The sequence below is a fragment of the Scyliorhinus torazame genome, chromosome 15, assembly GCF_047496885.1.
Source record: "Scyliorhinus torazame isolate Kashiwa2021f chromosome 15, sScyTor2.1, whole genome shotgun sequence".
Classification (NCBI taxonomy): Eukaryota; Metazoa; Chordata; class Chondrichthyes; order Carcharhiniformes; family Scyliorhinidae; genus Scyliorhinus; species Scyliorhinus torazame.
In genome coordinates this window covers 167,471,681-168,048,396 of record NC_092721.1, presented here as the reverse complement: position 1 = coordinate 168,048,396, position 576,716 = coordinate 167,471,681, and the positions used below count along the sequence as shown (strand labels likewise).

Below are 576,716 nucleotides of genomic sequence, written 5' to 3'. Positions count from 1 at the left end.
CACATGGACATATGCAAATTTCCCCTGCAACAGCCAGTCAGCAGCTCCGCTGTACTGTTGGATGATTGTCTTCACTTGAACAGCTAGGGTCTCTTGCTGAGGTTCACCTTCAAGTTAGGGTGAGCACACAGACCTATGCAAATTTCTCCCGCAACAGCCAATCAGCAGCTCCGCTCTACTGTCCTCTGCTGAATGACTGCCTTGACTTGAACAGCTAGGGTCCCTTGCTGAGGTCCACCTTCAAGTTAGGGCGAGCACACGGACGTATGCAAATTTCCCCACAACAGCCAATCAGCAGCTCTGCTCTACTGTCTTCTGCTGGATGCTTGTCTTCACTTGAACAGCTAGGGTCTCTTGCTGAGGTCCACCTTCAGGTTAGGGTGAGCACAAGGACGTATGCAAATTTCCTCCGGAACAGCCAATCAGCATCTCCGCTCTACTGCCCTCTGCTGTCCGTCCGTAGAATTTTCTTAATCAGTCGGTCCGCCTCTGCCCTTTCTGTCCTGTCGCTGTACGCCCAGATAGAAATCAGCTCCCCTCTCACCACTGCCTTCAGTGCCTCCCAGAGCACCGCTGCCGAGATTTCCCCAGTATCGTTCACCTGCAGGTAATTCTGCATGCATTTCCTCAGCCTCTCACACACCGCCTCGTCCGCGAGTAGTCCAACTTCCAGCCTCCATGGTGGGCGCTGAAAGCTGTCCTTACAAAACTGCAGGTCAACCCAGTGCGGAGCATGGTCCGATATGGCAATTGCCGAATATTCTGCCCCCGCCATTCCGGCCAGCAGGTCCCTACTCACAACAAAGTAGTCAATGCGGGAGTACACTTTGTGGAAGTCGGAGTAGTACGAGAACTCCCTCGCCGTTGGCTGGCTAAATCTCCACGGATCTGCTCCCCCCATTTGCTCCATGAGCCCTCTCAGTTCCTTTGCCATCGCTGGCAACCTGCCCGTTCTTGAGCATAACCGGTCCAGGCTTGGGTCCAGGACTGTATTAAAGTCCCCACCCATGATCAACTTACGCGAGTCCAAGTCGGGGATTTTCCCTCGCATCCTCCTAAGAAAATCCACATCGTCCCAATTAGGGGCATACACACTGACCAGGACTACTCTCACCCCTTCAAGCCTACCCCTCACCATAACGAACCTACCACCCCCATCCACGACTGTGCCCTCCGCCTCAAATTGAACTCTTTTATTAATCAGGATCGCAATCCCCCTCATCTTAGAATCAAGCCCCGAATGGAAGACCTGACTGACCCAGCCTTTCCTTAACCTAACCTGGTCTGCCACTTTCAGGTGTGTCTCCTGCAGCAAGACTATGTCCGGCTACAGAACCCGCAGATGCGCAAGCACACACGCCCTCTTCACTGGCCCGTTTAACCCTCTAACATTCCAGTTGGTCAGCCTGGTTGGGCGGCACTTCGCCCCCCCCCCCCCTTTGCCGATCAGCCATCCCCTTTCCTTGGCCAGCCCCCCAGCCATGCATCGCGCTTCATCTGGCCTGTCTCCTGACCGGCTCCATCCATTATCTCCTCACTGTTACCATGCCCAGTTTCCATCCCCGTCAGCAGAACAACTCCCACCCTCCCCCCCCTAGCAACACCATCCTATCACCTTATCCCTGCTCTAATCTAACTATATGGACACCCCCCACCTCAACTCCCGTTGACTCGCTGCACTCAGCCAGCCTGGGGCTCCCAGCCTCGGCACCATCACGTCTCCCACCCATTGTTCCCAGTCACCCCTCCCCCGACCCCTCCACACCACTTCCCCAGATAAGCCCTAACGAAGCAAAAACTCTATACAAGTCATAAACAACCCCCACAATAGCACCATTCAAGTTAAACAAGAAAAAAAAGAGATAAGAAATAACAGGCCCTCTTCAGTCCTTCCCATACAGACACAGGAAAAAATTGCACAAAGTTCCCCTGAAGCATCCATTTTAACCCAACCCTTTTAACTGTTTTCTTTATTAATGTCTCCCCAGTCAAACTCCAACTAATCAAAGAGCCCAAACAGGAAACATTCAGGTAAACCACGCAAAAAGCACGAAAAAAAAGAAGATACATCCTTACCACCCTCCAACCCCCCAACAATGTCGAAAAAAGAAACAACGGAAACTGACCCAAACATGCAGCCACTTTTCAAAACGGGGGAGACACCACATATACTTAAAAGCTCTAACATGAGTCCAAACATCCTCCGCTCAGGGCCAGCCTTGCTTCTTAACGAAGTCCATCGCCTCTTCGGGTTCCTCGAAATAGTGGTGCTGACCCTTATACGGAACCCACAGTCGCGCCGGAAAAAGCAGCCCGAATTTCACCTTGTTTTTATACAGTATCGCCTTCACCTGCCTGTAGCCTCCCCTCCTCCTGGCCACCTCAGCGCTCAAATCCTGGTACACATGCAGAGTGGTATTGTCCCAAATACAGCTTTGTGTGCTCTTTGCCCATTGCAGCACCCGTCTCTTGTCCAGGTACCTGTGAAAGCGTACCACCATCGCTCGTGGGGGACCCCCTCATCGCGGCTGCCTCACCTGCACTCTGTGTGCCCCGTCCACCACTGGCGGGCACGGGAACACCTCGTTCCCCAGCAACCTCTGAAACATATCCTCTACATATGCGGCAGCGTCTAGCCCCTCTGCCCCCTCCGGGAGGCCCACGATTCTCACGTTCTGCCGGCGAGATCTGTTGTCCAGGTCCTCCAGCCTTTCCAGAAGCACTTTTTGCTGGTCCCTCAGCCTCTGAATTTCCACATCCGCCACCGTTTGAAAGTCAGCCTGCTCCTCCACTGACTTCTCCAACTGCTGGAGCTTCTCAGCCTGACCGTCCAGCCTTTTTCCCATCCGATCAATTGACTCCTGAAGCAACTCCAAGTTGTCACGCTTCAAAGCCAAAAAGCCCTCCTGCATAGTCTGCAGCAGCTGCTCCATTGTGGGCTGGGCTGTCGGCACCTTGCTCTGAACACCAGCCATGCTGGTCTCTCTCACAGCCTCCACTGGGCCCTTACTTGACCACTTCTTCTGCTGTTTACGGTCCCTCTGGCTTCTTAGGTCCATACACTTCTGTATGGGTCCTGTGCCTGAGTGCTATTGCTTTCCAGTTCCACGCTCAAAAGTGCAAAAAGGTCAGGGGAAAAGGTCCAAAAGTCCGACCGAAGCGGGAGCCACCAAATGTGTGACCTACTCCCTCATAGCTGCCACCGGAAGTCCTGAAAATCAACTTTAAGTAATTAATTATCCAGATTTATGTTTAGAATCAAATTTACCAGCTTCCATAATTTATCTCTCTGCTGTCTCCATTTAAACCATGGAAGTCCATGGGTTGGAATTTATGGCCCTCCGCCAAGGGAACGGGCAAAATGCTCATTAGGATGTTCACCCTCAGGCCTATTGAGGCTCTTTCCTAAAGGCAATTAAGAGCCCAATCGACTTCCACTGCCATAGATGAGCTTCTTTGAATAGGTGGGTAGGTGGGTGGGGCAGTGGGTGGGGGGAAGGGGGGGGGGGGGGGCTCATTGCCTCAAGATTCTCGTCGGATGAGGCTGTGTCCACCAGCTCAAACTGTCCCGTTTCCCACCCTCCCCCCATCACACCGTCCCCTCTACGACCATCCTGTTTCCCCCTCCAAGTGTCTATGCAACATCACTCCAGGGCGATGGGCCTGTGTCGGTACTGTCAACATGCAAGGCAGGCGAGTGATGATAATTTGCTGTGAGGAAAGCTCAGGTGCTCCTCAGCTTCTGCTAAAGTCTGTCTGTTGTCTTTCTGTTGACAGCATGCTTACACCCACCTTCTGAATGGGGTCTACATTGTGGACTTTTGATCTTGGATCACTGTACCCGGGGGTGGTGGGGGGAGCGGAGGGCATCAAGAAGGGGTGGGGTTGCGGACAGGCCTGCTGTGAAGGTTAACGTGACAGAGGATTCACATGCATGATGTGTGACATGTTTTAATAGTGAACATTTTACTGTGACAGATTTCCAATCCCCCAGCTACAGATAGTGACCCCACCAGTGTCCGCTCAGTGTTCCTCACTGTTCTTGATCTTCTGTCATCTAGTTGTGTCTGCAGGATGCACATCAAAGGTGAAGGCAGCCTGCTGCTTTCTGCACCCTGTGGCCTTTGATGCCTTTGGCAGACGTGCTCTGGAGGGCCTGTAGCCGAGGGACCCCAGCCGACTTACCGATGTCACTGATGTCACGGTGCCACCCTGTTCTGCCTGCTGCCTTTGAGATGCATCAGCATCTGGAGGGGGATTTTGGAAGAATTGGAGACTATCGTAGTCTCCTTGGTGGCAGGCCCAGGTTGGCCTCCAGCCCATCCTCTTTTCTGACAGTGCTTGGAGGTGTCGACGCCCTCAGCAATGGTCCTGAATGTCTGGGCCATGCTCTGTCCACCTGCATCTGGGACATGTGCCTCAATGACAGGAACATGATATTGAGGACCTCAGTCATGGTCCTCACAGACGGAGCCATGCCTTGGACACCACGTACATTACAGTGATGTCGTGCTCCAGGTTTTCCACCCTAGCAGTATTGACCATGGTGCCACGCATTAGCAGCACCATCTCCTGCACCTGAAGCCTTTGGGACTCAATTCAGCCTTGGAATTGCTGGAATGTCACTGACACCCCCTCCTGAATCTCATGTCTGTGTCCTATCATCTGCCTCAGCTATGGGAGAACCTTGTCCAGAGGCCCGGCTGGGCCCTGAGATCCAGCAGACCTCCGACTGCTGTCTCTCTCGGATATTCCTGCCTCCACCTGATGTACATCAGTAGCTGTGTGGTGCTCATCAGATTCTGCCCCAGAAGCCTGTCCACAAATGTCGCCCACTGAGGTGTGTCTCTGCATTGGTGGAAGGTTGGGGTGATAGCTGTGACGCCACTCCGGTGGTCTTCTCGGAGCTCTCCTCCGAAGTGTTCTTTTGGGTGACGGGGGTTGGAGTACAACTCCTGATGGCCCTGTCTCATCAGATGGTGATCCTGCGAGACAATGGACATGTGGTCAGTGAGAGGGAAGGATCATTTTGTCTGACATGAACAACTCACTTGAGACTGGTCATCTGGGTAAAGGGGCAGTGGTTCCTCACATCTCTCTCGCACAGGCCAACTTTGCTGTCAGTGATTTCACTCTTCTCGGGCAAGCCCGCGATTTCCAGGGCCCGTTCCTCCTAGGGTGTGAGAACTCAAATCTATGGAATTCCTTCCTCCGTCTTGGCCATTTCCTGTTTATTACATGCTATGTTCTCCTGCGGGGATAAAGAGAGGGCATTATGAGCTGCAATCTTGAGTTAAGGGGGGGGTCTATAGCAGGTGGCAGTTCAAATGCCACTTATAAATAAAGTTAGCAATCAGGGTTACTTGCTTCCCTGTGCAGACCTTTGGAGAGAGGCCCTTGCAGGATCAACTTGAAAATCCTTCAGTTTTGTCAGGCTAAAGTGCTATGGCAAATTGATGTTCAACTTAAAAACTACAGACAGAGCTGGCTTAGTCCATTAATTACATCGTGAGTATCCCAAGCAGAAGGCATTCTCCAGACTCCTCCCACTAAGATGCTCCATGACCTGCTGATCCAGCACTAAACACAATCTCTCATAAATTATCTACACCCCAGGGAACCTCCTAAGTAGAAACAATATTCCATTTGCCATCTATATGTAAGAAAATAAATGGTTAAAATAATGATCACCTCACCTTTATGACCCCTTAATATCAACTTTAGCAGACATACCGCCTGTATGAATTTGAACCCAGGGTTTTTAATAACATTACAACAACAAAATAAAAAAATATAATATATAGCAATTTCCTACATTCATCACATTTGATGGTCTGGTTCCAGCTTTGAGACATTTGGGTGTGCTGTCTGGCTCAATTTTTAGGCATATCTCAACTCCAGTCACAGAGCCTAAAAAATATTTGAACACTGTCTCATACTTCATCAGAAGTTGCTGCAAGCTGTTCATTGAATCTATTAGTTGATTTACTTCTTTCCAGTTAAGCCTAATCTTAGCCAATCGTTCTCTGCCAAATATAACAGGAAAATATCCATGGTCAACGTGAAGCGGCAACTTCACCCGCCATCTGTCCATTTGCTTCTACTTTCACCATATTGCATCCTTTTAAGGTTGAATCTGTTCAACAAACATCTTTAAGAGCATGGTTTTGAAGGTTGTAAAGGCAGGTACTTCAGCTTTTGATGATAAATTGTCTCATGTATTAACGATACTGCTGTACCCCTACCCACTTCCATTTTAATTTGATGACCTTCAAGTTTTGGATATACTCAAAAATGTTGTTGATCACCCTACATTGACAAAGCACCTAGCTTTAACTCCTGCAGTAGCTTGGTTATGTTGTCTTTGAGCTTTATCCCCTAATTGATAGGCATGACTAGATTGCTTAACTGTGTTTTTCTTCTTGCACAGTCATGGTGTAGGAGATGTTTTCTGAGCCCAATACACCTGGCAATATGCCATTCTTGCCACAGTTCTTGCTTGTGTTAATTTTACTCCAGCATTCCCCCACTGAGTGTCCAGCGTGTGTACAATGGTGACATGGTTGTACCCTTCCTTGTTCCTTGTGGTACCCATTTTGTGGATTTTTGCTCCAGCCCCTATCTGTGAAGCTTCTCTAATTGCATGCTCCAGAGGGGTGGCAACTTGCCCAGCAGCTTTTAGAGTTAAATCACTTACAGTAAGCAGCTTCCTTGCATTAGTTGCAGAGTCTACAATGCGGCCTATCGCAAAGAATATCATGAAGTGTTGGACCAAATTCGCAAAGTTTTGCTAATCTTCTTAAAGTTGCTCAGAACTGTAAAATGCTTTCACCTTATTCCTGACTAGGGCAGTGGAACCAAAACCTTTACAATCAATTGCGGTCTTGGAGAGAAATGCCCCCCCCATGATTTTCATTAATTCAATGTAGGACGTAACTCTTGGTTTTGCTGGGTGAACTAAATTAATAATAATAATCGTTATTAGTGTCACAAGTAGGCTTACATTAACACTGCAATGAAGTTACTGTGAAAAGTTTGTCACTGCATACAAGGTTTACATCCCGCTGACCTGAGAAATGTTGCAACCTTTAGGCCCTATGTTGTCTGATTTCCTATGAGAAATAACTGGAATCTTTCCTCATATGTGTTCCAAGTCTCACAGACTTCATCAAATCCATCCATGACATCCATTTTTTCCTGCCATTTCGCGTCCTGGCTCCTCGGGTCGACACTTCAACCAAATTCTTCCTTTCCGATTTTTATGGCAAGTATGGCACAAATAATTCCCCTTTACAACTACAATCACTTTCCATTTTGCCTGATTATAGTTTGATTTTTCCCTGAGTTGTGGCATGTGCAGAGTCAGCAGGCTTTGACATCCCTGTTCCCTGCAGCCTGTTCAGCTTCGCTACGTGCATGGTCCCTGTAGGTCAGACCCCACTCACTTCAACGCAAGTCTTCCCCGACTGTCGGTCTTCTTGCTCACAGTGCAGTCGAAAATCTTTTTAAACCTTCAGCATCGGCGGCAACGCTTTGTCTGACATGTGTGTGTGTGTATGTGTGTGTGTGTGAATCCGGTCCCCAGAATCTTCCATTACTCCCCATGCCACCTCCACCGTTCAGTCAATGAAACAATTTTGTTTATTTTGTTTAGCGGGTTTTCTGCCTCAAGCCTTGTCGCCAGTTTTCTCGTCTGTTATATTTCTTTGTTGTCACGAAGATAAAAGATATGGAGATGCCACTCACTGGATTCTTGTAGAACACCATGAGAGGTTTACTAAGAGATGTTGCTCATACAGTCAAATATGGTGAATCTGTGCAAGCATTCTGCTGACGTCAATACACATCACACCCCCTCATCCCCCACACACTTTGCATACCCTTTCCCAGCCAACTCATGGCATCCCATGCCCCTTTCACCCCCATGGTCCCTCATACTCACGATGCCAACCTATACCCCTCTATCCTTCCTCATTGTCATTTATAGCCCCTATTATAAGCTACTGCCAACTCATGCCAAACCATCCACCATCTTTTGCCCTTACACTCACTATGCAAACTCACCCAGTGTCCAGCATTGGCAGACCTCAGAGGCCATGGTGGAATGAAATCAAATAAAGTTCCAAAAGTAATATTGCTGACGTTCCTATTGTAGAAAACACTCTCAATGACAACATTTAAATCCCTTTTAGTACTTCATTCTGTATAACAATTTTACTTCTAGTACTTTATCACATGAAAGACTTTAAACCACTTGGAGCTGACAAAAAACCTACTGTGATAATGAAAGATAGTGGAATCAGTCATCCAGCACTAATCCCACAATGATAACTGTCAGGCTTGTGTCACCGGCAGCTTGTGAAACTTCACCTGAGGAAGGAGCATTGCTCCGAAAGCTAGTGTTTGAAACAAACCTGTTGGACTTTAACCTGGTGTTGTAAGACTTCTTACTGTGAAACTTCAAGCAGACTCTTTTTTTGCGAACACTAACAATGTTTGACGATTTAAATAACTTGACCCTTGACAATTCCATTGAGTTTATTGACTTATTATGCACATGCATGTCTAATTTTAGCAATCTCAAAGGGCAAATGATTTTCCCCAAATGGTACCTGACCTCTCCCATAGGGGCCTCTGACCTCCCTGACAGGACATTGTACCTCTGCAAATCACTCCAAAGTATTTGAATCTTTTCCACAAATGTCTAAAGCCATGTTTTGGGCATCCCAGTACAAAAAAATTAGATCTGTTTGAAGGCAGGGCACTTTTACATGTGCAGCTCCTTCCTTAAACCGTGGATGTGGAAACTACAACCAACCCTATTCCCTCCCCCCACAGTGAAAATGGTGGGTGCCGGGCTTAGGGGCATGGTTCTGGAATGGGGGTTCCAACACCATTTTCGTTAAGGCACAGAGCTCTCCCAGGTTTGCAATAATTTTGACCAGAATGTCTACTCCCAAAATGTAGTGAATTCCAGGAACTGGATCTGTATCTTGGCCAAAAACTGATCAGTTCTTCTGGGGGCTGGTTTAGCACACTGGGCTAAATCGCTGGCTTTTAAAGCAGACCAAGGCAGGCCAGCAGCACGGATCAATTCCCGTACCAGCCTCCCCGAACAGGCGCTGGAATGTGGTGACTAGGGGCTTTTCACAGTAACTTCATTTAAAGCCTACTTGTGACAATAAGCAATATTCATTTCATTTCTTGGGCCACACCCCATCTATGCGTCAAGTTTCATTTAAATCTGCTCTTTACTCCATCCAAACCATTCACTCTCTCCACCACTGACACACAGTGGCAGCAGGGTGGACCAGACACAAGAAGCACTGCAGGAACTCGCCAGCCTCCTTTGACAGCACCTTCCAAGCTTATTACCTCTAAAACTGAGAAGGACAAAGGCAGCAGATCCTTGGGAACACCACCACCTGCAAGTTTTACTGCTGAATGAATCAGGTATAATCACTATAGTTGACTGCATTACATGTTAGATATGCATACAAAAATATATTTATTGTACTTCTGGCCGTAATATTTATTTTAGCTTGGTTTGATCCAAACATTTCTTGCCACAACTGTCAGATCAAAAACAATAAATTGATTACTTATTCAATCTTAATGAATTCCAAAGTAAGTTATGAAAGTCACTCAATAATGAATATTTTACACATGCATGTAAATTTTCTTTTCTGCACACAATTGAAGATAATAAAAGTCATAATCCTGATGGATTACTATTCATTACCCTGCCCGCTATGCATTGGTGAGGTATGTTCTCACTCAATTTAATATACCTTGTAATAAATATATGCATTTACTTGATTGCTTCATTTTCAATACCACCAATATTACTTTGTGCACAAAATGGCCTATTGATATATAGGAAATGAACTTTTGTGCCTTGAATGTGTGGAGTATTTCAGTAGAGCGTTAATGTGGTAGCATAGTGGTTAGCATTGTTGCTTCACCAGCACCAGGGTCCCAAGTTTGATTCCCGGCTTGGGTCACTGTCTGTGCTGTGTCTGCATGGGTTTTCTCCGGGTGCTCCGGTTTCCTCCCACAAGTCTCGAAAGACGTGCTGTTAGGTAATTTGGACATTCTGAATGTGACGACTAGGGGCCTTTCACAGTAATTTTCTTGCAGTGTTAATAAAAGCCTACTAGTGACAATAAAGATTATTATTATTATTTATGATGATTGGCTCAGATTTCTAATCATCACCACAATAAAATTCCCATTCATAAAAAATGGACAAATGCATTGAGCAAAGAAAACTCACCGTATTTGCCACAGCTGACTCCCATTTCAACTACTTGTACTATTTCTCTACTCCACCACATAGGTCTCGGTCTTACACTTCGCTCCAATCTGACAGGTCCTGTTGTCTTGGGTCACACATCACATCATCATCTTAGGAGTCTTGCCCTGTGCAAACTGGTTGTTGGATTTGCCCGCAAAAAACAAGTGACTACTTTCAATGATAATTCACTGGCAATAACGTTCCTCGGGATGCGCAGTAAACAAATGCAAACCTTCCTTCCTTTGGTGCCATTTTGGCATCACATGCACATGCACTGGATGGACTCCTGTGCTTTGACGAATCACAACTTTCCAGGAACATAACAAAATCCACTCTGCACCGAAAGTAACATTTCGATGTCTTCCTTACATTCTGTTGCCCTTTTTCTAATTTCAGCTGTGTGCGTGTTAGTTGTGGCTCAATCAGTGATGCTCTTACCTCTAAGGCAGCGGGTTCCAGGTTGAAGTTGCAGAACCTGAGCACAAAAATCAAGGCTGAGACTACACATCAAAAATATAAAGGGCTTTGAGACAACCAGGCAGTCATGATATATATAATTTTAAATAGTCCAGAATAGAATAACTTTGTCATTCAGTATATTGTAAAAAAAACTACCCATTTTTAAATTTTAAGTACTACCAATCCCATTCGAAAGCAGTTGGAAAGTAGCCCCCCCCCCCCCCCCCCCCCCACCCGCCCCAAGCATCTGATCACCAGCCCCGTGCCCTGGATCCCCTAGGGTCCTCTGAATCAGCAATTGGCCAGGGGCAGGGCAGAGAAGCAGAACACACAGAGCGAGGAAGATGCCACCAACCTGTGCCCATCACCATCCGGAGAGCGGTCACTGGCTCCGCAGGAAGACGAGGGTCGAGGCTCATCAGGAATGGGTTAAGTGCCCACCGCCAGGAGTACAAATTGGCACAGGCAAGTTGGTTGTTTTATGGGTTAAAGCAAATTGATGTGTGAGTAAAGGGAAATTCAGTCTCACAAAATGAAGTCTTGGGGACGGTATTTTGTATCTTGATATTAGAGCAAACAGGAAAACGAAAACCAGTTCTTTCTGTTTCTTTACCTCATCATTGGGCATGTAGAAGGTTTAATTACATGGTGCTTTTGTTTGCTTCACATTTGCGTCTCTAATTGGGGCCAAAAATCCAGGGCTGGAAACACTCCTGATGTTACATATATTTATATAGGAAAACTTGGTTTGTTCTGAGTAGTTTCAATTTAAGTTTCCAAGAAAGTAGCTATGACTTAAAACAGTGCATTCCTTTAGATGCATGGTTTTCTTTCTTTCTCTGCTGTGTTTTGGTGTTTGTGCCTTACCCTCCACTTCTGGGTCCAGAGAATTCACAAACCCAGGTTTCCTCAATCAGCCGAGTCTTTCCAGGTAGCCGGTCTCCACCTGCACCCTGTGCTCACATTTGACACTTTGGTCGCCATCTTAAATAAAGAACAATCAGTCAGGCACAAAGGTACACAGAGAGGGAAATGCCAGAAAGAATGGTAGACAAACTGAAAGAGGTAGTGGAGAAACAGAGGTATAAATATAAATGAGAAGGCCCTTTGGATCAGGGGGGGGGAGTCCCTCTGGGTGAATCAATCAGGCAGTAGCTGTGGCCTTTCCTTCCCATGGCTCCTTCCTTGGGACATGGAGCATCTGGCTCTGATGATGCCGTCCACCCCCCTCCACCCCCTCCCCCGCAATAGGATGAGCTGTCCGCTTCAAGGAGGACCTAAACTGAAGCAATTTTGTGAGCTTGCTGTTATTTTAGTGCTGGTAGAATGACACCCACACTAGCTCAATGGCATTCCAATTGCAGCCCACCCTTGGGAAAGTTCCCCAGCAGTGGGAATATGCAGTTGGCTGTCCTGACCAACTCCCTACTATTTTCCTAGCCGCCGCCCCCTCCCCCCTCCATCCGAGCCTGCCACCATGGTGCCATAAAACTTCTACACAAACGTCAGACATTTTGACAGCAGTACCTTCCAGCTGGAATGACAAGGGCAGCAGGAACGTGGAATCACTACCACCTTCCATAAGTTCCTCTCCAAGTCACACACTATGCTGACCTGGAAATATATCGCCGTTCTTTCACTGTCACTGGGTCAAAATCGTGGAACTATCTCCCAAACCGCACTGTGGGTGCACCTACACTGCAGCGGTTCAAGATGGGCAGCACGGTAGCATTGTGGATAGCACAATTGCTTCACAGCTCCAGGGTCCCAGGTTCGATTCCCGGCTTGGGTCACTGTCTGTGCGGAGTCTGCACGTTCTCCCCGTGTGTGCGTGGGTTTCCTCCGGGTGCTCCGGTTTCCTCCCACAGTCCAAAGATGTGCGGGTTAGGTGGATTGGCCATGATCAATTGCCCATAGTGTCCAAAATTGCCCTGAGTGTTGGGTGGGGTTACTGGGTTATGGGGATAGGGTGGAGGTCTGGACCTTGGGTAGGGTGCTCTTTCTAAGAGCCGGTGCAGACTAGATGGGCCGACTGGCCTCCTTCTGCACTGTAAATTCTATGAAATTCTATGGCAGCTCACCACCACCTTCTCAAGGACAATTAAGGATAGGAAATAAATATTGACTTAGTGATGCCCGCAACCCTTGACTGAATAAAAAGGAATTCTGCCATTATACATTCATTTTATGGACAGGTTTTGTTATTATTTAGATCACAATTCTTGCTGAAGAACTCCATGTGCTTTTGTTCACATTAGAAAACTGATCAGAAGTATTTCAGCGCGATCAGAAGTATTTCAGCGCTATCTGGTGGATGAAATCTGAAACTACACATGGCTTGCACAAAGATATTGAACTGGAAAGACATACTGGGGTAAGTAAACTACGTTTATCACCTGATTTTTCAACAGAATCACTTTAATCCAAATAATGCACACTTTATTAATGAGCACCTTCTGATCCAGATTATCCTTTGAAATTTGACGTGCGGTCAACTACACGTTTAAAATCAATGTTCCCATTCATTTGCAGATGTCTGAAATATTAACTGATCTTTACATTCTGATTCAAGGATTATCCAGCATTAAGGCAAGTGTTTAGAACAGGTTTAACCAAACCTCGACATGTATAATACCAAACGAGAAGGTGAGGGAAAAAAGGGGGCGGGATTCTCTCAGCCCACACTGGGCCGGAGAATTGCCGGGGCGGTCGCGAATCGCGCGGCGCCGTTCCGCCGCCGGTCCGCCGATCCTCCAGAGACCCTGCTCCCATGCCCACATGTCTGTCCTTGGCCTGCTACAATGTTCCAGTGAAGCTCAGCGCAAACTGGAGGAACAACATCTCATCTTTCAGTTAGGTGCGCTACAGCCTTCCGGTCTCATCAAATTCAACAACTTCAGGTGATTAGCTTTACCCCACCTCAACCCATTTGTTTTCATGCCATTTCATTTTATCTGTTTTTCACCATTTCGTTCTCTCTTGTCTTTCTTTATATATATTCACCACCCCCCCCCCCCTCCACATCGTATCCACCTTTCCTTACCCTTTCTCCCCTTGGTTTCCCCTTCCCCTCCCCCCACAGCTACATCTGTCACAGTTTACCCGCTGACGTTAGTTTCTCTGCAGTTTGGCCTGTCACACCTGTTGGTCTCTCTGGGGACTGCCATTAGCACTCTTTCCCCTTGCTTTCTGTGGCTATCAGCACCCCATGGGCGCGATTCTCCACTCCCACGCCGGTTGGGAGAATCGCCTGGGCCGCCAAAATTTCAGGGGACGCCAATCCGACGCCCTTCCGCGATTCTCCCAAGCGGCGGGAACGGGCCTGTCGAGTTTCGCGGGACGCAGGCCGGAGAATCGCCGGAGACACCGAAAATGGCGATTCTCCGGCACCCCCGCTATTCTCAGGCCCGGATGGGCCGGGCGTCCAGGCCAAAACGGCGGGTTCCCCCCGGCGCCGTCCACACCTGGTCGCTGCAGTCATGAGAGGTGCGTGAACGCTGGGGGGGGGCGGCCCGTGGGGGGGCGAGGGGGGATCCTGCACCGGGCTTTACCTGAAATGTGGGGTGACCCGCGATCGGTGCCCACCGATCGTCGAGCTGTCCTCTCAGAAGGAGGACTTCCTTCCTTCCGCGGCCCCGCAAGATCCGTCCCCCATCTTCTTGCGGGGCGGACTTAGAGAGGACGGCAGCCACGCATGCGCGGGTTGGCGCCGGCCAACCAACGCATGCGCGGATGACACCCGTTATGCGGCGCCGCTTTTACGTGGGCGACAAGGCCTGGCGCGTGTAGATGACGTGGCCCCGATCCTGGCCCATTGTCAGGGCCTGAATCGGTCGGGACCGGGACCGTTCCGCGCCGTCGTGAACCTGGACGGCGTTCACGACGGCGCGGCCACTAAGGCGTGGGAGTGGAGAATTGCACCTCATTTCTCTGCGTTTCTGTGACTCTGACTCATCTTTCATTCTCACTCCACAGTACAAATATTTCCCACTTTCTCTGTCTTTAGCTTTGAAAAAGGGTCACCCGGACTCGAAACGTTAGCTCTTTTCTCTCCCGACAGATGCTGCCAGACCTGCTGAGATTTTCCAGCATTTTCTTTTTGGTTTCTTCTTCTATCAATCTTTTTCTCTGTACTCACTTCTTTGAGCAGGAGTCTTCCCCCATTCAACGGATCTTTTATGCTACCTCCTGTCTTCTCCCTCTGGCTTCTGATCTGCTCTTGACCTTTTCATTGAGATCTGTCGGCGTGACCTCAACTGCTTCAATTTCTCTGCTCCTCTCACCCATTCCAGCCTATCTCTTTCTGAACTTGCTGCACTCCGTTCTTCCAAGTCCAACCCTGGCTTTATTATCAAACATACCGGCAAGGGTGGTGGCGACGTTGTCTGACCTGCTGAACTCTACCTCACAGACGTTGAGCAGCAACAGGTACTACCAGACCTGCTGAGTTTATCCAGCATTTTCTGTAGAATTTGAACTTGTTGTCCAGGCATAAAACAGGCATTGTAGGTTGGTCACCATTGCAGAATCTGCCAGATTTCATCTAATAATAATAATCTTTATTAGTGTCACAAGTAGGCTTATAATAACACTGCAATGAAGTTACTGTGAAAATCCCCTAGTTGCCACTCCAGTGCCTGTTTGGGTACACTGAGGGAGAATTCAGAATGTCCAATTCACCTAACAAGCACGTCTTTCGGGACTTGTGGGAGGAAACCGGAGCACCCGGAGGAAACTCACGCAAACACGGGGGAGAACGTGCAGACTCCACAGACAGTGACCCAAGCCGGGAATCGAACCTGGGACCCTGGCGCTGTGAAACAACAGTGCTAACCACTGCGCTACCATGCCGCCATTGAAATCAGTGAAGATGAAAATTAGAATATCTCCACGTGGCCAGCATGTTGAATATCTACGGGGGGGGGGGAGGTTATTTGGCAGTTGCTAACTATTCCTGCTTTTTCTTTTTCAATTGGTGCATCGATAATGACAAAATTTTAGATTTATATGACACAGTCTGTTCTGTTCTATTTTAATTCAGGCTTGCTTTTTTCTAATAGGAAAGCCGCTGTCTTCTCCAATTAGACCTCTGTTAAAATTGTACCAGATTGTAAAAGCATCCCTATCCCCGTTACCCAGGGGGATGGGATGGAGGAGGTGTGGGCTTAAGTAGAGTGATCTTTCCAAGGGCAAGTGAAGACTCGATGGGCCGAATGGCCTCCTTCTGCACTGTAACTTCTCTGATTATATGATTGGCTTGGGTTTCCGGGGCTCCCCTCTGCTTTACGTGGAAAACACAAACACCTGTAAAACCCTGAGATTAAAATCTGAAATGGTTGGAATCTGTGCAGGTAGCAACATGCTTATTTTAACTGTGCACCTGCCTTGTTTTCACCACGCACATAGGGTTAAAAATTGGCCGAACTGATAGTTTGTATAATTTAGCAATACTTATTTGCTTTCATTTTTTGCCAACTCAGGGAAGAACTTTTATTTGAGGGAGTTTAGAGAGAGAGGATGTTCTGAACCATTACAGGCAGAAGGATGTGGAAATTGAGCAGAGATGACATGAACGTTGCCACCAAGGCAGGCTTTGGAAAAAGGTTCTGAACAAATGTTAACAGAAGAATTGCATTGTAAATGCGAGTATTGTCTTGGCCTGTCTGTGTAAGCAGCATGAGTGATATGTAAAGTGATGTTTAATGGGAACTAGTGTGTTAAAGTTAAGAAACTGCATATAATCTGTTAGTGTTAGAGCTGAAGTAAAAGTTTAAATATTGTTTTCTTTTCTTTCATTGTAATAAAGTTTGTTTATAAAATAACTAAGCCCCATTTCTTATATCATCACTCCTTGAACAAATCAATCTTTCCGCACCGTCTTAAAACCAAAAAAGGGTTATGGCATCTGGTCCATTTTCTTCATCATTGCTGAGAGCGGACTAGGTGCCTGTAACAGTTGGGCCTGCGACACAAATGTTGTTGAATTTCTGAATCACATTGAATGTTGGGCATTGTGTTTTGTGATTTGCAAGTATAGGTTGGTTAGATATGGTCTGCACTTTGTCCGTTGCAAACGGAATATGCTGTTTGCTACGATTCGCCAGTCTTTGGGACGCTTGCACAACTACCTAGCTTTACACTGGCACTGCAATTCATATACTACATACTCATTTGTGTGATAGGCAGAGTGTCTTTTTGGCTTGAGTGCAGCGACCTGTTAGTGGCGAATATCATTTGTGTTACTACTGCATAGTAGTAGCATTAAACAGCTAACTTCACTTGTTACTCAAATATCTGTGATACCTTGCCCTTCCAGGGTAATCTGAGGTAGACGGGGCACTTTCCAGGGTTGAAAATCACAGCCAGTTTATTAGTTTACGCAATGTACAGCATGAAATGATTTGATGAGGGTAGCCATCATCCCGCAGGATGTCTTTGATTTATCCTATTTCAGCATTAAGCCTGCATGGTGAATAAATGGGTAGGCTGCTATTTACGAGATTGCCGATACAGCCAATCTTATAGCGTGTGGCACTGTAAGAATCCCAATGCATGTATTGCCATCGACTGGTGGAGAACCCAGGAGCAGATTGCTCAACATCAAGGAAAAGAGTTCCTTTGACTGCTCCATTTCGAAGGTGAATTTGAGTGCAGGATGAAGCCCACTAAGTTATTCAACAAATTGATTACAAGCTGTGATGGATTTAAATATAGCAAACATATCATCTACATTTTGGAAATATGCAAGGGATAGGAGATTAGGCATTATTCCATCAAAGACACGTTTCTCATGGAATCCAACAAAGAGTTTCCAGGAACTGGGCCTCGAGGGGATCCCCTGGAAACACCATTTATTTGGTGTTGTTAAAGCTGAACTCCGTGCGAATTGCCGAGCGGTAATGAATACGCAATGGTGGCGGGTCTAGATCATCACGAGATAGTGCGCAGTACAAATATTTGTGGATAACGTAAGGGAAACATTGGAGAATAGGCTAATGATGTCAGTCACTGTCAACTGGTGCATTGTCCATGGCAATGCTTCTACCAATCAGTGTCCACATGCCAACCAATCAGCACTCTCTTCTCATACTTGCATTCTATATTCACCAGTATACATGTTTTTATTAAAAGAAACAAACCTGATTCCACCACCCTGTCAGTATTATGGGAGACCCCCAAGGTGGTTGTCTGGGGAAATGTAATTTCTAACTTTGCATGTATTATCAAAAAAAAATTAAAACAACAAGAATTGATTAATTCAATTTTAAAAATAGACCGTCAATATTCCATTATCCCACCCCTGAGTTATACGTATGATGTGGAGATGCCGGCGTTGGACTGGGGTGAGCACAGTAAGAAGTCTTACAACACCAGGTTAAAGTTCAACAGGTTTGTTTCAAACACTAGCTTTCGGAGCACTGCACCTTCCTCAGGTGAATGAAGAGGTATGTTCCAGAAACATATATATAAACAAATTCAAAGAAGCAAGACAATGCTTAGAATGCGAGCATTTGCAGTTAATTAAGTCTTTACAGATCCAGAGATAGGGATAACCCCAGGTTAAAGAGGTGTGAATTGTCTCAAGCCAGGACAGTTGGTAGGATTTCGCAGGCCAGATTGTGGGGGATGTATGTAATGCGACATGAATCCCAGGTCCCGGTTGAGGCCGCACTCATGTGTGTGGAACTTGGCTATAAGTTTCTGCTCGGCGATTCTGCGTTGTCGCGCGTCCTGAAGGCAGCCTTGGAGAACGCTTACCCGGAGATCAAAGGCTGAATGCCCTTGACTGCTGAAGTGTTCCCCGACTGGAAGGGAACATTCCTGCTTGATGATTGTCACGCGATGTCCGTTCATTTGTTGTTGCAGCGTCTGCATGGTCTCGCCAATGTACCACGCTTCGGGACATCCTTTCCTGCAGCGTATGAGGTAGGATACTAGGATCCGAAAGTTAGTGTTTGAAACAAACCTGTTGGACTTTAACCTGGTGCTGTAAGACTTCTGACTGAGTTATACGTAGACAGGCTAAAGGTCAAGACTCATTTGACTTAATTTCCACAAATAAAGCTGTGAACATGTTACAACGCTCAAGAGGTACTTTTAATGAATATGGGGACAAAGCTGGCTGCTTGCTAGCCCACCAGCTCAGGCACCAGCCTGCTTCTCTGTTTATCTCCCAGATCTATGACTCCTCCCATAATCTTACTACTGACTCATCTGATATTAATTTAACCGTTGCTTCCTTTTATCATAACCTCTATAAATAAGAACATAAGAACTAGAAGCAGGAGTAGGCCATCTGGCCCCTGGAGCCTGCTCCACCATTCCATGAGATCATGGCTGATCTTTTTTGGACTCGGCTCCACTTTCCGGCCCGAACACCATAACCCTTAATCCCTTTATTCTTCAAAAAACTATCTATCTTTATCTTGAAATCATTTAATGAAGGAGCCTCAACTGCTTCACTGGGCAAGGAATTCCATAGATTCACAACTCTTTGGGTGAAGAAGTTCCTCCTAAACTCAGTCCTAAATCTACTTCCCCTTAGTTTGAGGCTATGCCCCCTAGTTCTACTTTCACCCGCCAGTGGAAACAACCTGCCCACATCTATCCTATCTATTCCCTTCATAATTTAATACGTTTCTATAAGATCCCCTGCATCCTTCTAAATTCCAACGAGTACCGTCCCAGTCTACTCAACCTCTCCTCGTAATCCAACCCCTTCAGCTCTGGGATTAACCTAGTGAATCTCCTCTGCACACCCTCCAGTGCCAGTACGTCCTTTCTCAGGTAAGGAGACCAAAACTGAACACAATATTCCAGGTGTGGCCTCACTAACACCTTATACAATTGCAGCATAATCTCCTTAGTCTTAAACTCCATCCCTTTCGCAATGAAGGACAGAATTCCATTTGTCTTCTTAATCACCTGTTGCACCTGTAAACCAACTTTTTGCGACTCATGCACTAGCACACCCAGGTCTTTCTGCACAGCGGCATGTTTTAATATTTTATCATTTAAATAATAATCCCTTTTGCTATTATTCCTACCAAAATGGATAACCTTACATTTGTCAACATTGTATTCCATCTGCCAGACCCTAACCCATTCACTTAGTCTATCCAAATCCCTCTGCAGACTTCCGGTATCCTCTGCACATTTTGCTTTTCCACTCATCTTAGTGTCGTCTGCAAACTTGGACACATTGCACTTGGTCCCCAACTCCAAATTATCTATGTAAATTGTGAACAATTGTGGGCCCAACAATGAACCCTGAGGGCCACCACTAGCTACTGATTGCCAACCAGAGAAACACGCATTAATCCCCACTCTTTGCTTTTTATTAATTAACCAATCCTCTATCCATGCTACTGCTTTACCCTTAATGCCATGCATCTTTATCTTATGCAGCAATCTTTGTGTGGCACCTTGTCAAAGGCTTTCTGGAAATCCCTGTTATTTACCGCACTGGTAATGCCCTCAAAAAAATTCCACTAAATTAGTTAGTCAGGCACGGGCTGCCCTTTATGAACCCATGCTGCATCTGCCCAATGGGACAATTTCCATCCAGATGCCTCGCTATTTCTTCCTTAATGATGGAATCCAGCATCTTCCCTACTACTGAAGTTGAGCAAACTGGCCTATAATTGTCCACTTTCTGCCTACCTCCTTTTTTAAACAGTGGTGTCACGTTTGCTAATTTCCAACCCGCCGGGACCACCCCAGAGTCTAGTGAATTTTGATAAATTATCAGTAGTGCATTTGCAATTTCCCTAGCCATCTCTTTTAGCACTCTGGGATGCATTCCATCAGGGCCAGGAGACTTGTCTACCTTTATCCCTATTAGCTTTCAGATAGCACGGCAATGGCTGACTTCCTGAATAATTTGGACATCCCACCTGTAGATGTGGACAGGAGCAGAGACTTAGACAACCTTTTGCGTCTGGATAACAATCTGCAATGAGTTGCTGTAAAGTGGTAAGGCCCCAGACCGTGATGGTTTCCCTATTGACTTTTATAAAAGATTCTGCATTCTACTTGCGCCCTTATTTCTAGAGATGTTTAATGACTCATTATCTCATGGTTCTCTGCCCTCTCCATTTCACTTATACTCAAAAAAGACAGGGACCCTGAAGAATGTGGCTCATATTGGCCAATCTCGCTCTGAAACGCAGACATAAAGCTGCTAGCTAAGGTACTGGCATGTCGCTTGGAGCCATGTCTTCTTGATATATCTGATGACCAAACTGGCTTTGTAATGGGATGCCAAACATCCTCAAATGGATGTCATCTTCTTGACATTATACTTTCCCCAACTGCGTCAACTGTCCCTGAAGTTGTTTTCTCTCTGGATGTGGAGAAGGCTTTTGACCAGGTGGAGTGGGATTATCTGTTTTCAATTTTGGGTAAATTTGGATTTGGTCCAAAATTTACTTCATGGATTTGCCTTCTTCATACCTCGTCTACCGTGAGCGTGTACATAACTCTCTACACTCAGAGTACTTCCCCTTATCCAGGGAGCACATCAAGGGTGTCTTCTGTCCCTACTGCTCGTTTCCCTTTGGATAGAACTCCTGTCAATAGCCTTAAAGTCACCCACACTGCTAAAATGTATCCTTCGAGCTGGTGTGGAGCACCATGTGTCCTTATATGCTGCTAACCTCCTATTATACATCACTAACCCTGTTGTCTGTGTTGATGGTATAATGATTATTTTCAGCGCCTTTGGCTTGTTCTCTGGCTATAAGTTGAATATCAACAAAAGTGAGTGTTTTCCAATTAACTCTAGTGTCAAGCAAATCCCACCCCAAGAGCTTTGCCATTTTGTATATCTGATGCTTGTTTTCGCTACCTAGGTGTGAACATAATACACTTTCTTGCAACTCTTCATAGAACAAATCTTAAGCCTGATCGCCAAAATTAAAACGGATTTGCAGCCCTGGGATAGTTTGTCTCTTTCCTTAACTGGCAGAATTCAATCAATAAAAATTAACATCCTGCCCAGATTCTTGTTTCTTTTCCAAGTCTCCCTATTTTTCTACCAAAATCATTTTTAGTTACGGTTACCACGCTGATATCAACATTTATCTGGGCAGGCAGAGCTCCAAGAGTCTGTTGAGTGATACTTCAAAGAGGGAGATGGGTTAGTGGGCTAGCTTTTCCAAATCGACTGTACTATTATTGGGCGACTAATATTTAAAAGATTTTAACATTTAATTTTCCTGAATGTAGTCTTTATCACTATTTTCAAGTCCATCCTTTCCTTAACAACCGCCAAGTACATTGTTGGACGGGATTTTGTCATTTCCTCAATCCAGCAGTGGTTCTATTTCTAGGTTGTACAATTTCATATCTTCTGGATGCCCCCCCCCTCCAGAGACCACCTAACTACAGGAAACCCCCCGACCCCCCAAAAAACAGAACCCGGTCTAGAAGCTAGTGAGCTGTCCAGAGGGTGTGAAAAAAATTACTGTTGTATCGCTCACCTGGGCATACACCTGCTGGCTCAGAGGAAGCACCATATATCCATTCCTGGAAAGAGAAAAGCATGGACTTGTGTTTCAACCCCCTCAGATCCTTCACCTGCAAGCTATTCATTTATCTTTCTTTTAGTGGGCCGATTGACAGCTTCCACAAACACAGGTGTCAGCTTTGCTTCATTCATCTTCCTTCATGGATGAGTAACTCTATGTGCTGTAAGCACAAAGTTTACAAACATCAACCACTTCAAAGAGAATTTCCCACTCAGCACTTCAAATTCACAAAATCACTCAAGGCTGAAGTGGGGGGGGGGGAGGGGGGGTGGTATTGGAACACACTTAACTTTTTTAAATCTGGTCGATGCTTGTAAACATTGTGGTTACAGCGCTTTGGGTTCCTCATCCATTAAGGAAGATCAATGAAGCCGTGTTTGTGAAAGTTGTCAATCAGAGCCCATTACGTGAAATGATTGAATGGCTTGCAAACTAAAGGATCTGAGGGATTTAAACAGTCACTGCTTTTCTCTTTCCAGGAGTGGACATGTGGTGCTTCCTCTGTCTGAGCCAGCAGGTGTATGCCCAGGTGAGTCTTACAACAGGAGTTATTTACACTGTCCCTTCCTGGACTACTTTCTAGCTTCCAGGCAGGGGTCTGTTTTCTGGGGGGGGAAATCTGTCGAGGGGTTCCTTTAGTTAGGGAATCTCTGGCAGGGTCCCTTTAGCTAGGGGAACTCTATAAGGTTCCTTTTGTTGAGAGTCTCCATGGGGGGCAGTCAGAGTGTTAGGGGAGGGGAGAGGTGGACAGGTTGTGCATTTTTGGGGGGCGGGGGTTGTTGCAGGTGGCCCTTGGGTGGACTTTGGGGGGAAACTCCCTTAAGGGGTTACCCCCTTGGCTCTCAATGATGTCCACCATGTCAGGGCCACATTGGTAAATACCAGTAGTGATCCACGCCCACGTGATTCCCGGTCCGGAGGTTCGCGAGGCCCGGAGACTCTGATGCCGGGCCCGCTAAATGGATGCAAGTGAGTCATTAGGACATATTAACATTCTCCCGCTGGCATGCAGGTGCAAACCCAAATCCCAACATCTGCGGGGGCCGGAGCATAGTGGTTGCGTTTGCGGTCGGACGCCCACTGTTTCCAAAGTTCTAGATATTGACCTACAGCCTTGTCCTTTGATGGTATTTACTGACCGGGAATCAAAACCAGGCCGCGGCGGTGAGAGCGCCGAATCCTAACCACTAGACTACCTGGGAAAGGTAGCCTTGCCCTTTGATAGCCATATTTGGAGTCTCAGCCGCAATGGTCAGTTTCACTAAGATGGAGGCAGATGTCTTTACATTTTCCTCATTAATAGTCCGTAGGTGTATTTTATTAACCTGGATATCCCAAGTCACAAAATACTTCATCCTGGTTGGAAAACGTAATGGGGGCGATTCTCCCAAATAGAGCCCAAGTGTTCGCGCCGCAGTGAACGGCGTCGCGTTTCATGGCGGCGCGAACCGGGCCCGGATACGACCTATTCTGTCCCCCACAGGGGGCCAGCACGGCGCTGGAGCAGTTCACACCGCTCCAGCCTCCTTTCCCGGCACCAAATGGGCGGCGCAACAACACGTGCATGTAGAGTTGGGCCGCGCCTGCCTGCGCATGTGCGGGGGACTTCTTTAGCGCGCCGGCCCTGACTCAACATGGCATCGCCGTTCAGGGGCCGGCGGCACAGGGAAGTGGCCGGGGGGGGGGGGGAGAAAGATCGGTGGGCCCTGATCGCGGGCCACACTCCATCGGAGGCCCCCACCTCGGTGAAGGAGCTCCCCTCCCTCCCCCCACAGGCCGCCCCCGTATTTGCGCAGAGTTCCAGCCGGCAGCGACCAGGGGTGAACAGCGCCGGCGGGACTCTGTTGTATCCGCGCGGCCCCTCCGGGCCGGAGAATCGTCAGCCCCGCCGATTCCAGCGGTAGGTGCCGCGCCAAATACGCCGGCGCAAATGGCGCCGATTCTCTGCACCTCGGAGAATCGCGCGCCGGCGTCGGGGCGCGGTTGCGGCGATTCTCCGGCCCAGCGCGGGGCTCGGAGAATCACCCCCAATGTATTTTCTATATTTGGAGAAGATGAAGTATGCCATAAGAGGACCCACTGAGAATTTGTAGTTGTAGGTGGCAACCATTTTACTCTTTCTTTAAAGAGTTAATTAGTCTACCGTTAATTTTACTGTTTTTTTTGGTATAGAATTTGTTTGTCTATTTATGGAGGGGGGGTGAGAAGAGTGGCATTATGACACTGTATTGCACTTTGCTTACCTGTTCATTTCCTCTTCTGAAAATCTTTAAAAATAATTTGCCAAAATCTGCTGGCCACTGAAATGGTCCATGTTAATTATTGACCCGACAATGCTCATTGTACAAGGGGTTTATATAAAGTTGATGCCAAGTGTTGTTGCTGATCTGAGCGAGGACAGAAAGCCTAATGTCAGTACATTAGTGGAAAGTGTGGAAAAGGCCAAGGGTAATACCAAGGGGCAGAGAGAAATGAGGCTGAAAGCACAATAAATCAATTCAATTGATTAGCAAAAGTACTTGTCCATTTGAAATAATGCTCAGGATTCCAAATAGTCACCTGACATTTATTATTTTCTGGTCTGTTCATTACATTTCACTCACTTTAAGATAAATTTTAGCCACAGTAGGCAGTATTTGGAAAGGGAGAACAAATTCACAATATTTTGTTTTATTTTCTCCTTTGTTAATGTTCACGTTTCCTTGCTCTCATTTCATCAACTCCTTTTTGGAGGTATTGTTCCATGGGAAGTGATGTGTTCCAGTTCATCTCTCAATGGACATCATTCATGTGTCAGCCTTCCTAATGTGTGTTAGCTGATTATTTGATTGCAGGGGCTGTTCACAGCCAAATTCATTCGTGCCCTCAATCAAAATCTCAGCATTCACTTCCAGCAAGGGTCACTGGATAGCATTCAGGAGTCGGGACCCTGTATTATTTACCTCTACCCTAATCCAGGACCCTGAGGTAGGGTGATACAATTCCCCCCGCGCCCCGTCCCCCCAATCTCGCCCTTGCTGAGATTAACAAACTCACTACAAACCGGAATAAAACCTGGCATCATCCTGGTTCAATTCTCAGCCTAGGAATTTTAAGAATCTGACTTTACATTGGACAGGATTCATGCCACTGCCAATGTAAATGCCACACTGTTTGAGTCAGCCTGTTAGAGGGCACATTAAATTGCTTTACAGTAGTATGTTCAAGGTTCCGATCAGGACATGACATTACATCTGCATTATACTGCCACTCTTATGTTAATGCACATTTAAGCCACTTTACATCATTGCGATTGTGGCAGTATAACTCCAACAGATGGTACAAAATTATTTCCTGTTAATCGGTGTAAATTTCTGTGCTTGTTGTGCACCGATTTCTGCCACATAAATGGAACCAGTTTTACGATTAACATCCACTAGGTGGGGTTTCACATCATTAGCCAACTGAATTGTATCCACTATGTGACAAGTTCCAATGTTGCCTATTGGTGGGACGGGTAAAAATATAATTCTGTTGCTGTTCAGCTGGGCCACAACAAAGTACTTGTTGTCATATGTTAGCCTATTGAAAAAAAAAAATTATAATAGCTCATAAGGAAACTGTCATAATGAAGGAGAATTTATTTACATATTAAGTTATACTTTACATACTATCACACTTGTCATGTGAGAATAACTTTAAGAAATGGGTGTCTATAAATGGGTGTGTATATAAATATCTGCAGTGAAGTATCTTTAAGAACTGGATGTTTACTACAGCAGTGATGTCAGAGAGTGGGTGGAGCTGGGCTGTCAGCTTTTTACTTTCATTTTTGAGCAGGCTGCAGGGTATGCTTTAGTTTCGTTTTCAGTGTTGGAGCTGAAGCCAGACCAAGCAGGTGTACTGCTGTTCTCTCTGCCATCAAAAGACTATCTCTTGATCATTTGGTGAATTCCGAATTATAAATGTTTTCAGAAGTGACTTTAACCTGATGTGTTTCTGATAAAGGTTTTGTTTTTAAGTCTTATGGTTGTTAAAAGGAAATCTTGAAGGATTACTTAGTGTTGTATTCTTTGGGGGTTGTATTTGAATTAATGGTTGCTAAGATGTTCACTTATGTTTTAAAAAGGTCAACTTGAGTTCATAGAATAAACATTGTTTCACTTTAAAAAATACTTTTCAATTTCTGCTGTACCACACCTGTAGAGTGGGCCATGTGCTCCCCATACCACAATCTAGTAAACGTTGTGGATCATGTGAACTCCATGATACACTTTGGGGTTCTCTAAACCCTGGCCCATAACAAATTGGGGGCTCGAAGGGGATAAAAGTCTATCTTTTGGATTGGCTTAGTGAACTTAAAGACAGTGAGGGGTGAGCATATTGTGGTTGCTTTTCAGGTGTGGTATTTTAATTTAAGTGGGGAGTGTGTTGTGGACAATGACTCTTTCAGAGGCTCAGATGTTTTTGGGGGTGAAGACGGTCACATGCAGTACCTTACGGACAGAGAATAAAAGCAGACTTTTTAAATTTGGCAAAAACATTGCAGTTAACATTACCTGACAAAATGCGAAAAGGTGAGGTAATTATGGCTAAGCATTTAAAGTTGCCTGAGATACAATTTGACTCACTGGAAATGGCAAAAATTCAATTACAATTTAAACAAATGGAACATGAGAAAGAATTAAAGCAGCTTGAATACGAAAGAGAGGAAAAAGAAAGAGAGATAATGCGGAAAAGGAAAGAGAAAGAAATAGAGCGGAAAGAGAAAGAGAGAGAGAGGAAAAAGAAAAGGAGAGAGAGAAAGTAGAAAAGAAAGAATAGCACTAGCAGAACAAAAAGAAAGAGAAAGGGAGATACAGATCAGGGAAAAAGATAAAGAGAGAGAGTTTGAACTTCAGAAAATGGCCGTGAAACATGACAATCAGTTAAAATTGGCAGACGTAAAGGGAAACGTACAGTCGGATGAGAGTGAGAAAGAGAGTCAAAGTCGAAGGCTTGGTGGGAATCTATTTAAATATGTCCAAGCATTGCCAAGGTTTGACGAGAAGGAGGTGGAAGCCTTTTTCATTTAATTTGAGACGGTGACTAAACAAATGAAATGGCATCGCTTCTCGGCCTTTTGGCTAAGATCAAGTGTATGGCTAAGATCAAGTGTCTGTAGATTGAGCCTTTGGTTTAGATCTGGTATGTCTCTCTTGTGGGGGCCATGAATTGGATTCAATTTGAATTAGTTTTTTGGAGCAGACAAGGAGCTGGATTAGGGTTACTGATTCAAACAAAGCTGGTAGGTAAGGCTAGTGAAGTGTTTGCATCACTACCGGAGGAGGTATCTGAGACGTATGAGGAGGTGAAAAAATCCATCTTAGGCGCATATGAACTAGTGCCTGAAGCCTACAGACAAAGGTTTAGAAATTTAAGGAAAGAATTTGGTCAAACATACATGGAGTTTGAAAGGATCAAACAGAGTAATTTTGATAGCTGGATAAGGGCTTTGAAAATAGACCAAACGTATGAAGCTCTCAGAGAAATTATACTTTTGAAGAGTTTAAAAATTCAATTCCTGATGCAGTGGGAACTCATGTGGAAGAGCAGAGGGTTAAAACTGCGAGATTAGCAGCAGAAATGGCAGATGATTATGAATTAGTTCATAAATCAAAGCTTGGTTTCCGACATCAGTTTCAGCCTGTGAGGGATAGAAACTGAGGACATGAGAAATAATCAAGTGGTAAAGGTAAAGGTGATCTGATGGGAGATAATAAAGAGAGTGTACCTCAGATTAAAAAAGAAATCCAGGAGGGTGGAAAAGAAATGAAAAGTTTCAGGTGTTTTCACTGTAATAAACTAGGCCATGTAAAGTCACAGAGTTGGTGGTTGAAGAAAAGCACTGGGAAGACTGGTGTGGTAAAACAGGACAAGACAGCGGGGTTTGTTAAAGTGATATAGGAAAGCCCAAGTGAAGCGAAGGAGGTGCAAAAGATTGTACAGCCTGATCAAGAGGTGATTGGTAAGAAGGTGCCAGATCTCTATAAAGAATTTACTTGTGTGGGTAACGTTTACTCATGTGTATCAGGAAGAGCAGGCAAAGAAGTCACAATTTTAAGAGACACGGGAGCTAGTCAATCTTTAATGGTAAGAGATGAGGAATTATGCAGTTTGGGAAGAATGTTGCCAGAAAAGGTGGGAATATGTGGGTGAACGGAGTAGTGTTCAATTATATAAGGTAAGGTTGGAAAGTCCAGTGAAGAGTGGTGAAGTGGTAGTAGGAGTAATAGAGAAACTATCTTGTCCAGGAATACAGTTTATCTTGGGTAATGATATAGCTGGATCGCAGGTGGGAGTGATGCCTACTGTGGTTGATAAGCCAGTGGAAAATCAGACAACTGAAGTGTTGAAGGACGAATATCCTGGGATTTTCCGGATTGTGTAGTAACAAGGTCGCAAAGTCACAGCTTAAGACAAGAGAAATCAAAGAGTGAAGATGAAGTTGAAGTGCAATTATCAGAAACGATTTTTGATCAGATGGTTGAAAAAGGTGGAGGATGAGGCGGATATATTTTGTTCAGGAAAATTGGCAGAGTTACAACAGAAATATGTAGAAATAAAACGGATGTATCAGAAAGCATACACGGACGAGGAATCTGAGTGTATACCAGAGTGTTATTACCGTAAAAGTGATGTCTTGATGAGAAAATGGAGACCTGTACATATGCAGGCGGATGAAAAGTGGGCAGAAGTTCATCAAGTAGTATTGCTGGTAGGGTATAGAAAGGAGGTGTTGCGAGTTGCACATGAAGTACCAGTGGGAGGTCATTTGGGAATAAGGAAAACTCAAGCTAAAATCCAGAAACATTTTTATTGGCTTGGACTACATAAAGATGTAGTTAAATTTTGTCAATCATGTCACACATGTCAAGTGATAGGGAAACCTCAAGCAGTGATAAAACCAGCACTCTTAATACCCATTCCAGCATCTGAGGAACATTTTACAAGGGTCCTAATTGATTCCGTAGGACCGCTTCCTAAAACAAAAAGTGGGAATCTATATCTTTTGACTATAATGGATGTGTCTACTAGGTTTCCGGAGGCCATCCCAGTAAGTAACATTACAGCTAAAAAGATTGTGGAGGAGTTAGTTAAATTCTTTTATCGATTTGGACTACCCACAGAAATACAATCGGATCAAGGACCAAATTTTACCTCAAGGTTATTCAAAGAAGTTATAGATAGCTTAGGAATAAAACAATTTAAATCAACTGCGTACCATCCAGAATCGCAGGGAGCATTAGAAAGGTGGCATCAAACATTAAAGACAATGTTGAGGGCTTATTGCCAAGATTATCCAGAGGATTGGGATAAAGGAATTCCATTCGTACTGTTTGAAATTAAAATCGCTTATTGTCACAAGTAGGCTTCAAATAAAGTTACTGTGAAAAGCCCCTAGTCGCCATATTCCGGCACCTGTTCGGGGAGGCTGGTATGGGAATTGAACCGTGCTGCTGGCCTGCCTTGGTCTGCTTTTAAAGCCAGCGAATTAGCTCTGTGCTAACCCAGATATTTGTACCCAATTTTAGCAATGTGGTCGCTCCACTGACGGACTTGCTCAAGAAGCGTAACAAATTCCAGTGGACAGCGGAGTGTCAACAGGCATTTGATGTCCTGAAGGCTGTGTTAACCACTGCTCCTGTGTTAGCCATCCCAAATTATACGAAACCATTTAAAGTGGCGGTCGATGCGAGTGATGTGGGTGTAGGTGCGGTGCTTCTACAAGACGACGACGAAGGGCTAGAGCGGCCTATTGGTTATTTTTCAAAGAAATTTAATTCTCACCAGAAAATGTATTCCATGATTGAGGAGACTTTGAGTTTGGTGCTGGCTTTGCAACATTTTCACATTTATGTGACCAGCAATCCGCCTGACACCGTTATATATACTGATCATAATCCGTTGACGTTTTTGGAGCGATTCCGGAATAACAATGCACGGCTGTTTCGCTGGAGTTTATTGTTGCAGCCATTTCATTTAAAAATAGTACATGTGGCAGAACGAGAAATCGTGATAGCCGATGCTTTGTCACAAATGTGATGAACGGAAGCAGTTTCAGTTGGAGGAAGAAAAAAAAAATGGACTATATTATTGTACATGTTTCCTTGTGTTGTTTTTTTTGAAACAAAAAAGTATATTTACTGTGTGCATTTCTTCAAGGATAGCGATAAATGAAGTTGATGGTTTTTTTTTTCTTGGGGGAGGTGTCATGTGAGAGTATCTTTAAGAAATGGGTGTTTAAATGGGTGTGTATATAAATATCTGTAGGTGAGAGTACCTTTAAGAAATGGGTGTTTACTACTGCAGTGATGTCAGAGAGTGGATGGAGCTGGGCTGTCTGTCAGCTTTTTACTTTCGTTTTTGAGCAGGCTGCAGGGTGTGTTTAGTTTCGTCTTCAACGTTGGAGCTGAAGCCAGACCAAGCAGGTGTACTGCTGTTCTCTCTGCCATCAAAAGACTATCTCTTGATCATTTGGTGAATTCAGAATTATAAATGTTTTCAGTAGTGACTTTAACCTGATGTGCTTCTGATAAAGATTTTGTTTTTAAGTCTTATGGATGTTGAAAGGAAATCTTAAAGGATTACTTAGTGTTGTATTCTTTGGGGGTTGTATTTGAATTAATGGTTGCTAAGATGTACACTGTATGTTTTAAAAAGGTTAACTTGAGTTCATAGAATAAACATTGTTTCACTTTAAAAAATACTTTTCAATTTCTGCTGTACCATACCTGTAGAGTGGGCCGTGTGCTCCCCATACCACAATCTAGTAAAGGTTGTGGGTCAGGTGAACTCCATGATACACTTTGGGGTTCTCTAAATCCTGGCCCATAACACACTCCCAGTTTAGACACTGCTGGGAGGATAGGTCTGATCAGGCCCTTAGTTGGGCCTGCTTTTGTCCCTTCTTGGCGAGCCCCAGGTTTTTGGCCTCCGCCTCCTACCTAGGGGGAGATCAATTATTGTTTCCCCATGGGAATTCTAACTAAAGCACAATTTTTTGGTAAGATTGCATGCAATAAGGAAAATGAAAGCTACCCAATATTACAGAAGATGGTCTAAACACTTAGGAAAGTGACATTGGTCTAAGACTGGGTATGAGCCTCCACGTTCTACTGGCTGAAATCATAGCAGTTGTAGCAGGATTTCCACCTGCCAGTCCCCTACATCACTGAACCCTGTCAAAATTTACATGGTCAGTGGGAAGCCACCTCATTGCACAGGGCAGGTGGATCCAAAGTGTCACTTTGGGCACATCTTTGGCATCCATTCACATACCTGGAAATCTGGTAACCTGTTTCACCATTCTGGAGGGACATGGCGGGGGGTGGTGTGTGTGGCATTACCTAGATATTTTTCCAACGATCCAAGTGAGCCTGATCTAGGAATTATTCTGATGAACACATAATATTCACCTTCAGGGAACCAGTTGTTTATCAAGTGGGCATTCCTAATCGCGCTTCATATGCCAGCTTTCACTACTATGTTGGGTACCTATGGCCAGGATAGGGAACTCCAAATTTAAGAATCCCCATTTCCGAGCTTCTATATGCTTTGGAAGGGTTGAACTGAAGTTTCACCCATTACAAGTTAATACAGAAATGGCAGAGACCTGACAACTTGTCTGGACCATTTCTGTGTGGGGTCCTGAGTACTCCATCTGAGTAGCAACCCTGAGGAACTTTTAGGGTTCTGTTCAATGAAGAGAATAGAAACAGGTCTGTCATTGTTGGTACTGTGCAGGTGGAAGGAATGTGTTCACAGCTAAACTTTCAATGTTGTGATTTGTAAACCTCAGCCAAAGAAAGGCAGAGAGTACCAGTCTGATACTTCTCCATGGAAAAGGAAGGAAAAATAAAAATCACACATAGGCGAGCTGCGTTGAAACACTTGTGTGTGCATCAGAATCAACAAATGGTACCGATACAGACAGTACAGAATTGGCAAAACTATTTTTAAAAAGTAAATTACCATGGGGTCCTCGTTTTACCCCAAGTACTGAGATTCTCTAGTATGAACACGTCAGTAGATTTCTCAAACTCACCTAACAGAGTAAGGGGCATCATCTGTGAAGCAGCTGGTCCAGTACCCTAGCCATTCTCCTGAAGTTGAATCAAATGCTTGCAAACGCTTGTTGCCCCGGTCAGCTACCCAAATCTACAGTTAAAAGATAACTGAATTACAGATAGAATCATTTGTATGCTTTCATTTTGTATTTTTTCTCCCCTTTTGCTTCTACTTTTGTGCCCCCAGTGGAGCACATTTCTTATAATGCTGCCTATTTCAGCGAGGAAATACTGAAAATCCATAGGCTTCTCCTGAACCATTATTGATATCGCCTCATAGTTTACTGACAACAGACCGACCTGCACTGAGGTCCATCAACATTTTAAACGTCATATTTTAACCAGCTTTTATTGTTTTATGAATTATTTTACTTATTAATGTGATTGATTTAAGTGATGAAAATTAAATATATTACCGGTTTTTATATCTAGTGTCAGCACTAAAGATTTCCAGGTCATGGTAGAATATAACCTACATCAATAATCTGCATTGATCTTCACTGTATGTGAGATGTTTTTGTCAGTCAATCTTGTTATCCCATTGTGAGACTGCAAACAATGTCAAATCAGGAGCAGTTTTTCATGTAAAGTTTAGTCAGTAATAAGGTCAAGATTAACAAACTGATTTCATATAGAAAGAGGAAGAGACAGACTGCTATTATCTGATCACTTTGGGCTGGATTTCTTTTCTGAGCTGCAGGTAAAAATACACTTGTGGTTTGTTGCATTACTAATTTCTCTTAATTTTATTGAAGAAGTTTTACTTGCACATAAAATACATGTTTTGGATTTAATGAATTGTTCATTATAGGGTTAGATTTGACAAATTCATCAGATAGCACATATTATGAACTAAGGGGCAGATAAATCCATTGACCCCTGTGTCCCTATTCCCAATATGGATCTTCCTCTTCTTCATCTCTGCCTGAAGACAGGTCTGAGTAACTACCTTCACTGAGGGTAGGGTGGGTCACAGTGATAGATCCCCACACTGTTGGCACAAATGTGATTCATACCAGCCATCCAGCCAACTGAGCCAACCGGCCCCGAAGGAGTCAGAGTTGCTGTGGCAACATGCATTTTTACATGCAGATTGTAGCTATGAACCGCGGCAGTGGAGGCTCCAATTCTTTCTACCGCGTGGCTGACCAGAAATCTCTCTTGCTCTTACCACCTGCCCTTGGCTTATACTGGAAGAATTTGCAGATTGATACCCAACCTGTTTGGTTGACCACACCTTCCTTCGCCATCAAGTTCTGGAGTGGGACTTGAACCTGGAGCTTCCAGCTCAGAGCCAGGGAGCTTCCCAATGTGCCACAAGACCTCCTATCCAACATGCATAACCGAAGAATTTTCTGCACAAATTAACAAAATTATATTCACAGGCACTAAACTCTCAGTTGAATATTTGCAAACATTTTGCAAAAGGACAGTAAAATTCATGTCTTACGGAGTAGTTAATGGTATCTTTCGCACTGGCCCAAATGCACTCAACAATCATGATAAAATACCCAGATTTTTGATTTTAAAACTGCAGGTACAGACAATTAATTTATCAATGATCTAGGCTGTGACTTACCCTCCCTACAGTATCCTCAGTTACACTGTGTGGAATGTAAAAATGAGAAGGCCCAGCACCCTTTCCTCCTTTCATCCAAGCTATCCAAAAGCCTACAATAGATAAAGAGCACCAGTTGCAAGACCATTCATTTCCTTTAGTTATTTACTTCTACTAGAGTACAATCCAACTGTTTGGGAATAGAAACTATGAATGAATACAGCACCAAACAGGCAGCAGATTAAGTTGATGTATGTTTTGTACAGATCCTACATATTAGGCAGTTTCAAAGCCAATCAGTCCAAGATCAGGAGTACTTACATTAATATACATAAAGTAGACTTTTAAAAACTGTGAATACAGTATTTTCTTTCAAAGCACCTTGGTTTCAACAGAGTATGCACAATCTGTTTCTCATAGAGGGTGGTAGGTTACATGTTCCTTTGGTTGGAATTTTACAGCCCTGCCGTGATGGAATCTGCTGTGGGGAATACGGTGGGGACAACCAAAGATTTTTAGCAGGGCCGGATGATTCCAGCAGATGGGGTTCGAAAAACCCGGCTCAGAATTTCTTCTTACACACGAAAATTACAATTGATCCATTTACAATTGATTGCAAACTCTAAAACATCCCTTTCAAGCATTCGTAAAAATAATTGCAGATTCCACAGACATTTTAACGAACTGGCTAACCGATAGAAGTCAGAGAGTGGTGGTGGATGGCAAATATTCAGCCTTCATCCCAGTTACCAGTGGTGTACCGCAGGGATCAGTTCTGGGTCCTCTGCTGTTTGTGATTTTCATTAATGACTTGGATGAGGGAGTTGAAGGGTGGGTCAGTAAATTTGCAGACGATACGAAGATTGGTGGAGTTGTGGATAGTAAGGAGGGCTGTTGTCGGCTGCAAAGAGACATAGATAGGATGCAGAGCTGGGCTGAGAAGTGGCAGATGGAGTTTAACCCTGAAAAGTGTGAGGTTGTCCATTTTGGAAGGACAAATATGAATGCGGAATACAGGGTTAACGGTAGAGTTCTTGGCATTGTGGAGGAGCAGAGAGACCTTGGGGTCTATGTTCATACATCTTTGAAAGTTGCCACTCAAGTGGATAGAGCTGTGAAGAAGGCCTATGGTGTGCTCGCGTTCATTAACAGAGGGATTGAATTTAAGAGCCGTGAGGTGATGATGCAGCTGTACAAAACTTTGGTAAGGCCACATTTGGAGTACTGTGTACAGTTCTGGTCGCCTCATTTTAGGAAGGATGTGGAAGCTCTGGAAAAGGTGCAAAGAAGATTTACCAGGATGTTGCCTGGAATGGAGAGTAGGTCTTACAAGGAAAGGTTGAGGGTGCTAGGCCTTTTCTCATTAGAGCGGAGAAGGATGAGGGGCGACTTGATAGAGGTTTATAAGATGATCAGGGGAATAGATAGAGTAGACAGTCAGAGACTTTTTCCCCAGGTGGAACGCACCATTACAAGGGGACATAAATTTAAGGTGAAAGGTGGAAGATATAGGAGGGATATCAGAGGTAGGTTCTTTACCCAGAGAGTAGTGGGGGCATGGAATGCACTGCCTGTGGAAGTAGTTGAGTCGGAAACATTAGTGACCTTCAAGCAGCTGTTGGATAGGTACATGGATTACGGGAAAATGATATAGTGTAGATTTATTTGTTCTTAAGGGCAGCACGGTAGCATTGTGGATAGCACAATTGCTTCACAGATCCATGGTCCCAGGTTCGATTTCGGCTTGGGTCATTGTCTGTGCGGAGTCTGCACGTCCTCCCCGTGTCTGCGTGGGTTTCCTCCGGGTGCTCCGGTTTCCTCCCACAGTCCAAAGATGTGCGGGTTAGGTGAATTGGCCAATGATAAATTGCCCTTAATGTCCAAATTGCCCTTGGTGTTGGGTGGAGGTGTTGAGTTTGGGTAGAATGCTCTTTCCAAGAGCTGGTGCAGACTCAGGGGGCCGAATGGCCTCCTTCTGCACTGTAGATTCAATGATAATCTATGATTAATCTAGGACAAAGGTTCGGCACAACATCGTGGGCCGAAGGGCCTGTTCTGTGCTGTATTTTCTATGTTCTATGTTTAATTTTAAAGAAATTACAGATTTCCTTTGCTGTGCTGCTTTTTGGGTCATGACGGGTCATTAGCTGCAGAATTCTGGAGACCACGCTATGGGAAGGACCTTGGAGAGGTTACGGAAGGAGATTTACTCGAATGGTCCCAGTAATAAGGGACTTCACTGACTATGGAGAGACTGGGGAAGCTGGCCTTGTTCTTTTCAGAGTAGAGAGGTTAATAGGAGATTTAATAGAGGCATTCAAAATCAAAAAGGTTTAATAAATAAGGAAAAACTGCTCCGTGTGACTACAGGGTCAGTAAGCGTGGCGGCACGGCGGTTAGCACTGCTGCCTCACAGCACTGGGTTCAATTCCTGGCTTGGGTCACTGTCTGTGCGGAGTTGGCACGTTCTCCCCGTGTCTGCATAGGTTTCCTCCGGGTGCTCCGGTTTCTTCCCACAGTACAAAGATATGCAGGTTAGGTAGATTGACCGAGCTAAATTGCCCCTTAGTGTCCAACGGTTAGGTGGGGTTAAGGGGTTATGGGGATAGGGCAGGGAGTGGGCACTGAAATAAAAGTGATTTCTTTTAGACCTGTTAGATACGCAAAGCTGGGCAGATGGGAAGACCTGGGAACAATCGTCCCTTTATACATAGAACATACAGTGCAGAAGGAGGCCATTTGGCCCATCGAGTCTGCACCGATCCACTTAAGCCCCACTTCCACCCTAGCTCCATAACCCAATAACCCCTCCTAATCTTTTTGGACACGAAGGGCAGTTTAGCATGGCCACTCCACCTAACCTGCACGTCTTTGGACTGTGGGAGGAAACCGGAGCACCCGGAGGAACCCACGCAGACACGGGGAGAACGTGCAGACTCTGCACAGATAGGGGAGTTGCAGTCGTTTTGGGGATGTCACCTGGAAAAAACTGAAACATTCCTCATAGTGCACAGGGCTAGCATTCTGATCGCACTGCACCTATTTTCCAAGTACCACTGGGTTGCCTAAACATTTTATGGAAGGAAGCATGGCATATTTAATGCCATAAGAGACATTCTGCCGCATTGGTAAAGGCAGAAAGAGAGATGTCCAGGACCTGCACATGAAACAGACATAAGGGGCGCGATTCTCCGACCGCCCACCGGGTCGGAGAATCGACGGGCGTCGGCGTGAATCCCGCCTCCGCCGTGTCCCAAATTCTCCGCCACCGGAGATTCGGCGAGGGCGGGAATCGCGCCGTGCCGGTCGGCGGAAATCGCGCCGGTCAGCGGGCCCACCCCCGGCGACTCTCCGGTCTGCGATGGGCCGTACCCCCGCCTCTGTCAACCCACGCCAGCCGGCGTGGATTGAACCACCTTTCGAACGGCGGGACAAGGCGGCGCGGGCGGGCTCCGGGGTCCTGGGGGGGACGCGGGGCGATCTGGCCACGGGGGGTGTCCCCACGGTGGCCTGGCCCGCGATCGGGGCCCACCGATCCGCGGGCGGGCCTGTACCGTGGGGGCACTCTTTTCCTTCCGCCTTCGCCATGATCTTCACTATGGCGGAGGCGGAAGAGACCCCCTCCACTGCGCATGCGCGGGGATGCCGTGAGCGGCCACTGATGCTCTCGCGCATGCGTCGCGTGGCAAAGTCACTCCGGCTCGGGCCTAGCCCCTCAAGGTGAGGGCTCGGCCCCTCAAGATGCGGAGAATTCCGCACCTTTGGGGCGGCGCGATGCCGGACTGATTCGCGCCGTTTTTGGCGCCGGTCGGCGGACATCGCGCCGATTGCGGAGAATCCCGCCCCAGGACACCGTTTTCACATGTAAAGAGCCTAACATTTGTTAGGCAGTGGCCGAACTACATTCAGGTCTACATGTGGCCTAGCTAGCAGTCGTTACCGGGATAAAAGCAAATTATGGCAGTCTCTGATGAAAAGTCTTCCAGACTTGAAGCGTTAGATCTATTCTATCTCCGCAGATGCTGTCAGACCCATTGAGATTTTCCAGCATGTTCTGTTTTTGTATTTAAAGGGATCTCTGCAAGCCACCATCAAAACAGTAACTATGAAAAAAGTACTGCATTGAGTGTGGTGCTTAGGACAAGTTAACACATGTTAGATACTGATTAAACTCCATCATTCTAAACTGTCACATCCAGCTCTGCCAAGAAGGAACATGAGAAACTTAACGGAGTTCATTTGCTTGAGAGACAGTTTCTTAGCCTGGCTTACTGCTTTAAGATGAGGAGGGAAGACATCGGAACAAATTTATTTTGTTCCGTAAACATTATGGCAACCTCAAACCACGAGAATAATTGCTTTCAAAAGAAGTAACCAAACACTAACTGAATTTACCAATTTAAACAATTTCAATTACCTTGTGCCAATTTGATTAGCCTGTTATTTAAACCTCCATCGCCATCCACAATGTACATTTCCCCCTTGTTAGAAACATACACTTCTGCTGGTTGATCAAATTGCAATGGATTTAAGTCATTGCCAGGAATTCCAGGTGTCCCCAGAGTTTGAAGAAGTTTTCCATGTGGAGTGTACTGTTTGATTGTGTGTCCATATTTTCCTAGTGAAATGAGAAAACTGGAATTTATAAAGCTCTTTCATATCCTCAGGATTGCTCCCAAAGTATTTCATAGAGAAATAATTACTTTTGAAGTGCAGTCATTTTACTTTGTCGTTAAGTATAGCAGATTCTTCCCTCAATACCCTTTCCTCCCCATTGCAATATCATCTACGAATGTGCCCAATTTGGGCTGCATTTCTGAAACCAAGTCCTAATGTAGATTAAAAATGTACCCATTGTAGGAAAATTCCCTCTGCACAAGCATCGCCAGCTTGATTTCACTTCTCTAATTGCTGACAATTTATTATCTTCCTTTTCAGCTTTACCTCAGATACTTGGCTTCAGTAGGTGTCAAACATTGAATTGAATCAAAAGCTTTACAAATTTCCAGGTAGACAACGTCTTAGGGCTTTCAAAATCTACCATCTACTCCCTCAAAAACATCAAGGAGGTTGGGCAGAACGAAGTTAAAACCATGGTAAAGTGAGGCAAACATTTTAAAATATTTTATTAAGTAGTGAAAGACTCGATCAGAATTTCTAGTTCCACTGCATGTCAAAAAAACAACTGCCAAAACTGTTGCTAAAATAAAACTCTCCGTGTCAAGCAATAATAGTTTTTCACCATCCTCCATTTTGGTTTTAAGGCAAGATAGATATAGCAGCAGAATTTATTTTTTATTTATTCTTTCATGGGATGTGAGCATCACTGACAAGGCAACAAAATGCTGGCCTAATGCTAATTATCGTTGAACCGCCTTCTCAACCTTGCCCCTCGCCTGAGGTGCAGTGACCCTCAGGTTAAAGCACCAGCAGTCAGCTCTCCCCCTCAAAGGGGAAAGCAGCCAGTGGTCGTGTGGGACTATGGAGACTTTACCGTACCTTTACCCTTGAACTGAGTGGCTTGCTAGGTCATTTCAGACGGCAATTAAGAGTCAAATCACATTGCTGTCAGCTTGGAGTCACATGTAAGCTGGACGAGATAAGGATAGCAGATTTTCTTCCCAAAGAACGTTAATGAACCAGATGGGTTTTTACAACAATTGATGATAGTTTCATGGTCACCATCACCGACACTAGCTTACTATGCATACAGTGAACCTGCTCATCTCCCTTGAAAAATATAATTCATTTGTTCTGACATCAGGAGTCCATCCATTTTTATTTGGCACAGTAGAAAAAAAGATTTGAAAGCCTGGCGGTTATGGTGGAGAAGTGACAGCCACGTATCCTGATGTCAAATTCCACCATGGCAAGCTGAGAAACGACAAGGTTTACCACTAGAAAAAAAAACTGCACCATATAAATTATTCTATATAATGATATGTGTCTAACCCCCAGATTGAACAAGTAAAATAATTATAATAAAATAAAATGCAGAATAAAACATTGATAAAATCGATTTCGTAATTACAAAAGCAGAAGCTGTAAATTCCACTATACCAAACATACCATTACCAACATCTGTCACCCACACAGTTGGCGAAGGCGATGCATTAGTTGCAAAGATCCCATGTGGCATCTCAAGTGTTGTGGTATTCCACTCTTGGAGCAAGTATCCATCTTCTGAAAACAACAAAACCTTTGGTACCGATTCTCCTCTCTGGAAGGTTGAAGAAAATAATAACATTTATTTGTAATTGTGAGAGCCTTTAAACCTTTAATAAGACACTTTGAAGTTATGCCAAACATTTTGAGCTGCTACCTACAGGAGCAAAGAAAATTCTTCTAAATGTTCTCTTCTACTGTTTGGCAGTTGAGATAAGGTCCAATAATACCTGTACTAGTGAAGACTTGGTACGGATTATTCACCTGAGGAAGGAGCTGCGCTCTGAAAGTTAGTGATTCGAAACAAACCTGTTGGACTTTAACCTGATGTTGTAAGACTTCTCACAGATTATTGTGAGTGAAGAGTTTGCAAACGGATGGCTTCCATTTTCTGGTAACATGGCACCAACTTCATCAAAAGAACTCAGAGTGCAGGAAGAGAAAAGGCCACCCTGCCCATCTATGTTAATCTCTCCAGTAGACAGCTCTCACAAGGACATCTCATTGTATGGTTCATAAGCCCAATGTTTAACCCTCCATTACCATGCTTGGTCGTCTGTTCAAACATTTATATCTCGAGTAAATAGATTCTCAAAATTTGCTGTTCACTGATTTCCCTTAAGACACAGGCTTAAAAATACGACATGCATATATTTGCTAAGTTCATATGGTTTAGTGGTACAATACTTGTATTATTTCATTGAAGGGGCATAACAAAAGCTATATGCATCTCCACAGGGAGGGGGGTCAGTGATTGTGACTGTTCATGCTCATCTCTAGTAATTTAATCACAAGCGGCAGAGGTCTAGGCTCAAGCAACCGATCTGCCTTTCCAGTCAGAAAGCAGGAAAAAATAATAAAATGAGCGGATAGTATTAAATAATTATCTTATCACAGTATGTTCAAGTGAAAATGTATGTCTTACCTGTGCCACATAAACAATATCCGCCACTGGGTCGACTGCAACACCAAACACTTGACCTGTGAAAAACGTTGGAAGCCGAGGCCATCCTGGATCCAGTTTGTAGAGATTTTTCTTAGCTAGTTTAGGTGATTCCACATAATATCCAGCTGTTGCCTGATGGGTGCAGACATGAAAAATAATTTTAAACATTTCCCTCAAATAACCGGTTCATTATCCATCACGTTCCTCAAGTAGCTATGGTGTAATACCAAGTAAAGATTAGAATACAGGAAACTCACCTTTAGTTTTACATTTTATATTTGGTGATTAGAAAACATATTTTATTATTTCATTATTGACTAAAGGAGAGAAAAGGGCTGCAGTCAATGCACTACTGGTACATGTGTAAAATCTTGGATAGCTTTCAGCAAACTAACCTGTATGATATTATCTTTAAATCTTGCAGTTCAAAATGTAGTTTTATGAAAAACACTGAAGAGAAGGCAGATGACAGTCTCTTCTGTATGGTCATTAAGAATAGCTCTTAATGCAATTAGAACATTAAAGGGAAGTGATTAGGACAATACATGTTTTAAATTTGTGCGAACAATCTTGCAGTTTGAAATTTGGCTTCTTTGACAAAGGGCCTGACACAACCAGAAATCACTGAAATTCATCCCCTAACTCAATGAGTCAAATAAATAAAGGGAGAAGTCAGGCTTGATCACTGCCTCATAACTCTTGCTTGGAAGTGCAAATGTGTGGCTGTTAGGATTCCTATAACCAAAAGGCATGTACAATATGAAAATTGGTCATTTGGGGAATTGTATATTAAGAATGTGTGGAATATAATTTTTATTGAAAAGTAATTTTCCCTTTGTATATTTGATGTAAATACATGGGGGGGGGGGTATTTCTGTCCCCATTAAAGAAACTTTTTAAAAAGCCCCCCAATATTTCAACAGCCTAAATTGGTGATGGGGTGAGCTCTCTTGACAACCATGGTGTTATGGGACTTGCCCCTGAATTTATTGGCGAGTTTTCATAAATATATGGCGGGAAACGTCTACAGTGCAGGCTGCATCCACTGTTTCCGCCGGAGTTGAGACTCAGCCAAAAGAAATCCACAAATTCCACCCATTGTTACTGCCTAGAATAAGGGGCGGGATTCTCCACTCCCACACCGAAGTGGCCGCGCCGTCGAGGTTCACGACGGCGCGGAACGGCCCCGGTCGCGACCGATTCAGGCCCTGACAATGGGCCAGTATCGGGGCCGCGTCATCTACCCGCGCCAGGCCTTGTCGCCCGCGCATGCGTGGTTGCCGTCCTGTCCAAATCCGCCCCGCAAGAAGATGGGGGACGGATCTTGCGGGGCCGCGGAAGGAAGGAGGTCCTCCTTCAGAGAGGACGGCCCGACGATCGGTGGGCACCGATCGCGGGCCACCCCACATTCAAGGTGAAGCCCGGTGCAGAATCCCCCCTCGCCCCCCCCACAGGCCGCCCCCCAGCGTTCACGCACCGTCCACGACTGTAGCGACCAGGTGTGGACGCCGCCGGGGGGAACCCGCCGTTTTGGCCTGGCCGCTCGGCCCATCCGGGCCTCAGAATCGCGGGGGTGCTGGAGAATCGCCATTTTGGGTGTCTCCGGCGATTCTCCGGCCTGCGAAACTCGACTGGCCCGTTCCCGCCGCTCGGGAGAATCGCGGGAGGGCGTCGGACCGGCGTCCCCGGAAATTTCGACGGCCTAGGCGATTCTCCCAACCGGCGTGGGAGTGGAGAATCGCGCCCCTGGTCTGTATAAGGAAGATAGAGATAATGATAAGAGGAGATTTTTCAATATAAAATGAAAATGCATCGTAAAGATGCTTTTTCAATTTATTTTCTGCAGCAAGTGTTTTGAACCATGAATAATTATTTAGTTGAGTAAAAATATATCTGTAATTTTGATTTCAGTTAGGTTGTTTTGGAGCCTTGGTACCTGGAAGAGTGGATAGACTCCTGGTTAAAAGGTCTTTTGCATTTGAACAAAGAAAAGTACAGGCCCTTTGGCACTCCTATACGTTTGTGCGTATATTTTTAAAAAATATATTTTTATTCTCCATTTTCACATTTTCTTCAGAATTTACACCCCACCAACAAACAGTAAACGGTAACAAATACAATGTCAATCCCCGTATCAACAACAACGATCCCATCCTCCCACCACCCCAAACAACAGCCCACCTGACAATATAAGCATCAAATAAAACAAACCCTCCCAAGGTGGGAAAAAAAAGGAAAACTGAAATCAGGAATCGCCTATGGTCACCATTGACATATACAGTCCACCCCCCAACCCTCCCCCCCCCCCCCTAATATTCAATGCCATCCAATCCCCGAAAGAGTACCGTGAATGACACCCATGAATTGAAGACACTGCCCCCCCACCTCCCCTCCCAGGCTCCTCCCCTCCACTTCCTCTTGTAATCTCCTCCCCCCAACCTCGACTCCTTCCCCAACTTTTCACCCCAGCTCGACTCACCGGAACATGTTCTACCAGGCTCCGATGGCCACAGCCCCTCCCCCCACCTCACTCCCGTTCACTGGCCGGCTTAAACTGGCCAGCATGGAGGCCCCCGCCCGGGTCTCCTTCCCCCTTGCCCGGTCCCAGGAAAACCAAGAAATCCCCTTTAGCACACAACCCCGCATACACACCCAAGCCCCAAAGAACTATCATTGCAAATGAAAGTCCCATTTCTTCCCTTGTCCAAATATATACTCATCTAGTACATACACCAACACGCAGTGAAAAAATAAAGTTACATGAGGCTACATCGGTATGTGCATATATTTTTAATGAGGTTTTACAACCCCTGACGTTAAAGCAATGGGTTAGAAGTTATGCTTGTGGAAAAAGGTTTTTAAAAATCTTTATCATTGCCTAGCAACAGTCGTCCACAGTCACAGAGGAACAGACAGGAGGGTAGAGTTGGTGTATGCCAGAGATTGAAGAGGATTTTCAGTTCTCTGAGAAGAAAACCCTTCAAAGTTAATAGAAGGGTCTTAATTATAATAATCTTTATTAGTGTCACAAGTAGGCTTACATTAACACTGCAATGAAGTTACTGTGAAAATCCCCTAGTCGCCACACTCCGGCCCATGTTCGAGTACACTGAGGGATAATTTAGAATGTCCAATTCACCAAACAGCACATCTTTCAGGACTTGTGGGAGGAAACCGGAGTGCCCGGAGGAAACCCATGCAGACACGGGGAGAACTCCCCACAGTCAGTGACCCAAGCTGGGAATCGAACCTAGGTACCTGGTGCTGTGAAGCAACAGTGCTAATCACTTTGCTACCGTGCCACCCAGTTGACTGAATGATAAGTTATAAAACTTGGTAATTGGTTTAGCAGAGGTGCATGCGATTGGCAGACTTGAGTTTAGGGAACTTATTTGTTTACTCTGCCATTGAAGGAACGGTGGATTTAGAGTGTTTTGGGGGTTTCTTGGGGAGAGACACAAGTTGGGTGAAAAGCATCAAGTGAATGCTCAAAATATTCACCGAGAGAAAACCATTTGCAATTGTGCAGTTGCAAATGAGAAAGCCTTGTGTTACGCTTGTGATAACTCTTCACAGGTTTATGCTGCAGTAAAGAATCAGTAAAAATCTGAATTGTCTTCTTGTGTTTCTATTGAGATCTTTCCAATCTTTGTGTCCAGAGTAGTATAGTTAATTTTTCCTGCTTGAAAAATTATTTTATTATTTGTATTAAAATTATATTTTCAGACATCTGTGAATTTGTCCTGTAACTTACTAACAGTTTCTAAAAAAAGTTAGAACATAATGTCAGGTTTTACTCTGAGATCTGACTTAGCCAGTATTAACATTACCTGGGATCATAACAATATCGAACCATACTTAAAGATTATACTTGTGTCTTTTTATTGACCAAAGTAAAAAAACTGGATAATTTCAACTTTTCATAGGTTGAAATATTTGTTGTCACATATATATTTGAAAAGTTCTTTACTGTTATCTCAGATAGCATTCAGAAAAGTATAAACATTTACATTATCTCAACAACTGCTCTTGCTTCCATAAGATGGGTGCAGTGATGTGTTTTCAAAATATTGAGAATTCAAGGGACTAAGAATAGCTTTTCTGCATATTTAAGTAATATTCCCTTTTGATTGCATGCCGTTGCTACTTCTTTGAGGACAGCAGCTGAACTCACCAAGGCTTCTTAGCACATTCTAAATGCACAACTGCTACCATCTAGGACAAGGACAGCAGACACAAAGATCAGAACTTACGCCCCAGCTATTCACAATACATATCAATAATTTGGATGTAGATATTTCCAGATTCGCAGATTATACATAATTAGGCAGGTATGTGTTGTAAGGAAGATATGAAACAGCTACAGGAGGATTTGGACAGATTTAGTGAGTGGGCAAGAACATGGTAGATGGATTGCAATGTGGAAAAATGTGAGATAATCCACTTTTGTAGAAGGAACAGATAGATGTGCAGAGTGTGGTGGATTCAAGATTGAGTCTTTGGAGGTTCAAACAAAACATAGAGCTTTATTTAGAAGATGTTAACACTACAGGCTGCGATGAGACTGCCCGTTTGTCCATGCAAATAGCTGATGATGACATCATGCAATCGTTCTCTTAAAGTGTTGCTGTTCAGCTACAAGGCTAATTGTGAGGAAATACCAAAATCACTATGAATGAGCATTTCCTCCCCCTTTAAATTAAAGGTGCCTAACACAATAAACAGCATAACATTAACAATCGATTAGCAACATGAATAATCAAACAACAAGTCAATACGTCGTACGTTCCGGAGGTCATTGTTCTCTGTGTGGTTATCGGCAAACATCAATCGGTTGCTGCAACTTCTGCTGCCTTTGGCTTGGTGTGAATGTCATCAGTGGTTATCTGTGGAGTCGACACAGTGATCTGAAGTTGACTTGCGTTTGATTTGCAATTGAGGTGCTGTTTTCGCTAATTGGTTTGTTAGTGTCAGGTTCTTTGGAAGGTCCAGGTCGTCTCTTGGCACAGCTGAATTTGGACTTTCTGTCAGTTCCGCCTCTGGCAAATTGGTTCGAGTTACCAAAAGTTGATCCGCATGCATTCTCCATATTACATCGTCTCAGGGTTGTATGGCGTAGGAGACCTGTCCTGCCTGTGCTAAGATGGTGGCAGGATCCACTTATCATTTGTGTTATAATTTCTTGCCAGAACCTCTTGACCCCAGCGAAAAACACGTTTCACCTTGTTTTCCCACCTTGTGACCTGATCCTGCTGTTTTTTCTCAAAACGTTATTTTGTCTTGGGGTGGTTTTAGCAAATCAAATGCTGGTGTAGTTGATGTTAAACTATCAGCAATGCCAGAGAAACCTGGGTTGTTGTGTGCGCATTTAGATTGTGAACCTTGTTCTCTGGTTACCTTTACCAAATGTTTCATCATCTGTACAAAATGTTCTGCCAGCCCATTTGTGGCAGTAGTGGAGCAGATGTGTTCAATTCCATTCTCCTTCAAGTAGTTTATGAACTCTTGAGATATGAACTGTGGTCCATTGTTTCTCACTAGTTGTTCAGGGAAATAAATCTGCTGAAGGTTTCACACACTCAATTGTTTTCTCCAATGATGGCAACTTCGAGCATCGAATTGAATGAAAAACATGTGTCCTTCAAATGGTCTGGCATAATCAACATGTACCCACTGCCAGGCCTCTTCTGGCCATGCCCATGCGTGCAATGGCACTAATGGGAGGCAGGTTTCACACTCTTGCACAAGATAAACACATTCCCACCTTCTCCTCAATTTCAGCATCTAGCCCCGGCCACCAGAAATAGCTCCTGGGTTATCTCTTTCATCCTTACAGTACCACAGCGGCCTTTGTGTGATTGGTTTAATACATGTCTTCTTAATAATGGTAGAATGATCACTCTCATTCCCCAGAGGAGACTTCGGGCAAAACATAGCTTTAGCTTATGATTTTCTCCTGAAGTCTTATTGCCTTGAAGTGCAATATCCATAACCTTTGACAGTATTGGATCACTTCTGGTATGCTTCTTCATCTACCCTGTGGTTACAGGAGTGTTGTCTACTTGTTCAAAGTAGAAAATGTTTCCACACAAACTGCTTTATCAACAAACTATTTGGTAAGGGTAGTCGGGAGAGTCCATCTGCATTCCCCTGAAGGTTTGACTGATGTTCACTGACAAGAGCAGTACCCAGCTCTGCATTCTGCTCGCTGCCAGAAATGAAATCCCGGTACAAGGTCCAAATATTGTTGTTAGCGGACGATGGTCTGTCAATAAAGTGAATTTCCACCCATACAGGAATTGGTAGAACCGTTTTCTGCCAAAAATGATTCCTCGGGCTTCTATTGCTATCTGCGCATAATTGCTTTCGGCTTTATTCAAGGTCCTTGACGCGAAGGCTATCGGCTTTTCTTCACCCATGGTCATTATGTTGGAAAGCACTGCTCAGCCCCATAAAATGATGCCAGTTGCAGGGGTAAATCTGGATCAAAATGTATCAGGACTTCTGACTTGAATAGCCCCTCTTTGGCTTGCATGAATGCTTTCTCACATTGATCACCCCCCATTTCCACTTTTTATTTTTACACAGCATGTTTTGCAAGGGTCTCAGAATAGTCGGCAGATTAGGGACAAACGTTCTGTAGTAATTTAGTAAACCTAAAATGATGTAAATGGCACAGTGGTTAGCATTGTTGCCTTATAGCGCCAGGGACCCAGGTTCAATTACGGCCTTGGGTGACTGTGCGGAATTTTCACTTTCTCCCAGTGTTTGTGTGGGTTTCCTCCAGGTGCTCCAGTTTTCCCCCACAGTCCAAAGATGTGCAGGTTAGGTGAATTGGCCATGCTAAATTTCCCTTTGGTGTCCAAAAGGTTGGGTGAGTTTGTGGGAATAGGGTGGGGGCCTAGGTAGGGTGCTCTTTCAGAGATCGGCGCAGACGTGATGGGCCGAATGGCCTCCTTCTGTGTTTGCCTCGGTAATGGTTTTGACTTCCGAAGGCGAATTATGCAGTCCCTTGGCGTCGATGACCTGACCCAGATATTCAACTGAAGATTGGAAAAATTCCCATGTCTTTTCGGACTCTTAATCCATAATCTTCTAATCTCGGAAGTGTGGCATCTAGGTTGCAGAGATGTTCTTTCTCATTCGTCGCAGTAATAAAGATGTCATCCAAATAACACTGGACTCCATCTAATCCCTTTAAGATTTGGTCCATAGTTCATCGGAACACCTCTGGCGCTGAAGTGACCATCTGACCATCCAATAATGGAGCGACCCAACATCGGTTTGTTGCACCAGCAATAGTACATTTAATAATTCATCTACGGACTGTGAACTAATTTTCTTTTCACATCCTTTTTGTACCACATTGACACTTTTTCCTTGATTCAGTATGACATATGTTTTACTCGGCCCTTGCTTCCTGCAACATTTGCCTGAAGCTTGTTTCTTTTTCCAACAAATGCGTGCAATGTGGACCACAATTTATGTACATGATGTCTTTGCACCAACAACCTTCTGCTGAGTGCCTGGTTTCTGCACACCTGTGGAAGTGTGAGTCAGTGTTTGCGTTCAGGTTTCAGCTGACATCTTGTGAATTATTGTGCTTTAACTCAACTGTTGAGTTCTTTGGCTGCTAATTCCATGGATACAGCAACTTTTAAAGTTTTCTTTAAGGTCAGGTTGTTTTTGATTGAACAACCGCCTAGGAATAGCTTTGCTTCTTAAACCACAGACTAATCATCCTCTGATGGTATCGTTTGACACATCCCAAATTCGCATTGTTCTGCCAGTCTTTTCAGGGTAGCTACAAACTGTGTCATCAATCCATCTTCTTCTTGGTTGCACTCATGAAACTTAAACTTTTCTGCGATGAATAAAAGTTTTGGTAAATAGTGGCCCTGCAAAATTTCCACTATTTCTTCATACGTTTTGTGCATTGCTTTTCCGCTATACCAGACTCCGAAGGAGGTTTAATGTTTTTCCCGCCATTGTGCTCAGGAATGTTGGAACATTTATATCTGCTATCATCTTGGTAGCTTGAACAAAATAGTCGAATTGTTCTGCGTATGGGTTCCATCGCTCTGTGTTCTCATCAAACGGTCCCACAGTGCCAAAAACTCCTGCCATTTTTCTGTATGGAAGGGCCTGTGTGTGCGCGAAGTGCCACATATTTCTAGCACTACCTTGCTTTCTTTCTCCCCAAAACAAGGCACAATCTGAGTTCAGCCTATTTCCCTTTGTGCTTTAGAAACATAGAAAGTAGGAGCAGGATGCCATTCGGCCCTTTGAGCATGCACTGCCATTCATCCAACTCAATAGCTTAATCCCGCTTTCCCTCCATATTTTTCGATCCCTTTCGCTCTAAGTGCTATATCTTGAAAACATACAGTTCGGGATTTTCCGCCGGCAGGATTCTCCGCTGCCCTGGCAGCACATCCACGCCTGTGGGTTTCCCAGTGGTGTGGGATGGATGAGAAATCCCATTGGCAGGTGGCAGGAACGGAGAATCCTGAGAGCACGCCACCCAGGAAAACGCGGCTGGCAGACCGGAGAACCTCGCCCACAATGTTTTGGCCTCAACTACTTCCTGTGGTAATGAATTCCACAGGCCGACCACTCTCTTTGTGAAGAAATTTCTCATCATCTCTGTCCTAAGTGGTCTACCCCATATCCTCAGGCTGTGACCCCTGGTTCTGGACACACCCACCATCGTAAGTATCCTTCCTGCATCTACCCTGTCTAGTTCTATTAGAATTGTATAGGTTTCGGTGAGGTCCCTCTCATTCTTCTGAACTCCAATAATCCTAATCGATTCAATGTCTGTCCCTCCATCCCAAGAATCAGTCTGGTAAACCTTCGCTGCACTCCCCCTAGAGCAAGAACATCCTTCCTCAGATAAGGAGACCAAAACTGCACACAATATTCCGGGTGTGGCCTCACCAAGGCCCTGTATAATTGCAGCAAGTAATCCCTGCTTCTGTACTCAAATCCCTTCGCTATGAAGGTCAACATACCATTTGCCTTCTTTACCACCAGCTGTACCTATATGCTTACTTTCAGTGACTGGTGTCCGAGGACACCCAGGTTTTGTTGCATATTCCCCTCTCCTAATTTATGGCCATTCAGATAATAGTCTGCCGTCTCAAAGTGGATAACCTCTCATTTCTCCTAATTATACTGCATTTCACATTAATTTGCCGACTCACTCAACTTGTCCCAAATCACACTGATGGATCTCTGCATATTATATTTTGTTCCTTCATCTAAATCATTAATATATTTTGTGAATAGCTGGGGTCCTAGCACGATCCCTGTAGTACCCCACTAGTCATTGCCTGCCAATCTGAAAAAAGACGCATTAATTCCTACTCTTTGTTTCCGGTCTGCCAACTAGTTTTCTACCCATCTCTAATCCCATACGTTTTAATTTTACACAGTAATCTCTTATGCGGGACTTTGTCAAAAGCCTTCTGAAAGCCCAAATATACATCCACTGACACCCCCTCGTCAACTCTACTAGTTACATCTTCGAACCTTTCAGTAGATTTGTAAAGCATGATTACCCTTCAAAAATCCATGCTGACTCTGTCCGATCCTGCCACTATTTTCTAAGTGCTCTGTTATAAAATCTTTGATAATGGATTCTAGAATTTTCCCCACTACTGACATCAGGCTTACTGGTCTACAATTCCCTGTTTTCTCTCTATCTTCCTTGCTAAATAGTGGAGTTACATTAGCTATGCTCCAACCTGCAGGTACTGTTCCACAGTCGATGGAATCAGGGAAGTACTCTGGGATGTAGATTATGGGCATTTATCAGCCTTCAAACCCATCAATTTCCCCAACACCATTTCTCTACTAATATATATCTCCTTCAGTTCCTCCCTCTCACTAAACCCTGCTTTCCCCAACATTTCTGGTATCTCACTTCTGTCCTAATTTGTGAAGACAGAACCAAAGTATGTGTTTAGTTGCTCAGCCATTTCTTTGTCCCGTGGCACTTAGGCCCCTAACACCCCCAGCACTAAGTTTGTTGTTGCAGTGTACCTGCTACTCATAGCAACGGAATTTGTTTTCGATGAAGCACGTGGCAGGCTTCTCACCAAGCTCTAGCTTTGACAAAGAATCATCCAGACTTGAAACGTTAGCTCCCTTCTCTCTCCACAGGTGCTGTCAGACCTGCTGAGATTGGCCAGGATATTCTATTTTTGTTATCAGCATCTGCAGTAATTTGCTTTTCTCTCCAATGTTGTTTCCTTCGGATTCTTCACTTTTCTGTCTTCCAGTGGCTACAACTGTTGTTTGGCTCATTTATTATCACTTTGCGTGCCTATAAATAATGTTCAATCTTTTTATGGACGCCTACAAATGCTGTTCGCCTATCTCGTCATCAGTTTTCATGTGGTGCATTCAAGATGTGAGTCTGCAGGCTTTGGAGATTTCATCATGCAACCGTTCTCTTAAAGTGCCCCTGTTCAGCTACAAGGCTGCTTTTGAGGAAACACTAAAACCACTACGAATACACAACAGAGTATTTCCTAAACGGTAAGAAATTAAAAAGCTATGGGCAGCACGGTGGCACAGTGGTTAGTGCTGCTGCCTCACGACACTGAGGTCCCAGGTTCGATAGTGGCGCTGGGTCACTGTCCGTGTGGAGTTTGCACATTCTCCCAGTGTTTGCGTGGGTTTCACCCCCACAACCCAAAGATGTGCAGGGTAGGTGGATTGGCCGTGCCAAATTGCCCTTTAATTGGAAAAAATGAATTGGGTGCTCTAAATTTTTTTTTTTTAAAGAAATTAAAAAGTTAATGTACAAAGGGACCTTGATGTCCTTGTCCATAAATCACTGATGGCTAACATGCTGGTGCAGTAAGCTATTAGGTAGGCTAATACAATGTTAGCCTTTATTGCAAGAGGGTTTGTGTGCAGGAGTAGCGACATCTTACTTCAATTCTATAGAAGCTTGCTTAAACCATACCTGGAGTACGGAGCACAGCTTCAGTCCCCTTACCTCAGAAAGGATATTATTGCGATAGAGGGAGTGCATGGTTGCAGGGCTTTCTTATGAAGAGATTGGGAAAACTGGGCCTGTATTCTCTAGCGTTTCGAAGAGTGAGAGGTGATCAGAATAGGCAGGGTAGATGCAAGTAAGATGTTTCCCCAAGTTCGGGAGTTTAGAGCCAGGAGGCACAGTTTCAAAAAGAGGGGGACGCCACTTAGGACCGAGATGAGGAGAAATTTCTTTACAGAGGGTTGTGAATCATTGTAATTCTCTACCCTGGAGGGCCGTGGAAGCTCAGCCACGATTATGTTTAAAGGTAGAGATTGATAGATTTCTGATTAACAATAACGTAAAGGATTATGGGGATAGTGTAGGATCCACCATGACTGTATCAAATGGGGCAGCACAGTGGTTAGCATTGCTGCCTCACGGCGCTGAGGTCCCAGGTTCGATCCTGGCTCTGGGTCACTGTCCGTGTGGAGTTTGCACATTCTCCCCGTGTTTGCGTGGGTTTCACCACCACAACCCAAAGATGTGCAGGTTAGGTGGATTGGCCATGCTAAATTGGCCTTTAATTGGAAAAAATGAATCGGGTACTCTCAATTTTTTTTAAAAATAACTGTATGGAATGGCAGAGTGGGTTCGGCGTGCTGAATGACTTACACCCCCCCAATCATCGTTTGACTCAATCTTACTTCCTCAAAATACTCCCCAAACAGGTTACAAAATAGCCGACTTATAAAGCTTACCGGGTTGGCAAACCGTGCAGGTAACAATATCCAGAGAGATAAGAATGAAACTATCATGATTAATACTACCAGGGGTTTGGCTTGTTTGACAGACACAAATATCCAGCTCGTCCTCAACATGACTGTTTACCTTCGACGCTTGGGAGAACAAGGCGGCTACTTTAGCTGCCGGAGAAAAATCGTCTGCAAAAAAACAAACAAAACGATCGGCGACTTTCTTAAGCATTAAGCCTCGGTGGTAAATACACAGGGGGAAATAAAGTAAGTAAAATAAAGCGAGCGAGGAGGTGGAAATGGGGGGGGGGGAGGGGGTGAAGACGTCATTATTCGGCGTCGTCGTGGCGTGTAAGGACCCCAGGGAGAGTGCGACGGGAGGCGGCCCGGGCTCGAGCGGAAGGTTCGAGGTGGCGGCCGTTACGCAGTCAGTTAGTCAGTCAGTGAGGGTGACCCTTCATTCGTACTTCACTCCACGTCCTTCTTAACCGTCACAGAGCCTGCCGGGAAGGGAGCGAGCTCTGATATTGCGGAGGGTGGTTTCAAACCGCCGCGCCCCCCCCACCCCAAAATTACGGTTCATGTTATTGGTCATGGAGCAGGTGGGAAGGATCGGTTGGAGGAGGAAGGGGACAGGGTTCGCAGGCCAGTGTGCCTGGTAGCGGCACTCCCCCCAGTGGGGGGGGGCCCCGTCACTCAGATCCGCCCTTTTTTGTGACTGCAGGCATCCTCAGTCACAACCGGGAGGGAGCGGAAGCTGCTGCTTACTCAATAAAAGTCTCTCTTTACAATAAGGGGAGAAATTAACACCTCTTTCACCCCCCCCCCCCCCCCCCCCCCCATCACATTCTCCAAAATGGACAACAAATCGTTTGCAATCGTCCTGGATGAAATAAGGAAGGTAAAAAAACTCCAATGCCACCCGCGGATCGCTTGTGTTTACAATTAAGAATCTCAAAGCAATCTACGTCCAAACGTTTGAAATGATGTGCTAGCTTTTAAGTTATCGTTACTTTTTAGTGCAGAACTCCCCGCATGTGAATAGTGTGGAAGTAGCCACGGATGAAGACACCCAGGGTGCTGAATAGACTTGATGCTAAACTTGTCTAACCAGTGCAGAGCAGCAATCGACAAGCTAACAGGGAAGAATGTGCTGGAAGACACCTAACTGGGCAGCAGCATCTTTGGAGAGAGGAACAGAGTTGATGAACTTTCAATAGGTGCCAGTAGAGCAAAGGTCTGGAAGTCATGTTATCTTGTATGCTCGAGATCCATTTCTAGTTGCTGAGATACACGGGAGGCATTCTGGAACTGGAGGCAGCAGAGAGCTCTGAGGTTCATACCTCGTGTCATTGAGATGTGACTGGAGAAACTTGGGTCTTTTCAACCTGAAAAGGATGTGCTCGAAATTTGTGATCTCCCAGAGATATGTAATAGTTAAGGGAACGGAGAAGATTAATCTGAAGTCAATCTTTTATCATTGGAGTATGATTAGATGGTGTGGGCTGGGTTACAGGGATCAATACATAGATTGGAAGTGCAAATCTTGGAATAATTTAAGAAATAATTATATGCTGAAAGATGTGATTAAATTATTCTGAAATAGGCTGAATTGTTTTTGTATGTTATATTGTGATATTTGTTTTTTTTAAATAAATGTTTTATTAAAGCTTTTCCAACCAACGTTTTTACATAACAAAAATAGAAGTGCCAAGATGAAAGGTTGCCACCGCCGGGAGAACCCCATCAAGGACCCTCTCAAGGCGAACTTTATTTGCTCCAGGCTGAGGAACCCTGCCATAGTTGACTAGTGCCCCATGGCTGGTGCCTTTGCATGACGCCGTCCCCTCCATCATCCACTTCCTAATCATGGGCACATTGGCTGCCCAATAATAGCTGCAGAAGTTCGGCAGAGCCAGTCTCCCCCCCCCCCTTCCCGGGCTACGCTCCAACAATGCCCTTTTAACTCGTGGGGTTTTATTCGCCCACACAAACCCTGTAACAATCCTATTCACCCGCTTAAAAAAGGACTTGGTGATGAAAATGGGGAGGCACTGAAAGACGCAGAGGAACCTGGGGACAACTGTCATCTTCACAGTCTGCACCCGCCCTGCCAAGGAAAGCGGGAGCATCCCACCTTTTACACTCCCTCCATCTGCTCCGCGAGCCGGGATAAGTTGAGCCTGTGCAGGGCATCCCAGTTCTGGGCCACTTGTATCCCCAAGTACTGAAAGCTCCTCTCCACTATCTTGAGCGGGAGCTCCCTCAGTCTCTCCTCCTGGCCCCTAGCGTGGACCACGAACAGCTAACTCTTCCCCACGTTCAATTTATACCCCGAGAAGCTCCCAAAGTCCCTGAGGATCCGCATGACCTCCCCCATCCCCCCCTAGCGGGTCCGAAATGTACAACAACAGGTCATCCGCGTAGAGGGAGACCCGGTGTTATATTGTGATATTTGTAATTGATATGTCACGTTGTGGTTTTTGAAATATCTTCCTGTACCTTGTATCCTTCAACATTACGTTTTTTTAAAATTGCATTTGACATAGGAAATTTACTGTCTGTGTTACAGGTGAGGGTAAATGTTATATTGTAGCTTGTACCAAGAGACTGTACCGGTTCTCAAATTAATTTATCAAGAGAAAAAAATGAGATGAGGAAAATCACCTAACCTGTTTTACTTTGTTGATTAGAAGCAAGCACTAGTTCTTCCCTTCACCATATCCAAATATTTCTTCAAGGTTTTTGCCTGCACTAACCTCCCAGAAGTCCATAATCTTTTTGTGAAGGCCCAACTCTTGATATTGGTCATAAATATACCATTTGTAGTTTAAACCTGTGGCCCGTCTAATTTTAATGATATGCCTTGCAATAGTGCTCAATATTTGCAATTTAATATTTTGTATATCAGATCTTTTCTCTCTCATATTTCAAAACTGAAGATGTCAAATCAGTAAGGCAGCTACTTTTAAATTTCAGGAGTTTAAATTAATTTAAATTAAGCTAGAATTGTGTAGAGTAGGTTAACAAGGGCTGCCCCACCCACTCTCATAATTGGTTGTCAGTTAAGTGTCAGTCACTTAAATCTACCTTGATCTAAAAGCAGGTGGGGGAGGGGAGTCAATTCAGGACAGTTTAAAAAGAGCAACTTGTAAACTCACTCCCAGTGAGTTCTCCCAGTGAGCCAGAGAAGACACAGCCAAGAGTGAGACAGAACCAAGAGTGAGTTTGGGAATTTGAATCTAGGTGGGAATTGAATCAAATCAGGAAGGCAGCTCCTTTTAAATTTCAGGAGTTTAAATTAATTTAAATTAAGCTAGAATTGTGCAGTGTAGGTTAACAAGGGCTGCCCAACCCACTCACATAACTTGTTGGCAGTTAAGTGTCAGTCACTTAAATCTACCTTGATCTAAAAGCAGGTGGGGGAGGGGAGTCAATTCAGGACAATTTAAAAAGAGCAACTTATAAACTCACTCCCAGTGAGTTCTCCCAGTGAGCCAGAGAAGACAGAACCAAGAGTGAGTTTGGGAATTTGAATCTAGGTGGGAATTCGAAGGTGGGTGGGAGGAAGTGCTTTTTATCCCTGATAAGTGACTGGTAAGTAGTGTTTCTGTTTTTCTTTTCATTGGTATATATATATATTTTTTTCTTCGTTGTTTATTTATTTATTTAATTTTGGGGGGGAAATTGTAATTGTTGAAGTTAACCGAAGGTTTAAGACATGGCAGGAGATCTCAGACCCGTGTCATGCTCCTCATGTGCGATGTGGGAGCTCAGGGACACGTCCACTGCCCCTGGCTCCTTCACGTGCAAGAAGTGTGCCCAGTTGCAGCTCCTGTTAGACCGCTTGACGGCTCTGGAGCTGCGGATGGACTCACTTTGGAGCATCCGCGATGCTGAGTACGTCATGGATAGCACGTTTAGCGAGTTGGTCACACCGCAGGTGAAAGGTACTAAGGGAGATAGAAAATGGGTGACCAAAAGACAGAGCAAGAGTAGGAAGGCAGTGCAGGTATCCTCTGCGGTCATCTCCCTGCAAAACAGATATACCGCTTTGGATACTGTTGAGGGAGATGGCTCACCAGGGAAGGCAGCAGCAGCCAGGTTCATGGCACCGTGGCTGGCTCTGCTGTGCAGCTGGGCAGGAAGAAGAATGGCAGGGCTATAGTGATAGGGGACTCAATTGTAAGGGGATTAGACAGGCGGTTCTGCGTACGCAATCGAGACTCCAGGATGGTATGTTGCCTCCCTGGTGCAAGGGTCAAGGATGTCTCTGAGCGGCTGCAGGACATTCTGGGGGGGTGGGGGGGGGGGGTGGGGGGTGGGAGGGTGAACAGCCAGCTGTCGTGGTGCACATAGGCACCAACGAGATAGGTAAAAAACAGGACGAGGTCCTACAAGCTGAATTTAGGGAGTTAGGAGTTAAACTAAAAAGTAGGACCTCAAAGGTAGTAATCTCAGAATTGCTACCAGTGCCACAAGCTAGTCAGAGTAGGAATGTCAGGATAGATAGGATGAATGCGTGGCTCGAGAGATGGTACAAGAGGGAGGGATTCAAATTCCTGGGACATTGGAACCGGTTCTGGGGGAGGTGGGACCAGTACAAACCAGACGGCCTGCACCTGGGCAGGACTGGAACCGATGTCCTAGGGGGGGGTGTTTGCTAGAGTTGTTGGGGAGAGTTTAAACTAATGTGGCAGGGGGATGGGAACCGATGCAGGAAGTTGGAAGATAGTAAAAGAGGGGCAGAAACAAAAGGCAGTAAGGGGGAAAGTGTAAGGCAGAGAAGTCTTAGTCAAAAATCAAAAAGGGCGACAGTACAAGGTACAGTGACTGAGGGGCACTCAGTGAATAGGACCAGGAATACTAAAAGGAATAAAACGGGAAGTGAAAACATTAATGGTAAGCAACGCGGCAGGTTGTTACATGAAGATATGGGTTCAACGACAAGGAAAATTAGGAGAAAGGCTAAGCGGAAATATAACTTAGGAGAGGTTACTGATCGAGGTGTTAAGATTTAGAACAGAGGTAAAAAAGCCAACAGAAGTGTACTTTATCTGAATGCTCGTAGTATTCGGAATAAGGTAAATGAGTTGATGGCGCAAATCATCGTGAATGACTATGATTTAGTGGCCATTACTGAAATATGGTTAAAGGATGGTCACGACTGGGAGTTAAATATCCGAGGGTATCAAACTATTCGGAAGGACAGAATGGATGGTAAGGGAGGTTGTGTAGCTCTGTTATTTAAGGATGACATCCGGGCAACAGTAAGGGATGACATCAGTGCTATGGAGGATAAGGTTGAATCCATTTGGGTGGAAATCAGGAATAGTAAGGCGAAAAAGTCACTGATAGGAGTAGTCTATAGGCCACCAAATAGTAACATTATGGTGGGGCAGGCATTAAACAAAGAAATAACTGATGCATGTAGAAATGGTACAGCAGTTATCATGGGGGATTTTAATCTACATGTCGATTGGTTTAACCAGGTCGGTCAAGGCAGCCTTGAGGAGGAGTTTATAGAATGTATCCACGATAGTTTCCTAGAACAGTATGTAATGGAACCTACGAGGGAACAAGCGGTCCTAGATCTGGTCCTGTGTAATGAGACAGGATTGATTCAGGATCTCATAGTTAGGGATCCTCTCGGAAGGAGCGATCACAATATGGGGGAATTTAAAATACAGATGGAGGGTGAGAAGGTAAATTCAAGCACTAGTGTTTTGTGCTTAAACAAAGGAGATTACAATGGGATGAGAGAAGAACTACCTAAGGTAGACTGGGGGAAAAGACTTTATGGTGAAACAGTGGAGAACCTTCCAAGTGATTTTTCACAGTGCTCAGCAAAGGTTTATACCAACAAAAAGGAAGGACGGTAAAAAGAGGGAAAATCGACCGTGGATATCGAAGGAAATAAGGGAGAGTATCAAATTGAAGGAAAAAACATACAAAGTAGCAAAAATCAGTGGGAGACTAGAGGACTGGGAAATCTTTAGGGGGCAACAGAAAGCTACTAAAAAAGCTATAAAAAAGAGTAAGATAGATTATGAGAGTAAACTTGCTCAATATAAAAACAGAAAGTAAAGGTTTCTACAAATATATAAAACAAAAAAAGTGGCTAAGGTAAATATTGGTCCTTTAGAGGATGAGAAGGGAGATTTAATAATGGGAGATGAGGAAATGGCTGAGGAACTGAACAGGTTTTTTGGGTCGGTCTTCACAGTGGAAGACACAAATAACATGCCAGTGACTGATGGAAATGAGGCTATGACAGGTGAGGACCTTGAGAGGATTGTTATCACCAAGGAGGTAGTGATGGGCAAGCTAATGGGGCTAAAGGTCGACAAGTCTCCTGGCCCTGATGGCATGCATCCCAGAGTGCGAAAAGAGATGGCTAGGGAAATTGCAAATGCACTAGTGATAATTTACAAAAATTCACTAGACTCTGGGGTGGTCCCAGCGGATTGGAAATGAGCAAACATTACACCACTGTTTAAAAAAGGAAGTAGGCAGAAAGTGAGTAATTATAGGCCAGTTAGCTTAACTTCGGTAGTAGGGAAGATGCTGGAATCTATCATCAAGGAAGAAATAGCGAGGCATCTGGATGGAAATTGTCCCATTGGGCAGACGCAGCATGGGTTCATAAAGGGCCGGTCGTGCCTAACTATTTTAGTGGAATTTTTTGAGGACATTACCGGTGCGGTAGATAACGGGGAGCCAATGGATGTGGTATATCTGGATTTCCAGAAAGCTTTTGACAAGGTGCCACACAAAAGGAGGCTACATAAGATAAAGATGCATGGCATTAAGGGGAAAGTAGTAGCATGGATAGAGGATTGGTTAATTAATAGAAAACAAAGAGTGGGGATTAATGGGTGTTTCTCTGGTTGGCAATCAGTAGCTAGTGGTGTCTCTCCTGGATCAGTGTTGGGCCCACAATTGTTCACAATTTACATAGATGATTTGGAGTTGGGGACCAAGGGCAATGTGTCCAAGTTTGCAGACGACACTAAGATGAGTGGTAAAGCAAAAAGTGCAGAGGATACTGGAAGTCTGCAGAGTGATTTGGATAGGCTAAGTGAATGGGCTAGGGTCTGGCAGATGGAATACAATGTTGACAAATGTGAGGTTATCCATTTTGGTAGGAATAACAGCAAAAGGGATTATTATTTAAATGATAAAATATTAAAACCTGCTGCTGTGCAGAGAGACCTGGGTGTGCTAGTGCATGAGTCGCAAAAAGTTGGTTTACAGGTGCAATAGGTGATTAAGAAGGCAAATGGAATTTTGTCCTTCATTGCTAGAGGGATGGAGTTGCTAGAGGGATGGAGTTTAAGACTAGGGAGGTTATTCTGCAATTGTATAAGGTGTTAGTGAGGCCACACCTGGATTATTGTGTTCAGTTTTGGTCTCCTTACTTGAGAAAGGACATACTGGCACTGGAGGGTGTGCAGAGGAGATTCACTAGGTTAATCCCAGAGCTGAAGGGGTTGGATTATGAGGAGAGGTTGAGTAGACTGGGACTGTACTCGTTGGAATTTAGAAGGATGAGGGGGGATCTTATAGAAACATATAAGATTATGAAGGGAATAGATAGGATAGATGCGGGCAGGTTGTTTCCACTGGCGGGTGAAACCAGAACTAGGGACATAGCCTCAAAATAAGGGGAAGTAGATTTAGGACTGAGTTTAGGAGGTTTGTGAATCTATGGAATTCCTTGCCCAGTGAAGCAGTTGAGGCTCCTTCATTAAATGATTTCAAGATAAAGATTGATAGTTTTTTGAAGAATAAAGGGATTAAGGGTTATGGTGTTCGGGCTGGAAAGTGATGCTGAGTCCACAAAAGATCAGCCATGATCTCATTGAATGGTGGAGCAGGCTCGAGGGGCCAGATGGCCTACTCCTGCTCCTAGTTCTTATGTTCTCTAGTTTTAATCTTTTAATTAGGTTCTTTAATACTCAGCCAACTTACTGATTCTATATCAAAAACTCATATCTTTTGAGTTTCTAATGACTGCTTACTATAATAGTAACCAATATATTTATTCAACTCACAACCTAATTTCTAATGATATGACCTCAAAATATTTATGACGCCCCTTGTGTCACAAGTACAAACATTTGTTCATAAAGTCAAATACTTGGATGTGTAGGATTCATCCCGTGTGGTACTGTCATGTTTACCATTTTTATTCATTTATGATGATACAGGAGAGTGAAGTAATTGTTTTACACCAGTTGCATCTTTTCGTTAAAGGATATTAACAAAGTTCAAAATGGATGTTGTAAGATAAACTGCAATGTTTACACCAAGATATGTATTGTAAATATTTTCTGACATCATGTTACTTATTACTCAATCTTCACTTAAGTGAAATATTCACCTTTTTTTACAGGGGGTTCTGACTGATCATAAATTAAAGGCAATTGAATATGTTCATGGCTATTTTTCAAGCGAACAGGTATCATCAACTACCAATCCTTCTTTTATGTTCACGCTAATGTTGATTCATGGTTTTTTTGTGATTGCAATGAATGTTTCATTTTCTAATCCTTTTATGGTTGATAATTATCGGTATAAATATTTTAATATATTCTAAGACACTAATGGAAAATATTAATCAAAATGTGTTGCTGGGGTAAATTTGCTGCAGATGTATTTAATAAAAGCATTTAAATTCTTAGCGAAAGACAAGTCAACTAATTTTGTTCTTTAGTTATCTTTTTAAATTGTATTCGCATCCTTCTTGCAGGTGGTTGAATTACTGAAGTATTTTTCTTGGGCAGAACCTCAACTAAAAGCTCTTAAAGCTTTGCAGCATGTAAGTTCTATAAAACTCACAGAATTGCAGGCTATTCAATGTCTTGCTTATTTTGATTTTTCAGCTTTCTGTAATGTATGATGGTTTGTCTTCAATAGTTTTATATTGTAGAACTGAATTGTCAATGTTAGCAATGTGACAAAATAGGTTAAAGCCACTCTTATATTCATTGTTTTGTTTTTCAGAAAATGGTAGCCATCCATATATCTAAAGTAATAAATATCCTTCATTGCCTCACTTTCACTAAAGATAAACTTGTCGCCTTAGAGCTAATAGCTTTGTAAGTATGTTATTACATTTGGTATAGTATCATGTCTACCTTGTGTTACGTTTGCTGCAAAATTTCTTGTTTCAACTAAAATGCAGCGTTTTATGGTCTTACAATTTTTAAAACACTATGAATAATTAATTTGTAACAATTTGTGTTGTTATAGAAAACCAGTAACAATCTGAATGAGAAATTCAGGTTATTTCTGATTGTTTTAGGGGCCTCCAATACATCTGACATATATATGCATGGTATTTTTTGGAGTTTGTGAAGATAGTATCAGGAGTACATAATTTTTACTAAGCTATTAAAAGATTGAAATATGTTTGTTGTTGGGAGTTGGCTTTTTGGTAGGCATTGTAAATGTGATCAATAAATAGTTTTCTTTGCTAGGAATATCATTGATCCTCATAACTATCGACTTATTGAAGATATTTTTCGGGTACATCTGCCAGAAAAAAAAACGCTGCAAAAGAATTCTCGATCAGGTGATGCACCTTTTATGAGACCACTTTTTTGACTATTAGTTTTACAAGTCTATTGTCAGTGTTGTGTGATTGGGGTGATAATTGAATTTCAAATTTATAAGGGGAATGGTTTCAAAGATGCTAGACCAGGAAGTATGCAGGTAAGAAATAACATCTGAAAATTTGGTGAATTAATTTGTAGTATAGAAAGATTGTTGCAAGTATTTAAGAAGGCACTTGGGCAGAACTATTGTGAAAGAATCGCTGAAGATAGGCGCACAGTGCGATAGGGTGGTAAATGGGAGACCAATTGGACAGTTTTGCCACAAATAGCAGTCAAGGTGAAGAGTGCAAAACAAATTTTGTTTTGATGAACAGGGAAGGTGACAGAGTGGAGCATAAGTGGGTAGGCTGTTGTTTGAGAGAGGGAGATACCAGCCAAATATCATAGCTGAATAATGTGGTTTAATGGCGGATTGGCCAGGTATTTGTGGAAGTTGGCAGCAGAAGGGTGCCCTACAGCAAAAATATGCCAGGAGTTATGAAAATGGAATCTTGGGAGAAGAGAGGAAAAAAGAGAGGCCGAAAAGGAATAAAACCAGAGCCTGGGACAAAAGCAAAGACGGATTGAGAAGAGTACATTATAAAAATAAATTTCAAGTTACAGTTTGAAAGCAAGAAAAGCAATTGTTTTTGAAATAGATAAATTAAAGTAAGATACAATTAATGGCAGAAAAGGGAAATAGATTAAAAATAAAACTTGAGTGACGAGAAGAAAGTTTAAGATGTCGAAAGGGCAATCTTCTTTAATATATATTGTGATCTTTTGAAATTTGGTGTTTTTGCTTTTGTTCTGATGAGTGCAAGACAACACGTTGTGCCACCATGTCTCTTTTCAGCAATAATAAATGCCAATTTATTGATATTTCAATTAAAAAATAAATGTTATGTAACAGGTACAACACTGCAGAACAGATTAGCATACTTTGGAACATGACTTGAAAGATCAGACTTAAAATCAAAACGTCAATGTGTAACTGGACATCTGAGCATAGGAGTCCTCGTGGAAATACTTGGGCAGCGGTTTTTAATGGAACTTCGCAATTGCATCAGTAAATTGTCTTTGAAGTACCAGGGTGAGGGGCAGCAGGAAAGGAGGGGCAGTGGGAAGAACACCAGTCTGGTGATGAGTTGCACAGATCCCAGGATACAGAGTTGAGGCTTCAGTTCTTCAATTGTTGAATGGGGAGGGTGGGGAAGCAAGAGTTGAGTGTGGGTGTAGTTAATGAAGAAAACAGGGTTTCTCCAAAAAAACACCTACCTGTTTACAAGCTTTCTTTTCAATAGCAATTGGTTCTGAGAGAGCAGTCAATTAGATCATGCCCGCCACAAAAAAAAACATTTAGAGGCCTCGCAGCTGTCATAAATCAGTACGGGACCCAAGGCAGCCATTGCTCTTGGGATCACAGCTCAGAGTTTGGGAAGCCCTGGTTTAGAACCAAAGGCGGCAAGAAGTTTAGCCGAGGACTTGGCATTAAAAGCTTCGGAATGTCCCTAGGTAACTGAAGTGTGTGGGACGCTTTATTTTTTCTATGAGTTAACATCTCCGATTTTGAGGAGATGGTAGTTTTATAATGGAAAGGTTGAGCACAGAATCTAGTTAGAGTCTTGAGTATGGGGGTTAAACCTCAAGGGTGTGGGAGGAAAAAAAAGGAAATAATTCAAAGCATAAGCTATTAACATTTTAACATAAAACAGTAATTTAAAACTTGCCTAAGAAAAATAAATCCTTTATATATAAAGGCTGGTCAGATTGTGGAACTGCAAGCAGACTCAAAATATATTTTTCTCCCTTACAAACAATAACCCCCACCCCCACCATAACAAAAAAAAACGAGAAATCGCGCAAGATATATACATGGCAAAATGATATATTTACACAGCTTTGTACACTGGCCCTCACCCGTACGTGCCAGTTTCCCCAACCCTTCATGTTATCTCTTGCTCATCCACCCGCCCAGGCAGTCCCTCCTCTCTTGCCCCCCTCCCCCACCAGGACGTGTCCCCCCCCCCCCCCCCAAGGTTGCTGCTGCTGCTGACCGACCTTCCTCTAACGCTCCGCAAGATAGTCTAGGAACGGTTGCCACCGCCTGTAAAACCCCTCTCAAGGCGAACTTAATCCTCTCCAACTTTATGAACCCAGACATATCATTTATCCAGGCCTCCAGGCTGGGGGGCTTCGCCTCCTTCCACATTAGCAAGATCCTTCGCCGGGCTACTAGGGACGCAAAGGCCAGAATGCCGGCCTCTTTCGCCTCCTGCACTCCCGGTTCGTCCACTACTCCAAATATTGCTAGCCCCCAGCTTGGCTTGACCCGGACTTTCACCACCTGAGATATTGCTCCCGCCACTCCTCTCCAGAACCCCTCCAGTGCCGGGCATGACCAAAACATATGGACATGGTTCGCCGGGCTCCCTGAGCACCTTCCACATCTGTCCTCTACCCCAAAGAACCTACTCAACCTCGCCCCCGTCAAGTGCGCTCTGTGGACCACCTTAAATTGTATCAGGCTGAGCCTGGCACACGAGGAGGAGGAATTAACCCTACCTAGGGCATCAGCCCACAGACCTTCCTCGATCTCCTCCCCCAGCTCCTCCTCCCATTTACCCTTCAACTCTTCTACCAGTGCTTCCCCCTCTTCTTTCAACTCCTGGTGTATTTCCGACACCTTGCCCTCCCCGACCCATACACCCGAGATCACCCTATCTTGAACTTCTTGTGCCGGGAGCAACGGGAATTCCCTCACCTGTCGCCTCACAAAAGCCCTCACCTGCATTATTCTAAATGCATTTCCCGGGGGTAACTCGAACTTCTCCTCCAGTGCCCCTAGGCTCGCAAACGTCCGGTCGATGAACAGGTCCCTCATTCTTCCAATCCCCGCCCGATGCCAGCTCTGGAACCCCCCGTCCATCTTCCCCGGGACAAACCGGTGGTTACCCCTGATCGAGGACCACACCGATGCTCCCATTGCACCCCGGTGCCGCCTCCACTGGCCCCAGATCCTTAGCGTTGCGGCCACCACCGAGCTCGTGGTATACTTTGTCGGCGAGAGCGGCAGCGGTGCCGTCACCAACGCCCCCAGGCTCGTTCCTTTACAGGACGCCATCTCCATATCTCCATCCTCTTCCATGCTGCCCCCTCTCCCTCCATAACCCACTTGCGGATCATCGCCACATTTGCTGCCCAGTAGTAGCTCCCCAGGTTTGGCAGCGCCAACCCTCCTCGGTCCCTACTGCGTTCCAGGAACCCTCTCCTTACTCTCGGGGTCTTATTCGCCCACACAAACCCCATAATACTCCTGCCTACTCTCTTAAAAAAGGCCTTAGTGATCACGATGGGAAGGCACTGAAACACAAACCGAAACCTCGGAAGGACCACCATTTTGACCAACTGCACTCTACCCGCCAGCGAGAGCGGTAACATGTCCCATCTTTTGAAATCCTCCATTTGCTCCACCAACCTCGTCAGATTCAGTTTATGTCGGGTCCCCCAACTCCTGGCTATCTGGATCCCGAGATACCGAAAGCTCCCCTCCGCCCTCCTCAGCGATAGGTCCCCTATCCCTCTTTCTTGGTCCCCCGCCTGTAATACAAAGAGCTCACTCTTCCCTACATTGAGCTTATAGCCCGAAAACTCCCCAAACTCCCTTAGAGTCTGCATGACCTCCACCATCCCCTCCATTGGATCCGCCACGTACAGCAACAGGTCATCCGCATATAGCGACACCCGATGCTCTTCTCCCCCTCGGACCACCCCCTTCCATTTATTAGACTCCCTCAATGGTTCGATCGCCAATGCGAACAACAGGGGGGACAGGGGGCACCCCTGCCTCGTCACTCGGTACAGTCGAAAGTACTTCGACCTCCGCCGGTTCGTTACTACACTTGCCATCGGGGCTCTGTAAAGGAGCTTAACCCAATTGATAAACCCTACCCCGAACCCAAACCTGCGCAGCACCTCCCAGAGGTACTCCCACTCTACTCGGTCAAAGGCCTTTACGCGTCCATAGTTGCCACTATCTCCGCCTCTCCCTCCTCTGATGGCATCATTATCACGTTTAAGAGCCGCCGCACATTGGTGTTTAGTTGCCTGCCCTTTACAAATCCCGTCTGGTCCTCGTGGATTACCCCCGGGACACAGTCCTCGATCCTCGTGTCCAGCACTTTTGCCGGCAACTTTGCATCCACATTGAGGAGCGAGATCGGCCTGTACGATCCACATTGCAGTGGGTCCTTGTCCCGCTTTAGGATCAAAGAAATTGTCGCTTCCGACATTGTCGGGGGCCGGGTCCCCTCCTTTCTTGCCTCATTAAAGGTCCTCACCAGTAGCGGGGCCAACAGGTCTGCGTACTTCCTGTAGAACTCCACCGGGAATCCGTCCGGTCCCGGGGCCTTCCCCGCCTGCATGCTCCCCAAACCCTTGCTCAGCTCTTCCAACCCAATTGGTGCCCCAAACCAGCCACCTCTTGCTCCTCCACCCTCGGGAATCTCAGCTGATCTAGGAATCGTCTCATCCCCTCTTGCCCCGCTGGGGGCTGGGATCTGTACAGCTCTTCATAAAAGGCCTTAAATACCTCGTTTATTTTCGTCGCACTCCGAACCGTGGCTCCCCTTCCATCTTTGACTCCCCCGATTTCCCTCGCTCTTACGGAGCTGGTGTGCCAGCATCCGACTAGCCTTTTCCCCATACTCGTAGGTCGCCCGCTGCGCTTTCCTCCACTGTGCCTCCGCCTTCCCTGTGGTCAACAGGTCAAACTCCGTCTGGAGCCGTCGTCTTTCCCCAAGTAATCTTTCCTCCGGGGCCTCTGCGTATCTCCTGTCCACTCTCAAAATCTCCCCCACTAACCTCTCCCTTTCCATACCATCTGTCTTCTCCCTATGAGCCCTAATGGAAATTAGCTCTCCCCTGATCACCGCCTTCAACGCCTCCCATACCACTCCCACCCGCACCTCCCCGTTGTAGTTGGCCTCCAAGTACCTTTCGATACACCCCCTCACCTTCCCACACACCACCTCGTCCGCCAGCAGTCCCACATCCAGCCGCCACAATGGGCGTTGGTCCCTCTCCTCTCCCAGCTCCAGTTCCACCCAGTGTTGGGCATGGTCCGAAACGGCTATAGCCGAATACTCCGTCCCCTCCACCCTCGGGATGAGCGCCCTACCCAGAACAAAGAAATCTATCCGGGAGTAGGCTTTGTGTACATGGGAGAAGAAAGAAAAAAGTCCACTCCCCCCATCTGATCCATAAACCCCCTAAGTACCTTGGCCGCCGCTGGCCTCTTTCCAGTCCTTGATTTGGAGCGGTCTAGTGCTGGATCCAACACTATATTGAAGTCCCCTCCCATTATCAGGCCTCCTATCTCCAGGTCCGGAATGCGCCCCAACATGCGCTTCATGAATCCTGCATCATCGCAGTTCGGGGCATATACGTTTACCAACACCACCCACATCCCTTGCAGCCTACCGCTCACCATTACATATCGCCCTCCATTGTCCGCTACAATAGTCTTGGCCTCAAATGACACCCGCTTTCCCACCAATAGTGCCACCCCTCTATTCTTCGCGTCCAGTCCCGAGTGGAATACCTGTCCTACCCATCCCTTTCTTAGCCTGACCTGGTCCGCCACCTTCAGGTGTGTCTCTTGGAGCATGGCCACGTCCGCCTTCAGTCCCTTTAAGTGCGCGAACACCCGAGCCCTCTTCACCGGCCCATTCAGGCCCCTCACATTCCACGTTATCAGCCGGATTGGAGGGTCTCTCACCCACCCCCCACGCCCCGCCGACTAGCTATCTCCTTTTCTGGGCCAGTCCCGTGTCCACGCCTCCCTCACCCTCCAGTCCCCCAGAGGGGGGATCCCCGTCCCGACCACCTCTTCTGTGTCCCATTCCCTTTCGGCCAGTGCAGCAGCAAACCTTTCCCCCCCCCCCCTCCCCTCCCCCCCCCTCCCCCCCCGCTAGACCCCTGTCTAGCTTTTTTGCTCCCCCCCCCCCCCCATGTCACTCCCGTAAGTCAGCTGACGCCTGCTGACCCCGGCTTCCCCCGCTGTCCCATTGACCTCCCCGCGTGGGAGTCTCCCAATCCATATGCATTCCTTCGTTCCCCTTCCCGCCTTTCTTCCCGCGCGCGGGAAAACACCCCGCGCTTTCCAAAGCCCGCTCCGCCCCCTCTGGCGCAGCTCCTGTCGCGCCCTTGTGTCTCTCCCCCAGCCCATGTATCATTTCCTGCGTGTGATTGACCCCCTATATACAACAACCATCACACATCAAACCTCAAACATCCCCCCCTACCCTCACAAGCCCTCAGTTAGAGTCCAACTTTTCGGCTTGTACAAAGGTCCACACCTCTTCAGGCGTTTCAAAGTAATAGTGTTGGCCCTTGTATGTGACCCACAGTCGCGCTGGCTGCAGCATTCCGAATTTCACTTCTTTCCTGTACACCGCCGCTTTGGTCCGGTTGAAACCCGCTCTCCACTTTGCAACCGCCGTGCTCCAGTCCGGGTATATTCGGATCTCTGCATTGTCCCACTCACTGCTCCGCTCCTTCTTGGCCATCTCAGGACCCACTCTCTGTCCGTGAACCGGTGGAACCTCACCACCATCGCCCTTGGCGGCTCATTTGCCTGGGGCTTCTTCGCCAGCACCCGATGTGCCCCGTCCAACTCCAGCGGCCTCGAAGGGGCCTTCGTGCCCATCATCGCCTCGAGCATCGTGCTCGCGTATGCCCCGGCATCAGCCCCCTCCACTCTCTCAGGGAGACCCAGGATTCGCAGATTCTTTCTCCTCGACCTGTTCTCCAGGTCTTCGAGTCTTCCCACCCACCTCTTGTGTAGCGCCTCGTTCTGCTCCACTCTCACCGCCAGGCCCACGAGCTCGTCCTCGTTCTGACTGACTCTTTTCTGTACCTCCTGGATCTTAGCTTCGTGGACCTTCTGGGTGATCCCAAGTCCTTCAATTGCCGAAAGCATAGGCGCCAACATCTCCTTGCGCACCTCCTCGCGCTGCTCCTCGAAGCAGCGCTTGATGAACTCCTGCAGCTCCCCTTTGTCCCTGGCCGCCGCCATTTTGTTTTCTTTCCCTCGCTTCTCCCGTTGCTCCAGTGCCGCTCCTTTGGCCGTTACACTTCTGGTCCATTTAAAAAGTCTATGGAAACTCCTGAAAAAGGTCTGAGAGTCAGTTCCAGATGGGAGCTGCCGAATGCGTGACCTACTCCTCCATGGCCGCCACCGGAAGCCTCGTCCCTGCTTCTTCAATGGCCCTGGTAGATCCTTTCACAGTTGTTCCCTCTGCTGTTAGAATTCACCTTTGATAGAGTCAAGTCAGATTGCAGCTTAAAGCTTGCCCTTCCCCCGCCTGCATGCTGGAAGAGGCCCTTGTCTAAACCTGCAGCCAAAGCCAAATCCTTTACTGTTTCTGCCGGGTCTGGCAGCCAAAAGACATAATATTCCTGGGGGACACTGTCAGGGGAATGCTGCAGTCTTCTTGCCACACCGGGAAATGTCAAACAAATGCCGTGGGGGCTCTGTAAAAGAGCCCAAAAGTCCGTTCCAAGTGGAAGCTACCGAATATGCAACCTAGCTCTGCATAGCCGCACCCGGAAGTTCAGCAGACTCAAAATATTAAAGGTATTCCAGCATCAGGACCTGTCACATTAAGTGGAAAATAGTATTAAAAAAAAAAGAGTTGGTATGATAAATTTAGCAGGTGTGGACGTAATCAACACTCTAAAGTTTACAGTAAATGCTTGCAGATTGTTGAGCAAATTGATTTTTCTAAACTCGTGGATAGTTGTAAAGTCCATCGAGTAATATTTAGATAGATCCCACATCCTGTGCATTGAATACATTTTCTGTAAGTATTGGGCACTTTAGCTACTGTACCTTATTGTATTCTCTGACTCAGTGAGCAATGTGCAGCTGACACAATTCTTTCTATCATTTATTAAACGATTAAGCGACACAATGACAACTAATCAGCTCTAAAATGCATTTGGGTTTCTAAGCTACGGCTAACATAATATTAAGGATGGGGCAATTTGCAGATATTGCAATGGTGGTAATAATATACTTCTAAAATGGATTTAGAGTTTTGGTTCCTCTGTTGATCTGATTTTTGCTGTTTTTTATAAGGCTTCTAAGGCTGGCTGTAAGGCTCCTCTTGCCATGAGATCTTCATGTGGAATGATTCCAGGAAACCCCTATCCTAAAGGAAAACCCAGTGTATTGAATGGATTGTTAGCAGTAAGTATGGAAGCTTTGCGTTGGATACATTGATCAAGATTTCTCTTGGTTGTAAAAGGTTACATTACCACTTTCAGTTTAGAATGTTTCCCTCTTTTCAGGGCAGTTGGAAGCTACCGCTTGGGCACAGTGGAAAGGGAAGGCTGGTAAACTTGGGTGTGAGTGACAGATTCAGCAACTTATACATTTATCCATGAACACATAGGCTTTACATGTATTTCTGTCTCATTTAATGTTAAAACTGTCAAGACAATTGGAGACGGAATGTTTTGCAGCATAATGGTAGGACATGAATTTGTGTCCTACAATTCTTCACATTTAAGGTTTTCCAACCTCATTCATGCCAATATGTGAGGATTGGCTGTAGGCTAGTTCTTTCCCAGCAGAGGGGGCTGGAAAAAACACTAGGAGGTTTACTGAGTAGCTTACTGTTTTAAGTACCAAATTAAGAATGGCATTGGCAGAGGTCTGGGATGGGTTTGCACCTGTCAATATTTATTGATTTATTCATAAAAATAACATTTGACAAGAACATCCAACAGTTACAAAGCAAACTTGTTTATAATTACATCAAAACAGGTTACGCTAACCATTTATAACACATAGGGAAGGCCACATCCTGATTGCGGGAAGTTAGCTATGCAAGGACGTCAACATGTCTGAAGAGGCCAATTCTGAGACCCAACAGTAAAGCCTAGTAAAAGACAGTAATCATGTGCGGTTCAATCATCTTTTCATTCATGGAGGTGTACTCTCATTAGAGTAAAGAAAGTTGAGAAGCAAGATGATTTTGGACATTTGTGCTGTTTCTAGATACTGAAAGAGAGTGGATAATATATTTAAGATTACTTGTATTGTCATTGTAGGACCAAACACAAGCATCTTTTGATGAGCCTCAAGCTCTAAAAAGTATATAGAATAATACCTATATGAATAATAAAACATATAAAGCAGAATTCCATAGCCTAATACAAACTTGATATGCAAAGGATTGATTGTGGATTTTCTTTGACCAGGCTCTTGCTGTTAAGAAAGAAAATGACGATGGTTACAATGTTGGCCGAGGGATAGCGACCTGTATTTTAGGACCTTCTAAACCAGTAAGTATGAAGGCTAAGATACTGCCATAACATTGGTTTATAAGGTCAAAAATTCTACTTCTTAGATAGTGCTTATGCTTTGAGTATATTTGTCTGCCTGCCAAGGGATTTAAGGCTATGTATCTGTATTAGTAAGCTTCAAGCAAGTCTGCATGTCCGATCATGTCACGTTATCCATTTCCTGTCTAAATTTCAAGATTTTCTTTCCGAAGAAGCAAAAATAAAGGCAATAATTTCAAATGTGTGGAGAAACTGCAGGAACATAAACTACTAGGGTCAGAATGTCTGCAACACAGTAGCACAAGTGATTAGCACTGTGGCTTCACAGCGCCAGGGTCCCAGGTTCGATTCCCCGCTGGGTCACTGTCTGTGCGGAGTTTGCACGTTCTCCCCGTGTCCGCGTGGGTTTCCTCCGGGTGCTCCGGTTTCCTCCCACAGTCCAAAGACGTGCAGGTTAGGTGGATTGGCCATGCTAAATTACCCGTAGTGTCCATAAGGGTTGGGAGGGGTTATTGGGTGGAAGTGAGGGATTAATGTGGGTCGGTGCAGACTCGATGGGCCGAATGGCCTCCTTCTGCACTGTATGTTCTATGTAAAACACCTCAATTCCACTTTACATATTGAATAATTAAATAGAGCTCTTGCCTGTTTGTTTTAATGAATTGAATGTTGATGATCTTAGTCACATTACTGTATATCAGTATTACGAAAGTACTCCTGCAATAATTCAAAGAAGTCAGAACAGACAATATTGGACTGCAGATGTAAATCAACACAGTTTGTTTGTTTATTGTCACGTGTACCAAGGTACAGTGAAAAGTATTTTTCTGCGAGAAGCTCAACGGATCATTAAGTACATGAAAAGGAAATAAAAGAAAATACATAATAGGGCAACACAGGGTACACAGGTAACTAGATAACACCGGCATCAGATGAAGCACACGGGTGTAGTGTTAATGAGGTCAGTCTATAAGAGAGTCATTTAGGAGTCTGGTAACAGTGGGGAAGAAGCTGTTTTTGAGTCTGTTTGTGCGTGTTCTCAGACTTTTGTATCTCCTGCCCGATTGAAGAAGTTGGAAGAGTGAGTAAGCCTGGTGGGAGGGGTCTTTGATTATGCTGCTCACTTTACCCAGGCAGCGGGAGGTGTAGATGGAGTCATTGGATGGGAGGCTGGTTCGTGTGATGGACTGGCTGTGTTTACAACTCTCTGAAGTTTCTTGCAGTCTTGGGTCGAGCAGTTGCCATACCAGGCTGTGATGCAGCCAGATAGGATGCTTTCTATGGTGCATCTACAAAAGTTTGTGGGCATGTGTAATATGGACATGCCGAATTTCCTGAGGAAGTATAGGCGCTGTTGTGCTCTCTTGGTGGTAGCGTCGACTTGGGTAGACCAGGACAGATTTTTGGAGATGTGTACCCCTAGGAATTTGAAACTGCTAACCATCTCCACCTCGGCCCCGTTGATGCTGACAGGGGTATGTATAGTATTTTGCTTTCTGAAGTCAATGACCAGCTCTTTCGTTTTTTTGGCATTGAGGGATAGATTGTTGTTGCTGCACCACTCCACTAGGTTCTCAATCTCCGTCCTGTATTCTGACTCGTCAGTTAGAAGAACCCACGTGTGTTTTAAGCGAACAGAGCTGGAAAGGAATCCGGGAACTTTGTGGATTAGATTGGTAAACCTGTTGATTTAGTGTCAGCACGTGGTGTGGAAAACTACTACTTTTATATTATAAAAGTTTGGGGTGTGTAACTAACTCTAGTGTAAAGAGGCAATTGAGAGTGTCTCATAAATTGAAAACAGCAATGGCCCTGTGTATGCTTTGGCATAACTTCTTTGGATCAGTTTGGAAGCTGATTCTGGGGGAAAAAAAGAATCCCGACACTAGGTAAAGTGAGTTGCTACGCTAACATACTAGACCTGAATTGTTTCTATTCCTAACATCCAAGTTATTTGGTTTCCTGTTTTGTTTTCTTGTGCCACACATTTCTTATCCAAGAATCCACTCATTAGCTTTCCACAACTGAACCTTGCTTCTGCAGTTGGCTCGAGGGAGATTTATGAATAACTGATATGATTCATTCAAATGAAAAAGATTGAACCTTTATCACACCCATAGAACATCCAAAATTGTTTCATAGCAAGTGAATTATTCTTCTGAAGTGAAGTAATTGTTTTTTTAAATTTAGAGTGCCCAATTATGTTTTTCCAATTAAGGGCAATTTTAGCATGGCCAATTCACCTACCCTGCACATTCTTTTTGGGTTGTGGGGACGAGACTCACGAAGACATGGGGAGATGTGCAAACGCCACACGGGCAGTGACCCGGGGCCGGGATCGAACCCGGATCCTCGGTGCCGTGAGACAGGAGTGCTAACCACTGCGCCACCATGCTACCCCTATGTGCAGTAATTGTTAACATAGGCAAAGGCAGATGTGGCAGTCATTTTTCATTCAACTGAAACAGTAGACTAAACTTGCATTAATATCTCATCTGAAAGATGCTAACTCCAATAGATGTCAACAGAGATTGTGTTAATGGCCATATTAGGGCCTAAACCCTATAGTTCGATGACTCAAAAGGTAAGAATTCAAATTGACACCATTCATTAATTGTTGTTTTTCTTTTTTGCTTCCCTGTCTCGCTCCTCAAATCCTTCTTGCCCCTTGCATCTTAGGTTTAGACTGCAAAAAAGGGGTGAATTTCATGATCCTGTCGTAAAAGGCAGAAATGATAGAAAAGCAGCATGAACGTAATTGATGCTGTACTTTAGTGAAGTTATGGCAGAGCTCTAAATGTTTTATATTGTTGCAGAAAACTGCATCAGATCAGGAAGTTGTCAACTAGTCACTTCCACCCCCTATATTCAAAATGCATATGCTAACTTGCTGGGAGAGCCTTTTATTTTCATATTGTTGTGTATACTTCCTTTTGCAGAGTTGCCAACTAGCAAAATACGGAAAATACGTTTGAATACAGAAGTGCGCTTGCTCTCATTGCAATACGGAGAAGCCGCCTCCCGAAACACATTATTTGATTTCCTTGGCGACGGGCCCCGTGCAGAGGCCCTGCCCCCTCTCCGCTCTGGCCCGCACACTAACAGTGCATGTGTGTCAGTCACTGTCAGGTGATCCTGACCTTCGGGCGGTCTCTGAGGCATCGAGGTGGCCTGATTTTTTGGGGATAAAAAAAATCACGTCGAGGGAGGGTGGACTACAGCAGTCGCCTAGATCATCTACATCATCGAAGGCCTGTAGCATTGAGAATTGTATGGGGCTCTACAGATGTAATTTTTAAATGTTCCATCTTAATAATTTAAAAACACAGATAGATGGGTAATTGAACCTGGCTGCATTTGTTCTTTGCGCAGTATTATAGAATACGTTTTTAAGTGCCTTCCGTTACCATTTCTAGCTGTCTCTGTTTTGACTTAGTCAAGTGAGGAAGAATCTAGCCACAGCAGGGCTGTTTGTGTAGGAGTTACCAGTAGGCCTCAATTCAAGCCTATTAGTCTCTTGTACTCCGTGACGGCATAGTCAACTTGGGAGGAAAACCCAAATATTGAGTAAGTAGCAATCATGACTTCATCTGGTGCTAAATCTAGAAAACAGACTTTCAAGAAGGACTACATATCAAGATGATCCTTTATTGTACAATCGAGAAAGGAAGAATACAGTGTGCGATATAACGTCTGCTCATCGGACTTCAGCATTGCTCACGGGAGGAGCAAATGACATACAGGCCCAAGAAACATCATGCTATGACACAAGTTTCTGAAAGCACCCACAACATCAAACCTTTCATACAACAGAAAAACTACTCGGTCATAAGAGCAGAAAATTTGATGACACATTTCCTGATTGAGCACAATGTGGCATTTTCTGCTGCTGATCATTTGACTGATCTTGTGAAAGTGATGTTTCCGGTCAGCTCGATTGATTCTAAGTTTGCTTCTCGCTGGACCAAGACTCTAGGCCAAGAGACAAATCGTGAAATCCCGTTCTCTGTCCCAACCGATGGGAGTTCTGACCGTGGTGCAGAGACCGTCAGTTCTTTGACACAGATGTGAACAGGGTGATCAGTGTGCTACTTGAAATAGCAACAGCGAAAGACAGATCAAGCGGCAAAAACATTTTCCAACTTCTGGACAGCGTTCTTAAGGAAAACAACATTCCCTGGAAAATCGTGATATGCTTTTCTGCAGACATCGAAAACCCAGATATTTTCATTCTTGGATATCCGTGCCACCTTCTTCATCTGGCTGCAGAGAAAGGGGCAAGTCAGTTGTCATTCTCTCCAGTGGACTTGCTTGTACCAGTCTATTACTACCTTGAGAAGTCTAGCAAGCACCACAAAGAGGTCAAGGAAATACAAACATTGTGCACTTGAGAAAGTCACAAGAATGCCCAAACAAGATGTTTGTCCTTGGAAAGGGCACTAGACAGATTTCTGGAACAATGGTCTGCATTATAAGAGTACTTCTCCCAAGAAGCAGAATCTGAGAAAGGAAAAAGAAAGAATGAAGGGGGCATGAGAAATGCTAAGCGACTGAAGGTTGACACGTCTGGAAAGACCTCTATCTACCAAGCCTCCAGCAGCAGAGAATAACACCAAGGAGATTGCTCAACCTCCACACACACCAGGTAGTATTACACGTAGCACATCATCTACAACAAGAACATTGTTTGCATGAACAAAAACCAGCATTCATGTTGTGAAAGCAAAGAGTGGTTGCCTAGTTTCAGCTGCTGTCAATTAACAGGCCCCTGAGTGATACCCAAAAAGACCAGTGCAGGATTTATTCAGAAAACTGCTGTTCTTGTGCATGGTAACAAGACTTGACAATAGTATGAAAAATGGAAAAAGTAGCAGTTCAAGTGCTGGAAGCAAGAAGTCTCCCACAGCTAGCAACCCTATTGCTAGTACAACAGTATAACCATCTCAAGGCAAAGGTGCCAGGATTTATGCAAAGCTTTGTGACAGAAACAAACTGTATTATATATTTCTTCAATATACATTTCCTGTATTCAACAGGCTCAATCTAGAGCTGCAAAATGAAGCTCCCAAGATACAGATTCTACATCAGAAGTTGGATGACCTTCTTCAGGACTTGTTGCTTTGCTTTGTGAAACCTGCTGCAACTGCCAGTGTCCCATTGCCTGCTAGTTGCATTCATAGAATTTACAGTGCAGAAGGAGGCCATTCGGCCCATCGAGTCTGCACCAGCTCTTGGAAAGAGCACCCTACCCAAGGTCAACACCTCCACCCTATCCCCATAACCCAGTAACCCCACCCAACACTAAGGGCAATTTTGGACACTAAGGGCAATTTATCATGGCCAATCCACCTAACCTGCACATCCTTGGGCTGTGGGAGGAAACCGGAGCACCGGGAGGAAACCCACGTACACACGGGGAGGATGTGCAGACTCCGCACAGACAGTGACCCAAGCCGGAATCGAACCTGGGACCCTGGAGCTGTGAAGCAATTGTGCTATCCACAATGCTACCGTGCTGCCCTCATGTACAAGGACAAATGCAATCAGAAGTGCGATGAAGACCTGGTGATCAAGCCAGGCAGTTTCTCAAGACGGGACCCTTACCTTGCAAGATAGGAGTAACTTCTACTCATCAGTACGAAAGTACTATGTTGCAGTCTGTGACTATGTCACCACCAAATTTTCCCTTCAGGATGAATTGCTATTACATGCAAGAGTGGAAAATCCAAGGGGGAGCGTGGAGGGAAACTTTACATCAGTTCATTACTTTGCAAAGTGATTCCATGTCATGGAAGATGTTCTGAATGATTTTAGAAGTGGAATTTCCTCAATTCCAGGTTGACACATTGGACAGTATTGCATTAGACAGACAATCAGATAAAGTTTGGGTGGATATTTCCCAACTGAGGGGAAAATCAACTGGTGAGCTGAAGTATCGCTATATTTCAAAAATCATGGTGGCAGTCTTGTCAATCGCACATAGTAATGCCGAAGGTGAACAAATCTTCAGTCTGGCCAAAAAGAGAGAACACTGAGTTTCGGCCCAGTTTAGGAACTGAGACACTTTCTGATTTCTTAACCCAGAATGTCTATGCTCAAGCCTAAGGACAAGGTTGTCATTAAATGCAATTCAATGTAAAACTGCTTGATAAGTGTAAAAGAGCTGCATGTGCACCTATGTGAGCCCGAGGCAAACCCTGAAATTAAGATGAAAGCAGGTGAATGCACCACTTTCTTGACAAATACAAAAGAGCTACATCAGTAAGATTGAACTGAGCTCTGATACTGGTGTAAGGACAATTTTGAACTTCATGTAAAAAGGTGAATGATTTGTTCACATTTTTCATTCTTAGATTTACTGAATGTTTGAAACTTGGTATCTGGAATACTGATTTATGTGGGAAAGGTTGGCAGCTCTGCTTTTTAAAAAATATAAATTTAGTGTACCCAATTCATTTTTTCCAATTAAGGGGCAATTTAGGGTGGCCGATCCACCTACCCTGCACATCTTTGGGTTGTGGGGGCGAAACCCACGCAAACACGGGGAGAATGTGCAAACTCTACATGGACAGTGACCCAGAGCCGTGATTGAACCTGGGACCTCGGTGCCATGAGGCAGTAATGCTAACCACTGTGCTGTCCCTGCAGCTCTGCTTGAGTAATTCATTGAAATTATGTATTCATTTTATATTTTGAACTGTGTAATTTTTTATCCCAAATAAATTATACTTGTGAACAGATTAATTGAATGTTTCTTAACTTTTATTGTGCCTAAAGGGATTAAGGGGTATGGAGAGAAAGCGGGAGTGGGATACTGAATTTGCATGATCAGCCATGATCATATTGAATGGTGGCACAGGCTCGAAGGGTCGATTGGCCTACTCCTGCACCTATTTTCTATGTTCCTAAATTAATTGTGAATTCTACATACTAATAATACCTGAATATTCCTTTCATCTAGGCTCCAGCAACATACAATCCTCATAAGCCTGTTCCTTACCCTATACCTCCCTGCCAACCACATGCAACTATTGCACCAAGTAAGATTTTATTAATATTTTTCTTCAATTGTTTTCACTGGCAACAATATTTATGCTGTAAAGCAGTCATAACACAAAATGAAATATGTATTGATATTGCTGTCAAAGCTGTAAGTATCAATAATCTTTATTAATGTCACAAGTAGGCTTACATTAACACTGCAATGAAGTTACTGTGAAAATCCCCAAGTCACCACACTACAGCGCCTGTTCGGATACACTGAGGGAGAATTTGCAATGTCCAGTTCACCTAACAAGCACGTCTTTCGTGGGAGGAAACCGGAGCACCTGGAGGAAACCCACACAGACACGGGGAGAACGTGCAGTCTCCGCACAGACAGTGACCCAAACCGGGAATCTAACCTGGGTCCCTGGTGCTGTGAAGCAATAGTGCTAATCACTGTGCTCCCGTGCCGCCCATACTGTGATGCATGCATTGCCAGCAAAATTGTGACTTCTGTCCAGTGAATCAAGATATTTACATTAGAAATGTTCCAAGTTCATCAGTATATGACATGTTCTTTTTATTGGGGGAGGGTGTAGTATAGCAGAAATATGGTTGTCCATTTTGTTAATGAACAGCTTGTTTGAACTTTGTATATTGGAAGGTGAAGAATGTTGAGCTGCAAATTGAACATGTTTTACTGTCCATATCTGGCATTGAAAGCTCAGTTATATGGTGGAGAAGGCAAAGATCTTTTCTGCCTCCGTTATGATATTTCTATTCCCATTATAGCTAAGCTTGTGCCCTTTAGGCGGAAAACAGATTATTGCTGAGTTATAGTCAGTAAATATTTGTCTACTGAGAAATGAGTGAAAAATCACCTTAATCTGTTACATTCAGTGAAGTCCTAGGGGCAATAAAACATGCAACCCATTGCATAGTCTTAGAACATAGAAGAACGTAGAACAGTACAGCACAGTACAGGCCCTTCAGCCCACAATGTTGTGCCAATCATTTATCCTAATCTAAGATCAACCTAACCCGAACAGCCGGAATGTGGTGACTAGGGACTTTTCACAGTAAGTTCATTTGACGCCTACTTGTGACAATAAGCGATTTTCATTTCACCTACACCCCTTCAATTTACTGCTGTCCATGTGCCTGTCTAAGAGTTGCTTAAAAGCCCCTAATGACTCTGATTCCACCACCTCTCTGGCAGTGCATTCCACACTCCCACCACTCTCTGTGTAAAGAACCAACCTCTGACATCTCCCATATACCTTCCTTCAATCACCTTAAAATTATGTCCCCTCGTGACAGCCATTTCCACCATTGGGGAAAAGTCGCTGGCTATCCATTCTATCCATGCCTCTCATCACCTTGTAGACCTCTATCAAGTCACCTCTCTGCCTTCTTCGTCCAATGAGAAAAGCCCTAGCTCCCTCAACCTTTCTTCATAAGACATGCCCTCCAGTCCAGGCAGCATCCTGGTAAATCTCTTCTGTACCCTCTCCAAAGCATCCACATCCTTCCTATAATGAGGCGACCAGAACTGGACACAAATTCCAAGTGTGGTCTAACTAGGGTTTTATAAAGCTGCAGCAAAACCTCCCAGCTCTTAAACTCAATCCCCCTGTTAATGAAAGCCAACACACCATACGCCTTCTTAACTACCCTATCAACCTGGGTGGCAACTTTTGAGGGATCTATGTACGTGGACCCCAAGATCCCTCTGTTCCTCCACACTTCCAAGAATCCTGCCTTTAACCCTGTATTCAGCATTCAAATTCGACCTTCCAAAATGAATCACTTCACATTTATCAAGGTTGAACTCCATCTGCCACTTTTCAGCCCAGCTCTGCATCCTGTCAATGTCCTGTTGTAACCTGCAACAAACCTCAACAATATCTCCAAGTCCCCCAACCTTCGAGTCATTGTCAAACTTACTAAGTCTGTAATATCTCAAAAACTCTTTTTTGAGCAGTTGACTATGTAATTGCATGTGTAGTACACTTGCGAGTTTGCCCAATGTGTTACAATGGTTATTTGCTTAATGCCCCAATTACACTTGTCTCTTGGTATAAATGTATTTGAAATTGCGACCCATAGTTTGTTATCTCACAGCCGGATGAACTCGCTCTATCAAACTTGATTCAAAGCAAAAGATTGATGACTTCTGACAACTAAATCAAAGTGTGATACCGATATTGGAAATTCTAAGTTCATCATAATATTCTATGAATGTGCAGTCAATGGAAAGAAATTAGATGTTTAGCGAATACAATAACTTTGTGCTTATAGGACTTTGAAGATCAAGAGGTACTGTCAAACAAATACATTTATCAAAAATGTGAACAAGTTTTTGTTAAATTCACTTCTGTAATAGTGCAAATAAAGGAAAAAACATGGTTGCACACTGACATGATGCAGGAAATGAGATGCTTATGGTGGACCCCAATTTATATTTTTTTATTTCTTGTAGGTGCATATAACACAGCTGGCCTTGTCCCAATGGGTAGTTTCATAGCTCCTGTGGTAGCACCAGCTGCCTATGCTCCTCAACAAGGTCAGAACAGAATTCATTTATTTTAGATCTTCAAAGAGCAAACTCATTGCTTATAAGTTTGGTTATTTGGACTGTCGGGTGTAGCGGCACTTTAGATTACTATGTAGTGTTGACCACAATATTTCTCTTTGGGCCAGTGCTGCTGAATATTCCAATTTACTGTTTCGTATTTCACCATCCACTGTCAGTGAACCCATCCACTAAAGCCGAGCTGAAATTCTATCAACTTAATTTCCTAATGAGTACGTTGACCTATGCCATGAATGTGACTTGTAAAACAGTTATATAACACAATAAGTAAAACAAAGAAGATGGTAATTAGAAATGAGACAAATAGATAAAGCTTAAGGAAATGTACAAACCATATATTATCTGATGTCTTGTAAACTATACTGAATTCATTTAATTTCTAGAGGCGATTTTTGATATGGGTATGGTATTGAGTAGATATTTGGATGTCTTGTGATTTAGCTGTTTTATGCAATTAGCTGAGTTTTCCCCATTAGTTTCTGCCTTGGTTGGTTGTGCAGACTACCTCCATGGTAGTCCTATTCCATGGCATTGTCTGTTCCACCATAGACTGGCACCAGTGACAATTCAATATATTGCCCTTGGGTTTCTCAATGGTGGCAATCATGGATTGGTGTAAAAAGTCTGAATCATGGCAAGTACCAGGGTCGAGAGTATTGGTGTGCATGTATGGTCACAGACCAAAAGCTCCTTTTCTTCATTAAGGAATAAATTTGCAGTTCTATAGTGCCTTGATATTCTGAAGCACTTGACAATTGGAGGATTATATTTGAAGTCTGATTGCTGTTATTAAGTTTCTCGTGTCTAGACAGTCCAACTAGGGAAGGGGCGGTACTGGACCTGGTATTGGGGAATGAGCCCGGCCAGGTGGTAGATGTTTCAGTAGGGGAGCATTTCGGTAACAGTGACCACAATTCAGTAAGTTTTAAAGTACTGGTGGACAAGGATAAGAGTGGTCCGAGGATGAATGTGCTAAATTGGGGGAAGGCTAATTATGACAATATTAGGTGGGAACTGAAGAACATAGATTGGGGGCGGATGTTTGAGGGCAAATCAACATCTGACATGTGGGAGGCTTTCAAGTGTCAGTTGAAGGGAATACAGGACAGGCATGTTCCTGTGAGGAAGAAAGATAAATACGGCAATTTTCGGGAACCTTGGATGACGAGTGATATTGTAGGCCTCGTCAAAAAGAAAAAGGAGGCATTTGTCAGGGCTAAAAGGCTGGGAACAGACGAAGCCTGTGTGGCATATAAGGAAAGTAGGAAGGAACTTAAGCAAGGAGTCAGGAGGGCTAGAAGGGGTCATGAAAAGTCATTGGCAAATAGGGTTAAGGAAAATCCCAAGGCTTTTTACACGTACATAAAAAGCAAGAGGGTAGCCAGGGAAAGGGTTGGCCCACTGAAGGATAGGCAAGGGAATCTATGTGTGGAGCCAGAGGAAATGGGCGAGGTACTAAATGAATACTTTGCATCAGTATTCACCAAAGAGAAGGAATTGGTAGATGTTGAGTCTGGAGAAGGGGGTGTAGATAGCCTGGGTCACATTGTGATCCAAAAAGACGAGGTGTTGGGTGTCTTAAAAAATATTAAGGTAGATAAGTCCCCAGGGCCTGATGGGATCTACCCCAGAATACTGAAGGAGGCTGGAGAGGAAATTGCTGAGGCCTTGACAGAAATCTTTGGATCCTCGCTGTCTTCAGGGGATGTCCCGGAGGACTGGAGAATAGCCAATGTTGTTCCTCTGTTTAAGAAGGGTAGCAAGGATAATCCCGGGAACTACAGGCCGGTGAGCCTTACTTCAGTGGTAGGGAAATTACTGGAGAGAATTCTTCGAGACAGGATCTACTCCCATTTGGAAGCAAATGGACGTATTAGTGAGAGGCAGCACGGTTTTGTGAAGGGGAGGTCGTGTCTCACTAACTTGATAGAGTTTTTCGAGGAGGTCACTAAGATGATTGATGCAGGTAGGGCAGTGGATGTTGTCTACATGGACTTCAGTAAGGCCTTTGACAAGGTCCCTCATGGTAGACTAGTACAAAAGGTGAAGTCACACGGGATCAGGGGTGAGCTGGCAAGGTGGATTCAGAACTGGCTAGGCCATAGAAGGCAGAGGGTAGCAATGGAGGGATGCTTTTCTAATTGGAGGGCTGTGACCAGTGGTGTTCCACAGGGATCAGTGCTGGGACCTTTGCTGTTTGTAGTATATATAAATGATTTGGAGGAAAATGTAACTGGTCTGATTAGTAAGTTTGCAGACGACACAAAGGTTGGTGGAATTGCGGATAGCGATGAGGACTGTCTGAGGATACAGCAGGATTTAGATTGTCTGGAGACTTGGGCGGAGAGATGGCAGATGGAGTTTAATCCGGACAAATGTGAGGTAATGCATTTTGGAAGGGCTAATGCAGGTAGGGAATATACAGTAAATGGTAGAACCCTCAAGAGTATTGAAAGTCAAAGAGATCTAGGAGTACAGGTCCACAGGTCATTGAAAGGGGCAACACAGGTGGAGAAGGTAGTCAAGAAGGCATACGGCATGCTTGCCTTCATTGGACGGGGCATTGAGTATAAGAATTGGCAAGTCATGTTGCAGCTGTATAGAACCTTAGTTAGGCCACACTTGGAGTATAGTGTTCAATTCTGGTCGCCACACTACCAGAAGGATGTGGAGGCTTTAGAGAGGGTGCAGAAGAGATTTACCAGAATGTTGCCTGGTATGGAGGGCATAAGCTATGAGGAGCGATTGAATAAACTCGGTTTGTTCTCTCTGGAACGAAGGAGGTTGAGGGGCGACCTGATAGAGGTCTACAAAATTATGAGGGGCATAGACAGAGTGGATAGTCAGAGGCTTTTCCCCAGGGTAGAGGGGTCAATTACTAGGGGGCATAGGTTTAAGGTGAGAGGGGCAAGGTTTAGAGTAGATGTACGAGGCAAGTTTTTTACGCAGAGGGTAGTGGGTGCCTGGAACTCGCTACCGGAGGAGGTAGTGGAAGCAGGGACGATAGGGACATTTAAGGGGCATCTTGACAAATATATGAATAGGATGGGAATAGAAGGATACGGACCCAGGAAGTGTAGAAGATTGTAGTTTAGTCGGGCAGTATGGTCGGCGCGGGCTTGGAGGGCCGAAGGGCCTGTTCCTGTGCTGTACATTTCTTTGTTCTTTGTTCTTTGTAGTCATACTTCAGTCCCCCAAAACAATAAATTAAATATATGATAAGATAATTTATTTAAATGGTATTTGATTGACGAAACTGGAAAAATAATTTCAAATTTACCATGGTTTTTTAATGTCAATCTTAACAGGCAGTTAGGGCCTTGATTTAACTTCACATGGAATCCTGGGCGCGATTCTCCACTCCCACGCCGGTTGGGAGAATCGCCTGGGCCGTCAAAATTTCCGGGGACGCCGTTCCGACGCCCTCCCGCGATTCTCCCGAGCGGCGGGAACGGGCCAGTCGAGTTTCGCGGGCCGAAGAAACGCCGGAGATACCCAAAATGGCGATTCTCCAGCACCCCCGCGATTCTGAGGCCCGTTGGGCCGAGCGGCCAGGCCAAAACGGCGGGTTCCCCCCAGCGCCGTCCACACCTGGTCGCTGCAGTTGTGGGCGGTGCGTGAACGCTGGGGGGGGCGAGGGGGGATCCTGCACCGGGCTTCACCTTGAATGTGGGGTGGCCCTCGATCGGTGCCCACCGATCGTCGGGCCGTCCTCTCTGAAAGAGGACCTCCTTCCTTCCGCGGCCCCGCAAGATCCGTCCCCCATCTTCTTGCGGGGCGGATTTGGACAGGACAGCAACCACGCATGCGCGGGTTGGCGCCAGCCAACCCGCGCATGTGCGGATGACGTCCGTTATGCGGCGCCGGCCGCGTCATCTATTCGCCGCCGCTTTTACGCGGGCGACAAGGCCTGGCGCGGGTAGATGACGCGGCCCCGATACTGGCCCATTGTCAGGGCCTGAATTGGTCGGGACCGGGGCCGTTCCGCGCCGTCGTGAACCTCGACGGCGTTCACGACGGCGCGGCCACTTCGGCGTGGGGGTGGAGAATCCCGCCCCCTGTGTTCAGTTCTGGTCACCCTATTGTAGGAAGGATATTGTTAAACTAGAAAGAGTGCAGAAGAGATTTATGAGGATGCTACCAGGACTTGATGGTCTGAGCGAGAAAGAGAGGCTGGATAGGCTGGGACTTTTTCCCCAGGAGGGTAGAAGGCTTAGGGGCGATCTTTTAGAGGTCTATAAAATAATGAGGGGCATGGATAAGATAGATAGTCAACATCTTTTCCCAAAGATGGAGGAGTCTAGAACTGGAGGGCATAGGTTTAAGGTGAGAGGGGAGAGATTCAAAAGAGACCAGAGGTGAAAATCTTTCACAAGAGGGTGGTGAGCATCTGGGAGGTTTATACCTTGGTAAATGTAAATGTAAATCGCTTATTGTCACAAGTAGGCTTCAAATGAAGTTACTGTGAAAAGCCCCTAGTCGCCACATTCCGGCGCCTGTTCGGGAGGCTGTTACGGGAATTGAACCGTGCTGCTGGCCTGCCTTGGTCTGCTTTCAAAGCCAGCGATTTAGCCCTGTGCTAAACAGGTAAGCAAGGCAGCTGTAACAATAAACTGCAGGTTAAGAGGTAGGACATATCTTCCTCCTGTTGCTTTGAGATATGCAGAGATGAAAAAATCGAACGGTACAGCTTGATAGCCATTTGTCACTGAAACCATCTGCAGGTCAGACAGGTAAAAGTTTTTTTTTACTGTCAAGCATCCTTGGGAGTGTACCAGGATTCAAATTTGAAATGGTGGGCTGAGGAACATTAGATGAGAATATTTTTTTTTCTGTAATTATCTATTGTATGTAATGCAGTACATTTTTAACAGGAAAAATGATTTTATTTCAGCTTTTTCCAGACCAGCCAGCCAATTGAGTTACAACTCATCTGCTGCCAACTTGCATCCAGCTGCATTCTCACCACATGGTTCTTACCCATCAGCTCCTGCAACACCTGTTGCAGCACCTACACTTGTACAGTCGCCTGTAAATCAACTAGCTTTTGCTTCAGCACCAGTAACTCCAGTCTTTCCAAGGCTTGGCACGTCCACCCCGATACCCGCCATCTTTTCAGGCATTCCCCTGTCGGCTGTCTCTTCTGCCCCACCTCCATATCCTGAGTGTCAGAATACTACAACTGTGATATCAGCAGCACCACAGATGTCTCAGGCACATGGTGAAGTAATGTCAGGAAATGCTGGCACACCTACTCATAGTTCTTCCACCGTAGTGTTAACATCCAGCTATAGCAACACAAACTGCAGTCCTGGTATGATGCTGCAAACTGGGTGAGTGTATTGTTGTCACTGCAACTAATACATTGTGAAATATATAAAACAAAAGCATCGTTGTGTATATTTCAATTAAAATGCTAAACCTGACGATATGGGATTTATTTCTTACCCACAATGCAATTAATGAGGTTGCTGAAAATAGCATCACTTAGAATCATTGAATTTACAGTGCAGAAGGAGGCCATTCGGCCCATCGAGTCTGCACCGGCCCTTGGAAAGAGCACCTTCCGAGAGCCCACACCTCCACCCTATCCCAGTAACCCCACCTAACCTTTTTGGACACTTAAGGGCAATTTAGCATGGCTAATCCACCTAACCTGCACATCTCTGGACTGTGGGAGACTTCTATGGTCTTTGTGCATCTTAACTAAACATCTTTACGTTTTATCAAAATTCCCTATAATTTGCAGAAAAGACCTAACAACAATTTTACGTGACAAAATTAAATGTGACTTGGCTCAGAAAATGTGAATATCGGCTCACATGAGACTTAAAAGCCTAATCTAATGAGAACGCGCTGATTATCGGTGATGCTAGCCTATGGATCAGATATTAAATTAATGTTATGTCTGCCTATTCAGGGCCCCGATCGCGGGCCAGGCCACCGTGGGGCACCCCCCGGGGTCAGATCGCCCCGCGCGCCCCCCCCCCCCCCCCCCCCCCCCCCCCCCCCCCCCCCCCCCCCCCCCCCCCAGGACCCCGGAGCCCGCCCGCGCCGCCTTGTCCCGCCGGTAAGGTAGGTGGTTTAATTTACGCCGGCGGGACAGGCAATTTATCGGCGGGACTTCGGCCCGTCCGGGCCGGAGAATCGAGTTGGGGGGCCCGCCAACCGGCGTGGCGCGATTCCCGCCCCCGCCGAATATCGATGCCGGAGACTTCGGCAACCGGCGGGGGGGGGGATTCACGCCAGCCCCCGGCGATTCTCCGACCCGGCGGGGGTTCGGAGAATGTCGCCCCATTTCTTTAAATAGGAGGCATTTTAGATTGAGAATACTTGGAATTCATAGTCTTATTTTTCATTCAACTTGTCAGTATTTATTCCATTGTTTATAATGGATAGTTTTTCCAGAGTGTATTTTTTTTTCCTTTCCAAGTTGATTCCCTTTTGAAAGTTTATTAATGAACCTTTCTCTAACATTCTTTCAGAAAGTGTATTCCATATCATAACCACTCACTGCATATTTCTTCCTATCTTCTCCCTGGTCCTTTTGCCAATTAGCTTAAATTACACCCTCGGGTTACTGAGCCTCCTGCCAGTAAAAACACATTATTCCTGTCTGCTCTCATCAAAACTCTTCATAACATCTATTCAGGGACGAGGAGCAAGCACGGTTAAATTGCTACAAAATATGTTCTTTAACGCAAAATTAAATCTCAGATTTTTCAGCCTCAAAACGCTAGGTTTGATTGCTTGTTACGGGTATCAATTACCCAGGAAGTATATATTTTGAAATGTTCTGTTGGAAGGCACTATTTTTTTACATTCTTTAGTGTTTGTTAAATTGTCAAAATATTGTTAGTGAGATGGTATTTATTTCTATACTTAATGGCTTACAATAGATTGGTTGATGCTGTTGCGATTTTGGAGGGCAAAATTCCTCTGGTCGGTTTCCCGCTGGGTTCTCGTCCGTCTCTACAATTTACAATATTTAGGCTGGTGGGAGGAGTTAAGTGGGGCCGGGGGTTCAGGCCTCGGCAGGAGGTTGGGGTATCACCTCCATCAGAAGCACCTTTTTAATACTGGGCAGGTAACTACAGGACACACCCGCCCCCCCCAAAACCAAGCCTCTCCGACCCTCCCTGCCATGTGACCCCAAAACATAATTCTTCCAGGAATCCTGGGACTTGGGATTTGGGGACTGCTTGCAGCCCCATTCCTGTCCACTGCAGCTTCTGGCACTACAAGGACTAGAGAGCTGCTGGCCAATCAGGTTTGTCAGCAGCTCTCTAAAACAGAGCTTTCTCCCGAGAGAGGGGCGGAAGTTCTGCCCGTAGCCAATTAACGCTCGTTGAAGTGTGAACCGGCTGTAGGGCAGTGCGTCGTTTTCACCCCCCTCCCCCGCACCAACTCTTCAGATGATGGGACACAAATTCTGGCATGCTAAAAGTCCTGGCCTTGATGACTTTAAAAATGTATCACTGTTGCTTTTGTGATTCTAATTGTTCAAGCTTTTAAGTTTCACTTTGTTTTATCATTTTTCAGTTCGGCCTCAGGGATTCAGACAAGCGACAATGCCAACATATCTCCACCTTTGAACAACTCCTTCCCAGGACTGGTATCCTTCCCAGGAATGTCAATGTTTTTCCAGAATCAGACTTTATCTCCTGCAACTCTGTCTGCACTCCAAGCAGGAATGACTGTTGCAAATCTGCCTGGACTTCAGTCTATTGCAGCTGCAGCAACTTTGGCAGGAATGCATTCTTCTGGTGCTGCTCCATCTCTATCTGCACTCCAGAATGGTGTGGTGACAGCTACGATGCCTGGTCTTCAGTCTGCTGTCCCTATTGCTGGACTCCAATCTAGTGCTGATGTTGTCTCCCTTCATGGACTCCAGGCCACGGCCTCTCTAGGTGGACTTCAACCTAACGGAAATTCAACATCTCTTGCTGGATTGCAGTCTGCAATATCTCTCGCTGGGTTACGTTCTGCTGCAGCATCGCCAGCTGGAATGCGATCTACTGCAGCATCGCCAGCTGGAATGCGATCTACTGCAGCATCGCCAGCTGGAATGCGATCTACTGCAGCATCTCCAGCTGCACTGCAAGCTGCTGCCTCTCTTGCTGGTCTACATGCAGTTGCTGCCTCTCTTGCTGGACTACAGTCTGCTGCTGCCACTTCACACCCTGGACTCTACCCTGCTTCTACATCTGTTTCTGAACTCCAGTCTCTTCCTGCCTCCCCCTCTGGACTCCAACATTCTGTTTCCTCTCTCCCTGGGCTGCAGCCTGCTGCTGTTGCTCTCTCCAGAATGCAGTCATCTACATCTTTTTCTGGACTTGATTCTATTGTGGTGGCTGCCTCTTTACCTGGATTGCAACCTACTACAAGTTCAGTATCCCTTCCCAGCCTCCAGTCTGCTGTGACTGCCTCATCTCTGCCTGGTCTTGAGTCTGCAATGGCTGCTGCTTCTTCTCTGCCTGTTCTCCAGTCTGTTTTAGGTGCTGCTTCTTTGCCTGGACTTCAGTCTCTAAGTGCTGGCTCTCTACCAGGAATCCAATCTGTAGTGGGTACTTCTGCACTCTCTGGCATACAATCCACTATGGGAACTACCTCATTTTCTGATCTCCAGTCCACTGTGGGCACCACTTCAATCCCCAGTGTACAGTCTGGTGTGAGTATGGTGTCACCAACAGGTCTACAGTCTAATGTGGATGCTACATCTTTGCCAGGATTCCAAACTACTATGGGAGCTGCATCTCTTCCTGGATTACAATCTTCTGCACCCTCCGCTTTACTGCAGGTAAGATGTGTGAGCACTCGGGCTGAAACAGAACGATTTTCTCAGCTTTTATATCTGGGAAGAGTTGGTGCATACAGTGTCATAAATACATGGCATGGGCAATTAATATATTGATTGTAGAAGATGAGAGAGAGTTAGTTTCAGCTGTTCAACTTCTAAGTTGAATATTTTCTATCTTTATAGGACTTGGAAGCAAGAGTAGGCTATTTGACCCTTTGAGCCTGCTCTGCCATTCAACAAAATAATGGCTGAACTGATTGTGGTCTCAACTCTACCCTTCTGTTTGACCCCCATAGCTCTTGATTCTCTGGTCTATCAAAAATCCATGTAACTCAGTGTCGTGGAAATCGTAATAAAGACAAATTCCTTGAGGTTCAAATTAAGGAAATTTATTTACACATATATATTCGCGGAGAGAGTGTTCTCGCTGCAAAGCCAGTGCACTGCACTCTGAGATTCGATTGAAGAATGCATATCTTTGTAGTCTGAAATAACAGCTTGGATTAACCAGGCATGTTTATATTAAATAGACCTTGGAAAGTACGTACGATGAAATATGTAGTACGTATGTTCTTGCCCTTGGCTAAAAACAACTCGAGTACACATTTTGTTACCTTTCAGAGGACAATGTGTTAATTCATAATAAGGCCGAGACCAGAATATTAAGCAGTATTTCATTTATGTTACCTGACCTACTTATTTTTCGCCAAAAAGCTGTGTTGAACTATAGTCAAGCATTTCCCAGCATGCCTCCAAGTTGGCAACTCATTAATTTCCCTTCCACACTCAGCCTTGAATATAGTCAATGACCTAGCCTCCACTGCTCTCTAGAAACAAAAAATTCCAAAGAGTAAGTTATTCTGCTGTTTACTCTGTACAAATATGGCAATATCCCACTTTTTAATTTGTCTTTTTAAAATTCTGTTCAAGTAACAAATTCTGTTCAAGTTTACTTGTATTAAACTTGCTGGTTGACTATTGGTATGAAATATTGCCTGTTATTTTCTATGTGTTTTAACTGATGGCAGTTTTGGGTCTTGTGAAATACAGTAGAAAGGACTGGAAATCATATAAAAACAGATTGAGTGATCGAAAGTACTTTTTCATTACCTATAGTGAACGGCCATATAAGGTAGTTTATAGAATGGTCATTAGTATCTCACAGTAGATCAGAAAATGGGAAGAGTTCAATTAATTCTATTCTCTGGAATTTCCCATCCCCCCCCCCCCCCCCCCCCCCCCCCCCCCCCACAGAGGGTTGTGGATGCACCATTATTTCATATATTTAATACTGGGATAGATCAAACTATAAGATCTGTAACATGTGTGTAGATCAGTTATGCAGATTAAACTCAATACTAAATGTACAGCACATGGACGAGACCGTAGAATATTGAAAGGTACTACTGAGGAAATAATTGGTAAACATTTTTGTGGCTCAGTGTTATTTAACTTGGAGCTGAGTACTGTTAAGTAGAAAAGCTCCATCTTGTGGCAAAAGATGGTTAGAGATCCTGCAGTTGCCAATTCTAGGAGATCTGTTAACTGTTTATTAAAAATTCATTTATGGAATGTGAGCATTCCTGGCTAGACCACATTTATTGCCCACTCTGGGGTTTGCATATTTGGAGATCCAACTTTGCAGCTGGGTTTGAATTTAGGAATCAAGCTGGGAGACATTTTATATTTTACAGACTCCTGTTCTCAACAGGAAAGATGAAACTCTAGCAGTTTCTGTGATTTGTAGTGTTCTTTGCAGACTGCAAATGTATCTCTGGGCCTCTTAAGCCAGTTTCGGTCATAGAAACATTAAATTTAACACACCTAGAACGATACCAATATGTATCTAATGTTTACCAATATAAATCCCTTAAAACTACCTTTGTTTTCCTAACACTATATTTAAACCCATGAAAGCTAGCTGCTGTTATTCATTTGACTGCATACTCGAGGGGGATAAGAGGGGCACACACACACCTACCTTTCCAAAATCATGATTATGGACAGTAAGGGGAGGTAATTGGAGATTCAGGTCGTCACCCCTCCTCTGTCTAACAATTTGAATAAATCCTTGCAGGTGCCAGGACAGGTTGAGAGAACAGTTAAAGCAGATGCCATCCTATGCTTTATTAATGGAGCATAAGAGTACAAAAGCAAGGAAATTATGCTCTGCTTTGAAAGTTCCCTCATCACATTCAGATCTGTCCTCATATCAAGTTTACAACACTGGTTTGGCCTCAACTGGAGTATTGCATCCAGTTGAGACATGTAGTCTGGACTTGTGTTTTGGGTGAATTCCCAAACAATAGCAAGTGTAAATTCTTCAGAGATATGTTCATTCCATGGGGAGGATCCACCCAGGGTGATTTAAGTAGCAACTTTTTGGAAGCTGCCAATTGTGAAGTTGCAATGGTCACCGTTGGTACTTGGTGTGTGTCCATTTCTTTTTTAAAAAATTACAGTTCCAGAAACTTTCATACAAATGCACCCCATGTTTGAAGTTATGGGAATGGCACTTTACAACCAAATCCTTCTGTTCTTGACCCCTTTCAAAATTATGTCTTTTATATTGTCTATTCATGTTCCTACCACCAATATGAATCACTTTACACTTCCCTTTAATCTCTGAATTAAATTTCTTCTCTACCTTAAATTTAATCTGCCATTTGTCTGCCCATTCTGCCAGCCACATCCTTTTGAAGTTCTCCATTCACAATACTTCCCAGTTGGATCATCCACAGATTTTGAAATTGTGCTCTGTATACACTCTGGACTATTATATATAATATATATATATATATATTGTCTATGAAGAAGAGCAGGGGATCTTAACACCGACCTCTGGAGAACTCCACTATAATTCAAACAATTTAAATAAAAGCAATATATCACATCTGAATCATACAGCAGATCAATCAGCATATGACAAGAAGAGACAACTGATGTTTGTGAATTGAAAATTAAGAGATGGACAAACATACAAAAAGGGGAAAGGAGAATATAATCTACAAGCAGAGGAACATATCTGTAACATTCTTGCTGGATGGTGTAATATGTCATTTGTCAAGTGATGAAGCATTGAAGAATTAACATGCATTAAAGAAACAAAATAACTTGAATAGATAAGGCAGTGGGAAACAAAAACAAATGATAGGAAATATGAAAAATGTTAAATCCTGGAGATTAAGTTTGAAAGAAACTGGTTTGATATTTAAACAGAAGGTGCTGCCAAAATACAGCACGTCAAGAGTTCAGAAAAAGGGATAAAAAGGGTCAAGATCGATGCACCACCAGCTCCTCTTCCCTGATCAACACTTTTGACGAAGATTCACATCCCTTTTTCCAATGAACATCAACCCAAATTCTCACTCACCCTGGACATTGGCAGACACCGCTCCTTCACATCATTATCAACTTCTACAGTGAGGTATAATGGGCATCTGAAGTCAGTGTTCAGAAAAGAAGGCTGCAGATTGTCTTAAGAGAAAGGGGAGATGGTGTTCTTGAAGGTTGTGTAAGACTTGGAAGTGTAAGAGACTGAAGGCAGAAGTTTGGACTGACATTGTGATTGTGAATTTATGTGGTATACCATAGGGAGCTCTAAGCCATGCTTGTGGACAGAAGGGAGATGTTTGGCAAAGTGGTCACCAACTTTCTATTTGTTCTCCCCTGTAAATATCACTGAGTGGCGAGTACAATTTGTTCATCACCTCCTCCCACACCGTTCTCCTGAGAGATTCAGCAACATGTGTGTACTTTTTAATACTTTGTTTATGGTCAGCAAAGATGAAGACCTTGAATGTGTAGATGAACCTCTTGAGGAAAATTCAGAAGTGATGTGACTAATAGCAAAAATGAGTGATGTTTTAGTGGAGCTAGAAAGATTGGAGACTAGACATGAGAGAGGGGGTGCTATATGATAGATGAGGGTTTTCTTGCTATAATCTAAGTAAATGTGTAAAATAAAATGTTATTCTCAAGATGCAGTCTGAATAATAGTGATTGGTTGGTCTTGACAGAGTATTAAAATGGAAATTGAGCAGCTAATCAGAAAGAGTTGCCACATAAATTATATATATATATAAATGTGAACACCCTGTGTTGCAATCACAATTACTGTTACGTTGTTTTTTTTTCCAGACACATTCAGCTGCAACTCTGGAGAATTTTTCAACTCAGGGCAACAATGGTTTTGCATGCTACTCACCCGCACCAGGAACTCCATATTCCCTGCAACCAGGCTTACCTTCTCAACTAGGGTGGCAGTAAATAGTGGACTTGCTTTTGTGTACCTTTTAAGCTTCAGATATAAAACTGATGCTTGTTGAATTTATCCAGCTCTTTGATTAGACATACAGTATATTTAGTAGTGTATGTAGGTGAAACTTGATGGTAATTTTTCTAATAGAATATATCTAAAGATATAAATTTGGTAAGGGATGAAATAGAAACAACATTTAAGATTGAAATGCTCTTTATTAGTCACATTGTCAGTAAACTAGTGAGACACACTATCTTTCATTCAAGTGTTATCTATGGGACATAACGTTAGAGAAGTGTTAATACAAATCCAGAGGACTGGGCTAATGAACTGAAACCAGGGGTTGAAATCCTAACATAGAAGCTGGGGAATTTCAGATAATTAAATAAATCCTGGAATAAAAAGCTGGTATCAGTAATGGTGCCCGTGTCTACTGGATTATCATTTAAAACCCATCTGATTCACTATTGTCCTTTAGGGAAATACATCTGCTGTCCTTGTTTGGTCAGGACTACATGTGACTGTAGACCCACAAACATGGTTGATAACTGTCCTCTGAAATGGCTGGCAAACCATTCAGGTGTTAAGGAGGTGCTCACCACTTTCTCAAAGTAATTAATGAGCAATTAATAAATAAAAAACATATATTTATATAGTCATTCAAGTGTATTACAAAAGGCTAGCTCAATTCATTGCAGAAGATGAACTGCTAGTTATGAATTTTCTGAAAACTAATTACTGTATTGGTTCTGGCCCTGTTCCATTCATATTGATTTTATTAATGGAAAGGTTTAAAACTAAGGTTTGATTCATAAGTTTATAATATTCCTTTAGTGCCTGACCAAATACATATTAGAATTAGCTAATGGGGTAGATATTTTACTTCTCTGCTCAATTATTGGGCCAAGTTGTATTTGGAGAGAGGGTAACCAAGAGACATTCGGATCAATGGATCATATATTCATTTGCTTACTATCTAAGCAGATGTTGTTAGGCTCGTTGACACATTTCTGGAATAAACCCAGATTTCCTCTATCCTGTGAACAACCAAGTGGCATATTATAGTTTGTGGCATAATTTTGGTAAATGTATTCTATTCTTTTTGTCTTTCACTGAGAGAAGACAAGATGCATCAGCTTGTGGGAGTCTCTGCCACAATCGAAGACTTGACGCCCCCCCCCCCCCCCCCCCACACACACACACACACACACACACACACACACAACACCATTAGGGGCAGTGCTATTGATTCAGATCTTCCATTACTCGTTATTTGCTAAAGTTTACTGATTGAAAATGCCCACCATGAGAAGTTTGAAGCAGCAAGCTTGTAAAGATTGAAAGCTGTGCTTGCTGATTTATTAACTTGTTTAGATACAGGGTTAAGGATTTTGGTTGCTACAGAATTATAATTTACAAAAAATGCCCATGACTGTGTCCATGACTAACCTGTGCTATTTTTACTTCATTTAAAAAAGATGTTTGTGGTTTATTTTAAAAAACACACTATTTAAGAAAGAATGGTACTGGTAAGCGACTTGCATTGTGATAATATTTCCTGACTCCAAGATGCATTTATCAGCTAAATGTCTTCTACATGCATTGAATAAGAATTAAAATGCAATTTGGCTTGTATTATCTAATGGATGGTTGGAACTTTCCCAGGATGGTGGAGGGTGAGAAAATGACAACTTGCCTGGTTGAGTGCAGCTCGAACAACACTCCAGCTTGACACCATCCAGGACAAAGCAGCCTGCATGATTGGCACCCCATCTACAACATTCACTACAGTGCAGAAGGAGGCCATTCTACACTCTAGGGACTCTGATTCTAAGGCAGCTCACCACCACCTTTTCGAGGGCAATTGGGGATGGGTAATAAATGTTAGCCTAATCAGCAACGTCCACAATTCCTTGAATGAATTATTTTTTAAAACCAGGCCAAGGGGAGGCAGTGGTGCAGTGGTATTGTTGCTGGACCAGTAATCCAGAGACCCAGAATCATGCTCTGAGGACCTGGGTTCAAATCACACCATGGCAGATGGTGAAATTTTAATTCAATTAAAAATCTGGTGACCATGATACCATTGTCGTAAAAAAACACATCTGGTTCGCTAATGTCCTTTAGGTAAAGAAATCTGTCATCCTTACCTGGTCTTGCCTACATGTGACACCAGATCTACAGTAATGTAGTTGACTCCCTTGGACTGGGCAATAAATGCTGGCCCAGCCAGCGAAGCCCACATCCCATGAATGAATAAAAGAAAAGATCCCCAGATAAGAGGCTGATGTTCAAAACACTCTTCCTGCTTGGCAGGTGATTGCTAGTTGCTTGGACAGCACTTCACTGGTCCACTGCTTCACCTACCTTTACCTGCACCTCCCTGTACATCAATGCCTGCTTGCTCAGAGAGGGTGGCTGAGAGACCTCATCTCATTGTCACCACTCTGCTGATTCTACAGGTAAGAATGAGGGACCCGGACTACAACTGTCTCCATTCCTGTGGGTGCTGGAGCTTGAAAAAAATCATGTTCTGATCCGCTTTTCTGAAACATGTTCTGGTCCCTTTAAATAGAAATCCTTCCTCTGTCAAAATAGCTATGTAATCCTTCTCATCCTCCCTAATTGGTCAGGGAGCCTGGAGGTGGGCTCTTAATTGGTTTGCTCTGATTAGCGATTCTGCCCCATGTTTCCCAAAGCAAATGCTATCTTCCACTAAATGCTATCTTCCACTAAAAGCAAATGCTATCTTCCACTAAAAGCAAATACTGACCGATACAAAAGTCTGACAACTCCCATGAATAGATTCAAAAACAGCAGCTCCCTGCTGTTACCAGACTCCTAAACAACCCTCTTATGGGCTGATCTGACTAATACTACACTCCTGTATGCGTCACCCGATGTCTATGTATTTACACTGGGTAGCTTGTGTTGCCCTATTAAATTTTTTCATGTACTAAATGATCTGTTTGAGCTGCACGCAGAAAAATACTTTTCACTGTACCTCTGTACACGTGACAAACAAATCCAATACTAATACCCCGTGTCAAGGATGATTCTTCCTTGTAGATGACTGGGTGGAATATATCTATCCCATACAACTATTAATCTTTTAACTACCTGGTTCCGCTTGCAGCATTTAACTTGAGTTAAACCAAATTAATTATAGCAGTGTAAAACCAAAATTTGAATCCATAACAGAAATTATTAATCAACTCGAATTGTCGCTTTGCAGAACAAATATTTAAAAGTTTAAATGACACACAAACTCCTTCTGCCAGATCTACATACGATCGGGAGGAAAATAACAATGAAAATATAAAATCATGGGTTTAACTGTTCAATAGGACAGTCAGGTTCATGCATTATGTATTTCAAAAGTGCACGTTCTTCGCACAATCAAAATAATTCAGTACAATGCATCAGAACCTCAAATGTGAGTACTTTGTATCCAGGAAATAAACATACGATTATCTTTTTTTTATCATGGAAACTGACAGTTTTCCAGTGATTAAATAACACGTTGATTTTTATTTTTGTGTGTATTTACCCAGTCAGCACATTGGCTTCTGGATCCACAAAACACTTTCGGGGTTTTGATCTAATTCGTGCATTTGTGATTAGTACGTAGAATAATTAGACATAGAGAAGATACTTCTACTTATGAGGGAGTCTAAAACAAAGGGTCATAAATATAAGATAGTGACTAACAAATCCAATTGAGGAGAAAGCTCTTCACCCAGGAAATGATTAGAACTTGGAACTTGATCACCCATTGAATAGTTGAGGTGAATAGCATAAATGTATTTTTAAGTAGAAGCTAGTTGAGTACATGAGGGAAGAAGAAATAGAAGGATATACTGATGGGGTTAGATGAAATGGATGTGAAGTGGCTCGTGTGGAGCATTAACAGCACAGACCAGGTAGGCCGAAAGACCTGTTTCTCTCTTGTAAATGCTGGATAATTCTAATTGTAAGTGATTTGAAAGCTGGCTTTAACTGATTTTTCAACCAATGAATAGTCTTTTTCTTTAAAAAAAAAAAAAATTCTCCTCCATTCATCATCCATTTTTGCATAGAAAGATAGGTGAATGTTTTTAAGGAAAAAAAATTCAATAAGCAGAAAATTAAATGTAAATAAAAAGGTTACAGAATAATAGGAAGGAAGAAAACTGACATAGCAAACAGACATTTACATCTTTAAAAATGGTGTAAACTTGTTTTCATTCTTTTGATTAGTAGTTTAGGCATAATACATCACTTCCTCATGTTTAGCTGGGAACAAATAAAAGTAGTTGGTCAAGTGAAGCAAGACTACCCCTGATTCTGCTCCCATTTTAAAGATTCAATTTGTTATACTGTAAAATAAGTATTTTAATTTACTGTGCATACACAAATACCATGGTAAAGTGCTCAATAAACAAATGCAGTAATATGTCAGTACTGTTATATTAGTTTTAACTGACCAAGCAGTTTATACTTAATGTTCATAACTTTGAGAGTCTACTGCATGAATTGAGTGACCAGCCAATAATTTTGGGATAATTCACACTCTTTAATTAGAGATCAATTTTTAGATGACAACATGTGAAATAGTCAAATTTTTATAAAACCAAAGCCAGAATTCATTTCCATGAAAAATTAGTAAACATTCTACTCTAACTTGATTTTAAAGGATTTTTAACATTATATGTATTCCAAGATACATTTTTTACAACGATCTTGATCTTTTGGTATTTGTTTACAAAGACAAAACATTCTTCTCTAAAAGTTTAGGGTTGAATACTGATGGTTAAGGCTATTGGAGGACAGTACTGTCGAGCATAATGTGAATTTGCTAGCATACTAATCAAAGAGTTGGTACAACACACCCATCCTATCAATGAAGAAGTTTCATTTACAGTGAACCTTGGTTCATCTACTGATTCTCTGCATTCCCTGTATGTGCTTAACAGAATTGTATAAATTGAACATTTTGTTTGTTATTTAGGTGTGCCTATTAAAAGGCTTCAGTTGTAACACAAAGTGATACATGTTCTCTAGTAGAAATGTTGAGTACTGTGTAAGCAGTTTAAAATCTATTCTCCTAATCAAGCTGTAACGATTTTAATGTTAACAATATTGGATTTTAATACTTGTTGGTATGATAGAGTATCAACTTTAAAAATATTTTTTAAACTTAAAGCTGTAAAGCTTATAAAAATGTGCATCCTTGACATTCTTTTTAAAATGGTATAGAGGATGCTAATACGCAAGAATGGTCAACTGGCACTTTCAGAAAACTTTAGTTCTATTTCATTATGTTAATATGTTTATGAGCATGTCATCGCCATAAACCTCATTGTTCCAAATATAGTATATAGACTTGTAGGATAAAATGAACTTTATCCTGAGTATAGTGTAAAAAAAGTTACTTGATCTTTGTTTTGAGTTTTTAAAATCTTGTTACACTGTTTTGGTACACCGTCAGAACTGGCTTTTTTTGTAATTGTACACCTTTCAATCCCTGAGTATTCTCTTGTACTTGTCAAGTCACTTACATGTTGTTCTTCATTACAGGTATCATTTTGCAGTCACCTCAGCCTGATATATCACTGGCCATTTCTTGGAAATAGAACTAAGTGTGTAAGAGAAGTTAAGAGAAAACACCCATGTCTAATCAAATATCCCGTTATAGTGTCCAAACACATTTTGAATACACCGAAAGTGTTTTCTTTACTGTCCTACCTGGCAGGTGATTCCTAATATTTACCTTTTCAGTAGGTTCTTCATTAAAACAGTTTTTAATTTACTATCCACAAATTTATATCCTATTTTCCTGATATAGTATGAAATAATATTCTGGAATTAACTTATCTAAATTATTAAATAACACTCAATGTTTTATATAGATCCCTCCCCCCAAACATTCACACACTTATATTTCCTTCAAACCAAAGAGCTTGAACTATTTTAATATTCCATCTTTGCTCATCTTTTTTACACTTGGTGAATTTTTGCTCTAATCGGCACCTTCTCCAAAGCAGTTTTGGTGATGCCCAGAATTGAACATGGTATTCTGAGATTGTAGAGCCTGAGCATATCCCCAGAGGCTTGTATTTTGCTGTTCTCATTATAAGTAATGGGGTGGAGGGGACAAAATTAGAGTGGGAGAATGCTCGCTCATGTGAGGCATGGACCAGTTGGGCTCAATTACCTGTTTGTGTTGTATGTACTCGATGTTCACAGATTTAATCTTTTTTTTATATTATCTCCAGTTTATGATACAAAGTAACAGATGCTCAAAGAAACTTGCATGAGATTCCAAAGTTTTTGTAAATATGCCAACCATGAACAAGAAGTCCCTTGTTCAACAGTAATTCACTTTGCCGTCTGTTACGTATGCACTGCCCATTTTATTATTGGTTTAGGACTGTTTTTAGTGAGATAATAAGAAAAATGTCTAAAATAACTAAGAATTGGACTCTGTATTGCCACATCATATTGACATTTTTAATTTTTAAAAATTAGTTACAATAATATAAACTTTTGTCCGAAATAGATTGAATAGGGTTTGGTTTTACACCTGAGCAAAAGAGAGGGACAGGAAATGGCGGCTATAATGACATTAAAAGGCCTATGTGCTTGTATTATTGATAATTAAAACAAATTGGATGCAGTGGAAATTCTGCTTTTTCAATCATTGAGAATGATCGTGTGACTTGCTATTTGTAATGTGTGTGGGGTTTTCTTCATTTGCAATCTGTATTTGACTTCTCATTGTGTATCATTCATGTTGTGTTCATAGCGGTTTTACTTTAGTATATAAGAGATTGTATTTTGTTCAATAACCTACTAAAATTATTGTATGCAAGTAGGCTAGAACACTGCTTTTATTGTGATATCTACTGGATAATTAATTATTGATTCAAAAAAATGTTTATGCAATAAAAAACATATTTGCTATACAGTATATGTGACCTGTAGCATTGAAAAATCATTACTTTTACTTGGATGCATTTGCAGAAGTGACTTGTGTGATTTATGTCAATGAGTATTCAGATTTTCAAGCCATTTGCAGAGTTTTACACTCTTAATTTTCAGGGAAATCCACATCCTTGTTTGAGAGAAATTACTTGGAACCCATTTTCACCCTTTCAGCAAAAGAACTACCTATCTCGGCCTTTTGGCTAAGATCAAGTGTCAGATCAAGCCCAAGATGAGGTGTAAAGCTTTTTCTTGTCAACTTGGATCTTGTATGTGTCTCATGTGGGGACAATGAATTGGATTCAATTTGAATTTGAATTGTTTTTTGGAGCAAGCAAGGAGATTAATTAAGTGCTTCCCTTACACTCTGCATATTGGCCAAAGGAATAAAATGTATTCAAAAAATAAGGCCTGCCTGTTTGAAAGTCTGGTTTTAACCTACTATTCCAGGCTAATTGGCAATCATGATTTAAACATGCCTTATGACAAATGCCAGCAGGCTTAGCACTTGAGTACTATTTCGAAGCAAATTTGTAGTGTAATAAATATTGTCTCTGCATCCACTTGCATTAAAAGTATGGCGTGCACTAGCTGACACATAATTTAACTTTTCTGGATGGCTCCCTATCATCAGATGTGGCACTGGAATTCTGGGTGGAGGAGATCCAGAGGATGGGAGTCGTCCTTTACTCTCGGGGGTAGGAAGTCACCTCGCCCTCTTTCCGGCATCAGATTGTTTTTCTGCCTGGCCTCATCTCCCATTTCTCCTTCAGGTCAGGGGAACAACGGCCAAGCATCTCATGACCAACCACTTCCTTTCTCCTGGTGACTTTTTTATATTCCCAGTAAGATTAATGGATTTCTAGTTAAAATCTTGAGTGTATGGTGTGCTGCTTCTCAGGAGATTTGTTGCAAATTAAATTAAGTCTGATGTAGACATGGCTTCATAAATAAAGCTGCTGAAGAGTTTAGCCTTCTAGGGTTAAAGACATATTGAACAATTCTAAGAAGTTCTGAGGTGACCGGCACATTTTGAAATGTTTAAAAATTAACGCTTGCATGCTTTATGGTATTGACCTGTAACACAAATAAAAATATTTACCTGACGGTAGATATAAAGGATTAAACGTTCTGCGAGACATTTGTGTTCCCATGCTGAACACTTGGTCTATTCTTTTGATTGGTAACCTTCTAGAGATCTAACTCTTGCTTTTATTTGTTTCTGGTGTAGTTCAGATAAACTGCAAATGAAAGCTTATGCCTTTAAATTTTTATGGTGACATTCCTCAGGAGGATATAAGATTTGCACATGCTCTTCACATGTGTGCACATAGTGTGGTAGGTTCATGAGAAGCCCATATAAAATTTAACGATAACTCTGCAGCTAGGCATTTCCCACATTACGTATGTGCCATTGTGCCTTTTACTGCGCGGGCGGTGGCGGGTCGGCGGGTCTTCGTAGTATATAAAGTCTTCGGCCTCTATACCGAATAAGAAGGATTATTCAGGCATCACACTATTAAATACCATTAATTTATCCAACATGTTTTTCTTCAGGTTTTCCAGGAGACTGATGGTTGACATCAAATGATGATTTTCTAAAACTATCAGATTGCTTTCTTTCAGGACAAAATGCAAATAAAATCTTTTGTAAAAGAAAAATACATAGCTTGCATTGCAACACTCAGCAGTCTAAAATGCTCACCGAGGGTGGAATTATCCTGACCCCACAAAAGCGGCGGAGGAAGTGGAACTGGGAGTAAGCTTGGAAATTATTTTGGATGGGTGACCCTGTACCTTTCCACCTCCAAACAATTTTCTGGAGTCAATGTGGTCAGCAGGTACCTGCCCACAATGATGTGTAATGAATTAGATCCGTTAAGAGGTCAAATTGGGACAAGAGTGGACTTGACGTTTCTCCACAGATGCTTGCCAGACCTGCCCAAGCTCTGAAATTCCCTCCCATATCTTTCCGCCTCTACATCTTTTTCTTCCTTTAAGACAATCCTTAAAAGCTACCTTTCTGTCTAAGGATTTGATCATCTGACCTAATATCTTTTGTGGCTCAGTGTCTTATTTTATTTTACAATACTCTTGTGAAGCGCTTTAGGACACTTACATTAAAAGTGCTATACAAATATAAGTTGTTGCATTGCTGACCATCAGTGGTTTTCTCCAGCAGCCTTGCCCTACTCTAGATCTTCATTGCTTAAGATCTCCACCTTGTCACCTCTGTCCCAGACCTCTATCAATTTAAGGCCCTCTTTTGCATTCTCCTAATTTCTTTCTTCCTTCTCCCACCGCTGAGTAAAATGCTCTGAGAATATCTTGATATTGCACTGCAAAGGAATAACCTCTATGTAAGGGTGGCACGGTGGCAAAGGGGTTAGCACTGCTGCCTCAGCGTCAGGGACATGGCTTCAATTCTGGCCTTGGATGACCGTGTGGAATTTGCATGTTCTCCCCGTGTCTACGTGGGTTTCCTCCGGGTGCTCGGTTTCCTCCCACAGTCCACAGATGTGCAGGTTAGGTGGATTGGCCATGGTAAATTGTCCCTCCGTGCCCAGGGATGTGCAGGTTAGGTTATGGAGATAGGGATGACTGGGCAGGAGTAGACTGCTCATTTGAAGTGTCGGTGCAGACTTGATGGACTGAATGGCCCCCTTCTGCACTGTAGGGATCCTATTATTGTGTCAAGAACTATCTTTAATTTTACTCCAGAATATATATTGCTACTTGTCCAAAAGACACTGATGTCCCAATGATTATATTCATCCCTAAATCACTTTTGCTGCATAATTTCTGCATACTTCCTAAGCACAAATTTTTTTTTTCTCAACACAATGTAAGCATTATGCTGCTAATCTGATGGAGGATAATTCGAACATTTTGTTAACTGTAAAACAAAATTAGCTTTCCAATCTTGTAATGAGCATGAAGTAACAAAACGTCCATTTTAACGAGTAATGGAAATGAATCGGTGTGACTATATGGTAGTGACCATCACATGTTAACCTTCATTGACCTTTATTTTTTTCCCCACACATATATGGAAACTATCCTGCACAAAATTTAAGTTCAAACAGTGTAAAGTATGCACTTTCTAGAAAACTAGAAATACTCTGAAATGTTGCCTCTTTGCAGTTTATTATTTTCAAAATAAAGTACAAGATTGCAGTGGTATTTCAAAATCCTTATCTCCTCTCGCCCTATCCCCATAACCCCACCTAACCTGCACATCTTTGGGCATTAAGGGGCAATTTAGCACCGCCAATCCACTGAACCTGCACTTCCTTTGGACTGTGGGAGGAAACCGGTGCACCCAGAGGAAACCCACACAGACATGGGGAGAAAGTGCAAACTCCACACAGTCACCCAAAGAACCCGGGTCCCTGGCACTGTGTACTCTGAGGCAACAGTGCTAACAATTGTGCTGCTCTCCTGTTGCCCTCTATCCCCTGGTTCCTGGTGCTGAAACTTGTTCCTTTTTATTTTAAATTTATCGTTTCCAAGTGTTCCTGTTCCTCTGTTCAGCTTAAACGTGAGCTGGGCTATTATTTTTTTTCAATTATTGTGCAGAGCCATTAAAATTTTCTTATAGACCACTAGAGGATACAGACCCCTGATTGAGAACCCCTAATCTAAAAGAATCTTTAACCCCATTTTTACTCTATTTTCCCCAGCTAAGATTGATGATATATGCATGAGACATTACCATCTATCCCACTCAGTTTGCAGAGTTTCCAAAACTCTGTGCTTAAGCCACATCCTAGACTGCCACATATACAGTAGAACAGATCCATGACCGGAACCCATGCTTCAACCATTTAAATTATATTTCAGGTTAAATGTGTATTATCTCAGTTAACTAATTCTCTTCTAAATGTTTCAGTTGAGCCAGATTTACCATCATGGTGTAATGTACAAGTTTAAAAACGACTTCAGGAAATAATTTACTCACTTTTGCTTGTAGCTTCAAAATATGAACGATGACCACATGAAATCTGGGGTCACAGTAGTTCCATTATTGCTACTTTAAAAAAGAAATAAAGCCAGTGTTTTGAAAGTATTAGGGCTGCTTTTCCTGGTTCTGGTCAGGAATGGTGAAATCAAAGTGTAGCTGGCGTTAGCCTGTATTTCCTGCTCTAAACCATGAAGCTGGAGAGCAGCCCAGGGCCCGACTATCTCCTGCGCGATAGGTAAATATTTGAAAATGTACCCTTTGCAGTCTTCTTAGGTTTAGCCCCCTTTGACCTTGTAGTTCCCAATTACACCAACCCAATTTCAGCATCTCATGGTACCCTATGGTGTAGGAATAGAAAGTAACATAGGAAAGCCCAAGATTCTCCTACTCCCCACTCAATCACACTGATATGATGGGCTTATGCCTATTGGCCAGCTGCACCATCTTTCCCTATCTGGAGCAATGTCCTGAAATTGTATCCTTTGTGTCTGGGGGACAGGTGTAAGGACAAAGGTTCTGAGCCAGTTAGCGATTCATGTGGGCATTTTCTCCTTCGGTTTAGATCACCACTTGCAGCTTGAGGGTTTGTGGTTTGCAGCAGCAGCCTACGTCGCTCATCAGTTCTGATGAAAAAACTCTGCAGGAGTCAGTTCCTCAGACAGGAACAGCACTGGCTGAGTTTATGGCAAGATGATGGGACAGGTTCAGTCCAACTGATGACAGGAGGAAAGTAAATTGCCACCATAAGATGCTCATATATGGAGCAGGAAAAGGAAGACTGGCCTAATGCTGTGTGGGGTGGGGGGGAAAGAACTACGAATATGGAGTATAATAAGTGAAGCATAGGTTCCTGGCATGGATCTGTTCTATTGTATATGTGGCACTCTAGGATGTGGCTTAAGCACAGAGTTTTGGAATTTCCAGGGAACTCTACATTTGTACCCATGTCACCAATAAATCTAGAGTTCCACTTGGAACAGGGAAACAGCATATTTTATGACATTCATTCCTTCCAGTTCTACTTTCTGTGACAGTCACTTGGAAACTCTTGTGGCAGAATGACCATGTAGAATTCCACTGGTGACATTCTTACTGATTATTTTCCTTGATGATGACACGTTGAAACCTTGCACAGTTCCAAGAAGAATAAAATGAAGATCAACCGTAAGAGCAGGCATTTGCAGCCGTGCAACAGGAAACCGAGGTACACTGAGAAAGTTGTATCTGACTGTTAGTCATGTTAGTCCTCTTCTACAAGATTGTGTACACAATCTAACCCTGTTCTACATCCTGAGCTTCATGAACAAAGAAGGCTACAGAGAGATAAAAATAACATGCAAATATTAAAACCTAATGGCTCCAAATAGTAAAGGTTTAGGAACAAATCTGAGGGTGTGATGGATGTAAGAAATTGTTATAGTTTGCAGTAATGTTATTAAAACCTGGGATAAGAGGCATACAGACAGTATGACTGTGAGAGCCGTTGTTAAGGTGTCATAAAAGTGAGGCAATTGATTTGCAGGTGATAGATCTTGAGAACCATTTATATGTCTACAGATAGCTAGCTAATGGGATATTGATTACATTTGAAGGAGTCTTGGGGAGTTGATAATTTATGAGGGGTATTATATTTGGTCCTGGCTAAACAAGACAAGGGACATCTTGTAAGAAGAGACAAAATAATGCCTTATGCTTTGGGTACAAATGATGTAGTTCATGGGAGGGGCCAGGTATGTTGGAAACGGCAGCTGTTCCTGGAACTCTCATCTTAACAGAGGTGTTTCAGTTTGGTCCTGAAAGATTCTGCACAGCAAAAAGCAAGTAGAAACCTGGGGCGGGATTCTCCCCTACCCGGCCGGGGGGGAGGGGGGGTATCAGCGCTGAGGAGTGGCGTGAACCACTCCAGCGTCGGGCCGCTCCAAAGGAGCGGAATCCTCCGCACTTTCAGGGGCTAGGCCGGCCCCGGAGTGGTTTGCGCCGCGTCGGCCGGCGGGGAAGGGGCTTGGTGCCATGCCATCCGGCGCCGAAAAGCCTCCGCAGGCCGGACCGAGTTGGCGCATGCGCGGGAGCGCCAGTGTGTGCTGGCATCATCCCCGTGCATGCGCAGAGGGGTTCGTCTCCGCACCAGCCATGGCGGACCAGTACAGCCGCCGGTGCAAAAGAACAGCGTGCTCCCACGGCACAGGCCCACCCGTGGATCGGTGGGCCCCAATCGCGGGCCAGGCCACCGTGGCGGCACCGCCTGGGGTCAGATCCCCCTGCGCCCCTCCAAGGACCCCAGAGGCCGCCCGTGCAGCCAGGTCCCGCCGGCAAATACCTGGTGTAACATACGCCGGTGGGACTGACCGAAAATGGGCGGCCCGGTGGGGGGTTGGAGAATCCCGCCCCTGGTTGTTAACTTTATTCATGAGTGGTATTTTAAATATATTGGCAGGTTTAGGAAGTAAGCTACGGTTTTCTCTTTTACTTAAGAACTGTTAACTGGAAAGCTATTTGTTGCTGACGTGATTAATTCTGTATTTAAGTTAAAGTTTGTTTTCACATGTAAGATACCTATCGGTCAGTGTTGTCACTCCTGTGGGGCAGTAACATATCCTCATGATTTTGCAAATTGCAGATAGTTGGGTTCTCGTCTGGTGTCCTAACAAGGGTCAGAAACAATATATGAAGCCTGAATTGTAGTAGGAGGTGGAGAACATTGCTAAATACATTCCGCAAGATTGTCCAGCACCACTGGAAATATTGCAAACATTTCTTTTGTTACTTATTACTATTTAAATCCAAATAAAGCCTTATAATTGGCAGGCCCTAGTGATACTCTGGATAAGAAGACTGAACCTGACTTCGGTCCTGCCCAAGTGTGACTATGTTAAATATTGTTCCCCTGTTCTTATTCCAGTTTATAAAAATGATTAAGCAGTGGTTCTTGGCTCACTTGACATTTCTGTCAAGTTATAGGCAGTTACATACCCCTCTGGCCATTTAAGTTTGCTGATGTATGACAAGGTTACAGTCACTATCAAAGAGGAGAGCATTGCAAAGGTTTTATATGGAAAAATCTGGATATAATCACCACCCTGGAAATAACCTCCAGGAAAGTGGATAACAGCTGGAAAATTAAAAAGAGGTTCCCCCCCAGCAACCCTGAGCACTGCTGCTGTAAGTACTCCAGTGACGAATCCGAGTCTATTCGCACATGGAACATACAGAACACAAACAAGCTGTGGAAAAAGGATAACGTACACGAGGTCAGCACTTAATGCGTAAAGGCCATAGATGGTGTTGGTGAAGAGAGCAAGGATAGTGGCAAGTACTGTCACTACCAAGATTGTAGTCTTCATTGCATAGAGGATTTCCTTCTCTGATGCCTAGAAATTGAAAAATAAAGGGTTGAATTATGAGAAGCTAAATTCTGTGTAAATAACTGAGTCATTCTAAAGGCAAATACAGGCGTAGAATGTTAAAACATCTGAGAATACCTTAAGATCACCTACATGATAAACCCCAAATGGTAAACGTAGAGGGAGTTTGGGTAAAAGTGTGTGACCAGAGCTTTTTCGCAAAGATATCATTTGCTAATTGTCATCAGTGCATACCTAAATAACAGGTGGCACGCGCCAATAAAATAAGATAAAGCAATGAAAATACCTACTCCAAATTGTGATGAGATATGGTTAAACCTGAGCACAGTGGAAGACTATGACACACAAACCAATAAAATATCATCTCAAGTATTAACACCTCTGACAATGTTATGAAGCCATCTTGTGTTTGGCTCAGAAGAGTTATTAATAAGGCCATGATTTCATAATTTCTTGAACTACGTGCCCAAGGCAGGACTGGAAGATCATGCCAGCAGGAAGGCTGGAAAATCATGCCCAGTGAGTGTATGGAAAATGGGCACTGTCTGAATGATTTAATTGCCAAACAAAAAGTGGAATACCGCCGATGCTGGAAATCTGAAATGAAAGAAGAAAAATCTAGAAGCAGTCAGCGGGTCAAGCGGCATTTGTGGAAAGGGAAGTGCAGTTAAATGTTTCAGATCAATGAGCTTTCATCAAAACTGGGAGGACATAAGAACTAGGAGCAGGAGTAGGCCATCTGGCCCCTCGAGCCTGCTCCACCATTCAATGAGATCATGGCTGATCTTTTGTGGACTCATCTCCACTTTCCAGCCCGAACACCATAACCTTTCATCCCTTTATTCTTCAAAAAACTATCTACCTTTATCTTAAAAACATTTAATGAAGGAGCCTCAACTGCTTCACTGGGCAAGGAATTCCATAGATTCACAACCCTTTGGGTGAAGAAGTTCCTCCTAAGCTCAGTCCTAAATGTACTTCCCCTTATTTTGAGGCTATGCCCCCTAGTTCTGCTTTCACCCGCCAGTGGAAACAACCTGCCCGCATCTATCCTATCTATTCCCTTCATAATTTTATATGTTTCTATAAGATCCCCCCCGCATCCTTCTAAATTCCAACGACCACCTCAAGACTGCCCATCGATCAGGGAACCGCTCCAGCATTGGAGCAAATCGAACAAAGTCCAATCACTTGGGACCAGGTACAGGGTCCGCCCCGAAAGGCGGGAAGCCCCTGGGGACTATAAGAATTGAGCCCCAAGTTCAAGGCGCTCTCTCTTCCAGCTCTCTTCCAGCTCTCGTCACTCATCAGCAGCCGATCGAACCTGTAATCTTACTTCAATGCTCACTACGAGATAGGCGCTCCTAGCCATCAATCTGTACCAACTTCGAATCCCGCAGGCTCAGAACCCGAACGAAAGGCCATTTGTTTCCCTGACCTGGTGGGCCAGTTCCAAGTTAAGTATAGGCCTGTTAGTTGTAGAAGTAGCTTAAATGTAGAATTTGTGCATGAGTAGTGATTACTGTATATAATAAATGTGCGTTGATTTAAATCTTACTAATCGGTGTGTTGGACTATTGATCATTACTCGGACTTGAACCACATGGCGGTATCATAAAGATACCTGGCGACTCAAGAGCAAAGGTGATAAAACAGAGCAATTAAACTAAGGCAAAGTTAGCAACAGACTCATGCACTAGCACACCCAGGTCTCTCTTCACAGCAGCATATTTTAATATTTTATAATTTAAATAATAATCCCTTTTGCTGTTATTCCTACCAAAATGGATAACCTCACATTTGTCAACATTGTATTTCATCTGCCAGGCCCTAGCCCATTCACTTAACCTATCCAAATCCCTCTGCAGACTTCTGGTATCCTCTGCACTTTTTGCTTTACCACTCATCTTCGTGTCGTCTGCAAACTTGGACACATTGCACTTGGTCCCCAACTCCAAATCATCTATGTAAATTGTGAACAATTGTGGGCCCAACACTGATCACTGAGGCACACCATTAGCTACTGATTGCCAACCAGAGAAACACCCATTAATCCCCACTCTTTGTTTTCCATTAATTAACCAATCCTCTATCCAGAACAAGAACAAAGAACAAAGAAAATTACAGCACAGGAACAGGCCCTTCGGCCCTCCCAGCCTGCGCTGATCCAGATCCTTTATCTAAACCTGTTGCCTATTTTCCAAGGATCTACTTCCCTCTGTTCCCCGTCCGTTCATATACCTGTCGAGATGCATCTTGAATGATGCTATCGTGCCCGTCTCTACCACCTCTGCTGGCAAAGCGTTCCAGGCACCCACCACCCACTGCGTAAAAAACATTCCATGCACATCTCCCTTAAACTTTCCCCTCTCACCTTGAAATTGTGACCTCTTGTAATTGACACCCCCACTCTTGGAAAAAACCTGTTGTCATCCATCCTGTCTATACCTCTCATAATTTTGTAGACCTCAATCAGGTCCCCCCCCCCCCCCCCCCCCCCCCCCAACCTCCTTCGTTCCAATGAAAACAATCCTAATCTACTCAACCTTTCTTCATAGCTAGCACCTTCCATACCAGGCAACATCCTGGTGAACCTCCTCTGCACCCTCTCTAAAGCATTCACATTCTTCTGTTAATGTGGCAACCAGAACTGCAGCAGTATTCCAAATGTGGCCTAACCAAAGTCCTATACAACTGTAACATGACCTGCCGACTCTTGTACTCAATACCCCGTCTGATGAAGGCAAGCATGCTGTATGCCTTCTTGACCACTCTATCGACCTGCGTTGTCACCGTCAGGGTACAATGGACCTGAACTCCCAGATCTCTCTGTACATCAATTTTCCCCAGGACTCTTCCATTGACCGTATAGTCCGCTCTTGAATTAGATCTTCCAAAATGCATCACCTCGCATTTGCCTGGATTGAACTCCATCTTCCATTTCTCTGCCCAACTCTCCAATCGATCTATATTTTGCTGTATTCTCTGACAGTCCTCCTCGCTATCTGCAACTCCACAATCTTAGTATCATCTGAAAACTTGCTAATCAGACCACCTGTACCTTCGTCCAGATCATTTATGTAGATCACAAACAACAGTGGTCCGAGCACAGATCCCTGTGGAACACCACTAGTCACCTTTCTCCATTTTGAGGCACTTCCTTCCACCACTACTCTCTGTCTCCTGTTGCCCAGCCAGTTCTTTATCCGTCTAGCTAGTACACCCTGAACCCCATACGACTTCACTTTTTCCATCAACCTGCCATGGGAAACTTTATCAAACGCCTTACTGAAGTCCATGTATATGACATCTACAGCCCTTCCCTCATCAATTCACTTTGTCACTTCCTCAAAGAATTCTATTAGGTTTGTAAGACATGACCTTCCCTGCACAAAACCATGCTGCCTATCATTGATAAGTCTATTTTCTTCCAAATGTGAATAGATCCTATCCCTCAGTATCTTCTCCAACAGTTTGCCTACCACTGACGTCAAGCTCACAGGTCTATACTTCCCTGGATTATCCCTGCTACCCTTCTTAAACAAAGGGACAACATTAGCTATTCTCCAGTCCTCCGGGACCTCACCCATGCTCAAGGATGCTGCAAAGATATCTGTTAAGGCCCCAGCTATTTCGTCCCTCGCTTCCCTCAGTAACCTGGGATAGATCCCATCCGGACCTGGGGACCTGTCCACCTTAATGCCTTTTAGAATACCCAAAACTTCCCCCTTCCTTATGCCGACTTGACCAATCCTTTCTCTAGTTACCCTCTTGCTCCTTATATATGAATAAAAGGTTTTGGGATTTTCCTTAACCCTGTTAGCCAAAGATATTTCATGACCCCTTTTAGCCCTCATTATTGCGCGTTTGAGATTTGTCCTACTTTCCCGATATTCCTCCAAAGCTTCATCAGTTTTAAGTCTCCTAGATCTTATGTATGCTTCCTTTTTCATCTTAGCTAGTCTCACAATTCCACCCGTCATCCATGGTTCCCTAATCTTGCCATTTCTATCCCTCATTTTCACAGGGACATGTCTGTCCTGCACTCTAATCAACCTTTCCTTAAAAGACTCCCACAATTCAAATGTGGATTTACCCTTAAACAGCTGCTCCCAATCCACATTCCCTAGCTCCTGCCGAATTTTGTTATATTTGGCCTTTCCCCAATTTAACACTCTTCCTTTAGGACCACTCTCGTCTTTGTCCATGAGTATTCTAAAACTTATGAAATTGTGATCGCTATTCCCAAAGTAATCACCGACTGAAACTTCAACCACCTGGTCGGGATCATTCCCCAATACCAGGTCCAGTATGGCCCCTTCCTGAGTTGGACTATTTACATACTGCTCTAAAAAACTGTCCTGGATGCTCCTTACAAAGTCTGCTCCATCTACGCCTCCAACACTTCATGAGTCCCATTCAATGTTGGGGAAGTTAAAATCTCCCATCACGACCACCCTATTGCTCCTACATTTTTCTATAATCTGTCGACATATTTGTGCCTTTACTTCACGCTCGCTTTTGGGAGGCCTGTAGTAAAGTCCCAACAATATTACTGCACCCTTCCTATTTCCTAGCTCTACCCATATTGCCTCAGTGCTTGAATCCTCCATCGTGCCCTCCTTAATCACAGCTGTGATATCATCTCTGACCAGTAATGCAACTCCTCCACCCCTTTTACCTCCCTCTCTATCCCTCCTGAAGCATCTATACCCTGGGATATTTAGTTGCCAGTCTTGCCCTTCCCTCAACCAAGTCTCAGTAATACCAATAACATCATATTCCCAGGTACTAATCCAAGCCCTAAGTTCATCTGCCTTACCTGCTACACTTCTCGCATTAAAACAAATGCACCTCAGACCCCCCTGTCCCTTTGCGTTCATCATCTCTTCCCTGTCTACTCTTCCCCTTAGTCGCATTGATTTATTATCCAAGCTACTACTTTACCCTTCATGCCATGCATCTTTAAGAACATAAGAACAAAAGAACTAGGAGCAGGAGTAGGCCATCTGGCCCCTCGAGCCTGCTCCATCATTCAATGAGATCATGGCTGATCTTGTGTGGACTCAGCATCACTTTCCGGCCCGAACACCATAACCCTTAATCCCTTTATTCTTCAACAAAACTATCTATCTTTATCTTAAAAACATTTAATAAAGGAGCCTCTACTGCTTCACTGGGTAAGGAATTCCATAGATTCACAACCCTTTGGGTGAAGAAGTTCCTCCTAAACTCAGTCCTAAATCTACTTCCCCTTATTTTGAGGCTATGCCCCCTAGTTCTGCTTTCGTCTGCCAGTGAAGACAACCTGCCCGCATCTATCCTATCTATTCCCTTCATAATTTTATATGTTTCTATAAGATCCCCCCTCACCCTTCTAAATTCCAACGGGTACAGTCCCAGTCTACTCAACCTCTCCTCATAATCCAACCCCTTCAGCTCTGGAATTAACCTAGTGAATCTCCTCTGGACACCCTCCAGTGCTAGTACGTCCTTTCTCAGGTAAGGAGGCCAAAACTGAACACAATACTCCAGGTGTGGCCTCACTAACACCTTATACAATTGCAGCAGAACCTCCCTAGTCTTAAACTCCATCCCTCTAGCAATGAAGGGCAAAATTCCATTTGCCTTCTTAATCACCTGTTGCACCTGAAAACCAACTTTCTGCGACTCATGCACTAGCACACCCAGGTCTCTCTGCACAGCAGCAGGTTTTAATATTTTATCATTTAAATGATAATCCCTTTTGCTGTTATTCCTACCTCACATTTGTCAACATTATATTCCATCTGCCAGACCCTAGCCCATTCACTTAGCCTATCCAAATCCCTCTGCAGACTTCCAGTATCCTCTGCACTTTTTGCTTTACCACTCATCTTAGTGTCGTCTGCAAACTTGGACACATTGCTCTTGGTCCCCAACTCCAAATCATCTATGTAAATTGTGATCAATTGTGGGCCCAACACTGATCCATGAGGGACACCACTAGCTACTGATTGCCAACCAGAGAAACACCCATTAATCCCCACTCTTTGTTTTCTATTAATTAACCAATCCTCTATCCATGCTACTACTTTCCCCTTAATGCCATGCATCTTTATCTTATGCAGCAACCTTTTGTGTGGCACCTTGTCAAAAGCTCTCTGGAAATACAGATATACCACATCCATTGGCTCCCCGTTATCTACCGCACTGGTAATGTCCTCAACAAATTCCACTAAATTAGTTAGGCATGACCGGCCCTTTATGAACCCATGCTGCGTCTGCCCAATGGGACAATGTCCATCCAGATGCCTCGCTATTTCTTCCTTGATGATAGATTCCAGCATCTTCCCTACTACCGAAGTTAAGCTAACTGGCCTATAGTTACTCACTTTCTGCCTACTTCCTTTTTTTAAACAGTGGTGTCATGTTTGCTCATTTCCAATCCGCCGGGACCACCCCAGAGTCTCGTGAATTTTGGTAAATTATCACTAGTGCATTTGCAATTTCCCTAGCCATCTCTTTTAGCACTCTGGGATGCATGCCATCAGGGCCAGGAGACTTGTCTACCTTTAGCCCCATTAGCTTGCCCATCACTACCTCCTTAGTGATAACAATCATCTCAAGGTCCTCACCTGTCTTGGCCTCATTTCCATCAGTCACTGCCGTGTTATTTGTGTCTTTCACTGTGAAGACTGACCCAAAGAACCTGTTCAGTTCCTCAGCCATTTCCTCATCTCCCATTATTAAATCTCCCTTCTCATCCGCTAAAGGACCAATATTTACCTTCACCACTCTTTTTTGTTTTATATATTTGTAGAAACTTTTACTCTCTGTTTTTATATTCTGAGTAAGTACTCAGCACGGTAGCACAAGTGGATAGCACTGTAGCTTCACAGCGCCAGGGCCCCAGGTTCGATTCCCCGCTGGGTCACTGTCTGTGCGGAGTCTGCACGTTCTCCCCGTGTCTGCGTGGGTTTCCTCCGGGTGCTCCGGTTTCCTCCCACAGTCCAAAAGATGTGCAGATTAGGCGGATTGGCCATGATAAATTGCCTTTAGTGACCAAAAAGGTTAGGAGGGGTTATTGGGTTACGGGGATAGGGTGGAAGTGAGGGCTTAAGTGGGTCGGTGCAGACTCGATGGGCCGAATGGCCTCCTTCTGCACTGTCTGTACTATGTTCTATGTTCTATGTACTCTCATAATCTATCTTACTCTTCTTTATAGTTTTTTAAGTAGCTTTCTGTTGCCCCCTAAGGATTTCCTAGTCCTCTAGTCTCCCACTAATCTTTGCCACTTTGTATGCTTTTTCCTTCAATTTGATACTCTACCTTATTTCCTTCGATATCCACAGTCGATTTTCCCTCTTTCTACCATCCTTCCTTTTTGTTAGTATAAACCTTTGCTGAGCACTGTGAAAACTCGATTGGAAGGTTCTCCACTGTTCCTCAACTGTTTCACCATAAAATCTTTGCTCCCAGTCTACCTTAGCTAGTTCTTCTCGCATCCCATTGTAATCGCCTTTGTTTAAGCACAAAACACTAGTGTTTGATTTTACCTTCTCACCCTCCATCTGTATTTTAAATTCCACCATATTATGTTCGCTCCTTCTGAGAGGATCCCTAACTATGAGATCATTAATCAATCCTGTCTCATTACACAGGACCAGATCTAGGACCGCTTGTTCACTCGTAGGTTCCATTACATACTATTCTAGGAAACTATCGTGGATACATTCTATAAACTCCTCCTCAAGGCTGCCTTGGCCGACCTGGTTATACCAATCGACATGTAGATTAAAATCCCCCATGATAACTGCTGTACCATTTCTACATGTATCCGTTATTTCTTTGTTTATTGCCTGCCCCACCATAATGTTACTATTTGGTGGCCTATAGACTACTCCTATCAGTGACTTTTTCGCCTTACTATTCCTGATTTCCACCCAAATGGATTCAACCTTCTCCTCCATAGCACCAATGTCATCCCTTACTATTGCCTGAATGTCATCCTTAAATAACAGAGCTACACCCTTACCATCCACTCTGGGAGTTCGAGGTGTAATAGGATTTGAGCAAGGTGTGGATAACACCAGGACAAATGCAGGTCTGCGATAGTGTGGAAGACAGGTGAAATTGAATGATAGAAGAATTATTCTTACAAGGTCAAAGAGAATGATGATGAGGCAAGAAAAGAAACACAGGCAAGAATTCTCTGACCGTTCTCTCCCATGGGTTTTCCAGCAGGGTGGGCGGCTTCAATGGGAATTTCCGTTGACGGCAGAACCAGATAATCCCGCCACCAGCAAACGATGCGTCGCCTCCCGTCACCAAGAAACATGTGATGGGAGACCAGAGAATCCCACCCAAAAGATCTTCCCAGAGCAGCTGCACTGCTGTCTGTAAGCAAAAATAAATGGAAACATGCAAAGAAGAGGAAGCAAAATGGGGGTGGGGCGGGGGGGGGGGGCAGAGTTTACGGTCTGAAATTGTTGAACTCAATATTGAGCCTTGAAGGACCTAATTGAAAGATGATGCTTTTTCCGAAGTTGTGTTGAAATTAATTGGAACAATGCAGCAGGCCAAGGACAGAGATGTGAGCGTGAGAGCAATGTGGGGAACTAAAATGACAGGTGCTCTGCACAGCATTTGGTATCCCCAGTGTAAAGGAGGCCACATTGTGAGCAGGGAATACAGTAGTCTAAACTGGAAGTGTTTGGGACCTTGGACACTGAGGACAGAGGAGATAAAAGGGCAGGTATTACATCTTCTATAATTACATGGAAAGATGCAGTAGAAAGGGGACAGGGTATTGGGAGTGATTGAGTGTACCGGATGATACGGAGGGAACGGTACCCCGGGGATGTTAAAGGGGAGGGAGGGGAAGATGTGTTTGATAGTGGCATCATGGTGGAAGTTAAATATGTCGGTTGGTGGGATGGAAGTTGAGGACTCGTGGTTATGAGGGAATGTGGCAGACATGTTTGAGGGCCCCGTCAAGCATGGTGAAGTGTGGGAGGGAATCCTCCGATAAAGGCTGGATTCTCAGTCGGCGGGATCTTCCACTTCGCCGGCAGCGCACTCACGCCCGCGGACTTCCTGACGGCATGGGGGTGGCCACAATGGGAAACTCCCTTGGCCAGCTGCCAGGACGGAGGATCCTGCTGCCGGCAGGGGCGCACTGCACCAGAAAACGGGTGTGGTGGGACACAGAATCCCACCCCAGACATTTCAGAAGGATGCTTCATTGAAACAAATGCAGCAGAGATGGACGGATTAGGAGAAGGAATGGTGTCCTTGCAGAGTGTCGGGAGCGACAAAGTGTAGTTGAGATAGCTGTGAGTTTATAATGAATATTAGTTGATAGATTATGGCCAGAAATGGAGGCAGAAAAGTCGGGAAGGAATGGAAGAGTTGGAGATGGATCTTGTGAAACTGAGAGAAGGGTGGAAACTGGAAGCAAAATTAATGGAGTTTTCCAATTCAGGGTGAGAGCAGGCAAGAGCACTGATAGTTATTAATGTACTGGAAAAAGAGTAGAGAGAGGAGGCCCAGTATACGGAAGTGGGGCCTGCAGAGAGCCACACACACAGCCAACCTCCCTGTGGCCTTTCTTCCAATCTCTTCCTCCCCACACCTCGCTGGTGATGTCCTCCCCATGACACCCAACCTGCCATCACTCATCTTTTTCCAAAGATCTAATGATCATCCCTGGTAAAGGCACAAATGGATTCATAGAATCATAGAATTTACAGTGCAGAAGGAGGCCATTCAGCCCATCGAGTATGCACCGGTTTTTGGAAAGAGCACCCTACCTAAGCCCATACCTCCACCCTATCCCCGTAACCCCACTAACCTTTTTGGACACTAAAGGCAATTTAGCATGGCCAATCCACCTAACCTGCACATCTTTGGGCTGTGGGAGGAAACCGGAGCACCCGGAGGAAACCCATGCAGACACAGGGAGAACGTGCAGACTCCACACAGACAGTGACCCAAGCCAGTAATCGAACCTGAGACCCTGGAGCTGTGAAGCAACAGTGCTAACCACTGTGCTACCGTGCCCCCTTGGCAGCATCCATCGCTCCCGATGGCACTGCCTGTAATGGAGATGCCCACGGCTCTTGGGGGTAGGCTTTCTGTTTACAGGGGAAGTAATTGTGGTGGTATGTATTAGGGGTCATGTGGGACTGTGAAGCCGTGATGCTATTGGCTGACAGATCCCAGGTCCTGGTTGGCTGTTGACTCCTGGCTCCGCCCTGAAGGCGGAGTATAAGAACCCGAGCTTCTCCCCGCCGCTTCATTCTATTGCTGAACTGCTGGGGACAAGTCTCGCTTAATAAAGCCTCATCGACTTCATCACTACTCGTCTCTCTCATAAGTCATTGTGCGCTACAATTTATTAAGCGAGCTTAAAGGACTATGGAGCTCCGGATCGCCCCGGAATGCCTGCGGATCAGCCCCCACGCAGCGAACTCGGCAGCAGTATTTAAACACTGGCAAGCATGTTTTGAAGGCTACCTCCGAACGGCCCCCGGCCGGATCACAGAAGACCAGAAAATGCAGGTCCTGCATTCGAGGGTAAGCCCGGAAATTTACCCTCTCATAGAAGACGCAGAGGATTTTCCGACGGCGCTCGCATCACTGAAGAGCATCTACGTTCGCGCCGTGAACCAGGTCTACGCGCGCTACCAACTCGCAACGAGACGGCAAAGTCCCGGAGAATCACTAGAAGAATTCTACGCCGCGCTGCTAATTTTGGGACAGGGCTGCAGCTGCCCGCCGGTGAACGCGATCGAACACACGGACATGCTAATTCGCGATGCGTTTGTGGCAGGTATGAACTCTCCCCAAATCCGCCAAAGACTTTTAGAAAGAGAGTCGCTAGGACTCTCAGAGGCACGGGCCATTGCAGCTTCCCTAGATGTGGCCTCGCAAAACGCCCGCGCCTACGGCCCCGACCGCGCGGCAGCCCTTTGGGCTCCGTGGACCCCCGTCGCGACAAACCCCCACCCCTCCCTCACAGGCTTGCGCGGTTAAAACGCCAGACCATCCCCGGGGGGCCCGCTGCTATTTCTGCGGGCAAGCGAAACACCCCCGGCAGCGCTGCCCGGCCCACGCAGCTATTTGCAAAAGCTGCGGCAAGAAGGGCCATTACGCGGCTGTGTGCCGGTCCCGGGGGGTCGCCTCAATCCCCGGAGAAGAACGAGCCCAGCGCATCCCAAAAGCACCCCAACCCCCCCAGCGCCCCATGTGCGACCCGCGGGCGCCGCCATTTTGGGTCCCGGGCACCACGAGGGGAGGATGGACGCCGCCATCCTGTGACCCCCCAGCCACGTGCGATTCATGGGGGTGGCCATTTTGTCCACCCCCGACCACGTGCGATCCACGGGGGTGGCCATTTTGTCCACCCCCGGCCGCGTGCGATTCATGGACGGCGCCATCTTGGATGACAACAAAGGACCCCAGCATCGACGGCTCCACGGGGTCCGAAGAAGACGCCGTGACACTACGACCACGACTGGCTTCGGTGACGCTGGATTAATCACGGCCCCGGACGCTCCAGACGACGACAACAATGGTGCTGATCAACGGACACGAGACATCATGCCTGATCGACTCCGGGAGCACCGAAGGTTTCATTCACCCAGACACGGTAAGACGCTGTTTTCTGACCATCCATCCAAGTACGCAAAAGATTTCCCTAGCTGCAGGATCCCACTCCGTAGAGATCAAAGGGTTCTGCATCGCGAACCTAACGGTGCAAGGGAGGGAGTTTAAAAACTACAGGCGCTACATCCTTCCCCAACTCTGCGCGCCCACATTACTGAGATTAAATTTCCAGTGTAACCTGCAGAGCCTAACATTTCAATTCGGCGGCCCAATACCCCCACTCACTATCTGCGGCCTCGCAACTCTCAAGGTTGAACCGCCGTCCTTGTCTGCAAACCTCACCCCGGATTGCAAACCCATCGCCACTAGGAGCAGATGGTACAGCGCCCAGGACCGGATATTTATTCAGTCTGAAGTCAAGCGGTTGCTGAAGGAAGGCATAATCCAGGCCAGCAATAGTCCCTGGAGAGCCCAGGTGGTAGTAGTAAAGACCGGGGAGAAGCAAAGGATGGTCATAGACTATAGCCAGACCATCAACAGGTACACACAGCTAGATGCGTACCCTCTCCCCCGCATATCCAACATGGTAAATCAGATTGCCCAGTATAAGGTTTTCTCCACCGTGGACCTCAAGTCCGCCTACCACCAGCTCCCCATCCGCCCAGGTGACCGCAAGTACACAGCCTTCGAGGCAGACGGGCGTCTATACCACTTCCTAAGGGTCCCATTTGGTGTCACGAACGGGGTCTCGGTCTTCCAACGGGAGATGGACCGAATGGCTGACCAGCACGGGTTGCAGGCCACGTTCCCGTATCTCGACAATGTAACCATCTGCGGCCACGATCAGCAGGACCACGACGCCAACCTCCAAAAATTCCTCCAGACCGCTAACGCCTTGAACCTCACATACAACGAGGAAAAGTGCGTTTTTAGCACAAACCGGTTGGCCATCCTGGGATACGTAGTGCGCAATGGGATAATAGGCCCCGACCCCGAACGCATGCGCCCCCTTATGGAATTTCTCCTCCCCCACTGCTCCAAAGCCCTGAAACGTTGCCTACGCCCAGTGGGTCCCCCAATATGCAGACAAGGCCCGCCCGCCCGCTAATACAGACCACTACCTTCCCCCTGTCGACAGAGGCTCGCCAGGCCTTCAGCCGCATCAAAGCGGATATCGCAAAGGCCACGATGCGCACCATCGACGAGTCCCTCCCCTTCCAGGTCGCGAGCGACGCTTTCGACGTAGCTCTGGCGGCCACCCTTAACCAAGCGGCCAGACCCGTGGCCTTTTTCTCCCGAACCCTCCACGCCTCAGAAATCCGCCACTCCTCAGTGGAAAAGGAAGCCCAAGCCATGCCGACATTGGAGGCATTACCTGGCCGGCAGGAGATTCACTCTTCTCACCGACCAACGGTCGGTAGCCTTCATGTTCGATAATGCACAGCGGGGCAAAATTAAAAATGACAAGATCTTAAGGTGGAGGATCGAGCTCTCCACCTTCAACTACGAGATCTTGTACTGTCCCGGAAAGCTGAACGAGCCGTCCGATGCCCTATCCCACGGCACATGTGCCAACGCACAAATAGACCGTCTCCAAGCCCTCCACGAGGACCTCTGCCACCCGGGGGTCACTCGGTTCTACCATTTCATAAAGTCCCGCAACCTCCCCTACTCTGTGGAGGAGGTCCGTACAGTCACCAGGAACTGCCACATCTGCGCGGAGTGCAAACCGCACTTTTTCAGGCCGGATAGAGCCCACCTGATCAAGGCTTCCCGCCCCTTTGAACGCCTCAGTCTGGATTTCAAAGGGCCCCTCCCCTCCACCGACCGCAACGCATACTTCCTGAACGTGGTGGACGAGTGCTCCTGTTTCCCCTTCGCCATCCCCTGCCCCGACATGACAGCGGCCACAGTCATTAAAGCACCATATTCACACTGTTCGGTTGCCCCGCATATATCCATAGCGACAGGGGGTCCTCCTTCATGAGTGACGAGCTGCGCCAGTTCCTGCTCAGCAAGGGCATAGACTCGAGCAGGACGACCAGCTACAACCCCCGGGGGAACGGGCAAGTAGAGAGGGAGAACGGCATGGTCTGGAAGACCGTCCTGCTGGCCCTACGGTCCAGGGATCTCCCAGTTTCCCGGTGGCAGGAGGTACTCCCGGATGCTCTCCACTCCATCCGGTCGCTGCTGTGTACCACCACTAACCAAACGCCCCATGACCGCCTCCTTGTCTTCCCCAGGAAGTCCTCCTCCGGAACGTCACTGCCGACCTGGCTGGCGGCCCCAGGACCCATCTTGCTCCGGAAACATGTGCGGGCGCACAAATCGGACCCGTTGGTCGAGAGGGTTCACCTTCTCCACGCGAACCCGCAGTACGCCTACGTGGCGTACCCCGACGGCCGACAGGACACGGTCTCCCTGCGGGACCTGGCGCCTGCCGGCAACACACACACCCCCCCGACACCGATCATCCCCTCCCTACCACCAGCGCACCCCGCGACCGCCCCCTTCCCGGGAGGATCGGTCCTCCTCCCGTGCCCGCCCAGGAGTGAAACAGGAACGAACACCGAAACGCTCCCGGAGACGACAACGCCTGAACAAGCACCTGCACCACCACCGGGGCTGAGGCGATCGACGAGGAAGACCAGACTGCCCGCTCGACTCGTGGCATCGGCGTGACACCAAGAATGTTGTTGGATTGTAACAAAAAAAAAAATTTCTCTTACTAATATTGTAAATAGTTTCACAAACTTTGTACATAGCCCAGTGTACGGCTAAAACTGTAGTAACATGCACGTAATTTTCCTCCCAGGACCAGCCTTGTAAACCCCTACCACCATGCGAACCACCACCCCGCCGGGTTCCTTTTTAACAAGGGGTGAATGTGGTGGTATGTATTAGGGGTCATGTGGGACTGTGAAGCCGTGATGCTATTGGCTGACAGATCCCGGGTCCTGGTTGGCTGTTGACTCCTAGCTCCGCCCTGAAGGCGGAGTATAAGAACCCGAGCTTCTCCCCGCCGCTTCATTCTGCTGCTGAACTGCTGGGGACAAGTCTCGCTTAATAAAGCCTCATCGACTTCATCACTACTCGTCTCCCTCGTAAGTCATTGTGCGCTACAGTAATTAAATATCTGCCAAGATAAGGACTTAATTCCTTTGGGGCTCCTGGAGGTCAGGTGGGTGAGGTTTCTACCAGTTTTCCACTGTGCTCTTCCAGAAATCCTGGTTTATTTGGCAAGTGCGGCGTAATAACACAAAATTACAAATAATAGATGTTAGCTTCTACCACCTGAATGCAAATTATCACCCGTCAGAACAGAAGATTTTAGGACAGGGCTAAATCGCTGGCTTTGAAAGCAGACCGAGGCAGGCCAGCAGCACGGTTCAATTCCCGTACCAGCCTCCCCGAACAGGCGCCGGAATGTGGCGACTAGGGGCTTTTCATAGTAACTTCATTGAAGCCTACTTGTGACAATAAGTGATTTTCATTTAATTTCATTTCAAGATTAAGTGGGGCTGGACGGTGCTGAAAGCATATTCTGTGCCATTTTCTCTCCATTTAGATTATTCGGAGGAGACTCGGGTGAACCCTGCGTGATTGGCGGAGCCCAATTTTCCTCCTTACACTTCATCCCAGGTGATACAGATGAAAATCTAACCCATGTCTCTGGTGTCAAGGATTCACAAAGCGATGTCTGGGCCGAGGGGGGGGGGGGGGCCGTTAAGTGGACTGAATGTTCCCCATGTTTTCACACATTTTATAATTTGTGATATCTGATTGTTACTCAACTTTGATAGCAGCAATGACTGTGGCACTTGTGAACATAAAAACTTTCTTCAAGTTACCTTTGGTCTGAGAATCTTGCGGTAGATATTATGGGTGAACATGGAACTTGATGAAAGAAGTGAGGAGTCAGTTGAGGACATGACAGCAGCTGCGATAGCGCCAATTCCAAATATAGAAATATAAGGAGGGCACAGATATCGAAGGACTAATGGCAGGATCATGGCAGCTTCATTTTTCTCATAAGGTGACTGGGAGCCATAAGAAGTCTGATTCCAGTCTGAAAGTAAAATGAGACCTGTATCAGATTTTAATGCTCAAAATTGGCAACTATTTTATACTGACAAAAATTGAGGATGTTGGAGATCATTTCTGCTGTTCCAGGTTTGTTGTGGAGACTGCTGCTAGCTACAAATTGTTTTTGCTATAGGGGTAGCACAAAGCTGAGAAATCTCCTTCAACATTTTCACCAACAGGAAGGCTCCTTGTTATTGTGAGCAGGTGTCTACTGCTGCATCACCATAAGGGCCCATCACACAAATTTAACGCTACTTCCTTGAAATATGCTGTAAAGTGGGTCAGATTCTCATTTTTTTAAATGAGTAGGGTGGGGGGGAGGGTGGGGAAGGTGACTGGATATGGGGTGATCAGGAATTGGGAGATTGGGAGAACGAGGTAACCTTCAGGAGCAGGGGAATGACGGGGAGAGTGGGTAGCTTTTGCGAGGGCCATGAAGACTCCAGCATGTGTTTGGACAGTCAAACAGAAAGTAACTTTATTTACAAGAATATGCAAACAGGGCCAGCCATTCACTACTGGTTCCCTCTCTTACCGGTACCACAATGGCCAGTTCTATTCATACAGCAGCACTGCTAATCACTGCCCCACCCCCCTCTCAGTGAGGGAGCTCATACTCCCCAAGTAACATGGGGTAACCTTCCATGGTCAGTGGGCACCGCAGGGGTTGGACTGTTTCATCGACCCCAGTTTTCACATGTTGATTTAATGTTTATAAGTTTCCGTTCCTCTTTGTTCTTTTCGGGCTGGGCTCAGTTTGACTTTTAGGAGCGGCACCTTTTAATTTCTCCCTCAGTTAATTTCTGTTCTTCTATTTAGTTGATTGGGCCCTAAAATACAACATGGGGTAACCAATTGTTGGGTTTGCACTGAGTGCTGAATTTGGTGCATTTTGAGTGCTAGCGTAAGAGTTTGGTGACCGAGGGAGTATAAGGCTTCATTTTTATCTAAAGTTTAGTCTTTCTTTTATTTAGTTAATTAACTTAAAATTTGCTGTTTGGTTTAGAAGAAGGTGAATTTTCAATCAGCTTTACACAAGCTTCTACTTGTAGGCACTTGCAGCTGGAGCTTGTTAATTAGTTAATTGGATTAGGCCAGTTTTCAGAGGTTAGATTCACAGTATAAAAGTGATCCCCGACAGTGCAGACTTTGTTTGCACTGAGTGCTGAATTTGGTGCATTTGAGTGCTATAGTGAGAGTTTGGTGACTGAGGGAGTGCTGAATTTGGTGCATTTGAGTGCTGTAGTGAGAGTTTGGTGACTGAGGGAGTGCTGAATTGGGTGCATTTGAGTGCTGTAGTGAGAGTTTGGTGACTGAGGGAGTGCTGAATTTGGTGCATTTTGAGTGCTATAGTAAGTGTTTGGTGACCGAGGGAGTTAGGTGAGGAGGGAGTAAGGTGCTCCTTTCATTTTGTTTCCGACATTTCCGCAAAGAGTGAGAAGAGAGCCAGGAGTTTACAGAAAGTGTAGCTGACTGGGAGCAGAGTCGGAGGGCGGAGATCTAGTTAGTCCACAGGGCAGCTATATTCTGTCAGGTAAGAGGGGATGGAGGCTAGGCCAGTTGCATGCTCCTCCTGTAGGATGTGGGTGGTGAGGGATACCACTGGTGTCCCCGCTGACTATACCTGCGGGAAGTGCACCCAACTTCAGCTCCTCAAAGACCGTGTTAGGGAACTGGAGCTGAAGCTGGATGAACTCCGGATCATCCGGGAGGCTGAGGGGGTGATAGAGAAGAGTTACAGGGAGGTAACCACACCCAAGGTACAGGACAAGAATAGCTGGGTTACAGTCAGGGGGAAAAAAACAAACAGGCAGACAGTGCAGGGATCCCTCGTGGCCGTTCCCCTTCAAAACAAGTCTACCGTTTTGGATGCTGTTGGGGGGGATGACCTACTGGGGGAAGGCCCTAGCGGCCAGGTCTCTGGCACTGAGTCTGGCTCTGAGGCTCAGAAGGGAAGGGGGGAGAATAGAAAAGCAATAGTTGTAGGAGATTCAATGGTTAGGGGAATAGATAGGAGATTCTGTCGTCGCGAGCGAGACTCCCGGAAGGTATGTTGCCTCCTGGGTGCCAGGGTCAGGGATGTCTCGGATCGTGTCTTCAGGATCCTTAAGGGGGAGGGGGAGCAGCCAGAAGTCATGGTGCACATTGGTACCAACGACATATGTTGGAAAAGGGGTGTGGAGGTAATAAACAAGTTTAGGGAGTTAGGCTGGAAGTTAAAAGCCAGGACAGACAGAGTTGTCATCTCTGGTTTGTTGCCGGTGCCACGTGATAGCGAGGCTAGGAATAGGGAGAGAGTTCAGTTGAACACGTGGCTGCAGGAATGGTGTAGGAGGGAGGGCTTCAGGTATTTGGATAATTGGAGCGCATTCTGGGGAAGGTGGGACCTGTACAAGCAGGACGGGTTGCATCTGAACCAGAAGGGCACCAATATCCTGGGAGGGAGCTTTTCTAGTACTCTTCGGGAGGGTTTAAACTAATTTGGCAGGGGAATGGGAACCGGATTTGTAGTCCAGCGACTAAGGTAGCCGATATTCAGGATGCCAAAGCGTGTAATGAGGCAGTGGGGAAGAGAACACTGACAAAGGAGAGTACTTGCAGGCACGGAGATGGGTTGAAGTGTGTATACTTCAACGCAAGAAGCATCAGGAATAAGGTGGGTGAACTTAAGGCATGGATCGGTACTTGGGACTGCGATGTGGTGGCCATCACGGAAACTTGGATAGAAGAGGGGCAGAAATGGTTGTTGGAGGTCTCTGGTTATAAATGTTTCAATAAGATTAGGGAGGGTGGTAAAAGAGGTGGTGGGGGGGGGGGGGGTGGCATTGTTAATTAGAGATAGTATAACAGCTGCAGAAAGGCAGTTCGAGGAGTATCACCCTAATGAGGTAGTATGGGTTGAAGTCAGAAATAGGAAAGGAGCAGTCACCTTGTTAGGAGTTTTCTATAGGCCCCCCAATAGTAGCAGAGATGTGGAGGAACAGATTGGGAAACAGATTTTGGAAAGGTGCAGAAGTCATAGGGTAGTAGTCATGGGTGACTTTAACTTCCCAAATATTGAGTGGAAACTCTTTAGATCAAATAGTTTGGATGGGGTGGTGTTTGTGCAGTGTGTCCAGGAAGCTTTTCTAACACAGTATGTAGATTGTCCGACCAGAGGAGGGGCAATATTGGATTTAGTACTTGGTAATGAACCAGGGCAAGTGATAGATTTGTTAGTGGGGGAGCATTTTGGAGATAGTGACCACAATTCTGTGGCTTTCACTTTAGTAATGGAGAGGGATAGGTGCGTGCAACAGGGCAAGGTTTACAATTGGGGGAAGGGTAAATACGATGTTGTCAGACAAGAATTGAAGTGCATAAGTTGGGAACATAGGCTGTCAGGGAAGGACACAAATGAAATGTGGAACTTGTTCAAGGAACAGGTACTACGTGTCCTTGATATGTATGTCCCTGTCAGGCAGGGAAGAGATGGTCGAGTGAGGGAACCATGGTTGACAAGAGAGGTTGAATGTCTTGTTAAGAGGAAAAAGGAGACTTATGTAAGGCTGAGGAAACAAGGTTCAGACAGGGCATTGGAGGGATACAAGATAGCCAGGAGGGAACTGAAGAAAGGGATTAGGAGAGCTAAGAGAGGGCATGAACAATCTTTGGCGGGTAGGATCAAGGAAAACCCCAAGGCCTTTTACACATATGTGAGAAATATGAGAATGACTAGAGCGAGGGTAGGTCCGATCAAGGACAGTAGCGGGAGATTGTGTATTGAGTCTGAAGAGATAGGAGAGGTCTTGAACGAGTATTTTTCTTCTGTATTTACAAATGAGAGGGGCGATATTGTTGGCGAGGACAGTGTGAAACAGATTGGTAAGCTCGAGGAAATACTTGTTAGGAAGGAAGATGTGTTGGGCATTTTGAAAAACTTGAGGATAGACAAGTCCCCCGGGCCTGACGGGATATACCCAAGGATTCTATGGGAAGCAAGAGATGAAATTGCAGAGCCGTTGGCAATGATTTTTTCGTCCTCACTGTCAACAGGGGTGGTACCAGGGGATTGGAGAGTGGCGAATGTCGTGCCCCTGTTCAAAAAAGGGACTAGGGATAACCCTGGGAATTACAGGCCAGTTAGTCTTACTTCGGTGGTAGGCAAAGTAATGGAAAGGGTACTGAAGGATAGGATTTCTGAGCATCTGGAAAGACACTGCTTGATTAGGGATAGTCAGCACGGATTTGTGAGGGGTAGGTCTTGCCTTACAAGTCTTATTGAATTCTTTGAGGAGGTGACCAAGCATGTGGATGAAGGTAAAGCAGTGGATGTAGTGTACATGGATTTTAGTAAGGCATTTGATAAGGTTCCCCATGGTAGGCTTCTGCAGAAAGTAAGGAGGCATGGGATAGAGGGAAATTTGGCCAGTTGGATAACGAACTGGCTAACCGATAGAAGTCAGAGAGTGGTGGTGAATGGCAAATATTCAGCCTGGATCCCAGTTACCAGTGGCGTACCGCAGGGATCAGTTCTGGGTCCTCTGCTGTTTGTGATTTTCATTAATGACTTGGATGAGGGAGTTGAAGGGTGGGTCAGTAAATTTGCAGACGATACGAAGATTGGCGGAGTTGTGGATAGTGAGGACGGCTGTTGTCGGCTGCAAAGAGACATAGATAGGATGCAGAGCTGGGCTGAGAAGTGGCAGATGAAGTTTAACCCTGAAAAGTGTGAGGTTCCCCACTTTGGAAGGACAAATATGAATGCGAATACAGGGTTAACGGTAGAGTTCTTGGCAATGTGGAGGAGCAGAGAGATCTTGGGGTCTATGTTCATACATCTTTGAAAGTTGCCACTCAAGTGGATAGAGCTGTGAAGAAGGCCTATGGTGTGCTCGCGTTCATTAACAGAGGGATTGAATTTAAGAGCCGTGAGGTGATGATGCAGCTGTATAAAACTTTGGTAAGGCCACATTTGGAGTACTGTGTACAGTTCTGGTCGCCTCATTTTAGGAAGGATGTGGAAGCTTTGGAAAAGGTGCAAAGAAGATTTACCAGGATGTTGCCTGGAATGGAGAGTAGGTCTTACGAGGAAAGAGAACGGAGAAGGATGAGGGGCGACTTGATAGAGGTTTATAAGATGATCAGGGGAATAGATAGAGTAGACAGTCAGAGACGTTTTCCCCGGGTGGAACAAACCATTACAAGGGGACATAAATTTAAGGTGAAAGGTGGAAGATATAGGAGGGATATCAGAGGTAGGTTCTTTACCCAGAGAGTAGTGGGGGCATGCTCTGCCTGTGGAAGTAGTTGAGTCGGAAACATTAGGGACCTTCAAGCAGCTATTGGATAGGTACATGGAATACGGTAAAATGATATAGTGTAGATTTATTTGTTCTTAAGGGCAGCACGGTAGCATTGTGGATAGCACAATTGCTTCACAGCTCCAGGGTCCCAGGTTTGATTCCGGCTTGGGTCACTGTCTGTGCGGTGTCTGCACATCCTCCCCGTGTCTGCGTGGGTTTCCTCCGGGTGCTCCGGATTCTTCCCACAGTCCAAAGATGTGCAGGTTAGGTGGATTGGCCATGATAAATTGCCCTTAGTGTCCAATATTGCCCTTGGTGTTGGGTGGAGGTGTTGAGTTTGGGTAGGGTGCTCTTTCCAAGAGCCCGTGCAGACTCAAAGGGCCGAATGGCCTCCTTCTGCACTGTAAATTCAATGATAATCTATGATTAATCTAGGACAAAGGTTCGGCACAACATCGTGGGCCGAAGGGCCTGTTCTGTGCTGTATTTTCTATGTTCTATGTCCCCAGCCAATAGGTTCCGGGCAGGGCATAACAGCAGCCAGGGTGGGGGGGGGGGGTGGGGGGGGGGGGGGTGGGGGTGGGGGGGGGAGGGGGGGGTGGGGGGGGGGTGGGGGGGGGGGGGGTGGGGGTGGGGGGGGAGGGGGGGGGGGGGGTGGGGGGGGAGGGGGGGGGTGGGGGTGGGGGGGGGAGGTGGGGGGGGAGGGGGGGGGGGGGTGGGGGGGGGGAGGGGGGGGTGGGGGTGGGGGGGGGAGGGGGGGGGGGGGGGTGGGGGGGGGAGGGGGGGGGTGGGGGGGGGAGGGGGGGGGAGGGGGGGGGTGGGGAGGGGGGGGGTGGGGAGGGGGGGGGGGGGGGGGGGGGGGGGCGGGGGGGGGTGGGGGGGGGGGGCGGGCGGGGGGGGGAGTGTGTCGAGGTCATGATCAGTGTCGAGGCGCGGGGACGCGGTCAGTGGGGGGAGTGAGAGCAGGCAGCCAGCTGCATGCTTTGGGTGTTGAGCCAGGTAGAAACATCCTGCTCCTCTAAATCTGGAATGGACCCTGCGCACTCCACATGAATACAGTAGACTGTGCATCTTGGTTCGTAAGCACATGCTTCCTGACTCACTTCAGAGGTATGGGTGTGCGTTTAGTGTCTTGGGTTTTCGAAGGAATCGTGAAAGAAAATGAATGTAATCTATTTTGTTCCAGTGTGCAAGTGAAGCAGGTAAAATTAGATTCTTGTAAATTGGCCAAAGTTGGGGTTTTTTTGCAATGTCCGTTATCAGCTGCTACAATTTTAACAAACACATTGGACTGTACAGATTTTATCTTCTCCCCTCACCCCTACACACATAGACACACACAAACACAAACAGACACACACAGAAAACGATGCACAGACACTCATAGATACAGACAAAAACACGCAATCACAGGTATGCCTACAATCGAGCCTGGTGCCTCCTGGGGCAGGCAAGAGGCACGAACGGAGATGGGCAGTGCTGAGGCCAGCAGGCTGGCATTCCGCTTCCAGTTCATAGACGATCATCAAAGTTTACATGGTGAATGGCAAGCTCTCAAACCCTCACTCCTCAACCTCCCCCCTCCCCCCCATATGATCCCACTCCCCCATGTCCCCTTCATTCCCCTCATATCCTCCATACACCCTCATATTCCCTATGTCTCCACCATGCCCCAAGCCCAACCCCCCCACCATATATACTCCAAAGCTGTTCACCCAATATCCACGATGGGCAAACTTCAGAAGTTCTTTGAAAAATAACATTCCAACAATTTAATCTCATTCAAACATGGCAAACTAAAAATCTCTCCTTTAGAAAAGCCATTTAAAAACATTACATTCTCTCAGATGATCAATCCATTTTAAAAACAAAACATCTATTGCACTGACCACATCAAACAGCTAATCCTTTTAAAACTGACAGTAAAAATATCCATATCGTCCCCTGCTGAGATATGTAGTTATGGAACTTTCGAAACACAGCTAAGCATTCATAATGGGCTCAGCTGTTATAACAAACCATTCCAGCTCACAGATAATAGAGCGTGTTGCAAAAACAAATGGCTAAGATTTTGTGTAGCTTCACCAGAAGCCTTGTCAATCGATGCACCTCAGCAACAGGTTTCTATTTTTTCCCACTAACTAGCAGCTGCTGAAGATTTTTCTTTCACTGGGCTCTAGACTTTTAAATCACTTCAGATCATTACACTAGAGTTTCAAAGCAATATTTTCTTTTCTTTTGAATGAATATGAGCACTTTCCCCAGTTGGAAAATATTATACTGCACCTCTATACTTACAACATACTGGTGAATGTAACAGTCAAGTTATCTTTGCAGGGCACAATCCTATATTCAACCCCTGCATTGAAAATATATTTACCTTACAATACAGCATCTAACTGTTCAAACTGAAAGAATAAATGTATATTTTATTTTAAAACCAATTAATGTAAGTATTACAGGAGTGGCTGGCTGCCTTTCTTTTAATGTCCCACTTGAACTGGAGTTTCCCTGTGGTTTTATACTTTGAGAGGTTCTGAACCATGTTTATTTACAGAAGGAGGCTGACTCTACCAAAATTGCAACGGGGTGGGGGTTACAGATGAGTTGAACTGCCAAACTCCATGATGGAGCTGGCAAATGTGCGAATGATCTAACTGCCCGCACCTTTATTCTGTGCCGGCGAAAATGGCCGGAAACAGGAATTTTGGCAGGAAACCTGGAATCAGGTCCTGCCTGCCATTTTGAAAGGACTTCCAACTTGACCCAACTTGGCGAAAATCCAGTTCAGATATGCAGACACAGACGTGCACACATAGACATGCGCAGAGATAGACAGACATACACAAATTGCTTATGGTAGATAGGTGATTAGTCAGACTACCAGAGATTGTACATTGATTGTATTACTGTACCTGTAGAAGCTGCAACAGAGCCAATTAGGACTGAAGGGATTCCCATTATACAACCACCAAATGCTCCTGCTATTGATAATGTTTGAGCATTTTGAATTGATGAAGATGCCAGCACTCTTTGAAAATAAGCCTGCCACGGTATTGCTCCCAACACCTGTAAATGAAAACTAAGTTCCAATCTGGCTCAGAAATCATATTTATATGACATATTGTAGTATCAAAATAAGTACTTCAGTATCATCCAATGCAGCATTGCCATATATTTCAGATCCTAATGTACTACAGAGAGAGAGGTACATTTATAGAAAAGCCTCTGCTCAGAAATATTCCCCTATAAATTGAACATCTTGAGAAAATGCAGTATTCTCCCTCAGTTCTCTCAGTGTACCCGAACAGGGGCTGTTTAACACAGGGCTAAATCGCTGGCTTTGAAAGCAGACCAAGGCAGGCCAGCAGCACGGTTCAATTCCCGTAACAGCCTCCCCGAACAGGCGCCGGAATGTGGCGACTAGGGGCTTTTCACAGCAACTTCATTGAAGCCTACTTCTGACAATAAGCGATTTTCATTTTCAACAGGCAGCAGAGTGTGGCGACAAGGGGATTTTCACAGTACCTTCATTACAGTGTTAATGTAAACCTACTTATGACAATAATAATAAAGATTATTAAGATTTTAAGTTGATTGTGGACTAATTGCCTAATTTCTAAAATAATGGAGTGCGAGAGGAAAGATGGACAATATTAAAAAGTACTATGCTATTAAATAATCCTGAAACTATCCTTCCTCTGCATAATGTTAATTTTCTTATAGGGGTATCAAAGGTGCATCTTGGGATCCTCTTTAAAATAATAAGGAGATTATGTTTATGGTGATAATTGACTTATTTATTTTCTTACATTTCAATACCTTTAGATGTAATTAATTGTGGGTGAAAATTCAGAAAAAATATTAGCTTCAGACATCGATGATTACTGCAACACTAGGCAGTGAAGATTCACCATCTAAACTATGGAGGCAGTAAGAAGTTTTACAACACCAGGTTAAAGTCCAACAGGTTTGTTTGGAATCACTAGCTTTCGGAGCGCAACTCCTTCATCATCAACTCACCTGAGGAAGGAGCAGCGCTCCGAAAGCTAGTAATTCCGAACAAACCTGTTGGACTTTAACCTGGTGTTGTAAGACTTCTTACTGTGCCCACCCCAGTCCAACGCCGGCATCTCCACATCGTAAAATATGGAGGAATATGGACAACGATTGGGACTGCATTACTCCTATTAGTAAAAACAAATATATTCTGCTGACACGCGGCCAGCTTACTGTTTGAAAACTAAGACCAACATTTAAATGAAAGTAACAAACTCTCTTGTCATTTTCATTTTCCCATTTAGAATACTGAACTTATTCTCTATCATTCTACACATTAAAAATAGTTAAATATATTGTTACGTTATCATCAAATTACTTCCTAATTTATTCTCTTTCAGTTTATCACGAGTAGGAATGTATAATGCCATGCAAGTAGCACACTTGGAATCCAATCTGCAATAAATATCCCCATTCTCCATCAGCTTATACTTTTTTATAATAGTTTAGCTCCTGAGGAAAATATACTTCTTATTGCAATATAACTCCCGGTGCATCATAAATCTCATCTAAACTATAAGAAGAAAAGTATATAACATTAAATTACAATGATGATAAACCATTCTCTCCCAAAATATTCTAAAGCTATGCCTAGGCATGCACCCAGCTCACCATTCTTTATCATAAATCAGCAAATCATTGTTTTATGCCAGGGAAACATTGGCCGAGATTCTCCGACCCGGCGCCGGTCGGAGAATCCTGGGTGGGCACTAGAATTGCGCTCCGCTGCCCCGCCTCCCCGATGCTGGCTTCCCTATTCTCCGGCGCTGTTTTTCGGGCACTGGCGGGATCGCCGCCACGTCAGTCGGGGGGCCTTGACAGCGGCCCTCCTTGGTGATTCTCCAAGCCCCGATGGGCCGAGTGGCCAATGAGTTTGGCCGAGTCCCACCGGCGTGGATTACTCAGCTCCCACACGGCGGGACCTGGAAGGTGAGTGCGGGGGCCGTCCTGGAAGGAGGGAGCGGGGGGAGGGGGGGGGGGTCCGACCCCGGGGGTGGCCTGGCCTGAGATCGGGGCCTACCGATCGGCAGGCGGGCTGGTTCCGTGCGGGCCTACTTTACTCTGTGCCATATTGCCCAGGGGCCAGCACGGAGAAGGGAACCCCCGCGCATGCAGCGTATCGTGCCGGAGTTTCCGCACATGCACGGAAATATGCCGGCTGTTCTGTGCATGCACGAACTCGCACGGGCCGTTCCGCGCCGGCTGGAGCTGTGGGGACCACTCCGGCCCCCTAGAAAGGTGAGAATTCCTCACTTTCGGGGGCCATTGACTCCTGAGTCGTTGGCGCCGGGTTTCACGCCGGCGTGGGGACATAGCCCCATTATTAGAGAATCCCGCCCATTAGTTTTCATCATTAGGAAGGGAATTTCTATTTCTTACCATTAGCAAAAGATCGTCAATCCATTTTCCAATAAAACGCTCGTCAATTTTTCCAAGCCAAGGTTTTTGATGGACCTCCTTAACTGCTGTGATCTTGATGCTTGTAACAGCATGATTTAGCATTGTGAATGGAACACACAGCCACTAAAAGACAAAATATCACAATTAACCACTGATAGTTTACACAGTGATTTTATTTAACAACTGCCTGTTCAATGTTTACTGAGGCTTGGAGATTTGTAAAGTTATCAGGTAAATAATCAGCTACAAAAGCAAAATACTAGGTGTTGGAAATAGTCAGCAGGCCTGGCAACATTTATGGAGAGAAAAATGGAATTACTAATCCAGATTTGCTACCTTGATATATTATCAATAATTAGTTAGGTCACTTTGATACGTCCATAAGTTATCATGCAGTTCGGATCGAAAGTGTTAGCTCGCTGTTCTGCTTTTTGGATCCTCCAAATTTCTGTAATTGTTCTAATTTCAGAATTTCAGCATTTATTGTTTTCCTTTTCATTTTGGTCATTTTATCACAGTGTTGTGTTAATTTACAGAAACTATCATTTTTGACAAAAGATGAATCACCAATCAATTGTCACATAGGTGTCTGACCACTGGTCCGTTCTGAAATGGAACAAGGGAAAAAATTAACCAGTCTGAAGGCACTGGATGAGGGGGAAATTTTAGTCAGGGCAAAAAGAGAACTCGCTTTTCTTCCGTTGGTGCAACAGGAACTTGTACTTTCACCATGACAGTCGTCTCATTTGAAACACGCTGATAATGTAATGCTCCCTCAGCACTGCACTTAAAATGTCAGCCCAAACTATGTTTGGGCTTTATCCCAGAGAGGTGAGACTCCTTGGACTAAACCAGACTGATCATTTGAGCATATAACAGAATAGATCTCTTTAATTGGATTAATTTTTAAAAATAAATTTAAATTTAGAGTACCCAATTATTTTTTCCAATTAAGGGGCAATTTAGTGTGGCCAATACACCTGCCCTGCACATCTTTGGGTTGTGGGCAGACACGGGGAGAATGTGCAAACTCCACACGGACAGTGACCCGGGGCCGGGTTTGAACCCAGGTCCTCAGCGTCGTGAGGCAACAGTGCTAACCATTGCACCACTGTACCACCCACTTCAATTGGATTCTAATGAAGCCTATTGTTTGGAGGTTTTGTGGGATGGTGAATAACCTGAAAGATGTGATATAAAACTAATTTAAAGTGTGGTTAAAAAAGGAAAAGGTTAAACATGAATCTTAGCTTACAACAAACCACAAACATGGCTTTAAAGTCCAACAGTAATGTGTTAAAGCAGCAACCCAAAATATTCAAATGTATCTTTAAACAATTACTGTGACAATATATTAGAGTCTACAACTCACCAAACCAAAGAAAATGCATCCTAATTGAATGACGTCAGTATATGCCACTGAATACAGCCCTCCAAGCAATGTATAAATCATTGCCACACAGGCTGAAATAACCACTGATAGATTCTTATCTAGATCTAGAATGACACTAGAAGTTGTACCTGAGTAAAAAAAAAGAAATTGATATTTACACCTGAACCGTTAACAGAACAGCATTTAGTGAAAAAGAGCAGAGTTTTATTTGACAGAAAAGATTACAGACTGTTCAGGCCTGTGATACACTTGCAGCTCCATTGTCCACAGACTATGCAATTGTGTGATACACTCACAGTGACATTGCCCACAGAGTGTGCGATTGTGTGATACACTCAGTGCCATTGCCCATAGAGTGTGCAATCCCGACATACACTCACTTCATCGACCACAGACTGTTCAATTGTGTGATACAGTCATAGCTTCATGGACCACAGAAAAATGTAGTAAGGGTTAGTTTAATGCTGCAGATTTCTTTTTACTAGGTAGCTTCTCAAGAAATAAATCAGTGGAAGATAGTTGTTAGATGATGACAGCTGTACCTCTCTCGTAAGGGGCCCATGGTCAGGCAAGGCCAGGTGAAGCAGCAACTAGGAAGGCATTTAAAATGAACAACCAGATTACAAATAAAAATGGAGAGTGCTGGAACATCTCATGTAGAACGAAAAGGAATGCCGGGAAGAGGTTAGAAGGTGGGAGCGATCAAATGACAAAGATGTTATGGAACAAAGGGCAAAGGGGGTGGGAATGGTAGTAATAAAGAAACAAATTGGCCTAGAGTAAGTGTTAATGGCCGAATAAAGGTCACCTCTTTCTCAAAGCAAAGCCTTTCAAACACTCTCTGTTTTTATTTCATATTTCCTTACCTGGTCTGGCCTACATGTGACTCCAGACCCACAGCAATGTGGTTGCTTCTTAACTGCCCTCTGAAATAGCCTAGCAAGCCACTCAGCTTAAGGGCAATTAGTGATGGACAACAGATACTGGGCCAGCCAGCGATATCCACATCCCGTTAATTGAATTCCAGCATCCCTCAGTATTTTGCTTCTAGAACCATATTACAAATCTGTGTTGGCTTTTTTACTCAACCCTGCTAAATTAGGGCTCTGCTGGAATGCGAGTTCATTAATGTGTGGAAGTAGAATAGAAGTTACTTCATGTGAACAACACTTACGGTACAACAGCCTGATAAAGAATGAGAACAGATGTACTGTTTAGGCATTATGGACGGCTCATTAATAGGTTCATGGGAATAACAAAGTGTCCGTGGATGATATTTGAGGGAGGTATGGAGCTGGCCATGGGGAACAGCCGAGGCTGAGATAGGAAAAGGATGAGGTAAAAGGATGAGTAAAAGACAGAAGGTATGTGTGAAGTCTCAAGAAGCTAATGGCAGATGGATGGCATTAAAGGCAGGCTTTTCAACTCTAGGTTTAGGCAAAGAATCAACATTTTGATTCTACCCTGGCCCTACACTCATCCCTAGAGCATCTTGACAACAAGGACTCCTACATTAGACTCCTATTTATTGACTACAGCTTCACCTTCAACACCGTAATTCCAGCCAAGCTCATATCAAAGCTCCAAAACCTAGGACTTGGCTCCTCACTCTGTAACTGGATCCTCGACCTTCTGACCCACAGACCACAATCAGTAAGAATGAACAACACCTCCTCCACAATAGTCCTCAATGCCGGGGCCCCGCAAGGCTGCGTACTTAGCCCCCTACTCTACTCCCTGTACACACACGACTGCGTGGCAAAATTTGGTTCCAACTCCATCTACAAGTTTGCTGACGATACGACCATAGTGGGCTGGATCTCGAATAATGACGAGTCAGAATACAGGAGGGAGATAGAGAACCTAGTGGAGTGGTGCAGCGACAACAATCTCTCCCTCAATGCCAGCAAAACTAAAGAGCTGGTCATTGACTTCAGGAAGCAAAGTACTGTACACACCCCTGTCAGCATCAACGGGGCCGAGGTGGAGATGGTTAGCAGTTTCAAATTCCTAGGGGTGCACATCTCCAAAAATCTGTCCTGGTCCACCCACGTCGGCGCTACCACCAAGAAAGCACAACAGCGCCTATACTTCTACAGAAAATTAAGGAAATTCGGCATGTCCACATTAACTCTTACCAACTTTTACAGATGCACCATAAAAAGCATCCTATCAGGCTGCATCACAGCCTGGTATGGCAACTGCTCGGCCCAGGACCGCAAGAAACTTCAGAGAGTCGTGAACACAGCCCAGTGCATCACACAAACCTGCCTCCCATCCACTGACTCCATCTACACCTCCTGCTGCCTGGGGAAAGCGGGCAGCAAAATCAAAGATCCCTCCCACCTGGCTTACTCACTCTTCCAATTTCTTCCATCGGGCAGGGGATACAGAAGTCCGAGAACACGCACGAACAGACTCAAAAACAGCTTCTTCCCCACTGTCACCAGACTCCTAAACGACCCTCTTATGGACTGACCTCATTAAGCCTACATCCTGTATGCTTCATCCGATGCCGGTGCTTATGTAGTTATATTGTGTACCTTATGTTGCCCTATTATGTATTTTCTTTTATTTCCTTTTCTTTTCACGTACTTAATGATCTGTTGAGCTGCTCACAGAAAAATACTTTTCACTGTACCTCGGTACACGTGACAATAAACAAATCCAATCCAATTCACTGAGCTAAACCAGTCCCTTTGGGATTCCTCGGTGTAGTTAGCAGGGGAAAGATACTGTTCCAACACACCTGAGCAGTTTGAGAAGTCATGAAGATTTCAGGTACTGAGGAGAGGGAAAAGAAGAAGAGAAAGAATTGTTTGTGCACGCTGGCCATCTCGCCCCGCTCACTACATAGCATGGTTGTGTATTTTTGATGGACAACTAGTATGTTATATTCCATCTTAAACTCTGATTAAACTTAATAACTTGGTTTGTTATCGATCCTCATTGATCAGATCGTGATCACACTGACCATTTTCAGAAATCACCACAAGGAGAAGAGACTCAAAGGTTGAGAGTTTATTTGCCTCCCAGCCTGGGGTCTGCCAGGCCATTAACATGTTGGATGAAAATATGCAGACTTGGCTCGACTGACAGTGCATACAGGAAGGGGGATTCAAGAGAGATAGAGAACACGGGTCTTCAGAATCTGATCCAATAACAAAAGATACAAAGTTCTTGCTACCTGTGAGAATGAGGATGACTATTGGAAGGACAGCCAAAATACTGACCATGGCACCTTGGAGCAGGATGCTGTCCAAAGGGGCTAGGAGGGCAATCATAATGTGAGTGATGGATAGCACTATTTGTAAGCTGGATGAAGAATATCATATGGTACATTGTCTATACCTCATGCCAAATTTGTTTCAAAGAATAATGGAGATGGACGTGGGAAAATATAGGAAAGAGTAGGCAAGAAGTCCTGTTCAGAGGTGGGGGGAGGAGTGGAGGGTTGGGGGAGATGTGACACAAAGGGGAGATACTGGATGAGATTCAGCAGACAGAAGTTAAAGTCCGCTGTTGGGTGCGTTTAACGGGATATTTCTCAGTGACTGCAACGCCGATGGCGCTTTGCTGTTTTATTTTGGCCTGGCTAAGTTTCTCCCTACTGAGGCTATATTTAGTGGGATTTCCTGAAGCTGAAGCTCGCCAGAAGGAAAGGCCCCTCGCAGATCAGGGAGCCATTCTGTTCAACAACCCCAATCTTTCCCCCAGCCTTTCAAGCGCCCCCCCCCCCCCCCCCCCCCCCCTGTCAAATTCCCAACCTTGGGCGCCTGGCACTGAGAGACAGCAGTGCTAACCACTGTGCCATCATGGAACACTTTTCCACAAATGGGAGTTGATTCAGATATTGATAGATTCCTGTTAACCAAGAGTATTAATGATATTGTGAGGGCCACAAACCTTCATTGCCAGTTTTGTGAGGGCCACGAAGAATCCAGCATGAGTTTGTACAGAGTTTGTCAAACAGAAAGTAACTTATTTACAAAAATATGTACACAGGGCCAATAATTCACCACTGGTTCCCCCTCTTGCCGGTACCACACTGGTCAGCTCTATTTATACAGCTGCACCACTAATGATTGCCCCACCCCACTCTCATTGGGAGAGCTCATATTCCTCAAGGAACATGGGGTAACCAATTGTCCGCAGTCAATAGGATCCAGGCAGGTTATAACAAAGGGATATTAACTTTTACTAGTCTCTGGATTGACAGGTCTGGGCTATTTCAAAGGAAGGTTATGCTTTGTTTGTTCTTATAGCTCATCACGGTCCATTAACTCTGAACAGCTTCCTCTTTTGAGCAGGTGTGGTTTCTTATCACAGTTTAATCATAGAGACTTTTTCTTTGTTCTGAAGTGCTTCCTAGGAATACCAGTGTTTTGTTTTATAAAACCATAGAATCCCTATAATGCAGAAGGTATTTCAGTCCATTGAGTACTCTAGGCCTACTTCCCCACCCTATCCCGCTAACCCCATCTAACGTACATACCTTTGAACACTAAGCGGAAATTTTATCATGAACAATCCACCTAACCCGCACGTCTTTGAACACCAGTTTTTAAAAATTAGGCAGTTTCATTGTTCTGAAGTGATTCCTAGAGAACAAGTGCTCTGTCCGACTGCTTTTTTCCTTCTGGGGTTTCCTTTGTTCTGAAATCCTTACCAGAAAATCCAGGTGCTCTGAGTTGGCACTGCCAGGGTTCCAGGGGAAATGCTAGGTTGACACTGCCAGGGTGCCAGGTGTTGGGTGGGGTGTTCCAGGTTGGCGCTGCCAAGGGGCGAGGCCTGAAAGGTGGCACTTGGGAGGGCCTGAAAGGGGGCCCTTTGGCCAACCCATGGCAGGGTGTTGCTCATGGGTGTGGGCCTTGCCAGCGATTGGGGGGGGGGGTGCCTTTCTAGCGATTGGGGAGTCCTTGTCAGCGATTGTGGGTGTGGGGGCTTTGCCAGCGATTATGGGATCCTTCCTAGTGATTGGGGAGGCCTTTCAATGATTGGCAGGCCTTGCCAGCAATCGGAGGGGGGGGGGGGGTGGTCCTTGCAGCAATTGGGGGTTGGGGGATGTACTGTAGTGTTATTTAGAGATCAGGGCATCCTTCTGATCTCTGAGGGTCTGGCCTTGCTGGCTTCTTTGGGTCCCATTGCACAAATCACCCCGGTTTCAAATAAATTTCTAAGTGTGGGTGGATTGTGATCTGGATCGTGCTGATCCACCCGACGGGAATCGCTCCTCTTTACCTACCGGAGACCACACTTTGAATCTTTTGGGACAATTGCATCCATTGATTTGACTGATTGTTACACATCTCTCCCTGAAAATTGTGCAGCTGTGTAATGGGCACTCAACCAATATCAGCTGAAGTCAAAACCTTGAGTTTGATTGGGTTTATATTTGATTAACTTCTTGACTTTGCCTGACTGGTTTTGAAAAGATTCCATGTAATTCACTTGGTGGATACAGTAAAGAGCTGCTGTAATTAGGAAAGTGGGGATTAGCAATTGGGAAATATCATATCATAGAATTTACAGTGCAGAAGGAGGCCATTTGGCCCATCGAGTCTGCACCGGCTCTTGGAAAGAGCACCCTACCCAAGGTCAACACCTCCACCCTATCCCCATAACCCAGTAACCCCACCCAACACTATGGGCAATTTGGGACACTAAGGGCAATTTATCATGGCCAATCCACCTAACCAGCACATCTTTGGGCTGTGGGAGGAAACCGGAGCACCCGGAGGAAACCCACGCACACACGGGGAGGATGTGCAGACTCCGCACAGACAGTGACCCAAGCCGGAATCGAACCTGGGACCCTGGAGCTGTGAAGCAATTGTGCTATCCACAATGCTACCGTGCAAATATAATGAGCGAGTTGTGAAATCTCAGAGAATCAAAGGTTTTGTTCAAAAGCCTCAGAAGAGACAGGCTGGTGTCCCTGAAGGGCAAGAGGAACATTTGGGGCGATTTTGAGCCCGCATTAACAAACAGTGAGAATGGCAATGCAGAAGCAAAATCCGGTGAGATTGCAATTTCTGATTTACAACCTCCCTTGCTGGCGGAGTAATGTGAAACATGCTGTGGTAGCCTGGGAACTTCATTCTAACACATTGACATGTCATTAGAGAGCACTCACTCCGGATTTTCACCCCTCACTGAATATTCAGCGGGCTCTGGCGTGACGCCATTTACACGGTTTACACAAACATGAACTGCCGTCCTCACCTCCGAGGGGCATTTCGGGGGTGAGGGCTCAGCCAGTCACCACCCTCCAGGATGTTACATGCTCAGGGTGCACCAGCAAGGATGCAGGGGACACAGTTAAGTTCACCTTGGGGGTCAGTCTCCACCACTGACGAACAGTGGCAGCCGTGTGTACATAATGCACTGCAGGAACTCAGCAAGGTACTTAGGTGTCACCTTCGAAACCCCCGACCTCTACCATCTAGAAGGACAAGAGCAGCAGATATGTGGGAACACCACCACCTGGAGGCATCCCCTCCAAGTCATTCACCATCCTGACTTGGAAATATATCGCCGTTCCTTCACTGTTGATGGGTGAAAATCCTGGAACTCCCTCCCTAACAGCACTGTGGGTGTACCTACATTTCAGGGACTGCAACGGTTCAAGAAGGCAGCTCACCACCACCTTCAGAAGGGCAACTAGGGGTGGGCAATAAATGCTGGCCTAACCAGCGACACCCACATCCCATAAATTAATTTTGAACACGTCTCTCAGTTTCGGGGAGAGGAGTCGGTTACAGGCCTTACCTTCCCTTCATGTCGGGGCGCTCCTTGCCTTTAGGGGGTCTGAAGGTTGGCATGCAGGCATCACTTCCCATGTGCTCCTTGTTGGGTTTGTGCCCAGATCTCTGCTGAGGGAGTACCCATACTTAGTGGGAGCTGGAAAGTGGGAGGCGAATACAGAGGTTCACCACTGGGTGGAACTGTGAGGTACCTGGGTGGGGTTCCATGAGAGGCCAGGCTGTAAGGTCGGACTTGGGGACTCAGGAATGGGTTGCAAGCTTGCCTCATGATGCATGAAGACCCTCTCACTGAGGGGAGGATGACTGCAGTTGAGTTGGACCCCTCACTCAGGCAGCACTAAGAGGACAAAGGCATTCAGCTGCATGGAATGTCAAACCCACTTAGAACATAGAACATAGAACATTACAGCACAGTACAGGCCCTTCGGCCCTCGATGTTGTGCCGACCTGTGAAACCACTCTAAAGCCCATCTATACTATTCCCTTATCGTCCATATGTCTATCCAATGACCATTTGAATGCCCTTAGTGTTGGCGAGTCCACTACTGTTGCAGGCAGGGCATTCCACGCCCTTACTACTCTCTGAGTAAAGAACCTACCTCTGACATCTGTCTTATATCTATCTCCCCTCAATTTAAAGCTATGTCCCCTTGTGCTAGACATCACCATCCGAGGAAGAAGGCCCTCACTGTCCACCCTATCCAATCCTCTGATCATCTTGTATGCCTCAATTAAGTCACCTCTTAACCTTCTTCTCTCTAACGAAAACAGTCTCAAGTCCCTCAGCCTTTCCTCATAAGATCTTCCCTCCATACCAGGCAACATTCTGGTAAATCTCCTCTGTACCCTTTCCAATGCTTCCACATCCTTCCTATAACGCGGTGACCAGAATTGCACGCAATACTCCAAATGTGGCCGCACCAGAGTTTTGTACAGCTGCAACATGACCTCATGGCTCCAAAACTCAATCCCTCTACCAATAAAAGCAAACACACCGTACGCCTTCTTAACAACCCTCTCAACCTGGGTGGCAACTTTCAGGGATCTATGTACATGGACACCGAGATCTCTCTGCACATCCACACTGCCAAGAATCTTACCATTAGCCCAGTACTCTGTGTTCCTGTTATTCCTTCCAAAATGAATCACCTCACACTTTTCTGCATTAAACTCCATTTGCCACCTCTCAGCCCAGCGCTGCAGCTTATCTATGTCTCTCTGTAACTTGTAACATCCGTCCGCACTGTCCACAACTCCACCGACTTTAATGTCATCTGCAAATTTACTCACCCATCCTTCTACGCCCTCCTCCAGGTCATTTATAAAAATGACAAACAGCAGTGGCCCCAAAACAGATCCTTGTGGTACACCACTAGTAACTGGACTCCAGTCTGAACATTTCCCATCAACCACCACCCTTTGTCTTCTTCCAGCTAGCCAATTTCTGATCCAAACTGCTAAATCACCCTGAATCCCATGCCTCCGTATTTTCTGCAGTAGCCTACCATGGGGAACCTTATCAGGGGAACCTTACCTTGTCAGGGAAGTTTGACTGTCAGGAAATAGTGTTGGAGTGGATGGCTGTGGCTGATGAAAGGTTTGGCAACTCTGTATCCCTTATTACCTGGGAAATGAGGGTGCCCTCTAGGGATGTGCTTGTCATGCTATTTGTAGGCGTCACTCGATTCAACTATGCCACCAGAGGCGTCATTTTCCTGAAATGTTACCTCACCTCTCATACAATAATAGAATACCTACAGTGCAGAAGGAGGCCATTCAGCCCATCAAGTCTGAACCGACCCTTTAAAAGAGCACCCTGGGGCAGCACGATGGCGCAGTGGTTAGCATTGCTGCCTCACGGCACCGAGGTCCCAGGTTCGATCCTGGCTCTGGATTACTGTCCGTGTGCAGTTTGCACATTCTCCCCGTGTTTGCGTGGGTTTCAACCCTACAACCCGAAGATGTGCAGCGGAGGTGGATTGGCCACGTTAAATTGCCCCTTAATTGGAAAAAATGAATTGGGTACTCAAAATTTCCCCAAAAAAGGAGCACCCTGCCCAGGCACACTCCCCCGTCTCGTCTCCATAACCCCACCTAACCTTTGGACACTGAGGGGAAATTTGGAATGGCCAATCCACTAACCTGCACATCTTTGGATTGTGGGAGGAAACTGGAGCAGCCGTAGGAAACCGACAAAGACACGGGGAGAATGTGCAGACTCCACATAGACGGACACCCAAGGTCAGAATCGAACCTGGAGTCCTGGCGTTTTGAGGCAGCAGTGCTAACCAGTGCGCCACCTCCTTGTACCAATTGTACCAATGAAATCTGCAGAGCTAAACATCAGTGCCACTGATTGCAGCCAAGTTCGTAACCCTTTGGAAGTGCTGGCCCCAAGCATTGAACCCCAATGCTCATAGAAATGTGAACATTACACAGATAACACTGCTGCGTACCCTTATGCAAGACGTGATGGTGATGTCTATCATCACTCACCCATTCAAGGTGAACCATTGCCAGATTTTGCAAGAGCTGGCACCACATGGAATTAGAGGACATCCAATGCCTGTGGCCCTTAAAGTAACCGTCGCTCTGAACGTTATTGTACGCGGATCGTTTCAGAGCATAATTGGTTACTTGTGTGGCATTTCCCCATCAGCCGCACACAAATGCATCAGGGAGGTACCAGATGCCCTTTATGTAAGGGCTCTCATGGGTATAAACTTGGACCGGGACCAGGTGTACCAGGATGTCAGGGCCATGAGCTTTGCACGCTTAGCAGGCATGCCCCAGATGCAGGGTCTAATAGACTGCACCCAGTGCTACTGTCCATTTCTTCTAACATCTTCCAATTCCCAATGACAGAGAAATTAATAGCATAGCATCTCCCGTCTAATTTCAATGAACAGAGCAGTGTCGGGGGAGAAGCCATGCCTCTTTTATGGCAGTCATTTAATGAATGAGTGTAGGTAAGTGTTATAACCTGCCTGCTTATCATTGGCTGGGGACTAATGACAATCCCACAGTCCTGTGGGAGTATGAGCTTCCCCAATGAGGGGGGGCGGAGAAACCATTAGTAAACTCCAAGTATAAATAAAGCTGGCCAGTTTGGAACCAGCAGGAAGGAGTGTGCAGCAAGGGAAGTTGCTGCTGCTATATATATATATATATATATGTTATTGTAAATAAATGTTATTACTTTGTATCCTTAAAACTCGTGCTGGATTCTTCGTGGCCCTCACAAAACTGGCGACGAGGGTTAAAGTGAATAGCTGTCTACACTGCTGAAGCCACCTCCCTGGATTTTTGTTGGATACAGGTTGGACGTTGTTTTCTATTATACCATACCTGTGTACGGACGTTTGGATGTTTTTGATGCTGTGCTGGAAAGCTGGAACCAGTACGCACAATGGATGCATTACTATTTCCGGGCAAACAATATCACCGAAAAGGAGCACCAGGTGGTCATATTGCTCACTGCCTGCGGCCCGCATACGTTTGGGGTGATTAGGAGCCTTACGTACCCAGCTGCGCCGGACACCAAAACGTTTGATGAACTTGTGAATATAGTGGGCCAACATTTTAACCCAAACCCGTCCACGATAGTCCAGCGTTACCGGTTTAATGCTGCTGAGAGGACCCCTGGAGAATCCCTTGCCGATTTTCTATCCAGGCTACGCAGGATTGCGGAGTACTGTGACTATGGTGAGACCTTGTCAGAAATGTTATGCGACCGTTTGGTTTGCGGTATTAACAATGCGGCCACCCAGAGAAAGTTGTTAGCTGAGCTAACATTGACTTTTCAACAGGCCATTCGAATAGTATTGTCCCGAGAGAGCGCTGAACGAGGAGTGCAGGAGCTACAGGGAATGGAAGTGCATGCCTTGGGGCGCAACCCCTTCCGTCCGAAAACGTCCCCCCGCACTCCTGCGGTACCTTGGGCGAGGCGACTTCCGGACCGACGCCAGTGACAGTCGGACATTCCTCCCCGAAGGGAGCCTTCTCCAGAACCAATGGGTGAGGAGCCATGTCCGTGTCAGACTTGTAGGCGCCGACCCCGTCGCAGATACCGGTCCTGGGGGCGCCAGAGGCGCCGTCGTTCCGACCGAAACTGGTGAACCTGCGGCGACTACTCCTGAGGACGTGGAGACGGAGGACGACTGCCTGCAGCTGCATTGTATGGCAGCTCCCCGTGTGGCCCCCATTAAGGTGACAGTATGGGTCAATGGTCACCTGCTTGAGATGGAGTTGGACACTGGCGCAGCGGTCTCCGTGATTGCCCAGAGGACATTCGACCGCATCAAGCAGGGTATACAGACCCTTACATTAATCGACTCACAGGCCAGGTTGGCCACCTACACGGGGAACCACTTGACATTGCAGGAACTACAATGACCCCTGTCGTTTATGGACGCCAGGAGGGGCGTTTCCCACTTATCGTGGTGCACGGCCATGGGCCCAGCCTGTTGGGTTGGGACTGGTTGCGCCATTTGCAGTTGCAATGGCAGCACATCCTCCAAACAGTTTCTGAAGGGTTGACTGAGGTACTAGGACGATACCCAGATGTATTCCAGCCTGGTTTGGGGAAAATAAAAGGGGCCGTAGCCCATATCCAAGTCGAACCAGGAGCCACGCCGCGCTATTTCCGGGCGCGCCCGATGCCTTACGCCTTGCTAGAGAAGGTAGAAGGGGAGCTCACTCGTTTGAAGAGTTTGGGTATTATCAGGCCCGTCCGTTTTGCTGAATGGGCAGCACCAATTGTACCTGTAATGAAGCCAGATGTCACAGTTCGCTTGTGTGACGACTATAAACTTACAGTGAATACGGCTTCCCGACTTGACCGATATCCAACGCCTCGCATAGAGGATCTCTACGCGAAGCTTGCAGGCGGACTCTCCTTCACAAAATTAGATATGAGTCACGCCTACCTACAGTTGGAGCTGGACCTTGCCTCCCAACCATATGTAACGATTAATACACACCGGGGCCTGTATGAATATACACGGTTGCCCTTTGGAATATCCTCTGCCTTCGCTATTTTTCAATGTGTTATGGAGGGCATTTTGAGAGGTTTACCACGTATTGCTGTCTACTTAGATGACGTTTTGATTACAGGGACGTCGGAGCAGGAACATTTGGAAAATCTGGAGGCTGTCCTTAGACGCTTTTCGGAGGCTGGAGTCCGTTTACGTCGCACAAAGTGCGTATTTCAGGCAAAGGAAGTAGTCTACCTAGGTTATCGGGTGGACCACGAAGGTTTGCACCCCATCACAGAGAAGGTGCGTGCGATTCAACAGGCCCCCGCCCCGACTGACACTTCGCATCTTCGTTCTTTTCTCGGTCTCGTAAACTATTATGGGAAGTTCCTCCCCAATCTGGCAACTATGCTGGCCCCGTTGCACCTTCTGCTAAAGAAAAATCACACCTGGGTTTGGGGTCAGCCGCAAGAAACCGCTTTCCAGCAGGTAAAGCAACAATTGTCGTCGTCTGGGTTACTAACCCACTATGATCCTGGAAAGCCTTTGCTCGTCACATGTGATGCATCCCCATATGGTATTGGGGCCGTCCTGTCCCACAAGATGGAGAACGGGGCCGAGCGACCGATAACTTTCGCCTCCCGCACATTGACTGCAGCGGAGAAAAAGTACGCCCTCGAGAAGGAGGGCCTGGCAGTGGTTGTTGTGGTGAAACGCTTCCACCAGTACGTGTATGGCCGCCATTTCACTATCGTGACTGATCATAAGCCTCTGCTGGGACTTTTCAGAGAGGATAAGCCAATACCGCCCATTGCTTCCGCGCGGATCCAGCGCTGGGCTTTGTTGCTTGCTGCATACGAGTATTCTCTGGAGCACAAACCAGGAACGCAGATAGCAAATGCCGACGCACTGAGCCGATTGCCTTTATCGACTGGCCCCATGTCGACCCCCACGACCGGTGAGGTGGTTGCAACCCTAAATTTTATGGACACCTTGCCTGTCACGGCATCACAGATCCGTGAGTGGACCCAGACGGAGCCAGTCCTGTCAAAGGTTCGGCACATCGTCCTGTATGGTGGGCAGCATAGACAGCTCCCAGGCGAGTTGCGGGCATTTTCCTCCAGAATTCAGCGTGGAAGACGGCATCCTCTTGTGGGGGACGCGTGTGATTGTCCCGGAAAAAGGCCAGGAGCTGATACTAAGAGACTTGCACAATGGGCATCCAGGTGTGACCAAAATGAAAATGTTGGCCCGGAGTTATGTCTGGTGGCCAGGCCTCGACACCGACATTGAGAAGGTGGCCCAAAACTGCTCCATTTGCCAGGAGCAATGGGTACGTGGGTGAGTTGGTGGGTGGGTGGATGAGGTTGGTGAGTGGGTAAATGGATGAAGTGGATGGATGGTTGAGTGGACAGTAAGGTTTGAGGAGTAGTTTGGTGGTCAGCAGGGTATTTGGCTCTTGTTGGAATGTAGATGGGTGGTTGGGGGTGGGGTTGTCGGGTCGCCAGGGGGTAGTCGGGTGGTTGGTGGTTGGTTGGGTTGGGTCGGTTTGAAGGGATAGACAGGTGGAGATAGTTGGATTGTCAGTGGTGTAGTTAGGTCAGGAGTACAGTCAGGAGAGTCCTGATGTACACCTCCTGAGACTGGGAGACGTGGGAATATGTGTTCAGCTGCAGAACTTTTTTTTAATACCGTATTGGGATGTGGGTGTCGCTGAACTGGGTTCTAGGCCATTTCAGTGGGGGCAGTTAACAGTCAACATTGCTGTGTGGGTCTGAAGTCAAATGTAGGCCAGACCAGGTAAGGGCAGCAGATTTCCTTCTCTGAAGGACATTAGTGAACCAGATTGGTTTTTACAACAATTGGCAATGGTTTCAGGGTCATCAATAGACTTTTTAAAATGTGGTTGACAGCGAGAGCTGGATGGCTGAATAGACTGAAGATCTTCTATATCCTTACCTAAAGCTGCCAGAATGGCAGCAGACCAGAATATTTCCCCGATAATGGCGGGAAAAAACACCAAGCTTGCTAATTGCTTCCCATAACGCAGTTGAAATGGGTCCAACATTGTTATATATTGCTCAGCTCGCATTTTCTTCGCAAAAAACAAACCACCTGTGTAGACGTAGAAGGAAGGCTGTCAGATACCACACACATAATTCAAAACACTGTACATTCTTTTATAATTAGCATTTTTCTTAATAAACTAAGACCTGATCAAATCATGATTAAATCCTCACTGCGTTTAGTTTTCATGACTGGAGTTTATCCATATGTTGCATAATTTTGGTTTAATTTTGGCATGAGTAGGTTCAACAATTTAGTGCAGTGAAAGTTGCATTTTGTTCCGGAATGTTAAAATCTAATAAATACCATGCAGGAATGCAAATGAGTTAGAAATAGTAGAAAAAGTAATTGAAGAATGTTTATGCTGCAAAACAATTCTGTTACTAACAGGGTCAAATACGGGAAGGCAGATTATTATCTGAATGGCCATAAATTAGGAGGGGGCAATGTGCAACGAGACCTGGGTGTCCTCGTACACCAGTCGCTGAAGGTAAGCATGCAGGCACAGCAGGTGGTACGCACACCTGTTTTGGGCCTGTTCGAAGCTGGTGGGTTTCTGGAGGCCTTTTTATGACACCATGTCGGTGATCCGAAATATTGAGTTAGAGCCCTGCCCCCTGGTGGTTATTTTGAGGATTTCGGTGGCAGCACGGTGGCGCAGTGGGTTAGCCCTGCAGCCTCATGGCGCCGAGGTCCCCGGTTCGATCCCGACTCTGGGTCACTGTCCGTGTGGAGTTTGCACATTCTCCCCGTGTTTGCGTGGGTTTCACCCCCACAACCCAAAGATGTGCAGGCTAGGTGGATTGGCCAAGCTAAAATTGCCCCTTAATTGGAAAAAATTAAATGGGTACTCTAAATTTATAAAATAAAAAATAAATTAAAAAATAAAAAATTGGGGGGATTTTGGATGTGCCAGAGCTGCGGACGTGTCCTGGCCTTCTCCTCATTGGTGGCGTGGAATGTATCCTTCTGGAGGTTGGGGACACCGCCAAGTGCCTTGGTGTGGTTAAGGGATTTGATGCAGTTTTTGCACCTCAACAAGGTCACATATACCGTGAGGGGGTCGATTGAAGGTTTCTACCGGAGGTGGCAGCTGTTTCTATGGTATTTCAGAGAATTGAGTTGGAAGGTTTTTTTTTGGGGGGGGGGGTGGATTTGTATGGAGTTGGTGTTTTGTTAAAGATATTTGTTTGTATGTTTTGTAATTTTGTATAAAATCTAAAAAATTTAATAAAAACATTTCCAAAAAACAAAGAACCTGCCCACCCCTGTGCCCACTGTTCCAACTTGTGAGCTGGGGCCTCTGTGTAAATTGTCTGCTAATGTGAGGCCTGGTTACTTCTGTGTGGTTGTCAACTGCTGCCAATATCCTGACAAAACAAAAACACACCGGTAAATCGGCGACCTGAAACTGGGATTTTTCTTTACTCACCAATGAGCAAACAAAGTAGAGAAGTCCAAGGGGCTACAGTCCATACCAGTCCAGCATCTGGCCGATATACCATTTCAGCTGTACCATTTATATATGCACCACCAACCCAGGTTGCTACAAATAGGGATGAAAGCAAAATCACTGGCAAGTCATCTCCTTATTTCAATACATGTGGACAGAATAAACTGCAAAAACCTTGGTGTCACTGAAACACAAACTGACACACTAACAGCGCTGGATGTTGTAACATTGAATGAAATAGTTGCCTTCCATTCTTTGAATGAGCATCATGAAATACTTTACAAATACTTTCTATTAGCCATGCAAAAACAAACTAGGTACATCTTCTATTGTCCATTTATGTTTGGATCTCTTTTTGTAGTTTAGGTTTCAATGTAGGCACAATGTTAATACAAAAGCAAAATACTGCAGATACTGGAAATCTGAAATAAGAACAAAAGAAAGGGAATGACTCAGCAGGGAAAGGTCTGAAGCTCTTTCTCTCCACAGATGTTGCCTGCCCCGCTGAGCATTTCCAGCTTGTTTTCTCCTTATGACAAATTGGGTGGAATTTTCCTAAAACTTATCAGTGTCAGTTTCCGCCTGGAAGCCGGCGTGCAGCTCTCCAGCTTCACAGCTGCGTTTCCACTCCAGATTTTCTGGCACTCTGGGGACGTAGTATTCGCTTTCACAGGGGTGGGTTGGGGCCTGATAGAATCGGCAAGGCTGGTTCCACAGAGATAGCTCCCCAATCATCAGAGCACCAACCCTCACAAGCATCCTCGCCCCTCACAGCATTCCCCATCCCTTCTCACAGCACAGGCATCAGGATGTGGCCTCCTTTCCCACAAGCATCAGGGTGCCCCCCCCCCCCCCCCCCTCCCCACCACACATAAGGGGAATCCCCTCAATGGGATTCCTCAGGGAGCCTGCCCTGGCACTGCCACTCTGGAATGCCAGAGTGCCAGGGGGCAGTGGCAGGAAACTGCCTGGGGAAGTACCTCGCCACCCAAGGACCATACTTACCTGTGCACCCCTAGCGTGGCCATCATGTTTGGTTTTTGTTTTTGAAAACCAGTTGTGCTTCGAGCGGGCATGACGTCATTCTGGCCGGGTGAGAAGATACATTGAAGGCAGAAGTAGCAGCATTAAGACTGCTAATCATATTAAAATATATTCTAATCAGGCCTGCGCCCTTCCTGGGCGTGATCCTGATTACATCATTTAAGGGGGTGGTGTAGATCCCTAACTGAAATCTCCAAGACGCAAATCCTGGTTATGCCCCCCGTGAGGTTTAGCAAACATTACTGGATTTGCACCCACAGCTAAATCACGGCCAATGACGTTGTTTGCAATATTCACCAGATACAGAAAATATTTACTTGACTGTAAAATCGACAGAATGTGTTTAACAGTGTTTGCAAGTGAATGTGTAGCTATAAATTAATATAATAGTAATAAATTACATCAGCACCTTTTCATCTCACTTCCTGCGTATTTGAACGGGCCATATTAATAACATGACCACTAACTCATTATTAATCAGGTATTTCTCATTTCATTCCTGTGTCTTAGATGCTTCCCTTGTCATTGTTTGCGTCTCAGGATGGACCCACAGTTTTCTGTTGTTTCTGGTCTCTGTTGTAGGCCAGCTATTCCTCAGTGTGGAAGTTCCTGTATCCCCTCTCCCAGTTCTTGGTCTTTCTCCAACTGGCCTTTGCTTTCTACCCATCCAACCTCCAGCCTCTCTTTGACAGTCCCAAGCCATACCCTCTCAATAGGCAACTGTGAAACCAGCACACAAACTCTGAGACTACCTCCCATCCGCCCCCACATGTAGCCACTGCAACCAGACTGTTCAAATGGAGCAAACCTCAATCTATGTTTCTGTCAGCCTTTCACCACCTGCTTCCCTAGTGTACTAACCCCCATGAGACCCATGGGGATACGCTAATCGATCTCCATGTGAGGCTCATAGAATACAAATTGCCACACTAGGGGCAGCTGGGGCTATAAACCTGCCCTTTAAAAGCCCACCCAGATTCGGACCTGCACTTCTGGAGGTCCCAACTGGGCCTGTGAGCTGTAAGCTGCATTGTCGCCTTTACTTTATGTTAAGTAAATAAATGCTTTTCAACTCACCTTCTCGGGCCTCCTGAGCTTTTATACTGGCGACGAGGAAAAAAAACACAGCTACATTCTGAACATCCTGACTGCAGCAGAATACCCCAGCCTGGAAACGGGGTCAACGGGATTTTAAAAATGCCACTTTTCAAGGGACTAGAGGCCTTTGACAGGCTTGGATGACTGGGCCCAGTCTACTGCCCGGAGGCGGTATTGCTTCCAGGCAAATGGTATCAATGGAGAAATCTGCCAGAAGGCACTACTCCTGACCGCCTGTGGGGGTCCCGATATTTGGCATAATCAAGAGCCGCACCTACCCGGCAGCCCCAGACTCAAAATCGTTTAGCGAGCATGTCGCAAATCACTATGACCCGAAGCTGTCTGTAACAATGCAAAGGTATCGATCCAATATGGCTGGACTGATTCCCGGAGAGTCGGTGATGGAATTCCTAACACAACTTACAGGTTCATCCCTCCCCGAGATGTGAAGAGCTCAGTCAATCTACCCATGTGGTGTTAATAAGATGTCGGTGAACAGGGCCTCCCACTTGGACCAGCACCCCATGCCGCTTGTAGAGACCTTTACGCAAAGTTAGCCAGGAGCTACTCGTTCATGAAGCTGCTGTGGTTCTTATTCAACAATGCTGCACGTCACGACTGAGGTAGCGCTGGCTTAATTGCTCATGGGCCTCCCGATCTTCCTGAGTTTAATGGTCCTGTGCCACGCTGGATGAATTGGTGCCTCGACCACCCTGTCAGTCCTCCTATAGTCAGAAAGCACTTCCCACCAGGGATCTATGCCCGGACCAGCAGCATGGGTGACTCGGCCTCGGATATGGACACGGAATCCTCATTACATTCGGAGACCAGAGACAGTCACCTAACATTGCCCCTTTTGTCGTTCTGCATGAAAAAGGGGATCCCCAACACAATAGATGCCCCCCAACCTGACCCCACTGCTGGTAGAAGCATAGCCACGTGCAAAACAGCAAAGGAGGCTCCCTCAACAATCAACAATCCATTGCAAGTGAACCTTCGGACTGGTGGGGGGGAGGGGGGGAGGATGTGGTAAAACTCATGAGACCCATGGGGATCACTGATTGATCTCCCCATTGGACTCATAGAATACGAGCTTCCCTGCTAGTGGGTGGAGGACCACCCAGCTGGGGCTTGTAAACCCACCCTTTAAAAGCTGGCCTGAAGGGCAGCACGGTAGCGCAGTGGGTTAGCCTTGCTGCCTCACGGCGCCGAGGTCCCAGGTTCAATCCCGGTTCAGGGTCACTGTCTATGTGGAGTTTGCACATTCTCCTATTGTCTGCGCGGGTTTCGCCCCCACAACCCAAAGATGTGCAGGGTAGTTGGATTGGCCACGCTAAAATTGCCCCTTAATTGGAAAAATGAATTGGATACTCTAAATTTATTTTTAAAAAGCTGGCCCAGACTGAGACCGGCGCTTCCTGTAATCCTGAAGGGGACCTTTGAATAGTAATCCACGTTGCATTGATGATGAAATTAAATATCCTAATGCCGCCTTCCCCCCATATCTCTTGAGTCCTTTAGCCCCAAGAGCTGTATCTAATTCTTTCTTGAAATTTGGTAGTGAATTCCTCAGATTCTGGGTGAAGAAATTTCTCCTCACCTCAGTCTTAAAAGGTTATCCTTAAACTATCCTCAAATTTATCCTCAAACTATGACCCCTAATTCTGGACTCCCCCAGCATCGGGATCATTCTTTCCGAATCTACCCTGTCTAGCCTATCACCTTCTTAAGGGCAATTAGGAATGGGCAATAAATGCTGGCCGAGCCAACATTGCGTGAAAGAATCAACTAAAAAATATTTCTGAACAAGTAGAAAGGCCTCAGTTGAATATCTTATCCAATAATGTCCACGTTTAACACAACGCACCACTCCACCACTGAAGAATCAGCCTAGGTTATATGTTCAGGCTTTGAGTCATAGAGTTTTACAGGACACAAAGAGGCCGTTTGGTCATTGGTCTGTGCCGGCCACCAAACACGTACCTAGTACCTATTCTAATCCCATATTCTAGCACTTGGCCCGTAGCCTTACATGCTATGGCCTTTCAAGCGCTTATCATCAATCACTTCAAATTGGAATTGGTCTGACCCACAGCATTCTGATTCTGAAGAATCAGTGCTACCACTCAGTCATCGGCACTTAAGCGACTACATTTCTATTTTGTGCTTTTGGCTGGAATCCGTCCGAGTAGTTTGCGTCAGAAATTAATGGCGGGAAAGTCATGGGCAGTGAGTGCCCGCTTTGCTAATATGTGTTTCCATCTGGACAGGCTCCTCACTGAGAGTTCAAAGCTGGAAAATGACCGACAGCAAGTCAAAAGTTTAAAAGAAAGTTCATAGTACCCGTGGTTGTTAGAATGCCAAGGATGACTCCAATTTTCCGTCCTGCTATCATGATCATTTCTGGACGATCACCTTCGTACGTTCTTTCAGCTTTTTTGGCTCTTTTTGCTGCCCAGATGCCGACAGTAAGAATAAGAAGATAAAAGCTGGCCATTGACACAGCCCCAGCAATATTTATAGCCATGGTGCTTTCTCCTGAAGTATGAAACAAATCAACACAAACAGCCATTACAAATGCAATGCAATCTTCAGCAACTATTTTATTTGTTGTTACTCTATTCTTTACATGATCATGCAAGTTACCTGAGACTAGCCTCTGGCAGAAGCCTATAGAATAGTTAATAGCTTCACAATATCCATTAAATGTATTCTTTTCAAGTTGTGTCTCTAGCTTTGGATTAATGTTCTCTTGCATTTAATACATGTTTCGCAAATTAATAAACCAATTCAATAATAAAAGTATTGAAAACTCTTTAGTACATTAACTTTGAGGTTCACAGAAAAGTTGTGGGATCAACAATCTACATGTTCTCTATGTAAAATCACATATATTATTGATATCACACTATTAATGAAGAGATCCAACACTGGATCAACTGTGTAAGTTCAGCCTTCTACAAACTATGGCAATGAATGGTTGACAACAAACACCTCCACAAGCCAACAAAAGTCCTGGTGTACAGAGCGGTTGTTGTCACCATGCTCCTGTACTGCAGTGAGATATGGGCTGTGCATCAGTGACACATAAGAGTGTTCCATCAACAATACCACTGCCACATCCTCGGGATTCAATGAGAGGACCGCCAAACTAATTCTAGTGTCCTTCTTGAAGCCAGCTTCCAAAGTATTCAGGCAAACCTCGTGCAAAATCAACTTTAATGGACATGGTACTGTGTCTAGTCAGCTGAAAAATGTTCCACCTGTCAGGTCATGTTCTCTCAACTCTCAAATGGCCAACGTTCCAGGGGAGGACAAAGGAAATGCTTCATAAAACATTCTGAAGCTCTCCTTGAAGTGTAACAGCATTGACATCAATGACTGGGAGAAGCTTCCTGGACAGACACAGGCTTTGGGGCTTGAAGGAAGTCACACGTGAATAAAGCTTTTATTTTCAGTATTATTCATTTTTATTAATGTCTTTAATACTACATCCATTGCCCTGGTGTTCCACTTCCCATGTTTTAAATTCCAATAATACTATCCAGTGCAGCTTCCTTTCAAAAGCAACAGACTGCCTTTAAGAAAAGCTCCACCACGTGCTTCAAACAGAATGCTGATTGGCCACTTGCTGAGCGCAGAGGCAGCCAACAGTGCAAAGAGGAAGCCAGCAGTGTGGAAGATGCTAATTGGCCCCATGTTACAATCGTGCAAGTGAAGAGGGAGCACTAGATTAATGTGCGGTCCATGTCCAATGGAACCCGTGTGGGCAGGCTGTGAATGGCGAAGCCTGCACCCATCAAACCGGGAGGCAATCTTTTATCCCGTTAATTTTTATTACCATTTTCTACTCCTTTCCAGACAGACTTTCCAAAGGGGCGCCGGCAAGAACCACCTTTTATTTACACTGTTAAAACTCCCTATCATTGTCAACAGGGGTGGTACTAGGGGATTGGAGAGTGGCGAATGTCGTGCCCCTGTTCAAAAAAGGGACGAGGGATAACCCTGGGAATTACAGGCCAGTTAGTCTTACTTTGGTGGTAGGCAAAGTCATGGAAAGGGTACTGAAGGATAGGATTTCTGAGCATCTGGAAAGACACTGCTTGATTAGGGATAGTCAGCACGGATTTGTGAGGGGTAGGTCTTGCCTTACAAGTCTTATTGAATTCTTTGAGGAGGTGACCAAGCATGTGGATGAAGGTAAAGCAGTGGATGTAGTGTACATGGATTTTAGTAAGGCATTTGATAAGGTTCCCCATGGTAGGCTTCTGCAGAAAGTAAGGAGGCATGGGATAGTGGGAAATTTGGCCAGTTGGATAACGAACTGGCTAACCGATAGAAGTCAGAGAGTGGTGGTGGATGGCAAATATTCAGCCTGGATCCCAGTTACCAGTGGTGTACCGCAGGGATCAGTTCTGGGTCCTCTGCTGTTTGTGATTTTCATTAATGACTTGGATGAGGGAGTTGAAGGGTGGGTCAGTAAATTTGCAGACTATACAAAGATTGGTGGAGTTGTGGATAGTGAGGAGGGCTGTTGTCGGCTGCAAAGAGACATAGATAGGATGCAGAGCTGGGCTGAGAAGTGGCAGATGGAGTTTAACCCTGAAAAGTGTGAGGTTGTCCATTTTGGAAGGACAAATATGAATGTGGAATACAGGGTTAACGGTGGAGTTCTTGGCAATGTGGAGGAGCAGAGAGATCTTGGGGTCTATGTTCATACATCTTTGAAAGTGGCCACTCAAGTGGATAGAGCTGTGAAGAAGGCCTATGGTGTGCTAGCATTCATTAACAGAGGGATTGAATTTAAGAGCTGCGAGGTGATGATGCAGCTGTACAAAACTTTGGTAAGGCCACATTTGGAGTACTGTGTACAGTTCTGGTCGCCTCATTTTAGGAAGGATGTGGAAGCTTTGGAAAAGGTGCAAAGGAGATTTACCAGGATGTTGCCTGGAATGGAGAGTAGGTCTTATGAGGAAAGGTTGAGGGTGCTAGGCCTTTTCTCATTAGAACGGAGAAGGATGAGGGGCGACTTGATAGAGGCTTATAAGGTGATCAGGGGAATAGATAGAGTAGACAGTCAGAGACTTTTTCCCCAGGTGGAACAAACCATTACAAGGGGACATAAATTTAAGGTGAATGGTGGAACATATAGGGGGGATGTCAGAGGTAGGTTCTTTACCCAGAGAGTATTGGGGGCATGGAATGCACTGCCTGTGGAAGTAGTTGAGTCGGAAACATTAGGGACCTTCAAGCAGCTATTGGATAGGTACATGGATTACGGTAAAATGTTATAGTGTAGATGTATTTGTTCTTAAGGGCAGCACGGTAGCATTGTGGATAGCACAATTGCTTCACATCTCCAGGGTCCCAGGTTCGATTCCGGCTTGGGTCACTGTCTGTGCGGAGTCTACACATCCTCCCCGTGTCTGCGTGGGTTTCCTCCGGGTGCTCCGGTTTCCTCCCACAGTCCAAAGATGTGCAGGTTAGGTGGATTGGCCATGATAAATTGCCCTTAGTGTCCAAAATTGCCCTTAGTGTTGGGTGGAGGTGTTGACTTTGGGTAGGGTGCTTTTTCCAAGAGCCGGTGCAGACTGAATGGGCCGAATGGCCTCCTTCTGCACTGTAAATTCAATGATAATCTATGATTAATCTAGGACAAAGGTTCGGCACAACATCGTGGGCCGAAGGGCCTGTTCTGTGCTGTATTTTTCTATGTTCATATTTTTCTATGTACCTCTATAGCTTCTGATATGGCTTAATTTCAAGGGTGATCCAAGTTTACTATGCTGTAATAATAGGATTGAGATGGTAATATGAATTCTGGGTACATAGTTACAGGCCATCGTAAACTAATTGAACACAAGAATAGTGGTTGCAGGTTACAGGTTAAATGTGCCACTCATTTTCAAACTAAAGTTCATATGATCGTATAAAAGCAGCAGTTTCTGTCTTTGTTAACTGTTGGCACATTAGATCCATGAGAATGGTCCCAAGAATGAGGATCTTCAGTTATGTGGATAGGTTGGAGAAATTGGGACTGTTTTCTTTGGGGAAGAGAATGATGAAAGGAGATCTGACAGAGCTATTCAAAAATATATATGTAAAAAAAAATGTTCCCTTTAGGATTGAGAACCAGATGGCACAGATTTAAAGCGATCGGCAAAAGAAGCAAGGGTGACATTAGGAGAAAATGTTTCAAGCAGCAAGTGAGCTGCAGGAGAGAGCGAGAGCAGAGCGGGATACAGGAGAGCACTAGAGAGAGCGGGAATTCACTTTGTGAATGGCAGGAAACTAAAACTAAGGCACGTATGTGTACCTACCAGTCATTCTTTCCTATGATTCAGCTGAAGGGGTGGCCATCGTGGTGTCAGGAAAAGGGTGAACCTCCAATGCAGCCCAAGACACGGACATTTATTTTTGGCCATTTTCTTTGGAGAGGCCGAGGCAGCTCAGAGACTCTCCCATAGACAACCAGAACAATGGGAATTCCACAAAACTTACCCTCGGTGTGCCGAGCTACACCATTCTTTATTGTGTGATTACCTTTGGTGTGTATTGCGATGGCTCTTCTTATTTCATAGAATCTACATAGAATTTACAGTGCAGAAGGAGGCCATTCGGCCCATCGAGTCTGCACTGGCTCTTGGAAAGAGCACCCTACCCAAGGTCAACACCTCCACCCTATCCCCATAACCCAGTAACCCCACCCAACACTAAGGGCAATTTTGGACACTAAGGGCAATTTATCATGGCCAATCCACCTAACCTGCGCATCTTTGGACTGTGGGAGGAAACCGGAGCACCCGGAGGAAACCCACGCACACACGGGGAGGATGTGCAGACTCCGCACAGACAGTGACCCAAGCAGGAATCGAACCTGGGACCCTGGAGCTATGAAGCAATTGTGCTATCCACAATGCTACCGTGCTGCCCTTAGTGTTTTTATGGGATATGTACCATATAAACTAATACATTAAAATTATTGCACTGTGCAACACATAAGAGTGCTAGTTGATTGCTGAATTTCACGGCTGGTTTGCTGGGATTTTAGTGACTATAGCACTCCAGTAGGCTTTTTAACATTTCCTTTATTGAATGTGAACATCGCTGGTTGGACAGCATTTATTGCCCATCCCTAATTGACCTTGAGAAAGTGGAGATAAACTACCTTCTTGAACCGCTGCAATTGATCAGGTGTAGGTATAGCACTGGTGTGGTGGCATTGTCACTGGATTAGTAATCCAGAGACCCAGGGTAATGTTCTGGCGACCTGTGTTCAAATCCCACCATGGCAGATGGTGAAATCTGAATACAATAAAAATCCAGGATTAAAAGTCTAATGATGACCATGAAACATTGTCGATTGTGCTGAAAACCCATCTGGTTCACTAATGTATTTTAGGGAAGGAAATCTGGCATCCTTGCCTGGTCTACATGTGACTCCAGACCCACAGCAATGTGGTTAACCATTCAATGCCCTCAGGGATGGGCAATTAATACTGGCCCAACCAGCAATGCCCACATCCCATGAACGAATAAAACAAACTCCAAAGTGCTGTTAGGGAGGGAGGTGCAGGATTTTCATCCATCGACAGTGAAGGAACAGTGATAAAGTTGCAAGTCAGGCTTGGAGAGAACTTGGTGGTGTTCCCAAGCATCTGCCGCCATTGTTCTCCTAAGTGGGAGATGTCGAGGGTTTGGAAAGTTCTGTCGAAGGAACCTTTGCAAATCTCTGCAATGCAGTGTTGCACATTGATGCCACTGTGCTGCGGTGGGCGAGGGAGTGAATGTTGAAGGTTGTGGATGGGGTGCCCAACAAGTGGACTGCTTTGCAGTGGATGGTATTGAGCTTCTTGAGTGTTGTTGGATCTGCACTCATCCAGAAAGGGGAGAATATTCCATTACACTCCACATTTATGCTTGTAGATGGTGAACAGGCTGTGGGGAGTCTGAAGGTGAGCTTCTTTCTGCAGATTTTCCAGCCACTGGCAGGCCACAGTACTGATATGACTAAAAGGTAAAGTCACCATAGTCCCAGATGACCTTTGACCTGGATTCATTTCCAGCCTTGGTGACTGTCTCGTGCGGAGTTCGCACTTTCACCCCGTGTCTGCGTGGGTTTCCTCCGGTGCTCCGGTTTCCTCCCACAGTCCAAAGGTGTGCAGGCTAAATGGATTGGCCATGATAAATTGCCCCAAAGATGTGTAGGTTAGGTGGGGTTATGGGGTTACGGGGATAGGGACGGGGTAATGGGCCTGAAAGGGTGCCCTTTCAGAGGGTCGGTGCAGACTTGATGGGCTGAATGACCTTCTGAACTGTAGGAATTCTAGGTTCCATGCAGGTAGATGAACAACCACGCCTGGTGGCTCATTTCAAAAATAAGCTGCAATGGGGATTCCACCTTCAGTAGCTAACACCCAAAGCAAACAGGGTCTTGGATTCTTGAGGGGGAATCTTTGGCATTGCAACAAAACTATCAGAGTTATAGCTTACCAAACATTTTCTCATCCAACCCTGGACTGTGGACATTGTGTGAAGGCCCCTTAAATGGTGGTAGATATAAATAAGATTGAAGCAATCCAAAGGTTCTGCACAAACCAGTACGGGAAATATTCTAGTGTCATATCCGTGATCAAGGATTTGGGGCAGGAATTTTCATTCCCTGCGACATGTTTGGTGGCCCACCATTGACTGCCAGTGGGACCTTCCAGTCCCGCCGCTGTCAACAGGTTTTCCTGTTGTTCGCATGCTCCACCACCGTGGAACCCGTGGCACGGGGTCACTGATGCTGGGACTGGTAGATCCCACCAGCATGGACGGCTGGAAAATCCTGCCCTGGCAATGGGAATCACCAAATCCAAGGAGGAAGGAGAATGGACTGACCATCTTTTATAAATATCCTGGCCGCGAGGTTTGCTAGTGGCACACGGGAGGGTTTAAACTAGTGTGGCAGGGGGTGGGTACCGGAGCAATAGGTCAGAAGGTGAAAGAATTGAGGGAGACTAGGAATTAGGCTCTGAGGAAGAGCAGTCAGAGAGATGTTGCTGAAAACAGCGGGACTTGTGTCCTGAAGTGCATATGTTTTAATGCAAGAAGTATAACAGGTAAGGCAGATGAACTTAGAGCTTGGATTAGTACTTGGAACTATGATGTTGTTGCCATTACAGAGACCCGGTTGAGGGAAGGACAGGATTGGCAGATAAACATTCCAGGATTTAGAAGTTTCAGGCAGGATAGAGGGGGAGGTAAAAGGGGTGGAGGAGTTGCGCTACTGGTTAGGGAGAATATCACAGCTGTACTGCAGGAGGACACCTCAGAGGGCAGCGAGGTTATATGGGTAGAGATCAGGAATAAGAAGGGTGCAGTCACAATGTTGGGGGTTTACTACAGGCCTCCTAACAGCCAGCGGGAGATAGAGGAGCAGATAGGTAGACAGATTTTGGAAAGGAGTAAAAACAACAGGGTTGTTGTGATGGGAGACTTTAACTTCCCCAATATTGACTGGGACTCACTTAGCGTTAGGGGCTGGACGGGGCAGAGTTTGTAAGGAGCAACCAGGAGGGCTTCTTAAAACAATATGTAGATCGTCCAACTAGGGAAGGGGCTGTACTGGGCCTGGTATTGGGGAATGAGCCCGGCCAGGTGGTAGAGGTTTCAGTAGGGGAGCATTTTGGGAACAGTGACCACAATTCAGTAAGTTTTCAAGTGCTGGTGGACAAGGATAAGAGTGGTCCTAGGGTGAATGTGCTAAATTGGGGAAAGGCTAATTCTAACAATATTAGGCGGGAACTGAAGAACATAGATTAGGGGCGGATGTTTGAGGGTAAATCAACATCTGACATGTGGGAGGCTTTCAAAGGTCAGTTGAAAGGAATTCAGGACCGGCATGTTCCTGTGAGGAAGAAGAATAAATATGGCAAATTTCGCGATCCTTGGATAACGAGGGCTATTTAGGCCTTGTCAAAAATAAAAAGGAGGCATTTGTCAGGGCTAGAAGGCTGGGAACAGACTGTGTGGAATATAAGGAAGGTAGGAATGAACTTAAGCAATGAGTCAGGAGGGCTAAAAGGAGTCACGAAAAGTCATTGGCAAATAGGGTTAAGGAAAATCCCAAGGCTTTTTACACGTACATAAAAAGCAAGAGGGTAGCCAGGGAAGGGGTTGGCCCACTGAAGGACAGGGGAAGGAATCTATATGTGGAGCCAGAGGAAATGGGCGAGGTACAAAATAAATACTATGCATCAGTATTCACCAAAGAGAAGGGATTGGAGGATGTTGAGTCGGGAGAAGGGTGTGTAGATAGCCTGGTTCACATTGAGATCCAAAAAGACGAGGTGTTGGGCGTCTTGAAAAATATTAAGGTGGATAAGCCCCAGGGCCTGATTGGATCTACCCCAGAATACTGAAGGAGGCAAGAGAGGAAATTGCCGAGGCTTTGACAGAAATCTTTGGATTCTCAATGTCTTCAGTTCATGTCCCGGAGGACTGGAGAATAGCCAATGTTATTCCTTTGTTGAAGAAGGGTAGCAAGGATAATCCAGGGAAATACAGGCCAGTGAGCCTTACGTCAGTGGTAGGGAAATTACTGGAGAGAATTCTTCGAGACAGGATCTACTCCCATTTGGAAGTAAGCGGTCGTATTAGCGAGAAGCAGCACGGTTTTGTGAAGGGGAGGTCGCGTCTCACTAACTAGATAGAGTTTTTCGAGGAGGTCACAAAATTGATTGATGCAGGTAGGGCAGTGGATATTGTCTACATGGACTTCAGTAAGGCCTTTGACAAGGTCCCTCATGGCAAACTGGTACAAAAAGTGAAGTCACACGGGATCAGAGGTGAGCTGGCAAGATGGATACAGAACTGGCTAGGTCATAGAAGGTAGAGAGTAGCAATGGAAGGGTGCTTTTCTGATTGGAGGGCTGTGACTAGTGGTGTTCCACAGGGATCAGTGCTGGGACCGTTGCTGTTCGTAGTATAGAAAATGATTTGGAGGAAATTGTAACCGGTCTGATTAGTAAGTTTGCGGACGACACAAAGGTGGGTGGAATTGTGAATAGCGATGAAGACTGTCAGAGGATACAGCAGGATTTAGATTGTTTGGAGACTTGGGCGGCGAGATGGCAGATGGAGCTTAATCCGGACAAATGTGAGGTAATGCATTTTGGAAGGTCTAATACAGGTAGGGAATATACAGTGAATGGTAGAACCCTCAAGAGTATTGACAGTCAGAGAGATATTGGTGTACAGGTCCACAGGTCACTGAAAGGGGCAACACAGGTGGAGAAGGTAGTCAAGAAGGCATATGGCATGCTTGTCTTCATTGGCCGGGGCATTGAGTATAAGAATTGGCAAGTCATGTTGCAGCTGTATAGAACCTTAGTTAGGCCACACTTGGAGTAGAGTGTTCAATTCTGGTTGCCACACTACCAGAAGGATGTGGAGGCTTTAGAGAGGGTGCAGAAGAGATTTACCAGGATGTTGCCTGGAATGGAGGGCATTAGCTATGAGAAGAGGTTGAATAAACTTGGTTTGTTCTCACTGGAACGAAGGAAGTTGAGGGGTGACCTGATAGAGGTCTACAAAATTATGAGGGGCATAGACAGAGTGGATAGTCAGAGGCTTTTTCCCAGGGTAGAGGGGTCAATTACTAGGGGGCATAGGTTTAACGTGCGAGGGGCAAGGTTTCGAGGAGATGTACTAGGCACGTTTTTTTACACAGAGGGTAGTGGGTGCCTGGAACCCGCTGCCGGAGGAGGTGGTGGAAGCAGCGACGATAGTGACGTTTAAGGGGCATCTTGACAAATACATGAATAGGATGGGAATAGAGGGATACGGACCCAGGGAGTGTCAAAGATTTTAGTTTAGACGGGTGTGGTATTATCAGGTATTGCAGTACCCGAGAGGCTGAGGTTCCATTGGTTAAACCTGGGGGTTTACCATTGGCTGTATAGTATGTAGTTCTGCCCTGATAGGCGGGGTATAAGAATCAGTGCCGTCCCAGCAGCCCTCATTCTGTACCTGAGCTGCTGGGGAACAGTTCTAGTCTATTAAAGTCTTCAGTTGTGCTACAATCTCGTTTTAGTAGTTATTGATTGTGCATCAATTTAATAGACTAAACTTAAGTAGAAAGGATGGATCTCCGAATCAAGCCGCAGTGTCTGCAACTCAGTCCCCATGCGGTGAACTCAGCCGCGATTTTCAAGCACTGGCTGGCGTGTTTCAAAGGCTACCTTGAGACGGCTGGAGGCACACCCTCGTGGGAGCAGAAACTGCATCTCCTGCACTCAAGGGTAAGCCCTGGAATCTACACCCTCATCGAGGAGGCGGAAAACTTTGATGCAGCAATTGAACTTTTAAAAGGACATTATATCCGCCCAGTAAATCAGGTCTACGCACGTCACCTGCTTGCAACGAGACGACAAAGTCCTGGGGAATCGTTGGAGGAGTTCTACCGCGCGCTCTTGGTGCTGGGCAGAAGCTGTGGCTGCCCGCAAGTTTCGGCGAGCAAGCACACGGAACTCCTAGTCCGGGATGCCTTCATAGCAGGTATGAGCTCCTCAGAAATCCGCCAGCGTCTTTTAGAGAAAGACACCCTGGGGCTTAGGGAGGCACGGGCCCTGGCAGGGTCCATGGACGTTGCCTCCAGGAATGTACAATCCTTTGTGCCCGACCGCGAGGCGACCCCCTGGGCAGCGTGGAATCCCGCAGCGGCAGTCCCACAGACCTTCCCCGTGTCCCCGCAGGCCTGCGCTGTAAGGCGGCCTGCCAACTCCGATGGGCCCCGCTGTTTCTTCTGCGGGCAGGCAAAGCACCCCCGCCAGCGCTGCCCGGTCCGCACATCCACCTGCAAAGGTGTGGCAAGAAGGGCCATTTTGTGGGGGTCTGCCAGGCACGAGCGGTGGCCGCGGTCTCCAGTGCCGACTCTGGACTGCCACAGCGAACTTCTCCTCGGGCCCCAGGTGGCCAGCAGTCACCGCCACCCCCGTATCCTAGGGCCACGTGCGGCCCACGGGTGCCACCACCTTGTTCGACACTGCGCTGGACGGATGGGCGCCGTCATTTTGTCCATCTCCGACCACCATGTGCGACCCATGGGCGACGCCATCTTGGATGGGACCCCAGGCCCCCAGCCCGGCTGACTACACACTGCCCGATCAAAATTCACAACTACTGTGTCTGGCCTCGGTGACTCTGGACCAAACTCTACCTCGGACACTCTCAACAGCAACGACGACGGTCTTCATCAACGGCCTCAAGACGTCCTGCCTGATGGACTCTGGGAGCACGGAGAGCTTTATACACCCCGACACGGTAAGGCGCTGTTCACTTTTTACCCACCCTGTAAATCAAAGAATCTCCCTGGCCTCCGGTTCACACTCAGTGGAGATAAAGGGGTTCTGCCTAGCAAACCTCACATTCCAAGGAAGGAAATTCAACAATTTCCACCTTTATGTCCTTCCGCACCTCTGCGCAGCTACACTCCTGGGGTTGGACTTCCAATGTAACCTGCAAAGTCTGACCTTCCAATTCGGCGACCCTATACCCCTCCTTACTGTCTGCGGCCTCGCGACCCTTAAGGTCGACCCGCCTTCCCTGTTTGCGAACCTCACCCCGGATTGCAAACCCGTCGCCACCAGGAGCAGACGCTACAGTGCCCAGGAACGGACCTTCATTCGGTCGGAGGTCCAAAGGCTACTGAGGGAAGGGGTCATTGAAGCTAGCAACAGTCCCTGGATAGCTCAAGTAGTGAAGTGAAGACCGGGGAGAAACATAGGATGGTCATTGACTACAGTCAGACCATCAACAGGTTTACGCAGCTGGACGCGTACCCTCTCCCCCGCATATCCGACCTGGTCAACAGGATCGCGCAGTATAAGGTCTTCTCCACGGTGGATCTCAAGTCCGCCTACCACCAGCTACCCCTCTGCACTAGTGACCACAAATACACTGCCTTCGAAGCAGATGGGCGACTCTATAATTTTTTAAGGGTTCCCTTCGGTGCCACTGACGGGGTCTCGGTCATCCAACGCGAGATGGACCGAATGGTTGACCGGTACGGCTTACGTGCATCGTTTCCGTATCTCGATAACATCACCATCTGCGGCCATGACCAGCAGGACCACGACACCAACCTCAAAAAATTTCTCCAGACCGCTAAAATCCTTAACTTAATGTACAATAAGGATAAATGCGTGTTTAGCACTGACCGTCTAGCCATTCTCGGCTACGTAGTGCGAAATGGAGTTATAGGCCCCGACCCGGAACTCATGCAGTTCCCCTCCCTCACTGCCCCATGGCCCTGAAGCGCTGCCTAGGGTTTTTTAGCTACTTCGCCCTAACTACGCAGACAAAGCCCGTCCCCTGATCCAGTCCACAACCTTCCCCCTGTCGATGGAGGCCCGCTAGGCCTTCAGCCGCATCAAAGCAGACATTGCAAAGGCCACGATGCATGCCATCGACGTGTCCCTCCCGTTCCAGTTCGAGAGCGATGTGTCCGACGTAGCTCTGGCCGCCACTCTCAGCCAAGCGGGCAGACCCGTGGCCTTCTTCTCCCGTACCTTCCATGCTTCTGAAATCCGCCACTCCTCAGTCGAAAAGGAGGCCCAAGCCATAGTAGAAGCTGTGCGACACTGGAGGCATTACCTGGCCGGCAGGAGATTCACACTCTTCTCACTGACCAACGGTCGGTGGCGTTCATGTTCGATAATGCACAGCGGGGCAAGATAAAAAACGACAAGATCTTGTGGTAGAGGATAGAACTCTCCACCTACAACTACGAGATCTTGTATCGTCCTGGGAAGCTAAACGAGCCTCCTGACGCCCTGTCACGCGGCACATGTGCCACCGCACAAGTGGACCGCCTCCGAGCCCTCCGCGATGACCTCTGCCACCCGGGGGTCACTCGCTTTTTCCACTTTGTTAAGACCCGCAACCTGCCCTACTCCATCGAGGAGGTCAGGACAGCCACCAGGGACTGCCAAATCTGCGCGGAGTACAAACCGCACTTCTACCAGCCAGAGAGGGCGCACCTGATAAAGGCTTCCTGTCCCTTTGAACGCCTCAGCATGGACTTCAAAGGCCCCCTCCCCTCCACCGACCGCAATACGTATTTCCTGAACGTGGTTGACGAGTACTCCCGGTTCCCATTCGCCATCCCCTGCCCAGACATGACCGTAACCACCGTCATCAAGGCCCTCCATAGTATCTTTGCACTGTTCGGTTTCCCCGCTTACATACACAGTGATAGGGGGTCCTCCTTTATGAGCGACGAACTGCGTCAATTCCTGCTCAGCAATGGCATCACCTCAAGCATGACGACGAGTTACAATCCCTGGAGAAACGGGCAGGTAGAGAGGGAGAACGGAACGGCCTGGAAGACCGTCCTACTGGCCCTACGGTCCAGGAACCTCCCAGTCTCCCCCTGGCTGGAAGTCCTCCTGGATGCCCCCCACTCTGTATGACCACCAATCAGACACCTCACGAACATCTCCTTGTCTTCCCCAGGAAGTACTCCTCCGGGACCTCGCTCCCGACCTGGCTAGCAACACCCAGACCCATCCTGCTCCGAAAACACGTGCGGGCGCACAAGTCGGACCCGTTGGTCGAGAGGGTCCATCTGCTGCACGCTAACCCCCAGTACGCCTACGTGGTGTTCCCTGACGGCCGACAAGATACGGTCTCCCTACGGGACCTCGCGCCCGCTGGAACCCCACGCGCACCCCAAACACCCCCCACCCCCCCCTTCCACAGCACCTTACAGGCGGGTCAGTCCTCCCGCCGCCCCTGCCTAGGCCCTCCCACCCACCGACACCCTCTACAGGCGCCCCCCTCCCAGGTCAACCGTTTTCCCCACCAGCGCCGTCTAGGGGTGACGAAGCTGCCATGGAGGTCGAAGCCACGCTCCCGGAGTCGCCGATGCCCGGACCCCCACCGGAATCACCACTGAGGCTCAGACGATCCCAGAGGACGACCAGGGCACCCGACCGATTGATTGCTTCATTTTAACCGATCTGTAACTGTAAATAATAAACACTGACTGTATATATCTGCCATGACTGTAAATATCCTCTAAACACTGTAAGGAGGTATCACGGTACCTCGATATCTGATCATACCACGTTGAATACAGTTGTGGTCGCTGGCCACCACCCCCGCCGGACTCCTTTTTAACAGGGGGTGAATGTGGTATTATCAGGTATTGCAGTACCCGAGAGGTTGAAGTTCCATTAGTTAAACCTAAGGGTTTACCATTGGCTGTATAGTATGTAGCTCCGCCCTGATAGGCGGGGTATAAGAATCAGTGCCGTCCCAGCAGCCCTCATTCTGTACCTGAGCTGCTGGGGAACAGTTCTAGTCTATTAAAGCCTTCAGTTGTGCTACCACCTCGTTTTAGTAGTTATTAATCGTGCATCAACGGGCACATGGTCAGCGCAGGCTTGGAGGGCCGAAGGGCCTGTTCCTGTGTTGTACTTTCCTTTGTTCATTGTTCTTTGTTATTAAAACATGGAATGGATTGTTTGGAATTGACAGAAACAAGTACCTGCCACCCTCTGGTAATGATGGAACATGAAGTATCCATCCACCCAAACTATAAAGACAATGGCCACGATTTTGCAGCCGAGTTAGCCATGGGCAGAATTCCCGTAATGGTTGCTAAATCTTGCGAGGTGCCAATTTTGCCTTTGGACGGTGAGATTTTGGCTTGCTATCTTCCCGGCCCCGCTCTGATGATGCGATCAGGTTCACACCCAGGAAGGGTGCAAGTCTGATTTGCATGCATTATCTCAATAGTGGACATCATGATGTAATGTCCGGCCTCATTGGAACTTCCCATCCAGCCGGCATGACGTCACACCGGTGCGAATGCAAATCACTACACAAAAATGAAAACCAGTTGAGATGACCACACTGGGGGCACATAGAGTATTGCCCCCGGGTGCTGAGGGGCATGCCTGTTGGGGGGGGGGGGTCATAAAGTCATAGAATTCCTACAGTGCAGAAGGAGCCATTCGGCCCATCAAGCCTGCCCCAACCCTCTGAAAGAGTACCCTATCCAGGCCCACTCCCCCACCCTAACCCCATAGCCCCACCTAATCTGCACATCTTTGGACGGGTTCCTGATGTCCATGTGTGGTGGCATTTACCGTGTCTGTGGAGGGAATTCCGGTGTCTGGGGGGGTGGCTGCACCTTTTTTATGTAGTGGAGATCTCGGGATTTCTGGCATTGCTGACTTTCTTAGGCTCTGGCCCTTCTACTGATTATGAATCTCGCTTCCCCTTAGAACCTGCACAGAGAGCTGGTCAATACGACGAGAAAAGTCAACAGTGCAGCCTGTGAGCTTCACACTGGTTTTCTCGTTTCGGCCACCATGTTCGTTTTTGGGAAGATCCCGGTTCATCTCTTTTGAAGACCACGGGTTGGAATCTCTGCACCCCGGCGCCGAAATCGCGGCCGGTGCGGGGGCGGAGAATCCATTTTCCCGCATGGAATCGGGACTGGTGCCGGTTCACCGATTCTGCGGGTCCCGAAAAGCAGCACACTCGGGGAGTACGCCATGCCACCTGGGACCTAACTGGGGGCCATTGCCAGAGGCATGCTCCTCCCCCGATCGGCCAAAGTCCCGACGGTGTGGAATGTGCTCCAGCCGGTCGGGATACCCGCATGGCGGCTGCAGGGGTGGGGGGGTGCCTTATTGGCGGTTGGTAAATGCTCGTGCGGGCATTGCGGGTCGAGAGTGTGGCCGATTGGAAGCTTCTTTTATGAGTCCAGCTCTGTGGTCTGAGTCAGCCATGGAGCACGGCGCGGTCGGTGGAGGCCGCCGCCGTGCGCTTGCGCCGCCTCCGACCTGGAAGTGTGGAAGTACGGGGGGCCGTATCTGCAGCAATAGCTGCGAGATCTACTCCGGGTCCCTACTAACCCCCTGCAGGGCTGGGAATTAGTGGTCCTTTCACGCCAGTTTTGACGCCGGTGTGGGGACATAGCCCCGCGTATCAAGATCCTTCTTCCCGAGGCTAATCTCACATTGGAACAGGCTGCTAAAATAAATAGTCATTACCCCATCACTAAAAATCTACAACGCCCATCTGTAGATTATTTTCATTTATAGCTTTTTCATTATTAGGACCTCCACCTCAGCAGCCTTTGCCTGGCTTAGCTAGTGCTACTCAAATTAATATTGGCAGATTACGAGATATTAGCCTGTGCTGCTGACACAACTAAAGCGGCAAAAATAGAGAGGAAAGAGCATTACTGCATGGCAACATAGAATCATAGAGTCCTGTTATAACCTGCCTACTTACCATTGGCTGGGGACTAATGACTATCCCACAATCCTGTGGGAGTATGAGCTTCCCCAATGAGGGGGGCGGAGAAACCATTAGTAAACTCCTAGTATAAATAAGCTGGCCAGTTCAGGAACCAGGAGGAAGGAGTATGTAGCAAGGGAAGTTACTGTTATGTATATATGTTATAGTAAATATGTTATAGTAAATAGTAATATGAAAGAGTAAAAAAGACCTTCGGTGTGGATTCAGGGTTGATGTAAATCTTGGCCTTTACCCCTCGAATTCGGCCAAGTTAATTCTGAAACATATCTTGAAAAACGTCATCTGATACCTTGAAAACCTCTAACCAGTTTAGCTTTATTTGGCGCAGTCAATCTCGTCCCATGAGGCTTAGCCATTGTCCTTCCATGATGATCATGGGTAGCTGAGCATCCTGTTGCTGATACAACACTGGCAACATCGTTGTACCTCAAATATTTAATGTCTCTCTGGTATATGTCGCCAACTTGGTGGTTGTGCTACTTTGGCGCAAAGGCTGAATTCCTCTTTGAGGGTACATAAGAACATAAGAACATAAGAACTAGGAGTAGGAGTAGGCCATCTGGCCCCTCGAGCCTGCTCCACCATTCAATGATATCATGGCTGATCTTTTGTGGACTCAGCTCCACTTTCCGGCCCGAACACCATAACCCTTAATCCCTTTATTCTTCAAAATAAGTAGGGACCCGGAGTAGATCTCGCAGCTATTGCTGCAGGGTATTTGAAGGTGTGTTCATCCACCGTGGCTGACACCCCTTTGTTGGCCTCCAATTTAACAGTCGCCCGTTGACCATAAGGACAATTTCTGTTGGAGCTGTTTTGCTTACTTTTACCATATTCAGCCTGTAAATTTCTGACTCCTCCTCAGGGTTCTTCCCCATTTTATTCACTGGGGTCATTGTGTGGGTTTTTTTTAGGCTTGGCGTGCCCTGTCTGAATGTGGCCCTTCCTGTTGCAGATGAAACAGATAAATTCTCTACAGTGACACATTTTTGGGGGGTGATCACCTCTCATCTATAGCATTCATCATAATTCCTGCGTTGACGACCATTTTTCTTCCTGACCTCTAACTACGATTCTGCTCCTGGATCGTGGTTGAATTTTCTCTTACCTGTTGATCTGGGTGCACGCCTTGCAGCCATAACACTCCAAAGTTGGTACCTCATCCTCTTGCACACATTGTAGCTCCGAAGCACCCTTCTCAGCGCATCTGGTTGCTTCGGCTATTTCAGTCGCCTTATCCAGGAAAATCTTCGTCTCGGCCAGCAACGTCCTTTACACGTTGATATTGTCGATTCGGCATACCAAACGGTCGCGTAGCATGTCGCTCAACACCGTGCCAAGCTCACAGTGTTCAGCCATTTGGGGGAGCCTGGCAACAAAAGACAAAATTGTCTCTCCTGGGTCCCTGTCTGCTGAATTAAACTTATAGCGTTGTAGTATGATAGAGGATCTGGGGTTGAGGTACTCTTTCATAAGCTGCACCAATTGGTCCAACGATTCTGTGTTGGGAGCCTCTGGAGACGTTAGATTCCTTGAGGTTTTATGTCTGGGGCCCATAAACCTTTGACAAAATGACCATTTTATCTTCCCCCGTGGTTTCGTTGGTGTAAAGAAATACCGGAGCTGCTTGATTCATTTGCTCCAGTCTTTGGCTCTCTGGTCGAACAGCTCGAGGTTCTCAATCATTGGCATGGTTTTTCACTCACTGTTTTTTGATTACTTTGTCTTGTTTTTTTATTTGGAGACTCCCAATGAAACTCCTTCTCACACGAATCTTGAGACTCGTGATGACTTGCGATCATTGTCCGATTTACGCTTGTCAATGTAGTGACTTGAGGCAACACTGAGGAGCCTTCTCATACAACAAAAGCAGATTTATTGCGAATGAAGGAAAGGTTAACTATATAAAGGCACAGAGGTCTCTGAAACAGATCTTCACTCTCCGACTCCCGGGTCCACACGGCCAGGGCCCCTGCTCCCAGGGCCCCGTGCCTTTTTCCCATTGGTCAGGGCTCATGGGCTCACGCACAATAGGCCCCTACTCGGTCACGTGGATGACGAGGGATCGTCCGCCACACTACCACAGTTTCCTAGTCTTCAGGTGGTTTTAGTTAAAGTGAGGGAGCAGTGGTGCAAATTGAGACCATCGAAGCAGTGAACAGTCAAATCAGATGAATGACAAGCGCATTCTAGCTCATGGTGACTGATTTAACATTGTGGAGGCGGCCATTATTGCAGGGAATGTGATAGAGATGGAAGACTGTGCAGGATAAGAGACAGGTAGTGGTGAGAAAGCAATGGAGAAGATTGCCATTAGCATCATTAGTAAACGGGTAGCAGGTTGGAGTTTGCGAAACTCAAAGTTAGTCAAGGCATTAGAGAGGAATGAAAACAGAAAATGTCGGAAAAACTCGGCCGGTCTGGCAGCATTTGTGGAGAAAGAAACAGAGTTGATGTTTCAACTCCAATTTTAGAATTGTTAAATTTCTCACTTAATTAACGGATTCAAAGTGACAGCAAGGCTGCACAGTGGTTAACACTGCTGCCTCACAGTGCCAGGGACCTGGGTTCAATTCCGGCCTTGGAAGACTCCTTGTGGAGTCTGCATGTTCTCCCAGTGTCTGCATGGGTTTCCTCCGGATGTTCTGGTTTCCTCCCACAGTCCAAAGATGTGCAGGTTAGATGGATTTGGCATGCAAAATTGCCCCTTAGTGTCTAAAGATGGTGGAGTTGGCGTGGGTGGAGTGCTCTTTCAGAGGGTCGGTGCAGATGCGATGGGCCAAATGGCCTCCTTCTGCACTGTAGGGATTCTACGGTTCTATGATGCCAGACCTGCTGAGATTTGTGGTTTCCAGGATCCACAATATTTTGTTTTTATTTTAGACAGAGTGGAACTTGTTTCTCTAGGGAAAGTAGTAATGGAGCTACTAGGGATGTGGAGGGATGCATGTCAGAGAGTGAAGATCAGGAAACTATCATTCAGAGTCATGTCGTGGCCACAGGACGGGAAAATCAAGGATGCAGTCAGTCATGTGCTTGAGAAGAGGGTTGGTGTGAGATTGAGAAGCGAGCAGGGTCAGGAAGTTAATGAAATTGAAGTGAAAATTGAAATTGCTGATGATGGCGAGCTAAGGCAGCTGATAGATAATGAAATCCCTTTTGAATATTCATCTCACTTGCCCTGTGAAGACATGGAATTATGTGAATGAGATGAAGTTGGTGAAGGCCAGATTTATTAAAAAGCTATTCAAAATCTCAGTCATGCGCCAAAATGTCATTGCAATGCAACAACTTACTCAGGCATATCCTTCAGGCAATGGACCTGCAACAAAGTTAGTGTTCCTCAACAAAGACGTTCAGGTTCTCAAAGCTTTTTCAAAGGGAACAGGCACTCTCCTTGATAATTATGGGGAACATCAATCAAATATAAACTTGGAAAACAGAAAGTGGTTTAAAGTCCGTATTGATAAATGTGACTATTCATAACTAACGTGTCACTTAAGACAGCGATGAGGAGAAATTACTTCTCTCGGAGGGTCGTGAGTCTCTGGAACTCTTTCTCAACAGGCAGTGGAAACAGAATCTTTGAATAATTTTAAGGCGGAGCTAGATAGATTCTTAATTAACAAGGGGGAGAAACATTATCGGGGCCAGGCAGGAATGCGTGGCTGAGGTTACAATCAGATCAGTCAAAATCTGATTGAATGGCGGAGCGGGCTCGAGGGTCGAGTGGCTTACTCATAATCCATACGTTCGTATGTCATGGAAACAAGAGCAGGCAATGCTCACCTTCACCCGGTATTTTTTAAAGGCATTTTTGCATTTGGAATAAATATAGCGCAAAGCCATACTGATTGGGAGGTAGGATTAGGTTTGACCATCCCATGCCAAAATGCACCCTCAGCATCTTTGGATGTCAACCTTTGCAAGAGTTTGACTGGAGCAATGGCAGCAAAATATTCATGCTGAATTAAAAGTGCTGTTGCTTCACAGGAGCAATTTTATAATTACATCTCATGGTGGCACAGTAGTTAGCACTGCTGCCTCACAGCTCCAGGGACCTGGGTTCAATTCTAGCCTTGGGTCACTGTCTGTGTGGAGTTTGCAGTTTCTCCCCGTGTCTGCGTGGGTTTCCTCCGGGTGCTCCGGTTTCCTCCCACAGTCCAAAGATGTGCAGGTTAGGTGGTTTGGCCATGCTAAATTGCCCTTGGAGTCCAAAAGGTTAGGTTAGGTTGGGTTACTGGGGGTTGGGTTAAGTGGGGTGCTCTTTCAAAGAGCTGGTGCAGACTCGATGGGCCGAATGGCCTCCTTTTGCATTGTATGTTCTATGATTCTATGATCCTAATTCTGTAATCAACCTCTCTCTATTTCTGGAAATAAACTAATACAACGTTAAACAGAAAATGCTGGATGAACTCAGCATGTCTGGCAGAATCTGTGCAAAGAGAAACAGAGTTAACGTTTCAAGTCTGTATGACTCTTCTACAGAGCTGAAGATGAGTTCTGTAGTAGCGTCAAACAGTCTCAAAATATTAACTGTTTCCCTCTCCACAGATACTGCCAGACCTGCTGAGTTTAGGCAGCATTTTCTGTTTTTATTTCAGATTTCCACCATCTGCAGTATTTTTCTTTTATTTTAAAGTGAAAATGCATTCTTAGAATGTCCTCTAAACGGGGGATATCCTTACTGCACAATTTATCAGGGATCACAGTCCTGAACAAATATCTGACGTGCACTGCACAACACCACTGTAGTGCCAAGGATCAGACACATGCATATCTCTACTAGACCTCCTCCCATCCCCAATCCCCCACATATGCTCCTTCCTCGGGTAGCAGCCATTCCACATTTCCATTAGATTATCAGGTATTAGGCACTTATGAACATTTCCACGAGACTATCAATTCAGACAGATACAACACAAGACCAACGTAATCAAATTAATAGTTCAGACTTGCATTAGATGGTCAGACACTTCCATGAGATGGTCAGGAATCAGATCCAAATGGTCTTCGCACACTGGTACAGACAAGCGACGTACTGCACACTTGCCCTAAACTCTCACAATTGTACGTTCTATGTATCAGGCAGATCCTACACACCTGCAACAGACTGTCAAGGATTGTAATTGGATGGAAAAGCCAACAAGTTGCAAGAACTTCTTCTTTTACTTGGATACAATCTCCACTCTCCAAAAGAATCAGGCGTCTAATCCACCGGTATACCAACGTGGATAGTGTGCCACTCAGCTGTCCCAGCGTTGAACTGTTAGGGTCTAGGGGGACATCACAAGACGTAAGAGAAACAGAGGTGATTGGATAAAAAAAAGATCAAGGCAGCCCTTATCATTAGTGATCACATGTGGACCTAACCAACACTGGAGGTTTGAAGCAATGTGTTGGAATATTTGAATGCTGCAGGACAAAGTGCTGGGACACGGGACAAATCAGAGACTTACAGTGGAGTCCTCTCAAATATAATCTAATGGACCATTTAGGTACCATTGTGTGAGGCCTGGAAACAGTTCCACAGAACATATTAGTCATAAATATTATACAGCACTGATAGATCGGGGAGAAGGGAAACTTAAGCAGACGTTTTGCTTGAGGGGAAAAAACATGTTTTTATATTTTTAATCTTTCTGTTAAAATTTAATATTTGCTGCTCTTCTGAAAATGGGAAAATAAGTGGAGATCTGGATTTTTTGATGCAGCAAGATTCATAAAAGGAAGGTCAGAGGGTATTCAACAAACAACTAAAAAAGTCTGATCTAAATATAATGAACGTACAATGGGACCTTTTCATAGACGTCGAGATATTTGTGGCAATTGAATAGAAAGTTAAAAGGTGTTGTTGACTGGAAATGATTCTTACTAAATGGTTTCTTTGTAAATGCCTGATGTACATTCCGTTTGACTCTTCCATTTCCTCTGAATTCATGTGGATGAAAATTCTTTCTGGACATATAATGATGTATTAAAGCAAGTAACAGAGCTCGTTTGTCTGTTGCAGCTTTATGAAAGTCACAGGATTTGAGCTTGCACAGATAAGCACTTGATCCCTGTTGTTTCTCCGAGTCATCGGAGGTCAGAGAGTACAGCTTCCAGCAATTGATGTCGGTTCTTCCTTGGGTATCAGTTTAGGTTTTGACTAAGGAGTTTTAAAAATAATCGCTGGTCAACTTTTCACAAAAGGATAGCATTCTTGAGCTCCGCATTCTGCAAACTAAGATACTTTATGATACCACGATAACAAGTGGCAAGTATCTCCTTTTGTCACACTTGTCTGTATTGTTGCTCTTATTAGCCTTAGTTTTATTACCTCTGATTATGTCACCTTTGCTCACGAGTCGCCAGGTATCTTTCTGATACCGCCACGTGGTTCAAGCTCGAGTTATGATTAATAAGTCAGCACACCGCTTAGTAAGATTGAAATCAACGGTCATTTATTATATACAGCAATCAATACTTACACAATAATCCTACTATCTATATCAAAACCTACCACTACTGGCCAATACTTAACTTTTGGGGTGGCCCACCAGGTCAGGGAAACGAATGGTTTATCGAATTGGATCTGGCCTGCGGGGTTCAAAAGGCTGATACGGGTCGATGGCTAGGAATCTCTATCGGGTAGCGATCGCTGGAGTCAGACTTACTGTTTCTGGTTGATGTTCTTGCGAAGGTTGCGTGCAGGAGAAGAAGGGAGAGAGAGCGATCTGAACTTGGCCCCTCAATTTATAGGGCCCAGGGGCTTCCCGCCTCTCGGGGCGGCCCTTGACCCTGAGTCCCAAGCGATTGGACTTGTTCCCAATCACTGGGTTCGATATGCTCCAATAATGGGGCGATTCCTCGATCGGGGGGTGATCGTTCACCTGTCTTTGTTTCGGCCACTGCAGGCGCCGAGAGGTCTGGCTCGGCATTCAATTGCTAATATGTTGCAATTGTTCCTGGGGATAGCCGATTAAACTGCAGATGTCTGTTGTGATGTGCTGCTAATAGTCTTAGGTATCGATCTGGGCCGACTTCCCCAGAGCCGAATACGCTATTCTGTCTGCAGCTGTCCTTTTGTGTCCTGTTGGCTGCATTTCCCATCAGCCTTTTCGGTTCGCCATTTTAAATCGGGTTTTGGCCAAATTAATAGGGAATCAGCCATTTTAGGTGGCTCCAGTCCCTCCTTGTGATCCTAACGCGAAGCGTGAAGGATCACATAAATTTTGTCCTTTTCGTTCCCTGACCGGGGGGACACCTCCTACATGGCCACTATTCTGACCCTAGCTATGCACAAAAATTTACCTAAACAATTCTTGAGGGCGCTGTGTCAGGCAGGGGCATGTATCTACAAAATACAAACTTGGAACCTCTAATTTTACCTAAATACACTCATCAAGCATTGCATCATCCTATCTCTCTAAAACATACAACAACAATCATAACATTCCGTATACTCTTTCCTGGCTTGGCAGTCAAGCTCAGGATTTTTTGTTCATGACACGTTTTTTACATCTTTTATTTACAGAAAAACGCAAGTGCATGTTTTATTATTCTGGTCTCATAGGTCGCGGGGGTCTGGGGTCTGGTCATACCCGAATATAGGGGATCGGATCCGATATACCGGGGTTCGAGCGCGGTACGCTCTCCTTCTCCATTTGCGGAGGTGCATAGTCTGCACTGCACAGCAGAGTATTGCCAACGCTAATAGTGCTTCAATAACGTACGACAGGGAGTACCAAGTTATGAACTTGGCACACCAGGATAGTGCAGCGTGGCTGGTGACTGGGCCCTCGGTGCTGCGGGGCAGTGAAACATTAACGACAGGGGGGTTTGGAGTATTGGGGTCCCCGTTCCCACGCAACCAAATGTTTATCATAAAAATTTTGATCACGATGAATCAATTCTTTTTCTTTCTTTGTGTTCTCTGTTTTCCTCCGATCCTGGAGCTTCTGGAGTTCTGTAAAACAAGCATAGTATCTGTAACTACCTTGGTATAATATCCGGTATGTTAGTGTGTCTGTCCTTCTTGGGGCCAATTAAACCCTTATAATTGGTCACTATATGTGACTCCCCCATTTTTTTTTTTCAAGACAAATGTTAGGACACGGCACACTTCCCAATGGTGAACCAGTGCTAAGTTTATCATCCAAATGTTCCTGGATGTAAATAGCATGAGGCAGCAACCCAAGGGTCGCCTAAATAAATAAAACTGTTTTGAAAGGAAAAGGTCAAATGAGGTGCGTATGGGCCGCATGGATTTGGATGGAGTTCCCGGGTAGGATGGCTACCAGTACCGTATGTCCCCTACCCAAGCGTTTTTGACCAGCGGGGGGTTCCCAGGCAGGGCGGGTCTCACACCGTTTCTCCACTGCCTGAGCAACCGACAAGAACGGGCAAAAATGTAGTCATCATGGTGGGGTTGCTGCTGTGATTCTACCGTCAAATCAGATCGGGCATCTGGCACTTGAACCAGTACCAGCTGAAAAGCTAGTGCTGTGCTTCTACCCTCGAATGAGAACGGGCGTCTGGTACCCGAGCAGGTATCAGCTAAAGTGTCTGCAGACAAGCTAGTTCCACCGAACAGGCGTCTGGTCTGTTGACCAGGTATCTGTGGACAAGTTGGTACCATTGTGGTATCTGTGGAGAAGTTGGTACCGCTGTGCGGTGGGGGTGTTGGAAAGAGTTAAAATGTTTCAGGTGAATGGGTGTGTGACGGTGAGAAAAATTCTCCTGTCGGACGAACAACACTTAAACAAACATACAAACAACGTAAAACATCCTGCAGGTTCCATCAGGAAGGACAACACTTTTCCCCAAGTGTCTCCTTTAAATCATCATGTGGACACCTCAGTTCTCTGTTGCGAACAGGGTCGCAAAGGGGTTGGCGGATTGGGGGTCTGACTCGGGGTCGTCCCCTTCTCCCGGGTGCCAAATTCTGGAGTGAATTAGTGTTGAGAGGGCTGCGTGGTATGAGTTGGGGTTGCTCTCGTCGTTGCGGACGAGTCTGTAGGAGTTGTCGCGGTGCCAATGGCGTTCGTCAAGTTGTGTGGGGACAAGGTCGGGGTCGTCCATGTGGTTTGGTGGTCGGTGGTGTGATTTGTTTAAGAAAGTGATGAGGAAGGGGTCACTGGAGTCGAACTCGGAGTCGCTGAGTGTGGGTCCAGGATAGTAGGGAGGCGTGCTGTGGCTGTCGTCAGAGTCACAGTCGCTGTCTCTGCTGCTGCAGTCTGTGGGCGTTCTGGGGCGGAGTGTAAATTTTAAGGGTGGAGTCGGGGGCGAGGCCGTGTCTGGGCTGGACCTGGTGGGGGTTGGTGTGGTCACGTTGGCTGTGGGCGGGGTTTGGTCTGCTGCGTCAAGCTTGACGTGGTGGACATGGTTTGATTGTGCTCCAGCGGCGCCGGTGGTAGGGAGGGGATGATCGGTGTCGGGGGGGGGTGTGTGTTGCCGGCGGGCGCCAGGTCCCGCAGGGAGACCGTGTCCTGTCGGCCGTCGGGGTACGCCACGTAGGCGTACTGCGGGTTCGCGTGGACAAGGTGAACCCTCTCGACCAACGGGTCCGATTTGTGCGCCCGCACATGTTTCCGGAGCAAGATGGGTCCTGGGGCCGCCAGCCAGGTCGGCAGCGACGTTCCGGAGGAGGACTTCCTGGGGAAGACAAGGAGGCGCTCATGGGGTGTTTGGTTAGTGGTGGTACACAGCAGCGACCAGATGGAGTGGAGAGCATCCGGGGGTACCTCCTGCCACCGGGAAACTGGGAGATCCCTGGACCGTAGGGCCAGCAGGACGGTCTTCCAGACCGTGCCGTTCTCCCTCTCTACTTGCCCGTTCCCCCGGGGGTTGGAGCTGGTCGTCCTGGTCGAGGCTATGCCCTTGCTGAGCAGGAACTGGCGCAGCTCGTCACTCATGAAGGAGGACCCCCTGTCGCTATGGATATATGCGGGGCAACCGAACAGTGTGAATATGGTGCCAAGGGCTTTAATGACTGTGGCCGCTGTCATGTCGGGGCAGGGGATGGCGAAGGGGAAACGAGAGTACTCGTCCACCACGTTCAGGAAGTATGCGTTGCGGTCGGTGGAGGGGAGGGGCCCTTTGAAATCCAGACTGAGGCGTTCAAAGGGGCGGGAAGCCTTGATCAGGTGCGCTCTATCCGGCCTGAAAAAGTGCGGTTTGCACTCCGCGCAGATGTGGCAGTTCCTGGTGACTGTACGGACCTCCTCCACAGAGTAGGGGAGGTTGCGGGACTTTATGAAATGGTAGAACCGAGTGATCCCCGGGTGGCAGAGGTCCTCGTGGAGGGCTTGGAGACGGTCTATTTGTGCGTTGGCACATGTGCCGCGGGATAGGGCATCGGACGGCTCATTCAGCTTTCCGGGACGGTACAAGATCTCGTAGTTGAAGGTGGAGAGCTCGATCCTCCACCTTAAGATCTTGTCATTTTTAATTTTGCCCCGCTGTGCATTATCGAACATGAAGGCTACCGACCGTTGGTCGGTGAGGAGAGTGAATCTCCTGCCGGCCAGGTAATGCCTCCAATGTCGCACAGCTTCCACTATGGCTTGGGCTTCCTTTTCCACTGAGGAGTGGCGGATTTCTGAGGCGTGGAGGGTTCGGGAGAAAAAGGCCACGGGTCTGCCCGCTTGGTTAAGGGTGGCCGCCAGAGCTACGTCGGATGCGTCGCTCTTGACCTGGAAGGGGAGGGACTCATCGATGGTGCGCATCGTGGCCTTTGCGATATCCGCTTTGATGCGGCTGAAGGCCTGGCGAGCCTCTGTTGACAGGGGGAAGGTAGTGGTCTGTATTAGCGGGCGGGCCTTGTCTGCATACTGGGGGATCCACTGGGCGTAATATGAAAAGAACCCCAGGCAACGTTTCAGGGCTTTGGAGCAGTGGGAGAGGGGAAATTCCATAAGGGGGCGCATGCGTTCGGGGTCGGGGCCTATTATCCCATTGCGCACTACGTATCCCAGGATGGCCAACCGGTTTGTGCTAAAAACGCACTTTTCCTTGTTGTATGTGAGGTTCAGGGCGCTAGCGGTCTGGAGGAATTTTTGGAGGTTGGCGTCGTGGTCCTGCTGATCGTGGCCGCAGATGGTTACGTTGTCGAGATACGGGAACGTGGCCTGCAACCCGTGCTGGTCAACCATTCGGTCCATCTCCCGTTGGAAGACCGAGACCCCGTTCGTGACACCAAATGGGACCCTTAGGAAGTGGTATAGACGCCCATCTGCCTCGAAGGCTGTGTACTTGCGGTCACCTGGGCGGATGGGGAGCTGGTGGTAGGCGGACTTGAGGTCCACGGTGGAGAAAACCTTATACTGGGCAATCCGATTTACCATGTCGGATATGCGGGGGAGAGGGTACGCATCTAGCTGTGTGTACCTGTTGATGGTCTGGCTATAGTCTATGACCATCCTTTGCTTCTCCCCGGTCTTTACTACTACCACCTGGGCTCTCCAGGGACTATTGCTGGCCTGGATTATGCCTTCCTTCAGCAACCGCTGGACTGCAGACCGAATAAATATCCGGTCTTGGGCGCTGTACCGTCTGCTCCTAGTGGTGACGGGTTTGCAATCCGGGGTGAGGTTTGCAAACAAGGACGGCGGTTCAACCTTTAGAGTTGCGAGGCCGCAGATAGTGAGTGGGGGTATTGGGCCGCCGAATTGAAATGTTAGGCTCTGCAGGTTACACTGGAAATCTAATCCCAGTAATGTGGGCGCGCAGAGTTGGGGAAGGACATAGAGCCTGTAGTTTTTAAACTCCCTCCCTTGCACCGTTAGATTCGCGATGCAGAACCCTTTGATCTCTACGGAGTGGGATCCTGCAGCTAGGGAAATCTTTTGCGTACTTGGATAGGTGGTCAGAAAACAGCGTCTTACCGTGTCTGGGTGAATGAAACTTTCGGTGCTCCTGGAGTCGATCAAGCATGATGTCTCGTGTCCGTTGATCAGCACCGTTGTTGTCGTCGTCTGGAACGTCCGGGGCCGTGATTGATCCAGAGTCACCGAAGCCAGTCGTGGTCGTAGTGTCGCGACATCTTCTTCGGACCCCGTGGAGCCGTCGATACTGGGGTCCTTTGTTGTCATCCAAGATGGCGGCGTCCATGAATCGCACGCGGCCGGGGGTGGACAAAATGGCCACCCCCATGGATCGCACGTGGTCGGGGGTGGACAAAATGGCCGCCCCCATGAATCGCACGTGGCTGGGGGGTCACAAGATGGCGGCGCCCATCCTCCCCTCGTGGTGCCCGGGACCCAAAATGGCGGCGCCCGCGGGTCGCATATGGGGCGCTGGGGGGGGGGTTGGGGAGCGTTTGGTCTATGCTGGGCTCGTTCTTCTCCGGGGATTGCGGCGACCCCCCGGGACCGGCACTCAGCCGCGTAATGGCCCTTCTTGCCGCAGCTTTTACAAATAGCTGCGCGGGCCGGGCAGCGCTGCCGGGGGTGTTTCGCTTGCCCGCAGAAATAGCAGCGGGCCCCCCCGGAATGGTCTGGCGCTTTAACCGCGCAAGCCTGTGAGGGGGGGGGGCGGGGGGGGTTTGTCGCGATGGGGGTCCACGGAGCCCAAGGGGCTGCCGCGCGGTCGGGGCCGTAGGCGCGGGCGTTTTGCGAGGCCACATCTAGGGAAGCTGCAATGGCCCGTGCCTCTGAGAGTCCTAACGACTTTCTAAAAGTCTTTGGCGGATTTGGGGAGAGTTCATAGCTGCCTCAAAAGCATCGCGAATTAGCATGTCCGTGTGTTCGATCACGTTCACTGGCGGGCAGCTGCAGCGCGGCGTAGAATTCTTCTAGCGATTCTCCGGGACTTTGCCGTCTCGTTGCGAGTTGGTAGCGCGCGTAGACCTGGTTCACGGAACGTTGATGCTCTTCAGTAATGCGAGCGCCGTCGGGAAATCCTCTGCGTCTTCTATGTGAGGGTAAATTTCCGGGCTTACCCTCGAATGCAGGACCTGCATTTTCTGGTCTTCTGTGATCCGGCCGGGGGCCGTTCGGAGGTAGCCTTCAAAACAAGCTTGCCAGTGTTTAAATACTGCTGCTGAGTTCGCTGCGTGGGGGCTGATCCGCAGGCATTCCGGGGCGATCCGGAGCTCCATAGTCCTTTAAGCTCGCTTAATAAATTGTAGCGCACAATGACTTACGAGAGAGACGAGTAGTGATGAAGCCGATGAGGCTTTATTAAGCGAGACTTGTCCCCAGCAGTTCAGCAACAGAATGAAGCGGCGGGGAGAAGCTCGGGTTCTTATACTCCGCCTTCAGGGCGGAGCCAGGAGTCAGCAGCCACCAGGACCCGGGATCTGTCAGCCAATAGCATCACGGCTTCACAGTCCCACATGACCCCTAATACATACCACCACATGGGTGAGGGCCGTAACTTTAGGCTGCTCAGGTCTAAACCCAACAAGTACTCTGTCCCTTTCATGGGGCGTCCGGTCATGAGGGTGGGTGGGCTGTAACCTGTGGAGGTGGAAACAGTGTTACGCAAAAATATCAGCGCAAAGGGTAGGACAGAATCCCAAGTGGCGTTGTTCTGCTGGACCATTTTTCTAAGGGTGGTTTTTAGGGTCCGATTCATGCGCTCCACTATACCACTCGACTGTGTTCTGCATGACCCGTCCCGTAAAGTGAGAACCTTGGTCCGATTCAATACTGCGGTGGAGTCCCCATCTTGTAAAAATGTGGTGGGTTAGGATTTTGGCTGTGGTTTTCGCGGTGTTGGTGCGGGCTGGAAATGCTTCCACCCACTTTGTGAAAGTGTCTATGACCACCAGAACATATTTATAGCCATTTCTGCAAGGGGGCAATGGACCTATAAAATCGATCTGGAGGCTAGTCCAGGGGCCGTTAACGGGTCGGGTGTGGCTGAGTTGTGCCTTTTTGGCATATCTATCTGGGTTGTTCTGTGCGCAGATGAGGCAATTCTCAATGTAATGGGATACATCCTCTTTGAGATTGAGCCACCAATAAAGCTGTTTGAGGTGGGCTGCGGTGGGATCGATTCCCTGGTGTCTATGACCGTCATGGAAGAAACAGATTAATTGGTTCCAATCTTGCTTCGGAACTACATAAAGAGTATCTTTTAACACCACACCGTCATGTGTGGTTATCATATTTCTGTATCTCATAGAATTTATCATAGAATTTACAGTGCAGAAGGTAACTGTATGCCTCTCGTATGAGGCTGGAAATTTCCCTTTCACGATCTCAGTGAGAGCGCTATCCTGCTTCTGGGCCGCTACTAGATCTTCGATCCTAGTTTGCGTGACCTGAACTGCACTCACTGGCGCACTCACTGGGGCGCTTTCGGGGGGCTTCCAAAAATACCCATGCCTGGATCCTGCTTTTGCCAGCGCGTCGGCTTTTACATTTCCAGGGGGGGAGGAACGATGGTGGCTGCGGACTTTATAATGCCAAAAGTCCTGTTCTTGGCTTTTTCCAGAATATGGCGGAGTAATGGGGCTGAGGGGAGGGGTCTCCCATCTGCAGAAACAAATCCTCTTGTTTCCCAGAGGGGCAGAAATTCGGTGAGGCTGTTGCAGACGTATAGACTGTCTGAATATATGTCTGCTGGGCTGGGGAAGGAATCTGGGTGCTCTATAATGTAAGCAATGGCCGCAAGCTCTGCTGCCTGCGCGCCTAAGTGTCCGGGTAATTTTAATGCGATTTCCTTGAGGGCGCGTCCCTGCGCGTCCTCCACATAAATCCCACAACCTGTTATGCGTTGCCCATCCAGGACTGTGGAAGATCCATCCACATAAATCCTAATGGGGTCACACGTGTCCGGGTGAGGAGGGCTTTGAGATGGGGTGGCTAGTTTTCTGGGGGGTGTTTTCGCGATAAAGGGGCCTGTATTATGGTGGGGCGAGATGATTTCACACTCATGGGGGGTTCCGGGGTACTGTAGATTGTCCGCTAAGTATGTGTGTGTTTTGGTCCGTTTGACTGTGATGTCCTGTCCTTGTAAGAGAAGGGTCCACCTAGCAGCGCGGATTTGGCTGACGGTACCGTCTTTAAGTCGTCCGTCCAGTAAAAGTTGGGTGGGGGTGTGCTCGGTCAAAATGGTGATGGGGTTCAGTCCGGTAATGTATGAAAAGTACTGGACTGCCCAGAAAACTGCGAGCAGGTGCCTCTCACAGGCTGAGAATCCCTGCTCCACAGCATCTAGAATTCGGGAGGCATATGCCACGGGTCTTAGCTGGTCATGCCGTTCCTGCAGGAGCACGGCTGAAAGGGTGCGGTCTGTGGTCGCGTAAGGGGAAAGTGGGTCTGGAACCTGTAGTGTGGGGGCGGCTATGAGCGCCTGTTTTAATGATTCCACAGCATCCGTATGCTGCGGAAGCCACTCCCAGGGGGCTCCTTTCTTTAAGAGCTTTGAGAGGGGCGCTGCCTTGCTGGCGAAACCGTCAATGTTATTTCGGCAGTAGCCAACCAGCCCTAAAAACGACCGGAGGGCTGAAACGTTTTGGGGAAGGGGCAATTTGGCGATCGAGTCAGTTCTTTTGTGCTCGATCTCGCGTTTGCCGTGTGTGATGATAGTATCCAAATATATCACCTTTTCTTCCAATATCTGGGCCTTTTTGGGGTTGACTTTACAGCCAATGGAATGTAGTAATTCCAGGAGTTCGGACAGAAGCTCAATGTGCTCTTCCTTCGTATCTGTCTGTAGTAGTAGATCGTCTACGTACTGTACCAGACATTCGGGGCGAGAAAATTTTGCTAGTCCATTTGCCAGCTGTCGGTTGAAAATGGAGGGGGAGTTGTGGAAGCCTTGTGGCAGGCATGTCCACGTGTATTGCTGCGCTCAGAAAGTGAAGGCAAATTTGTACTGGCATGCCTTTGCCAATGGAATGGACCAGAATCCATTACTGACGTCCAAAACCGTGAAATATCGGGCATGGAGTCCCTGTTTGAGCATGGTCTCGGGACTTATTGCAACGGTGGGGGCTGCTACGGGGGTGACTTTATTGAGTTCCCGATAATCTATGGTCAAGCGCCATGATCCGTCGGGCTTCCTTACTGGCCAAATCGGGGCATTATTAGTTGAGGCTACCGATCTTAGGACGCCCTGCTCTAATAAACTTTCTATAACCTTTAGGATTTCTCCCTCTGCTTCTAGGGGGAATCCGTACTGCTTTTGGGGTCTAGGGTCCGGTCCTGTTATTTGTATGGAACCAGTCATCCGTCCACAGTCGTGTTTGTGGGTCGCGAATGCTGCCCTGTTTTTTTGCAGGACTGCGCTAATTTTGTTCAGAAATCCCCTCTATTAAGCGTTGCGGGGGCTCTAGCGGATTTTGCCATCTTCCAGACACACTGGTTGACTGGATCGAAAGAGAGGTGGTGAGAATTCATGAAGTCGATCCCCAAAATGTGCTCTGCTGTTGGGGGCAGGTCGACTAACACTACGGGGTGTTTTGTATTAATGGTTCCGATTTGGATGGGTACCGGGGTTGTGATGTGTCCCTGCTGTGAAGCCGCTGAGGGTGATAGTGGCTGTAGTGGGCCACGTGTCCTTACCAAGGGTGGAGGAATTTAAGGTTGTGCGGGACCCTCCTGTGTCCCAGTGAAGCTTGATCGGCTGTCCCCTAACCTTTGCTGCGACTACGGGTCGTCCTGACCTATCCCAAAGGGTATCGCAGACCCAACTGGGGGAGCCTGTACACCGTCAGTCCGTTCCGGTCAAGTCTGTCTGATCGGACTGGGCGCTACCGCTATGTATGGGCTCTGCCTTTTTCTTATTGAGTGTGCTTGTCTGTTGGGCTCTCTGTGGTCTTTTAGGGGCCTTGCATTCTTTGGTAAAATGTCCCAATTGTCCGCAATTGTAGCATTCTTGCGGTTTTGCTGGGGGGGCTGCTCTTTCCCTCGTTTACCCAGGCGGGGTTGTGAAGAGTGGTTCTTACTGCCTGCACGTCTGCGGCGGCTTGTTTTTCCTCGGGGGTTCTAGCTGCGGGTTTACTGTGAGCCGACTGTTCCCAAACACGGGACAATCTTTTGACCACCCACGTCTCATTATGAACCTCCTCCGAGGGGTCATAATTACTACAGGCATTCTGTCCTGCTTCCATGGCATGGGAGATAAGGGTGCGGGTCCATTTGGCCATATTGTCTGCGGACAAATGGGCACGGTCTACGTTTCCGAAAACGGCTTCAAAGTGAATCCACAAGCGTCCTGCGAATGCTGTGGGGTGTTCAGACTTTTTCTGTCTGCACTTATTTAGGCCATCTACGGGGTCGTCCCGGTTATACCCGATCACATCCAGGATCGTGGTATGCATTTCTGCAAGGGTGCCTCCTCCTACATTCTGTGGGTCGGGAAGGGCTGCTGCTACCGATGGGTCTAAGCTGAGGACCGTGAGCTTTACCTGCTCTTTCTCATCCAGGCCGTACAAGGTTGCCTGGTGTTTGACGGTGGCAAAGAAATGGTGTGGGTCTGAAGCGGGGAGGAACGGTGTGATTTTAGCACACGCGTCCCGTAATTGGGTCACTGTGAGGGGGGTGGAATATAGGAATTCCGCCTCGTCTGCTGTGGCTGTGCGGTGGGTTGTTACAGGGTTCATGGGAGCCTGAACTACCTGCTGTGTGGGGGGTGGGGGTGCTTTCCTCCTTTGGGGCTTTCCCTGCGCACATGTTCCCTGAACATATCTCTGCGCTGTCTCCTGCAATTCTTCCCAATCAGGGCCGTCTTCTTGTTCTAAACTTTCCCCAAAGGTGTCTTGGAATCCCTTTTGGACAGAAAGCATTGATTGCAGGTCTGCAATTTGCTTTCGGCACTTCGCATGGTCTAAGGTACTCTGCCTTTGTTCCGTGGTTGCAGCGTGGAGCGCTCTCAAGGCTGCCTTGAGATCACTACATTGCTTCTGTAGCGTCTCCACCTGCTTCTCTGTCTCTTTCTTAACCAGGACTGCACGCTGCGTGTCCTGATAAGCCTTCTCATACTGGGATTGAAAACTGCTTAAATGCGCCAGGCAAGACTGGTGACCCCGTTTGGCGTCAGCCACCTCTTCGTCCTTGGCTTCTAACTGCCTTTTCAATTCCAGGTTCTCTTTTTCCATCTTGCATACATCGATTTTACTCATTCGATGTATGCCTTCTATTTCTTTTCAGAGCGTCCTGACGACCTCCTCTGTGCCTCGCAATTGTGCCATACAGGACACGATTGCCATCGGCTTGCGCGCTTTTGCTAAGCTTTTCTTATGAATTTCACTCATGTCCTCCCACCAAGTATGCCCTATACTTCCGGGACCTGAGTCGTCATTATTACAGAAACCGCTCCACACGGGCCATCCTTTGCCCTGTAGAAATTTCCACTTCTCAAATGGGACACTGTCCCACTTTAATGCTGCTGATCGGTGCGACCGCAAATTCTTCGGGGTTCATGAGGCATTGCATTGCCTGCATGGCCATCTCTCTTATCTGCTTGCTACGTTCAAATTTGGAACAGGGGGCTAAGGTGGTGTCGTAGATGCGGGTACGGCTTGCGCTAATTTCCAAAAATACCGACTTCCGACAGTTTTGACGCAACAAAATCTATCAGTTTTACCTTATAACCCTGTTAGTTACGCATGCATACACACACTTCCGAATTGTGAATTATTAACCAGAACCGCTTGAACACTTGTGGGTTTTTTTTGTTTTTGTTTCCAATTGGATTCTATTCAAATTTCTGGGGTTCTCCCGGAGTGGTTTTCCACTTCTATGTCGGGTCCCGGCGGAGTCGCCAATTATGTTGCTCTTATTAGCCTTAGTTTTATTACCTCTGATTATGTCACCTTTGCTCACGAGTCGCCAGGTATCTTTCTGATACCGCCACGTGGTTCAAGCTCGAGTTATGATTAATAAGTCAGCACACCGCATAGTAAGATTGAAATCAACGGTCATTTATTATGTACAGCAATCAATACTTACACAATAATCCTACTATCTATATCAAAACCTACCACTACTGGCCAATACTTAACTTTTGGGGTGGCCCACCAGGTCAGGGAAACGAATGGTTTATCGAATTGGATCTGGCCTGCGGGGTTCAAAAGGCTGATACGGGCCAATGGCTAGGAATCTCTATCGGGTAGCAATCGCTGGAGTCAGACTTACTGTTTCTGGTCAATGTTCTTGCGAAGGTTGCGAGCAGGAGAAGAAGGGAAAGAGAGCGATCTGAACTTGGCCCCTCAATTTATAGGGCCCAGGGGCTTCCCGCCTCTCGGGGAGGCCCTTGACCCTGAGTCCCAAGCGATTGGACTTGTTCCCAATCACTGGGTTCGATATGCTCCAATAATGGGGCGATTCCTCGATCGGGGGTTGGTCGTTCACCTGTCTTTGTTTCGGCCACTGCAGGCGCCGAGAGGTCTGGCCCGGCATTCAATTGCTAATATGTTGCAATTGTTCCCGGGGATAGCCGATTAAACTGCAGATGTCTGTGTTGATGTGCTGCTAATAGTCTTGAGTATCGATCTGGGCCGACTTCCCCAGAGCCGAATACGCTCTTCTGTCTGCAGCTGTCCGTTTGTGTCCTGTTGGCTGCTTTTCCCATCAGCCTTTTCGGTTAGCCATTTTAAATCGGGTTTTGGCCAAATTAATAGGGAATCAGCCATTTTAGGTGGCTACAGTATAAAATGACCACTGCTCATGCTGTTGGTGACTTCGTAAACATTTATATATATGTAAAGAAGACATTAAAAGACTGAACTGGCTGCCACATGCAAACCATGTAATCCTGTAGGTATGCAAGAAAACAGACAGGTCATAATGAATTACAAATATGACTTACACAAGATAATTAGGTTTTAAAAAATGAGTTCAGCCCAACTTAGATTCTCCACAATTAGCCTTAAGTTTCCCTATTTCAGCATTCTATTATTTCTAGAATTGCAGGGTTTTATTCTGGAGTCTGCTGCATGTTATTGTTCATTCTTTATGTAAGAATTTCCTGAGATAAGTTCAAAATATTTTCTTCTACTCATTCAGTGTATTACACTGCCCTTCCTCTTTCAGTTTTGTTTAAAGTAATTTTCCAAAATGATCTTTTCCATATTATTTTCGACCTTTTATATTTTTCTGCAGCTGCCCTTTCAAACCGCTTAGAACCATAGAAAAGTTACCGTCCAGAAAGAGGACATTCAGCCCATCATACTTTCTGCAGGATCTTACTGCCAGGAGCAAGCCGGTCCTGGCACTTCTGAGTTTCTCCCTATGGTATCCTCAAACTGCCCATGCGTGAACTTAAATATTCAAATTGGCTACCTGGTACTTCTGGGTGGATAGCCGCATCAATCTCATGTCCGCCGAGATCGTGTTGGGATCTCGTTGGCCTTACGATTCTGTCGAAAGATCCTGGAACTGTTAACTCTGTTTCTCTCCTCATAGATGCTACTAGATCTTCTGACTACTTCCACCACTTTCTGTTTTTACTTTATACCTGACAACCTCCCGTCCCATCCGCCTCACCATCCTGCCATCAAAGTGTTTTGGCGGGACTGGTAGGATTCCGAAGGATTAACCTTTTGGCTCTTCTTTTAACTACCTCCAATGCTTCCCTTGTGACCAGAATTGGCCTTCAGTCACATCTTGTTGCCATAATAATAGCTTAAAAAAAAGTATAATATTGACAGGTTAACTACCAATAGTGAGAATTAAACTGTCTCTCACAATCAGTAATGTGAAAATGACCAGGTAACTGTTGTTCTGATAATAAGCTAAATGTTGTTCAGGTCATTGGGGATAACTCCCCTGCTCAGACTCAGTATCCTCTCCTCATGCAGTATAAAGTTATTGTTTCCCCTGACAATTGGTATTCTTTTGATTATCCTAATGAATGTAAGATGATAACCATCACAAAATGTATTTTTTCTGCAATCTGTACTATCAATTGAATATTTGAATCCAGTGCTCTTCTTCAAAATTGTGCCACTGGTGCCACATTAACCTTAAGAGAATCGTGAACAAGGACTCCCAAGTCCCTTTGTACTTCCAATTTCCTAAGCATTTCCCCATTTAGAAAAATAGTCTTATGCCTAAATTCCTCCTTCCAAAGTGCATAACCCCACACTTTTCCACATTGTATTTCATTTGCCACTTCATTGGTCACTCTCCTAGCTTGTCCAAATCCTTCTGCAGCCCCCTTGCTTCCTCAATACTACCTGTCCCTTAGCAAACTTAGCAACAGTGTCTTCAGTTCCTTCTTCCAGATCATTAATGTATATTGTGAAAAGTCGTGGTCCCAGCACAGACCCCTGAGGCACACCACTAGTCACCGGCTGTCATTCTGAAAAAGACCCCTTTATCTCCACTCTTTGCCTTCTGCCCGTCAGCCAATCCACTATCCATGCCAGGATCTCATCCTTAACACCATGGGCTTTTAACTTATTTAACAGTCTCCTATACGGCACCTTGTCAAAGGCCTGCTGGAAATCTAAATAAATCACGTCCACTGGTTCTCCTTTGTCTAACTTCCTTGTTACCTCCTCGAAGAACTCCCAACAGATTTGTCAGACATGATCTCCCTTTGACAAAGCCGTGCTGACTCAGTCCTATTTTACCATGCACTTCCAAGTACTTTGCGATCTCATCTTTAATAACAGACTCTAAAATCTTACCAATGACGAAAGTCAGGCTAACCGGCCTATAATTTCCTGTCTTCTGCCTCCCTCCCTTCTTAAACAGTTGTGTTACATTAGCCACTTTCCAGTCCTCTGTGACCCTTCCTGCCTCCAGTGATTCCTGAAAGATCATCACCAATGCCTCCACAATTTCCTCAACTATCTCTTTTAGGACCCTGGGGTGTAGTCCATCGGGTCCAGGTGATTTATCCATCTTCAGACCTTTCAGTTTCCCCAGACCTTCGCCTTAGTAATGGTCACTGCACTCACCTCCGCCCCCTGGTTCTCCTGAAGCTCTGGCATCCCACTGGTGTCTTCCACCGTGAAGACTGATACAAAATAACTATTCAGTTTGTCTGCCATTTCTTTGTTTCCTATTATTACTTCTCCAGCCATATTTTCCAGTGGTCCAATGCCTATTTTTGCCTCTCTCCTACCTTTTACATATTGAAAAAAATTCTTCCTATCTTCCTTTACATTCTAGCTTGCACTCATACTTCATCATCTCCCCTTATTGTTTTTTTAGTTGTCCTCTGCTCTCTTTTAAAGGCTTTCCAATCCTCTGGCTTCCCACTAATCCTCGCCACTTTGTATGCTTTTTCTTTAGCTTTTATGCTGTCCTTGACATCCCTCGTCAGCCATGGATGCCTTGTCCTCGCCTTAGCATGTTTCTCCTACTTGGGATGAATTTCTCTTGTGCCTCCCTAATAACCCCCCAAAACATCTTCCATTGCTATTCCACTGTCTTCCCTGCTAGGCTCCTTTTCCAATCAACTCTGGCCAGCTCCTCCCTCATGTCTTTGTATTTACCCTTATTTAATTCTAATACCGTTACATCTGATTGCAGTTTCTCCCTCTCAAACTGCAAGGTAAATTCTATCGTATTGTGGTCACTGTTCCCTAAGGGTTCTTTCACCTTAAGTTCCCTAATCAAGTCTGCCTTACACATCACCAAATCCAGAATTGCCTTTTCTCTAGTAGGCTCTGTCACAAGCTGCTCCAAAGAACTATCTCTTAGACGTTCCACAAATTCCTTTTCTTGGGATCCACTACCAACCTGATTTTCCCAGTTCACCTGCATATTGAAGTCCCCCATGATTATTGTAATATTTTTTTACATGCCTTTTCTATCACCTGATTTATTTTCTGCCCCAAATCCTGACTACTGCTAGGGAGCCTGTACATAACTCCCATCAGGGTCTTTTTAACTTTTCGATTCCTCAATTCCACCCACGGAGATTTTATGCCTTCTGATCCTGTATAGCTCCTTGCTATCAATTTAACTTCATTCCTTACTAACAATGCAACCCCTCCCCCATTGCTCATCTGCCTGTCCTTTCGATCGAACATATATCCTTGGATATTTAGATCCCAGCCCTGATCCCCTTGCAGCCACTTCTCTGTGATGCCCACAACATCGTATCGGCCAATTTCAATGTGCACAGCAAGCTCATTTACCTGGTTCCGTATACTGTGCGCATTTAGGTAAAACACCCTCAATCCTGCATTGACCACCTCTCATTTCACACTCTCCTCAGTCACTACTCTGTACTGTGGCCCTTTTTGATTTTTCATCATCACATCCTTGAGAGCAATCAAGGATGGAAAACAATCGCGGGCCTTGCCAGCACCATCCACATCCCATGAAATAAAGTCCTGGGGTGGGACTAGAATCCACAACCTTCTGCCTCATACAAGAGTGCTACCAAGTGAACTGCAACTAACATCAAGAAGGATAATACTCCCACTGGCTGGGCAGAGAAGGGACAGGAACACACAGGCAATTAATAAACCAGATAGGTTTGAGAGAACACCTGACCTAGTGAAGTCATTTTTCTCAAGCCTTGAATTAATCAGTTTCAGACCAGGGAAAGTCAAACAACCCCAGTAATAAGAATAATAAGGTATAACTTTTTTTTTTTTAAAGCATTTCTCTTGTTATGACCATATTACATAGTTGAATCAAGGTAAAATTTGATTCCATCTGAAATAATTCATAATTGTCCATTATCACTTCAATCTTCATCTGTAAAGACTGAAGATGCCCAAGTGGTGGCTTACATTGGAAAGACATAAAACAATTCAACAATGGCATGTTCGGGAGTCTGTGTAGGCATTAAACGGTGTAAAGCCGAACTGTGTGCTGGGCACATCTAGTTGCTGTTCCTGATAGTATTAGCTGTCTCGTCACAAGGCAGGTATTATCATCTCTGGTTGAATGTATTCCTGCAAATACCATCACATTATTTCCTGCCTTCAATCGCCCCTTTCTCTTGTTCCAACCATTGCATCACATTACCACATCAACTGGAAATGTGACCTGGCTCCTTGCCATCGAATTAGATTATTCCTGATCGTTGATCAACTAGCCTTCCTCCCCATTTCCAATATTTAAAAAAATTAACAGAAGTTCACAGAAAATGAATAATGCACACCATTTTCTTTCATGCACAACCTCTGGAGGGATGGCAAGCCTAGGTTTTGCATATCTACCAAGTTAACTGGTGCTCTCTTCAAAAGCTCACACCCAGAAATCCTACCGATTTCTCACCAAATGGGCAGCAAAAGCAAAGCCCTATGTTGGTGCTATCAGCCAACTAAGAAATTATCAACCACTAGGTGGCAGTAGGAAAAGCTGGGCCAGGAATTGCTTCATGCCTACTCCCACTCCATTACCTTATTTTGGCCGGATAGTTCAGCAGTGACCTCATTACTGCTGGTCAATGAGCTTTGTACAGCACTTACAATGCAGTCAAAGCAGACCAATTTGGCTGGAATTTCCTAGGAGCCCCTCCAGCTCCACTGCTTTACCTTGATTGCAAGTCCTTAATACACGGAACCCATAACCATGACCCAGTTCATTCATGTGGAAAAAGTGATCATTAAGTTTGAGAGTCAAGAGTTGAATAATAATACATTGTGGAGTTGGCATGATGTCGATCTGGAGCCCAGCTGAAGGTCTGTCATTGAGTTTTCCTTCCAACATTCTTGTATGGCTGCAAGGACAGGCTTAAATGGAGCAAGGTTTAATCAAATTCCACAAGCCCCTTATCAGCAGTATGATGACAATTTTTTTTTTTCATTCTGAAATTGACAAGCATTCCATAGGGGCAAAAATACTCTTTTCATAGAATCTACGGCACAGGGACAAGCCCTTTGGCCAAACTGGCCCATGCCAAACAAAAAGCCCACCTAAGCTAACCCCATTTGCCTGCATTTGGCCCACATCTCTCTAAACCTTTCCTGTCCATGTATCTGTCTAAATGCCTTTTAAAGGTTGTCAATGCCCCTGCCTTAACCACTTCCTCCGGCAGCTCATTCCACATACATACCACTCTCTGTTGCTCCTCAGGTTCAATTCATTCTTTCCTCGCTTAACTTAAACCTTCTGGTTCTCGATTCCCCAACCCTGGGAAAAAGACTGAGTGCATTCACCTTATCCATGCTTCTCATGACCTTAAACACCTCTATAAGATCACCCCTCAGTCTCCTATGCTCCAAAGAAAAAAGTCCTCGCTTGTCCAATCTCTCCCTTTAACTCAGTTCCTTGAGTCCTGACAACATCCATCTCTTCTGCACTCTCTCCAGTTTAATAATGTCTTTCCTATAGCGAGGCGACCAAAATGGAACACAATACTCCAGATGCAGCCTAACCAACGTCCTGCACAACTTCATAACTTCTATACTCAATGCCATGACTGATGCAGGCTAACATGCCAAGCCTTCTTCACTGCCCAATCTATTTTGACTCCACCTTTAGAGAACCGTGCACCTGAACTCCAAAGTCCCTCTGTTCTGCGATATCCTGAGGTACTACCATTCACGGTGAAAGTCCTACCTTGATTTGACTTTCCAAAATGCAACACCTCACATTTAACTGTATTGAACTCCATTTGCCATTTCACGGCCCACTTCCCCAGCTGATCAAGATCCTGCTGCAATTTTGATAACCTTCTTCACTGTCTACAATACCACCATTTGCAAACTTACTGATCATGCCTTGTACTTGGGCGGCACAGTGGTTAGCACTGCCGCCTCACAGCTCCAGGGACCCGGGTTTAATTCCGGCCTCAGGTGACTGTGTGGAATTTGCACTTTCTCCCCGTGTCTGCGTGGGCTTCTTCCGGGTGCTCCGGCTTCCTCCCACAATCCAAAGATGTGCAGGTTAGGTGGATTGGCTAAATTGCCCTTAGTGTCCAAAAAGGTTAGGTGGGGTTACTGGATTACCGGGATAGGGTGGAGGCATGGGCTTAAGTAAGGTGCTCTTTCAAGGGTCGGTGTAGACTCGATGGGCTGAATGGCCTACTTCTGCACTGTAAATTCGATGATTCAATAATTCTCATCCAAATCGCTGACATAGATAACAAAAAGCAATGGGCCCTGAGGCACACCACGAATCACAGGCCTCCAGTCCGACAAGCATCCTTCCACCATTACCTTCTGCTTCCTACCATCAAGTCAATTGCTTGACTGTACTCCTCCTTAGATTAATGTCACTGTTAAAACTGACCTAGTAAGCTTTCAAAATCTGGTAGGTAGGCTCCCAATACAGAAATTATAAGTAAATGTCACATGGCTTGTTGGAAAAATGGAACATTCTGAATGATTTCTTCTTTTACAATCAACTCCATTCATTAAAAGTGGGAGAGATAATATTTTATTTGCTGACAATATGAACACATTGGTAAAAATGAAAATAAAAGGATTAAAATGATAAGGTTTTTTAGCTGCAGCTTTTACATTATTTCTAGAAACTATTTTTGTGAACATTATTCTTTCTGGCCTGTTACAAATACTTACAATAAGTAGCCAATAAGATTCATACTGACTACCTCCCAGGAATTATATGTTCAATAATCTTGCTTTGAATACCAGTATCTCGCAGTGGAACAATTTAAGATTTACAAAGATGGTTCCAAACTCGTCAGGCCAGAGTTGTTAGGATTGCAGCAAAACAAGTAGAATAACCAAATCATCCATTTATACTGATGCAATATGTTGGATAAATGTTAATTCTGCAGAGTGCATAGTCTGCCCATTCCAAATGAACAGTTGGCATATACAAAGAACAAGAACGACAAATGCGAAACAGATTGTTTAAAAATTAATAAAATAACTGATGTTGCATAACAAGGCAGATATTAAAATCGCCTTTTGAGTGATCAGTGAATTATTTGAGGGTTTTCTGTAGTTTACACACAAAACACGTACAGTGTTCTTGGCATCCAGAGTTAAAATTAGTCGAGCACTTGAAAGCATTTTTGTTGCAAAATTTGTCACTACACATTCTACAATGAAGTTGTAATGTCTACCCTGCAGACACACAGAGCTAAGTTGCCAGTGTGCACTGTTGTCAGTAGGATCTCAATAAAAATTAAACGGTTTGTGTGTGAAACTTAATAGACGGAATTCTCCGGTCCCCCAGCCACGTGTATCTCGGCCGCGCACCGTTCGCTGGCGGTGGGTTTTGTATCTTCTCGACATTTGTCAACGGGATTTCCCATTGCAACTACCCCACGCTGCTGGGAAACCTGTGGGCTGGGGTGCGCTACCGGAGGGAAAAGTGAATCGCAATCCAGTCATGGTGTAAAAAATAGTAGCATAATTTAAGTATTGAACAGAGGTTGTTGTCTGGAGAGATTACTTTGAGCTTTATAGCACAAAAGTACAGTACTGGTAGTTATAAATCCATTACTGGTGGTGGAACTAATTTATAGTGATGAATTAAGGGAAACACCAAATATCAAAGCATCTTGTCCTTGATGAGATTTTTTTTCCTATGACAAATTGGTAGTAATGCACTGAATAGGCAAATCCTGGATGGGGTGATACACAAATGTATCAGACCTAATTATTAGGCCACTGTTAGATCAGTACAGAGATGACCTGGTCATGGTCTAAACCTGTTCTGTAGATCAGGAGCAGACCTTATGAAAAAGTCTATCACAAGTTTACTTTCCAAAGAAGTGATGTGGTGATTTTGTTGTTTTAATTTATGGAATTCACATCCTTGGCCTTTGGCCACCAGGTACAGTTACGACTAGCTTGTCAAACATTTACACCGACCTTCTGCCATTCCCTCATGCATCAACAGATAAAACTTAATGACAGCGGCACACATGCAGTAAATACAGTTTCTTGCAGACCAAAGGAAAACACGAGACATAAAATGAATAAATTGAACCTGTACAAAAATTGCAAAATAAGGATACAAAACGAGAAAGCACCATTTAGATAACTTACAGACCACAGGGTGTGCAAGTCAAAGCACCTCAATCTTCCCAGATCAACCAAACAATTAAAAATTCATAGGTGATTTCTTTTTGTATTTATAAAGGTTTATCCAGGGGATGCAAAGATTATAAATCGGTTTCCTTGGAGCTATTCCACTACTTCATGACTGGTGAGTCTTCCAGTGTATACGTATGTCCAGCTGCAAAATTCTTATAGAAAATGCTGACTAATTCATTTACACACTAGAAACACTAAAAACAGTGATTTATTGAGTCTTCTAACTACTGCACCTCCAGTCTTTCCATCATCTACATAAGTTAATAAATCTCCTTTTCGTAGGAGAGGAATAATTAGCACCTTTGAATACAGTTGTTCAGGGAAAGTAATTTTTTTAGAAAAGTAGTGGATTTCCCTCACATAACCATCTGCTGCCTCCCCCCCTCCCCCCCCCCCCCCCCCCTCAACATGATGCAGTTTGTGCAGTGCCTCTCGATGTACAGTGCATTTCAGGTCACTTGCTGAATTCTGTGCAAAAGATGATACTTGAAACCCAGACCCATGGCGAAGGCTCTGTGAATACGATGTTGCATGGGTTCCAAAACCAAACATTCAAGTACAGCTGGAGTCAAGTGACAACAGTAATTGGATAAATAATGTTCTGGTCTTTGTAATAAGGCACAGTTCAAGTCCTCTGAGGCACTTTGGAGTTGGCTGAGATGGAACTTGGATGTTGATCAAACCTCAGAGCTGTCGCTGTGATAATTCTGTGCAGTCATGGCCTTGTTACTGGGTGATTTCTTATACTCTCCCTTCTTATCCGATTGCTTTCTGCGTTTCAGCAGGAGGACAATAATAACAACAACGCAAATAGCTAGTAACAAGGTAGCAATCCCTCCAATAATGGGAACATTGCCAACCTTGTCACCTCGGTCATTTGGTGACCTAGCAACTGCTCCTTCAGGGAAGATATCTTCCTCGACAACTTGCTTTCGGTTGCTGCGGTCCAAGGCAATGTGTTGAATGTTGGTTCCTCGGTTGTTCTCAATGCCAATGTCCTCAGCCAGTATGGAGGCTTCTTTAACTGATCGTTGCTGGCGTGAATGCCTCATAGAGCTCAGGTTTCCGCTATGTGAAACAATATGATACTCCACACTTCTCTTTCCAATGCCTCTGCTCGCACTGTCCCGAGACCGCACAGTGTAAATGGTATGAATGTACCACTCTCGGCCGGCAGCAACCTAGAGATTAAGAATAACATGTTACTGTTCAGCTTCAGATTTTACTGCAGCAATTGAGACATTCAGAGTAAAAGCAATTGTTTGGAGCGAGGAAATAACTTTAGAATGGACATTAACCTTTTTTTTCATATCAGAGAAATAGTTTAATGACCATTTTGTAATTCCTTTCGTAACTAATTAATACTAAATGCAAAATGCCACACCGAACACAGCAGGTCTGGCAGCATATCATAGAGCTATAGAGCACAGAAACAGGCCCTTCGGCCCACCATGTCTATGCTGCCCATCAAATACCAATCGATACTAATCCCATTTGCCAACACTTGGTTCATAGTCTACTATGCTTTGGCGATTTAAGGGCTCGTCCAGGTGCTTCTTAGCTGGTTGCGAGAGTATCTGCCTCCACCACCCTCTCCGGCAGCACGTTCCATGTATCCACCACCCTCTGGGCGAAAAAATGTTTCCTCAGGTCCCCTCTATACCACTTTGCTTACAAAACATTAACAGAGTGGCCAGACCTGCACCTTTTCAACATTTTCTGTTTTTATTACAGAGGATAATGCTTCTGGTTATTGGGGTACAATCATTTCAGTCCCAGGGCACTGATGCAGGAGTTCCTCAGGATAGTGTTCTAAACCCAATCATCTTCAGCTGTTTCATCAATGAACCTCCCTCCATCATAAGGACAGAAGTGTGCAATGTTCAGCACCTTCAAGACACCTCAAATACTGAGGCAGTCCGTGTCATATGCAGCAAGAGCTGACCAACATCCAGGCTTGAGCTAATAAAGTGGTGAGTAACATTTGCGCCATACCACTGCCAAGCAATGACCATTTACAACAAGAGAGAATCTAACCATCTCCCCTTGAGAGTCAATGGTATCGCTAAATTTCTCACTCAACATCCTGCGGGTTACCATTGACCAGAAGCTGAACTGGATAAGCCACTTAAATACTGTAGTCCAACAGGTCAGAGGTCAGGAATTCTGTGGCGAGTAATTCACCTCTTTGAGGCCACAAAAACTATTTATATGGCACAAGCCATGACTGTGGTGGAATACTCTCTGTTTGAGTAACTCAAGAAGCTCAGCACCATCGAGTACAAAGCGGCTGCTTCATCGGCACCTCATACACCCCCTTGAACTTGCTCTCTCCGTATCATCAATGCAGTCTCAACAGCATATACCATACTCAAGATACACTGCAGCAACTCATGAAGCCTATAATGAGCACTTTCCAAACCCATGGCTTTTCCTGATTATAGGACAAGGGAGCAGACGCTTAGGAACACAATCACATCCAAGTTCCCATCCAAGCCACACAGCATCCTGACTTGGAAATATATCACCGTTCCTTCACTGTCGCTGGGTCAAAAATCCGGACAACACTGTGGGTTTACCTACTCCAGATGGACTGCAGCGGCTCAAGAAGGCAGCTCACTACCACCTTCTCAAGGGCAATTATGCGCAACAAATGCTGGGTTAGTTAGCGATGTCCACATCCCATGAAATATTGCAATGTGAATGGGGGTACGAAGATTCTTCTTTTCTTAGATTGAGTAGATTGGACCTCAAATCTCTGAAGTTTAGGTGACTGATAGAAACCTACTTTTCTTATAGGTAATAAAAGTTTAAGGGAAGAACTGATTTAGTGACAATATACTATTACAAATCATATATTAGCCATGACAGCAGAGAATGCTGAGAGCATGGGAAAAGATCTGATAAGAAAGTCAGTTTTCAAACTGACTTTCCATGTTGCAGAATACACTCATTGGGCGAAATTCTCCCGAAACGGCGCGATGTCCGCCGACTGGCGCCCAAAACGGCGCCAATCAGACGGGCATCGCGCCGCCCCAAAGGTGCGGAATGCTCCGCATCTTTGGGGGCCGAGCCCCAACATTGAGGGGCTAGGCCGGCGGCAGAGGAATTTCCGCCCCGCCAGTTGGCGGAAACGGCCTTTGTTGCCCCGCCAGCTGGCGCGGAAATGACATCTCCGGGCGGCGCATGCGCGAGAGCGTCAGCGGCTGCTGACAGTTTCCCACGCATGCGCAGTGGAGGGAGTCTGTTCCGCCTCCGCCATGGTGGAGACCGTGGCGGAGACGGAAGGGAAAGAGTGCCCCCACGGCACAGGCCCGCCCGTGGATCGGTGGGCCCCGATCGCGGGCCTGGCCACCGTGGGGGCACCCCCCGGGGCCAGATCGCCCCGCGCCCCCCCCAGGACCCCAGAGCCCGCCCACGCCGCCTTGTCCCGCTGTTCAAAAGGTGGTTTAATCCACGCCGGCGGGACAGGCAATTTATCGGCGGGACTTCGGCCCATCCGGGCCGGAGAATCGCGTGGGGGGGGGGCGGGGGCCGCCAACCTGCGCGCCGCGATTCCCGCCCCCGCCGAGTCTCCGGTGCTGGAGACTTCGGCAACCGGTGGGGGCGGGATTCACGCCAGCCCCCGGCGATTCTCCGACCCGGCGGGGGGTCGGAGAATGACGCCCATTGTTATCATTACTGGGCAAACATCCCAGTTCTAGAAAACATGGTGGGAAACAGGTGGTTCGATCACACCATATTATGGAAACATAGAGAAATTCTCTCATGCCACATTATCTCTTAAAACTGATAGACAAACATTTTGGTCAATTAGATGAATTATAATTATTTTAACCCAATCACAGTCAGAAAGAGGACAGAGCCTCAAAAGATTATGATTTTCTTAAGAGACTGGGAGAAAACCTTTGCTCGCTCTCTCTGAATTCATCTTTACCCTAACCTTTGAAACGTATTCTTACTTTGCTTTGCAAGCAGCTATTTCCTTTTGTTTCATTTTTGTATTGTGCATTTTCATCTGAAGAAATTACCACAAACTGAATTGTATTTTAAATTCAACTCAACCATCTGTATTTGCGTTGGACAAACAACTTTCTAGATTTTGCATTCGCATAAAATTTGACTTGATCAGTAGACTTTAAAACTGACATAAATAAAGCTATACTTGACTTCACCCAAGAAGCTCTGTCTCGAGTTCTGTAGATTAATATATAGTTCGGCGACACATAAATATATTAACAAAGTACAGATCCATCAGTGACTGAGAGGTGATCTCACTGAAATGTTTAAAACTCTTAGAGAGCTTGACTGGTTAGATGCCAAGAGATTGTTTCCCTTGATTGGACACTCTGGAACTAAGCATTGGTCATTTAGGACTGAGATAAGGAAGATTTTATTCATTCAGGGGGTTGTGAATCTTTGGAAATCAGTAAAAGCTAGTACACGGTACAAAATGTAACCGAAAAGGCTATACAGTGTTGGCCTTTATTTCAAGGAGGTTATAACACAAAAGTCAAAGAGCTACGGTTTAGATCTGTGCGGCTTGATCAGATCCCAGCTGGAATACTCCATTCAGTTTTAAAAACCGAACATATATGGCTACGATTCCTCCGAACGGCAACTAACTGCTCCCACCAGAGAGAAAACCAGAGTGATTCCCGCTGGTGCTAGGAGCGACCCTGACATTCAGTGGTTCTCGGAGGGGAGGCGAGACCTAATCTCACTGACAGGTTCTGCTCCTCAATCGCCCCAATCTCAGAAGCTGCTGCAGCAGCATCACCCCACCCCCTTGGATCATTGGCAAATCCCCTCCCCCATCCTAATCACTGTTAAGGGCCCCCCCTCAGTAGCCCTTTCACAAACTCCGCTGCCGCCCTAGGCACCCCGCTTCAGCACCCTCCTCCCCCCCTGCCCCAGGCACTCCCTTTCAGCAGCCTCCTCCATCCTCCCGGCACCTCCCTCACGGCCCCCCACTGCCCGATGCACCCCCCATCAGTACCTTCAACACCCTCCTCACCCCCCTTCAGCACCTTCCTCTACCCAGGCATCCCCCTTCAGCACCCCACACACCGCCATCCCTCCCCGCCCTAGGCATCCCCCATCAGCAGCCTTCTCTCCCCTCCTCCCCGGCACTCCATTTCAACACTCTCCTCACCCCCCTTCAGTATCTTGTGTCTCAGTGGAAAATGTGTTTATAAAGTCTATAAAGTGCACTGACAAATTTGCACAGAAAATAAACACATTCGGAGATGTCAGGCAGTAAGCATTAGCAAATTATTAATCACTACCTTGTTTTACATCTGCATGGACATAATCCATTAAAAAATAGCTCCCCCCAAAAAATGTGGTTAGTAATGGATGTTTTTCTGGCTCCAATAAAAACTCTCAGAAACAACCAACAAATTAAGAAGTTATAATAATAATCTTTATTGTCACACGTAGGCATACATTACTGCAATGTAGTTACTGTGAAAATCCCCTCGTCGCCACATTCCGGCGCCTGTTCGGATACACTGAGGGATAATTCAGAATGTCCAAATTACCTAACAGCACGTCTTTCGGGACTTGTGGGAGGAAACCGGAGCACCCGGAGGAAACCCACGCAGACATGGAATGTGCAGACTCCGCACAGACAGTGACCCAAGCCGGGAATCGAAACCGAGACCCTGGAGCTGTGAAGTAACAGTACTAACCACTGTGCTACTTTGCCACCCTAATTACAGCTACATTGGTAACTGGAAAAATAATAGAATTGATCATTCACAATAAAGTTGAAGAGTATGAAAATCACCTAGTAAGAGGTAGCCAACATATCTTTGGAAGTGGCAGATCCTCTCTGACCAAAATCATTGACTTGCTGAGGCACTAGCATTCCAAAAGGACACCAGAGGCCCCTTCATAGAATCATTAAGTTGTTATAGCACAGAAGGAGGCTATTAAGCCCATTGTGTCCATGCCAGCTCTCTGCAACAGCAACTCAACTAACTCCATTCCACCTTTTCCCCATAACACTGACTTTTTAAACTCTCTTTTGAAGGCCTGGATTAAATCTGCCTGCACCAGACACGTCGGCAGTGTATTCCTAACCATTCACTGCATCGTGCTTCCCCTCATTTCGCGTCTAGGGATTGCCACTGCATGGAGAGACCATCCAGTCAAATCTAGCGATTTCCCAGTGGGATGGGGTGCTCCTTTCTGGGCACTCTATGGTGCATGGAGGAGCACCTGGCAATGGCTCCGCCTGTCCATTGAGACCTCTCAATTGCTGGGTACCCTAAACTCCATGCACCCGTCTTCAAGGGCACTGGACATTGATGTGCCCTCATCCTCCAGGTGCATCCCCATCAATGCCCACTGCTAGTGGCGGTGCTGTTGAGCCGCTAGTTCTCTAATTCGGCTGGCAGTTCTTGGGGATGGATTGTCATCCTCAATAGGGATGTCTGTCCCCACAGCAACCATTTACTTGGTTGCCGCCAACAAAATGCAGCCTCGGGACCTACTGCCCACAGAAGTAGTGTCACCCCCCCGGGCTTTTGGCCTTGGTCGCGGGGCTTCTGCAGCCTATATTTTCTGATGATAAAGTCTCAGGAACAGAACTGTTAATGCAATGAAATGATAATGCCATCAACAACACAATATGTGATGATCTGTAGTTGCAGAAGGGGTGTCCTTTATGAATAAGCTGCAATTTTGTGCAACACACAATAGACTTCAGGGCAATAAACTGTGTTTATAACCCTACACAGCTAATTCTAGCCACCAAGTCCAGAAAGGGTAACACTACCAGTGATCACAAAGTATATAAGGACAGTCATCTCCTTCCTACCTGGAAAAGTGGGGAGGAGTCTATTCGAAAGCCATCAGAACCAGGCTGTCTGGAAAGTGCGACTGCTTCAGAATCATCTATTGCAAGTCTAGCATTGAATGCCACATTTCCAAAATATGAATCTTGTGTCTCAGGCTGAGCCTTATCCTGTTCAAAAAAGTAAAAGACCTGTTATTGGAATTATGCATCCCAGTGAAAATAATGAACCTCCTGAAATTAAAAAAAATTTTTTTTGATTAAAAACAACCTAATGAATTGAATACAATTCTTACCAACAATCTGGATCTGATTTGCATGCTTAAAAACCTTTTCTTCCTCAACGTTTTATTCATCAATCTTCCCCTCATGCTCCATTTCCCTCTACAAAAATCATAACTGTACTCTACTAAAGCTCGAAGCACATGCCATTGATGATGAAGAGTATATTCATTATTTTGAGACATCTACTGAAATAACTGACTTACCACGATTTTAAACCTATACAAGAGAGAAGATGAATCAGCCAGGCAGCCATATTCACTATTTATTGGGTTGTATTTGGGCACATAGCCATCAGAGCCCGTACACAGAAACACCTTCTCAATATTACAGTGGAAGGAATCTCCCAGGTTCTGCACAGGATCAACCATCACACGCCCATAGACAACTGATCCTGCAAGGAAAATACATTTCAATTAGAAATCTGATGGAACTTTATATCATGTCACCAAACTGCCTCCCTTCCCGCCCCTTTCTAGAATTTTTTGTTGTTGCTATTTCATGTCTTTCAACATCTTGTGACATTTCCTGAGACAGCAAGCATGCAACCTTTTTCCAGGTCACTATCAATCTAAAGCGACGGCTAATTATTGGGAGACTGTTTCTGCATGCTCTGGCTTTCCCTTGCTTCATAAGAGCACAGCTACTTGTTTCAACAGGGTCTGTACCCCTGGATTACCTGACTGAGACAGGAAACAAAATACATTGGCAAGCATGGACATAAACCCACAATCCATGGGGTCACAGATTCCATAGACCTATACAACATATCCCAACATCTGTATCTGTGTCTTGACAGGGAAATTGTCTAAAATGTTTCCAACCAAATAGTCACCCAAAGCATTCATGTCATTGTAAGGATGTTCAACACAATACTAGTGCAAAAATGTAGCGACTTATTTTATATAGAAAAATCTGGGCTTGTGTCAGAGTTTCTTCACTAAGGTACACTGAAGGTCAACATCCTTATACAAATTTCAAAGCAGATCCCACTCTCTTAATATTGGCCCAAAAAATCCTTGTGATGTGATCCTGGTAGTTATACTGCGATTGGGCTTGCTAGAGCTTTTAGTCATAAAGCCAGGTGCCTGCCCACCACTGGTGGGGTTGGGGAATGAGTGGAGGAAGAAGGATTGCTGAGGGCTTCTCTTCTCCACCCTAACTCCTGTTAAGACACGTTCCCTCTGTAAGGTGTCATCATGTTTAAGAAAAACAATTTATTTGAGAGTCTATGCTGTTTTTGCAGGTGGGCACACAGGTGGGGGTTGGATCGAAGCGAATGGACCACTCTCAGTGGGACAAATGTGTGCCCATTTGGAGGCCACATTGTGCCATTATGCCATATCTCAAATGCACTGGGGAAGCAGGAACCTCCACCCAGCCCTCAATCCAACACCATCTTCCATGGAAGTTCCAGAAAATCTCAGACGTTGCAAAAATATAGTGGAACTGGGTGCTTGACATTTTCTGGTGGTTTTCTGCTACAGTTATGGTGGGATTTTAGTGGAAGTCCCATGGATTTTCAGGGCCCTTGTACTCTTTCAGGACTTTGATTGCCCATGCTTGTTGGAATTATGATTTGTTTTCTTTCGTTACGGGATCAATTGGGTTGCATCAAGGACTGCAAAATAATCATAACTATTTGGCCTGTTCCATGATGTAACTTCTATTTTTACAGCAAACCCTTCCACGTGATCGCAGGGGTAGAAAAGAGTGCACAGTTGGGAAAAGTTAGATCTGGATGAGTAGTTCAACTTGAACTCTGACTGTAGGGCAAACTTAGAATTGACAACACAAAGTTCTTCAAAAAGCGCTCAAGTCACGGAATAAGTGGTGGAATCAAAAACCCTAGCATCATTTATTAAATTGCTGAAGTTAGATGTCCTTCCTTGTGTTCAATTATCTGATGATTTTCTAATGCAATTGGTCAGGGTTGCGCTTGAGATTGCTGTGCTTCCAAAATGGAGCCTGACATGTATTTTCCTGCTTGGATTTCAGGATGCCCAGCTTCTTGTATTATGTCTCAACGCTAGGTTATTAAACAGTGTTCACATTTAGCCTGGCTTTATTGTGGCAATAGTGCAGTAAGTGGCTCAACTTCAGTACCTTCTGTGAAAGCGACATCACTGCCTTCGCCAAATCCCATGGAGCCGTCGGACAACCAGAGACCCTTTCTGTTTAGCAGGAACATTTGAGTATTCAGGCTGAACTCGGCAGCAACCGGATCACTCACCTGGAAGGAACAGATAAAGCCAATAAATCAAAACCTAATAAGCGATAATGGTGAAGACAGGTCTACAAACATCTCAGGCACTTTGATCCATGTGCCCAACCGCTGCCAATTGTTCTCAGTCACAAGCATACCCGTCGCTCAATCTATCATTCGTCACTCGCCAGACAGCCCCAGGATGTAGCACCATATGGAAAACATGCATGGTCCTCTCAGAGTTCAACAACTTGACTTCATTGAAGTATACAAGATCTTGAACCCTATTGACAAGGTGGACATTGAAAGGTTTCTTCCTCTTGTGGGTGAGTCCAGAATTAGGGGGCAGTGTTTTAAAATTAGGGAACGTCCTTTTAGGACAGAGATGAAGGGTGCTATTTGATGGCCTTGTTGCGCCTGACTTGGTATCATGATGAGGCTGTTGAATCTTGTAAGATTTGCGAAGCTCGAATCATCTCACGAGATTCAACCAAGTCTCGCGAGATATCGCGATCTAGATCTCGCCCGCGCAGCATATTTAAGTGAGTCATTAGGACAATTTAAATATGCACTCACTGGATTCTCCCAGTGCCCGGATTCAATGGTTGCACGCCTGGGAAATCTCGCCAGGGTGCCGTTAAGTACTGGTCCACACAAACGTAGATCCGTCGTAATGGCACCTGGCAGGGTTCTCCCATGCACTTGGAGACCCTTGGGTGGTCAGGGACAGGGCAGGGTAGCACCCTGGCACTCCCGCTGGCACCTTGACACTCCCAGCCAGATACCCACCACTGTTGCCCGGGCACCCTGGCAATGTCACTCTGGCACTGCCTGGTTGGCAGGGGCACTGCCATGGTGTCAGGCTGGCAGAGCCAAGGTGCCCGGGTGCCAGGTTGTCTGTTCCAGGGATAGGTGCCTTACCTATAAGAGGTGGGGTGAGAAGGGGCTTGAGGACACCGGAAGAGGCAAGATGGGTGGTAGGGGGTCCGGAGGCCGCAGTGGGGGCTCTGAGGGTGGTCGAAAGATTGGGGCTGCATTTAAAAATGACGCCTCAATCCACGAGTAGTCTTTCTGCACTGGCAACCTGAACTTGTCAGCGCAGGGAATTACTAAAATGCGGCCTCGACGGGCGTTCCTCACCGAGGCCATAAAACAGCGAAGTGGCGCTGAATAGCGGGGTCTTTCTTGGCGCTGCAGGCGCTGAGAAACATCCGATAAATGTGCCTGAAACCGGGCATAGATGTTTTTTCATTGAATTGTGCCCAAACAGAATTTATTTTTCTCTCAGAGGTTATTGACTATTGACTTTGGAATTCTTTGCCTCAGAAGGCGGTGAAAGCGGGGCCATTCAATATTTTTAAGACGGAGATAGATTTTAGTTTGGCAAGGGAATCAAAGGGGCAGATGGGAGTTGGGAACTTGAAACACAAACAGATCAGCCATGATCTTATTGAACAGCGGAGCAGGCTCGAGGGCCAAATGGTCTACTTTTCGCCAATCTTGTGCGTTCCTATGCCAACCAATAGATCAGATCAAAGACCTGCAGTCCTGCCATATCGAGTTGTAAATGGTGGTGGATAATTAAACAACTGACTGGAAGAGGAGACTTCACAAATATCCCCATCCCCAATGATGAGGGAATCCAGTACATCAGTGTGATAGACAATGTTGAAGCATTTGCAACCATTTTCTGTCAGACATGCCAAGTCGATGATCCATCTTAGCCTCCTCCTGTGGTCCCCACAAGTACAGGTGGCAGTTTTCAGCAAATTAATTTCAATCCATGTGATATCGGGAAATGGCTGAAGGCACTGGATACTGCAACAACTGTGGGTCCTGGCAATATTCTGGCAGTAAGCCGAAGACTTCTGTTCCAGAATTAGCTGCAATGCTTGCCAAGTTGTTCCAGTACAGAAACAACACTGGCATCTACCCAGCAATGTGGCAAATTGCCCAACTATGACCTGTGCATAAAAAGTAGGACAAATCCAATCAAGCCAATTAACGCCCTATCAGTCTACTCTCAATCATCAGTAAAGTGATGAAAGGAATCATCAACAGCACTATCAAGCAGCATTTACTCAGCAATTACCTGCTCATGGACTCTCAGTTTGGGTTCTGCCAGTGTCACTCAGCTTCTACCCACAGTACAGCCTTAATTCAAACTTGGACAAAAAAGTTGAACTCAAGAGGGAGATGATGTGACTTTCCTTGATATCAAGGCTGCATTTGACAGAGTACGGTATCACGGAGTCCCGGCACAACGGAAATCAGAGGGAAATTCTTCACTGGAGTCATACCCGGCATAAAAGAAGATGGTTCTAGTTATTGGAAGCCAATCATCTCAGTTCTAGGACATTTCTGCAGGTGTTCCTCAGGCAAGACCTGGACAACATTCAGGCTTGGGCTGATAAGTGGCAAGAAACATTCACACATCACACCTGCAAGGCAATCACCATCTCCAACAAGAGAGAATAGAAGCATCTCCCTTTGGCATTCAATGGCATTACTATCGCTGAATCCCCACTATCAACATCCTGGGTGTTACCACTGACTAGAAACTGAACTGGAATAATCATACTAAAATTGTGGCTATAAGAGCAGGTCTTAGGCTGGGAGCTCTGTGGCAAGTAATTCACTTCCTGACTCTTCAAAACCTGTCCACCATTTACAAGGTACAAGTCAAGAGTGTATCGGAGTACACTCAATTTCTCTGGAAGAGTGGGTCTCCAACAACATTCAAGACGCTTGACACCACTGAGAAGAAAGCAGTTTGCTTGTTGGGCACCCCATCCACAACCTTAAACAATTATTCCCTCTACCACCGACCCACAATGACTGCAGTGTGTACCATCTACAAGATGCACTGCAGCAACTCACTAAGACTCCTTCGACAGCACCAACAACACACAACCTCAACCACCTCGAAGGACAAGGGTAGCAGATACATGGGAACACCACCATCAGCAAGTTCCCTTCCAAGTTACACACCATATTGGCTTGGTACTGTATTGCTCCTCCTTCGCTGTTGCTGGGTGAAATTCCTGGAAGTCCCTTCCTAATAGCACGATAGGTGTACCTACACCTGATGGATTGCTGCGGTTCATGCTGCAGTTCACCACCTTTTCACTGACAATTAGGGATGGTCAATAAATGTTGGCCTTGCCAATGATTCACACATCCCATAAAATAATTGAATTTTTCAAAATGCATTAATGCAGCACGTTTGGTGTAGCAAAGCTCTTCATAGGAACATTATTAAATAAAATTAGCCATTTAAGTCATAGAATCTCTATAATGCAGAAGGAGGCCATTCGGCCCATCGAGTCTGAACTGACATTCTGAAGGAGCACCCCACCCAGGCCCATGCATCACCCTATCCCCGTGGCCCCACCTAACCTTTTGGACACTAAGAGGCAATTTATCGTGGCCAATCCACTTAACCTGCACATCTTTGGACTGTGGGAGGAAACCAGAGCACCTGAAACACATGCAGACACGGGGAGAATGTGCAAACTCCACACAGCCACCCGAGTCACACAAGGAACTGATAAAACAGGAAAATAAAAGCAAAATACTGCAGGTGATGGGAGTTCTGAAATAAAAGCAGGAAGTACTGGAAAAGCTCAGCTGGTCTGGCAGCACCTGTGGAGAAAGAGTTCTGAAGAAGAGTCGCACTGGACTCGACACGTTAACTCTGTTTCTCTCTTGAGATTTTCCAGTACCTCCTGTTTTTTATTTGAAAAGACAGATTTTAGCGTTTTGCATGACCTCAAACACATAACTTAAAAAGCCTTTTTTGAAACTTTTCTTGAGCATCCTAGAATTTAAAGATGAGGTTGCTGTATCTGTTGAGCTTCAATCGATAACAGAAGACCCCAATTTTCATAGGTTTACAAGATTGGCGCTTATATCCAGCGGCTGCTTTGACTGACTCCCCGCCATGTGCAATATGGATTTAGGCAGAATTGTTTCATTAACTGCAGTGTGTTAGGAATGAGTTAATATTCCCTAGTACTTACGCTGGAATTGGGTTTTAATTGTTCACAGGACTGCACCAAATATAATGAGGATACAGGTGGCACTGTGGTGTTGTTGGAGAAGTGCTTGCTGAACACAATAAACTTGGAGCTGAAGAAGTCATAACCTGCTTTCTAATTCCTATTATAGAATTACCATTGGAGCTTAACACAGTGCTGCCATTTTTATCACATTACTACCTCATTCCACATAACTGAGAGTGGGTGGGTCGGGAGGGGGAGAGGGGGTGAGGTCAGGGAAAAATCAAGAGAGGAGAAGTTCACTTGAACTGCCGAATAATCTGGTACCTGCTGAAACCTGATGTCAAGATCAAAGGTTATTGGCTCCCTTGGATTGCACACAATTGGGATGGTATACTCCTGGCTCGGAGCAGAGGCACAAGGAATCAGCTTCACAGTATATGTTCCTGAATAATCACGGACCTAGAATAAAGAACAGATTAATTGCAACTATAGAAAACAACATATTAGGAAATTAATCCCAAATCTATAAATATTTACATCAATATTAAATATGATGTCTTCTCTGAATTCTTTCACTCGTTACCTTCCTTAAGGCCTTTTAAGTCTGTTTTCTAAAAATTATCAAGAACTTCATAGCTAATGATCAGAACAATAAACAGAAACAGGACACTGTTTTGTCGGTAGTCAGCAAAATAATCTTTCACACCTTGACTTATTTCATGTGGAAAGTTAAAAAAATACAATTGCATATAGATAATGCATTATGTCTCAGAAAATCATTCCAAAACATTTCATGCACAGTGCATTACTTTGAAACATTGTGATTGTTGCTACGAGACAAGCACAGCAGTCACTTTGTACACACAAGTCTCAGAAATACCACCAAGACAAGAGGTACAGTTAGCCTACTCTGGTGGTGGTGCTTGAGGGAGAGATGTTGGTTAGGATGCTGCGGAAAAACACCTTGCTCTCTAAATAATACCAGGGGTCCTTTCATTTCTTGTTTTTTTTGTTTTATAAATGTGGAGTACCCAATTCTTCCAGTTAAGGGGCAATTTAGCACGGTCAATTCACCTATCCTGCACATCTTTTTGGAGTGAAACTCACGCAGCCACGGGGCGAATGTGCAAACTCCACACGGATACTGACCCGCGGCAGGGATTGAACCCGGGTCCTTGGCGTAGTGTGGCAGCAGCGCTAACCATGGCGCCACCGTGCTGCCCCGACCTTTAATTTCTACGTGAGCTACTTACAGGAAACTAGAGCTGAGGTTCAATGTTTCATCTGAAGGAAAGCACTTTCTACCAATGCAGTGCTCAGAGCTGTACAATGAAAGCCTAACATATACGTAAAATTATCTGGGGCGCTGGATTCCCACTACCTTTCCCACCTCTGGCTGCAAAGTCAGGATGAGGTGATGTGAAGGAGTCTGTCGTGGGGAACACAGCTGACCCACAGCTACCTAACAGTCAGTTGGCTGTCAATTAGCCATTAATAGACTGGAGGCAGGACTGGCAGCCAAGGTCCAGCAGCTCTCCAGCACTTCAGGGCAGAGATGGAAGGTGCTGAATCCAGGATTTGGGTAAGTGTATGGCAGCTGGCCGGTGTCAAGGTGGTGAGCCCCAGTGAGGGGAAGGCAATATATGGAATTTGAGAGGCCATCGGAGGGGGGTCAAGCTGGGGGTGGGGATTAGAATCCTGTGGAAGGGGAGGTTTGACCTTCAACTGGCCCAGAGGACCATTAAGGGGGGACGACGACGACTCCTCCTGTCCCATTAGCCCATGCAGGAAACCTGCCATTTACGGGCTTTGGGTGGCCTGCTGTTGGGCAGGCTACGTTACCATCCCCGCCACTGGTATCACTGTGATGGGGGGTAGGGGTGGGCATGTAGCCAGAGGCAGGTTGCCCGATGGATTTAGGGTGACCTCCCACCAACTTTAACCCCATTGGTGGACTCCCCAGAGATGGGACTACATAGCATGCCTCGCGGGTTCAGTGCAGCTACATAGCTGAGGCAGAGGAGGGTGATTGTCCTTGGCTCACAGAGCAACATAATCCTACATAATAAAGTGCACAGTAGGAAGCGGCTGAGCATGTCAATGCTCAAAGAATCACTTAGAACACTTGGGATCCCAGTCCTGAAAAATATTCCAGCTGTCCTCAGGATCAGGTAGGACTGCCACAACTGCTTTACATGAAATAAATGTACAAATTATCCATGGCACATTGTTTGCTGACCATGATTCTTTCTTACTGCATATGGAATGCTTTGGGTGAATTTTGCAGATTAATATTTCAAGACAAGGTCCTCCGTAAGGCCTTGTCGTAGGGAATTGCTTCTGACTACCACATCAATTGTAGAACCAGTAATTAAACAAAGTCCTGTCATTTATATGGATACAACAACAACTTGCATGAAAACAGTGCCTTTAAAGCTGTAAAATGTCTTAAACGTCACTGGAGCATTATCAAACAAAATTTGATACTGGGCCACATGAAGAAATATGGGGACAGATGACCAAAAGCTTGGCCAACGACGTAAATTTTAAGCAGTATCTTAAAGGAGGGAGAAGAGGTGGCAATGTTTAGTGATGGACTCCTACAGCTTTGAGTCTAGGCACTTGGAAGGCATGGCTACCAATGGTGGAGCATTTAAAATCGTGACTATGCAAGAGACCAGGATCAGGGGAGCGGAGAAGGCACCGATGGTTGTCGAGCTAGAGGAGGTGGCTGAGATTAGGGAGTGGAGGAGGAGATGTGGTAAAGTCATTATTTGAAAGCAACTCAGAATTTTAAAATCCAGGTGTTGCTGGTGCAGGAGCCAATGTAGGTCAGCAGAGCAGCTAAATGTCGGCGAGTTAGGTGTAAGTTCGGACACTAACAGCAGAGTTTCGGAGGAGTTCAGGTTTATGGAAGAAGCAAGATGGGAGGACTGACAGGACAGCAGAATAGTTATGCCTAAAAGTGGCAAAGGCAAATAATACTAAGTAATACTGATTTCATCTAATCTTGATATGTGCATTAAACATGCGTATAAACTGGTTCATCGGCAATTACTCTTTACCTATAAAACTTACAGCAAAATCTGAAGTGAAGCTCCATTGTTGCTCGGGATGATTGTATGTTGGCTCACTCCGCACTAGGCTGAGGGTAAAGGTCAATCCTGGGTGATCAGCTGACATAACCATGGAGCTAAGAGGTGATGCTGCAAAGGGAGGATTGTTTTAGGATAGTTCCAAAAATTGTACTGCAAACATGTTTGCTATTGAAAAATTGCTCAAGGGCATTTTCCTTTTTACAAAAGAGTAACATTTTTTGTGTTCCATAGAACCATATCATTCCTACAATGCAGGAGGCCATTCAGCCCACCGAAGCTGCACAGACCCTCTGAAAGAGCACCCAACCTAGGCCCACTCCCCTGCCCTATCCCCGTAACTTAACCTGTACATCCCTGGACACTAAGGGGCAACTTAGCATGGCCAATCTACGTAACCTGCACATCTTTGGACGGTGGGAGTAAACCAGAGCACCCGGAGGAATCCCACAGTCAGAGGGAGAATATGTAAACTCCACACAGTCACCCAAGGTTGGAATTGAACCGGGGCCCTGACGCTGTGAGGCAGCAGTGCTAACTACTGTGCCACCGTGCCAACCCCTGGGGTTCAGTCATTTTTTCTAACGAAGCTCATCCATACAGACTAGGAAATTTCCAGGTATTAGCACTGCTCTGAGCTAAATTAGTTGATCTATCTTGGAAACAGGGAGTCATAGAATAATTGCAGCACAGAGGCCATTCAGCCCATCGAATCCATCCCAGCTCAGAAAGAACAATTTAGCTCGCTCCATTTTCTAACTCTCTTCCTGCACCCCCAGATTTTTTTTTCCCTTCGGGTTTTATCCAATTCCCTTTTGAAAGCCACATTTTGAACCTGTCACTATCACACTCCCAGATGGTACATTCCAGATCTGAACCACTCGATATGTAAAAATGTTGCTTCTCATGTTGGGCGGGATTCTCCCATTCGGCGGCAGAGTGTCCATGCCGTCGGAAACGACGGCGTGAACGGGCCGCTGGGAGTACCGATTCTGGCCCCTACAGGGGGCAGCATGACGCTGGAGCGGTTGACGCCGCTCCAGCCTCCCATCCCGTAGCGAACTGTGCACCGCAGGATCCGCGCATGTGCAGCGGCGCGGTAGCCTCCCTCAACCCGACGGCCCCGACGCAACATGGTGTGGGAGTTAGGGGCCGGCACGGAAGAAAATAGGCCCGGGGAGTGAGAGGCCGGCCCGCCGATCGGTGGGCCCCGATCGCGGGCCAGACCCCATCGGAGGCCCCCTCCCCCTCCCACAGGCCGCCCCCCCGACCCTGCTCGCAGAGGTCCCACCGGCTGCGACCAGGTGTGGACGGCGCCGGTGGGACTCTGCCTTTTTAGAGCGGCCGCTCGGCCCAAACGCGCTGGCGCCAATTCTCCACTCTGCGGTGAATCGCGTGCCGGTGTCGGGGCGGCGTGGCCCGGCTGTGGGGATTCTCCGGCCCGGCCCCGGGCTGGGAGAATCCCGCCCGTTGCCTTTGGCTTGTTTGCCAATTATCTCTCGTTCTTGACCATTCTGCCAATAGGAACAGTTTATCTCTATCTACTCTGTCTTCTGGACCTCTCACGATATTGATTTCTAGAGGTTGAACAATTGACTTTTGATTCCCAGGGTATATAAGCTGAAGCATAAGTTTGGATTGCGGCACCTCATGGTTATCCAATGAGAAACTGTTAGAAAATGTGTAGGAGTGAATATGGATGGTTGTATGAAATTGTTTGTAAAGGTTAACACTCAAATTATAGTCACCTGTATGCCCATGAAGTAGTACTTAGAAGGACAGAATAGTACAACCCTAAAGGAGGCCATCAGCCCATCAAATCCATATGGATCTCTCAAATGAACAATCCCAATAGTCCAACATATCCCGGCAATTCTTTGTCATTGAAGTATTTATCCAATTACCCGCTAAGACAAATTAAATTTGTATCCACCACCCAATCATATGGTGAATTCCAAATCCTAGCCATGTGCCGTGGAAAAAGGAAGAAGTGGTTGTCTTCAGGAGAGAAGAGCAAACCAGGACAAAAATGTGCAGTGCTAAAAGAAGAATCTCACTCACCAGGGTGCAACATTACAAAGAGGCCACGGAATCGTGCATCTGTACGGAAGTTCACAACTAAGCGGCCCTCACTGTTGATCCGCATGCTGGTTGGGTAAAGGGCACCTGTTGGCAGACATCAGACACATTTACAAATTTAGATTAAAAAAATGTCTGAGAACTGACAGCTCAAACCTGCTCTACATCATCTGAGGTATAATAAGGTGTGCTGACATTAAGATGAATATAGCTAATAAAAATACAATAATATGAACCCACCCCAGCGCTCCAGGTAAACAGACTACTATCATTTGCCTAAAATCCTCATTCCACAAAGGCTTCATTTAGGCACATGATCTGTTGAACTATGCTGGAAATTCCATGATGCCTAGTGAGATAACTTAAGCTCCTTTCATTCAGCTGATCTAATCTGTGTGAGTGTGCAGAGAGGAAATTAATGAACAGACGTAACCGGCATAATATTAAAAGAAAAATACTGCGGATACTGGAAAACGGAAACAAAAACAGAAAATGCTGGAAAAATTCAGCAGGTCTGGCAGCATCTGTGGCGAGAGAAACAGAAGAGTTTTGAGTCCAAAGCGACTCTTCTTTGGAACTGACAGGCCAGTCAGTGACTGGCAGACAGGTCACTGTCTTTGAGAGAGAATCAATCTAATGTGGAAAATATGGGTTTTGTGTACAGTCAACAAAAAGCCGTAGCAAGCAAGCTTTGAAAGTCTATGTTGCTGTGATTTAAGAACGCGGAATTGAAACATTTTTGTTAACGTGTGAAAATGAAGTAAGCTGGAATGTTCTGACAAATGCTTTGATAGGTTTTGTGATTACAAAACTGCTGGAAAGAAATCAAACTCGCTTCAGGTCGTTCAATGTCTTACACATCTGACAGAAATGTCCCAAATAATAAATTACTTATGAAGGGCAGTGGCTATTATTTTATAGATAAAAATGCATTTCCACCATGCTGTTTAAGAATTGTACACAAGGAGCTCTCACAATCGTTGACTGAATGAGCAACCAATACATTTTTTATGGTGTTAATTGAGGGTGGACTATTGGCTTGGACACTGGCACTTGGCGCTCTTCAAATAGTGGGATGGCATCTCGAGTGTCGACTAGAGCCATGAAACGGAATCAAAATTGAAAGGACAAAACATTGCCATGCATCTTGAGGCAGGTAGCAGGAGTCGGGGTAATTCCTGGCTCTACCCACCCTCCTCAGCGGAAAGTACCAGGAAAGATGGGATTTTTATTAAAGGGGACACGGGTGCGGCTGCAGTCAGATCAGCTGCCCCAGGAAAGAGTTTGGGAGGAAGCCACAGGGACTGCCAGGTGCGGAAGTGGGCTGTTTAAAAGGCCCATCTCAGTGCTGTGTTCCAATGATAATGAAAATACGAAGGCCCTCGCCCCTCACAACCCCTCAATCCCTATCTATGCCACCTCATGCTCCTTCACCCAACCACTCTAGCCCCTCATGCCAAGCTATGGCACTTCTGTGCTCATTCAACCACTATGCACTGTATAGAACTAATGAACCTTATAGTACAATAGGATGTGTAAAAAAAGCATTCATCGGTAACTTAACATTTTCTTAAAATAAACACATATGGTCCCAATCTCCAGGTATCTTTTAAATTAAGATTTCCCCCACCTACATTTCATCTCCCACATTCTTGGTCCCTTACTTAACTTGTCTTTATCCATTTGTAGTCTCTTTACATTCTCCTCACAGTTCATCTTGCTACCTAGCTTTGTATCATCTGTACACTTGAAAATATCACACTTGGTTCCCTCATCTAAGTTACTGATATACATTGTAAATGAAGTCCATACTAATCTTTGCAGTACCCCATTCATTACAGTCTGCCTCCCTGAAAATGACACAATTATTCCTATTTTCTCTTTTCCGTCTGTTAACCAATCCTCAATCCATGCCAAAATATTATTACCAATCCCATGAACCTTAATATTGTACAATAACCTCTTGTCTGGCATCTTATCGAATGCTTTTGGTAAATCAAGAATGCACAAAATATACCTTTGGTATCTACCCTACGAACATGCAAATTAGGAGCTATAGTAGGCCATACGGCCACTCGAGCCTGCTCCACCATTCAGTAAGATTATGGCTGATCTGGTTGTGACCTCAACTCCACATTCCCACCTACCCTGTATAATCTTTGACTCACCTCTGCTCCCTGATTCTCCTGAAGTTCTGGTATCCTATTGGTGTCTTCCACCGTGAAGACTGATGCAAAGTAACTATTCAGTTCCTATGCCATTTCTTTGTTTCCTATTACTACTTTTCCAGCCTCATTTTCCAGCGGTCCAATGTCTATTCTTGCCTCTCTCTTACCTTTTATATATTGAAAAAAAACCTCTTGTGAGGCTCCCCTCCCAATCAACCCTGGCTAGCTCCTCCCTCATGTCTTTGTAGTTACCTCAAAGAGGTACTCCCACTCAACCCTATTGAACGCCTTCTCAACGCCTATTATTGAAATAATCATCTTTGGCTTTGTCCCCAAGGAGGGTGACAACACAACATTTAAGAATCTCCTAATATTGGAAGACAACAGCAGATCCTTGACAAATACAGTCTCCTCTGAAATCACCCCAGGTAGGCAGGGCTCCAAATACATTGCCAAAATCTTAGCCAACAACTTAGTATCAGCGTTTAACAACAAAGTAGGCTGATAAGACACACATTTCATGGGATCCTTATCCTTCTTCAGGATCAAGGAAATCGGTACCTTCACCCCCCGGGATATGGAATCATTAAACATATCCAGCAGAAGTGGGATCAATTGGCCATCAAATTGTTTGTAAAATTCAATGGGGAACCCATCCAAACCTGGTGTTTTGCACGTCTGCATTAGCCGAATACAGTTCATAATCTCCTCCAGCCCTATTGGCGTCTCCAAATCCTGCCTTCTCTCCTGCTCCATCTCTGTAAAGGTCAACCCATCCAAAAATTGTTTCATTGATGAACCCTCCTCTGGGGTCTCTGACTCATACACCCCATGATAGAAGGCCTCAAACACCTCATTAACATTTTCTGGGGCAGGAACCAATCCACCACCTGAGTCCCTAACATGCACGATCTCCTGGGAGGCAGCCTGCCGTCTCAACTGGTGAACTAACAGATGATTGGTAATCTCCCCACACTGATAAAAATTCCCTTTCGAGCATCGCAGTTGGGTCACCGATTTGCACGTTGACAATAACTCAAAATCCATTTGCAATTTTTTTCCTTTCCGCCAATAACTCTGGCGGCGGAGCAATTGAATACTGTTGGTCCACCTCAAGAATGGAATCCACCAGCCTCTGCCTCTCCAACTTCCCAGATTTATTGGTATGCGCCTTTGTTATGGGCCAGGGTTTAGAAAGCTCCAAAGTATATCATGGAGTTCACCTGACCCACGACTTTTAATAGATTTTGGTTATGGGGAGCACAAGGGCCCACTTTCCAGGTGTTATGCAACAGAGACCTGGGTCGGGATTCTCCGACCTCATGCCGGGTCGGAGAATCGCCGGGGGCTGCCGTGAATCCCGCCCCCACCGTGTCCCGGAGTCTCCGCCACCAGAGATTCGGCGGGGGTGGGAATCGCGCCATGCCGGTTGGCGGGGGTGGGAATCGCGCTGCACAGGTTGCCGGGCCCACCCCCGCCAACCTGGCCCATTCTCCGGCCTGCGATTGGCCAAAATCCCGCTGCTGGAATGCCTGTCCCGCCAGCGTGGATTAAACCACCTTTTTAACGGCGGGACAAGGCAGCGCGGGCGGGCTCCGGGGTCCTGGGGGGGACGCGGGGCGATCTGGCCCCGGGGGAGTGCCCCCACGGTGGCCTGGCCCGCGTTCGGGGCCCACCGATCCGCGGGCGGCTCTGTGCCGTGCGGGCACTCTTTTTCTTCCGCCTTCGCCATGGTCTTCACTATGGCAGAGGCGGAAGAGACCCCCTCCCCTGCGCATGCGCAGGGAATGACGTCAGCAGCCGCTGATGCTCCCGTGCATGCGCGGACCAGCGTCGGCCGGCGAAGACCTTTCGGCCCCGGCTGGCGTGGCGCCAAAGTAGGGAATAACCCCGCCCCTTAAGTATTTTTAAAACAAAACAATGTTTATTCTATGAACCCAGTTAACATTTTATAAACACGCAGTAAACATCTTATCAACTACCAACACACGTAGCCCCACAGATACAATACTCTATAGGTAACTCTTAATACCTTTCCTTGCAACATCCATACGTTAAGCCCTTTTTAAACAAATACAGCAGGTATAAATTCTCTACAGAATCGGGTATTACTTTGAAATCATCAAGTGATCTGTAGACATTCTTTAGATTGCAGAGAGAGAGAGATCAACTCACATTTACTTGGTTTGAATGCAGCTCTCCAACTTTGAAAACAAAACCAACAACTGAGCCACAAAGCAGCTTTACAGCTCAAAACGAAAGTAAAAAGACAGCCCAGCTCCACCCACACACTGACATCACTGCAGCTTTTTGATAAACACCCATTTCTTAAAGGTACATCCACCTGACACCTTATAAGACATTATCACCCCCCCCCCCCCCCCATAACCGCCTTAAGGGCTTTCCAGAGCGCGGAAGACTAGATCGCTTCATTCCTACTGAACTCAATGTCCTCCCCGATGGCAGAGGATACACGCTCACAAAAACGTATCCACAAGGCAACGCCATGTCCAGTCTCCACAGGAGTTGCTGAGACCAGCCCGGCTCCAACATCAGGTCCGCAAAATGTTCAACATGATCAGATATAACAATTACCGAGTACCCCACCCCCCTCTCACACCAAGTGAAGTGTACCATAAAGAAGTCAATCTGGGAGTAAACCTGATGGACAAGAAAACTTCTTATCCCTCGGATACAAGATCTCCATGGCCATGGGTCTGCCCCTCCATCTGTCCCATGAATGCCAATAACTCCTTTGCCACCCCTGATGGACTGAGACTTGGGATTCGACCTATCCAACTTCGCATCCAAAACAAAACTGAAGTCCCCTCCCTCCCTGCATAATTAGCTGATGTGATTCAATATCTGGGATGGGCGCCATCACATTATTAATAAATGCCGTGTCATCCCAGTCCGTTGTATATACATTAACCAAAACTACAAACATGCCCGCCAACAATCCACTGATGATTATGTACCTCCCACCTGGCTCTGCTAATATATTAGCTAAAGATAAAGCCAATCACTTATTAATCAACACAGTGGATTTACGGCCGTACAATCAAAACTCGAATGATATACCTGTCCCATCCATCCCTTCTGCAACATTGTTTGATCCTTGATTCTCAAATGGGTCTCCTGTAGAAAAACCACATCCACCGACAAACTTCTCAGGTGCGCAAACACCCGGGAGCTTTTCACTGGGCCATTTGGCTCCTCACATTCTAATTTATCAACCGGACAGGGGGCTTCTGAACCCGTCCCCCCGATCCAGGATCAGCCATATCCACCGTGTGGGGCAATCCAGCAGTGCCCCATTCTTCACCAGTGCCGGGCCCTCCCAAAATGGCAGCCACTTCCCCCATCAAGCCAGTCCAAAAACAAAGGAACTGTCACTGTCAGCAGTTCATAAGGAGCAGAATTAGGCCATTTGGTCCATCGAGTCTGCTCCGCCATTCGATCATGGCTGATCTAATTTTGGCCTAAACTCCATCATCCTGTCCGTTCTCCATTACCGTTCAACTCATTACCAATTGAAAATCTGTCTAATTCCTCCTTAAATTTACTCACTGTCCCTGCATCCACTGCACTCCGGGTAGTGAATTTCACAACTCTTTGGGAGAGGTAGTTTCTCAACTCTGTTTTAATTTGCTACCTCTTATCCTAATGCATCTGAACCTCTCGTTCTAGAATGCCCCATAAGACGAAGCATCTGCTCCATACATTTATCATCTTGTATACCTCAATTTGACCTCCCTCATTCTTCTAAACTCTAGAGAGTATAAACTGTTCAATCTCTCTTCATACGACAAAACCCTCATCTCTAGAATCAACCTAGTAAACCTCTCAACTGCCTCCAATGACACTACTAGCTGAATTCTCCATCATCGGGATCCTCCATTTTGCCAGCAGAGCACTCACGCCTGTGGATTTCCCGACGGTGTGGGGTGCCCACAATGGGAAACCCCATTGGCTGACTGCCGGGATGGAGAACCCGCTGCTGGTGGGGGAGTGCCACATCAGAAAATAGGTGCGATAAGGGGACCAAAACTATGCACAATACTCCAGGTGTGGTCTCACCAATGCCATGTATAGTTGCAACAACACTTCCTTGCCTTTATGTTCTATTCCTTTAGCTATAAATGCCAACATTCCATTTGCTTTCTTTATTCTCTGCCGTATCTGCATACTAGTTTTCTGTGACTCATGAATGAGGACCCCCAGATCCCTCTGCAATGGAGCATCCCAAAATCTCTCCCCATTTAGATGAGTTGCCTTCCCATTTTCCATGCAAAATGCATGACCTCACACTTACCCTTGTCAAACTTAAGCAGCCTACCCCTCCCCCATTTCCTCACCCCTCCCAGCCCCACCCCACCCTGAGAACCAAACAAACAACCAACAAAAGCCCTCTCCCTCCCCTTCCCTATCCCCAAACCGACCAGAAACAAAAAGCCTAAGCTCATTACCTTAAAAAAACAAAACACCTCAATGGTAACAAGCTGCAGACATCTCCCCTTCTCCACTCCCGATAACTAGCAGTACTGCTAGCAGGGTGACCCCCACACAGGGTCGAAATCAATGTCAATTATAACAACAATAATCTTTATTGCCACAAATAGGCTTGCATTAACACTGCAATGAAGGTACTGTGAAAAGCCCCGAGTCGGCACATTCCGGTGCCTGTTCGGGTACATGGAGGGAGATTTCAGAATATCCAAATCACCTAACAGCGCGTTTTTCGGGACTTGTGGGAGGAAACCGGAGCACCCAGAGAAAACCCATGCAAACACCGAGAGAACGTGCAGAGTCCGCACAGACAGTGGCCCAAGCCGGGAATCGAAGCTGGGACCCTGGAGCTGTGGAACAGTGCGAACCACTTTGCCATCCAATATATCAACAATCAGCCCCCGCCCCATACAAACTTTAATACAGAACAAAAGAGGAAAACCAACACCCAACCCCACCATCCCCCCAAAAGCTCCCAACAGTATAATATACAAACCCCAACTTTGCCCAGAAAAAACACCCACCAACAAGCCCAGACACAACCTCAAGCCCTCTCCCACATCACAAAAATTCCACAAAAAATACAAATACAGATGAACTTAACAATGAACAAACAACAAACTCCATAGTCTACAAGCACTTTGGTTCCTCCTCAGTCCATGCTTCTTTTCAAACTCATTTGCATCCTCCAGCGGAACGAAATAGTAGTCTCTGTCCTTGAAAGTCACTTGCCCGGCACGCTGGGTACACCATACCAAACCTCTCATTGCTCTTGCCTTGGTATTATTAAACCTTGCACATCTTCTCTCCAGCTCTGCTCCAACATCTTGGTACATTCTGATGGCATGGCCCTCCCATATACAGTCTCGATGGTCCTTCGGCCATCGGCCAGATTTCGATGAGACCTGACTATGATTGCCTGTGGCGGCTCCCAGATTTGGGCTTCTGCTTCAGCGACTGAGGGGCCTTGTCCAACTGCTGAAGCTCGAGGAACCTCCGAGTGTGACGGCTATGCCTTGCCCAGCATCTGCCTTGTGTGACATTTACAGATATTACTCGTCCGAGGGGATCGTATTCCATCAAACTATACCAATTTCCGCCAAAAATAAATCGGTCATAAAACAGGCCAAAAAGGGCCAAAAACAAAGAACCCTGGCGGTAGCCACCGTGTGTGCGACTGCTCACCACATAGTCGCCACTGGAAATTATCCAGTTCTGTCTTCTTTGCCCCCATTCCTGCCTCACTCATAGTCCCACCTTCCTGTTCCTGATCACTGACCAAACCGGAAGACCCTATTCTAAGGGTGTGACTGCTTCCTGGTACAAAGTGTACAGGAAGCTTTCCCCCTCCTTGATACATCACAATGTCTGCAGCTCTGCCTCCTGCTCAATGACTCTGATCTAAAGCTTCTCAAGCTGCAGCCAAATATGTTTACACCCTGGAACACACCAGCAGCCTGGAACTCACATTATGCAGTTGCAACACATCACCTCCCATGGTTTATTTCTCTCAATTAATTTATATTTGATAAACACTGCTAGTAAACATTCCTACAACAAAAAAACCTGTAATCACTAATAAATCATACCAGCTGTGAAGGTAAAGAAGCAAAATATTCCCCAGGCAATGATTTATCTGTTTCTTGTGATGTGACATTTTAATTTCTCTCAGAACGTGGCCACTTCACTCTGGAGCCACAGGCTGGACTGGATTGGATTGGAAAGCTCTTCTAGATGTATACTGGCCTTGGTTCTTCCTTTCACCTGCTCCCCCAAGTGCTGCTGACTGTGTCTGGGTCCTCCTTTCACCCACTCTCCTAAGTGCTGTTAACTCCCTCTGGGTCCTCCGCTCATCCTCACGTCTAGGTGCTGCTGACTGCTCTTAGGCTCTCCTTTCACCCACTCTCTTACGTGCTGCTGACTGCCTAGGCGTGGCCTCTTTTCGCTCGCTTTTTTTAGTCCCGTTATCTACAACCTCAAAAAATTTGAAACATGATTTCTCTTTCATAAACCTGTGTAGACTCTGCCAATCATTTTATGATTTTCTGTGTGCCCCCTAACATCAGGAAAATGGTGTGATTTTCTGCTTTTCCTCTGTACAAGACAGAGGGGGGGTTTGCAAAATTTACCTACAATTGTGGAAGCAAATTACTGATGAGGAGCATTCCTGATAAAAATCTTTCCACACCAAACTGAACGTGCTCATATTAACAAACTGGAAATGGTAAAGCAATGTCTGGCAATCACTAACCCTGCAATTCCGCCTCTGGTGGGCTGCCAATTCCATCCCTCCACAAGATGGCAGTGTCGTACACAAAAGTCAAGCGAAGCTCCGACTGCAGGTCAAAGTGCTGCCAGCCACCAACACCCACTGGCGAATGGAAAACGTAGGAGACATAAAGAGGGACTCGCAGAGTCACGTATGATTGCACAAGGTTCAAAACCTGATGAGACAGAAAGAAAAGCCAAGAAAATATTTTAACACATATCAGCCATCGTCAAACATAAGTCAGGAGTGTAATGGAATACTCTCCACTTGCCTGGATGAGTGCAGCTCCAACAACACTCAAGAAGCTCAAGACCATCCAGGACAAAGCAGCCCGCTTGATTGCTCCTCCTTCCACAAACATTCAAACCCTCCACCACCGACGAACAGTGGCAGCCGTGTGTACTATCTACAGGATACACTGCAGTAACTCACCAAGCTTCATTAGTTAACAGCTACCAAACCCACGACCACTACCATCTAGAAGGACAAGAGCAGCAGATACCTGGGAACCCCACTACCTGGAGGTTCCCCTCCAGGTCACTCACCACCCTGACTTGGAAATGTATTGCCGTTCCTTCACTGACGGTGGGGCAAAATCCTGGAACTCCCTCCCTAACAGCACAGTGGGTGTACCTACACCTCAAGGATTGCAGCAGTTCAAGAAGGCAGCTCATCCTCACCTTCTGAAGGGCAACTAGAGATGGGCAATAAATGCTGGCCAACCAGCAATGCCCACAACCTGCAAATTAATTTTAAAAAAGTAACATACAATGGTGTAAATGTGTCAGTTTTTTACAAAAGCCCAAAAATAGGATCAGTGTTGGTTTCAGAATAGTGATTTTATTACAGAAGTTTATTGCTCGGTAGAATTTTCATTTTTCTTTAAAATAATTCACATATACACACACCGTACCAATGTTCAAATGGTTAATTCTTTGCTTTATTAATTGACTGCATTTTACAGTATTGGATATTATGTGGTTTTATCAAAGTGGTTCCACTTTGAATTGTACAAAGCCTTGCTAAATGATTTCTTGCAAAGTCCTGCCAACATTGTTTGCTGAAGACTGTACTCTTGCTGGTTCACCAGAAAGGTGGTAGGATTTTTCTTTTAACCAGAGGTGCTTTCTTCTATATTTCTGATTATGAAAATACAACCATTTACCAAGGTTGTATTTAATCCTTCAATTTAGCGCAGTGATTGTGCAAAATTAGTTACCTTGAGAGGCAGATTTTATGGTTAATTAGAAGGGACAAATAGATAGATATCTGGTTAGGAAAATGATGTAGGTGGTTGAGAGGCAGAATGATATATAGTACGGGATTTTCCACATTTTTGAGACCGCCATAAAAGCCATAATGATCTTTCATGTACATTCCATGTTCGAAGGAACTGAAGTCCTGAATTTAAAGCTCATCTGCTTTACTTGGATAAGGATTACACGGTGCCAATTTGGCTGCTTTCTCAGAGCAGACGCTCCTACCCTGCACATCTGCCATATTACATCTAGGAGAAATGGCAATTAAAAAAAGGCTAGAGCTAACACGCAGCTACCTCTGCTTTCTATCTATATTTCTGACAAATGTCTGCACTTTGCAATTTCCAGGCATTAATTCATGTTGCTTAAGAGTGAAACTGGACAACTTTAATCGAGAGATGTTGCTTTCCAACAACAGAATTAAAAGTAGATTTTATGATTTGCAGGCACAAATTCTTAATGTTTAATAAGAGTTTCACAAACAGGATTACTAATAAGCTTTGAGACATGGCCCCGAGTTCTGAATAACTTTCAGGCAACAGGCAGCTAACAAGGATGCAGACCATATTTTACAACTAGAATGTACTCAAGATTTAGGAAACAGGCATTCATTGTTACTGCAAATACCAGTCATGAAGTGACTAACTTAGAGCTTTAACCATGAATTGAGGATATAGGAGGCAGGGCAAGAACTAAAAATCAAATGACAGTTCGGTTAAAATTCAACTTTCCATGCATATTACTATCTAAAGGAGTGAATCTGTGCCGTGACAATTGATTTCCATTTATCTGATGACAGTACACTGGCAATGTATCACTGCTGATTCACACTTTGGTTCCAAGATGTTATCATAGAATTTACAGTGCAGAAGGCCATTCGGCCCATTGAGTCTGCACCGGCTCTTGGAAAGAGCACCCTACCCAAGCCCACCCTATCCCCATAACCCAGTAACTCCACCTAACACTAAGGGCAATTTTGGACACTAAGGGCAATTTAGCATGGTCAATCCACCTAACCTGCACATCTTTGGACTGTGGGAGGAAACCGGAGCACCCGGAGGAAACCCACGCACACACGGGGAGAACGTGCAGACTCCGCACAGACAGTGACCCAAGCCGGGAATCGAACCTGGGACCCTGGAGCTGTGAAGCAATTGTGCTAACCACTATGCTACCGTGCTGCCATTTGGGGCGATATTTGGGGAAAAATATGTAAACTAAAAAAAGTAATTACATCCTCTTGAAATATGCTGACCAACACTAAACCCCGGCTAATTTATCATTATCATCAGATAAAATGTGATGTAAAGATTTTAGTAATAATTAGTTATTTGTGACTGATCAACGTGCCAGTTCATTTTTCCATTTTGAACTAATTAGCAGAGCAGCATGTGGTCCTTAAATAACAATTCCAAAGTCATCCCATAGTTTAATAAATTTCAGATATCAAGCAATTGGCGGCATGGTGGCACAGTGGTTGGAACTGCTACCTCACAGCGCCAGGGACCCGGGTTTGATTTCGGCCTTGGGTGACTGTGCGGAGTTTGCACGTTCTCCCCGTATCTGCATGGGTTTCCTCCGGGTGCTTTGGTTTCCTCCCACAGTACGAAGATGTGTGGGTTAGGTGGATTGGCCATGTTAAGTTGCCCCTTAGTGTCCAATTATGTTTAGATTAGGTGGGGTTATTATTATTATTATTATTATAGGGCAGGGGAGTGGGCCAGGCAGGGTGCTCTTTCAGAGGATCGGTCCAGACTCGATGGCCTCCATCAGCACTGTAGAGATTCTATGGACAACACACTTCTTAGCACTTTCACATAAGTAGAAAAATGCATGCTCACAAGAGATTTTGTCAGTTGTAATTTTCCACTTTTATGGTCGGGATTCTCCGAGCCTCCGCGCTGTAATCGTGCTCGTCGCGGGGATGGGGAATGGGCGTCAGGCCCGCGATCGGGTCCGACGTCGCTCCCGCGATTCCCCGGGGACTAGAGAATCAACGGCAAATGCGCGCATGCGGTCGACGCGGCGCCTTTATTGTCAGGGCTGGCACGTGGTGTGGATCCGCCATGTTTCACGGGGCCTCTGCGCGCATGCGCAGACCTGCGGCCGGAAGTGCAGGGCCACATATCAGCAGCCGGAGCTGCGAGGAGCGCTCCGGGGCCCTGCTAGCCCCCTGCAAAACAGAGAATCACTCTGGGCTTTCTCCAGGAAAGTCCAGAGTGATTTGCGACCGTTTTCTCGCGAGTGTGGGGCCATATCCCCATTATCAGAGAATTCCACCCCATATCTTTTGAAAATGAAATGGTACAATGGCCTTTGGCCATTTAGACTCAATTACATATTTTCCGATAGTTGTGCCTGGACTTCCCTTCAACCAGGTCATTTAGGAGTGTGAGGGAAGGCAGGAGAACCCAATTGCATAGAGCATTGCTTGCAGCTGGAACCCAGTCAGAATTAAGTTGTTTAGAGTCATAGCAGCACAGAAGGAGGCCATTCAACCCATCGGTTCTGCTCAGTTGGGTAACGAGGAGAAACCAATCTTTAGTGAATCCCATTAAATTTCCCTATAGGTTACAGCCAACTATGATGGATCTGAATGTGAGACGCTGGGCATCAATCTTCGTAAAGTTACAAGGCACACATTGACGGAGAAAGATCCTGAAATTTGCAGGTGAAGGAAACATCCATGAACAAATGTCCATAACATACCCAGGAGGAAAAAAACATGTGGCATTGGTCTTGCATAGCTTAAAAATGGGACTCCAGTTTGCACCACTCATTTTCAAATGTTGCTGCTTTTTTCCACCTGGGTGCCAACAGTGGGCTCTAATCTGTGTTTCCCAATAGGACAGAGATGGTTGGATACAAATGAAAGGCACAAGCTGAGGGATGTTGAAAGTAAATGGCTAAACATTCAATGCTTATGTGCCTCTCCGGTGGTTTTATATAATACTTTTCTTCTCTGTTGATCTCTACCCCAATATTTGAGACCTAATAGATCCCCCAGAACTTATTTGGTGAAGTGTTGGTAGAAGGGAGTGTTAGAGAAGTTTTCCCAAAAAGTAAAGACAACTTTGATTGTTGCATTATTTCACTAAAGTTCAAGTATTGTACATAAAACAACACAGTAAAAGACAAACAAAAGTTGGCAAACCATTGCACCAGACTTAAGAGAAAATGTCTTTATCTGCCGAGTTCTGAACTGCATGATCATTCCCTTATCAACAATAAGAAATGGCAGTGGGCAAAAGAACCTCCTTATCAGCAGTAGACATCAAAGAAAAGCACCACGGAGACGCACGGCTTGTTTCAAGAGCTAGCCCTTCACGCCGCGGCAACAAAAGTAGGGAGATAATGCATTTCCATTTATGACAAGAAGCTGTAGTTATCTGAAGGCTGCCCTTTAGCAGGGTGACTGAGGCCCTTTGATTCCTGCTGCTGATAAAAGTGAGACTGCTGTGCCTGCCATTGTTCAACAAATGATCTCAGCCCCTGTACTTAAAACTGGATAAATAAAGACCTGCTTTGTCAGTGCCGCCCAAAATAATGCAGATTACTGTTTCATTGATACATCCCTTGCACTTGAAATATTCAGAGACTGCCAAACTATCAAAATTAATTTCATGTAGTATTTTCTACCTCTCTCACTCATAACAAAGTGTACAATGGGGGTCCTGTAGACATGGGGCCGTCATTCTCCGCCGGCGGGAGTCTCCGTTTTGCCGGCACCTGGGGGTTTCCCGACGGCGTGGGGCTGCCCCACAATGGGAAACCCCATTGACCGGCCGGTGTTACGGAGACTCCCGCCGGCCGGTCGGAGCAGAAATGTGGCGGGGCGGGTAGGAGAATTTCGCCCAGTGTATCTGGACTTCCAGAAGGCTTTTGATAAAGGTGCTGCATAAAAGAAGGAATTTTTTCAGCCATAGGGTGGTGAATCTGTGGAACTCTTTGCCGCAGAAGGCTGTGGAGGCCAATTCACTGAGTGTCTTTAAGACAGAGATTGATAGGTTCTTGATTAATAAGGGGATCAGGTGTTATGGGGAGAAGGCAGGAGAATGGGGATCAGAAAATATCAGCCATGATTGAATGGCGGAGCAGACTCGATGGGCCAAGTGGCTTAATTCTGCTCCTATGTCTTATGGTTTTACAAGGTAAGATCCCAGAATGTTGGGGGTAATATATTAGCTTGGATAGAGGATTAGCTAACCAACAGAAAACAGAGATGGCGGTAAATGGGTCTTTTTCTTGCTGGCAAGCTGTAACTTGGTCACGACTGGGAGTTAAATATCCGAGGGTATCAAACTTTTCGGAAGGACAGAGTGGATGGTAAGGGAGGTGGTGTAGCTCTGTTATTTAAGGATGACATCCGGGCAACAGTAAGGGATGACATCGGTGCTATGGAGGATAAGGTTGAATCCATTTGGGTGGAAATCAGGAATAGTAAGGCGAAAAAGTCACTGATAGGAGTAATCTATAGGCCACCAAATAGTAACATTATGGTGGGGCAGGCAATAAACAAAGAAATAACAGATGCATGTAGAAATGATACAGCAGTTATCATGGGGGATTTTAATCTACATGTTGATTGGTTTAACCAGGTCGGTCAAGGCAGCCTTGAGGAGGAGTTTATAGAATGTATCCGCGATAGTTTCCTCGAACAGTATGTAATGGAACCTACGAGGGAACAAGCGGTCCTAGATCTGGTCCTGTGAAATGAGACAGGATTGATTCAGGATCTCATAGTTAGGGATCCTCTCGGAAGGAGCGATCACAATGTGGTGGAATTTAAAATACAGATGGAGGGTGAGAAGGTAAAATCAAGCACTAGTGTTTTGTGCTAAACAAAGGAGATTACAATGGGATGAGAGAAGAACTAGCTAAGTTAGACTGGGAGCAAAGACTTTATGGTGAAACAGTTGAGGAACAGTGGAGAACCTTCCAAGTGATTTTTCACAGTGCCCAGCAAAGGTTTATACCAACAAAAAGGAAGGACGGTAAAAAGAGGGAAAATCGACCGTGGATATCTAAGGAAATAAGGGAGAGTATCAAATGGAAGGAAAAAACATACAAAGTAGCAAAGATCAGTGGGAGATTAGAGGACTGGGAAATCTTTAGGGGGCAACAGAAATCTACTAAAAAAGCTATAAAGAAGAGTAAGATTGATTATGAGAGTAAACTTGCTCAGAATATAAAAACAGATAGTAAAAGTTTCTACAAATACATAAAACAAAAAAGAGTGGCTAAGGTAAATATTGGTCCTTTAGAGGATGAGAAGGGAGATTTAATAATGGGAGATGAGGAAATGGCTGAGGAACTGAACAGGTTTTTTGGGTCGGTCTTCACAGTGGAAGACACAAATAACATGCCAGTGACTGATGGAAATGAGGCTATGACAGGTGAGGACCTTGAGAGGATTGATATCACCAAGGTGGTAGTGATGGGCAAGCTAATGGGGCTAAAGGTAGACAAGTCTCCTGGCCCTGATGGCATGCATCCCAGAGTGCTAAAAGAGATGGCTAGGGAAATTGCAAATGCACTGGTGATAATTTACCAAAATTCACTAGACTCTGGGGTGGTCCCGGCGGATTGGAAATTAGCAAACGAGACACCACTGTTTAAAAAAGGAGGTAGGCAGAAAGCGGGTAATTATAGGCCAGTGAGCTTAACTTCGGTAGTAGGGAAGATGCTGGAATCTATCATCAAGGAAGAAATAGCGAGGCATCTGGATGGAAATTGTCCCATTGGACAGACGCAGCATGGGTTCATAAAGGGCAGGTCGTGCCTAACTAATTTAGTGGAATTTTTTGAGGACATTAACAGTGCGGTAGATAACGGGGAGCCAATGGATGTGGTATATCTGGATTTCCAGAAAGCCTTTGACAAGGTGCCACACAAAAGGTTGTTGCATAAGATAAAGATGCATGGCATTAAGGGGAAAGTAGTAGCATGGATAGAGGATTGGTTAATTAATAGAAAGCAAAGAGTGGGGATTAATGGGTTTTTCTCTGGTTGGCAATCAGTAGCTAGTGGTGTCCCTCAGGGATCAGTGTTGGGCCCACAACTGTTCACAATTTACATAGATTTGGAGTTGGGGACCAAGGGCAATGTGTCCAAGTTTGCAGATGACACTAAGATGAGTGGTAAAGCAAAAAGTGCAGAGGATACTGGAAGTCTGCAGAGGGATTTGGATAGGCCAAGTGAATGGGCTAGGGTCTGGCAGGTGGAATACAGTGTTGACAAATGTGAGGTTATCCATTTTGGTAGGAATAACAGCAAAAGGGATTATTATTTAAATGATAAAATATTAAAACATGCTGCTGTGCAGAGAGACCTGGGTGTGCTAGTGCATGAGTCGCAGAAAGTTGGTTTTCAGGTGCAACAGGTGATTAAGAAGGCAAATGGAATTTTGTCCTTCATTGCTAGAGGGATGGAGTTTAAGACTAGGGAGGTTCTGCTGCAATTGTATAAGGTGTTAGTGAGGCCACACCTGGAGTATTGTGTTCAGTTTTGGTCTCCTTACTTGAGAAAGGACGTACTGGCACTGGAGGGTGTGCAGAGGAGATTCACTAGGTTAATCCCAGAGCTGAAGGGATTGGATTACGAGGAGAGGTTGAGTAGACTGGGACTGTACTCGTTGGAATTTAGAAGGGTGAGGGGGGATCTTATAGAAACATATAAGATTATGAAGGGAATCGATAGGATAGATGCAGGCAGGTTGTTTCCACTGGCGGGTGAAAGCAGAACTAGGGGGCATAGCCTCAAAATAAGGGGAAGTAGATTTAGGACTGAGTTCAGGAGGAACTTCTTCACCCAAAGGGTTGTGAATCTATGGAATTCCTTGCCCAGTGAAGCAGTAGAGGCTCCTTCATTAAATGTTTTTAAGATAAAGATAGATAATTTTTTGAAGAATAAAGGGATTAAGGGTTATGGTATTCGGGCCGGAAAGTGGAGCTGAGTCCACAAAAGATCAGCCATTATCTCATTGAATGGTGGAGCAGGCTCGAGGGGCCAGATGGCCTACTCCTGCTCCTAGTTCTTATGTTCTAACTAGTGGTGTGCCACAGAGTTTGGTCCTTGGGCCCCAACTATTTACAATTTATAATAATGACTTGGATGCAGGGATAGAAGGTATGATAGACAAATTTTCAGATGACATGAAAATAGGTGGGATAGTAAGTTGCAATGAGGAAATAAGAAATTTACAAATGAATGGATAGATTAGGCGAATAGGCCAAAATCTAGCAGATGGAATTTAACGTGTATTTCTGTGAGGTTATCCATTTTGGTTGGAGAAATAATTATCAAAATGGAGAGAAACTTCTAAATGCTTCGGTGCAGAGGGATCTGGGTGTCCTCGTGCATGAATGAAATGAAAATCGCTTATTGTCACAAGTAGGCTTCAAATGAAGTTACTGCGAAAAGCCCCTAGTTGCCACATTCCGCCGCCTGTTCAGGGAGGCTGGTATGGGAATTGAATCGTGCTGCTGGCCTGCCTTGGTCTGCTTTCAAAGCCAGCAATTTAGCCCTGTGCTAAAATCGCGGATAGTATGCAGCAGCAGGTAATCAGGAAAAGAAATGGAATTTTGGCATTCATTGTTAATGGAATAGAGTCTAAAAGTGGGGGAGTGCTGTTGCAACTGTTTAGGGCATTTGTGAGACCGCATTTGGAGTCGTGGGTACAGTTTTGATCCCTTTACTTGAGGAAGGATGTAAATGCATTAGGGACGGTTCAGGAAAAGTTCACTAAATTTATTCCCGAGATGAAGACATTGTCTCATGAAGAGGGTTGAGCAGTTTAGGCTCATACTCATTGGCATTTAGAAGAATGTGAGGGGATCTAACTGAGGTATATAAGATGCTAAAGTGGATTGACAGGGGAAACGTAGAGTGGATGTTTCCCCTTGTTGGTCATGAGAGGCCATAGTTCTAGGCTAAAGGGTGGCAGCTTTAAAACAGAAATGAGGAGGAATTAAGTGTCGCGAATCTGTGGAATTCTTTACAGCAGTAAACGCCAGAACACTAAACAAATTTAAGGAAGAGATAGGTTTTTAATTAGTAGCGGGATGAAGGGGTATGAGGAGAAAACAGGAAGGTGGAGATGAGGCTGAGATGAGATCAGCCATGATCATATTGAATGGCAGAGAGGGTCAAGGGGCTGAATTGCCTACTCCAGCTCCTAGATCTTATGTTTCTTATGTAATACTTCTACCCAACACACTCCTATAATGATCCTGTATACAGTTGTTTGGTAGTTCAGAACTTTGCTGAAAAAAAGACACAGGTTGTCAAACCTTTTTGGCTTGCAGTCATCAGGATACTTTGCAAGAATACCAAATTGTAAAGGGAACAACAATTTAAACTGCCTGAGAAGTGAGTGGTGAATTGTTGACAAGTGGAGTCTGATTGGTAAAGGCATTGCCATGGAGAATGCACCAGGAGCTGACAGTTATCTTTGTTCAAATTTAAACCAAGCAGGTTGACTCTGATTGATCAAGGCATTGTTCTGGTGAATGAACCAGGGACTGGCTGTCCCGCAAGCTTTTATTTAGTTGAAAAAGTTGCATTGTGTGTGTGTATGTTCTTCCCATCCGTTTCCTGTTATTTCCTTTACAGTTCTTGCGAATTGTCCTGATGAGTGCAAGACGTAAAGCTTCAACAGCATGTCTCATTTTTCAGCAATGATCCTGCATATACGAATGAATTGATCTCTCCAATCCCTTTTGGAGGAGGGAGGTAGGAAAGGATAGTGCAACTTGCCTCTTTGTTTAGCTCAAGATTAAAGAATCTTCTAGAAAAGCAAAAAACCTTTTGCAAGTAACAAAATGCCAGGTTAAAAAGCTGGATTCTTTTCGTTGTTGTAGGTGAAATGGGACCATTGTAGATCTCAGCCGGAATTCTCTGGTTGTTGGGATTCTCTTTTCCCGCCGGCAGCGTGCCCCCACACACGGGTTTCCTGGTGGCGTGGGGTGGTTTCAAAGGGAAATATCATTGACAAGCGGCGGGAGTAGAGAATCCCCCCACCAGTGAACGGCACGCCGCCGGGAAACACGCGATGGGAAGCTCGAGAATCCAGCCCCTGATGTCCGGATTCCATCACCGACTTTACACCATTATGGATTCCCTTACATTTTAATGCTGCCAGAACTTACATCCATATTCAAGTAAGACTGGTCAGAAAATACAGGCGAAAATGTTAGATTAAATCATAAAGAAAGAACTGAGTCCATTTTGTTGAATTATATGACGGTTATCTTAAATAGATAACACAGTATATATTAGTGGGGTAGCAATAGAGTAAAGTAAAATAAAAGCCTTCATTGGTGCAAGTATTGTGCACCTATAAGCTGCACTATGAAATAACCAAGCTGTCTTGGAAGGCGGCCAATGGAGGTAGGATGGAGGTAAACCACAAAATAAGGATCAGACTTTTGGTCAACCAGAGTTGTTCTGGCACTTCTCCTGCACATGATAGAGGACACAATATAGGGCGTCTCATCTGGGAAATTTTGAGTAGTAAGTTCAGGAAGAAGAAAATGAAATAAGAAAAAAAAAGAAACTCGGGATCGAGAATAAACTAAAATTTAAAAGGAGAGCATTCATCATAACATCTATGAAACCTAGAAGGCAAATTCTTACATGGATGAGTAGACAGGATGCAGCTTATGGTAAAGAATTCAAAACAATGACAATCTCGGATTTCAGCAATACTTAAGACATATGGGTTTATACAAAGAACTGACGAACAAAAGAATCCAAGCTCTGCCTGTCTACACGTGGCTCAACCTTCTGCATGGTGTTGTGTTACAGTAAAACATCGTTCCCCCGTAGCAAGGTTTTGTTCACCATCTAAAGGAGAATCAGTAACGCAATGAAGCATTAAACAGACACCCACATAGTGCAGAAGAGGAAAGACCTGGAAGTATTTATCAACAAATTCTTCTATTCCTACAACAAACTAAGCATTTTCCTCAGTCATTTCAAATGGGTAACAAGGTATAAAAGGATGTCTTGATTTCACTATTATACAGTGATAATTAAAAAAACATCCAAAAATGCACCAATAGTAATTCACTGCAGCCCCCCGACAAGATCTGTTTACTCAGGTTAAATGAAAACAATTTTAATTAATCAAAACTGATTCTAAATGATAACTTTGGATAAGAAATGTTCCTAATAACTACAAAGTAACTGCAATGATGTGATTTGAAAAATGAAAACATTGGATTAACATTCATTCCATAATTATTGGATTCCACGACTGACAATGTCCATATCGAAGCTATAAACAAAACTATTTTGAAAACAGTTTGAACAGGATGTGAAATGAAAATCGCTTGTCACAAGCTGTGAAAAGTTACTGTGAAAAGCCCCTAGTTGCCACATTCCAGCGCCTGTTCGGGGAGGCTGGTACGGGAATTGAATCGTGCTGCTGGCCTGCCTTGGTCTGGTTTAAAAGCCAGCGATTTAGCCCAGTGTGCTAAATATGCTCTGTTCTGATGTATATGATAATGAGTCAATTGCATTTGTGCTTATAATTCATGTTGATTATATTCACGAGCACACCCTGAACCGCAAGATCATAGGAACAGGTGTAGGCTATTCAGCCCCTCGAGCCCATCCCGCTATTCAATGAGATTGTGGCTGATCTGTGATCTAACTCCGTATACCTGTTTTTGACCCATTTCCCTCAAAATTCTTGCTTAACAAAACACGTACCTCAGCATGAGACACCATCTTCAGGGGTTGTTGGATGAGTGTGTATATTGAAATTCATAATGTGTGGCCTCCTTTATGTTTTAATATAAACATTTGCGTCATAATTTAACTGTTTAAGAAAGATATGTGTACAAAACAAAATTCCGCAATGAATGAGAAGATGTTCATACCTGGCCATCTGTCCCAATAGTACCACCACAGTCTGTAAGTAGCTCAGACATATCATAGAAACTCTCAAACTCCCAGAGACAAGCTTCAAGGTTCAGATTTCGGTAGAAGCGAAGTGTAGAAGGACCACGCAGCGAAGAGCTATACTGGTATGGAGCGGTCTCTCCAATCACCTCAGGATTTTTAGTGGAATCTGACAAAAAGCCATAATGAGTCTTCACTTCATTGTAGTCCAGAAGGTTAGAACACTTGTGGTTTCCAACCCGAGTACCATCAGCGCTAAGAGTAAGTTCAAAGTTAGACAGCTGGCGTGTGGAGATAACAGGGAGCATACCTGAAACAAAAGTAGTGAATGGAACATATTACTCAGACATCTCAGGCCTTTTTCACTGAGCATTTCCAGTTTATTTTTCATTTTGATCCTTCCCATTTTGACTGCCATTCTGGGCAGGGTTTCACCACTGGCTGCTTTTCAGCTATCAGTCATCAGGAGGTGTGTGAGGGAGCCACAGGGGCCTTGATGTCCCAAGTGTGAGGTAGAGGGTGGGGGATTCATAAATGAAATACATGTTGCCATTTTCTGGCTGAATTGTCAAGATTTCCGAGTGTCCCACTATGGAGAAGCCGGATACTCAAATATTTAATATATTTACATTGGGCTCCCACAGTACAATTGGGAGCGCAATTTGAAATTTATTGCCGAGGTTTCACGGACGTCTGGAAACTCGGCAATGAAATGGAAATAGGAACTACCGGCTCCCCAAGTTAGGTAGAGTTAGATAGAGGGTGCGATTCTCCGGAAAGATTTCTAAGCGTTGTAGCGAGTGCGAATTGCCGCGGTCTTCCCGGCGCTCGGCCGAGTGAGGCTGGCAACGCTATTCAACGCTACTTAATGAGGCCTCATGGGTTTCCCGCCGCAAATTAAGGCTTGCCAACTGATTCGCCGGGACCATGCTTGCCAGCCCCCTGCTAACAAGGTCGAGCAACACATGCTCAGCCAATACCAGCCAGCTCGCATCAATGGCGCCGAGGAGACCAGCCCCAAGATCCGTGGATACAGATCTGGGGAGGCTGCTAGACGCTGTGGAAGCCAGGAGGGATGTCCTGCTCCCCCGAGGGTCCAGGAGGGTCAGCCATAGGACAGTCTGCGCCGCCTGGGACCAGGTGGCGGCGGCAGTGAGCTTGAGGAATGTGACCAGGAGGACCTTGTGTTGCTGTTTCATGTATGTTCTTTTTATTTATTTTTTGTTCATGTACTAAATGATCTGTTTCAGCTGCTCGCAGAAAAATACTTTTCACTGTATCTCGGTACAGGTGACAATAAACAAACAAATCCAAATCCAGTGCAGGAGGAAGGTCAATGACCGACCACTTGGCAGTGCGAGCGAGTGCACACCAATGCCCCCCCCCTCCCCACCCCCGGGCGAAAACTGCCCTCCCACCACGATAGCGTCCACCCCAACCCTTCTCCCTTCAACACCCCCAACCCTTCCTCCACCCCCTAACCCTTCCTTCATAGCCTCCACCACCCCCACTGCCGTGAACCACACTTGTGGCTAACGATGTCCTCTCTGTATCTCTTCAGGAAAAGCTACTGGCGGAGGTGTGCCAAACATTAAGATCCGCACTACCCTCGAGGAGCATGCCCTGGAGGTGACCAGTGTGGCCGAGGACAAGGCGGTCACCAACGCGGAGGCTTGCGGATGCTGCAGAGGTGAGGAACCACCGGGACCCACCTGGAGGACCTGTCAAATGTGAATTGTTATTGCCTTACTGACTGACCCAGCCCTCCCACTGACCACATGTCCATTCTCCCACAGGTCCTACAGCTGACGACGCTGGCCCATCCCGGGCGGCACCCTCTCCTGACTCCCTCGAGACCATTTGGGAAGAGAGCTCCAAGGATGCCACTGTACTAGCCGCATCACAGCTGTCATCCCCACCCCCCACCAGCGCAGATATACGCACCTCAGTGGGACATGTTTGTGGTCAAGCTTCTGAGGCACACTCTGATGAACACCACACTACTTCTGATGTACATCAGATGGAGGCATGAACCCCCAGGTGAGACAGCAGTCGGAGGTCTGCTGGATCCCTGGACCCAGCTGGGTCCTAGCCTGATGCTGAGCCTGTGGAAGAGGTCATCCCAGAGCTGATGGAGAAGATAGAGTGTGGGGCGGTGTAGTGATATCATGGTTGTGTTGTAATTCACCAACTGACTACTAGGAGTCTCATTAGTATATAAATGAATGTTAGAGTCAGGTGACCTCAGACTGACTAGGGAGTTGAGAGAGAGACAGTGGTTTGTGCATGTTCATCCTTTTATTCATCTGTTGTTTTATATATAATTGCCTCCACAGTTAATGTTAATAAATCGTTTATAGCTTTAGCTACAAGTATTCTTGTAATATAAATCAGGTCATCCGATGAGGACATTACATGGTACCAGGGTTGGATGGTATTAAACACTGAGAAAAAAAACTATCACATCATCTAATGAAGCAACGAGGTCCAGAGATTTGAAGATTTTGCAGACTACAAGAATGAACCACATGGAGTCGTTGAAGCCACCAATGAGTCTCAGATTTCATGGTAATGTGGGCAGCAACTGCCGTGTGTTTAAACAACAATTTAATCTGTTTTTTATTGCAGTAAAGTTAGGAGATCAATCAGATTTGCAAAAGGTTGCCATGCTTCTAACATCGACAGGGCTCGAAGCAATTGCGTGTTCAATACATTTAAATTTGCAAATGATGAAGTTATTTAAATTTTTAACGCAGTAATTCGAAGATTTCATGAACATTGCACCCCCAGAAAGAATGGAATTAGTGAATGCTATGCGGTTTGATCACGTTTGCAGAAGACAGAAGAATCCATAGATCATTTCATCGACGATTTAAAGTTAAAAGCTAAAACCTGTTATTTTTCTGCGGTGGAATCTTCCATGATTTCGGACCAAATTGTGTTTGGTGTGAATGAAAATAAACTGAGGAAATGGTTGCAGAGGGAATCGGAGCCGTCTTTGGAATAAACAGTTAAAATTTATCAGGCTTACGAGCTAGCAGCACAGCATTCTAAAATGTTTGTGAGTAACGGTGGCGTCTTCTTGGAGGAAATCACACCAGTTACCGCCCTTTTTCCAAAACAGTGGGAAATTTCAGAAAAAAGCAAAGGTTCCTGCAGTTCCTCGCACACCAATAAACTGGTAAAAGAACAGAATGAAGTATTTCTGTGTAAAAGATGTGGTCAAAGGCACAAATTAAGGCAGTGTCCAGCGTTTGGCAAGTTTTGTTCCAGATGCAAAGGAAAAAATCACTTTGCTCAGAATTGTTACTCTAAGCTCAACCCCAGATCAGTCAGCAGAGTGGAAGACACAGTCTCCAGTGATGAAACATCATTGTTTGTTGGAGTAATAACAGAGAAAAATTATTTTTTGGAGACATCAAAAAATTCTCCAGCACTTAAAAAAAAGTACAAACTGATACTCCAGTTAAAATAAATGGGGTTGCTGAGGACAAACGGCTGCTACCACTTGAATTGAACGGTACAGTGGTCCAATTGAAGTTAGCCAAAGCCAATTTGATCAGCATGACTGATTTTAAAAATCTAAAAATTCAGCCAATTAAAAGAAGTCACAAAATATCTCTGAGAGATTATAATGGTTCAAGCATTAAATGTGCTTGTGGCCTGAGTGTGGTGGTGAAGAACAGTTTATTCCGTCCCATTCTGTATTGTATTCAAGGGCTTGGATTCATTATTAGGTGGTCAGTCCTGTGAAGAATTAGGTCTAGTGCAGTTGGTATATAGCATCCACAAAGGATTGGATCAACACTCCCAACGATTCTGAGAACAGTATCAGCAAATTCAGCGGTGTTCACAGCTTTTGGAGCACTACCATTCACCTACAAGATACAACTCAAAGAGAATACAAAACATGTGACACTTGCTCCAAGAAGAGAACTTGCACCTCTTTGGGATTGCCTCAAAAAGGAGCTAGACAGAATGACAAAATTAAAAGTAATCAGAAAGATAGAAGAACCTACCGATTGGGTAAATTCCACAGTATGTGTAAAGAAAAGGAATAGCGATATTCACATATGTATGGATCCCAAAGATCTGACCAAGAATATTAAAAGAGAACACTACCATTAATATTATTGTACGAAGTCTTACAACACCAGGTTAAAGTCCAACAGGTTTGTTTCGATGTCACTAGCTTTCGGAGCGCTGCTCCTTCCTCAGGTGAATGAAGAGGTTTGTTCCAGAAACACATATACAGACAAATTCAAAGATGCCAAACAATGCTAGGAATGCGAGCATTAGCAGGTGATTAAATCTTTACAGATCCAGAGATGGGGTAGCCCCAGGTTAAAGAGGTGTGAATTGTATCAAGCCAGGACAGTTGGTAGGATTTCGCAGGCCAGATGGTGGGGGATGAATGTAATGCGACATGAATCCCAGGTCCCGGTTGAGGCCGCACTCATGTGTGTGGAACTTGGCTATAAGTTTCTGCTCGGCGATTCTGCGTTGTCGCGGGTCCTGAAGGCCGCCTTGGAGAACGCTTTACAGATCTCTGGATCTGTAAAGATTTAATCACCTGCTAATGCTCGCATTCCTAGCATTGTTTGGCATCTTTGAATTTGTCTATATATGTGTTTCTGGAACAGACCTCTTCATTCACCTGAGGAAGGAGCAGCGCTCCGAAAGCTAGTGACATCGAAACAAACCTGTTGGACTTTAACCTGGTGTTGTAAGACTTCGTACTGTGCTCACCCCAGTCCAACGCCGGCATCTCCACATCATTAATATTATTATTACCAGTCCTCCGACTGTGAGAGGAAATCACATCAGAGGTGGCTGGTGCACATTTCTTTTTGAAACTTGATGCATCTCAAGGTTTCTGGCAGCTGAAGCTAGAGGAACAAAGTACAAAGTACTGCACTTTTAACACACCATTTGGACGTTATTGCTTTCTGAGAATGCCACTTGGCATAATTTCGGCATCAGAAATTTTTCACGTGGCCATTGAGCACATAATCAAAGGCATTAAGGAGTACGTGATATCATCATTAGGGGCTCAACCATAGAAGAGCACAATACGAGGTTGCTTAAAGTTCGAACGAGCGTCAGGAGAATTGGGCTGAAGCTCAACAAGCAAAAGTGCCAATTTGGAGTAACTGAGGTCACATTCCTGGGTGACAAGCTCTCATCGCATGGCATTGAACCTGACAAGGACAAAATCCAAGCAATTCTCAACATGCCAAAACCACACACCAAGAGAGCCATCTTAAGAGAATGGGTATGATTACATTTATAGGGGAATTCATTCCAAACCTGTCAGCAAAAACAACACATCTACCTGATCTCTTGCACAAGACACAGATTTCACTTGGACTGAGCAACATGAGCAAGAGTGGAAGAGGCTCAAGACTTCACTAACCACCACGGCAGTTCTCACATTTTTTCACCCATCTAAGCAGATTAAAGTGTGAACAGACGCATCGAAAGATGGGTCTAGGAGTAGTTCTTCTGCTACTCGAGCATGGCGATTGGAAACCAGTTGCATACGCATCATGATCCATAATGACAACAGATCAGAAATACTCTCAAATCGAAAAAGAATGCCTGGGTTTAGTTGTAGGCTTGAAGAAATTCCACGGCTACATGTATGGGCTTCCAACTTCCACAAATGAGACAGGTCATCGTCCTTTGGTTAACATCATCAAGGTGAATCTCAACCAAATGTCTCTGTGCATTTAGAGGTTGATAATGAAGTTTCAATGTTATGACTTCAATCTTATCTGCACACCAGGCAAATATTTGTTCTTAGCAGATACAAAATATTAGTAGTGAAATTGCTGAAGATGTAGATCTGCATGTCAATCTTATTTCCACACTACTACCAGTATCAGATACAAAACTACGTGAGATCCAAGAAGAGACCAGAAAGGATCAGATTCTTAAAAGAGGTGATGAGGAACATCAACTAAGACTGGCCCAGAGGTCAATGTATGGAATCTACAATATAAGATCTCAACTCAGTATCATTAATGGAGTGGTACTTCGTTTGAACACTCGGGATTGAGAAGTGTAAACGGAGAGCTCGTGACTCTGTTTACTGGCCAGGTATAAACCAGGATATTGACATGATGGTCAGTTGTTGTGACACATGCTGGACACATCATTGCAAGCAAACAAGAGAACCTATGAAATATCTGATGAACTATCTGACACTGCAGCTATGGCGGTACCATTAGTGAAGGTGTCCAAGGCGTGGCGCAGTTGGTGACGGCCATGACTGAGGGTCTTGTCAGAATGTCCGCCTCAGAGGATTTCACCCTTTACCAGGCTGACCTTGATGAGGTTCTGCGGGACATGTTCTGCTCTCAGATGGGAGTGGTTGAAGTGCTGCGGAGCTTGGTCGAGGCGCTGCGGAACTTGTTCCAGTCATAGGTGGGCATTGCTGAGGCACTGCAGAGCAATTCCTGATCACGGAGGAGCATCGCAGAGGGCGTCGACACGATGGTGCAGATCATGGGGAACCGCCAGGGCTGGCAGAGCCAGATGATGTAGGGGCAGCCGGGGCTCGAACCAGCCCTCCTCCAACCCAAATTGAACCCCAGGGACCTACGAGCACCGAGCAGGAAGAGGGGACATTGGGCGCCAACCTGGACCCATCCCCTGGAGTGGCAACGGTGGCCACCAGCTGCGCGGAATTCCACCCCTCTGATGATGCCGTGTCTCACAGGCAGCACAGCTGTGCATGTGCTGCCGACAAGTAAGCCAGAGCCCTCCAGAGGAAACCGGCCAGGGACATCGAAGGCTACGGGAAGTGGTAAGCAGCTAGCTGCCTCCACCTCCGTGTACATCCCGGGGACACAACTAGATGTAGCGGTAGAGCTAGGAGGGTTAAGCATCGATGATCACTAAAGGCACCGGGGGAGGGGGGAAACTGGGTGGTAAGGGTGAGGGGCAGGGGGTGCGTGAGGACGAAGCACTATCGGGAGGGTGGGGAATTGTCAACCACAATAAACACCTCTGTGCACAACTAGTATGGTGCCTCTGTCACCTTCTTCCGCAATGCGGGCCGACCTCCGAACCCATCTCTCCAGGCATCTCCCCCGCCATGTGGCACTCACCCACCCTCCGGCCGTGGACATGGCCCCGGAGCTGTGTCCCATCCCCTGGATGTTTGAATGTTGGCTGCTGCATGTGTGGTGTTGCTTCCCGCAGTGTTCAAACACAGTGTCCAGGCATCAAGGTATGACTTGATGAGTCCCACGTGCTTCATGGCCCGTCCACCCATGGGGATCCACTTGGGTTGTGTGACGTGCTTACTAACCAAGATTGCCAATTCCCTATTAGCAATAGCCTTCAGCCGCATGGCCAGAGGCCTCGGTAGTGGGGGGGGGGGGGGGGGGGTTTGGGTGGGTTGGTGTGGAAGACTGGCAGCGACAAAGGTTGCCCCAGGAACGTGCACACATGATCCAGGGGTTGGCATCATGGTGCCATGTATGGTTGCCCCACTGTTGCCACCTCCCCCCAGCATCCCCCCCACCCTCCCACGACGGCTCACTCCTGCGGAGGGACCCCCACTCCAAGCCGAGGGTCCCCCACTCCCCACCGAGCACTGGGGTGGTATGCCCAATGCCCCCGGGCTCTATGCCTGTGAGCAAAGATGGCTACACCTCCTCGGCTCTCCACAGAAGCCCTTCCTCCAGGTTCACGGTGTTCAAAAGGAGTACTAATCGGGGCCAGCATGTCCACTTGCTGGGGAGGCCGATGAATGACGGGAGGTTATTGGATATTGGGTGGCTCTCGTTAATTGTATAAAATGGGTCTTAAGTGGTGATAATTGGTTACTTACCACACTACAGCGAGATCCAGATTTCACCTACGGGTTGCATCGTAAACTGTTTGGCACCTTCCGCAGTTCAGGGGCTTCATTCTCCGCCGGCGGGAGTCTCCGTTTTGCCGGCGCCCGGGGGTTTCCCGACGGCGTGGGGCTGCCCCACAATGGGAAACCCCATTGACCGGCCGGTGTTACGGAGACTCCCGCCGGCCGGTGGGGGCAGAAATGTGGCGGGGCGGGTAGGAGAATTTCGCCCCTGGTGTTTGGCCTCTCCTGCTACTCTCCGGCCTCATTTTGCTTGAGCAAGAGCGTAACAAGGCCGGAGAATCACGCCCAGAGTGTTTCAGTACTCCTTTGTCAGCCAAGAGGAGCAGGAGAGCTGCCCCCAGCCCATTAAAGCACCTTCACTGCCTCCACACCATTATGATCAAGAATCTTTCCCCTACACTTCCCAAAAGCTTTGCTCTCCACCCTCCCGATTGCTGGACTCTCTCCTCCTGACTCTGGATCTACCCCGCGACACCACCAGTTGCCCCTCATCCCAAAGTCCTGATTGACCCCAACTCAATCGTACAGCCCTGGGGCGGGATTCTCCCCTACCCAGCGGGGCGGGGGATCCCGGCGGGATGGAGTGGCATGTACCACTCCGGCGTCGGGCCGTCCGCAACTTTAGGGGCCAAGCCCTCACCATGAGGGGCTAGCCCTGCGCCGGAGTGGTTTGCGCGCCGCCGACCGGAGGGAAAGGCCTTTGGCGCCACGCCAGTCGGGGCTGAATGGACTTCGCCGGGCGGCAGAAGTCCACGCATGCGCGGGAGCATCAGCGGCTGCTGACGTCATCCCCGTGCATGCGCAGGGGGGGGGGTCACCTATGCGTCGACCATTGCGGAGACCTACACGGCCGACGCATAGTAAAAGAGTGGTCCCACTGCACAGGCCCGCCCGCGGATCGGTGGGCCCCGATCGCGGGCCAGGCCACCTTGGGGGCACCCCCTGGGGCCAGATCGCCCCACGCCCCCCCCCCCCCCCCCCCCCCCCCAGTATCCTAGAGCCCGCCCGCGCCGCCTATTCCTGCCGGGAAGAAAGGTGGTTTGATCCTTGCTGGCGATACAGGCATTCCAGCAGCGGGACTTCGGCCCATTGCGGGCCGGAGAATCGCCGGGGGGGCACCGACCGGCGTGGCGCGATTGCCGTCCCCGCCGAATATCCGATGCCGGAGAATTCGGCAACCGGCGGGGGCCCTGATCTTTATCCTCCCCACCCAGTCCTCCTGACTGTAGGTCTGTGGGGGAAGGAGAGTGTTGGTCATTGTGATTTTTATCTTAGGCAGAAATGAAGTAGAATTTTACATTCACTGGAACCAAGTTCAATCGAACTTAAACAAATCACTTGAAAAACAGAATACACAGCAGGAACTTCATATAGTATGCCCTACCATCGATGTGAGGCATTGTTACAGCCACTTTAATGAGGTTGGGATGGTCTGGATCTTCGGATCCTGTATAACGGAGCTTGGCAGAGAATGGCTCAGCACCGACTGCTCCTTGTACTCTGGGCTGGCAAAGACCTACCAATAAAAGGAATCACGTATCATTAACTGGTAACTGTTGTGTTATGCTTCTTCGTGTAGCATAAGCTGCTTCCTTGATGTATACTTTAACAAAGGAAGGTCCAGACTTTGTGATGAGAAATATGTTTGTTGAACTATTAACACAGTTCTTAAATGAGTTCGACTTTCCTGCGAATCTAACTGTAGTAACTCAGTCTAACTAAACCAGTCTGCTCTCAGCCACGTGCTGGGTGTGATGCTTCTGATCAACCCTGATGTACTCTGTAGATGTCTGTCAGTGGAAAGAGGCACAGCATGTGTGCCCTGTCCTTTTATATGGGTTGTGAAGTGCCCACTTGTGGTAATGCCACCTCTGGGTGTCCGGATTACCCATTGGTTGTGTCCTGTTGTAATGACCCATTGGCTGTATGTCTGCATATCATGACATCTCCGGTGCTCTCTCTAGTGTTTACTTAGTTGCAGTGTATTTACATTAACCTCTTGTGTATATACAGTGATGCATATCACCACATCCCCCCTTTTCTCGTGTTACATATTTTCTGTTCTGGGTTAAAGAAAATTGAACAAAATAGGTAGATAAGTGATGACATGTACAAATCATGATGACAGTGATGATTATACAATACCAAACAATATGTATGAGTCCAAAGTTCATGAATGTATACGGTCGAGTGGCTTTCTTGTTTTGGTATAAAAGTGTTGATGTTGTCATTTCCTTGTGAATGCCGTCAGTGACCCTGTGCTTAAGGAACCAAGAAGTCATCAGGAGGTGTTCAAATGGTCAAATCACTTCGTTGTCTGATTTGGACTCTTTTTTTCCCCCGATGCTTGTGGTAGCGATTCTTGATGTCATCTTTCCTGTCTGACCTGGACAGGAAATTGCGGTATTGATGCCGTATGTCAGCTGCCTTGAAAACTGGTCTGCTTGTTTGTAGTATAGCAAACGTGAATTTGTAAGATGCGTTATCATGCCATGGTGTGTCTGCACACTTACCATTGTCGTGAGCTGTGCTGTCACAGTGTTCTGCTTTGCAGAGTTGTACCATGTCGTACCAGTCGTTGTTCCAGTGTTGTTGGTTTTGGCGTGCATGTTGTTGTTGACGTTGGTGCCTTTGATACGCTTCTTGTTCTTGTCTGTGTTGTTGTTTTTGTAGGTTTTGTTGTTGTGTTTGTTGCACTCAATGACCATTCCGAGTGGAGAATTCGAGTCCTTCACAAAGTTACTTGTGTCAGTGTCCATTGTGGCATCTGCTGTTTCATTGAGTGTTTCGTCTTTTATTCCCATCTGGAGTCATGTCCGGTTCACTTGAATCATCTTTGGCTTGTTGATGCTCTCCGTCTGGAGTCCGTTCTGGTTCACCTGAATCATCTTTGGTTTCTTGATGCTCCTCAAGATTTTATTTTCTTGTGGAGAGGCTCGAGTGGATGAGGTTTGAATTGACGTGGTCTCACTGGACTCACGAGTAGTTTCACTTGGATTGTCGAGTGCCTCTGTGCATACGAGCTGAGATCTGTCAGTCTCGCTGTGATGTAGCACATCTTGTATGGGAATTGTGATGCCTTTGTCCCTTGTCTCACATACAGTGGGTAGACCTGCAGTGTCTTCTTGTTGGTTAGATGAGCTGGGTAGACCGTCAGTCTTCTTCTGGTGGCTCAAGTAATCTGGGTAGACTGTCATAGTCTTTCTGTTGTTCACGTGAGCGTGGCAGACTTGCATCGTCTGCTGCTGGTTGCTCAGATAAGGTGGATAGACCTTCATAGTCTTGTACATGCATGGACTGCGCTTTGGAGTCTTGAGCTGCTCCCATTGTGGAGTCTGTCAACGAGCTCGCTGTGGAGGCTTGTATCACTCTCTCTGTGGACACTGTCATCGTTCCCTCTGTGGAGTCGTGCAGTGGTCTCGCTGTGGCGTCAATCTGTGCGCTCTCAACGGAGTCGTGCAGTGGTCTCACTGTGGAGTCTTTCATCGCTCTCTGTGTGGAGGTGGGGACTCTTCGTGGTGCATGGACCACTGTGTGGAGTCGGGGACTCTTTGTGGTGCGTGGACCACTGGTTTGGCGTCAGGCCGCTCTCTGTGGGTTTGTACCGCTCTCTGTCTCTTGGCATCAGGCCGCAGCAGAATCCTGTGCTCATGGGTCGGGATGTCGTCTATGCTGGGCTGCGGATCCTCAAATCAGAAGAACTCATCCATGTTTGTGTAGGATGCTTCAATGTACAAATCATCTCTTGTTGTTTCGGATTTGTGATTGTGCTTGCTGTGTCCAAGGAAGACATCATCGTCTGAGTAGTATTCTTCAAGGACCAAATCATCTCTTTGGGCGGTGCTAACTGCTTGTTTCAGGGTTCTGCGAAGGTTATTTTTAACTACTGGCAGAAGTTCAGACATTGTTCTGTTTTTCGAGGTGAAAGAATTGTGTTTTGTGGCTTTAAAACTCTTCTTTTTAATTTTCGGACATTCCCCTTTATGTGGGCGTGGTCCGGGGCCTCGACGTCATGTCGCTCGTGACGTAAAGTGTAGGACTCAGTTGCACATGCGCACGCCGAGGTTCCTTTACTGTGCGCTCTTTTCGGAACTGCGCATGCGCGGCTTCTCGCGCATGTGCAAACGGACTTTCCTTTACTGTGCGCTCTTTTTGCAACTGCGCATGCGCAAAACACTGTTTTGCCGGTTCGCGTCTTCTTGGGAACTGCGCATGTGCGGACTGGGCTGGCTGGATATGCGCAAGATGGCTGTCAATCAAAATTGCTGTTTGCTTCTGTTGCAACCCTACCTCTGCCTCGAGGCGAGTATTGGCGCCGGTTTTACCGATTTCTTTTGTGTTTACCTCGCAGTAGTTTTCAAACTTGTCCAGGACTGTCTGGAAGTCTTTTTTGTCCTGCCCTTTGGAGTATTTGAAGGAGTTGCAGATCTCAGTTGCTTGCTCACCCGCAATGGTGAATAGAAAAGCTATCTTTTTCGCATCGGCCACGTCACTTAGGTCGGCTGCTTCCAGGTAAAGCTGAAATCTCTGCTTGAATGCACGCCAGTTGGCACTAAGATTGCCGTGGTACCTGAATTGCTGAGGAACCGGAATCTCGATCATCTTGCCTGGGTGCTGTTGCTGGTTGTCACGGACCTTGCTGAGTTGAACTAAATAGATGTAACAGGCACTCCTGGTACCATGTTGTGTTATGCTTCTTCGTGTAGCATAAGCTGCTTCCTTGATGTATGCTTTGACAAAGGAAGGTCCAGACTTTGTAATGAGTTCAATATGTTTATTGAACTATTAACACAGTTCTTAAATGAGTTCAACTCTCCTGCTAATCTAACTGTAGTAACTCAGTCTAACTAAACCAGTCTGCTCTAAGCCACGAGCTGGGTGCGATGCTTCTGATCAACCCTGATGTACTCTGTAGATGTCTGTCAGTGGAAAGAGGCAGAGCATGTGTGCCCTGTCCTTTTATATGGGTTGTGAAGTGCCACCTCTGGGTGTCCTGATTACCCATTGGTTGTGTCCTGTTGTAATGACCCATTGGCTGTATGTCTGCCTGTCATAACATCTCTGGTGCTCCCTCTAGTGTTTACTTAGTTGTAGTGTATTTACATTAACCCCTTGTGTATATACAATGATGCATATCACCATAGTAACCAAATCTGAGTAACAGATTCAAAGACAATTGGGACTCTTTCGTCTGCAATCTAAACATATACCACATCTCCTTCTGGGTACTGAGAAATATATACATTATTAAGGAACAGTATATGTCAGGGATGTAATTCTTTATTGTTTGCAGGATGTTTAGAAAAGTAAAAAACATAGGGTTGAATCTACCAACATTTTACAAAGTGTTAGGCTCGGACTAAAAACTCTCCAGTTGCACATACCAGTCTTCTCACCAAATTTTGAGCCTCTTTAAAGAAAATAAATTAGTGGTTTACGCATCACTCTGGTGCGGTGGGGCCTGAGACAGCCAGCACAGCCGCCCCTGAGATCGGGGCACCATCATTAAAGAGCACCCTGGTCAGAACAGAATTGTTGATCCGCAAACTCCCCCCCGCCCCACACTCATTGAGGGCTCCCTGCCCAGGACAATCATCGCCACCACCGAGGAATTTTGGCAGGGGGTCCCCCTCAACGGCCGCTCCCCCATGCCGCCAAGTTCCCCCCTCACTGTCTGCTCCACGCTCCCCCCAGACTACACACAAATGGACCAGCCCCCCTCCCCATGGGGCTCCCACGAGGCCTGCCTTTGGCACCACCCCCTACCACACTTCCTTGGAAGGGCACTCCCGGGCATGTCCCTCTCCTCCTAGGTTCTATATTTATCTTTGCAACCCGGAGGGAACCCCTGGACTGATTCACATTTTAAAAAAGCTGTTGTAAACTTTGCCGATGTGATGGTGTAAATATTTAATCGGGAGGGGGATCATTTGGCGGGGAGGCCCGTTAATAATATTGACATTTATTATAAATCATATAAATGAGATTCCTGCCCTTTGTGGGCATGAACCTCATGACATTGCCGGCTTGGGGGGGGGGGGGGGGGGGGGGGGGGGGGGGGGTCGGGCAAATTGGGAACCCGATCAGTCCGGAAAGAATTGTGTTTCCTGATTCTCTCCAGATTTTCTGCACCCAGCGCTGTTCCATCTGATGGCGATTGTGGGCTGACAATCGTCCCCATAATCTCCAAGTACTTAGGAATTTATGGGTGACATGGTGGCACAGCGGTTTGCACTGCTGCATCACAGTGCCAGGGACCCGGGTTCGATTCCGATCTCGGGTGACTGTGTGGAGTTTGCGCATTCTCCATTTCTGTGTGGGTTTCCTCCAGGGGCTCTGGTTTCCTCTCATAGTCCAAAGAAGTATGGGTTAGGTGGATTGGTCATGCTAAATTGCCCTTAGTGTCCAAAGGCTAGTTGGGTTTCCGGGGGATAGGCAGGGATGGGGCCGAGGTGGTCTGCTCTTTCAGAGAGGTGGTGTGTAGACTCGATTGGTGAATGGCCTCCTTCTGCACAGTGGGAATTCTATGATTCTCTCAGGGAATTCAGGGTTCAGGAATAAAGGAGCAGGCAGGGCAATGCGGTTGAAGCCCAAAGTCAGCCATGACGGTATTGAATGATGGAGCAGACTTGATGGGCTGTATAGTCCATTCTTGCTCCTATTTCTTGTGTTCTTGATGTGGGAATAATTTTCTAATCCAACAAATAACCTCTTATAGCCTTTAACCTGTCACTGCAATTAATATATATTCTCTCATGTCAAAGCATATGCTCAGAGAGAAATAATTCTGCGGGTGTTGGCAACAGTGTGAAAAATATTGTTGCAATCTCAAGATTCAGTTAATATTTAAACAAATGAAGAATCATATGTAGGTATTTAATTATGTTTGTTTAACTAAACCTATTAATGATCATATTAAATCAGAACAGGAAGTAATTTCCATGTGAAAGCATTAATCAATATTCTTAAAATAACACAGAAGAAATTAAATCCTTTAGAGTTTATCATAACATCCAAATCTCTTGACTTGGGTTAACTTGCAACTCCTCTCCATCTAATCATCATTCAATGTACAATCTCGCACATTTCCCTCTTAGAAATAGAAAAGTATACATTTTAACGTGTTACCTTCCTCAATGTTGATTGATACAATGGGGCTTGTTAATTCAAGTCCTTCATCCCCATTGGAATTAACTGCTCGAGCAGCGCACTGCACCCGAGAACCAGCTTGGAAGTAGATGGAGTCCAGAGTAATCATCTTGGACGAGGTGAAGAAGGTATTTGAATCTACTTCTCTCATAGGGCTGGTCACTCCATCAGGGCCAGTCGGGGCACTCACCAGCCAGCGATAACGGGTAAGGGTATCATTGATGCCCTCACTGGTACATATTGAGCCGGTCTTGTCATAATCAGAAGATTTAGGATTGCAAGCCTAAGGAATGAATGGAATAAAGTTAAACATATCACCTGAGAATACAAATTAGGTTCAGTTAAAGCCAGAACATTTTGAACCAGAAAACATTAACATTTTTGTTTGTGTATGGAAATGGAATTGAAGATTTTTTTGTTGGTTTTTGCACAAGTAAAGAAAAAAGCCCTGCACTTAAACATTACACAGGAAAAATAGAGATTTCTCTACAGGCGATAATACATGCAGTAGCATGGCGAGCATATTCTTCTCAAAGCCAGTTACAGAGTTCCCTGTATACAAAGATCGGAACAATTCTTTCCTTTTGATTGTTGACACATTGGCCTGGATTTTCTTTAGTTCTGAGGCAGATGAGTTTGTTTTGCACTTCTCTCAGGTTGTAATAACATTTTCACAGTCAATACCTTTTTAAAATCCAATCACCTGCAGGCATGAATTTTCAGGTAGTTTTATTTAACCCAAATATTATTGCAAGGAAATTGCCATTTGATTCAGTGTTACGAAGCAGTTACGGCTAGGTTTTCCTCTACAGCATGGTTGACCTTAGCCTTAGTCATTACCTGTGCCCTTCAATATGGTTGTTAATTTCATTCTCTTACTTTTTAGCGCAGCCCATACTTTCCACTGTAATTAGTCGTAATGCAGCCAATGCACCTCCAGAGATTCCCACCTGCCCAATCACTCAATGCACACCCTAAAATATCACCCTTGACATGCTCCTATTCCTTAAAAAATATATTGCTCCTTGATGGCATTATCTGAAAACACAAGGTCAGTTATCACTCATATTCAAACTACACATCATTTTACTTCTCACCTCCATTCTCGTCAGTATGCTACATGTCATCACATTGTAGGTGATCGAGGATATTCTCCAGATCAATAATACTGAAGCTTGTTGTCTGACTTCTGGCAGAAACTTATATACCAGAGGCGCCAGTTCCATACTTCTCACTCAGGCTAAGACCAACCCCAGTGTCCTGCACAAAGTTAAGATTCAAAGCCCACATCTAATCCATCACAGAGGACAGTTATTTGAAGTTTATAAAACATCCTGTCGGTGTCCCTACCCTGATCCTCACCAAACCCTCACTGACGTCTTTGTCGCCTCTCAACTTGATTTTTCCAAAACTCTCTCAGCTTTACAAGTACCGGTCTATACAAACTTTCCCATTTAGAATTTGGTCAATTATACGGTACCCCACATCACTACCACCACAGTCCTTGAAACGTGGGTCTAGCGGGGGGGGGGGGGGCGGGAGGAAGGGGGGGGGGCGGGGAAGGGTTGCTGCTGCACTGGCCGAAAGGGAATGGGACACAGAAGAGGTGGTCGGGACGGAGGTCCCCGGCTGGGGGACTGGAGGGCAAGGGAGATGCGGACATGGGACTGGCCCAGAAAAGGAGATGGCTAGTCCAGTCCCCTCCCATTATCAGGCCTCCTACCTCCAGGTCCGGAATGCGCCCCACATGCGCTTCATGAATCCAACATCATCCCAGTTCGGGGCGTATACATTTACCAACACCACCCACGTCCCTTGCAACCTACCACTCACCATCACATATCTCCCTCCATTATCCACTACGATAGTCTTGGCCTCAAATGACACATGCTTTCCCACCACAATTGCCACCCCTCTATTTTTCGCATCCAGTCCCGAGTGAAAAACCTGTCCTACCCATCCCCTTCTTAACCTGACCTGGTCCGCCACCTTCAGGTGTGTCTCTTGGAGCATAGCCACGTCTGCCTTCAGTCCCTTCAAGTGCGCGAACACTCGAGCCCTCTTCACCGGCCCATTCAGGCCCCTCACGTTCCACATTATCAGCCGGATTGGAGGGGCTCTCCCCACCCCACCCCCCTGCCGACTAGCCATCTGGACCGCTCCAGATCAAGGACGGGAAAGAGGCCGGCGGCGGCCAAGGTTCTCAGGGGGTTTATGGATCAGATGGGGGAGTGGACCCATGGAGGTTTGCAAGACCGCAGGCCAGGGAATTTTCTTCTTCTCCGACGTGCACAAAGCCTACTCCCGGATAGATTTCTTTGTTCTGGGCAGGGTGCTCATCCCGAGGGTGGAGGGGACGGAGTATTCGGCCATAGCCGTTTCGGACCACGCCCCGCACTGGGTGGAAATGGGACTGGAGAGGAGAGGGACCAACGTCCGCTGTGGCGGCTGGATGTGGGACTGCTGGCAGATGAGGTGGTGTGTGGGAAGGTGAGGGGGTGTATCGAAAGGTACTTGGAGGCCAACGACAACGGGGAGGTGCGAGTGGGGATGGTATGGGAGGCGTTGAAGGCGGTGATCAGGGGAGAGCTAATCTCCATCAGGGCTCATAGGGAGAAGACAGAGGGCATGGAAAGGGAGTGGTTAGTGGGGGAGATTTTGAGAGTGGACAGGAGATACGCAGAGGCCCCGGAGCAAAGATTACTTGGGGAAAGACGACGGCTCCAGTAGGAGTTTGACCTGTTGACCACGGGGTAGGTGGAGGCACAGTGGAGGAAGGCGCAGGGGGCGACCTACGAGTACGGGGAAAAGGCTAGTCGGATGCTGGCACACCAGCTCCGTAAGAGGACGGCAGCGAGGGAAATAGGGGGAATCAAAGATGGAAGGGGAGCCACGGTTCGGAGTGTAATGAAAATAAACAAGGTATTCAAAGCCTTCTATGAAGAGCTGTACAGATCCAAGCCCCCAGGGGGGGGGGGGAAGAGGGGATGAGACGATTCCTAGACCAACTGAGGTTCCCGAGGGTGGAGGAGCAAGAGGTGGCTGGTTTGGGGGCACCAATCGGGTTGGAGGAGCTGAGCAAGGGTTTGGGGAGTATGCAGGCGGGGAAGGCCCCGGGGCCGGACGGGTTCCCGGTGGAGTTCTACAGAAAGTACGTAGATCTGTTGGCCCCACTACTAGTGAGGACCTTTAACGAGGCAAGAGAGGAGGGGACCCTGCCCCCGACAATGTCGGAGGCGACAATTTCCTTGATTCTAAAGCGAGACAAGGACCCACTGCAATGTGGATCGTACAGGCCGATCTCGCTCCTCAATGTGGACGCTAAGTTATTGGCAAAAGTGCTGGCCACGAGGATTGAGGATTGTGTCCCGGGGGTGATTCATGAGGACCAGACAGGATTCGTAAAGGGCAGGCAATTAAACACTAATGTGCGGCGGCTCTTAAACGTGATAATGATGCCATCGGAGGAGGGAGAGGCGGAGATAGTGGCAGCTATGGACGCGGAAAAGGCCTTTGACCGAGTAGAGTGGGAGTACCTCTGGGAGGTGCTGCGTAGGTTTGGGTTCGGGGGAGGGTTTATCAGCTGGGTTAAGCTCCTTTACAGAGCCCCGGTGGCGAGTGTAGTGACAAACCGGCGGAGGTCGGAGTACTTTCGGCTGTACCGAGGAACGAGGCAGGGGTGCCCCCTGTCCCCCCTGTTGTTTGCATTGGCGATCAAACCCGTGGCCATATCACTGAGGGAGTCTAATAAATGGGGGAGGGTGGTCCGAGGGGGAGAAGAGCAACGGGTGTCGCTATATGCGGATGACCTGTTGCTGTACGTGGCGGACCCAATGGAGGGCATGGTGGAGGTCATGCAGACTCTTAGGGAGTTTGGGGAGTTCTCGGGCTATAAGCTCAGTGTAGGGAAGAGTGAGCTTTTTGTATTACAGGCAGGGGACCAAGAAAGAGGGATAGGGGACCTACCGCTGAGGAGGGCGGTGGGGAGTTTTCGGTATCTGGGGATCCAGATAGCCAGGAGCTGGCGGGCCCTACATAAACTGAATCTGACGAGGTTGGTGGACCAAATGGAGGAGGACTTCAAAAGATGGGACATGTTACCGCTCTCGTTGGCGGGTAGAGTGCAGTCGGTAAAAATGGTGGTCCTTCCGAGGTTTTTGTTTGTGTTTCAGTGCCTTCCCATCGTGATCACCAAGGGCTTTTTCAAGAGAGTAGGTAGGAGTATTATGGGGTTTGTGTGGGCGAATAAGAGGGTAAGGAGAGGGTTCCTGGAACGCAGCAGGGACCGAGGAGGGTTGGCGCTGCCAAACCTAGGGAGCTACTACTGGGCATCAAATGTGGCGATGATCCGCAAGTGGGTTATAGAGGGAGAGGGGTGGCATGGAAGAGGATGGAGATGGCGTCCTGTAAAGGAACGAGCTTGGGGGCATTGGTGATGGCACCACTGCCGTTCTCGCCAGCAACGTATACCACGAGCCCGGTGGTGGCGGCAACGCTAAGGATCTGGGGCCAGTGGAGACGGCACAGGGGTGCAGTGGGAGCCTCGGTGTGGCTCCCGATCAGGGGTAACCACCGGTTTGTCCCGGGGAAGATGGACGGGGGGTTCCAGGGCTGGCATCGGGCGGGGATTAGAAGAATGGGGGACCTGTTCATTGACGGGACATTTGCGAGCCACGGGGCACTGGAGGAGAAGTTTGAGCTACCCCCGGGAAATGCATTTAGATATATGCAGGTGAGGGCTTTTGTGAGGCGACAGTTGCTCCCGGCACAAGAAATTCAAGACAGGGTGATCTCGGGTGTATGGGTCGGGGAGGGCAAGGTTTCGGCAATACACCAAGAGATGAAAGAAGAGGGGGAAGCGTTAGCAGAAGAGTTGAAGGGTAAATGGGAGGAGGAGCTGGGGGAGGAGATCGAGGAAGGTTTGTGGGCTGATGCCCTGGGTAGGGTTAATTCCTCCTCCTCATGTACCAGGCTCAGCCTGATACAATTTAAGGTGGTTCACAGAGCGCACTTGACGGGGGCGAGGTTGAGTAGGTTCTTTGGGGTAGAGGACAGATGCGGAAGGTGTTCAGGGAGTCCAGCGAACCATCTCCATATGTTTTGGTCATGCCCGGCACTGGAGGGGTTCTGGAGAGGAGTGGCGGGAGCAATATCTCAGGTGGTGAAAGTCCAGGTCAAGCCAAGCTGGGGGCTAGCAATATTTGGAGTAGTGAGCCGGGAGTGCAGGAGGCGAAAGAGGCCGGCATTCTGGCCTTTGCGTCCCTAGTAGCCCGGCGAAGGATCTTGCTAATGTGGAAGGAGGCGAAGCCCCCTAGCGTGGAGGCCTGGATAAACGACATGGCTGGGTTCATAAAGCTGGAGAGGATCAAGTTTGCCTTGAGGGGGTCTGCACGGGGGTTCTACAGGCGGTGGCAACCGTTTCTAGACTATCTCGCGGAGCGTTAGAGGAAGGTTGGTCAGCAGCAGCAGCAACCCTGGGGGGGGGGGGAATGGGGGATTGCTTGGGGGGGGATGGAGGAGCAGGAGATAACATGAAGGGTGGGGGAATCTGGCACGTGCGGGAGAGAGCCAGTGCATAAAGTTATGTAAATATACCATTTTACCATGTATATATCTTGCTCAGTGCGATTTCGTGTTATTTTGTTACGGGGGGGGGGGGGGGGGGGGGGGTTATTGTTTGTAAGGGGAAAAAAATGGTGTTGGTAAAAAACTTTAATAAATATATTTTTTTTAAAAAGAAAATAGGTTTGGAAGATCCACAATTGCCTTTGTGTTGCAATATTTGACATTGTTTTAATTTATAATTGAGGCAAAGGTAGAAATTTTGGCATAAGGGACTGGGTTTCCAATCAGGGATCGGGAATGGGAAATGGGGCTATTTGCAGGTATCAGCCTCCTTTACACATGCCCACTGCAATTTTCAAAGCTGCAGTCAAATAAAGGCCAGGGAGTGGGTTCACCGTCCAATCAGGCATGGGCACCCGACAAAGGGAGCACCCCAGCACTCAGTACTTGGCAGCCCCGCTGGTGGAGTTAGGGGCTGCCAATCTGAATATAAAGAGAAAGAACAAAAAGACTGTAACTGCATAAAACAGCTGCAAGGCCACGATCTTCGAAGGGCAACAATATCAAGGGGATGACCAGTGGCCGCTGCTGTGACCTGGCTGCTGTTATGGTTCAGGACGGAGGGGCGATGGACCCTGACATTATCTATCGCTCCTCAACCACTCTCACTTTCCTCCCTTACACCACATTGGCCTGGACATGGTCTGTGCTGATGTGGGTCACCCACATTGAAGACCCAGCTGGCGTGGGGAAGGGCATTAAAGAGCCTGTGATTACCAATAATTGGCTGCCTGCTGCTTCCTGGTGGTCAGTCAATCTGACCCCAAACCGCCCTAATTGAAAATGGATCAGGTTGGGATTGTGTTGGTGAACCAGCATGGAGACTGGCGACACCAAATTACTCACCTTCAATCTGGACTCTGTACTAATTAAAAAATCCTGGCCATGTTTTCTGCACTATAAAAGTTATGACAACATCATCACGTTACCGGATAATACGTACTGTAACACAGACAACAGGATAGCCTGCTGGGGGGCCAGGGTTTTCTTTTGTTCTGGATGTATCGTCATATATAAGCAGTGAGACAACTTGCGGGACTGATGGGAATGTGACATCAGCCATGCTGTTCATCTCCTCAATGTATACAATTGCTTTGCTTATCTGGAAAACAACATAAAGAGGTATCAGTGGTATGTTGCTGAAGAAAGCATTACAGCTACATCAAAGGCACCGTTTACTTTTTTTGCGATCTGCTCATCAACATGGGCAAATTTGTTGTGAACTCTCCAAAACAATCAGAGAGTCAAGCACAGGTTCAGTATGTGGATTCCTGATAGCACAGTTGAAGATCATGGGATGAAAGTGACAGCAAGGGCACAAAGTTAGCTTCGGGACTTGGATGTGTAGGACACAATTTCAAAATCTGCAGATGACACAAAGCTTGGAAGCATTGTTAACTGTGAGATGATAAGAGCAATGATAGACTTCAAGAACACATAAACAGTCTGGTGGACAAGGGAAAGATTAGATTTAATGTAACCAAGTGTGAAATTAAACATTTTGTTGGCAAGAATGAAGAGAGGCAATACAAACTAAAGGGTGCAATTCTAAAGGGGTGCAAGAGCAGATCATTGAATCAAGGAATTTGCATTTCTCTTCAAGGCAGAATAAAGTGATCTGTAAGTGACATAATTAAGGTCTGTCTGTGCATCAATCTCTGCTGACTCTAGGTCATGTGTTAATCACATACAGTGGCATTCGACTTAGTAGATCAATATTTCAAATGTACAAATCTGAAAAGTACAGCACCGACCTAGATAGCAAATGATTTGGCTACTATTCAGCGAGGGAAGACAATTTTTATAAAGCTGGAATGTTTTGCTGTGGCCAGGATGGTTCAACGAGAGCTTGGATTATGTGGTTGCACCATTTCCCTGAGCACATCTGAAGTAACATTGGGAAAGAGTATGATGACGAGTACGAGAAGAAAGTTTGGATGCTAAGGAAAATAGATATTATCTCGTCCACTGTTACCATGCCATTTGACTGCACTGGTCACAAAGGAATTATGGAAGAGCAATTCCTCAAGAAGTTGCTATTCTGTGTACAGTGCAACAGTACTACAAGAATTCCTTGTCGGACATTAGATTTAACCTGAAGTAGCAGATAGTATTTCCCTCTATGTGCTTGCATCACTCAAAATTAAAGGCTTTCATTAACATTTTAATCTCCTTAGTAAGCCTATTGTTAAGTTGGAAGCATTCTTTTCTCCTGCCTGTGTACCTGAGTTTCTGCCACCATGTTCTCATCAGGTTTCAGGTGGATGGTGAAGGCCTCTCGCATTTCTCTCACTCCGTCGTACAGCACCTCAACTTCCACAAAGTGCTGAGTTTCACTTTCCTTAAATTCAATTTCTGAAATCAATAAAAAAAAATTAATGAGGAAGGGGTAGTCAGTATACATCTCCACTTAAAAGGATTACAAAATTTTCATTCAAACCACGGAAAACCTATTTTTGCACAACACTGAATACGTCTTTAGTATTTTTAATGCAGCAATAGAAAGATTAGTGTTTTATAGTACCAGATTTAATCAGCACTCTAAAATACATGAAATTTGTCAATGAACAAAGCCAAGGTACAACTTTACATAGAACATAAAGAGTGCAGAAGGAGGCCATTCGGCCCATTGAGTCTGCACCGACCCACTTAAACCCTCACTTCCACCCTAGCCCCGTAACCCAATAACGCCTCCTATACTTTTTGGATACAAAGGGCAATTTAGAATGGCCAATCTACCTAACCTGCACGTCTTTGGACTGTGGGAGAAAACCGGAGCACCCGGAGGAAACCCACGCAGACACGGGAAGAATGTGCAGACTCCGCACAGACAGTGATCCAGCGGGGAATCGAACCTGGGATCCTGGCGTTGTGAAGCCACAGTGCTAGACACTGTGCTACCGTGCTGCCCCATGTAATCTGCTCTACATTACCTTACTAAAAAGTGGATAGGATATTGTCTCAGTTAGGCCTTACAACTGCGCCTGGGTGCAGCATTAATTGCTTTAAGCAAGATTTCTGCTCCTAAATCGAGATGAAAGCAATCGTATGGTTGGCAGTTCTGAAGTTCCAAAAGCGAAAACCAGGAGTAGTGGCCACTAATGGGATTACAGGCAGTCACACCAGGTTGGGGAGCCAACTCTAGTCCAGGGTAGACGTGTGAGGGGTCGGGTTCAAGAGGTTGTGGGAGGGGTCTATGAGGGGGTCAGGTTCAAGAGGTCTTGGGAGGGGTTAGTGCAGGGGTAGGGGAAATGGCATTGAGGGTGGAATGCCTCCAATGGGTTCAGGAGACCTACAAAGGAAGTACGCCTCTCCCCGATGCTTCCAAAACTCAAATTAGCCTGCTGCTGGGCTTTCTGTATGGCGTGGTCCTCCCACCCCTTTTCAAGTAAACTATCGCAAAGTTAGAATGATGCCCTTAAGTGTTCATTAAGTGAGTCACACAGCACTGAAAGGCCCTAGGGCTTTATTTCCATGTATTCATGGTCTTAGAAAGGACAACGGAGCTGATGCTACAACTGACTGGGTAACTGTGCTGGAAAGTCAGGTAAAGAGTTGTCCTTGATCATTAACCAGTGACACATTCTGGAAAGTGTGTATGTGGCTAGTTAGTGAAGTCAGGATCAGATTGGTTATATCACTCATGTTCAAACAGCCTGCTGCTGATACTTGTGAAAATAGGCTTGCGTATGAAAGATGGTGCAAAGCAGCAGTTATTGGTTTAGAAATTTATGCAAGAATGACATATGCAAGGCTTGGCTAAGAGCCCAGACAACCATTAAGTGTGAAACACCTACACCCCAGAAAAAAACATTGATTGACAGCTCAGGTCCCCAGATCTCTGCTGTCAATTCCACAATGTTTATTTATAGAACTTTAAGTGGTTTCAAGACATTTAGGTTTTTGTTATTGATATTTTAAAGGGTCTGGACATTTTTTCAACATAGTCGAGAGTTATGGACAAATTACCTTTTAAAAGTTTAAAGAACACTTACTACTGTCACTATAGGGTTCATTGGTTCTATATAGTGTATATAGGTCAATGGGCATGGATGTGCTATAGCTTTGCATGCAGGGCATGAGGGGCTATAGGGTGTGAATGAAAGGACAGAACTTGGAATAGGGTGTATGTGGGTCCATGGGGAATTGGATGGGGAGAAGGGGTTGTGTTATTTGGCATAGGGGGCATGAGGAAGACCATCTGAACTTATTTTATTTTAAACATTCCCTCATGCCGGCTATGCTTCACAACTCCTCTGAGAAGGCGTGAACCACGACTCTTTTAAAAACTGACTGAACTCCATGAAAATTGCAGAGGAGTAGGGCATGTATATCCTTGCAGTGAAGCCAGTCATTATTTTTGCAGACTTTTGAGAAGAATCATTCCACGCCCTTTAAAAGCACTCTGAAAATCAGACAGCCTGGGAATGGGAATCCAGAATCAGGACCTGCCCCCCATTTTTTAAAAGGGCTCCCGAGCCATCTTGATTTAGTGAAAATCCAGGCCATGGTCACAGGGTTAATGTAGACAATATTATCAAATGGTAGAGTAAGCTCAAATTGCCAAATGGCCCACAATACATATATTTGTATGGCATTCTGGATTGATGAGATGAACTGGGCCAGATGCCATTTGTTATCCATAATTATCGTGCAAACAGAAGATGGAATCATGGTTGGAGTTCTGTTTATTTTGTTGATGATGGAAGCTTCCTGTGAGCAAGCTTTCGAGGGTGAAATTGCCAGGACAGGAGTGCGTGTTGGGCTCAGAGTGAATCAGTAGCCTGTTTGATACTTCATATGATTCTCAAGAGCCTTTTCCATTGATTTCAATTTTGTCCTTTTGTTTATTAACCTAATATCCCACTCTATCTTGGGGCTTTTAATGAATTTTTGGAGGTATTAAAAAATGGTGACAGAGTTGTGTTGCACAGTAGATATTGAACATATAGCTCGGAATTCTCTGGCCGCTGGAATTCTCTTTTCCCACTGACAGCACACCTCTGCCCACGAGTTTCCTGGAGGCGTGAGGTGGCTTCAATGGGAAATCTCATTGACAAGAGACAGGAAGAGAGAATCCCCGTCAGCGAATGGCGTGCTGTCGAGAAACATGTGGCTGTGGGACTGGAAAATTCCATCCATATTTTAGTGAGAAGCAGCAATCAGCAGAGTCTTCAGGCTTGCTGATGAAGAAAACACAGATACAATTGTGAACCACTCAGTCTTTGTGAACCACTCAGGGGCTGGTTTAGCAGTGGGCTAAACAGCTGGCTTGTAATGCAGAACAATGCCAGCAGCGCGGGTTCAATTCCGTACAGGCCAGCCCGAACAGGCGCAGAATGTGGCGACCAGGGGCTTTTCACAGTAACTTCATTATTATTATTAAAAATTAAGACTGCATTATATCATTGCTGGTCAATTACCCCTGCTGTGCATATATACCGCATAACATTTGCAACCAGATGCCAACAATGAGCGTCATCACTTTACTGGGACCTTGCTTTGATTGTTTGATGGATTGATTGGTGAATATTGAAAAGGGGAAAAAATATCATGCATGATTGAGGGGTAGGGTTAAAGGCAGGGAAGGAGGACTTGGAAACAGGAGAAGCACCAGGGCCCAGGATTTCTCTCTCTGGCCCGGAGTATGGGGGCCTTCCTGCCAGTTAGTGATACATGGAGCAGTGTGAGTTAAGCAGATGGTGAATGAAACACTGAGGCATTCGAAAAGAGGCCAAGCAGGACTCTAATTTGAATAAACCAATTTAACCTTTAAATCTTTCTGAATGTGCACTCCCGCTGCCAGTGCATCTACATCCATTGTGGTGGGTTGTATGCTTCTAGTTGAAAATGGGTGGTTGCTTCCTGATCATCATATTGAGAGCAGGATGGTTAGTGGGCAAAAATCAGGCATTGAGCCACTAACTTCAGAAGAGGACAGACAGGGGATGCACTGTGACCACAAAAGGGCCCTCTGATTAAGAGAGATAATTATGTGAAAGCCTAGCTGTCTGTGAATTATTAAAGTGAACTAAGTCAAATCAGTCAAGCAAATGAACAACAAGTGTTCAGCACAATGGCCTGAATTACTTCCATATTTAGACTGCCACTCCTTCAATAAGGGCATACCAAATGATACGCCAACTTTCTAACAATGTTACTGATTCAACCGGAAAGTACACTGCAGAGCGTTATCCAGAATATAAATAGAAAGGTGCCATCATTTCAGGCAGCTGATAGTTTAATACCATAAAGTTGTTGCCAGGGTGAACATGAACAGATTGTATTTGTGAATGCTGCTGAAGCCCTTTTGAAAGTTTAACTATATTAAAGACTGAGCTGCTGATGAGCTGATGTTTTTCACAATTCACTTGACATGGTGACATTGGTGAATTTGCAGGAAAGAGATTCATGATCCAAAAGAGTGACCGACTTGCAAGTCCCTTTAAGAATACCAGTTGTGTTATTATTAGGAGGAACATACATCAAAATACATTACATTACAAACCAGTCAACCTCACATTTCACATGAGGCAGATTCACATTTTTATCTTTTATCTTAATTATTACTCAAGGATGAATGGCCCATGAAGCAATGATGGAAGATAATCTTAGGGAGGAAGATTGACAAGTTTTTTATTTACAGAATTGATTCATGGTTATTGGAGATAGGTCACAGTATGATATTTTATATGTTGGGAGTAGCTAACTAGATTGCAGTGGCCTTTTTTGGATCTGCACATTGTTAGGTTACTGAACATGTATACAAAGAGATATATCACACAGGAATCATCAACTCTGCACCACAGAAATATTTTAAAATTCTGAGCGAAAATAGCAAACTCCTGTTGAACACAGAGATCAATCATATCCCGCTCCTCTGTGTGGTCAAAGTTACGGCAGTATTCCACCAGAATGGCTGCCTACTTTCAGCTCTTTAAAAAAAATAATTAATGAATTAATGAATTAATTATTTATTTATTTAAATTTAGAGTTACCAATTTTTTTTTCCAATTAAGGGGCAATTTAGTGTGGCCAATCCACCTAACCTGCACATCTTTGGGTTGTGAGGGTGAAACCCGCGCAGACACAAGAGAATGAGCAAACTCACACGGACAGTGACCCAGGGCTGGGATCGAACCTGGGTCCCCAGCGCTGTGATGCAGCAGTGCTAACCACTGTGCCACCATGCCGCCCTCCTTTTATTTTAAACTGGAATTAATCCCTCCTTGAAAGCAAACTGATAAATTCAGTACTGATGGAAGATATTGTATGACTGTGCAAAAATAGTCAATCGTTTAAATAGTTAAAACAAGATATTGCCCTATTTTCCTCAATTACAATATACATCTCATAATTAAAAATGCTTAAAATTAAACTTTTTAACTATTTATAATTACTTCAAACAACAGGCTTTCTATTACTTTTTTTATCATGGGTAATCTCATTGACCACTTCCCAGACCTTTTCTTCAGACTAAATAACTGTCAAAATGCACAAAAGCCATGCTCAAAACAGGTCGAATCATGTTCCAGACTACTCCAAAGCTTCTTGCTGCAGGGCACTTCACATTTACTTCATAAGTGCCTGAAACGTAAGACAGAATTAGACTTTCAGGGAAACTATGAACGACTTCATATAATCATGTACCTTCTGACAAGGGATGGTAGTCTTCTCCCGAGATGGCAGAACCATCTTTTGTGTGGATTCGTACAATAGAAACTTTTGAACTGTCTCCAAGGCGAAGCACTGGAATTTTTACAACTGCAATCTGTCCGGGTTCTTTAGGTTCACTGATACTAAATTTGGTCTCTCCAAATTTAATAATAGCCTCTGTAGGAAAAGAGCAAGGATCGTTAATACTGCCCATGAAAAATGGAATAAACCCAATTCAATTTGAAACTACACATTGATGCTTCTCACTGTCTGCGCCATCCATGATTTTTATCACTGTTTCATTCTTTTCACCAATTGAAGCACCAAATGGGGACTCGCTCTTTGGAGTACCAAGCACCAATCGTAGATCCTCATCTTCCTCATGTATTGTATCGTCGTTTAAAGTCACAGTGCAGGGTTTCTCAATTTCACCTGTGAAATATGACAGAATGTCATGAGACACTTACAATGCTACTCATTAGCTTTCCATTTTTGCAAAACATAAATGGTTTCTATTTAAAGTAAGCTTTCATTACATTGAAAAAATACAATCTGATTTTCTAACGTTCAAGGAAAGGAGTCTTCAATACAAACAATAGCAAAAGAGTAGAAATGCCTGCAAGTGATGTAACACAACTGCTTAATAAACATTTGTACTAAATACACTCCCCTCCCGTTATTTAAGATCCCTATTCTACTAAGAACGGGATTTCTTTAAAAAAAAAATGTATTCTCCTTTTTCACTTTTTCTCCCAAATTTACACCCACCAACAATAAACAATAATCAGCAACAAATATGTCAATCCCCATAACAATAACAACGATCCCATCCTCCCACCAACCCTCAAACATTAGCCCTCATGTTTACATAACCAAATGACAAAAAGGAATCAGGGATTACCCATAGTCACCCTTAATACACACAGCCCCCTCCCCCCAACCCTCCCACCCATCCCCCCCAACTAATGTTCGATGTTATCCAGTTCTTGAAAGTGCATAATGAATAATGCCCATGACTTGTAGAACCCCTCCGTCCTTCCCCTCAGTTCAACTTAACCTTCTCAAGAGTCAAGAATTCCAACAGGTCCCCGCGCCACGCCAGGGCACAGGGTGGAGAGGCTGCTCTCCATCCCAACAGGATCCGCCTTCGGGCGATCAACGAGGCGAAGGCTACGATATCTGTCTCCGCACCCGTTTCCAACCCTGGCTGTTCCGACACCCCGAATATGGCCTCCCGGGGACCCGGGTCCAGTTTCACATGCACCACCTTGGAAATTACCCTAAAAACCTACTTCCAGTAATCCTCTAGCTTTGGACAGGACCAAAACATATGAACGTGATTAGCGGGGCCCTCCCGCAACGCTCACACACATCTTCTACTCCTTCAAAGAATCGGCTCATCCTCGCCCTCGTGAGGTGTGCTCTGTATACCACCTTCAGCTGTATCAGCCCCAACCTCGCACATGAGGTGGAGGCATTTACTCTCCAGAGCACCTCACACCAGACCCCTCCTCTATAACCTCTCCCAACTCTTCCTCCCACTTTGCTTTGATCCCTTCCAGTGGTGCCTTATCCTCTTCCAAAATAGCTCCGTACACCGCTGACACAAATAGCGCCGTACACCTTCTCCAGTCCCCTTGTCGTCAGCACCTCCTCCACCAATGTGAAAGCCGGTTCCTTCGGGAAGCTCTGTATCTCCTTTCTGGCAAAATCTCGAAGATTGGGATTTCTTTTAAGGAGGTGAGCATTTTGTGTTATAGTGGGCTAAATTCACCACCTCGCGACGCTGCAAATGTGAACCGCAATCGGGCGGAGAATTGAGTGTCTGGACAAAATCGATGTCTGCGTCCAGTGCTGATTCGGGCGCCAAGCTCCGGTCACTTGCTGATGGCGATAACAGGTTTGTGCCCTGCGCTGGCATGCAAACCCGGTATTGGCAGGCATTTAAATGCAATTAGTACATTTGACCCACTATACTCCAGGCCTCCGTGGTGCTTCATCTCTCTGAGGCGGAAGCCACGTGGGCACGATTTACTACAAGTATTTACAAATGTGGACTGGGTGCCATGGCTGCTGAGAGGGAGAGAGAAGTTAAGCCAAGTATGAAAAAACTATTACAAATTATAGCCGTTGCTGGGTCATGACTGCCAGGGCCGGGGAAGCTGCGGGGAGCGACTTTGTCACAGCTCCGTGGATTAGGACTGCCTTGTTCGGCATGAAGTGGCCTGCCTCAGACTGCCATTGCTACAGTAAACACACCCATTTGGTACAAGTCACGGGCCCCTGGCTGCTCACTCTGCTGACTGCTCACTGTGGCCTGTAAATGTTCACAGAGCCTTTGGTCATTTGGGAGCCCACCCAGGCCACCCCTCTGGAAATCCTCAGATCCCAGCTGACCTATCACCGGGATGGGTCTGGCCAAGCGCAATCAGTGGCACACCAGCTGCGGCCACTCCTCAGCGCACCCATCAGAAGCACAGCCCCACTGCAGGGGAAGCAGGGAGATAGCAGAGCTCACGCCAAACAACGGACACATGCACTGTAGCCTTTGGCATCCTTCCTGGCACACTGTCCCTCTCAGGGCAGAGGCCTCAACACTGACATTATCAACTAGTATATACAATTGTCATGCCCTGCTTCCCTACCTCTAGCTTATGTGCTGGCCCCGTGCCAATTTAACTGGTGTCTAACTTCCTTATTTTACGTGGCCTACCGCACCCTCTAGGTGCAACCCCGGACATCACATCAGACGTGGAGGCAGCATGCTGTGTATCCCGCCTCTGACCTGAGATGCTTTAGGCAGCTGTTCTCTGGAGGAACTGAATCTGGATGGGCCCAGCCAACTTTTGTGCGTCACAGATGACGAGGTGCCACCCTGTTCTACTACTGCCCATCAGATGCGCCTGCATCAGGGGAGGGGAATTCTGAAGCACTGAGCAGTTCCAGCACCTCTCCTGCGGGAGGCACCGGCATGGGCCCGATCACTTCCTCCTCTCTCGGGGTGCTTGATGGCCCTCGGGTTACTCCTTGGGATGGAGGTGAAGCCGGAGTGACCTCCGGAGGCTCCACCGTAACTTGGTACTGCCAATCCTGAAGGACCATCCTCGCCTCAGCCATGGAGCACAGAGACTGGGCCACATCCCTCAGCGAGTGAGGCATGCCCCTCACTGCCTCTGTCATGTCTCTCTGTGATTGACTCTGGTCGTCAGCGCCTGCCGAATGCTCTTGACGTCCTCAGTCATGACCTTTTGTGACTGGGCCAAGCTCTGTAGCACCGCAGCAATGTCCATGTTGGCCTGGTACATGCCTGCCTGTGACTGGGCTCCCCTGTCCACACTGCAGTGTGCCCCAAGCATTCGACGTCTTGACCCATGGCTGTGACCTTTTGACTCAAAGCTTCCACTGCGGGCGCCACCGGTGTGCTGGCCTGGGTACCATGCATTATCGCCACAGTCTCCTGCACCTGAAGGTGTTTGGACTCCTCCAGCTGCACTTGCAGGTGCTGTAAAGTTGCTGACATGCCCCCCGCCCCCCCCCCTCCGTAGTTCCTGGCTCTGCGTATGCATCTCCACCACCGATGGGACCATACTTTCCAGAAGTAGCGGGAATACCTGTCCGGACTTCAACTGTTCCCTGGGATTGGGCAGCCCTCCAACTGTTCACTCTCTCTGGAATCCCTACTTTCACTTGATGTGCTGCATCATGTGTGCTGTGCATACCAGAGGGTGACCCAGGAGCCTCCTCACTAAAATGCCCCACCATGTTGATAGTTTCTGCGATGGAGGAAGGTGCAGGTGAATGCAGTGCCAAGAAGTCGGTGTATTTCCCGGACTGGTCCTCCGGGGTATGCTGGGGTGTGGCTGGGGGCGAGGTACCCTAGATGGGCTGGTCTGGTCTGAGAGTGATCCTGCAAGACAAAAGACAAGGCACAAGGAGTAATCTTGGGGGGAAGAGAGATAACTCACTTGCTATTGGGACATCAGTTCACATTGAGATCTTACTTGTTTTTAAAAAAATGTAAAAATAAATTTACAATACCCAAATATTTTTTTTACAATTAAGGGCCAATTTAGCATGGTCAATCCACCTACCCTGCACATCTTTGGATTGTGGGGGCGAAACCCATGCAGACATGAGGAGAATGTGCAAACTCCACACGGACAGTGATCCAGAGCCAGGATCCAACCTGGGACCTCGGTGCCTTGAGGCAGCAGTGCTAACCACTGCACCATTGTGCTGTGCTAGGGGATCTCACTTTGTTGTCGCATGTCGACTTCTGCCATGGAGATGGCCCTCTCCTGCACCTCCCCGGCTATTTCCATCATCCTCTGCTTGGTGTGGGTGGGAGCCCTGAGGTTTGGGACGCCCCTCTGGTCTTCTCTCGCTCTGTTCTGTTATGGGCCAACTTTTCCGAAGGGAAAAGGACATGATGAGACGCATGGAAGTGAGTTACACAGGAGTCATGTGGTGGCATGTGTGGCATGTGTGTGCAAAGCATCTGGTCAAAGAGGACAATACAAGTGTTGGGATTTGGTGCAGAGTGCGATGTGAGGGAGATGCAGACAGGTGGGTTTTGATTGGCCTCGATGGGAATGGGAGTGTGATGTGAGGAGTGAGGAACGGGAGTGATGCCAGGGGAACAGAGGTGGTGGCTCACCCGAGCTGCCCTAAGGAGGGCATTCAACGCCTTCCGACACTGTGTGCTAGTCCGCCTGGTGAGACACACAGCACTGACTGCTTCAGTCGCCTCCGCTCAGGCCGCAGGAGCCTCCTGCCAACCCTGGGAAAGAGGGTGTCCTGCCTCTCCTGCACTGCATCTAATATTGTATCGAGCTCCGAGTCGGTGAAGCTTGCTGTTGCTCTTCTTTGTGCCATCTTCTTGGCTGGAATGAGAGTGTGTGGGGAATGGAGTGCGTAAAAGCAAGTCCAGCTTGTCAAGCTATCCAGCACCAATTCCGGTCTCAGCGAATCCGACGTTGGCAGGAATACGAAATGCTCTGAATTCTTACGGGCAGAGTGCTGGCCCATTAGCATGGCCTGAATTGCTTCACAGATAGAGCCCCCAACTAGAACGCGAACCGCAGGCAATTCAGACCCAGCGTTAACAGTCAGGCGCGATCAACGGCCGTGCTGCACTTGAAAAGCAGCATGCCACAACGAGGCTGAGAAGTCACGAGACCCGCTCCTGGGATCTACACGGCCTACAACGCCTCATGAGATCTAATGTGATTTCACGAGACGTTACGATGGGAATCCCGTCCATTATGGGCGAGATCATGTTTTGGCAAATCTTCATATTAGAGTGAGACAGCTAGTCTCACGTTAATATCCAGTTTCCCAAGGCGTTGGGTTCTATCCCCTTTGTCCAGGAGACCTTGGGCGAGCGCCGTTCAGGACTGGTCTTCACAAACGTGGACCAGAAGAAATGCCACTCGTAGGGTCTCCCAGGGGATCAGAGCCTCCTAGGTGCATTACCTTTGGGCAGGGTGGTACATGGCACTGCTGGTGCCACCCGGACACCCTGGCAGTTGCAGCGTGGCAGAGCCACCTGGTTGACAGCCTGGCACTGCCAAGGTTCCCAGGTGGCGCTGGCAGGTGCACTCCCAGGGTACCAAGTTGGCACTGCCAAATTACCAAGATGGCATTTTTCATGCGCCGTCAATCCGGATGGGGTGCCCTCGCGGGTGTCGGGGGGAGGGGTGCAGGAGGGCCCTGGGGCCCCTCATAGTGAGTTGGGATTTGGGGGGTTTAGGGGTCGCATGGAGGCTCCAGAGATTGGGATGCCATTTTTAAAAGGTGCCCTTTTGTCGCGTTACACTGAGGACTTAACGGAGCTCCTCAGAAAATGGGCCTATATGCAGCCTTGGCCATGCATTCCCCGCTGAGGCACCCATCTAACCTGAATGATGTTTGATAGCGTTGTGTTTCTCGGGAAACATGCAGCTAAAACACACTTGTTTTCATTACTACTTCTTGTCCCTTTGGAATTTTCTTCATTTCTTGATTTTCTTCATTATCAGTTTCATTCTCCTCAATTCTCCAAAGATAGCCCTTCTTCTTGTCTTTGCACTCTACTAGCTGAAATTCCCTGCATTTCCTGCTTCTTGTCACTCCCAAAAAAGTTAGCAACAATACAACAGAAAAAACAAAACTCTATCCTTGCAAGATGTTTACCCTAAATTCTTTTAATCCAGTAGGAGGAGCACTACCACCACATCTCCCAGAGTGCAGAAGATTGACCACTTTGTGTGCCACGTTTCAAGTTAGCTCATGCAACAGATCTGAAAGAAAATCATCACTCATTGTCCTTGAGTGAGGGGTTTATGGTGACAAGTATAAAAATGAGAATAAATGTGCTCACAATAGCACAATTATGCCATTTCAAATTTAAATACCGTTCCAAAGTGGAAAGCTCAAATGCTATAAAAAGTTTCATCTGTTGGCCAGATTGAAAGCCAATGGATCTCTTAAACACACCCAGCACATTCAAATAGTCAGCAATCGTAACACCTCAGTAGGTGAGGTAACAAGCACAAATTAATTTAGCATTCTTTTAAACCTTCTAAATATCCGTTTTGGCATGGGTGATTGATAACCCTTTGATACAAACTGCTTTTGAAAACTAGGCTGGGTAATCTTTTACATTTCTATCTAATTTTTAGGTCTATGTGTGCGGTGCCATAATCACAATAGGGAACATAATATTCTTACCGTTCTCCATTTGTGAACACAGAACATTTAAAATCCTTCAAAAGAATTTACATATCAAAATAAAAAAGATTGATATTAAAAGATTTTGAGAGATGGGAACTGACATTCCTATCTAGCGTATATTTCAGGTGCCTGGCTTTTTATAATATCCTTACTTTAATGACTACACATCGACATTCCATGACAGATTAGAGTCTTGTTTACAGCCTCATGTGTCGGATTTCTCACAGAGCTAAGATTTCTGCAAATTCTAAAGACGTGAATCAGTCAGCTGCCACGAGCAGGTCACAGCTAGACAAGTGTCACAGTTAACTAGTAAGTGGCGTCACCTGTCTGTCAACCATAAGTGGGATAGTGCTGCATTTCTCATGGTGAAGATTTGGATTTGTAGCCAGTTGTCCACCAGTACAAATCGTAGCCATGACGCACATTTGAACTCACAACGTGGACAACTATATAGTTTGTGATGGCAGAGCTCTAGTAGAAGAATTAGAAATCTGCCCTTTAGAATGGCGGCTGGAATTCTCCAGCCATTCGCTGGTGGTGGGATTCTCTGGTCCCGCTGGTAGAGCAACCCACCCAGCATGGGGATGCTTCAATGGAAATTCCCACTGACAACTGGGGGAGCAGAGAATCCGCCCACTAGTGAACTGCACACCCACTTCCGCTACCAAGAAACATGCGGCTTAGAGGCCGAGAATCCTGCCTGGTATTTCCAAATAAATAATTCTACAATGGCAATGATAATGATCAGCCATGATCCAATTAGAGGTGGAGTAAGCTTGAGGGATTGAATGGGTTACTCCTGTTCCCAAGGTATCTATGCATTGATGATAATGGCTACTGAGTAGTTTGAGAAATAACTATCCCTAGACGAGCAACCATGGCAATATTATGGAACTATTATGAAGTGACACCTTTTTAAAAAAAAAAGGGAAATGGAGCATTTATGGGTTTTAAAAACAGTTTCAGGCAATGATATAACAATGTGAAAGGTTTTGAGAGCATTTGCAAGTAACACACTGCAGATGCTAGACATAACAGGGACAAAAGAATAAAAGAGATAGCCATGCAGAGTTATTGCTGACAAGCAGCTTGAAATTTACACATTTCTCTATAACGTACAGTACCTGGAAGAAATGTAATGACGGAATCATCTGTATTTGGACGTTCAGCAAAATCCATCATGACCTGAGCAGATGCCTGACGAGTATAGCACCGAACTGTGGATTTATAGCTGATGTCACCACTGCGGTAAACAATTGCTGTGACCTGACCGTTGTTCTCTTTCCCCACATAGGCTGCATCTTTGAACTGTACCTTTGGCACTTAAAAAGAAAAAGAAAGTTGTTCACGTATTGTTTTCTCATATTCTGTTGCAAAACTGCACCTGTGCCTGACAAGATCGGCGGCTGCATTTGTTCTGCTAGGTTTTGGAAAATTTACTCAATACATGGAATTATTTCCAATAAGGTTAGATATAAAACTTGATTTTTGCTGCGAAAATCTGCTAATATAATTTTGAATAATTTCAATCAGAAATATGTAGCCATACTATAGGGTGAACCAATTAAGTTGATCTAAGAACAAGGTTACAAAGTTAAGGAGAGGGTTTCCCTGAGAAAACCGTCAGGTGTGAAATTTAAGACACGTATTTAATTGTATCTTTGCCCATTTCTAATAGTTTGCATGTAATCATAGTGTCATGTAGCTGGCTAAACATTTCAGTCTCCACTTCAGTGGCTTCTTGGCATGGCTTTGGAAGCTATTAGTGCAGCATATTATACAAATAGTCAGCACTGTTGCCTCATAGCGCCAGGGATCTGGGTTCAATTTGGACCTCTGATGACTGACTGTGAAGTTTATACGTTCTCCGTGTGTCTGCATGGGTTTCCTCTGGGTGCCTCGGTTTCCTAGTACAGTCCAACATGTGCAGGTTAGGTGGATTGGCCATTTTAAATTGTCCCTTAGTGTCTAAAAGGGTAGGTGAGGTCATGGGGTTACGGGGATAGGGCGGAGGAGTTGTCCTAGGTAGAATGCTCCTTCAGAGGGTTGATGTACTCGATGGGCTGAATGGCCTCCTTCTGCACTGTAGAGATTCTTTTAAAAATGAACACTTACAATCCGAGACTGAGTCATTAATGAGCACCGTGGCTTTGCTTGGTTCTCCAAGGACGGCATTCATTGGCATGCGCAGGACAAGCTCAAAACTCTCTGGCCCTTCTATTACTGGTTGACCCAAATCATCAAGGATAGTAACACGGAAGATCTGCATGTTCACTCCAGGGGCAAAATCCAGATTGCGGCTTATGCCTACATAATCGACGCCCGCTGGAAAAGAACATCTAATGATTAGAAATAGTTAATCTGCAGGCTAATGATAATGAAATTGGGAGAAACAATTTGATAACAGTCTCAAGTTCTTTTCAAAAGATCCATTTATAACACAGGGACCCCTTCAAAACATCTATTTTTATGATAATCATAATGCCAAAGTTGATTCTGAACCATTGAACAAGTATATTTTCAGTCATAAAAAATCCTTAAGAATTTTGCAAGATGTATTCATTTCAGTATTCTTAAATTCACAATCCTCACTAGGTTTTGGTATTTCTTTTTAGTAAGACTTGGGTATTACCCAGAAATACCATCAAAGGAATTTTAATTTTACACAAATTGCAGCCGAACAAAAGTAAGTTTTTCAGTTGATCAGATCTTAATTTTATTTCCAATACGCTATTGCTCTTCTGTGATTCCAGTCAGATATCAAAAGATGAGCACTTAATTCATTCACTGGGTGGAACTTACTGCCCTCCTCTAAGGCAAGCTTGGTAGCAGGGGGTGCATTTCATTAGGAAGGGGGAGTAGGTGGGGACCCTGATTAGGCCCAGTTTGGGAAGGCTTGTCGACAGTTTTAATGCCCCATTGAGGCAATTAATTAATGTCCACATAAGGACCTCATCCACGGGTATTCACTCAGCGAAGGGTGGGGAACTTGCCTTGCAAGAAGGCCGAAAAGCAAATCTTGTCAGAGTTGCTTGTGGGTTCCATGGAGGTCCCTTATTCAAAGGCACACTGCGAGGGACCCGGCACCTGGAAGAAGAGGAGCCAACTAAAGCCACACCCTATACCCCTGCTGCTGATCAACCTCCGACGTGACACCCCCGCCCGCCATCACTCACCTTGCCGTGGATTGCTCAGAGATCTATGGCCTTCACTGGGTGTATTATTGAATGCAGCTCCCACCTCTGTGAGGGGTGGCTGCTGAGCAATGAAAAGTTGCTGACCTGTGATTGGCCGGCCACTCTCAGCTGCAGCTGTTGGTCATCCCGTGGATGGTTTGCATCTCCAGGGTGGATGGCAGGCAGCTGTGGTGTTTCTAAAAATAAAAATAAACTCTCTCTTCCCATGTTCAGATCGGCAGCTCCCATCTCAGCGAGTGGGGCCGTCGATATGTCCGTGCTGGAGGGCCCTCAGAATTGAGTATCTGCCCTCGAAAATGATGGCCATCTTACTCCCTGCCATTAATTGGCTTGTCCCTTTAAAAATCTGGGTGGGCATTTTGGAACATGCTGTATGGGGTCAGGCCCCAGAATTGAACCAGCAGCTTGGCGCTTGACCCGGATTTGAAAATCCCGGCCTTGACCACTTTTATTTTGTGATTTGGTTGATCAGCATCCTATTGATACGAACCTCAAAATGTGTCAAATGTTTCTGAGATGAAAGAAAATAACTGGGTTTACTACAACAATGGATGCAAGACATGTTAATTGGATTCCATTCTAGGAATGTGCAAAAATGTGTTTAAAAACTGGCTCTGTCAAAAGCACTCCAAAGGGTTAGTGTAGGAAGAAACATGACAATGATCTAAGCAGCCAAAAGAGGTGTCTTCAACAAAGTGCAGACTGGAACAAGGTCAACTCCAGAATTCTACCGGAAACTACCTAATTTCAGCAGCTGTAACATTCCACAAGGAATGCCTCACGGATAAGCAAAAGACTTACTATCATATTCTTTTATCAGTTCTCTAACCTTCTACTTTTGAGATGTGTGTTTGTGTGTACATATGTGGAAAGAATGGAATAAGCTTTTGTAGTTCTTCATATTTTCTACATTAGTGGAAAGATTTATCAAGCATGGGTTGAAAGAAATTGGCCTTTTGTCTTCTGGTTCCCACTTGTGCAACAGGCTCCAGGCTAGAATTTACTCACAAAGGTCACATTTACAAATGTTGAGGGTGTACCTTCCTAATGCAGATGGCACTTGAATGGGTATGTTTACATTCCTGTGCAAATGTATTTCTCAGCAATGTCCTATTGGTTTTAATGCAACACAATGAGGTTGGAGGCTGTAGAAGTCAACTATTTCCTAACACACCTGATAGGTAAAAGATAGCTATTTAGGATAAATATTAAGCCCAGTTTTACTCATTTTAAATTAAGGATTTCAACACTCTCATAACCTCAGGTCATCTCAAAATATACAGCTTACAAAACAGCATAATTCATTTTACTAAGTTCCATTATTCTAGCAAGACAGTAAAGATGCTTCTGGACACATTGTTTAAGGAGGCATTTTGATTTTCAGCACTTCACACAGAAAATGGCAGATGTTGTGCGATAGAAACAAGTAAATCATTCTAAGCGACTCCTAAATAGTTCTGTGAAGGGGAACTCTGATAAATGTTTGAAGGTGAAACTGTTGAAGATTCAATATGAAAATTCAATGATGGCAGGCATCTCTAGTTTTTTAAAGTTTCAAGGTTAATACTCTATACATTGACAAACAATGGCCTGGCTTTTGTGGCGAAAATTAAACAGGACACTTTCAGTTATTAAGCAAATAAAGGAAACTACGATTGTATGAGGTGCAAATTGACTATGATGGATTGGGGAATGTTGCCTAAAGGGATGATGGTGGATAGGCAATGGCAAACATTCAGAGAGCGCATGGGTGAACTGCAACAATTGTTCATTCCTGTCTGGCGCATAAATAAAACAGGGAAGGGGGCCAAACCATGGCTTACCAGGAAAATTAGAGATGGTATTAGATCCAAGGAAGAGGCATACAAATTGGCCAAAAATAACCAGTCCCTTATAGTCAGAAACAGAGGAATTTATAATGGGGAACAAAAAAATGGCTGACAAACTAGATACATACTTTAGTTCTGTCTTCACAAAGAAGGACACAAATAACGTACTATAAATAGGGCGGCATGGTGGCACAGGGGTTAGCACTGCTGCCTCACAGCATAGGGACCCGTGTTCAATTCCGGCCTGTGGAAACTTTCTGTTGAGTTTGCACATTCTCCGTGTCTGTGTGGATTTCCTCTGGGTGGGGTTACGGGGATAGGGCGGGGGAGTGGGCCGTGGTAGGGTGATCTTTCAGAGGGTCAGTGCAGACTTGATGGGCCGAACAGCCTCCTTCTGGATTGTAGGGATTTTATGGAAATGTTGGGGGACACAAGATTAAGTGAGAGAGAGGAACTGTAGTAGGGAAATGGTGTTGAGGAAATTGATGGAATTGAAGGCCGATAATCTAGATCCCAGAGTACTTAAGGAAGTGGCCCTAGAAATAGTGGATGCATTGAAGTCATCTTTCAAGATTCTGTGCTCTGGAACAGTTCCTACAGACTGGAGAGTAGCTAATGTAACCCGACTATTTGAAAAGGGAGATGGAGAAAAAATAGAATTATAGACCAGTCAGCCTGATGTCGGGAGTTGGAAAAATTCTAGAGTACATTATAAAATATTTACTAGCCGAGCACTTGGAAAACAGTGGCAGATTGGATAGAGTTAGCATGAATTTATGAAAGGTAAATCATGCTTGACAAATCTACTGGGAATTCTTCGAGGATGTAACGCGTAAAGTTGACAGAGGGAACCAGTGGATGCAGTTTATTTTGGACTTTCAGAATGCTTTTGACTAAATCCCGCATAAGGGATTAGTGTGCAAAATTAAAGCGTTTGGGATTGGGGATAGTGTATTGAGATAGAAAACTGGTTGGCAGATAGGAAACAAGAGTAGGAATAAATGGATCTTTTTCCAAATGGCAAGCAGCGACTAGTGGGGTGCCACAGGGATCAGTGCGAGGATCTCAGCTATTCACCATATCCATTAATGATTTAGTTGAGGGAAAAAAATAATATCTCCAAATTTGTCTTGCTGCAATTTTTTCAAAATACGTTCACGGGAGACGCGAGTGTCACAGGCTGTGCCAGCTTTTATTGCCCATCCCTAATCACCATTCAGGGGCAGTTAAGAGTCAACCACATTGCTGTGGGCCTGGAGTCACATGTAGGCCAGATGTAGGTAAGGATAGCAGATTGCTTTCCCTGAAGGACATGAATGAACCAGATGGGTTTTTACGACCATCAACAATGGTTTCATAGTTATAATTTTATTGAATTCAAATTTCACCATCTGCAGTGGTGGGATTTGAACCTGGATTCCCAGAGCATTACTCGGGGTCTCTGATTTACTAGTCCAGTGACAATACCGCTAAGCCACCGCCTTCCCTAATTCACAGGCCATTGGTGAGATCACACCTGGAATATTGTGCGGAGATTTGGGCTGGATTCTGAGGTTCCCCAGCTGCTTGTTTCTTGCCGGCACGACGTTCGCTGGGGGTAGGATTCTATACTCCCTCCGCTTGTCAATGCGATTTCCCATTGAAGCCACCTCACACTGCTGGAAAACCTGCGCGTGGCAGGGATGCTCTGCCAGAGCGAAAAGTGAATCACTACTGTTGGAGATTATTAAACAGTTGTTTATTTACTTTTTCCAAGTCTCTTTTCTCTTTCTCTTAATCCCATCTCTCTTTGTTTCATTTTCTTTACATGGTTTTACATTGAACTATATGTCCCAACTTACATTCTACATATCTCACAAGGGTTCTTCAATCTTCTTGAGTGAGGAAAGCCATCTTTGCTTGCCCTTTTAGTAAATGTCCCAGATCCCCTTGAGGGTACCGCACTATTTTGACTCTCCAATAATTGGAATTCACTGCAAAAACCCTCAGAACCTTTGAATGTAAGTACAAGCGTTCTGAATGGCTAGCATTGCTTCTTCTCTAAGTGCAAAATCTGGGCCTCCGTCTATCGTGCCAACAAAATATCATGCTCTCACCTTCAGCTGATGCTGGCTCGGTTTTGCGAGATCGAACTGTCACACTTGCAGTCTTGGACAAGTCTGTCCCAGTTCGCCAGACCTGCACTTCCACGTAGCCTTCACTTTCATCTACCTGGTATTCAATATCTCCAAAGTAAAAAACTGGTTCTGGAAAAGGGATATATCAGCACCATGAACATGTGTACATCCATTTATATAAAATAATACAAAAGCAAAAATACCTAGCCAGTCAGGTCTTTAGCCATTTCACAATATCATCCTATTCACAGTAATATGGGGGAACTCTTTCCGTCATGTTGGGACATGAACAAATTCAAAGGCAATTTAATTGATAAAACTATCAAAGCACTAGATGCAAATATAAATGACCTATCAACCTTACAGTATAATTAATTTTGAATTATTAATGTGCAAAACTGACAAGAGCAGATTCATTTTTAGTAGGGGCACGGTAGGGCGGTACAATAACCCATGCAACGGTCTGTAATTGTCCAATCTCAAGTGGACACAATTAGTGCATGAAATGCACTTCCCTATCAGGAGTAAATTAGAGAGAAATTGATCCTGGGCCAATTGCAAATCCTGTTACTGATAGCTAAAACCTTCTGCTGGAACTGTGCAGGCATTAGGCAAGTGTTCATCAGGCTTGGTTCTAATAAACCAGGATCCAGATACTCCTGTCGACAGTCATTTCCCTATCTGACTCAGGGAGCTACTGAAAGGCATTTATTGCCCATGGAATCATGCCCAGATATCATGAAATTGGGGCAAAACGAGTAAAAGATGACCATAATGCCAAGTTTAAAGTATTATTTCATTCAAATGACCTAGGCGAAAAAGTATGTCAAAAGAAGTTCAGTTGGAGATTCGTCTCATCAAGCAGGCTTTCAAATTTGTTGGACTGCATTTTACACGCCCCGTTGGGTGTGTTTTCAGCGAGGGACGGCACACACGAGGGACGTACACCTGGGGCTGGTTTAGCACACTGGGCTAAATAGCTGGCTTGTAATGCAGAACAAGGCAGCAGCGCGGGTTCAATTCCCGTACCGGTCTCCCCGAACAGGCGCCGGAATGTGGCGACGAGGGGCTTTTCACAGGAACTTCATTGAAGCCTACTTGTGACAATAAGCGATTATTATTATTATTATAATAAAATAAGATAGTTTCCAACACACCTCCTTCCTGCCCCACTCCACCTCCTTCCTGCCTACCTCCAAGTGCAGCCCCATAACACCAAAATCGGCAGCCAGCATGCCATATTTAAATAAATAATCAAGGATCAATTGGGCTTGTCAACGTGACAACTGACCCCAATAATACGCTGCCTACGTCATAAAATGGTTGGTATGGGCAGTTGGGTGGTGGGGAGTCGCTCACTTAAAATATATATTTTATAGGTCGGGAAGCTATCTTCATGCCTGCCCTTTGCAGAGTGGGTTGGTGCTGGTGGGGTTCTTCCTGCTCCATTAAACATAGCACATCTGTGCTAGGAATGGGCTAAGAGACATTCCAATTACATGTCAAATTGATGTTAAGTATCCAATAATTGACACTGATATGTAAAGGGGTTGCAGATGGCACTTGTGGTGATAGAGTTTTGTATAGAGTGTGTTCAAGGAAAATAAAGGTGTTTGGGAAAGGAGCAGAACTCTTGACTCTTTACTCAACAGCAACCAGAATCTAACAATCTGCACCTCCATAACCTGTGCAAACCCACCCTGCCGAAGACCCCAGACTAACCTGGCGCTGGGATGCATTGGGCTTTCTTCTTCTTCTTGGTTACAGTCCTGGCAACACTACCGGGTCTGATGGAGCTGCCGGTCAATCAGATTGATTGACAGCTCCTGAGGAGGCAGGGAGTGGGATTTGATCCCCCCAGTGAGGGGTGCAGGTCCCACACAACTCCGATTCAGCCTGCCTGCGCAGGTTATGACTGAGGGGCGGGTTGGCATGGGATGGGTCGGTCCAAGTTGCCAATTGTTTCTGGGGCTGGGTGAGGGGAGCGTGAACTGTTTGCTCCCCCAGCCCCCCATAATATTCTGCCTTTTATCTATCAACTTGTGTTTTAATTCACTCAAATGAAGTTCTCTGTAGCTTTTTAAAAATCTTGTGTGGGGTATTGAAGGTTGAAACAGAAGATTTTGAACTTTAGTTAATATATTTTTGGGAATAATTGCTGACAAACCCCTTTTAGTTTTACGTTTTACAGGATTTTATTGATGTATTTTTCAGCAGTTTGGACCAGGGCTGTTGTGTGGTGTGGTACCAACATGTTATCAGAGTAACCTTGGGCAAACAGTGCTCTAATCACCTGCCAAGAAATTCCATACATTTTTCACCTCTCCGCAAAAATGCACCACAAAAGCTGGATATCGAGACCAAAGGAAAAAACTAAACACAGGTTGCTATGAGTCTGACATTTCACATCAAGAAAGTGAAACTGAGGTGTCTTCACCTTAGATCACTTGTCATTTTACACTCAACAACAACTTAGATTAATATCGTGCCCTTAATGCAATAAAACATGTCAAGGTACTTCACAGGAACGTTACAAAGCAAAATTAGACACGGTGCCACAGAAGGCAATGGGAGGGCAGACAGCCAAAGCTTGACCTTTTAAGGAGTGTCTTAAAGGAAGAAAGAGAGCCAGAAAGGTTTTGGGAGGGAATTCCAGGGCTGGAGGCAGCTCAAGGTACAGCCACCAATTGGGGGGAGCAATAAAATCGGGATGCTCAAGAAGCCAAAATTAGATGAGCACAGATGGCTCGGAGGGTTGTCAGGTCGGAGAAGATCATGAGAGAGGGAAGGGTGAGGCGTGGACGAGAATAAGGTTGAGAATGTTAAAATCAAAGTTTTGCTTGACAGGAAGTCAATGTAGGTCAGTGAGGACAGGAGTGATGGGTGAATAGGATTTGGTCCGAGTAAGGACATGGGCTGTTGAGATTTGGATGACCTTGGGTTTATGGAGTTTAGAATGCTGCAGACCAACTCGGAGTGCATTGGAATAGTCAAGTCTAGAGGTAACAAAGGCACGTATATAGGTTTCAACATCAGATGAGCAGAGGTAGGAAAACAGTCAAGAATTGTTGTGGGGGGTTGAAATAGGCATTCTTAGTGACCATGCAGATATATAATCTGAATCTTACCTGGAGGTCAAATATGAACCAAGGATAAGGACAGTCTCATTTAGTCTGAGTTGGCAGGGAGAGGGATGGAGTCAGTGAGTACGGTTTGGAGTGGGATCCAAAAACAATGGCTCCAATATTCCCAATACTTAATTAAGGAAATTTCTGCTCCTCAGGTACTGGATGTCAAACAAGCAGTCTGATCATTTGCATCAGTGCAGTAGTTGAGAGAGGTGATGGTGACGGAGAGCTGTATGTTGTCAGCATATGTGTGAAAACTAACGTGTTTGCAGTTGGTGTTTGCAAGGGGTAGCTTGTGGAAGAGAAATAGGAGAAGACCACGGATAGGTCCCTGGGGGTCACTGGAGGTAATGGTCTGGGAGCAGGAAGGAAAGCCACCGCAAGTGATACTCTGACTAGGATCAGCAAAATAAAAATGGAATTAGGTGCTAGCAGCTCCATGCAGGTGAATGACAGTGGAGAGGCATTGGAGAAGGATGGTGTGGTCAACCACAGCAAAGATGGTAGAAAGGTCAAGAAGGACAAGCAGAGATGGGATGCGATTTAATGGCCTCGTTGCGCCCAACTTGGTGAGGCAACGAGGCCGTTTAATCTTGTGAGAGGCCCCTTACGAGATTCGTGACACTCAGAACATCTCTCGAGATCTAATGAGATCTCATGGGACGTCACTATCTGGATCTTGCCCTCGCTATGTCTACACCGGATTCTCCAAAGGCCCGGGAACTAATGGCCTTGCCTGGGGGACTTTGCCATCACACCATATAGCACTGGTCCATGCAAACGTGGGCCAGGTGTAACGGCACCTTGAGGGGGGGCCTCCCAGGCCATTGGAAATGTAAAAATGGTATAATATAAAATTTGAAAATTTGAAAATAATCTCCAAAATGATAAATCTGAAAGAATGAGACCCGCACTTCATATTTGGTGTCAGGAGCGGTTGATTGGAAGTCTTTCAGTTATTGCATTGTTAAAAAAGTGTATTTATGCTATTGGCCCTAAATATCTTTGGTAGGCTTAGTTTGCATTTACTGTACGGAATACTGCAATTCCAAAGCTTGTCATTAGCAAAGCAGAGTACAAAAAGCTGTATTCATGAAAAGGTTGTTGATGAAAGGTACAGTGACTGTTCAGATAGTATTTTGGGCTGTGTGACGTGGTTGATATACTAAATATGAATTAACCCATACAGCATTTAAAACAATGATAGGGATCAATCAATTTTGATGTTGTGGTAGTCGGTATTAGGGGTATTACGGTACCCTGAATAATGCTGTAAGACCATTGGTGTGGGAGGTACCGGAGACTGCTATTTTCATTGGTGAAGCCTGCCTGCTGGCTCCGCCCAGTAAGACGGAGTATAAGAGCCTGTGTCTTCCTAGCAGCTGCATTCTGTACCTGCGCTGCTGGGGGAAAACATCTAGTGCAATAACGCCTTCACTTGTCCCCAATCTCGTCTCAGGAGTTATTGATCGAGCATCAGATGTAAAAAGGTAAAAATATTAATCAGAATGCACCATTTTTACATTTTCTTGTCCTCAGATAACACTTTGCTTGGGAGCAGGAGTAGGCCATTTGGCCCTTCGAGCCTGCTCTACCATTTGGTAAGATCACGGCTGATCTGCTTGTGGTCTCAACACCACTTTCTTGTCTGCCCCCGCCCCCACTCAACTCCCATGTCTATCAAAAATCTATCCAACTCAACCTTGAATAAATTCATTGACCCAGTCACCACTGCTCTCTGCGGAAGTGGAATTCCACAGGCTAATGAACCTGGAGAGAAAGGCATGTTTCAGAATTCTCTACAAGTGTGACCATGGGTACAGATGCAGGTGGAAGCAGCATTCAGAAGAGGATTTGAAATATTAAGTTTGTTGTCTACAGCTCTGTCATTACAGTTATGCTTCCGTGACTGTGAAGCTGAAGTGTTGTAAGGCTCACTTCTGCATTACTTTAATATTTCAGCAACTTGGCAAAAAAAATTGCACTGCATGCCTTGTATCAGTGAAGTAGTCTGGTTCGTATCAATGATAACATTTTATTACATATAACTGGCCCATAAAAAATGATGGCAAAGACAGTATTATTTTTCTCTCTACACACATGCAATGTAGAAATCAATGCCTTTATAAATGATTCTTGAATTCACAGTGCTTACTTAAGATAGCATTCTAGTCTTCCACAGCAATGATCATATGGCATTTCAGCATTAAACCCAAATGTCAATATTTATTGCAATAACAGTCAGATAGTGGACCCATTCATGTCAGATATGGTTGATCCAAACTAAATGCAATCTCTCTGGGTTTATGCATGTGTCCTGTAACAGATCAGTACAGTAATACGTCAGCTGGTTTGATGGTTCAGGTTTTTAGAAATAAATAACATTAATAATGTTGTCCTGATCAATGCCAGATCATGTGCTAAGAGTAGCAGGGGGGCACAGAGGGTATAGAGCTTCATGCAAAGTGAAAAACTGACTACAGTATTCACCAGTTACAAGGTACTGACCTGCACAGATTTAGGTCTTGTGTAATATGGTATTAAATTATTAGCTATGCGCACGTCCTGAGTTTCCCTCCCTGTTGAAATATAGTGGGAGTGCGACTGACAATGATTGCTACTAGTCTGATGTGGATCTTATGCACAGCAACTGGAGCAACTCTGATGTCAAGATGTAGGAGTTGGTTAACTTCCTCCTGAGAAATAATTCAGTGATTGCTGCATAGATCTGGTCTTGTCACAACTGATTGTAATGATTGAGCAGCATAAATGCTGCCAAAAATATGATTTACATTTTAGATTTGAGTGTTTAATTGCAGTACTATATTATCTATATACCCATATGTGTGGGCTTCAACATGTAGATAAGCCACAGGACCAATATACAACTTGCAAACTTTAAATGAGCAATAACTTAGGACTGATCTATAGAGCATGGATGTGCTGTTCTCTCTCAGAATGACTGCACTCGCCTTCCCACACAATTCGCTCCAAATTCATGAATTTAACTGCCACACCATTGGTGACCATGGATTCAGCTGCCTGGAGCCCTGGAATTGCCTCCTTCAACCTCTCCAGCTCGCTTTTCTCCTCGAAGACGTTTCTTAAAACTTACCCCATTGACAGAGCTGCTGGCCATCCGTCATTCTCATTGTTCATATGTGTGCCATATTTTGTTTTAGAATGCTTCTGTTGCTCCTCTTGGGATGTTTTATTAGAGGTGCTATATAATTACTAATTGTGGTTGTTGTAAACTTCATTCCCTGAACTAAACCAGCCATTCCAAACTGCACTTAACCATTTCAACTAAGAATGTAGAATTGTTATATTCTTTTGGATGGTACCATAAATCTCAGCTGGCAAGGTCTCAGGTTACATTCAACCAATGAACAGATTGAGATTAATGCAACTCACAGCAAACGACTGTCAGTGACACTCTCGCACGTGCATATTGGAGAGCGCCACCCAATCTGGCCGGACGCCTGAAATGGTCGGAGAAATGATGGCCCTGGTCAATGCATGGCCCTCATTATACCCAAGTTCAGTCTGTGGATTCCTTACTTGAGTAATCAGCCATCTTTGCATTATATTGTTGCAGAGCAGCCAGCCATTCAGTGCCTTCAGGCTGGGAAACATCCCTGGTACCTGGGAATGTCGAAGAATGTATGCATCACGGCTGCCTGGGTAACGTGCACAAACCTGCATTATTCTTTGATTATGATTGAACACAATCAGGGAGCTGAGTGGTGCAGCGGAAGTGTGCTGGGACCATGATTGAACACAATCTGAACATTGATGGAGTGCTATCCTTTTCTGTTTATCAATGCCCCTTGTTGCCCAGTTGGTACTTTTGTGGCTACATGAGTGCATTCAATCTCTCTCTCGGCTGAAAGCCTCTGGCTTTTTCGACGTGACTGAGGTCATATTGTAAAAGAGATAGAATGAAGGGCACACCTAAACATGGCATCAGTGAATATCTTATGGAGTGATATGCGTCTGGCACGGCAGGTCCACTAAGGACATGCTACATGGAATGACCCGGGAGGTGAAGATTCTCTGTTGCAGTAACTATTAAGGCCAAGGGCATGGGCTGACCATGTGCACAATGAATTCAATATCTCACCAGAGAACATATCATAAAGGGAGGTGACCATCTTCCATGACAGACACAGGGCAGGATTCTCCATTTCGGAGAGGTATTAGCACAGGAGCTGAATTGGTGGACTTCTACAACAACTAAATGGCGCCATTCCAGAGAAACTCATGATCCATTAATGGGCTAGCACCGGCGCCATGTGGAACTCGAGCGATTCCAATGAAAACCAATGTCCGATGCACCAGGGTTGGGGTTGCCTCGAGAAGCTGATAAGCTGCAGCCAGACATTAGCACTCCACTCCCCACACACACACTCATCCCAGTCAACAAGATGTCAGCACAAAGAGTGGCACCCCGGTTCACAGGCACAGAGCTCAAGACCCTGCTGGATGCCATGGAGGAGAGGCGGGCCACCCTGTTCCCGGGGGTGGGAAAGAGGCTGCCACCCGCCGCCGTGCACCGGGCCTGGGCAGGTGGCAGAGGCCGTGAACACCATGGGCCCCAGTACCAGGACCGAACAGCAGTGCAGAAAGAAGCTACACGGTCTCGTCAGGGCGGCTAGGGTGAGTAGGCAGTACCATGCCCCTGGTACCAACCCTCGTCTCCCAGAGCAGTAACGCCCCCCCTCCCCCCGCCACCCAGTGTGCGACCGAACCCAATCCACCGGCAGTGTGCACACTCCCCACCCTGCACCACATGCCAGCACCCATACTGTCCGCCGTGGAGGCCTCCAGCTTCCTACCCCCTGTGCTGCACACGTCCGACTGCCGAACACTGCAAGCTTTTGGTCTCTCCCTGGCCTCCCAGAAGGTGGTGCTTAACCGCAGAGAGAGGGAACGCCGGACCTGTTGCCCCTCACCATCATGGAGCAATGGGCACTGACCTGGTCGGTGGTCCCAGAGAGATGGCAGTCGGCGAGGCGGAGGTCGGCATCGGGCAACCAAGTGAGCTCCCGCTGAGTTGCGGTGTCCCTATGGCACATGTGGCCAAAACCCCTCATACCTCCACACCACACCCTCACCAACCTACCTCTCAAGAACACCACCCCAACCCGCAACCCAATCATGCGCCATGTCTTGTGTCTTGCAGGATCACCTGCTAACGAGGTGGGCCCTTCTGGTGTCCCTGCCCCCGCCCCCAACACCTAGCGGATTCCAGCGAGGAGTCGACAACAGACAGCAATGCGAGCCCCCAAATGATAGCCTGAGACACCCTGGAGCACCAGTCCAGGGAAGACGCTTACTTTCCATCACAGCTGTCACAAACACCCTCCAGCATCCCAGATACACTCACCTCGGTTGGGCACTTTAGTGAAGAGGCTCCTGGGGCACAACCTGGTGCGCCCCAAACACGTGCAGCTGTACATCAGTTTTTTTTATCTTTATTCGTTCATGGGACGTGGGAGTCGCAGGCTGAGACAGCATTTACTGCCTAACCTTAACCTTGAGGCCAGGCCAGGGAAGGATGGCAGATTTCCTTCCCTAAAGACCATTAGTGAACCAGATGGGTTTCTACGACAATCGACAATCGTTCCATTGTCACCATTCGACTTTTAATTCCAGATTTTTATTGAACTAAAATTTCACCATTTGCAATGGTGGGATTTGAACCTGGATTCCAGAGCATTACTCTGGGTCTCTGGTTTACTAGTTCAGTGACAATACCACTATGCCACCACCTCCCCATTTTTTAAGGTGGAGGTAGGAACACCCCAGGGGGCAGACAGGTTTAAGGAGAATCCCAAGGCATTTAATACATATATTAGGAACAAGAGGGTAGCTAGAGAAAGAGTTGATCCACTCAATGACAAAGGAGGGAAATTATGTGTAGTACCAGAGGAAGTAGGTGAAGTCCTTAATGAGTATTTTGCATCGGTATTGACAAAGGCGAGGGACACGTTGATTGGTAGTGTCTCAGGGGATGTGTAACACTTTAGAACAGGTTATTATTACTAGGGAGGAAATGTTAGGTGTGTTAAAAAGCCTTGAGGTAGCCAAATCCCCAGGGCCAGATGGCATCAATCCCAGATTACTGAGGGAGACAGGAGATAAAATAGCTGGGCCTCTGACAGAAATCTTTGTGTCCTCATTGGCCACAGATGAGATCACAGAGGATTGGAGGATAGCCAATGTTGTATCGTTATTTAAGAAGGGTTGCAAGGATAATCGGGTAATTATAGGCCAGTGAGCTTGACGTCAGTGATAGTGAAATTGTTGTTCAAGATTTTCAGAGACGGGGGCGGGATTCTCCAATAATGGGGCAATGTCCCCATGCCAGTGTCAAAACGGCCTCGTCAGGGGGCTAGCAGTCCTTAAGAAAGTCCAGAGTGATTCTCTTACCTGCCGGAGTGCTCCTCGCAGCTCTAGCTGCGGATACGGGGCCCTGCATTTCAGGTTGGGAGTCCGCACATGCACACGGTGGCGGCCTGCGGCAGCCGCCCCGTGCGACATGGCGGACTCACACCGCAGACCATGATGAACGAAGTAGGTCCCGCCTAGATCGCGCGCCCGTGGATCGGTGTCGCCTGATCGCTTGCCTAGCCGTCTGTGAGGCCCCCCGCAGTGAAGGATCCCCCCCGCCCCCACCAGGGAAGTCGCGGACTGAGTCCGCAGCCGCCACCGGCCATTCCTGACAGGCAAAACATGGTTAGAACCGCGCCGGTGGGAACTCGGCCAGTTTTCTGGGAGGATCGCGGGAGCGGCATCGGACCAGATTTCGGCGTAAACGGCCATTCTCCGCACCGTGCCGATCGTGATTTCGTCGCAGAGGCTCGGAGAATCCAGCCCAGGATCTATGCATATTTGGAAATGAATGGTCTTATTAGCGACAGACAGCATGGTTTTGTACAAGGGAGGTCAAGTCTCACTAATTTGACTGAATATTTTGAGGAGGTGACAAAAATGATTGACGAGGGAAAGGCTGTGGATGTTGTCTACATGGACTTTAGTAAAGCTTTGATAAGGTCCCTCATGGCAGGCTGGTGCAAAAGATTAGATCACATGGGGTCAGGGGTGAAGTAGCTGGATGGATCCAGAACTGGCTTGACCATAGAAGACAGGGGGTAGCAGTGGAAGGGTGTTTTTCCGAATGGAGGTATGTAACTAGTGGTGTTCCGCAGGAATCAGTACTGGGACCTCTGCTCTTTGTAATATATATAAATGACTTGAAAGAAAATGTAGCGGGTCTGATTAGCAAGCTTGAGGATGATACTAAGATTGCAGGAGTTGTGGAAAGTGATGAAGATTGTCAGAGAATACAACAGGATAGATGGACTGCAAAATTGGGCAGAGAAATGACAGATGGAATTTAACGCGGACAAATGCGAGGTGAAGTATTTTGGTAGATCCAATTTAGGTGGGAGTTAAAAAATAATTGGCAACATAGAGACACAGAGAAATCTGGGCGTGCAGGTCCACAGATCCTTAAAAATGGCAGCACAGGTGTAAATGGTGGTAAAGAAAGCATATGGCATGCTTGCTTTCATAGGATGGGGTATAGAGTATAAAAGCTCGAAAATTATGTTACAATTATATAGACCGTTGGTTTAGCCACATTTGGAATGCTGGGCGAGATTCTCCGACCCCCCGCCGGGTCGGAGAATAGCCGGGGGTTGGCGTGAATCCCATCCCCGCCTGTTGCCGAACGGATATTCGGCGGGGGCGGGAATCGCGCCGCGCCGGTTGGCGGGCCCCTCCCCGCGATTCTCCGGCACGGATGGGCCGAAGTCCCACTGCTAGAATGCCTGTCCCGCTGGCGTAGATTAAACCACCTACCTTACCGGCGGGACAAGGCGGCGCGGGCGGGCTCCGGGGTCTTGGGGGGGGGGGGGGGGGGGGGGGGGCGTGGGACGATCTGACCCCGGGGGGGGTGCACCCACGGTGGCCTGGCCCGCGATCGGGGCCCACCGATCCGTGGGCGGGCCTGTGCCGTGGGGGCACTCTTTTCCTTCCGCCTTCGCCACGGTCTCCACCATGGCAGAGGCGGAAGAGACTCCCTCCACAGCGCATGCGTGGGGATGCCGTGAGCGGACGCTAACACTCCCGCGCCGCCCGGAGATGTCATTTCCGTGCCAGCTGGCGGGGCACCAAAGGCCTTTTCCAAGATGCGGAGGATTCCGTACCTTTGGGGCGGCGCGATGCCCGACTGATTTGCGCCGTTTTGGGCGCCGGACTTCGTGTCGATACCGGAGAATTTCGCCCGCTGTGTCTAATTCTGGTCACCGCTCTACCAGAAGGACGTGGAGGCTTTGGAGAGAGTACAGAAAAGGTTTACCATGATGTTGCCTGGTATGGAGGGTATTAGCTATGAGGAGAGATTGAATAAACTGGGATTGTTCTCCGTGGAGAGACGGAGGCTGAGGGGCGATCTGATAGAAGTTTATAAAATTATTAGGGGTATAGATAGGGTGAACAGTTGGAGGCTTTTCCCAGGGCGGAAATGACAATTACAAGTGGGCACAAGTTCAAGGTGAAGGGGGGAAAGGTTCGGTGGAGATGAGCGGGGGAAGGTTTTTTTTACACAGAGGGTGGTGGTGGCCTGGAATGCACTGCCAAGTGAGGTGGTTGAGGCAGATACATTGCCAACCTTTGAGACTTATCTGGAAAAGCACGTGAACAGACGGGGTATAGAGGATACAGGGAGGTTGGTCTAGATAGGACACGTGATCGGCGCACACTTGGAGGGCAATACAGCCTCTTTCTGTGCTGCATTGTTATTTGTTCTTCCCTATCCCAATATGCCTTGTAGGCTATAATCACTCCCCTAATCATGGTTTGTCTTCAACCTCACATCCATGTAATGTGGAGCATGGTCGGAGATGACTATCGCGAAGTATTCCACTCTTATTATGTCTGGAAGCACCAATTTCCCCGATACGGGTGTATACTTGTGCACTGGTGAAAAGAACAAGAATTTCTTCCCCCCATCTGCTCGATGAATGCTCCAAATTCCCTAGCCATGCCTGCCTTTTTCCCCGGTCTGTCAATGGGTCCTGTACACAGTTAAAGTCCCCTCCCATGATCAGTTGGCGTGTATCGATGTTGGTCTTTTTTATGAAATCCGTGTCGTCCAAGTTGGACCCTTACACGTTTACCAGAACTACCAGTGCCACGTCCAGGATACCGCTGACCATGACATACCGTCCCCCTGGTCCGTGACCATCCATGTCGCCTTAAACACCATCCTCTTGCTAATCAGGATAACTACACTCCCCTAGCCCTCGTCCCATAACACGAATGATTACGTCTGTCCCACCGAGCACTTCCTTACCAGTAGTCGGTCCTCTTCCCTTAGTCTTGAAGGAAGACTATGTTGGCTTTCAAACTTCTCAAATCGGCGAAGACTCTGGGTCTTTTCACTGGGCCATTCGGTCCCCTGACGTTCCAGGTGATAATCCTGGTGGGGGTTTTGTCCCCCCCTTCCTGTGGGATCAACCATATTTACTTGGTGGACGCACCCCTGCACTCGGCGTTTACCTTTGTTCGGGGGCGGTCCAAAATGGCCACGGTCACCGGTCTCATCATGAGGTTGGGCCTTTGCACTCTGGGGTTTCCCTTTATCCAGCGGCACTCAACATGGCCAGCAACTGTGTGTACGCCACGTGGGTGCGCCCCTGCACTCCGGGGTCTCCCTTTGTTTAGGGATCCTCCAAAAGTTTAGGGATCCTCCAAAAGTGCGGTGCCATCTTGTCCCTTCAACCTGCATCTTACCTGCTGAAGCCAATCTGAAACCCATTCCTCTCTTATCCTTGTATTCCCCTTGTGTTACCCCTTCCCCCCCTCTGTCACCTCTGCTACCCACTCCACCCCACCCCAATCTCCCCCCTTACATTCCCATCCCTGCCCCTCTGATCCCACCCCTCCGCCAGACACTCCCTCCCTGCCGGGAGGTGTGCCTTGGCCCACCCCTGCTTTCATTCTTCCTAGCACTAGCTTTCCCCGCTAGTGTAGTGGCCGCCCCTCCCGGGGCTGATCTTACCCCTTTCCCATGCCCACTAAATATCTGTTCCCTCTGTCTCTTCCTCAACCTCTCCTGTGTGCAACTGCTCTCGCCCTTCCCTGTGGTTTGCCATTTCTGTTCAAGGCGAGGCATTACAGTCCCGCGCAAACATTGTGGGAGTGATTCTCCGCCGGCGTGATTCTCGGACGGCATGGGGTTGCCCCACAATGGGAAATCCCATTGACCGGCTGGCGCAATGGAGAATCCCGCCGGCCGGTCGAGGCAGAAATGTGGTGCGGCAGGGCAGAGAATCCCACCCAGGATGCGTCCATTATGGTTCTTCTTTTTCCCTCTTTGCTCCTCTGTGCTGCTCTCAGTGCTGCCTTGCCTACCCCTTTTCCAGGCCGTCTGTCCGACCAAACTCATCCGCCTCTGCCGGGGTGTTGATATAATATTACGTGTTTTAGAATATGACCCAGAGCCTGGCTGGGAACAGCATTCCAAATTTTACTCCGCTCTTGTACATGGCCGATTGTTCCTGTACTCGCCCCTGCGCTTTGCCAGGTCTGCCCTAATATCCTGATAGACACGGATTCTTTGTCTTTTCCAGCTGCTCACCTTCGTCTGCCTTGCCCACCGCAGGATCCTCTCACGATACTGATAACGATGCAGTTTTGCAATTATTGCTCTTGGTTGTTCCCCCACTTTGGGCTTCGATTGGAGTGATCTGTCTGCCCTGTCGATCTCTGGCGGATTGGGGGAGACGGCGCTCCCGACTACTTTGCCCAGCTTTTGGGCCGCATAGCCTGTCGGGTTCTTGCCCTCAATTCCCTCTGGCAGGCCCACGATCCGGGATATTCTGGCGTCGAGATCTATTCTCCTGGTCCTTGACTTTCCTCTTCAAGCTCTGCTGGGTCGCCACCAACCTTTTGATTTCGGCCTCCAGAGCGACAATTGCTCTGGTCTGTCAACGCCTTTTCCAGCTCAGAGATTGTCTTCCCCTGAAGCTCCAACTTCTTCCCAGTCCATCGATCGCTGTCTGCATAGCGACCAACGCCTCCGTCACTGCCATCGTGGCTGACCATCACCTGGATTTCCACTTTTATCGCCTCCCTCATCACCATCAGTTCCTTCGTCAGGAACGTATTCCATCCATCTCCAGGTTGTGGGGTGGGAGAACAGAGGTCATTGTTCAGGTCGCCAGTCTCCCTCTCTCTAGGGTGTCCGGGGACCCCTCACCTAGTGGGTCTGCCAACTCGTCCACCCACTGCCCGTGGCCTTTACCTCCGCTCCTGCTGTCTCTGCGGCCTCTCGAGCTCCCGTTTACTGGTATGGTGATTCTATCCTTTCTTAATTGTGGGTGCGATAAGGCCGAATCTTCAGGCTAATTTCGACTAGAAGTGTCTATTTGGCTATGTTCTGAAGGAGAGACATCTGATGTGTGCCTGCTCAGCACATCACCATCACCAGAAGTCCTCCATCACCTCACACTTATCCAAAATGAATTCCTTTTGCCACTGATCAGCCCATCTTACCAGCCGGCCGATATCCTCCTGTAACCTAAGGCTATGCTCCTCACTGTTCACCACCCCACCAATTTTCATTTCATCTGCGAAATTACTGATCAACCCTTCTATATTCATGTCTAAATCATTTATATAAACCATAAACAGCAAGAACCCCAACACTACTCCCTGCAGGACCCCACTGGATGCAGGCTTCCAGTCAGAAAAATGCCCCCTGACCATCACTCTCTGCTTCCTGCCACTCAAGCAATTCTGGATCCAATTTGCCAAATTTCCTTCGATCCCATGGGCTCCTAACTTCCATATCAGTCTCCCTTGTGGGACCGTGCTGAAGTCCAAATAGATTACGTTAAATGAATTGCCCCCATCTACACATCTGGTCACCTCTTCAAAAACTCAATTAAGTTGGTCAGACATGACCTCCCCTAAAAAAACCACACTGACTGTTCTTGATTAATCCTTGCCTCTCCCAATGCAGATTAATTCTGTCTCTCAGAATTGCTTCCAATCGTTCCCCCACCACTGAAGTTAGACTGACTGGCACGTAATTTTGTGGTTTATCTCTTCCTCCCTTCTTGAATAACGGTACCACATTGGTTCTTCTCCAGTCCTCTGGCACTTCGCCTGTGGCCAGAGAGGAATTGAAAATGATTTCCAGCGCCCCTGCTATACATTCCATCTGGCCCTGGATATTTCAGACCACCCAGTACTTCCTGTCTGTCTGTTATTTTCTTTAATTTTATCCAGTCCTTTCCCCTGATTTTTTATCATAATATTTTACGGTGGTGCAGTGGTTAGCAATGCTGCCTCAGAGCGGAAGTCCTAGGTTCGATCCCAGCTCTGGGTCACTGTCCGTGTATTTGCACATTCTCCCCTTGTTTGCGTGGGTTTCACCCCACAACCCAAAGATCATAGAATCATAGAATTTATAGTGCAGAAGGAGGCCATTCGGCCCATCGAGTCTGCACCGGCTCTTTGAAAGAGCACCCTACCCAAGCCCACACCTCCACCCTATCCCCATAACCCAGTAACCCCACCCAACACTAAGGGCAATTTTGGCCACTAAGGGCAATTTAGCATGACTAATCCACCTAACCTGCACATCTTTGGACTGTGGGAGGAAACCGGAGCACTCAGAGGAAACCCACGCAGACACGGGGAGAACGTGCAGACTCCACACAGACAGTGACCCAAGCCGGGAATCGAACCTGGGACCCTGGAGCTATGAAGCAATCGTGCTAACCACCATGCTACCCATGATGTGCAGGATGGGTTAATTGGCCACGTTAAATTGCCCCTTAATTGGAAAAAAAGAATTGTTCAGAGATAGAAATAGGCTGTCTTAGGAACGGTCCAAATATGTGGTAGGTAGCTCACTTCAGGGTCCCGTGTAACACAGAGTGTGTATAGTCTGGTTTAATTTCAGATAATTGCCTGGGAAAGGGTTGGAATTGGTGGCAAAGGAACAGAGATTGTGTTGGTGATTGAATACAAGAGGCTCCATCTTTCCAAATATTTAGTTGAAAGAAATATTTGCTTATCTAGTCCTGATGCCAGGCAAGCAATCTGACAAATCAGAGGTAGTGGAAAGGTTGAGGCACGGTGCGGAGATTGATTTGGCAACATACATGTGGAAACTACTGCTGTTTTTGGATAAAGTCGCCGGGGGTCTCAATGTAGATCAGAAATAGAAAGGGACAAGGAGAGGAATGGGTGAAATCAAGAGAGCAATTGATCTGCTCACAGATGTTTTTTTTCCTTACGTTTATTAAAAATGCCATAAAAGAGAAGTAAGATCTTAATGTCTTTCTCACGGGTGTCATTGTGCAGTTTAGGTAGAATTCTGTACTGTGCAAGTTAGTGTGGTGTGTTATGTGATAACTCCCCAGATGTAGGTTATAAATACTGCAATAAATGATCCAGCAGGTTTTATATTGGAATAGGAACATGAATGTATCTAACGCACATTTTAAGAGCCAGTTGCTTTAGTTCAAGGTCCTCAATTTCACCATGTACTCTGGAGGCTTATTCGTTCCATCCATTGGTGTAACATTAGGATTGGTCATTTTTCATTCATTTTCAAGAAATATATTTTCCTCTGCTTCTTTATTGCTTATTTGGAGTTTCCTTTTCAAACATTTTCTTTTTATCTGCTCCTTCATTTTGACGGGAATGTAGAAATGTGGCCGTACAAAATTACATTCCACCTGACAGCTTAATAATGCAAAAGCTGTTCAATTAAAGGATCTTTAGCAGAAAGTAGTGACTGCTTAACAATTTGATTTGATTCTGTCACACATTCAGTGGCTTATTTATTTTAATAATTTTTTGTCACTTTTCACTTTTGGATTTTCCCACGCTCGGCACCATTAATAACAAACCTGTTCCTCTGGGTCTTTGACTGTTATTCTGAAACAGCTGCTGCCAATAAAACATCTTGGCAATGAGTTGCCCTCAGATTTTTCCTTGGTGTCTCTTGGGAAGCAGGTTTCTCATCTAGTGAGTAGGAACCAACATCAAATTATTTTGGCCAAAACAAAAAGTCTAAGAAATCCAGCTTGCCATCGTGGCATACTAAGTGTGGTAAGGTGTGATCTCTCACCCTGTCTTGCCTCACCATGACCCTATCCCAAATCCATGATCATCATCAATGGCTGGCAGAGAATGTTCTGCTGGTGGGGCTGGAGGGGGAGTCAGTAAGGCGGAGGAAAAGTGCATAGCATATTCTACCTGCAGATTTTAAAATCCCCACTGATCCCCCATTCGTGGCCCCAATACCCAAGCAGCAATCAATTTCTCTTGGATTGATTACTGATGGAACTCATCATTATGGGGCTCACAAACAGTCTTGAGTGACAAGTGTGACTGATTCATGCACATATCCTGACAATTGGCCATGCAAAAGGTTTGGATCCCAATAATTCTGCTGCTGCAGCTGAAGTAAGGAGGTGGTGAAGTAGTTCATTTGGAAACAGTGTCTGTGCTACTTCCATTGCAATATATTTCTGAGCCAGAAAGGTTTGGAAACATGACAGAAAAATAATATGCTACCCCTTCGCTTCCATCGCGTCAGACTTTTCCACATCAAAATATCTGTCATTGCAGAGTCACACAGCTTACTAAATTTTAGCTCAACATGAATGGTTTTGATCTGAAAATGACTGCAAGAAATTTGCCTCTACTGTTTAAATGTTTTGTACACCTCTATGTTTCACAGGTTCCTAGCTAAGAAAGCATGTGGCTACCAGTTGCTCAATCTTTAAAAAGTTTAGGGAAAGCATTTAGGTTAGTTGTCTTCCAATTTATCAGATACATATGGTACTCCAGTGGCTATGTATCCACATTATTCAGCATTATCCAACAACCCATGAATAATAGAAAACTAAAACTAGGACTGATCGCCAAATTCAATGAGATTTTCTCACTGCTGGCCCTGGGATAAGTATGCAAGTCTCCCAGTAGGTTAATGATATAGTTGTTTTCAAATCAACACCAATTTCTCACATTTCCAAACATTTAGCTGGTAATTTCAGTGGCATTCTTTATAGCTTTAACATCTCTGGAAGCAATTCCACAGCCAGGTCCGCAAGTCCAAATTGTTTTCCATTTCCTGCCAATTCATTTAACCACTCCCCAGGGAAATGTAAAAGTCATGCTTTAAAAGGTAGGTATTACACACACAACAGGTCACTTTGAGCTCTTCTGAGTGAGTGAAGGTTTAAATGCAATGTCCTTTTAATCCCACAATCATGTTAGATACAGTAGTCAGGAAAATTAATGGCACGTTTTGAAGGAACACTTCAAAGACAATGGTAAATAAGCCCCGAGTGGGGGATTGGGGGGGAGCTCCTCTGTTGCAGATGATTTGTATCAAACAACTGTTGTTGCAAAGCATTCCATAAATTATTTTCCCAAAAAATGACAATAAAACTTTTAACTTTACAATTTTAAAGTTGATAATGGCCTATAGAAATATGAAATTCACTGGAATAACTTTGATAAATGGAACTGCAAGCTCAGTTACATAAAATACTTTTTTTAAAAAATGTTCAGCTTTAGATTTATAGCAGACTTTAAGCAGCTAAAGTACTGCCATTGTAATTTGTACCAGGATTATAGTGTGACAATTTTTTTTTTATTCCTTCCTTTATTTTCTTCTTATGCCAACTTCTTAATCTTTATTTTTCAATCTTCACTCACTGCTGCTTCATCACTATTAACCCAACATTAACAATTTTCCAATTACTACTCCAGGTCACAATAGGGGCTGGTTTAGCACACTGGGCTAAATCGCTGGCTTTTAAAGCAGACCAAGGCAGGCCAGCAGCACGGTTCAATTCCCGTACCAGCCTCCCCCAACAGGCGCCGGAATGTGGCGACTAGGGGCTTTTCACAGTAACTTCATTTGAAGCCTACTTGTGACAATAAGGGATTTTCATTTTAATTTCAATACCCTATCATTAATTTATATTCCAAATAATAGGTATGGGGCAGCTTTCATGCTAATGTCAAGATTTTGAACAAGGTGTCTATCTAGGAGTAATTCTCTGCTTTTATTGGAATTGCAACTTGCATTATGCAGTGCTCATAAAATAATGGTTAAGAAAAAATTGCCATGATGGACAAGTTCTATCCAGTAAAGATGTGAGTTTGATAGCATACGTAACACTACTGTGTGTAATTATAGTTACACCTCTGGATAAAAAAAACAAATAATTGACTATATTTTAAAGAAAGCCATCAATTTGAAGCCAAACCTCTATCTGTAGATATGTGTTTGCTGCAAACAGGGTGTATCAATCTACAGTCAAAGACTTATCTAGATCTTATACCACATGAAACCATATACAAATGCCACATCTACATACATTGGTGTGACTCATTTAGCTTTCATCATAGTTCTAAAAGGAACTTTATCACTGTGCATGTGCATGCAAGCTAACTTAATTTTAACTGGATATCTTGGTAGCTGGGATCAATTATGTTGAAAAGTCAAAACAAAATACCTTTTGACTTTTGTAAAATGCATACATACATCAAATGTCTACAGGTTGATTTCAATCAACTCATTTCCTGATGTTTTGGTCACGATAGTTACTCCACACTTTCAATTTTAAAAATTAGTTGCACTGATGACAAATTTGTATAATATTTCTGTCAGCTTCCCGATAACACTCCAAAATCGCACTGGTGTTTCCAGTCACATTTCCAGCTTCTCAGATCAAATACCTAAGTCAAGATGTGATACATCTACCAGAATTTTCTACACAAATACTGTTTGATTTGTACAAAAGCAAAATATTGCAGATGCTGGAAATTTGAAATAAAAACAGCAAGTGCCAGGAATACTCAGCAGGTCTGGTTGCATTAGGCGGATTTATTAGTGGGTTGGGGAATTGGAGTGGGAAAGATGGATTCATGTTCTGGTAGTGAGAAAAAAATCGGAGCAACTGAGTTTCTACTTGATACATTAACCTCTCTTTTTACATATTACCTGGCCCATTGTTCATTGCCAGCATTTTCTGTTTTGTTTTTATATATTTGACATTGTTTTTCTTACCTCACCAGTAAACTCAAAGTTCCAACAACATTTAAGAAACCTGCATGACAGGTAACGCATTCATCACTTAAAACATTCATTCCCTCTGCTACTGACGCATCATCATCGATGCAGTGTGTACCATCTACAGGATGAACGTGCCAAGTATCTGATCCAGAGTGTAATTTCAAAACTAATTATTTTAAAGTTAGAAAAGGTTACTGTGGCAGGGATTGAATTCATGTTGAAACTTTTGTTCTTAAGTGTTTTAGTGTTATGAGTTGCATTCAATATCTGGTAAATTACACTAATAATGCAAAATTTTAAAAAGTACAAAAAGCATTATATAAAAGAACCTCACAACCTTGGTGAGAAAAATGATTTCCATGAAGCTTCAGGCTGCCAAAATAATAATGTGTTTGGTTTAATATAACACTGAATGTGATTTGATTCAGATAAAATATTGTGGTTACTTGGACAGATGTAGCAGGTATTAGTCGAACACTGAAATATCACAGGATTTCTGCTGTTCTCCTGGGCAAGACGAGGAAAATTCTCATGAAAATGGTGGTGACCTGGGGTGGGATTCTCTGACCCCCCCCGCCAGGTCGGAGAATCGGCGGGGGACGGTGTGAATCCCGCCCCCGCCGGCTGCCGAATTCTCCGGCGCCAGAGATTCGGCGGGGGCGGGAATCGCGCCACGCCGGTCGGCAGGCACCCCCTGGCGATTCTCCGGCCCACGATGGGCCTAAATCCCACTGCTGTCATGCCCGGCGGGAATTAAAACACCTTTCTTACTGGCGGGACTGGCGGTGCGGGCGGGCTCCGGGGTCCTGGGGGGGGGGTGCACAGGGCAATCTGGCCCCGGGGGGTGCCCCCACGGTGGCCTGGCCCGCGATCAGGGCCCACCGATCTGCGGGCGGGCCTGTGCCGTCGGGGCACTCTTTTCCCTCCGCCTCGGCCATAGCCTCCGCGATGACCGCCGCGGAAGTGACCCCCCCTGCGCATGCGCGGGGATGACGTCAGCAGACGATGACGCTCCCACGCATGCGCGGACTTCCGCCGGCCAGCGAAGTCCCTTCGGCCCCGGCTGGCGTGGCGCCAAAGGTCTTTCCCGCCAGCCGGCAGCGCGCCAACCACTCCGGCGTGGGCCTAGCCCCTCAAGGTGAGGGCTTGGCCCCTAAAGGTGCAGAGAAATCTGCACATTTGAGGTGGCCCGACGCCGGAGTAGTTCCCGCCACTCCATCCCTCCGGGACCCCCTGCCCCGCCGGGTAGAGGAGAATGCCGGCCTTGGCCTCAGCATTTAAAAAAAAAAAATTTAAAGTACCCAATAAATTTCTTTTTCCAAGGGGCAATTTAGCGTGACCAATCCACCTACCCTGCACATTCTTGGGCTGTGGGGAACCTCAGCCTTTTAAAGTAAATTAAAGCGAAGAGATGAAGACTTGTCCTGCTACATCAGAATGGAACCCAGCATTATATTGAGAGCCAGATATACCTGGAGTCCATTTGTGGTGTCCAGCCAAACAGGTGCCTTGAATACCTGGGACATTTAAGTCGGCTTTTAAAGCCCCTCCCCAAGAAGGAAGATAATGAAGCTGTACCCAAAGTGCTACTTGTGCCCATCTGAACATGCAAAGGAGCGACTCTTGTGCCAGCCTTACAATATCTGGCGAAAAAGTGGAGTGAGGAGATTTTTTTTTTTAGAACATACAGTACAGAAGGAGGCCATTTGGCCCATCGAGTCTGCACCGACCCACTTAAGCCCTCACTTCCACCCTATCCCTGTAACCCAATAACCCCTCCTAACTTTTTTGGTCACTAAGGGCAATTTATCATGGCCAATCCACCTAACCTGCACGTCTTTGGACTGTGGGAGGAAACCGGAGCACCCGGAGGAAACCCACGCAGACACGGGGAGAACATGCAGACTCCGCACAGACAGTGACCCAGCAGGGAATCGAACCTGGGACCCTGGCGCTGTGAAGCCACAGTGCTATCCACCTGTGCTACCGTGCTGCCCACGTTAGTGTTAGGTGCAAACCCCAGAATTTCCAAGACCAGATGTAGAGAAACCTGAAAATTAGTTGATATTCAAAATGCTAACTAAACATTTAAGTACACAATACATTAATCAGTAATTTCCTTCCCCCTTATGACCAGATTCAAACCGGTAGATAAAGCGAACAATTTTACAGCCAACAGATCAAAAGGCAAGCATGGTATGTGCCAAGAACTAGTGACCTCTGTACTAGAAGACGGCTTGACACAAATACTTTCACCTTTGCATTTTTAATTATTCACCTCTGTTAATTTCTTTCTTTAAATAAATTTAAAGTACCCAATTTATTTAAGGGACAATTTAGTGTGGCCAATCCACCTACTCTGTACATCTTTGGGTTGTGGGGGTGAGACCCACGCAGACATGGGGAGAATGTGCAAACTCCACATGGTCAGTTACCCGGTGCCAGGATTGAACCCAGGTCCTCAGTGCTGTGAGGCAGCAGTGCTAACCATTGCACCACCGTGCCGCCCCCAACCTCTGCTAATTTCTCTAACAAACTTTTAGCAGATATTGAGTGCACACCGAGAAGTGATTTTCTAAATAACTCTGAAATTTCCAAATGTGGCATCAAAAACTCTACTGAAAAACTAGCCTTGCTTGGCTAGTAGGCAATGCCAAAATAGAGCACTGTACCCTGCTTTCAAGCATGGTACATAAAACTTGGATAAACAACAAGGTATTTATTTTGAACCTCGAAAGCGGTGTTTTAGACACATTTACTTATTTTAATTTTTCAACTCCATTCTCATCTTATAGGAGCTGACAAATAGCATACAGTTTTACAAAGGTCAGAGAACATTGTTACCAACAACCCAGAGCTGTTTGGTTACAATGGCTGTGACATATTTGCTTAAATCCCTCTGATGTGACTAGAGGAAGTTCTCCTGCCAAGTGGAATAAATTCATTCCCTTTCATCTGTTCAACATACCTAGCAGAAATTCCACCACTTTAATCACAGAGTAAATTCACCTTTTAATCACACCTTGGTTATTGAATGTATTAAAAGTTTTAAATATCATGGGACAGATTAACTAGTTTGCACTGTGGTATGATTTGTTTCCAGAATCCACCTTCATCTCAATGTTTGTCAGGCAAATAAGTGGAGACTTCAGGGGCGTCATTCTCCAACCCCCCGCCGGGTCGGAGAATGGCCGTTGGCCGCCGTGAATCCCGCCCCCGCCGAAGTATCCGGTATCGGAGATTGGGCGGGGGCGGGAATCGGGCCTCGCCGGTTGGAGGGACCCCCCGCTCAATTCTCCGGCCCGGATGGGCCGAAGTCCCGCCCAGAAATTGCCTGTCCCGCCGGCGTAAATCAAAGCTGGTATTTACCGGCGGGACCAGGTGGCGCGGGCGATCTGACCCCAGGGCCCACCGATCCGCGGGCGGGCCTGTGCCGTGGGGGCACTCTTTCCCTTCCGCCTCCGCCACGGCCTCCACCATGGCGGAGGCGGAAGAGACTCTCCCCACTGCGCATGCGCGGGAAACTGTCGGCGGCCGCTGACGCTCCCGCGCATGCGCCACATTTCCGCGCCAGCTGGCGGGGCACCAAACGCCATTTCCGCCAGCTGGCGGGGCAACAAACGCCATTTCCGCCAGCTGGCGGGGCGGAAATCCCTCCGGCGTCGGCCTAGCCCCTCAATGTTGGGGCTCGGCCCCCAAAGATGCGGAGCATTCCGCACCTTTGGGCCGGCGCGATGCCCGTCTGATTGGCGCTGTTTTTGGCGCCAGTCGGCGGACATCGCGCCGTTGGGGGAGAATTTTGCCCCAGTTGTCCACTTAAGGTGACATAATTCGAGAGACAATAATGGAGGCTAATAAATCATAAGAAATCTTGAAATACTCAATGTTGAAGCAGTTTGTGACCATATGCAGCAAGACCCGAACAACTTTCAGGCTTGGGCTGACAAGTTGCAAGTAACATGCGAGCCACACAAGTGCCATCCTCTACAAGGAAGAATCTAACCATCTCCCCATGACTTTCCCAAAATCAACATTCTGAGGATAACTACTGACCAGGAACTTAAAGGGGGCATGTAGGGGAAATGGTGGGGTAGTGGAAATGTCAGCCCAGAGGTCCAGGCTAATCTGAGGGATGGAAGGAGGAGGCCTGCCCTACTTATCAGTTCTGAATGGGAGGCAGTTACCACAGTGGTAAATGCTAACTGTATTCGCTAGAGGGCAGCCTTGCAGAAAACGTTGAATGACCTCATCTGCGCCATCAGGATACAGGAACCCTCGACGGCACATCCTCAGCTCACTGAATGGAACTGGGATATGAGCCTCAGAGGCAAGGCCACCATCTGTGCTGTCCATTCATTAAAAGCCGATGCGGTGATGTCCCATAGCCCCACTGGCAACCATGTTGTCTGCAGGCAGAGATGCATGTGGGGAGTTAGCATAGAGCTCAATTGCTGCTGGTGCCATGCCTCTGTTAGCCGTATCCTTTTATCTCCTTGAGCTCACTGCTCTGGAGGGTGCTGCCAAAGAATCCTTGTGGACTAGCTGCAGTGCATCTTTAACATGGCACGCAGTAGCCAATGGGTTTTTGGTGAAGACTGGCATCATGTGAATGCCATCTGCAATCCAACTGCTCTCAAACTGTTCTCTTCTTGCGCTGGACAAGTTAACTCAGAAGAGAGAGAGAGAGGATGGGAGGGGGCATGACTGAATTCTGGCACCTCAAATCATTTGAAATGTAGGCTGCCAAACTGGCAGAGAAGGTTTGGGATTGTTCATATAAAGGTAGTGAGGTTGGTGTCCAGCCTTTAGCCAGTTAGGAACCATGCTTACTGTCTTGACATAGAAACCTAAAAGTCATGCCTGGTGCCGTGTCGGAGACAGCTGATTCAATCACTCACTCGCGTAACCAGTGCAAAAGCTCGCTCATGGCTATAGCAATGGAGTGTAGGTCTGCATGCATCTCCAGCTGTAACTGGGCTTTTCAATCACAGGTGCAAGCAAGAAGAGAGTGAGGCCTGACCACGAAACAGAGTCCAACATCAGCTCAAGTCCACAGAGGACGCAAGAGAATGATGATGATGAAAACTTTGCACCTATAGAGCCGTGACCACAGCCGCCTCCACCTTCCACCAGCCGAGAGACATGTTAGTACCAGATCTAGTTCAGCCAAGGTCTTGCATTGTGGTAGTCACCTCACTGACATGTGACCACAGCAGAGGGGCATGGACAGGGTGGATAGGAAGCAGCTGTTACCCTTAGTTGAAGAGTCAGTTACGAGGGGACACAAGTTCAAGGTGAGGTCAAGAGGTTTAGAGGGGACTTGAGGAAAAACATTTTTACCCAGAGGGTGGTGATGGTCTGCAATGCACTGCCTGATAGGGTGGTAGAGACGGGTTACCTGGGTGAGCACTTGCCATGCCATAACATTCAAGGCTATGGGCCAAGTGCTGGCAAATGGGATTACGTAGGTAGGCTTTTCATGCACTCAATGGCCGTAGGGCCTCTTCTTTGTTGTATTATTTGATTTTGATTCTGTGATTCAGGGGAGGCAGGAACAGCCAAGGTCACTGGCACTTGAAGGACTGCAAAGGATGAGGCTTCAGCTAAATCTTAGTTGGATGGTGAGCCTCTGGCAGAGGGCCTAGACAAGGTACGGGAGATACAATGAAAGGAAGGAGATCAGGTAGACATGGGGGTCGTCAACAGAGTGGCAGAAGAGGTGGAGGAGTCCGTCAGCCTGCTGCTAATGAAGTGGTACAGATATATGCATTTATCGAGGTCTCCATGGGAAGGGTGGCAGACGCCATGGAGAACCTTGCGCAGCAGAAAGCCCAGTTACAGCTGGAGATGCATGCAGACCTACACTCCATTGGCTGTAGCCATGAGCGAGCTTTTGCACTGGTTACGCGAGAAGGGACTGGACGCCTCAACCTCCCCCAGGTGGCCCTTTCCCTCAAGGAGGGGTCTTGGGGCACCCAAAAGGAGGAGAAGCATCAGGTGGACACCCCTGGGAGCTCCACTCAGGAGGGTGCCTGACTATTTTTGTTTCTTTTTTATAAATTTAGAGAACCCGATTAATTTTTTCCAATTAGGGGGCAATTTAGCATGGCCAACCCACCTACCCTGCACATGTTTGGGTTGTGGGGGCGAAACCCACGCAAACACGGGGTGAATGTGCAAACTCCACACGGACAGTGACCCAGAGCTGGGATCGAACCTGGGACCTCAATGCCATGAGACTGCAGTGCTAACCACTGCGCCACCGTGGTGCCCAGGGTGCCTGACTATTCGGATTCCCCGCTGTTTGGGACCCCATTTTCTCCAGCCATTGGGACCCCAGGCGGTGCACCTACCCCATGGCAGGTGACCCAAACTAAGCCGTGGCCCTCCAGGCCATGAGGGTACAATAGATGTCTGCCAAAGCCATCAAAAACAATAGGGAGCAGCGGTGAGCAGGCTGTCACAACTCCTGTGACTTTTGGGGGAGCATCTAGATGTAGTGGCAGGAAAAATAAATGAAATAAGCACTGATTTCACTGTGGTGGCATGGGTGCATGGCCGTTGCCTATTGTTGATACACACTAGATAATATCAACTCCAGGGCATCACTGCAGGAAGATTTGTGTCCCAGAGCTTGACACACCCCTAGCCAAGCTATTCCAGTACAGCTACAACACTGGCATCTACCCAGCAATGTGGAAAGTTGCCCAGGTGTGCCTTGTACACAAGAAACAGGATAAATCCAACCCAGCCAAGAAATGCTGGTGTTTGCGGCTGACTGCTCAATGTTCTGCACAATTTGTGACTCCTCAGATAATGAAGCAGTCTGTGTCGAGATACAACAAGACCTGGACAATATCCAGGCCTGGGCTGACAAGTGGTAAGTTACATTTGCACCACACAAGTTGCAGGCAATGATCTTCTCCTACAAAAGAGGATTTAACCACCGCCCCTTGACATTCAATGGCATTACCATCGCTGAAACCCCCACTCAATGGTTACCATTGATAAGAAACTGAACTGCACTAACCACATTAATACTGTAGATACCAGGGCAGGTCAAAGGCTAGGAATCCTACGGCGAGTAATTCACCTCCCGTCCCCCCAAAGCTAACTACAAGGCACAAGTCAGGAGTGTAATGGAATACTTTCCATTTGCCTGGGTGAGTGCATCTCTAACAACACTCAAGAAGCTCGACACCATCCAGGACAAAGCAGCCCGCTTGATTGTTCCCCTTTCCACAAACATTCAAACCCTCCACCACCGACGAACAGTGGCAGCCATGTGTATCATCTACAAGATGCACTGCAGTAACTTACCAAGGTTCCTCAGACAACACCATCCAAACCAACAACCATTACCATCTACAAGAACAAGAGCAGCAGGAACCCCACCACTTGGAGGTTCTGCTCCAAATCACTCACCATCGTGACTTGGAAATATATCGCCGTTCCTTCACTGTCACCGGGTTAAATTCTGGCCTTGGTTGATTGTGTGGAGTCTGTACTTCATTCCCGTGTCTGCGTGGGTTTCCTCCGGGTGCTCCGGTTTCCTCCCACAATCCAAAGATGTGCAGGTTAGGTGGATTGGCCAAACTAAATTGCCCCTAAGGTTATGTGGGTTTACGGGATAGGATGGGGGATTGGGCTGAGGTAGCGTGCTCTTTTGGAGGGCTAACGCAGACCTAATGGGCAAATGGCCTCCTTCTGCACTATAGGGATTCTATGATTCATTGTCCTCTTGACCACCTGCACACCTCCCTCGGCTCGGGCGGCACGGTAGCACAGTGGTTAGCACTGTTGCTTCACAGCTCCAGGGCCTCAGGTTTGATTCCCGGCTTGGGTCACTGCACGGAGTCTGCACATTCTCCTCGTGTCTGCGTGGGTTTCCTCCGGGTACTCCGGTTTCCTCCCACAGTCCAAAGATGTGCAGCTTAGGTGAATTGGCCATGCTAAATTGCCCTTAGTGTCCAAAAAGGTTAGGTGGGGTTACTGGGATGGGATGGAGGTGTGGGCTCAAGTGGGATGCTCTTTCCAAGGGCCAGTGCAGACTCGATGGGCCGAATAGCCTCATTCTGCACTGTAAAATTCTATGATTCTATGACTCACCGTTCCCTTGTCCACCTGCACCCATCGCCCCACTCACCAAACGCGCCCAACATATTCTGCCTCTCTTCTCGGTCTTTCTGCCCCCCCCCCCCCCCACCATTGTGCCTCTCCTCTCTGGCAACCCCCTCCACCCCACCTCCCACCCAACATCCTCCCAATCTACAAAGGTCCTTGTCATACACCATTACCTGATGTAGCTGTAAACCTGCTGCTGGTTGCTCCACATGGGGCTCCTAGCTCCAATATTGCGAGGTTCCACTTAGAGCTCCTGGCTCTGTCATCCAACTCCAGTTGCTGCTCCAGGCAAGTCCCAACTTGTGGATGGCATGTTGGTCCAGATGTGTTTGGAATGACAGCCCGCCATTATCCCACCATGATGGTCTGGACTGCGATCAGGAAGCCAATTTTTCAGCTCCTGGCTTATTGTCTGCCCTTAACGGCAAGTGCCCCATAGCTAGCAGGACTGGAAAATCCAGGCCATTATGTACAACAAACAAGGTGCACTGCTGAAACTCACCAAGTCTCCTTTGACAGGACTTTCAAAAGACACTTCCTCTTACCAAGAAGGTCAATGGAAGCAGACACATGGGAACGTCAAGTGGCTCCAATATTGATTCCAGGCTCCACGTGCTGCTCCAGGTGTCCATCCAGGTAAGTCCAGACTCGTGCATGGCACGTTGGTTCAGACATGTCCTGGAGCGGCATGAAATCACGTTGACGGGACAGTCGATTGGACCAAGACACACATCATCCCGACTTGGAACTATATCTGCTGTTGCTGATTTAAAAGCCTTGCTAACAGAAAGGTGGGTGTACCTAAACCAGCTATACAAGAGCTAATTACCAACTTTTCAAGGGAAATTAGGGATGGGCAGCAAATGATGGATGACCTTTCCAGTGATGCTCACATCCCATGAAAAAATAAAACAAACATTTATTATCCATTCTTAAAGAAAATAATGATTTGTTGAGCTTCTGTGCAATGAAATGGATGTATGCATTCATCTGCTATGCTCGATTTCCCAAGTACAGGATTCGGCAGACCAGGTTAGATGCTCGGAACAATATAACCACTACCTGATTATGTTTCTTTCCATCCCAGTTCAAGTCCAATCCAATATTTGGAAGGCAATGTTCTGAGACTGTCAATCTGATTGGTACATCCAGAACAATAATGCCTCTAAGGTTCATAAGTTGGCAGACTGAGGAGATAAAAGGAAACTGTGTTCCGTTATTTCATGATTAGAGGAATTCAAAAGAAAGCACACAATATCGAAAGTTATTAGTTTGTCTCTGACAGCTTGTAAAATTGCCGTAACAAAACTCTACTCCATTATAAATAATAAGGGTACAAAACCTGCAGGATCTAAAAGAAACATTTTAAGGACTTATTCAAAATTGAAAATAAATGCAACTAGTTGGTTTATTGAGTCATGTTGCTCATTTCTCGCACTGTCTCTGTAACATAAAGCAATATATTGCTTTTGATCTTTCTTCATATTATTAGGCAATTGTAAAAGAATGATAATGCGCAATGATACTCTTGGGATCAATATTTGGGAGCCTGAAATTTTAGCTTTAAAAAGGTCCAGAAATCTGATAGCTAAAAATAATAATCAAATACACTCAACATCCACTGTGAGCCAGGGAAGTCCATGAATTTCTCAAAATCATTAGCATGCACTATGCCCTGCAGATGAAATACACACCGCCCCACTGCAACAACATGGATCCAAGGGCCCATCTCTTGGGGGTTGGATTCTATCATCCATCTAAGAGCTCGGAGGTGGGGAGCAAGGGCTGTAAAATGGCAAGAGATAGTTTGGGGTGGAGTGCCTACTGTCTTTCCACTGCCATAACATTTTACCAATGGTGGGAATGGTGGATATGGCATTCCTGTCCAGAACCCAATGGAGCAACTGCCATTTTTGCAGCAGACCAGCAATGAATGGGCCATCCCCTGCATGCAGAGGCAATCTGCTGAACCTTTGCAGCCGCCCTATGGGCTTAGGGGTGGGGGCACAGGGCAAAGACTCATATTTGAACACTCTGTGGTCCCCCCAATTGCACTCACCAATTGAACTTACCTTCCCCTTTCCACAGCCTGCCTGACATGCTCCAGCGACCCCACGCCCCAATTACCGGGTGGGCGGGTGGAGTTTTTTCATGGTGTCCTCTTTATCTTCAGTACTAACTGTGGCCACCACTCCTGTTGGCACTGTTGACGCTGCTGAGCTGCCAGTCCAGCAATTGGCCAGCAGCTCTTGGGGGTGGACAGCCATCATTTAAAAGGATGTCAAGCCCAATAGCAACTAATTAGCTATCTGACAGTGGTAAAATTGCAAATGGCCGAGGCTTGATCATTCTAGACTTTCTGGCCCATTGCCAGGGCCCCCAAAACTGCCAATTAGAAAAATAAATGAGAAGGGTGGCATGTGGTGCAGTGGTTGGCACAGGGACTGCGGCACTGAAGATCAGGGTTCGAATCCCGGTCCTGGGTCACTGTCCGTGTGGTTTTCACATTCTCCCCCACAACCAAAGATGTGCAGATTAGGTGGATTGGCCACGCTAAATTGCCCCTTAATTGGAAAAAAATAATAATTGGGTACTCTAAATTTATTTTAAAAAAAAAGAAAAATAAATGGGCATGGGTCTTTGTGTTACTGAAAAATGGTTATATATTTCTCCTCCATGATAAAATATTAAACAGCTGCATGCATAAAGTGTGCATGCAAAGTGCAGTCTAAAGGTGTACAGGTTAGGAAGGGTTATGGGGATAGGGCAGGGGAGGGTGCTCTTTCAGAGTTCATGCAGACTCGATGGGCTGAAATGCTGCGTTCCACACTGTAGGAATCCTATGGAAATATTGTAATGAATTTTGTTCTCTGCATAGGATCTGAATAGTTAGCTGAAACAGAGGTGCTCAAACCCAGTTACCATACAAGTAGAGAATCAAACATGCGGTTGGATGATGACCAAATGAATCCTGCTGGCTTACGGCTGCCCAGTGAAACTATAAAAACCCTTCATGCTCATTAAAGTTTTGCTGCAAGCATGCGGTAAGTATTCTAATTGTAACAGTATGATTCTGAATATAGCCAAGTATTTCTCATTTGGAGGTTTTACTGGTTGTTATTTAGCTTCCTTAATTTGGGCGCGATCCTCGGGCCATGCTGCGCCGGAAAAGCAGCTTGCTGCGGCGCAGCGTGCCGTTGAAAACCGGGAGACCCCGCTCCCGGGTTACACTGCGAGTGCCGGGAAACATGTGGCTAAACGCACTTGCTCGGGGACTTTGTTCCCTTTTGGGAAGAACGCGCCCTTTGTTTTATAATGAAATTTGTTTCTGCACTTGTTATGTCTTACGGAAATAAAGATGTCATCAGCTTTGTCAAGTTTTCTGAATTTAATCTGTGTAAAGTCAAATGTGTAAGTATACAGTACCTTGACCAGCATCACCAATTTAACCCTCATGTTCAAAAGCATTTGCGGCTATCATTTCAACAGTTTACTGAAATCTTTAACGTGCATATGGATTGTCACCAATATTTAATATAGGAGTTGAATTAACGTTAAATAAAACAGAAAAGAAGCTGGAATTAGAACTGCAATATCAAAAATATTGGAGCCGCTTTTAAATGCATGATGGCGTGACTGCACAAATGATTTTTTAAAACATTTTTCTGCAATATGCCTTTAGTCTTGAGCAAATCGGAGTTATCCTGTGGAATGGAACAGAAATTTCCCCCAATGTTTAATCGGCTAATCTATTCTCGTCGACGCAATTCTTCAAATCTTTCTGTACAAAGACTAAGGACGCAATTGAATGGCCACGTTGCGCCCGGAAAGTAGAGTATATTTTATGTATAAAAATATATACATACATATATATGTATACACACTTGCATATATATATATATTATTTTCATAAGATTGAAAACTGCAACTTGATATTCAGCTGTATGTGGCTTATATTTATATATTTTCCCGTCTACATACCTGGTCCACTAACAAAGGGAAGAGCCAAACTTTGTTCTACTAATTAAACAGTTGAACAGAGACAATTACACCGGCCTTCCTTTCAAGATGCTGAAAGTTTAAATTTGTCCAGAACTTCTAATTATAGGTCTGTGTAAATTAGAATTTAAAAATGAACTCTCAATACAACAGAATTGTGACTACAGGCAACATGCACCTGGGATGAAAAACTGATGGTAAACACAAACCCTATTAGACGAGAGGAAAATGGCAGTGTCGTGGCAATCCAAATACCCTGGCTAATGCTCTGGGGGATCGGAGTTCAAATACCACCACAGGTGCAGATGTCCTAATTATAATCTTCCAGAGTTCCCTAGATTCAGGAGTTCTCCCTCTGGAATGGAAAATTGCACATACCACTCCACTTTTTAAGAAGGGTGAAAATGTAAAAGCAGGGAAATACAGACCAGTTAGCCTAATGTCTGTGGTGGGGAAATTGCTGAAGTCTATAATCAGTGATGGGGTAACTGAACATCTTGATAAATTTCGGTCAATCTGGGAGAGCCAGTGTAGATTCATGAAGGAAAAGTCATGCCTGACTAATTTTATTGAATTTTTTGAGCAGATGACCAAGGTTGTGGACAGGGGAATGTCAATGGATGCCACTTATATGGACTTCAAAAAGGAATTTGATAAAGTCCCACACAAGAGACTGTTAGCTAAGGTGGAAGCCCATGGACTTGAGGGCAAATTATTGACATGGTTAGGAAATTGGTTGAGTGGCAGGCGACAAAGAGTGAGGATAATGGGTAATTACTCAAATTGGCAGGGGGTAACTAATGGGTACCAAAGGGATCTGTGTTGGGGCCTCAATTATTCACATATTCATTGATGACTTGGATGATGGCAGAGAAAGTCATTTATCCAAATGTGGGGATGATATGTTAGGTGGCATTGTAGACAGCCTAGCTGATAGTATAAAATTCCAAGGCGATATTGATGTAGGTGAATGAGCAAAGTAATGGCAGATGAAACTACCCGAACAGACGCCGGAATGTGGTGACTAGGGGCTTTTCACAGTAATTTCATTGAAGCCTACTTGTGACAATAAAAGGTTATTATTATTATTTAATGTAAGCAAGTGTGATGTTATCAATTTTGGACCAAAATAGGATAGAGCAAAGTACTTTCTAAATGGATAGAGGTTAGGTGCAGTGGATGCCCAAAGAGATTTAGGGGTTCAGGTGCATAGGTCCTTAAAATGCCAGGAACAAGTGCAGAAAATAATCAAAAATGCTAATGGAATGTTAGTCTTTTATACAAAGGATTGGAATATAAAGGCACAGGGCTAATGCTGCAGCTATACAAAGCTCTGCTTAGACCTCAGTTGGAGTACTGTGAGCTGTTCTGGGCACCACACCTCAGGAAGGATATTTTGGCCGTGGAGGGAGTGCAACGTAGGTTTACAAAAATGATACCTGGATTAATTACAAGGAGAGATTACTCAAATTAGACCTGTTTTCGCCAGAATTTAGAGGGCTAAGGGGTGATCTGATCGAAGTATCCAAAATATTAACAGGAAAAGACAAGGTAGATAAAGAAACTATTTCCACTGTTTGGAGATTCTAAAACAAGGGAGCATAGTCTAAAAAGTAAGGTTTGACCATTCAGGAGAGATGTTAGGAAGCACTTCTTCACTCAAAGGGTGGTAGAGGTTTGGAACTTTCCTACAAATAGCAGTTGAAGCCAGATCAGTTGTTAATTTTAAATCTGAGATAGATAAGATTTGTGTTCAGCAAAAATATTAACTGATATGGGCCAAAGACAGGTATAGGGAGCGCGATTCTCCACTCCCACGCCGAAGTGGCCGCGCCGTCGAGGTTCACGACGGCGCGGAACGGCCCTGGTCCCGACCGATTCAGGCCCTGACAATGGGCCAGGATCGGGGCCGCGTCATCTACACGCGCCAGGCCTTGTCGCCCGCATAAAGGTGGCGCCGCATAGATGACGCGGCCGGCGTCGCATAACGGGAGTCATCCGCGCATGCGTGGTTGCCGTCCTCTCTAAGTCCGCCCCACAAGAAGATGGGGGACGGATCTTGCGGGGCCGCGGAAGGAAGGCGATCCTCCTTCAGAGAGGACGGTCCGAAGATCGGTGGGCACCGATCGCGGGCCACCCCACATTTCAGGTAAAGCCCGGTGCAGGATCCCCCCTCGCCTCCCCCCCCTTCAGCGTTCACACACCGCCCACGACTGCAGCGACCAGGTGTGGACGGCGCTGGGGGGAACCCGCCATTTTGGCCTGGCCGCTCGGCCCATTCGGGCCTCAGAATAGCGGGGATGCCGGAGAATCGCCATTTTCGGTGTCTCCGGCCTGCGAAACTCGACCGGACCATTCCTGCCGCTTGGGAGAATCACCGGAGGGCGTCGGACCGGCGTCCCCGGAAATTCTGGAGCCTAGGCGATTCTCCCAACCGGCGTGGGAGTGGAGAATCGCGCCCATGGAGTTAGGTCATAGATCAGCCGTGATCTCATTGAATGGCGGGACAGGCTCGAGGGGCTGATTGGCCTACTCTTGTTCCCATGTAGGTGGATTCTAGCTTATATTCTTTATAAGAAATTATATGGAATAATTTGTAAATTATAAAATTTACTGTTGCCAACTAAAAATGCATCCAGAAAATAAGTATGATGCAAGCTGACAGATTGTGCCAGTTAATTGCATGAGTTAAAGCAAAGGTGGATCAGCTTTAATGTGAGTTCATGTACTACTGTTTGCTGAGAGAATGTGTGTGAACCATGTATACGTGCTGAAAGATTGTCAAATAGCAATTTAGGAAAGGATTAAGAATAATTCTTAAACATTTTCTGATTCTCAAACAACTGTGAAATGATGACTGCTCAAGGGAACTTTACGATCTGTGGAGGGAAGTTATTCTATCTATTAATAAAATCATTTTTGTATAACACTTACAATATTGGGAAATCAATTTTTCTTTTTTTTTTCCTTTTTAAAAATAAATTTAGAGCAGTGTTTTTTCAAATTATTTTCCCTGGAACCCATTTTTATCAACTGCCCATCCTTCGGGTCCCACATCGGCTTACCTTTGCGATCTACGCTGGCCGATCTTCACAAGCCTGAACTTCACGACCCATGCCGGCGAACCTCTGCAACCAACGTGGGCCGACCTTCCCGACCCATGCGGCCTGAACTTCAAGACCCACCATTTTCGCTTACCTTTAATGTGACAGGTGAGGCTGTCCTCATGATTTGTGGGCAGCCTTTTGTGGGCAGCACGGTAGCACAGTAGCTAGCATTGTGGCTTCACAGCGCCAGGGTCCCAGGTTCGATTCCCCACTTGGTCACTGTCTGTGCGGAGTCTGCATGTGCCTGCGTGGGTTTCCTCCGGGTGCTCCAGTTTCCTCCCACAGTCCAAAGACATGCAGGTTAGGTGGATTGGCCATGCTAAATTGCCCTTAGTGTCCAAAAAGGTTAGATGGGGTTATTGGTTTAGGGGGATAGGGTGGAAGTGAGGGCTTAAGTGGGTCGGTGCAGACTCGATGGGCCGAATGGCCTCCTTCTGCACTGTATGTTCTATGATTAGATTCTATGATGATCTCAAGTGCTTTGTTATTCAGTGTTACATTTCTGCTAAGGACTTCAGTTGATGAGTTAAGATCTCACTGCATCCATTGAACAAAATCAAGAGGTTTGTCCTCGAACTTGCTATGTTTATGTTTAATCTTATAATGCCTTTGAAGTTTTGAGGGTTTTAATCTTTTATTTACCAGTGCTTCCCTGCATATAACACGCATGAACTTTGGATCCTGATTTGCATTGACACAATTAATAACCCATACATCAAGTAATCATCTTTACGCTGCTTTTGGGGGCAGCACGGTGGCGCAGTGGCTAGCCGAGGTTCGATCCCGGCTCTGGGTCACTGTCCATGTGGAGTTTGCACATTCTCCCCATGTCTGCATGGGTTTCGGCCCCACAACCCAAAGATGTACAGGGTAGTGGCCATGCTAAATTGACCCTTATTTGGAAAAAATGAATTGGGTACTCTAAATTTAAAAAAAAAACTATCTTTATCCTGCTTTGTTCCTGTTTTCAGCTTCTTCTTCATAGGTTATTCACCAGACGCCCTGGAACTCACAGCAGCATTGTTGGCAGCTACAAAATGGAAGAATCGCTCTCACGGGCTCAGAACACGTAACGTCAGTGTTTGGGATAGGTGACCTGCTCTCTGCTGCTCTAGGCAGGAAGACTCCAGCCATTTAAAAAAATAATCTGCTCCTGGGTCAGCGTGCTGATGTCAGGAGGAGGTGCTCTGTCCCAGTGGTCTCGGGGCCTGCGCACTCCTGAGGGGGCACGTATGCGCAGAATGGCCGTATTCTGAAAGCCGGTCGCGACCATCATTTTTAAAAGCTGATCATTTTGTTGGGTGCTACTTTCTGCAATCGGGAATGTCGCGACAATGTCCCCCGCGATCGGGAATGGCGCGACGCATGGCCCCGTGACCGGGAACACTGTGGCGCATGGCCCACGACCTTCCTGACACCCACCAGTCGCAATTATGGGTTTGAAAATGACCAATTTAGAATACCCAATTATTGTTTTCCAATTAAGGGGCAATTTAGCATGGCCAATCCACATAACTTGCACATTTTTGGGTTGTGGGTGTGAGACCCACGCAGACACGAGGAGAATGTGCAAACTCCACATGGACAGTGACCTGGGGCTGGGATCGAACCCGGATCCTCGGCGCCGTGAGGCAGCTGTGCTGACCACTGCTCCACCGTGCCACCAGGAAACCTATTTTGCAAAGGATTTTAATGAAAAAGGGTTCAGAGGAAAGTGATGATGCTATTTTAGAATTTCTGGAGGTGGAGTTTACCCAATATCTCACCGTACCTTTGCTAGGAGTTTGGCAGGAAGCCCAGAGAAACATAAATGGCCGTTCTTAGCCTTTTGTCTGGGATTCTCACTGATCTTTCACTGAAACTGTATCAGTGGAGTGGGACAATTCCTGTGAAATTTCCAGGTCTAGCTCGTGGACAGCTTATAGATGAGGCTTATATGAAAATTTCCTGTGGGTTTCCGCAGTTCTCAGTGTTACGACCCTTGCCTTCATGCTCTATATTGACAATATAGACTTAAATGTAAGGGGCATGATTAAGAAGTTTGCAGATGTTACAAAAATTGACCATGCGGTTGATAGTGAGGAAGACTAGACATTTTTTAAAAAATCTATGGATTGACCAGGTGGGCAGAAATGTGACAAATGGAATTCAAACCAGAGGTGTCTGATGGAATGAATCTGGGGCTGACAAGCAATTCACGGAAATAAATAAAGACTATAAATGACTGGCTACTGAGAAGTATAGAGGAACATAGCGATCTTGGCCTGCATGTCCGCAGATCCCTAAAAATAGCAGGACAGTCAGATAAGGCAATTAAGAAGGCATATGGGAGGCTCGCCTTATTAGCTGAGGCACAGAATATAAGAACAGGGAGATTATGCTGGAACTGTTAAAAAAAGTTAGGTTGCAACTAGAGTACTGGGTGTAGTTCTGATCATCACAGTGCAGAAACTTTGTGATAATATTAGAGAGAGTACATCGGAGATTTATTAGAATGTTGCTAGAGTGGAGAATTTTGGCGATGAGGAAAGATTGGATCAGCTGTGGTTGTTTCATTTGGAACACAGGAGGCTGAGGGGAGATTTAATTGAGGTGTACTGTATGAAATAATGAAGAGCCTACATAGTGGAGAGAGATCAACTTTGGCAGAGGCGTCTATTTGGCAGAGACGTCAATAACCAGGTGCTATAGATTTAAAGTAAATGATAGAAAGAATAGCGAGGAGTTGGGGAGAAAGATTTTTACCCATGTTATGTGAGGGTTTGGAACTCACTGTCTGAAAGGGTAGTAGAGGCAGCAACATTTAAAAAGTACTTGGGTATGCACCAGAAATGCCTTAATTTACAAGATCACAGACCGGCTGGATTGCTTTTCAGCTGGTACAAACACCATGGGCCGAATGGCCTCCTTGAATGTTGCAAATTTCTTTGATTCTGTAACACCATTTGCCAAATTCATTCATTGCTTTCACTGGAAAATGTACAGACTCATATAATTCAATCCAAAAATAATCGGTTAAAATCTTGGAATTTTAAATAATTAAAAGATAATTTCACTGATTGAGTCACTACAGATCAACAGCCCAATTATAACCAGACGGAATTACTGAATGCTTGGACTGTAGAAATACAATCTTCAAAGAAACCTGGCTTAGACTGGACAAAGCAGGAACTTAAATTGGCAAATATTCTATTATCTGTGGGGGTTCGGGAGAAATCTTACAAAGCATTTCCTTCAGACATTAAGTGGTGAGTAGAGCCGATGGAGGAACAAGTTTCAAATGGTGGCAGAATATGCACCATTGATGTTTTTCTCAATTTATACATTATTTTCCTGTTAAGCAGGGAGCCTGACATATATTCACCTACTGCTTAAGCGAGAAATCAACATACAACCTACCCATGTTTCATGTTTTACATTTCAATTCACAAAAGGCTTTCCTGTATAACAGAGAACTTGTGGCCATCGCCATCTTCCCTCATCCACTTTTGGAATGCTATAGTGCTGGGTGTGGGAGGGTTTACCATCCAACATTTTAAATGTGTTGTGTTACTTAAATGCACTTCAATAATTAGGGTAAGGACAACCTAATTAATCTAATTTAAGATTCTGACAGGTACTTAAGCAAAAGCTCACAATTATGATTTCCCCTGGAGAACATCAACAGTTAAAATATCAACTGACACAAGACGACTTAACACTTAGGGTTACAATTAAAATTTCAAAAAGAGGTACTAATGAAGCAATGAAGAATATGAAAATAAATTAAGATCAACCTGCAGCTAATGCATCTTCATGGTCATCAAGATGTAATTGCTCAGTTAAGGCTGATGCATTTTTTTTCCATGCTGGTTTGTGCTAATAACATTCTGGCTGTGGAATGAGCATCCAGCTTGAAACACCTGGCTCTGGAATTTTACAATACCACTGGTAGCCAAGGAACTAATCTTTTAAAGCTCATGAAAACAGAAGAAGAGATACCAGGTTAGAAATATAAGTGTTGTGATGACAATATTCTCAGATTTCCAAAAAATTTATGAAATTAAGCAAATAATTTGTCTAAAGGTAATATCTGTTACGATGAATCCCTGAAATTTATACAACTGCAAACTTTACGGCTTCCAATGGTAGTTTTTAAAGTACGGATTTCTAAAACTAATCTTTCTGCTCCTTGCCTTTGTACCAAAATATAAAGCGAAACTAATATGCATTTTGTATACACAGTATTTGAAACATTCAAACACACAGGAATCCGGTTTTGTCCGTAAAATCCAATTCTTGAATTAGAGGCACGGACATGACATTGTACTAATATATCAGGTTGGGTGAGAGTTTTAGCGCCTCAGGAATTCAAACTCGTGTCCCTGTTCTTCTTGATTTTCAGTATCAGTGGATCTAAGAATCCAATGTCAGTTACGATTTTAAGGAAGTCCAGAGTGGAAAAAATACAATCGATCAAGCCTGCTCAAGAACATGTGCAACCAGGAATTTCTATAGAATGTTATATTTTTCAGAGAGGATATAAAAGTAGCTTTTTGAGCAGCTATAATTAAGTTAATCACAGTTAAGGACGTTAGCGAACCAGATCGGTGTTTATGACAATTGACGATAACTTCATGGTCATTATTATTGAGACGAGTTTTCAATTTCAGATTTTTAAAAAATAAATTCAGCGTGCTCATTAATTAAATTTAAATTCCACCAGGTGCTGAAGTGGGAGCATCCCCAGAACCTGGTCCTCTGGATTACCACTGCACCATCTATAATGACAGGAATTGTGCAATTATTAATTGAACTTGTTCAGGAAATTGAGAAAATATTATTACTATTTTCCTTAATCTTCTATGGAAGAAATTTAAAAAACATTAAATTTAGATGTTGCAAGTGTATTTCAAAAATTACTCAAATCCTCCCTCTTTAACTTTGCTTTTTGAAGAGATGGGGCATCTTAGGAATTGTAGTTCCTTTGCCTCATTATCCATTGTTACCAAGATGTGTCACAAATGTCATGAAATTGACTTACATCCAAACCTTCAGGTCATTTGCAACTTTAGGATTTCCACATATCATAGTAATATGTTCACCTGTGTGAGTTTAGGAATGCTTGACTGACCTCTGACAATCATCCAAATGCTATTCGGTGGCCAATTTACTTGAGTACTTGTATCCAAAAATATATTAATGGCTGTTTCTGGAAAACTAAACTAAATTAGAGTTTGTGCAATAACAGAATGAAACACACATGGAAACTAAAATATTATTTGCTTTAGCTCAATTGTATGATAACTAATTTGATTATACCTTCTGGATTCGGCAAAATCAAGTTTTCTGTCAGTCTTGTGTCAAGAGGAGATAAAAATCTTGGGCAGGATTTTCTGGTTGTGCCCGCCCCGAGACCGGAAATCACCGCCCCAAGGTCAATGGACTTTTAAATGGCCCGCCAAATTTTTCATGCTGCCTGTGACGATTCCCACGGCGGGTGGGCGGGACCAGAAAATATACTTCCTCTTCTTGTGTATTCTGGAACAGCAAACAGTGCCTTGCTGATATTTGTTTCAAACTCCATGGGATGTGGGGGCGGGCTGGTGCTGTGGAGGGTGGTCATTCGGGAGATATTGCAGACAAAATTCCCAGCCTGGATCCACTGAAACCAAATCCTAATGTGCAAACTTTGTTCTTTTTTGAGGAACACCATGGCCGGGATTCTCCTTTTTGGGGACTAAGTCCCCATGCCCGCCGGAAAACGGGCGAGAATTACTCTGGACTTTTTCCTCGGAAGTCCAGGGTGATTCTCCATTTTCCAGGGGGCTAGCAGGGCCCCAACGTGCATCCCGCAGCTCTGGCTGCCGGCGGGGTCCTGCTGTCCAGACCGGTTGGCCGCGGGTGCCGCGACATGGCAGAGCCACACAGCGGGCCCACGCAGAGTAAGGTAGGTCCCCCCAGATCGCGATGGCCTGCCGATCGGTGGCCCACGATCGCGGGCCTGCCACCACTGAGGCCTCCCCCGGAGTCAGATTGCCCCCCCTCCCACCCCACCAGGACCACCACCGCGGACGCGGGACCGAGCTTCCGCCGGGTGGTGCCAGATGTAAACCACGCCGGCGGGAGTTCGGCCAGTCGACTGCAGAGAATCGCCGCGGGGGCCTATTTCAGCGGCCCCTGACCGGCGCCGTGGCGACTGCGCAGGCGTGATTACCGCTGATTCTCCGGTCGCCGGAGAATCGGCAGCCCGGCGTCGGAGCGGCGTGGCGGGAATATTCCGCGCCCCCAGCGATTCTCCGACCCGGCGCGGGCTCGGAGAATCCCACCCCATAGCTTCAGGTCCTGCAGTGGAAAAATGCTTACTTGATCTCACAATGCAATGGGCCCTAACTGAATGTAAGACTCCCTATTAATTCAAACCTTGATGGAGGTATAATCAGCTTCACATACCAGTAACTTTGGGAGGATTCTTGTGCCCTCCCCCAAGGTGAGTTTAGTGGCAGGGGCACGGCATTAAATCAGGTGGGAGGGTGGCAAGTGAGGTCCACACCACCTTCCTACCTCTACCCTGGTTAAGTTTGATGCAGAAAGGCCTGCCGACAGCCTTCCTGCCTGCTGGCAATTGAGGTCATAAGTGGGCAATTAATGCCATGCCCTTGCAACCATTGCTCCACTCCTCCTGCCATCTCTTTTTTCTTCTTTTTAAAATTTTTTTTTTTTTTTTTTTTAAAAAGAGTACCCAATTCATTTTTTCTAATTAAGGGGTAATTTAGCGTGGCCAATTCGCCTACACTGCACATCTTTGGGTTGTGGGGGTGAAACCCACGCAAACACAGGGAGAATGTGCAAATTCCACACGGACAGTGACCCAGAGCCAGGATCGAACCTGGGACCTCGGCACCGTGAGACAGCAGTGCTAACCATTGTGCTCAGAAAAGATAGGAAAGGAAGGAAAGGGGCAGGGGTGCAGTATTGATTGAGGAGAGCATTGCAGTGCTGGAAAAAGAGGATGTCCCAGAGCATTCAAGGACAAAATCAATTTGGCTAGAGCCAAGGAACAAAAAAAGGTGCAATTACATTGCTCAGTGTAGTCTATAGACCACCAACTAGTGAGAAGGATGTAGAAGAACAAATCTGCAAGGAAATTACAGAGAGATGCAAACATTATAGAGTTGTTTAATGGGGGACCGTAATTACCTGAATGTAGGCTGGGACAATGGTAGTATAAACGGTGGAGAGGGACAAAAATTCTTAGATTGTGCTCAGGAGAAAACTTTTCAGCAGTATGTGTCCAGTCCAATGAGAGGGGATGCACTGTTGGACCTGGTTATTGGAAATGAGGTGGGCCAAGCAGATCAAGTGTCAGTGGGGGAACATTTAGGAGACAATGATCATTGTATTGTAAGGTGTAGGATGACGATAGAGAAGACAAATAGGCAATCAAGGGTAAAAATAATTAACTGGGGATGAGCCGACTTCAATGGGGCAAGATTGGAGCTGGACCAGTTAGGCTGAAATGAAAGGTTGGTGGGGAGGAACTGTAACTGAACAATGGGCTGCCTTAAAAACAGAAATAGTCTGGACACAGTCAAGATATAGTCCTTAAAAGGGAACGGTAGGGCAAACAAATCCATAGCTCCCTGGATGGAACAAAGAGATAGAAATTAAGATAAGGAATAAAACGTGTGCTTACGACAGGTGTCAGGTAGAAAATACAGTTGAGAACAAAAGAGGAATACAGAAGGTTTAGAGGGGAGGTGAAAAAGCACATTATAGAAGTGAAGAGGGATTATGATTAAAAAACTGGGAGCCATAAAGGGGAACCCCAAAGTCTTCTTCAGACACATAAATAGTAAAAGTATAGTAAAAAGAGTAGGGCAGATTCGGGAACAAAATGGGAATTTATATATGGAGGTATTAAATTAATACTTTGCATCCGTCTTTACTAAGGAGGTAGGTGCTACCCAGGACATAGTAACAGACAAGGAAATTCTGTCCCTAGGGTTCAAAATTGATAAGGAGGAAGTGTTGAATAGACTGCCGGTGAGATCCTCGTTTTCTGACTCTTGCAATATTTGCACCCATGTTTGTGCTCACAGCGAACGCAGGTGCAAAATCCTGGCCAATATTGTAATGTAGGTGTACATGACAGCTAATTTATGCATAGCAAGACCCAGATGATCTGTTTTAATCAGGTAGCTTGAGGAATAACAGGTAGAATGAAAAAAGGCAGGACCTTGGTTTAATATCTCACTTGCAATACAGTGGGCGGGATTCTCTCAGCCCGGGGCCGGGCCGGGGAATCCCTGCGTCTGGCGCGAATCGCACCACGTCGCCCCGACGCCATTCTTCGTAGAGCGGAGGATCGGCGCCATTGACGCCGGTGTGGTGCCGATCGGGGCCGCGTAGGCCTGGGATGGGCCGAGCGGCCGTAGCAAAAAACCCGGGTCCCGCCGGCGCCATTCTAACCTGCTCTCAGTCGGCGGGACCTCGGCGTGGAAGGGTCCGGGGGCGACCTGTGTGTGTGGGGGGGGGGGGGGGGGGAGAAATCGACCCCGGGGGGGACCTCCATTGTGGCTTGGCCCGCGATCAGGGGCCCACCAGTCAGTGGGCCGGCCTCTCGGGCTGGGGGCCTCCTTTCTTCCGCGCCAGCCCCTTTAGCCCTACGCCATGTTGCATCGGGGCCACTACGCGTGGGCGCCGGTGCCAATGCGCATGCGCGGACCCCCCCAGCGCCGTTGACGCCAGGATCGGCATGCTGGCCCCCTGTAGGGGCCAAAATTGCTGATCCTGAGGCCATGTTGACGCCCTCGGGAAATACAACAGTGTTTCCGACGGCGTCAACACTTAGCCTCAGGATCACAGAATCCCGCCCAGTCCCTGACTGTGCAGCGCTCCCTCAGGTCTGCATCTATGTGTCAGTCTAGATAACGTGCCCCAATTTCTGTAATGCAGCCTGTGCCTATTGCAGCAGAATTCTGACCTTTGCAGCTGTAGGATAGCAGTTCCCTGCAGGCAAAATTCTGGAAACCTGGCTCCACTTTGTATAATATGTATGGGCAGATGAGAATTCAAGGTTTAAATTTAAATTATGGATTCCCAATAAATTCTGGAATTTACAGGGCCTTTTGGAGGTGGGGTCAGAGACGGAAGGCTGGAAAAGTGGCGTGGGAAGGTGGGGTGGCATGTCCGATGCCTTCCTGCCACCATACCAGAACCTAACTGTGTTATTTAGGTGACCAATTAGTGACCTATTCCGACCTCTGCTGGTATTTTGCCAGTGCCTGGAGACCCTCTGTTGTGTAAGGGTTCCACTTGATTGTCTCCTGGTAAGCCCCAGGGAAGGGGAGGGCCTCCTATTTAGGCACTCTTTGGCCCAGGGAGGGGCCTCCAATAGCATTAGTACCAATTGTCTGCAGCGCATGTCCCCCCCCCCCCCCCGCCTCCCATCCACCTCGGACCCAACTTTTGCCGGGGCCCAGCTAGCCTCATTTAACCTTACTTTCAGGGCACATTTTCATCAATGAGTTCTCACCCTCGAGGTGCAACCCCAGCAGTTGCCACTATCTCCCAATCAAGGAGTCGGCAGCTCTTGGGAGTAGGCCACCATTCTTAATTGGACAGCAGCCCTGTGGCAGTCAGTGAATTGGCCACCAAAGCCACCGTGCATGCAGTCCCAGCACCACGACCCCTGCCACCTGCAAAACATTTTACCCCTAATGTTTGCAAGCATCCTCAAAAACGCTTCAAAGAAACAGTAGACAGATGCACTTTAGACTATAATTAGTTGTCTAGCATACATCTAAGCATTGAAATGACATCACTTCTATGGCTCTTTTCACAAACCATAATTAAAACTAATAGATCTCATCGGAAGTATGGAACATGGAATTTGTATATCTACCAACTGTTCTCTCTAACACTCTGCGTTTTGGGTTTCTCATGATTGATCTCGAACAGGGGCCTAAAAAGCAAAAATATACCTTCACAATCCATTCTGATTTTGTTTCGGTTTTGGATAAGAGCAAAACATAAAGCAGTGCTGACCAAAGACTAGTCTGTTATAGATTTGTTAACTTTGCGCTCCTTTTCATTCATGTTGAAATATCAAATAGGAACAAAAATGGTTATTTTTCTTATAATGTTTATACTAGAAATGTTAGGGAACAAGAAAGCAGGTAAGTAAGGATGAAATGTATCAGCAAGGGTCAGACTTCTTGTAACATAGTGGCCTTTTGGATTTTCCTAAAGTGTTTTGATGTCCTTATATCCACAACCAAAAACAAAATGTTGATTTTGAAAGCCTTCTAGCATACTTAATTCTCTAAATAAACACAGGTCTGGTTAAACATGAAAGATGGATTGAAGGTCAAGTACAAATTTCTGATAGTTTTAAAATGTCGACTAAAAATTGATAGCTGTTGAAAATTCAAATAAATTTCATTCCAAATAAATTTATCATCCACCTTGTGGATTTTCTTTCATGTGTACAGCTGAACATTTAGCACATAGCTGATAAAGACATTTGTCTATCAACAGGTCACAAAATGATCACAGATGCAGTGTCTCAAATCATGGTGTAAAAATCAACTGGAGAAGTCTGCGTTTATAATTATATCAGAACACAGCTGCCTACATTCCAGCTTTTCACAAAAAGGAGTAGACACAACCTCTCTGGTAGCAACAGGTGTTGGAAAATATATCTAGTTCAGCACTTCTTTTCCTGTTGGGAACTCCCTGCGGTACAATGTGATATTATGGCTGAGTTAGATGGCCATCTGTAGTGTTTCTTTCTCTCAAGGATAGAGGGATATTTGACTCTGTTCCCAAAGTTGGTAATCTACTTTACATTCATACTGGTCTCTCACTAGTATGCATGAAAATACATAAAATTGGCCAGTGCGCTAGGCCAGGGAAGTGGCAAGAACCCCAAAGAATCAATTTAAAGAAATAAGGATTGATTCTTTCCCCACCCGAAGTTGATGACCACACACAGCAGAAACTCTAGTGCCCACCTACCCATCAATGGTTTGTAAGATTATTGAACATTTAAACAAACTAATTAGGCAGAAAAGATGATTAAGTTCTAAGCTAAGGTGTAGGTATACTGTACATTGTTGCACATTTACATGAAAGTTGAAGTGTTCAGACAAAATTGATTTTTTTGATGGTGGGACTAAGTTGATGATTTTTGGAGTTTATGTCTCCTTTCAAGTGCACCTCTCCATGACACCCAACTATCCAGGCTGTCCCTCTCATCGTCTAGGTCCAGGCACTATCCCACCATTCCTACCTGAATCCTGCTGATGCTGCTGCATTCAAGATCAATTGGATATGGCTGCATGATGTGACAGGGATTCCTGATCCCAAGACTGCACATCCGCCAAGCAAGAGTTCAATTGCTTAAACGGTAGCAACAGGATTGATAGAAACATGCTGAGAGAGCATTCATGAGGAAGGGAAAGTCCATCTGAAAACATGAACTGTGGCTTTTTGGCTTCAACAATTTGCATCATTGTCAAGTGTGAACTGGCATTTTAAAATTTTGACACCAGGGGCGTCATTCTCCGACCCCCCGCCGGGTCGGAGAATGGCCGTTGGCCGCCGTGAATCCCGCCCCCGCCCCCGCCGAAGTCTCCGCTCCCGGAGATTGGGCGGGGGCGGGAATCCAGCCGCGCCGGTTGGCGGGACCCCCCGCTGGATTCTCCGGCCCGGATGGGCCGAAGTCCCGCCCAGGAATTGCCTGTCCCGCCGACGTAAATCAAACCTGGTATTTACCGGCGGGACCAGGCAGCGTGGGCGGGCTCCGGGGTCCTGGGGGGGGGCGCGGGGCGATCTGACCCCGGGGGGTGCCCCCACGGTGGCCTGGCCCGCGATCGGGGCCCACCGATCCGCGGGCGGGCCTGTGCCGTGGGGGCACTCTTTCCCTTCCGCCTCCGCTACGGCCTCCACCATGGCGGAGGCGGAAGAGACTCTCCCCACTGCGCACGCGCGGGAAACTTTCGGCGGCCGCTGACGCTCCCGCGCATGCGCGGGGAAACTGACAGCGGCCGCTGACGCTCCCGCGCATGCGCCGCATTTCCGCGCCAGCTGGCGGGGCAACAAACGCCATTTCCGCCAGCTGGCGGGGCGGAAATCCCTCCGGCGTCGGCCTAGCCCCTCAATGTTGGGGCTAGGCCGCCAAAGATGCGGAGACTTCCGCACCTTTTTGCCGGCGCGATGCCCGTCTGATTTGCGCCGGCTTTGGCGCCAGTCGGCGGGCATCCCGCCGTTGGGGGAGAATTTCGCCCCAGAAATCTAAAATGCAAAGTGTTGCATCCCTTTGTGAACACGGAAATTCACGCAGAGACACCCAAGAAGAATTACTCTAAAAAATACTTTTGAGGTTGCTGGACATTCCAAAGCATTTTGGTACTTTCAAAGTGTAGCCACTATTGCCATGTTGTAACCTTTACATTAATGGGAGCATTTTGCGTGATAATTTTATATTCTGAGTTAATTGTGTCTAGAATTCACAGCAAGAGGTCGCCATTCAATGTAGTTAGTATGTAAGTCACATTTTTCATTGCGCGCTGATGAGCTGCTTCCTCTCCCACTCTCCCCTGTTCTTTCCCCCTCTTCCTTGTCCCTCCCCATTGTGCTTCTCCTCTCTCCCTTGCCCGTCCCATTCCCTGTTCAGGTACATGGCTATGGAAGAATCAGATCAGGGATACCATGGGAAAGTTGAGTCAGAAACAGCCATGGAAGGATTAGTTTGGAAAGCTTTTATGTTTGGGCTTTGGAGTGCCTTTGGGGTCTGGGCCCAAACTTTTTATTTAACTCAGGGTGTTGATGGTGGGGGATTCAGTGATGATTCAGTCACATGAATAGCAAGAGGCGGAGCTTAGATTCCCTCTTGTTGAAGATGGTCATTACTTGGTACTTGTGTGTCATAAATATAACTTGTCACTTAGCACATACCTGAATGTTGTCCAGGTCTTGCTGCATGCAGGTGTGGACTGCTTCAGCATCTGAGGAGTTTTATATCAAATTGTACACCGTGCATTCATCAATCATTATGCCCACTTCTGATTTTTTTTAAACGTTCTAATTAAGGGGCAATTTAGTGTGGCCAATCCACCTACCCCCCCACAGCTTTGGGTTGTATGGGTGAGACCCACGCAGACACAGAGAGAATGTGCAAACTCCACACGGACAGTGACCCGGGGCTGGGATCAAACCATGCCATGAGGCATCTGTGCTAATCACTGCTCCAATGTGCTGCCCTAACTTTTGATTTTATAATGGAACTCCTGCATTGGTGTCCCAAACTCAGGTGAATGGTCTTCAACAACCACAACCATTTTCATCTGTGCTGGGTATGGCTCCAGCCAGTGAAAAGCTTTGCCTCTAATTCCCATTGACTTCAATTTTACTCGGTCTCCTTGATGCCACATGTGCCCAAGTGCTGTCAATCTCACCTCACCATTACGGAAAGATACAGTAACAACTGCCTGATTCATATAGTACCACTGTAAGAGAATGTCTTGGGGCACCCAGCAAGGCAGTGAATAATGACTAGGAGGAAGAACATAATTTGAGTTGGAGTGGAAAGACTAAAAGATGGAGCTTGAGGTGACTTTTGAAAGCAAGGAGGGGAGTAGGGAAGGTTTTGGAAAAAATAAGCAGAGGGCAGAAGTCCAGCAGCTGAATAGTTTCTAATGGTGGATGACTGGAAGCGGAAAACAAGCAGCAATCTGGGGCGAATTTCTCCCCCAACGGCGCGATGTCCGCCGACTGGCGCCAAAAACGGCGCCAATCAGACGGGCATCGCGCCGGCCCAAAGGTGCGGAATGCTCCGCATCTTTGGGGGCCGAGCCCCAACATTGAGGGGCTAGGCCGACGCCGGAGGGATTTCCGCACCGCCAGCTGGCGGAAATGGCGTTTGTTGCCCCGCCAGCCGGCGCGGAAATGCGGCGCATGCGCGGGAGCGACAGCGGCCGCTGACAGTTTCCCGCGCATGCGCAGTGGGGAGAGTCACTTCCGCCTCCGCCATGGTGGAGGCCGTGGCGGAGGCGGAAGGGAAAGAGTGCCCCCACGGCACAGGCCCGCCCGCGGATCGGTGGGCCCCGATCGCGGGCCAGGCCACCGTGGGGGCACCCCTCGGGGTCAGATCGCCCCGCGCCCCCCCCCAGGACCCCGGAGCCCGCCCACGCCGCCTGGTCCCGCCGGTAAATACCAGCTTTGATTTACGCCGGCGGGACAGGCAATTTCTGGGCGGGACTTCGGCCCATCCGGGCCGGAGAATTGAGCGGGGGGTCCCGCCAACCGGCGCGGCCCGATTCCCGCCCCCGCCCAATCTCCGGTACCGGAGACTTCGGCGGGGGCGGGATTCACGGCGGCCAACGCCATTCTCCGACCCGGCGGGGGGTCGGAGAATGACTCCCCTGAAATCAGAAAAAATAGCACGGGAGGGATGTATGGTTTAGACTCAGATTGGGCTAAGTAAGATTATGGAGGTATTTGAATGCACGCTCATGGAGGATGCGGAAACTAATTTGCATTTACGTTGTGCCTTTTATAATCTTAGGACTTGAAGCACTTTACAACTAGCCAATGAGATACTTTTCAAAGTGCAGTCAGTTTTGTAACATAGGAAATGTAGCAGGTTTGTGCACAGCATGCTCCCACAAACAACAATGTGACAATGATCGGATAAAAAGAAAACTACTTTTTAAAGGGGCTGGTTTAGCACAGGGCTAAATCGCTGGCTTTTAAAGCAAACCAAGGCAGACCAGCAGCATTGTTCAATTCCCATACCAGCTTCCCCGACAGGCGGTGGAATGTGGTGACTAGGGTCTTTTCACAGTAAGTTCATTTGAAGCCTAATTGTGACAATAAGCGATTTTCATTTCATTTTTTAGAATTGATGTTGGTTGAGGGATAAGAATTGACACTGCAGAGAACTAAATCCCCTGTTATTCTTCAATAGGGCGGTGGGATCTTTCAATGTCCATTGAAGGGTGCAGGCGTCGACTTAGTTTAACATTGTTTCTGAAAGTGAATAGCAAAGCCAATTTGGTATTGACACAGGGAGCCAATGGTGTTCGGTAAGAATAGGGTGGTGGATGAATTTTACAGTGCATGTATGCAATATGTGCTCCCATTTAAAGCAGACGTTGTACCAGTTCCCAGGACCAGGAGCACACAATAAAGGATCTGTGGTGGCCCAAGTCATTTTGATATTTCAAACTGGAGCCCGTTTCCTAATGGATTAAATTTCAGTGAGTTCCTAATGACCAAAAGTCAAAAGAGTGCCGCATCCGTGAGAAGCTTAAAAATAAGTAGCTTTATACTGTCTAGAAACAGCTGTACGGAGCCGCAGGGAAGAAAGCATTTCCACAATATTCAGCATAAAAGTCTTTACAGGCAGTTGTTACAGCTGTAGCTCAGGTTGTAAAACAGCCTAACATGCGAATTTAAAAGAGATTTAACTGGTGACACTCTTGAGTTCTTTTTACCCTTGTACTAAAAATAGCTTCAAAGCTCAAAAGCTCCCTCCACCCGAACAGCCTGTTCTTGTCTTGTAGGTGGCAAGTGAATAACCAACACAAGCTGTGCAAAATGGCCATTTCAATTGTGGATCTGAATTACTTGTGCAATTTACCCTGCAGAATCTGCTATCTAGCCCAAAGATAAATGAACCATGTGAAAGTAAGATGAAAGGACTTTCAGACATGCTTCTGACATATTAAGAGGTAGTCTTTACTCTGTGATACCATGGGCACGATTCAGCAGACCTCAAACAAAGTCCGCTGTCGGAAGCGTTTAGGGGGTGTTTCTTGGCGGCTGCAGTGCCGAGAAACATCTCACCATCCAACAGCACTTTGCCTTTATTTTGGCGTCGGGGAGTTCGTATCCACTGAGGTCGCACTTAAGTGCAGGAAAAGTTGCTCGCTGATCAGCAACTGGTGGCGGTGCGCAACCTCTGGAGTGACTGACCAGGAGGTTTGTGTTGAGGTATGACAACAATGAGATTTCAGAATGATGCAGCATGAGTAAGAAGGGTGCCTATTAGCTTTCCCTGTCCCTGAAGCATAAAGCAATTGTGCCCTCCAACATTCCTGAGACTCATGCTCATCAAACTAATTGACCATCGAGAGTTAACCCTTAACAATATCACCTGCCCACAATCTCAAAGTCAAGGAATGGGATGAGTACTCACGGCTCAGGGCCCAACGTTTGGGTGCACGGGATCAAGAGGCACTGGGCTTGCTTCTCTGCCAGTCAGAATCCATAAGCTGCCATGACAGACATCACTGTCCAGTTCACCCTAGCCATTACAGATGTGCAAACATATAACCCTCCTAACAGAACCCTCAATATTCAAGAGCATAAGGGAGGAGAATCAGATGGGAGGTCAAAGGCAAATCTACGTGGGCGAGCGCATGAGCCAGGGTCACTCCTATAATGGAGATGGGAGGGCATCTGAGCTGTGAGCAAGAAGTCGCCCCCGGATATGGTCTGGGACTGGCTGCTTCTTGGTCCAGGAGGTCAATGGGTATGGGGAAGTAATGCTATTATCTGGATGCGACACCAACCTGACTGCCTATCTCTTTCATCCCTCGCAAGAATCAGATCTACTACAGCCCGCAGAGGGTTTCCTTCGTTGTTGTTGTCTGGCTGTGTCCTCCACAACTTACCTATGAGTGAGGCGATTACCTTCCTGAGGAAGACCTCGAGGAGTAGCACGTGTCCTTGGATGAGGAGGACGTTCAGGAGGGAGTCGATTAAGAGGCTGTTGAGGGTCTGGAGGATGGAGGCCAGCTGGGACGAGGTTGCGCATGGGCAGGAGGGCTAGAAAGTCCTTGATTACCTCCCATTTTAGAGAGTAAGAATAGCTTGTTGTTCATCCCCCCCCTCCCCACCCCCCACCTCCCCACCCCACACACACACACAATGCGTGAGATCAAAACTTAAAAACAATTAGTTGTATCAGAATGTGTGGGATTTCTCATCCCCATCAGGTATTGAAGAAAGAAACCTATAAAACTAAAATAAATCTATAGTAGAGTTACTTTCTGGTAACACATTTGGGGTTCAAATAGCAATTGCCATTCAAGTTTTGGTCCTGATGTTTATTACCTCATTGAAGTCCTCAAATTAAAATAATTTCCCTATAACTGGTCCCATCCAATGTACTCTCCAGCTGACAATAAATAGCAATGCAATTTTTTTAATACTGAATAGCCAAGCTTTTAAATCATGTTGCATAATTTCATCATCAACAAACCTTCAGAAAACAGTAACAGAATATTCAGTAAAAGCTACCATAGCATTTAATTAATGTCTAGGTTACTGCTAAATTAATTTCTGAAATACATAGATCACTAAAAGATATCTGAGGAGTTTGATAAGGCTATCAAAAGGTAAACAGAACCCTTGCTTTTGCCGATATGGGCATAGAAAGCAAGAAAGTAACGTTGAACAAATAAAACATCCAAAGTAGATGACAACTGGGATGTTCGATATCTTTTTTGGAAAGGTATAAAAGTGGTGTGAAAATGAATGGCTAGGATGGTACTAGGGAATGTTACAGTAATGTTGAGAATCTTTAGGTACTTGTCCTTCCTCACTGTAGCAGAGAGGTTTGAAATCTGATTTCTAATAGTAATCTTCAGGATTACGAAGAATTGTGATCAGGTAAAAATTAATGGGTTATTGCTATTTGTTAGCAAGATAATAACAACAGGGCTGAAATAGAAGACGAAAAATACAAAAAAGAATTAAGGCAAAACTTAGAAGACATTTATCAGCACAAATGGTGGTTAGAATGTGGAATTCTCTGTTACTTATCGGTACTTAAGCAGATTCCATGAGCGCATTCAAAGGGAAATAGATAGTTACTGAAAAAGTGTAACATAGAAGACTTTGGGGAGCGAGAAGGACAGTCAGATGAGACTAGCTGGATCCTGAAGAAATATAATGGAGTAAGCCTGACTGGCAAAATGGCAAATTCTGTTCTGTAATATTCCATGATTTCAACTGAGATATAAATACAATGTAATGACAGAACTAGGTATAATACAAAGTGAAATTCAAATGAAATCTTCATCTTAGAAAGATTAATGGAGATATGCACCAATTAGATTTAACCAAAAGAAATGTGACACATATCACGATAGTACTACATTCACAATTTTACTTTTGTTTAGTCCATTACCTTCCTCCTTAATTAGGATGCAAGTCTGCACAAAGCTACACTTTGTTTGTCTGAACTGAAGCATGCAGGTTTTGTTTTCTAGAATTCTGTTAATAACAGAGATAACTGAAGGACACAGGGAATAGGCACTCAAGTTTCATTTGCCATTATTTTTAGACAAGCTAGTAAAAACTGCCAGCTACGTTACCATGGGATCCAAATCTCAAGTGGGGCCGGTGCACCTAAATACTTACTTCCTAATGTAAGCACTATTTACAAGCCATTTCCAGCACTTAATCATCTAAAACTGTTTAGTGATAATTGTACTCTTCAGTTAATGGGGTCTCAGAAGGACTTTCTATCACAATGGCCCAATGTCCTCTGAATGCACATTTGAAACTAGGACCTATAAAAGTTAGAAAATCTCACCTACGTGGGTGAGGTTTGGCAGGATTATATTTGGCAATAAAATTAAGTTGGTATTAAATTTAAGGCCATTCAGATAAGGTATTCAGATATCTTACTGTTAAAAATAATCAAAAGTTGCGACGTTGAAATCCATGAGTGAACATGCTACAGGTGTACCTCAAACAAATAGATTGTGTATGTAGACAATACACCCACAATCTTTTTGATTAAACTGGACAGAGTGTGAAATCATGGCAGCATCAGAGAAACTCTAGATGTTAATCCAACTTACTTTACGAATAAGCGATTGTGGCTTATTTCAGTTCACAAAGATTGCCTTTCTTTCTAACAGCAAGAGCTTAGTTTTTCCCTTCCTATATGGCATGCTGATGCATGTACAAAATTAAAACTTTTAAAAAGGTCAATTTACTTGAGTGCCTACAGAAGGTAGATGAAAAGAAAGCCATGCAAAAAACTTAGGTTAGTGCAAAAGAATGTGGAAAGGCAAACTTGATTTGGGTAGTGACAATCTTTGGCAGACTTGATACATTTGATGCGGATGTAGTAGACTGGACTCAGTACGCGGAACGTATGTGTTTTTTTAAAAAGGCGAACGCTATCATTGGGGATGATTGGCAGATGGTAATTCTTCTGACCCCCTATCAGGCCCCCACTTTCAGTATCATAAAGAGCCTGACGTACCTCGCGGCCCCAGACTCCAAGACATTTGAAGAGCTAGTGGCGCTTGTGGCAAACCACTACGATCTTAAGCCGTCAGTTATCGTACAGAAATACCGATTTAATAGGGCCGAGGGGAGTCCGTTATCAAGTTTTTGGCGCATTTGCGCGAATTGTTCGAGTTTTGCGACTATTGGCCATCCCTACCCGAGATGCTTGTATATGGAGTAAATAATATGGCCACCCAGCGGAACTTACTGGCTGAGCTGTTGCTGGACCTAAAAAAGACAGTTGGGATCTCCCGCTCATGGGAGAGCACAGTGAAGGGAGTACAGGAACTCCAGGGGCGGGATTCTCTGCAATCGGCGCGATGTCCGCCGACCGGTGCCAAAAACGGCGCGAATCAGTCCGGCATCGCGCCGCCCCAAAGGTGCGGAATTCTCTGCATCTTGAGGGGCCGAGCCCTCACCTTGAGGGTCTAGGCCCGCGCCGGACTGATTTCTGCCCCGCCAGCTGGCAGGAAAGGCCTTTGGTGCCCCGCCAGCTGGCGCAGAAATGACTTTGCCGTGTGGCACATGCGCGGGAGCGTCAGCGGCCGCTCACGGCATCCCCGCGCATGCGCAGTAGAGGGGATCTCTTCTGCCTCCGCCATAGTGGAGACCATGGCGAAGGCGGAAGGAAAAGAGTGCCCCCACGGCACAGGCTCGCCCGCGGATCGGTGGGTCCCGATCGCGGGCCAAGCCACCGTGGGGGCACCCCCCGGGGCCAGATCGCCCCGCGCCCCCCCCCCCAGGACCCCGCCCGCGCCGCCTTGTCCCACCGGTAAGAGAGGTGGTTTGATTCTCGGCGGCGGGACAGGCATTCCAGCAGTGGGACTTGGGCCCATCGCGGGCCGGAGAATCGCCGGGGGGGGGGGGCCCCGCCAACCAGCGCGATTCCCACCCCCGCCGAATATCCGGTGCCGGAGAATTCTGCAACCGGCGGGGGCGGGATTCACGCCAGCCCCCGTCGATTCTCTGACCTGGCGGGGGGGGGGGGGGGGTGGGGGGTGGGGGGGGGGGGGTGGGGTCGGAGAATCCCTCCCCAGATGTCTGTGATAAAGGTTAACAGTATAGGACGAACCCCCCCCCCCCAATCCATTCTGGCGCACTAGGACTGGGGCTCATGAAACCCCGCCCTGGCCCGAACACTGCCGGGACCAGGATCGTTGGTCAAGGGCAACTACAGAAGATGGTTCAAGGCGGTGCGGTACCTGTGGCTGGCGAAACCACAGGGATAGGAAACTGCAGGTCAACCAAATACTCGCTGCCCTAACCGAGAGAGACGCCAGACAAGAGCCTGGACCCTCCACTGAGAACAACTTGATGACGAGGAATGTATGCTGTTGAATTGCATTGCCACGCTACGAGTTTCCCCCCATTAGGATTACCGTCCAGGTGAACTGCCATCTGTTAGAGATAGATATGGGGCCGCAGTTTCGGTAATTGGAAGGCAGACCTACGAGAGAATCAGGACTGGAGTTCAACAGATCAGTTTGTGCGACACCGAGGCAAGGCTAGGGACCAAGTGGGGGAACCCCTAGTCCTAGTGGGCACGATGATGACCCGGTAACTTATGGGCAGGAGTCCGTTAGTATTTCTTTCTATTGTGTTGATTTTACAATTTTTCTCTGACTCAACTATATATCTACAGCTCTCCATTTCTTTTTATCTTATTCTTTATCTAGTATCTGCAGTAAATCTGTAAAGACATATTTGTAAAGACTATGGGGCAATTTTCAGACCACGTTAGCTGTCAGAGAGAACGGCAACCCGTGGGAAATCCCGCGAAAATCGGAAAACGTGATTCTGTCCGGTGAGGTCGCATTCTCTCATTTCCTGGTTCAACCCAGAAAGGGTGGGAACCTTATTTTAATACATTTCAATATACTTACAAAGCCCAAACCCCACTACATGATCCACCCCTCTCACTGACTATTCATACGGCGAGGGTTATAACAGGTTCTGAAAAATGTGTATCAGTCGAAAATATATCCCTGGGGTGCTAAAGCAAATATAGCCCCTGTGGGAACATGATCATAACTGGCCTGGCACTGCCCATTGGCACTGTCAACCTTTGCCAGGGCTGACCTTCTGGGGGTTGGGTTGAGTGGAGGGTGAGGAGCCCCTGATGCTCGTGAGCGGGTGGAGGGGGACACAGTAAGACCCACGATGCTGTTGCTTGGGGGGGCGGGGGATGCTGATGATGGGGGAGGAAGAAGTCTTTAATCTTATCACGGCACTGGCGGGCGGAGGGGTATGGAGATCTCAAGATCTCAAACTGAGACATTGCCAACGCAAATCCCATTTTTGACCGCTTGTGAGATTTACCGGCCGTTGCGGGCTAAAAAAAAACTGGAACTTTACCAGGCAGTCAGATAGTTGATGTGGATTAAACCATCTTGGTTGGGATGTAACTAATTGGGAACAAAGTCCCATAGCGAGCGGTTTAACCACATGTTTCCTGGTGCTCGCAGTGCCAAGACACACAACGCTACAAAACGGCACCAAGGTTAGATAGGGGGCCTCAACGGGGAATGCGCAGTCGAGGCCGCACATAGCCCCGTATTGTGATCTGAGGAGCTTTGCTCACCCAAACTCCTCAGTGTAGCAAGAGATCGGAGGGCATTCTTTTTTGATTATCAATTTTATTGAGGCATTTTGGCATATTAAACAACAACAATACACAACAGTGTGCAAAGAACAATCAACATAGTGCAAAAACCAGCTCCCCTCCTACAAAGACCCACCTAACTACCCCCCTAATCTACGTTGCCCTTACCCCCTACCCCCTGCTGACGATTAATTTTCCGCGAAGAAGTCGATAAATGGTTGCCACCTCCGGGCGAACCCTAAATGTGACCCCCTCAGAGCGAACTTAATTTTCTCCAGACCGAGAACACTCGCCATATCCGATAGCCGTGCCTCCGACTTCGGGGGCTTTGAGTCCCTCCATGCCAGCAGAATTCGTCGCCAGGCTTCCAGTGAAGCAAAGGCCAAAACATCAGCCTCTCTCTCCTCCTGGACTCCTGGGTCCTCCGAAACCCCAAAAAGTGCCACCTCTGGACTCATCACCACCTTCGATTTCAGTACCCGGGACATAACGTCCGCGAATCCCTGCCAGTACCCCCTGAGTTTTGGACATGCCCAGAACATGTGGACATGGTTCGCTGGTCCTCCCGAACATCTGGCGCACCTGTCCTCTAATCCAAAGAATTTACTCATCCGGGCCACTGTCATGTGGGCCCAGTGGACGACCTTAAATTGAATCAGGCTAAGCCTAGCGCATGTTGCGGTCGCGTTTACCCTGCTCAACGCCTCCGCCCATAAGCCCTCTTCTATCTCGCCTCCGAGCTCCTCTTCCCACTTAAGCTTCAGCTCCTCGGTCTGTGACTCCTCTGCCCCCATAAGTTCTTTGTGTATATCTGAGACCCTCCCTTCCCCCACCCATTCACTGGGCACTACCCTGTCCTGGATCCCCCCAAGTGGCAGGCGTGGGAAGGATGGAATCTGTCTGCGCAGAAAGTCCCGCACCTGCAAGTACCTGAAATCATTCCCTCTCGCCAGCCCAATTTTCTCCTCTAGCACCCTCATGCTCGGGAAGCTCACTTCCAAGAACAGATCCCCCATCCCTCAATCCCAGCCCTCCGCCATGCTCGGACCCCACCGTCCATATACCCCGGGGCAAACCGGTGACTGTCGCAAATTGGGGACCAAACTGATGCTCTCACTTCCCCGACATGCCTTCTCCATTGGCCCCAGATCCGCAAGGTCGCCACCACTATAGGGCTGGTGGAGTACCGTGCCGGCAGGAGCGCCGTAACCAGGGCTGCCAAACTGGTGCCCCATGTACGAAGTGGCCTCCATCCGCCCCCAAACCGACCCCGCACCCACCCGGAACGGTATTTTTAAATGGCATCCCGATCTCTGGAGCCCCCGAAGCGATCCCCAACCACTCTCCCCCAAACGCCAATGCACTATGGGTGGGTCCCCGCACCCCCCAACATCCGCACAGGGCACCACTGGCCCGATTACCACTGCGCTGAAAATGCCAGCTTGGCACCTTGGCAATGCGAATCTGGCACCCTGGAAGTATGCCTGCCACCTGGCCACCTTAGCAGCGCCAAGCTCGCACCCAAATGTCACTGACAGGCTGCCAGTCTCAGTGCCAGGGTGCCCATATGGCACCAGCTGCGCCAGGGTACCACCCTGTCTAAAGGGCATGCACTGGGGCCTTCAATCCCCCGGGAGAACCCACAAGTGGAGACCAGTACTGAATGGTGCTCGCCGAGGTAGAATAGATTTTGAGTTAGATTTTGCAAGGCATTGCGAGTCGGGTAGATCCCGGGAGTGGGGTGGTCCGGTTTCTCTCGGAGATGTGCTGCTTTTCGTGCGCAGCGTGGCTGTTCAATCGCACCCCTTAACACTTAAGAGTATAAAGATATAGGCCGAGATTCTCCAAAATCGCAGCAAAGTGTTCACGCCAGCGTAAACACTAGAGTGTTTCACGCCAGCGTCAACGGGCCTCTTGGCCCAGCGATTCTGCAACCCACAGGGGGCCAGAAGGGGCCCGGAGAATCCCACCCATATTTCCTGATATTGACTCGCTGTGGTTTTGGGCAGGAGATAAATGAAATTCCACCCACATCTCCGTTGCAAACTTGCAATTTTGCCTAGTCAAATATTAAGACTTTGGCTCCCCAATAAAAAAAGCACAGGTTGGGAAAGACTTTAGGCTGTTAACTAAATTATTACTGTTCCTTATTCCAGATGGTAACTTGACATTGATGTCAGGTCACATGACATAGCAGTCATCTTGACTCCCTGCTAAAGGTATAGCAGACAATTAAAACTGCTTTTCAGTGACATTTTCATGGATGCAGATAGAATTCCATCAGAGAAAGGGTCTCACAGCCATCCACCACTGCAGACAGTTATGCAGCAAAGTAACTACCTACAATATTTTGAAAGAGAAACTAGCCTCTCTATCTCATAGAACAGAATTCCTACAGTGCATAAGGAAGCCTTTAAGCCCATCGGGTCTGCACCGACTCTCTGAAAGAGCAACTTACCTGGGCCCATTCCCCGCCCTATCCCTGTAACCCCACCTAACCTGCAAATCTATGAACACTAAGGGGCTATTGATCATGTCCAATCCATCTAACCTGCCCAACTTTGGACTGTGGGAGGAAACCAGAGCACCCGGAGGAAACCCATGCAGACACAGGGAGAAAGTGCAAACTCCACACACTCATCCAAGCCGGAATTGAACCCGGGTCCCTGGTTTTCAATCCTTATCTACTAAACTACCCTCCAGTCAGATCAACTCTAAGAATCATCACAACTATTGAGAAATCTCTGCATTTTTGAGACCTTCATTTCAGCTAAAGTAACAACTCAGCTGCGAAATATCAGGCCTGCACCAAAACAGACATGGAGTTAAATTGCATTTTTATAATTACTGCTTCACCTTTAACTGTATCTAGTTTTTATGTGTGTGGTAGTATGTGTGTGTTGTATGATTGAAATGTCATATTTTCGTTAACCTCTGGACAAGCGTGTGAGAAATCAACTAACCTTCTTCATTTTTAGAATACAAAAGCTTAATGCTGGATTATTTAAATTAACTCGATCACTCTGTGGGTAGGAAACTACAAATACAAATATATTTCATCACTGACAATCAGAGGTACCACCTTAAAATTGTCTGTGACAATTACATACGTACATACAGCTATTTTATAAATAACACACATATCTATATATATATATATATATAATTCATATGTCTAAACTCTGTCTCTTGTGTACTTTGTCTCACTTTCTCTCTGCATGTTACTCTCTTTGGCTCAGGGAATGGTTTTCGATTGTTATAATTACTCAGAAACTGGCAATTGCTGTATCAGTTTAGAGTCTGAAATTCATATTTTTGACTTGCATCATTGTTAGGTGACATTAATGGATGCAGAGACTGAATTTCCCTGGTCCCCTGATGGCAGGCTTGGAGGCAGGTAATTAAGGGGACGCCTCATCAGGCTGGTTCTGTGAAGCATTTCCACACCAGAATTTTCCAATGGGGGAAGGAATCCCAGGTCGACTGCTTGCACAACATAGGCTGGCAGGCAATTACAGGTCAAACTGGATGCAATTTTACAGGCCCGCTGGAATACTGTTGCTAGTGAAGTCCCCTGCTTGCGAAGACTGCCATGCCAATAAAGGCAGCCTCCTCGCACCTGGCTGGGGGTCCATCAGAACAGGAGGCTAAGAGGAGCTAAGATAGCAAACTCCACATGCGTAGCTCAACCAATTCACCTGGAGTATTTCCCCTGGCACTAACAGATTCAGCTCCAAGAATTTTACTTGCAGGCCATGTGGCATGGCAAGCGTTTCCAGGACTTTTACGCAACAATGGTGAAGGAACAGTGATTTGGTTCTAAGTCAGTATGGTGTGTGACTCGGAGGGAACCTGCTGGTGGTGGTGTTCGCATACATCTGCTGCTCTTATCCTTCTAGGTGGCAGAGGTCATGGTTTTGGAAAGTGCTGTCAAAGCAGTCTTGGTGAGTTCCTGCAGCGCATCTTGGAGATGTTAAATGTTGCTTCCCCGAGCGCCAATAGTGGAGGTAATCAATGTTTAAGGTGGTGGATAGGGTGCCAATTAAGGGCTTCTTTGTTCTAGATGGTGCCAAGCTTCTTAAGTATTGTTGCCGCTGCACTCATTCAGGCAACACTTTAACTGAGACAGGAAAATTTGCAGGCAATCAACCCTCTTCCAAGGAGTCCAGTTGGTACGCAAATCTGGTAATGAGACAGCAAGCCTTTAACCATGGTCAGCCTGCTTTACAGTGCCTTAAGAAAGCTGAAAGCTATATCTAGGTGAGGGTTTACTGGATCCAGCAGGTGAATAACCTTTATACCTATCTCCTGGATCTAATGGGCCACAAGGAACCATTGTGATTGGACAGCCCCACCTCACCCCCCACATTCTTCTACAACATCTCTGACACACCCTCCGCCAACCAGTCCTCTGATTCCCCCAGCCACCCACTCCAACGCCACTGACTTGCACCCGCAGCCTTTGATCTTGCTCCCCCCCGGCAGCTCCTCATTGCATAAGAGTACTCTAATACTACCCTCTTCCCCCTCCCCATGGCCTCTGACCACCCTCCTCAGACTCCTGTTATATCAAGAGGGCCTGAACATGCTTCAATTATTCCCTTCCCCACAAAATAGTTGGAAGCATCTGATGGCATTGTCAGCCTCCTGGTCAGGTGGGTTTCACAGATTTATCTCTACTGACTTTGGTGTCCTCTGGCATTATTGTAGTGAAGTGATCTCATCCTGACCCTTGAGGAGAACCCCCCACCACTCCCCCCCCCCACAACAAAATTCTTGGCCAAGTATGCCGAATGTACACAATGGTATGTAAAGTAGCTTCGCAATGAGACAGTATTTGAATAAAGATATATCATGTAATATTGGAGCTTTAAGAAAAAACAAAGTTTCCCAAAGGCATCTCACTTAAGTATTTATAAGAAGGGAATTGCAGGATTTTAAAACAGTCACTAATTTAGTTAACAACCCTCAGTCCCATTTATGGATTAAGGCAGATAAGTTGTGTTTAAATTAAATCTCCTCCACAAATTTTTGTCTGTGAGATAATAAGTAACATCTTGAAGAACTTCATGTGGAACACCAAGTACTGAGACTCATTCACTGAGCACAAACTACCTCTGCCGAGTTAAAGCTGGAATATTACAGAACTCGGAACAGTCATTCTTCCACTCCTTCTCAATAATATCTAATTCACAACTTTAGTATAAAAGATTTAAGTTAACCAGTGGTGGAGGAACAAGCAAAGTTTATCAATTGGATGCTACAATGTTTAGTACCCTCTCAGATTGGTCAAGTGTGCAATATTTAGATCTGGTTATCTTCACATTAATCCTATTAACTGAAGGAAAATATTATACAAGAGCAGTAGTCCTCAAATAGTTGAAAAGACATAGCTTACATTCAAAACCAATTCAGTGACTATTTACCTGAAGTCAATATGCTTGTTTTTTCTGTAAGTGGGCTTTCCCCTTCCTATCTGGTGGCCATGTCCCTTATGCATTTGTCGCTGGCAACCAGTAATGGAGGCAGCCTCACACTACCCCTACATCGTTCAGCAGCAGCCCCCCCCCCCCTTCTTTGATAGGGCTGCTGACCTTTCTGAAATGGATGGCCTCCTATTGGCCCTCCAGACTCAGGAGCCTGACCACCAACCTCAACTAGACAGGGCACCGAAGGCAGTCATTTAATGGGTCACTTTCTTCAAAATCTCCCTCAGCATCCTGCTGCTGGCATTTTTGGGTTCCTGATCTGCATCTCAACATGATGACGGGATTTGCACCAGGTATGAAAGTTCTGCCTCTTTACATTTATTTTACAATGGTAGCTTGTATCTCTACAAACAAAACAAAAAGTAGTTAAATCTGCTAAAAGTAGATTTGCAAAACAAAAGGAAAATCGTTAAATCTGCTAAGAGTAGATATTTATAATCTTTATCGTCACAGGTAGGCTTACATTAACATTGCAATGAAGTTACTGTGAAAGGCCCCTAGTCACCACATTCCGGCACCTGTTCAGGCACACAGAAGGAGAATTCAGAATGTCCAAATTACCTAATAGCACGTCTTTCGGGACTTGTGGGAGGAAACCGGAGCACCCGGAGGAAACCCGCGCAGACACGGGGAGAATGTGCAGACTTCGCACAGACAGTGACCCAAGTCGGGAATCGAACGTGGGATCCTGGCGCTGTGAAGCCATAGTTCTAACCACTTGTGCTACCGTGCTGCCCGATGGTGTGGCACTGTAGCACAGTGGTTAGCACTGTTGCTAACACAGCACCAGGGACCCGAGTTCGATTCCTGGCTTGGGTCACTGTATGTGCTTGTTAGGTGAAATGAATATTCTGAATTCTCTCTCAGTTTACCCGAACAGGTGCCGGAGCGTGATGACTAGGGATTTTCGTAGTAACTTCATTGCAGTGTTAATGTGAGTGTACTTGTGACACTAATAAATATTATTATTATTATGTGGCTCAAGAGTATATAAGGATATACTAAGGAGGCTATATAAATTCAAGTTCCTTTAAATAAAGACACAAAAGATTAAATACTACATTTACAGTCTTGTTAGGACCACAGGGATCTCATTTAAAAAATACAACTCGTCAGGGCAGAAGAGAGAGCTGAACGGGGCTTAACAAGCGGTGGAGAGAGACTGACCTCACTTCGGGAAAGAGAGATCTGAGCTTCATACCAAATAATGATTTTTAATCCACCGGCTGGAAACATGAGTTGAACTTAAAAAAAACTTTTTAAAACTATGACTAAAGTCACTTGGGCTCGCAGCTAAGATGGCTACTTAATTTACTTACTTATATTCCAAATCCCAACCCATTGGGATGGAAATGACCTGTCTGTAAAAACCCAAAGACAACCTCAGAGGAATGTGGATGAGCTAAATTTCCTATTCCATTAGCACAACGTCCATACTCAACTGGGTGGAGGCAAACCATCAAACCTAATCACTTGGCTAAGTGGGGAAATTTAGAGGTCTGAACTAACCAAGCTAGAATTGGAATACACAATCAAGTTTGAATTACTGGCCAGTTGGAGGGGCAAACCTTTGTATGTCTTATACATCGTTTTCTCAGCAGAATCGAGGACACGCAGCTGAGAAGCCAAGAGAGCTAGGTAGGAAATTAGCAAACAAGATCTCAAAAGTAGTCATCTCCAGATTACTCCCAGTACTACACACAAACAAGGATAAAAATAAGAGGTTCAAGCAGATCAATTTGTGGCTGGATAGATGATGCAGGAGGTAGGGCTTTAGATTCTTGGGACATTGAGACTGGCTCTGGGAGAGATAAGGCCTGTCCAGGTTGGATGGGCTGCACCTAAATAGAACCAAGGCTGAGTTCCTTGCTGGACTGGTGCTATTGGGATGGAATTAAACTAACTTGGCAGAGGTGTGGGAACCAGGAGAAAATATCAGAGAGGAATACCAAGGTGCACAGAATGCTGGGAGAGATAGATAGCACCAGAGTAGGGAATAGTTAAGTTATTAGGTAGGGTTTACAGGACCAAATTTTAAAATCTGCAGATGACATGAAACTTGGAGGCATTGTAAACTTTCAGGAGGATAGTGTAGAAGTTCAAAAGGACAGGAACAAGTTTGTGCTGTGTGCGGACAGATGGCAGATGAAGTTTAATGCAGAGAAATGTGAAATGATTCATTTTGGCAGTAAGAGAATGGAGACAATATAAAATAAAGCATACAACTCTAAAGGGGGTACAGGAACAGAGGGACCTGGATGTTAATGCATATAAATCATTGAAGATAGGACAGATTGAGAGAGTGGTTAAAAAAACTAAACAGTACGCTAGGCTTTTATTAATAGGGCCTAGAGTACAAGAGCAAGGAGGTTATGTTGTATAAGGCACCAGTTCGGCAGCTGGAGTATTGCATTCCGTTCTGGTACACTTTGGAACGATGTGAAGACAGAATGCAGAAAAGATTCAAAAGGAAGGTTCCAGGGATGAGGAGCCTCAGTTGTGAAGACAGATTGGAGAAGTTAGGATTGTTTTCCTTGGAGTAAAGAAGGCTGAGAGGAGGTTTGATAGAGGTATTCAAAATCAAGAGGAAGACTGGACAGAGCAGATCGGGAGGAACTATTTCCACTCATGAGAAGATTGAGAATTAGAACAATTTGCAAAAGAAGCAAAAGCTATATGAGAAAAAGCTTTTTCACACAGCGAGTGGCAAAGGTCTGGAATGCACTGCCTGTGAATGTGGTTGAAGCAAGATCAATTAAGGCATTCAAAAGGGAACTAGGCTGTTTGAAAAGGAAGAATGTGCAAGGTTATGGGGTGAAGGCGGGAGAATGGTACTAAGTAAACTGCTCATTCAGAGAGCTGGCCTCGACATGGTGGGCCGAATGGCCTCCTGCTGCTCAATAAATATTCTGCAATACTTTTAAAAATGTATGGGGAAAGTTTGCAGGATCTCATCCTATTAGAATCTGGATGTAAATAGTCAAGTAGGGGGAAGAAGGACAAACTACTGGAAGAAACAGGTCGATGAACTGAATGGCCTTTCCATATGTAACTTTTTGATGATACATTGAACTGAAAGGCACAGGTCAAATACAGACCCCAATTCTAGCCAATCTCTGTCGTAAACCTTCAACTTATAGAATGTTTAGCCTATTTGAAAACTGGCATCATGTAACAGGTATCACGTATCGGGTAGAAAGGTCAGAATTTCAGCACCTAAATGGATTCCAATCTTTAAACTCTCTATTACTGGTGAAGTTAATATATAAGAGAGATAAGAGATGAAGAAAACCATTAGGAAATTTACAGGCGCAGGTCGACTGCTCGCACTGGCACTGAAGGGCGGCAGACAAAAGTCACAATGTTTACAACAAACAACTGACAATACATAGGAACAGATATCCTTAAGTTTTGAGTAGTATTTAGAGCACTAACGTATAAAAGTTCCGAATGAACGATTACAAAAAAGTAAATTTTTTCTTGGAATGTTTATATATGATCCACAACTTTGTTTGAACATTAACGAATTTAATAATTTAATTATCTGCCTGTGGCAAAACTATAAAAAGAGTTCTAATTTTGCATGCCTAGAATTTTCCAAGAGATTAATTTTTGATTTGTTTGAAGGGAGAAAAAATATGGTGATGCAATTACTTTGTGCACAGGCAGTACATTAAATGACGGCTAACACTTTGGCTTATTTTTAATGCATTTGTAGAAACTCACAACTATGTCATATTTGGGAACCTCAGACGCATTAGTGTGCTAAAACTGAAATATGAGAATGGTGAATGGGAAAGCAGCTGCAAAAAATGTCAAGCCGTTAAAGAACCACTTACCAGAAGAAATAGTGCTCTGTAGGCCATTCCAGATGTGGAGGCATCAGTAAAGATCATAGCAGATGGCACAAGAACATAGCAAGATGGGAAGAATACGACATTCATACATTATCAATGCTGAGACAGTGCAGCAGATGCCAGAAGCCAGCACACAAGGCCAATAAGATGTCATGTTTAAATATATATGTAGAATTTCAAAGTAAATTTCAGGTGTCAGAAGAATTTGTTTGTACTCAACCTGAACCATTCCAATAACCTGCAAGTACTATATAAAGAATATCAATGAATAAAGTTAAGAATTAATGTGGCAGCACAAAATAGGAAAGCCTAGAATGGTGCAGCTTAACAAGATCAACTCTTCAAGAAAGCAATCATGCAAGTTGTGACAAATTATTGGTCTGTTTTGTTTCGAGACTTTGGAGCCAATTTTACTACACATTCACCACTGGACCAAAACCACAGGCAGAATATGTTCTTGTTGATTAACCTTGGTGTCTGGCCTCAAGGAAAAAACATCTTCTGGATTTAAGAGCAACTTGTAAAAAAACTAAAATGCCAGGAAGTGCTGATAAACCTATACTGAAACAGTAATTTTGACTCAAGACTTCTTTTTTATTTCATTTATTCTTTCACTGGATGCGGACGTCATTAATTAGGTCAGCATTTTTTATTGCCCAATCCTAACTGCCCTCGAGAAGGTGTGGTGCAGATGTAGGTACACAGAGAGTCGGCAGGATTTACCGGCCGAGTCCCATCGGAATCGGGACAGGACGTGGCCGGTAGGTCCCAGGAGAGGCCGCCTTCGGGATTCCCGCTGGACGTTATGCTCGGAAGATCTGATCAGATCCCACAATGGGCAGGATCCAGTCTCGCACGGTTAAGTGAGTTTAAAGATCTACTTAGCCATGCTGATGCCGGATCGAATGGCCACCTGGCATCTATCAGCATCGCCGAAGAGACCCCAACCAAGTGCTGATTAGCACTGGTTCCCACAATAGGGATCAGGCATATCAGCACTTGGGGAGCCTCTGGCCAGGTTGACAACCTGGCAGTGCTGGTGCCTCTTGGAGCTGGAGACCCTCCTGGACGCTGTGGAGGAAAGGAGGATGACCCTGTACCCCAGCCTGGGAAGGAGTCAGCCAGCTGCTGCTGTTCGTCGCACCTGGTCACAGGTGGCAGAGGCGGTCATGGCACCAGCAACACTGTCCTGACCGGCCAGCAGTGCTGGAAGAAACTGCATGACCTCCTCAGGGCGGCCAGGGTGAGTAGGCAGCTCTGTGCCCCTGGCACTAACCCACATCCCACACACCCGTAACCCTACCCCACCCAACCCGAAGGGCATCAAAATGCTGCCACATTAATTCTTAACTTTATTCATTGATATTCTTTATATAGTACTTGCAGGTTATTGGAATGGTTCAGGTTGAGTACAAACAAATTTTTCTGACACCTGAAATTTACTTTGATATTCTACATATATTTTTAACATGACATCTTATTGGCCTCGTGTGCTGGCTTCTGGCACCTGCTGCACTGTCTCAGCATTGATAATGTATGAATGTCGTATTCTTCCCATCTTGCCATGTTCTTGTGCCATCTGCTATGATCTTTACTGATGCCTCCACATCTGGAATGGCCTACAGAGCACTATTTCTTCTGGTAAGTGGTTCTTTAACGGCTTGACATTTTTTGCAGCTGCTTTCCCATTCGCCATTCTCATATTTCAGTTTTAGCACACTAATGCGTCTGAGGTTCCCAAATATGACATAGTTGTGAGTTTCTACAAATGCATTAAAAAAAGCACCATATGCCGGCACCCATACCGGCTGCCACGGCTGGGTGCCCAGGCACCAAGACCACCAGCTGTCATCCTCTGGGTTGCATGAATTGGACTGTCTAACACTGTTGTTTTCTGTTTTCCGCCCCCCTTCGCAGCGAAGGCCTCGCACAACCCGCTGGGAGCGGGAGAAGACTTGGAGGGTGCCACCGGACCTGCGGTTCCTCTCCGTGGCCGGGCAGAGGCCCTGGATGTGGTCGTCAGTCCAGAGGAAAGGGAGGTTGTCAAGGTGGAACTCGGCCGCGGGCAAGAAAACGAGACCCCTCTTAGTTGCGGTTGCCCGTGACACCTGTACCAACCCCCCCCCCCCCCCCAACACCACCATCACCCCCACACCACACTCACCCCAACACCCATGGTAATGATGGTCCATGGCTGGGCACCGCCCCAGTCACGTGGGAGGTCATCTTGGCCACTCGGCCTGTTCTACCCATCCCGCCCCCATCCCCGACAGGGCGCCCCACCCCAGCCAGTGTCCTCTCTGTGTCTGCCTCCTTTCTCTCTCTCCTTCATTAGCCACCATGCTGGTTTCACAATTTTTGAAAGCACAAGTGAAACGCGCCACCGGGAACTCGGCCCATTGGAGAGAAAGAATTGCCAAGGCCCCAGAGAATACTGGGTCGGGTCCACTAATGATATGCAAAAGGTGTTTACCGTTCTATATGCAATACGCATTGATGCCGCTGTTGAGGTGACGGAGAATCATGCTTTGGCGACAGATCGGTGCCCACAGCAATTCTGCCATCGGAACCTATTCGCTGCCCAATCGCGTTTTGTGATTTTGGCGTCGGCAAACGGAGAATCTCGCTTAAGTGTAGGCTAAGCTGGTGAGAAACTCCCCAAGGCCCCAAAAAGTGTCATTGAATAGCAGTTGGGAACTCGCCAGCAGAGCCGGCGGCAAACTCCCTGAAAAACCCGCCGCAAAGAAATGTTTTGTGAGAATCGCGCCCAAGTCAGGATGGTGAATGACTTGGGAGGGGACTTTTAGGTGGCTATGTTCACATGCATCTGCTGCTTTTTCCTTGCAGGTGTTAGATATTATGAAGTTGGAAGGTTCTGTCAAAGGAGCCTTGGTGAGTTGCTGCAATTCATCTTGTAGATGGTGCACACTGCTGTCATTGTGTATTGGAGGGAGTGAATGTTTAAGGTGGTGGATGGGGTGCCAATCAAGCAAGTCGATTTGTCACGGATGGTGTCAAGTTTCTTGAGTGTTGTTGGAGCTGCACTCATTTAAACAAGTGGAGAGTATTCCATTGCACTCCAAGCGTGCGCCTTGTAGATAGTGGACAGATTTGGGGAGTCAGGAAATTGAGTATTGTCTCTAATTCCAGTTAAGGAAGGAGATGATGGCTTTGAAGAGAGTACAGAAGAAATTTACATGAATGGTTTCAGGGGAGGGTGACACGGTGGCACAGTGGTTAGCACTGCTGTCTACAATGCTGAGGACCCAGGTTCGATCCCAGCCCAGGGTCACTGTCTGTGTGGAGTTTGCACATTCTCCCCGTGTCTGTGGGTTTCGCAACCACAACCCAAAGATGTACAGGTTAGGTGGATTGGCCACCCTTAATTGGAAAACAAAATAATTGGGTAGTCTAAATTTAAAAAAAAAACCGAATGGCTTCAGGGGTGAGAATTTAAGCTATGTGGATTTGTTCCCTTTAGAGCAGAGAACACCAAGAAAACTTAAAGTAATAGAATAAATAAGGATAAATAGAGCGAGATTCTCTGGCTTCCCCACAGCTGTTTCTCGGCGGGTAGAATCATAGAATTTACAGTGCAGAAGGAGGCCATTCGGCCCATCGAGTCTGCACCGGCTCTTGGAAAGAGCACCCTACTTAGGTGAAAGAGGTGGCTGCTTCCGTGTATGACACTCACCCAAGGTTTAGAATTGTTGCTGGATTCCAGGCCAGAAGTGAATGATGGGGTGTGCAGGATGGGGGTCAGCAGCAAGGGCAGGGGATGGTCTCTCAGCAGCACACCCTGCATTCTCGATGCTAGCTCCCTCGATCAGGCACTGACCGCCTTTGGACAATGGTAATCCCCCTTAAGGAGAGCCCCTACTCGGTTATTACCAGTGGTGGTGGGATGAGGCCCTTAAATGGACAATTATGGCTTTCATTAATGAAACGCTGGAGAATTTATTGCTCATTCCTTATTGCCGTTGAAGCGTTATTTAACAGTCAGTGACATTGCTGTGGATCCCGAATCACATGTTGGCCCCACTAGGTAAGGATGGCAGATTTCCTTCCCTAAAGGACATAAGTGAACCAGATGGGTTTTTACAACAATCGGCAATAGTTTAATGGCCATCATTAGACTTTTTAATTTCAGCTTTTTATTGAAATAAAATTTCACCATCTGCAGTGGTAGGATTTGAACTTGGGACCCCAGAGCATTTCTCTGGGCTTCTGGTTTACTAGTTCAGTGACAATACCACTATGTCACTGCCTGCCATATTGGTGGTAGGGTGGGCAGGCCGAGCATGGGTCTTCCTGCCATGGATGCCATTGTTCCCCACCTACCACCCGCCTACCTGATTAAATGCCCCCATGCCACCAAAGGGGGGAGTTCTCGAGATTCACGTGGCTCCTGTTTTCATGGTAAGCACCTACATGGCCCACATGAAAGCTTTGCAAGCTTGTTTTCTTTGTCAAGCAATTGTTAGAACTATTTGTAACAGTTTTGCTTTGGAGCAAAACTATTGTTTGATTGTAGTGTTTCACTAAAGTTGCTGTAGTCCTAAAAGTAAATTAAAATAAGCTGAAAGGAACTTTCATATATTAAATAAATGAAAGCAGTTCAAAACACTGCGGCTGCACTAGTAATGGTTTGCCTGGAAAGTATAAAATCCAAATTGCTTTTCCAAAATGTCCCCTATAGTTTAGTTTTAATCAACATTCCTTGCATAGATCATTGGAGGTTTTCATCATTCTTTCCCAAACATACCTTGCCTGCTGTTCATACTGACGAGGAATAAATTACAGGCACCACTGAATGTCCTTATTTGGATTTCCAGAAGGCCTTTGACAAAGTGCTGTACAGGAGGTTGCTAAATAAGATTAGAGTTCATGGTGTTAGGGGCAAGGTACTGGCATGGATAAGGATTAGCTGGCTGGCAGAAGGCAGAGAGTGGGGATAACTTTTTCAAGATGGCAGTCAGTGACTAGTGGTGTGCCTCAGGGGTCAGTGTTGGGACCACAACTATTCACTATATACATTAACAATCTGGAAGAAGGAACTGAGGGCATTCTTGCCATGTCTTCAGATGGTACAAAGATATGTAGAGGGACAGATAGTGTTGAGGCAGCGGGGAGGCTGCAGAAGGACTTGGGCAGGCTCGGAGAATGGGCAAAGAAGTGGCAGATGGAATACAATATGGAAAAGTGAGAGGTTATACACTTTGGTAGGAGGAATAGAGGCATAATCTATTTTCATAATGGAGAAATGCTTTGGGAATCTGAAGCACAAAGGAACTTAGGAGTCCTAGTTCAATTTCTCTTAAGGTTAACATGCAGGTTCACTTGGCAGTCATGAAGGCAAATGCAGTGTTAGCATTTATTTCAAGAGGGCTAGAATACAAGAGCAGGGATGTATTTCTGAGGCTGTATAAGCCTCTGATCAGACCCCATTTGGAATATTGTGAGCAGTTTTGTCCCCGTTTCTAAGGTAGGATGTGCTGGCCTTGGAGGGAGTCCAGGGGAGGTTCACAAGAGTGATGCCAGGAATGAAGGGCTTGTCATATGAGGAGACGTTGAGACATCTGGGTCTGTACTCGATGGAGTTCAGAAGGATAAAGTTTCATTGAAACTTACAGAATACTGAGAGGCCTAGATAGAGTGGACGTGGAGAGGATGTTTCCACTAGTAGGAGAGACTAGAACCCAAGAGCACAGCCTAAGACTGAAGGGATGATCCTTTGAAACTGAGATGAGAAAATATTTCTTCAGCCAGAGGGTGGTAAATCTGTGGAACACATTGCCGCAGAAGGCTGTGGAGGCCAAGTCACTGAGTGTCTTTAAAACAGAGATAGATAGATTCTTCATTAATAAAGGGATCAGGAGTTACACGGAGAAGCCAGGAAAATGGGGATGAGAAACATAAAGCCATCGAATGGTGGAGCACACTCGATGGGCTGAATGGCTTAATTCTGCTCCTATATCTTATGGTCGTATGGTCTTTACTGAAATGGGGTTTGTTTATCTCGAGCAAGATGTTGAGGCAAAGTGACAGAGATCTTCACTCAAGACACAATTTAAAGAAAATTGTTTCTTTGCACTTACAATTTGAAGGCAGACTCAGTAGTGAAGATACTGCATCGGTCATTGGGCTACAAGCTGAGTTTCACTCTGCCACAATGACAATGGGCAAATGTTGTTTCAATGAAACAGTGATCACTGGTAAAGACAAGTTAAATCTCTGATTGATAGGGAGCCATACGTACAGGAATAACATTTCTTTCAAGAACCCTTTTAAATATCATGGGCGGGATTCTGCGCCGGCGGGATTCTGTTTTGCCGGCTGCCCCACAATGGGAAACTCCATTGATCGGCCGGCGTAATGGAGAATCCCGCCGGCGGGTCTGGGCAGAAATGTGGCGCGGCGAAGCGGAGAATCCAGCCCCACATTGGCAAATAAACTAAACCACCGGCACATTATAGCTAAATGCATTTATGTCCTTCTCAGGGCAATTAGGGATGAAAACAAATGTTGGCCTTATTAGTGATGTACCACCCCCTAAACAAATTAAAAAATATTGGATGTCACAAGTATTTGATGCAGGAATATTCCCATTGAATTCACAAATGTTAAAGATCTAAAAGATATATGCTGGCCGATAGTCAGTGACACCGAGGTTATGGGCTACCATTCGTTTAAAGTGTTTTAACACAGTTGCAATATTTTGACTTGCTAAAGGACAAGGGATGATCACATCAAACGTCGAGCCTATTTTCAATTGGTAGTCAGTGAAAGTACAAGCAACCGGAAGTCAGCTCAGCAGCGTTGTTGGTTTTTCTGCACGTGGTATTTACTAAAAAACTGATGAAACTAAGTTCTAAACACTGTGAGCATAATCTATTAATATATCTTAATCGTAAGCCTGTTGGAACCAAGAATGTTGAATTGGTACTAAATTTTGTGCTTTTTTGAAGATTTTATTCAGATCATGATATCTATTAAAATAGTTATAAGTAATAACTTGCAGCAGTGAAGTGATGAGAAATACCAGCCTGTAACAACTCAAAATATTAAACAGAATGTTAGCACAAACTACCAGAGTTACCTTCAATGCCATACCCATGTGTTAGATAAAACAGCAAATTTCATCCCTTGTGGAGAGTCAAACTCCAATCTTCAAGGGTGATAGGTACAAAAGGCAGTTTTAACCAGATGTTCAATCCACCTCCTCCATCCAACATATTATAAAAGATTTGCCTATTGCTAAACAAAAACATTCTGGAGAATAGAATTCCGCTCTATGTCCGTTCAAAAAGTTCAGAATTCTGTGGGACTTCATCTGGAAAGAGAGATCTGCTGCATAAAATGACTAAAAATGCTGGATTACTTGATGTTTTTCACATTGACAAAAGGTGATCAAGAATACTGAAATGCCTATGAGTTCCACGTATTCAACCTGCAAAATCTGCAGATGTCTTACAGTTTAATTATAAATGGTTTAAATTTGATACAATCCAACAATAAAGACGTCGGGCGCGATTCTCCGAAATGGAGACGGCGTGAAACGGGCACGGGCACTACCGATTCTGCCCCCACAGGGGGCCAGCATGGCGCTGGAGCGGTTCACGCCACTCCAGCCTCCCTTCCCGGCGGAAAATGGGCGCCGCGCCAACCCGCGCATGTGCACTTGGGCTGCGCTAACCCGTGAATGCGCGGGGGAGTGCCTCAACATGCCGGCCCCAACGCAACATGGTGTGGGGGTTCAGGGGCCGGCCGCGTAATAAATAGGGCCGGGGCTGGAGAGGCCGGCCCACTGATCGGTGGTCCCCATCGGAGGCCCCACGCAGTGAAGGAGCGCTTTTCCCCACCCCACAGCCCGCCCGCCGACCCTACGCTCAGAGTTCCTGCCGGCTGAGAGCAGGTGTGAATGGCACCAGCGGGACTCTGCGTTTTCCGTGCGGCCGCTCGGCCCATCAAGGCCAGAGAATCGGCGGCCTGGTCTAAACAGCCCGGTTCTGGTAAACGTACCTACCATTTGCCAAATTCACCCAATAGTGTAAGATGATACAGAAAGGTTGGGTCTTACCATCATTTGCATCTGGAAGGATGGTAATCTGTGCAGATGGATATACTCCTGTTCTGCCTCCCATGGGCATGCTCAGTGTGACGTTAAATGTCTCTCCATTTTCATACAAGGAATCATCAATGATGACAACAGGGCACAGCTTTTCAGTTTCATCCTTGTCAAAACGGATGACACTGTTGTGATCCTCTGATCGAGTGATGTAGTCAGAATAGGACAACACACTGGACGGAATAGTGCCAGTTGCAGTGCCTGCAATAAAGAACATAAGAACATAAGAACTAGGAGCAGGAGTAGGCCATCTGGCCCCTCGAGCCTGCTCCACCATTCAATGAGATCATGGCTGATCTTTTGTGGACTCAGTTCCACTTTCCAGCCCGAACACCATAACCCTTAATCCCTTTATTCTTCAAAAAACTATCTATCTTTATCTTAAAAACATTTAATGACGGAGCCTCTACTGCTTCACTGGGCAAGGAATTCCATAGATTCACAACTCTGGGTGAAGAAGTTCCTCCTAAACTCAGTCCCAAATCTTCTTCCCCTTATTTTGAGGCTATGCCCCCTAGTTCTGCTTTCACCCGCCAGTGGAAACAACCTGCCCGCATCTATCCTATCTATTCCCTTCATAATCTTATATGTTTCTATAAAATCCCCCCTCATCCTTCGAAATTCCAACGAGTACAGTCCCAGTCAACTCAACCTCTCCTCGTAATCCAACCCCTTCAGCTCTGGGATTAACCTAGTGAATCTCCTCTGCACACCCTCCAGTGCCAGTACGTCCTTTCTCAAGTAAGGAGACCAAAACTGAACACAATACTCCAGGTGTGGCCTCACTAACACCTTATACAATTGCAGCAGAACCTCCCTAGTCTTAAACTCCATCCCTCTAGCAATGAAGGACAAAATTCCATTTGCCTTCTTAATCACCTGTTGCACCTGTAAACCAACTTTTTGCGACTCATGCACTAGCACATCCAGGTCTCTCTGCACAGCAGCATGTTTTAATATTTTATCATTTAAATAATAATCCCTTTTGCTGTTATTCCTACCAAAATGGATAATCTCACATTTGTCAACATTGTATTCCATCTGCCAGACCCTAGCCCATTCACTTAGCCTATCCAAATCCCTCTGCAGACTTCCAGTATCCTCTGCACTTTTTGCTTTACCACTTATCTTAGTGTCGTCTGCAAACTTGGACACATTGCCCTTGGTCCCCAACTCCAAATCATCTATGTAAATTGTGAACAGTTGTGGGCCCAACACTGATCCAGGAGAGACACCACTAGCTACTGATTGCCAACCAGAGAAACACCCATTAATCCCCACTCTTTGCTTTCTATTAATTAACCAATCCTCTATCCATGCTACTACTTTCCCCTTAATGCCATGCATCTTTATCTTATGCAGTAACCTTTTATGTGGCACCTTGTCAAAGGCTTTCTGGAAATCCAGATATACCACATCCATTGGCTCCCCGTTCTCTACCGCACTGTTAATGTCCTCAAAGAATTGCACTAAATTAGTTAGGCACGACCTGCCCTTTATGAACCCATGCTGCGTCTGCCCAATGGGACAATTTCCATACAGATGCCTTGCTATTTCTTCCTTGATGATAGATTCCAGCATCTTCCCTACTACCGAAGTTAAGCTCACTGGCCTATAATTACCCGCTTTCTGCCTACCTCCTTTTTTAAACAGTGGTGTCACGTTTGCTAATTTGCGCAAAGGATTTCACATTACACCATTTAAACAAAGCTAAGTAATCTTTGAACATTTAATTCTCTGGGGTGGGGATTCATCTCGGGTGGTAAGCAGCCGCCTGTTAAATGCAGTGCCTGATATTCAGTTCCATTACAGTGAATTAAATTAAATATGAGGCACTGTGGATACTGGGCGGTCAACACAATATTGCTCATTTGGCACCAATGTCCAAATTTCTAGGTCTCTTATCTCTGAAGTACTAAATATTTCATAACTGTCCATCATTTTTTGAAAAGAGAATTGGTAATCTATATACCATGTGGTGATCCCATCAGCAATGTGTTAAGACATTTCAAATCATACTGAAATATTTAATCATATTAAGTACCAAAGTTAATAAAGATGACTACTTATTTTCAAAATAGTTGAATTTACTCTGCATCATACAAAATGTTAATTTATTACTGATGCTTTTAGGTGTGAAATTTAAATTAGAAATAGGAAACTGGGATAAAATCTTCTTGCTGTGCTGGTACAGCGTGAAATCAGGACAGATGTTATCAAGCAAATGGTGTCCATCATACTTCACTCACGATAATGTTCTCTCTAGGAACGACGGCTGGGTTCACAGACTTATTGGATCCAGGACTGTCATAGCAACCTTTCTGGAAGCTACACTAATGCACATTGTCAAGTTATAGAATAGGAGCAAATAATGGCCTCCTTAACTAATCTTCTATTTAATAAGAATTACCATGATTCCTAATTAAAGAACGGTATGGTCACTAGAAACTTATGCCTTAGAAAGACTACATTTAAGCCACTGTTCTTTAATGTTGTGCCTCTGTACTTCTTGGGTGAAACTTCACACCAAATTGTTCCCAAACTTAGAACCAGACATTCAATTAACCATGTTAGTGTTTGGAAGGAGAATATCTCTAAGTGTATGTATTGCATAGTCTGGAGGATAACATTTCATACATCCATGATTGCAGTTTACTGAAATCCGAAGAGATCACTGAGCTTTGGCTTTTGTTCAATTGTTTAAACTTTTAGTTAAACGTTTAGTTAACTTTAACAACATGGAAGGAAATTTTAATGTCATAAAATGGGTAGGTTTGGGTTGAGTGGGAGGATAAAGTATTAAAAATCTGAAACCTGGCCCCCAATCTGTTTCCAAACTGCTGGTTTTAATGGAGATGGGATGGAACTGGGGTGGGGGTCACCTGCTCCCAGGATGTGGGATGGAAATTTAAAAACTATAAGTGCTACACTGTCAGGATGTGACATCCTTCAGATGAGAAGTTAATGTGAGATTTCCAAGGCCGGAATTCTCCGTTATTTACATCCTTTCCATGTGGATGCTACAGATCTAATTTCAGTGGTCAAAATGAATGGGAGTTCTCACAATGTTCTGCCCAATATTCTTCCATTAACCAATACCACCAAAAACATAGAACTTAACAGCGCAGTACAGGCCCTTTGGCCCTCGATGTTGCGCCGACCTGTGAAACCACTCTAAAGCCCATCTGCACTATTCCCTTATTGTCCATATGTCTATCCAATGACCATTTGAATGCCCTTAGTGTTGGCGAGTCCACTACTGTTGCAGGCAGGGCATTCCACGCCCTTACTACTCTCTGAGTAAAGAACCTACCTCTGACATCTGTCTGATATCTATCTCCCCTCAATTTAAAGCTATGTCCCCTCGTGCTAGACATCACCATCCGAGGAAAAAGGCTCTCACTGTCCACCCTATCCAATCCTTTGATCATCTTGTATGCCTCAATTAAGTCATCTCTTAACCTTCTTCTCTCGAACGAAAACAGCCTCAAGTCCCTCAGCCTTTCCTCAATCCCTCTACCAATGAAAGCTAACACACCGTACGCCTTGTTAACAACCCTCTCAACATGAGTGGCAACTTTCAGGGACCTATGTACATGGACACCGAGATCTCTCCTCATCCACACTGCCAAGAATCTTACCATTAGCTCAGCACTCTGTCTTCCTGTTATTCCTTCCAAAATGAATCACCTCACACTTTTCTGCATTAAACTCCATTTACCATCTCTTAGCCCAGTGCTGCAGCTTATCTATGTCCCTCTGTAACTTGTAACATCCTTCCGCACTGTCCACAACTCCACCGACTTTCGTGTCATCTGCAAATTTACTCGCCCATCCTTCTACGCCCTCCTCCAGGTCATTTATAAAAATGACAAACAGCAGTGGCCCCAAAACAGATCCTTGTGGTACACCACTAGTAACTGGACTCCAGTCTGAACACTTCCCATCAACCACCACCCTTTGTCTTCTTCCAGCTAGCCAATTTCTGATCCAAACTGCTAAATCTCCCTGAATCCCATGCTTCCGTATTTTCTGCAGTAGCCGACCGTGGGGAACCTTATCAAACGGGCAGCACGGTAGCATTGTGGATAGCACAATTGCTTCACAGCTCCAGGGTCCCAGGTTCGATTCCGGCTTGGGACACTGTGCGGAGTCTGCACATCCTCCCCGTGTGTGCGTGGGTTTCCGCCGGGTGCTCCGGTTTCCTCCCACAGTCCAAAGATGTGCAGGTTAGGTGGATTGGCCGTGATAAATTGCCCTTAGTATTGGGTGGGGTTGCTGGGTTATGGGGATAGGGTGGAGGTGTTGAACTTGGGTAGGGCGCTCTTTCCAAGAGCCGGTGCAGACTCGATGGGCCGAATGGCCTCCTTCTGCACTGTAAATTCTATGATAATCTATGAAACGCTTTACTGAAATCCATATACACACATCAACTACTTTACCCTCATCCACCTGTTTGGTCACCTTCTCAAAGAACTCAATAAGGTTTGTGAGGCACGACCTACCCTTCACAAAACCGTGTTGACTATGTCAAATCAAATTATTCCTTTCCAGATGATTATACACCCTATCTCTTATAAACCTTGCCAAGATTTTGCCCACAACAGAAGTAAGGCTCATTGGTCTATAGTTACCGGGGTTGTTTCTACTCCCCTTCTTGAACAAGGGGACAACATTTGCTATCCTCCAGTCTTCTGGCACTATTCCTGTAGACAAAGATGACTTAAAGATCAAAGCCAAAGGTTCAGCAATCTCCTCCCTAGCTTCCCAGAGAATCCTAGGTTAAATCCCATCCGGCCCAGGGGACTTATCTATTTTCACACTTTCCAGAATTGTTAACACCTCCTCCTTATGAACCTCAAACCCTTCTAGTCTAGTAGCCTGAATCTCAGTATTCTCCTCGACAACATTGTCTTTTTCCTGTGTGAATACTGACAAAAAATATTCATTTAGCACCTCTCCTATCTCCTCGGACTCCAAGCACAAAACAGACAAACTCTTGTCAATCAATGCATTGTTGTTTGTGGGATCATCCCATGTGCAAAACTGGCTACCAGCTTTTTTGCGAAGTTGAGATATTACCCAGAGGCATAATAAAGTGTGATGTAAATGAATCCTGACCAAAGATGAGGAATATCTAATTCAAAGTATACTAATTCTATATTATCCCGCAATGTATTCTGCTCAGAAATTCTCACACATGCTCTAGAATTTTGCGTGGCTTTGCAGAATGAATCCTATCAGGCAGCAGATACAGTCAACCCTGTAATATGTATCCTGTGAACGTCAAGAATAAAAGTTGAGAACAGGATGTTCTGTGAAGGTAATTCCACCTGAGTGCGATGCAGTGACCTGAAGTAACAATAAATTTAAACCCCACTGTATCTCACTTCAACACAGCAGGGTTTTGGTTTGCTCAGTAACTCAAAATTAAACAATGTTAAATCTGTCTCAACATCTGTCAGCTGCAGCACAAAGAAATGAATTGTATCATTGGGTTTTCCTGTTGAAAACCTTTAGTGGAAGTTAACAGCATAGATACTGAGGGATTCTTTTCTTGTGAACTGAACAGAACAATGGTCACAAATCATAAATGAAGGCCACAGTTGTTTGATAGACTCTGGAAGAGGTTTCAAAACCATTGCCCCTCTCCTGGTTCTAAAGCAACCACCTTGTAAGGAACAGGAAGGTGCTAATGTAAAAAGCAGCCACTCACAATTCAAAGCAAAGCATGACTTGTGCACTCATCTTAACACTAGTTCCATTAGCCAGTGGGAATTGAATGAGCTGAATGCAGTTTGATTCATGGACCATTGTGTTTCCAAATGATTCTTACCTCTATTCTCAAAACTCCCTAATTCCCTTTTGTTTGTGGTATGTAAGGCAATGGATAACAACAATACTTCCTTCATGAGAAGGCAAATATATAGAGCGTGATTTTCCCACTTCGGTGTGCCCTGCGCCGAACCTGCTATTCCTGGTGCATAGCAGGGGAGGGGCCAAATATTTATTACGCAGTGGGCGCCGACTGCGATTCACCCGATCCATTAAGCCAGCGCTATCTGGATCACACCTTCACTGGTCGTGATCCAGATAATAATGGCTCATTTAAAAATACGCAGCCCGTTTGAAACCACTGACTCCCGGTTCCCGGCAGTCACTGGTCCCATCAGCCAGGCCTTACACCGGCACAAATTAGTACTGGTCTCCAAAAATGGCATCAGATACGATGGCCACGCTGGGGGCTCGGAGGCCATTGGAGCTCGCGGGTGGTCGGGACAGGGCAGGGCACTGCCCTGGCAGTGTCCCTGACACCTGGTCAGTGTCAACCACGCACGGCATGCGTGCAAGGTTGGAACTGCCAAGTGTCAGGATCAGTGCCTGGGTGGCACATTGGCATTGTCAGGATGCCAGGTTGGCACTGCCAAGGGCAGGGCCAGAGAGCATGCCCATCAAAGGGGAAGTGATGGGTGGGAGGATGAAAGGGGTTATGAAAGGTGGGGGATGGGGAGTCTTCAGTGGTCCCATAATGGGTTATGCTCACTTGGGCTGGGGGTGGGGGAGGTGGACAATGACCCGATGCCTACAAGGATGGATGGGTGTGAGACCAGGTCACCACCATGCCCAGATGTTGTGGGAGGTAGGGTGTCACGTGGACCAATATTGATGTTGCTCCTCCAGGGTTAAGGGGTGGGGGTGTTGCCCCTGGTACACATTTGTGTGGGTCAGTGCTGAATGGCACCCGGCTGCGGCCTCACTTGGGAGGCTGGTGCATCCCGGGTGGCTCGTGGATCCTGGGTAAGCTCAGGTTTCAAACCGACTTAAGCAATTGCCATTTAGTCAATTGAGTGGGGTAACAAGCTCCATGGGTGAGGGGTGTGGGGGACCCTCATTCTCACTTTTATCTCTGAGAAGCAGTCTTGCTGGCATCTTTAGTTTTCCACTGCAGAAAATAATTCTAAGGGTGCGTTTACCGGCCATGTTATGTTCTCTCTCTCTCGAGTGTGGTGCGGCCGGTGAATGCCGGGAGTGGTCTCTCGTGGGCTTTCCGGAAGTCTACATGCTTGGCGAGATCCACCCAGATCACACCCAAGTCCCCGAGGTGTCAGATTCAGAATCACGCCCACAAGGGGTGTGACTAAATGGCAATTGCTTAAGTCGGTTTTAAACCTGAGCTTACCCAGGATCCACCAGCCACCCGGGATGCACCAGCCTCCCAAGTGCCTTTCAGCACTGACCCACACAAATGTGTACAAGGCAGAACGGCACCCAGGGAGTCTCCCAGGCCATTGGAAACCCCTGATGGTCAGGGTCAGTGCAGGGAAGTGCCCTGGCCCTCCCTGGAACGTGGCACCTTGGCACTGTCACCCTGGCACTGCCAAGGTGCCTGGGCAGCACTGCCAAGGTGCCTGGGTGGCACTGCCAAGGTGCCAGAGCAAGGGTGCCTAGGTGCCAGTGTGGCCCTGAGGGGGGGGCCATGCCCATGAAAGGATAGTAGAGGGGGGGTTTGAAGGTTCGGGGTGTGCAGGGCAGGTTTTGGGGAGTGATGGGTGGGGCACCTGGAAGGGGAGGGACCTGTAACTGGGCGTGGGGGGGCCTGAAGAGGGGGTCCCCCAGGGACCCCGTGGCATGGTGTCCTGACTTGGGGTGTGTGTGGGGTAAAAACCATGTTTGTGGGGGGTGACACTGTCCGTGGGTGGCGGGTGTAGCCCATTTAGACACCGGGGCACACTTTCAAAATGGCAGCCTGATCTCCTGAGTTCAGCTTCCCAATGTTAAAGAAAAAGTCGAAGGGTGCGATTCTCCGGAGAAATTCATTTGTGGTGGGTTTTTCCAGGTAATTTCTTGCCAACATGGTCATTTTTTTGGGCCCTGGGGAGTTGCTCACTGGTTTAGCCCACAGAATTTATTTTAGCACTGGGGAACTGAACGCAGAGATTGGGCCGCCATTTTGAAAAGGTTACCCAATGGACTTCCGGTTGCGGCTATGCTGAGCTAAGTCGCACTTTCGGCAGCTCCCGCCAGAAAGGGACTTTTTGGGCTCTTTTTAGGGGCCCCAGCGGCATTTGTTTGACGGTTCCCAGTGTGGGATGGTGACAGTACGATTTCCCCGACACTGTATGGATTGTACCAGGAGTGGAGTGGTGAAAAAAGTGATTTTGGTGCAGCGAAAGTGCGAGGGAGGAAAACAAAGATGGCGGCGGGTGGAGACCAGGCAGCGTGGGCACAGTGGTCGCAAGAGCAGCAGGGGTTCCTCAAGGGCTGCTTCACGGAATTGAAAGCAGAGCTGCTGGAGCCAATGAAGGCTTCGATCGACAAGCTGGTCGAGAACCAGAAGGCCCAAGGGGCGGCGATCCGGGAGGTGCGGCAGAAGGCCTCGGAGAATGAGGACGAGATATTGGGTGACGGTAGAGGCACACGAGGCGCTGCATAAGAAATGGCAGGAGAAGTTTGAGGACATGGAGAATCGGTCGAGGAGGAAGAACCTGCGGATTCTGGGTCTCCCGGAGGGAGTGGAGGGGTCGGATGCTGGCGCATACGTGGCAACGATGTTGAACACGTTGATGGGCGTGGGTGCCTTCTCGAGGCCCCTAGAGCTGGATGGGGCCCACCGAGTCCTGGTGAGGAGGCCCAAATCTAACGAGCCGCCGTGGGCGGTATTGGTGCGGTTCCACTGCTTGGTGGACAGGGAGTGTGTCCTAAGATGGGCAAAAGAGTGGAGCAGCAGGTGGGAGAATGAAGAGGTCCGTATATACCAGGACTGGAGCGCGGAGGTGGCCAAGAAGAGGGCCGGGTACAATCGGGCTAAGGCGGTTCTGCATCGGAAAGGGATGAAATTTGGGATGCTGCAGCCGGCGTGACTGTGGGTCACGTTTAGGGACCGGCACCATTACTTTGAGATGCCGGCGGAGGCGTGGACCTTTATCCAGGCCGAAAAGTTGGACACGGACTGAGGGTCGGTTGTGAGGTGATGGCGCGGGTTGGTTACTGTGGTTACTGTGCTTGGGGGGATGTTGGGGGATGTTCTGTTCTGTACTGTTTCCTTGGGTGCTGGGTGGGGTAGTGTGAAATGGTTCGAAGTGGGGGTTTGTGAGAGTGTGGGCGTTGGTGGTTGGAAAGACGGGGCCCCGTTGGGGAGCGGGGGGGGGAGGGGGGAAAGAGGGGAGATGGGAGGCCCGAGGTGGCGGAGCCGGGATTAGGCCGCAAAAGGGAACTGCGCCAGAGAGGGCGGGGCCGGTTGGATGGAAAGCGCGGGCTTTTTCCCGTGCTAGGGAAGGAAGGGGGCAGGGCCAGGGCGGTGTTGGAGAGGAGCACCTGCTGTTGGACAGGATGTGGTGGTGGTGGTGGTGGGGGGGGGGGGAACTGGGTTGCTGCTGCATTGGCCAAAGGGGAGCTGGAGCTCGGAGAGAGAGTCGGGGCGGGGGTCTGCCGCTGGGGGGAATGGAGAGGACGGGAGGCGCGGGCACGTGGCTGGCCTAGAAAAGGGGATGGCTAATCGGCAGGGGGGGCGAGAAGCCCCCTGATCCGGCTGATAACTTGGAATGTGAGAGGCCTGAACGGGCCGGTCAAGAGGGCCCGTGTGTTTGCGCACCTGAAGGGATTGAAGGCAGATGTGGTTATGCTCCAGGAGACGCATTTGAGGGTGGCAGATCAGGTTAGGCTGAGAAAGGGGTGGCTAGGGCAGGTTTTCCACTCGGGGTTGGACGCAAAGAATCGAGGGGTGGCGATTTTGGTGGGGAAGCAGGTGTCGTTTGAGGCGCTGAACATCGTGGCAGACAATGGAGGTAGGTATGTGATGGTGAGTGGTAAGCTGCAGGGTGTGCGGGTGATACTAGTGAATGCACATGCCCCGAATTGGGACGATGCCGGATTTATGCGGCGCATGTTGGGCCGGATTCCTGGAGGCAGGGAGCTTGATAATGGGGGGGGGGGGACGACTTTAACACGGTACTGGATCCAGCATTGGACCGCTCTAGGTCCAGGACGGGTAAGAGGCCGGCGGCGGCCAAGGTGTTGAGGGGGTTTATGGACCAGATGGGAGGAGTGGACCCATGGAGGTTTGTCAGGCCGGGGGCCAGGGAATTTTCTTTTTTTCCCCCCACGTCCATAAAGCCTAGTCCCGGATAGACTTATTCGTTATGAGCAGGGCACTAATCCCGAGGGTGGAGGACAAGGAGTATTCGGCCATAGCCATCTCAGACCATGCCCTGCATTGGGTGGAGCTGGAGCTAGGGGAGGAGAGGGACCAGCGCCTGCTGTGGCGCCTGGAGGTGGGTTTGCTGGCAGATGAGGAGGTGAGCGGGCAGGTACGGGGGTGCATTGAAAGCTATCTAGAGGCTAACGATAATGGGGAGGTGCAGGTGGGGATGGTCTGGGAGGAGCTGAAGGCGGTGATTAGGGGAGAGCTAATCTCCACTAGGGCCCACAAGGAGAGGTGAGAGAGGGAGAGATTGGTGGGGGAGATTTTAAGGGTGGATAGGAGGTATGCAGAGGTCCCCGAGGAGGGACTACTCAAGGAGTGACGAAGCCTCCAGGCCGAGTTCGACCTGTTGACCACCAAGAAGGCAGAGGTGCAGTGGAGGAAAGCGCAAGGGGCAGTGTATGAGTACGGGGAGAAGGCTAGCCGGATATTGGCACACCAGCTTCGGAAGTGGGAGGCAGCGAGGGAGATTTGGGGAGTTAGGAACAAAGGGTGGAACACGGTGCGGTGTGCGGTGGGAATAAATGGGGTATTTAGAGACTTTTATGAGGGGCTGTATAGGTCTGAGCCCCCGACGGAGGAGGGGAGATGCGTCGATTTTTGGATCGGCTGAGGTTCCCGAGGGTGGAGGAGGAACAGGTGGAGGGGCTTGGGACACCGGTAGGGCTGGAGGAGCTGACTAAGGGGCTGGGGTGTATGCAGGCGGGGAAGGCATCGGGGCCAGATGGGTTCCTGGTGGAATTTTACCGGAAGTACATGGACCTGCTGGGCCCTCTACTAATGAGGACTTTCAATGAGGCGAGGGAGGGGGGCCCTACCCCCGACAATGTCCAGGGCGCTGATCTCGCTGATCTTGAAGCGGGACAAGGACCTATTACAGTGTGGGTCATATACGCCAATCTCGCTCCTCAACGTGGACGCAAAGCTGTTAGCGAAGGTGTTGGCTACCAGAATTGAGGACTGTGTCCCGGGGGTGATTCACGAGGACCAGACGGGTTTTGTGAAGGGAAGGCAGCTGAATACCAATGTGCGGAGGTTCCTTAACATAATTGTGATGCCTGCAATGGAGGGGGAAGCGGAGATAGTGGCGGCGATGGATGCAGAGAAGCCCTACGATAGGGTGGAGTGGGGGTACCTTTGGGAAGTGTTGAGAAGTTTTGGGTTCGGGGAGGGGTTCATTAGTTGGGTTAGGCTACTTTGCGAAGCCCCGGTGGCGAGTGCGACCACGAAGCGGAGGAGGTCGGAATACTTTTGGTTGTACCGGGGGACGAGGCAGGGGCGCCCCCTATCCCCCTTGCTATTTGCATTGGTAATTGAGCCTTTGGCTATGGCTCTAAGGGAGTCCAGAAACTGGAGGGGGCTGGTCCGGGGGGGGGAACACCGGGTATCGTTGTATGCCGATGCCCTGTTACTGTATGTGGCAGACCCAGTGAGGGGGATGCCGGAGGTGATGCGGATCCTCAGGGAGTTTGGGGACTTTTCCGGGTATAAGCTCAATGTGGGGAAGAGTGAGCTCTTCGTGGTACACCCAGGGGACCAGGGAAGGGGGATAGACGAGCTTCCATTGAAGAGGGCGGAGTTTTCGGTATCTGGGGATCCAGGTGGCCAGGATCTGGGGGGCCCTACACAAGCTCAACTTGACGTGACTTGTGGAGCAGATGGAGGAGGAGTTTAAAAGGTGGGATATGCTGCCACTCTCCCTGGCGGGTAGGGTGCAGTCGGTGAAAATGACGGTGCTCCCGAGGTTCCTTTTTGTATTCTAGTGCTTCCCCATCCTGATCCCGAAGGCCTTTTTTAAGCGGGTCAGCAGGAGCATCATGGGATTCGTGTGGGCGAAAAAGACCACGAGGGTGAGAAGGGTGTTTCTGGAACGGAGTAGGGACAGAGGAGGGTTAGCGTTGCCTAATCTGTGTGGCTACCACTGGGCAGCCAATGCGGCGATGATACGCAAATGGGTAATGGAGGGGGAGGGGCAGCGTGGAAGAGGCTGGAGATGGTGTCCTGTGTGGGCACAAGTCTGAGAGCGCTGGCGACAGCACCGCTGCCGCTCCCGCCGACTAGTTGCACCACGGGTCTGGTGGTGGCGGCGACTTTGAAAATTTGGGGAGCAGTGGAGATGCCACAGGGGTGAGGTTGAGGTTGAGGTTTGGTCCCCGATCCAAGAGAACCATCAGTTCGTCCCTGGGAGAATGGATGGAGGGTTCCTGAGCTGGCACAGGGCAGAAATTAGAAGGATGGGGGACCTGTTTATAGATGGGACGTTTGCGAGCCTTGGGGCGCTTGAGGAAAAATTCAGGCTTCCCCCCGGAAATGCCTTCAGGTACATGCAGGTAAGGGCGTTTGTAAGACGGCAGGTGAGGGAATGTCCGCTGCTGCCAGTACGTAGGATCCAGGATAGGGTGCTCTCGGGGGTGTGGGTTGGAGAAGGCAAGGTCTCGGCGATCTACCAGGAGAGGCAGGAGGAGGAGGAGACCTCGGTGGAGGAGCTAAAGGGTAAATGGGAGGAGGAGCTTGGGGAGGAGATAGACGAGGGTACGTGGGCGGACGCCCTGGGTAGGGTTAATTCTTCCTCTTCTTGCGCCAGGCTTAGCCTGATACAATTTAAGGTTCTTCCAGAGTGCATATGACAGGGGCGAGGCTGAGCAGGTTCTTTGGGGTGGAAGGTGCTCGGGGAGCCCAGCAAATCACGCCCATATGTTCTGGGCGTGCCTGGCACTGGATGGGTTCTGGAGGGCGTTGCGAGGACGATGTCTAAAGTGGTGAACACCCGGGTTAAGCCGAGCTGGGGTTTAGCACTATTTGGGGTATCGGACGAGCCGGGAGTGCAGGAGGCGAAAGAGGCCGGTATTCTGGCCTTTGCGGCCCTGGTAGCCCGGCGGAGGATTCTGCTACAGTGGAAAGATGCGTGGCCCCTAAGCGTGGAAGACTGGGTCCGCGACATGGCAGGATTCATTAAATTGGAGAGGGTAAAATTTGCCTTGAGAGTGTCTGTGCAAGGGTTCTTTAGGCGGTGGCAACCGTTCCTAGACTTTCTAGCCGAGTGTTAGGAGGTGGTCAGCAGCAGCAGCAACCTGGGGGGGGGGGGGGGGGGGGGGGTGTACTTTGTGTTTACTACTGTGTTTATTATTGCTTAATGGGGGGTTTGTATATTGGGAGAATTCGTGATGTAGTTGTAAGATGTTTATTTATGTGTTCTTTGTTTTTCTTATTTCTGTTGAAAATATGTTAAAAATTTGAATAAAAATATTTTTAAAAAAAGAAAGGGTTACCCAATCTCTAAGTGCGCATGTGAGTCCCCCCGCCCATGGGCAATGTCACCCCAATATACATGGGCACTACCCTACACACCCCAAATGATAACACCCTGCTATGGGGTCCCTTTGCCTCACCTTTTCAAGCTTTCCCAAGCCCCCTTACAGCAATCCTCCCTTCCAGGAACCCCACCCGTCACCCCCTCAACCTCCTGGAGGCTCCTACAGATCTGCCCTGGAAACCCCCACCATTCAAACCCCCACCCTCATTACATGGGCATGGCTTCCCTCGGACCCTTTGGAAGTGCCACACTGACACTCAGGACTTCTTGCACTGCCACCCTGGCACCCGGGCAGTGCTCCTGCCAGCTTGGCAGTGACATCCGGGCACCTTAGCACCAGATTAAGAAACACATTGGGTGGGATTCACCGCTGCCTGACAGCCATATCGTAATCTGCGATCCGCCGGAGAATCCCTTCCGACGTTCAAATCAGGGGCGGCGCCGGATTTCTATCCTCTGCCTGCTCCGAAATAGCGTCATCGCATCACGTGCCACACGCCGTTGGAATGGCGTTGGCGCATCACCTGAAGGCCTTCCCCCGATGCTCTGCCCCGATGGGCCGAGTTTCCGACCGCGCGGGGGATGTGTGGTCTCAGTGGTTGGGGATCGGCCGGGAATTGGGAATCAGCCGGGAGCTGTGCTGCTGGCCGGGGGGACTTCTGCAAGAGCTGGGCGAACTTGTGGGGGGGTGGCAGTATTTTGCAGGTTGGGTCCACGCACGGCCGGTGCAATGTTTTACGGCGTGACCGCTGTAGGTCGTCACCGTGCGCATACGCGGCCATGGACTCGGCCATTCTCAGCCGTTTGTGTCGTGGGAGCCGATTGCAGGATCGGTGAGGGTTCGGCTCCAATTTTGGCATGGGAACTGTAAAACGTCACAGTTCCCACGCCGGCGCGGCACTTCGCCTCAAAAACGATGAATCCAGCCCATTGACATTTATAAATTCACCTGCTGTATGATAATAATAATTTGCAAACATAAGGAACAATCAGTATACCAAGTTAGACACTTGGAAAGGAGTCCCGACTGTTGAGTATTATGCCTCTGTGGAGTATTATACCTTTAAGTGCCTGTGACCACTGGGTATCTCAAAGTAACTGAAGTGCAGTAACTATGAGAACAGTCAGAAACTTATACACGTAAGAATACCTCGGTGGATGAATTAAAGAAGTATACAGGCTTGGGGTACATGAGGTTTCCTGCAGTAACTGCTATTTGTCCACTTACCTTGATGTGTGGAACAGATGACCATCAGCTCCTGACTCACGTCTCCTGTCCTCTTCACTGGAATCAACAGTTCACCAACATCTTCGCCAACGGCATAGGAAGCCTTGGGGATAAAGACCGTTGATTCTGAAGAACATAGTTATAAGTATTGTGAAGGTGGACAACAATGGAAATTATTAAATTGTTTTTGTATTGTTGAGCACTTACACACCTGCTCAGAATTGCATCATTCATAATGAGAACATTTGGTGAAGATAAAGATTATTCTTTGTTCTGTGGAATTTCGATCTTATCCAAATTGCTGGTATATTTGCATTGAGAACCTTATTATTGCCTCCTCCAAATATTGGTGCACATCAGTTCCTTTAACCAATTTCTATAGTTTGTAATGTCAGAATTTGAATCTTATTGCTTCTGAGTCAATGGATGTGCGGTGAATGAGCTTGAATATAAATATCTTTATAATATTTACATAGGACAGAAGTTTCCTGGTTGACCTTTACTTGAATTTTGACTTTAGCAGGCAGTCTCATTTTTGCACCTCCCACTGTGAAAAGTATGTTTGCCTTTGTTCCAGAGAACCCACAGGCTTCTGGCTGTATATCAAAGGAATCCTTTCAACCCAAAATCCAAATTAATCCTGGCACTACGGGTCTGAATAAACCAAAATATTTGGGGATATTTTGCAAGTTAACACATTTATGTAAAAATAAAAAATAATTGTAGTTTTTCCACACAGTTCTGAAAGTATCTTAAGAGACAAGTCTGTGTAAACAAAAACGTTTTCATGCCATTTACACAGTAGGCTATACACCTGCAAGATGAAGAAACTTTGAAAATTTGTAATTCGGTGACTATAAAATTTTCTGTTAACAAATAGCTGTAAAAATTCCTGAATGTCTGTTGCACATTGGAGAAGACGAGAAATTTCACTACTTCAACTTATTATTCAGATAAAGGCAAAAAAAAAATTTTGTAAATTTCCTTGACTTGCTGGAAATTAAACCAATGTTAATTAGGGGGTTTTGGACTCACTGTTGAATGTGTGTCAGATCAGTTGATTTTAATAGGCCTGATGTTGACAGAGACTTGAAGGTAGAGGAAACTGGTCAGCTGCTAATACAAAGCCCCAGTTTTCATTTTAGAGTGGGTCTACAGTTTACAGCCGGATCCGATGGGCATGGTTTATAGCTGTGGGTATAAATGGAAGCTCTGAGTAGCTATCAAGAGGGGGCAGAGTAAGGGAAATAGGTACTAATGGGTGATTGGAAAGGGAAAGTGATAGGAGCTGAGTGTTTGGGAACATTGGGACTGCAGTGCAAGCTTGTGGATGGAGGTGCAGTGGTTAATGAAGGAGAACAAATGTTTCCTTGTGAGGTCTTGGGAAAACACTCCTGTTCTTTCTGAGCTAGAAGAAATGCTAAAAGGAGTAGCTCTTTGGCACTTACTTTGGCCAGTCAGTGCCTCCCACCTTGTATCTGCTGCTGGAATCACATAGCCTGGGGTTCCCACTTATTCACCAACTGCAGTTCTGATGATAACATGAATGTTAATCAGGTCTCCATCTGCCTTTTGTGACAATCTCATTGATAGCCTAATTTGTTTTTGCTAAATTTTAAACATGCAGGCATGTGGTTGGGCTGCTTGTTCCCAATATTTTAACTTCTCCCCTGCAACATCCCCCACCTGCAACAAGTTAAAATTAAGACCAAGTTAGACTTGTCCTGATTAGTTCTTTTGTTGTCTCTAAATCAGCTTTTGTTTGTGATTAAAATTAATTAGTGCATGCAATCCAAGAAGTCCAAGCCAGATGTTAAGTGAAAAATTACCAATACGAGTTATTGTCACTGGCTGTGGTTGACAAACTGGATCAATTCCACTGCTGAAAATGTAAACCAATTAAAAGACTGTTCTTTTCTCTAGTTTCCAAACCACATACTATCTAAATCTTCTGCTTGCTTTACTTTTGCGGTGTAATCCCAAACCTTTCCTTTAAACAATGTACTCCCAATACATTCCTCTTGCAGATAAACCACTCAGTGGGAGTGATGCTTTGAAACTGGGGCTAGGAGAGTATTTTTCTTAGGCTGCTGAAATTATATAAACACCACTAAAGCTTGTGGCCTGGAAAATGTGAATTGTTTTATGTCAAAATATGGTGATAGAGCGCATTCCGGGGGGAAGGAGTTAACACGGTGACATTCAAGAAGCTCACAAGTTTCTATACTAGGTGAGTCAGTTAATTAACAAAATGCAACAGGCTCTGAGTGATCCATGCAAACCAATCAGCTGCTCCTCTCTCATCATTTAATGCTCCTTTAATTAATTGCAGTAGATGGTAATCATTCCCCTAATGGTGACCGGACTTTCAACTGCCAAGTCCCTTAAGCTCTGGAATTCTCTAACTAAACCTGACCATCTCTCTTTCTCTTATTTATACATTAAGATGCTCCATAAAACCGACTTCTTTGCTGGACATTGCCTTATCGCCACAGCACCAAATTGCATTTGGTAAAAGTACTTTAAAGCACCTTGGGATGATTTAATACATTTAAAATACTATACAAATACGTGTTATTGTTGTTCTTTTGGTAAATGTTTGCACTCAGTGCAGACTGTGGATGGAGTTATTAGGTTTGGAATATTGCCTTGCATGGGAAATATCATTCCAAGGTTACAGCAGAGTCAGGGAGAAATGTCTTTCATTACTTTGCAAGACGGAACAACCTGCTACAGCAAGGTGTTTTCTCCACTTACTTTGTGTGTGTGTGTGTGGGGGGTGGGGGGTGTTGTAGGTGGGTTGGGGGTGAGGGCGCAGCACCATCGGGAGAATGGGAAGTGCCCTCCCGTGGCACTCACTCACCCTCCAACCGTGCACATGCCCCCAGAGCTGTGTCCCATCCCCTGGGTGTTCGGGTGTTGGTTGCTGCATGTGTGGTGTTGCCTCCCGCAGTGTTCAAGCACAGTGTCCAGGCATCATGGTGTGATTGGGATGCTAGGCAATGAGCTGCACATGCTACATGGCCCACCTACCCACGGGAATTCACTTGCGTTGTGTGAAGTGCTCACTTAACCACGATTGCCAATTCCCTATTAACAATGGCCTTTGGTCGCACGGCAAGAAGCCTCGGCAGTCTGTAGGGGTTATGGTGGTCGATGGGGCAGACGGCTAGGGACAGGAGTTACCCCTGGAACAGGTACACACGAACCAGGGGATGGCAATACGAGTTATTGTCACTGGCTGTGGTTGACAAACTGTGACCACTGGCTGGGGAGACCGATGAACGACGGAAGGATGTTGGATATGGGGTGGCTCACTTTAATTGTATGGAAATAGGGCTTAAGTGGTGATAATTGGTTTCTCGCCACGCTACTGCGAGATCCCGATTCCGCCTACGGGAGCGGGCCGGTTGCATCACAAACTGTTTGCCACCTGGCGCGGTTGTCGTTTTCTGCCTGTCCCGCTATTCACCGCCCTTGTTTCACTTGAGCAGAGTGTAACGAGGCCAGAGAATCGCGCCATAAATCTATGATTTGGTAAAATTACTTATTTTTGCCTAGAAACCCAAATTCATTTTTGTACCAAAATTTTAAAATGGATTTTCTCCCTATCTTCCTTAATGTGCACGCCTGATTTGTCAAATGTGTTATAATATTGGAAGAATCTGAGGCAATGAGATTAGTCTATCAATTACTAGTGTTGAAGCTAAGACCATTGCAGCTCCAGGGAGATACTCTGATGTTGGTCTCTTTGCGTTTTGGGAAATAGGCTGAGGCTAAGGAACAGCCGGAGACTATTCAGTCGCTTGAATCTTTTTTGCCATTCAGTTAGATCATTGCTGATCTCTATCTTAACTCGATTTTCTCACCTTGGACAAAAACTGAAGTAACACCTAAAGCAGTCTTCAAATAATATTTCAGTTTCCTGATATTTTTCGTAACTAAAAGATTAATTAATTGAATCACAAAGGAGCTATAGGAACAGTAAATCGTGCACAGGCTGACTCCATATTAATTAATATTCTGTGTGGTGATCCTGTTGTTGTAAAATATTAATAGAAAAGAGGTGATATAAGCATTTGGTCAGTCAATTAATCAGCCCACTCAATCTGATCAGTCATGATGGGGAGATGCTGGCGTTGGACTGGTGTCTTACAACATGAGGTTAAAGTCCAAGAACTAGGAGCAGGAGAAGGCCATCTGGCCCCTCCAAAAGCCTGCACTAGCTCTGAAAGCTAGTGATTCGAAACAAACCTGTTGGACTTTAACCTGCTTTTGTAAGACTTCTTACTAATCTGATCAGTGGCAGCATCCAGCTTTACCTTGAACTTTAGAGACAAGTCAGTGAAACAGTGAGAAGCCAAGTCAACATTGTATCTGGAATTTTGCACGGAGGTGGTGGCCTTACATCTGGCTGAAAAGCCAAAACCAATTCTCAATCCATGCTAATAGTACATCCCCCAACTCCATGAGCCCTATTCTTGTCTTTTAACCTTTACTGTGGAACCTTCACGAATGTCTTTTGGAAATCCAAATATTTTTTATCTACTGGTTCCCTTTAATGTATCCTACTAGTTACATCCTCAAAAAACTCTATGTCAAACAAAATTCCTTTTGGTACAATCCATGTTGAATTGTTTTAATTATACTATGCTTTTCCAAGTGCAATATTAATATCTCCTTGATATAGATTGCAGAAATTTCCCAATGACTGATGTCAGGGTAACTGGCCGAAAGGGTGAGATTCTCCGGTCGTTACCACCGGTGGAATCTTCTGGTCCCACTGACGCGCCCCCCACCCCCAACACTCTGCTGCAGGTGGAGGGTGCGAACAATGTGAAACCCCATTAAAGCAGTGGGATCAGAAGATCCCAGTGCCAGCCAATGGTGTGTGTGTGGGGTGTGGGGTGGGGTGGGGGTGGTGGACAGGTTAAAATCTTGCCCATAGTTTTCTGCTTCTCTCTCCCTCCTTTCTTGAATAGTGGAGTTACATTTTCTAATTTCCAATCTGCTGGGACCATTCCCAAACCTAGGGAAAGTTGGAAAATCATAGCCAGCACATTCACTGTCTCTGCAACTTTTCCTGTTCGAACCACAAGATGTAAGCCATCAGGTCCTGGGATTTGCTAAGTTTCTCCAGTACTTTTTCTCTGCTAATATTAATTAGTTTAATTTCCTCACTCCTATTCACCCCTGGGTTACCCTCTATTTCTGGTATGTAACTTATGCCTTCTACTGTGAAGACAGACACAAAATATTTGTTCAATGTCTCTGCCATTTCCTCATTCCATATGTTTATTTCTCCTGTATCTGCTTCTAAGGGCCAATATTTGCTTTATTGACTTTCAACAATCTGTTTTTATATTCATGGATAATTTACTCTCATATTCCACTTTTCTCTTTTTATCAAATTTTTGGTGACCCTTTGCTGAATTCAAAAACACTCCCAATCCTTAGACTCATTACCATTGTTTGTAAACATTATAAACCTCTTCTTTTAATCTAATCTTTAAACTAATGTTATTTCTAAACTCCTTAGTAAACCATGGATAGATCTTTCTGGCTGAGTTTTTGTTTTCCAATGGATTGTGTATTTGTTGAACATTTAGAATTGTTACTTTAAATGTTTTCACTGTTTATTTACTGCCATACCTTTTAATTTATATACCTAGTCACCTTAGCCAGCTCCCGTGGGCGGCATGGTGATGCAGTGGTTAGCTCAGCTTCCTCACAGCGCTGAGGACCTGGGTTCGATCCCGATCCCGGGTCACTGTCCGTGTGGAGTTTGCACATTCTCCCTTTGTTTGCGTGGGTCTCACCCCCACAACCCAAAGATGTGCAGGTTAGATGGAATGGCCATGCTAAATTGTCCCTTAATTGGGAAAAAAAAGAATTGGGTGCTGTAAATTTATTTTAAAAAATCTTAGCGAGCTCTCCCCCTTAACAATGAAATTAACTTTGATGAAGTTGAAGATTCTTGCTGTGATTGGAATATGCCATTTTCAAAATTGAGCCTGAATTTTTGCAACAAAGGAGAGCCTCTATTTGGTTGCGATAATGGAGAACGAGTCTGGAAGTCCCGCCCCTGACCAGGCACCTACCATGAATGAGGTTGGGTCACATTCCTGCATGTGTGTTACACAGAGACACCTGCCCATAGAAATCAGCAGCTGCCTCCACCAATGTGACTTTGGTGTGAGAGGTGTCGGAACCTGACATGCATGGATTGATTATACCTGACAGGAGCAGGTCTGAACTTTGTGAATTTGTTTTCATAGCCAGGATACCCTTTTGGTGAGGTAGAGTATGCCTTTGGGTGTGGTCCTGGGACACCTTTGGGGAGGTCAGGTGCTCTTTGGGACAGTTAAGGTGCCCTTTGGGAATACTAAAAGTGGACGTGAATATACATTAAAAAGGGCATAAACTCAGTGGAACTGTGAAAAACAACCATCAAAAGTGTCAAGATGTACTATCAAAGGAAGCTCTTAAGGTATTTAAAACACCTGCCCTTTAACTCTTTGAAAAAACTGTCTGGAGTGTTAAAAAAAAGGTTACTGGACAAAGGAAGATGGTTGTGGTTGTTGGAGGACAATCATCGCAGTTCCAGAACATCACTGCAGGGGTTCATTAGGGTAGTAGCCTAGATCCAACCACCTTCAGTTGCTTCATCAATGATCTTCCTTTCACCATCAGTGGGAATGTTCACTGATGATTGCACAATACTCAGCACCATTCGCCACTCCTCAGATACTGAAGCAGTCCATGTCCAAATGAAGCAAGACCTGGACCACAGTCAGGCTTGGGTGGAAAAGTGGAAATTACATTTGTGGCACACAATTACCAGGCGATAAATATCTCTGACAAGAGAGAATCTAACTATCGCCCCATGACAGTCAATGGCATTACGATCGCTGAAACCCCCATTATCAACATCCTGGAGGTTACCACTGAACTGGACTACCATGTAAATAATGTGGCTACTAGAGCAGTCAAAGACTAGGTCTCCTGTGGCGAGTAACTCACCTCTGACTCCCCAAAGTCTGTCCACCATCTAAAAGGTGCAAGTCAGGAGTGTGATTGAATACTCTCCACTTGCTTGGATGAGTGCAGCTCTAACAACATTCAAGCTGCAAGAAGGATGTTCCTATGGTGGTTGTGTCTAGAAACAGGGGTCACCATCTGAGGTTATGGGGTAGACCATTTAGGACAGAGATTAAGAGAAATTTCTTCACCCAGAGAGTGGTCAGCCTGTGGAATTCGTTACCACTGAAAGTAATTGAGACCAAAACATTTTCAAGGTGCAGTTAGATATAGCATTTAGGGCAAAGTGGATCAAAGGATATGGGGGGAAAGCGGGATTAGGCTATTGAGTTGGATGATCAGCCATGATCATAATGAATGGCATAGCAGGCTCGAAGCACGAATGACCTCCTCCTGCTCCTATGTTTCAGCCCACTTAATTGGCACGCCACCCCCCAACATTCACTCCCTCAGCACCGATGCACAATGGCAGCAGTGTGTACCATCTACAAGATTTATTGCAGGAATTCATCAAGGTTCCTTAGGCAGAACCTTCCAAACCCACAACCACTATGATCAAGAAGGACAAGTACAGCAGCACCACGACCTGGAAGTTCCCTTCCAAGCCATACACCATCCTGACTTGGAAATATATTGCTGTTCCTTTACTGTCACTGTGTCAAATCCTGGAACTCCCTCCCGAACAGCACTGAGGGTGTACCTACACCACATGGATTGCAGTGGTTCATGAAGGCAGCTTACCACTACCTTCTCAAGGACAATTAGGGATGGGCAATAAATGCTGTTCGAGCCACCAATGCCCACACCTCAAAAATGAATTTAGAAAAAGCTGCAGATCGGAAATACATACACCCCTTCTAGCACTGTCTACATCCCAAAACAAACAATTAAAGAAGAGACTGGAGAGGACAGGAGATAGGAAAGAAGCTGCAGGGTTCAAAGCTGAAGTAAGAATGTCAGGAAAAAGTCATAAGCAGCAGATTAGAGGCAGAAGAGATGCTGGTAGAGGCAATTCCACGAGTCATCTCCTTCCAAGGGCTTTTTTCACCTTGTACTGAAGATAGTGAAGGGGCTGAGGAAAGGGCTCTCAGAAGATGTTTGACATTGGGAAAGGAGACTTAATTTATCCTTGCTCTCTTGCATAATCCTGGTGTACGAGCATAATGTGACTGTGGAAATTGAGACTAAGTCAAAAGATAACATAGTCGAGTTAAACGTGGCAATGAATGACGAGACCAGCTGTGTGCTCAGGACAGTTGAACTTCAGCCATCTCATTTAAGGAAGTTATGATGGCAACCACTGAGATGATTAATATTTGATAAATTGAGAGTACCCAATTATTTTTTCCAATTAAAGGGCAATTTAGCTGGTGGCCAACCCACCTCCCTGAACATGGGTTGTGGGGGTGAAACCCACGCAAACACGGGGAGAATGTGCAAACTCCACACGGACAGTAACCCAGGGTCGGGATCGAACCCGGGTCTCAGCACCGAACCATTGAGATGATGAGTGGGATAAGAATGGAAATATTTGTGAATCTACCAGACTGTGAACATTTCATTCAAAACAAAATGCAGGTGTGTTCTAGAGAAATGCATAATATGTTCCTTGAGGATATTCCAGCGGAGTTTTTAAAAGCTGCTTTACTTAATGTAAAATGTCATGTTTAATAGGCTTTGACGATACGTGCACCACGTTATAAATTCATGCACGTTAGGGATCTAGAAATACAGCACAGTTAAATAAATATTTACCATCACCCGGGTCGACAATCTCCACAGTTGCAATCTCTGGGAATTCAAGAACAGCCATGACGGGCTCAGACAGTACAATCTGAAATGTTTCAGACAGTTCGTATTCGTTGTCTGTCAAAATCCGTACTCTCCAAGTCGCTGTGGTTTGACCTGGATTGAACTGCACCTGCTTCTGGGATTTTCCCCTGAAATCCTTATCCTTCTCAGCTGTGCCATCCTTTGTACCTATGCCTGTCAATGGAACATGAAGAGCAGCTGGGTCAAAATCCAAATAAATCCAACACATAGCCCTTCAGAGATTGCCTTCATATTGGCAAAACTAATGAGCAAATGCTTTGATAAGAGTAATTTTAATGCATAATTAGAGATAATAAGAAGCTGCAATTTCCTTGATCGAATTCCGCCAAAGGAACAACAAAATTTTAACTAGTTTATGCACTGATCTTGCGGACAACAGCTTACACCAAAATTTCTTGACAATCTCATTAACGTGAAACATAAGAACAAGCGAAGAACAAGCAAGGCCCAAAGACACCATGGAGCTTACACTATTTTTCTAAGCGCCCCGTTATTTCACTGTTGCTCTAGAAATTGAAGTAAGAAGCCAGCAAGCCATCATGTATGCACATTCAGCATAGCATATCGAAGAAAATTTAATTCTGGAAGCTACATTACGCATCTTTTCTTTAATACTTGCAGATGAATAAAACACTTCAAGTGCAGAATTTTATTTCTACAATTCCATGTGGGTCTAGAAAACTGCCAGTGAATCAGATTGGGAAGAAAGTCACGCCTCCAGCCAATTCATGCTTCACAGAGTGCGTTCACTGCCAATTTTTCCAGTGGCAGAGTGGGAAACCTCGCCATCGAAAAATAAAGCCCATGGGTTGAAGAGGTTGTCGATGAGAAAAAGTTGAACAGGTTGGGCCTATACCCACTGAAGTTTAGAAGCATGAGAGGTGATAGTATTGAGGGGAGTTGATATCGCAAGATGCCAGAAGGCTGTTTCCTCTTGTGGGACAGACAAGAACTAGGGGACAAAGTTTAAGGATAAGACGTCTATCGTTTAAGATGGAGGGGAAGAGAAATTGCTCTCTCAAAGGTATATGGAATCCTCTTCCCCAGAAAGTAGTGGAAGCTGGGTCTTTAAATTTATTCAAGGCAGAGTTAGAGAGATTGATAGACAAGGGAGTCAAGAGTCATGGGGGACAGTTGGCAAAGTGGAGTTGAGACGCCAACCAGACCAGCCAGGATCTTACTGAATGACGGAGCAGACTCGAGGGGCAAAATGGCCTACTCCTGCTCCTAATTCCTATGTTCCTATGACAATCCAGAAGCTTTTGTTATTTTACTGGAACATACCTAAAAAATTGGAATTTCATAACTTGCCATGGTAAGATTGGAACTCAAGGGGGGAATTCTCCGGGTCGCCAGCCACGTTTTCCGGTGCGGCACGCCCCCGTTGGCAGAGGGATTCTCGGTTCCCGCAGCCAGCCAATGGGGTTGGCCCAAATGGTGCTTTGTGTTACATCATTCCAACAAAAGAATATACTTAAATACGTTTCTGTAATATATTTAATGTAATTTTAAAAGATAATCGGCTGGATTCTCTGTTCCTCAGACTGTTGAATCTTGTGCAGGATTTGTGGACATCCACGACAGCAAAACTGGCGCCGCACCTGGACTGATTCAGTGACGATGGAGGGGTTGGTAGCACCACATGGAACGCAATCAATTCCAATGAGAAACGGTGCAGGATTGACACTCAGGAGGCTGACAAGCTGGAGCTACATATACACACTTCACTCGCCACACACACCAACCCAGCCAACAGATGGCACCCCAGACGACCTGTGGCCCTAAGTTCACAGTGGACAGTCAGGGGTGTGCGCAGCCGCATGGCTGCCTGGCAGGCTACGGCTATGGTGTTCCGTGCCCGTCCACCCCAACTCCAAAGCCTACCTCCTGACGACCCCCCGACCAGTGCATAAGCCTCCCGGCTGTCAGCAGACTATGGCGATGTTGGACACTTTCCATACCATCTCTCTCTCTCTCAGCAGCCATGGTGCCTGTTTCACGATTTATTTTTTATTTTTTATTAAATATTTTATTGAAAATTTTTGGTCAACCAACACAGTACATTGTGCATCCTTTACACAATATTATAACAACACAAATAACAATGACCTATTTTATAAACAAAAAATGAATAAATAATAAATAACAAAAATGAAAACTAGCCCTAATTGGCAACTGCCTTGTCACAAGTAACACTCTCCAAAAATATAATTTAACAGTCCAATATATAATTATCTGTAGCAACGACCTATACATACTATACAGTATATATTAACAACCCTGAGAGTCCTTCTGGTTCCTCCCCCCCCCCCCCCCCCCCCCCCGATCCTGGGCTGCTGCTGCTGCCTTCTTTTTCCCATTCCGTCTATCTTTCTGCGAGGTATTCGACGAACGGTTGCCACCGCCTGGTGAACCCTTGAGCCGACCCCCTTAGGACGAACTTAATCCGCTCTAGCTTTATAAACCCCGCCATGTCATTTATCCAGGTCTCCACCCCCGGGGGCTTGGCTTCTTTCCACATTAGCAATATCCTGCGCCGGGCTACTAGGGACGCAAAGGCCAAAACATCGGCCTCTCTCGCCTCCTGCACTCCCGGCTCTTGTGCAACCCCAAATATAGCCAACCCCCAGCTTGGTTCGACCCGGACTCCTACTACTTTTGAAAGCACCTTTGTCACCCCCATCCAAAACCCCTGTAGTGCCGGGCATGACCAAAACATATGGGTATGATTCGCTGGGCTTCTCGAGCACCTCGCACACCTATCCTCCACCCCCAAAAATTTACTGAGCCGTGCTCCAGTCATATGTGCCCTGTGTAATACCTTAAACTGAATCAGGCTTAGCCTGGCACACGAGGACGACGAGTTTACCCTGCTTAGGGCATCTGCCCACAGCCCCTCCTCGATCTCCTCCCCCAGCTCTTCTTCCCATTTCCCTTTTAGTTCATCTACCATAGTCTCCCCTTCGTCCCTCATTTCCCTATATATATCTGACACCTTACCATCCCCCACCCATGTCTTTGAGATCACTCTGTCCTGCACCTCTTGTGTCGGGAGCTGCGGGAATTCCCTCACCTGTTGCCTCGCAAAAGCCCTCAGTTGCATATACCTGAATGCATTCCCTTGGGGCAACCCATATTTCTCGGTCAGCGCTCCCAGACTCGCGAACTTCCCATCCACAAACAGATCTTTCAGTTGCGTTATTCCTGCTCTTTGCCACATTCCATATCCCCCATCCATTCCCCCCGGGGCAAACCTATGGTTGTTTCTTATCGGGGACCCCCCCAAGGCTCCAGTCTTTCCCCTATGCCGTCTCCACTGTCCCCAAATCTTCAGTGTAGCCACCACCACCGGGCTTGTGGTGTAGTTCCTCGGTGAGAACGGCAATGGGGCTGTCACCATAGCCTGTAGGCTAGTCCCCCTACAGGACGCCCTCTCTAATCTCTTCCATGCCGCTCCCTCCTCCTCTCCCATCCACTTACTCACCATTGAAATATTAGCGGCCCAATAATACTCACTTAGCCTCGGTAGTGCCAGCCCCCCCCTATCCCTGCTACGCTGTAAGAATCCCTTCCTCACTCTCGGGGTCTTCCCGGCCCACACAAAACCCATGATGCTCTTTTCAATCCTTTTAAAAAAAGCCTTCGTGATCACCACCGGGAGGCACTGAAACACAAAGAGGAATCTCGGGATGACCACCATCTTAACCGCCTGCACCCTCCCTGCCATTGACAGGGATACCATATCCCATCTCTTGAAATCCTCCATCTGTTCCACCAACCGCGTTAAATTTAACCTATGCAATGTGCCCCAATTCTTAGCTATCTGGATCCCCAGGTAACGAAAGTCCCTTGTTACCTTCCTCAACGGTAGGTCCTCTATTTCTCTACTCTGCTCCCCTGGATGCACCACAAACAACTCACTTTTCCCCATGTTCAATTTATACCCTGAAAAATCCCCAAACTCCCCAAGTATCCGCATTATTTCTGGCATCCCCTCCGCCGGGTCCGCCACGTATAGTAGCAAATCGTCCGCATACAAAGATACCCGGTGCTCTTCTCCTCCCCTAAGTACTCCCCTCCACTTCTTGGAACCCCTCAACGCTATCGCCAGGGGCTCAATCGCCAGTGCAAACAATAATGGGGACAGAGGGCATCCCTGCCTTGTCCCTCTATGGAGCCGAAAATATGCAGATCCCCGTCCATTCGTGACCACGCTCGCCACTGGGGCCCTATACAACAGCTGCACCCATCTAACATACCCCTCTCCAAAACCAAATCTCCTCAACACCTCCCGCAAATTATCCCACTCCACTCTATCAAATGCTTTCTCGGCATCCATCGCCACTACTATCTCCGTTTCTCCCTCTGGTGGGGCCATCATCATTACCCCTAACAACCTCCGTATATTCGTGTTCAGCTGTCTCCCCTTCACAAACCCAGTTTGGTCCTCGTGGACCACCCCCGGGACACATTCCTCTATTCTCATTGCCATTACCTTGGCCAGGACCTTGGCATCTACATTTAGGAGGGAAATAGGTCTATAGGACCTGCATTGTAGCGGGTCCTTTTCCTTCTTTAAGAGAAGCGATATCGTTGCTTCAGACATAGTCGGGGGCAGTTGTCCCCTTTCCTTTGCCTCATTAAAGGTCCTCGTCAGTACCGGGGCGAGCAAGTCCACATATTTTCTATAGAATTCGACTGGGAATCCATCCGGTCCCGGGGCCTTTCCCGCCTGCATGCTCCTAATTCCTTTCACCACTTCTTCTACCTCGATCTGTGCTCCCAGTCCCACCCTTTCCTGCTCTTCCACCTTGGGAAATTCCAGCCGATCCAAGAAGCCCATCATTCTCTCCCTCCCATCCGGGGGTTGAGCTTCATATAATTTTTTATAAAATGTCTTGAACACTCCATTCACTCTCTCCGCTCCCCGCTCCATCTCTCCTTCCTCATCCCTCACTCCCCCTATTTCCCTCGCTGCTCCCCTTTTCCTCAATTGGTGCGCCAGCAACCTGCTCGCCTTCTCCCCATATTCGTACTGTACACCCTGTGCCTTCCTCCATTGTGCCTCTGCAGTGCCTGTCGTCAGCAAGTCAAATTCTACATGTAGCCTTTGCCTTTCCCTGTACAGTCCCTCCTCCGGTGCTTCCGCATATTGTCTGTCCACCCTCAAAAGTTCTTGCAGCAACCGCTCCCGTTCCTTACTCTCCTGCTTCCCTTTATGTGCCCTTATTGATATCAGCTCCCCTCTAACCACCGCCTTCAACGCCTCCCAGACCACTCCCACCTGGACCTCCCCATTATCATTGAGTTCCAAGTACTTTTCAATGCACCCCCTCACCCTTAGACACCCCCCCTCATCTGCCATTAGTCCCATGTCCATTCTCCAGGGTGGGCGCCCTCCTGTTTCCTCCCCTATCTCCAAGTCCACCCAGTGTGGAGCATGATCCGAAATGGCTATAGCTGTATACTCCGTTCCCCTCACCTTCGGGATCAATGCCCTACCCAGCACAAAAAAGTCTATTCGCGAGTAGACTTTAGGGACATAGGAGAAAAACGAGAACTCCTTACTCCTAGGTCTGCTAAATCTCCACGGGTCTACACCTCCCATCTGCTCCATAAAATCTTTAAGTACCTTGGCTGCTGCCGGCCTCCTTCCAGTCCTGGACTTCGACCTATCCAGCCCTGGTTCCAACACCGTATTAAAATCTCCCCCCATTATCAGCTTTCCCATCTCTAGGTCCGGAATGCGTCCTAGCATCCGCCTCATAAAATTGGCATCATCCCAGTTCGGGGCATATACGTTTACCAAAACCACCGTCTCCCCCTGTAGTTTGCCACTCACCATCACGTATCTGCCCCCGTTATCTGCCACTATAGTCTTTGCCTCGAACATTACCCGCTTCCCCACTAATATAGCCACCCCCCTGTTTTTCGCACCTAGCCCCGAATGGAACACCTGCCCCACCCATCCTTTGCGTAGCCTAACCTGGTCTATCAGTTTCAGGTGCGTTTCCTGTAACATAACCACATCTGCCTTAAGTTTCTTAAGGTGTGCGAGTACCCGTGCCCTCTTTATCGGCCCGTTCAGCCCTCTCACGTTCCACGTGATCAGCCGAGTTGGGGGGCTTCCTACCCCCCCCCCCTTGTCGATTAGCCATCACCTTTTTCCAGCTCCTCACCCGGTTCCCACGCAGCTGTATCTCCCCCAGGCGGTGCCCCCCCGCCCATCCTCTCCCATACCAGCTCCCCCCTCTCCCCAGCAGCAGCAACCCAGTAATTCCCCCCTCCCACCCCCCCCCGCTAGATCCCCCGCTCGCGTAATTACTCCCCCCATGTTGCTCCCAGAAGTCAGCAAACTCTGGCTGACCTCGGCTCCCCCCCGTGACCTCGGCTCGCACCGTGCGACGCCCCCTCCTTCCTGCTTCTCTATTCCCGCCATGATTATCATAGTGCGGGAACCAAGCCCGCGCTTCTCCCTTGGCCCCGCCCCCAATGGCCAACGCCCCATCTCCTCCACCTCCCCTCCTCCCCCCATCACCACCTGTGGGAGAGAGAAAAGTTACCATATCGCAGGATTAGTACATAAAACCCCTCTTTGCCCCCCACATTCGCCCCACCACTTTGTTCGAACGTTCTTTTTAATAACCCGCTCATTCCAGTTTTTCTTCCACAATAAAAGTCCACGCTTCATCCGCCGTCTCAAAGTAGTGGTGCCTCCCTCGATATGTGACCCACAGTCTTGCCGGTTGCAGCATTCCAAATTTTATCTTCTTTTTATGAAGCACCGCCTTGGCCCGATTAAAGCTCGCCCTCCTTCTCGCCACCTCCGCACTCCAGTCTTGATAAACGCGGATCACCGCGTTCTCCCATTTACTGCTCCGAGTTTTCTTCGCCCATCTAAGGACCATTTCTCTATCCTTAAAACGGAGGAATCTCACCACTATGGCTCTGGGAATTTCTCCTGCTCTCGGTCTTCGCGCCATCACTCGGTATGCTCCCTCCACCTCCAACGGACCCGCCGGGGCCTCCGCTCCCATTAACGAGTGCAGCATCGTGCTCACATATGCCCCGACGTCCGCTCCTTCCACACCTTCAGGAAGACCAAGAATCCTCAGGTTGTTCCTCCTTGCGTTGTTTTCCAGTGCCTCCAACCTTTCCACATATCGGGATTTCGGCGGCAGCGGTGCGCAGGGGCCTTCTGGGAGGTGAGTAGTTAGTTTAAAAGCACTTACCTTTACAGGAGCAGCCCTTTGGATTTCGGCGGCAGCGGTGCGCAGGGGCCTTCTGGGAGGTGAGTAGTGAGTTTAAAACCACTTACCTTTACAGGAGCAGCCCTTTGGATTTCGGCGGCAGCGGTGCGCAGGGGCCTTCTGGGAGGTGAGTAGTTAGTTTAAAAGCACTTACCTTTACAGGAGCAGCCCTTTGGATTTCGGCGGCAGCGGTGCGCAGGGGCCTTCTGGGAGGTGAGTAGTGAGTTTAAAACCACTTACCTTTACAGGAGCAGCCCTTTGGATTTCGGCGGCAGCGGTGCGCAGGGGCCTTCTGGGAGGTGAGTAGTGAGTTTAAAAGCACTTACCTTTACAGGAGCAGCCCTTTGGATTTCGGCGGCAGCGGTGCGCAGGGGCCTTCTGGGAGGTGAGTAGTGAGTTTAAAACCACTTACCTTTACAGGAGCAGCCCTTTGGATTTCGGCGGCAGCGGTGCGCAGGGGCCTTCTGGGAGGTGAGTAGTGAGTTTAAAAGCACTTACCTTTACAGGAGCAGCCCTTTGGATTTCGGCGGCAGCGGTGCGCAGGGGCCTTCTGGGAGGTGAGTAGTGAGTTTAAAACCACTTACCTTTACAGGAGCAGCCCTTTGGATTTCGGCGGCAGCGGTGCGCAGGGGCCTTCTGGGAGGTGAGTAGTTAGTTTAAAACCACTTACCTTTACAGGAGCAGCCCTTTGGATTTCGGCGGGAACCGGAAGTTCGACCTCTGGCAAGTCTCCCCCCCCCCCCCCCCCCCCCCCCCCCAACCAATAAATTCTGGTGGAGAGGAAACCCGAGACACTACACGTGTAGTGTCTCCCACCCGCCCTCCTCCTCTAACCTAATAATAAGACCCATTGGTGTAAGGTAAGTGCCATATTATATTATTATATTATTAGCATTGTGCAGGTCAAGGATTGGAGGTGGAGGAGCAGTCTCTGTCAGCGAGAGAACCTGAGAACATCTCAGAAGGTAAGCAAGTGATTTTTACTTTTATACCTGTTTTTCAAATTGTGTGTGTCGGGGGGAAACTGTAGTGACATCACAGAAAAGCTGTGACCTGAGTGGCTGGTTGGGATTCTAACCTAAATTTTTTTGAGTATTTGGGAACAAATTAAACATAATAACTTAATTATAATTTAGAGGATATCTAAGCCAGAGATCGGAGAATATTATAGTTAGCTATCGCATTTCTATTAGAAATCTAGTGCTAGGAAACAGATAGTTGACAGTAACTTTGAAATTTAAAAAAAGTATTTATAAAAAAAAAAAAGACAAATTTTAATTTTAATTAATTGACGCAATGTCAGTTAGCGGGGTGCTGTGCTCTGACTGTGAGATGTGGCAGGTCCGGGAGGCTTCCAGCGTCCCGGATGGCTTCATCTGCAGAAAGTGCACCCAACTGCAGCTCCTCACAGACCGCATGGTTCGGTTGGAGCAGCAATTGGATGCACTTAGGAGCATGCAGGTGGCGGAAAGCGTCATAGATCGCAGTTATGTAAGTGTGGTCACACCCAAGGTGCAGGCAGAGAAATGGGTGACCACCAGAAAGGGCAGGCAGTCAGTGCAGGAATCCCCTGTGGTTGTCCCCCTCTCGAACAGATATACCCCTTTGGATACTGTCGGGGGGGATAGCCTATCAGGGGAAAACAGCAGCAGCCAGAGCAGTGGCACCACGGCTGGCTCTGATGTTCAGAAGGGAGGGTCAAAGCGCAGAAGAGTAATAGTTATAGGGGACTCTATAGTCAGGGGCACAGATAGGCGCTTCTGTGGACGTGAAAGAGACTCCAGGATGGTATGTTGCCTCCCTGGTGCCAGGGTCCAGGATGTCTCCGAACGGGTAGAGGGAATCCTGAAGGGGGAGGGCAAACAGGCAGAGGTCGTTGTACATATTGGTACTAACGACATAGGCAGGAAGGGGCATGAGGTCCTGCAGCAGGAGTTCAGGGAGCTAGGCAGAAAGTTAAAAGACAGGACCTCGAGGGTTGTAATCTCGGGATTACTCCCTGTGCCACGTGCCAGTGAGGCTAGAAATAGGAAGATAGAGCAGACAAACACGTGGCTAAACAGCTGGTGTAGGAGGGAGGGTTTCTGTTATCTGGACCACTGGGAGCTCTTCCGGGGCAGGTGTGACCTGTATAAGATGGACGGGTTGCATCTAAACCGGAGAGGCATAAATATCCTGGCCGCGAGGTTTGCTAGTGTCACACGGGAGGGTTTAAACTAGTATGGCAGGGGGGTGGGCACGGGAGCAATAGGTCAGAAGGTGAGAGCATTGAGGGAGAACTAGGGAATAGGGACAGTGTGGCTCTGAGGCAGCGCAGACGGGGAGAAGTTGCTGAACACAGCGGGTCTGGTGGCCTGAAGTGCATATGTTTTAATGCAAGGAGCATTACGGGTAAGGCAGATGAACTTAGAGCTTGGATTACTACTTGGAACTATGATGTTGTTGCCATTACAGAGACCTGGTTGAGGGAAGGGCAGGATTGGCAGCTAAACGTTCCAGGATTTAGATGTTTCAGGCGGGATAGAGGGGGATGTAAAAGGGGAGGCGGAGTTGCGCTACTTGTTCAGGAGAGTATCACAGCTATACAGCGAGAGGACACCTCAGAGGGCAGTGAGGCTATATGGGTAGAGATCAGGAATAAGAAGGGTGCAGTCACAATGTTGGGGGTATACTACAGGCCTCCCAACAGCCAGCGGGAGATAGAGGAGCAGATAGGTAGACAGATTTTGGAAAAGAGTAAAAACAACAGGGTTGTGGTGATGGGAGACTTCAACTTCCCCAATATTGACTGGGACTCACTTAGTGCCAGGGGCTTAGACGGGGCAGAGTTTGTAAGGAGCATCCAGGAGGGCTTCTTAAAACAATATGTAAACAGTCCAACTAGGGAAGGGGCGGTACTGGACCTGGTATTGGGGAATGAGCCCGGCCAGGTGGTAGATGTTTCAGTAGGGGAGCATTTCGGTAACAGTGACCACAATTCAGTAAGTTTTAAAGTACTGGTGGACAAGGATAAGAGTGGTCCGAGGATGAATGTGCTAAATTGGGGGAAGGCTAATTATAACAATATTAGGCGGGAACTGAAGAACATAGATTGGGGGCGGATGTTTGAGGGCAAATCAACATCTGACATGTGGGAGGCTTTCAAGTGTCAGTTGAAAGGAATACAGGACAGGCATGTTCCTGTGAGGAAGAAAGATAAATACGGCAATTTTCGGGAACCTTGGATGACGAGTGATATTGTAGGCCTCGTCAAAAAGAAAAAGGAGGCATTTGTCAGGGCTAAAAGGCTGGGAACAGACGAAGCCTGTGTGGCATATAAGGAAAGTAGGAAGGAACTTAAGCAAGGAGTCAGGAGGGCTAGAAGGGGTCATGAAAAGTCATTGGCAAATAGGGTTAAGGAAAATCCCAAGGCTTTTTACACTTACATAAAAAGCAAGAGGGTAGCCAGGGAAAGGGTTGGCCCACTGAAGGATGGGCAAGGGAATCTATGTGTGGAGCCAGAGGAAATGGGCGAGGTACTAAATGAATACTTTGCATCAGTATTCACCAAAGAGAAGGAATTGGTAGATGTGGAGTCTGGAGAAGGGGGTGTAGATAGCCTGGGTCACATTGTGATCCAAAAAGACGAGGTGTTGGGTGTCTTAAAAAATATTAAGGTAGATAAGTCCCCAGGGCCGGATGGGATCTACCCCAGAATACTGAAGGAGGCTGGAGAGGAAATTGCTGAGGCCTTGACAGAAATCTTTGGATCCTCGCTGTCTTCAGGGGATGTCCCGGAGGACTGGAGAATAGCCAATGTTGTTCCTCTGTTTAAGAAGGGTGGCAGGGATAATCCCGGGAACTACAGGCCGGTGAGCCTTACTTCAGTGGTAGGGAAATTACTGGAGAGAATTCTTCGAGACAGGATCTACTCCCATTTGGAAGCAAATGGACGTATTAGTGAGAGGCAGCACGGTTTTGTGAAGGGGAGGTCGTGTCTCACTAACTTGATAGAGTTTTTCGAGGAGGTCACTAAGATGATTGATGCAGGTAGGGCAGTAGATGTTGTCTATATGGACTTCAGTAAGGCCTTTGACAAGGTCCCTCATGGTAGACTAGTACAAAAGGTGAAGTCACACGGGATCAGGGGTGAACTGGCAAGGTGGATACAGAACTGGCTAGGCCATAGAAGGCAGAGGGTAGCAATGGAGGGATGCTTTTCTAATTGGAGGGCTGTGACCAGTGGTGTTCCACAGGGATCAGTGCTGGGACCTTTGCTCTTTGTAGTATATATAAATGATTTGGAGGAAAATGTAACTGGTCTGATTAGTAAGTTTGCAGACGACACAAAGGTTGGTGGAATTGCGGATAGCGACGAGGACTGTCTGAGGATACAGCAGGATTTAGATTGTCTGGAGACTTGGGCGGAGAGATGGCAGATGGAGTTTAACCTGGACAAATGTGAGGTAATGCATTTTGGAAGGGCTAATGCAGGTAGGGAATATACAGTGAATGGTAGAACCCTCAAGAGTATTGAAAGTCAAAGAGATCTAGGAGTACAGGTCCACAGATCACTGAAAGGGGCTACACAGGTGGAGAAGGTAGTCAAGAAGGCATACGGCATGCTTGCCTTCATTGGCCGGGGCATTGAGTATAAGAATTGGCAAGTCATGTTGCAGCTGTATAGAACCTTAGTTAGGCCACACTTGGAGTATAGTGTTCAATTCTGGTCGCCACACTACCAGAAGGATGTGGAGGCTTTAGAGAGGGTGCAGAAGAGATTTACCAGAATGTTGCCTGGTATGGAGGGCATAAGCTATGAGGAGCGATTGAATAAACTCGGTTTGTTCTCACTGGAACGAAGGAGGTTGAGGGGCGACCTGATAGAGGTATACAAAATTATGAGGGGCATAGACAGAGTGGATAGTCAGAGGCTTTTCCCCAGGGTAGAGGGGTCAATTACTAGGGGGCATAGGTTTAAGGTGAGAGGGGCAAAGTTTAGAGTAGATGTACGAGGCAAGTTTTTTACGCAGAGGGTAGTGGGTGCCTGGAACTCACTACCGGAGGAGGTAGTGGAGGCAGGGACGATAGGGACATTTAAGGGGCATCTTGACAAATATATGAATAGGATGGGAATAGAAGGATACGGACCCAGGAAGTGTAGAAGATTGTAGTTTAGTCGGGCAGTATGGTCGGCACGGGCTTGGAGGGCCGAAGGGCCTGTTCCTGTGCTGTACATTTCTTTGTTCTTTGTTCTTTGTTTCTGATGTGCCTCCTGCGTCTCCGTCTTCACCACCAGGCCCTGTATATCGTCCTCATTCTCGGCTGCCTTTGCCTTCACGACCCGAAGCTCCTGCTCCTGGGTCTTTTGTTCCTCCTTTAGTCCTTCGATCGCCTGTAGTATCGGGGCCAACAGCTCTTTCTTCATTTCCTTTTTGATCTCTTCCACACAGCATTTCAAGAACTCTTGTTGTTCAGGGCCCCATGTTAAACTGCCACCTTCCGACGCCATCTTGGTTTTTGCTTGCCTTCCTTGCCGCTGTTCTAAAGGATCCACTGCAATCTGGCCACTCTCTCCTCCTTTTTCCATCCGTATCCAGGGGGGATTCCCTTCTGGTTTACCGCACAGTGTTTTTAGCCGTCAAAATTGCCGTTGGGGCTCCTATCAAGAGCCCAAAAGTCCGTTTCACAGGGAGCTGCCGAAACGTGCGACTCAGCTGGTCATCGCCGCACCCGGAAGTCGTCCTGTTTCACGATTTTTAACAGCGCAACTGAACCTCGAGGTTGGGAATTCGCCCCAGTGGAGGCAGAGAATACCGGGTTTGTCCCGCTAATGAAATGCCAAGGGTGTTTACTGTACATGCGTTCTGCAACGCATTGACACTGCTGTCAAGGGACAGAGAATTGCAATTTGGCGTGAAACCTGATTTCGGCGTCGGAACCATTTCTCCGCCCAATCGCATTTCCCGAATCTGGCGTCGGCCGACGGTGAATCCTGCCCAATGCATTTAATAAATGGGTACAACAGTCAAGCCAGCTGGCTCATCCACACGTACAGTACACTTTGAATGTGAGCCTTGGCAGGAAAGAAGCAGATTTTTTTGTAGCTAACGAGGCCAACAGAAAACAAAGGCAAAGGTTAGGAATGCAGAAACTTCGATCTGTGCCAAGCCGTGGAATATAATAGCAGATTCTCAGTGTCCTGCATATGCAGGCAGCTTGGAAACCTTCTACAACCTCTGCCAAAACTGATTAGAAATCAAATAATTTGCTCTGCACTTTCATGCCTTTACTCCATTTGACACAGAAAAGAAACCACAGCATCCGGAAGCTTCCAAAAATTTTAATATTAACTTGTTTTGACAGCTGGTGTCCAGTCTGCTCAATTTGTATCTATCCATCAGAGCTCTGTACTCTGTGTTACACAGTAGAGCAAGAAAACAATAAATTGATGAGACTGATATTTTGGATTATTGCTTCAGATTTGAAGCTCAATTGTGCAGATGTTTTAATTTTGATCGATGAACTTACTTGCACTGAAAATATTTTGACACCTCAGACATGCAAAGAGTTTTTGCTGCAGATCTCGAGTTCCTCTGCCCTGATGAGAGTACCGTGGGAGATAACTAGAATTTCTAAGGACATTTCGTCCCAAATTTATCCATTTTTACATTGTCATGATTATTCATTTGCTTAACGCGTAAATGTCACAAAATGATAGAATCCTGGAAGTCTACAGCAGACAAAGGCCATTTTGCTTATCAGACCTTTTCTGGCTCTTTGGAAGTGCTGTACAATAAGGGCGCGATTCTCTGGAACGATTTCGAAGTGTTATAGTGAGCAGGAACTCCCACGAGCTTCCCAGCGCTCGGCCCAGCAAGGCCATCAATGCTATTCAACATTAATTGGTCCACTTAACGACTCCCGGTGGCGGCCATGGAGTGAGTGGTTGCACATTTGGCAGCTCTCACTCGAGGCGGACTTTTCGGTCCTATTCTCCGGTTGCCGGGGGGGGGGATGTTTTGAAGGAAAAGGGTGAAGGGGTGGCAGAGGAAGACTACTCCACCGGTGAATGGATTCATGGACCAGAAGTGGGTTTAGAAGAAAGGAGTTGCAAGAGCAAGAAACTCTTTGTGCGATACAGGGAAAGATGGCGGAGAGTAATGGGTCGGCCATACCAGTCCAATGGTTGACGTAGCAGCTGGACGAAAAGTGCAGTCATCAGAGGGAGGCTCAAGAGGTTATAAGAACCTATCGAAGGTGGTAGACCCACTGAGAGCGGGGATCGACCATGTGGAGCTGAGGCTGGAGACCGAGATCCAGGCGAACCAGAAGGTGGAGGAGGCAGTGGGGGAGCACGAGGAGCAGCTTACCTCGTTGGTGACCGAGATCGGAATGATGAGAGAGACTCAGAAGCGGCTTAAGGAGAAGGTAGAGGATTTGGAGAACTGCTCCCGAAAGCAGAATTTAAGAATTTTGGGGATGCCAGAGGGCATTGAGGGAGAGGACGCAGGCTCTTATGTAACTAAAATGCTGGAGAAGCTGATGGGGGAGGGGGCCTTTGACTGGCCCCTGGGGCTTGATTGGGTGCACAAGGCACTGATGAGGAAGCCACTGGCGAACAGGTCGCCGAGGGCAATGGATAAGGAGAAGATCTTGAGGTAGGCCAGGCAAACGAGGAGATGTACCTGGGAGGGTAATGAGCTCCATGAATACCAGGAACTGGGTTCGGAACTGGCCAACAGGAGAGCGGGATCCAATTGAGTCAAGGCTGTCCTCTATAAGAAGTGAAGTTCGGGATGTTGTACCCGGCCCACCTCTGGGTAACCCACAATGGTCATGAGTATTAATTTGGAGCACCAGAGGAGGCGATGGAGTTTGTGAAAGACAATGGACTGGCAGGAGAAGGAGGACATTGATATTTGGAGGAAGTGTGAGGGGATGCAGGTTCTTTCTGTGTCGTTTTGGCTGCTTGTTTTTTTTATTGTATCGTTTTGTTTGGGGTGACGGTCAAGGGAGAACCTCGTTTCACTCAAAGATCGTTTTTCTTTCTAGTGAGGTTCTTTGGGGGGGGGGAGGCTGGATAATTGTGCTGCGCGTGTGCACCTTTTGTTTTCTTATTGTTATTGTTGTTTGCACCATGCAAATGTGTCAGCAGGGGGAGGGGAATGAGTGGGGGGGGGTAGGGTGGCTGGCGCCATGGGCGGGGGCAGCCAAGCTAACTGGGTGAGCTAGTTCACGGGAGCGCAGTGGGGGGGGGGGGGGGGTTGAGCAGGTGATTAGAGCATTAGAGGGGGTTGGATTGTTGTTTTGCTGGGGGGGGGGGGGGGGCTGCTGACAGGGGCGGGACTGTTGAAGTGCGATAAGGAGGGGAATGGTAACGGTGGGCATCAGAGGGCGGTCCTGGAGGGTTATGTGATGTAGGCCGGGGGCTGGCCCAGGAGGGTCTATAGCTGATGGGGGGTGGGGCCACAGGCTGCTCACATGGAATGTGAGAGGGCTGAAATGGTTTGTCAAAGGATTGAGCGTGTTCACGCACTTGAGGAGCTTAAAGGCGGATGTGGCATTTTTACAGGAAACACATTTGAAGATCGGGGAGGGCGAAGATTCACCGAGGGCGAAGGAATTTCCGTACTTCTCCCATGTGCACAGGGTGTATTCGCGGATCGGTTACTTTGTGATGGATAAGACGTTGGCGTGGGTGGTCAACTTGGAGTATCCGACGATTGTGGTTTCGGACCACATGCCGCATTGGGTGGACTTGAAAGTGGACCGGTAGGGGTCCCCGCGCCCGCAGTGGAGGTTCGATGTGGGGTTGTTACCAAATGAGGAGGTGTGTGAGCGGGTCAGGGCCGACATTCAGTGGTATGTGGAGCTGAATGATATGGGTACGGTTTCGGTCACCACACTATGGGAGGCACTTAAGGCATGGATCAGGGCGGAGTTTATATTAATATGGGCACATAGGGATAAGACGGAGCAGGTAGAGATGGCTAGGCTGGTGAATGGTGAATGCGGGTGGATAGGAGGTATAAGGAGACCCCGGAGGCTGGGTTTGTTGAATGAGCGGCAGAAACTCGAGATGGAGTTCAGGCTGGTGTCTATGGTGAGGCACTGGGGCAGTTGCGGAAGGCCAGGTGGGCAGTCTATGAGAATGGAGAGAAGGCGAGTAGGTTGCTGGCTCGTCAACTGAGGAAGCAGGAGGTGGAGAGGGAGATCGGAAAGGTGAAGGATGGGAGGGGAAGAGTGGTCTTAGGTCCGGTGGGGGTGAATAAGGTTTTCGAGGACTTTTACAAGACGTTATAAGAGCCAGAGGTTCGTGATGATAAGTGGGAATTTGAAGTTAAATAAAAATGGAGGCCGGGTGGGTGGAGGGGAATGGCAGGGAGGGTGGGGCAGTTGGGTGTTAGTTATTTACTTGTTCGGCGATTACCTGTTTGGTTTTTTTTGGTTTTGGTTGTGATTGATGTATGTGTATAAATGCCTTAATAAAAACATTTTTTTTAAAATTGGTCCACTGAACGAGGCCCCATGGCTTCTCGCCGCAAATGAAGGCTCGCCAGCTGATTCGCCAGCACCTGCTCGTCAGGCCCCCCCGCTAACAAGGTCGAGCAGCACCCGCTCAGCTAACCCCAGCCAGCTGACAACAATGGCGCCCAGGAGACCGGCCCCAAGTTTGGGAGATGCAGATCTGGGGAGGCACACAGATGCAGTGGAGGCCTGGAGAGATGTCCTGATCCCCTGAGGGTCCCGGAGGGTCAGCTACCTGACACGGGGTGAATGCTGGGAGTGTGACTAGGAGGACTGACCTTCAGCGTCGGAAAAAGGTCATCGGCCTACATCAGGCAGCACGAGTGAGTAGACATTAATCCTAGCCCCCACCCCCCCCAAAACTGAGACCTTTCTGCCTCACGCAGGCATCCACCCCCCAAATCTCCATGAGACCCCCAACTCTCCCTCCACGTCCCCCTTCAGGAACCCCGCCCCCACTGTGAACCACATGTGTGGCTAATGATGCCCTCTCTTGTCTTCTCTGGAGAAGCTCTCCCACAATCGCTGGGAGTGGGCCCAGACTGGCAGTGGTGTGCCAGACATAAGAATCCTTACCATCTTTGAGGAACGTGCTCTGGAGGGGACTGGTGTGGCCGAGGACAGAGCGATCACCAACGCGGAGGCTGGCGGACGCCGAAGAGGTGAGGAACCAACTGACGAACCAAGAGGTGAGCCACTGGTGCACGATGCCGGCACCAGTCATGAAGGTGGGTCGTGCTAAGGGTCTCAGCAGAATGTCCGACTCACTGGGGGATGTCACCCAGTACCAGGCTGACATTGATGAGATTCTGCGGGACATGTCCTGCTCTCAGATGGGATTGGCCGAGGCACTGCGGAGCTTGTCCCAGTCGCAGGCAGGCATTGCCGAGGCCCTGCAGAGATTGTCCCAGTCACTGAGGAGCATCGCCGTGGGGGTCGACACGATGGTGCGGACCATGGGGAACTGCCATGGCTTAATGAGCCGGATGATGCAGGGGCAGCCGGGGCTCGAACCAGCTGCCTCTCTGTCCCAAGGTGAACCCCAGAAGCCTATGGGCACTGAGCGGGAGGAGGGGGTGCTGGATGGTTACCCAGACCCGTCCCTTGGATTGGCGACGGTGGCCACCAGCTCCCCAGAGTACAACCCCTCTGATGAGGCTGTGTCTCACAGTCAGCACATGGGACAGGGCGACACGGTTGTGCATGTGCCGCCGACAAGTGAGCCATCGGGAGAGTGGGGAATTGTTACATACAATAAACACCCTTGTGCAAAATCAGAATGATGCCTCTGTTACTTTGTTCCGCCATGTGGGTTGACCTCCGTCCAGGCATCTTCCTCTTCCTATGGCACTCACCCACCCTCCGGCCGTGGACATGTCCCAGAGTTGTATCCCATCCCCGGGTGTTCGGATGTTGGCTGCTGCGTGTGTGCTGTTGCCTCCTGCAGTGTTTAGGCATCAAGGTGCATCAAGGTGTGATTGGGATGCTAGACAATAACTCCCACATGTTACATGGCCTGCCCACCCACGGAAATCCACTTGGGTTGTGTGAAGTGCTCACTTAACCAGGATAGCCAAGTCCCTATTCGCAATAGCGTTCAGCCGCATGGTCAGAAGCCTCAGCAGTTGATGAGGGGTTATGGGTGGTCAGTGGGGCAGACTGGCAGGGAAAATGGTTGCCCCAGAATGGATACACATGATCCAGGGTTGGCATGGTGGTATCGCGTGCGTTTTCCCCCAATGCCTCCCCTCCCACCCTCCCATTTTGGCCAATAACCCCCCCCATCCGAGGGTCCCCCACCCCCAACTGGGACGGCAAGCTACTCAACTCCTCGGCGACCCACAGAAGCCCTTCCGACAGGTTCACGTTTTTCAAAAGGAGTACTAATCAACGCCAGCGTGAGCACTTGCTGGGGAGGACGCTGAATGACGGGAGGCCGTTGGATATGAGGTGGCTTCCGTTAATTGTTTGGAAAATGGGCAAAAGTGATGATAATTGGTTTCTCACCACACTACGGTGAGATCTAGATTTTGCCTTCGGGAGTGGGCCGGTTGCATCGCAAACTGTTTGACGCCTGCCGTGGTTCTCGTTTTCGGCCTCTCCGGCTATTCACTGGCCTTGTTTCGCTCAAGTGAGAGCACAATAAGGCCGGAGAATCTTGCCCTAAGTCTCACTCCTCTGCTCTTTCTCTATAGCCATGCAATTTTTGAAGTTTATACCCCTTTTGAAAGTTACTATTGAAAGTTACTTTTGAAAGTTACCATAATTTCTGCCACATTAGGGAGGAGTGAAGATCATGGAAATTAAAGCAGCGATTACTTTTCTGCCAATCACAAGGCAGCCACATTGAAAGTGATGTTTTGGCATTGTTCCAGTAATTTCGTAAATAATATTATCCACAGATCATTGCTCGTCACAAGGTGTTTGTGTTATTTTCTATTATTCTTTACATCCACATAGCTTCAATTAGTAGTGAAAAGCTGTATCCTACCAATGAAAATGTCATACCCATAATGTTGGGATTTAGGACAATATTTCAGAACTCCTAACATGCACTTATTTTTGAGTTATTACAGAAAGCACAATAAAATGTACAGCCTGTCAGAATTTATAGGTTCATAAATAACACTGACAGTGCTAAAGCCAGTTCTTTGGAGATACCCATCGATGGATAGCTCATGAAGAAATAGATAGATAGATAAAATATATAGTGTAGTGCTTGTTGATTCCATCAGTCAGTGCCTTTTAGATGGGAAATGATAAAACAAATAATATAATCACACACTCCTTTGTAACAATTTCTAGTTGTGGAATGGTACTTACCAACAAATGAGGTTTCTCCCAGATATCCTCTGCGCTTCAGTGAAACCTCCAGGAATTTAGAATTCTCATCTATTAGGTAGTACTCCTTTTCCAGCGAGATCCAAGCCCAGTTCAAACGGAAAAGCTGATTCTTCAACTTATTACCACCTACAGAATAATTGACGAGAGCACAAATTTATTCAAGAAGCACATGATTAGTTGATAAGTCATTGCTGTAGATTATGAAGACGAGGATAACATTTACAATAGGGCCAAATATTTAAAGGTGACAATCCCAGCACTGATTCCAGATTTGCCAGGTCAGTGGAAGGGCATCTCTTTTACGTGGCGCTGGTGAATGCCCAAGGCATTACAGATGTATCCCATCTGTTCCACTCTGCTAGAAATTCTGGCACCATCTGAGAAACCCCCCACCCCACTCTCTGGATAAGATGTCCCTGGGCAATCTGCTATGCTTGATTTTGTAAGGCTGAGCAGGTTGTCCTAGTTGAATTAGAATCTGGCATATCCAAGCCCTGGCCTTTTGCTTTGGTTCAGACCACAGTCTGGGGAATGGCTAAGGAAATTCACACGGTTTGAAATTGGCCTGTATCAGCCACGTAAAACAGCGTGTAAGTAAATCGAGAGCTGGTTTTCCACCGGCTCACTTTTTATTTATATGGAAAATATCACCAACATTTTAAATTTAAATTTCAAACCATGCAAAAGAAACAGCGAGAATAAGAAGTGGGTATTCAAAAAGATTTTGAACTATTGTTATGTGAACGTCATTGGAAAGTAGATCGGCCTCAGTGAAAAATAAAACCAGCTGCTGATTCATTTTCGCTATCGCACTTCTGACATTGACCAGTTTTACCCCACAGGTTCAAGATAGCTTGTATGTCGTTTGGAAGAAGATTGGAGTTCAAACTCAATAATATGGGCAGCATGGTGGCTCAGTGGTTAGCATTGCTGCCTCAAGCTCTCGGGACCTGGGTTCAATCCCAGCCTCGGGTTACTGTCTGTGTGGGGTTTGCACTTTTCCCCCGTGTCTGCATGGATTTCCTCTGGGCGTTCCGGTTTCCTCCAACCGTCCAAAGATGTGTAGGTTAGGTGGATTGGCCATATTAAATTGCCCCTTAGTGTCCAAAAGGTTAGATGGGTTACTGGGTTATGGGGGTGTGGGCCTAGGTAGGGTACTCTTTCCATGGGTTGGCGCAGACTCGATGGGCCAAATGGCTTCCTTCTGCACTGCAGAGGTTCTATGATACTATGTTTTATTATGCTTTCCATGATTATGTATCTGCATATAAGTTTTAGAGATGGTGAAATAGAATTTTTCAAGTGTTTTTGATATTTGAGCATCATTGTACATTGCATCATTTAGATGCAAATCTGTGTTCTTTTCCTTTTCAATAATAACAATATTTTCAAGTGCTTGTCACATGAAATGGGGAGTGCGATCAAACCAAAAAAAATTAGAGCCCATTCCAGTTGGGATTAGCCAAGTGGGAACAATCCGCCACCTAACGGCACTCTGTTGCTGTTTCCAGCCCTGGCGGGGAATGTGTGCCCCTCTCTTCCGTGCAAGAAGAGATTGGGGTGCCATTTAAAAATGTTTGAATGGCGCCGCGATCTCTCGACCCCAACATGACCCCGGACCACCCTCCCAACTCAAGTATAAGGGGATCCTCGGCCGCCCGTTCCCCACCTCACACAGGCAGGGTACCCCTGGGCCCGATCCCCGGCGCAGGAAGAATTCCAGACTGGCACCCTGGCAGTGCCCATCAGCACCACCTGGGCACCTTGGCAGTGCCAGGCTGGCACCTGGGTGGCCTTGCCAGGGTGGTACAGTCAGGGACCAGGATAACAGTGCCAAGGTGGCACAAGTAGTGCCAGTGTGTCATACTGCCCACAGGCTTAAACCTGCCAAGCTGCACATTGGGCGCAGGCCTTTCCTGCCACCCGTTTCCTGCCCTTGGATCCATTGATGTCAGTCCATGAATCCAATGGTCTCTAATTTGTGGGTTAGGCAGTTAAAGCCTATAATATTAAAGAGCCGGATTCCTGTGGGATCAGAAAATCTCTGCATCTTTAAAAATGTTTGGCAGGATCCAGATCCAGAAGTTCTACCCCCATTTCTGACCTCCATATTCCATTCCTGTTCATGGAGGAAGGGAGTGGGCCCTTTCCGATGTAAACCCAAACTCTTAGTGCTGAGTTCAAATAGACCCGATTCTTACTGATCCAAGGGCCTGAATCCACATATTAAGGCACAAATAAGTAGATGCTCTTGAAGAGCGGATGAGGTCTGTTTAAGAGTCATGACCTGAATCTTTTTTAATCCGCTGATTTTCAACCATAAAAAAGGCTGAATTTGTCAGTGAAAGTTTAAAAAGTCCTGTTGGTCTGCCTTGAGTGACAAGCCATCTGGTGTAGATTTGGAAAATAAATGACCATATTGTTGTGCAGTTTCAATCGAGTTCTTTGTTGTCACTTCCCCAAGTTTTATTATTACATCACCACGAATGCTTGGCTGAGTTTCAAAAGCTACAATCAGTTGGAGGTTCTGTGTTCACAGTTTCACTGACAGTTTGAAGAAGCCATTTGAGCATTGGCTGTCATTGCTGTGGAAGTCGGTTTGTTTTTATAAAATTAAACAGTTGATATTCTCCGGTGCGCCAGCCACATTTTCAGGTGCGGCGGGCCCCCGCCGCCAGCAGGATTCTACGTTCCCGCAGCCAGCCAATGGGGTTTCCCACTGTGGCCACCCATGCCCTCGGGAAACCCGCGGGCGTGGGTGTGCTGCCGGCGGCCAGAGGATCCCGCCGACGGAGAATTCCGCTGCCTATTTCTGATCCTGATCAAACAAAGAAACAGTTACCTTCCTCTGATTTTTTTGAGCTATTTTCCAAGGGAGAATCCTTCACATCTGACTGAACATTGCATGGCTATACAGGAGTTCGACCTTTTTTTTTCAGTTTAACATTTCCTGGGTAACTGTCCAGGTAAGTACTTCGGATCTCCCTGAAGTCTCCGACACAAATTCGCGGTTGGAGGCTTTTTTAGTGGGTGCTGGGGAGCAGGGGAATTATCCATCAGATGTTCAAACTTCTGTGGCAATTCCCATGGAGTCAGTGTATTGGGACGTCTAAGATGTTTTGTAGCGCATGTTCTGGGGTACATCTGGTCTACGACCATGCAGAGACTGAAAGATCTACCCAATATTTGCAGTGAACAATGCAAATAAAACAACAAAGTTGAAATCTGGTGCAACAAAAATCAGTCAATTTGACTTTGAACAAAGAAGAGTCGAGTTTATCCCAATCAATCTCAAAAACAAGACATTCAGGTTTCTGCTCCCTGGATAGTACACCTCCTTTTAAAAACAAATAAAAGATGGAAAGCTTTTTAATGGAAGGGCTACACAGGTAACAGTATTTGTTTACAGATGTCCAGCCTCAGTTAACTGCTTCACAACTCAACCCGTATTTCTTTGATGTTTTTTACTAGTCTTCGCATTTGGATGGATAAAGTACACCACCCATTGTAATTACTATTCTATCTTCTAAACGCTCATTTATTGGTCTATAGGCATCAGTGAGCAGCTCTCAAACAAACCAACAGCCCATATGAAGCCTGCTGTGTAATTTATTTCCTCCCTTCTTTCCTCCTTGGATATATGTATTTATATCCTCTTCCCTCCTTAACTTTACCCTCACCCTGGTAAGTACAGGGGTAAACAGGTGAGATTGCATACAATGTCACTTAAACTCTGCAGCCTTGAAGAAACCAAAGAACGTAATGGCCAGTTGTTTGTGGTCAGCAATGAAGATAAGGAGCTTGCCACTGAACTCAGAAAATAATATAATGGAAGAAAAACAAGTTGAAGTCAAGTGACCACAAGACATTATTTGGCAAAATACTGTTAAAAATTTTCAGCAGTTCCATACTGTAACTGAAATATTCAAAAAAATACAAAAATCAAAATATTGTTAAAAGTAGAAAGCCCTAATTTTAACCTAATGTGCCTGCTGAGAACAGACCATGGGCGGGATTCTCCGACCCCCCGCCGGGTCGGAGAATCGCCAGGGGCTGGCGTGAATCCCTCCCCCGCTGGTTGCCGAATTCTCCGGCACCGGATATTCGGCGGGGGCGGGAGTCGCGCCCCGCCGGTTGGCGGCCCCCCCCCCTCAGCGATTCTCTGGCCCGGATGGGCCGAAGTCCCGCTGTTGGAATGCCTGTCAAGCCGGCGAGAATCAAACCACCTCTCTTACCGGGGGGACAAGGCGTCGCGGGCATGCTCCGAGGTCCTGGGGGGCGCGCGGGGCGATCTGGCCCCGGGGGGTGTCCCCACGGTGGCCTGGCCCGCGATCGGGGCCCACCGATCCGCGGGCGGGCCTGTGCCGTGGGGGCACTTTTTTCTATCCGCCTTTGCCATAGTCTCCACCATGGCGGAGACGGAAGAGACCCCCTCCACTGCGCATGCGCGGGGATCCCGTGAGCGGCCGCTGACGCTCCCGCGCATGCGCCGCCCGGCAAAGTCAGTTTCACGCTAGCTGGCGGGGCACCAAAGGCCTTTCCCGCCAGCTGGCGGGGCGGAAATCCGTCCGGCACGGGCCTAGCCCCTCAAGGTGAAGGCTCGGCCCCTCAAGATGCTGAGAATTCCGCACCTTTGGGGCGGCACGATGCCGGACTGATTCGCGCCGTTTTTGCCGCCGATCGGCGGACATCGCGCCGATTGCGGAGAATCCCGCCCCATGTTCTGATCAAACACCTTGGGCTGCATTCTCCGCTGTCGGGATTCTCCGTTGCACCAGCAACACACCAACGCCTGGGGATTTCCCGATGGCGTGGGGCTACCAAAATGGGAAATCCCATTGGCCGTCTGGCAGGATGGAGAATCCCGCCATCGGAGGGGGGGGGTGCTGCAATTTCGTCCCTTGATTTTCATTTTCAAATTTAGAGTACCCAATTCATTTTTTCCAATTAAGGGGCAATTTTAGTGTGGCCAATCCACCTACCTTGCACATCTTTGTGTTTTGGTGGGCGAAACCCACGCAAACATGGTCGCCCCTTGATTTTCGTATGATTTTCAACTCCACTGAAATTAATGTGAGAGTGTAGAATCTGGCAACACATCTCATTTTTAAAGTTACTTAATACAAGTCTTAAGAAACATTCCATTTGAATGTTTCAAAACAAAATACTGAATAATTAAGTGGTGTTATAGTGCTGGAGTTGCAACTAATGTCCTAATGGTTTCATTTGGTATTCAGCGCGCATGCTTAAGGCCCATCATATATGAAGAGGTGCATACAAGTTAAAACAAAGAGCCTTGGGTTAAAATGACAAACATTCTTTCTCTATGCAGCTGTTAGAAAGAATGTTAAAATGTCTTCTTCTGACTCACTGGGCATTGAATTTACCCATAATTTTATAGGCAGGCTTCACAGAGGGGGGTGAGAAAATAGCATGTGAGCCACATCGGGAAGGCTTGCTGGCTCATTGTTGCCAAGGAAACTTTTACAGGATCAGGCTGGGGGTAGGATTCATTCTACACTGGCATGTGGTCATTTAAGATGCCTAAGCTCCCAACCTCCCTCAGTAATGCTCACCTCTTCCAGTGGGGACATTGATCCTGTCCCAAGTGGCGAGTGCGGAGGCAGGCAATTAGGAAGCGGAAATGGCTGAGCCAGTCTCGCAAGTCATCAAGTGTGAGCTCAGGTCTATCATCTAGTCCCAAAAATGGGTGTCCTGAAGCCCACGGTAAAATCGAGTCAAACGTTTGCTATAAAAATGTTCACACAAAAGGGACACACAAAGGAAAAGACCCAAAGCCATTAGCTGTACGTTCTATGTCACTGAAACAGATGGTCCTGCTACCTGGAGTTGAGCAGTTGCAAAGGGCTGCAGCTGATTTCAGTAAACCATGAGGTGAGGGAGTCAGCACTGAAGGTTGAATGTTGTACACTCATTGAAAAGTACCCTGTGATCAAAAGCAAGAAAGATCTGGTGCAAATATATTCAGAATATTTTGATGAGAGAAATGGATGCTTTGAAGATTTTGAGTATCATATCACCATTGATCCAGCGAAGAAAGCAGTGATTATATTCTCCATGTAAAGTACCAAAAGAACCAAAAGGGAAAGCTGGAAAGAGAGTTCCAAGGGATGGGAGAAAAGAAAGTGATTTCCAGAATCATAGAGCCTACAGATTGGGTAAACTCATCATGGTGAGAGGGAAGACAAATGGACATCCACAAATGTTTGTAAATTCCAAGGACTTTAATCATTGAATGAATAGAATAGAATTTCTACAGTGCAGAAGGAGGCCAACCAGCCCATCAAGTCTGCACCGACCCTCTGAAAGAGCACCCTACCTGGGCTGACCTCTCCCACCTAACCTGCACACAAAGGGAAAATTTAGCATGGCCAATCCACCTAACCTGCACATCTTTGGACTGTGGGAGGAAACCAGAGCACCCGGAGGAAACCCACGCGGACACAGAAAAAATGTGCAAACTCCACACAGTCACCCGAGGCCTGAATTGAACCCAGGTCCCTCTGGCGCTGAGAGGCAGCAGTGCTAACCACTGTGCCACCCCTCAGGCAATAAAAAAATTATAATTTCCCTGTTCCAACACTGAAAGGGATCACATCAGCACTGGCAGGAGCAAAGGTTTTCCACAATCTTGATGCCAAAATTGACTACTGGAATGTGGAGCTTGACGAGGAGCCTTTGTTGTTAACAACTTTCAAAACACCCTTCGATTTTAATAAATTTGTAGCTGTCTTTTGACCTTAAAGTAAAAGGTGTTTCAGCACGAATTAGACAGGACATATTGGGGAGGCAAAGGATCAGTCAGCAGATAATATCCAGATCTACAGTGTAGATGAAAAAGATCATGGGCACGATTCAACCACTGGCGGTGGTAACTGGCGGTGTTATAATCCCCATGAGACCCACCAGAACGACTTGATTAATCTTCCCGTGAGCCTCGTGGAGTATGAGCTCCGCCACTGATGTGTCTCTGCCAGGGATCAGTGGCCAGCGGTATACCCCAGATGGTGGTCACGGAAATATCATTCCCTGACATGCTACACAGCCCCAAGCCAGTTCCGCTGCCATTGGAGGTGCAGTCGCTGGCAAAGAGGAGCAGACGTCCTCCTGCACCTATGGACTTCGGGGGGGAGGGGGGGTTGTTGCAACCCCACTAGACACACGGGGATGACCTGATTGATCTCCCGTGAGTCTCATGGAATAGGAACACCCCCGCTGAGGGGCGGTGATCCATCAGCGGGCTCATTAATTCACAGCCATAGAAGCCGGTCCAGGTGGGAGCCGAGTTGCAGAGTAGTCCTGACAGGGACTGGGACTGTTACTGGTAAATACTTTCCTTTTGGAAATAAACAATTTTTTGACTCTCCTTTCTGGACTCCTCCATGAATGATAAAGTGGGAAAGGTGAAAATCAAGATTCACGCCAAACACGGACCAGTTTGCAATTCACCCGGCTCGTTCCCGATAGCGAGTTCTGGATCTTGGCCAAAAATGGTGAACATATCAAAACCCTCATTTGCATTTCATTAGCGAGATTGAAGTCGAATGCAGTGGCCTTGCAGGAATTACCCAACTTGACAGCCAGAAATCACACGGGCGTTGGCAGTACTCCTTTTGAAAAACGTGAAGCTGACACGGTGGTTTCTGAGGGGAAGTGAAGAAGTGCGTAGCCATTCTATTTTCCGACATGCAGCTCAAGGGCACTGGATCATGGCCAAGTACCCTGCTTGGGGGAGGGGGGGGGGGGGGGTGAGGAGAATGCACGACCGCTAAGGGGGATTGGGCTTGGTCGTGGGTTGAAGCGTTCCATGTCGGGGTACCCCCTTGGCAGGGGTGGGGGAGTTGCATCTGTGAGGCCTTCAACCTATCTTTAAATATTGTGGAGACCCATAAAAGAGGCAATTTCACTCCCTTTTACTGTGACCAGCCTCTAACTTCACGGATGAAGACTATTGCAAATGATGAATTGCCTCGTTAGTTGTGAGAGCAGTTCACACTCCTCAACTCTCGATTGTCTACTCCAGGGTGCACGTGCCATGTCTCAGAGGATGATTAGTTCACAGCATTTCAATGAAACTATAAAGCCTGAAGTCTGAACTCAGCACCATAGAGGCATGTGCCAACTCTCAAACACTCAAGAGCTGGGCTTCAGCACTGGGGATCCTATCGTGACCAAAGGATAAGTGTGAGGATCAGGGGAGGGCACCTGAGCACAGTCTCCCTAATGTTCCTGGTAGAGGTCTGGGGCCAGGGGTCTAGGGGCTCCTGATATGGCCAGGGGTGAGTGTGCAGAACAAATGTTCACATCTGTTCGCTGGCTGGCACTCTAAGAGAAGGCCGGGCAGTCATGGTAAGGGTGGGGGTCTTGTGGGATTTGAGGTTCCGGGGTCGGAAGCCCTAACTGATTCTCAGTCTCGCTCCTTCCCCAATTCCTTACAGATATCAAAATGGATGGTGGTGTCGGTTCTGCAGCGGCTGTCATCATGTTGCTGACGGCAACCAAGACATGCAGATGCCAGAGTAAGGCGGCAGCAGCAATGACAGGATTCTCTGACTCTGCGCCGGGTCGAGGAATCCCTGGAGGGACGCGAGAATCACGCCACGCCACCCCTTTGCTGGCGCCGATTTTCGGGAGCCTGTGGGATCGCCGGCGCGCTGGTCAGGGGCCGTTGTAAGCGGCCCCCCCGCCGGTTCTCCGGACCTCAACAGGCCGAGTGCCAGCCGAGTTCGGGGCCGAGTCCCACCGGCATGGGTTACGTCTGGTCCCACCCGGTGGGACCTGGGAGTTCTGTCTGCGGGGGCCGTCCTGGTGGGGGGCAGGGGGGATCCAACCCTGGGGGGCCTCCACGGTTGCCTGGCCCGCGATTGGGGCCTACCGATCGGCCGGCGGGCTGGTTCCGTGGGGGCCTATGTTCCTCCGCGCCGGGCCCCTGTAGGGCTCCGCCATACTGCCCGGGGGCCGGCGCAGAGACGGGAACCCAGGCGCATGCATGAACTCGCACCGGCCGTGGCACGCATGCACGAACTCGCGGTGGCCTTGGCGTGCATGCGCAAACTCCTGCGTCGTACTAGCCCCCTGGGAAGGGGTGGATAGCTGCCAGGTGAGGCCCGTTGACGCCGAAGTGGCACGTGCCACTTTTCACACCGGCGTCAGAACTTGGCTGCAGGATTGGAGAATCCCGGCCATAGGCTGGGGGCGGCACTCCATCTGCAGGGGCCGCCGCATACCCTGAAGACCCGGCCGCCCATCAGGTTGAGCAGAAACCGAGAGAGGGAGGCCAGCGGTGGCCCAAGGTGTACAAGCGTCATGATCTTACAATAAGATGACTGACAGCATGTGGCGCAGAAGACTCCATCTCGGGAGTTAGAGAATACGTGTGCTGCGGATGTGGCACCCCGTAGAGGAATAAGTCCGCTCATGGTGGCCGTGAAGGCTACTACAGCTTTGAACTTTTATTCAATCGGTTCATTCCAGGGTTTGAGCTGGGACCTGTGTAGAATTTCTTAATCTGCTGCCCATAGGTGCATCCGGGAGGTCACGGAAGCTCTGTATGCCCGGGCATCAGACTTTATCACCTTCAACCTGGATCAGGCCCACCAAGATGCAGGATTCTCTGCCTTCACCAGGGTGCCTTATGTCCAGGGGGCAATAGATTGGACGCATATCGCCCTGCACACATCGGGGCATCAGGGTGTGCCTTTTATTAATAGGAAAGGGTTCCACTCCCTGAATGTTCAGATTGTGTGCGACAACTGCCTCCGTATCATGTATCTGTCTGCTCACTACCCAGGGAGCGTGCATGACAGCTACATCCTGGGGTACACCGAGATCCCCAGCATCTTAGAGGATCACCCCAGGATGACGAGTTGACTCTTGGGGGTCAAGGGATACCCGCTGAGATTATCATAGAATAGTCCAGAGGCCCGAGACTGAGGCGGAGGCCCGATACGATGAGGCACACTCTTCCACCCGTGCTGTCATTTAACTGTGCATCTGACTGCTGAAAATGCAGTTCCAATGACGGGACCACTCTGGTGGTGCCCTGCAGTACAACCCTCTGAGGATCTCCTGCTTTGTGATGTTCTGCTGTGCCCTCCACAATCTGGCACAGCAGCGGAATGACATGCTGGAGGAGGAGGAGGGACATGCAGCCTTATCTGAAAAGGCAGACCAGGAGAATGAGCCTGGGGAGGAGTCGGAGGAGGGGTCGGAGGATGGAGGACGGTAGCAAGAGTCCTACATGCCCGGATGACCAGGGAGGTCCTCATCCTCACCAGATTCTCATAGGACGGGGCTATGTCTATCAATTCAACCCCTTGCCCCCATTTCCCTCCTGCCTCCCCATACCCTCACCCAGGGTTGTTGAAGGAGCGGTAGAAGCCCCAGATGGAGTTTGGGTTGGAGTACATGGGGAAGGCAGTCGGGCAGTTGGGGAGGGGAGAAGTCGAGTAGGATGCTGTCTCACCAACTTAGGAAGCAGGAGGTGGCGAGGGAGATCGGAAGGGTGAAGGATGGGGTGGAAGAGAGGCACTGGATACAGTGGGGGTGAATGGGGATTTTGTGGAGTTTTATAAGAGGCTCTATGAATCGGAGCCACCGACCGAGGTGGAGGGATGCGGCAATTCCTAGACAGGTTGGATTTCCTCAAGGTCGAGGAGGACCTGGTGGAGGGGCTGGGGCCCCCATTGGAATAGTGGAGGTGATGGAGGGTATGGGGGTGATACTGGCAGGGAAGGCCCCGGGACTAGATTGGTTCCCTGTAGAATTTTCTAAGAGGTTTTCTGGGGATCTGGGCTCTGCTGGTAAAGGCATATAACAAGGTGAGGGATAAGGGGGAACTCCCGCGTATATTATCGCAGGCTTCCATATCCTTAATATTGAAGAAGGATAAAGACCCAGAGCAGTGTGGACCCTATCGCTCGATATCGTTGCTAAATGTGGACGTCAAATTACTGGCAGAGATCTTGGCCTCGCTTATTCAGGACTGTGTATCGGGGGTGGTAGCGGAAGACCAGACGGAGTTTGTAAAGGGCAGGCATCTGTCGGCGAATGTCAGGAGATTACAGAATGTGATAATGATGCCCCCGGAGGGACAGGATGTGGAGGTGGCAGTTGCAGTAGATGCTGAGAAGGCGTTTGGTCGGGTGGAGTGGGAGTACTTGTGGGAAGTGTTGGGATGGTTCGGGTTTGTGGGCTGGGTCCGTTTGTTGTATAGAGCGCCGGTAGCGAGTGTATGGACGAACCGGGTGAGCTTGGGGTACTTTGGGCTAAACTGTGGGACAAGGCATGGGTGCCCACTCTGCACGTTGGCAAGAGAGCCATTGGCAATGGTGCTTAGAGCATCAAGGAGTTCGAGAGGGATAGTGCGGGGGGGGGGGGGGGGGGGGGGGGTTGGTGGAGCCACAGGGTCGTGATATATGCGGGTGACCTGTTGCTTTATATCCACTGAATTATGAATATTCTAGAAGAGTTTGGCCGATTTTCAGGATACAAGTTAAATATGGGTAAGAGTGAGATCTTCCCGATCAAGACCAGGGGGCAGGAGAGGAGGTTGGGTAAGCTGCCGTTTAGGGGACGTGGGGGTGAGCTTTAGATATTTGGCATTCAGGTGGTGTGGGGTTGGGAGCAACTACACAAACTGAATCTGGCAGAGTTGTTGGAACAGATGAGGGGAATTTCAAGAGATGGACAGTGCTCCCACTATCGTGGGCGGGGCAGGTGCAGACAGTGAAAATGACGGTACTCCCGAGGCTCTTATTTGTTTTTCAGAACCTCCCCATCTTCATCCCAAAATCATTTTTCAGGAAAGTTAAAGCTTTGATCTCAGGGTTTGTGTGGTGGAGAAAACCCCATGGGTTAAGAAGGTGCTCTTGGAACAGGGGTGCGGGGTGCAAAGGCTGGCCTTGCCAAATATAATGAACTATTACTGGACGGCGAATATAGCCATGGTTAGGAAATGGGTAGTAGGGGAGGCAGCTTCTTGCAGAGGCACTAGTTTAGGGGCATTGTTGAGGGTGCCTCTGCTGTTCTCACCGGTCAAGTACTCCATGAGCCTGGTGGTGATGGCAGCCCTGCGGGTGTGGACAGTGGCGGAAGCATTTGAGGTTGGAAGGTGCCTCAGTGTGGGCACCGATTTGCGGTAATCATAGATTTGCACTTTGGGGGGGGGGGGGGGGGAGAGAGAGAGAGGAGGTGTAAGATGTGGAATTTCGGGGGTGGCGATGGGCAGGTATTGAGTGCTTTGGGGACCTGTTTGTGGGGGTCAGCTTTTTGAGTTTAGAGGAACTGGAGGAGTATGAGCTGCCCAGTGGGAATGGGTTCCGTACTTACAGGTACGGGATTATGTGAGGAAGCAGGTGCCGTCCTTTCCCGAGCTGCCGCCCCAGGGCTACAGGATAAGGCGATATCGAAAGCAGGATTGGGTAAGGGTAGGGTGTCCTAGATTTACAAGGAGCTAATGGACTGTGAGGGAGTCCCGATAGAGGAGGTCAAACGGAAGTGGGAGGAGGAACTGGGAGGGGATGTGGAGGCTGTGTTATGGGAGGAGGCTCTAAGGAGGGTGGGTGCATCTTCATGTGCTACGATTAGCCATATTCAGTTTAAGGTAGTTCACAGGGTGCATATGAAGGTGGCCAGGCTCAGTACGTTCTTTGAGGGGGTGGAGGACAGGTGTGGGAGGTGCGCAGGGCGGCCCGCGAACCATGTTCACATGTTTTGGGCTTGTCCGATGCTGAAGGGACTCCGGAGAGAAAGGCCGACGTTTTGGCCTTTGCCTCCCTGGTAGCCCGGAGACGGATTTTGCTGGAGTGGAGGAACTAGGTGCCGCCGAAGCTCGGGGTGTGGGTGAGCATCCTGTTGGAGTTCCTAAGATTGGGGAAAATTCCATCCATCAACTTCTTGAAGGAAAACTGAGGTTTCAGCGAGGGCAGGGAGACGCGGGGAGGGGGGAAAACGGCAAGGAGTTTGGGGCGTTCGGGTAGTTATTTATTTGTTATGAGGTTTCTGTTTGTTCTTACTCTTATGTTTGTTTGTGTTTAATGTATATACAAATGCCTTAATAAAAATAATGTAAAAAAATAAATAATGAATAAATGATAACATGTTACAGCCAAAATACATTAGGCCAACATGGTCATTTAACATATAATTAAAATTTACAGAACTTTTCAAGTGAAGAAAAATATAGTTTAATATTACACATTGTAGTGAAATTTCAAGACTTCAAAAGCTATACTTTGACTCTCACTCCTCTTTAAAGATTTTATTAAAGCAACACATTCAAATGAAGTGGGATCATGAATCATTTTTATGAAACACTGGAATGCCAATGTTACTGCTTCGTGCACCTTTGGTATCGGCAGTGTATTACCTTTTTTGTCCATTCCACACTATCCTGTCCAAGAGTTAAAACCTAATTCAGAAATGTATATTAAATTGTAAGAGTGTGCTGTGATCGAAACCTCCAATAACCTCAAATCAAAAGTGCTCTATCCCCATTTATAGCAATTTCCACAGCATTGTTTAATGTAAGATGGGATGCAGTGTGGTCTGTATGTTTTCACGATTAAAACAGTAAAAGCATAAAAATTGTTTTATGCTTTTACACTCAGTAGCCTGATATTTAAACCATTTTAGGCCTGTTCTATCTCATTCTTCAAGCAGAGAACAAAGAAACTGGCATGCATCATAGAATTTATAATAATAACAATCTTTATTGTCACTTACATTGACACTGCAATGAAGTTACTGTGAAAAGCTCCTAGTCGCCACATTCCGGTGCCTGTTCGCGTGCACTAAGGGAGAATTAAAAATGTCCAAATGGGAGGGCATTCAGCCCATTGAGTCTGCACCGGCCCTTAGAAAGAGCACACTCCTTAAGCCCACACCTCCGCCCTATCCCCATAACCTCCCCTAACTTTTTTTAGATACTAAGGGGCAATTTTAGCATGGTGAAACCACCCAACCTGCACTTCTTTGGACTGTGGGAAGACACCGGAGCACCTGGAGGAAACCCATGCAGACACGGGGAGAAAGTGCAAACTCTACACAGACAGTCACCCGAGGCCGGAATTGAACCCGGGTCCCTGGACCTGTGAAGCAGCAGTGCTAACCACTGTGCCATTGTGCCGCCCCATGTATGCATTACTTAGATTTTCCTGCTGAGATTTTCCAAACATTTTATTCATTCATGGGATGTGGGCATCACTGGCTAGGCCAACATTTATTACCCATCCCTAATTAGTTTGAAAAGGTAGTGGTGTGCAGCCTTCTTGAACTGCTGCAACCCATGAGTTACCGGAACATCCATAGTGCCGTTAGGGAGTCCTGGACGCTTACCCATTAGCAGAGAAGGCATGGCCTTATAGCTCCAAGTAAGGATGGCGTGTGGTTTGGAGGGAAACCTGGCGGTGGTGTCAATCCCATGCACCTGCTGCCCTTGTCCTTCTAGGTGATACAGGTCACATGATTGGAAGGTGCTGCTGAATTGCTGCAGAGCATCTTATACATGGTACACACGGCCGCCACTGTGCGTCAATGGTGGAGGGAGTGAATGTTGAAGGTAGTGGATGGGGTGCCAATCAAGCAGGCTGGTTTGTCCTGGGTGGTGTTAAGCTTCAGGAGTTTTGTTGGAGCTGCACTCATGCAGACAAGTGAAGATTATTCCAATAAAAAAATACAGCAGGTATTTAACACTCCAATTTGAATACAGAAAACCAAAATATAGAAGCCGGAGGGTACGAACTACTGGCCGTGTTGTGCCCGAATGGGTGTGCGATGTGACTGGTGGATCCCGGGAGAGACCTCCCCCGGGCTTCCCAACAACCAGTACGCCTCGTGAGATCTACCCAGGTCTTGCAAGGCATCGTGATCAGGATCGTGCCCACAATCGGCGGGACCAAGCCTCAAACGCATAAGTAGGTTTAAAACCCACTTAGGCGAGCTGACTTGGGATCTATTGGGCTCCAAGGATCTACCCGCCTCCTCAGGAAGGCCCCAGCCGAGGGATGTTCAGAACTGGTCCACACAAACGTGGACCATGCAGAATGGCACCCAGGGGGTCTCCCAGGCCATTAGAGGCCTCTGGGTGGCCATGGACAGGGCAGGGTGGCTCCCTGGCCCTCCCCCTGGAACGTAGTAGACACCTTGGCACTGCCAGGCTGACAGAAGCCCCACCAGGTCGCAGTGCCATGGTGCCTGGGTGGCACCGACAAGGGTCAAGGCCTAAAGCGGGCCATGCCCATGAAAGGAGGTTGGAGGGGTGTTGGGTGGGTTTGAAAGGGCCTCTTGAGGTTTTGGGGAGGTGAAGCGTGGGACTCCTGGAAAGGGGAAGGGGCCAAAAGGGTGTGTGGGAAGGCCTGAAAAAGGTGAGGCACACTGCGACCCCATAGCGGGGTGTCATCACTTGTAGGGGGGGGGCCTAATATCCATGTGTGTGGGGGGGGGAGTCACATTGCCCATGGATAGGGGTGTGTTAGAGATTGGGGCTCAGTTAGAGATCGGGGTCGGTTGCAAAATGTTGGCCTGATCGCTGAGGAACCAGTCTGGCCAGCGGGTTCAGCTTCCCAATTGTGAAAATAATGGGCACGATTTAACCAAAAGGTTTCTAAGTGTGATAGCGAGCGGGAAATACCGCGTGCTTCCCGACGTTCAGCCTAGCAAGGCCGTCACCACTATAAAATGTTAATGGCCCCACGAGCTTCACGCCGCAAATGATGGTCCCGCCGACTGATTCGCCGGGACCATGCTCGCCGGGCCCCGCTAACAAAGGAAAGCAGCACTTTACCCGATCCTGTACAGTCAACCCCACTCAGCTTGGAGCCATGCCTCCCAACTGCCCAGCACCATTCCATGCCCCGGCCCACCCATATCCAGCAGTGTTGCCCATGCTGCCCCTCCCATTCTCCCCATTCCATCACCCTCCATATGGGCTATCTGCCCACTACCTCGGTGGGCAACGGAGTGGTCAGGCTTCTGGGGCACAATCTGGTGAGCACCACACAGTTGCTTATGCAGCCAAGGTTTGGTCCAGCTACCCCTCTGTCCCGAGGTGAACCCTAGGGCCCTATGGGGACTGCCTCGGTGGAAGGGGCGCTGTAGCCACCCTACAGAGTGGCGATGGCAGCCACCCGCTCACAGAAACCCACCCTGCTAATAGCACCCGGAACATAATGGCATAGCGAGGCATATGCCACCAGCAAGTGTGGTGGGACCCAGAGCCCCCAGTGGACGCCTGCCAGGGGCACCAAAGGCCATGAGACACGGCAACCCGCAGGCTCTGCTGTATATCCTGGGGACACATCTCGATGCAATGATAGAGCACAGAAGGCTAAGCAGGCCTAGGATCACTGAGAGAGTACCGTTTTTCTTTATACTTAAGATGACCCATACATTAAGATGTTGTTGCTTTTTATATTTGTGGCCATTGCAGACAGTTTCAGCCATGACAGAAAATAAGCTAATTTTGAACAGAAAATCAGGCTAAATTGAATTTCTGCCACAGTTAGTTTATGTACGATGCAATTTGGAAAACAATCACTATTACAGTACCATAAATCAATCAGTGAAAAAAAATTCTGCATTGGAACTTTAAAAATGTGATTCAGTGGACTAGAGATAAATTCCAGGGAGTGGTGCATTAAGTGGCGTGGTTCATGGCGCAGCAGCCGTCGAGAAAGACCCGCTATTCAATGGCACATTGTCGTTTTTTTGGGCCTCAGAGAGGAAGTCCCTGTCGAGGCCACTCTTTAAGTCATTTACTGCACTGGTGAGCTGAGCTCGCTAGTGCAGGAAGACTACCCGCTGGATCTGGGCGCCATTTTTAAAGGCAGTCCCGATTTTTTGAACCCCCCTCAGCAACCCAACGCAGCCTCAGGACCCCCACTTCGCCCAACCTACCACTTACAGGGTCCTCGAGTCCCCCCTTAGCCCACCTCTTATGGGAAGGCTCCCCTAGGCCCGACCCCTGGTCCGGACAACCTGGCACCCAAGTACCTTGGCACTGCCAGCTTGGCACCCTGGAAGTACCCCTTCAAGTCTGGCAGTACCACCCTGGCAGTGCCTGGGTACCAGTGCTAGGGTGCCAGGCTGGAAGTGTCAAGGTGCCCAGGTGCCAGGGTACGACCCTGCCCAGTGCCCGACCACCCGGGGGCTTCAACTCCCCAGAGAAACCCCCTGAGATGACATCACAACTGGTTACCAACTTTGTAAATCAATACCAAACGGCGCTCGGTTGAGGACCGAGTGAATCCCGGGCCCTGGGTGAATTGGGCGAGCGCATATTTAAATGAGCCTATTGGCAAGTCGTCTTCCGTTGAATCTCACGAGACATTTTGAGCATTGTGAATTTTGTACGATGCTCAAACTCGCGAGACTCAACTGCCTCGCCCTCACACTACGTCGTGCTGGACGAGGCCACTGAATCGCGGCAGTAATTTTCATCTATAATGTCCTTTAAAGATATTTTCTTAAAGTATTAATTTAACAAATGGATATCTCAATTTGTTTACAAACAGGAATTTTGCTTTTGTTTGAAAGAAATTCCTGCCAATATAAAGCCATTTGTACAGGAGATACTGAAAAGGTTACAGATTACTCTGGGGATACGAGTTTCCATCCCACCCATTTCGTAACTTTACAAATGAAGAACAGAAACCTTCAACACGGTCATTCCACAAAAGAATTACCAATCTTACCCAGGTTATAATGCAAAACTGACTTACACATCTAATCAGCCAGTGTTAGTTAATGGGTTCTAAAAGAGTGAACTATAGCTTCATTTTGTTTAGGCAACAAACAACAGAAGGTACACTCCCACTGTTGGCCTGTGGGTTCCAAAAACAACTTTTTACATGTGCAGCCTGAGCGGTTTCCAATACCAAACATTTTGTTTCTTCAGCTAACTGGTTTCAGCTTGTTCCCTAGATTAACTGTAGTTAATCAGTTGAAATCACATGAAAGCATTCCAGTTAGTAGGATGGGATTGAGAAAGTGATGGAAGAAACTGCCATCTTTCACAGTGGAAGCCAGAAGCTTCACAAATACCGGTGTGGACCATTGTGAAAGAACAAGGGCGGAATTCTTCCAAAGCACCGTTAACATGTTCGAGCGGGCATGGCAGGAGGCCCCAAAATCAGTTTCACGCTGGCGTTAATTTACAGTGGGATCTTCTGCTGGTGCCAGCCATGACGGTTCAGAAAACCTACCAGATGTCGATAAAGACCCAACTCCTCCCCCGCTACACACCAGATTCTTCGCGTTGCCGATAGGAAAACATGCCTGAAACAGGTTTGGAACAATGTGGTGTGCAGATGTTAGGACTCATCTGAACAATGCCTGGCTGGGGCTGCCTCCATAGTTCAGGATGGAGGCAGCCCACAACATTGGACCCTGGAACACAACGTTCCAATGCACCTAACATTGGCAGCACGGTAGCATTGTGGATAGCACAATTGCTTCACAGCTCCAGGGTCCCAGGTTCGATTCCGGCTTGAGTCACTGTCTGTGCGGAGTCTGCACATCCTCCCCGTGTGTGCGTGGGTTTCCTCCGGGTGCTCCGGTTTCCTCCCACAGTCCAAAGATGTGCAGGTTAGGTGGATTGGCCATGACGAATTGCCCTTAGTGTCCAGAATTGCCCTTAGTGTTGGGTGGAGGTGTTGACTTTGGGTAGGGTGCTCTTTCCAAGAGCCGGTGCAGACTCAATGGGCCAGATGGCCTCCTTCTGCACTGTAAATTCTATGATAATCTATGAAACATGAGGCAGCCTGTTGCTTGAACCCCAAAGCAGAAGAATACAATGGGCTGGATTCTCCATTTTTGGGATTATGTCCCCCGGCGTTGTGAAAACTGGTCTTTTGCGCCAGGAAAATTGCCGTCAAAAGGCCACAGATTCACTGCCTTGCAGGGGGCTGTCGTGGAGCTCGCAGCTCCAGCTGCCGATACAGCCCCCCCGCCCCCCCCCCCCCGCACTTCCAGGTCAGGAGCTGCGCATGCGCACGGCGGCGGCCTCCAGCGGCCGCACCGTGTTCCATGGCAGACTCAGCCCGCAAATTTGGACCGCCGAGATAGTGCCCCCGATCGGCCGCTTGCCCGCCCCGGACCACCCGCACAATGAGCCCCCAGTCCCGAATTAGGCCCCCCCCCCATGCCCTCCAATTGGCCCACCCTCGGCGGTGGCGGCCACGGACTGAGTCCGCAGCAGCCTCGCGAGTTTCCCAAATGGCAGGACCACATTAGAAATACACTGTTGGGAATTCGGCCAGTCGGGGACGGTTAATAGCGGGGCAGGCCTCAGACAATGGCCTGAGGTGGTGGATACTCGGCGCGGTGTACTCCCTGGTACAGCGCTTTTTGGGGGGCGGAGAATCGCGGAACCGGCGCCAGCTCCGATTTCGGATGGGAAAAGGGATTCTCCGCCCCGTCGCCGAATGCGATTTTGGCGTCAGGGTGCGGAGAATCCAGCCAAATATCTATAGATAGTATAACAATGACTTGCAACAATGATTTGCATTTAAATAAAGCTTCTCAAAAAAAGGAGCGTGAAGTGAACAAAATTCAAGTGGAAAATTTGTTGACAGAGGGCAGGCTATTAAAGCTGAAGGATCAGTCTCTCATAGTTCTTTTGGGTGGGCTGCAGATATAATCGGAGTCAGAAGAATAAAATGTGTGAGCTGGCAAATTATGGGATGGCGATGAAAGACAGGTGACTGATTTGAAAATGAAGATTGTCATCTTCATGGCACAGTGGTTAGCACTGCTGCCTCACAGGGAGTCGGGCTCAATTCCAACCTCAGGTGACCGTGGGGAGTTTGCATGCTCTCCGTGTACCTTTGTGGGTTCCTCTGTGCGCTCGGTTTCCTCCCACGGTCCAAAGATGCGTGCGGTTAGGTGGATTGGCCATGGTAAAATTACCCCTTAGTTTCCAAAAGATGTGCAGGTTGGGTGGAGATATGGGGATGTGGTAGGGGGTGGGCCTAGGTAGAGTGCACTTTCAGAGGGTCAGTGTAGACTCAATGGGCCGAATGGCCTTCTTCCACACTGTAGGGATTCTATGATCACAATAGCACAATGGTTAGCACTGTTGCTTCCCAGCGCCAGGGTCCCAGGTTCGATTCCCGGCTTGGGTCACTGCCTGTGCAGAGTCTGCACGTTCTCACCGTGTCTGCGTTGGTTTTCTCCGGGTGCTCCGGTTTCCTCCCACAAGTCCTGAAAGATATGCTTGTTAGGTGAATTCGACATTCTGAATTCTCCCTCAGTGTACCTGAACAGATGCTGGAGTGTGGCGACTAGGGGATTTTCACAGTAACTTCATTGCAGTGTTAATGTAAGCCTACTCATGACAATAATAAAGATTATTATTATGATCATGAAGTCTGTTCATCCTGTACGAAGGAAGCCAAGTCAACACGACTGGTTAAGAATAATGTACAAGCTGAGAATCGCGGGCCTTTAATAAGATGCAGCTTGGTTTACAGTGTTCCGCATTAATTAAAGTTTGCTAAGCGGACAGTCAATGAAGACAGGAAAGAGGAGCACTACAGAAACCAAATTAAGGAAATGAAGGGCTGAACGAGAATTCCAACATAAGGCAGAGGTATAAGCAATGCCTGAGATAGAAGAATATAACCTACACGTGCACTGAATATGATACAGAAAGCTCAGCACTGAACAGAACCCTCAGTTTTACAACTAACAGACACAGCCTCAATGAGCAGATAAGAAGGTTGATAGAATTGGTGCCAAAAATGTAAGTATCAATAAGAGTTGAGCAGGCAGACTCCAGTTTTGAGTAGTAGGGCACCAGCACTTGGGGTTTGACAGTCAATAGACTACAATAAATTGGTCTGTAAAAATAAATAGGAATTGTTTAAAACAGAACACACTTGTGGCAGCCCATTAAGCAACAAGAAGGCACAAAATTTGACCCATCGCGCTTTCATGTGCAGATAGCTTTGCCGGGAGGCAGCGTTCAATGTCATTCTTGGCTCAATGATCAGTGAGGTGAAGCAAGTGAAGGAGAAAATGGCCAGGATTTGAGGTGACCAGCTCCATTTCCTAACCATTCCACAATGCTTCTGAGCAGAATGATCAAAGAATTGGAGTAATTGGTGTCCGCAGGCTAGAGTGTTCTGCTCTCCTGCCCTTTACATTCATTCTGTTGAATGATGCTTTTGTAAGGTTTATGTGGAACAGAGTTTCAGCATTCTTTTCCAAAAATAAGAGGAACCACCTGGATGCATAAATTTTACACATATAATTTATTCAAATTGATCGGATCTCTGACAAAGTGTTCCTATATTTTGCTTTGGGTTCATCTTAAATCTGAGGATAATCTGAGAAATTCATAACACAGGTTTCAAATACTGCAGCAAAATGGACTGTGGATAAACAATGTGCTGCCTTAGTATTTCTGATGCTTAGTGCTTTCCCAGGGAAAAGTACACTGTATGATGTTCTTTGGTACCATACAGTCTTGGGAGGTCCTAACTTGCCTCTGCAGTTCAGCAGGGTTATATACACACTACAAATTCAATTACAGTTTCTAAACAAGGAAAGGGAAAATTGACCAAGGATCTTGCCATCCAGTGACCTCGCCCGGAAATGTACTTCTTATGCAGGGACAGGCTCTGATGGCTTGCTGACACTCAACTTTCTTGAATCACACACAAAGTTGTTAAGAGACAATTTTTGTGAGGTATCAACGCGCTGTCAGAACATTTCAGATCAGCACTTTCAGTAACAAAAGTGGAGACATTTAAAGAAAAAATGTGGTGGATTGTAAAAAGAACTTTGAATGGAAAAGCTACCCCAAAACTTCACAATTTAAAAGAAAGAAATAAGGTGCATATTGCATTAGCAATCTTTGAGCTCGGTAAAGATACCCAATATTTACATTGCTGCTGACATTAGAATTAATATTATCCCTACCTCCCCGGTGGAAACTAGATGGCTGGGCAGTTAAAATCAGTCGTAGGACTTGACAGAGGATCCCTGTCAGGATCCTGACATATTCCATTTCATTGAACATACAGCATAAGTATCCACTTCTCTAAATATGCAGATTGGAGTTCATTGGCATCGTAGACCACAAGCTATAATGATGTCAGAAGGTTCTGGGTTCAAAACCTACACCAGCACTTGAGCAGAAAATTTAGACTGACACGCCAAAGCAACACTGAGGGAGTGCTGCACTGCTGTCGGAGCCATCTTTCAATGCAATGTTAAACAATGCTGCGCCTGCCCTCCAAAGGGGATGTAAAAGATCCCATTGGATCCTATATTTCAAAGAAGAGCAGGGGAGTCATCCCAGGTGTACTGGACAATATTTATCCCCTCACACAACATCACAAAAACAGACAATCCGGTCATTGTCACATTACTGTTTGTGGGGGTTTACTGTGCACAAATTGACTGCTACGCTAAAACAGTAGCTACATTTCAAAACCACTGTAAAACATTTAAGATTCCTGGAGATCATGAAATATAATTGTAAGCTTTTTAAAAAAACTGTAATCTTAACTATGGTTCGAATAGGTAAGCCCATAGTGGCTTTCTGCCAGATGATGACAGCAGAAAGAGGATCCAGGATGAGACGTCAATGCAAGGAGCATTACAAACACGGCAGATGAACTAAGGCACAGGTAGACACATGGCGGCAGTATGTTGTTGTTATACTGGAAACCGGTTAAAGGAGGGGCAAAACTGGCAGCTCAATATCCCTGGATATAGAGTTTTCAGGCAGGATAGAATGGGTGACAAAAAAGGAGGGGGATAGCATTACTGGTTGAAGAATCAATTACAGTTGTGAGAAGGGATGATATACTAAACGGTTCAACAAATGAGGCTTTATGGATTGATTTTAGGAATAAAAAAGGGGCAGTCATACTACTCGGATTAACCAGAAAAAGAAAGCTTATGATAGTCACAAAAAACTCAAACACTGCAGATAGCCTAAAGCAGTATAGAAAGTATAGGGATCAAGTAAAATAAGAAATAAGGAAATTAAAGAGAAGGCATGAAAAAATATTAGCAAACAAGATTAAGGAAAATCCAAAGATGTTTTACCAGTATATAAGGAGCAAAAGGATAGTAAAGGGAAAAGTGGGGTTTATCGGAGATGAAGAAGGGAACTTATGTCTTGATGCAGAAGATATGGGAAGAGTTTCAAAAAGATTTCTGTCTCCGTATTCACAAAAGGGATTATGCGGATATAGTAATCCAAGAGGAGCAGTGTGAAATATTGGATAAAATAGTCATAACGAGAGAGGAAATAATAATAATAATAATAATAATCGCTTATTGTCACAAGTAGGCTTCACTGAAGTTACTGTGAAAAGCCCCTCGTCGCCGCATTCCGGCGTCTGTTCGGGGAGGCCAGTACGGAAATTGGACCCGCGCTGCTGCCTTGTTCTGCATTACAAGCCAGCTATTTAGCCCACTGTGCTAAACCAGTCCCTGTGAGAGGTGTTGGAATTCTTGAAGGTGTTTAAGTCACCATGACCAGATGGATTGTTTACTAGGATGTTGGAGGAGGTCAGGGAGGAAATAACAGGTGCTCAGAGGATTATTTTCCAAACTTCATTAGACACAGGGGAGGTGCCGGAGGACTGGAAGAATGCAAATGTCATTTGGTTGTTTAAAAAGTCACAAAGGTGATTTTCCGGGTGCGACGATGACCAGCTGAGTCGCACGTTTCGGCAGCTCACGGTGTAACGGACTTTTGGGCTCTTAATAAGAGCACCAACGGCAATTTTAACAGCTAAAAGTACTGTGCGGTGAACCAGAAGGGAATCCCCCCTGGATACGGATGGAAAAAGGAGAGGAAGGTGGCCGGATTGCGGTGGATCCTTTAGAGCAGCGGCAAGGAAGGCAAGCAAAAACCACGATGGCGTCGGAAGGTGGCAGTTTAATATGGGGCCCTGAACAACACGAGTTTTTGAAACGCTGCGTGGAAGAACTCAAAAAGGAAATGAAGAAGGAGCTGTTGGCCCCGATATTACAGGCGATCGAAGGGCTAAAGGAGGAGCAAAAGACCCAGGAGCGGGAGCTTCGGGTCGTGAAGGCAAAGGCTGCCGAGAATGAGGACGACATACAGGGCCTGGTGGTGAAGACGGAGATGCACGAGGCACACCATAAACGATGTGTGGAAAGGCTGGAGGCGCTGGAGAACAACGCGAGGAGGAACAACCTAAGGATTCTTGGCCTTCCTGAAGGTGCGGAGGGAGCGGACGTCGGGGCATATGTGAGCACGATGCTGCACTCGTTAATGGGAGCGGAGGCCCCGGCGGGTCGCTGGAGGTGGAGGGAGCATACCGAGTGATGGGGCGAGGACCGAGAGCAGGAGAAATTCCTAGAGCCATAGTGGTGAGATTCCTCCGTTTTGAGGAGCTGGAAAAACGGGATGGCTAATCGACAAGGGGGGGGGGGTAAAAAGCCCCCCAAACCGGCTGATCACATGGAACGTGAGAGGGCTGAACGGGCCGATAAAGAGGGCACGGGTACTTGCACACCTTAAGAAACTTAAGGCAGACGTGGTTATGTTACAGGAAACGCACTTGAAACTGATAGACCAGGTGAGACTACGCAAAGGTTGGGTGGGGCAGGTGTTCCATTCGGGGCTAGATGCGAAAAACAGGGGGGTGGCTATATTAGTGGGGAAGCGGGTAATGTATGAGGCAAAGACTATAGTGGCGGTTAGCGGGGGCAGATACGTGATGGTGAGTGGCAAACTACAGGGGGAGACGATGGTTTTGGTAAACGTATATGCCCCGAACTGGGATGATGCCAATTTTATGAGGCGTATGCTAGGACGCATCCCGGACCTAGAGGTGGGAAAGATGGTAATGGGGGGAGATTTCAATACGGTGTTGGAACCAGGGATGGACAGGTCGAGGTCCAGGACTGGAAGGAGGCCGGCAGCAGCCAAGGTGCTTAAAGATTTTATGGAGCAGATGGGAGGAGTAGACCCGTGGAGATTTAGCAGACCTAGGAGTAAGGAGTTTTCGTTTTTCTCCTATGTCCACAAAGTCTATTCGCGAATAGACTTTTTTGTTTTGGGAAGGGCGTTGATCCCGAAGGTGAGGGGAACGGAGTATACGGCTATAGCCATTTCGGATCACGCTCCACATTGGGTGGACTTAGAGATAGGGGAGGAAACAGAAGGGCGCCCACCCTGGAGAATGGACATGGGACTAATGGCAGATGAGGGGGGGTGTCTAAGGGTGAGGGGGTGCATTGAAAAGTACTTGGAACTCAATGACAATGGGGAGGTCCAGGTGGGAGTGGTTTGGGAGGCGCTGAAGGCAGTGGTTAGAGGGGAGCTGATATCAATAAGGGCACATAAAGGAAAGCAGGAGAGTAGGGAACGGGAGCGGTTGCTGCAAGAACTTCTGAGGGTGGACAGGCAATATGCGGAGGCACCGGAGGAGGGACTGTACAGGGAAAGGCAAAGGCTACACGTAGAATTTGACTTGCTGACAACGGGTACTGCAGAGGCACAGTGGAGGAAGGCACAGGGTGTACAGTACGAATATGGGGAGAAGGCGAGCAGGTTGCTGGCCCACCAATTGAGGAAAAGGGGAGCAGCGAGGGAAATAGGGGGAGTGAGGGATGAGGAAGGAGAGATGGAGCGGGGAGCGGAGAGAGTGAATGGAGTGTTCAAGGCATTTTATAAAAAATTATACGAAGCTCAACCCCAGGATGGGAGGGAGAGAATGATGGGCTTTCTGGACCGGCTGGAATTTCCCAAGGTGGAGGAGCAGGAAAGGGTGGGACTGGAAGCACAGATTGAAATAGAGGAAGTAGTGAAAGGAATTAGGAGCATGCAGGCGGGGAAGGCTCCGGGACCGGATGGATTCCCAGTTGAATTTTACAGGATATATGTGGACTTGCTCGCCCCGCTACTGATGAGGACCTTTAATGAGGCAAAGGAAAGGGGACAGCTGCCCCCGACTATGTCTGAGGCAACGATATCGCTTCTCCTAAAGAAGGAAAAGGACCCGCTGCAATGCGGGTCCTATAGACCTATTTCCCTCCTAAATGTAGACGCTAAGATTCTGGCCAAGGTAATGGCAATGAGGATAGAGGATTGTGTCCCGAGGGTGGTCCATGAGGACCAAACTGGGTTTGTGAAGGGGAGACAGCTGAATACGAATATACGGAGGCTGCTAGGGGTAATGATGATGCCCCCACCAGAGGGGGAAGTGGAGATAGTGGTGGCGATGGATGCCGAGAAAGCATTTGATAGAGTGGAGTGGGATTATTTGTGGGAGGTGCTGAGGAGATTTGGTTTTGGAGATGAGTATGTTGGATGGGTGCAGCTGTTGTATAGGGCCCCAGTGGCGAGTGTGGTCACGAATGGACGGGGATCTGCATACTTTTGGCTCCATACAGGGACAAGGCAGGGATGCCCTCTGTCCCCATTACTGTTTGCACTGGCGATTGAGCCCCTGGCAATAGCATTGAGGGGTGCCAAGAAGTGGAGGGGAGTACTTAGAGGAGGAGAAGAACACCGGGTATCTCTGTATGCGGATGATTTGTTGTTATATGTAGCGGACCCGGCGGAGGGGATGCCAGAGATAATGCGGACACTTCGGGAGTTTGGAGAATTCTCAGGATATAAACTGAACATGGGGAAAAGTGAGTTGTTTGTGGTGCATCCAGGGGAGCAGAGCAGAGAAATAGAGGACTTTCCGCTGAGGAAGGTAACAAGGGACTTTTGTTACTTGGGGATCCAGATAGCCAAGAATTGGGGTACATTGCATAGGTTAAATTTAACGCGATTGGTGGAACAAATGGAGGAGGACTTCAAGAGATGGGACATGGTATCCCTGTCACTGGCAGGGAGGGTGCAGGCAGTTAAAATGGTAGTCCTCCCGAGATTCCTCTTTGTGTTTCAGTGCCTCCCGGTGGTGATCACGAAGGCTTTTTTCAAAAGGATCGAAAAGAGTATCATGAGTTTTGTGTGGGCCGGGAAGACCCTGAGAGTGAGGAAGGGATTCTTACAGCGTAGTAGGGATAGGGGGGGGGGCTGGCACTACCGAGCCTAAGTGAGTACTACTGGGCCGCCAATATCTCAATGGTGAGTAAGTGGATGGGGGAAGAGGAGGGAGCGGTGTGGAAGAGATTGGAGAGGGCGTCCTGTAGGGGGACTAGCCTACAAGCTATGGTGACCGCCCCATTGCCGTTCTCACCGAAGAAATACACCACAAGCCCGGTGGTGGTGGCGACTTTGAAAATTTGGGGACAGTGGAGACGGCATAGGGGAAAGACGGGAGCCTTGATGGGGTCCCCGATAAGAAACAACCATAGGTTTGCCCCGGGGAGAATGGATGGGGGATTTGGAATATGGCAAAGAGCAGGAGTAACGCAACTGAAAGATCTGTTTGTGGATGGGAAGTTCGCAAGTCTGGGAGCGCTGACCGAGAAATATGGGTTGCCCCAAGGGAATGCATTCCGGTATATGCAACTGAGGGCTTTTGCGAGGCAGCAGGTGAGGGAATTCCCGCAGCTCCCGACGCATGAGGTGCAGGACAGAGTAATCTCAAAGACATGGGTGGGGACGGTAAGGTGTCAGATATATATAGGGAAATGAGGGACGAGGGGGAGATTATGGTAGATGAGCTGAAAGGGAAATGGGAAGAAGAGCTGGGGGAGGAGATTGAGGAGGGGCTGTGGGCGGATGCCCTAAGTAGGGTAAACTCATCGTCCTCGTGTGCCAGGCTAAGCCTGATTCAATTTAAGGTGTTACACATGGCGCATATGACTGGAGCACGGCTCAGTAAATTTTTGGGGGTAGAGGATAGGTCTGCGAGATGCTCGAGAAGCCCAGCGAATCACACCCACATGTTCTGGTCATGTCCGGCACTACAGGGGTTCTGGGTGGGGGGTGACAAAGGTGCTTTCGAAAGTAGTGGGGGTCCAGGTCGAACCAAGCTGGGGGTTGGCTATATTTGGGGTTGCACAAGAGCCGGGAGTGCAGGAGGCGAGAGAGGCCGATGTTTTGGCCTTTGCGTCCCTAGTAGCCCGGCGCAGGATACTGTTGATGTGGAAGGAAGCCACGCCCCCGGGGGTGGAGACCTGGATAAATGACATGGCAGGGTTTATAAAGCTGGAACGGATTAAGTTCGTCCTAAGGGGATCGGCTCAAGGGTTCACAGGCGGTGGCAACCGTTCGTCGAATACCTCACAGAAAGATAGAGGGAATGGAAAAGAAGAAGGCAGCAGCAGCAGCCCAGGGGGGAGGGGGGGGGAGGAACCAGAAGGAGTCTCAGGGTTATTAATATATATGTATAATATGTATAGGTCGTTGCTATAAATAATTGTATATTGGATTGTTAAACCATATTTTTGGAGAGTGTTTATCTGAGACAAGGCAGTTGCCATTTAGTTTTAGTTTTCGTTTTTGTTATATATTATTTATTCTTTGTTTATAAAACAGGTCATTGTTATTTATACTGTTATATTATTGTGTAAAGGATACACAATGTACTGTGATGGTTGACCAAAAATTTTCAATAAAATATTCTTTAAAAAAAAGGGACAAAGGTAATGCCAAACAATTATAGGCCAGTTAGTCCTACTTTGTTGATGGAAAAACTGTTAGAATCAATCCTGAGAGATTGGATGAATCGTCACACAGAAAGGCATTGACTAGTCAGGAATAATCAACATGGTTTTGTTCAGGGAAGGCCATGCTTTACAAATTTTACATACTGGTCAAAAAAGTAAAAGCCCATGGGATAGAGGGTAATGTGGCAAATTGGATCCAAATTTGGCTTAGTAATAGGAAACAAAGGTCAATGGTCAATGGCTGCCGTTGCAAATGGAAAGCTGTTTCAAGTGGTGTTCCGCAGGATTTGGTGTTGGGATCCCTGCTGTTTGTTTTATATATTAACATCGACCATTGCCCTTTGTTTCCTGCTTTGGACTTGGATGTAGGGGGCACGATTGGGAAATTTGCAGATGACACAAATATTGGCCATGTAATGGATAATGTAGAACAGGGTTTTTCAAAGTGCTGGTCGCGACCTGCAGGAGCCTGTCGGGAGTCACGGGGTGATTGGTCACAGCTTTTTCGGAGGTGGTCCAAATCGCGGGGTAAGTGCCCAACGACCACTCTTGGCTTTTACATTAAGAATGGTGGTTGCTGCCTGCATGTACACTTGACGTCAAGCACCCTCCATGCACGTGCTTTTGGCGCCAAATCACAGAGCAGAGTTGCTTCCATTTTCTAGCTGCTGGCAAGAGGACTGTGAAGATCGATATTTTTCGTAAAAGTAAGTGACGGTCAGAGACTCAAATAGGCAGTGTACCTACTGGACAGAATCTGATGGAGAGAGCTGGACAGGAGAGTTCAGGACAGGCCAGAGCAGTGCTCATCTTGGCTCTGTACAGAGCTCCAGTGCCTCTGGTTAACAGTCTACAAAGAAGAAATTTAACTCGGGAGCAAAGCCGTATAAAGATGATTTCTTGAGGTATGCTTTAGTGATTGGGTCAATGCAAATAAGGATGCAAAGCCCATGTGTAATATATGCAAATGAGAGGAGAAGTTTCAGATTTTGAAAGAGACGTGGTGGGTGAAAAATGTGTTTTGAGTTTGAGACCCCAGAGTCAGTTATTAACTTACAGCTGACTCCAAATTAAAACACTACGTTGCTGTAGCGCATTAAAATTACCACATTAAAAATACGTGAAAAGCCCATGAGGCTGTCAACATTCTGGAGTAGCATCTCCTAGGAATATTCAGTGCTGAGTAAAATAAGTATTTTGTTGTTACTGCCCTTCATGACGACCTACATATGAGGTTGGATTTTCTGTTTTGATAAAGATGAAGATGGCACAAAGAAACTGACTGAAGTCTACACCTGAAATGCGCACTGCCTCTCCATTGCCTCTCTTCCTTCGAACATGATTCAAGTGAGATTGTGAGAACCAAGCAGGTTCCCCTTTTGCATTAAAGATAAGCGAACGTGGTGTGCATTGTGAAGGTCAGCCGGCGTGGGTCGCGAAGGTCGGCCGGTTGACAAAAGTTAAGAACTAAAGTTTGAGTATAAGGTTTATAGAAGACAGTCTGTTGGGGTAATTTTAGACAAGAGGCTGACTTGAAATTTATAGTAAACGGCAGGATTTTGTGCAAGAGTGGATTTCCACGGAAATAGGACTCAACTTGGAACAAATTAAAAAACTCAACTGGTAATTCTTTCTACAGTACCTGCCAGTGGTGACATGTCAAAAGATGTTATCTGTGAGGTATTCAACATCAATGCTTTTTATGTACACAACTAGTCTTAATTAAAGGGAATAGCATGATGAAACTAATGAACCAGATAATCAGAACTTGGCACCCAGCGCTTTCCATCTGATTAGCAACAGGCTCCTGTCTCCTACTTTTTCTTTATACCTGATCTCATTACTACATTAAACTGACGTTAGAGACTTTGAACCAACTTTGCTTACTTGTCAGACTAAGTTGGCAGATGTTTACTTCACAGAAACTCTTGAGTTGATCGCTTTTAAAATGACTGGTGACTGACAGGTCATGTTTAGTGAATTACTTTAATGCAGAGTGGTAATAGGATTCTTACTGTGTCAAGAATTCGCCATGAAACAAGTTTATCTTCTCATCAGCTCTTGGGCAGGAATTCCAATGATAGTTTACCTCAGGAAGGGGATTTAAGAAGCTAAATGGTAAATGATGCTATCCTTTGTGACAAACAACATTAATACTGTTATTTGGTGTAAAGGCAAATCATTGTAAAAACCCAGAGAAGTTTGATATGAATTTGAAAATATGATAAGAAAGGTTCACTGGCAGGCAATTATCAAAAACTCAACTCCGGAAGCACTATAAACAGAAGCAAAATGTTTCCCTTTCATCGCACCAGGTTATCATTGATGGGAAGGAAGAAGGGTGCACTACCTTCAGGGGTTCGCTTTGAGCATCGAGGGGCAGTTCCAATAGTACCTTCCTTTCTTCCTACCCACATGCTCTGTAAAGTACACCACCCACCTCCCCACGCCCCTCCCTAAACTGCCCACGCTCTCCCTGTCCAAGACCCCGGACTTATCATGCTCCCTGATTATTAGGCCTTCTGCTTGGGCTCGCTTGCAGACCCAGCAATGCACACTAACGCGTTCTTGGCACTGCCAGGTCTGCTGGAGCTGCCGGTCAATCCAATTGTCCGGCAGTTCCCAAGGGCGGGACTTCCTCCCTAGTGAGGAGCGAGTCCCACTGCAGGCTCTTTAGCCCATCCTTGTCACCTTATGTCCACAGGGCAGCCTGGCGTGGAGCGATTCGGCTCCAAACCGACATTGCTTCCGGGGGGTTGGGGCAGGGGGAGCCAGTGTATGTGTGCATGTGGAGCCATCCAGCCCCTGCAGCAATCTGCCCCAGGCATTTATAAATGCAATCTATGGATACATGACTCAATAGCATAATATATGTAGGCAGTGGCGTTGTGGTATTGTCGCTGGACTAGTAATCCAAGAGACCCAGAGTCATTCTCTGGGGACCAGGGTATGAATGCCACCAAGGTAGATGGTGAAATTTAGAATTGAAAGTCTAAAGGTACCATGAATCTACTGTAGTAAAAACCCATGTGGTTCTCTAATGTCCTTTAGGGAAGGAAATCTGTCGTTGTTACCTGGTCTGGCTTACATGTGACTCCAGTTCCACAGCAATGTGGTTGACTCTTGTGGCCCAGCCAGCGATACCCGCATCCAATGAATAAAATAATAATTGTAGCCGTAAAAGTTTCCTTCAGCTTATATTTGGATTATTAATGATATATCACAATGTTTAATGCTTTAATGAATAATATCTCTTTCCCTTTCATACAAGCGAAGTAAAATATTATTTAAGTAAAATCTACCACAGAACATTGAAATTTCACAATGGGAATTCAAAACCAATTCAAGTCAGGGCAATGAAAGGACACTTTCCAATTAACTCCACAATAAATTCAAATTCTATAAGCACCCCCTAGATCAAGGCAGTTTGTTCTGTGATTATATAAATTTCACACTATGAGGGCAGGAGTTTCCGTCCCTTTTTCAGCCGGTGGGAATGGCAGTAGGGAAGGAGAATCGAGGGGGAGTCCCAAAACGGCTTTCATACCGGCAGGATATCCTCACTCAATTGAGGTTTACAACAGGTTTTGTAAAAAAGGGAATCTGGTGAACAGCCCCCACCATAGGTGCACAGTTAAGTATTGACCCAGGGGTGAAGAGGGTCATGTCCGTGCAGTAGCCTGGCACTGTCCCCTGCAGAGGGCTTCCGTTGGTGAGGTCCATGGAAGGGGTTCCCCGTCTCTGTGGAGGGGGTTCTTGTTTTTATTTCTGTTACATCGGGGCGCCCTTTTGAAAGGGTGCCCAATCTCTTGAAGGCTAAGATTGCTAGTGGGGTGTTCTGTGACCTGTCTCCAGCAATTTTTTTTTAAATTTCAAAAGGTATGGCAGGAAAAGCCAAAAATGCAGTCGGCAGGTTACACACCACTCTTCCCACCCGAGTTGACACTGCAGTTAAAACACAGAAAATTCCACCCTATGCCTTTTATCGTCAGGGATAGGCAGGGCTGATATTCCAGGTGGAATGACGATTTTAATGAATGCTCTGTCTCATACAAACTGGGAGTAAATAAGACTACACAAGTTCTTATCTTACTAGCACTGCAGCAAATTATAGCAGAGAGTTCCAGGTACCACTGTAACAATCAATTAAAATAAACTGCTTCCTTATCAGTTTCTACTGGGAGTTCTGTGTTCATGATCAGCTTTCTCTCAGTAAAGTACCTTAAAACATAAGAAAATGATACACTGACCTTTTTATTCCTTGCGCCACACAGCATTTCTCAAGATGATGGACCTATTACTTTCTTACTTAGGACAAGACATGCAGGCCTTCACTCAACCATCAAATTACTTTTCTCCCTTAAGGGCAAAATGTACACAAAAAATAGCTAACTCTAATTGTTATGTGAATTAGTGTCTGAGAAAACCTTATGTTATTTTGTAAATTAGAAGGAATTTTATTTGTACTGTCTTGTAACAAATTAAGTGTCTGCCATAAATATGTTAAGACCTATATGAAGCAGTAGTCAAAAGGTGCAGACAACGAGTCAAGAGACTCAACTATTAATTTGACAACAGCATACAGTTACGACTGGTGCCCCTATTAATCAATTACTCTAACCAACATCCCACCATAAATGATCCCCATTGACATACATTCAGAATAATAACCTGTACTTATATAGTGCGTTTAATATAATAAAACACCTAAGTGCTTCACAGGAGCATTATAAAACCCTGAGCCACATAAGGAGACACGAGGTCAAACGACTAAAAGCTTGCTCAAGGAGATGGGTGTTAAGGGGCATCTTAAAGGCAGAAAGCAAGGTAGAGAGGCATAGAGGTTTAAGGAGAGAATTGCAGAGCTCAGGGTAACTGAAGGGCAGCTTTGTGTTTTTTTAAATTCGTTCATAGGATGTGGGCGTTGTTGGTTGGGGCCAGCATATATTGCCTATCCATGAGGGCATTTAATCACATTGCTGTGGGCCTGGAGTCACATGTCGGCCAGACAGGGTAAGGATGACAGATTTCCTCCCCTAAAGAATATTAATGAACCAGACAGTTCTTTACAGCAATCGACAATGGTTTCAAGGTCATCACTAGATTTTTGTTTCCAGATTTTTTATTGAATTCAAATTTCCCTATCTGCCATGGTGGGATTTGAACCTGGTTCTCCAGAGCATTACCATGGGTCTCTGGATTATTAGTCCAGTGACAATACCACTACACCACTGCGTCCCCATTTTAATGAGTTATTGTCAATTCAGTTTATTAGTGGTATTCTATTAACAGAATACGGCAAGTTTTCTTTTCCAAACATTATAGTGGATTTATATCAACAGCTTCCTAAGGTGGGGTTATTCCCACCGACTTCGCTGATGGCGACCTACCAATATGGGATGGGTGAGCCCCACAAAACACCGTAAATATTGGCGGGACCAGAAGATCCCACCAGCAGCAAATGGCGAGTCACCTTCGGCATTGGCTGTAAAACCCCACCCCCTTTTTAAATCTCACAATTGTTTCAAATGAAGCATACAGGAGTGTAGTATTAATCAGATCGGTCCATAAGAGGGTCATTTAGGAGTCCAGTAATAGTCCGGAAGAAGCTGTTTTTGAATCTGTTCGTGCATGTTCTCAGACTTTTGTATCTCCTGCCAAATGGGACATTGGGGCGAGGCTTTATTGTGTCTGTTTTATGGGAATCAATGCATTTATGGAGCTACAAGATGCACTGCACTGCTGCAGAAGTGATGAGTTGCAACAATTACAATACCGGAAATTATCAAACATCAAATCCTAAAGTGGAGTGAAAAGATTAAGAACATTGTATATTTTGTTAACTTCCAACAGAGTAACATTTCAGGAAACTGCATGGATAAATACAATTGGAGCTGGGTAATGGAGAGACTGCCACCCACACAGCTTAGTTGCTGTGTGGACTTATCTTTGACAGCTGCCCATAAAACAACAAAATGTTCTGTAGTTTTCATTGGAATATGAACTGCTTCTGTGGTTTTCACTTGCATTTGAAAACAGTGGGTCTCTTCTTCAGGTATAGTTATAGATAGAGGAGAATTGAAATTGTTTCTTTTTAAAGCAGAGGCAGAAGTCAACCTTTGGGAGAATAAATTCAGTGCGGGCAGTGAATGGAGAACTTCAGTCTCATTTACCTGCTCTACCCACATCCATCTTAATGTTATTTTCATTCAATGATCCTGTATATTGTTTCAAACACCATAATCAATTGAGCACTGATGACTATGTGAAGCCAAGTGCCCTGATAATACTCTTTGAAGATGTATCTTCGAGTCTTTGAGTTTAATTATATGCCGACTATTTCATGACTTATGCCTAATTTCCCTGGACTGATGCCTTTTAAGCAAGCCGTGTTCCTCAGAAGTCAGTTTAGAGTTGGGATTTACATCAAAATTAATGCAGTGGTTCCAGGATGCACACATCTCCTCGTCAGTGATGTCACTTGAGCATAATAGTCTTTCTAAAGACTTTAGCTAAGAACAAAAGAAATAGGAGGAGTAGGTCATTCAGCCTTTTGGGCTTGCTCAACATCTACCACTGATCTGATTGTGAACTCAACTCCACCTCCGCGCCAGTCTCCCATTACACCCAAATCCCTTCCAGATTCAAACAGTTGCCTGACTCAACCTTGAATATATTCAATGATCCAGCCTCCACTGAGCTCTGGGGAAGAGAATTCCAAAGACTAAAACACTCAGAGAGAAGAAATTCCGTCTCAACTCTGTCTTAAATGAGTGACTCCTTAATTATTCATACCTGAATAATTACATTATTTCCCACACAATATATTAAAGGCACACTTTGATCAGAAGTATTCCCCCAAAACCTTAACCTCATCCAGGCATTTCACCACACAATTATGGCAATCACTATGCAATATCGAGCTTGATTCAGCCAAAATTCCATAGCAAGCACATTTAGCCGTGTGTTTCCCGGTGCTCACAGTGCCTCAACGGGGAACATGTAGCCCCATTTTGTACAGTGGGGAGCTCTGCTTGCCAGAACCCCCCAGTGTAGCAAGAGATCGGGACGGAAGCGATCCCCAACCTCACTCCCCCAGCCCGAACACACTATTGGAAGGTTCCTGCCCCCACCTACCCACCCTCACCTCACCCCACCCCGCAACACCCACACAGGGCACACCCGGCCCGATCATGTGCGGAAAAAAATGCCCATGTCAGCTGGCAATGCCAGGGTGTCAGGCTGGCACTGCAAGGTGCCCAGGTGCCACCAGCAGTGCCAGGCATCGCCCTGCCCAAAGGTCATGCAGCTGGGGGCCTACAAACCAGTCGGAGACCCGCACAAGTGCCGTTCCATCTGGTCCCCGTTTGTGGGGATCAGTGCTGAACATCACTCACCTGAGGGGCGTCATTCTCCGCCGGCGGGACTCTCCGTTTTGCTGGCGCCCGGGGGTTTCCCGACGGCGTGGGGCTGCCCCACAATGGGAAACCCCATTGACCGGCCAGTGTAACGGAGCATCCCGCCGGCGGGTCGGGGCAGAAATGTGGCGCGGCGGGAATGAGAATTTCACTCGTGGTCTCCGAGGCGAAGAAGATGAATCCCAAGGTCTCAGGTACCTCAGGAATCTGCTCATCAGAGTGAGACATAGATTACAACAGTGACTACACATCAGAAGAACATGATTGGTCGTAAAGTGTTTTAGGAAGTCCTTTGGATATGAAAGGCACCATTTAAATGCAAATACTTACTTTCTAACAATATCCAATGTCCAACCACAACATGAGAATACGGTAGAGGTGATTAACAAAAATTTTAATGTAAACAGTTCAAAACTGGTCATCATTTTAAATTCACAAGATCAGGGGCGGGATTTTCCCCTAACCGGCGGGGCGGGCCGTACCTGTGGCGAGGAGTGGCGTGAACCACTCCAGCGTCGGGCCACCATGAAGGTGCGGAATCCTCCGCACTTCAGGGGCTAGGCTGGCGCCGGCGGGGATTGCGACACGCCAACCGGCGCAGACGGGCCTCCGCCGGCTGGCGCGTGTTGGCGCATGCACGGGAGCGCCAGCGTGTACTGGCGTCATCTCAGCGCATGCGCAGGAGGGTTCTTCTCCGTGCCGACCATGGCGGATCGTTACAGCGGCCGGCGTGGAGGGAAAGAGTGCTCCCACAGCAGAGGATCCTCCATGGATCGGTGGGCTCCGATCGCGGGCCAGGCCACCGCGGGGGCCCCCCTGGGGCCAGATCCCCCCGCGCCCCCCCGAGGACTCCGTAGGCCGCCCACAGAGCCAGGTCCTGCCGGTATGGACCTGGTGTAATCCACGCGGGCGGGGCTGGCCGAAAAAGGGCGGCCGCTCGGCCAATCGCAGGGCGGAGAATCGCCGCGGGGGGGGGGGGTCCACTGCCAACGGCTCCCGAATGGCACGGCACGATTCCCGCCCCCACCGAAAAACCGGCGCCGGAGAATCCGGCAGCCGGCATCGGGGAGGGGTTCACGCCGCCCCCCCGGCGATTCTCCAGCCCGGCGAGGTGGGGGGGTTTGGAGAATCCCGCCCCTTATCTCACTAAATGTTTTCAATGACAACAAAAACACATGACTACAGACAAATCCGAAGCTTATTTTTTTCCAATATATATTAAATAGTTTCAACTTTTACCTGAGGTAATCAGAATGTTTTTATAAAATCTATGGCATGGAAACAGGCCCACGCCAACCAAAAAGCCCATCTAAGCTAACCATTTGGCCCATATCCCTCTACTGAATCATTCTCAACCAGGTTGATGTAAATCCCATCAGTTTGCTAAAGCTTTCATCCTTACCTAAATATAAATAATTTGATTGTGGGGGTGTATTTCATCTCAATGTTATTGTAAATAATAGACCACAAAAGTGGAGGCACTATAATTATTTTTCCCTTTAATGTTACAATGAATGTTCACTTTATAGTTTTCAATTGTGCAGGTTATGAATTTGAACTCTGAGCAATACAGGGATCTGAGTTGCTCCCAAAGCTTTCTATTCATTATTTATGATTTTATATATCTGTCCATCAACTCCCTTCAATATTATTTATGCATAGCCAGCATTTAGAGATAAAGAATAAATATGCTGGCTGGCATATCTCATTTGTGTTTTACTTCTCTCTGTGGATATAGTCTGGCTAATAGCAACTAATTTTCTTTCATGTTTGCGGTCAAACATTTGTTAACCCTTCACCGTGCTGAAGTGCTCAGGTTATTTAGAAGGTAAATGGATCCTTCTAAGCACGTTATTCTTTGATTTACTTTGGTATTCTGTACCACTTTATCCCTGATAAAGTTTGGTATAAGTTGGCCATATTTAAAAAAGCAATTCCTATTAAGATCTAGAAACTACGTTCCTTGTTGTCAGTTTTGTTTTGTGGCTTTATGCAAGACTTTCCATATGGGTACAACATTAATGGCTATTCCCTTAAGTAGACCTTGCATACTGACCCAGATCTTCACATTAGATAAAGATTAACCCCAGCCCAGGGCATTAATAATATTTGAAAATGAATGGAATGACTTGAATCAGAGATCGGAGCTAAATATTTCAAACAGCATGTTAGATTAGACCCCATTCAGGTACACTGCAAGAAATCAAGCTGAGCATACCAAAAATGAATGAATTATGCATATCTGTGTCTTTCCTAGAGGTGTGAATATATAATAATAATAATAATCGCTTATTGTCACAAGTAGGCTTCAATGAAGTTACTGTGAAAAGTCCCTAGTCGCCACATTCCGGCGCCTGTTCGGGTAGGCCGGTACGGGAATTGAACCCGTGCTACTGCCTTGTTCTGCATTACAAGCCAGCTGTTTAGCCCACTGTGCTTGATTTCTTGCAGTGTACCTGAATAGGGTCCAATATCCCTGAAACTAGCAGAAAAATCTAGGAATAATTGAGTTTAACTCTGTGTGTGTGTAGTATTGCCAAACTTACAGAATTGCCCTGTAAGACTCCAGAAATGAAAGGCTATTCTGCACACGGCTGTGAGCAATCCCGAAAAACTCTTGGTTTATTAGCTTTAAAAATATTGGAGGAGCAAAAGGCTGTTTGACCGGATTGCGTGGTGGGAGATCATGTGATGAAATCTCCAGAAATACATCCAACCAGAGTTGTGAAAATGTAGGTTTTCTTTATTTATTGCCAGCAGCAAGTCGTTAATAAATAATTGAATGAAGATTTTACAAAAAGCTCAATTTTTTTGTCATACCTATGTCTGCATGAAAGTCTCAGAATTGCAAATATGCAAGAACAAAATGAGTTTCAGTCTGTGGAGACAAAAATCTGTTCAGAACGCCTTATACATCTAATGTATACAAAGCTGCTATCTGATAAGAGATACACAATACTTTCCTATCAGGAAGTAGCTTTGCAAAAACAGCTTGCAACTTTGTTAGATGTAGTCAAGCTTCATTACGGTATACTAACAATATATTACAGTTACATCCAAGGATCTATCCATGGCCCACAAGTTTAGTCAATACTTCCTCATCAGTTCCCTGGAAGAATCTATGTTTCTTCATTATTCACTCCCTTTAGTAACTGAACGCTTCTCTTATTTCTTGGCATCTTGAACTGTAAGCTGTATTCAAAGATTCAAAGCGCGGTCGGATCAGAACATTAGAAAGTTTGGTTGCTACTTCCACTGACATATTATAATGCTTTAGCTATAGAGTTCAACAATGGAAATGTAGGTTTTCATTATTTCTTGCAGAGAAATTACAGGCCGACATGGATATGTATTAACAGCCTTTATTGCGAACTCTAATAAACTGTTTAAAATTGTTAATGTTCACAATCTTTTTCCATTTCCCACTCAACTTAAAGTGTCGTTATTCTTTCTCTAAACCACACCACCCACCTCCAGCCCACCCTTCAATTCAAGGCAGTGTGGAGAAATTTTTTAAATTTATTTTTTGAGCATCGCTGGCCCAGGACAGCATTTATTGCCCTTAAGAGGGCTTTTGAGCATCAACCACAATGCTGTGGGCCCGGAGTCACATACAGGCCAGAGCAGGTAAGGATTTCTTTCCCTAAAAGGAATTAATGAACCAGCTGAGTTTTTGTACGACAATTGACAATGGTTTCATTGTCATCATTAGACTTTTAATTCCAAATTTCTTTTTAAACTGAATTCAAATTCCATGATCATTTTTGAACCTGATCCCCAGGACATTACGATAGGTCTCTGGATTATTAGTCCAGTGGCAATACCACTACACCACCCTGTAGTGTGCGGGGCACCATGCAGACTTATACCAATTCCCCGAGGTCTAGAAGCATTGCAGACTACTACCTGCCTGACGGCACAGTGCTCTGCACTGAGAAATGGCAAGCAGATAGCAGACCATGGCACTGCTTGCCCATGACAGCTGGATCTTTCCCCTCCCACTCCTAGTTCATCTCCAGACTGAAGGAGCTTTCCTTCACCTTAGCTCCAGGAAGGTAATGCAGTCTTTAGACTCAATCTCTTGACTACAGAGAATAGTGCCTATCCTCCTACCTATACTGTTCCCTACTACGAGTAGATTCTTTTTTGTTTTCCCCACTTGAATGGCCCTGTACCATGGTGGCATGGTCAGTTTGCTCATCCTCCCTGCAGTCCCTGCTCTCATTCACATAACATATATATGTTTCTGGAACATACCTCTTCATTCACCTGAGGAAGGAGCAGCGCTCCGAAAGCTAGTGACGTCGAAACAAACCTGTTGGACTTTAACCTGTTGTAAGACTTCTTACTGTGCTCACCCCAGTCCAACGCCTGCAACTCCACCTCATTCACATAGGCTGCAATAACATTGTCCCTGTTGAACAATTGCAAGGGCTGAATCTTCTCCAATGCTACCTTCTGGATCCCCGGAGCTGCCTCACTTATGGTCGACTCCTCCTGTCCCTGAAGAATGACCAAATGACGTATCTTGAACAAAGTGTCCCAGGGAAATTTTTCCCTCCCTGATGGGAGTGTCCAAAGTTCAGACTCCAGCTCATCAACTCTGTGCTGAAGTTCCACAAGTTGCAGACACTTACTCCAGTTGAGATCGCCATGGATCAAACAGTTGTTGTCCAGCTCCCACATGGTAGGCTGCAACACATCACTTTCTCTGCCATCTGCATTTAACTATTTCAAGGTTAGAATTGCACTCAGCCATTATCTATTGTTATATTATGGAGTTTAACCAATTATGCAATAAATTTAGCAGAAAACTTACAACTCCCCCCTACCTGTTTCAACTGTCCCAGTTACGTTTTTCAGTGGAAAAGATTATTTTACTGTAACTAAGACTTATCACACCATTAAAAGTTCATTTACATGTTAATGGGTAAGCCCTAAATTATCTTGGCATATTTAGCGCTCATTTAGTGACTTCATGCATGCCATTCATGTATCTGAATATTGAGTCTCTGACAAGACACCAGTGAAGTAAAGTTTGTGAAGGAACATGGCATCTGCTTCTGGATTTCTGATTTTAACTGCACATATGTGGGCACCAAAACTGCTTTCCAATTTACGCCTTGCTAAAGGTAAGCACAAATAGTCTCCCATTTTTCCGACTGCAAAATTCGGGCCATCCACTTCAATTTTAAGGAACTAAGGAATTACAGTGTTCTGAGTTGAAGTTGTTTTTTAAATGTGCAACTTCAGAAAAGGCCATTTACAGCATCAACATGGTCGAGGAGTTAAAACAGAAAGATTAACCATTTAGTGTCCAAGAAAATGACATACGTGGTTCATCACTGCACACAAGTCTTCAGAAATATCTTTGTGCGAGTGCCACCTGTTCCATTAGTTCTAAAAAGGCAGGGAATAATACGCTGTTGTATACAAGGTCATGCGTTCATCTGAAATGGAGGGCTGCATCATTGGGACAGAAGATTACAGTTCAGCCTTGCTTGGGTTTTAGAATTTAACAATGTGTTCTTTCTTCCTGGGTCATTATCCTCTGACCTCACTTATATAGCAGTATTTTATGGTTTATATCCAATGATCGTTGAAAGGAGGCATGGTAGCAGTGGTTAGTACTGTCGCTTCACAGCTCCAGGGTCCCAGGTTTGATTCCTGGCTTGGGTCACTTTGTGTGTGGAATCTGCACGTTCTCCCCGTGTCTGCGTGGGTTTCTTCCGGGTGTTCCGGTTTCCTCCCATAGTCCAAAGATGTGCAGGCTAGGTAGATTGGACATGTTAAAATTGCCCTTACTGTCCAATAAAAAAAGTGAGGTGGGGCTACAGGGTTAAGGGAATGGGGTAGAGGTGTGGGCTTAAGTGGGGTGCTCTTTCCAAGGGCTGGTCTCATTCTTTTTTTTTTACATTTTTTATTTAAAACAAATTTGTAACATTTAGAGAGAAAAAAAAGGCCCTATGCAAAGAGCCTTAACATAGTGAAAACAAACAGTGGGAAAGAATAAACATGTTAATAAGGCACTTCCCCTATCAGCTCTGTTTGCCCAAACCACATGTGTTCAACTAAACTAATGTGGCTCTAACCCCCCCCTCGGGTGCTGCTGCTGTCGGTTTACTGCGCTGTTCCCTGAGAGTCTGCAAGCGACTTTCTCCCCCGGGGGGGATCCCTGGTCACCCCCCCTTGCCCACTTAAGTCTCATAGAACATAGAACGATACAGCGCAGTACAGGCCCTTCGGCCCACGATGTTGCACCAAAACAAAAGCCATCTAACCTAGACTATGCCATTATCATCCATATGCTTATCCAATAAACTTTTAAATGCCCTCAATGTTGGCGAGTTCACTACTGTTGCATGTAGGGCATTCCACGGCCTCACCACTCTTTGCGTAAAGAACCTACCTCTGACCTCTGTCCTATATCTATTACCCCTCAGTTTAAAGCTATGTCCCCTCGTGCCAGCCATTTCTATCCGCGGGAGAAGGCTCTCACTGTCCACCCTATCTAACCCCCTGATCATTTTGTATGCCTCTATTAAGTCTCCTCTTAACCTTCTTCTCTCCAACGAAAACAACCTCAAGTCCATCAGCCTTTCCTCATAAGATTTTCCCTCCATACCAGGCAACATCCTGGTAAATCTCCTCTGCACCCGCTTCAAAGCCTCCACGTCCTTCCTATAATGCGGTGACCAGAACTGTACGCAATACTCCAAATGCGGCCGTACCAGAGTTTTGTACAGCTGCAACATGACCTCCTGACTCCGGAACTCAATCCCTCTACCAATAAAGGCCAACATTCCATAGGCCTTCTTCACAACCCTATCAACCTGGGTGGCAACTTTCAGGGATCTATGTACATGGACGCCTAGATCCCTCTGCTCATCCACACTTCCAAGAACTTTATCATTAGCCAAATACTCCGCATTCCTGTTATTCCTTCCAAAGTGAATCACCTCACACTTCTCTACATTAAACTCCATTTGCCACCTCTCAGCCCAGCTCTGCAGCTTATCTATGTCCCTCTGTAACCTGCTACATCCTTCCACACTGTCGACAACACCACCGACTTTAGTGTCGTCTGCAAATTTACTCACCCACCCTTCTGCGCCTTCCTCTAGGTCATTGATAAAAATGACAAACAGCAACGGCCCCAGAACAGATCCTTGTGGTACGCCACTTGTAACTGAACTCCATTCTGAACATTTTCCATCAACCACCACCCTCTGTCTTCTTTCAGCTAGCCAATTTCTGATCCACATCTCTAACTCACCCTCAATCCCCAGCCTCCGTATTTTCTGCAATAGCCTACCGTGGGGAACCTTATCAAACGCTTTACTGAAATCCATATACACCACATCAACTGCTCTACCCTCGTCTACCTGTTCAGTCACCTTCTCAAAGAACTCGATAAGGTTTGTGAGGCATGACCTACCCTTCACAAAGCCATGCTGACTATCCCTGATCATATTATTCCTATCTAGATGATTATCTCCTCTGCTCTATTTCTCAGCTGCCCCCCCCCCTCCCCCCCTGCCCCTCCTCCCCCCCCCTGCCCCCCCCCTCCCCCCCTGCCCCCCCCCCCCCCCCTGTCCCCCCCCCCTCCCCCCTCCCCCCCCCCCCCCGAGGCCTGACCTGCCAGGTCAGCCCTGCGCTTGGCCCTAGCCCGCCCCTCCTCCTACTCTCCCTGGTGCCCCCTGACCTACGCTAGCTACGCTGACCCCTACCCTTGGCGCCTGACTGTCTCCCGCCCGAGTGTTCGGCCCTCCCCCCACACATCAAGGACCCATTAACCTGATTGTATCTCCCCGTGCCATTTCAAGTCCCTTAACCAGCCCCTAGCCCATCCCCCCATCAGCGGCCCCGATCTCCCGCCGAAAGATACCAAGTGCAGGGCCCCCTTTGCAGGGCTCCTCTCTTCCCCCCCATCCCCCCCTCTCGTTGCAATCTCCCAAAAACACCCTAGGCAGTGCGCCCTCCAGCCCCCACTCTCTGTCCAGGCTGAAAACAATCTTGGATAAAACATAACAGTACAGGATAATTTAACAAACCGCCGCCACACAAAAGCTCTGAGAGCCCAGAGTCCTTTAGTTCAAGTCCAGCTTCTTCTTTTAATAAAAGTCCACTCCTAGTCAGAGCAAGTTAGGTTAACAGGCTGCCGCCACTGTACAGCACTGAAAAAACTAAGTGCCCATTAGTTCAAGTCAGCTTCTTATCTTTAATGAAAGCCCAAACCTGTCCTGGTGTCTCAAAGTAGTAATGGAGTTCCTCAAACGTAACCCAAAGCTTTGCAGGTTACAGCATTCCAAATCTCACCTCCTTTTTGTAGAGGGCTGCCTTTACCTTGATGAATCCTGCACGCCTCTTGGCCAGCTCCGTTCCCAAGTCCTGGTAGATGCGCACCTCGCAGTTCTCCCATCTGCTGCTCCTCGCCGCCTTGGCCCATCGCAGCACACGTTCCCGGTCAGCCAGCCGATGAAAGCAGACCACCAAGGCCCTCGGTCGGTCGCCCGTCCTGGGCTTCCTTGCGGGGACTCTATGCGCCCCATCCAACTCCAGGGGTCGAGGGAAGGCCTCCGGTCCCATCAGCGCCTCGAGCATACCATCACGTATGCACCCACATCCGATCCCTCGCAGCCCTCGGGGAGGCCATCGATCCTCAAGTTCTGTCTCCTGGCTCTGTTCCCCAGCTCTTCAAGCTGCTCCTGCATCCTCCTCTGGCGGGAGTTCAGCTCCTCCACCTCGTGCTCCAGCTCCTTTACCGTGTCCGCCTGGCTGGAGAGCTTCATCTCGACCTCCCTGAGCGCCTTCTCTTGGACCGCCTGTGTCTCGACCATTCAGTCCATTACCGCTCTCATCGGGTCCAGCGTGTCCCTCTTCAGTTCGGCGAAGCAATTCCTGAAGAACTCCATCTGTTGCTCTCTTGGCCAGTGGGTCTCCGCTCCCTGGTCCCTGCCGTCTGCCATGCTTCGCCGCCCGGTCTGGGGTCCCCACTGCTCCCGCTTCGATCCTTGCTGCTCCACTCGACCACTTCTGGTCCAGCTGTCCATACCCCGGGGGGAAAGCCTATCGTCCCCTCCACCGATTCAGGTCGTCAGGTCCCGAAAAAGTCCTTTGGAAAAGGTCCGTTTGCCCATCGCGGGCGGGAGCGATCCGACTTGCGGCCTGCTTCCTCGAGGGCGCCATCGGACGTGGCTGGTCTCATTCTCGAAGGGACCTATGTTCACTTTGCCTGGGGACCGGAGGAGGAGGCCAAGATAGATCATCCACTTGGCACTTCTGACTGAAGACGTGGTAATCAACAGGTTTCCATGCTCATGTTTGAACTGGTGCCATTAAGAGGCCAGACTCGATGTTGAGGACACCCAGAGCAATTCCCTTCTGACTGTATAAAACTGTGCTGCCACCTCCACTGGTAGGGCAGACCAAGGAATATTGATGGTGATGTCTGGGACATAATCTGTACGGTGTGATTCTGTAAGGCTATTTTGTTTGACTAGATTCTCCTAATTTCAGCACAAGCCCAAAGATGTTAGTAAGGACGACAGGGCTGGGTTTGCCAATGTTGTTTCTGGTGCCTCGGTGAATGTCAGGTGGTCCGTCCGCTTTCATTCTATTTTATTGGCCTTTTAGCGGTTTTATACAACTGAGTTGCTTGCTGAGAGTCCCCAAAGCATTACCCTCGATCCCTGGATTACCAGTCCAGTGACAATACCAGTACACAAACGCCTCCCCTAAAACTGTACAATTGAAAATGCCATTCCATTGTCTGAGAGCGAAAGGAATACACACCCAGAATCATTAGTGCTGCTGTGTTCTCATAAAAATTTAACTGTTTCACTAATATCTTTCAGGGAAGGGAACTTGCTGCCCCTACTTAATCTGATCTAAATGTAACTTTAGCTCTATACAATGTGACAAGCACTTAATTCCCTCAGATAATCTAGATGGACATTAAATATTGCCTTGCCAGGGGGCATTCACATTAAACACAAATTTTAAAAGATCAATGTGTTATTCTATAAAAAGGGAGAATGTTTTCCATAAAAGAGTTCTCTCCCTGGGAGTTCTTTTCCTTTTAAGCATCTATGTCATGAAAATTCAAACCTATGATGAATTTGAAGCAACTTAGAATAGAATTATATGTTCCAATAATTAGCTTTGTCTTTGTGTGGATAATGAACAGACAAGTCTATTCATAGTATTATAGTTAAGTCAGCTGTCAACCTCAATCCTGACCAAGAAATAAAAGGTTTTATAGACTTACTTGAAAAGCCCAATTGCTACGAGTCAAAACACAGAGATACAATTGTGATTACATTAAAGGATTGGAATTGTCCCAGAAGTGCCTCTCAGATCTGCTACTACATTTATCATCTAGTATCACGAATAGATTTATGCAAGTGAGTTTTTAAATGACACATAGCTTGTCACAGAGGAATGATTCTCTGACATGTAACAGCATCGCAATATTATGAGGTTAGTTGAAGTTCGTGATCGGTGTTACAAGGTTGTTTGGTGTCTCACTAAGAGGTCTGAAGGTTTGTAAGATTGAAAATAAACTGTTTATTAATAACTCATAACGATGGGCGCTGTCTCCATGCTAACGTCTGCTAGACTCCTCTACATATATTCTACCATCATGTGACTTTCTACATCACTATGTGGGTGGTATTATTTCCCCATTAAACCTTTCGCTGCCTGAATTCTCTTATACTACACCTTCCTCCAAGTCCTTAACCAAATATATTTACAATACAATCATCTTTACTTGCTACGCGTTCTCCACAACCCTACCCCTTCAAGCCTCTGATATAAATTGAGATTGGCTGGCAGGCTGCAGCGAGGGAAGAGAGGGGAGGATGGTTGGGTGGGTGCATGTTGTACAGGGCTTGGGGAGAAGGGTGGACATGGGGAGGGAAAACCATGGGAGCTTACAATTAGCATGTGGCCTGGAAATGAAACACCAACCCCATTCCCTCCCCTAACCTTCCCAACTCAGTTCATTTGACACTTTTAGAGGAATGGCAGTTTCAGTTCATTTGGGTTACTTTGTCGCTTTGGCATTGACGTTTTAGTGCTGTGTGTTTCTGGCACTTGGTTTTCTCCATCTGATTCACTTTTAGCGCTCCTTTGAGTCTCTTTAATGACAACCCATCTGCCAAGTTCAGACACCATGGGCTTATCCTGTTCTGTCCGAAGAGTTTATCTGTTCTATTCATTCATAGAATGGACTCAGGTTTTCTTTATCCATGTGATCTGCCATGTTCTTCTTGCAAGTTTACATTCCAAAAATAGAATCTTCATTTCCACTTTTTTCACAATTTCAGTCAAATGTTTGTCTCTTATTTTCCAATTCTTTTTCAAGCTTATGAATCTTTTCATTCAGCTGAACAACTACTCTGGTGAGTTCAGCTGTCTTGATTTCGGAGTCATCTGCTTCTAAAGTCTGGATTTGCTCTCCCATAATGCGCATCCTGCGCATCTCATTTTTCATGTTCTTCATACTGAATCGAAATTCAGGAATTTCATTGCTCTTTTCACGGTGAAGTTTGAACAGTTTATCAGTTTTGGTTTTAGTTCTGCATTCAACCAAATGTTCTGATTCATCAGCAATTCCTTTTTTTGTTCCAGGCATTTTTCTCAATACTTAATAGATACTTCTGATATTCAAAGTTCATCCAGTTCGAATTTTTCATTAGCAAACTCATGTTTTTTTATGTGAATGTTGGTTCTCTGCATTGAACAGTTTTCCCTTAGCAGAGCCTAATTCTAGTGTGCTATCCTTCAAGCTCACATTCTTTGATTGCACATCTGCTAATTATTTCTGAGCCTCTCCATGCTCCTCTGTGAGAACTTCTATTTTCTCTTGCAACTGTTCAACTATTTCCTGACATTCTAGGTTCTATATTTCAATTGCACACACACCATGTTTCAACAACTCTCTGGTTCTCAATCAGTCTGAGGCATTCAATGATTTTTCGAGTTATTTGATCTTCAAAGGCGGTTTACACTTTCTGATCTTCGTCTGTTTTTTCTTTCTCTGTCTGAAGCAGAACTTTGCCCTTGTCCTTCATTTTTGATTTCACTGTTGGCCAGCTTTGTCTCCAGCAAAGTCTTCATTTGTTTGAGTTTAGAATTCGTGCTACTCATGGCTTTGTTATCCATTCACGGCTTGGAAAGCTCAACGACTTTTCCTTTCCATTCCTCCTCTTTTCTATTCAGTGGTTCTTCAGCTCTTCAGCCTCTTTCTTATACATCTTGGCTTCCTTCTGGAATGCTTTCTTGTACATCTTGGCTTCTTCCTGGAATACCGAGCATTGCTGAGTCTTCGTTCAGAGTGACATTAAATTCATTTTGTTTCTCTTCATAATTTTCTAGAGAAGCAAACTTTGAACTGAGGGATCCTTGTAGCACGTGAAGGCCCTTCAACAGATTTTGTGGAGCTTATTTGCACCATGCTGAGTTTTCTTGTAAATCAACAGCGATTGCTCAACCTTTCTCTGCTGTTCTTCCATTCTGCTCTTCAATACAATATTCATTTCTTCATGCTGCTGAAGGGTTATGTACTCCTTTTCGAACTTACCTTGAAGACAATTAGCTGTTCTTTCAACTGTTTACTTTTCTGTTGACCTCTGGCTAACAAATGTTGCACTTTAGTGTATTTCTTTGTTGCTATTGATAGTTCCAACACAGTTTTTCTGAGATAGTAATCAACATTTCTTTTAACTCTTCCAGGGTATATTTAGTCTTTCAGGGCAGCAACTTCTTTCAGTACTTTTTCTGCCTATTGTGGTTCCTCGCTGTACTTCTGATTGAGTACTTCCAACTTCCTCTTCGATTTTCCAGCAATGGAATTAGGAGTTATTATTTCTTCATTGTGCTTTTCTGGAGATACGTATCATTTCTGCCCATGATTTATATTTTTGCTGATTGCATTCTTCTCAACCTTCAACCTTGTGGTTTCTTTCAAAGCCCCTTTCGACCTCAGTAACACCTCAGATATTTATTTGTTCAAATATTGAACAATTTGGTTCATTGAGAACTTTAGTTTACCATGTGTTTTCAAAGATATATACTCAGATTGAATCCTGTGTTTCAAATCTTCTAATTCAGCTTTGATATGAACATTTTTCCTGTCTTATTTAATTTTCCTTTTATGAGTTTGTTTAATTTGGGTTACATCGGATAGCTTTCCTTCATTCACAGCCAGTTGCTCACACGACACTGCTATGCGCTGACTCGGGATTTTCAAAAAGATATATTTTTAAGACTTCAGGATGAATCGCAGCCTCTCTGCTGCCATCATATTGTTTGCTTGGGAATTGTCTTTCGCCCTTTTATTGCTTCCTTGGGGTATGCTAGCGTGTATCTTGATGGTGCCAATTTCAAAAGTTAATTTCTGACTTTACTGTATTTTGCTCACCTTTTTGGTGATCTGGCTAGTTCCCTTAATTCTGCATTCACTCAGATGATTCCTTTCATCTGAACAGTGGATTATTCTTCTGCCTATCAGCCTTTTTTCTTTTGCTCAGCCTTTGCGATCTGGCTAAGTTCCCTGACTCTGCCTCTGCATTCGACTGGTCTGGCTTTTCATCTGAACAATGGATTCTTCTACTACGCGCTCAGTCTTTTATAATCTAGTTAGATCCATTGACTCGACGTTCGATCAGGTCTGGCAATGGACCACCACTCTGGTGGAGTCCATTAGCCTTCACATATACAATGGAACTTCTTTTTAGGCAATCTCCAACTGTGTCATCGAGATGCAGTTTTCTCAGGCCAGACTTCAGTTTCTTTAATTTTTCACCTTTTCAAGATTTTGGGGTCCAAACCTCACTGCCACCATGCTGCAGGGTTGTTTGGTGCCTCAGCCTTGTATGGTTGAACATAAACCATTTATTAAATCATAACTATTTACATCTCCATGGTACAGCCACGTATGGTTGTCATCTCCATGCTGGTTTCTGCGAGACTCCTCTACACACAGTTTATCATCATGTGATTCTCTACATCACTATGTGGATGGTCCCACACTAACCCTTGCTCTGTCCAAGTACACAAATCTTTGACATGCAACAACCTAGCAGATTAGCAGTGTTCATGGACACGAGTTGGCTCTGAACGATTGGGGAATGTTACTTAAAGGGAGACAGTAGATAGGCAATGGCAAACATTCAAGGAGTGCATGGGGGAACTGCAGTAATTGTATATTCCTGTCTGGCACAAAGTAAAATGGAAAAGGTGGTCAAGCTTACAAGGGAAATTAGAGATAGTATTCGATCCAATGAAGAAGCATATAAATTGGCCAAGAAAAACAAACAGACTTGAGGATTGGGAGCAGTTTAGAATTCAGCAAAGAAGGACTAAGGGATTGATTAAGAAAGAGAAAATAGAGTATGAGAATAAGCTTGCAGAGAACATAAAAACTGACTGTAAAAGTTTCTATAGGTACGTGAAGAGAAAAAGATTCATGAAGACAAATGTAGGTCCTTACTGTCAGAAACAGGGGAATGTATAATAGTGGACAAAGAAATGGCTGAGCAACTAAACACATACTTTGGTTCTGTCTTCACAAATGAGGACACAAATCAGAAACCAGAAATGTTGGGGGACGGTGGTTTAGTGTGAGGGAGGAACTAAAGGAGATCAATATTAGTAGAGAAATGGTGTTGGGGAAATTGATGGGATTGGAGGTTGATGAATCCTCAGGGCCTGATCATCTACATCCCAGAGTACTTAAGGAGGTGCCTCTAGAAATAGTGGATGCATTGGCAGTCATCATGATGCAAGGGGAAATCATGCTTGACAAATCTGCTGGAATTCTTCAAGGATGTAACTAGTAAAGTTGATAGGGCAGCACAGTGACGCAGTGATTAACACTGCTGCCTCATGGCGCCAAGGACCCGGGCTCGATCCCGGCCCCGGGTCACTGTCTGTGTGGAGTTTGCACATTCTCCCCATGTCTGCATGGGTCTGACCCCCACAATCCAAAAAGATGTGTTGGGTAGGTGGATTGGCCACATTAAATTGCCCCCTAACTGAAAAAATTGGGTATTCTAAATTTTTTTAAAATTAGTAAAGTTGACAAGGGGGAGCCAGTGGATGTGGTATATTTGCACTTTCAGAAAGCTTTTGACAAAGTCCCACATAAGAGATTAGTCTGTAAAATTGAAGTGCATGGGATTATGGGTAGTGTGTTGAAATGGATAGAAAACTGGTTGGCAGGCAGGAAACAAAGAGTAGGAATAAACAAGTCTTTTTCAAATTGGCAGGCAGTGACTAGTGGGGTACAGCAGCAATCGGGGCTAGAGCTCCAGCTATTCACAATATATATTAATGATTTAGATGTCGGAACAAAGTGTAATATCTCCAAAATTACAGATGCCATCAAGTTGGGTGAGAGGGTGAGCTGTGAAGGGGATGCAGAGATCCTTCAGTGTCATTTGGACAAGTTGAGTGAGTGGGCAAATGAATGGCAGATGCAGTATAATTTGGAGACATTAGAGATTATCTACTTTGGTAGCAAAAACAAGAAGGCAGACTATTATCTGAATGGCCATAAATTAGGGGAGGGGAATTATCATAGAATTTACAGTGCAGAAGGAGGCCATTCGACCCATCGAGTCTGCACTGGCTCTTGGAAAGAGCACCCTACACCTTCACCCTATCCCCATAACCCAGTAACCCCACCCAACACTAAGGGCAATTTTGGACACTAAGGCAATTTATCATGGCCAATCCACCTAACCTGCACATCTTTGGACTCGTTTGGAATGTGCAACGAGACCTGGGTATCCTCATACACCAGTCACTGAAGGTAAGCATGCAGGTACAGCATGCAGTAAAGAAGGCAAATGGTATGTTGGCCTTCATAGCGAGAGGATTCAAGTACAGGAGCAGTGATGTCTTGCTGCAATTATACAGGGCATTGGCAAGGCCACATCTGGAATATTGTGTGCAGTTTTGGTCTCCTTATCTGAGGAAGGATGTTCTTGCTCCAGAGGGAGTGCAGCAAAGATTTACCATACTGATTCCTGGGATGGCGGGATTGACATATTGAATCGGTTAGGATTGTATTCGTTGGAGTCAGAAGAATATGGGGGGATCTCATAGAAACGTATAAAATTCTAACAGGACTAGACAGGTAGATGCAGGAAGGATGTTCCCGATGGTGGGTATGTCCAGAACCAGGGGTCTCAGTCTGAGGATAAGGGGTAGGCCACTTAGGACAGAGATGAGGAAAGGTTTCTTCACCCAGAGAATGGTGAGCCTGTGGAATTCGTCACCACAGGACGTAGTTGAGGCCAAAACATTGTATATTTTCAAGAAGCAATTATATTTAGCACTTAGTTCGAAGGGACTCATAGGCTATGGGGGGGAAAGCGGGATTAAAGAGTTGGATGATCAGCCATGACTATAATGATTGGCGGACCAAGCTTGAAGGGACGAATGGCCTCCTCCTGCTTCTATTTTCTATGAAGGACACAAACCTGTTCAGAATGTGGAAATTGGATGTTCTATCTGGTCATCTGAAAATATATCTTCCCAGGGATTCTTTTCCCACATCTAACTATTTGTAGGATATTGTTCTATCATAAATATAAACCATGGTTTACAGTTTCCACAAACATTTAGGGCGCGATTTAATGGGGGGGGAAAAGTCCTATTTTGGATGCATTTAGCAGGGTACCACCTTGCCCAAAGCTTGATCATCCCGAGGCCTCCAATCTCCTGTAAACCCCTCCCCAGGTTCCGTCACATCGTGGTCCATGTTTGTGTGGACCAATGTAACTTCCCTGAGGAGTTCGGAGACTTCTCAAATTACAAACTTAACCTGAGTAAGAGCAAATTCATCCCTGTGAACCGGCAGGGACCGGGGGAGCAAAGCTGGGGAGACTGCCGCTCAAACAGGCCCAGGCCAAATTCGGATACATCGGGATGCAAATAGCCCATGTCTGGACATGGATCTACAAATGAACGTGACGAGTCTGGTGGAGGAGGTTAAAAGGGACTTGCGGAGGTGGGACTCGCTTCCGCTCTCCCTGGCGGGGAGAGTCAGATGACTAAGATGAACATGCCACCCAGGTTCCTTTTCTTTTTCGGATTCCTCCAGATCTTCTTCCCCAAGGTCTTTTTCACCACAGTCGATAAACTAATAATGGCGTTTGTGTGTGTGTGGGGTAAAAAACCCAAAGATGAGGAAGAAGGTCCTACAAAGAAAGAGAAATGTGGGAGGCCTGGCCCTCCCAAGCCTCCAGATCCACTGAGTGGCGACAGGGATGGATGAAGGAACCGGGAGCGGAATGGGTCAGAATGGAGGAGAGTTCCTGCACAGGGACAACACGACGAACGTGGAACTAAATGCAACATCAATTCGGTCTGACCAGGATGTCCACCATAGAACATAGAACATAGAACGATACAGCGCAGTACAGGCCCTTCGGCCCACGATGTTGCACCGACATGGGAAGTCAAAAAACAAAAGCCATCTAACGTACACTATGCCATTATCATCCATATGCTTATCCAATAAACTTTTAAATGCCCTCAATGTTGGCGAGTTCACTACTGTTGCAGGTAGGGCATTCCACGGCCTCACCACTCTTTGCGTAAAGAACCTACCTCTGATCTCTGTCCTATATCTATTATCCCTCAGTTTAAGGCTATGTCCCCTCGTGCTAGCCATTACTGGCTAGCACCATGGTCCCCATCTGCAAGAATCACAAGTACCCCCGCGACAATGGACGCCTCCTTCAAAATTTGAGACAGGACGAAATGCCTTTGACGGTGAGATGTACATAGGCAACACGGTGATGCAGTGATAAGCACTGCTGCCCCACGGCTCCGAGGACCCAGGTTCGATCCCGCCCCTAGGTCACTGTCCATGTGGAATTTGCATTCTCCCAGTGTCTGCATGGGTCTCACCCACACAACCCAAAGATGTACAGGGTAGGGTGATTGACCACGCTAAATTACCCTTTAATTGGAATAAAAATTAATTGGGTACTCTAAATTGATTTTTAAAAAAGAGACGTATACATAGAAGACAGAGTAGTGACCGTCGGGGAACTAATGGACAAGTTCCAGCTCCCAAAAGGGAACAAACTAAGATATAAGCCAGTCAAAAACTTCCTCCGCAAGGAGAAGTCGACATTCCACCAGGTACCAGAGCACTCACTATTGGACAGACTACTGACTATGGACGAGCTAGGAGATGGGAGCTGTGCAAATATATACGGACGCTTACAGAAGGAGGCACGCTCACCCTTGGATGATTAAGGGAGAAATGGAAGGAAGAAATAGGCAGGAAGATGGGGGGGAGCGGTGACTCTGGATCGAAGTACTGCACAGGCACTGAGCCTCCTCCTCCTTGACCTTCACGTGCGCAGGGCTGTCTGTATCATGTTCGATTACCTTATGACTGTAGCCAAGAAAACCCTGAATGACAAGCTCTATGTATCGAGAGGATATATCCCATGTAAAAGAGCTAAAACTGCAGTTGCTGTAAATTCTTGTAGATACATATTTTGATTTTGACTTGCGTGCCACACGAGGCGGGATTCTCCCATCCCGCGGAAGAGTGTCCACGCTGTCATAAACGCCATCGCGTTTTACAACGGCGTGAACGGGCTGCTGCCAGGAGTAATTCTGGCCCCTACAGGGAGCCAGCACGGCGCTGGAGCAGTTCGCCCTGCTCCAGCTGCCAATCCCGGCACGAACTGGGCGCCGCGAGATCTGTACATGCGCAGTGGCGCCGGCGCCAACGCGCACATGCACGGTGGCCTCCTTCAACGCGCCGGCCCCGACGCAATATGGCACAGGAGTACAGGGGCCGGCACGTAGGAAAAGAGGCCGGGGGACAGAGAGGCCAGCCCGCCGATCGGTGGGCCCTGATCGCGGGCCAGGCCGCATCGGAGCCCCCCTCCCTCCCCACAGACCGCCACCCGATCCTTGCACACAGAGTTCCCGCCGGCTGCGAGCAGGTGTGGACAGCGCCGGCAGGACTCGTTATTTTTTTTTCATGGCCGCTCGGCCCATACTGGTCGGAGAATCGGCGGGCTGGCCGGGTAGAGCGGCCCGCGACCGGCGTCGCACCAACCAAGCCGGCACCAATGGCGTCGATTCTCCGCTCTGTGGAGAATCACATGCCGCCGTCGGGGTGGTGTGGCCCAGTTGCGGGGATTCTTTGGCCCGGCCCAGGGCTGGGAGAATCCCGCCCATGATCTGAAATGTCAAAACTCCAAACATTTTTTAAAAAGATCTTGCAAGGAGACATGAGCGTTGTAATTCTCGTGAAAGGCTTCTTGCGAGATTTATGGGTCTTGTCCCGTCACTGAATCGGGCGCAACAAGGCTGTACGATCACGGCCTTAAACTCTGCTTCATCAACATATTTGGCATGTTCAATTTTGTTTTCCAGTAGTAGTGAATTTCACTAGCACATCCATAAAAGCACAGCAGGGCATCCTCTGAACGTCGGCGTGGTTTCTAGCAGCAGAGGCTGCCGGTGGGATATTCCACGGCTATCAAAGTCAATGGCCAGTTTCGTTGCTCACCGGCTGTGCAGCCGGGTAACCCACTGTGGGGGTATCGCCTTCGGTGGAACCGGAAGGTCATGCTGGTGGGATGGGCCGGACAATCCCAGCCAAAGACGTTCACACACTTTTAAATTTTAAAAAATGTTTTTAATTTTAGAGTACCTAATTCATTTTTTCCAATTAAGGGGCAATTTAGTGTGGCCAATCCACCTAGCCTACACATCCTTTGGGTTGTGGGGTCGAAACCCACGCAAACACAGGGAGAATGTACAAACTCCACACGGACAGTGACCCAGAGCCGGGATCTAACCTGGGACCTCGCCGTCGTGAGGCAGCAGGGCTAACCCACTGCACCACCGTGCTGCCAAAGACGTTCACACATAAAACTTAATTCAAAATGATTAGGTTACCCTTTGTTTGGGGGGGCTTAATCATGACTGGATTATATATTTCAGATCAAAATTAGCGAAGATTTTAAGAACAACACAATTATGGTTCACTCGTCTGATGGTTTGGTGAATTTACTCACTGAGTATTTTAGCTACCGTTATATTTATGACGTTTGTAAGATTATGATGTTTTGGACTGTGTCTTTAAACTAAGCTTTTGAGGCAGAAAGGAAAAGGGATAGGAAATTAAGAGCAGTTGGTTTGGACAGCCGGGAGAAGAGGCTGCAGGTTATTTTTGAGCTACCTAGGCTGGATGCAGGAGGAAGATTGTCTGTCGTCAAAGTAATGCACTCTGCAGCCATCTAAGGAAGATGGGAGTTGCATCCTGGTGTGGCCAGTGGAGAAGAAGAATAACTGGAGCACACGCTTAACTGCTGGCAGTGGATTTGGGAACTCTTGGAAAGATGAGGGAAGTGTCAGCAGCATTTGAACAGAAGCGTGGATACTTTGTTCAAAAAGCAAAAACTTTGTCTATAATGCAGCATTTTGTAATTGCAAAATGCTTGCTGAATATTGCGCCTGAATGTATCATAGAACCTCAACTTGTTCCTGTGTCTTTTGGAGCCAACAAATGGGTTCCATACAAACAAAATACAGACATCAGAATAAAAAACAACAAATGGATCCAAGTCTTTGAAAGACTGGTTTCCACAGGCAGCTCACATGTACAAAGAACGTTGAACACAAGTCATGTTCACAGTATGTAACCTAAAAAATTAAAGCATTTGCATTCCTCTGTTTACACTCTGTTATAAATGAAAAATCTTTGTCACTGAAGTGTAAAGGAAACAAAAAGTTTTAATCTTGCCAAAATTTAAACCACAACAACAATTCCAGTCAAAACCATCATCAAGCATTTTCATTTTAATGTTTTTACTTCAGAAGTGTTTAAAAGAGCAATCATTTACCAAATACAAATCTAGAGTGGCAAGCAATCCACAGCTCACATGAAGCTTAAGAACTTTCTTGGTTGTCAGAGGTAGAAAATAATATCTCAAGTGCTTTGAGATGCAGGAAAATAGATCTGCCTGAAGACAATCCTAAAGTTTCTAGAATAGAAAGCTAACCTTTTCACACCCAGAAGTAAGAGCTGTCTAATCAATTATAGCAAAGCCATGCAGATGTTTAACATTTATGGTAGGTTTAAATCTCCTTTCATACCACATCATCATTGTGTGCTCTTGGGTTTTGAGTCTGTAATCTGAAATTTTGAGGAGTACACAGAATGTTTTTGTTACTAGGAGTGGAGGAGTGAGTCAGGTGATTAGCTGCATTGCAACACTTATATGTGATCTAAACACAAAGGAAGTAAAACAAAGAAGTGAATTTAGAGAGCAGCAGAGAGCATAATGACTGCTATTTGCTTCTACATTCATTCCAAAATCGACAAACTGAACACTTTACACATCTATTTACTGAACCTGTACAAACAACAAAAATGTTGTTTGATCACCTTTGGCTTCATTATATTCAAGTTCAACAAAATAAAACTGATCTATGGAAATACTGGTTGTCAGCCACAGCAGACTTGTAATTTTGCTTCCTAGTCAGAAAGTTATAAGGCGGGGTTTTCTGGCCCTTTCTGCCAGCAGGATCTTCCAGTCCCACTGAAGGCGACCCCCCCATTGCGGGTTATCCAGCAGCGGAACGGGTGAACCACGTGATGCAACCATCAATTCACTTGAAGACACGTGGAGAAGTAAACCGTGGTTTTAATCAGCTTAGAACTGAGCCTGTCTGTGACCGGTACAACACTGAAGGCGGCCCTGCAGGTCAGCAGCTCTTCTACTTCCTGTAAAGGGGGTGGAGCCATGGGCGGAGCCCGTACATGCCCCAACATATCCCCTGTGGGTGAAGCCACACAATGGCCCATAGGTAGAGCCCACAGGGTTAATAACATAACACAGTGCACTGGTGAATTATCAGTAAATATACATTCACCACACCACGCAAAACGTAGACATCGGCGGGATTGACACCGCAACGTTACTCCATGATATTGATTTAAATGACGAGTCTATCAGCGAGGTTCTGTTATACAGTGTACGGTGGTCTGTGGAAGAACAAATGCAACAGAAGCATTTCAGAGGTTCAACCTTTCCTGTGCATGTGCATGCTCTTGGACGTTGCTGTCCAATTTATTCTATAATAACGGTGAGTGGTGTTAGCCACACCATTATTCTCAATACAAAATCCTGCCAAATTATATTTGTGGTAGTACCAGGTATTGCGGTATCTAAGAGACTGATGACCATTGGTTAAACCCAGGAGTTTACCATTGGCTGTTGTTACGTAGCTCCGCCCTGACAGGCAGAGTATAAGAAACGGTGCCGTCCCAGCAGCCTTCACTTTCTGTACTGAAGCTGCTGGGGAACAAATTCTAGTAGATTAAAGTCTTCAGTTATGAAATCACTTAGTCTTGAGTGTAATTGATCGCACATCAATTTAATCTACTAGACTTAAGCTGGAAGGATGGATCTCCAAATCAAACCGGAGTGCCTTCAACTCAGCCCCCACGCGGAGAACTCGCCTGCAATATTTAATCACTGGCTGGTGTGCTTTAAAGGCTACCTCGAGACGGCCGGAGGCATCCCCTCAGAAGGACAGAAAATGCACCTCCTGCGCTCAAGGGTCAACCCTGGGATCTACCCCCTTATCGAGGAGGCGGAGGACTATGATGCCGCGATCAAACTGCTAAAAGGACATTATATCCGCCCTGTAAATCAGGTCTATGCACGTCACCTGCTTGCAACTAGACGGCAAAGCCCCGGGGAATCGTTGGAGGATTTCTACTGGGCGCTACTGGTGCTGGGCCGAAACTGTGGCTGCCCGCAAGTTTCGGGGAGCGAGCACACGGAACTTTTAATCACGGATACTTTCGTAGCAGGTATGAGCTCCTCAGATATCCGCCGAAGACTCCAAGAAAAGGACACCCTGGGACTCAGAGAGGCACAGACCCTGGTAGGGTCCATGGACGTAGCCTACCAAAACGCGCAGTCCTATGCGCCCGACCACGCGCCGGCCCCCTGGGCTGCGTGGCACCCCGCAGCGGCAGCCCCACAGACCTTCCCCCTGACCCCGCAGGCCTGCGCTACGAGACGGCCCGCTAACGCCGCCGGGCCCCGCTGTTTCTTCTGCGGGCAGGCGAATCATCCCCGCCCACGCTGCCCGGCCTGCACCGCCATCTGCAAAGGGTGCGGCAAGAAGGGCCACTTTGTGGGGGTCTGCCAGGCCCGCGCCGCAGCCGCGGTCTCCAGCGACTCCGGACCGTCGCGGCAACCCCCCCTTCAGGCCCCGACCAGTCAACGCTCACCGCCACCCCGCGGTCTCCAGCGACTCCGGACCGCCGCGGCAAGCCCCCCTTCAGGATCCGACTGGCCAGCGGGTAGATAGGTAGATAGGCCATCCCCCTATCCCGCGCCGTGGCCGCGGTCTCCAGCAACTCCGGACTGCCGCGGCAAGCCCCCCTTCAGGCCCCGACTGGCCAGCGCTCACCGCCATCCCCCTATCCCGCGCCGTGGCCGCGGTCTCCAGCGACTCCGGACCGCCGTGGCAACCGCCCCTTCAGGCCCCGACCGGCCAGCGCTCACCGCCACCCCCCTACCCGAGGGCCACATGCGACCCACGGACGCGGCCATCTTGCCCCCCGGACACCACGCTGGACGGGTGGGCGCCGCCATTTTGTCCATCCCCACCGCCATCTTGTCCATCCCCGGCCACCATGTTCGATTCATGGCTGACACCATCTTGGATGGGGCCCCAGGCCCCCAGCACGGCCGACTACACGCTGCCCGATCAGAACTCGCAACTGCTTCATCTGGCCTCGGTGACACTGGACCAAAGTCGACCCCGGACACTCGCAACAGCAACAACGACAGTCTTCATCAACGGCCACGAGACGCCTTGCCTGATTGACTCTGGGAGCGCGGAAAGCTTTGTTCACCCCGACACGGTAAGGCACTGTTCCCTTGTTACCCACCCTGTAAACCAAAGGATCTCCCTGGCCTCCGGGTCACACTCGTTGGAGATAAAGGGGTTCTGCCTAGCGAACCTCACTGTCCAAGGCAGGAGATTCGACAATTTCCACCTGTATGTCCTGCCGCACCTCTGGGCGGCTACCCTCCTGGGGCTGGACTTCCAATGCAATTTGCAAAGCCTGACCTTTAAATTCGGTGGCCCTATACCCCCCCTTACTGTCTGCAGCCTCGTGACCCTTAAGGTCGACCCGCCTTCCCTGTTTGCGAACCTCACCCCGGATTGCAAACCCGTCGCCACCAGGAGCAGACGGTGCAGTGCCCAGGACCGAACCTTCATCAGGTCAGAGGTCCAAAGGCTGCTGAGGGAAGGGGTCATCGAAGTGAGCAACAGTCCCTGGAGAGCTCAAGTAGTGGTGGTAAAGACCGGGGAAAAACATAGGATGGTCATTGACTACAGCCAGAACATCAACAGGTTTACACAGCTGGACGCGTACCCTCTCTCCCGTATAGCCGACCTGGTAAACAGGATCGCACAATACAAGGTCTTCTCCACGGTGGATCTCAAGTCCGCCTACCACCAGCTACCCCTCTGTAATAGTGACCGCAAGTACACTGCCTTCGAAGCAGATGGGCGGCTCTATCAATTTTTAAGGCTTCCCTTTGGTGTCACTAATGGGGTCTCGGTCTTCCAGCGAGAGATGGACCGAATGGGTGACCGGTACGCGCAACGTTCCCATATCTGGATAACGTCACCATCTGCGGCCATGACCAGCAGGACCACGACACCAACCTCCGCAAATTTCTCCAGATCGCGAAAATCCTTAACCTGACATACAATAAGGATAAATGCGTGTTTAGCACCGACCATCTAGCCATTCTAGGCTACGTAGTGTGAAATGGAGTTATAGGCCCCGACCCTGAGCGCATGCGCCCCCTTATGGAGTTCCCCCTCCCTCACTGCCCCAAGGCCCTGAAGCGCTGCCTCGGGTCTTTCAGCTATTACGCACAGTGGGTCCTCACCTACGCAGACAAAGCCCGACCTCTAATCCAGTCCACAACCTTCCCCTTTCATCGGAGGCCCGCCAGACCTTCAGCCGCATCAAAGCAGACATTGCAAAGGCCACGTTGCGCGCCATCTCCCCTTCCAGGTCGAGAGCGATGCGTCCGACGTTGCTCTGGCGGCCACCCTCAACCAAGCGGGCAGACCCGTGGCTTTCTTCTCCCGTACCCTCCATGCTTCAGAAATCCACCATTCCTCGGTCGTAAAAAAGGCACAAACCCTAGTAGAAGCTGTGAGACATTGGAGGCATAGCCTGGCCGGCAGGAGATTCACTCTCCTCACGGACCAACGGTCGGTTGCTTTCATGTTCGATAATGCGTAGCAGGGCAAGATTAAAAATGGCAAGATCGTGCGGCGGAGGATAGAACTCTCCACCTTCAACTACGAGATCTTGTGCCGTCCGGGGAAGCTAAACAAGCCTCCTGATGCCCTGTCCCGCGGCACTTGTGCCACTGCACAAGTGGACCGCCTCCGAGCCCTCCACGAGGATCTCTGCCACCCGGGGGTCACTCGTTTCTTCCACTTCACCAAGACCTGCAACCTGCCCTACTCCATCGAGGAGGTTAGGACAGCCACCAGGGACTGCCAAATCTGCGCGGAGTGCAAACCGCACTTCTACAGGCCAGAGAGGGCGAACCTGATAAAGGCTTCCGCTCCCTTTGAACGCCTCAGCATGGATTTCAAAGGCCCCCTCCCCTCCATCGACCGCAACACGTATTTCCTGAACGTGATTGACAAGTACTCCCGGTTCCCATTCGCCATCCCCTGCCCAGACATGACCACAACCACCGTCATCAAGGCCCTCCAGGGTATCTTTACACTGTTCGGTTTCCCCGCGTACATACACAGTGATAGGGGGTCCTCTTTATGAGCGACGAACTGCGTCAATTCCTGCTCAGCAAGGGCATTGCCTCGAGTAGGACGACCAGTTACAAGCCCCGGGGAAAGGGACAGGTGGAGAGGGAGAACGGAACGGTCTGGAAGCCTGTTCTACTGGCCCTACAGTCCAGGAATCTCCCAGTCTCCCGCTGGCAAGAAGTCCTCCCGATGGCCTTCCACGCCATCCGGTCGCTGCTCTGTACAAGCACAAATCAGACACCTCATGAACGTTTCCTTGCTTTCCCCAGGAAGTCCTCCTCCGGGACCTCGCTCCCAACCTGGCTAGCGACACCCGGACCCATCCTGCTTCGGAAGCACGTGCGGGCGCACAAGTCGGACCAGTTGGTCGAGAGGGTCCACCTGCTGCACGCTAACTCCCAGTACGCCTACGTGGTGTTCCCTGACGGCCGGCAAGATACGGTCTCCCTACGGGACCTGGCGCCCGCCGGATCCCCACGCGCACCCGCACCATTACCCCCACCCCCCCACAGCACCTCACTGGAGGGTCAGTACTCCCGCCGCTCCTGCCGAGGCCCTCCCACCCACCGACGCCCCCTACAGGCTCTCCCCCGACACCCCCCCCCCCGCCGATGTCAACCGTTTGCCCCAACAGCGCCGCCTAGGGGTGACAAAGCTGCCAGGGAGGCCAAAACCACACTCCCAGAGTCGCAACCACCGGGACCCCCACCAGAATCACCACCGAAGCCCAGATGCTCCAGAGGGACGACCAGGCCACCCGATCGACTGATTGCTTCACTTTAACTGTGAACGAACACTTTGTAAATATCCTCAACAGCACGGTACCTCCATACCTGATCATACCATGTTAAAGGCGATTGTTACCACTGGCCACCACCCCCGCCGGACTCTTTTTTAACAGGGGGTGAATGTGGTAGTACAAGGTATTGCGGTACCTAAGAGGCTGATGACCATTGGTTAAACCCAGGAGTTTACCATTGGCTGTTGTTACGTAGCTCCGCCCTGACAGGCGGAGTATAAGAAACGGTGCCGTCCCAGCAGCCTTCACTTTCTGTACTGAAGCTGCTGGGGAACAAATTCTAGTAGATTAAAGTCTTCAGTTATGAAATCACTTCGTCTTGAGTGTAATTGGTCGCGCATCAATATTCTCAACAGCAATTTTGGAATTAATATTAATATATAATAATACAAATAATGATTTAGCAAAATCCTCCAAATTACAAATATATCATTTAATAGAGGTAAAGACACACCATGCATTAACATCAGCTCTTTGCTACTGACAGATTAGTATACAGGAGCAGTGAAGGCAAGATTGATTTGCCAGTTGTTCAACTTTTCCTCGACAATTCCAATTCCCAATACGACTAGGCATTTCAATACTGATTACACTGCAAGGGGCTTTTATAAATAATACAAAATGGTGCTTAGGTTCACCTTGCCAATGGACCAAAGTTAGCACTGCTGAACTAAACCTTTTTGGACTAGATGCTAAATTTAATTTGGTCTTTATTAGGATCTGATAAGATACAGCCAACTGGTTGGCTTCTATTTCTACTCCTCTATAAACTGCAATAAAATACTATATGACCTTCAAGTGCAATAAAATACTATATGACTTTATGAGTTGTATCTATCATTTCAACAGATCTTTTTCTCCATGACTCTGTCATCTGCAGTCTAAATATCATTTACTGCATTTTTATTTTTCGATAATTACGATCAAGGACATGCCAAGTTACTGAATTTAGGTTCAGGTTTAGACACAAAAGCCTTGTGTAACCAGGAAAATACTAAAGGTTTATGTAGCAGTCCTCTTGGTCTGGCTCACTAATAATGGGCGCAATTCTCCGTTATCGGCGGAAAGTCCGCCGATCGGCGCAAAAAACGGCGCAAATCCGACTTGCGTCACGTCGGAAAAATGGGTCGAAGGTCTCCGGCCCAAAATGGGCTAGCAGCGACGTAACGGGATCCACGCTTGCGCAGTGGTTCACGCCGTGCAGCGTCATACGCGCTGCACGGCGTGACGGCACATAAGGCCGCGCTGCTCCCCCCCACCCGACCGCAACACCCGACCGCAACACCCGACTGGATGGCTGGCCGCCACTCAGCCCCGAGGTTCGAGTCACGGGATGTGGAGGCGCTCCTGGACGCGGTGGAGCAGAGGAGGGACGCCCTGTATCCCGGGCACGGCCGCAGAGTTGCCCCACGCCACAGCCGGCGTCTGTGGAGGGAAGTGGCAGAGGCCGTCACAGCTGCGGCCCTGACACCACGGACAGGCACCCACTGCCACAAGAAGGTTAACGACCTCGTCAGAGCAGGCATATCCCCCCATATCCCCCCTCCCACATATTCCCCTCCCCCATATCCCCCCTCCCCCATATCCCCCCTCCCCGTTATCCCCCCCTCCCCCATATCCCCCTCCCCATATCCCCCCTCCCCCAATATTCCCCCTTCCCCCATATCCCCCCTCCCCCATATCCCCCCTCCCCATATCCCCCTCCCCCATATCCCCTCCTCCCCCATATCCCCCCTCCCCCATATCCCCAAGTGAATCCAGCCCTAACCTTAACCTCTGCAATGCACGCGCAACCGATGGCGTGCATTCATATACCTGCCTAAACAGTGATGCCTTTTACCCCTGCCACCACCCCCCCCCCCCCCCCCCCCCCAGGATAAGCGCGCAGAGGCCCCGCTGATGAGAGGCCACTGACCGAACACGAGGAAAGGGCCCTGGAACTGGCTGGCGGACCTGACGACCGGGAGGTTGCTGATGCAGAGGTCGGGGGCGTAGTAGCAAGTGAGCCACCGACAAACCATGCATGCTTCATTGTGTATCGCAGGACCAAACGTCCAGGCACCCATCCCCGCAGATGCAGACTGCCCGCAGGATGCCCCTCGGAGGCCACGGGAGACGGAGAGACCCGGACCTTCCAGCATGCGACGCCCGCAGGATGCCCCTCGGAGGCCACGGGAGACGGAGAGACCCGGACCCTCCAGCATGCGACGCCCGCAGGATGCCCCTCGGAGGCCACGGGAGACGGAGAGACCCGCACCCTCCAGCATGCGACGCCCGCAGGATGCCCCTCGCACACCACGGGAGACGGAGAGACCCGCACCCTCCAGCATGCGACGCCCGCAGGATGCCCCTTGCACACCACGGGAGACGGAGAGACCCGCACCCTCCAGCATGCGACGCCCGCAGGATGCCCCTCGCACACCACGGGAGACGGAGAGACCCGCACCCTCCAGCATGCGACGCCCGCAGGATGCCCCTCGGAGGCCACGGGAGACGGAGAGACCTGGAGCAACAGGGAGACGACACCCCCGTCACGTGCGGGAGCGACCACCCAGCGACGAGGGGGGCAGCCACAGGCCCCCGTCACATCCGAGCCAGGAAACCACTACCCGGGACACCACTACCCGGGACACCACTACCGGGACACCACTACCCGGGACACCACTACCCGGGAAACTACTACCCGGGACACCACTACCCGGGACACCACTACCCGGGACACCACTACCCGGAACAGCACTACCCAGGACACCCCTACCCGGGACACCACTACCCAGGAAGACGAAATACCGGACAGTGACTCAGCGTGGATGGGTGGAGACGAACCCCCACCCCAAAGTGCCATGGACTCAGAGTGGGACGAAGAGCACGACACAACGCCACTGCTGTCACCAACACCCTCCACCATCGCAGAAACACTCACCTCGGTTGGGCACTTTAGTAATGAGGCGTCTGCTACACTCACTGGTGCGCACAACACAGCCGTCCCGGTACAGCAGGTGGAGGTAGGAGCAGCAGTGGGGCCGGGCGGTCGGAGAGCAGCCCAGCCCAAGCGAACATCTGTCGCCCAGATGGATCCCGAATTCCTGGAGTTACCACACCCACACATAGATCCGATGCAACCACCGACCCGGAGACGAGCGAAGAGGGTGACGGGCGGCTTGCGGCGGCTGCAGTCGCAGGTGGAGGAGTCCACCCGCGTCCAGGATCTGGGAGTGGTGCCGGTCATGCGTGCCACCCAAGCTGACACCGCACGGCGTCCGCGGTGGAGGCAATGGGTGCGACGGTGTCAGACATGGGGAACGGTTTGCGAGGCCTGGGGCTTTCCGTGCAGGCCGCGTCTGTGGCCCAGGACATGGCTGCCCTCTCACAGGAGGCCATGAGCCAGTGCCAGCGCCAGATGGCAGGGGCGCTCAACGCCATAGCCCAGTCTCTGCAGGCCATGGCCCAGTCTCAGCAGGCCATGGCCCAGTCTCTGCAGGACATCGCTGAGGGCATCGGCGCCAGTGGTCATGTGCGAGCCGGCGTCGCACTGTCACAGACAGGGTTTGCCAACCCCCTGGGCTCAATGGCTGCAAACCTGCAGACCCCTGTCGATACCAGAACGGGCCTCCAGGACTGGCAGCGCCAGATGTCGGGGGGGCGTCGGATGGCCAGTCCGTTCGCTTCCCCCACCCATGTAGAGGCCTGGGGGCCATCGGGCACCCCGTGGGAGGAGGAGGTGGTGTGGTCCGTCCCGGCTCCCCCTGTAGGGGAGGTCCCGGTACACCGCGACACCTCGGACTCCCCCCCTTCCGTCCCAGGTGCATCGGGTGGGCAACGGGCAGGACAGGCTGGCAGCTCGCCATCCCAGTCGCCCGGGCCGCAGCCTGGCTCATCTAGGCCAGGACGCCCCAGGAAACGGCCGCCAAAGGGATCCAGTGTCAGAGGGCAAGAATCTCAGGAGTCCACCTCCAGTTCTGCTGTACCGTCTGGGGAACCACGTAGGCGTAGTCAAAGGGCCCGTAAGGCCAAACAATTAGACACTGAGTAAGTTGGCACGGGTGCAGGGCACAGATGAGTTTTAGGGGCTAGGGCACGTGCATGAACTCCTTTGGTTATTCAAGTCAATGTTACACCTACAGAAGCTGCCTTTGTGCTCTGTCCAAAGCGTGCGGGGGTGTCATGTACGTTGAGCGCAAGTGTGTGTGTGAGGGGTGGTCTTACCTCAGTCCCAGGTGAGTCTGCCCCCTTCCCCCTGGGCCACCATCAACATCCCCCGGGCAGAGGACGGGACCGTGCGCTGCAGTGTCACAGCCGCATGCAGGGATGGTCCGGGTGGATGGTGGTACTGTGGCCATGGGTCAGACATAGTCCAACGATGTAGAGCCAGGAGCTCACCACAGGGCGGGTTGTCATCATCCTCCATGGCCTGCGATAGACACGCGTCCACCCGCAACTGTGTGAGCCCGGCCTGTTGTGCCGCTGGTAGATCAGCAATGGGGGGGGTGGTGTGCATGCGGGTGGGGTGGGTGGGGTTGGGGAGGGGGGTGAGGGTGCTGCGTGGGTGGATGGGTGGGGGGTGTGGGTGGTCGGCTGTTGCCATGGTGTGCGGTCTGTGGCCATACTACCCGATTCCCACGCCCATCTAGTCAGTGAAGCGGGCGGCTATCAGTCTGTCCCGTGCCCGCTGGGCCAGCCGGTAACGGTGGACAGCCACCTGCCTGTGTCTACCCCGTCTGCCCTGACCATTACCCCCATCCCCCTCATCTGGGAGGTCTGCGCCTCTTCCTGCTGCTCCTCCACTCCGCCCTCCTCTGCCTGCGGCACAACGCCCCTCTGCTCGGCTATGTTGTACAGGACGCAGCACACCACAATGATGCGGCCGACCCTATCTGACCGATACTGGAGGGCGCCCCCAGAGAGGTCCAGGCACCTGAAACGCATCTTCAGCACGCCAAAGCACCTCTCTATCACTCCCCTTGTCGCGACATGGGCATCATTGTAGGGGTTCTCCGCCTCATTGCGTGGCCTCCGTATAGGCGTCATCAGCCACGATCGCAATGGGTAGCCCCTGTCGCCCAGCAACCAGCCCCTCAGCCGGGGATGGCGTCCCTCGTACATGCCGGGGATGGATGACCGCGACAACACGTATGAGTCGTGTACACTGCCTGGGTAACGGGCGCAGACGTGCAAGATCATCATGCGGTGGTCGCAGACCACCTGTATGTTCATCGAATAGGTCCCCTTCCTATTGGTGAACATGGCCCTGTTACCTGCAGGTGGCCGCACGGCGACGTGCATCCCATCGATCGCGCCCTGGACCATGGGGAACCCGGCCACGGCAGAGAAGCCCACGGCCCGGGCATCTTGGCTGGCCCGGTCCACGGGGAAGCGGATGTAGCTGTGCGCCATGGCATATAGGGCATCTGTCACTGCCCGGATGCACCGATGCACCGATGTCTGCGATATGCCGGACAGGTCCCCACTCGGTGCCTGGAATCACCCCGTTGCATAAAAGTTCAGGGCCACCGTAACCTTGACGGACACAGGGAGAGGGTGTCCCCCGCCAGTGCCACGCGGTGACAGGTGTGCCAGCAGGTGGCAGATGTGTGCCACGGTTTCCCGCCTCATCCGGAGTCTCCTCCTGCATTCCCAGTCCGTGAGGTCCTGGTATGACTGCCAGGGCCGGTACACACGGGGCGCCCTCGGGTGCCTCCGTTGCCGTGGGGCCGCGACGTCCTCCTCCCCCTCCTCGTCCTGTCGGTCAGGTGTCCCTCCAGCCTGGGCGGCTGCCGCCTGCCCCTCTGCGGCAGCCTGCGCCGCCTCTCTGGCACGCTCCTCCTCCTCCTCCTCATCCAGGGCAACATGGACATGAGCGGCTGCCGCCACGGCGGCCAACATCGCTGGATGATCTGAAAACATGACGGCCTGGTGGGGGGGAGGGGAACGACGACATGTCATCATTGCCCATATCCCCTCCTCCCCCCAGACAGGTGGCATGGACCGCATGGGTCCAACTGTTGGAGGCTGGCACCTGGCCAGGTGGACCAACTCACTTGCCCTCGCATCCCCCTCTTCGGCACGGACCCCCCCCCCCCCAACCTCCACCCCGACACGGACCCCACCCCCAACCTCCACCCCGGCACGGACCCCCCATCCCCTCCCCGGCATGGACCACTCCCCAACCTCCACCCCGGCACGGACCCCCCATCCCCCTCCCCGGCACGGACCCCCCCCCAACGTCCACCCCGGCACGGACCCCCCCCCCCAACCTCCACCCCGGCACGGACCCCCCATCCCCCTCCCCGGCACGGACCCCCCCCCAACCTCCACCCCGGCACGGACCCCCCCCCCAACCTCCACCCCGGCACGGACCCCCCCCCCAACCTCCACCCCGGCACGGACCCCCCATCCCCTCCCCAGCATGGACCCCCCCCAACCTCCACCCCGGCACGGACCCCCCCCCCCCCAACCTCCACCCCGGCACGGACCTCCCCCCCAACACGGATCCCCCATCCCCTCCCCGGCAAGGACACCCCCCCAACCTCCACCCCGGCACGGACCCCCCTCCCTGGCACGGACCCCCCCCAACCTCCACCCCGGCACGGACCCCCCATCCCCCTCCCCGGCACGGACCCCCCCCCCAACCTCCACCCCGGCATGGACCCCCCACCCCCCTCCCCGGCACGGACCCCCCCCAACCTCCACCCCGGCACAGACCCCCATCCCCCTCCCCGGCACGGACCCCCCCTCCGAACCTCCACCCCGGCACGGACCCCCCATCCCCTCCCCGGCATGGACCCCCCCCCCAACCTCCACCGCGGCACGGACCCCCCATCCCCCTCCCCGGCACGGACCCGCCCCCAACCTCCACCCCGGCACGGACCCCCCCCCCCAACCTCCAACCCGGCACGGACCCACCATCCCCTCCCCGGCATGGACCCCCCCCCCAACCTCCACCCCGGCACTGACCCCCACCCCAACCTCCACCCCGGCACGTACCCCCCATCCCCCTCCCCGGCACGGACCCCCCCCCAACCTCCACCCCGGCACGGACCCCCCCCAACATCCACCCCGGCACGGACCCCCCATCCCCCTCCCCGGCACGGACACCCCCCCAACCTCCACCCCGACACGGACCCCCCCATCCCCCTCCCCGGCACGGACCCCCCATCCCCCTCCCCGGCACAGACCCCCCCATCCCCCTCCCCGGCACGGAACCCCCCCGACCTCCACCCCGGCACGGACCCCCCCCCCCCCAACCTCCACCCCGGCACGGACCCCCCAACCCCCTCCCCGGCACGGACCCCCCCCCCAACCTCCACCCCGGCACGGACCCCCCCCCCAACCTCCACCCCGGCACTGACCCCCCCCAACCTCCACCCCGGCACGGACCCCCCCCCCCCAACCTCCACCCCGGCACGGACCCCCCATCCCCCTCCCCGGCATGGACCCCCTCCCGGCACTCCCCCAGAGCCCAGCCTACTCTAACCCCTCCCCGCCGCCGCACACACACACACACAACCCGAGACACACCTCTCCTCACGCATTCAGACTGCCGCCACGCCATCGCCTGCCCAGAGCCAACCCCCTAGGCCGTCACTCACCTCCACGCTGGTCGGCGTGAGCCTGGAGCACCGGGTCACGCCGATGAAAAGGAGGTTTAATTTACGTCAACGTGAACGGTCATCACGTCGACGGGACTTCGGCCCATCCGGAAGGGAGAATATCGGCAGGCCGAAAATCGGCTGCCTTGTGCAGACCCGTGACATTCTCCGACGGCAGCGGCGACATTAACGCCCCGCCGACTTTTCTCCCTTCGGAGACAACCGGCGGGGGCGGGATTCACGGCGGCCACCGGCCATTTTCCGACCCGCTGGGGGGTCGGAGAATGACGCCCAATATGTCTTACATATACATATATAAATAATGGCACAGAAGTGGGATGTGAGACTAACATTGAGAAGATCGACAATGAGACAAATGATAGGAGACTAGGAGAGGAAGAGGAACTCGGGAAGGAAAGAAAGAACTGGGGAAAGACAGAGAAAGAAAAGGTTACCATGCTACATGTGATATGGCTCCCTTGACTCTTCATCATGGTCCTAGCCTCAACCTCAGCCTTATTTAATGATTAACAATATTATTTTCATACCACTGACTAATCTAAAAATGAGCTATGAACTTGAACTACATTTATCTTTATGACTGACTAAAGCGACATCCTTTGAACCTAGTTTTTTCTGGAACTGCTTGGTCAAACCTCATTGTTGTATACATTTAAATTGGTACATTATTTTAGGCTATATTTTTGGAGAATTTATTTTGTATATCATATTCACAGAATACAAAGATTCACCACTGTATTAATTTTGCTCTAAACTTTCATTTACTCATTACAAACGTAAATAATTTTGCTGAAACTTAATTACCCCTGAGTTGATACTTTTATATAGTAGAGCAATTATTTGCAATCCAACCATGATTACCTGAACTATCTGCCACATAACTCTTCACTTCTTATGTTCTAAAACCAATGGCAGTCATTCCTTCAGCCATCTGGCATCAAGGTTCTGGAGTGTCCCTTCTCTGCATCTCTTCACCTCCCTTGCATCCTTAAAGATACTCCTTAAAAATCCAAGTTTTCGACCAAGCTTTGTGAGCCTCATATTCAATCATTTGAAAATGAAGCTAACTACATAGAAATAATTAACACACCAAAATCCCCTGCGGCGCTGAGGAGCCGGGTTCGAATCCCGGCCCTGGGTCACTGTCCATGTGGAGTTTGCACATGCCCCCCATGTCTGCGTGGGTTTCACCCCCACAACCCAAAGATGTGCAGGTTAGGTGGATTGGCCACGCTAAATTGCCCCTTAATTGGAGAAAAAATAATTGGGTACTCCAAATTTATTTTTAAAATACACACCAAAATCTCCATCAAGGTTCAATAGGTAAAAATCTCAAAGAATTACCATGCTATATTAATGCAAAATTATCCTTAGTAATCTTGACTTATGTCCTATCGGTGCTCTTTGTGTGTAGTGGTGGTCGGGAGAGCATGAAGATAGTAAGATAGGAAGAAAGTAAATTTCGGGGTTTAGGGAGAAGTACCCATGCTCATGCTGGCCCCTCAGCTGCCAGAATTACTGAGGCCTGGGAAAGGCAGCCAATGAGATTTAAACCTGCGCAACAGATTAAATGTGAGGCTGCTAGCCTCATTAAAATATTTAAATAGTCAGCCAGGCCCCCAGGAGCAGTCTCAATTTTCCCTTTTTAGTCCAAGATTTAAGTTTGCACATTTTGTCTCAGTTTCTTCCAACCTATTGTTAAAAATGAGTTTAAAGGAAGGATGTGACATTGGGACATAAAATTAATGCCATTTCCCAAATTTGGTATATCAAACAGATACAATGTACACTTCCATTACAGAAAAGTTAGATGGTCATATACTGATGGTTATGCTTTTCACCTTTCCACGTTGCATGTCCTTCATTTATTTTAAGTTAAGTTTGCTCAGAAGTTCACCAAAGAACAAAAATAATTTAACAAGAATGCTTTGATGTTGTTGTGCTAGCAGTTTCTCCTTAAACAAGTTACAGTGAAGACAATTTAAAGTAATGTCGAATTTAATTACAAAATTCTCATGGGCCAGGATATTTTGGATGGCGGGGTTTCCCTTCCCACCATCTGAAGAGTTGGTGGGGAACATGTGCCTGGGACTCTGTCTGCTCTGCCACCATTTAACGCTTGATTGAGCATTAGTTGGCTGCAGGTGAGGCTTCCGCTCCTCACATGAGAGGAAGTCCTGCTTTAGAGTCCCGACAGGAGCTGCAGCTGACAGAAGAATAAGTGAATGAAGATGACACAGCCTCAGTTCTGGACAGGATGGAAAGGTAAGTTATCGGAATTCTAAGTTAAGGAAAGCCTGAGGGTTGGAAAGTGGATGATTGGGATAACAGGCCCACGCCCCAACCACATAACCCCACTTAACCTGGAGATACTAAGGGGCAATTTTGGATTGTGTGAGGAAACCAGACCGGCACCCGGATGAAACTCATGTAGACATGGGGAGAATGTGCAAACTCCACACAGTCACCCTAGTTCGGAATTGAACCCGGACCCAGGCGCTGTGAGGCAGCAGCGAGAACCACTATACCACCGTGCCACCCTGTCTTTCAGGATCTTGCACCATTGTGGTTCAAATGAGCAATAGGAAAGATAAATATCTGTCACTCTGATGCCCTGTACCTCTCAGCATCTAGGATCTAAGCATCTAGGATCAAATATCTAAGCTTCCCACAGTATTAGTCGCAGCCCACAAGCTGACCTGTGTAAGTCTATTATATGTTAGAAATCAGCTTAATCTATTCCAGTGCAAAATGACCAGGTATTTATTTAAGTTCACTGAAAATCTAAGCCTGGTATCTTAAAAAAAATTACATTATAATACAGGAGCATGCATCTCTTTTTTGATCGGGAAGGGGAGGGTTGGATTGGGGGAAGTCCAGAGTAGGGGAGGCCCATAATTTCCTTGTGGGGCTTTGACAAGCACCCTTGTTCATCTTGAACGACAAGGCAGCAAATGATTATTTCTTTAAACTTGCTTTGCTGAGATTCTACAGGATCCTATTTCTGACATGTTTGGCTTGGTAGAAGTTATCACCGCTTCTCTGCTCAGAATTCAGGTTAAAATAACAAATCACAACCCAATAACGTCATAGATGCATATTTGAAGCTGGCAGTGGTTGGTGTCCTTTCCACTGGCAAGTTATCAGTGTGGTGGGTCAAATCAGGCGGAGTGGGAAGAAAAATATCCTGATCCGGTTTAACTGACACCCCTGCGACCCTCGAATTCTGTCAGCCTGGCGAGTTCAAAATTGACCTCAGGGAATAAATCAATGGTCAGTAACACTAACAACTTTGTTCCTAACTCATTCTTGTGGAATGGTAACAAGTTGTTTGCACTCTGACTGTGGGCCTGTGCTGCAAATGAAAGGACTGGATTAAAGGACTTCCCAATCAAAACAGAGTTCCGAAGAGGGAATATGCTAGCTGCCTGCAGCCACTCACTCAATCTGTTTAGGTATGTCAAGAATGTGTTACTTGGAAGAGTCAACATAAATGTGCCTCAAAAGGTGATTAAATATACTTTTAACATATTGGAATTCAAAATTCAGTTTGATCAGTTTGCGAAATATACAAAGAAACACAACTAAGTGGGAGGTAAGAATACATTTATCCAGCCTACATCTTGTTTTCTTGGGTTCGGGAATATCCCATATTGTGCAGAAAACCTCGTGGTGTTTAAGGCCAGCTATTGAGAGTGTAAAACTTAGCTAAGGTTACATAAGATTACATATAATTTATCCTTGCCCGCGAGAACCCGAGGCAACCTTTACGCAATCACGGAATTTCCAAAATAAATTAAAATTTTGAACCAGAAATACTAACTCAAGTGTGGACAAATATCTTACCACAATATTTGCATATTAAAATTTTAAAGATTTATGAAGGTAGAAATTGGAGCATCCATTACATCGGGGCCAATTTTTGGGCACAAACGTCCAAGGTGGCCAGAAAAGGGAGAGACCATTTTTCAGGCTTACCTGGCAACCACCTAAAGCAAGTATTTGGTCCTCATTTCCCAATGAAGAGGAGCAAATGCGTGTTATTGGTCACTGGAGTCTTCAGCAAGATAGCGCCGGAGCGAGGCGACTCTCTGCGAGCTCTCCCAAACAGATCCACTTTTTCCTTAACTTATACTCGTTCTAATCTTTTAAAAATGAATTCTGAAATTAACATTATTACTAACGTCTCTCTTTTATCTTCTCTTGCAGGCTTGAATATCCTCCGAGGCCCTTGGAGACCTTTTGACCTGACCCGACCTGGCCTCCGCGACCTGGAAGAAGATCGGGCCCAAACCGGAAGTGAAGCCCCAACCTCGATTTGGAGCCGACCCGGACCTCGGAGCTCCCAACCCGGCCTAACTACCGATGCCAGCCCCCAGATCGCCTTGCCCAGTCCCCGGAGCTCCCGGCCCGACCCCAGACGGCAAGACCGGCCCAACGCGACCCCCAGAGACCCGCCCAGCGACCCGACCCGGAAGGCCCACCCAACAACGAGACCTACCTGATGATGGAGGAAAGAAAAATCCACGTGGAGGCCCGACCGGGCCCACTTCAAGATCCGACCCCAGGAACGCCCAGGGAGGGAACAGACCACGGGATCCAGCCCAACCTGCCTCAGGAAGCCCCTGCCCACGACCCAGGACCCCCGAAACGGCGGAGACCCCGCGCGAGGACCGGAACGCGCTGCAAGGTATTCCCGCGCCATCAGAACGCCGGGACCCATCCGGATCGCAAACATGCCCCCCTAGCAACCCCTCTACCTCAATCAGAGCTCGGGACCCTGCCAGATCCGACCCCGGATATCTAAACAGCGCCTTTGTCCCCGTAGGTGCCCTGGACCCCACCAGACGCAACCACATACCTGCCACAAGAGCTGACATCTGCCATCGGATCCCAAGATCATCCAGCACCAGCCGCCGACCGAGGAAGCGAGGGAAATGCGGCGGTCTGCAGGTTAGACTGAAGCAACGCGGTTTCAAGACCCCTCTCCACAGCATACTCCTGGCAAACGTCCAAGCGATCGAAAACAAGCTGGATGAACTTAATGCCAGACTTACCTCTCAGAGGGAAGTAAGAGACTGCTGTGTGCTCTGTTTCACAGAGACATGGCTCACCCCCGCCTCACCGGACTGTGCCATACAACCTGAAGGCTTCTCAATTCACCGGGCAGACCGCACGGCATCATCAGGCAAAGTGAAGGGGTGTGCCTCCTCATCAACTCCTCCTGGTGCTTGGATGTGGCGACTCTGGCGACCTGCTGCTCCCCAGACCTGGAATATCTGACTGTATTGCCGCTCATACTATCTTCCACGTGAGTTCACTTCAGCCATTATCACAGCGGTCTACATCCCACCCCAGGCAGAAGTGAGGAAGGCGCTGGACGAACTATACACAGTAATAAACAACTACAAAACAGAACACCCGGAGGCCTTGTTCATCGTGGCCGGAGACTTCAACAAGGCCAACCTCAAGAGTGTACTGCCAAAATTCCACCAGCACATCTCCTGTCCCACCAGGGGCGACAACACGCTTGACCACTGCTGCTCAAAAATCAAGGGCGCCTCCCGTTCCATCCCCCGACCGCACTTTGGGAAATCAGACCATAAGACGGTGCTCCTTCTCCCGGCATACAAGCAGAAACTCAAGCGGGAGAATCCAGCTAAGAAGGTTGTGCAGTGCTGGTCTGAGGAGACAGAAGAGCTCTTACGTGACAGCTTCGAGATAGTGGACTGGTCCATATTTAAGAACTCAGCGACCAACTTAAATGAGTATGCCACCACCATCACAGACTTCATCAGCAAATGTGTAGACGACTGCGTGCCAAAGGAAGCAGTACGTGCGTTCCCCAACCGGAAACCATGGCTCAATCGCGAGATTGACTCCCTCCAGAAGGACAGATCTGAGGCGTTCAAGGCAGACGACCCTAACCTACACAAGAAATCCAGGGACGACATCCGCAAAGCCATCCGAGTTGCCAAGAGAGACTATCAAACCAAGCTAGAGTCACAGACAGACTCTCGGCGGTTGTGGCAAGGACTAAACAACATAACGGGCTACAAAGCAAAGCCGAACAGTATCTCTGGCAGCAGCGCACCCCTCCCCGATGAACTCAATGCATTCTATGCTCGGTTCGAGCAGGTAACCAACAATCCACTGTCGAGTGCCCCAGGAGCCCATAATTCACCTCTACCCACCATCACAGCTTCCGAAGTCAGATTGGCCTTCCTGAAAGTGAACCCTCGGAAGGCGACGGGCCCGGACGGGATCCCTGGTCGTGCTCTCAGAGCCTGCGCGGACCAGCTGGCAGGGGTATTCGCGGACATCTTTAACCTGTCCCTACTCCACTCCGAGGTATCCACCTGCTTCAAGAAGACCACCATGATACCGGTAGCAAAGAAGAACCAGGCAATGTGCCTCAATGACTAACGACCAGTGGCGTGACTTCAGTCGTAATGAAGTGCTTCGAGAGGTTGATCATGAAGCGCATCACCTCCATACTCCCAGAACGCCTTGATCCACTGCAATTCGCATACCACTGCAACCTGTCCACATCAGACACCATTTCCCTGGCCCTACACTCATCCCTAGGGCGTCTCGAAAACAAGGACTCCTACATTAGACTCCTATTTATTGACTACAGCTCCGCCTTCAACACCATAATCCCAGCCAAGCTCATATCAAAGCTCCAAAACGTAGGACTTGGCTCCCCACTCTGCAACTGGATCCTCGATTTTCTGACCAACAGACCACAATCAGTAAGAATGAACAACAACACCTCCTCCACAATAGACCTCAACACCGGCGCCCCGCAAGGCTGCATACTTAGCCCCCTACTCTACTCCCTGTACACACACGACTGCGTGGCAAAACTTGGTTCCAACTCCATCTACAAGTTTGCTGACGATACAACTATTGTGGGCCGGATCACAAATATCAACGAGTCAGAATACAGAGGGAGATAGAGAACCTAGTGGAGTGGTGTGGCGACAACAATCTCTCCCTCAATGCCGGCAAAACTAAAGAGCTGGTAATTGACTTCAGGAAGCAAAGTACTGGACACACCCCTGTCAGCATCAACGGGACCGAGGTGGAGATGGTTAGCATATCCAAAAATCTGTCCTGGTCCACCCACGTCGACGCTACCACCAAGAAAGCACAACAGCGCCTATACTTCCTCAGGAAACTAAGGAAATTCGGCATGTCCACATTAACCCTTACCAACTTTTACAGATGCACCATAGAAAGCATCCTATCGGGCTGCATCACAGCCTGGTATGACAACTGCTCGGCCCAGGACCGCAAGAAACTTCAGAGAGTCGTGAACACCGCCCAGTCCATCACACAAACCTGCCTCCCATCCATTGACTCCATCTACACCTCCCGCTGCCTGGGGAAAGCGGGCAGCATAATCAAAGATCCCTCCCACCCGGCTTACTCACTCTTCCAACTTCTTCCATCGGGCAGGAGATACAGAAGTCTGAGAACACGCACAAACAGACTCAAAAACAGCTTCTTCCTCACTGTCACCAGACTCCTAAATGATCCTCTTATGGGCTGACCTCATTAACACTACACCCTGTATGCTTCATCCGATGCCAGTGCTTATGTAGTTACATTGTATATGTTGTGTTGCCCTATTATGTATTTTCTTTTATTCCATTTTCTTCTCATGTACTTAATGATCTGTTGAGCTGCTCGCAGAAAAATACTTTTCACTGTACCTCGGTACACGTGACAATAAACAAATCCAATCCAATCCAATTGCAGAAATTGGATTGTGATCAGCATTTTAGACAGCAAATAAGCTTGGTTCAGGATTATTTAGGAGTCATTATGGCCTAAATAATGCCCATGCACCTGTGAAATTAAAACATTGCCATAACATCCACAGAACTTAAAATAGACCCACTCCTTGGTCGCATGTCACACTCCACCTCAGGTCTTAACGCAGGAGTGCCGGTGGCGAGGTGAACCAGCTCCTTACTCATCCATTTGTAATGATATAAGTGAGAACCAAGAACATCCTGAGGGCTTTCCAGGCCCTTTATGCACCGGTCAAAATGGATCATGACTTTTTTACCCCAGGGCTCTATAATGCAAAATCAAATGAAAAGCAGCAATGACCAGCACCGAACCACAAGAAATCCCCAGATTCCAAATCCCAGAGTCCAGAATCAACTAAGTGCAAGGGGTCACATGGAGGGGAGAGGAGGTGATGCCCAAGGGCTGGGAGAGGGGCATTGGTGTCTTGATGGAGAGGTGAAGGGAAGGAAGCATGCATGGGGAGCTGACTTTATCGGGCGAGGGGGAACCCCGAGTGAAGGGCCCGCATCCTTTCCCGCCCGAGACCATAGTCAAGGTGACCTGCCAGGTATCCCCCTGCCTCTGAATTCCTCTTGCCAGCCTCAAAATTGGTCACCCATGAGCCTCAATTGGGGTGAGGGTGGGTATGGCACCCTCCCCACAACTCTCCTCCCGCCCCACATAAAATTGTGGACTTGTTAGTGGAGAGGCCAAGCGGGGAATTTCTGGGACCCTTTTCTGAAAGTCAGCTGGCAAAGGCACCTTAAAATTCTGGGGCGTCATTCTCCGACCCCCCAGTGGGTCGGAGAATGGCCGTTGGCCGCCGTGAATCCCGCCCCCGCCGGTTGCCGAAGTCTCCGAAGGGAGAAAAGTCGGCGGGGCGTTAATGTCGCCGCTGCCGCGGAGAATGTCACGGGTCTGCGCAAGGCAGCCGATTTTCGGCCTGCCGATATTCTCCCTTCCGGATGGGCCGAAGTCCCGTCGACGTGATGACCGTTCACGTCGACGTGAATCAAACCTCCTTTTCATCGGCGTGACCCGGTGCTCCAGGCTCACGCCGACCAGCGTGGAGGTGAGTGACGGCCTGGGGGGTTGGCTCTGGGCAGGCAATGGCATGGCCGCAGTCTGAATGCGTGAGGAGAGGTGTGTCTCGGGTTGTGTGTGTGTGTGTGCGGCGGGGGGGGGGTGGTTAGAGTAGGCTGGGCTCCGGGGGAGTGCCAGGAGGGGGTCCGTGCCGGGGAGGTGGATGTGGGGTCCGTGCCGGGGTGGAGGTTGGGGGGGGTCCGTGCCGTGCCGGGGTGGAGGTCGGGGGGGGGTCCGTGCTGGGGTGGAGGTTGGGGGGGGTCCGTGCCGGGGTGGAGGTTGGGGGGGGGTCCGTGCCGGGGTGGAGGTTGGTTGGGGGGGGTCCGTGCTGGGGTGGAGGTTGGGGGGGGGGGGGGGTCCGTGCCGGGGTGGAGGTTGGGGGGGTGTCCGTGCTGGGGTGGAGGTTGGGGGGGGGGGGGGGTCCGTGCCGGGGTGGAGGTTGGGGGGGGGGGTCCGTGCTGGGGTGGAGGTTGGGGGGGGGTCCGTGCCGTGCCGGGGTGAGGTTGGGGGGGGGTCCGTGCTGGGGTGGAGGTTGGGGGGGAGTCCGTGCTGGGGTGGAGGTTGGGAGGGGGTCCGTGCCGGGGTGGAGGTTGGGGGGGGGTCCGTGCTGGGGTGGAGGTTGGGGGGGGGGTTCCGTGCCAGGGTGGAGGTTGGGGGGGGGGTCCGTGCCGTGCCGGGGTGTGGTTTGGGGGGGGGGGTCTGTGCTGGGGTGGAGGTTGGGGGGGGGGTCCGTGCTGGGGTGGAGGTTGGGGGGAGGGGGGGGTCCGTGCCGGGGTGGAGGTTGGGGGGGGGGTCCGTGCTGGGGTGGACGTTGGGAGGGGGGGGGTCCGTGCCGGGGTGGAAGTTGTGGGGGGGTCCGTGCTGGGGTGGAGGTTGGGGGGGGGTGGGATCCGTGCCGGGGTGGAGGTTGGGGGGGTCCATGTCGGGCCGGTGTGGTGGTTGGGGGGGCGGTCCGTGCTGGGGTGGAGGTTGGGGGGGGGTCCGTGCAATGCCGGGGTGAGGTTGGGGGGGGGGTCCGTGCAGGGGTGGAGGTTGGGGGGGGGGGTCCGTGCTGGGGTGGAGGTTGGGGGGGGGGGGTCCGTGCCGGGGTGGCGGTTGGGGGGGTGGTCCGTGCTGGGGAGGAGGTTGGGGGGGGGTCCGTGCCGGGGTGGAGGTTGGGGGGGTCCGTGCCGTACCGGGGTGAGGTTGGGGGGGGGTCCGTGCTGGGGTGGGGGTTGGGTCCGTGCTGGGGTGGAGGTTGGGGGGGGGGGTCCGTGCCGGGTTGGAGGTTGGGGGGCGGGTCCGTGCTGGGGTGGAGGTTGGGGGGGGGGGGGGTCCGTGCCGGGGTGGAGGTTGGGGGGGGGGGGGGGGTCCGTCCCGGGGTGAAGTTGGGGGGGGGGTCCGTGCCGGTGTGGAGGTTGGGGGGGGGTCTGTGCCGAGGAGGGGGATGGGAGGGCAAGTGAGTTGGTCCACCTGGCCAGGTGCCAGCCTCCAACAGTTGGACCCATGCGGTCCATGCCACCTGGCTGGGGGGAGGAGGGGATATGGGCAATGATGACATGTCGTCGTTCCCCTCCCCCCCAACAGGCCGTCATGTTTTCAGATCATCCAGCGATGTTGGCCGCCGTGGTGGCAGCCGCTCATGTCTATGTTGCCCTGGATGAGGAGGAGGAGGAGGAGGAGGAGGAGGGGCGTGCCGGAGAGGCGGCGTAGGCTGCCGCAGAGGGGCAGGCGGCAGCCACCCAGGCTGGAGGGACACCTGACCGACAGGACGAGGAGGGGGAGGAGGACGTCGCGGCCCCACGGCGACGGAGGCACCCGAGGGCACCCTGTGTGTACCGGCCCCGGCAGTCATACCAGGACCTCACGGACCGGGAATGCAGGAGGAGACTCCGGATGAGCCGGGAAACCGTGGCACACATCTGCCACCTGCTGGCACACCTGTCACCGCGTGGCACTGGCGGGGGACACCCTCTCCCCGTGTCCGTCAAGATTACGGTGGCCCTGAACTTTTATGCAACGGGGTCATTCCAGGCACCGAGTGGGGACCTGTGCGGCATATCGCAGACATCGGTGCACCGATGCATCCGGGCAGTGACAGATGCCCTATATGCCATGGCGCACCGCTACATCCGCTTCCCCATGGATCGGTCCAGCCAAGATGCCCGGGCCGTGGGCTTCTCTGCCGTGGCCGGGTTCCCCATGGTCCAGGGCGCGATCGATGGGATGCACGTCGCCGTGCGGCCACCTGCAGATAACAGGGCCGAGTTCACTAATAGGAAGGGGACCTATTCGATGAACGTACAGGTGGTCTGCGACCACCGCATGATGATCCTGCACGTCTGCGCCCGTCACCCAGGCAGTGTACACGACTCATTCGTGTTGTCGCGGTCATCCATCCCCGGCATGTACGAGGGACGCCATCCCCGGCTGAGGGGCTGGTTGCTGGGCGACAGGGGCTACCCATTGCGATCGTGGCTGATGACGCCTATACGGAGGCCACGCAATGAGGCGGAGAACCGCTACAATGATGCCCATGTAGCGACAAGGGGAGTGATCGAGAGGTGCTTTGGCGTGCTGAAGATGCGTTTCAGGTGCCTGGACCTCTCTGGGGGCGCCCTCCAGTATCGGTCAGATAGGGTCGGCCGCATCATTGTGGTGTGCTGCGTCCTGCACAACATAGCCGAGCAGAGGGGCGATGTGCCGCAGGCAGAGGAGGGCGGAGTGGAGGAGCAGCAGGAAGAGGCCCAGTCCTCCCCAGATGAGGTCTCAGGGCAGACGGGGTAGACACAGGCGGGTGGCTGTCCACCGTTACCGGCTGGCCCAACGGACACGGGACAGATTGATAGACGCCCGCTTCACTGACTAGATGGGCGTGGAAATCGGGTAGTATGGCCACAGACCGCACACCATGGCAACAGCCGACCACCCACACCCCCCACCCATCCAGCACCCTCACCCCCCTCCCCAACCCCACCCACCCCACCCGCATACACACCACCCCACCCCCCCAATTGCCGATCCACCTGCGGCACAACGGGCCGGGCTCACACAGTTGCGGGTGGACGCGTGTCTATCACAGGCCATGGAGGATGATGACAACCCGCCCTGCGATGAGCTCCTGGCTCTACATCGTTGGACTATGTCTGACCCATGGCCACAGTACCACCATCCACCCGGACCATCCCTGCATGCGGCTGTGACACTGCAGCGCACGGTCCCGTCCTCTGCCCGGGGGATGTTGATGGCGGCCCAGGGGGAAGGGGGCAGACTCACCTGGGGCTGAGGTAAGACCACGCCTCACACACACACTTGCGCTCAACGTACATGACACCCCCGCACACTTCGGACAGAGCACAAAGGCAGCTTCGGTAGGTGTAACATTGACTTTAATTACCAAAGGAGTTCATGCACGTGCCCTAGCCCCTAAAACTCATCTGTGCCCTGCACCCGTGCCAACTTACTCAGTGTCTAATTGTTTGGCCTTACGGGCCCTTTGACTACGTCTACGTGGTTCCCCAGACGGTACAGCAGAACTGGAGGTGGACTCCTGTGATTCCTGCCCTCTGACACTGGATCCCTTTGGCGGCCGTTTCCTGGGGCGTCCTGGCCTAGATGGGCCAGGCTGCGGCCCGGGCGACTGGGATGGCGAGCTGCCAGCCTGTCCTGCCCGTTGCCCACCCGATGCACCTGAGACGGAAGGGGGGGAGTCCGAGGTGTCGCAGTGTACCGGGACCTTCCCTACAGAGGGAGCCGGGACGGACCACACCACCTCCTCCTCCCTCGGGGTGCCCGATGGCCCCCAGGCCTCTACATGGATGGGGGATGCGAACGGACTGGCCATCCGACGCCCCCCCGACATCTGGCGCTGCCAGTCCTGGAGGCCCGTGCTGGTATCGACAGGGGTCTGCAGGTTTGCAGCCATGGAGCCCAGGGGGTTGGCAAACCCTGTCTGTGACAGTGCGACGCCGGCTCGCACATGGCCACTGGCGCCGATGCCCTCAGCGATGTCCTGCAGAGACTGGGCCATGGCCTGCTGAGACTGGGCCATGGCCTGCAGAGACTGGGCCATGGCCTGCTGAGACTGGGCTATGGCGTTGAGCGCCTCTGCCATCTGGCGCTGGCACTGGCTCATGGCCTCCTGTGAGAGGGCAGCCATTTCCTGGGCCACAGACGCCGCCTGCACGGAAGGCCCCAGGCCTCGCAAACCGTTCCCCATGTCTGACACCGTCGCACCCATTGCCTCCACCGCGGACGCCACCCGTGCGGTGTCGGCCTGGGTGGCGCGCATGACCGGCACCACTCCCAGCTCCTGGACGCGGGTGGACTCCTCAGGGCAGCACGGTAGCATTGTGGATAGCACAATTGCTTCACAGCTCCAGGGTCCCAGTTTCGATTCCAGCTTGGGTCACTGTCTGTGCGGAGTCTGCACAACCTCCCCGTGTGTGCGTGGGTTTCCTCCGGGTGCTCCGGTTTCCTCCCACAGTCCAAAGATGTGCAGGTTAGGTGGATTGGCCATGATAAATTGCCCTTAGTGTCCAAAATTGCCCTTAGTGTTGGGTTGGGTTACTGGGGTGTGGGGATAGGGTGGCAGTGTTGACCTTGGGTAGGGTGCTCTTTCCAAGAGCCGGTGCAGACTCGATGGGCCGAATGGCCTCCTTCTGCACTGTAAATTCTATGATAATCTATGAAACCTGCGACCGCAGCCGCCGCAAGCCGCCCGTCACCCTCTTCGCTCGTCTCCGGGTCGGTGGTTGCATCGGATCTATGTGTGGGTGTGGTAACTGCAGGAAACCGGGATCCATCTGGGCGGCAGATGTTCGCTTGGGCTGGGCTGCCCTCCGACCGCCCGGTCCCTCTGCTGCTCCTACCTCCACCTGCTGTACCGGGACGGCTGTGTTGTGCGCACCAGTGAGTGTACCAGACGCCTCATCACTAAAGTGCCCAACCAAGGTGAGTGTTTCTGCCATGGTGGAGGGTGTTGGTGACAGCAGTGGCGTTGTGTCGTGCTCTTCGTCCCACTCTGAGTCCATGGCACTTTGGGGTGGGGGTTCGTCTCCACCCATCCACTCTGAGTCACTGTCCGGTATTTCGTCTTCCTGGGTAGTGCTGTCCCGGGTAGGGGTGTCCTGGGTAGTGGTGTCCTGTGTAGTGGTGTCCTGGGTAGTGGTGTCCTGGGTAGTGGTGTCCTGGCTCGGATGTGACGGGGGCCTGTGGCTGCCCCCCTCATCGCTGGGTGGTCGCTCCCGCACGTGACGGGGGTGTCGTCTCCCTGTTGCTCCAGGTCTCTCCGTCTCCCGTGGTGTGCGAGGGGCATCCTGCGGGCGTCGCATGCTGGAGGGTCCGGGTCTCTCTGTCTCCCGTGGTCTCCGAGGGGCATCCTGCGGGCGTCGCATGCTGGAGGGTCCGGGTCTCTCCGTCTCCCGTGGTCTCCGAGGGGCATCCTGCGGGCGTCGCATGCTGGAGGGTGCGGGTCTCTCCGTCTCCTGTGGTCTCCGAGGGGCATCCTGCGGGCGTCGCATGCTGGAGGGTGCGGGTCTCTCCATCTCCTGTGGTCTCCGAGGGGCATCCTGCGGGCGGTCTGCATCTGCGGGGATGGTTTGGTCCTGCGATACACAATGAAGCATGCATGGTTAGACATCAGGCAGTGATCAGGTGATACGGGGGAGGGGGATATAGGGGAGGGGGGATATGGGGACGGGCTGTCGGTGGCTCACTTGCTAGTACGCCCCCGACCTCTGCATCAGCAACCTCCCGGTCCTCAGGTCCGCCAGCCAGTTCCAGGGCCCTTTCCTCGTGTACGGTCAGTGGCCTCTCATCAGCGGGCCCTCCTCCAGTCCTCACATGCTCCCTATTGTTGTGTGCGCGCTTCTCCTGTGGGGGGGGGGGGGTGGTGGCAGGGGTGAAAGGCAACAGTGTTAGGCAGGTATATGAATGCACGCCATCGGTTGCGCGTGCATTGCAGAGGTTAAGGTTAGGGCTGGATTCACTTGGAGATATGGGGGATATGGGGGAGGGGAGGATATGGGGGAGGGGGGGATATGGGGGATGGGGGGATATGGGGGAGGGGGGATATGGGGGAGGGGGGATATGGGGGAGGGGGGATATGGGGGAGGGGGGATATGGGGGAGGGGGGATATGGGGGAGGGGGGATATGGGGGAGGGGGATGTGGGGGAGGGGGGATATGGGGGAGGGGGCATATGGGAGGGGGGATATCGGGGAGGGGGGATATGGGGGAGGGGGGATATGGGGAGGGGGGGATATGGGGGAGGGGGGATATGGGGGAGGGGGGATATGGGGGAGGGGGGATATGGGGGAGGGGGGATATGGATATTGGGAAGGGGGAGGCTCACCCTGCCTGCTCTGACGAGGTCGTTCACCTTCTTGTGGCACTGGGTGCCTGTCCGTGGTGTCAGGGCCACAGCGGTGACGGCCTCTGCCACTTCCCTCCACAGACGCCGGCTGTGACGTGGGGCAACTCTGCGGCCGTGCCCGGGATACAGGGCGTCCCTCCTCTGCTCCACCGCGTCCAGGAGTGCCTCCACATCGCGTGACTCAAACCTCGGGGCTGAGCGACGGCCAGCCATCAAGTCGGGTGTTGCGGTCGGCTGTTCCGGTCGGGTGGGGGGAGCTGCGCGGCCTTATGAGCCGTCACGCTGTGCAGCGCGTATGACGCTGCACGGCGTGAACCACTGCGCAAGCGCGGATCCTGTTACGTCGCTGCTAGCCCATTTCGGGCCGGAGACTATCGACGCATTTTTCCGACGTGACGCAAGTCGGATTTGCGCCGTTTTTTGCGCCGATCGGCGGACTTTCCGCCGATAACGGAGAATTTCGCCCCTGCTCTTTGATTGGCAGCTTTTTGTAAACCTCTTTTGCAGAAACTATGCAGCAAGTTTCTTTCAGGAAATAAAAGCATGCACAATACTTCTTGGAGTGATGAAGCGAGCTTCTGAAAATCCATTAAGAATTGAAATTAAGTCAAAATCAATAAATGCAAACATCCTCCATCATGGCTCTGTAAAGAATGTGACTTTTTAATTTGATCAGGGAGGCAGCCATATATTAAATTGTTCAAACAAGCAAAAACAGGTTTGCATCGATAGACAACCACATTAGAGTACACCACACCTTGGGCGAAATTCTCCGGAAACGGCACGATGTCTGCCGACTGGCGCCCAAAACGGCGCAAATCAGGCGGGCATCGCGCCGCCCCAAAGGTGCGGAATGCTCCGCATCTTTGGGGGCCGAGCCCCAACCTTAAGGGGCTAGGTCGGCGCCGGACGAATTTCCGCCCCGCCAGCTGGCGGAAAAGGCCTTTGGTGCCCCGCCAGCTGGCGCGGAAATTACATCTCCGGGCGGCGCATGCGCGGGAGCGTTAGCGGTCGCTGACGGCATTCCCGCACATGCGCATTGGAGGGAGTCTCTTCTGCCTCCGCTATGGTGGAGACCGTGGCGGAGGCGGAAGGGAAAGAGTGCCCCCACGGCACAGGGCCGCCCGCGGATCGGTGGGCCCCGATCGCGGGTCAGGCCACCGTGGGGGCACCCCCCGGGGCCAGATCGCCCCGCGCCCCCCCAAGGACCCCGGAGCCCGCCCGCGCCACCTTGTCCCGCCGGTAAGGTAGGTGGTTTAATCTACGCCGGCGGGACAGGCATTGTAGCGGCGGGACTTCGGCCCATCCGGGCCGGAGAATCGCGGGGGGGGGTGCCCGCCAACCGGCGCGGTGCGATTCCTGCCCCATTTCCAGTGCCGCAGAATTCAGCAACCGGCAGGGGCGGGATTCACGCCAGCCCCCGGCGATTCTCCGACCCGGCGTGGGGTTGGAGAATCTCGCCCCTTTTCTGTTTATCATAATGGCTTATTAATTTGAATCAAAGCAAAGCTAATGCACATTTAAAATGTGAGGAAAGCATCATGGAGCTAAGCGACCCTGGGCTTTGACATTTACCAATCCCCAACATAGGTGTAGGGTTAGCACAGTCGGGCCTTTCGACTTTTAACAAAACCATTACTAGTTGAGGTAGATATTTATAGATTCAGGGATTGTTGCTCTCTGACAGAGTTCAAGACAGGTAAATTTTCAAAATATTGATTTTTACTCAACATTTTTTCACCTGCATTTGATATTGTGCACTTCTGATTCATTCATAATTCTTGCCAGCAAGAATTAGTGTTGCAAACGAGCGAATGGGTTGCCCAAATTGTCAGAGATTAGAATTTGCCAGGTCACAGACCAACGATACTAGTTTTGATTTTGAGCTGATGATTCCCAAAGTTGGCACTTTGAAATTACTTACATGAAGCAAACTATCTTTCAGGAGCAAAATGAAGTTGATAATCCTTGCTCCAATGCAATTATGTATTTCATTATTCGTGCATGAGTAAAGATATGCAAACTTACATCAATTATAAATTAGTTGCTGAGAGCAAAATAACATGATGAGTTAGCTCATCTCAGCCAGGCTAACAATGTAGGTACGCGATTGAGGACAGGCTGCTGGAGTTCTATCTCCCCAACATTGTCCATGATTCTCAACCAATGATGTCTTGTCTGAAACAGCAAGTGCCCGAGTGTCAAGTAAACACAGTTTTTGATTTGGCTACAATGATCCATCCACAATTGAAGTAACAATAATTATTTGTACCTAGGGGCTGACTTTTACATATTTGGATACGGGGGTGCTCATAAATTAAAGTGGAAAGCCGGCCCACTGCCTTCCCACCCACTCCCAACCTGTACCCCATATTAAGGGGGATGGGTGGATGTCAGATTGCCCATCTGCCTTTAGGCCTATTGATGCCCTATAGTGGCCAATTAACTGCCACTTAAGCGCCACAGTCTACCTCCACACCAATTTTTCCGGTCTGCAGGGCAAGAGGAGCAGCTTGTCAGTTTTTAATGTGCGGGCATCTGACAATCGGGCAGAAAATGAAGGGGGGGGGGGGTCACCTGTGCTCATGGGTGGTGGGAGCAATCCTCCCAAGAAAGTGTCCCTCTCTGTCTCTCTTTCTCTGCCCACCCCCTTCCCTGACTCTCTAACCCAGATCTCCATCCCATTTCCCCAGCCCGCCTTTGCTGGGGCTGCCCAAGTCTGGAAGATATTGGGGCAGATTATATGGGGGAGGGGAAATTACTGGCCCTGTGACAAAAAAAATTGGTTGCTGCTTTGTCATGCAGAAATCCAGTGAGATATGGGGGGGGGGGATTCTCCCCTACCCGGGGGGGCAGGGGGTCCTAGCGGGATGGAGTGGCGGGAACCACGCCGGCATCGGGCCGCCCCAAAGGTGCGGAAGGGCCAAGCCCTCAACTTGAGGGGCTAGCCCCGCGCCGGAGTGGTTGGCTCGCCACCGGCCGGCGGGAAAGGCATTTGGCGCCACGCCAGCCGGGGCCGAAGGGACTTCGCCAACCGGCGGAAGTCCGCGCATGCACGGGAGCGTCAGCGGCTGCTGACGTCATCCCCGCGCATACGCACGAGGGTGTCACTTCTGCGTTGGCCATCGCGGAGGCTGTGGCCGACGTGGAAGGAAAAGAGTGCCCCCATGGCACAGGCCCGCCCGTGGATCGGTGGGTCCCGATCACGGGCCAGGCCACCGTGGGGGCACCCCCGGGGCCAGATCGGCCCCCCCCCCCGCCCTCCCCCCCCAGGACCACGGAGCCCGCTCGCGCCGCCTGGTCCCGCCGGTAAGGGAGGTGGATTAATTCATGCCGGCGTGACCGGCATTACAGCAGCGGGACTTCGGCCCATTGCGGGCTGGAGATTTGCCGGGGGGTGCCCGCCGACCGGCGCGATTCCTGCCCCCGCCACATTTTTGGTCCCAGCGAATTTGGCGGCTGGCAGGATTCACGCCGCCCCCCCTCCGATTCTCCGACCCGGCTTTAATCACTGAGAGATGGACTTCTGCGCGTTTGGCGGGGGGTGGGGGTGGGGGGGGTGGGGGGGGGGGGGGGGGGGGGCAGTCAGTGCACAAAAAAATGAAAGTGCAGAAGGGACTTAAAGCAAGTTCAGGGACTTTGGCCCATAACAGCTGCAATATGCCAGCAAGGAGTGGGAGTAGAATGGTATTAAAGAGGCTGGGGAAAGGCATAAAATGGGCTACTGCTGTGCGTACCTGCATGCCATTGTATTGTAAAGGTGCTCGGCAGAGTATGGGGGCAATTCTCCGAACCCCGCGCTGGGCCGGAGAATCAGCGCAACTGCGCCACGATGCCGGCGCGCGATTCTCCGAGTGGGGAGAATTGGCGCCATTTGCGCCAGCGCAGCACCGGCCACGGGAATCGGCAGGGCTGCCGATTCTCCGGCCAGGATGGGCCGAGCAGGCGCGCCGATAGAACAGAGTCCCGCCAGCGCCGTTCACCCCTGGTCGCTGCCGGCGGAAACTCTGCGGGAATGGTCGGGGGGCTTCACCGGGAGGGGGGCCTCCGATGGGGTCTGGCCCGCGATCGGGGCCCACCAATTGGCGGGCCGGCCTCCCCCACCCCCCCCCCCCCCCGGGCCTACTTTCTGGCGCGCCCGCCCGACACCGACTCCATGTTGAGTCGGGGCCGGCGCGCTAAAGAAGTCCCCCACGCATGCGCAGGTTGGCACGGTGCCCATTTGGCACCGCGAAAGCAGGCTGGAGCGGCGTGAACTGCGCCAGCACCGTGCTGGCCCCCAGTACCAAGGCCCAGTTCGCGCCGTCGTGAAATGCGACGGCGTTCACGATGGTGCGAACACTTGGGCTCCATATCCATATCGGAGAATCGCCCCTATAGGTCAATGTGGGACTGGAGAATAATACCATCCATGGTATGATGTATGGAGTCACATGGTAACAGACTGGGAGCACAGTCCAGAAGAAATCTAGCTGCATGGCAGCAGCACCATGCACAGCAGTAACTGGGATCTGTACATAGTTAAATAATACCAATAACGTGTTCATGTTTGAATACACGTCTCAAGATCTCATCAACGAGACACCAAACTCACTCATAACACAACAGCTATCATGTTTGATGGGGCGGAGGGGTGCTACCAGTAGGCACAGGGGACCCCCCAAAGGAAGTCCCCCAAAGCTAAAATCGCTGTGGACATTTGTGGCTGGTGAGGTGCCGACTAACTTACAGGTCAGGGATGTGGGTAATCCATTCCCCATCCCCGTAAAATTCACCCAAGACTTTTATTCCGCTACCCCAACCAAACTGGGCAGAAAGGCAGCAACAGCGTTGGCAAAATTATGTGAAAAGGCCTCTCATAATCCTTTTTAAAAATACTTTTGTGGAATGTAGCTGGCTAGGCCAGCATTTGTTGGTCATCCCTTGCGAAGGTAGAGGTGAGCTGCCTTCTGTAACTGCTGCAGTCCATCTGGTGCAGGAACACCCACAGTGCTGTAAGCAAGGGAATTCCAAGTTGTTAACCCCGTGAGAGTGAAGGAATGGCAAAACAATTTGAAGTCAGGATGGTGCATGTTTTGATGGGGAAGTTGTAGGTGGTGGTGTTCCGATACATCTGTGGCCTTGTCTTTCTAGGTGGTAGAGGTCCTGGGATTGGAACGTGCTGTTGAAGAAGGCTTGGTGAATTGCTGCAGTGCTTCTTGTATAGTTCACACTGCTACCACTTTCAGCCAGCAGTGGAAGGAATGAAGAATTAAGGTGGTGCACGGAGTGCTGACCAGATTCTTGTGGCTTTGGCAGGCTGCTTTGACCTGGATGGTGTTGAGCTGCACTCATCCAGGCAAGTGAAGAGTATTCCATCACATTCCTCACTTTTGCCTTGTAGTCTTGTAGATTCTGGACAAGCTTTGGGCATACAAGTGTTTTATTCACCGCAGAATTCCCAGACACTCGCTCTTACAGTCACCGTATTTATATAGCTGGTCTAATTAGGTTTCTGGTCAACTGTAATCCCAGGATGTTGATGGTGGATATTCAGTGATGCAACTGCCACAGAATGCCAAGGGAAGATTTACAATTCACTCTGGTTGAGATGGTACTTTTCTGGCACAAATATTACTTGCACTTTTCAAGCCTGAATGTTGGCCAGGTTTTGCTGCTTGCAGGCATGAACTGCTTCAGAAACGGAGATGTTGCAAGTAGTTCTGAACTCATTAATAGCAATGAACAAGCCACTGATGAAGCAGCTGAAGATGGCGGGTCTAAGGACATTACCATGAGGATCTCCTGCAGTGATGTCCAGGGGCTGATATGTTTAGCCTCTAATAACCATAACCATCTTGAATTGTGCTGGGTCTGACTGCAACCACTGGAGAGTTCTCCCCGATACACATCAACTTCCATTTTCCCAGGGCTCCTTGATGCCGCACTCGGTCAAGTACTGTTGATGTCGTCTGCTCTCACCATACCTCTGAAATTCAGCTGTTCTGCCCGTGTCTTCACCAAGGCTGTAATGAGATCAAGAGCTGAGTGGCTCTGATGGGACGCAAAACTGAGCATCAATAATCAGGTTGCGACTGAGTATGCAATATTTAATAGCATGGTCAATGGTACCTTCCATCATTTTGCTGATGATTGAGAATATATTCAGGTGAAGTCCTGCCTTTTGTGGACAGGACATATCTGAGCACTTTTGCATATTGTTGAGTCAAGACAGAGTCAAAACAGTGGGCAGACATCCTGCACCAATCCTGCACGGGCAGGACTAAGAAAATTGCAGCTGTTGCTGTCAAGGTCTCCACATTAAAATTGATGTCCACGATCAATTTCACCCCCAAATCTTCCAAAAGACACTCCAGACTTGGCAGGTCTGTACGTGCCACGCAACATAGATACAGAGAAGATAGGTGCAGGAAGAGGCCTTAGGCCCTTCGAGCCTGCTCTGCCATTCATCACGATCATGGCTGATCACCCAACTCAATAGCCTAATCCTGCTTTCTCCCCATAACTATTGATCCCATTCTCCCCAATTGCTATATCTAGCCACTTCTTGAATATATTCAATGTTTTAGCATCAACTACTTCTTGTGGTAATGAATTCCACAGGCTCACCACTCTTTGGGTGAAGAAATGTCTCCTTATATCTGTCCAAAATGGTTTACCCTGAATCCTCAGACTGTGACACGAGCATCGTTCTGATTATTAAATCATATCCTGTACTTTACAGTAAAAATCTATCTCAAATTAACAAAAAAAAAACAAGAGTCAAAGTGGAAATCATATCACTTTCCTTTGCCCATTTGGATTATTTTTTACCTGGATGGTGTTGAGCTGCACTCATCCAGGCAAGTGTTGGGGTTATTTGGTCTTGTATGACATCAAGGTAAGAAGCCAGTTTAAGAAAGAATGAAAATCTTTTGGATTGGATTGGATTTGTTTATTGTCACGTGTACAGAGGTACAGTGAAACGTATTTTTCTGCGAGCAGCTCAACAGATCATTAAGTACATGAGAAGAAAAGGGAATAAAAGAAAATACATAATAGGGCAACACAACATATACAATGTAACTACAAAGGCACTGGCATCGGATGAAGCATACAGGATGTAGTGTTAATGAAATCAGTCCATAAGAGGGTCATTTAGGAGTCTGGTGACAGTGGGGAAGAAGCTGTTTTTGAATCTGTTTGTGCGTGTTCTCAGACTTCTGTATCTCCTGCCCGATGGAAGAAGTTGGAAGAGTGAGTGAGCCGGGTGGGAGGGATCTTTGATTATACTGCCCGCTTTCCCCAGGCAGCGGGAGGTGTAGATGGAGTCAATGGATGGGAGGCAGGTTCGTGTGATGGACTGGGCTGTGTTCACGACTCTCTGAAGTTTCTTGCGGTCCTGGGCCGAGCAGTTGCCATACCAGGCTGTGATGCAGCCTGATAGGATGCTTTCTATGGTGCATCTGTAAAGGTTGGTAAGAGTCAATGTGGACATGCCGAGTTTCCTTAGTATCCTGAGGAAGTATAGGCGCTGTTGTGCTTTCTTGGTGGTAGCGTCGACGTGGGTGGACCAGGACAGATTTTTGGAGATGTGCACCCCTAGGAATTTGAAACTGCTAACCATCTCCACCTCGGCCCCGTTGATGCTTACAGGGGTGTGCACAGTACTTTGCTTCCTGAAGTCAATTACCAGCTCTTTAGTTTTGCTGGCATTGAGGGAGAGATTGTGGTCGCTACACCACTCCACTAGGTTCTCTATCTCTTGATCCTTCATATAGAATGCTGCAGCTGTACATCTTATATAATTATTGGGAAGTACTTCTGTATGAATCACTTAAAAAGTATCTGATATCAAAGTAATCACAGGAACTCAACACGTCGTAATTACCTTTTCATTAGTGTGTTTGACAAGTTTTATCATGCCGTTTTTGCAAGCAATAGCTACCAAACAAGAAATAGTTATAATAAAAAAAATTACCAGATTCTTATCTCCCTGTTCCTTCAGTTCATGGCTTATGGTCTTCTGCTGCTCAGAATCCCACTCCCGCCCATCAACCAGCCAGTGCTTCTCACCATGCTCAGACAAGGAGACCGACACAAATGGGGCCTTGGTTAAAAATTCTAGATCGTCACACTGCGGATGGTTGAATGGATTCCTGTCTGCATTGGCCACTATCTGTATTACTCTTGCCTGGAGTTAAAATGTGGACACTGGTCTTTCTAGTGCTGTCGATTCAATTACCGGTTTACATTTCTACATTGTACTATGGCAGGTATTAAAGGTATTATTTTGTCGTTTTCATTTAAGACACACAAAAAGGAGTTGGAATGCATTCTTTGGAGAATACCAAGGAGCTGGATGACACAGGATATTACTGTAACTTGAACAGCACTCTTCCAATTGGCTCTTATTATTTGCTTAACATAGCTTATAGCTGAGCTTTTCAACTCCAGCTTAATCTTCCTGGGAGTCAACTCCTTTGTGCAAGGAGCTAACATGTAGCAGAGGGGTGCAAAGCTAAATTAAGCCAACAATTTGCATATGATAATGCAGGCAAGGGGCTGGATTCTCTGATTTTTAGGCTATGTCCCCACGCCGGCATGGGAACGGTGGCGTTTTACCACAGAAAAAACAGTGTAAAACGGCCACTGATCCTCAGTTTGGCTGGGGGCTAGCAGCAAGGCAGCGTAGAGCACCCGGCTTTAGCCTCCGATACGGCCGGAGAATTGCCGGGTTCGTGGCCGTGCATGTGCACGGTGGTGGCCTGCAGCGGCCGTGCTGTGCAACAGACCGCCGGCCGCTCGCGGCCCCGGCCTGCAAAATAGTGTCCCCCCCTTTGGCCGGCTTGCGCACCCTGGGCCACCCCCAACAGTGCCCCAAGCCCCTGACAAAGTCCCCCCTGCCTGCGAATCGGCTCTCCCCCGACTGTGGCAGCGCTGGACTGAGTCCACACACGTAATAATTCAAATCTTTGAGAAAAGAAATCCCATCTTTTAGTGAGCTTCATTACATCACTTATCTTCGTTCAATGTATTCTGATTTGATTAGACTGCGTTCTGTACTTTCGACAGCTTTCTAGCTTAGTGCTTCCTTGGAAATGTGCCAAATATTTTGAAGCAAGTCCCAGATTTCTGCCTCAGGATATGTTTTATACATCGAACACTATAATTTATGTGTCTGAGGATCAGGTTTAGTTAACACTTTTGCCTGAAACATATAATAGGGTTTCTTGCAGATATTTCTTCTGTTTGCCTCAGACTGTTGTGCTAGCCCATGATCTTGACTAGCTTGCCCAGCTGTGTTTTCAATGACCGAGACAACCCTTGCGCACAGCCTAAAACCACAAGACAGTTGATGTTCACATAAATTTAGTGATTTAACGCATGAGAATAAACACAACAGGAATGATCTGTAGATAGCAAATTTGGAATTGTACATATTCCTGTCAGATGTTTCCTTTGCTTCACTTCTCACATGCCCAATGGCACATGAAGGGCTGCACGTGAAGAAGATTGGCAGAAAGATCCTCTTTGTAAAATTTGAACATTTGTCCCATTATGTGGAGTGGCTAATTTTAAACATTTTTCAAACTTCACAATCAACTTTTAATACAACAAATTAATGGAAAAATATTTTTCAGAGGCCCCATGCCTCATCCAATCTCTCCCCATTTCAAAAACATTCCCCGCCTTCAATTCATGTGACAATGTCCACTTTAACTCCAGTTCCTATTTAACAGAGGCACTGTCGCCTCCAAACCCCCCCAAAGTCCAGCAGCATCCTCCATTCTTTTCAATCCACATTCCAAAGGCATTCTCCCTCTAATCATTTCCCCAGACTAGAGGCTCCTTTCTCTACCAAATCACTTTAGAGTTCACAAAGGCATGCTCACCTTCCATCCTTCCAAATGATACAGGTACTCATTCCTTTGCAAAGCTCTCTGTAGAGAATAGAGACATTCCTTCCTTTCTCCAATTAAGAAACTCTATTCTCTCTAATACCACCCGGTTTCTTGATATATTCTCCTCTTTAAACATTCTTAATTCATTCAGGCCAGTTTTGGCTTCCAAAATTTGGAGATGCTCATCCATTTTTAACACCACTCCTCCAGTTTACAAAGGCACTCTCTTCCCTCCATTTCACAAACTTGTTTTCCCCTCCAAAATCTGGAATGCCCTTTTGAGGTTTTGTTTCCTTTTTTTTTACACCAAGTACTTTTGGATTCCACAGCCTCAATTTTAACTCAAAATGAGACACAGTTGGGCAAATGTCAAGGCAAACACCAACCACCCCCTGTTCCTACACAGCCACCTACCTTGGCAGCATAAGGTCCAGGTGACTTTAACTTCCCAGCCTCATCTATGTGCCTGGTTGAGTGTGATCCCAAAACTGGAAATGGTAACTGGATATAAGTGGAATGTCAGGTCCTTGACCTAAGTCAATCCCTTACCCAAGCTCCTCTTCCAAATGACATTTGGGGTCTAATGACATCATCAGGTCTGATCTGAAATTTAAAAAAGGACACCTTACATTTCAAGGTCATAATTTTGCACAATGGTGGTGGTCCCACCCCTTGGCTGAGAAGTTCAGGTGAGAACACCTCTGCTTGGTCAGTCTGCAAGACCTGGAAGACTACAACTAGGTTAATTAGGGGCTCAGAACATGCTGAAGGTGGGGGAGATACCACTGGGGAGGAAGAACTGGGGGTGGAAAAGCCTCTGCTGGGCACAGGGCAACCTATCAGAAGAAGCCCTCCCCTCCAAGCCTGACAAAAGGTTTCACCATTGGCCTCGCCATGTGGTGTGAACACCTCCCACTGGAAAAATACCTACGGTGATGGAAGAAGGCACTCAACTGACCATTAATTGGCCTCAATTGGCCAATTGGTCACCAAATGCCTCCACTGCCCCTGATAAAGTAACAGCAGAGGCAGATATGCAACAGGCCCTGCACTCCTACCATGGTACCTGATTATACAGCCCCTCTACCTGCCACCCACTCAGCAGGGGGAAGGGAGGAGGAGGTGCTTAACATTCCACTCCAGCTATGTGTCCTTGCCACCTGCCTGGAACAGCAGGTTAAAAAATGCAAGAAGAATGTGGAACAAGTGAGCAGAGTTAAAATTGCCCCTCAGATTTCCAATTACTCTCATAGGTGACCAACATCCTAAATCACACAGAGGCTAGTCTTATTTGCCCAAACATGTGCAATGCACACAATTGAACAGAGAAATATTTCATTTTATGTCAACTATTCAGTTTATCATGGGGGGCATTGCCAGGTTACTGCCTGGGCTGCACGCACCTGTGTGCCTCCAGCGGGTTCTGCTCACCAGGTGCATGTCATGGGAGACCTGCATGTGGCACAGTGGCATGATGGAATGGACAATGGGGAGAATATCTGATGTAAAGGCTCGATAATGATATTTAAATATATTCAAATCGTGATCCCGGCATTGAACATTGGGATATGAAGACAGACTGAGACATTGGGCAAGATTCTCCGACTGCCCACAGCCCTGACGCCGGCTGCCGTATTCTCCGGTGCCGTTTTTCAGGCGGGGGCGGGATTCACGCCACGCCGGTCAGGAGCCGTTGGTAGGGGCCCCCCGGGCAAATCCCCGGGCCCCGATGGGCTGAGCGGCCGTCCGTTTTTGGCCAGTCCCGCCGGCATGGGTTATGCATGGTCCCACGCGGCGGGACCTGGCAGGTAAGTCGGCGGGGGTGGTCCTCGGGGGGGGGAGGGGGGGCACGGTGGCCTGGCCCACTATCGGGGCCCAACGATCTGCGGGCAGGCCTGCTCCGTGGGGGCACTTCTTCCTTCCGCGCTCCTCATGGCCGGCGCAGTGAAGTGCATACGGCAAAATATGCCGGCCGGTCTGCGCATGTGCGGAATCACGCTGGCAGTTCCACGCATGCGCGACATCACGACAGCCATTCCGTGCATGCGTGAACTCGCAAAGTCCCTTTGGCGCCGGCTGGAGCCACCATGGGGGCCCGTTGATGCCGGAGTCGTTGCCGCCGGTTTTCCCGCCGGCGTGGGGACTTAGGGAATCCCGCTGATTATACTTTATAATCATTATTTTCTTCAACTGTACCTAATGTTTATGAATGCTAGTGTGTATGAGGCAAAATAATGAGACGCCATATTTTTAAACGACAAGGGCAAATGTGGAATAAAAAACCCTCCTTAATTTTAAAACTCACAACAAAGCTTGATGTTGGAATTATTAATGTTGGGACCATCACCCCAAATTATGAAAATACACAAGGAACATAGGAACAGGAGTAGGCCATTCAGCCCCTTGACTCTGTCCCACCATTAAATGAGATCATGGCTGATCTGTGGCCTAACTCCATATACGTGTCTTTGTGCAATCTGTCCTCGTAACGTAACCCCTGTAGTGCAGGTGTCATTTTTGTAAATCTACGTTGCATTTCCTCCAAGGCCTTCATATCCTTCAGACGGTGTGGTGCCCAGAACTGCTCACAATACTCCATGTGGGGTCTAACCAGGGTTTTGTAAAGCTCCAGCAAAACATCCGTATCTTTGTACTCCAATCCTAGAGATAAAAAGGCTAGTATTCCATTAGCATTTTTGATTATTTCCTGCACTTGTTCGTGGCATTATAAGGATCTCCAAGTCTCTTTGGACATCCACTGTACTTAACCTTTTCCCATCTAGAAAGTACTCTGCTCTATACTTTTTTGGTCTAAAATGAACATCCTCACAATTGTTTACATTGAATTCCATCTGATACAATTATACCCATGCACCTAGTCTGTCAATATCTCCTTGCAATTTTATGCTATCATCTAGGATGTCTACAATGCCTCCTAACTTTGTATCATCAGCAAAAATTTGGATCTTTGACTTTCTATGCCATCATGCAAGTCGTTAATGCATAATGTGAATAATTGAGGTCCCAACACAGATCCCTCTGGTATACCACTAGTCACATCCTGCCACCCCAAATTTGGATCTTTGACTTTCTATGCCATCATCCAAGTTGTTAATGAATAATGTGAATAATTGAGGCCCCACCACAGATCCCTCTGGTATACCACTAGTCACATCCTGCTGCCCCAAATTTGGATCTTTGACTTTCTATGCCATCATCCAAGTCGTTAATGAATACTGTGAATAATTGAGGCCCCAACACAGATCCCTCTGGTATGCCACTAGTCACACCCTGCCGCCCCTCAATTAAAGTACTTGCCCATTATCACAACTTCCTGTCGCTGGCCACTCAACCATACCTCACATACAAAATACATTGATCATAGACAGCAATAAAACATGGCTGGGATTCTCTGGTCGTTGCAATTCAATTTTCCTACCAGCAGCGTACCCCACCAGCGGGTTTCAGGATGGCATGGGGTGGTTACACTGGACAATAGAATCCCGCCGCTATGCAGCTGAGAATCACACGGCTGGCGGCCAGAGAATCCTGCCCATATATAATTTTGTCCGTGACAAATAAGTAGTAAGCACAACAGTTCCTTTCATTTTCTTCCCAGTTTGCAACAACAACCTGCAATTGCTATCTTCCTTTGATGGCTGCAGACCCCGTTTTTGAACAAATTGAAAAATGGCTTGACCATAACTGAAGAAATTCCTAAATTGAAATAAGCTGCCTATCAAACACTATTTTGACAAATACAAAAATATATCTTTATTTGAATTGAGTGCTGAGCCCTCCGCCCAGACATCTGTTTGAAAAAATTGACATATTATTACAACAAAAAATCAAATTAAGTTGGGATTTCTGGAATTGAGTTTGATGTTTAAACTCATATCTAATTTGTCAGAATTATAGAAATCAACGCTGAGCTAAATCGCAAGAAAAGGATTCTTTATTTCTCTCACAAACATACACCCTCCCCCCACAATAAACCACAAGCATTTGCTCCATCTTTCCAGTTCACAACACACTCACCTCCCCACTTGACCTTTTCAATACTGGTCTCAGATACAACTCCGACTGGACAGCATCTCACTCCAACAATCTGTACTGAAGCTAGTAATTCCCAAGCTATTGAAAGTCCAAGATTTCTTATTTACAGTTCCAGCAAAGAATTTGTTCCCAGAAATATCAACTGTGTCAGTAGGACAGGACCAGTAAGGAATGACAGAGATTTTCTGGCAAGACCCCTGAGGGGAGCAAATGATCTGCAGTGTCGCAACAAACTGATTCATACCCACAAGCAATTATGAGGGTATGGGTTTGTATGCATTGTGCATAACTGACTATAGCCTCAAATGAGGGCAATAATTTATTATAAAAAATAAGTCAAGGTAAATACTTGCCCACATCAAGCTGAAAGATGTCAGTGTTGGAAAATTGGCCTTTTCTGGGCTATGGGGTTGTTGATGAGTGACACATTAAGCAGCAGCCTTCCTGTTTTGACAAGTGTTGAAGCGACCATTAAGCCTGTCAACTTCTGAGATGTTAGGGTGAGATTTATGGTCAACCAGAGTGAGACAAATTGCTAATTTGTTTGTACATTTGGAGCTGTGTTTATTTTTTAGTAAAATACGTCAAAGTAGGTGACATCTACTTGAAAACCAAAATGAGTGAATCTCCCACCAAATGAGTTTGAGGGGTCTGGCGAACAGGTCACTCTTTTATACATGTGTGACTGAAAAAACAGACTTTGTAACAACAGTTTGTTAGTCAAAAGGCAATGGACTCAAGGAAGTACAAATGTCAAAATAATAGGGCAAAAATCGGTTGAGTTGTAGGATATCATAATTGGTTATGAGAAGTAAAAGTAAATTAAACAGAATTATATAAATAGAAGATAGAGAGTGAAGAAGAGAGAATAGGGGAAAAAAAGATTGAGTGGGCACAAATAAAGCATTTAAAAGTTTTGTTTTCAATCACCAGATTTTGAATATTTTGCAAGTGGATCACCCAAATCTAGAGTCATAGAATCATACAGCACTGAAAAGGCCCTTCGGCCTATCGCATCTGCACCAGTTAAAAACAATCACCTAACCATTCTAATCCCACTTTCCAGCACTTGATCCATAGCCTTGTATGCTCTGGAATCACCAATGGGAAAAGTGTGTTCCTGTCAACTCTATGCCCCTCATGATTTTATACACCTCAATCATGTCCTCCCTCAGATTCATCTGCTCCAAGGAAAACAATCCAAGTCTATCCAATCTCTCTTCATAACTAACCCTCTCCAACCCAGGCAACATCCTGGTACATCTCTTCTGCACCCTTTCGAATGCTATCACATCCCTCCTCCAATATGGATTCCAGAACTGCACACAGTGCTCTAGCTGTAGCCTGACTAATGTTTTATACAGTTCCAGCATAACCACCCTGCTCATAAACTCTATGCCTCAGCTACTAAAGACAAGTATACCATATGCCTTCTTAACCACAGTATCCACCTGTTCTGCTACCTTAAGGGACCGGTTAAATGCACACCAAGATCCCTCTGATCCTCAGTGCTTCCCAGGGTCTTGCATTTATCATGTATGCCCTTGCTTTGTTTGTCCTGCCCAAGTGCATCATCTCACGCTTCTCTGGATTGAATTCCATCAGCCCATCTATATCCTCCAGTAATCAAAGGCTATCTCCTCACTATTTACCACCCCACCAATTTTCATATCATCCGCGAACTTACTAATCAACCTCCTATATTCATATTGAAATCATTTATATAAACCACAAACAAGGGCCCCAATACTGATTCCTGCGGGACCCCACTGGACACAGGCTTCCAGTCAGAAAAACACCCCTTGACCATCACTCTGCTTCCTGCCACTCAGCCAATTTGGATCCAATTTGCCAAATTTCCTTGGATCCCATGGGCTCTTACCTTCTCTATCAGTCTCCCAACTGGGACCTGATCAAAAGCCTTGCTGAAGGCCCAGTAGACTATGTCAAATGCATTTCCCTCATCTACACACCTGGTCACCTCTTCAAAAAACTCAATCAAGTTGGTCAGACATGACCTGCCCCTAACAAAACCATGCTGACTGTTCTTGATTAATCCCTGCCTCTCCAAATATAGATTAATTCTGACTCTCAGAATTGCTTCCATTAGTTTCCCCACCACAGAGGTCAGACTGACTGACTAGATACAGATTCCTCATTTATTACTTCCACTTCAGCCTAAATGGCGAAGTGAGAGCAAAGCTGCAAATCATTTTTCTGCCTCTGTCCCTCTTTACACATATAAAAACTTTTGTAAAACTCATCTTTTCAACCAATGTTTCAGTCATATCTCTTAACTCTCCCCTCATAGCTCGGCATTAAATTTCAAACCTTTTAAAAAAATGTTTAGTGTACCCAATTCATTTTTTCCAATTAAGGGGCAATTTAGCGTGGCCAATCCACCTAGCCTGCACATCTTTGGATTGTGGGGGCGAAACCCACGTAAACACAGGGAGAATGTGCAAACTCCACACGGACAGTGACCCAGAGCCGGGATCGAACCTGGGACCTCGGCGCTGTGAGGCTGCAGGGCTAACCCACTGCGCCACCGTGCTGCCCTTAAATTTCAAACCTGACATCATGCCCCATGGCTGCACAGGCTACTTTGGCATTGGTGGAAAACAATCTCAAAATTATCACTATTTCTCAGCCAAGGCAATAAATCAAACAGTTCTCAGCTGTAGTGATCTACCTGGTAGAGAAAGAAAGTGGCATCCATGCTCTATTGTGCCTAGCCTTCTTAATGATCATAGACCCATTCATGAATTCCTGTACCAGCCTCCCCGAACAGGCGCCGGAATGTGGCGACTAGGGGCTTTTCACAGTAACTTCATTTGAAGCCCACTTATGGCAATAAGCGAGTTTCATTTCATTTTCATAATGGCCCTTTATTGTGTTTTTTTCATGGGTCATGGGTGTCACTGGCAATGCCATCATTTGTTGCCCATCCTTTATTGCTCTTGAACTGAGTGACTTACAAGGCGATTTCAAGGACAATTAAGAGTCAATCACATTGTTATTGTCATAGTCATGTTGACTTGACCAGTTAAGGATGGTAGATTACTTTCCTTACAGGACATTAGTGAACCAGATGGATTTCTACAACAGTCAACGTAATTGTCATGGTCGCTACTAATGAATTCAATTTGAACCTGTGCATTCCAGAGCATTAGCCTGAGCCTCTGAATTATTAGTCCAGTGACATTACCACTATGCCACTGTCTCCCCTGCTATCCCAACTACCCAGCCGAAGGCTGGCAGCATGTGGTTGCAATGGAGTTGTAGATTATACAAAAATTATCTTTTGCTTAATATATAAAAGAGACGACATGTAAACATATCGGGGAAAACTTAATTTACAAAGTGCCACTTCAAACGGCATTGTGGAAAAGAGGAGGACAGAGTCAGACGACTGAAGGCCACAAAAAGTGATAAGGCTGAAAATGGTTGAACAATTAAACTGGAGCAAGACCAGGGAAGATAAAAATTAGAATTTTAAACTGGAGCAAGACCAGGGAAGATAAAAATTAGAATTTTAGTTCCAATATTTTGGCCACATTCAAATTTTGCTTCTGTTTACTTCAGAAAACATTACAGGATTAAATTCCAAAGGGTGTAAAATCATGTCATGGGATGACAGGAGCATGCACACTTTACACATCTGTCTAAAGCTTTCTCTCCACTATTTCAGCAACAACAGGGATACGGGGAGAGTGCTGGTGCATGGTGTTGAGATCAGCCATGATCATGTTGAATGGTGGAGCAGGTTCAAAGAGCCGAATGGCCTAATCCTGCTCTTATTTTCTGTATTTCTACTTGAAAACAAGATTCTTGTCTCCATTAAGAAAGTTGAAACAGCAATTTCAGATGAATGTGAGTGCCATACATCCCGTGGTAAAACTTCATTGTTATTGTGAATTTAGTTGGTGGATGCCTGGTGAATTATTAATACTGACATCAAAGTATATTCCTTTAAAGTCAGAGGCTTCAATGAAGTCAATTAATTTTCAAGTATTTAAAAAGAGTCAAAACATTAACTGAATTTCTGAACGAGGAGCAACTTAAAATACTGTAAATCACAATAAGTAAAGCAAAATTTTAAATGCAACCAAGTTAATTTCCTTCAGTGATCTCCAATTATTTGAAATTATCATAGCCTGTGCTTTAAGGAAGTAATAAATGATGACAACAACTTATATTAATATAGTGTCCTTCACAACCTCAAAACAACCTAAAGCAAGTTACAGCCTGTGAATTACTTCTGAAGTGTAGTCACTGTTGCAATGTAAAGTCCTGTAACAGCGCTGTGGTCACTGACCTCCCACTGGGAACATTTGAACAATTTAGTCTGAACGCCTGACATTCAGCAAACGCCTACCTGCACCACAACATGCTTAATGCCTTTCCTGGTTAAAATACCACCGGCAAGCATTGACGATTAGCCATATTGTGAGTTTTCTCATACATAATTACAGGTATAGAAGGAAGGTAGGCAGAGTTACTACTCTCAACAGTGATTTCTATTCTGAACCATTCACTTCTCTGTCACATTCTGAAATAGCGGGGAGGAGGTGGCATTGTTGTATTGTCACTGTACCAGCAATTCAGAAACTCAAGGTAATGCTCCAAGGACCTAGTTTCGAATCTCACAACAGATAGTGAATTCGATAAAAATCTGTAGGATTGTTGTAAAAACACATCTGGTTCACTAATACCTTTTAGGGAAGGAAGCCTTCCATCCTTACCTGGTCTGGCCTACATGCAAGTCCAGATCCACTGCAATGTGGTTGATTCTTGAAAACAGATGCCCTCTGAAAATCACTCAGTTCAAGAGCAAATTGGAATGGGCAATAAATGTTGGCCCAGCCAGAAATGTCCGAATTTTCAACGAATTGAAAAATATGTTAACACATGATATATTGTTCGATCCAAACAAGGCCTTTCATTAAAAAAAATTACAAAACTTGCGAATGGATTTTGTGAATATTTACAAATTATTCTGATATTTCGAAATTGTTCTTAAACCTAGCAACTACTGTGAAATGGCGATTGCAATGTCAGCAAACATCATTATGCCTCTTGAAATCAAGTTCTCCCACTGTCTATAGCCACCTCACAATAATTAATTTGCAATGTAAAATCTTAATTACCAAATCATTTCAAAATTATACATAAAAGCACAGCATCAAAGCACAATAGCTCCTCGCAAGAAATAGTTTCAACTCCAAACAGGATGATTTAATATCATCTTCCAAACTATTTGCAAAGAGTACGAAAATGAATTGTACTGCACTGGATAGAAGGAAGGAGCACATTAAAATGGGTCTTCTCAAAAAGAAATTGCTAACTTATTTTCTCTTCACCAATCTACAGAACAATATGATAAATAATATAGCCTTGCATCATCATGTCACTTGAAAGTGATATCATAACAAAAACTACGCATAATACTTTTGGTTTTTCGCAATCCTCCAAAGGATGAGTTTGTGAGGTATCTTTTCTCATTGGGACTAGGCTATTTAATGATATTGTCAGGAATTTGACTAAACTGAATTAGCGATACATTAAATCATAATCTACATTGTAAATTACATCTGGGAAATGGCTCTTTGCAGAAAATGAAAACATAATGTAAAATAAGAGCTACTTTTGCCCCAGATCCTGTGCCAGTCTGGTCCAGGTCCCTCTTTTGCAAAATATTCTGAAATAATTGCAGAGAAAGCATCCTCATGAATTACAGACTAAAAATCTGAAGACTGCAATATTACTGTTGATAAAATATTTCTTAGGTCCATTTAGGAATTATAAATGCTTGTGTCACATGGAAGAATCAAATGGTCAATATGTAAGACCATAAGACATAGCAGCAGACGTAGGCCATTCGGCCCACGGAGTCTGCTCCGCCAATCAATGAGATCATGACTGACCTGATGTGATAATCCTCAACTCCACTTTCCTGCCTTGTCCCCGTAACCCTTAATTCACTTACTTATTATAAATTTGTCTATTGCTATGGGCCAGGGTTTAGAAAACTCCAAAGTATATTATGGAGTTCACCTGACCTCTAACTGTTTATTGATTTTGGCTACGATGAGCATAAGAGCCTGCCTTTCAGGTGTTATTCAACAGAATTCTCTAGGTGCTTTTAATCAGAAAACAAGCTTTATTCTACAGATTTAGTTAACATTTGTAGAACACACACATAAGAATTTTTATCAACTACAACCATAAAGACCCCACACAGCTACAGTAATCTATGCATAATCCTTAATAAATTCCCCTTAACTGTTCCAATTCAATAACAAAATCCAAGTAAAACCAGAAATCCCTTTTCAAAGATTGGCCCAGCACACGGCATTCTTACTGATATAAGACTTGTTAGTGTTACTCTGTTCCCCTTTTTAAACAGCAGGTTTGAATTCCTTCCAGAAAATAATTATCTCTTTTATGTTACCAGTCTGGAACCTTATTTTAGAATGAAGATAGCGAGACACTTTTTTCAACCTGTGCAGTTCAAAAACCAGCCCAAACACAAAGCGAAAGTAAAACTCAAAGAGCCACAGCCCAGCTCCACCCACACAATGACATCACTGAACCCATGTGATAAGACAAAAACATTTCTTAAATAGACACTCCCATGACACTATTACAGTTTTACCTCTACAGGTAAAGACTTACAGAGATTCACGAATCTCCAAGAGAAGAATTGCTCCTCATCTCAGTCTTAAATGGGTGACTCCTTACTCTGAGATTATGCCCTCTGTGAAAATCAACCTCTCAGCATCAACTCTGTCAAGCCCCCTGAGTATCCAATAGTTCTCAATAAGGTCACCTCTCATTTTTCTATACTTCAATGTACAGGCCCAATCTACTCAACCTCTCCTCATAAGAAAATACTTCCATACCCGGGATCAATCTAGTGAACCTTCTCTGGACTGCCTCCAAAGCCAGTATATCTTTCCTTTGGTAAGGGTACCAAATCTGTTCACCGTATTCCAGGTGTCGTCTGACTGGTGCCTTGTATAGTTTGAGAAAAGCTTCCCTATTTTTATACTCCATTTTCTTTGAAGTAAAAGCCAACATTCCATTCACCTTCCCTATTACCTGCTCAACCTGCATGCTAATCTTTTGCCATTTATGAACGAGGACCCCAAAATACCTGTGCTGCAGCTTTCTCCATTTAAATAATATTCAGCATCTTTATTCTTTCCACAAAAAAGCATAACTTCAAATGTTCCTATACTATATTCCATGCTGCCATATATTTTAAAGAAACTGAGAGTAGAATCAATGAAGAGATCTTTTTAAACTAACAAATTCACTTTTCCATCCAAATTCATCCCTGTTTATTGTTCTGTTCACTTAAACAAGTCACAAGACAACAACAGTGCAATAGTTTTAATATTGAGTACTTAGAATCACTTTTGGCACTATTCAAAATGCCTGAATTTCATCGTTGCATTTTGATTAAACACCAGATGATGTTTTTTGATGAAAAACTGAAATAATTAATTTCCCTTATTGATTGATGAGAATATGGCAAATATGTTTAGATGTTTAGGTACAGATACAAAATGATAAGACAAGTGGACTGCTTACATGGAGCACTATGCAATTGTAGAGAGAGAAAATGGTTCTATGTGAAACAAAATGAATTGTGATAACTAATCGTGTTATGAAGAGAGAGAATTGTGTAATTGCAAGTGGCACAGGAAAAGTTAAAACGTTTATTTCAGCAGTCACATTTCTTCAGCTGATGTTTTCCTACTATTTCTCCAATACTGAAAATAAACTCAAGGTTTTAGTCAGCACGTGCAAGATTTTAAAGATGCTCCATATTTCTATCTACATACAATACATATATTAGGGAGCAAACAATGAAGAAAAATCTTCTAAAAATTCATGACCTAAGTAAATGCTCTGGCATGTTTAGCCTGAAAACACTTGGAAATTGGAGCATGAGGTACAGTGGGAAATAACATCTTGACGTCTGCCAGAAAACACCTGCTATAGTTGAAGTGGGAAGGAACATCTGGCAGCTGAAACACACTATAGAAAGAACAATACTATTAACCAGCCTGGATTTACATGCATCAGGCAGAATCACTTACCACGGTCTTCAACAGAGAAGTGGAATACGTCACTTGTTGCATTGTTCCCTTCCTTCAACACATAGCAGATCTTCATGTCATCAACTTCCCCTGGAATACCAACAACGGTTTAGTATTTTAAGGAAGGTGCATTAGGATCTGTTTCTCACATTACTTTTGTTACTACGTTTCCTTCAGTGATCAATGAAATCTGCTTTTAGAGTAGTCATCATGGGACAGTCGGGCATGTAGATAATTGGAATGCTGATTTACATAATGACGGTGCTACTTCGGAACCCTCGTGTAATTTTGAATAAATGCTCTGGAATTGTGAAATGTGCCACAGCAGGAGGCACTGATTGGAAACCTGGATTTGTGACAAAGAGCAGGTGGGAAAGAAGTTAAGAAAACCAGAAGGCATCTAACCCAGGGTCACACTTGTGTGCTCCTTAACAGCTGTTTAAGAACACAGCAGGAAACACAATGATTCTTTTGAATCCAACATTATGAATTGATTTTGCAAAATGGAAATTTCATCAGCTTTCCCTCCAAAAGGCACATATTCTTAACCAGCAACATCCCACCACAGAAACACTGTCAAAGCCCATCAATTTAAGTGTGGGGAAAAGTTACAATGAAATAAGCAAACGCTTAGTTAAAGCAGATTTTTAACCTGCCTTTGTAGCCTTTCAAGCTATTTTGAATCTGATTTGTAATTTAATATTCTAATCATGCTCTGGATTCACGGAGTGATTTTGCAGAGGCAAACATTTGAGACACCTAGGTAGCTTAAGAGAGTTCATTTAGTAGACTTGATGTTCAACATATCCAACCAATCAGAGCGGTAATCAAAGCTTTAGGAACATTTACCGACAAATATCAGCAGGTCGCAGTTTCTGTGGTAAAAACAGGAAAATTAATATTTTAAGTGCAAACCTTTTGGCTAGTCTAGCTCAGGATCATCAGCCTCCGGACTTATCTGGCAGCATATTATTGATGCCACCCCCCCTCCCCGACCTACACAAATAGGAAAAAGCCAATAATTCTGGATAATGCTCTGTTGCTTTATGTGGGCTGTGTGCAGACCCAAGAGAAGTTGGATAATGACCATTAGATCTTCTTGTATTGATAGCATATCACTATCTGATAAACTGCACACCCCCAATACTTATTTTAAAGGAATAGTGACTTGGGTACTTTTGGGACTCTGATATGACTGAGGTCCAGGAAAACTCGATTAACATGGCAATCCTTAGCTTAAAGGTGTAAATAAATATTTTTTCATGTTTAACTTGGGAGAAAGACACTTGACCTTAGTCCAGGCATATCAAAAAACTGAAGAGATTATCTGACTGTTGGTAGGCCAAATCTGATGATCATCACTACCCCCCTCCACCTAGCCCAAGTCTACACCTATGTTTAGAGCCAGAGTTTACAGAAGAAGGCAATTTAATCAATCGAGTCCTTGCCAGTGTTTTGCTGAAGCAATCCAAAATTAATCCCATTGCCCTGGTTCCTCTCAATAGCCCCTTTGTGCTTCAGGTATTTTTCCAATTTTTGCTTAAAATGCAATGGTTTTTGTCTCCACCACTCCTGGCGGCAAAACAGTTCATATTCGAACAACTCTCTGTGTAAGAGAAATGTCTCCTAGATTCTCTCTTAACTCTCAGCTAATATTTTAAATTGATGACCTTTCACTTGCCCAATCAGAGTAGTCTTTCCCAATGCACTCAATTTCCTCATTTTAAAAGTTTTTATTAAATCTCCTCTTAACCTTCCTTAATCCAGTGGAAATAGTTCCAGTAATTCCTCATAACTACTGTTCACACCTCTGGCATCTTCCTCGTGAATCTATCCTGTTCACACCTTATGGCTTTTGAGTCTTTTTGATAATGGACCGCCCAGAATTGACACTGTGATCCATAACCGCAACCTCAGAAGAATATATTCTACTACTGCAGTCCCGCACCAACCATTTCTACAGTCTGAGAATCTCTGTTCAGTTTTTTGATAGGCCTTGACTAAGGTCAAGATACTTCTGTTTTTCTCCAAATTAAACATGAAAAATATATATTTTCACCTTTAAGCTAAGGGTTGCCATGTTTTATCATTATTATGCTGAGTTCTAAGTGTTTTACATGCACACCAATAGAAATGAAGTTGAGATTGTCCAAGGTTATTTCACAGAAGGCCTCTTTAGCCAGAATGGAGATAAAACTTTATCAATCAATCAGTAGTGCTAGGTTTCATCCTAGGTTCCAAAAGTAGATGGATGGTATAATAATATACCGTACTGCCCAGTTTCCCCAACCATAAAATTGTAAATGGCACTTGTTGCAATGTAAATATAGATTTTAATTGACATTGTTTTGAGTTGAACTCATTTCTAAGTGCAACATATTTAATAAGTCATTACACAAGGTCATCTCTATTAAGAAGAAAGTGAACATTACTCATATAGCATTACAATACAATTGTGTTGGAAGTCAGGACCAGACTACATTGTACAGCAATTGCTAAACTGTAATATTAGAGTCCCGATTTGCCAGTGCAGACACAATGGGCAGAATTTTGAGCCTGCGTTAGCTGTCAGCGAGAACGGTGACATGGGTAGAAAATACGACGAGAATCAGGAAACATGATTCTTGCTGGCAAGATCGTGATTTCCGATTTTCCAACAGTGACGTAACGGAAGGCCGGGAACCTTGTTAAATACATGAAAATATCGTTAGTGAGGCCTCCCAGGGACTTCCCCCTCACTGAATATTCATTGGTTGCCGGCGTGACATCATTGGGTCTATTTCCAGCAGCTATATAAAAACGAGAACCTGACAACCTCATCTCCAAATGGGGTATTGGAGTTGAGTGCTCAGGTCACCATTACCATCCACAGTGCCAGTCGCACAGGGGCAGCAGAGAGGACACGAGGGACCCAGATAAGTTCAACTAAGAGCTGGCCTTACCGGCGGCCCTTCATAGCTGAAAACTCTAGGTTTAAAGGAATCTGGCTGTTGGTATGCACACAGCGCTTCCAGTGTCCTCCTTGCTGGGCTTGTGCTGATATCACCGCAGAGAGATTGCCCTTCCAGAGTGACAGCTGCAAAGTGGGTGGGAGCTGATGAATCCATAGGTTCAGCACTGGGGGCGACTGTGAGGTCCCTGGGTTGGGTCACATGAGATGCCAGGCTGCATGGGCAGAGTGGGGACTCTAGACAAGAGGTGTTTTCCAGTCTCATGGGATCTAAAGACCCTGACACAGCAGGGAGGATGACTGCAGTGAGAATGAAACCCCACGCAGGCAGCACTGTGAAATCAGAGGGCATGAGATTTCCGGAGGTTCAAGGCCACTGGTTATGGAGACCAAATTGTCAGAGATTAGTGTATGTGTGGCTGACTGTTCAAGTTGGAAGGCTCATTTAATCCACAGCCTTTGAGAGCTGGGGGAATGAGGGTGTCTTCAAATTGCAGTCTTCACATGCATCAGGTGTGCCTTTCCTGCCACAAGGGGAAGCCAACTGCCTAATCAGGTACCTGACCCTTCCTTAACACGTCAAATGTGTCAATTGTCAAAGTCAGCATTGCAATGCTGGAGTGGTATCGGGAACTTGGGATGGAGGGTGTCTCGTGCAGCGGTCACATACAACCATAGGTTGCATTGGTTCACAGATTCCCTTTTGCGGCCTTGTGGAGTCTGTGGACCATGCTTATATAGGTTGCTTTGGATTGCAATCTCTTTTCAGTTACTTAAAAAATCTTTTGTTGCAGTTTTGTTTGCACTTCAGCCATATGATCCTGGCCTATCGGCACCCAGTGTAGAGAGGCAGGGGAGGAAGGGGACCTCCTCGTGAACCTGCTCCTGGGCCTAGCCAAACTTGCCATCAACAAGTTAAGGCAGCTGGCGACCGAGGGGGCGGTCCAACCTGATTGTTTGCCCCTCTACCACGGCTATATTCACGGCCGAGTGTCCCGGAGGAGGGAGCATGCATTGACCACCGGCACCCTTGAGGCCTTCCATGCCCGTGGTGCAATATTGACCTCTTTAATCGCATTTTAGTCTGATGTTTTAAGTTTCATTTGTGATTTGCTTTTTGTTTAAGGCAGTACCCCTTTAAGGGACTGTCCTTTTCATTTGCCCCTCAGTTTACTTGATTATTTGTGTTGACCCAAGATAGCTGGAAGCCTGGCCTCCAAGACTTACAACTCCAAGGCTCATACAAAACAGGAGTGAGACAGATGCTTGGGCCCCCAAGCAAGGCGTTACGATGAATTCGCTCAGCAGTCACCCCGTTCAAGGCATGATGGGAGGCAATGTGTTGTTTCCCCACATTAGAACAGATACCTTGAATGCACTCAACTGCCCTCACTCCTTGCCCTGGGAGACAGGAGAGGACACAGGGACCGCTGAGGCTCTCAAGGGTCAAAACACTTCATTCAGGTGGAGTGAGAGGGTCAACTGTGGGGAAGTGCTAATGTGTGACAGGGGAGGGAGTGAAAGACACACATATAGGGGATGGGGATGGGTGGATGTCCCAGATCTTGAGGGAGGCACAGGGTCAGGGCATTGTCTGGACTCCTCATTTCTCACTTTGATGTTCTCTTCTTTTCAGTAAGAAGTCTTACAACACCAGGTTAAAGTCCAACAGGTTTGTTTCAAATCACTAGCTTTCGGAGCACAGCTCCTTCCTCAGGTGAATGAAGAGGTGGGTTCCAGAAACATATATATATAGACAAAGTCAATGATGCAAGACGATACTTTGAATGCGAGTCTTTGCAGGTAATTAAGTCTTTACAGGTCCAGACAGAGCAACTGGAGCTCCGTCATCACAAAGTGGCACTTGGACATCACAAAGATTGTCCATTTGGACATCACAAAGATCACCTGTGTGGAAGGCTTCAGGCTGCACTCCTGCCAATCCTCTTCTTTTCGGTTGCCCGGGGGTCCCTGGGCTCCGGGTGCCCGGTCGCCTTGGGTCCTCTATAGGATAGAGGGGCAGCAGGAGCTCCGCGTCCTCTGGTGCTGACACTCGTGGATTCCCACAAGCACATGTACCATGCAGCTGAAGACCTGCACCATGGAGCTCGTATCTCAGGGAGGTCATGAGCTAAATTATGAAGCAGACATCCCCTGTCATGGAGTTCATGTCCTGCGCCACGGTCTCCATTGAGGATGCCACCTTCACAGTGTTGGCCTCATTGCATTGGAAAGACAGCGTCATTTCCTCGGACAGAAGATGATGGGTCTCCTCCAGTCAACCTTGCAGTCCGAGGAGGAATGCTGTCATCCCTTCCTGATGCTCGAGACACTAACTTTGCAGCTCCAGAAACTCTGGGATGGCCATACTTAGGGGCATGTCATCAACCTGTGCTTCAGCAGAGTACTGGGCACCAGCATCCGTCCGAGTGCCGGATCCCTGGGGCATTCCTTCCTCAGCCTGCTGTGGATCTTCAGCCGTCAGGTGCTCACCAGTGAGTGAGCCAGAAGCCCGACTGCTATTTAATCCCACTGAGGTTCGAGTATCTCCGCTGGTGGAGGGTGCTGGTGACAGGTGTGAGGCCTCTTCTCTGAGATGTCTGCCTCAGAGCTGCTCGAGTCCGTGGTGTTCAGGGGCCGTAAGGATAGTCCTGGCTGGTCTGTTGATTGACCTGCAATGGAAAGGAGATGATATTAGTGTGGGACAGGGGAAAACTGATAGAAAAGATCACTCTCGTAAGGCTTGTGCCATGGCTAGATGTGTTGACGGTTCTCACTTGTATCTTTGCCACTTACGTCGCCCTCTGCACAGGAACAGTCCTGCTCCTCGCCAGCAAGCTCAAGGGCTCATTCCTCAAATCGGTTAGGGTCTTGAATTCTGGCATCATTCTGGCCAGCTATGCCAACTCATGTCTGTTGTCCTCAAGTTTGTCCTGTAATGAGACAGATGGGAAGAGTATAGGTGGGAGTCATGCTACGTCAGATGGGGATGACGTGGGAGGTGAGTGTGGCAGCAGGCATTTGAGGAGCACCAGAGTTACTGGGGGAATAGGGGGTGGGGTGGGGGGGGGAGTGGGAAGAGTTGGCATGACAATTGCTGTGACCTCACGAGGTGGGAGGGAGTGAGTTTACCGTGGAGGTGTGAAGGCTGTGTTAAGGGATGCTGAGAGAGACACGAGGAGGTGGACTTACCCTGCTTGCACAAAGAAGGTAAATCTTCTTACGACACTCCTGCCCCATCCTCTTTTGCCGTGAGATGGCGCTGAAGACCGCGGCTACAGCCTCCCACGTGGGGTTGGTCACTTTGCTGGATTCACGGTTGCCCGCTTGTGGGTTGAGGGTTTTCCGCCTTTACTCGATCCCATCGATACGTTTGCTGAGGGCACCCTCTGTAAATTTGGCGCAGTCTTTCTATCAGCTGTCCCTCCAATTGTATTTGGAACAAGTGCTGGGGAGGCGTTTAAAAGGTGTGCCCCACTGATTACAGAGATTAAGTTTTCCCATGGTGAGCATATCAGAGGCAAGTCGCCATGAGCACGCCATGATTCACATGGAGAAAATAAATTGTTATAAGAGGCTGAATATATGGCAGCGGGATTCTCCCTGTTATTCTTTTTTTTAAATCTTTTTATTGGCATTTTCAAAATTTATAAACAATTATGTACATTGTTAGCCGTGATTATTCACTGTACAATACAGAAAAGGTTGTCTTTTCCTTCCCTTAATTTCCCCTATTTAAATTCTGCCGCCCTCTGGCTTGGCATGTGGTCCTCCCCCCCCCCCCCCCCTTGTTGTTTCCCCTGTGTAAGAGGGGGGTGTTGCCCCTTCCTCCCATGTTGTTCCTTTTGTGCCCCTCCAGCCTTTTCTTCTCTCCACCCCACCCCCCTACCCCCGCATTGCTCGCTCCTGTTCAGTCTTTTTTTCTCTCCCTTTTCTTTCTAACTTTCCCGCTTCCCCATCTTATTCGTTGAACAGGTTTTGGAACAGGCTGACAAACTGTGCCATGCATTTAGGAAGCTTTCCTCCGACCCTTGGATGGCATACTTAATCTTCTCCAGGTGGAGAAATTCCGAAAAGTCTGCAAGCCAGTCTGCAGCTGTGGGTGGTGCTGCTGATCGCCAGCCGAGCAGGATTCTTCGTCGTGCGATTAGGAAAGCGAAAGCTAAGGTGTCAGCCCTCCTCCCCATGTGTAGTTCTAGCTGCTCTGATACCCCGAAGATTGCCACATTTGGGCATGGCTTCACCCTCACCCCCAAAACCTTGGACATTGCCTCGTTGAAGGCTGTCCAGAACCCAGCCAGTTTGTGGGTGTGGTTGGCCGGGCTCCTCTGGCACCGTTCACATATGTCCTCCAAGTCCAGGAAGAACCTTCACATTCATGTTCTGGTCAGGTGTGCTCTGTGCACCACTTTGAGCTGCATGAGGCTGAGCCTTGCACAGGAGGAGGTGGAGTTAGCCCTGCTCAGTGCCTCGCTTCAGAGTCCCCACCCCAATTCTGTCCCCAGTTCGTCCTCCCATTTCTGTCTGGTCTCGTCCAGTGTTCGGGCTCTGTCCAGCAGCTGCCCATACATTTTCCCACAGAGTCCCCCTTCTTTACTGTCTGTGTTTATCAGGTCCTCTACTGTCTCTTTGCGGAGGAAGTGCTTTATTTGCAGGTGTCTCATTTCCTGTCCTGTCAGCAGTTCCCATTTCTCCGTCAGTTCGTCCAGTATCGCTAGTTTGTGCCCTACGTAAAAGTCCCTAACTATCAGTGTGCCCCCGTTCCGTCTCCATTTCCTAAAGGTCGCTATGGGGGGGGGGGGGGGGGATTTGTGATTGCCGCAGATGGGGGACATCCTAGTCAGCCCAAAGTGCTGCCTTAATTGGGTCCACATTTTCAGTGTGTCCAGTACCACTGGGCTTGATGTGTATTTTGCCGAGGGGGATGGAGTGCTACTGTAGCCAAGGCCCGGAGAGTTGTCCCCTTGCAGGAGGCCTCCACCATCCACACCCACTCTGAGTTGGGTTCGTTTACCAATCCCCTCACTCATTCCGCCGTTGCTGCCCAGTGATAGTACTGCAGGTTTGGTAATGCCAGGCCACCCTTGATTTTCCTCCTTTGCAATGTCGGTTTAGGAAGTCTTGGGTTCTTACCCCCTTACCCCCATCCCCCCACACACACACAAATGCCATAATTAAGCAGTCTATGTTTTGGAAAAAGGCCTTGGGGATGAAGATCAATATGGATCTAAACAGGAAGAGGAACCTCGGAAGCATGTTCATCTTGATCGTCTGTACTCTCCCCACCAGGGAGAGTGGGCGTGCGCCCAACCTCTGTAGGTCCTTTTTAACTTCCTCCACCAGGCTGGTCAGGTTCCATTTGTGGATCTGTGTCCAGTCTCTGGCTATTTGGATCCTCAGGTATCGGAATCTGTTCTGGGCTGTATTAAACGGGAGTCCCTCCAGCTCTGCCCCTCCTCCGTTTGTGTTCACTGGGAATGCCTCACTTCTGCCCAGGTTGAGTTGGTTCAATCCGAGAAGGTTCCAAACTCTTTCAGGACCTGCATGATTGCCTTCAGTCCTTCTTGCGGCTTCGAGACATACAGGAGCAGGTCATCCGCATAGACTGAGACTCTATGCTCTCTGGATGCCCTTCCAGCTTGTCGCATCCCACAGGGCTATTGCCAGGGGTTCGATTGCTAGTGCAAACAAGAGCGGGGATAATGGGCATCCTTGCTTTGTGCCTCTTTGTAGCTGGATGTATTCAGAGCTGGTGGTGTTGGTTCGAACACTCGCCTTGGGAACGTTGCACAGGAGTCTCACCCAGGCGGTGAATCCCGCTCCTTGCCCAAACCATTCCAGTATCTCGAGGAGGTACTTCCATTTGACTCTGTCGGAGGCCTTTTCTGCATCCAGTGAGAAGATCACCTCTGGTGTTCTCTCCCCGGGGGGGGCCGAACATGTCCCTTCGGTGTGGGGCCAGGGCTGGTGCAAATATTTTATAGAAGTCCGCCGGGAACCCGTCGGGTCCCGGTGCCTTCTCCGCCTGCATGGAGTTGATGCTCTCCGTGATTTCTCCCAGATCTATTGGTGCTTCCAGCCCCCTCCATCTGTCTTCCCCACGACTGGTAGTTCCAATCCATGAAGGAACTGTTTCATCCCCGCGTCCCCGTCGGGAGGCTCGGAGGTGTACAGCCCTCGGTAGAAGGTCTCAAATGCTTGATTGACCTCTTTTGGTTCTGCTACCAATTTGCCTCTGTTATTCTTGACTTGCGCTATTTCCCTCATGGCTGCCTGCTTTCTCAACTAGTGAGCATGTGGCAGCCAGCCTTGTCCCCATGTTCATCGAAGGTCCCCCGTGTCTGGCAGAGTTGGTGCACTGCTTTCCTGATGGATAGCAGGTTAAAATCCATTTGTAGCTTTTTCCTCTCCACCAGCAGCTCTACGGTCGGGGCCTCGGAGTACTTTGTGTTGACCTCCAGAATGGAGTCAACCAGCTGCTGCCTTGCCGCCCTCTCTTCCTTATCTCTGCACACCTTGTAGGCTATGATCTCTCCTCTAATCACGACCTTCAGTGCCTCCCATGGAGGGTGAGGCCTTCCCATTCTGGTCATTATTAACGTAATCGCCTATGGCCCGCAATGTTTTTCTGGCTCACTGTTATTCTGACCAGAACGGACACTTGAAAAAAAATTAAAAGATTCCGCCCAAAGTGCCATAAACTTACTATAATTCTATTTTATCTAAACAATGAGTACAATTTTGTGCTATTTTTAATGTCTGATTTGCTAATAAAGTTTACCAATAGATTTGCAATACTGCTCATATTCCTTCATTATATAATTTTCATATATAATACACAAATTAAATTCTTAACATTGAACATTTAGTAGGAAGCTGAACGTAGATCCAGAATTGGAAGATATTAGGTCTTTATTCTCATTCTGAAGATTTTGCTACTAAAATCCAATAAAATGCAGAAAAAAGTAACATTGTGTTCAAGAAAAATACAATGCACCTGAAAGCAATCAGAGCAATAGTCAGTATGACAGGAAAGGAATCTTACCTTGAGTGAATCCAATAACGCTCTCATTTCCTTTGCCCATGTGGATAAGGTATCCATGTTCTGGACCTTCCAGGATCTTGAACCTTAAAGCACTGTGCACACTGTCACGATCTTCAGCTTTTAATGCTTTGCTTGTAATCATAAACCCCACATGTCCTGTGGCGAGCCCACGAAGAGTGGGGGCACCTTTATTTACAATAATCTGAGGCACTCCGTTGTCCACCGGCATTGTCCGTATTTTCATCATCTGTGATTTTCGAGTTTCAAAGACTGTATCTGGGAAGACATAGAAGTCTGTGTGTGTGCCATCAGTCACCGTAAAAGAAAAGCTATCCTCAGAAAATTCCATCCCATCGTGCTTGTAACTGATGAGGTTCTCATTCAAGTCCTGCTTCGTAAAAGATGTGACAGACGTAGTGCGGTTGAATAGCAGCTGTCCATGAACTGGAACTTGCGTCACAGTAAATCGCAGCAAGCGATCAGGGGTGTCTCTGTCTTCAACAGTCAATTCAAATGGGGTAATTAGTTTTACTTCTCCTTCATTCACCATCAAGTCATGGAAAGTAAGGACTGGTTTTTTGTTGTCAACGTCACTGATGGAGATTCTGAAAGTGCGAAATACGGGGTTGTAGCCATCCGTGACTTCAAATTCGAAACTGTCCATTTTCACCTCATCATCAGACGTGTGTATGTAGTAAACTTTGTTACCAGCTAACTGAAGCTGTGAGAATGTCGTGATAGGTACTCCTGGCTGGTCTGTGCATTCCAGATGACCTCGAACAGGTGCTCGGGTAATACTGAAAAGCAGGTTTTCATCTGGGCTATTCAGGTCAGTGGTGCTCAATAAGTCTGTTGTCAGAGTTACTTTTCCACCTTCCTTTAGAGAGACTCCTTTACTGACCACATCAGGGAAGATCATATCAATACCTCCAATAGAAATATAAAAATAACGATCAATAAGTGGATTAATGCCATCTGTTACATCAAACTTGATGAGATCGCGAATGCCTTCCTGGCCAGTGTGTGTATACTGAATAAAATTCTTGTCAATATCATCCTGGGTGAAGTTCATTCCTACTGTAATGTTTTCAAAGTTGCCTGGAGGGAGAAGACACTGCAAGAGCCCTTGATTTGGCCCATAACGTATAACGTACACAAGTGTCTTGTCTTCAGAATCCAGGTCTGTAGCTTTAAGAATTCTGTTATTTATTGTTTTTGTCTCCCCAATCTCAATTTCAAGTCCATCATTTATGGTCATTCTTGGAGTCTCATCATCAAGTGGAATGACCATTATAATTACTGTTTTTTCAACACTGTACTTCCCATCAGTAAGTCGAATGTCAAAACTGTCTTCCTGGGTTTCAGAGTCATCGTGCTCATAAACAATGCTGGAGCCCTCTCTGATGTGATCCAAAGTAAAGCTCTTGACAAGGACAGTCCCTGTAGCAAGCTGATTTACTATCTGACCATGCTTTGGTGGTTTAACGATAGAGAAAGTCAAGTCATTGGCCGGGATGTCGGCATCTGCAGCATTGAGAATTGGAGTGTCAATAACAAGACTCATACCTTCCATTACCACAAACTCCCTCATGAAAATGTCCGGCTTTTCATCATTTGCCGGGATTATCACAATAGGAAAAAAGTGCCTCTGTGAGAAGTTAATTCCATCAGAGCAGCGGAAAGTAAACCTATCTTCCACTGGTTCAACAGTTTTGTGAATGCTCTGAACATAATTAATATGTCCTTGACGTACCTCTTTAAAAGTGAAAGCAGTGATGGCAGTTCCTGCGCGAGATGTCTCAGACCCAGGAGCTGGTGAAATGTTCTCCACATAGCCAGAAGTTGGTTGGACGATAATAGTACAGAGAATATCATCATCGGGGGTATCAAAATCTTCGGCTTTCACATTTTCCAGTGATATTGCATTTTTATTACCTTCAACGACAGTAAACTGTTTTCCTACAATAACCTCTGGAGCCTGGCTGTCAACAGGAAGGATGGTCACCTGCACACGAACACCTTGCACTTTATTCCCTCCGATGTTCCATTCATCAGACATATCAGTCAGAGTCAAATTAAAAGAATCTTCCCTTTTCTGCAGTCCTATTTCACCATTTGTGTGAGTATAAATCACAGCCCCGTTGATGATGTCTTGTTGTGTAAACCTTTCAGAGGGGATTCCGTTAACCAAGATGTGGCCCAGTTTTGGTTGGTCCTCAACAATGAAAGTCAATCTAAGATCATCTGTGTCTTCATCGGTCCCTTGGATGACATTGGTTGTTATTTCGGTGGCTCCATTTTCCAACACATCCAGGTAAGATCCAATAGTTCCGGCCGGCAGCATGATTGTTGGCACTTCATCATCAACTGGACGGACTGTTACTTTAACACTGATCGTAACTGTATGGACTCCATCACTCACGTCAATTTTCAGAGAGTCACCAGTGGACTCATCCCCATTGTGCAGGTAGGTAATTTTCCCATCACTTATATCATTTAAATTAAATGCTTCGCCTTCAGTGATACCCACCGCTGCATATTGCAACTGGCCATGCTTCGGAGGCTGAGAGAGGGTGAATGTTATCTGGGGTCCATCGGTGTCTGGATCGGTGGCGTCCAGTTCAGCGCTGGTAATTAGATAGGTGTCCCTTTCAAACATTACGAAGCCGGTGTTGGTTATTTGGGGCGGCTTGTTGTCGACCGGCTGCAGGAAGATGGTGCACGTCCCCTCCACGTTGTTGCCAGCCGTGTCCTCCACGGTGAAGTCGAACTGGACCACATGGGGGGTGATGCCCAGCTCCACGTCCGGGGGGCGGTAGGCAACTTTGTGGTGGTTGACCTGGGCCTGGGTGAACTCCATCACCAGGGTGGCGGGGCTCTCGGTCAGCACGATGTTGCCCATCTGCACCGGGTTGTTCTCGTCGGTGTCAGTGGGGGGCCGGGTGACGGTGTACTTGAGGTCGCGGTCGTCCGAGTCGAGGTCGGTGTAGCGCAGGAACTTCCGGCGGAAGTGCGTCAGGCGGTACTCCTCGACCACCATCTGCAGCGAACTGCCCGGGTGCAGCTCGGGCGGGATGTCGTCCACCGGCTGGATCTTGATGACGAAGGTGTGCTGTCCCGACTGGTTGGGGGGGTCGTTGTCGTCCTGCACGCGGAACACGAAGCGGTCCATGACGGCGGCGGCGCTGTGCGGCCCCACGTGCCGGTAGAAGAGGCGGCCGTCGGCGATGTCCTGCTGGCTCCACTCCAGCACCACCTTCTCGAAGGCCCCCCCGCCCTCGGGCCGCCGCTGCCACCCGGAGGGGTCGGCGGGCGCCTCGCGCTGCCGCAGCACCAGCTGGCCCAGCGCCGAGAGGGGCGGCTCCACCCGGAAGGCGATGGTCGAGTCCTCCGAGTCGACGTCGGTGGCGCTGAGGGCGAAGGGCGGGATGGGCGCCGCGCTGCGCTCGGCCAGCGCCAGGCCCGTGTTGGCGTTGAGGACGGGCGCCTCGTCGTCGGTGGGCACGATGGTGATGGGGAAGAGGAACTCGACGCGGTGCGCGCCGTCCGTCATGCGGAAGACGATGTTGTCGCTGTGCGTGTCGCTGCCGTCGTGCTGGTACAGCACCAGGCCGGCGTCCAGGTCGGCGGCCGTGAAGAACTTGGCGCCGCGCGAGCCCAGCACCGTCAGCTGGCCGTGCCGCAGGCCGTCCAGCACGCTGACCCGCACCTCGGCCAGGTTGTCCTCGTCGCTCAGCTGCAGGCTGTGGCGGCTGGACAGGGCCCGCGACTGGCCCTCGTACAGCAGCTGCCCGCCGTTGCGGCTGACCACCGGCGCCAGCGTGTTCATGGGCTTGACCACCACCATGAAGGCGAAGGGGTCCGAGGCGGCGCCCTCGGTGTCCACCACCTCCAGCTCCAGCTGGAAGATGCGCTCGGCGTCCGAGTCGGCGGGCGGCGGGCGGAAGGCGATGCGCAGCTCCCGCAGCTCGCGCTGGTAGAAGGAGGTGAGCGGCAGGCTCCGGTCGTCGGTGCTGACCACGCTGACCCCCTGGGCGGCCAGCTGCGCGGCCGGCGTGGTGATGTTGAAGATCAGCTCGTCCGCCTCCGACTCGGCGTCCTCGGCCGCCAGCATGTCGGGCGTGATGGCGGTCAGCACGAACTGGTCCACCTCCATCATCATCATGGCCACGAAGCTGGGCTTGGGCGGCGTGTTGGGGGCGCCCTCCCGGATCCGCACCATCACCTGGAAGTACTCCTGCTTCAGCACGTTGCCGCGGGCGTCCTGCAGCTCGGCCACCATGGGGATGTGGTCGCGGTCGGGCGAGCGGCCGGCCGCAGTGTGCCGGTAGCGGGTGTCGGAGCGCAGGAACTCCTCGCAGTCGGCCATCCGCCCGCCCGGCCGCTCGGGCAGCAGGCGCCCGTAGCGGGGCAGCCCGCCGGCGCCGCTCAGCGCGCCCACCCGGCAGCGCTCCCAGCTCGGGTTGTAGGCGAACTCCAGCACCTTGCGGTCCATGGCGTTGCTGGTGCCCAGCAGCTTGTCCACGCTCAGCGGCACGTTGCGGGTGACGATCTCCAGCTGGGTGAAGACCACCTCGACCTCCAGCACGAAGGGCAAGATCACCGTCTCCTCCAGGCTGTCGTAGCGCAGCTGCAGCTTGACCCGGTCGCGGGACGGGCTCCGGGCGCCAAAGTGCGAGTACTTCACCTCGTCCCCGCCGAAGTCGCAGGAGAACTTCTTGGGCGTCAGCTGGCCCGGCCTCTGGGACAGCGGGTCGTTGCCCAGCACCGTGACCGTGCACCTGTCGCCCGGCTGCACCTGGATGACCAGGTCGTGGATGGGGTCGAGGTCCACCGAGCGGCCGAAGGGCACACGGATGCCATTGTTGGCCACAAGGATCGAGTCTTCGGACAGTCCCGAGTTGAACGCGTAGTAAAGATCCACGCTGTCTAGGCTCTCCTGCCCTGATGTGCTACCTGTCACTGTCAGAGCCAACAACAGCAGCAGCTTGGCCACAGATCCACACAAGCTGCAAAACTCACTGGCCCTTCTCCGCTGCAAACTTTCCATGATCTTAACTTTCTTTTCGAAAAGATTTATTTTCATCCACTCAGTTTCCAAGGAAGAGTCGAATATAAAAAAAGGTGATAATTCTCTTATTCCTTCTTCTTGCTGTTGTTCAGTACCAGGTTTGCAGCCACACTCTCTTGTGCCTCTTTCAGTGGCGACATCAAACTCCCACTGCACCGAGCTGGAGCCCAGTCTCCGGCTATAAACTCCCTCAGCTTGGACTAACCTGTCTGCGGAAGTACCGCCCCGCTGCCGGCGCCGATTGGCGATCAATCAGATCCCAGCCCCACCGCTCCTTGTTGCCCCTCTTTCCGGCCGGTGGGTGGTCAGGTAAACTGTCAATTAGGTGACGTCTTGCAAAAAGGGTCTCCTCCCTACCCACCACCCCGCAATCCTCTTGTCTGGGAACAGACCCCCACCGTTCCGCAAACGGCGGAGCCAGTGGGGAGAGCAGTGCTCGGGGAAAGGGCGACAGAACAAATAGAGGGAGGAGGAAGAGAGAAAAGTTAGATTGTGTGTCTATTTTGGGGGGGGGGGGGGGGTTGGTGCGGAAGCACAAAGAAAAGCTGCAAGAAATTGATATCTTTAAAGATTGGGGGGGGGGGAAATTGAGGAGGCAAACAGTAAAACTCGGTGGATTGCTGTTATTAAAAAGAGGAAAGTGTGTTTGATTGTATGTGTGTGTGTGGGGGGGGGGGGGGGGGGGGATTGAGAGCGAGGAAGAACACAAACTAGTTGGAATGCCAAGGCAAGAGTGAAAAACATAAAAATGATGTTTGGAATCATTCTTTATTTTAATCCAGAAGCTTCGATCCCTGTTTTAAAAGTGAATCCACTTGTACACCCGGCGAACGCTGCTGAGGCTACACTTCAGGAATGAGCGAGTGGCGGGAGCGGCTGAGACGATTCCGTGTTTGTTTATTTATTACTGGCTTGTTTCTTCTCACAATCTCTTTTAACCTAATGGCTTGTATCTTTTCATTGATCGGGCGGGATATGCTTCTGTGTTCAGCATTACGCTTACAAACAACTGGCTGTTATCGATTGGCCACATGAGTGGAGGACAAGCTGTAACTGCGATCGCCCGTGCATAGTAACTTAATGAGTCCATTCAAGTATGGGATTGTTTCCACTATTTTACGAAATGTTTTCATTCAGAACTCTTTACCGCATCTATTTGAAGCGGGTTGCCGCCCGCGAACATTTCCCAAACTGTCCTTCACCTATAACGGAAGACTGGCTGCATGCACCCTTATGATTATTCATACATTCCCATTGGAGAGGTCCCGGGAATGTCTGTCGGAAATAAAAAATAGGAACAACACTCGCGCGCAAGGAAAGCCGAGAGGGAGCTGTGAACTGCACCGCTTCATGTGTGAACTGCACAGCTGCCTGACTGGGGGCTCTGAACTGGCAGTTCCTCCTTAATCCCACTTCCATTCAGTGAACTAAGGAAAAACAAAACAGCTATATTGAAAGGGGGCAGATGAAAGTTATGCAGATAATTATTCAGGGTTCCAGTTGCAATTATTTAACCCTTTCGCGTGTCAGCCTTTCAATACGAAGTCTTACAACACCAGGTTAAAGTCCAACAGCTTTAACCTGGTGTTGTAAGACTTCGTACTGTGCTCACCCCAGTCCAACGCCGGCATCTCCACATCAGTCTTTCAAGTAAGGCTTCGAACCTCTTATCCACTTCCTTCTGTTTGACGTCGACTTTTTAGTGGTAAATTAATCCGATTCCCCCCCCCCCCCCCCCCCCCCGGCAATTCCTGTTCCAAACCCGTTGGGCACTTTTAAAATGTAATCGTATAATCGAAAATACTTGTTGAATTCTTTTCCTCCAAATACAATCTGGATCAACAAATAGTTTGCAATTTAGCTTGCACAATATTTAAAGCACAAAAGCAGCTCTCTAGTCCACATCAACCACCTCTCAATTTACTTCATCTCACTTTATCAACATACCTACTCTCTTTTCCCTCGTGCGTTTATCTTAACTACACTCGGCATCCGATTTTGTCCTCTCATGCCTCTGTCAATTACATTGGACCATTTTTTCTCTTAATTTTGTGGCTGACCATTAATTAATGTACAGCAGGGTTTTTCAAACTCAGGGTCGCAACCTGCAGGTGGGTCACAGGAGGGCGTTGGGAGGGTGGCAGAGCGTTTGGTTGTGGCATTCCAGATTGCGGGAAGAAGTCCGCAACAGCCGTGACCAGTTATTAAGATTGCCAGCTGCGGGCAGTCCCCGATTGGTTACGGTGTTTGAAGGGGCTGGGCTGGGCTCTGGTCACAGCGCATGCGTGGGGGGCTTGGAGACAAAGGTTAACGGGCGGCCACGTGGGCCCGCGATGCAAGCAGTGGTGGCTCCAGCTTAGCGCTTCACTCTGGTGCTCGCCCTCAGTGTGCTACTTCTGTGGTCAAGCTGTTTAACGGCCGAAACAACGTCCGCTTGCGCTCCCACGATGTGAAGTACTGGTCGTGAAGTGGTCAGCAGTCTGACGGGTGGATGCTGCTACTGGACAGTGAAACGGAAGCCAGGTCAGTTTTGTCGGCGAGGAATGCTGATCAAACGAGGCCAGTCAATACGGCTGACACATGTCAACACTTGAAAAAACCTCCAGTCATCACTTTGAGGCCCCACTCTGGAAACTAGGATGCAAGTGCTTTTGGTGAGAATGGAGCTGGAGATTTGCTGGATGTTTGGTAGTGCAATGCAGCTGAACCAGTAAGAATTATTGTGACATTGTATGTGTTTGCAAATGTGGTAGTCACCACTGTTGTATTATATTGTATATACTGCACTGCATACGAGGGCATTACAGTAAGGCTCCTGTACTACAGTTACGGGGGTTGATCCCTTAAATGTGTGTGCTCTCCGAACTGCAGCCATTTCGGCAGCAGCTGTAGGAGGCCACACATCTCTGTAATAAAGCCTCGATTACTCTCTACTCTCGTCTTGTCGTAATTGATAGTGCATCAATTTATTACACAGAGATTTTACAAAGATGGATCTCCGCATCAAGCCAGATCGCCTGCAGCCGCATCCTCAAGCAGACAATGGCAAAAAGGACTTTGCACATTGGCTAGCATTGAAGTATACATCGGATCTGCGACAGATCCAATCACAGAAGCTCCAGATTCTGTACAGGCGGCTGAGCTCCGATGTCTTTCCCCTCATCCAGGACGCGCCTACCTACGCAGAGGCCATGGCAGTACTGAAGGAGAACTACGTTCAGCAGACCAACAAGATCTACGCCAGGCACCTGTCCACGCGGCACCAACTTCCCGGTGAGTCTGTGGAATGTTTCTGGCGTGCCCTGCTCGCCCTGGTGAGTGACTGTGATTGCCAGGCCGTTTCGGCCGCTGAACATTTTAACCTGCTAATGAGAGACGCGTTCATTACGGGCATAGGGTCGGCCTACATCCGCCACCACCTCTTAGAAGGGGCTATGCTTACCTCGCGGCGACCAAGAAACGCGCTCTCGCTCACAGTCGCCTCACGCAATATACAGGCGTATGCCCCCAACCGCACGGCCCACCCCTCCTGGGCATCGTGGAACCCGCCAGCAGCCACCCCATCGTGGACCCCATCATCGACCGCCCCCAGCTAACCCTGCGCCGCGCGGCAGCCAACCAACCCCGGGGGACCCAAGTGCTACTTCTGCGGACAGACAAAGCACCCCCGGCAGTGCTGCCCGGCGCGGAGCGCACTCTGCAAGGCCTGCGGTAAGAAAGAGCATTTCGCTGCAGTGTGCCAGGCCTGCTCAATTGCCGCTATTGTCCCTGCACCCCCCGCGTGCGGCCAGTGGGCTCCGCCATCTTCCTTGCCTCAGGCCACGTGTGGCCCGTGGGTACCGCCATCTTGCTTGCCTCACAACCAATGGGTGGATCTATCTTGCCTGCCCCAGGACACGTGCGGCCTGAGGGCGCCGCCACCTTGCCTGCCTCAGGACATGTGCGGCCCTTGGGCGCTGCCATCTTCCCTACCTCAGCACCCCTGCCCGTCTGGCATCTCATCGGGCCGCTCATCGCCTACGACCAGCCGCGTCTCGCCTCCGTCATGATCGACCAGTCCCGACCGCACAACCTCGCGACCGCGTCGACAAAGGTGAAGGTCAACGGGCATGAGATATCCTGCCTTCTGGACTCCGGGAGCACTGAGAGCTTCATCCAACCCGATACGGTAAGGCGCTGCTCCCTTGCGGTACACCCCATTAACCAAAGAATCTCCCTGGCCTCCGGATCCCACTCCGTGGTGATCCGGGGGTACTGCATCCACACCCTCACCATCCAGGACATAGAGTTCAGCGGCTTCCGCCGCTACGTCCTCCCCAACCTCTGCGCTGCCTTGCTACTCGGCCTGGACTTCCCGTGCAACCTCCAGAGCCTAACCCTGAAATTTGGCGGGCCCCGACCACCCCCTACTGTATGCGGCCTCACGACCCTTAAGGTCGACCCGCCTTCCCTGTTTGCAAACCTCACTCTGGATTGCAAACCCGTCGCCACCAGGAGCAGACGGTACAGCGCCCAGGACAGGACCTTCATCAGGTCTGAGGTCCAGCGGCTGCTGCGGGAAGATATCGAGGCCAGCAACAGCCACTGGAGAGCCCAAGTGGTAGTGGTGAAAATGGGGAGACAAACAGGATGGTCGTTGACTGCAGTCAACGGTACACGCAGCTCGACGCGTACCCCCGCCCACGCATATCTGATATGGTCAATCAGATTGCACGGTACCGGGTCTTCTCGACAGTGGACCTGAAATCTGCCCACCACCAGCTCCCTATTCGCAAGGCGGACCGTGTTTGAAGCGGAAGGCCGCCTTTACCATTTCCTTAGGGTTCCCTTCGGCCTCACTAACGGGGTCTCAGTCTTCCAATGGGAGATGGACCGAATGGTTGACCGGTACGGACTGCGGGCCACTTTCCCGTACTTGGATAACGTCACCATCTGCGGCCACGACCAGCAGGACCACGACGCTAACCTTTCCAAATTTCTCCACACTGCCAAACTCCTCAACCGAACCTACAACAAGGAGAAGTGTGTGTTCAGCACAAACCGATTAGCCATCCTCGGCTCTGTGGTTCAGAACGGAGTTCTAGGGCCCGACCCAGATCGCATGCGCCCTCTCATGGATCTCCCCCTTCCCCACTGCCCCAAGGCCCTCAAATGATGCCTGGGCTTCTTTTCGTACTATGCCCAGTGGGTCCCTAACTATGCGGACAAGGCCCGCCCACTCATCCACTCCACCGGTTTCCCACTGAAGGCCGAGGCTCACCAGGCCTTCAACCGTATCAAGGCCGACATCGCCAAGGCCGTGATGCACGTGGTCGACGAGACACTCCCCTTCCAAGTCGAGAGTGATGCATCAGACGTCGCTCTGGTCGCCACCCTCAACCAGGCAGGCAGGCCCGTGGCATTCTTTTCCCGCACCCTCCATGCTTCCGAAATTCGGCACTCCGTCAAAAAGGAGGCCCAAGCTATCGTTGAAGCTGTGCGGCACTGGAGGCATTACCTGGCCGGCAGGAGATTCACTCTCCTCACAGACCAACGGTCGGTTGCCTTCATGTTGAACAACACACAGCCAGGTAAGATCAAAAATGACAAGATCTTGCGGTGGAGGATCGACCTCTCCACCTTTAATTACAAGATTTTGTATCGCCCTGGTAAGCTCAATGAGCCCCCCGACGCCCTGTCCCGAGGTACATGTGCCAGCGCACAAGTGGACCAACTCCAGACCCTGCATGACGATCTCTGTCACCCAGGGGTCGCCAAAGCCTGCCAAGTCTGCGCGGAGTGTAAACTGCACTTCTAGCCAGACCATGCAGGCCTGGTGAAGGCCTCCTGCCCCTTTGAACGCCTCAGCGTGGACTTCAAAGGGCCCCTCCCCTCCACCGACCGAAACACGTATTTTCTCAATGTAGTCGACGAATATTCCAGATTCCCCTTCGCCATCCCATGCCCCGATATGACGTCTGCCACCGACATCAAAGCCCTCAACACCATCTTCGCTCTGTTCAGTTTCCCCGCCTATGTCCACAGTGACCGGGGATCCTCATTTATGAGTGATGAGCTGCGCCAGTACCTGCTCAACAGGGGCATTGCCTCGAGCAGGACGACCAGCTACAACCCCGGGGAAATGGAAATGGGCAGGTGGAGCGGGAGAATGGGACGGTCTGGAAGGCCGTCCAGCTGACCCTACGGTCCAGAAATCTTCCGGCCTCCCGCTGGCAGGAGGTCATCCCCGACACACTTCACTCCATTCGGTCGCTCCTGTGTACGGCGACTAATGAAACCCCCCATGAACGTCTCTTTGCCTTCCCCGGGAGGTCCCCTCCGGGGTTTCGCTCCCAATGTGGCTGGCAGCTTCAGAACCCATTCTCCGCAAGCACGTGCGGCTCCACAAGGCGGACCCGTTGGTTGAGAGGTTACAGCTACTCCACGCAAACCCGCAGTACGCCTACGTAGCGTACCCCGACGGCCGCCAAGACAGTCTCCCTCAGGGACCTGGCACCAGCTTGGTCCCCCCCCCCCCCTGCCCAGGCACCACCCTCCCTTCCACAGCGCACCCCACCACAGCCTCCACTCCAGGACAATCCGTCCTCCCCTTGGTCCCACCCGGGGATGAAGAGGATGTCGACACACTCCCGGAGTCACCGACGCCTGACTCGCCACCAGCACTGCGGCACTCTCAACGGCAGATCAAAGCGCCCAACCGTCTAAATTTGCAACCTTCTCTGAAATTTTAATGACAACCTGTATGTAAATAGTTTTCCACCACCCCAGCTGGACTCATTTTTAACGGGTGAATGTGGTAGTCACCACTGTTGTATTATATTGTATATATTGCACTGCATACGAGGGTATTACGGTAAAGCCCCTGTACTACAGGTATGGGGGTAGATCCCTGCCTGCTGGCTCCACCCAGTAGGCGGAGTATAAATGTGTGTGCTCTCCGAACTGCAGCCATTTCGGCAGCAGCTGTAGGAGGCCACACATCTCTGTAATAAAGCCTCGATTACTCTCGTCTCATCGTAATTGATAGTGCATCAGCAAGTAACTTCATCTCTAAAGTCGTAGTTTGTAAAATAAAAACAAGATTGTACGTTTTTCTATACTTGTTTAAATTTCTAAACAAATGGGAATATATTTAAAACAAAGTTTGTGTGTAAATGTAAGAATGCACATGTTCAACTGAATTGTTTTAATTTTCAGTGGTAAAAACTCAAACTTGGAAAAATCAGGTATTGGAAATAAAGTTTCAAATTTAAGAAAAAAAGGCCGGCCGTGACTGGTGTTTGAATATGAACGATGGAGTCATTCTGCCAGGGGCAGCAGCAGAGAGAAGGTCACGCGCCCAGCACGTACACTGGCACCACACGCCCTGTATGTCCGTGCTTTGGCCGCAAAATCATGGGAGGAGAGATTCCTCCATTTTGTAGCTGCCAGCAAGCAAGCAACGGGTGTGTGAAGAACTAAAGATGGATTATTTCATCATAAGGAAGAGAGGATCCGAGGCACAAACAAGCCAGAATCTCAATTGAATCTGCTGGAGAGAACTTCACAGGAGAGTCCATGGCGGGACAAAGCAGTGCTAGTGTGAGCTGTATCCAGAACTCCAGGGCCTCTGGTGAACAGACAATTAAGAAGAAACAAATCGGGAACAAAACAGTAGAAAGGTGATTTCTTGACTTATGGCTTTAATTGGGCTAATGCAAATCAGGATGCAAAGCGTATGTGTGTTATATGCAGGGAAGTACTGGCAAATGAAAGCTTAAATCCCTCAAATCTTCAAAGGCATTTGAAAATTTAGCATGGCGAGGTCGACGATCAACCTCTTGATTTTTTTCAAGGGATGTAGCAAGAACTTATGTCATCAGCTGAAGTCCTTCGCAGAAATATAACATTGAATGACAAAGCAAGTGAGATTGTGAGGACCAAGCAGGTTCATCAGCCTCATTAAAGGTAAGCAAGAATGGCATGGGTTCCGAAAGTCCGCCAGTTGGTAAAAGTGGGTCCTGGGAAAGAAAAATGTTCGAAAAACACTGATGTACAGGATGTGCAGATTAATCCATAGCACCGTGTGGTGGAGGCAGAAATAACATGCTGGAAACATAAAACCTGACATCTAGCTGAAACAACAACTTTCTTATTCGATGTGGACACTGGCTGGGCCAGCATTTGTTGCCCATTTCTGAGGGCATTTAAGAACCAACCACTTTGCTGTGGGCCTGGAGTCACATGTAGGTCAGACCAGATAAGATTGGCAGATTTCCTTCCCTGAAGAACATTAGCGAACCAGATGATTTTTTTTACAATAATTGACAACGGTTTCATGATGGGCAATAGCCTTTTTAATTCCAGATATATTTTATTGAATTCAAATTTCACCATCTGCCATCGTGATATTTGAACCAGAGCATTACCCTGGGGCTGCTGGATTACTAGTCCAACAACAATACCACTATGCCACTGCCTCCTCGTGACACATTTATCACTTGGCAGGAGTGATATCAAATAGAATTTGGCTCTGAGCCACGAAAGAAGGGTACATGATCAAAAGCTTTGTCAAGACAGCACATTTCAATCACTTTTAAAAGGGACCAGAGGCAGAGAGAATTAGGGAGCAAATTGACAAACAATTAGAATTATAAATTCAATGAAGTGTGTAATCTGAGAATCTTCTTCGGTGATCACTCGCTAACTAGTATGATTGTCCACCTAAGAAAAACGTGTTACTGGTCATGGGTTCTGTGGGTCCTTGCATGGCTGATGAACCCGATCCTAGAGCCGCATCTTCGACCACACACTTGGCAGGTTTTTCTGGAAGGTGGGATCATTCTTGGACTCTAGATCGCTGGTATTCCTTTCTCAGGTTCCTTTTCCGGATCTCACTTGCCATCGGGTATCCTCAAAGAATTGTGACCCTGCAATCAGGATGTTCCTCCAAGTTGGTCTCTACTGACCAAGGGTTTCCCAGACATTGACGCCTATGTTACATTTCTTGAGGTAAACCTTCAGGGTGTCTGAAGTGCTTCCTTTGCCCTCTTGTTTGGAAGCCTTCCTTGAGCTGGACATAGAAAATTTGCTTTGGCAATTGGGACTGATATTTCAGTGCAGTACTGAGGGAATGCAGCATTGTCAGAGGTGTTGCCTTTTGGATAAGATGTCAAATGAAGGTCCTATCTTAATATGTGAGACATAAAAGGTTCTATGGTGCTATTCAAAGAAGTGCAGGAGATTTCTGGTATCCTTGCTAATATTTATCCCTTAACAGATATTGACTTCATTTCCTATTTGAGTGATATTGTTGTGCACTGATTAACAGCGGCACTTCCCAACACTCATAAAAGTGACTATACTTCAAGAGAATAGTACTTCATTATCTGTAAACTGTGATGCCCTGAAAGGCACTATAAGATCACGTTATTTTTCTAATTCAATGGATAATTTATGAGCTGCATCTTGGGATTTTGCTGGTCCACCTTTTGTGACATTTTTTGAAAATCTGACCACTTTTTGCATTGAGTTTGGAATCCAGTTTGGAATTATGCAAATTAGAAATAGTAATGTACCTCGCTCCAAGCCCTGAGTAACCTCAATGTGGCAGCATTCCTCTAATTAGTAATTGGACTGGATTGAATGGCGTAAAAGAGGTCTCGGTGCCAGCTGGAGAGCCAGTAAGATCCCCGTGCTGCCTCTTGTTGGAAAGGTATGCTGCATCAAGTGCCATTCAGGCTTTTGACAAGAGAACAGTGAGGCTTCCACAGGATCAGGGACTCTGGAGTGGGGGGTGGAGGACTTCACCCACTGTGAGCTGGTAGCCAGTCAGAGTATGGCAGTTCTGTTGAATGGCACTCAACAGAAGTGACAGTGGCTGCTGCCAATATAATACCTACTCGAGGCCTAGGTTTGCCACTGGACCCAGAAAACTGGTGAATGATGGCTGGAGGCGGGGGTGGGTAGTAGGTGCAGTTTTGCGGTGGAGGTCACAAGGAAGAAAAGGGGAGAAAGGCCTGCAGCTAGGACACGGCACCTGATCCTTTGATCAGACACTGATTGTCTTTGAACAAGGATCCCCTCCATCACTCAACTCCCTGGGATCGCACAAGCAAATCCTACACGGCCTCTTTTCTCATTAATTAGATATTAACTGTCCACTGAATGACTTTGGTGGTGAGATGGAAAGGTAGTCTATGGGCCTTGCCATCACAAACATAATCAGTGAGGTCCCCACGTGCCATCCGGCTGATGAAATGCCATTCTGACCACCACACCTGTCACCTGGGAGGGCATTAAATTGCTGCCGTTGCTAATTTCAAAATCCATTTTCATGAATCTCCACAGTTTAGAAGTTAATTAACAGTTGTTGCTGTTGAAATCTTGTGCGGGTCACGCTACTGTATGTAATAAAGCTTTCTACGGTCCACCCAAAAGTCACTAAAGTTCAGGACATTTGACACCCCTGGTAGTGCACGGTCAATTGTAGCCCCACAGGTCCAAGAGTCCCAACACGAGGGAATTAAGCAATAATTCATACATAGTTTCTGAGATCTTTGACCCTTGACTGCTCCAATTACTTACAGGCCCCAGATTTGTAAGTGAAACACGAAAACACTTTATTTGTAACAATAATAGTGGTAAGACATGCAATGGTTATCATAGAATATCGGCCAGCCAATCTATTACTCCTCCCCTTTTACCATTGCTCCCTCTACCCAAATATGCACAAGACAGACACATGCAGGGGGTGTCTGTCGAGAGGAAAAATGATAGCTTAAAATGGGAGAAAGAGAGATGATTATCCTGATTGCTGGTATTGAAATTGTTGTAGCCAGCTATCTTCCCAGGACGTGGAGTTTCAAAACCACCAACTGGATTGTTAACTAAGTTCTTCTGGCTGGAACATTCAGGCAGGACTTTCAGGGGAGTCTAATAAAGTAAGATTGAGTCTGTTAAACAGTAATCTATAATCTAGTATTAACTAATGATGTCCTCATGCTACTTCTCTCTAATCTAACCTACTCCCTGAGCTGTGATCAATACTTCTCTGCTAACTACCCAGCATTCCCTGAGGTCTGATTTATATATAGAGATATGGTGGTGCCCTCCAGTGTTTGAGTTACACAGATAATTAACTCTTCACTGGCGTACCTACATACATATCATTACACATATGACTCTTCCTTCAGATCTGAAGGGACCTAGAAACGTGATGGATTTTAAGCTGTTGACAAGGGGTAGGTGGAGCAAAATAGAAGGCCAGGGGTAGGTTGGAGATCAGGAATAAAAAAGGGAGTGGTAATAATAGTGTTCGAGACAAAATTATGTGTTAATAGTAGAACAAGGGTCAGTCCTTTTTGAAAGCAAAACAACTTTACTGCCAAAAAGTTCTTAATATGCCAGGATAATATTCTAAAATAAGGAAAATCCCAGACTTCTTTCCTTAAAACATGCATTATTCTTTGATGCTGATTCTATAAAAGCAGACTACCTTCTCTGACTCTTTTATGTCCCTGTCTTCCACCTCCCCCCACCACCTCACTCCTCCTTCCGTCCTGCCTTTTCCATTCTTATCCTTAGTCTAGGAATGGCCAGAAATTCTTTTGGCCAATTTCATCTTCACAATTGAGACCATTGTTACAGTTGTTTGAACCTCAATCTCTCCTGTTATACTTTGACATTTGCCCAGCCTCACCACCTAAATCCCCTTAACTGTATTTTCTTCCCATCATAGTCTCCAAGCTGATCTCTTCATGAAAGAAAATATAAAAGCTTGCATTTATATAGCACCTTGCATATCTTCAAATGTATCCAATGGCATCACAATGAACAATGTACTTATCAAGAGTAGCTGATGCTGAAATGTAGGCAAAGATGGTAGTCCATTTACCCATAGCAAGAACCCACAATCAAGTAAAACAAGTAACTAGTTGATCTATTTTGGTTTTGTTGGTTAGGAGATAAACATTAGCCAATACACTGGTTGAATGCTGCTGCTTTTCACAGTTTAAAGTAGCTGAATTAAAAAATATCAGTATTAAGAAAAATGAAGCCATAATTACAGAGTTTAGAGAGGTTCTGTGCTTTTTACTCACATAGGACCAGCCGATGTTTGTAATTCTGTATTAAATGTGCTGGGAAATTATACTTCATTAAAGGATCTATATACATGCAAGATATTTTTGTATCACTTCCGTACACATATTTACCCCAACCTCAAGGAATGTCTATGGCCAACAAATTCAAGATACAATTATAACAACATACACATACTTTCACTATCGAGGTCGGAAGCGGGTAGCACGTCTGGTATTTATGGGCAAATTGTGTCTGAGGACTTGGAAGAAGGAATGAAGGGATGTGGAAGAGGGAGCTGGGGCTTATAGTGGATGATGAGGTGTGGAGTGAGGCCGTGCACAGGGTGAACTCCACATCTTGTGCGCAGCTTGGTCTAATCCAGTTTAAAGTGGTGTGCAGGGCGTACCTAACCAAAATTAGGTTGAGTTTTTTTTTCCAGAGATAGACAGGTGTGAGCGGTAGGCCGGCCAATCACACGTGTTGGCGATTCTGAATATTGTTGCTCGTTTTAGCCTTAGTTTACTTATTCTAATTCTGTCACCTTTGCTCATGAGTCGCCAGGTATCTTTCTGATACCGCCACGTGGTTCAAGCCCAAGTAATGATTAATAATGCAACACACCGCTTAGTAAGAGTTAAATCAACGCTCATTTATTATATACAGCAATTAATACTTATACAATAATTCTACTTCTAAACAACTACCTACCACTAAAGGCCAATACTTAACTTTGGAAATGGCCCACCAGGTCAGGGAAACGAATGGTCTTTCGAATTGGTTCTGAGCCTGCGGGATTCAAAAGCTGGTACAAGTCGATAGTCAGGAGTGCCTATCTGGTAGCGATCGCTGGAGTAAAATTTACGGCTTCTTGTAGAAGGGGCTCGAAGGTTGCGAGCAGGAAAAGAAGGGTCGAGTTGAACTTGGCCCCTATTCTTATAGTCCCCAGGGGCTTCCCGCTTCTCGGGGCGGACTTTGTACCTGGTTCCAAGTGATTGGACTTGGTCCCAATCACTTGGTTCGATATGCTCCAATACTGGAGCGATTCCTTGATCGGGGGGTGGTCGTTTACCTTCCTTTGTGTTAGCCCCTGCTGGCGCCGAAAGGACTGGGTCGGCTTTATGTTGCTAATTTGTAGCAATTGTTCCCGGGGATGGCTGCTTAATATGCAGATGGCTGGGTTGTTGTGATGTTGATGGCTGCAGGTATTGGTCTGGAGTGACTTCCCCAGAGGCGAATACACTGTTTTACCTGCAGCTGTCCGTTTGAGTCCTGTTGGCTGATTTTCCCATCAGCCTCTTCCGTTCGCCATTTTAGATCGGGATTTGACCATTCTAATCGGGAGTCAGCCATTTTACATGGCTACATTATCGAACTAGAGCCTTGTCCTCTGGTGGCCATATTCGGGGGGGCAGAGTCGCGGGCTCTAGAGTGAAGGCAGATGACCTTGCCATTGCCTCGCTGATTGCCCGGAGGTGAGTTGCTGGGGTGGAGGTCTTCGTCTTCGTTCAGCGCCTCGGTATGGTTGGGTGATCTGTGATCTAATGGAATTCTTGTACCTGGAGAAAGTCAAGTACATTGTTGGGGGTGGGGGATGAGGTTGAAGGGTTTGACAGGAAGTGGCAGCTATTCATTACCTACTTTAAGGAATTAGTCACCGTCAATTGTGGGGTGTTTGGGGTTTAGTTTACTTTGTTTGTTTTTCAGTTGTCTTTTTTGTCTTGATGGGTGAGTGGATATGATTGGTCCGGTGCTTTTGTTATGTTGGTTTTTGTGTATCATCTGCTGTGGTAATATGGGTTTTGGTGTCAAATGTGTTGGAAAATTGGAAAATCTTTATTAAAAATATACACTAGGAAGACACCAGCACATGGGGAATCAAAATGACTGGGTACTTTATAAGCATAAGCCATAAAGTTGTCATTTTCTATTTTCCTGCGTGAAAGTTTGATTTGAATAGCTATCTGAACACTTAAGAAAACCATATAATAGTAACACTAAATAATAGGTCAATAATTAGAACTGATCTATCTGACCTTGAGTGCATGTTTAGATTTAGATTTATTGTCACATATACTGAGGTACGGTGAAAAGTATTGTTCTGCGTACAATCCAGGCAGATCATTCCAGACATGAAAAACATAGGACATATGATAAATACACAATGTAAATACATAGACATAGACATCGGCTGAAGCATAGGGAGTGTAGTGCTACTTAGTAGAGCATGGAGAGAGCAGTTCAATCCATAAGAGGGTCATTCAGGAGTCTGGTAACAGCTGGGAAGAAGATGTTTTTGAATCTGTTAGTGCGTGTATTCAGACTTTTGTATCTCCTGTCCGATGGAAGATGTTGGAAGAGAGAATAACCCTGGTGGGAGGAATCTTTGATTATGCTTTCCCAAGGCAGCGGGAAGTGTAGGCAGAGTAAATGGATGGGAGGTGGGTTCGCGTGATGGACTGGGCTGTGTTCACAACTGTAGTTTAATAATAATCTTTATAATTGTCAGAAGTAGGCTTACATTAACACTGCAATGAAGTTAATGTGAAAAGCACCTAGTTGCACACGCCAGCGCCTGTTTGGGTACAACAACAACAACAAAGAACAAAGAAAAGTACAGCACAGGAACAGGCCCTTCGGCCCTCCAAGCCTGTGCCGACCATGCTGCCCGACTAAACTACAATCTTCTACACTTCCTGGTCCGTATCCCTCTATTCCCATCCGATTCATATATTTGTCAAGATGCCCCTTAAATGTCACTATCGTCCCTGCTTCCACCACCTCCTCCGGCAGCGAGTTCCAGCACCCACTACCCTCTGTGTAAAAAGTTCTAGGCACCCACTACCCTCTGTGTAAAAAGTTCCAGGCACCCACTACCCTCTGTGTAAAACACGCTGAGGGAGAATTCAGAATGTCCAATTCGCCTAACAGCGCGTCTTTCGGGACTTGTGGGAGGAAGCCGGGGCACCCGGAGGAAACCCACGCAGACACGGGGAGAACGTGCAGACTCCGCACAGGCAGTGACCCAAGCCGGAATCAAACCTGGGACCCTGGCGCTGTGAAGCAACAATGCTAACTACTGTGCTACCATGCCGCCCATGGTCTTGGGTCTTACGGTCTTGGGGTGAACAGTTGCCAGTCCAGGCTGTGATGCAGCCAGATAGGATGCTTTCTATGGTACATCTGTAAAGATTGGCAAGAATCGATGTGGACACGCCGAATTTCAGTATCCAAATGTCAACAAGCCTAATCATCAGAGACAGACTTGAAACGTTAACTATGTCCCTCTCTCCACAGATGCTGCCAGGCCTACTGAGCTCTTCCAGCATTTTCTGTTTTCCTTTCAAATTTCCAGCATCTACAGTATTTTGCTTTTATATGTTTGGACGTTTTCCGTAAATTTGCTTCTGCCATTACCTCACCTTCTTACCTTTGAATACATTTCCAAGTCCACAATCAAAAGTTATTTGCAATGAAAAGTTTTCAAAGTATTTCTGTCTTTGTATTTTAAAAATAATTTGAAACATGATACAACAGATCTCAGCAATGTCTCTTGTTTTCACCTTCTTGTGTCTTAGCTGCAGTTATGTTTGCTACTCTCACAGAAGAAAAGCTTTCTGTGTTTAAAATGTGCTACTCCATACCAGAGTCTCATCATTCAAACTATCCGCACTCAGTTTTTTGTCTTTGCTTATTTAAAAAATGTCATCTACATGGCTGTAAAACTTGTATAGCTTAGGTTAACACCTTCAGATATATATAACTTAAGAGACTGGGGGTTTCTAAGGACTAAATTAGCCTTTCTGTGCATTTGGGGATGTAGGAGAAGCCCCATTCCTATTGTGGATTGTTGTAGCTCTAGAGCCACACACTCTCAATACCTGATTGCTGATGTGATTACAGTCCAATGAAACAGAAAAAAAAAACTTAAAAGTTTGTAAACCTTCTGTTGTTTAGCAAAATTAGCAGACTTGTGATGCACACCTCAACAAAATCTGAAAGACTCCAGGGAAATTAATTTATTTGATTGTGTGAACAGTGACAAATCTGTATTTGTGATATGTAAAATGCATCAAGATTAGAACCTATGTTTAATTATCTTATATTTTACACACCTCTGATTAGAACGAGAGTTGCTGCATCAAGATTATAACCTATGTTTAATTATGTTATATTTTACATACCACTATGATTAGAACGAGAGTTGCTAGCTTTTGTTACAGATTTTCTTGATTATTTCCGATCTGATGTATGCCCTGAAACAAAAACAACAAAATTTTGTTCATTTGTATACTGTACCGTTTTTCTTTTATCTGATGATGTAAAAATCTGCCCTCTCTTGGTTAATTCCATAAATTACACAACATTGCCTTGACTAAATATTGCAAATGTACATAAATATTTCTGTGGTTTATGAGCTATTTGGATCTTTATATTACAGTTTACAGCATGAGAAGAAATTTACACCAATGGAGTTATTACTGAAACAAATGACAATTCACATAAATGGAAACAGCATTGTTTTAATGAATTGTTATGAAGTGATCGGAACATTTGATTGCAAACCATATATGTTTTCTTTATGTTCCTGGATTTATTATTATGTCTTTACAAGCCGTTCGGATTGACAACCAAAGAGGATGAGCACAGTAAATTTCAGCACTCCTGACAAATACATTAGTGTTGCTGCATACAGCCGGCATTTCCTTCTCTGCTGAGGTTTCCTACACCAGCACAATGTCCTCATTCTCGCACTGGTTAAACTTCATTAATACAAAGATACCACCGTCAGCTGAATTTGGATATTGACTTTCCACCTTAGAATTAATGTCCAAAGTTCTAGTACTTGTGGTACTGGCTCAATTTCCAGTTGCCATGTCCACCTAAAAAATAGGGGACATGATGTGGAATATTTTCACATTTTTTTTCAATTTCAAGTGCCCAATTCATTTTTTTCCCAATTAATGTGCAATTTAGCATGGCCAATCCATCTACCCTGCACATCTTTGGGTTGGGGGGGGGGGTGAGACACGGGGAGAATGTGCAAACTCCACACGGACAGTGACCCGGGGCCGAGATCAAACCCGGGTCCTTGGCGCCGTAGGCAGCAGTGTTAACCACTGCTCCACCATGCCGCCCTAATGTCGCATTATAACAGCACCTGCACTGCAGCACCTCAGTTCGATACTTCAAAGAGCCTGTTATGGTCAAAGCAACAAGGGTGGCACAGTAGTTAGCACTGCTGACTCACAACTCCAGGTATCCGGGTTCAAGTCCAGCCTCGGGTAACTGGAGTTTGCACTTTCTCCCTGCGTCTGCTTGGGTTTCCTCCGGGTGCTCCGGTTTCCTCCCACAGTCCAAAGATGTGCAGGTTAGGTGAATTGGTGCTAAAATGCCCCTTAGTGTCCAAACATTTAGGTGGGGTTATGGGGATAGGGTGGAGGCATGGGCTTAAATAGGGTGCTCGATCGGTCGAATGGCCTCCTTCTGCACTGTAAATTCTCTGATTCTATGAACTCTACTCTTCTGCTCCCAAATTCCTATGTGTCTGTAAGTAATAATGTTACCGTCAAGAATCAAATGCAAATAACTGCAGATTATTTGTCTATTTATTTAACCTCTTTAAGCTCCTTTCACTTGGAGAGTACATGTATTCATTCATTAAACGCAACATTACAGGAGATGGCTTAGCTTTACCAAAGTTTAATTCCAGCTGCTCCTCCAGCCCATGGAGTCCCACAGGACCGTACGGACCTGGGGCCTGACATCAAGGAGACTACAACGGTCTTCAGTTATTCTGAATTCCCCACTCCTGACACTGGAACACCTCAAGGGCAGCGGGCAGAACAGGGTGGCACAATGACCCATGTGACAATGGTACGTTGGCCAGGGCCCTCTGGCTCCAGGCTCTCCAGAGGACATCCTCCAAGGGAATAAAAGGCCACAGGGCATGAAAAGCAAATGGCTGCGGCCACATCTGATGTGCATCCTGGGGACACACCTCGAATTGGTAGTAGACCACGAAAGATCAAGAGGATTGCGGAGCACTGAAAGGACACTGGGGGGTCACTATCTGTAGTTAGAGGGAAAGGAAATGTCCAATGTTCACTATTAAAACATGTTACATTTGATATATGTGAAGCCTCTCATGTTAATCTTCAGAGAGGACCTGCCTGCATCCCACCCCCTGTCACCAACATTTAACCCACCACCATCTGGCCTGGGCTTGAGAAATCCTACCAACTTTTCTGTTTAAAAAAAAATAAATTTCGAGTACCCAATTCATTTTTTCCAATTGAGGGGCAATTTAGCGTGGCCAATCCACCTACCCTGCACATCTTTGAGTTGTGGGGGTGAAACCCATGCCAACACGGGGAGAATGTGCAAACGCCACACGGACAGTGACCCAGAGCCGGGATTGAACCTGGGACCTCGGCGCTGTGAGGCAGCAGTGCTAACCACTGCGCCACCGTGCTGCCCCCAACTTTCCTAGCTTGAGACAATTCACACCTCTTTAATCTGTGATTATCCCTCTTTCCAGTTGCACTGTCTGGACCTATAACGACTTAATTACCTGCAAAAACCCGCAGTCAAAGCATAATCTTGCATCATTGACTTTGTCTATATATGCTGTGTTTGTGTAACCTACCTCGTCACTCTCCTGATGAAGGAGCTACGCTCCGAAAGCTTGTGATTCCAAATAAACCTGGTGTTGTAAGACTTTTTACTATGCCCACCACAGTCCAATGCTAGCATCTCCACATCAGGTTGTGAAGGGCACAGCAAACCCCACAAAGTGGGAGACCCTCTGGAGCCTGCAGGGCAGTCCAGACATTGGAACCACTTTTTCAGCAATCCGTCCCACTGCTCAATGACAACACAGATGGCAACATGGGCATCATTATAACAGGTCTCCACATCGGTCTCAGGCCTCCACCTCCGCATCATCAACCAGCATCTCCGCAGGTATCCCATGTCCCCCAAGAGTTCAGACACATTGTTCAGGCATCAAAGTTGAGTGAAATGCTATGCACTAATCATCCACTGAGACATGGCATGTGTGTCCTTAAGAGGCCACTTGAGAGCTGAGGAGTGGGAAGTGCACACACAACTAACAATTCCTCATTTGCAATAGCCTTCAGCTGTGAAGCTAGAGGCTGCTCACAGACAAAGGGAGTTAAAGTGACTTTCCACATAGATGCCAGGAGCAGGGCCCTGTCCTGGAACTGCTTGGTAGGACAGACAGGCTGCAGTTGTGGTTTCCTCTGTTATCAGTCTGCACAATATTTAAAGATGGCTTGAAGGCTTCACAGATGCAAAGCCCTCACCCCCCGGCTCAGGGGTGACTCCCGACCTAAAACACTTCAGTCCCCCGACCAAGCCCAACCCCCCGAGAGGTGTCTCCACCCCCCACCCAGCTCCGCCACCCCGCCTGAGCACTGGGCTAGTAGCTTCAGTGCCCTTGAGCCACATGCTGGAAAATGGAAAGGGCTGTGTACCTCTTCACTTCCCCTCAGCAGCCATTGTGCCAGTTTCAAGTTTTTAAAAAGGGAGTACTACGCCGGCGTGATTTCTCGCTAGGGATTTGGTGAATTCCCGGGAGGTCACCGCATTCGACTTCAATCTCGCTAATGAGATTGAAAAGGATATGAGGATTAACATATGGTTGCCATCTTTGGATGCCATCCGGATCTCTCCATCGAGAACGGGCCGAGTGAATTGCAAACTGGTTCGCCCCCAGCACACATCTCGATTTTGGCCTTCCCGGTATTTACCCTGCTTGCCCAGATCCGTGTCGGGTGCAATGTGGAGGTTAAACCGCACCTTATAGGTCAGTCAGCCTAACATCTGCCACTGGAAAATAGCTAGAACGTGTTACTGTGGAGGTTGTAGAAGGATACTTAGAAAATCATATTGCAGACCGAGCATAGTTTTGTAAAAGGGAAGTCACGGTTACCTAATTTATTATAATTCATTAAGTAAGCAACAAGTAAGGTTGATTAAGAGGAACCTAAAGATGTGGGGTGGCGTTCTCTGGTTTGCCAGCCGCATTTTCTGACGGCGCGCGCCCCACCAGCAGTGCGAATCTCTGTTCCCGCAGCTGGCCAATGGGGTTTCCCATTGTGGCCACCTCACGCCGTCGGGAAGACAACGGGCGTGGGTGCACTGTCGACGGACGTGAGGATCCCGCCGATGGAGAATTTCGCTGACGGTGTATTTAGATTTCCAAAAGGTATTTGTTAAGGTGCCAGGCCAATAAGAACTCCTGGTAGAGGGGGTAAAATATTTTAGCATGGACAGGAAGGAGAAAATGGATCATTTTCAGATTGGCAAGCTGTAATTCATGGAGTACCACAGGGATCGGTGCTGGGTCCTCAACTATTTACAATCTATGTCAATGACTTGGATGAAGAGACCAAATGTAAGGTAGCTAAATTTGTAATTGACCAAGATAGATAGGGAAGTGAGTTGACAAGAGGAGGTAGTGAGTCCACAAAGGGATAGATATAGGTTCAGTAAGTGGGAAAAGCTTTGACAGATGGAGTATATTGTTGGTAAATGTGAACTTGTCATCTTTGGCAGGAAGAATAGAAAATCAGTATGCTATTTAAATGGAGAGAAACTGCAGAACTCTGGTACTGAGGGGATCTTGGTGTCCTGGTGCATGCTTCATAAAAGTTAATACAAATGCCCAGCCAGTGATCAGTAAGGCAAATGGAATCTTGCGGTGAGATCCTCTGGCTGTTCACGCTGGCAGGATCTTCTGGTGCCACCGACAGCGCACCCCACCATGTGTTTCCACCACGTGTGGTGGAATCAATGGGAAATCCCATTGATGGTGGCAGAACTGGTAGATCGTGCTGCCGGTCAATGGCAGGCTGCCTCCCGCTCCCGAGAAACACGCCGCGTGTTTGGAGGCCAGAGAATCTCACCCTTGATGTTTATTGCAAGGGAAAGAGAAGATAGAACAGCAGCTGTACACGGCCTTAATCAGACCACATCTTGAGTACTGAAAATGGTTCCGGTCTCCTTATTTGAATAAGGATATAGTTGCATTAGAAACATTCGGAGAACTCATTCCTGGGTGAAGGGCATATATTATGAAGAGTGGTATAGGCCCAACCTGTGCAATCTATTACAGTTCAGAAGAATGAGAGTTGACCTTATTGAAACATATAAGATCCTGAAGGGATTTGAGAGGATGTTTCTTCTTATGGGGTAGACTAGAACTAGGGGTGCTGTTTGAAAATGAGAGGTGTCCCCTTTAAGACAGAGATAAGGAAAAATTGTTTTCCCTCAGTGGGTTGTTAGTCTTGTCCCCAGAAAGCAATGGGGGCTAGGTCATTGAATATATTTAAGTCTGAGTTAGGTAGATTCTTGATAGACAAGGATGTCAAGGATTATGGGGAACAGGCAGGAAAGTGGAGCTTGCACACAATTATTTAAATCATGATCTTATTGAATGACAGAGCAGGCTCGAAGGGCCAAATACCTGCTCCTAAGTCCTATCTCAGTTCAGGACATCACTACAGGAATTCTTCAGGCTAGTGCCCTAGGCCCAGCCATTCTCAGCTGTTCCATCAATGAAATTCCCTCCATCATAAGGTTAGAAATGAGGAAGTTTACTGGTGATTGCACAACCATCAATTGCACTGGCAATTTCTGAAAAAATGAAACATCTCGACCCACATGCAGAGTGATCTGGACAACATTCAGTCTTGGGCTGGTAATTGACAAGTAATATTTTTGCCACACAAGTGCCAAGCAATGACCTTCTCCAACAAGAAGAAAACTTAACCACCTCCTTTCAAAATTCACAGGCATTACCATGACTGAATCCCACACTATCAACATCGCAGGGGTTGCCATTGACCATAAACGTAATTGGACCTGGTCATCGTAGTTTGACAAGTCACCAAAATCTGATTATGGACCCATCAAGATTGTGTGGACAATGATGGGGCCTCAAGGTCTCCACATTAAACAAAGCCACACATAAGTTTCTACCAGAGTCCAAGCTGATTCACGTTTTGAGTCACAATGTCTTGCTGATGAGGCAGAACGGTGGAAGAGAAGGAAGCAAATAAGGCACTCCAGATCCCATTATATCATCTGACTTCCTGCCCATGTGCTCAAAGATATGCAAATTTGCCTGTTCAATCACAAAATCATTACAGCGGAGAAGGAAGCTATTCGGCCCATTGTCAGTGCAGCGGTTCTCCAAATGAGTAATTCACTTAGTGCCATTCTCGTACCTTCTCCCCATAATCCTGCACATTCTTCCTTTAATTCCCTTTTGAATGCTTCAATTGAACCTGCCTTCACCACACTCTCAGGCAGTGCATTCCAGACTTTAACCGCTCGCTGTGTGAAAAGGCTTTTTCTCATATTAGTTTTGCTTCTTTTGCCAATTACTTTAAACCTGTGTCCTCTTGATCTCAACCCTTTCACGAATGGGAACAGTTTCTTCCTCTTTACCCGGTCCAAACCCCTATTGATTTTGAGTACCTCTATCAAACCTCTCAGCCTTCTTTTCCCCAAGAAAAACAGTCCCAACTTTCCCTAATTATCTTCATAATTAAAGTTTCTGATCTCTGAAACTATTTTCGTGAATCTTTTCTGCACTCTTTCCTACACCTTCACTTCCTTCCTAAAATGCAATGGTCAGAACTGGATACAATACACCGGCTGAGGCCAAACTAATTGAAAAGAACCTCCTTGCTCATGTACCGTATGCCTATATTAATTAAGCCCAGCAAACTTTCTGCTTTATTAACCCTTCTCTCAACATGTTCTGTCACTTCAATGACTTGTGCATATATCCAGCCAGGTCCCTCTACTCCTGCATCCCTTTTAGAGTTGTATCCTTCATTTTAAATTGTTACTCCGTGTTCTTACTACCAAAATGTATCACTTCACACATTTTTGCATGAAATGTCACCTGCCTCATCTGTTCATTTCACCAAACTGTAAATGTCCTTTACTATCTTCACCATTCACAATGTTTCCAAGTTTTGTGTTGTTAAGATCCTATCTGATGTTATTACAGGACAGAAGGAATCTGGTTTGATAGATCCTCACTTTTATTTTTTGTTTAGAGATGTGGATGAACAGAGTCACAATACTGCCTATGAACCTTTAACAAGAGTATAAAACATTTATGCAACAAGAAAAGATTGGTGGCACGGTAGCACAATGATTAGCACTGTTGCTTCACAGCTCCAGGGTCCCAGGTTTGATTCCAGGCTTGGGTCGCTGTGTGGAGTCTGCACGTTCTCCCCATGTCTGCGTGGGTTTCCTCCGGGTGCTCCGGTTTCGTGCCACAAGTCCCAAAAGACGTGCTTGTTAGGTGAATTGGACATCCTGAATTCTCCCTCAGTGTACCCGAACAATCGCTGGAGTGTGGCGACTAGGGGCTTTTCACATTAACGTCATTGCAGTGTTAATGTAAGCCTACTTGTGACAATAAAGATTATTATTATTATTAGTTCATTACTCCTTCACTCCAGTTATACTTTTACGGATATATACATATTTGTAAGGATAACTCAAGTTACAAAATTCACCTTATTCTCTAATGTTCTCAGTAAATATGCAGTCTATGTAAACCAGTGGGCAAATTGTGGTCAAACACATCACACTCCGAAACCAAAAGATAGATGCCAACCAAAACAGCTTCTGTGGATATTTGACAGAAATCTTTGGATCCTCGCTGTCTTCAGGGGATGTCCCGGAGGACTGGAGAATAGCCAATGTTGTTCCTCTGTTTAAGAAGGGTGGCAGGGATAATCCCGGGAACTACAGGCCGGTGAGCCTTACTTCAGTGGTAGGGAAATTACTGGAGAGAATTCTTCGAGACAGGATCTACTCCCATTTGGAAGCAAATGGACGTATTAGTGAGAGGCAGCACGGTTTTGTGAAGGGGAGGTCGTGTCTCACTAACTTGATAGAGTTTTTCGAGGAGGTCACTAAGATGATTGATGCAGGTAGGGCAGTAGATGTTGTCTATATGGACTTCAGTAAGGCCTTTGACAAGGTCCCTCATGGTAGACTAGTACAAAAGGTGAAGTCACACGGGATCAGGGGTGAACTGGCAAGGTGGATACAGAACTGGCTAGGCCATAGAAGGCAGAGGATAGCAATGGAGGGATGCTTTTCTAATTGGAGGGCTGTGACCAGTGGTGTTCCACAGGGATCAGTGCTGGGACCTTTGCTCTTTGTAGTATATATAAATGATTTGGAGGAAAATGTAACTGGTCTGATTAGTAAGTTTGCAGACGACACAAAGGTTGGTGGAATTGCGGATAGCGATGAGGACTGTCTGAGGATACAGCAGGATTTAGATTGTCTGGAGACTTGGGCGGAGAGATGGCAGATGGAGTTTAACCTGGACAAATGTGAGGTAATGCATTTTGGAAGGGCTAATGCAGGTAGGGAATATACAGTGAATGGTAGAACCCTCAAGAGTATTGAAAGTCAAAGAGATCTAGGAGTACAGGTCCACAGATCACTGAAAGGGGCCACACAGGTGGAGAAGGTAGTCAAGAAGGCATACGGCATGCTTGCCTTCATTGGCCAGGGCATTGAGTATAAGAATTGGCAAGTCATGTTGCAGCTGTATAGAACCTTAGTTAGGCCACACTTGGAGTATAGTGTTCAATTCTGGTCGCCACACTACCAGAAGGATGTGGAGGCTTTAGAGAGGGTGCAGAAGAGATTTACCAGAATGTTGCCTGGTATGGAGGGCATAAGCTATGAGGAGCGATTGAATAAACTCGGTTTGTTCTCACTGGAACGAAGGAGGTTGAGGGGCGACCTGATAGAGGTATACAAAATTATGAGGGGCATAGACAGAGTGGATAGTCAGAGGCTTTTCCCCAGGGTAGAGGGGTCAATTACTAGGGGGCATAGGTTTAAGGTGAGAGGGGCAAAGTTTAGAGTAGATGTACGAGGCAAGTTTTTTACGCAGAGGGTAGTGGGTGCCTGGAACTCACTACCGGAGGAGGTAGTGGAGGCAGGGACGATAGGGACATTTAAGGGGCATCTTGACAAATATATGAATAGGATGGGAATAGAAGGATACGGACCCAGGAAGTGTAGAAGATTGTAGTTTAGTCGGGCAGTATGGTCGGCACGGGCTTGGAGGGCCGAAGGGCCTGTTCCTGTGCTGTACATTTCTTTGTTCTTTGTTCTTTGTTGACTCGCACTTATCTGTGTCGAAGAGAGAAGAAGGTTAAGAGGTGACTTAATTGAGGCATACAAGATGATCAGAGGATTGGATAGGGTGGACAGTGAGAGCCTTTTTCCTCGGATGGTGATGTCTAGCACGAGGGGACATAGCTTTAAACGAGGGGAGATAGATAGGTCAGAGGTAGGTTCTTTACTCAGAGAGTAGTAAGGGTGTGGAATGCCCTGCCTACAACAGAAGTGGACTCGCCAACACTAAGGGCATTCAAATAGTCATTGGATAGACATATGGATGATAAGGGAATAGTGTAGATGGGCTTTAGATTGGTTTCACAGGTCGGCGCAACATCGAGGGCCGAAGGGCCTGTACTGCGCTGTAATGTTCTATGTTCTATGTTCTATGATTCTCACCAAATCCACTGCCCCAGTCACTTGTCACACTGTGAAACAATTGCTCTCACTGGAACTCTGCCTTCCACACAAGGGTTTTCAATCTCAACGCTCGAAGATCATACTTTGAAATCTTCTCTAAAACAATATTTTCTCTTGGATGCCTCCACCAACGATCCACCTCCAGGATTTCAACCTCTCCTGTTGTTATTCCTCCGGCCTGAATCGGCATGTATATTCAATTTCTCAGGTACCCAGCCATGCCAACAAAACACCACTGCTTCACAGGCTGTATTAAGGTGTCACCAACATTTTGATCACCTCGGATATCTGGCTTCTCACCCCGCCGACTTTAAATCTGATTCCTGCAGCTTACCCTTTAATTCAGAACCCTTTCTCTGCTTTTTTACTTGAATTCCCGGAACAGGGCTTTGTTCAAATTCCTATTTTTCCCCTTTTTATTTCACAGTCTTCCTGGAACTCTCTTTTGTACCATTCCCTGGTTTCTGGGGCTTTCTCATGCACTGATGCCAAATCTGCACTGTGCAGTTCCCTCTCTTTGTGTTCAGCCCACCTGGCACTAACTTACAACTAACTCAAGCTCTGGTTATCTGAGTGTGGCCCCTGGTTGCTAAGCAACAGCCTTGTTCTTCTTTAAACTCTGTTTGCTTTAACTTGGTAATCCTTCATACTTAGAGCTATATCTTATTTCTAATGCCCACAAATTTAAATTGTTCAAAACCATCTCTATTTTTAAACAGTATCATCCACAAACTTTGAAATTGTGCCCTCTACATTAAGGTCTTGGTCTTAATGTGTATAAAGAAAAGCAAGGGTTCCAACAATAACCCCTGGGTAACTCCACTGTAAACCTTCATACAGCCTGTAAAACATCCATTAATCACGACTCTCTGTTTCCTGCCTTTCAGACAATTCTATATCAGGATCTTGCGTACCTGAGTGGACATCATCCTCCACGGCTCACAACGATGAATTGGATTTCCACAAAAATAAATGGGCTACAAGAGCAACTCAGAGGCTGAGTATTTAGCAGAAAGTGACATACTTCCTGACTCCCTAAAGTTCTTCCACAAGGTACAAGTCAGGAATGTAATGGAATAAACCATAAAACATAGGAGCAGAATTAGGCCAATCGACCCATCGAGTTTGCTCCGCCATTCAATCATGGCTGATATGTTTCTCATTCTCCTGCTTTCTCCCCAGAACCCCTCATCCCCTGCTCTCCACCTGCTTGGATGAGCCTCCGTCCAGGTGTTATGATTCCAGTTGCTGTTATAACTGGACGGGAAGATACCAGAATGGAACCTTGGCACAAAGGGCCATAAATTTAACTTTTATATAAAACATGGAGGAACAGAGTCACAGGGCCGCTAATTAGTTTTAACAATAGGGGGAAAATATTTAATAAACATGAAAAATTTAATTATTATACAATACTTCTTTACTCCCACCTTAATGTAACAATTACACAGGTTTCAGAATTAACACAGATTACAAAGTACATTTTAATCTACAATGGTCTCATTAATACAAAGTCCCCGCTTAATCACACAAGATGACTGTGGGCAAATACAATGTCCACTCTGAATCTCAAGTGAATGTTTGTGAATGTCTCCTCAGAGTATCCCCAGATGATTGTAACATGAGAGTTTCCAAACTCTGCTCCCAAAAACACGCTTTAAAATCTTTCTTGCTGTTGGAATTCCGAAATCCAGACCAGGTTTTCCAAATGCCACTTTAAGATATGCTTCCAATCTACTTTTAATAGCAAATCCAGTAATGGATTTCTGCTTTAGGATTCATTTGGCTTGACTGCAGTGCAAACTGCTTACAATTGCTTTATTATTCAATTCCCAGACTGTAATAAAATGACATTAGATGTTTGTTTAACTTTTGAAGGCTGCTATCCCACTTTAAACTGGTTACTGCAAATGTCTCTTTAACTCAGAAGACTTAATTTACTCTTGCTTGAATTCTTCTGAACAATACCTTAGTTTCTGTTTACTTAACTCCAGACTTCTTGAACACTTTGTTTCATTTCTCTAGTTTCCTTAACTAGCTGTTCTTCAGATCTCTGCACTTGTTGTCTTAACTATTCCTCCATAGTATGGCTTTTCTTCTAGCAAAGCGGAAAGATGTGTTCCCTCTCTCACCTTCTAAACCAACTGCTTCTAAGAGAGCTATGAGAGCTGCCTTCTCTCTCATTAGATATCTCCAACTGCAATCAAATTAGTGAAATTAAAACTAAAACCCTTTTCTCCCCTACAATGCCTCAGTTGCTAAGCAACTCCCACATGCCTATGCCTTTTATTTGCTCTTCACACTGTAGCCCCCTCTAAGCACAATACAAACACAGTTGAAACTTTACAAACCTCCACACTTACAAATATCTTTATCCAGCTTGAATATACCTATAGGTTTAATCCTTCCAATCACAGAAACATTAAATTAAACACATGTAAAATTATACCTTATTTCTAATGTTTACCAATACAAGTATAAGTCCCTTAAAACTTTTGTTTTTCTAACACAGGACAAAATAATCTGATTGATCAACACCCCATCCACCACCATAAATATTTGTTTTCATCGCCCCTGTGCATTGTGGCTGCACTGTGTACCATCTACAGGATACAATACAGAAACTTTCCAAGGCTTTTTTCACACCATATCACCAAACTGTGACTTCTACCACCTAGAGGAACAAGGGTGGCAAGTACTTGGGAATATCGCCCCCTGAGATTCCCTTCCAGTCACTCACCATCCTGACTTGGAAATGAGATCTCTGTTCGTTCATTATTGCTGGGTCAAAATCCTGGAGCTCCCTACCTCACAGCATGGGCTGAAACAATTCAAGATGGTTGCTTATGGTCATCTTTTCAAGAGAAATTAGGGTTAGACATTAAATGCTGGTCTTGCAATCGAGGCTTACATCCCATGGAGAATAAAGAGTTGATTTTGTGGACTGAAAGGGTTGAATCAAAGAAGGTTTTCATAAACTTGGACAAACTGTTTTTGAGCCCAGTAGATTTTTGCCTAAACGTATGGACGGGTTTAAGCTGATGAAAGGATTTGATAAAGCAATGCAGCAAAATGTATGCCTCAGTTGGAGGAATCCAGAACAAAGAAGCTTACTCTTTAAATTAGGGCCTTTTGGGAGTGAATTCAGGAAGCATTCCATCACACAAAAAAATTTGGAATTCTCTTCCACCAAAAGCTGGGTTGATTGAAATGGTCAAGACTGAGAAAGAAATATTTTTGGTCAGGTTCTTGAGGAATATGAAACAAGGGAAGGTATGTGGATTTGAGGTACAGATAAGTCACATGAACAGTGGGACAGATTTGAAGGGCCTACTCCTGTGCCTGTGTGCCTACATTCCTTCTGAAGAAAATAAAATGGTGAAAAATACTTAATCAAAATCTCATAATGTTGCATTCGAGAAAGTTTCAATCAAATTGATAAATTAATAACACTTAATTAAGTCAAAATGTGGGACCTTATTTGTGATCTATCGAATTGTACAACCAACATTTTTAAAAGTTGCATAAAGTTGACGTTATTTTGATTGATTATTGTATGGTCATCATGGTAACATCAAGGACACTATTACAAGAAGCCTGTGCTGGTAAAGCTCAAGCTGAAGGCTTTGCTTGAAATGTTTGAATAATCCATACAGGAATGGTCCAAAAAAAGTTTTTGTAATCAGTTCTTGATGAGTCTTACATTAGGCATGTGAAGTAGAATGGTTCGTTGTGTTTACAGAAAGCCTGTTTTACAAATTATTTTTAGACAGCAAGAATTAGGCAGACAGGCACTGAAGGTTCAAAATTTGGTGTGCAGCACCCTGTGTCAGGTCCTAAATGACTTACTAAAGGGCTAATATTGTAGACAGGCAATATGCCCACATTTCTAGCTGGAAAAACAATGGGCGGGATTCTCCAATAATGGGGCTATGTCCCCTCGCCAGTGTCAAAATGCAGGCGTTTCACTAGTTTTGTAGTACACCCATGATTGGGTGTCCAAATTTGTGGTCAGCTACTGAATACTCCACAAGATAAATGGGCAGCAACACACCATTGCTTTTATGAACCAAAGTGAATCTGTTTAGCTCCAATATATGAACAGTTCTATTATTCTTACAACTGTCCTCGCTACCACGATCCAATTGCCTTTCTTCATTACAGATTTATGGGTCTTACTTTACCTCACAACAAAGGTAAACATCGACCCAAATCTAGAATGAAAAACAAACATATCAATCAAATCAATTCGAGCTCCAAGAGTGATTCTCCTACCTGCAGGGGCCAGCAGGGCCCCGGAGTGCTCCTCACAGCTCTGGCTGCGGATAGGGGGCCCTGCACGTCCGGTCAGGAGTCCACGCATGTGCACGGTGGCGGCGTGCGGCGGCCGCCCCATGCGACATGGCAGACTCACACCGCGGACCATGCTGAACGAAGTAGGTCCCCAAGAGATCGCAGCCGCCACCGGCCGTTCCCGAGAGGCAAAACGTGGTTAGAACCACGCCGTCGGGAATTCGGCCAGGTTTCCTGGGAGAATCTCCGCGGGGGTCTCTGTCAATGGCCCCCTACCCGCACCGTGTAGACCCTGTGCGCGCGATTCTCGGCGATTCTCTGGGGACCGGAGAATCACGGGAGCGGCATCACACCGGATTTCGGTGTAAACGCCCATTCCCCGCACCCGCGACGATCGTGATTTCAGCACGGAGGCTAGGAGAATCCAGCCCAATGTTCGCCAAATTGTGAAGGTGGATGCATTGGTGTTGGAATGCACTTCTAGAGTGTGCAAAGGGAAAATATTTTATGTAAGTTTTCAATATTAATATGTCCCAATGCATTACTTTCCACATGTCGTATATGCACTATAGCACATGCCTTGCATATATGCCCTATTACTAGCCTGGCATCGTTATCAGTTGTGAGGTATTCCACTCTCTCATCCTCCAGCTGATTTGTGACCTCAGACATTGGATCATGCAGGTCTGTACACAATATCCTGGCAGCAGTCATAGCTCCTTCATCCTGCACCAGTTCTCCGTACAGCCTTTTATTCCATTCAGACTGTGAGTTTCAGGCTGGCTACAGCGGGACAAGGGATATCCCTTCCAAACATGGTTGATCTCTGCCAGTAGCCCGCACATAGCCGCAGAGCTGGCCAACAATAAGAGCCATGGTGTCACTCTAAATGTGATTGAGCAAGTAATCAACATGCTGAAGTAAAGCTTCTGCTGACTGGACCATTCTGGAGAAGCTTTGTAGTACACCCATGATTGGGTGTCCAAATTTGTGGTCAGCTACTGAATACTCCACAAGATAAATGGGCAGCAACACACCATTGCTTTTATGAACCAAAGTGAATCTGTTTAGCTCCAATATATGAACAGTTCTATTATTCTTACAACTGTCCTCGCTACCACGATCCAATTGCCTTTCTTCATTACAGATTTATGGGTCTTACTTTACCTCACAACAAAGGTAAACATCGACCCAAATCTAGAATGAAAAACAAACATATCAATCAAATCAATTCGAGCTCCAAGAGTGATTCTCCTACCTGCAGGGGCCAGCAGGGCCCCGGAGTGCTCCTCACAGCTCTGGCTGCGGATAGGGGGCCCTGCACGTCCGGTCAGGAGTCCACGCATGTGCACGGTGGCGGCGTGCGGCGGCCGCCCCATGCGACATGGCAGACTCACACCGCGGACCATGCTGAACGAAGTAGGTCCCCAAGAGATCGCAGCCGCCACCGGCCGTTCCCGAGAGGCAAAACGTGGTTAGAACCACGCCGTCGGGAATTCGGCCAGGTTTCCTGGGAGAATCTCCGCGGGGGTCTCTGTCAATGGCCCCCTACCCGCACCGTGTAGACCCTGTGCGCGCGATTCTCGGCGATTCTCTGGGGACCGGAGAATCACGGGAGCGGCATCACACCGGATTTCGGTGTAAACGCCCATTCCCCGCACCCGCGACGATCGTGATTTCAGCACGGAGGCTAGGAGAATCCAGCCCAATGTTCGCCAAATTGTGAAGGTGGATGCATTGGTGTTGGAATGCACTTCTAGAGTGTGCAAAGGGAAAATATTTTATGTAAGTTTTCAATATTAATATGTCCCAATGCATTACTTTCCACATGTCGTATATGCACTATAGCACATGCCTTGCATATATGCCCTATTACTAGCCTGGCATCGTTATCAGTTGTGAGGTATTCCACTCTCTCATCCTCCAGCTGATTTGTGACCTCAGACATTGGATCATGCAGGTCTGTACACAATATCCTGGCAGCAGTCATAGCTCCTTCATCCTGCACCAGTTCTCCGTACAGCCTTTTATTCCATTCAGACTGTGAGTTTCAGGCTGGCTACAGCGGGACAAGGGATATCCCTTCCAAACATGGTTGATCTCTGCCAGTAGCCCGCACATAGCCGCAGAGCTGGCCAACAATAAGAGCCATGGTGTCACTCTAAATGTGATTGAGCAAGTAATCAACATGCTGAAGTAAAGCTTCTGCTGACTGGACCATTCTGGAGAAGCTTTGTAGTACACCCATGATTGGGTGTCCAAATTTGTGGTCAGCTACTGAATACTCCACAAGATAAATGGGCAGCAACACACCATTGCTTTTATGAACCAAAGTGAATCTGTTTAGCTCCAATATATGAACAGTTCTATTATTCTTACAACTGTCCTCGCTACCACGATCCAATTGCCTTTCTTCATTACAGATTTATGGGTCTTACTTTACCTCACAACAAAGGTAAACATCGACCCAAATCTAGAATGAAAAACAAACATATCAATCAAATCAATTCGAGCTCCAATAGTTAGGAGAAATAATTAAAAATTACCTTTCTGCCTTCCCTGCACGCCTCTTTTATAAACTCTTTTTTTCTGTGATCTTACAAGTTGTTTTCCCCAGTGGCTATAGCTTGGGAGGTGGAAGGCTGCTGACACTTCTATTCAGGACACTTATGCAGCTCAAAGTCTGGAGGGCACAGCAATGGACTGCAATATTTCAACATGGTCAAAGCAGTCTGGCCCAGCTGGCTATCTGGCACTGACAAGGGCGCCGGCATAGTGACTGGCAGAAGAATTTACCAACCTGATAGTGGATAGTCAATGCCTCCCCCATGGAACCAGAGCCACTGTCCTGGGATAGCACCTCAGCACTTCAATGGCTCCACTTAAGATTAGAGTGGAGGACTGATATGACACATTAGAGAACTCAGTCAATATTGGCCCTCAAAACCAATATGAAAGCTGAGCTTCCAATTTAATGAAAATCAGAGGTTTTCTATAATGGGCAGTCATCACTCTCGGCAGGAACAACAATAATCTGCCCCACTGATTCATTCTGAAGGTGTATGTCCCAGGCGCTAGCCACTCTGTAGTAATACTCCCAAGAAGCCATTCTTCATCACAATTATCGACACAGAGCCTTAGGTGAGATCCCATTGCCATTTCAGTGAGTTAGGTCTTCAGCCCATCCCAATAACTGTATTCTGATTTTAATTGTTTGACTTGAGTTCAGGTTAATTAACATGCTTTAGGTGTGCTCCTAAATGGATGCCTGCAAAGTGGGATGTGGATTTGAAATCATTCCCTCATCCCCAACAAATTTGATTTGATAATCACTTTCTCTACAATTGTAACCTTTACGTTTTAAAAGCCTCGCTTCCTTTCCAGAAACCCAGAAATGCACCAACATTGCTCATCATTCTGTGTTGCCAGAGCATCATTTACAGTTTGATGATGTGTTGTGTCATAACCCCCACGAGGACCACGGGGAAGCCATCACTGATCTTCCCGTGGGACTCATGGAGTACGAGTTTCCCAGGAGGGACAGAGGCCAATACCTGGGGCTCGTTATGAGCAAGGTATAAAAGTACGCCCAACTTAGGGCCTAGTAAGACAAGTCCTCCCAGCTAGGATTGTACCAGGAGTTAGATGCTGCATTACGCAGACTATTGTAAAGGTATAAATAAATCCATCTTAGTTTACAACAGCTTTCCTCTGAGCTATTATAGTTTCCATTACTAAATATGGGAAAGAATTGCATTTAGATAGCGCCTTTCACAAACTCAGGACTTCCCAAAGTGCTTGACAGCTAATAAAGTGGTTTTGAATTGCAGTCTCTGTTGTGATGTAGGAAATACAGCAGCCAATTTGTGTAAAGCAAAGTCCCACAACGGCAATGTGAGAATGACTTTAATATTGATTAAAGGATAAATAATGACCATAACACCAAGGAGAACTCCCCTGTTCTTTTTCAGTGCCTGGGAATTTTTATGTCCACTTGTGAGGTAGAAGGAACTTAGTTTAACACCAGATGACGCCTTTGACAGAGTAGCACTACCTCAGTGCAGCTTTGAGGTGTAAGCCTAGATTTTTCAGTTCAAGTTCTGGAGTAGGATTGAATCCACAACCTTAGCAGTGAAACTGCTCCCAACTGAGCCATGTCTGACACTGCTAATTTTCTTTGAGTACATCAACCCACATTTGCACATATCTTACAGCCTTATTTATTCTAGCAGAAAATCCCATTAGTGCTAGGGACAAGCACGGAATGAAAAAAGCAGTTATTGAAAATTTCCCCTCATGTCTGCGTAACTCCAGTGGAAGACTTTAGCCTGCATGTTAGCAGCCTGTTCATGTTGGGCATGATCCTGTCCTCATCTGACATCCACATTGGTGAACTTGCAGCAAAGTTCACTAGATAGTGATCAGTAGCAGAAACCTTGGCTCATTTCCCCCACCCCTGTAATGCCAAGGCTAATTATAAAAACTTGGCTGAGATCAGCTAATTCAACACAGACTGAGATTTGACCTTCAGGTCTATAATCAGTCTTCAATTCAATTTCAATGTAAGCTAAGGCTTGACTGTCCTCTATTAACATTGAAAATATTTGAAATTGAGTTCAAAAAGTTTCCACTCTGTTCACTCTTATACCATAACAGATGTGAAACTGTGGCTTTGTGATATAGTCCTCAACTCCACGTTCTCGCCTTACCCCCATAACCCTTGATTCTCTTACTGATTAAAAATCAGTCTATCTCAGCCTTGAACATACTTATTGACCCAGCCTCTACAGCTCTATGCGGTAAAGAATTCCATAGATTCACTACCCTCAGAGAAGAAATTCCTCCTCATCTCTGTCTTAAATAGATGACTCTTACTCTGAGTTTATGCCCTCTGGTCCTAGACTGTCCCATAAGAGGAAAGATCCTCGCAACAGCTGCCCTGTCAAGTCTCCTGAGAATCTTATATGTCTCAATAAGGTTGCCTCTCACACTTCTAAACACCAATGCGTACAGGCCCAACCTACTCAACCTCTCCTCATAAGAAAATCCCTCCATACCTGGGATCAACTTCATGAACCTTCCCTGGACTGACTCCAATGCGAGTTTATCTTTCCTTAGGTAAGGGGACCAAAACTGTTCACAGTATTCTAGGTGTGATCTATCTAGTGTCTTCTATAATTTTAATGGGACTTCCCTATTTTTATACTCCATTCCCTTTGAAACAAAGGCCAACATTCCATTTGCCTTCCAATTACCTGCTGAACTTGTGGCTTATGCGCGAGGGGCCCCCAAATCCTTCTGTGTTGCAGTTTCCTGCAGTCTTTCTGTATTTAAATAATATTCAGCTCCTTTATTCTTCCTACCAAAGTGCATAGCTTCCCATTTTCCTGCATTATATTCTATCTACCGAGTTTTTGCCCACTCATCTATTGACCATATCAAGCGGCTTTTTCGGGACTGTGCAGAGGTGAAGCTGAGGCTTCGGAAGGAGTGCAAAAACCTCCAAACAGCCAATCTATCCAACCCTTCAAACACCACCTGCCCCACACGTGGAAGAGTCTGCAGATCATTTGTTTGACTTATCCAACATCTTAGAACCTATCAAAGCAGAATGGAAGCAAGTCATCCTGGATCCAGAGGGAATACGTAAGAAGAAGATTGAAAATCTGAAGAAACCTCACCAATGATACAGAGGAAACAGTGACAAATTTATTGAACTCAAATTCACAATTGTGATTTGAACTCACAACACTTGAGTTACTGGTAGTGTACTATCAGTGGGAATAATAAACCAACATTTTATAAGTGGCTTATGATTTGGTTACACAGCCACCCAGAGGAAGCCTGCCCCCATCATTGATCACATATCCACACTTTGAAAAACAGGTTATTTATCCTGATCAGGGGCAAAATTCTCCACCAACGGCGCGATGTCCGCCGACTGGCGCCAAAAACGGCGCCAATCAGACGGGCATCGCGCCGGCCCAAAGGTGCGGAATGCTCCGCATCTTTGGGGGCTGAGCCCCAACATTGAGGGGCTAGGCCGGCGCCGGAGGGATTTCCGCCCCGCCAGCTGGCAGAAATGGCGTTTGGTGCCCCGCCAGCTGGCGCGGAAATGCAGCGCATGCGCGGGAGCGTCAGCGGCCGCCGACAGTTTCCCGCGCATGCGCAGTGGGGAGAGTCTCTTCCGCCTCCGCCATGGTGGAGACCGTGGCAGAGGCGGAAGGGAAAGAGTGCCCCCACGGCACAGGCCCGCCCGCGGATCGGTGGGCCCCGATCGCGGGCCAGGCCACCGTGGGGGCACCCCCGGGGTAGATCGCCCGCGCCCCCCCCCAGGACCCTGGAGCCCGCCCATGCCGCCTGGTCCCGCCGGTAAATACCAGGTTTGATTTGCGCCGGCGGGACAGGCAATTTCTGGGCGGGACTTCGGCCCATCCGGGCCGGAGAATTGAGCGGGAGGTCCCGCCAACTGGCGCGGCCCGATTCCCGCCCCCGTCCAATCTCCGGTACCGGAGACTTCGGCGGGGGCGGGGGGCAGGATTCACGGCGGCCAACGACCATTCTCCGACCCGGCGGGAGGTCGGAGAATGACGCCCCAGGAGTGGGAACTCCATCTGAGGTTTTTCCCTCATCAACTCAGAGCCATTGAGGTCAATTATCTCACTATCATAATATGGTAACTGACCCAGGTTTGATATTTTGGTTAAATCAAAGAAATCTGATGATTAAATTTGCATTTTAAAAAAAAAGCGTATTTTATTACAAACCTGTATCAAAGCAGGTTACAGCAAGTAAACACCCCGGGAATCAACTATACAGTCTGTACAGATCCCCCCCCCCCCCCCCGCCTGCTCTCCCCATCACCCACCCCCCACTCCCATGCAATGAATAGCTCCTCAAACACGGTCACAAACATCCCCCACCTTTTCTCAAACTCCCCTGTTGACCTGCTGAGCCCCTTATCTCATACCTTATCTTCTCTAACCGCAGGAAGTTGTACAGGTCACCCAACCATGCCGTTACCCGGTGGCGATGCCGACCGTCACTCCAGCAAATTTCGCCGCCGTGCAATCAGAGTGAAGGCCACAACATTGGCCTTCCTCCCCTCCATGAGCTCCGGCTTCTCTGAAACCCCAAATATCACCACCACAGGGTCCGAGTCCACCTCCTCCTCCACTATCCTGTCTAAGACCACGAATACTCCCGCCCAGAATCTTCCCAGTTTTTCGCAAACCCAAAACATGTGCGCGTGATTCGCTGACCCCCGCCCACACCTCTCACACTCATCTGCTAACCCCTGAAAGAACACACTCATTCTCGCCCAGGTCATATGCACCCTGTGCACCACCATAAACTGCAGCAGGCTCATCCATGCACAAGAGGAGGTCCTGTTTACCCTTCGCAGTGCCTCACTCCATACTCCCCAATTGATCTCCATTCCCAACTCCGCTCCCTAAATTCACATTTAGCATAAACTGTAAGAGCTAGGACTATGTAAATACAGGCTAAATTTTTAAAAACATAAATGTATTTGTTAGACACTCCAATTATAGCATTACAACTTGAAAATTAAATACACTGTTTTGGGAATTGTGTTATTCATCCACAAGGCAAAAACATGGAGTATTTCTTTTCTCTCCAAATTAGAACATAAGACCTAGGAGCAGGAATAGGTCATTCAGTTCCTTGAGTCCACTCTGCCATACAACACCATCATGGCTGATCTCACCTCAGCCTCATCTCCACCTTCCTGGCTGTTCCCTTCATCCACTGCTAATTAAAAACCAATCTATCTCCTCCTTAAATTTATTCGGTGTTCCAGTGTCCACTGTACTTCGGGGTAGAGAATTTTACATTTTCACAACCTTTTGACTCCTCTTCATTTCTGTTTTAAATCTGCCAGCCCCTTAGCCTTGAACTATGGTCTCTTGTTCCCGAATGTCCAGCAAGAGGAAACATCCGCTCTACGTCTACCCTTTCAATCCCCTTCAGCATCTTATATACCTCAATTAGATTGATCTTGTTCTCTCATGTGCACATGGATCCTGGTGAGGAAATATTTAATCAACACCAGCTGTTTCCCAAGTGACTTTTCGTCACTGAGCCCAGAGAGTGAGTGTTGAAACGTTATTCTACATGAGACTGAATTATCTCAGCTGAACACAATCTTGACATCACTGGTTTGTGATGGCAAAGGGAGGGGTTTGGGGAATTGGGGTGGAGATGGATAGCAAATGCTTTTTCCTCACTCTATCCATTAAACCTGTATTTTATACCTGTCTTACAACCCTCGTGCGGGTTGCCAATTCCAGTGGCAGTCTAGCTCTAGGAAATTTGCCTGGAGGCAGGGCAACATTGAGGTGCTACCAGCTAAATTTCTAAGCTTCCCTCCATTCCAACTCCAAAGCTGACTTCACGGAGTTGAGAAGATTCCAGTCAATGTCACCTTTCATGTTATTGGAAGTAAAGTACCTTACTTTCACATGGCTCTCAATATACTCATCCAAATGAGAGCTGGCAAAGCTCACCCCGACCAAAAATGTAGATTTTTGAAAATATTATGAAACTGGTGTATATTTAAGGATTCATTTACCCACAAAAGTATGAAAGCATGAATGTACATTAACATATACATTTAGTCACTTAGTAATATGGTATGAATGTTGTTGAAGTATGAGACATGCTGTCAAAGTTTTTCATCTTGCACTCATCAGGACAGATAATAATTTTAGTGTCACAAGTAGGCTTACATTAACACTGTAATGAAGAAGCTGTGAAAATCCCCTAGTCGCCACACTCCGGCATCTGATCGGGTACACTGAGGAAGATTTCAGAATGTCCAATTCACCTAACAAGCACATCTTTTGGGACTTATGGGAGGAAACTGGAGCACCCAGAGTAAACCCACGCAGACACGGGGAGAACGTGGACATTCCACACAGACAGTGACACAAGCCAGGAATTTAACCTGGTCCCTGGTGCTGTGAAGCAACAGTGAATACAAGAACGCCAGATTTCAAAGGGATCAACGATTTATACTGCATGAGGAAAAGGAGATGATTGAATGGCAAGTTGTCTCTGATTGGTCGAGGTATTCCAATCTGCTTTACCTCATTTCTACACATGCACCCACCCAGTAAATTCTATCTTCATCTTTGCACATGATCGGACCCAACACTTTCTTCTGCTGTTTCCGCACATGTGTACATTGCACTGGAACTGAAATTCACATATCACATCACTCAGAATTACACATTCCAATCAGGGTAACCAACTCCCAGGAAAAAGATTAAAGGACACTATGTCCCATACTCAGAACAACGCATGTGCTGGGTCTGACACATGTGCGGTAACAGCAGAAGAAAGTGTTGAGTCCGATAATGTGCAGAGATGAGGAAAGAACTTACTGGGCCAATGCATGCATAGAAATGAGATAAAGCAGAAATCGGGGACGATGCATCCTGGGAAGGCCTGACCTGGGACACAAGACAAAAGTCCAGATTATGGGATGATCCCAGAAAATCCAGGATAGTTGATCACCCTGGTTCCAATGGAGAATGTACCAGGGGTTTGCCACACTTTTGTTTAATTCAAAAAGCCATGCCTGGACATGTTCTTTTTGCATGCAGAGGACAGGTTCCTGAATACTTAGATATGCAGCTTCTAACACGCATCAGTCAACCACAATGCGAGCCTGGCTGATAATCTTAAATTGGTTGTTAGTGCAAATTGTAGCACACTCAGGATTAGTCAGCAAGTGCTATCGAATCGTGGAATCACATCTAACATTTGACATTATGTTCCAAGTTTTGCAAGCAAGGGTTGATTTAGTATGATCCAAACTCTGCCTTTTGCAAACAGCCAAAGAGACCTACTGCTTAATACGTTCACCAGTCTTTGGTATGTACATTGCACTGGAACTGAAATTCACATATCACATAACTCAGAATTACACAGAAACAGGCCTCTTGGCCTAAATAGTCCATGCCAGTGTTTTTGCTCCACTCAAGCTGCTCTCGTTTTTTCTAATCTATATCTGCAGCGGTAACTATCTAATCCCTCGTCCGTCAAACACTTGGCTATTAATGAGATGTTCTAGCACATTTGTTGCAGGGTATGATTACTCCACAGTGTGGAGGCCTGACAAGAAGAAATGCAAGTTTAACAGACAGTTAGGTACAAATTCACTATCTTCTACTTGAGATTCATGCATTCATTAACTTCTGTAGTTACTGAGTCATCAAGCCGATAGATCACAGTAGTTTCTTGCCACAAATAATCTCCTTTTAAGTAACTGAACTAAATAAGGAAACACCCTGAATTTATTTTATCCATTTTGGGAGGAATAACAGCAGAATGGATTATTATTTAAACGGTAAGATGTTAAAACATGCTGCTGTGTAGAGGGACCTGGGTGTGCTGGAGCACGAGTCGCAAAAAGTTGGTGTGCAGGTGCAACAGGTGATTAAGAAGGCTAATCGAGTTTTGTCTTTCATTGCTAGAGGGATGGAGTTCAAGACTAGTGAGGTTATGCTGCAATTGTATAGGGTGTTGGTGAGGCCGCATCTGGAGTATTGTGTTCAGTTTTGGTCTCCTTACCTGAGAAAGGACATATTGGCACTGGAGAGAGTGCAGAGGAGATTCACTAGGTTGATCCAGAGTTGAGGGGATTAGATTATGACGAGAGGTTGAGTAGACTGGGACTGTACTCATTGGAGTTTAGAAGGATATGGGGGGATCTAATTGAGACATATAAAATTATGAAGGGAATAGATAGGATAGATGCGGGCAGGTTGTTTCCACTGGCCGGGGAAAGCAGAACTAGGGGGCATTGCCTCAAAATAAGGGGAGGTAGATTTAGGACGGAATATAGGAGGAACTTCTTCACCCAAAGGGTTGTGAATCTCTGGAATTCCTTGCCCAGTGAAGCAGTTGAGGCTCCTTCTTTAAACGTTTTTAAGAAAAAGATAGATGCCTTTCTAAAGAATAAAGGGATTCGGGGATATGGTGTTCGGGCCGGAGAGTGGAGCTGAGTCCACAAAGATCAGCCATGATCTCATTAAATGGCGGAGCAGGCTCGAGGGGCCAGATGGCCTACTCCTGTTCCTAGTTCTTATGTTCTTTATGTCAAGACAACAGGCGCACCCAAAATGGCAATATCTACATGTACCAGGCCATGCCAACATAAAATCTGAGGCTAAGTGGGCTTCGGGCCTCATTTAAATGCTGCCGGCAAGCTGTCGGTGCCAAATGGGCACTGGGACTCATCGTTCAGCAAGGGCGGAAAATCGGCAGGTTCATATAGTAAGTTTGCCAGCTGTTCTGATCTAGAAGGGGGAGGCTGCCTGCGAGGGAATTCTGAATGCACCAGCAGGTGGCCAGCATTTATCATGGGCCCAGGAGGTGGCCTCCTGCTTTCAATAGACCCACAAAAATTAAACTTCAAATTTGTTGAGCCATTTGTGTTGAACTGTTTCTGAGTGTCCATACAGTTCATAAATTTGTTTACAATCAAATGTTGATATTTGGATAATTATGATATTGCATGAATAATTTTCTTCCTGTTGGGAACAATTAAGCTCTCTCAAATATGTACATTGCCACTCTATAGTTCTGATACTTGTCACATCCTCTGCTGCTCTGCTCCAATCAATGACTGCTATGTTGGGTGGTATTTCATGGAGACCACAGGGCTCTTGGCTGCTGTCTGGAGAGCCACCTCTTTTTGGGAAGGTCTGCCACATCTTCCGCCCTTTGGGCACCTAACAGGCCAGTGGCGGATCAAGGGCCCAAGAGACGAAAGTCCTACCTGCCAGGAGCTGCCGGCCAAACAGAAGCTGGCAGTTCTTCTGTACTCAGCAGCAACATTTGCGAGGCGGTGGCTGCTGCAGGTACTGCACCCATCCAAGGCCTCAGATCAATGAGGACCCCAGGCACAGGCAAGTGATGATGAGTTCTAGCGGGAGGGGGCCAGTGGGAAGGGGTCAGCAGCACATTCTGGGATTGGGGGGGAAGGGAGGGGAGTGTTGAGGTCTCATTTGTTTCCCAATAATGGATCCCTCCATCAGGTACTGCGACTTTGAACGATAGACCTCCACACCCTATCCCCTTCCTGCCCCCAAGAGCCCACAAGCAAACATGCCAGGGTTTGCCCTTCATGCTTCCATATGCTAAGCAACCCCACCCCCACCCCGCTCCCCATCCCTGGATCAACACCAGCAGTGACGTGGTGAGGCTCTTACCCAACGCTTTTGCTGCAGACCTCCCTATCACATGAACCCCCCCCACACCCCGTGAGCCCCATCCCACCCTCATTCACCTGTGATTTGCATCTCTTGCCGATCTTGGACTTCAAGTAAGTGCAGTACCAGCAACCTCCACTGTGACTGCTGGCGCTATCAGCAATGAACAGCTGCGAGTCTCTGATTGGTGAGTAGCACTCAGGGGGCTGGTCCTTAATCCTGGGGAAGGCTTGCAACTGACCACTTAAATGCTTGATTGCCACTTAATGGCAACTTTCCTGAAAGTAGGTGAGGTGGGGCTTTTGCTGTCTCTCCAGCTGGTACACGAGGCACATGTCATTTGCATTAAACACTGCTTTTACGTTATTGTTATGAATTGTAATTCCTAGGCTGTAAAATAACTTTATTCTGTTTACTTTCTTCATTGACTGGAAAGAATGAGAGAAAGAATATATTGATATATTTTCTTTTCATATTCTCAGGATGTCCGAGAGTACTTCACAACCAAAACTTATTTTTAAATTGTAGTTACTATTGTATTGTCGGCACGTACATCAGCAAATGTCTTATTGATGGTACTAGCTGACTAGTTAATGTTTGGTGTTTTGATGATGTTGGTCAAGGGATGTATGTTGGCCAAGACATCAGTTCAGTATTCTGCTTTTCTTTGAAAACATACCATGGGGTCCTTTACTTCAATCCAACAGAACAATATCAATGGTAAAGTCATTTTACTATTTCATCCAAAAACTGGTACCACCAAACAATATTATGGATTATGTATGTAAACTGTATATTGAGGTTTGAAGCTGCAATTTTCTGACTCAAATGCAAGATGGTACCACTGAGCTAAGTCAACAAAAAGGTCTTGATCCCTACACTTTTTAAGGCATTGAGAGGAAGCTATTTTGTATTAAGCCCCTAAGCTAAAAACCTGTAGACTTTTCCTGAGAATGGGAGTCTTCACAGACGCCGCAGATGGCCATATCTGGAGGGTAAAAAACATTCAGTACATTTCCATTTGAACTTTCTCATTCATGCGTGCGTGGAGTATTTTTGTACTCAAACTCTAATAGGTATGTTTTATGTTTTACATAACTTGAACATCAATAGCTCTAGCAGACCCTAGGGCCATGGATGGTAGATGTGTACAGAGCCTGAAGCTTCTTCATAAAGTCTGGCACAAATTGATGCAAAGTGTATGAAGTAATGTAGTTAATAAGGTATAGAATGAACTATAATCGAAAGTTGGTAGTACAGGAATGAGACCTTGAAAGTTGAGCCCAATGACTGTGATGTACAATCATCTCCAGCAACCAATCACCTTTGTGTTCTTTGTTTAATCTGTAAAAGCTTGTAAGCTTTTTGAATCTGATGACGAGAGCTCTTATTTCTAACTGAGACAGCATGCTGGACTTTCTCTCTGAGGGTAGGAAGCAGAAGTTCGGTCTGTTTCTGGAACACAAACCCATCCTTGTTGGAAAACATTCATGCTTTGGGATTCTCACAGAGGCTCCTCATTAATTGGCATGGAAACAGGTCCCCTGTCCAAATAAGGGTGCTGGTGGGCTTTTGAAGCTGGAGAGCCAGTCCTCTAGCTTGAGAGGAGCAGCAGCCTGAATTGGACGGTACCGTAGCACAGTGGTTAGTACTGGTGCTCCGGTTTCCTCCCACAAATCCTGAAAGACGTGCTGTTAGGTAATTTGGACATTCTGAATTCTCCCTCTGTGTACCTGAACAGATGCCAGAATGTGGCGACTAGGGGCTTTTCACAGTAACTTTATTGCAGTGTTATTGTAAGCCTACTTGTGACAATAAAGATTACTTTAACTAAGACCCTGATTCTCATTTCCTGACTTTTGTGAGGGCCACGAAGAATCCAGCACGAGTTTTAAGGATACAAAGTAATAACATTTATTTACTATAACATATATACATAACCGTGGAGTAACTTTGCTTGCTACATACTCCTTCCTGCTGGTTCCTGAACTGGCCAGCTTTATTTATACTTGGAGTTTACTAGTGGTTTCTCTGCCCCCCTCATTGGGGAAGCTCATACTCCCATAGGATTGTGGGATAGTCATTAGTCCCCAGCCAATGGTAAGTGGCAGGTTATAACATCCCTCCCCCCCAAAGTCCAAGGAATCCACCGAAGACCCTGGCGAAGAAGGGCGGCGGACTCGTTTGGCCGCAGGCCGGACACCATTTGCACGCGGCGCTGGATCAGGCGGCGTGTAACGAGACGGAGACCGGCGCTTTCGTGATGAACGGCGCAACGGTTGTACATCCACGGCCCGTGGACCCGAGGATTCCCCCTCTGATGCATCCTGTGTCTCCATCTCGGAGTCAGAGTCTGCTGCCTCCGTCATGTCAGCGTCTCTATCTCCATTCGGTCCCGTAACGACCTGCGCAGGCTTCGAGTGAGGCACCAGTGGAAGATTGTGAGGACTACCTTCCCTTGTCTCTGGTCTCTGTGGCTGTTGAAATTAGCTCCGGGGGCGGGGAATCTTTTGAGGGGATGGTCTTCTGGACCAAAAGTGGTCTACATGTTTTCGCTGGAGACGACCCTGGGCTTGCACTTGGTAAGATATAGGGCCCGTTTGGCGAAAGATTACACCAGGAACCCATTGGGCACCACCAGCAAAATTCCGAATGAACACTGGGTCACCGGGCGCAAACTGCCGAATCGGCCGATGCCGAGAAAATCCCTGTCCCTGCCGTTCTTGTGTGCGGCGTACTTTTGCTCCAATGTCCGGGAAAACCATACTAAGGCGGGTGCGAAGTCTCCAGCCCATTAGGAGTTCTGCGGGAGCTACCCCAGTCACTGCATGGGGGGGTGGCCCTGTACGTAAACAAAAAGCGAGCCAGTCTCGTGTCCATTGATCCGGAAGACTGCTTCTTTAGGCCTCTTTTGAATGTCTGCACTGCGCGCTCTGCCAACCCATTTGAAGCCGGGTGGTAAGGGGCAGTGCGGATATGGCGGATGCCGTTCATCTTTGTGAACCTTGCAAACTCCTCACTCGTGAATGGAGTGCCGTTATCCGTGACCAGCACCTCGGGGAGTATTGGCTTATCCTCTCTGAAAAGTCCCAGCAGGGGCTTATGATCAGTCACGATAGTGAAATGGCGGCCGTACACGTACTGGTGGAAGCGTTTCACCGCAAAAACCATTGCCAGGCCCTCCTTCTCGATCTGCGCGTACTTTTTCTCCGCTGCAGTCAATGTGCGGGGGGCGAAAGCTATCGGTCGTTCGGCCCCGTTCTCCATCTTGTGGGACAGGACAGCCCCAATACCATACGGGGATGCATCACATGTGACGAGCAAAGGCTTTCCAGGATCATAGTGGGTTAGTAACCCAGATGACGACAATTGTTGCTTTACCCGCCGGAAAGCGGTTTCTTGCGGCTGACCCCAAACCCAGGTGTGATTTTTCTTTTGCAGAAGGTGCAAAGGGGCCAGCGTAGTTGCCAGATTGGGGAGGAACTTCCCGTAATAGTTTACGAGACCAAGAAAAGAACGAAGATGCGAAGTGTCAGTCGGGGCGGGGGCATGTTGAATTGCACGCACCTTCTCTGCGACGGGGTGCAGACCTTCGCGGTCCATCCGATAACCTAGGTAGACTACTTCCTTTGCCTGAAATACGCACTTTGTGCGACGTAAACAGACTCCAGCCTCCGAAAGGCGTCTAAGGACAGCCTCCAGATTTTCCAAATGTTCCTGCTCCGATGTCCCTGTAATCAAAACGTCATCTAGGTAGACAGCCACACGTGGTAAACCTCTCAAAATGCCCTCCATAACACGTTGAAAAATTGCGCAGGCAGATGATAGTCCAAAGGGCAACCGTGTATATTCATATAGGCCCTGGTGTGTATTAATCGTTACATATGGTCGGGAGGCAGGGTCCAGCTCCAACTGCAGGTAGGCGTGACTCATATCTAATTTTGTGAACGAGACTCCACCTGCAAGTTTCGCGTAGAGATCCTCTATGCGAGGCATTGGATATCGGTCGAGTCGGGAAACCGTATTCACTGTAAGTTTATAGTCGCCACACAAGCGAACTGTGGCATCTGGCTTCATTACAGGTACAATTGGTGCTGCCCAGTCAGCAAAACGGACGGGCCTGATAATACCCAAACTCTCCAAACGAGTGAGCTCCCCTTCTACCTTCTCGAGCAAGGCGTAAGGCACTGGGCGCGTCCGGAAATAGCACGGCGTGGCTCCTGGTTCAACTTGGATACGGGCTACGGCCCCTTTTATTTTCCCCAAACCAGGCTGGAATACATCTGGGTATCGTCCTAGCACCTCAGTCAACCCTTCAGAAACTGTTTGGAGGATATGCTGCCATTGCAACCGCAAATGGCGCAACCAGTTCCGACCCAACAGGCTGGGCCCATGGCCGCGCACCACAATAAGTGGGAAACGCCCCTCCTGGCGTCCATAGACAACAGGGGTCATTGTAGTTCCTGCAATGTCCAGTGGTTCCCCCGTGTAGGTGGCCAACCTGGCCTGTGAGTCGGTTAATGTAAGGGTCTGTATACCCTGCTTGATGCGGTCGAATGTCCTCTGGGCGATCACGGAGACCGCTGCGCCAGTATCCAACTCCATCTCAAGCGGGTGGCCATTGACCCGTACTGCCACCTTAATGGGGGCCACACGGGGAGCTGCCACACAATGCAGCTGCAGACAGTCGTCCTCCGTCTCCACGTCCTCAGGAGTAGTCGCCGCAGGTTCATCCACATTGAAGGTACGGCCTCTGGGCTGGTCCCAGTTACGGCCCCTGGGCTGGTCCCAGTTTCAGTCGGAACGACGGCGCCCCCAGGACCGCCGTCCGCGACGGTGTCGGCGCCTACAAGTCTGACATGGACATGGCTCCTCATCCATTGGCTCTGGAGAAGGCTCCCTTCGGGGAGGAATGTCCGACGGCCACCGGCGTCGGTCTGGACGTTGCCTCGCCCAAGGTACCGCAGGAGTGCGGGGGGACGTTTTCGGACGGAAGGGGTTGCGCCCCAAGGCATGCACTTCCATTCCCTGTCGCTCCTGTACTCCTCGCTCTGCGCTCTCTTGGGACAATACTATTTGAATGGCCTGTTGTAAAGTCAATGTTGGCTCCGCTAACAACTTTCTCTGGGTGGCTGCATTGTTAATACCGCAAACCAAATGGTAGCATAACATTTCTGACAAGGTCTCACCATAGTCACAGTACTCCGCAATCCTGCGTAGCCTGGATAGAAAATCGGCTAGGGATTCTCCAGGGGTCCTCTCAGCGGTATTAAACTGGTAACGCTGGACTATCGTGGACGGGGTTGGGTTAAAATGTTGCCCCACTATATACACAAGTTCATCAAACGTTTTGGTGTCCGGCGCAGCTGGGTACGTAAGGCTCCTAATCACCCCAAACGTATGCGGGCCGCAGGCGGTGAGCAATATGACCACCTGGCGCTCGTTTTCGGTGATATTGTTTGCCCGGAAATAGTAACACATCCATTGTGCTATGCACGCGTGGGTTCGAATCCCATCTTCGTCGCCAGTTTTGTAAGGGCCACGAAGAATCCAGCACGAGTTTTAAGGATACAAAGTAATAACATTTATTTACTGTAACACATATACATAACAGTAGCAGTAACTTCCCTTGCTACATACTCCTTCCTGCTGGTTCCTGAACTGGCCAGCTTTATTTATGCTAGGAGTTTACTAGTGGTTTCTCCGCCCCCCTCATTGGGGAAGCTCATACTCCCACAGAATTGTGGGATAGTCATTAGTTCCCAGCCAATGGTAAGTAGGCAGGTTGTAACACTGACCAACTCCAGGAATGGTGCCAGGAAAATTATGTGCCAGCCAGCTCCACTAAATTTAGCTGCTCTCTGATCTTTTCCCCACCTCCAGCGGGGCCTGAAAATCCTGCCCAAGGACTGCAGCCTTTATCTAATACTGTACACTCATTACTATCACGTAAAGTACTTGCGAGGTTCAAAATATAGCCTATAAATTTAACATATAATTATTGGCTAATCTGACCATATCCACCTATTATCCAAGGTACTTATAATTCTATCGCCATTCATACCTGCAATTGAAAACACAAAACCGTCTGACAACTGGCTGCTCGGAGTGCTGCTCAGGAATAATATTGGCTGATTTGTTTCAACAAGTCCAAGAGGGTATGTTTTTGAAGAGAGGTCAGAATGAAGTCCAGCCCACAAACAGTAGCAGTTAAAATTAATCACACTAAGTTTGGCACTATTAAAGGACAGATGAGAGCTGAATTTAATTAGCTATTTGAACCACCTTGTCCTACTCAATGTACAAGCCTTAATATTTGGAATACAATTGCATATTAATTGTATAATTTTATCACACAAAAGAATTATGCAGTAAGTAGTACATAACTCTAATTTGATTTGGAGTACCTGGAATCTTGACCACAATATCTATTTGCAATATGTTAACGTCACACTTTGACAGAAGAGGTGGTCATTTCTGACAATTGATTGGTACTTTGAACTGATTTAAATTCAATAACAATTTATTGGTTGTGCAATTTTGAATGTTTTGTAAGGTACAAGTGTTAGCTCCGGCCTAGACTTTCTGCCACATGGAAAAAGTCAGGTTGGGCAATCTGACCAATAAACCACTATTGCAACCAACCCATTTCCATCAGTGACTGGCAAAGACCTTGCCCATTTTATTGGATTGTGGAGAGAGGATCAATTTTCCTTCACTTCTGTTCAATTTGCACAGACGTAAAATTGCAAATGTGGAACTGATGTTGAGCATTGCTGGCCATTGCCTCCGGAGCAGAAGTAAATTTAAAGAGAGTTGCTGATGGGTTTACAGGCACAGTAAAAACAGTTGTATGCCATTTTAGCGTTTTTATTTTATTTCTGTTGTTGCTTATCAGCATTTTTAAAGAGGAGACAAGTTAAGAGTTTAAAATGCATGCACATAGTTTACAAGTGGCATGAAGTGAATCACAGGGATGTAATAATCCTCATGAGATCCTCAATGACCCAATTGATCACCCCTTGGGGCTTGTGAAATCCAAACTCCCCCACTGAGGGGCAGAGGCCTAGCAGATGGGGGTCTGAACCAGGTACTGAACAGCCGGCCAGGTCCAACTTTCTTTTATTATAAATGAGTTGGCACTGACTGCTCTGGACATCTTGTGTTACTACTGCTGCACTGTTCTTCAGTTGGACCTGAGTCAAACTGTGCCAAATAATGCCAAAGCACTTCAACACCTTTGTCTGAAGCTGTGGAATTCTGTAGGATTCACAGATAAATTAACTGCATGAAAACTATTTTAGCTGCTGTATTCCCTTTAAGCTATTGTTTAATTTAGCACAGTGGATAGCACTGTTGCTTCACAACACCAGGGCCCTGGGTTCAATTACCAGCTTGGGTCACAGTCTGTGCGGAGTCTGCACGTTCTCCCCATGTCTGCATGGGCTTCCTCCGGATGCTCCGGTTTCCTCCCACAAGTACCGAAAAACGTGCTTGTTAGGTGAATTGGACATTCTGAATTTGCCCTCAGTGTACCCGAACAAGCGTCGGAGTGTGGCGACTAGGGGCTTTCCACTTCATTGCAGTGTTAATATAAGCCTACCTGTGACACTAATAAATATTATTATTATATTATTAATTTTACATCCTGCCATCAAATCGTGAATAACCAGTGACTCTGCTTTTTTTTTAATGATGAGAGCAAATCATCATTATTACAATTTGGTTAACCTAGAAGCTGTGATAAGGTTGGCTTGTTTTATGAATTTTCACATTGCACTTTGCCATTTAAAAAATAATTGGATAAAAAAGTAATAGGTAGTGCATTTTGCGATTCCTCAGCTGTGCTCCCCAAGTGTGAGGTTTTCTAATGGGAGCGATGGACTGTGGAATCAAGCCTTTCAGAAGCACCTAACTAAGGATTTCCAGAATTGGCCAAGTGAGACTGGGCGAGCTATATTCAGGGTTCAAGTGCCAGAAAGTGCAGTTAAAAATGAAGTATTTAAATTTAAGCAGAGAAGGCAAATAGTAATATTGTGACGCAATAAATTAAACGGGTGGTCATTATGAGGCGCTATATAAATGGAGATGATTAAATATATTCTGAACAAAGATTGAAGGTTAAGAAGCAATGATGGCTAGGTACAGTTGATCTATCAGAAAGGACAGTTTTGCAGAGCCTAAAGTTTTTTCACAGTTCTATAAATTATCAAGTTCCATCCTGCTTCAATCAAAACCAATATTTGTTTGCCCTGCGCGCCTCTACTTTTCAAAGACAAGCCCTACAGTAACTGCTCACAATCTGGATACAATTATTACAGAGCAACCATTTAGACATATTTATGGCTTGCCAGCTCAGTAAATCTGAGCAAGGGAAGTCAATCCTACATAAACTACATTAGTAAATCAAGATTTTCATTGCCTACAGTTACTGCACTGATACCGTCCATTAATTTATATAGACAGAACACTTACAATTGTTTTATTATGTTCCTCTTCTGAACCTGAGCTATTCAGCTATTAAAACACATGAAAGAAGAAGCCAACAGAGATTTGTTGTTCCCAAGTTAACAGTTATTTTTAAGTTAATGTTCTACCTAATAATATGGTAGTGACTAAGGCTCAACTCTTCCATTTGCCAGATGGGCATACCCCAGAAGTACCCTGGAAGATGCGCTGGGAGACCCCTCGGAAGTCCTAAAGCAAAGTGGCTTCCTTCAAGTACCTATCCAATTTTCTTTCAAAAGCATTCATGTCTGCACTTACACCACCCTTGTAGGTTTAAAATAATTACCACTCGCCATGTAAAAGGTTCTTCCTCATATTCCTCCTGTACTCCTTGCCCAAAATGTTAAATCTGTGTCCCCCCCTAGTCCTTGCACAATTAACTAATGGGAACAAAAGTGTCCTATGTTGCAGTAGAAGACCGAAATTCCTCGGAGACTATCAAAGATCTGTAGCCAAAATGACTAATTTCCAGCGATTCATAATCAGACTATGGCAAAATCACAAGTTCCCATTATGTCACGCAGCAACATGGGTGAAATACCCATGAATTTTGATATGCGCAGCAGCTGAACTGCAGTATGGAAAGATTTTAAAACCGTTATAGTTAAAAACCACAAGACGTAGAAGGCAAGATTCACAGTGGTACTAGGCTGATCAGCCAATGGAACAGAATTAAAGTCTTGGTTCTACAATTCATGGGCTTTGTTTATTATGCACTTTCACAGTTTGGATGACATTGAACATTAGAGGGCGGGGTTGGGGTGGGGGAGGTTTGGACTGTGTATGTTGTTGGTGACTATGAATGGGTGGATGGTGGATTGCTGAATCCTTTTCTTTGATGTTTGTATTTAAAATGTTGAGGGTTGTTTGAGGGTTGGTGGGAGGGATGAATTGTTCGCCAGGGGATTGACGTTGTATTTATTACTGTTGATTGTTGGTGGATGTAAATTTGGATGAAAATGTGAAAAGGAGGAGAATAAAAATATTATAAAAAAAGAATTAAAGTCTGGTCATTTTTAAATGTAAATCATGTGGAAAAGCGAGTTCCCTCTCAGCGTTTTTTGTGCGTGTCTATGCTGAAGGTTGGATGGATGAGGATGGAGTGAAATTACGGATCGATAATGGTGGCCAACGCAAAGAACATAGCTTATTAATGTGGGACATGTTCAGAACCCATTTAACCAGTGAGATCAAGAGGTGCCTGTGAAGAAATCACACCAACATTGCAGTTATTCCAAAGAGTCTCATGACTCAATTTGGATTCGTGCCTAAGAAAACCGTTCAAGGATCATGTTCATGCCAAATGAAATAAGTGGTTGGTTGATGGAGGAAAGAAGCTTCATAAAGAGTGGAAATATGTGTGCATCCCCACTTGATGTTTTGTCGTTCAATCGTGGGACACTATTAGTGCACAAACTGTCATAAGATTTGTTCAGAAAATGCAGAATATCCAATTCAATGGATGGAGAGGAAGATGATTTGTTGTGGAGGGATGATTCTGATTAAAGTGAGCCAAATCTGATCCAGAGTGCGATCCTTACGATCATGGCACAGACAATGTCTCAGAATTATCTCTTTGCCTCTGATGCCAAACACAGAATCTGATGGTTTTTAAAACATTTTGATTGTGATTAAAGGTATGTATGTAGAATGAATTAATTCAGTCAAACATGTCAGATTAGTCTGATCTGAATTACTGGTGTTAGGCTTTTTCCTCAAATTTCAAAATGGCGACCACCTATGCTAACATCAGCGGTTCACATTTTATACTTGGCATATAAGGAAGAATTTTTCAAGGTTTTAAAGTTTGACTTATATGCCATGATCTATAGTATGCCCAACAGATACCGATGGAGTTCATTGTCAAATTGTATGTCCTCTTGAAATATTAATTCTTCAGAGAATAAAACCATCACTTTTGGGGGTTTCAACTTAGTTCCCTATGATGTGTTTCATTGAATACTACACAAAGTGACTGAAGAGAAGATTGTGGGAATAGCTGTCCTATTCAATTTGAAAGCGAAACCAAATGTGATATTTGCTTGTTTCTAGCTTGAGTTGGAATGGTACTTGATGTATAAGTAATCTGCAGACCATAATCTTCAGGTTATAAAAATGAGGATACAAAATTACATGGGAATAACTGATACATTCATGTTCATCTTAACTACCATGAGTAATTTGTTGCCTGTTTTATATCTGCATTCATTGCTTTGACTCATTTTACTGTGCATATTGTTACAAATGAACACTGTTATAATCTTAAGAAAACACACAGAACCTTGAAATTAAAAGTACAGAAGACTGCTGTACATTCCAGTATCTGCTACCCCCTTTGCTAAGGTACATTCTGATCAAACAGGTGTTTGGGAAATCCTTTTATACAAATTAATTAATGATGTTTGAAATTTCCTTCAGATAATTAGTTCATTGTATTTGCATATCAAAATTGTTCTCTTCGTCAATTTCTTATCATAAGGCACAAACGCAAAATATATTTTTTTAAATTTAAATCTTTAGAACATTGTTTGGAAGAGTCTGAGCAATGCAAAATTCATTGGAAACACATTTGTTTATTTTTCAATTATGTTTGAATTGTAGGCGAACAAGATTATCCAAAAATTCTGCTTTCCAATTATAATATTAAAGTAGCTAAGGATGAAGGCAAAAGAAATCTAGAAGACTTAGTGAACTCAATGTTCCAGGCCACAGAATGATGTAGCCAAATGCCACAGCAAATAACTAGAAGGACCAGGAGGAAGATGACATAACCAAAATGTTACTTTTGGTAAGTCCTCACTTTGAGAACTATGTATAACTCTAGTCATTGATAGGCAAAGAAAGCATTCAGGCACTAGAGTCAATGTCAAGAAAAGCCAAGAGGATGATCCCAAGCATCAAAGGTTTTAGGAGGGAACTTAGAATTGAACTTATAGAGGTATTTCAGATAGTGAAGGGGCCCAAAAGATAATTCCAGAATATGAACCTAAACGGGAGGCGACTCAACACATCAACATTAGCAATCTGGGTTTCAGTGCGGTGCTCTAAAAGATACTTATACTCTGCAAGTAACAGAGCCCACCACTGGATCTGGGCAGAGGCAATAGGGGGAATTGCCTTATCCTCTATAAAAAGTCCCAATAATGGTTTGTGGTTCAGTTATTATGAAATACCAACTGTAGACATATTGGTGGAGCGTTTTTACATCAACACAGCCACCAATTTGAGAATGCCTCCACTTGGCATCCGAAAGGCTCCTGAGTGCTGAGATGATGGGCCTTTCTGCTCCGTCTTTCGAACGGTGTGAAGGTACCTGTAGCCACCTAGGTTGGCCACTTCCTGACTTAAAATGGTGATCCGCAAAGCATACAGGGAAATTCAGTCAAGCCAGGAAAAACTAGCAGGTGCAAAGTTTCCTG

General features: G+C 47.0%; 4 protein-coding genes across 5 annotated transcripts; 1 reads left to right on the top strand and 3 right to left on the bottom strand.

Moving 5' to 3' along the window:
* Positions 1-24,832: 24,832 nt before the first annotated feature.
* On the bottom strand, positions 24,833-53,073 carry LOC140391966 (NHL repeat-containing protein 3-like). 2 transcript variants are annotated; one of them, XM_072477066.1, is made up of 7 exons: positions 52,796-53,069; positions 41,024-41,176; positions 40,003-40,153; positions 38,351-38,551; positions 33,955-34,046; positions 32,354-32,466; positions 24,833-25,848 (listed from the first exon to the last, which is right to left on the bottom strand). In XM_072477066.1, the coding sequence occupies exons 1-7, from the start codon at positions 52,913-52,915 to the stop codon at positions 25,614-25,616; spliced, it is 1,065 nt and encodes a 354-aa protein (XP_072333167.1). In that variant the 5' UTR covers positions 52,916-53,069; the 3' UTR covers positions 24,833-25,613. The 2 variants fall into 2 exon arrangements, with proteins under 2 accessions (XP_072333167.1, XP_072333168.1); XM_072477067.1 differs by lacking the exon at positions 24,833-25,848 and adding an exon at positions 30,171-30,334 and having other exon boundaries at positions 52,796-53,073.
* Positions 53,074-53,154: 81 nt separating this feature from the next.
* proser1 (proline and serine rich 1) lies at positions 53,155-101,338 on the top strand. Its single transcript, XM_072477064.1, is given in 14 exon segments — positions 53,155-53,690; positions 61,188-61,253; positions 61,545-61,613; positions 61,799-61,893; positions 62,275-62,338; positions 62,340-62,369; positions 70,535-70,645; positions 70,747-70,803; positions 71,662-71,745; positions 78,707-78,785; positions 81,212-81,295; positions 86,220-86,658; positions 88,868-90,125; positions 94,266-101,338. Coding segments are annotated over 14 exon segments (2,610 nt in total). The 5' UTR covers positions 53,155-53,645; the 3' UTR covers positions 94,395-101,338.
* Positions 101,339-108,205: 6,867 nt separating this feature from the next.
* LOC140391451 (high-affinity choline transporter 1-like) lies at positions 108,206-156,426 on the bottom strand. Its single transcript, XM_072475965.1, has 8 exons — positions 156,243-156,426; positions 151,737-151,850; positions 150,197-150,352; positions 136,474-136,622; positions 135,081-135,224; positions 132,557-132,710; positions 124,122-124,339; positions 108,206-108,684 (listed from the first exon to the last, which is right to left on the bottom strand). The coding sequence occupies exons 1-8, from the start codon at positions 156,424-156,426 to the stop codon at positions 108,229-108,231; spliced, it is 1,575 nt and encodes a 524-aa protein (XP_072332066.1). The 3' UTR covers positions 108,206-108,228.
* A 44,063-nt stretch (positions 156,427-200,489) lies between these two features.
* On the bottom strand, positions 200,490-522,928 carry LOC140391964 (FRAS1-related extracellular matrix protein 2-like). Its single transcript, XM_072477063.1, has 24 exons — positions 517,504-522,928; positions 507,509-507,598; positions 399,896-400,042; positions 380,235-380,465; positions 371,439-371,564; positions 356,649-356,897; positions 281,818-281,967; positions 276,811-277,020; positions 275,820-276,017; positions 268,246-268,410; positions 267,973-268,155; positions 262,547-262,677; positions 261,266-261,424; positions 254,677-254,980; positions 248,933-249,064; positions 239,651-239,982; positions 227,488-227,680; positions 218,542-218,646; positions 216,464-216,591; positions 213,710-213,844; positions 209,282-209,408; positions 207,382-207,569; positions 206,918-207,064; positions 200,490-201,272 (listed from the first exon to the last, which is right to left on the bottom strand). The coding sequence occupies exons 1-24, from the start codon at positions 522,587-522,589 to the stop codon at positions 200,769-200,771; spliced, it is 9,420 nt and encodes a 3,139-aa protein (XP_072333164.1). The 5' UTR covers positions 522,590-522,928; the 3' UTR covers positions 200,490-200,768.
* Between the last annotated feature and the right edge of the window lie 53,788 nt (positions 522,929-576,716).

What these genes read in the sequence shown, in the direction of transcription:
- LOC140391964 (XM_072477063.1), bottom strand. Translation starts at nt 522,589, where the DNA reads ATGAAAATAAATCTTTTCGAAAAGAAAGTTAAGATCATGGAAAGTTTG. An exon ending in CGAGCCAGCATCAGCTGAAG is followed by an intron (nt 277,021 to 281,817) that starts GTGAGAGCATGA and finishes GTTCTTTTCCAG; the next exon opens with CGGGCGTCGATTATGTAGGC. An exon ending in GCTTCACTTCAGATTTTGCT is followed by an intron (nt 213,845 to 216,463) that starts GTAAGTTTTATA and finishes TCTTTATTCTAG; the next exon opens with GTCCGTGATTATTCAGGAAC.
- LOC140391966 (XM_072477066.1), bottom strand. Translation starts at nt 52,915, where the DNA reads ATGTTGAGGACGAGCTGGATATTTGTGTCTGTCAAACAAGCCAAACCC. An exon ending in CTGCACGGTTTGCCAACCCG is followed by an intron (nt 41,177 to 52,795) that starts GTAAGCTTTATA and finishes TGCACCCATCAG; the next exon opens with GCAACAGCTGGATATTATGT. An exon ending in GATGCCCCTTACTCTGTTAG is followed by an intron (nt 25,849 to 32,353) that starts GTGAGTTTGAGA and finishes TTTTTTCAATAG; the next exon opens with GCTAACATATGACAACAAGT.
- LOC140391451 (XM_072475965.1), bottom strand. Translation starts at nt 156,426, where the DNA reads ATGGCTATAAATATTGCTGGGGCTGTGTCAATGGCCAGCTTTTATCTT. An exon ending in TGGCATTCTAACAACCACGG is followed by an intron (nt 151,851 to 156,242) that starts GTACTATGAACT and finishes CCCTATTTGTAG; the next exon opens with CAACCTGGGTTGGTGGTGCA. An exon ending in TCTACTTTGTTTGCTCATTG is followed by an intron (nt 150,353 to 151,736) that starts GTGAGTAAAGAA and finishes ACGTCTACACAG; the next exon opens with GTGGTTTGTTTTTTGCGAAG.